The sequence below is a fragment of the Chrysemys picta genome, chromosome 1 (assembly GCF_011386835.1).
Source record: "Chrysemys picta bellii isolate R12L10 chromosome 1, ASM1138683v2, whole genome shotgun sequence".
Classification (NCBI taxonomy): Eukaryota; Metazoa; Chordata; order Testudines; family Emydidae; genus Chrysemys; species Chrysemys picta.
This window is the reverse complement of record NC_088791.1, coordinates 346,620,130-347,169,669: the sequence shown is the minus strand read 5'-3', so window position 1 is coordinate 347,169,669 and position 549,540 is coordinate 346,620,130. Positions and strand designations below refer to the sequence as shown.

General features: G+C 54.2%; 2 protein-coding genes across 5 annotated transcripts; both read left to right on the top strand.

Moving 5' to 3' along the window:
• The first annotated feature begins 110,387 nt into the window (after positions 1–110,387).
• Positions 110,388–484,170, top strand: PDE2A (phosphodiesterase 2A). 4 transcript variants are annotated; one of them, XM_065596463.1, is made up of 31 exons: positions 110,388–110,562; positions 216,974–217,034; positions 366,980–367,069; positions 387,087–387,175; positions 414,900–415,009; positions 415,773–415,828; positions 423,718–423,777; positions 434,565–434,724; positions 435,609–435,661; positions 438,206–438,280; positions 440,888–440,929; positions 444,517–444,585; positions 451,739–451,869; positions 455,609–455,720; positions 461,227–461,266; positions 462,910–462,973; positions 464,941–465,019; positions 465,428–465,605; positions 467,599–467,711; positions 468,446–468,523; positions 469,121–469,243; positions 470,031–470,101; positions 470,710–470,832; positions 471,492–471,579; positions 472,623–472,670; positions 473,134–473,208; positions 475,050–475,149; positions 475,895–476,007; positions 476,797–476,835; positions 477,338–477,444; positions 479,098–484,170. In XM_065596463.1, exons 1-31 carry the CDS (start codon positions 110,495–110,497, stop codon positions 479,324–479,326), a joined length of 2,844 nt encoding a protein of 947 aa, XP_065452535.1. In that variant the 5' UTR covers positions 110,388–110,494; the 3' UTR covers positions 479,327–484,170. The 4 variants fall into 4 exon arrangements, with proteins under 4 accessions (XP_065452535.1, XP_065452543.1, XP_005292256.2 ...); XM_065596471.1 differs by lacking the exons at positions 110,388–110,562; positions 216,974–217,034 and adding an exon at positions 222,426–222,516; XM_005292199.5 differs by lacking the exons at positions 110,388–110,562; positions 216,974–217,034 and adding an exon at positions 222,979–223,215.
• Positions 484,171–494,929: 10,759 nt separating this feature from the next.
• ATG16L2 (autophagy related 16 like 2) lies at positions 494,930–546,793 on the top strand. The gene is made up of 18 exons (XM_005292200.5): positions 494,930–495,161; positions 516,687–516,771; positions 518,111–518,231; positions 520,316–520,389; positions 520,975–521,217; positions 524,239–524,304; positions 526,781–526,876; positions 528,237–528,299; positions 528,567–528,675; positions 531,628–531,733; positions 532,819–532,889; positions 535,022–535,093; positions 535,973–536,093; positions 537,692–537,797; positions 539,073–539,222; positions 540,052–540,099; positions 542,858–542,959; positions 544,989–546,793. Exons 1-18 carry the CDS (start codon positions 495,047–495,049, stop codon positions 545,074–545,076), a joined length of 1,836 nt encoding a protein of 611 aa, XP_005292257.2. The 5' UTR covers positions 494,930–495,046; the 3' UTR covers positions 545,077–546,793.
• The last annotated feature ends 2,747 nt before the right edge of the window (positions 546,794–549,540 follow it).

Genomic DNA, 549,540 nt, shown 5'->3' with positions numbered 1-549,540 from the left:
TGGCGGCTGGACACACCTCGCTTGAGCTATCGGCCTGTTTTCACGGCCATAGCACATCCTGACATTTCTCCGGGGGAGCAGGGGCGATCACCAGAGGGGGCAGGGGCGGTCCCGCTTTCTCCTCGTGTGCTGCCCCCATCCACCACTGCCCTCTGCTGGAGGGACTCAGCATTGCTCATCTATGGCCCTCAAAGCCCCCTCCTGCCAATAGCTGATGGTGACGCGTAAGTGGTAGACACCTGCTGCTGGAGAAATCTGTTGCCGTCGGGTTGCCCAAGACGTCTCACATCATCCCAACTGGAAACCTCGCCCTGTCGCCCTCGCCGACGGCTGCTGTGCCCGTCACAATGTCTTTGCCAGACGCTACCACACGCTGTGGGGGATCGAGAACCAACCTTGCTGAAACTGGCCAGCAGGTGGCACTAGAAGAGCAGGCAAATGGGATTTATTTCATCACTGATCTTCCCAAGCGCACGTTGCATTGCCAAGGGTTCCCCTCAGCCCGGTGTGTGCGGCTGCCCAGTTCCCTTCCCCACTGGGGCTATAGAGGAGCCGACCGGTCCCTGCGGCCTGGACAGGGAGCACCCTGCTCAGTAGCTATTGATCAGTCGTAGAGGGAAGGGAAGGCTGGGCTGCAGGGCAGGGTCTAACAGTCTCGCTGGGGGAAAGGATGGAGCAGCAGGGCGGGCCTAAGCCTGGAGCGACTGAGACCCACATTCAGCGCCGTGTGTGACCTCGGGCAGGTCACTTGGCCTCTCCGTGCCTCAGTTTCCCAGTTGCACAATGGGGCGAACAGCCCAGTGCTGCCTGCCAAGGCGTGTGAGGATAAATACATTACAGACTGCGAGGTGCTCAGACATGGGGGGTCCAGGTGAGACTCAGCGCTAGAGACGGACACGCTGTAATGGTTTGCACATCTACAGCTGTCGTATTAGCCCCATTTTATGCATGGGGAAACTGAGGCACAGAGCGAGGCGAAGGGATTTGGCCAAGCCCACACAGCGAGAGTCGTGGCCTCTAGCCACGTGCTCTAACCACTGGACCATACTGCCTTCCAACCTAGCGTCAGTCACCACAGTGGCTGAGTGCATGAATACTTTTCTCCTCCCACTACATAAGTGAGGTAGGCGGGCCATTTTGCCATGGGGGAAACTGAGGCACAAAGAGAGTAACTTACCTAAGGGCAAACAGAGAGACTGTGGGCAAGCCAAGGTCTGAACCCAGGTTTCCTGCTACCTAACTCAATTCCTTAACCACAAACCCCGCTCAGCGCCCCTTGTGTTGTTTGTTTGGCTGATAGTTCCTGAGGCAAACTCCAGCTGTGGCCACGTCTCTGGTGGGTTCTGTCAAAGGCGCTGCAGCAGCATGATGTATAGCGGCTTCAGAAACAGGCCATTCAGCTCTGTGAGAGTCTGCGCAGGCCTGTCTGACCCTGCGTCACGGGCACGGGACGGCGACGAGTTCCCCCGGCACCCAGCGCGCAGGCAGTGGCCAGGAACGGTCAGGGATGTGCGGCGGCATTTTCCTCCGTCAATAAATACCAGTGACACGTGCCTCCGCTTGGGGGCAATGGGCGTTGGCGGGCGGGGTTGATGGGGCTGCCAGGGAAGCGTGAGGAGAGGCCCCAGGCATGTGGCTAATGTATCTCAGCCCTTCCTGCCAGCGCCTTCTGCTGGTCCGGTCCTGGAACCGCCTTCCTAGCCCAGGTATGGCCGCCTCCACAGCTCTGCCAAGCCATCCTGCCGCTGCACATGCCCTGCTGTGCGTGCCACTCTGCCAACGCTGCTCTGTGCCGACCTGCAACCCCCGACCCCTGCTGGCCCAGGCCTAGCCATGCCAATGCCCCTCAGCACATCTGTGCCAACCTGCTGCTGTCTCTGCTCTGCTCCTTCTTCTCTGCCAGCATAGCACAGTTGTGACCTGCCCTGCACCCCTGCAGCTGGCTGCTGCATGGCTAGACCAATGCACACTACAGCTGATGGGCTGTACCCCAGAGGTGGCTGCATCTCAGCGACTGATGAAGCGACTTCAGGCCGAACGCTCTGGGCTCATTGGAGTTGGACGGCAGCATATAAAGGTCCGGTCTCAGGCCAGATCCTCAGCTGGTGTAAACAGGTTGTGGAGTCAATTAACACCAGCTGGGGCTCTGGTCTGTTATTCTCAGCTTGACTGTGCTCTTTGCACCAGGCGCGAGGGGAAACCAGCCTTCCTCTTCCTCCTCCGTTGGCCACCCTTAGCTCAACTGGCCTTATCAACGTGCGCTGCAAGCAGCAACACTTCCCTGCTGACCTTTCGGCTGCTCTATTTATAGGGACGTTTCAAGGCGAGAGACCTTCAGCTCAGCAGCTTTGAAGGCAGCGCTCGCCGCGGGGGGCTCTGGGACAGGCACGGAGCTGCCATTTCTGGAGGCAGGGCGGGAGATCTCAGGAGCGCTCCCAGAGCGTGGCGGCTGTTCCTGGGCACAGCCAGCCGTAGGCCTCGGAGGCAAAGACAGGGAGTGGCACAAAGCCGGGCCGCTGGCTGGAGAGCTGGAGCCTTATATTTTACACTTGTGTGTGAGAACTCGAGTGCAGCCGCGTCCCTGCTGTCAGTCGTTGGGTGAGCTGGACCCCCTGAGGCCCCCTGCTCTGCGGAAGCAATTTCAGGTTCATCTGAACCACAGCTGCCCTTACACTAGTGAGGACAACTCCAACGGCAACTGATCCTCATGCTTCAGGGCCCAGATGCCAACTGCCAAGGTCAGGAAGAAACATTCCCCAGCTGTACAGGAGCGCACAAGCAGGGGACTTATGATGGACTGAAATCCTTCCTCTGAAGCAGCTGGCACTGACTGCTGCTGTAGACAAGGTGCCAGAGTAAATGGGCCATTGGCTTGTTCCGGCAGGGCCATGCTGGATAATTAAATCTGGAATGTAAATTACCTTCCCTCAAAGTCCAGGGAGCGCAGGATTTACCCCATTGTAACAGCGATCAACGAGATTCCCCCCACCCCCCCCTTCCAGCTCTGCCCCATGTGCCAGACGCTGCTGCACACTGACTTCCAGCTCCGATGTGTCCCATCCATTCTGGCACAGTGCCGTGGCTGGGCTCACAACTGGGCCCAGGTACACTTGGAAGCTTCGTGACAAACTTGAGCTGAGTTTCCCAGGAAATCGGCTGTGTCTTGGGTTCCGGGGCTAACGTTGGTGCAGAGCCGTGATTGACGGCCCTCAAGCATCACGATATTAGACCAAGGCACTGTCAGAGCTCCAGGGAGTGGCTGCTAGATTTCCTAGCAGCAGGCACTTTAACTAAGGAGACATGACTCTCACGCTCCGGATCATGGGTTTACTGAAGGGTCGAGAGAGGATGCCTGGTTTATGTTATATGCAAAAGCTGATGCCGTGAGAACATTGCCAGGTCATTAGTGCTGACTGCTGCTGCGGCTCTGTGATTGCGATTGAACTGGTGCCACAAAGATACAGACACCAGGGCCTGTCAGCGGGGATGGAACCTGGGACCTTCAGTAGTAAAAACTCCTCTGGGAAATCCTCTGTTAGATGAGAGAGAGCAGCAGGCTCGCACTGTAACTGTGGGGCCAGCCACCAGGGGGAGACACAAGCACACAGTTCCCAGGGAGAAATTCTGATGGGGTAAAAACCCACCTGTAATAGACACAGGTTTCAATGCCAAAGCCTTTCATCGGGGCACCGTGAGCAGTGGTCTCCTAGATACCGGGACAACCCCTGGGCTCCTTGATCTTCCTGATGGAGCCTGACCAAACCATCCCCCATAAATCAGTCCTGGCTGCAGGAGCCACGTCACTCCTGGGTGGCGCGCCAGGGGCTGTGCTTGGAGCAGAGGCTGCGCTGGGCCCCATCAGTCACCCCACATGTTGGGCCGTGGGGCCTTTCGCTGGGAGCGGCTTGGGGCCTGGTGATGTACGGTGAGCTCTGCATATGTTCCCAGCGCAGGAGGCAGCTCCCTTCCCATGGGGGGCCGCAGGGAGAGCCAGCACCCAGGCCGCTCAGACATGGCACCTTCCTTAGAACTGCAGCAGCCCCTGTCACTGCAGCCCCCTGTCCCTCACTATGCCAGTGCTGGGGCCCCTCACAGCTCTGCTGATGGCCTTTGCTCCCTGTTATAATCTCCTGGATCCTTGCACAGCCCTGCCCAGTGCTCCTCTAGCTGAACTCTCAGCCCTTCCCACAGCTACCCTAGCCCCATTCTTCCCCCCCAGCCTTGCCAATACAGCTAAATCCTGCACCTGGCCCTGGGCTTCCCCTTACAGCCCTGCTGGTGCCCCTCAATCCTGACCTGCAGCCCCCTGCTATACCAGCCTGGGCTCCCCTTGCACAGCTCTGCTGGTGCCCCTCAATCCTGACCTGCAGCCCCCTGCTAGCCCACCTCTGGGCTCCCCTCACAGCCCTGCTGGTGCCCCTCAATCCCGACCTGCAGGCCCCTGCTATCCCACCTCTGGGCTCCCCTCGCACAGCTCTGCTGGTGCCCCTCAATCCCGACCCGCAGCCCCCTGCTAGCCCACCTCTGGGCTCCCCTCGCACAGCTCTGCTGGTGCCCCTCAATCCCGACCCGCAGCCCCCTGCTATCCCACCTCTGGGCTCCCCTCGCACAGCTCTGCTGGTGCCCCTCAATCCCGACCCGCAGCCCCCTGCTAGCCCACCTCTGGGCTCCCCTCGCACAGCTCTGCTGGTGCCCCTCAATCCCGACCCGCAGCCCCCTGCTATCCCACCCCTGGGATCCCCTCGCACAGCTCTGCTGGTGCCCCTCAATCCCGACCCGCAGCCCCCTGCTAGCCCACCTCTGGGCTCCCCTCACAGCTCTGCCGGTGCCCCTCAATCCCGACCCGCAGCCCCCTGCTAGCCCACCCCTGGGATCCCCTCGCACAGCTCTGCTGGTGCCCCTCAATCCCGACCTGCAGCCCCCTGCTATCCCACCTCTGGGCTCCCCTTGCACAGCTCTGCCGGTGCCCCTCAATCCCGACCCGCAGCCCCCTGCTAGCCCACCTCTGGGCTCCCCTCGCACAGCTCTGCTGGTGCCCCTCAATCCCGACCCGCAGCCCCCTGCTAGCCCACCTCTGGGCTCCCCTCACAGCTCTGCTGGTGCCCCTCAATCCCGACCCGCAGCCCTCTGCTAGCCCACCTCTGGGCTCCCCTCACAGCTCTGCTGGTGCCCCTCAATCCCGACCCGCAGCCCTCTGCTAGCCCACCTCTGGGCTCCCCTCGCACAGCTCTGCTGGTGCCCCTCAATCCCGACCCTCAGCCCCCTGCTAGCCCACCTCTGGGCTCCCCTCGCACAGCTCTGCTGGTGCCCCTCAATCCTGACCTGCAGCCCCTTGCTATCCCACCTCTGGGCTCCCCTCACAGCTCTGCCGGTGCCCCTCAATCCCGACCCGCAGCCCCCTGCTAGCCCACTTCTGGGCTCCCCTCACAGCTCTGCTGGTGCCCCTCAATCCCGACCCACAGCCCCCTGCTAGCCCACCTCTGGGCTCCCCTCACAGCTCTGCTAGTGCCCCTCAATCCCGACCCACAGCCCCCTGCTATCCCACCCCTGGGATCCCCTCGCACAGCTCTGCCAACGCATCTCAGGGCTTCTTTTTTTAAAGGTCTATTAAACATTTATGAAGAAACACAAAAGAAGATGGGAAGGAAGCACACGGTGGAAGGTCTCAGAGGGGTTATCTTCTCAGAGACGGAGACAGCTGGGAGAATAGATATGTGAAATTTAAGGCTCATTATCCTTTTCCCCATGTTGTAGGGCAAAGCTGGCCTGATTCTGAGCTCGTGCTGGTTTTACACCGGCAAAACGCGACTGATTTCTAAGGAGCCGCTCCCAGTTCCCACTGCGGTGAGGGAGAGCAGAATCCGGACCGGGAGCGCAGCCGTCTGGCCTGGAAGGAGACATGCACAGAAGAGGGGAGCGACTCTCACTTTGGCCTCTCATCTATCCCGGGGACTTACGTGGCCCCTGGCACTGGTATCTCCGCCTCTCAGTCACAAAACTTAATGTATTTAACCCTCTAGCAGCTCCTTAGCCCCATTGTACAGATGAGGAACTGAGGCACTATGTGACTGACCCAGTGTCACCCAGAGAATCTGTAGAGCAGGGCCTTGAAGCCCCAGCTGCTAAGCCCCAGACCAGCCCCCTAACTCCTTTGCACAGAGCCCTGCCATCTGAGTCAGTGGGAGCCCTGGCCCTGGGGTGAATTATACACCGGTGCTGAGGACCAACCTAAGGGAGCTCGGTGTTGTTTAGACCTTGCGCTGGAGAGATCTTGCAGGCTCGGCTGCTTCGCTTGGGGAGTGGTCAAGGGGACGCGCCCCTGCAGCCCAGATGTTAGGAACACCCCGTGTTTGTAGCACACAGACACTGGCCCACTTGGCACGCTGCGGAATGGCACGGCCGCTCAGAACTCCAGCCTGGCAGTGGGGCGAGAGCCCAGCGCCTGCCGCAAAGCCAGGCCTCCGCCCCTTGGCAGCGGCACTAAATGATGCAATTGAGGGCCTAGGACACACAGCTAAGCCAGTCTGCAGCCAGTTCAGTTCAATGCTGCCGACGCTGGCACGTGAAAGACAGACATTAAGTGCTCAGAGAGTCATGGCTTTAGCTGGTGGCCGGCAGCGTAGCTCCGGTGAATGCCCTGGCTCGGCGCGGATTGACCCCAGCTGGGGCTACAAAAGGCCGGTGTGAATCAGGCTCACGTACTGCAATGGAAGCATGAGCTGACTGGACTATCTGCCTGCAAGATTGGAGCAGCAAGCCCTGAGCAAGCTGCTCTGGGAGGGACGACATCCTAATAAATAAGACTCAGGAGCACGGGGGGAGTTTTTCTTGACCGTCCACAGCAGCGTGGGCTGTGACCGCCCGGAGAACGTTCCCGCTGTCATTAAGGGGAAGGCACGTCACCTAAACCCCTTCCAGCCTCCGCAGAGTCACCAGGCCACTTTCTCCTCTTGCTTCGAGTGGGGCCCCACCCACGTCACTCATGGGGGTCACTCCAGCTTTAGAGCAAGGGGAGTGAGCAGGGAACCAAGCACGCTGCTGGCTGCAGCCCGGCTTTCTCAGCTGGAGGCTGGGGAACAATCTCTCCTCCAGGCTTTTTTCAGCCACGCCGGTGGCGTAGCTGGTCCTGCCAGCTGCTGGGTGGAACCTCTCCCAGCTGCGCGGAAGTTAACGCCATCAGCCTACAGTGCAGTTGCCATGAGTTTAATCTATGTAATAAGCTCCCAGGCTTGTCACCTGTCTGTGGCTCACGCTGAAGCCTGGAACATCTGTTGAGCCTGTGTGAAGGGATGGAAACAGGCTACAGGCGCGGCTGAGAGCGCTTTTTGTTCAGCAAAGCTCCAGGTTGAATCGTCGCTGGGTTTCCCAGGCTGTTACCGGCCACGTTTTACATTCACAGACAGTTTACCTTTACGAATTACACCCGTGCGCTAGTAAGACAAGATAAATGGTGGAAGAAAGGCAGGATCACTGCCCTTGTTTTACAGAGAGGAAACAGAGGCACGGATTGATTAATACGTTTCTGCCCCCTGTCTGGGCTGTTTAAACTCTTCAGGGCAGGGACTGTGTGTGTGTGTGTGTGTGTGTGTGTGTGTGCGCGCACCAGGGGTCGGCAACCTTTGAGAAGTGGTGTGCCAAGTCTTCATTCATTTAAGGTTTTGCGTGCCAGTAAAAGGTTTCGCGTGCCAGACCAGCAACGCGGGCGGCAGACGGAACCCCAGACCGGCAACGCGGGCGGCAGACGGAACCCCAGACCGGCAGCGCGGGCGGCAGACGGAACCCCAGACCAGCAGCACGGGCGGCAGATGGAACCCCAGACCGGCAACGCGGGCGGCAGACGGAACCCCAGACCGGCAGCGCGGGCGGCAGACGGAACCCCAGACCGGCAGCGCGGGCGGCAGACGGAACCCCAGACCGGCAGCGCGGGCGGCAGACGGAACCCCAGACCGGCAACGTGGGCGGCAGACGGAACCCCAGACCGGCAGCGCGGGCGGCAGACGGAACCCCAGACCGGCAGCGCGGGCGGCAGACGGAACCCCAGACCGGCAGTGGGCTGAGCGGCTCATCCCACTGCTGGTCTGGGGTTCCGTAATCCAGGCTGGCAGCAGTGTACCACTAAAAATCAGCCCGTGTGTTGCCTTTGGCACGCATGCCACAGGTTGCCGACCCCTGGTGTACACAGTGCCTAGCACAATGGGATCCTTGATCTCAGTTGGGGCTGCTGGCTGCTGCTGTAATATAACCAATGATCTTGTGCTTGCAGGGAGCGGGGCTGGGTGAACAGACAGGACTGGCCCATCACTAGCTGCGATAGGTCTGTCATCCCTGCATCACAGTGGCTTTGTCATCATTCGCACCCGTGCAAAGTGCTCATGGCACACTGCCATTCTGAGCCAGCGTGAGCTAGTGGGTAGTGCACGGAGCCAAAGAACCTGGGAGCTAGTCCCGGCTCTGCCACTGACCGCCTGTGTAACCGCTGGTAAGTCATGTCTCCTCCCCCGCCTCAGTTTCCCCTCCCACCCTTTGTCTTGTCCATTTACACTGTAATCTCTTTGGGGCTGGGACTGGCTCTATGTGTATGTGCAGCGCCTGGCACAATGGAATGCTGATCTCAGCTGGAGCCTCTGGCTGCTAGAGTGATATGAATAACGCTCTGATCACGTTTCGCAGCCATTTTGCACTTGTAACTGACGACACAAGGTCGGAGGCCTGGGGGTGTGAGGACTAATGACTAAACCCTTTTGGATTCAGTGGGAGCAGACGTGAAGCCTTCCTCTTGCAATCAAGATCAGTTCAAAAGGGCAGGGCTACTGGAAAATTGCCAGTCACAAAAAGAGGGTGTATTTTTTGCCCAAATATGGTCTTTTTTAAAAAATGAAACTTTTCACCCTCAATTGTCAACACTTACAATGGTTTCTGCTTTTCACATTATGTGCCGAGATATTTTTAACAGAAAATTTTATTGAAAAACTGGTCCAGACATTTTTCTTTTATCAAAACCGTGGTTGGCAGTTGCAGTTATCGGTACACAAAACTGATCTTGCCGAAAAATCCACTGAAATGTCATGAATGCCAGAAAATTAATCCACTTCAACCCCCGTGTAATGGAAACCATTTTGAAATTGTTCATAAAATCGTTTGTCACAGATTCATAGCTTTTTTAGACCAGCAATGACCCCTTGATCGCCTATCTGATCTCCTCTATAACACGTGCCATTACGTTTCCTCCTGTTACCCCTGTGTTGGACCCCAAAACTTGTGTTTGGCTTAAGCATGTTTTCCAGAAAGGCGGCCAGTCTTGCCTTGAAGATGGAGACGCTCTCGCTGCCCTTGGTCATTTGTTCCAACAGTCAATCACCTTCAGTGCTGGAAACTTGTGCCTTATTTCATGTTTGAATGTGTCCAAGTTCTGATTCCAGCCACTGGGGCCTATCGGGCCTTTCTCCACTAGAGTCATTTTTAGAAATTAATTTTCAGCCAGTCCTACTGGAGGAAAATTTGTCTGGATTTTATAATGCTTCCAAAATTGGCGTGGATGTCAAGATGTTTCAGGGCCGTGGGACGGGTCAGGTCTCTGTGCCGGGGAAAGAAGCAATTCAGCTCAGGCAGCCTTGCGTTCCATTTGAGTTTGCAGCGTGCCGCACCTGATTGAAAGTTAATTTGCACCAGCGTAACGTCTTTCAATGGTGTTACCCCGGGCGCTGGGTTCCTAACGCTTGTGGCTGAGCTCTGAAATCCACCTGGTACAAGCTGCAGCCTGTAAATCAACTGAGAGCAGCTTCTGACCTAGCAAATGTGGTCAGGAATGAAAAGCAGATGACAATGGCCCTGCTTAATTCGGTATTTCCAATTTTCTTCTCTTGATTGGGCTCTTCATTTTTAATTTGATTTCCGGGCTTTCTGTTTATTTCGCTGGATACCAGAGCAGCTGAGCTGGCGTCTGATTTATTGTGTCTTTCCCCTCCCTCTCACGATATGCCCCAACCAATTTATTACTGATGACAGAAAACAAGGACATTAATAACAATCCAGGGAGAAATGGCTTTCACTTGTCAATTTCAGCAGCCTCCTCTGTCCCCGGCTATGGTGTGGGGGTCCCTGCTTGGGATGGGGGCTTCTCACTCTCCTTCTCTGTAGAGGTTTGTCCTTGCAAAGATTTGATCCTGTCCAGCACAAACACAGAGCATGAGGTTAGAAAGTGCTGGGCAGGGGGTGGAGGAGACCTTGCTTCTGCGTTAAGTCTCTCTTGCCAAGCACGCGAGCCTGGCTAAGTGTGGGGAGGGGCCTTATAAAGCAGGAGGCGGCTCTGAACTGCCAGGCCCAGAGGTGCCGGGGCCCTGAACTGCCAGGCCCAGAGATGTCGGGGCCCTGAACTGCCAGGCCCAGAGGTGCCGGGGCCCTGAACTGCCAGGCCCAGAGGCGCCGGGGCCCTGAACCACCAGGCCCAGAGGTGCCGGGGCTAGGAACTGCCAGGCCCAGAGGCGCCGGGGCCCTGAACCACCAGGCCCAGAGGTGCCGGGGCTCTGAACTGCCAGGCCCAGAGGTGCCGGGGCTAGGAACTGCCAGGCCCAGAGGTGCCGGGGCTGGGAACTGCCAGGCCCGGAGGTGCCGGGACTCTGACCTGCCAGGCCCAGAGGTGCCGGGGCCCTGAACTGCCAGGCCCAGAGGTGCCAGGCCGTGTTTCCGTATTAAACATCTCTCAGGGAGGTCCCACCACACTTGATTAGTTCTGTGGCACGTGCTACCCGGGAAAGCAGATCAGATGATCCCAGCAGTCCCTGCTGGTCATGGAATCCATGAATCTATTTCACTGTTAGAAGAAAATTCCGGCTACCTTTTCCCACAGCCCACCGACCTCCTCCCTCTGCCTCCCCCTTCCCGCTGCAGAGACTGCAGGCGGAGCCCTGGCGAGTCGCTCCCTCCTTGAAAAGGGCTTGGGGATGAGTCATGAGTGGGAGCCGTGCTGCCAATCAGTCTAACAACCAGGGAAACCTGACAAGGGCCTTGGATTTGCCTAGGAAGCGCTGGCAATTTAATCAGCGAGAGCTTAGCAACGAGGGCAGGTTTCATCGCCAAGGAAGATGAATCAGAGCGGCTCGAGATGGGAGAGGTAATACACTGGGTCACCCCAGGCGGGCGTGGTCCCTACAGCCGGCTTTCGAGAGGGCTGCGTTTCACATCCGTTTGCTGGGCTGAAGCAAGGCTATAAAACGAGCCGGGGTTCCCATGAATGGAGACTTGGTAAACTGCTCCCTCTTGCTTTCCTAGCTCCCCCTGTGCCTGCCCGCCGGTCCCTACCTGCCTGGCACTCTCCCGGGAGATCCCGTGCTCCCCTGCTCCTCAGCTCAGACGTGTACATCTATATCAGCCATTCTCGGGCCATGGCCGGGTTCTGACTGCTGCCACGCGGCCCTGGTCCATGCCGCCTCACCGGCTGATTTCACTGCGCTGCAGGACGTAGGACTCGCTAATCCAGCCAACCAGTTCAGCTGTTCCCAGTCCTGGGCAGAGCCCTTCAGTGCCAACCCATGCCCAGCGAGGCCACGACCTCTCCTCTCTGCCCAACCAGCCATCCGGCCACATCATTGATTCCCTTGCCCCATTCCAGGAGCCAGGCACGTTCAGTGCCATCTCTTCTCCAGCCCCCAACTGGCTAAGCTTCCAGTGACATGCCGCTTCAGACACTCCGATTCTGGCCTGAAGAATGGGAAAGAACTGGGTGCCACCAGCGTGCCCCAGGGTACAGAATACAAGACACCAAGACCAGGCCAGACCCTGCAATAGGCTGAGCACCCTCCCGTCCCATTGCAGGAGCATGTCTTCCTGAAAGATCTCTCGATCCAGGAATCACTGGGTGAATTATCTGGCCTGGGCTATGCAGGACGCCAGACTGGATGATCAAGGGTCCTCTTCTGGTCTTCCTAACTAGGAACCTTTCTGTGCATTCCTTGCGGCACAGGGGTTAGGGGTGGGTATTTGGGGATGGGAGTTAGGGTCACAGGATTGGAAAGGACCTGCTGGGCCATTGAGCCCAATCAAAATGATACCAAGTGATGGGGCCTAAATGAGCTCTTACCACTCAAGAAAGAGACCTTGGAGTCATTGTGGACAGTTCTCTGAAAACATCCACTCAGTGTGCAGCGGCAGTCAGAAAAGCGAACAGAACGTTAGGAGCCATTAGGAAAGGGACAGATAATAAGACAGAAAATACCACAATGCCTCTATATAAATCCGTGGTACGCCCACAGCTTGAACACAGCGTGCAGTTCTGGGCACTCCATCTCAAAACAGATATATTAGAACTGGAAAAGGTGCAGAGAAGGGCAACAAAAATGATGGGGGGTATGGAACGGCTGCCGTATAAGGAGAGATTAATAAGACTGGGGCTTTTCAGCTGGGAAAAGAGATGACTAAAAGGGGATATGATAGAGGTCTATAAAATCACAACTGGTGTGGAGAACGTGAATAGGGAAGTGTTATTTACTCCTTCTCATAACACAAGAACTAGGGGTCACCCAATGAAATTAATGGGCAGCAGGTTTAAAACAAACAAAGGGAAGTATTTCGTCGCACAACACACAGTCAACCTGTGGAACTCGTAGCCAGGGGATGTTGTGAAGGCCAAAACTATAACGGGGATCAAAAGAGAATGAGATAAGTACATGGAGGACCGGTCCATCACTGGCTATTAGCCAAGATGGGCGGGGATGCAACATGTTCTGAGTGTCCCTAGCCTCTGCTTGCCAAAAGTTGGGAGTGGCTTGACAGGGAGCTGATCACTTGATGATTTCCTGTTCTGTTCATTCCCTCTGAAGCATCTGGCATTGGCCACTGTCGGAAGACAGGACACTGGGCGAGCTGGACCATTGATCTGACCCAGTATGGCCGTTCTGATGCGCTTATGTCACCTGCAAAAACTGACAGGTGCCACCCACTTCTGACCTCAGCGTGCGACCCATGACCCTATGGAAGCACCGCCTCCCAAGCCTGGAGCTCAGGCTGTCCCACAAGCCGGGCTGGCTGCCATGTGTGGCAAGGACCCCAGGGACAAACAAACGCTGTTCAAGCACTAACTGGCTGTTAATCAAAGCTAAAGCGATTCCAAGCAGGCAGCCAGGAAGGGAGGGGGCTGAGCCCAAAAAATAAAAGACTTTGATCGTCCGTGTCAGCCGGCCACTCCAGGAAAGGGAAAAAACCCGGCATTCAGCGCCAATCAATACACGCACAGCCCTATTATTTAATTATCGCAAGCAGGCGGAAAGGCACCTTCGTGAACCGCTGACACTCTCTTGACATGTCTAGGCAATTAGCGCAGCCCACCCAGCCAGCATGTAGGCGTGCGTGTGGCTAGAATAATGAAGTCCGAGTCCTCCGGATGCCTTCACTGGCCAACGTACAAGGGACGGGGATCATCATAAATGGCGCGCCCGACTCTAACTTCATTAAGAACCAAAATAAGTCAAAGCTGGGGGACACAGTGTGACGGTGCTGCCCGTGGGAGCGAGCTGAGGTCACTCAATCAGGGTGAACTGCAAACGAAACGGGGCAGACAAACCCCAAACGCTGGTGGTTATTCCAATACTTAGATTTACCAAGCCAGCAAAAAACAGCTTCTATAGTACCTCACTGGTTACTCAGAAGTCCAAACAACGCAGTTCCCTAAAGTACCCAGCCTCGGGCCTCCGCCCAGACACACCTGTCAGATATGATGATGATTACTGAAAATCTTATCTCATCATATAAAAGAAAAGGTTCTTCCAATCTTCCAATCCCAAAGGATCAGCCACATACCCACGTCCAATTATAACTTAGATCTTACCCAAAATACATGCTTATAGCCAATTCTTATTAACTAAGCTAACATTTATTAAAAAAGAAAAGAGAGAGAGTGTTGGTTAAAAGATCAATATACAGACAGACTTGAATTCAATTCTTGAGGTTCAGATACATAGCAGAGGTGAGCTTGTAGTTGCCAAAAGTCCTCTTAGAAATAGTCCATAGGTTATAGTCCAATGTCCATATTCAGGGTGACTCCAGTCAGTGACTGGGGATCTCAATCCTTGTGGCTTAAGGTTTCCCCCTCTTGAAACCCAAAGCAGATCTGAGATGAAGCAGGATCATGTCCCAGGGTTTTTATACATTTCCAGCAGCCTTTCGGCCTGAGAAATCAATAGGCCTAACTCTCCTTCTTCCAAACATCCTGGCAATTAGCACAGGGTAATTTATCCATTAAACAGTTCAGATACAGGTTACCACAACCTTCAAAGAGACTTAGAGACAATAATACTATTTCCCTCAAGTATCATCATAAATGTTAATATTCCTTTTTTGATCTTTGAATTTAAAACTGTAGCAATAGACAAGACTTATTTGCTGACATCACAAGCCCTGAGCAAACATCTCCCCGTCTACCTCTAACAATACAGACTTGCATTTCAAAGCTCTATTCGTTTACATATCTTCCTAACCGGTTTCTACAGTTCACCCATGGGTCAGGTCAGTCTGAATTAATTAACTCTTTCTGGCTCTGTCACCTTTCAATGAAATACTATTTTACACTCATAACATCACATGCAGCCAGTAGTGGATTTGCCCTGGCGCCATGGAGCCGGGCCCACACTCCAGGGGGCCCCGACCAGGCCCACTCTTCTCCGCCCCCCGCTCTCTCCTGCGGGGGGCAGAAGCTTGGTGCTCCTGGCACTGAGGCTCCTGCTGCAGTAAGACAGCCAAACTCCCCCTCCCCTGCCTCTTCTCACAGCTTGCTCCCTTCCCACCCTCCCCCTCCCTGCCGCCGATCAGCTGTTTGCTGGCAGGAGGGTGGGGGAGGAGCACCGCCACAGCATGCTCACCTGGGGAGAGGAGGCAGAGAAGAGGCGGGGGTGGGGTCCTGGGGAGGGGGGTGGAACGAGCAGTCCTACTCTAACTGCAGAGCTGCACAGCCAGGCTGAAAAAAGAAGGTGCGGCTCAGCTCCCGGGACTTTGCAGCTGGACACCCCCTTCTGGGTCCTAGGGCTGGTTGAGCTCCCGTCTGTGTGCTGGGAGCCACCCTTCATCTTGTACAACAGTGAGTGCCCGTGGCGGGGCAGGCAGGGCAGGGGGGAAGGAAGGGGGTAGGATGGGGAGGAGATGGAGTGGCGGGGAAGGGGCATGGGATGGGGAAGAGAAGGGGATAGGGCAGGGATCGGCAACCTTCGGCCCGCGGCCCGCCAGGGTAAGCCCCCTGGTGGGCCGGGCTGGTTTGTTTACCTGCCGCATCCGCAGGTTTGGCCGATCGCGGCTCCAGGCCAACGGGGGGCTGCAGGATGAGGGATGTGCTGGCTGTGGTTTCTCACAGCCCCGCATTGGCCTGGAGCGGCAAACCACGGCCAGTGGAAGCCGCAATCGGCCGAACCTGTGGACGTGGCAAGTAAACAAACCGGCCCGGCCTGCCAGGGGGCTTACCCTGGTGGGCCACATGCCGAAGTTTACCGATCCCTGGGATAGCGGAAATGGGGGCCCAACATGCGGATCCCCTTGGCAGCAGCTGGGGCTCCCCTGTTAAGCAGGCCCATCAAACCCTCACCCTGACAAGCCCCACCTCCCCCGCATCTGTACCCCCCGATGAGCCCCCCGACACCCTCCCCACTGAGCCCCAACCACCTACACCTAGACCCCCACCCAAATGAACCCTGTAGAGAAATCTCTGTATTAAGCATCTTCACATAACTTTCATATGACTTTGTATTATGCCTCTCTCTATAACCTTATATTAAGCCTATCCATATATAACCTCTAACTTTCATATGACTTTGTATTATGCCTCTTCATATAACCCTGTATTAAGCTATTTTCATACAACTTTATATCAAGTCCTTTGATATAGGAACTTTGTATCAGATCCCTATGTAGAAAAACGTATAGAAAACTTTTTCTTAAGCCTTGGTATAATGTTATAGCTCCTAAGGATAGTTAAGGTAGAAGAAAAATGTCTTTTGGCTAGGAGTAGACTAAGATCTCTCCCCCCCCCCCCCAATCAATTGCCCTGTTGAATGAATGAGGTGTGAATGAGCAAGGCGTGGAAAGCAAGCACCTCCAGACAGCTAGTTGGAGAGGGGATGGAAGCCAGACCCAAGGACAATAAAACTTGTCAAGTGGGCTCACTAAAGAAGAGCAGACATATTGACGGCCTCGGGGAAGGGGGGGGGGCGGGGTGGTTAGAAGCAAGCACCTTCTTTTGGAAACACCCTCTTTGAACAGCAGTGGGACAACAACCAGAAGGAAGCAGCACAAAGGACCAACTGACGCAGACACACATTTTGAATCTGGTACAGATTTGCATGAGAGGGAAGCTGCTATAAAAGTGAGGTGTCTTGCAGAGGACCCCGGGTCTCGTCTTGTCAACATGGGAGCATCGATCCGGATCGGCAGAAGTCCGGCTCCACCCCTCCCCCATCTAACTCACCTGGCCAGTGAAGTTAAGGGAAGCAACTAGTTGGTAACAACAAGAGGGAGTGTGTTTGTGTGTGTGTATGTGAGTGCATGAGTGTAATATAGATCATATGCATATGATACAGTGTTGATTGATGCGTGTATTACCAATGAATGTGGCGTTTGCCTTCTTCCCCCTGAAATGATCCTGTGCAGTACTTTAAGTACAACAACCCCACTTCCCCTGCACCCAGACTCCCCCCCCCCCCCACTGAGCTCCAACCACTTTCACTTGGTCCCCCCTGCAGACTCCCATTGCCCCTGCACCTGGCACCTCCCTGTGCATCCAGATCCCCCACTGGCCTGCACCCAAACTGCCCCCGACAGAACCCTCTTACCCCCACACAGAACCCTCTTACCCCCATCTGGATACCCACCCACTAAGTCCCTCTGCACTCGGATCCTGCCGCCGGGCTGAGCCTCCCTGCCCACATCTGCTGTGCCCGGCGCAAACGGGGCAGGGCCCCAGGGTGTTTCTGTGGCAGGCCTGGCCCTTGTGCTGTGTCAGGGTCAGGTTCAGTCTCACTGCCAAGTCCCTGTCCCAGGGGGGGTGGGGGAGGCTGCAGGGTGATCTCCCACCTCCATGCAGCCAGTGGCCTGTGCTCCCCACTGCCATGGTGGAGCTTCCACATTTATTTATTATTAAAAAAAAATCAGAATTTTAAAATATTATGCTCAGAATTTGATGCAGAATTCCCTTAGGAATATGGGGCGCTGTACAGCTGTGATGGTGAGACTGTGAAGGGGGACAGTGTGGGATCTGTGGGTGGGGGAGCTGGGCAGGGGGTATGGTGTGCAGGGTGCTGTGTAGTTGTGGTGGGATGTCAGCGGGAGGGGTCTCTAGGCAGTTGCTAAGTCCATTGGTCTGGATTTCTAAACCCGTTGCTGTAGTAGGAAGAGAGCCTAAGACATGAGCCCTTGTATCAGAGGCCTGATATGAGGCAGACCCTGCTCACAGAATCTGGCAAGAACAGGGTGGATATTGCAAAAATACACATTTCTAAGACGTGCTAGGCATAGCGTACTCAAGCAAACACTTCCCAAGATCAAGTGGTACCAGAACATCCCGATATCAAGGATGGTACAAAAACATTCCCCAAGGATAACAGGAACACACTGACCATCCTAAAAGATAAGGTCAGGATGACAGTATGTAATAGAAATGTTTTGATCAAACCAACATGTACAAGGTGATGGGTGACAACTAGCTGGCATCAGGGGGCAGTAACTAATTATGTCAGAGGGGCAGTGCTAACTTGTTTGTCTCGGGGTATAAAGATGTATCTCAAAGGGAGTATCTTTGTCTGGCCTAGGGAGGAATGGAATGTCCCACTGTTCACTGTGCTGGTTCATTGTTACGGGCATACATGTATTAGTGGTCCGGTAAAGTCTGCGGTATACTAGTACCATGCTTTGTCGACAATAAACCTGGCTGGGTGCCTTCGTCCCTTAACGGATCTTGTGGTCATTGGACGGTTCGCTTGAGGTGTGTTGTGCCAACTGTCTGCGCAGGGCTGAGGCAGCACACAAAAGGAACACACACACGCAGCCAAACATCTATCAACATCTAACCACACTGGTGACACACAACCGCTGATCTGGTAAGTAAGTGCATCACTCTGTATCAGAGGGGTAGCCGTGTTAGTCTGGATGTGTAAAAAGCGACAAAAAATCCTGTGGCACCTTATAGACTAACGGACGTATTGGAGCATAAGCTTTTGTGGGTGAATACCCACTTCGTCAGATGCATGCTTTGTCTTCGTGCATCTGATGAAGTGGGTATTCACCCACGAAAGCTTATGCTTCAATACGTCTATTAGTCTATAAGGTGCCACAGGACTCTTTGTTCTCTGTAGGAATTGCGATCTAACACGACAGAAAACCATGAGCTAGGGAACTCCCTAGGCACAGACACACAGCACACACCTCCACATACCACCCCTAGTGTGGGCTACACACAGACACACACCACACCCACACAACCCCTAGTGTGGGGTCCCCACATAGCACATGCCCATGCGCACACACAACCCCTGGCATGTGCTACGCACAGATACACAGCACATACCTTCTACACACAATCCCTAGTATGGGTAACCTCCCCACATACACACACAAAACCCCTAGTGTGGGTTACCCCAACCCCGCGTGGGTTCCCCACACACTCCCCCCCCAAGCCCTGCACATCTGCCCCCCTTGTGCGGGGCCCACACAGTCACTAATTAGAAATGGTCACCCTGCGCCATTCGACCCAGACAAAACTTTCAGAACGATTTGGCTCTGGGGCTTTGGGCCGGCCCATTCCAGTGAGCCATCTCCTGTGCGCTCACACTACCGCCCCGCGCTGTGGGGTCCGAGTGGGGGCACTGTTGTGAAAGTCCCTCCCTCGGGTTCGGGGTTGCTTGCTTCGGGCTTCGTCTCTACCCTGGACACCCCCAAAGCCAGGCTGATGGACTCAAGCTGTGGTTGAGCTACTCAGGGCGACAGCCCCCCAGCTCCCAGCGTAACCCTTCTGCTTCTGCTTTGATAAATGCATCAGCTGTTACCCTCTGATAAGGGCTTGTCAACGCTGAGACCGCATCCCTGTAGTGCTGCAGTTAAGACGTGCCCTACGCCGATGGGAGAGGTTCTCATAAGAACATAAGAATGGCCATACTGGGTCAGACCAAAGGTCCATCTAGCCCAGTATCCTGTCTACTGACAGTGGGCAATGCCAGGTGCCCCAGAGGGAGTGAACCTAACAGGCAATGATCAAGTGATCCCTCTCCTGCCATCCATCTCCACCCTCTGACAAACAGAGGCTAGGGACACCATTCCTTACCCATCCTGGCTAATAGCCATTAACGGACTTAACCTCCATGAATTTATCCAGTTCTCTTTTAAACCCTGTTATAGTCCTAGCCTTCACAACCTCCTCAGGCAAGGAGTTCCACAGGTTGACTGTGCCCTGTGTGAAGAAGAACTTCCTTTTATTTGTTTTAAACCTGCTGCCCATTAATTTCATTTGGTGGCCCCTAGTTCTTGTATTATGGGAATAAGTAAATAACTTTTCCTTATCCACTTTCTCCACATCACTCATGATTTTATATACCTCTATCATATCCCGCCTTAGTCTCCTCTTTTCCAGGCTGAAAAGTCCTAGCCTCTTTAATCTCTCCTCATATGGGACCCATTCCAAACCCCTAATCATTTTAGTTGCCCTTCTCTGAACCCTTTCTAGTGCCAGTATATCTTTTTTGGGATGAGGAGACCACGTCTGTACGCAGTATTCGAGATGTGGGTGTACCATGGATTTCTCCCCTTCAGCACCAGCACTGTCTGCCTGCCCCGGCCTTCCAGGAAATCAATACGCCTGCAGAGGCAGCCGTTGGGAGCTGCTGGTACCGATGGGCTTAGCCTCTCTATGGGCTGCTGTGCGTTTAATGTGCCAGCTGCTCTCTGCTTCCCAGCCAGGTCGATGGGGCGAGGGGGCAGGCGCTGATGTCTGTGGGGAATGCTTTGTCACTCATTATTGGAGATGGGCTGTAGAGGGCCTATGAGGCATAGGTGTGCAGTGCTGACCCCGTCCAGCAGAGGGCGGGGCACTGTCTATTCCTCTGAGTCCAGCCTACGTGTTTATACGTTTGAGGACACTATTGCAGGGCAACTGGCTGCATCAGCGCTTTGCCGGTACTTAGCTTACCCTCCATCCAGGTGCCAAGCCCACCCACCCCTGCGGAGCCCACGGCTGTATGCACATGGGGTGCCAGGGGGGAGCCCTGGCTCAGGGCATCCAGAGAGCTGCATGGTCAGATTTGAATGCTGGTACCATCTACACCGAGCGGCATGTCGAGTGGGCGGAGCTTATTATATGGGCGCAGCTTGGAAGAGCATCACCATCTCCCTGCCCCAATTTGACCTCTGCTTTGTACCATCAGGGCCCATTGAGGGGGTGTTCTCCTCGGAAGGGGGCTATCAAAATGGGTCCTGACTGGCCCTCTGCTTGGTTGTCTCTGCAGAGAGGCCAACTTGGCCCTGGAGCCTATCTCCCCTTTCACTGGCAGCCCTGTCGGAGAGGGTCGGGTCGGCCTTGCAGGACTCTTGAGCTACGCCCCCTCTGGCCAGCCAGCAGCATCCTAAGCCCTGTTCAGACAGATCCTCGGGGTCTATGTGTCCCACTCGTAGCCCGGGATGCTACGGCCCCTCCGCAGGCCTGTCTGACTGCAGCCGAGAATGACTTGCTCATATGTCCCTCTGTTTCCTGGCTCCTGGGTCCATGGAGGTGGAGGTCAACTGTGGAGCCTTAGAAAGAGGTATTGGCAGGGGGGAATCACTCTTAAGAGGGAGAGGGTGCAGAGGGGGTGTGCAGAGGTGTGGGGGGGCAGGGGGGTGCAGAGACCTGGGTACCCTCCCCCCAAGTTTGCCTACGCCCAGAGCACCAGAAACTGTAGAGCCAAGTTTGATGCATACGGGGGGGGGCGGGCGGGGGAATAACTGACAGTTCAGAGCTGCCTGTCGCTCAGCAGTTGCCGTTTCCAGGGTTTCATTAGCACTGTTCTTCATGTTCACATCCATTCGTCCCAATCCCTTCCATTTGGGTTCAACCCAACCTCAAGATGAAATGCCCCAAAGCCGCTGAGGTTGGCTTGGTTTCGCTCGGTTCGGCTCCCATGACCTTGCTGCAACTAGGCCCTGTGATGTCAGAGACCATGGGCAAAGCCCGGGTAGATGGATTTAGACCCTCCCCCCGCTCTTCTCTCTCGGTGTGTGTACATCTAGATGCAGAGGTGATCTCCGTGTGATACGTCGCACAGACGAGCGATCAGTCGCACAGGCATGTAATAAGCAAACGTATCACCTCCCTGTGCATTTTAGCACGTGCCTATGTGACTGCATCACCTTGCCACCAATCCATTTCCCCTGGGGCTCCTTTTGACCTTCCTAACCCCTCACCAGCTTTAGTTTAAAAACCAAACAACCCCAGCCTGGAATGGAAACGTCTCTAGCAAATTCCAGTGCTGGCTTTTCGGGGTAGCAAAATGCCATGGCTGGCTTCAAAGCCCAGTGACTCCCTGCTGGAGCTGGGAGATTGAGCTCATGCATGGGGGGACCGCAGGGAGTTAGTGGCTAGGCCGGGGGAATGCCAGGCACCAGAGAACTACTGTCTTGTTGGTATTAATACTTTTGTTCATTGATTAAATGGACTAAGTAAATGCAAAGAAATATCCATTAATTTTCAAGGTAATGTAAAGGAAACACAAGTAATTGTATTACTTAGTACCAGCCACTAAAAATGACAGAGGGATCCACTGAAATCTTGCCACAAGCTTCAGTGGGTTTTGGATCAAGGCCCAGGCATTTCTTTTCTCTGTGAACAGGCTGTTAGCTCAAAGGGAAGGCAGCGCTGTCTTGTGGTTAGAGCAGAGGAACAGAAAGTCAAGTCTCCCCAGTCCCATTGCCGGCTCTGCTGCCGGCTTGCTGTATTGGTAAGTTGTTGTACTGCTCTGTGCCTCCATTTCCCCACTGGTAAAATGGGGGTTAATCATACTGCCCTCCCCTCACTGCTTTGAGAGCCACGGATGGGCGGAGCTGTAACAGTAAGGAAACAAATAGGCTGTTAAGATACAAAACGTAATTGAACATAACTCCTTAACCGGGGACTTAGAGGCTGTTCCTAGCTCTGCCACCGCCCTGCTGGGTGACCTTGGGTGAGTCACTTTCCTCACCTCGTGCTTCAGTTGCCCCATCCTGACCATGGGAATAACAATCCTTACCCAGCTCCTAGGGCACCATGGGGTTCTAAATTCACTGATGTCTCCATGGTGCTCGGAGACCCGGCAGGTGGGGCTGTTTTATGATAGCCTGGACTGTGACCTGTAGGGAAGGAGCCTGGAATGGCCTAACATGACCCAGCATCTCCTTCCTCTCTCTGAGCACTATGAGCCTATAGCCGCAGCTGTTGTGTTAATGAGCCCTGCACGCACAGCATGCAGCAGACGTGCTGGCGGTACCTCCCCACTGAAGGTTAGCGCCGGGGTTCCCCACCCTGCAGCCTGATTATTCCAGTTTAATTTGCTCATCAGCACAGATGCTCCCCTGTTCTGCACTTCATCTTCTTCAAAGAGCGCGCGGGACAGCCGGTCCTTTGCTCGGCGCTGCGGTCCCTCGCCTTTAATCATGCCAGCAGCCAGCGATCCCCCTCCATGTCCTCGCAGCCCGCTTCCCCCCGCAATTAGACCAACCAAAAGGAACACTGGATCAGGGATCGAGCTCCTAATGCTGGATGCAGGCTCCAGGCACGAGCGCTTTAACGATAAGCTGCTGACTGAGGGGGTCACGGCGTCCTGAAATCATAACTCATCTGCGGTGATTGCCCTGCTAATAGCCTGCGCTGCAGTATCAGAGAGGCATAGGTTTTAGCCACCGGCTCCCTCCATGCCCATGTTTTGGATGGGTTGATTCAATATTTTAAAGCTGATCATCATTCTAGCAAAGGGCAGGGGATTCTGCCCCACAGCCTGAAAGCAGGTGTAACGCCAACAGACCCCGGCCGGTGGGATCGAACCGAGAACCTCTGGAGCTTAGTGCATGAGCCTCTACTGCATGAGCTAAAAGCCAACTGGCTCTCAGCGAAGGCTGTAGCAGACTCATTTTCTCTCTCTCTCTCTAAGTGGTCTCGGTGCCACCAGATGGGACAGACCACCACACCCAGGAGGTGTGTGGGTTACACAGGGAGAGATGCTGCTATTTGGGAATCGGAGCTCAACTGAGCCTTTTCCTCATGTCTAAGCAAGAGGGCTTTATTCAACCACCTTCGCCCACAAACACATCGCTGGGCTTCCCTGTCCGCTGTCACAGTGTTGGTGGATTCCTCGTGGGCTGAGTTCCAATGCCATTTTGCATTTCCCTGGAACGGCCCCTCCCCAAAGCGAATGAATCCTCAATCCTTCTCTCTGCCTGGTAGGGAATCGTCATTGTTGTCATTGTCCAGGTGGAGAGGCACACACGGACATCACTCACCCGGGCCTGGATAAGATAATCGGATACGGTGCCGTGGCTGCTGATGGTTTGTTTTGGTTTTTTTGACGGTGCTGAGGGCAATGTTGAGGTTGATTTTCAGTTTTATATGGCACCTGGCTGCCCAAAGCAACGCCTCTTACCTTGTAAATCTCTGGAGAAATAAAGAGATCTAACGATTTTCATGGGAAAACTGGCATCTCCAGCGTCTAGGAGATCCAGTCCATTTTTGTCAGATTATCAGTAGCCCCGTGAGGTGTGGGGGCTATTGAAATCCACAACGTGGATGACAGGGGTTGGTAAAGGTGGGGTGATCCGGGCTTCATCAGGAGGTTTGTAAACAGTTGCACCTTCAAACGGACCGACCCTTACAACGTCCCAGTGAAGCGAAGTAATTGACCAGGCCCCTGGATCAGTTTTCATCTAAAGGGCTCTGCCACATTGTCCATCGCGGTTGTAAATTACAAGGTTACTGTCAGCCAACCGGCGAGGGAAGCGCTGACATGCATTTCCTGGAGACGAATGACATTGACCCCCCCAACAGGGTATGAGTGCGTTTGCTGGTACTGAGTGCTTGGAAGCTGACGGCCCCTCGCCACTGAGTCGACGAATGGAAAGGGAAGAACCAGCAAGCGTTGCTCCAGGATCACTGGAGCCAGGATCTGGATTGTCCAGATTTGGTCTGTTATTTGCTGCTTAAGTTGCAGGATGAAAATGGAGCAGCTCTGTGTCCCCATCCGTTCTCTGGTGTAAATCAGTAACTGCAGTGAAGTCAATGGACTGGGCTACGTTAGGTTAGGACAGAATAGAATCAGCCCCCCTGGATTTGCTGTGAGAATCAAGTGGCATGAGATTGAGCAGCAAATATGAACACTTGGTAAGTGTCCCTCAGTGACCACGACAGCAGGGATTACAAACACCATAGTAACCAAGCCAGCCTGTGCAGTACCTGCTCCCCCTTATAATAATAATGATACATAATTAAATATAATGAACAGTCACCGATCTGGCTGTGATGCTCTCAGTTCAGAGGAGATGTTGAAATTCAGTCTCTGCTATCCTCCAATAGTGTAAGATCATCTCTCTCTCTCATCAGAGTAAGAACCCAAACCAAGTGTCTCCGTTACAGTTCCTACCCACTCTGAGCCCACTGACTATATATTTGGGTGCCTGTATACCCCGTCATGTGCCGAGTTACAGAAACCATTTAACACCCATGGCTATGCACAAAGCATAAAGAAACTCCCAATCACATGGCCTGAAACACCTCTCGGGGCTGCTTTGAAGCAAGCGATCATTATGCAGATTAAACCTGTCAGTGGGTAGCCACATTTTCAATTGCCCCCTTTTCCCCCATAGGAGGCGCCAGAGAGCTTTTGTTCCCCTCAAGCCTTTGAGTACTGGGGCTAACAGCATTATATGGTCCCCTCTACAGTGTCTTTCATCTGGGGATCTTCAAAGTGGTTAAACCTCGCCAGCCTGAAGGTAGGTGTTATGACCCCTATTTTACAGCTGGGGAAACTGAGGCTGGGAGCGGGAACGTGGATAAACAACCTGATCCAAGTAATGGCCTAGTGGCGAAAGCACTGGGCCAGGACTCAGAAGACCTGGGTGCTAGTCCTGGCTCTGCCACTGGCATGCTGGGTGACCATAGGCAAGTCGAGTCCCCCCTCCGTGCCTCAGTTTCCCCATCTGTAAAATGGCGATAATGATACTGGCCACCTTTGTAAAGCACTTTGAAATCTATGGGTGAAAAAAGCGAGGGATTGTAAGGATCACACACCTGAATGAAACACCATAGACTGGGCTGGCCTGAGTGTAAAAACGGCACCAGTGAACTAAGGACTTCTCTGTGCACAATAACATTGCAGTGCCCTCAGGGGGCTTGATCTGCAGCTAGTGATGGGGCCGAATGGTGAGGTCTCTTTATTCAGGCAATACCACATCATGTTCCCGGGGATAAATAATGCCACACCTAAAGCTTGCTTGCTTCCCTGGGTGTTCCATGTGTAGTTACCCATAAATATCCAGGGGAAACCAAATAGGGATATTTTTTAAAAAGTGATAGATTCCTAGATGCCAAGGCCAGAAGGGACCATTGTGATCAGCTAGTCTGACCTCCTGTATAGCACAGGCCAGAGAATGTCCCCAATATAATCCCTAGAGCAGAGGTTTTAGAAAAACAGCCGGCCTTGGTTTAACAATGGTCAGTGATGGAGAATCCACCACGACCCTTGGTAAATTGTTCCAGTGGTTAATTACTCTCACTGTTCAAAATGTCCACCGTATTTCCAGCCTGAATGTGTCTAGCTTCAACTTCCAACCATTGGATGCTGTTAGACCTGTGTCTGATAAATTGAAGAGTCCATAGTAAATATTTGTTCTCCATGTAGATACTGATAGACCATAACTGAGTCACCCCTTAATCTTCTCTTTGTTAAGCTAAATAGCTTGAGCTATTTGAGACTATCACTATCAGGCAGGTTTTCTAATCCTTTAATCATTCTCGTAGCTCTTCTCTGAACCCTCTCCAATGTATCAACGTCTTTCTTGAATGGTGGGCATCAGAACTGGACACGGGATTCCAGCAGCAGTCACACCAGTGCCAAACATAGAGGTGAAACAACCTGTCTACTCGTACTTGAGATTCCCTGTTTATGCGTCCCAGGATCGCATTTGCCCTTTTGGCCACAGCGTCGCACCGGGAGCCCCTGTTCAGCTGATTATCCAGAACAAACCCTGAAATCTTGTTCAGACTCACAGCTTCCCGGGATAGAGTCCCCCAGTCTGTAAGTATGGACGGCATGTTTTGTTGCTAGACGTAGACAGTGACATTTAGCCGTATTAAAACTCATATTGTTTGCTTGCACCCAGTGTACTAAGTGATACAGGTCACTGATTTGTCCTCTTCTGATTTTATGTTTTCTTCCAGGTCATTGATAAAAACGTTGAATAGCATAGGGCAAGACCCTGCTGGACCCCACTAGAAGCACACCTGCTTGACGATGATTCCCTATTTACAATTACGTTTTGAGACCTATCAGTTAGCCAGTTTTTAATCCATTTAAGGCAGACGTGTTCAAGAAAGATGTGTGCATCTTAATTTTATAGCAGTCTAGTTTTTTAATCAAAATGTTGTGTGGTATCCAGTCAAACGCCTTACAGAAGTCTAGGTATATTATGGCAACACTATTACCTTCATCAACTAAGCTTGTAAACTCATCAGAAAAAGATATCATGTTAGTTTGACAGGATCTGTTTTCCAAAACCCCATGTTGATTTGTATTAATTGCATTGTGCTCCTTTAATTCTTTATTAATTGAGTACCGTATCAGCTGCTCCATTATTTTGCCCAGGATCAACGGTAGGCTGACAGGCCCATAATTACCTGGATTATCCTGTTAACACTTTTTAAAACCTGGCACAACATTAGCTGTCTTCCAGTGTTCGGGAACTTCCCCAGTGTTCCAAGACTTACTGAAAAATCAACATTAATGGTCCAGCGAACGCCTCAGCCAACTCATTTCAAACTCTTGGATGCAAGTTATCCGAACTTGCTGATTTAAAAATATCTAACTTTTGTAGCTTCTGTTTAACATCCTCCAGGGATACTAGTGGAATGGAAAGAGTGTTATCATCATCATATGATGAGACTGCACCAAGGATTCCCCCCCAAATATAGAACAGAAATATTTAATAATATTTATTATTTATAATATGTATGTATTTATTTATAATACCCTGCCTTTTCTGTATTATAGAATCATAGAAATGTAGATCTGAAAGGGACCTTGATAGGTCATCTACTCCAATCCCCTGCTCTGAGACCGGACTATTTATTAACTAATCCATCCCTGACAGGTGTTTGTCCAACCTGCTCTTAAAAACCTCTAATGATGGAGATTCCCTCATACCAACCTCCCTTGGTAATTTGTTCCAGCGTTTAACCACCCGGACAGTTAGGAAGCTTTTTCTAAAGTCCAACCTAAACCACTTTGGTGCAGTTTAAGCCCATTGTTTCTTGTCAGGTCCTTTGTGGATAAGCAGAACAATTTATCGCTCTAATCTTTATAACAACCTTTTACATACTTGAAGACTGTTATCATGTCCTCTCTCCGTCTTCTCTGCTCCAGACTAAACAAACCCAATTATTTCAATCTTCCCTCCTAGATCATGTTTTCTAGATGTTTAGTCATTTTTGTTGCTCTTCTCTGGACTTTCTCCAATTTGCCCACATCTTTCCTGAAATGTGGGGCCCAGAACTGGACACAGGATTCCAGCTGAGGCCTAATCAGAGCGGAGTAGAGTGGAAGAATTACTTCTCGTGTCTTGCATACAACACTCCTGTTAATACATCCCAGAATGATGTTTGCTTTTTTTGCAACAGTGTTACACTGTCGACTCATATTTAGTGTGAGATCCACTATAACCCCCAGATCCCTTTCTGCGGCACTCCTTCCTAGGCAGTCATTTCCCATGTTGTATGTGTGCAACTGATTGTTCCTTCCTAAGTGGAGTACTTTGCATTTGTCCCTATTGAATTTCATCCTATTTAATTCAGACCATTTCTCCAAGTGATCAAGATCATTTTGAATTCTAATCTTGTTCTTCAGCATGCTTGCAACCCTTCCCAGTGTTCTCTCTATTTCATTATCCATAAGAACATAAGAATGGCCATACTGGGTCAAACCAAAGGTCCATCTAGCCCAGTAACCTGTCTGCCGACAGTGGCCAATGCCAGGTGCCCCAGAGGGAGTGAACCTAACAGGTAATGATCAAGTGATCTCTCTCCTGCCATCCGTCTCCACCCTCTGATAAACAGAGGCTAGGGACACTTACCAATCCTGGCGAATAGCCATTAATGGACTTAACCTCCACGAATTTATCTAGCTCTCTTTTAAACCCTGTTATAGTCCTAGCCTTCACAACCTCCTCAGGCAAGGAGTTCCACAGGTTGACTGTGCGCTGTGTGAAGAAGAACTTCCTTTATTTGTTTTAAACCTGTTGCCATGCCCATCCAAATCATTTATGAAGCTAACAAATAGCACCGAACCCAGGAGAGATCCCTGAGGGACCCCACTCCATATGCTCTTCCAGCTTGACTGTGAACCATTGCTAATCACTCTCAAAAGAGTACGGCTTTTCAACCAGTTGTGCACCCACCCTATATCCCTATATTAGGTTCATCTGGGCTATATCTCCCTAGTTTGCTTATGAGAAGGTCACATGAGACAGTATCAAAAGCCTTGCTAAAGTTGAGATATGCCACATCTACTGTTGCCCCCGTGATGCTGACAGACCAGATGCCACCTCATGCCAAGGTCCCTATGACTCAAAGGAACACGGACAAATACTGAGCTGGAATCAGTCTGGCTTGCCTGGGTGTTAGTGCTGTTAAAATAGGTATTCGAATGATAGGAATGTGTTTAGTGTTGACACATTATTGAATGCTAGTGAACTGCCTGCATTCATCTCCCTTAGAACGTCCGTATGCCATATTGTAAGGGAACATCTGCGCGGCTGTATTGTAAACTTCTGCGACTATGGCCATTACAAAATCGTCACCCTAACTTACATTGGCATACAGCTGTCGCCGCAATTCTGTCACCTGTGTGTGTCTACACTTTGCTTCTTGTGTTGGCAGTGTGTGTCTGACTCCTCACCAGGAACGCTTGTATCATTTGTACTGTCAGTGTGGGGCATTGTGGGATGACTCCTGCCAGCCACTAACAGTCGACATAAGCACCACAGTGCCTACACTGACACTGCGTCGACCTAACTATATCAACCTTGACTCTATGCTGCTCGTGGAGGTGGAGTTATTAAGTCGGCGGAGCGGGGCAGTTATGTCGGCAGGAGCGAAATTTAAGGGTGGACACTTCCATAGTTAGGTGGAGGTAAGCTGCCTTGCATCGACCTGACTCTGTATTACAGACCAGGCGTATGTAGATCACCGGCCAGGAGAGAAACATTAACTGGTGTGAAGTGCTGGTCTGCAACAGAAGGTGTTACGTCCTGCCCAACAGGAGAGGGTCATAGACACCAGACAGACTATTGTGGGACGCTAGAGAGGATAAAAGACTTTATTGCTCTGCTCTTCCGCACAAGAAGATGAGTCATGCGAGTGGATTCCTCCCATCAGCTGAGTTTGCAGCTCAGAGCACATGGTGGGGGTAGGGGTACAAACCCTAAACAGAAGGTACTGATGATCTCTATGCTGCTTGGACTGTGCGGGGCAAGGTTTGCTAGGCATAAGCAAGAAATCCCCAGTGCATAGCCTGCATTAGCCCTAAAGGTCATATAGTGCTTTCTTATTATAGGAGCTTCTAATACTTTTTTAAACTTAAGACTGTACCTCATTTGTGTTTATATGTTTACCTGCTTTAACTTACATAACTCTCCTATTTTCATTTCCTAGTTAATAAATCTTTTGATAGTTTATTGTAGGATTGGCTACAAGTGTTGTCTTTGGTGTGAGATCTAGGGTGCAACTGACCGGGGTAAGTGACTGGTTCTTGGGACTGGGAGTAACCCGAATATTGCTGTGATCGTTGGTGTAAGGGACCATCTATCACAAAGGCAGGATCATTGGTGTAAAGGACCATCTATCACAAAGGCAGGCTCATCTGGGTGGTGAGACAGATCGGAGTGCCCACGGGGACTCTGTGACTCCATGTTAAGGCTGTTCTAGCACCTGAGGAGTTTACACTTGATAATTGGTTGGTGAAATCAAAGTATAGAACTCACAGCCAGTTTGGGGTTTGTACCCTAGTTCTTAACAGTCTGTCCTGACACTGATACTCTTGCTCGCGAGTCACTGCAGGCAGCTCCTCCTGTCCACAAGGCTTGTTACCCCGTCAAAGAAGGATATTAGGTTCGTTTGACATGATCTGTTCTTGACAAATCCATGTTGACTGATTCTTATCACCTTCTTATTGTCTACGTGCTTACAAATTGATTGTTTGATTATTTGCTCCATTATCTTTCTGGGTACCAAAGTTAAGATGACTGGTCCATAATTCCCGGGTTGTCCTTACTCCCTTTTTTGTAGCTAGATACGATATTTGCTCTTTTCCAGTCCTTTGGGATCTCTCCTGAACTCCATGAGTTCTCAAAGATAATCACTAATGACTCAGAGATATCTTCAGCCAGTTCCTTAAGTCAGATGTATTTTGTCCGGACCTGTTGACCTGAAGACATCTAACTTGTCTATGTAATTCTTAACTCTGTCCCTGTTTCAGTCTCAGATCCTGCCCCATTTACACTCATGTTCACTATGTTAGTCGTCCGATCACTGCTATGAAAACCGAAGAAAAAAAAAAGGCATTTAACACTTTGGCCAGTGCAGTGTTTCCAGTTATTGTCTTTCCCGCCTCATTTTTCCTGTTATCCTTTGTGTCCCTCGCTGGTTTAATCTCGTTTTGTGCCTTGGCCTTTCTCATTTCGTCCCTACATGTTTGTGTTGTTTTTTTTAAAGTCATTCTTTGTAAATTAGTATTGATAATTCTACCACGTCCATCGAGTACCGTACTGATTCCATTGTCTGTCGCTTAGAAACCCCCAGCAGGGTGTCAGCCAGATGATCTTAGCAACACCTAGAAGTTGGAGGGTGTTGCTAAGATCGAATCACCGCTCTGTGCAGAGCCCCCCACGATGGAGGTTCACTCTCCTTCAGCCCGTGGCATGTTGCTCCCGTTGGCACATGACAATACGGGGTGCCAGGGAGTGGGAGAATCAGGCCCAAAGATTGTCATTCCCATCCTGAGTATCCCTGCAGCCCCTGTATGCCAGCCGGGCTGGCGTCAAGGAGCCGTAGGACAGGTCGGGGAACTCCCCCGAGGCAGGACATCTGTAGGGACACAGGAGTGTTCTGAGGCGGGGCGGGGCATAGGAGGGAGGGGGTGTGGCTGAGGCAGACTGGCGCTCGGGTGGGAGGAGGGATAGCTCAGTGGTTTGAGCATTGGCCTGCTAAACCCAGGGTTCTGAGTTCAATCCTTGAGGGGGCCATTTAGGAATCTGTGGCAAAAATCTGTTTGGGGATTGGTCCCCCTTTGAGCAGGGGGTTGGACTAGATGACCTCCTGAGGTCCCTTCCAAGCCTGATATTCTATGATTCTAAGTCTGCACCCCAGGGGCTGTGGAAAGAGGGGTGCTAGCCAGCTGCGCCAGTTCCCACAGCCTCCCCCGACCCCCTGAAAAAGGAGGCTCAAATCACCCCTCCTCCATCCGGATGTTGTGCCAGGATGAATCTGCCTTTAAACACCTGCCGGAGAAGGGCCATGTTAAAGTTACAAATTGCCGGCAGCCTGGGGGCTTGGCACTTAGCTGAGCTAATGGCTACCTTAGCCCCCTTCAATCACATTCATCCATGGGAAAAAATATACATGCCCCAGGTGAAGCTGCTCTCCCCCCTCTCCTCCCCCTGCAACATGGTAATAAACTCAGCAGATGACTAGCTACCTCGATTTAATAGACACACAGCCGCGCTCTGGCAGACTTTAAAACAGTCATTATTTCATCAGCCGCCCCATTAAACTGTCATGTGCTTTCCCCATCACAGCTCGTTCTCACAGGCGCCGATGCTGCAGAGTGAAGGCATGAAGCACCAGGCCACCTACGCCACTCCCCCAGAGCATGTCGCTCGGGGCCGGGGGCTCTGTTCTGGCTGGAGGCGCCGAGCTACTGTCTGATTGGATCGTTTGCAGTGGGAAGCTATTGGCAGAGCATGGCCTAGTGGTTAGCACAGACGTCGGGATTCCTCAGGCTGATGTCCTATGGGGATTTGGACGAGTCATGGCCCTCTAACACACAACTGCCGTGCCTCAGTTTCCCCATCTGTAAAATGGGGATAACGCTGACCTACCTGGAGTAATAAGCTTTGGACTATTACGGTAGCATTCCAGCCACTCCTAAAGCTGTGGAGAGAGGTAGCGAAGTAGCCCCTGACAGCAAAGAAAAAGAAGCGGCGGTTGCCCTGGATTATTAGCAGTCTAGGGTATATGACACACTGTCAGACAGTTCCGAATCTGTCCTGTAGAGAGCAGCAGTGCACTTGCACACTTGCCCCATTTATGATGCTATTTGGCAGCATGCCGGGGGGGCTTCCCAGGCACCATTCACTCCCTTGCCTCGCCCCCATCACGTTCTTGCAGAGACCATCTGGCGCTGCAGCTCAATGTGGAGTCAGGTGATTCTCTGTCCAGAGCTGAGCAGAACTTTACACTTGTATGCAAAGCCGTGTTTGTACAGCGCCTAGCACACGGGGGCCAGGCCCACGGCTGGGGCTCCCAGGTGCTACGGACAAGCAAATAATAAATAATCGTAATGAAGGCATGCTCCGTCCTGAGTCCAAACCTGGCAAAGTGTTGGAGGAGGGGACGCTGGGTGCTTGGGAGGCAGAACGCCATGGAGCCTCCTTGCCCCAGTACGGTCACTCCTGTGCCTCTCTGCTAACCAAACTGGAGGGGGGCAGGGGATCCATACAGTAGTATGCAGCACATGACTCTTTCCTGGGGCTAGGTGTGACACCAGGCCGGACGGGGTTAAGTAACTTGCAGGCTAATGACCCAAATTCAGCCTTTAAAAGACATAGTAGAGAAGTATATAAATGGAGTGGGGCTATTCCTTATAAATAGCAACCTAGCCACATTCAATCGACTAGAGCTTTGAAATGCAAACCTGTATTGTTAGCGACTTAGAGAGAATACTAATAGTATGTGTTTACTTAGATCTTGTTAGATGTTAGCCATGTAAACACACGGTTCCTGTCTGTTACTATACCTGGTGATTCAGAGATCAAAAGGGAATATTAACATTTAGATGAAACCTGAATGTAATAATGTCATTGTCTATATGCCTCTTGGAAGTTCGTAGTAAACTTTCTATGAACTGCTTAATGGATGCCAAGTATCGGGGGGAGCCGTGTTAGTATCCACAAAAACAACAAGGAGTCCGGTGGCCCTTTAAAGACTAACAGATTTATTTGGGCATAAGCTTTCGTGGGTAAGAAACCTCACTTCTGAAGAAGTGAGGTTTTCTGATGCATCTGAAGAAGTGGGTTTTTTACCCACAAAAGCTTATGCCCAAATAAATCTGTTAGTCTTTAAGGTGCCACCAGACTCCTTGTTGTTTTTACTTAATGGATGATTACTTTATGCTCATGTATACAACTAGTTACCTATTTCCTATGTATACTCAGGTAATTCTATTTCGAAGCTACCATTCTTCACCCAAGGAAAACCTGCTGGCAAGAGGCGAGCATCGCCTGCCAGTGACCTATATAAAGAAATCTTGGGCCCTGATGCTTTCACCTCAGATCTGCTTAAGCTTCGTCAGGGGACATTTGAGTCTCAACCCTGATGTCTCCAGTTCCGTTCTGGGTCACCCTGATGTTGGATATTTGGACGTTGGACGATAAACGGATTCTGGAAAGAACTTCTGCAACTCAACCGCTCACCATGTCCACTATGAAACTGAGCTAAGAACTCTGTTCACATCTGTGTGTATTCTGAGCTTTTAATCAGTACGTTTTCTTTTTTAATACCTTTTAGTTTAGTTAATAAGAATTGGCTGTAGCATGGATTTGGGTAAGAGCTGGGATATTCAGTGACCTGGGAGGTAAATGCGTCCGATCCTTTGGGACTGGTAGAACTTTTTATATGATGAACAAGATTTTCATTAATCCTCCTCATATTTGACTTGGCCGTCTGGGTGGGAGCCCAAGGCTGGGGTGCTTTAAGCGAGCTGTGGTTTTGGCTTCTGGGTAACCAGTGAGCTATTGTAGAAGCTGTTTTCTTGCTGCCGTGGTGAATCGAAGTACTGGAATAGCCACCAGTTTGGGGGGCTCGTCTGCCCCATTCTTTGCAGTTTGCACTAATTGAACAATCTCAGCGTGGCCCTCCCAGGACCCCGGTCACACTAGGCAACTGGTCTTGCTGTGTTTCCGGCCTGGCCAGAAGCACTCGGTATCTCCCCTGTTCTCCTGAGACCTCTAGTCCTGGTTCAGCAGGACCCAAGAGGTTTTTCCCATCTCTAACACATTCACCTCCAGGTCTCAGTCCGTTATCTTCTGCGTGACGCATGGATCAAGTGTTCTTTGGTCTCTGTACAAAGCTCATTGCCGTCTCTTCTCCCTGATAAGATCTCAAGCAGCATGTGAGAAACTTCCTGCAGAGAAACCAGAGAGCTCTTTCTGTGAGCCACGACTTGGCTGCAAACACCCATCTGGATGGAGATGCAGCTGCTGACATGAGTGTGTCTGATCTTATAAAGCAACTCTGATTCCTTTTGGCTAGAGATAGGCCTAGACCATTACCCATGGGAATATTTGAAATCTGAACCCAGTTCCAGCTCCACATTTTGCATATGGTCTCCATAGTCGTACTCTATGGAATCAAAGTCCATCTAAAACAGCCACACACTATAGATACAAACAGGTTTCCACATAGCTTGAATTCCAGCTTTGCTTCCTTTGTTTACCAGGGACCACACTCTGTCTAAACTTCCAGCTCAACACACAGAGAAATCAGGTGGCTGAATCATATACTGCAATTAAACATATAATATCACCCATCTTTTATCTTTTGTGAGTTGAACAAAAGCCACGGATCCAAGTGCCACCAAAACCTGGTCATTCCAAATCCAAATGTTTCCATCTTGAACCCAATCTTTGCTACCAACTACAGTTAAACTTGAAACCTTCCAGCCTGACAAGCTGCAGCTTTGTTCTCTTCCCCTCCCTCTGCTATTATGTTTCTCCATAAACAAATACACCTCTACCCCGATATAACACGACCTGATATAACATGAATTCGGCCATAACGTGGTAAAGCAGTGCTCCAGGAGGGCGGGGCTGCGCACTCCGGTGGATCAAAGCAAGTTCGATATAATGCGATTTCACCTATAACGCGGTACGATTTTTTGGCTCCCGAGGACAGCGTTATATCGGGGTAGAGGTGTAGTATATTTTGAATCTAGATGACTTTTAGATTGAAAGGACAACACACTCAGAAAGAGCATATGCAAAGTCTCCAGGAGAGAGTGCAGTGGGTGTATCTCCTCCAACAGTCTACATGGACCCGAACACAAAATGTCTGCTTGTCTCTGCAGGCAGCCGCGTCCTTAGCCATGGAAATATGCAGTCTACACAGGACGCAATATATAATTGATATCGAATAGATAAATACAACCTGCACAAAAACGGTGGCTTAGAGCCTCCTCGAAAAACTCCCATCATCCAAAATGGAAGCAGGGTTTGTCTGAGAATTAGGAGTGTTTGTAGATGTCATTAACCATGCACTATAATCCCATAATATAATGTCCATAGATTTAAGCCCTCACTGCCCCTTCCATCGAGCTAACTGGATTTTTGCATCCCTGTCCATAGCATTGCTGGTTTCCTTTCCCCTACAACTCTGTGGCCTCCTTCCATGAGTCTGTAGCCCAGTCATGGTCAGAGAAGCAGGGTTCAAAATGCCTCCTTCTGACACACCAGAGCTGCTCCCGGTGTGCCCTTGGGTGGCACCTGCTCCTGACGTTACCTACACACCCCTGTTTGCTCTGCCGAGCGGACGCAGCAATGGGCGAGCAAGCCAAATTCAGTTCTGCCGCATGCCTCTGCAGCCGGGACCAGCCGAGTGACTGACACGGAGGATTGACAGAAATGCGGCCGCACCAGATCTGTTGCACGGCAGTGGGTGCTGAGGAACGCTGCAGAGTGAGCACGGGCCTGGCATTTTTGATTCCTGGCGTCTGTGTCAGCTGCTGCATAGTAAGTGGCAGGCCAAGATCAGAAATGCGACTATTCATAGCTAGGGCCCTACCAAATTCATGGTCCAGTTTGGTCAACTTCATGGCCATAGGATTTTAGAAATCGTAAATGTCATGATGTCAGATATTTAAATCTGAACTTTCACGGTGTTGTAACTGTAGGGGTCCTGACCCAAAAAGAGGCTGTGAGAGGGTCACAAGGTTATTGTAGGGGGGATCATGGTATTACCACTATTACTTCTGCCTCCAGAGCTGGGCCACCAGAGAGCGGCGGCTGCTGGCCAGGAGCCCATCTCTGAAGGAAGCGCTGCTGTCAGCAGCAGCGCAGAAGTAAGGATGGATGGTATGGTATTGCCACCCTTACTTCTGTGCTTCTGCTGGCTGCGGCGCTGTCTTCAGAGCTGGACATCACGTCAGCAGCCGCCGCTCTCTGGCCACCCAGCTCTGACGGCAGCACAGAAGCAAGGGTGGCAATACCGCAACCTCCTACACTAACCTTGCCACCCCTCATGACCCGCTTTTGGTTTGGGACCCCCCAGTTTGTGAAACGCTGGTCTCCCCCGTGAAATCTGTATAGTACAGGGTAAAAATACACAAAAGACCAGATTTCACGGGGGGGAGACCAGATTGCACGGTCCACGATGCGTTCTTCATGGCTGTGAATTTGGTAGGGCCCTATTCATAGGCAAAGCCAGAAACTGCTGCCATCAGCACTGGTTTGGCTTCAGCCAGGGCCTTTTTTGGTAGGGATTTATTATCAGGGTGGAAGACCAATGAAGTCCAAAGAGTATTTACCAAGGACGCCGTGACACAGCAGGCGATCATGTGGGCACCAAAAGCATTGGTGGCACGACTAGGTCGCCAGTTGCGGACGTAGACTGAGCATCCAGCCAGCCCCCGTTAAGGACCTAGCTAGAGACGGTGGTGTTTGATCAGCAAGGAGACCACCGCCCTTCGGGGTGTGCCATGATGAAATTAAGCGACGAGAGGACCTCCTCCGCAGAGCTCACCTCCCGGAGGGGGCTTGTGCACATGTGCAGACGCAAACACAACAGCAATAAAGAACAAGGGCTTTGCACCGCAGCGATGGCTCTCTGAGGTCTTAGGTCAGTCTCCTAACACCCCTGGGAAGCAGGGGTAGAATTCACGGCATTCACTTCACATGCCGTTCTGGGGAAATCCTTCCAGCCCTGGGGGTGGGGGGAACCTATGGACTTGGTCACGGCACCCAGCAACGCCACAGCACAGTCTAGGACAGGACGTGGAGGGGAATATTGGATCCGACGGAAACCACACGTGGGATGTAGGGAGCCGGCTGGTTGGAAGTTGTTCAGGAAACTGGTGAACCGCTGCAGACAGGGCCATGGTAACATGTCATAGGAAAGCAGAGAAAGCATCGACTGCTGTTCTGCAAGCATCCGCTCCCTAGGGCAGCTCCATGGCCCTAGCAGGTCTCTCATCCACTTGCCGAATGCTGCTTCGTTTGTGAGAACCGCAGGGAAGCCCAGCACAGGAGCCTGTGGCTACAGGCTGGAAACCGAGGCTCCAGAATTGTTAATTTCAAGCATCATTAAAGCAAAGTGGGTGAGGATCACAATGGAATGTTTACAGGGGAATAAAAGCCACTTGGAAGCTTTTAAGAGCAAGCACCTTGCATCGGAGTCCGCTAGGAACCCACAGGCACGATTCCCTTCTCCTCCCCCCGCCCCGCGCCATTCTCTTTTCTCCTTCTCCATTAGCCGCCCACATGTCAGTTTTATTCTTTAAGAAATGCAAATTGAATTTAGTGCTGGTGAAAGGTGCCAGAGTGACAGCTCTATTTATCCCCGGAGCAGAAATAGCACATACGCGGCCCCCAGATGGCCTTGCCTGCTCCTGGTATGCCTCACCCTGACCTGGACTGACCCCCTCTGCGGGTGGAAATGTGCTCTCCACCCCACCATTCGGTCCCTGCTGAGATAGTGACTGACTGCTGCCAGGCGGGGTCGTTGGAGGGAGGCCCGTCTCCTCCTGGCACGGCGGACACGGAGCGGCTGGCGCTGACTCTCGGGGACACCTACACTGGATGTGCACTAGCATTTGGTGACTAGCTTGTCATAATTGCGGCTGATCCAGGGCCAACACACTCGGCTGAGTTGGGCCCACGCAGTTATTGTTCATTAACTGTATTACAGGAGCACGGGAAAGGCCCCGAACGTAGATGCTGCACAGACACCTAGGAAGGGATAGTCCCTTTTGTAATGCCCTTACAATCTAAAAGGACAAGGACAGGGAAACAGAGTCCAGGGACAAGGACAGGGAAACAGAGTCCAAGGACCTCACTCCAGCTCATACAGGGGTTGAGTCAGGACCCCGATCTCCTGAGTCACAATCCAAGAGACCACAGCAGAGGCACTGGAACAGGGGGGCCAGGGGCCATGGCCTCCTCACTTTTTACCAGCTGTACAGGTGAGAGATTGGGAGAGTGGATGGAGCGGAGTGAGTGGGAGGCAGGGTTTTGTGGCGAAAAGGCAGTACGGGGGCGGGGCCTCGGGGGAAGAGGTGGCGTGGGCAGGGGTGCCAGGTTTGTATAATTTTTGGTGGTGCCCAGAACAAGTCCAAGCAGAGCTGTCCTGTCCATACGATGGGCCGGGGCAACCGGCCCAGGCCCCATGCTTTGGGGGGCCCCGTGCTTCAGGATGATGCAGGGTCCAGGCAGAGCTGTCCTGTCCATAGGACTAACTGAGGCAACTGCCCCGGGCCCCGCACTTTGGGGGGCCCTGTGCTTCAGGGGGACGTGGGGTACAGGGCAGCCTGGGAGGCTAGTGGGGGGCCTAGTGCTGGCAGCAGTGAGCGATCCGGCCCCAGCCCGCCCTGCCGGCTCCTGGCATTGCTCAGGCAAGGGGGCGGAAGCCGGAAAGGGGCGGAGGTCTGGGGGGAAGGGGTGGAATGGGGTTGGGGAGGGGGCAGACCGGGGAGGCCTGGGGCCGGGTTGCTCACTGTTGCTGGTGCCAGGCCCCCCACTAACCTCCCAGACTGTCCTGGACCCGCATCCCCCTGAATCGAGGGCCCGCCCAAAGCCTCATAAGCCCAAACATTGGTGGAGCTGGGCCCACGTTCCTAAATATTGGTGGAGCACGGGCCCCACGGGCCCATATAACTCTCCACCTATGGGTGTGGGGGCAGGGCCTCAGGGGAAGAGGCAGCCTGGGGGCGGGGCCTTGGGAGGAATGGGTGGTCTGGGGGTCAGAGCCATGGTTCGGGCGCCAGTGGCCCTCCACTTTTAGGGAGCTTCCACCGCTCCGGGACCTTCCGCACCCTGCAGCCATGTGCCAGCGGCTTTGAGCATGCACCCGACACGCTGCCTAGCCATCGGTATCAGTGCCTGCCGGGCAAGTCCGGGCAGCTGTCTCCCAGTGCCGTGGCCTGAGGCTAGGGAGCCCAGAGGGCGTTCACACAGAGCAGCATGTGGGAGCTGGGAGGACCGTCTGACTCAGGTGCAGCTGGAGGGTCCGGACCAAGCGTGACGGCTGGAGGCTACAATGTGCCAGCCGAGCCGCACAGTCAGCTGCCACCGTTACGGAGCCACGGTGGACGCGAGCCCTGTTGAGAGTCACTACCTGGTCGCTAGCTGTGGTGCAGACACGCTGTCCCTCGCTGCTTCCCCGGGGCAAGCAGGAATCTAAGGCAGAAAGGCTCCCGGCTTGTCCCCACTCCCTGAGCCAAGCAGCTTTGCTTTTAAACCATCCTGCCCTGCCGGAGGATGGCTCTCAACACAGCATTGAATGAAGGTTGCCATGGACTCAGATGTGAGCATGTCACCGATCGCTTGTGATGCTCGTGCCGGGGGCTGCTGAGTCAAGCTCAGGCCATCCGGGCTTCCTGGGATGTCTATTAACCTCCCTCTCTGCACGGGATCCTTTCCCCTCCCCGCTCCCGCGGGAGCAGCGTCTTGCTGGTGTGTCGGTGAATGTGAGCGTCTGTCTAGTGCATGTGGAAGCTCAGTGCGGGATCGGGGAGCTGAGGTCCCCCAGTGGAGGAGAGAACAGAAGCTGGCCCTGCAGGCCCAGAAATGGAAGGGAGGTGATTTGCTCCAGCACTGGAGAGAGCGGATCCTTCTTCAAAGTCCTGATGTTTTTCTGGCTGCAAGCGCGGTGAGCTGACTGGAAACTACAGCGTCAGGTCGATGGTAGTTACACACTGTACATCTCATTGCTAGAGAAGAGACTGAGCTGGACGGGTGTCTGCCTGGAAAAGTATGGTAGTGGTGGTAGTGGGATTACACTATCCTGAGGTGAATTCATCTGTCCCTCATCCTCCTTTAGTCACTCCAAGATGCTTTCACATTAGGCCTGTGACATGCGGCCGAAGACAACGCTGCATGCCTCAGAGGCCAAGCTGCTGCATGTACCTCCAGGAACATGGATGCTCCCCTGCAGAGCCAGGGAGGAGGAAGCGGGAGCCCAGGCAGACGTTAATGCGGTCCCTGATGCCACCACAGGAGAACAACAGAGTCAGGCCAGGAAACAGCTTCATGCTTCTGACAGGGACAGCCAGGCTGAAAGAGCCGCGGCAGCGTCAACGCCCCTGGAGCCTTCCATCCTCTGTGCTGCAGCTTTCAGAAGAATAGGCTCTGACAGAGGCTGTCTCCTGTCTCTTTATTATGTACAGGGGGTCTGACCCCCGAGCGTCTCTGCTGCAAAGCGAGTGCCACCCCTGCCCCATCCCTCCGGCCCAATGTGCTGACTCTCCCCTAGGGAGCTGAGACCCATGCACTGATGGTGGCTGCATGGTGTGTGGGTCTCACAGGGTGATATGGGGGATATGGACCCAGAGAATTCCTCCTGAAAGAAATGGGTGCCATTCCCTGGAACATTCAGGCATATAGCTGTCAACCTCTCGCCCCGCTCCAGCATCAGCTGCTCGCCCCACCCTGCCATTGGCCACTCACTCCACCAGCTGATTGCTCCGCTACAACCTCTGGGATGACTTGAGGTCCCATCTTTTAACACAGCTCTCAGTGGGGGACCCTCACTGCTAGTGCCCGCTGACCAGTCACGCTCATTAGAGATATGGTCTCAAAGCAGGTCTAATGCTTAGGCCGGGCTATCAGAGATTTCAGCTCTATTGATCTGTAATAAAAGACTCCCAAAGGAATCTTAATTAGCTCTATCATGACACAGTGGAGAGGATCAAATGGCATCTAGGACTCTCAGGCAGAACCCACATCATCAGGAACAAACACCTGTTCTCTGCTAGGCTTTGGACCCCCTACCCCCTGCTTAGCAAGAACAGTTCAGCTGAGGGTGAGTCCCTCAGTCAGGGTGTGCCAAGCACAGTTCTGCTGCCCGTGATTAACACAACAAGGATAACGATCCTTTATTACCCCAGCACCCAATAACAAAGTGACTTGCAATCCAACACCCGCCAAAAGTGATCCTTTGGGCAAAGCAGCCCCATCGTGCTGCTCACCTAGGCAGGGTGGGTGTGTCCATTCAAACAAGGTCAGCTCCTGAAGTCCTCTTCCCCCGCTCACTACTAGATGTCAGGGGAGCACTCATTCAGCGCTGCTTATACGTAGGACTGGGCCTGAGCCAAGGGTGGACCTGGGATCGAGATCTGGGGACAGGCCGGGGTCAATGCCGAGAGCAGAGTCTGTAGACAAAGCAAGATCAGAACCATAGTCAGAGTCCAGGCACAAGCCAGAGGTCGAAGCCAGGTGATCAGAGTTCAAAGACAAGCCAAACTGACACTGAAGTCAGAGTCCAGATATGTGCCAAAGGTCAAAAACCAGCCAGTCAGAGTCTGAGGGTTTTGGGGGTGAGGGAATCAGGACAAGGGCAGGACTCAGGCAAGGCTGAGGAGCAGGTATAGATGCAGGAGCAGGCTAGGAGTTTCTGGAGCCTGGTGCACTGCGGGTAAGGTGACCAGACAGCAAGTGTGAAAAATCGGGACGGGGGGTGGGGGGTAATAGTAGTCTATATAAGAAAAAGACCCAAAAATCGGGACTGTCCCTATAAAATCGGGACATCTGGTCACCCTAACTGCGGGCAGGAGGAGGGTTCCTGGCCAGGTAGCGCTGGTCCTCAGACTGATCTGCAGCTCTGCTGGGACTGTGGGAATACCTGAGCCTGGGGTCACCTGATCCAGGCTCCGCTCAGTGATTGGCTGCTCCCGTGTGCCTGGGGGCCAGACTCACCGCAGCCCTAGCTGAGTGCTGACTCACAGTTTCCTGTCTGGAATAACTCCACTGACTTCAGTGAAGGAATCCCCGTTTTACAGCCGCGTACCTCGCCATCTTCAACTCACCCAACTGTGCTTGCGAAGCAACACAGGTGGGCAGCAACTCATCACCGTGATGGTCTGACCGGTACGCCGGGCTGCCTATCCAATACCAGCACCTGTGCAAGGTCCTCATGCTGCGTTCCAAGGTCCTGGAAAGACGGAAGGAAAGAAAGAAAGGAAGTGGTGCTTGTGGAGATAAGTTGTTGTTTGTCGTTTCTGTGCAGCGGTCAGGCGCTACAGTGGTGGGCGAGGTATAAAGAACTAGTACACCTGCAGAGAAGAGAAGAGACCTAACGTTATTTCTCACGCAACCGGGAGAATCAGACCTTTCTCTGCTCCCTTTTTCTGGACCGACTTGCTCCGCAGCTTCTGCACAAATCTGTCTAGGGTCACCTTTTTTAGACACGTTCCAGACTCACCGAGCCACGTTAAGGACATAGAAGCAATGTCATTATCTTTCTGACCTGGACAGCGGCCAGACTGGAGCACGCTGCAATCATCCATGCATTGGCCCTGAATAGCTCTTTGGCTTTAGCTGCTGCTATGAAGTTCTTTATGCTTGAGGTCCCATTGCTGAGACCAACACACCAATAGCATTAGCCAGTGCGCCAACCCCTTCCTTGTGTTCCTTCTGCTCTGCAACCCTGTCGTGCTGAGCACTGATCTTCTTTCCCTTTCATTGGGGTTATAACTTTCCTTTGCAAACTACTCCCTAGTGATTCACCTTGTGCTCTGCCGTACAATGAGGGGGCTCTTTGGAGACGAGGACTATAAGGAAAAAAACCCAGAGACCTTGAGGTTTCCATGGATCCGCCGTGCATCACTTTCCATTCTCTGAACACCCAGCGTCTTGTTAAGTATTAACCCTGGCTGTGTCAAAACTACGGAGCCATAATTACTATGTATTGAGCAATAAGCCCAACAACGTACGAAACCCAAAATGTAGACAGCCCTGGCTCCACAAACCTCACCCCATTCTCTGAGTGCATCACCAGGAGGGCTCCGTGTCTGTCATGGAGGTCGGGGAAGTCACGGATTCTGTGACTTCTGCATGGGCCAGTGTGGCTGACCCCAGAGCTGGCTCCAGGGCCAGCTGCTCAGGTGGCCCCCGGGACAGCCACACCAGCCACTGCTCCAGCGGGCCCCCGGCAGCGGGCCCAGGGTGGCCAGAGCAGCCGTGGTCCACGGCCTCAGGCAGTGGTCCCCGGGCAGCCAGCCGGAGCAGCTGCAGTCCCCAGCTGGCAGGTCGGAGCAGCCGGAGTCTCCAGTCTCCTGCTGACCGGCTGGAGCAGCCGAGGTCCATGGCCTCAGGCAGTGGCCCCCGAGCAGCCGGTCGGAGTAACCGCAGTCTGTGGCCCCCGACAGCGGGAGCTGCTGGCTCTGGGAACCTCCCCCACAGCAGCAGCCTCCAGTGCCCCCCCTCCCCCCGCCCCAAGATTTAATCACAGCCCAGGTATTTTTAGTGTAAGTCATGGACAGGTCACGGGCCATGAATTTTTGCTTATAGCCTGTGACCTGTCCATGACTTTTACTAAAAATACCCTTGACTAAATCGTAGCCTTAATCATCAGCAAGGTTTGAAGCAGGGGCCTTCAAATCCATAGGGCAGATATCATGAGCTAAAGCAAAACCTCCACTAAGTGGCAGGTGTAGTAGGCTATTATCCTGTAGTGGACCAGTGGCCAGAAAAGGATGTCACACAGAATCTGCTGGCACAGGTTACACTCACCGTTTAAAAGACAAAGAGAGAAAAGACAGGATGCACTGGGAGCCCAGAAGAGGAAATCAATTTTTTTTGTCAATGTGTGTATTGGTTCACTTCCTGTGGACAGCACGGAAGAGGATTCTGGGTAATGCTGTCCAAGAGGCATTTCCTGTACTAAGTAATACTTTACTCAGATCTACCACTAGAGGGCATTCAAAACTCTTGTGTGCAGCTATAGCTACGTCTTCTCAACCGTGCATCCCTTCAAAGAGATGGCCCGTCCCGCTGCATATCACACCTTATGCTGCTGGGGCACTGGTTTAGTCCCATACAGAGAGGGAAAAGGGACCACTAGGCAAAGCCTCCCTTCCCACAGCACACACCTGCTCTAGCAAAGGCTTCCGTCCAAAGACCGAACAACCCTGATCATGTTCAGTTTGCAGAAGCTGGGAGGACCATCATGCAAAGTGGTCACTCCGCTGAGCCTCCCGGTACATCCGCCGTGATTAACGTAATGAGCAACGCCATGAGAGCTGAGCCGTTCAAGGTGTGTTTTGTTGAAACCGGTCTGTTCGGAGTTGGCACTTCCCCTGGTTTTGGAGGATTATGCATTGACCCAGAAAAGCAGGTGCTCCATTAAACAACTTGACATAAAATCCAGGAGGGACAGGGGGAACTAGACAGCAAATGGGCTTGATCTGCAAAATAGCTCCACTGCAGAGGGAGGAGAGTAGCAATGATTAGGCCAAATGAAAATAGGTCACTCAGGAGGCCTTTTCTCATTGCCGTCCGCACTGACGCTGACAGCAGGTATGTGTGTGGGCCGGGGGCTGGGAGGAGTGAGGAACCTGCCGCTTCTTTATTCCCTTGTTTGGAGGTGAAGGAACAAGCAACGGACCCTTTTCACAGGCAGGAGTTTTTTAAAAGCTATTTTAAGTGACTGCAGGAGTCGTGCTGGATTCCAAGGCCAGAAGGGTCCATTGTGATCACCTACTCTGACCTCCTGTACAAAATAGGCCACAAAATCCAATAATTTCTAGAGCCTACATACCAGTCCTGAGTCTGCTACTCTTCAAGTTGTTCATTCATGACATGACTAATGGAGTGGAGAGTTGATAACATTTGCAGGTGACACCAAGCTGGGAGGGGTTGCCTGCCCTTTGGAGGACAGGGTTAGAATTCAAAATGACCTTGGCAGATTGGAGAATTGGTCTGAATTCAACAAGATGAAATTCAGTAAAGACAAGTGCAAAGGACTTCATGTGGGAAGGAAAAATCAAAGGCACAGCTGGAAAATGGGGAGTCAATGGGTAGGTGGGGATATTGCTGAAAGGATCCTGGGATTAGAATGGATCTCAAATTGAACATGAGCCAACGACGTGAAGCAGTGGTGAAATAGGCTAATATCATTCTGGGGTGTTTTAACTGGAGTGTTGTTTGTAAGACATGGGCGGTAACTGTCCTGCTCCACTCGGGACCGGTGAAGACTCAGCTGGACAAATTGCAGAAAGTCCAGAGAAGAGCAACAAAACTGATCAAAGGTTAGAAAACCTGCGCTGTGTGGAAAGGTTTAAAAACTGGGCGTGTTTAGTCCTGAGATAAGAAGACTGAGGGGGGACCTGGGAACAGTCTTCAGATATGTTAAGGGCTGTTCTAAAGAGGACAGTGATTGATTAAAATGGAGTGAGGTCCTACGTGAGGGTCCCCTGCAGTTTGAACTTGCTCGCTGACAAGCTGAAGAGGACAAGAGGCGCAGGAGGACGGCAAGACTGGTTTCCAGTCATGGTCAACGGCCTCCTGCTGAACCTGAAAACATCTGTAATAGATGTAATAGAACTTGTGGTTCAAGGACTGGCCTTATTAGCCACCTGAGGACCCATAACTCCCGTGGAAGATGATCATACTCGGGAACGAGTGAACGCCCATCATCATCATCATCATCATCATCATCAGTGATTGTTCTCCACGTCCACTGAAGGTAGGACAAGAAGCAATGGGCATAATCTACAGTCAGGGAGATTTAGGTCAGATATTAGGAAAAACGTTCCAACTCTCAGAGCAGCTAAGCTCTGCAATAGGCTTAGGGAGGTTGTGGAGTCCCCGTCACTGGAGGTTTTTAAGACCAGGCTGGACAAACCCCTGTCAGGGCTGGTCTAGGTTTACTTGGTCCTGCCCCAATGCAGGAGCCTAGAGTAGATGAATTCTCAAGGTTCCTTCCAGCCCGACATGTCTCTGATATTATCGATACGGTGGCATCTCGCGGCCCCAATGTGGTAGGTACTGTACAGACACAGAGTGGGCTGGTCCCTACCCTGGTCTCTTCGGAAGCCTATGGCACTGCTAAGAATTGAACTCCTATTATTCAAGGGCCAGTGTCGGGCCAGGCCCATCCAACCTTCACATTTGCCATGGAGGGTGATAACGACACGTCGGAGAACCCAGCTCAGATGCAGGAAACGCCCCGCTGTCCGGAGGGAGCAGGTGTTTTTTAAAGCAAATAGAAGTCAGCCCATCTTTTGATCTGCTCTGATGGGACTGCAACGGACAGGTACATTTCCAGTCCCTGGGCTTTGCGTCGCGTGCAGGTGCCGTCTCAGCCATTCACCAAACAGCCAGAGGGAGCGCTGCTGCTGTGGCAGCCACGGCCTCGCTTTCTCTTCCCCAGCCCCCGATATCTCTTAGCCCAGTGAGGAGGGCACTCAGCTGGGGTGTGGGAGCCCCATGTTTGAATCTCTGCTCTGGAACAGAGCTTACATGGATTGTTTTTCAATTCACTGAAAATTCCAAAAAAATTCAGCTCTTTGCCCCCCGGGTTTCCAGACCTGCCAATGAACAGAAATGTCGGTTCGTTATTCACCTCGCTCTAGTGTAAAAGGCACCGCGATGGTGTCAGTGACCCCAAATCCGAACCACTCCATTTACTGGTAAAGAGCCCCACAAACGCAGCCTGGGATCTGAGAATCAAGCGGAGCCCTTCCCTGGTCACTCACACAGGCTCTGCAGGGCTCAGTTCTGCTCCCAGAGGTCCCTGGGGAGCCCTTTGCCTTCAGTGGGTTTGCACAGCTCTACCTGATTGGGACACCGTTGCCAAGCCACCGGCAGGTGTAGACTTCGGCTCCCTCTCCCAGAGCTGCCCCGGCCCTGCAGGGCTAAAATCAGTTTTGACTCTGAATCACTGAAGTCAGCGGCTCTGTCTCTGCTACACAGGGTGAGCCGGACTGTGGGGGGAGAAACGGCCTTGTGCACAGTCCCTTTTCTGGGAAGATCCTGTCTCTTCATGCCCTGCCTGTCCTTCGGTTTCTGTTCCGCTCGCTGTCGAGACGCACCTCCAGGACACAGCCAGCTGCGATGGCTTGCAGGAATCTGCTGCAGCTCCGGCCTCACCTGCTTGACGAGAGGCTCGTCCGTTCCTCTAGCTAGCTCCGGGTTTGCTAGTCCGGGGGCCGCCGTCGCTGTACCAAAGGCAAGCGATGTGTCCGAACGCTACATGGAGATGTATGTAATGAGTCACTTCCAGCCCAGCGGGTTCATTTTCCACTGCCTTGCACTTCGTCTTGTCATTTCCACCGATGCGAAGAGGGGGCAATGCACTCTGGTGGCAGATTTCCCTCTCACCTTGCCCTGGTATAAATGACACCACCAGGCAATAAGCCACAAGGAATCTGGCCCCATGGTTCGGATGATCCTCCAGCTCATGGGCATTTGTCTAGACCACACTTTTTGAGGCTATGCGTATTGTCATGGCAGGAGCCACTAGGTGGCAGTGTGATACTCAGCTTCACAAGCTCTCTTTCTTAGCATGCGGGCAGTGCCCGGACTTTGAAGGAATGCTGTCTTGTTATTAATGTGCTGTGATGCTGCCTCTGTTCGGGGAGCTGTTGCAAGCAGTGACGGAGTTTGCTTTTGGCTCAATCTCTCTCACTAAAGTCAAGGATGCTGTGATGCAAAGCAGCCCTGTATTCACACGCTGTTGTAATCATCTTTGTACAAAATATGCCTTGTGGTGTCATTTGAAAACTAGTAACTCACGGATCATTAATATTATTGCGCTATATGTACGCAGTGTGGATTCAGAGTTATGGATCTATGCTGGAATTATTATGACTCAATTGTGTGTACACCAGGTATGTCTGGGGAGGCGATAAACAGGTCTGGAATAAACAAAGGAATGGATTTTCTCCACCTGGGAGTTACTTCCAAAGTCCTTTGAAAGGCAATGAGAATGTATTTACATATCACATAAACAGACCCATCAGCCTAACGAGGGGCGGAGGCAAACCTCACGCTAACAAGTGGGGAAGAAGACACAGCATGGTGTATATGCCGCCAGCAGAAGAGAAAAGCTTGGTCCAGGTTTTACTTTTCAGAAGAACCTATTGCAAAGGTTTGCTGGTCTATAACGACGGGGGGTGGCTGAACCTCAAGTGATGAGCAACTGAATTAGCTGATTGTATACAATGTTACTAGCCTGAGGTCTTTTCTGAAAGCTAATGACACACTGGTGATTAATATCGTTGTGAAAGGGCCCTTTAAATCACGGCTGGGGAAGCTGGTCCAGTCCGGCACGGCGTACCAGCTCTTGCCGGCTTACTTGCACCTCTGATATTAGTTGTATTAGGGTAGCACCCAGAAGCTGCAGCCGAGATCGGGTCCCCATTGTGCTAAAGGCTTAGTAAGGAACGGACTTTTGCACAGAACAGCTGGCAATTTAAAGCGACAACGGGAGAATTATCACCCTCTTTTTACAGCTAGAAAGGCGAGGTGGCGAGAGATTGAATGACTCACCCATGGAGCCCGTGGCAGAGTCAGAACTTGAACCTAAGCGCTACAGGGCCCAGCTGCTGCCCTGACATCAGCCAAGCCAGAGGAGCGCCACATGGAAGTGAGAGGAGAAACAGGGCTGTCCAACCAGCGTGTCGATAAAGCCGAGATGAGTTTTAATGCTTGGTGCATGCAGTAGGATTAACAGAGCCCCATCAGCAACTAGTGTGTGATTTTTTTCTCTCCACTCCTCTCTGTGGGGGACACTCGCAAAATCTGGGATATCTCACGGCTTGGGTTGTCGTTCTCCATTAGAGCAATGCTGAGTTACATTCATTGTATAATAACAGAGGCTGAAATTGACATGGAGTTTTTGTTTGCTCCCCCTCCATGTCCTGCCTTCCCCGGGAACGGCAGCTCCCGGTGACGACTGTGCATCTGCCGTGGTCACTGTCGGCCAATCGGAAGGAAAAGAGAGGTGGCTGTTTGAAATGTCTGGCGAAGGGCAGAATTGTTATTAAAAACGGTTACAGAGCAACCCCATTTACATGGCCATTCTGGGGGCCTATGAGACCCTTCAATAGGGGTTTAGGGTGAATGGGAAAGCCATTCTTAGTATTAATTGTTTGTATTACAGAAGCACATAGATGTCCAGTCAAAACGGGAACCCCATCATACCTAGTACTGTACAGACCCATAATAAGAGAACAATACCTGCCTTAAAGAACCTGGAGTCTAAATAGACCAGATAGCTGAGGAAAGAGCATTATCAACCCATTTTACAGACGCATAATTGAGGCATGGAGAGATTAAGGGACTTACCCAAAGTCATACGGACAGGGCTGACTCCGGGCACCAGCCAACCAAGCACGTGCTTGGGGCGGCACCTTGTAAGGGGTGGCCAATCTTGGGGTGGCGGGGGGCGCTCGGGGTTTTTTTTGTTTTTTGTTTTTGTTTCGGCCGGGCGGCGCTCGGGAGTGTGAGTTGTTTTTGTTTTGGCGGCGTGGCGTGGTGCTGGGGGGGGGGGGGGTGTTTCGGCGGTGCGGCGCTGCGGGGGGAGGGGTTTGGCGGCGCGGCACTGGGGGGGGCGGTGTTTCGGCGGGGCGGGGCTCTTTTTTTTTGCTTGGGGCGGCAGAAAAGTTAGAGCCGGCCCTGCATACAGAGGGTCTGTAGCAGAAGCAAGAACTGAATGCAGCTCTTCCAAGCCCATACCTATGCCTTCGCAATGAGACAAGACCAGCCTATCTCTCATTGGGAAAATTCAAATGTAGCTCCAACTTCCATGGCTCAAACTTTGTTGCTATTTTCTAAGGTCGCCAGCATTGCTAACTACAACCAGGAAAGCAGATGTAACTCAGTCCCATTTGGACAACACCGGTCTTTGTTCCCCTCTAGTGATTGGTCCACCTAAGGGGTTTAGGAGCAGAGCTGGTTGGAAAGGGGTTATTCCCCCTCCCCCATAGACATTTTTGACTTTTCCCCAAAAATTGAAAACTGAAAGTTTTCGGCCAAATTCTGGAAGTTTTGATACATAAATGTCACCCCAGGGCCATATGGGAGTTGTAGTTCGGGTGTCTCAGGCCCTCATTCTCCCTATTAGCCAGGCTCCCTGGCTGGACCGCATCACCCATGACACACCACAGTCTCTCCCATTGTTGTATCCTCCCTGGCTGTGGTGCATCATGGGACATGTAGGCTGGCTGAGGAAGAGAATGGGGCTTTGAAGCATCTGAACTACAATTCCCACCGCCGCGGCATTTCCACATTGAATTGTTTTGTATTTCGTGTGTTTGATTTTTGAGACGTTGACATTTTCAGCCAGAAAGCAGATACTGTTGGCAAAATCTTTGCTTAGTCATAAACCCCAGTTTCTTGCCAAAAAACCAGTTTGGATGGAAAAATTTTCCACCAGCCGTATTTAGGAGTCTCAGACAGCTCCCTGCCTAATAGTCTGAGCCCTTAGCAGCCACTCAGGAGAAGTGGTGGAAAAGTGAAACCACGGTTAGCCCGAGGTGGGTCAGCATCGCAGCCCCAGATGAAAAGGAAAAGATGACAGAAGCGTTTGCAAAGCTGGGTGAAATCTTTGCAATTCTTCTGGCGCTGCTCACTCCTCTATTATGGAAATAGGTTCCTCTATGGCAGATGAGGGAGGAGGCTACCCAGTGCACTTCCCCTTATTAATAGAAAGTGATGCCACAATGTCTCCGGAGGCCGGGGGGTGAGAGACTCAATAAAGCATAAAAAAAGATTAGGAAAGAGAGAATTGTTTGGAGGAAAAGAAGCAGCAAAATGAATCCCAGTGCATAAATCACTTCCCCCTTAAATGGAGGCTCTTGAGAAGAATGCAGTATCCAAGGTACTTTTCAAAAGCGTGTATATCCCTTCCCCCGACAGCAGTAGAGACGCCTCCGAGGGACACAGACGCCTCCGAGGGAGCTTTGAAATGGCTCGTATCTGTCTTTATTTTGATCCCTTCATTTGTGAACCGTTTGGAAGAAACCAAGGCTGAGAATGGGCATTTGCTGTAAACCTGGATGTTCCATCCGCCTTTCCACCGAGAACAAGACTATAAAATAAAGGGCAGGAGATATTAACCCTCATGCATCGGGGCCCCAGCAGATCTCAGATTACAACCCTCAGAGTCCTGCCCCCACTTGCTGTGTTAGTTTGAACCCAGTGCCGGATTCTTTTCAAAACGCAAGAACCGTTTTTTGGCCCAGCACATGTGACAGACGTGAGTCCTGTCGCTGAAAGCGCTGATGGAAGGCGCGTGGATGTGATGGTGCGGAGAGCGCTAGAAGATCCTCTCTAGGCTAGAACACAAACCGACGTAGTCGCTGTGTCCCAGGAGGCCGCCGCCTGGATTTTGTTCTCAGTTGTTTTTTTGGTGTTAATTTAACTTGGATCCAATTTTGTAGGTGACGCCAGAATGGGAGGGTTGCAAATACATGGCAGCAGTGAAGCAAGCCGCAAAGTGTCCTGGGATGAGCAGAGGGGCGGGGGATGCATGCGGGAAGCGGAGATTTGGTCACCAGCTAAGCAGTCAGTCCTAAGCAGGGGCGGCTCCAGGCACCAGAACAGCAAGCGCGTGCCTGGGGCGGCAAGCTGCGGGGGGAGGCTTGCCGGTCGCTGTGAGGGCAGCAGTCAGGCGGCCTTTGGCAGCGTGCCTGTGGGAGGTCCGCCGGTCCTGCGGTTTCGGCGGCAATTCAGCGGCGGGTACACCGAAGCCGTGGGACTGGCAGATCACCTGCAGAAACGCGGCCCACTGCAGGAATGCTGCCGAAGGCCGCCTGACTGCCGTGCTGGGGGCGGCAAAAAACATAGAGCCACCCCTGGTCCTAAGCTCTGGAGATGGTCAGGCTGGGAGGTCCTCAAGGAAATCTCTGTTTTCAGCAGCAGCCAGACAAGACCGAGAACTCTGGCTATAGGCAACGTGGTGGATAGCGCCATCAATGGCTACTAGCCAAGAAAGTCAGGGATGTAACCCCATACTCAGGCTGACCCTGAATCTCTGCCTGACAGAAGTCAGGAGGGGAAGATGGGGTGGATCTTTCTGAAATGACCCTGTTCTGGACACTCCCCTGAGGCTCTGGTACTGATCACGGGCGGAGACAGGAGACTGAGAGAAATGGACCCGTGGTCTGAACCAGCATGGCAACTGTTATGTTCTTACACAGACGTGTATAGACCGGGGCAACAGAGTCTTCTGAATAGTGGGGGGCCCACAAGGCACCTCCCACTCCGTGGCCCCACCCCCTGGCCAAGCCGGAAGCCGGGCTGGGAGCCTGGGCCCCTTCTCCTGCCCGGGGCGAGGGGGCCAGAGCGGGGTCGGGGTAAGAGCTGCCCAGGAAGCTGTGGGGAGCCACAGACCCTCCATCAGCTGTGGACAGGAAGTCTGGGGGGCGGGGACATGGGCCGGGGGCTGCTCTCGGGTGCCCCCACTGCAGGCAGGTGGAGGGTCCGCGGCTCCCCACAGCTGCCCGGGCTCCCTGGGTTACTCTTACCCAGGCCAGAGCTTTCAGCCTGGCCAGGGGGCAGGGCCTTGGGGAGAAGGTAGGGTTGCCAGGCGTCTGGTTTTCGACCTGAATGCCCACTAGAAAAGGGACCCTGGTGGCTCCAGTCAGCACCACCGATCGGGCCATTAAAAGTCTGGTCAGCACCGCAGCGGGTGCTCAGGACTAGGGCTGGCTCCCTGCCTGCCCTGGCTGTGTGCGGCTCCCAGAAGTGGCCACCGGGTCCCTGCGGCCCCAGGCACATGAGCGACCAGGGAGGCTCCACGCGCTGTCCCCACCCTAAGGGTCAGCTAAGCGGCTCCCGTTGGCTGCAATCAATGTGGGGGCAGTGCCTGCAGGCACGGGCAGTGTGAGGAGTCTCCCTAGCTGCCATGCTCCTAGGGGCCGCAGGGACCTGGCGACCACTTCCTGGGAGCCGCGGTAAGCACCGCCGGGACCCCTCACTTCCTCCTGCACCCCAACCGTTGCCCCAGCCCAGAGTCCCCTCCCTCATCCAAACTCCCTCCCGGATCCCACACCCCACAACCCTCCTCACACCCCCAACCCCCTGTCCCAGCCCTGAGCCCCCTCCTGCACCCCAAACCCCTCATCCCAGCCCCACCCAGAGCCCACACCCCCAGCCGGAGCCCTCTCCCACACCCCAACCCCCTGCCCCAGCCCAGAGCCCTCTCCCACACCCCAACCCCCTGCCCCAGCCCAGATCCCTCTCCCACACCTCAAACCCCTCATCCCCGGCCCCACCCAGAGCCCACACCCCCAGCCGGAGCCCTCTCCCACACCCCAACCCTCTGCCCCAGCCCAGAGCCCTCTCCCACACCTCAAACCCCTCATCCCCGGCCCCACCCAGAGCCCACACCCCCAGCCGGAGCCCTCTCCACACCCCAACCCCCTGCCCCAGCCCGGAGCCCTCTCCCACACCCCAACTCCCTGCCCCAGCCCGGAGCCCTCTCCCACACCTCAAACCCCTCATCCCCAGCCCCACCCAGAGCCCACACCCCCAGCCGGAGCCCTCTCCCACACCCCAACCCCCTGCCCCAGCCCGGAGCACTCTCCCACACCTCAAACCCCTCATCCCCATCCCCACCCAGAGCCCACACCCCCAGCTAGAGCCCTCTCCCGCACCCCAACCTCCTGCCCCAGCCCGGGAGCCCTCTCCCACACCTCAAACCCCTGCCCCAGCCCTGAGCCCTCTCCCACACCTCAAACCTCTCATCCCCATCCCCACCCAGAGCCCACACCCCCAGCCGGAGCCCTCTCCCAGACCCCAACCCCCTGCCCCAGCCCGGAGCCCTCTCCCGCATCCCAGAGCCCACACCCCCAGCCGGAGCCCTCTCCCACACCCCAACCCTCTGCCCCAGCCCTGAGCCCTCTCCCACACCTCAAACCTCTCATCCCCATCCCCACCCAGAGCCCACACCCCCAGCCGGAGCCCTCTCCCAGACCCCAACCCCCTGCCCCAGCCCAGAGCCCTCTCCCGCATCCAACCCCCTGCCCCAGCCTGGAGCCCTCTCCCACACCCCAACCCCCTGCCCCAGCCCGGAGCCCTCTTCCACACCTCAAACCCCTCATCCCCATCCCCACCCAGAGCCCACACCCCCAGTGGAGCCCTCTCCCGCACCCCAACCCTCTGCCCCAGCCGAGATCCCTCTCCCACACCCAACCCCCTGTCCCAGCCCTGAGCCCCCTCCTGCACCCCAAACCCCTGTCCCCAACCCCTCATCCCCAGCCCCACTCCAGAGCCCACACCTCTGGCCGGAGCCTTCACCCCCCTCCCACACCCCAAACCCTGCCCCAGCCCGGTGAAAGTGAGTAAGGGTGGGGGAGAGCGAGCGATGGAGGAAGGGGGTATGGAGTGAGTGGGGGGTGGGGCCTTGAAGGGGCGGGGCCTTGGGTCGGGGCAGGGATGTTCAGTTTTGTGTGGTTAAAAAGTTGGCAACCCCAGGGGAAGAGGAGGGGCAGGGGGCCAGGCCCATAGCAAAAAGTGGGAGGGACATGGCCCCCTGCTCCCCTCCCCCGTTCCGGCACCCCTGGCATAGACACACATCATACAGACACGGGCACGCTCATATGAACATGCACACGTGGAAACGCGTGCAGAGACACGCGCATGCACACAGAGATCTGCGTGCGTGCGTGCGTATGTCTCTTTCTCAGACAGAACAAACTCAGAACAGCTCCTCGTGTTTGTTCCCATCAAGATCAACTCTCTTTTGTTTCTCTTCCTTTTAGTACAAAGCAAGGCAACGACTCATTGTCATGCCACATTTTCCAAACCTTGAATTTTAAAAAAAGAGAGCTAGAAAGATGAGGGATTTAATCAGAAAAGCCCTTCCCAGAGAATCACTTTGGATTGGCTACTTAGCGGTGCAGCATCCCGTAGAGAGGTTTCCATGGCTACCTGTGAGACCTCAGCAACCAGAACCCAGTGTTGAGAGGGGAGCGGGGCTGCAGTGAGCCCCATGTGTTGTAAATGTTTCATAACAATAATAGTGTTAAATCTTTGTGGCAGGATAGCGCCTGCTGCCTGAGCGCTTGGCAAAGCTGGACAACTTCCATCCTCCTGAGGGATTGGGATGCATCATTATCTACATCATACACCAGGGAAACTGAGGCACAGAGTGGGGAAGTGACTTGCCCAAGGTCACGCAATCAGTGGCAGAGACTCACGCTCCCTCGGGTGGAGGCGGCCTCTAAAGACCTAAACCTGAACAGCTGGCTGTGGTGGGAGCCGGGTTCCAGCGCCCAGGCTGGGCTCACACAGGAGCAGTGCTTGGGTCTTCGTGCTCAGCTCGGACGGCAGGGGGAAGGGGAAGTGGGCTGCCCCCAGGGATGGGGCTGGTCATGTGAAGATCATAGACACCTCTGAGATTCCTGGGATCTGGGAATATCCTGGAAGGGTCCGTCCCCCTCTGCTTTCCACCTGTCCCACCCGCAGTGCTCCCGAGAAGCAGGGCCTGGCAGCCCACGATGGCCAGGCGTCCTGCCCAAGCCTATATGCAACGCAACGCCCAGCTCCTCCATCAGCAATGCAGTCTTTCGCCTCCAGGTCACTGGTTTGAGCCCAGCTGGAGACAGCAGCAGCACCCCGGCCGGCTGGTGCACTACCAGGAGATGGTAGCAGTGTCGCTAATACAAGAACCCCCAGCCACGTGATGTACATACAAGCCCCCCGCACTCCTGCCACCGGCACCGAAGACATACAAGCTGCGGCTACTACTTGAGCTCAGTCAATGGGGGCCAGGAGCAGGCAGTTACAGTTGCTAAAGCCATGATCTCTCGCTAAGCTCCGGCCAGTGTGGCTCAAGGCTTGGGTGGGAGACAGCCCCTCCTCTCTAGGTCTCTGCAGTCCTGACCCTTATTGCTGCCTTTGGAGGGGGGAGCCATGGGACCACGAGGAAATGGACGGAGACTCCCAAAGCGCCTGATCCTACGGGATCACGGCCTAACTCGTTCCACAGAGCCGGATGGAGGAGACTGTGAGTGCTCACAGCAGCAGCCTCGCTCCGTGTTCCCCAGCTGCCGCGACCTCTCTCCATTTTAACCCCCCTGCAGAGCCCCGAAGGCACTCGCGCAAGAGGGAGCCCCTGTTTGCTGCTAAACACGCGCAGACCGATCTGCTGCAGCGTGAGTCTCTCCACGCGGCCCTGGCGGCGGGAAGCCGTGCTGAGCGTCTCTCTGTGGGAAGTTGCGCTTTGCAGCTCTTCCATTAGGCTGTGAAATGAGGAGGATAAACAGGAGAGAATCTGGGGCCCGGAGCGGAGATTTTTAAAGCCAGTTAGGGGAAAGGCACCCGTGCAATAACCCACAAGATAGAGTGTGAGCTACAACCCAGGAGCACGAGAGTTTTAATCCCTGTGCTCCATCGCCCTGGGTCGGGTAGGAAGGACAACGGAAGGGTTCTCTGCGGGCTTTGTGACTTCGGCATCTTGCTTAATCTGCCCTAGCTCCATTTTCCCATCTGCTCAATGGATGTTGCTGTAGCTCACAGGGGTGCTAGTGAGGCGAAAATCCAGGCACGAGCCCCCGGGAAGTGGAGAGATATTAACAGACAGGTTGATTCTTCAGCTAGCAATGGGCGAGCTGCACTGGAAGGCAAAAGGGTCACGTTGCTGGTACCAGTTTAACTCCGGATCAGTGAGAACAGAGCATAACAATAATCCCTAGCTCTTAACACGATTGATCTCTAAGCACTTCCCCAGCTTTCATATATGGATCCTCACAATACTTGTGACGTAGGGAAGATGTGTGTGTGTATGTGTGTGTGTGTGTGTGTGGTCTACACTGGGGGAGGGATCTATCTAAGATATGCAACTTCAGCTACACGAATAGCGTAGCTGAAGTCGAAGTATCTTGGATCGAATTACCTGGGGTCCGCACAGCGCGGGATCGACGGCCGCGGGTCCCCCGTCGACTGCGCTACCGCCACTCGCCCTAGTGGAGTTCCGGAGTCGACGGGGAGCGCGTTCGGGGATCGATATATCGCGTCTTAACGAGATGCGATATATCGATCCCGGATAAATCGATTGCTACCTGCCGATACGGTGGGTAGTGAAGACGTACCCTGTGTGTGTGAGAGTGAATGCAGGCGATGTGGTGATCATCAGCAACAAATTTCAGCCATGTTCATTTTTGTCAACACCTTGTGTGGAATTTTTCAATGTTTTATTGAAAATCCGCGGGATTGATTTCCGACTCTGTGCAGAGGCAGAGGCCCCTTCCCGCTGGAGCGAAAGGAGAAAAGTCTCTTCTAAGGAGCCCGAATGATGGTTAGTATTTTTCATTCCGATATTTTTCTTGATGAAATGTGGCCACTTTTCACAAAGGAAATTTTGCCAAAAACGTGTTGCTTTTCCTGAAAATATCCACCTTTTCAAAATGCTCTGCAAACATGTAGGCAGTGGTGCTGTAGTCATGTGGGTCTACACACACACACACACACACACACAGAGCTTCTATTGGTCCAATAAAAACGTACCCACCTTGCCTCTACAAAAATGTTTTATTGGATGTACTTGTATATTTGTTCGTCAGTTTCCAGTGGGTGGGGGTGGAGGGACGGGATCGGTGATGTCAGTTTTAATTGGGTGGCATAACCACATGATGGGATGTTCCAGATTCAACGCATGGCATTGTTTGAACTTTGCCATTGTTAGGGTGAGCAGATGTCCTGATTTTATAGGGACAGTCCCGGTTTTGGGGTCTTTTTCTTATATACGCTCCTATTACCTCCCACCCCCATCCCGATTTTTCACACTTGCTGTCTGGTCACCCTAGCCATTGTCAATGCGCAAATGTTTTGTTTAGAAAATGAGGGTTTTTCAAAAAACCGGAAAAGCAGAGAAAAAAATGTCTGTGGAAAATATTGGAAAATTCAGAATTAAAAAAAAAAAAAACGACCAATGGAACAAAGCTGTCTTCCAAATTTTCACCAGTGTTTTGGCTTGGTCAAATTAGCAGTACAGGGCCTATGACACACAGAGGAGTAACTCAGCTTTCTTGCAGTACAGGGCAGTGTGGCACATACACGGCCACCACTTTACAGCAGTACAGAGACACAAGCTGTAACTAACGCTGTATAAACCTAGGTGGCAGGGACTGGTGGGATCCTTGTTAAAGGGAAGGGAGCGCGGAGCTTCAGCAGCAGGGTTCTGGTTCATACACTGATGAATGTTTACACCATTCTGGTGAAGGGCTCTACACATGCTGCTAAAGTGAAAGAAACAGACAGAACCTCTCCAGTCTTTGGCAGGGGGTACAGCCTGCCCAGGATAGGGTCACGGGCTGGGTTTGGGGTTGGATCTCTGGTGTCTGGCAGGGGGTACGGCCTGCCCAGGACAGGGTCACGGGCTGGGTTTGGGGTTGGATCTCTGGTGTCTGGCAGGGGGTACGGCCTCCCCAGGATGGGGTCAAGGGCTGGGTTTGGATCCCCAGTATCTAGCAGGGTGTCATTCCATCATAAACCTGAGTCCTCCCAACCCCCACTGATAAAGGCCAGAGACGTCAGTGGGCAGGTGTCATGCCGCTGCCCAGGGTCTGAGGACACCTGCACTGACACCAGGGCTGCTCCAAAGCCAGAGCTGCCCATCATGGGGGCTGGTCTCCAGCAGGGCCCTGGGGCTGCATTAGGATATTGGTTCCTCATGGGCGGCTGACATGCATCCCCTTCCTGGGCCACCGACAGCCCTCTGCAGTGCCCACTGACAGAGGGATTGGGGCTGCAGGGCTGGCTCAGCCCCTCCCCATCTTCTAGGTGGGACGGAGGAGATGCACATGTGGAGGGGACGGTCTCAATTCCCCCTCACTCCCCAGCACCAACGTGTAACACCAGGGTTATTGCCTCAGTTTCCCCTTTCCAGCTCCTAAAAGACTCCCCTACAAGTTCTCTTGGGTCTGATATTACCCTCACCACCCCCGTGGATTATCCCCCATAGGGGAAATAGCCCTTGAAAGCCCCAAACACTGTCCATTTATCCCCCCACACGGTGCGCTGAAATCCCCACACCAGGGCCAATGCCACGCCTCATACCCCGACGTCTGCCGCCGCATCTGGGCTCTGCGTTGGCCCCCACCTGCTCTCGGATCACAACAGCCTTCAGGGCTTCCTCCTGGCGCAGGAAGGTCAGCAGACTAGCCTGTCCGTGGATTTCCTCGCCCTCCGCCTTCCCGAGGGAATTTATGTAACACCCTCCAGGGAGGGACCCCCACTCCCCCATCTTCCGTTCATTTATTAACCGCCCCAGATGCCGCCCCAAGCCCCACCCTCTTAATCAGGTCAGCTGGGGATGCATCTGTGCTGGCACATGAGTGCCGGACCCACTTTTCTTAAAGGGGCCAACCACCCTCAGACCAGGACCCTCTGCCCTACATGCATCCGGCTGGCTCTGGTTGCATGGAGAGAGCATGGGACATGGAGCCAGAAGAGGTGGGTTCTAGTCCCAGTTCGGAGCTATGTGTGTACAGCACTCCAAACAAACCGAGTGTGGACGTGCCACTCTGGGAGAAGTCAGCGCTGCCTGGCTAAGGGTGCGTCCATGCTGCAAGGGCAGGGATAATGGCTGGTTTGAGGAGACGTACCCATACTAGCTCTGGTTTAGCTGGGATACTAAAAAGAGGTGTGTAGCCAGGATGGTGGAAGGGCCTGGGGTATGATCTTGTCTTCGACCCTAGGTATGTGTCCACTGGAAGCCCTCACTACAGTGCTGAGACAGCCTGTGTGTCATAGGCCCTATAGTGCTAATCGAGAGATAGCCTGTGTGTCATAGGCCCTATAGTGCTAATAGAGAGTCTCCTTTAGCTCAAGTGGTTGAGACCTGGGCTTTTATTGCTGGAGGATTTGAGTGCTGTCCCCACAGGGCCTGTGAATTCTGAGTGGCTGTGGGATGCCCTTTGGGGACACAGGTTGTTACAAGAAACATAACAAACTCACGGGACTTGAGCACCCCGAACCTAACTCGAGGCCACGTGGGACAGGCGGGGGGATGCTGGCTCCCTGACGTACTAGGATTTATCCGGGAGGCAAGGGTTTTCTCAGCTGATTGGTTTGATGCGGTTTCAGAACACAGGTTTCCCCTGAGCTCCTGCGGGCGCAGGGCCTGGGAGGACGAGAGCCGTCACGTTGACCAGGGGAGACAGCCAGCTGGTCGGTGCCGCTGCAGCCCTGCCTTCCCGCCGCAGGGGAACATGGATCCTAATGTGTTGCCATAGAAAATAACGAGGCCATTAGAAGGCAGGCGCTGCTGGCCTCCCCTCCCTCGCAGCACAACAGGCAGGGCCAAGAGATACACAAATGAAGCCCGGCGGACGAGACACGACCTGGGGGCCGTGGCTGGATGATTCCCAGCCCCAGGGTTCGGGACCGGGAGCTTTGGTGGCTTGGCGGCTTGACAGATGTGGCTGGGTACTGCTCGCTCTGAGGGCGAGATCTGTTTCACTGCCCATCCCTGCCTCGCCTTGCTCACCACCCTGTCTGTTCCCCCACCCCACCGCTCCTTAGACTGGGAGCTCCCTGGGGCGGGGTCTGCTCCTTCTTAAACACCTGGAAAGGGCCCACCACGCCTTGGGCGCCACCCTCACGGAGTAGGTGCCCATCACCTGCTTATCCCAGTTCAGGCCCTGCTGGCGCTCGTTTGCCGCTACCTGGGTGAAATGTGCCTTTCCCTCCCATCCGCTGCTCCCCCCGGGGTGGCGGGCAGGAGGAGCGGGCCTTCTACCGGCCGATTGCAGGACGGCATCACCCATCAGCCATGGGGGAAGATCCTCTGAAAGCCACTGCTAGGGATGGAGGAGTGGTTGGCGTAAGGACCAGAGGGACCCCATTCTGCCTTCTTTACTCATGCTGATCAGGGCCGTACCCTCCAGAGCTGCCCCCCAGGGAAGGCAAGACGGCCCCGATTCTGGGGTCTGATCTGCCCGCTGGAAAGCTGTCAGGGAGCTGGTTTATGCAGCTACCCGGGAATTCCTTCTGCGTAATGGGAAGCCCCCAGTGGCACAGAGCCGCCGTACCAGCTCTAAGCCATGCCTTCTTCCCCACCCATTGTGGGCGTGGGGGCGTGGCTGGGGAAAAGGGGGTGTGGCCAGATCACCTTTACAATCTGGCTCCTCTCACCTGCTGAAATGCCCCATTTGTGGCAGGGCAGCTGGGCATAAATTAAAGCCTGGAGGCTGCTGTGTCTGACATGGGTGGGGCGGGGTGTGGGATGACCAGATATCCTGATTTTATAGGGACAGTCCCAATATTCGGGACTTTTCTTATAGAGGCACCTATTACCCCTCACCCCCTGTCCCAATTTTTCACATTTGCTATCTGGTCACTCTAGCGGGAGGGGTGGAGATCAGTCCCTGGCCACTCCCAGAATCAATGGGGCTGAAGTGGTGGCACCTTCAATTCCGCGCCCCCCCCTCCCCGCCCCCAATCTGCCATTGCAAAGAAGCAAACCCCGGCCCAAGCTGTTTTTCTTTTTTCCTCCTTTAAAAGCATCAGCTAATGTCAAATTCCCCTCCGAGCTCATGGGGGACCCCAGACCCAGTGCTGCTGGCTTCCCTCCCCCTTGTTCCTGTACCACAACAGGCTTGGGAGAGAGCCAGGCAGCTGCCGGGGCTGGAGAAACGAGCGCGTCACCCCAGTGTCAGGCGTGACGAGACGGCAGACTCCCCTGCCGCGAGTGACTGACAGCCACCCTGGGCTCTCTCGGGCAGGCAGGTTGTGGCAGGCACTCCTGCAAAGTACAGGTCTCTGCAAGGGCAGAATCCACGGCTCGGGGTGTCACCGCTGTCACACTCCAGTACCAGGCCTTGCCTGGCTACGGCGCTGGCTAATACACGCGGTGTGTTCCTCATGATCCTTGAGTGCTCTGTCAGGTCTGGCAGAGGTTCGTTTACAAATAAGGTATTTGACACATAGTGACACCCAGCAGCTGAACGGTATCATTCCATTTCCTCTCCCTCTTTAACTTCTACCAGCCAGCCCACGACAAGAGTGACACTATCACACTGTCTTTAAAGCTCAGTACGGATCAGGCTGTTCGGCGTCTCTGAATTGGGCTAGTTTTCTAACGAGACGACCTGAACGTGTAACGACTTGGTGATTGGATCTGTCCATGCGTTGCAACGACTCGCTGGGGTCAGTTCGGAATCCTTGAGTCGTCGTCTTCTTGTTCTGCATCCGCCATTGGTGGAGTTTGCGCCGGTGATTGTTCTTTCTAGGAACAAACTGTTGATGTCGAAATCTCCGCTGTCAGTCCTGGTCACATATGACCTCGGGGCTAGATTCTTTTTCTTTATGACAACTGCTGTTGTTCATCTCTTTTCCCCATCTCATTTGCCATGAACGTGGTCACCAGGTTCCAGACCTGGCCATTCTCTAACTGACGGACATCCGTTGTAACAGGGCTCATAAGCTCTTTTAGCCTTTTTATCCGATCTGGCTACTCTCTTCGCATCTGGCCGCTTTGAAGACAGGTTCTTTTCCAAAGCTGGAACAGTAGCTCTGAGTTGTCTTCCCAGCAGGAGTTGTGCTGGACTCTATCCCGTAGCTGCTACCGATGTTGAGTTGTAACTCAGAAGAGCGAGGAATGGGTCTTCTTGCTGTAGAACTTTCTGGGCTCTCTGTACAACCCGCTCAGCCTCCCCATTCGCTTGTGGGTAACGTGGGCTGTCAAAATGACATTGCGTTTGGAAGGACTTAAAATCTGTGGCAGCGAACTGCGGTCTGTTGTCCATCACTCCGAAGGCAAGCCGCAGACCTGGAGGTGCGTTTTTTGCCGTGTGGTCCTGCTATTCCCCAGGTGTGTTCAAACACAAGATGATTATCTGCATTGCTCATGTTCTGCATCGTCTAATCACCTGCACACAAGAGCCTCCTTTGCAGGCTGGCATTGATTTCATAGAAATCCATTACTGCCTTCTGCACATCTAATTGATGGCTGCTCGTGGAGTCAGCGCTCCCTTCCTTTGTGCAAGATGACACAAAAGGAAACTACTTGATAATTCTGCTAATTTCGGAGTCTCTGTGTCTGGCTGGTTGGGGTTTTTTTCTAGTTCTTTTTGGCGGCCGTCTGATGAACTCATTAGCATTTGCTTCATTGCATGTGGCATATTAGCCATATAATGACTCTGTAATCACAGGGTAATATGAAACCATGGAGGTGCCCTGCAGTTACTGGTGGTTCTAGATTTTGGACAAACCGCTGTGACCCAAACTGTACCTCAAAATGGCACCCTGTAACCCTCATAGCCGTTATTCCTATGTGGCTGTGATATTTCATACAAAGTACGCCATCAAAGGTCATGATCTGCTGAAGCCCGCTGTTCTGGCCAAATATGTATATCGTGAGTGTGTATGGAGTTATGAGAGTTTGCTGTATGGTTGTTACTGAAATATGCTGTACATTTGCTAGGCTAGGTCTACCCTACGGGGAGTGGGGGGTCGACCTAAGATACGCAACTTTAGCTCCGTGAATAGCGTAGCTGAAGTTGCGTATTTTAGGTCGACTTACCTGGCTGTGAGGACGGCAGCGAGTTGACCGCTGCCGGGCCGCCATCGTCTCCGCTTCCGCCTCTTGCCGCGGTGGATTTCCGGAGTCGACGGCAGAGCCATCGGGGATCGATTTTATCGCGTCTTCACTAGACGCGATAAGTCGATCCCCAATAGATCGATTGCTACCCGCTGATCCGGCGGGTAGTGAAGACGTGTCCCTAGTGACGTACAAAGGAACCCTGCCCAGGGCGGTGCTCCACGACTATTAGTCACCAGGGGAGTTGTAATCAAGGGAGGGATAGCTCAGTGGTTTGAGCGTTGGCCTGCTAAACCCAGGGTTATGAGTTCAATCCTTGAGGGGGCAACTTAGGGATCTGGGGCAATCAGTACTTGGTCCTGCTAGTGAAGGCAGGGGGCTGGACTCGATGACCTTTCAAGGTCCCTTCCAGTTCTAGGAGATAGGATACCTCCGAAGTGTTGGATTTACAATTCAAGGAGGGCTGTCCAAGCACCACCCAATGGGGACTGCTGGACCCCATGACTCAGTTGCACCAGACCACGCCGGGGGATTGCTCAACCCAGTGACTCAGCAAAGCCCCCCAGGCCACGTCTGGGCAAGTGTCTTCTAGGCACATGGACTAAGGATATAAAATAGGGAACAGTGGCAGCAGGCCTTGGCCTTTCTCCTCCCCCACCTACGCTGGAAGCGACAAGAACGCTGAGAGGATGAACACTTCATCTGAGGAGGCCGGTGCAGGTTTAGGAGGGAAACCTGTGTATTTTGAACAGTCAAGATGCACCCAGCCCCAAACCTTCGTGTTACTCCAAAGCCAGATCTGAATTTTCCAGCTCGGGACCACCAGGGATTCAAAAGTAGCTGCAGGCCAACATTTAAGAAAATAGGTTCAACTGGAATCAGCAGTGTTCAGAGACTAAGGCAGGATTCCTGAGTTCTCATCCTAGTCCTGGCTCACGCTCTGGTCTCAGGCAAGTCACTTAGGCCAAAACTTTCAGCAGCATAATTGGGAGCTGAATGTGCACATCAGGCCTTGAGCATCTTGGAGGGGGCACCCAAAATCAGTGGACACTTTGAAAAGGTGGCATGCCTCAGTTTCCCCATGTCTACACTGAAGGGATACGGCTTTGGTTCCCAGGAGTCAGAGCCCAGCATCAGCACCTGGTTACCTGGAGTGAGGCAAGGCAGGGTCAGGGCTCGGTCCCAGCTCTTCACAGACTCCCAGCATGACCTTGGTCAAATCACTGCATCTCTGTGTGCCTTAGCTTTGGTCCAAGAGGCGAATCTAGCTGAACTGTGCAGTAATAGTGACCATAATGTAATTAAATTTAACATTTGCATAGCGGGAAAAGTGCCAAAGAAGCCTAGCACAGCAGCATTTAGCTTCACAAAGGGGAACCACACAAAAATGAGGAAGCTAGTTAAATGGAAATTAAAAGAAACAGACACAAGAGTGAAATGCCTGCAAACTGCATGGAAACTATTTAAAACACCATAATAGAAGCTCAAACTAAATGCATACCTCAAATTAAAAACAAACGAACAAACAAAAAACAAACAAACAAACAGTAAAAGAATCTAAAAATGCCATCCTGGCTAAACAGCAGAGTAAAAGAGACAGTTAGAGGCAAAAAGGCATCTGTTAAACATTGGCAGTCAAATCCTACCGAGGAAAATAGAAAGGAGATTAAACACAGGCAAGTGAAAACGTATAATTAGGCAGGCCCAGAAAGAATTTGAAGAGCAACTAGCCAAAGTTACAAAAACCAACAGCAATTTTTCAAAGTACATCAGAAACAAGAAGCCTGCCAAACAACCAGTGGGGTCACTGGACAATCGAGATGCCAAAGGAGCACTCAAGACAGACAAGGCTGTTATGGAGAAACTAAATGAATTCTTTGCATTGGTCTTTACTGAGGAACTGTCCCAGATTAAGGTGTCATTAGAGGTGGTTTTGGAACAAACTGATAAATTAAATAGTAATAAGTCACCAGGACCAGATGGTATTCACCTGAGAGTTCTGAAGGAACTCAAATGTGAAATTGCAGAACTTCTAACTGTGGCAGGTAACCTATCACTTAAAGCAGCCTCTGTACCAGATGACTGAAGGGTAGCTAATATAATGCTGATTTTTCAACAAGGCTCCAGAAGCAATCTGGGTAATTACAGGCCGGTAAGCCTAACTTCAGTACCAGGCAAATTGGTTGAAACTATAGAAAAGAACAGAATTATCAGACACATAGATGAACATAACATGTTGGGGAAGAGTCAACACAGCTTTTGTAAAGAGAAATCATGCTTCACCAATCTATTAGAATTCTTTGGGGGCGGGGGGGTCAACAAGCCTGTGGAAAAGGGGTATCCGGTGGATATAGTGTACTTAGATTTTCAGAAAGTCTTTGACCAGGTCCCTCACCAAAGGCTCTTAAGCAAAGTAAACTATCATGGTATTAGAGGGAAGGTCCTTCCGTGGATCAGTAGCTGGTTACAAGACAGGAAACCTAGAGCAGGAATAAATGGTCAGTTTTCACAGTAGAATGAGGTAAATAGTGGGGTCCCCCAAGGATCTGTACTGGGACCTGTGCTGTTCAACATTGTAATGCTCCCACTCACTGGCGGATTAGCCAGTGGGACAAGGGGGCCTGTGCCCAGGGGCCCCGACCAATTGGTGGACCCCTGGAAAAATGGGTGCCTCTGTACCCCAATCCGCTCTGCCTGCCCGGTGCTCCTGCGGGGAGTGGGGAAAGCCCCCATGCCCCAACCCTGCTCCCCGGCAGGCGTGCTGGGTGGGGGAGGAGGGGCAGGCAGGACTGCAGATGGAAGGGGTGGGAAGGGGCCCCCACTTGCTCTCGCCCAGGGCCCCACAAACCCTTAATCTTCCTCTGCTCCCACTGGTGACACAAGAGCACAAGTACCAGCCTGACGGCAGACAGTTAAAAACCAGGTCACAAACCCAAATTGGCTGAGCGTTCTAAACTTAGATTTCACCAGCCAACAGCCCCAAGTGCAAACTCCCCAGGCGTTCCACCAGCCTAAACATAGAGTCACAGACAGTCCCCCGGTGTACTCCGCTCTGCCTCACCGCCCGAGACAGCATAGCTCTGTGACAGAGGGCCCCTTACACCAAGGATCAGAGCAATAATCAGGCTACTCCTGATCCCAAAGGACCAGTCGCTTATCCCAGGTCAATTGCACTTTCGATCTCAACGCTTGTAGCCAATCCTATAATAAACTATCTAAAGATTTATTAACTAGGAAAGGAAACTAAGGTGATGTTTGCAAGATTAAAGCAAGCGACTATAGACATGTAAATGAATTCCCATCTTAGGTTTTAAAAAGTAATAGAGGCTTCTGTAGTCAGCAAGCTGAATTTGTCCTTTAGGGCTAACCCAGACTAAGCAGCGGGGGCTCTTTGCTTAGACCTGCCAACACTTTGCCTCATCAGACGCCATAAAGATCCTTAGTTCCTCTGGTTTGGGGTTTTTTATTCCCCACCCACCGCCCCCGCCATGTGCGCTGAGCTACAAACTCCGCTGCTGGGTGGAGTCCACGCGCATGACTCATCTTCCTGGTGCGGAGAGCAGAACAAACGCTGAGCGTCTTTCGTCCTTTGGTTGATGATTCCTCAGTCCAGACGTGGGGTTTCCAGTGGTGAGCTCCAGCCACAGCCCGTCTGGTACCGATGGGTCACCTCTTTTGGAAGGAGCGTAACAATTTCTGTAGAAGGGCAGCTCTTCCCACTAATTAATGTCCAACTCCTGCATGGTGAGTCACACGGTCCCAGAGGCTCCCAGTACAACAGCTCAGATATTATATTACACTCTGGAACACAGATAATACATGTAGGATCAGAGCAGGCAGCAGTTCGATAGTCTAAACACTAAATACTTTATCATTCTCGTGCCTATTTTATCAGTATCAACCCACAAGTGAGCCAGACGGGTTCCAGGTATGTCTCTGTTAGTGGCTTGTCGAGACATGGGGACTTTGGCATGAACTAGCTCCTGGCCTGTCAGCATCACAAACAAATCCATAAACGATCTGGAAAAGGGGGTGAGCGGTGAGGTGGCAAAATTTGCAGACGATACAAAATTACTCAAGCTAGTTAAGTCCTAAGTTGACTGAGCAGAGCTACAAAAGGGATCTCACTAAACAGGGTGACTGGGCAACAAAATGGCAGATGAAAGTCAATGTTGATCAATGCAAAGTAATGCACATTGGAAAACATAATCCCAACTATACATACAAAATGATGGGGTCTAAATTACCTGTTGCCACTCAACAAAGAGATCTTGGATTCGTCGTGGATAGTTTTCCAAAAACATCAGCTCAATGGGTAGCAGCTGTCAAAAAAGCGACCAGAATGTTAGGAACCATTAGGAAAGGGATAAATAATAAAACAGAAAATATCCAAATGCCACTATATAAATCCATGGTACTCCCACACCTTGAATACTGCGTGCAGTTCTCGTTGCTCCATGTCAAAAAAGATATATTAGAATTGGAAAATGTACATAGAAAGGCAACAAAAATGATTAGGGGTATGGAACACAGGGCTGCCCGGGGGGGGGGGGGGAAGTGGGGCAATTTGCCCCAGGCCCCGCAGGGGCCCCCACGAGAGTTTTTCGGGGCCCCTGGAGCGGGGTCCTTCACTCGCTCCGGGGGCCCCGGAAAACTCTCGCGGGGCCCGGGCCCCTGGAGCTTCTTCCGCTCCGGGTCTTCAGCAGCAGTTCGGCAGCGGGGGGTCCTTCCGTTCTGGGACCCACCGCCCAAGTGCTCTGAAGGCCCGCGGCGGGGGGTCCTTCCACCCTGGGACCCACCGCCGAAGTGCCCTGAAGACCCGCGGCGGGGGGTACTTACTCCCCGGGTGTGCAGGGTCTTCGGTGGCAATTCGGCGACGGGGGCCCCCTGCCGCCGAAGACCCCAGGCCCCCCGAATCCTCTGGGTGGCCCTGATGGAACACCCTTCTGTATGAGGAGAGATTAAACAAACTGGGACTTTTCAGCTTGGAAAAGAGACAAGGAAGGGGGGGATATGATAGAGGTCTATAAAATTATGACTAGTATGGAGAAAGTGAATAGGGAACTGCTACCTACCACTTAACACAAGAACTAGGGGTCCCCCAATGAAATTAATAGGCAGCAGGTTTAAAACAAACAAAAGGAAGTACTTCATCACACAACACACAGTCAACCTGTGGAACTCATTGCCAGGGGATGTTGTGAAGGCCAAAAGTACAACTGGGTTCAAAAAGGAATCAGATAAGCTCATGGAGGATAGATCCATCAATAGCCATTGACCAAGATGGTCAGGACACAACCCCATCCTCTGGGTGTCCCCAAACCTCCAACTGACAGAAGCTGGGACTGGACGACAGGGGATGGATCACTCAATATTTGCCTTGTTCTGTTCATTCCTTCTGAAGCATCTGGCACTGGCCACTGTTGGAAGACAGGACACTGGGCTAGATGGATCTTTGGTCTGACCAGCATGCCCGTTCTTATCCTATTGATACTCCATTTGGTCCTGCTGGAACTGTATCTGCCGATTCAATTTAGCGAGAATCTCTCCTATCTGCCCATCTTGGACTCTCTTTCTCTTAAGGAAGAGCATATTATTGGCTGATCATGATAAAAAGATCACATTTTCTGCTCTATCAAAGGGACTGCTTTCATTCAAAGTCAAAAGATTATACTTTTGAGTAACACACACAAGCTCAGTCAGGGGAAGAATGAGGATTAGAACCCACTTCTCCTGAAGCCTAGTTCTTTGTCTGAGCTGGAAATTGAATCCAAGTCTCCTGAGTGCTAGGTATGTGTCCCAACCATTCTTCCTCACTCATCACGGTATCACCTAGACTCCCCAACCAAAATCACAGCCCCATTGTCTGCTGCACCGTGCATATACTTAGCAAAGGATAGTCCTGCTGCAGTTTTGACTGGAGAAATCTTTGTGATGGGTTGGGCTCCAGAGACCCCCTTGGGACTGACACCTGATGTGCTGAGACTACCTCTGAGCCGGTTTGCCCTGGCAGCTTGGGACTTCAGTACCCTGTCTTGTTGAGCCAGACACACTAGCCTGCTGCAAACACAGACCCAGGTCTGAACCACGTCCCCCAAAAGCTGCAGGCTTAACTGAAAACAGCTTAAGAAGTGTTCCTGTCTCCAGCACCCAGATACTCAGTTCCCAATGGGGTCCAAACCCCAAATAAATCCGTTTTACTCTGTATAAAGCTTATACAGGGTAAAATCATAAATTGTTCGCCCTCTATAACACTGATAGAGAGATAGGCACAGCTGTTTGCTCCCCCAGGTATTAATTACTTGCTCTGGGTTAATTAATAAGTAAAAAGTGATTTTATTAAATATAAAAAGTAGGATTTAAGTCGTTCCAAGTAATAATAGACAGAACAAAGTAAATTACCAAGCAAAGTAAAACAAAAACACACAAGTCTAAACCTAATACAGTAGGAAACTAAATGCAGGTAAATCTCACCCTCAGAGATGTTCCAATAAGCTTCTTTCACAGACTAGACTCCTTTCTAGTCTGGGCCCAAACCTTTCCCCTGGTACAGTCCTTGTTCCAGCTCAGGCAGTAGCTAGGGGATTTCTCATGACTGCAGCCCCTTTGTTCTATTCCACCCCTTTCTATAGCTTTGGCACAAGGTGGGAATCGTTTGTCTCTCTGGGTCCCCACCCCTCTTCTAAATGGAAAAGCACCAGGTTTAAGATGGATTCCAGTACCAGGTGACATGGTCACATGTCCTGTGAGACCCCCAAGCCTTCATTCTTCCCGGCCTAACTCACAGGAAGGCTTGCAAGTAAACAGAGCCATCTATAGTCAATTGTCCTGGTTAATGGGAGCCATAAAGATTCCAAACCACCATTAATGGCCCACACTTTGCCTAATTACAATAGGACTTCAGAGTAATACTTCATATTTCAGTTTCAGATACAAGAATGATACATTCATACAAATAGGATGAACACACACATTAGATTATAAACTTTGTAATGATACCCTATAAGAGACCTTTTGCATGAAGCATATTCCAGTTACATTATATTTGCATTTATTAGCATATTTTCATAAAATCATATGGAGTGCAACATCACAATCATTCCACATTATTACTCTTAGAAAGTGCTTCTTAGCATGGCTGAAATGTTCCACCCCAGAGGTGGCTGCATTTCAGTAATGGGTGAGCGATCTCTACACTACATACAGAACCAAACTGCTGCAGACCTCTCCCCCTCATCACAGAGCTATCAAAAGCGAGCTCGGGGAATGAAGATATTAGAAAGAGACCAGCTACTGCCATAGCTAGCAAGCCAGCTGGGACATCTGTTAAAGATTGCATGTGGCACGCTCTCAGACATGCACTAAACTGATGACTTTTCCCTACATTTTTTTTCCTTTTAATTTTCAGATCTTTTGTATCTTTTCCCAGTGACTGAAATTCAGGGAGTCCGGGAGCTGGCAGGACAAATCCTTGACTTGCTGTGTCCGAGATAAGCTATAGAAATGCACCTCAAATAGCCCTGGGCCCACAGCTCCTTATTGCTCAGGGGTAAGGGATGTCAGGGGGCAAGGTTTGCTCTGCTGGGAATGGCAGGAAGTCAACCCCCCCAAAATCCACAATTCCCCTGCTTTGTGCCTAGATCCCCAAGGAACCCATGGAGATTAAGGACATCCCCACTGGAGCCCTGTGATTCTTGCCTTCCACCCCTGCGGGTTCCAAGGCAGGAGCCCCCACTGCCTCCAGCAGATTGGCATGGCCTGATCCCACTCCCATGGCAGTCAACGGGAGTCTTTCCCTTGACTTCAATGGAGCTGGATCAAATCCTTGGGCAGCATGAAACTTGCGATAGGGTGGGCCTATGCATCTGAGAGGGAGCCATGCCCCAGAGAACAGCCACTCCCCAGCCCCCCACCAGCTCTGCCTGGATGAGCACAGCCTCAGTCCCACGAAGGGGCCACCAATAGAATTGAAGCATGCAAATGAGCTGCAGAAGAAGCGTGGTGATTGGCGTGGTAAAGCATCATGTGCAGGAGGGCGGGTACAGGTGATGCTGCAGGGCTGGCATTGCCGAGGGGCACAGTTAAGGTTGTGGTGCATGGTCTGTTGTATACGGTAGTTGTGTTAAATAGGAAGCAAACACCTGGGATTGGCCATGGTTTAACTTTCATTAATCTCTATGCAGAGCTCCCCGGTATCATGCATGATGTCTCCACAATGTCTGGATCTACTCAGGCGAAAGGTCCCATCAGGCCAGGGACTGATCACCCGCCCAGAGGTGTAATGCCAAGATAACGTTGTTGACCTCAATTGAGTTAACCTCAGATTTAAACTAGAAGGAATGAAAGTAGGGATCTGGTCCAGTAAGAGTTTTGCCTGAGACTCCTAAGTCTGGTCATTATATCTGCATCATACTTCGGAGCGTAACATATCAGAGCTTGGAGCTTAGCATGAGCCCAGATACTACGGTTTTTCGTAGATTCATAGACTCCAAGGCCAGAAGGGACCACTGTGATCATCTAGTCTGACCTCCTGCATAACATAGCTCCAGAGACCTGACCCCAAAATAATTTCTAGGGCAGAAATAAGGTGTACATTTATAAGCGTGAGACAGATCTAACTCGATCCAATGGCTAGAAATTGAAGTTAGACCTGTCTCTGCTAGATTGAAGAGCTCATTATTAAATCCTTGTTCCCCGTGGCGAATCACCCCTTAACCTTCTCCTTGTTCAGTTAAATAGATTGAGCTTTTTGAGTCTGGCACTATATTTTCTAATCCTTTAACCATTTTCATGGTTCTTCTCTGAACCCTTTCCAATTGATCTACATCCTTCTTCCATTGTTGATACCAGAACTGGACACAATATCCCTGCGGTGGTTGTACCAATGCCAAATATAGAGGTAAAATAACCTCTCCTCTCTACTCCTACTTGAGATTCGCCTCTTCATTTATCCCAGCTTCACATTATCTCTTTTGGCTACAGAGTCACACTGGGAGCACATGTTCAGCTGATTATCCACCATGACCCCCAAATCTTTTTCAGAGTCACTGCTGCCCAGGAGAGAGTCCCCCATCCTGTAAGTACGGCCTGCATGTTTTGTTCCTAGATGTATATATTTATGTTTAGCTGTATTAAAAAACATGCGCCCAGTTTACCAAGCAATCCAGATCTCTCTGTATGAGTGACCTGTCCTCTTTATTATTTCCCATTTCTCCAACTTTTGTGTCATCTGCAAACTTTATCAGTGAGGATTTTATGTTCTCTTTCAGCTCATTGATAAAAAAAGTTAAATAGCGTAGGGCCAAGAACCAATCCCTAGGAACCCCTCACTGGAAACATAGACTATCAGGATTGGAAGGGACCTCAGGAGGTCATCTAGTCCCACCCCTTGTTCAAAGCAGGACCAATCCCCAGACAGATTTTTTCCACCAGATCCCTAAATGGCCCCCTCAAGGATTGAACTCACAACCCTGGGTTTAGCAGGCCAATGCTCAAACCAAACATGCTTACTTGATGATAATTCTCTGATTACAATTACATTTTGAGACCAATCGGTTAGCCAGTTTTTAATCCATTTAATGTGGTCCATGTTAATTTTATATCGTTCTAGCTTTTTAATCAGAATGTCTTGCGGTACCAAGTCAAACCCCGTGCAGAAATCTAAATATATGACATCCACACGATTACCTTCATCAACCAAATTTGTAATATCATCAAAAAAGATATCGAGTTGGTCTGATAAGATCTATTTTCTATAAACCAGGTTGATTTACATTCATGACGTTACCCTCCTTGAATTCTTTATTAATAGAGTCCTGTATCAGCCGCTCCATTATCTAGCCCAGGATTGACGGGAATGGGCAGCAGTATAAAACCCTAAGATGGAACAGTTTTCGGTACAAAGGAGGTCAGACTAGACGATCACAGTGGTCCCTTCTGGCCTTGGAGTCTATGACCATCGGTCTTGTCTTGCTCCCAGACCGTCACGGGGGCTTAGAGCATTGAGGAGACAGTGACGAACATCACACTCACATAATGCAATAAACTCTGGGGCCATCTCGGACTACACAATAGTCTTTCCGCTGCACACCTAGAACGCAGAACCTCCTGCTCCAAAACACAAACAACTACCACCTGAGCGATAGGAGAATCCCCATTGGGTCTTGGCAGTCTGGGGCATATGACATACCCGGTGTTGCCAACCCCAAGCGTTCAAAAATCCTGAGTGAGGCCCTCTGACATTATGAGATTGGGTTAAAAATCATGAGATTTAAAAAAAAAATGAAATACATGTGGTATCATTCTGGTCGTTAACCTGTAGGGTGCTCTCAGGTCACATTTTCAAGCTGTTCCTTGCGGCGATGAGGGCTGGAAATGTCCTTTTTTGAAAGGAAAGCCGAGAGTCTCACATTTTCATGGGAATGCGGGAGCTAGAGCTTTAAGAATCGCCAGGAGTTAGCAACACGGCGTTGTCAGATGTTCAGCTGCGCGTGTGTGTTCTCCCTGAGTGCTGTGCCGGCTCCAACCGAACGGCCCAGTAACCACACACTCATAGTAGCGAAGGCGCCTGGTCAGGTTTATTGTCAACGAAGCACAGTATTAGTGCCCTATACTTGCCACACATACACTGTTGATAATGCAACACTGTTGTACAATATTGATAAATGCGAAGTAATATAATCCCAACAATACATATAAAATGATGGGGTCTAAATGAGCTGTTACCACTCAGGAAAGAGATCTTGGAGTTATTGTGGAAAGTTCTCTGAAAACATCCACTCCATGTGCAGCGGCAGTCAAAAAAGTGAACAGAATGTTGGGAATCATTAGGAAAGGGATAGATAATAAGACAGAAAATATCATAATGCCTCTATATAAATCCATGGTACACCCACATCTTAAATACTGCGTGCAGATATGGTGGTCCCATCTCAGAAAAGATGAATAAGACTGGGAATTTTCAGCTTGGAAAAGAGAGGACTAAGGGGGGGGATATGATAGAGGTCTATAAAATCATGACTGGTGCGGAGAAAGTAAATCAGGAAGTGTTATTTACTCCTTCTCATAACACAAGAACTAGGGGTCACCAAGTGAAATTAATAAGCAGCAGTTTGAAAACAAATAAAAGGAAGTATTTCTTCACACAATGCACCGTCAACCTGTGGAACTGTTTGCCAGAGGATGTTGTGAAGGCCAAGATTATAACAGGGTTCAAAAAAGAACTAGATAAGTTCATGGAGGACAAGTCCATCAATGGCTATTAACCAAGATGGGCAGGGATGGTGTCCCTAGCCTCTGTTACCAGAAGCTCGGAATGGGAGACAGGTAGGGTGACCAGATGTCCTGATTTTATAGGGACAGTCCCGATATTTGGGGCTTTTTCTTATATAGGTGCCAATTACCCCCCACCCATGTCCTGATTTTTCACACTTACTATCTGGTCACCCTAGAGACAGGGGATGGATCACTTGATGATTATCTGTTCTGTTCATTCCCTCTGGGGCACCTGGCACTGGCCACTGTCAGAAGACAGGATACTGGGCTAGATGGACCTTTGGTCTGACCCAGTATGGCCGTTCTTATGTTCTTATGTTCTTCTTAATACATGTATGGCCATAACAGTTGACGCAGCTCAGTCATTGGTGGGACTTTCCATTGCCCCCTAGGCTGGACGAAGGTTTAAAGCGAGGTATCCCAACATTTATAGAGTGAGACAATCTGGGATCAACAATTTACAGATCACCTTACGCATTTCATGACATGTTTGTTACCTCCCCTTGTACTTTCCTCCTGATGTTTCAGACAAAACATTCCTGTTCACCACCTGTCTTTGTACTTTTACTCCTGATGTTTCAGACAAGATATCACTATTCATCACTTTTGTCAAACCATCTTATCGTGTGCTAGGTTGGGGTGTTCTTGTGGTGGATTGCTGAGGTGTATTTACATATTCAGTCCGTTTTACCAATGCTAGCAATACTGGTGCTGAGTCCATGTACTGGACACTGGCTTGCAGGCAAGCATCTGCTTTTGACAGGGCCTGACTCGTGCTCATAGCATAACTTTTGCTGACTTTGGTTCAGGCCTCAGGCCTTGCACCAGGCCCAGGCTTCAGGCTCTCTCTACTACCAGCAGTTGTGACCCAGCAGAGGATAGTTGTGATACACACACACACACACACGACTCAGCCCATCGCACTGCATTATGGGGTATATATAAAATACGCATACCCAGTAGATGTTTTTATTAAACCCTTTTCTAACAGAGCCTTAAAATATGCATGATGCTTTGGGCCAAAAGGCACCGAATGCAAATGCTTAATAACAACAATAATCTTGGAGGATGTGTCAGGGCATTTGCTGTGCAATTAAAAGTATGTTTTGACAAGGCAGCAGCCCTCGTTCAAGCGCCGGGGGACGTCTCCGGCGCGAGCGAGTGACTGATTTCATGGCCGCTCACGGAGCTGCGGATGGAGACGCTGGGGGGGAACGAACACGGGTGTCGTCGTCAGCTGCAGAAGGGTGTTGAAATCAGGTCAGCTCTCGGTTTCCCTTCCTTCTCGAAGCCGATTGCGGTAGAGCCCAGAGCTGGAATTCGGCTCCTTAATACCCCGTCTCCTTAACGATCCGAACCTACTTAATCTGCAGAACATCCATTACAGGGACAGGCGTCAACATGGCCCCGAATGATGCATGGGTTATAAAATTAACTCCAGCCACGTTGCGTCCTGTACAGTAGTGTCCCCTGCAGGACCGAAGAGACACATGCAGCTGCAATGAACACGCAGGGGATTCTTTAGGGAGGAGCCGTGGTTCTTCCTGGCTCCCACGCTGACTGAGGCAGCCCGGCCTCTGGCTCCTCTCTGCCTCAGTTCTCCAGCTGTACAAGGTACTTTCCTTACACGTGGTAGAGATGGCAAGCTGTTTGGGCCAGGGCTGTCTCTCATGATGTGTGCCCCCCGTGCCTACCCCAGCTGGGCCCCGATTTTGACTGGGGCCTCGGTGGCCATTGGAATGCTATAGGACAGTGCCTGGCCCCGGCTGAGATAGACATGAGTGGGAGGAGAAACAGACGCAGAGGGAGGATAAACGACTTGTCTAAAGTCACACAGTAAGAGCTGGGACTAGACTGCAGGTCTCCTGACTCCCAGGCCAGTACACCACCCACTAGACCACACTGTCTCCTGACACTAATCTACCGGGACATGTGTAGTCACAGGCACCGACTTTCTAAAGTACCGGGGGTGCTCGCCCCCGGCTCTGCCCCAGGCCCTGCCCCCACTCCACCCCTTCCTCCAAGGCCCTGCCCCCGGCCCTGCCTCTTCCCGCCCCTGCTCCATACCACCCCGCCTCTTCCCGCCCAGTTACACCCCCTCCCCTGAGCGCACCGTGTCTTCGCTCCTCCCCCTCCCTCCCAGATTCCCTGCACTCCGCGAAACAGCTGATTGCGGTGGGCGTGGGGAGGGGAGGGTTGCCAACTTTCTAATTCCAGAAAATCGAACACCCTTGCCCTGCCCTGTCCCGCCCCTTCCCTGAGGCCCCGCCCCTGCCCTGCCCCTTCCAGAGGCCCCGCCCCCATCCTCCCTCCCTCTGTCGCTTGGAGACTAGCTGCAGGAGACTTCCCGTGCCCCCGGACCCCTTGCCCAGGGGGCTGCTGTGCTGTCGTGCCCCAGAGCGAAGGGGTCGGAGGCTGGCCGCCTGGCACTGAGGGGGCTCTGCTCTGCCTGGACCCCGGGCTGCTGGCTGAGTTTTATTGCCTTTTTATTTTCTCTCTCTGATTATAATGGTGCCTGCGATGACTCCACTCTTCCCGGGTGTGACGTTATTGACATAAACTGGGACCGTATAGATCATTGTTGCAACCAAGGTCCTGTAGTGGCACCCAAGTCTGGTATAAAGGGGGTCAAATGGGGTGTCTAGGACAAGGTTATGGTTTACTGGTTATGATTATGCTGTCTATATGTGTGTATCAGTGTTGTAGTTGAAGTTATGAATATTGGCTCTATACTGTCTGTATGGCAAACTTATGCTATGCTTCTGGGTGACATCCCAGACAAGCTGAGATTAGCTCTGCCTAGCCTGCTTGATGGCCCATTAAGGACCATCAGCTATACAATGGACCCATTGAGAGAAGGCAGATACGCCTTGTAACTCAGCAAAGTATGCAGGGACTGGCCCATGTGACTCCAGACTCCATTTTGCTGTAATTTTCCACAGTAAGAACAAAGAGGTGTTCTTACACCTGGGAAAGACTATATAAGGCTGATGCCTCATCTCCATCTGGTCTTCAATCCTGCTTCTTACCTCTGGAGGAACTTTGCTACAAACTGAAGCTCTGAAAAAAGGACTGAGGACCCATCCCAGCGGGGGATGTATTCCAGAGACTTGATTTGAACCTGCTGTTTATTCCATCGCTGCTGCAAGCCTGAACCAAGAACTTTGCCATTACTGTATGTAATTGATTCCATTTAACCAATTCTAACTCTCATCTCTATCTTTTTCCTTTTATAAATAAACCTTTAGATTTTAGATTCTAAAGGATTGGCAACAGCGTGATTTATGGGTAAGATCTGAATTGTATATTGACCTGGGTCTGGGGCTTGGTCCTTTGGGATCAGGAGAACCTTTTTCTGTTACTTGGATACTGGTTTTCATAACCATTTGTCCCCGTACGAGTGGCACTGGTGGTTATACTGGGAAACTGGAGTGTCTAAGGAGATTGCTTGAGAGACTTGCGGTTAGCCAGTGGGGTGAGACCGAAGTTCCCTTAGTCGGGCTGGTTTGGTTTGCCTTAGAGGTGGAAAATACCCCAGCCTTGGGCTGCAACTGCCCTGTTTAAGCAATCTGTCCTGAGTTAAAAGAAGAACAGGAGGACTTGTGGCACCTTAGAGACTAACAAATTTATTAGAGCATAAGCTTTCGTGGACTACAGCCCACTTCTTCGGATGCATATAGAATGGAACATATATTGAGGAGATATATATACACACAGACAGAGAGCATAAACAGGTGGGAGTTGTCTTACCACCTCTGAGAGGCCAATTAATTAAGAGAAAACAAACTGTCCTGAGTTGGCACTCTCAGTTGGGTTCCGCCAGAACCGCATTGTCACACCGGGGCTGCCTAAACCACCCAGCCGGGAAGGGAGGAGAGTGGGCTGGAGGGGAAAAGATGCGGGGGGAGGAGAGAGGATGGGGAGGGAAAGAGGCCAAGGATGAGAGCAGGGTGGGGGTGAGAGGGGCAGTGAAGGAGAGAGGAGGGGGTTTGGGGGGTATGTGGGGTGGATGGGGAAGCAGTAGGCTACAGGTACATGAGGATGGGGGGGCACAAGGGTGCATAGGGGCATAATGGGAGTGCAGCAGTGTATGGAGGTGAATGGGGTGCAGGGTTGTGGGGGGGTGAGGGACACGAGGGTGGCGGCTCTGGGAGGTGGAGAGGATGGGTGGGAGAGCGCTGTAAGGGGTACAGGGCTGGGATAGGTAGGTGTGGGGGGCAGGACAGGATGGGACAGGGTAGGGATGCAGTGACGGGGGATAGGAGTGCAGGGGGTGGGACAGGGACGGATGCAGTGAGGGGGATGGGGTGCGGGGGTGGGATGGGGAGGAATGCAATGAGGGGTTGGGGGTGCGGGGGATGGGATGGGGAGGGATGCAGTGATGGGGTCAGGGGGTGGGATGGGGAGGGATGCAGTGAGGGGGATGGGAGTGCAGGGGGGTTGGGACAGGGAGGGATGCAGTGAGGGGGATGGGAGTGTGAGGGGTGGGTCAGGGAGGGATGCAGTGAGGGGAATGGGGGTGTGGGAGGGGTTGGGACAGCAAGGGATGCAGTTAGGGGGATGGGGATGTGGGGGGGTTGAGATAATGCTGCCTACATTAATCTCACCTATAACATCTGTATGCCCTACTGCAAGGTAATATTTGAGTGGTTGTATGTTAGGCCTCTGTGACTTTGTAAATCACTGGACAGGAGAGAGACATTAACTGGTGTGAAATGCTGATCTCCAGCCGGAGGTGTTACATTCTGCCCCACTGGAAAGGTCATCGACACCAGTCGGACTATTGTGGGATGATAAAGAGGACAAAAGATGCTTGTTGTTTTATAAAAGCTTCTATTACCTTTTGAAACTTAAGATTGTAACTCATTTGTGTATACATGTTTACCTGCTTTAACCTTGTAAATAACCCTTTTGTTGCCTTTTACTTATTTAATAAATCTGTACACAGTTTATCATAGGATTGGCTACAAGCGCTGTCTTTGGTGTGAGATCCAAGGGGCAATTGACCTGGGGTAAGTGACTGGTCCTTTGGGACTGGGAGTAACCTGAATATTGCTGTGATCCTTGGTGTAAGGGACCATCTATCCCAAGGGAGGCTCACCTGGGTGACGAGACAGACTGGAGAACCCGAGGGGACTGTCTGCGACTCCATGGTAAGGCTGTTATATCGCCTGAGGAATTTACACTTGATAACTGGTTGGTGCAAGCTAAATACAGAACTCACAGCCAGTTTGGGGTTTGTGCCCTGGTTCTTAGCAGTCTGCCCTGAGGTTGGTACCCACGCTCTTGAGTCTCTGCAGATAGCGTTACACTGGCCCATATTATCTGACTGGCAACAATATGTGTTACCCTCGTCACACTAGGGAACCTCTGAAAATCCGAGAGCTGCCCTGCTAACACTGAGCCAGCTGGTGTCGGTGGGCCTTGCAGTCAGCGGAGCTGGGCTGATCCCCAGTGGTTTTCGGTGTATAAACTCATTCAGCTGCAGGCAGGGAACGTGGCCAGAGACACCAAGCAGATGCTTTCCCACTGACATTTCAAGCCAAGACGCAGAGGAGGTGGCAGGCTGTGCTCATTTCATAATCACTGGAGTGAGAAGAATCGACAGTAGCTTAATTACATTCTCCTGCTCCAGGATGTCAGATTAATAGCGCCTGAGTTTGCTTTTGATTCTTACACTAGGTGTAAATCAGAAGTAACTCCACTGGAATCAAATGCCTAGATTAGCGCTGTGCCCAGTGGAGGCTGCATAGGAGTCAGTTGCGACTCCCTGACCCTTGGGGTCTGTTCTGGGATTGTTTTGGCATAGTTCAGAGCAGCCTCGAGGCTGCTCTAAACTACGTTGGCTGGCTATGGTCCCCAGGGCCAATACGCCAGCTGAGAATGGCCAGAGCGTATTAGTGAGTTATTCTCATAGTTCTGTTTCAGCTGGGGACTCTACTCGTCCTCCAGCGAAATGCCGGAGTGGCATAAAGAAGCTACATTGTGGTAGAATAATCTGGGCCAAAGGAGTTTTTCTAGGTAAATAAGATGGGAGCCGGGCCCGGTGTCTTAGGGAAACAGAGATGTTAGCTCTTGTGGCCTGATCCTTGCCTCTAACTGCGTTTTTCCATTTTCATCTCAAACACAGATACAGGTTGTGAAATGAAATGAAATGTCCAGTCTAGCCTTGAGAGAATGTGTCTTAATCACAAACCTCTGTGAAATTCATTTCTCTGCGCTGTGACATCCTGGGGCCAGTTGCTCTGGAGAGTTCCAATCCGAGCCAGAGGAATGCAGGGCTCAGCGCGTTATGTTTCGCGTTCCTTTCTATCCATATGTCTCTGACAGCTCGAGAGAAGTTGGGGGCGATGGCTGGGAGAGTGCAGATGGAAATTGGTTCTGATTAATTAGGCAGGCTATATACAGAGACTTTTACATTTGATGCCAGGGAAGGGGGTTTAATCTGGCCGTTCTCAGATGGGCTCTCCCATTGAAATGGCTAGGGCTTCCGGATCAGCGACGCCCGGGGAGATCATGAACCCTGTGTTCGTGAATGAGCATCTGGCTGGCAAAGTTCCCACCTGGAATCAGAGGCCCATAATATACCAGTGTGCATTGAAAGTAACAAAAGAGTGTGTGTGTGTGTGTGAGAGAGAGAGAGAGAGAAGTGAAAAATTTTAACAAAAATGAGAATATTTTCATTTTTGCTGACACTTTTCCTTGATATTTTGGGGGTTTTCATGGAAATTTTAATGTTATTTATTTACTTCTGACAACAGAAAGCCAAAGCATTTCAAGTTGGAGGAGAAAAAATGGGGGAGGGTATTTATTTGTTAACAAAGACCCCCAAAATATTGTCAAATGATCATTTGAGGTTTAAGAAAAAAGGAAAAATTCCAACCTGCTGTCACTAGAAAGGCCAGTTCACTTGTTGGGTTTTTTTCGCTGCATCTTGCCCCATTGCGTCTTGGGAGTTCAACTTCCCACTTGTCCCGGGGGGCATCAGTTGGCCCAGGAAGGCGGGAAGGTCCTTTCTGGAGCAGCCGATCGCCTCTGCCGCTGGTGAGTTCTAGAAAACAACAGAGGCTTGAACATGTGTCCGCATCACACGGGCTCATCTGGGCTGTAGGTAGTCGCTGGAGGGTGGCTACCTGTAGGTAAGCCGCTGGAATCGGGGCAAAGCTGGGAGAGGCTCCTTGCACGCACAGAGTTGCAGAGGTTTTTTATCAAGCCTGACTGCTCATGTACAGCTACGACGAACTGCCTGAAGCAGGCATAAGGCAGTGCCGGCGGCACAGAACAGATTTCACCAAAGCCTGGGCGGCAAGCCCACGTGCAGCTGACATCTCAAGGGGTGCGGCTTCCTTCTCTCATCCTGACTGTCTCATCCTCCAAATACCTGGGATGGATGGATTGCGATGCTGCAATGAGGAAGGCCCTATAAGTACCTTGACAGGTAGGTTCATAGACCCCAAGGCCAGAGACCTGCCCCCAAATAACTCCTAGAGCAGAGCTTTCAGAAAACCAGCCAGTCTTGATTTAAAAACTGTCCGTGATGGAGAATCCACCACGACTCTTGGTAACTTGTTCCAGTGATTAATTACTCTCACCGTTAAAAATGTATGCCTCATTTCCAGTCGGCATTTGTCTAGCTTCAACTTCCAGCCATTGGATCGTGTCAGACCTTTCTCTGCTCCGTTGAAGAGCCCATTATTAAATCATTGGCACCTACGCACCTTCCAAGACTATAGAGAGACTTGTAGATTTTCAAGACTAGAGCGGTTCATTACAATCTTCCAGCCTGTACTGCTGCGTAGCATAGGCCATGAACCTTGCCTGGTGATTCCTCTATCCCATCCCCACCTTCTGGCTAAACTAGAGCACATCTTATTAAAAAGACATCTACAGGCTTGTCAACCCCAAGTGTTCAAAAGTCACAAGAAAAAGCATTTGGTCATGGGCTGAAAGGTCATGAGATTTTAAAAAGTATCAAATGTTGGGTTCTTTTCTGTTCTGGTTTTTGAGTCTTTCAGGCTCATGTTTTCAAGCTTTTCCTCCCTGCAGCAATGAGGGCCAGACACTTATTTATGAAACAATCAAAGCTGAGGTTCTCATGTAATCACATGAATCCAGGAGCTGGCGCTTAAAGAAAAACACAGATTATTACGAGACTTGCGATAAAGTCATGAGAGTTGGCAATGCTGTATCCAGTCTTCTTTTCAGACCCCATGAAGAATCCATCCCTCCCCAAGTTGATCCAATGGTTAACTACCGTCATTATTAAATATATTGCACATTATTTCTAGTCTGAATTTGTCTTCCTGCAGCATTATGCCTTTGTCTGCTAGATTGAAGAGCCATCTGCCATCGGAAATCTCACCCCTATGTAAGTACTTATAAACCGTGATGCTTTTTAATGTCCTCTTGGACAAAGGAATAGAGTGCGCTGCTTTAGTCTCTCACTAGAAGGCAGGTTTTCCAGAACCTTGATTCATTCTCGTGGCTCTTTTCTGAACCCCTGCCAGGTCTTCAACATCCTCCGTGGACGCAGACGCCAGCACTGGACACAGTGTCCAGTAACGGTCTCTCACTCGTGCTGGATATGGAGGCAATACCACCTCCCTGCCCTTGGTAGTCCCCTCCTTACCCATCCAAGGGATTGCATTAGCTTTCACAGCCACAGCATCAGGGGGCTTCCACCAGGGCCCGAAGTCCTGCTCACCCACCCTGTGTAATCTATGTTCTTTGTTCAGTCACGGGGTAGTGGGGCTAATAGAACAGGGCTAACTAGCCCATGGCTTCCGGCCATTAAAGGGCAGCCACCTAGTTATGCACCCTCACTGTTAATCTAGAAGGTCTACACAAGACCAGTATCTCCTCACCTCCCACCGCCCCCACACACATACACACCTTCCCTTCCAGATACGGGTAGGACTGCCTGAATTCTTCCTTCCCCTGTGCAGACATCCAGGGATTCCACGGAGGCTCCTTTAAGAGGGCTCCTGACCCTGGGACGTGCTGAGGGCTCCCTGGAGGTACTAAGGGGATGTCTACACTGCTCTGTAAACCCCAGTCTGTGGGACCCGGGCTTGGGGACTTGCTGCTTTCAAGCCCGTGCGTGAGCGTCCACACTGCATTGCAAACCCGGGTTTACAGTGGCTGGAGCCGGGTCTCACGGCCGTGCTAGGGCATCCACATTGCACTGGGCAGGCCTTCTGACGCGTGTCTGCGGCTTGGGTGGCGGCCACCCTGCAGAATGCCAGGGCTTGGGCCTGACTGTGAGCTAGGGACTCCTCTTTTCTAGAACTGTATATCGCTCTCAAACCTTTTCAAAAGTTCCCTAGCACTCCCAGTTACAGTCTGATCCTTTGAGTGCAGGGCCCGGCTTGCCCCCGCGGAGGGGCTTTTCAGGGAGGGAGGCTGTTTTCCTTCCTTAGTTCCCAGATTTTGAGCTCATATTAGCATTGCTTCTCTCGTCTAGCTCCTGCGTGAGCGGAAGGGTTTCTAGCTGCGATTTCCCCCTCCCCAGCTGCATCCATATTTGGCTCAGCAGTGAGCGGGCAGCGCTGGCTCCTCCCACCGCTGCAGCCCCGGCGCCCTCTGTGAATTTCTGTGGACTCATCCGTTCTTCCTCTCGCGGGTCAGATTCTATGAGAAAAGTTCTCGTCTCAGCTGGCTGTTCCCCATGGGAAACAAAAGAGTTATGCGAACAATGTGGCCTCACCGCTTCCTATTAAATTTAGCATGTCTTTCCTTGCTTGGCTTGCCCCTGCTTCCTCTCTGTGTCCTACACCCAAAATAAACAAACTGCAAACAACCAACTGCCACCTTCCCTCGGCTGATCCCAACCTTCTGACTCGAGAATGGCTTAAAAGTGTGCGAGGGTGTAAGGTGTAAACCTCAGGGAGAACAGCAGGCTGGGTGTCAGTCCCGCTGTGATGTTCTGGGGTGCACTGAAGGGTTGTGTCACCAGCTGCCCTGCAACTCTGGGTGTTTTCAGTGTTTTGCACCTGTGGCTCACAGCCCAGACACCAGCAGCCGGCAGACAAGCATGCAGGGCTTCCCCGGTCCAGTTACTGTGTGCCGAGCGACCCCAGTCTGCAATTTCCCCCAAACGGTCTCCCTGCAGTGGCTTGAAACACTCCTCAAAGTTATTAACTCCGCGGCTCCATTAAAGAGGCAGAAATGACAGCTTGTTATCTTGACCGGAGCCGCCAATCCCTTCAGTTCAGTCACAGCACTGGGGCGGTTTAGATCCAAAGGAAAACAAGTGTGTTTAATGACAAAGAGAGAGGTTTTAAGTGAGTTCAAGTATAAGGGACTGTAGGGAGGTTAGCTGGGGCTCGACTCTCTCCAGGGCAGCAGGGAACCCTGCCGCCTCACTACCTTTGGGAATAGCTCTTGTGGGGAATTAGTCTGGCCGCGGGGGTCTTCCTCTATGGCCTTAGTGAAGGTAGAAATAAACGCGGTGAGCCCAGGCCCTGGGTCAGGGCGGGGCTCTGGTGAGTCAGGCCCTCAGGCAGGGGCTGAGCAGAACAGCACATAATAGCAAGCCCAGGCTCTAGGTTGCAAAGGGCCTGGGAGAGGGGGAGACGGCCACCCGCGAGCTGGGTGGCAGGGGGGACGCAGGCCCTCCCACTCCATGGCGTCCCAGCCCGGGGCCCTAGCAGCGGTAGATGACCCGCTGCTGTGTCAGTGGGGATCCTGGCCGCAACACACTGACATGGGCTCTGGCAGTGATGCAGCCAGACTAGGGTTGGCTGCCCCTGGGCTACTTCCGGACTCCCCATCTTGAGGTGCCCAGGTTGGGGTGGTGCCCTCATGGGGGTCCAGCACCGTGGGTTCCTCCGGAGAGCTGGCCAGGGGTAGACTCGGCAACTCCTCCGGGTAGCTGGCGTGGGGCAGGTCGGGCCAGTCCTCGGGTTTACCGCAGGCCGCCGGGCTTTCCCAAGCGCAAGCTAGGCCGGAGTTGTCTGGCCTCTTGGGTGGCTGCTTCCCCAGTGAGCCCTGAGGTCGGGCCTTTATCCTTTTGGGCCAATGCCTGACCCTCGGGGGGCGGGCTCAGAGATCCCTGGCTCCGCCCACTCTGGTGTCCGGAGGGGTTCGTCTCTCTCCAGGGCGGCCAAACAAAAAATGCACTTTCTAATGGCTAAGACCTAACGTAACAAGCTACAGTCTTCAAGGGAGTTTCTCACCGATTTTCCTTTTCCAGACTAGCTCTTAGTCTAGATCCCTGCAGAGTCCGAGGCGCTGGTTTTCCTTGTCTCCTCGGGTGAAGGATAACTTAGGGGTTCTCTGCACCTGTCTTTATAGCCCAGAAAACCTTTTAAAAGTCTCGCTCTCCAAGTTCCTTGACCCTGCTCCAAGAGGCAGGAAGCCTTCCTGGGGTGTCTCCATCCCTCACTGAGACGGTTAAATGATCACTTTTTCCCCATTTGCTCTCCTGACGGCTTTGCTTGCCTGCCGTGCAAATGGGCTTTTGTTTGGCTTTGGTCCTGCCTTGCTCAGTTTACCTGGGAGACATATTCAAGCAAGCGGGACCGCCGTTCTTTGTCTGGAAAACACTGGTTTAGCAGCTTCGCCGACATGCCTGGATTCGTCATCATTCCAGCATATCTGTCTAATCCTTTGCGCGTTAACTTTGCATACATCATGCAAGAATATTACTGATCAGTGAGTGATTCGTTTTCCGATGACATGTTGCATGACACCTTTTAGATACAGATTATAACCATAGTGAGTTGGGATGCACTGAATTGGTCAGGCCACCTGAAATTCACTGCTAGATACCGGAAAGGCCCTCACCTTCTGGCACAGGGATGTTCTTAGAGTCATTCCGAGTCTCTGCTGGATTTAGGCTCTGACCCAACCCCCTAGCAGGGTCCTATGACGTGGGCCCTGAGTACTTGCTGACCCAAGTCTAACTGAGTTGTGTGTGGATGGAAGCGGGGCTTGGGTTCAAACCGGAGTCAAGCCTGGGCTTAACATGCAGTGTAGACACACCCTACAGGTGCCTTTGTTCCAGCTGCTCAGCTCTCTGAGGGCTTGGCCTTCCGATTCCCGTTATATCCGGAATCCTAGCACAGCCAGGGCTGCAGGGAAGGGGACCCAAACGAGAACCAAACCCAGCCCCGGTTGTGTTGAGAACTACTCCCGGTACATAAAACACAAGGTGGAAGGCCAATGCTCCAGCTGTCACTGGCTGCACGCTTCCCTCTAATTTCCGCTCCTAAGGAAAGGAACGGGGCTGCACTGCAGAGAAGGAGTCATATTTATCAGAGTGGCTGCTTGAGGCAAAAGGGGAGAAATGAATCAAGAGGGCCGACGTGATTGTTCCCTCCCTGTGGCGCTCTGGTGCTCAGACTGGTGACTTTTCATTATTAAATGCAAGCTGGTTAGCAGCTCCTGGTGAGTTTTGTTTTAATTTCCTTTACTATCTGGTGAAAGGATCTTTTCATTAGCAGCTTCCTCCAAGGGATGCAAAGCCTCTTGTTCCTCCAGCTCCGGAACGTGTTAATTACCTGCCGAGGATAAAGAGCAATAAAACACCCAACATGTTATTTACTGTTGCTCCACTGTTCCCCTCGGATTGTCTGGGTTCTCCCTCCTCTCATAGGAGACGTCTCCACTGGAGCTGGCAGAGTGATTTCCAGCTCGGGTAGACGTGTGCACGAGCTGTGATTGATGCTAGCATACAGCAATCTGTTCTGTGTCCAGTTCTGTTCAATATCTTCATCAATGATTTAGATAATGGCATAGAGAGAACACTTATAAAGTCTGCAGATGATACTAAGCTGGGAGGGGTTGCAAGTGCTTTGGAGGATAGGATTAAAATTCAAAATGATCTGGACAAACTGGAGAAATGGTCTGAAGGAAATAGGATGAAATTCAATAAGGACAAATGCAAAGTGCTCCACTTAGGAAGGAACAATCAGTTGCACACATACAACATGGGAAATGACTGCCTAGGAAGGAGTACTGTGGAAAGGGATCTGGGGGTCACAGTGGATCACAAGCTAAATATGAGTCAACAGTGTAACACTGTTGCAAAAAAAAAGCGAACATCCTTCTGGGATGTATTAGCAGGAGTGTTGTCAGCAAAACACGAGAATTAATTCTTCTGCTCTATTCCACGCTGATTTGGCCTCAACTGGAGTATTGTATCCAGTTCTGGGAACCACATTTCAGGAAAGAGGTGGACGAATTTGAGAAAGCCCAGAGAAGAGCAACAAAAATGATTCAAGGTCTAGAAAACATGACCTAGGAGGAAAGATTGAAAGAATTGGGTTTGTTTAGGCTGGAGAAGAGAAGACTGAGGGGGGACATGATAACAGTTTTTAAGTACATAAAAAGTTATTACAAGGAGGAGGGAGTAAAATTGTCCTCCTTAACCTCTGAGGATAGGCCAAGAAGCAATGGGCTTAAATTGCAGCAAGGGAGGTTTAGGTTGGACATTAGGAAAAACTTCCCAACTGTCAGGGTGGTTTAGAACTAGAATAAATTGCCTAGGGAGTTTGTTTAATCTCTGTCATTGGAGATTTTTAAGAGCAGGTTAGACAAACACCTGTCAGGGATGGTCTAGATAATACTCAGTCCTGCCATGAGTGCAGGGGACAGATTAGATGACCTCTCGAGGTCCATTCCAGTCCTACTGTTCTATGATTCTATGCTAAAAATAGCCCCGTAGCCGTGGCAGTGGGATGGACTAGCTGCCTAACACCGTACCTAGGGTTTTAGACGGGGTTGTACTGGGGCAGATAGCCCGTCCTGCCACCTGTGCCGCCGCACTGCCATTTGTAGTATACTAGCTCGGGCAGGTCTTCCTCGCTAGAGATGACATCTACAGCTGCAGTACAGATGTGCCCTCGGTCACTTCCACCTCCCCAGTCATGGCCTCGGCGGCGGAGGGCTTTTTCTTTTGAATAATGGATGATCTTGTGGTTAAGACACCCACCTAATCCTTAGGAGACCTGAGTTCAGTTCCCACCTCTGCTACAGATTTCCTTTATGTCCTGAGGAAAGGTACTTAATGCACCCCGTGTTTCAGTTTCTCCTCTGTACGATGGGCCTAATAGCACTTCTCTACCTCACAGGGATACTGCAAGGGGAAATACACTATCCTCTCTCTTTTGTGTACTTATGGCCCCATCACTTCATCAATCATTGTAACCTATTAATCCTCACAGCATGCCCATAAGGTGCTCTTGTCCCCATTGAACAGAACGGAGCGCAGTGAGGCTAGGTGACTTGCCCAAGGTCACACGGGAACTCTGTGGCAGAGCAAGGAATTGTACGTGGGTTTCCCAAGTCTTAGGCTGGTACCCTAACCATTGGACTATCCTTCCTCTTAACGAGTGTGAGGCACTCAGGTACTATGGTGATGGGGCCACAGAGATAAAAATGGATGAAGTTCATTCGTATTGTATCCACACTATCATCAAAACAGTTGTAATCATAGATTGGAAACATAGTTTCCCTGATCCCCTAGGGATTGATTTCATTTTTGAGAACAGCGTTGGACTAATTGTGCTATAAACCCCACTCTCTGCCTTCCTCAGTGGGTGGTTTTAAAGTAGAAATGGGCAGGGAAGGATTTTTGTTCCCGTAACAAATTTGGATAAAAACTGAAGTTTTTGGTTTTTGTGAGGTTTTGGTTGAAAAAAAAAACAAAACAGTAATTCCCCTCCCATCCGCCCGCAGTTTTTGGCAACCAAAAAGCTTAACTGAAAGTGGATGTTTCCTACAGAAATTTCCTTTACCGCAAAAATAAAAATGTTTAAAAAAAAAAAAAATCCAACGAGGAATTTAGAGAATTTCAACCAGCTCTGGGTTTTTTTTAACCCCGCTCTCAGGAAAAGGCCTCTACTGAGTCCAGTGCTGGAATGCACCATGTTTAGAGATCACTGTTGCTACAGGCCAAAAAGTGTCTGTAGAGTAAGATTTTTGCTACCCCTTTTGTTCCAGCCTAGCACAGCTGTGTTAAGATCCAGGACCTGTGTATTCCGTACACCTACAGGAATATCTCTGTGTAGAAAGAGTAGCCACGTGTAACTGCCCCACCTGCTGGGGAAAGACATTCATTATCTGACTTTTGCAGCAAAGCATTGGATCGTCGGAGAAGCTAAAGAAGCCGTGGGCTAGGCCCCTGTGTGTGTTTGTCTGTGCACGTCCTGGGTCCTTGTGTGCATGGTTGTGTGTTGGCATACACATGTCACAGAGGGAGGAGGAGGGATAGCTCAGTGGTTTGAGCATTGGCCTACTAAACCCAGGATTATGAGCTCAATCCTTGAGGGGGGGTCTCTTAGAGGTCTAGGGCAAAATCAGTACTTGATCCTGCTAGTGAAGGTGGGGGGCTAGACTCAATGACCTTTCAGGGTCCCTTCCAGTTCTATGGGATAGGTGTATCTCTCTCTCTATATATATTTTCTATATGCAACTTTGGTGGCCTATTTGTCTCCTAACTAGTGGCAGTCAAGCCCCTGTGAGATCTACCTCTCCAGGCTGGGTGTTACTGGTAGCAGAGGCTGCCACTGGAAAGTGGAATCATAGAATATCAGATCAGGGTTGGAAGGGACCTCAGGAGGTATCTAGTCCAACCAACCCCCTGCTCAAAGCAGGACCAATCCCAACTAAATCATCCCAGCCAGGGCTTTGTCAAGCCTGACCTTAAAAACCTCTAAGGAAGGAAATTCCACCACCTCCCTAGGGAACCCATTCCAGTGCTTCACCACCCTCCTAGTGAAATAGTTTTTCCTAATATCCAACCTAAACCTCCCCCACTGCAACTTGAGACCATTGCTCCTTGTTCTGTCATCTGCTACCACTGAGAACAAGAGATCCATCCTCTTTGGAACCCCCCTTCAGGTAGTTGAAGCAGCTATTAAATCCCCCCTCAGTCTTCTCTTCTGCAGACTAAATAATCCCAGTTCCCTCAGCCTCTCCTCACAAGTCATGTGCTCCAGCCCCCGATCATCAGACTGTGTCTGTGGCCCTCAGCGTTAATTGTTGTCTGTCTGCTGGCTGTATGCTGTAAATGAACTGGCTACTGTATATGTGTTGCCACTGCCCTCTAGTGGATGGACTCAGAGTTGCTCAGCTGTGTGTCACAGGCCCCGTACTGCTAGCTTGTGCACCGTCTGGGAAAAGCAAGCAAAGCCAAAGGCTGAGTGCTCCCGCTGGCCCTTTGTAGCGGCTTGTTGTGGCATTTGCTGCACTAAGCGTTGCGTTCCTCTGCCTCACTAGAGCAGAAACTCTCCCCTGCGCAGGGATGAATTTCACCCAGTCTGAATTCCAGCGAGAGCCTGGAATTCATTTCCTGCTGACATCTGCACGATGACAAAACTCTGCCTGCCTGATTGCTCCCCAAAAGTGCATTCAAGGGGAGGCGGTGCAAAGGTGGTGAGTAGACATTGTATAGCCCAGCGAACGAGTCTTCTGCCTCCTAGTTCTGTGCCTTGGGCTCTGTTCCTGCCACTGACCTTCTCTGTGACCTTGGGCAAATTGCTTCACCCCTTTGTTTTCCTTCCTATCCTGTGTCGCTCCTGTCTACTTAAATTGTAAGCTCTTCGGGACAGGGTTACCTGTCACTATGTGTCTGAGAAACACGCAGCTCAATGGGGGGCCAGTTTTGAGTGGGACCTCGTAGGAACTATTCAAATACGCATAATAATTGCACCACTGAAAATCTTGGAATAATTTCCCCCACTGATTGGCCAGCTGATGGACGTGTGGCTGACTTAAAGTTTGACTCATAGAGATGTGAATTTGGGGGATTACTTGATTCTTCAGGAAAAGAAAGGTCAATATGTGGACAGGGCCGGCTCTGGCTTTTTGGCTGCCCCAAGCCAAAAACCCCCCCAAAAAACGGGGCGGCCAGAACGGCAAAGCAAAAAAAAAAAAAAACCTGCGGCGCGGGTGGCGCGCGGGTGCAGGGGGACCGGCTGGGGGTGGGGGGAAGGGGGAGGGAGCGGGCGGGAGAGAGAGAGAAGGGGGCGGCCAGGGCTACAGCAGGGACCGGAACGGAACAAGAACAAACAAACAACAAAAAGCGGCCGTGCCGCCCTAGGATTGGGCAGAATGCTGCCTCCAACAAACTGCCGCCCCAAGCACCAGCTTGTTCAGCTGGTGCCTGGAGCCGGCCCTGTATGTGGAGCGTGGAGTGGCCACGTGATGGGCCCAGCTTGCCACAGGGAGCTGTCTGCACCCGAACCCACACCCTAGACCAGGGTGGTCAACCTGAGCCTGAGAAGGAGCCAGAATTTACCAATGTACATTGCCAAAGAGCCACAGTAATACGTCAGCAGCCCCCCCATCAGCTTCCCCCCCCCCAGCTCCCAGCGCCTCCTGCCCACTGGCAGCCCCACCAATCAGTGCCTCCCCCTCCCTCCCGCACTTCCTGTTTCGTGGCGTGCAGGAGGCTCTGGGGGGAGGGGGGAGGAGCGAAGGCACGGCAGGCTCAGGGGAGGGGGCGGGGCCTGTGGCAGAGCCAGGGGTTGAGCAGTGAGCACCCCCCGGCACATTGGAGCCTGTAGCTCCAGCCCCGGAGTCGGTGCCTGTACAAGGAGCCGCATATTAACTTCTGAAGAGCCGCATGTGGCTCTGGAGCCACAGGTTGGCCACCCCTGTGCTAGACATTAGTAGAGCCAGTACAGATGGGGGCTGAGATTTCAGCAGGGACTGATCTGGCTGCCCAACATAGGGATAAAAGGGTTTCTGAAAGGCAAAGTTTCCCAGGCAGAAGGGCCTTGATTCAGCAGAGCACTTAGAATCATAGAATATCAGGGTTGGAAGGGTCCTCAGGAGATCATCTAGTCCAACCCCCTGCTCAAACCAGGACCAATCCCCAGACAGATTTTTGACCCAGATCCCAAAATGGCCCCCTCAAGGATTGAGCTCATAACTGAGTTTAACAGGCCAATGCTCAAACCACTGAGCTATCCCTCCCCCTCACTTAAGCATATGCTTCTCTTTAAGCGTGTGAGCTGTCCCAGGACTACTCATGTGCTTAATGTTAAGCACATACCTTAGTGCATCAGGGCCAATGGGCCATCGGGGGATATTGGATCGGTGGCGGCGGAGAACATGAAGCAAGCAATTGCCTGGTATGTGTGTGTGACACAGGAAAACAAGTTGTTTTCCCCAAAGCGTGTGGCAGCATCCAGGCGCTCTGAGAACGGCAAGGCAGGCACAGCCACTGCAGAGAAAATTGCTTCCTATCAGCCTCCACATCTCCACTAACAATGGAATTTGTATCCTTCACAATGGGCACTGGGGTACAGCGCGAGGCTGTTCAGAATTCAAACGTGCGATACCGTGGCTAAGGACACGCTGCAGAAACCTCGTTTTCCTATTCAGGATGCCGAACGCCGGTACGAGGGCAAGTAGCTGGCACAAGAGGTTTTAAAAACGAGCATCATTTAACCTTCCGAGCGGTAAATACAGCTGTAGAAGCCGGGGTAGCATTGAAAGCGCCGGTGTTGTAAGCGGACAAAGGAAGCATGATTACCCTCTGATATGGGCGGGGGACTGGAGGCAGAGAACAGAACTCAGAGCCCAGGGGGAGAGGGGTAGGAGGTAGGGTGCTTTTAAGCTCCCTTTGAAGCCCCTGAATCCCAAGCTGCCCTGTGTATAACTTATGTCAGGCTCTGCAGTGTTATGTGCCACAGCTCCACCCCTGACGTACGCCATGCCCCTGTGCCCGCCAGACGCTCCGTACAGCTGTCTTCCACGGTGCTGGACTGGCAGAATCCTCCCCGTTACCCTGGATTTGAGTGGTGCCTTACCCCAGAATGTGATTAAGCTCCTTGCAGCCCTAGTGTGTGCATTCAGCCACCATGAATTAATCAAACGGAACACCACACCGTTAAGGGTTAATCTGGACCAGCAGGGCTTCTGGAGGCAAGGTCAAATACAAGCAGTTCCTGCTAATCAGAATGGGAGAAGGGGAGAAAACTGTCCGGAAATTATGAGATGGAAAGAAACTAAGTGGCTGGAGACCTTGAGTTTGGGCGCCTTTGATATAGAAAGGAATTATCGCTAAAATTGTTAGGAATGTTTGGTTGGTAAGCAGTTGACTGAAGTTAGGAGAAGTGATGACCCAGTAGGGGTCACTATAAGCCATGTGTTTTGTACAAATTAGTTATAAAAAGACTAGATAATAGAGTGTACTTTGGAGCAGTTCTCGGAAGCTATCCTGAGAGACATTTTCCTGACACGCTACTTCCCGGTGAGGGAGCAACCGGCCATCGCTGATCTGCTGCTAATTACTCGATACCATCTCAGATTTTAGATAATTACTTGGGATGTTCTAAACCTATTGCTCATGTCTGTGTGTGCTTAACTCTAATAAATCGTAGCTTTAGCTAGGAGCACGCTGTCTTGTATCAATCTTTCATCAGCCAGAAGCGCTCTGTTCCCATTGATTTATTCCTGACCCCGCCTGGGGTGGAACAGTTAAGTTATCACGGCTTTGGGTTCTGAAAACCCTGGGTAACATCCCAGCCTCATCTGGGGCTATTCGTGCCCCTTTATGCCACTCTGTCCTTTTAACCCAGCGCAGAGGAGTCACAACCAGAGCCAGAGAGACTAACGGTACGTCTACACAGCAAAGACACCCCCGCGACAGCCAGCCTCAGAGTCGCAACTGGCTCACGCTGGTGCTACGAGTCTAAAAATAGCAGTGGAGATGTTCCGGCTCAGAGTCTGAGACCCTCCCCGCCCGTGATAAATGAAGGGGGGAGGTAGCTCCCTTTTATGGACAGCCAGTAGCTATAAAAATCCCTCTTAGTAGCTGTTCTCTAATTGCTCTACTTGCAAAGGGTTAAAAAGTCTCACTGCCAGGCATCGGTAAAAGGAAGTGAGTGGGCACCTGGCCAGAAGAGCCAATGGGAAGGCTAGAACTTTTTAAACTTGAAACAAGACTCCCCTTTTGTCGGTCTGTTGTTGTTCTCCCGGGAAGAGGTAGACAGGGCAGAGCTTTGCTGTAAGAAGCTTGGGGCCAGGTGTGAAAAATCCTTGGTAGCATACCTAGAAACTACTCATTTTAAACCCCAGATATGTAAGTAGATCAGGACATGTCTAGGAAGACGCGATTAAGTTTATCTCTTTTTATTTCTTTATGGCTTGTGGACTCCTCTGTCCTAACCCCAGGTGCTTTTGTTTTCCTCGTAACCTTTAAGCTGGACCTCCAGAAAGCTATTCTTGATGCTTAATCCTTGTATTTGCTCTTTTAAAATCTAGCAATAGCCTGAGTTCCCAGATGTATTCTCTCTCTCTTTTTTTTTTATTAATAAAATTTACCTGTTTTAAGAACAGGACTGGATTTTTGTGTCCTAAGAGGTTTGTGCACATGTTGTTTAATTAGCTGGTGGCAATAGCTGATTTCCTTTTTTTAAATTTCTCAGCTCTTCCCGGGAGGGGGGTGAAAGGGCTTGAGGGTACCACACAAGAAGGAATTCCCAAGTGCGCCTTCCTGGGCTCTCAAGGGTTTTTATTTGCACTTGGGTGGTGGCAGCGTCTACCAATCCAAGGTCAGAGAAAAGCTGTAAGCTTGGGAGTTTAATACAAGCCTGGAGTGGCCAGTATTAATTGTTAGAATCCTTGCGGGCCCCCACCTTCTGCACTCGAAGTGCCAGAGTGGGGAATTAGCCACCCCCCATGAGGTTTCACAGCCCAGACCCGAGCCTGAATGTCTACACTGCTGTCTTTAGCTGCAGTCAGGTGACCCTGGCTCTGAGACGCACCGCTGGGGGGCTTTCGTTGCAGTGTAGATTTTCTCGGCTGCAATGAAAGACCCACGTCACAGGTTAAAAATTGCAGCGGAGATGTTTGGGCTCTGAAATCTTGTAATCCAAATGCAGGCCATTTGTCTGGTTTGAAGCCAGGTGGTTCTCTTTTGCTGTGGTTTTGTCTCCTGTGGAGTACTGAGCCCAAACCAGACAGTGTTTTGTCTGGTATCACAGATGGAAAACACCATTCTGACAAGCGCGCTGGTCCGATCACACCACCCAGGGTGGGGCGGGTGCGCTCTTCAAAATGCAGTGTGACCTAGCTCACACAGTGCATGCGAGGTCACGCCAGCGGGGGCGGGGTCATTCCAGTAGGGGAAGGCCCACCCCATTGTCAAAAGTACCCTATGTCTGGTATTCTGGAGACACAGCCGTAGCTACCCTAGCTAATGCTGTCATTGCCGTGGGGGGGAGTTTTGTGACGGCGAATGGGAGGGGGCCTGTCCATGAGACACTCTCTGCACTAAGATGTGGCCCCCATCCATTAGAAAAAAATAATAACGCCTGCACTAGGGCAAGCAAGGGCAGCGTGGCCTTATGGTTAAGGTGCTGGCCAGGGGCTCGGGAAGTGCAGGTTTAATTCCCATCTCTATCATCACCTCTTTGTGTGACCAGGAGCAAACCACTAAGAGTAGGTCTACACTGCAACAAAAGCCCCCAGCACTGAGTCTCGGAGCCCAGTCCAGTGGACTTGGGCTGCAGGGCTAAAAATTGCAGAATAGACATTCAGGCCAGGGGTCGGAGACTTTCCTCCAAACAGTGAGGCAAACACCCTGAACAGAGGCCGATAAAATGGGATGTGACGAGCTCCTAACCAGGAGAAAATCCAATTGATCCAAGAGATCAACTTACAAGTGGACGTGATAATATGGAAAAGCTGGAAGTTACTAGAGGGGCAGCACCAGCTAGAGGCTGCATTAATACTACAGTTGTACCAAAAAGCCAAATAAAGTACAGATATGCAGTGATCATGGGAATTTAAATAGAGCCATTAAATGGAAACATCGTATTATGAAAACTGTTGAAGCAGCAGCTAAGATCTCCGAAGCAAAAAATGATTCTCCGGATTAGACGCAGGCCATGTATTTCAGCAAGTAAAGGTGGATGTGTTAACTCTACGCTAATGACTTAATACACCATTTGGATGTTACAAATCTAAGTGAATGCAGTTTGGTATTAGCTCTGCTCCCAAGGTATTTCAACGCATAATTGCACAGACCTTTGAGGGATTACAAGATGTTGAATTTATAATGGATGAGGTTTTAATCCAGGCTAGGGACCTTAAACAACATAATTAATACCTTGGGCAAGTGTAACAGAATAGGAGAGAAGCACTTAATACTGAACTTAAGAGTCCAAAATTGGCTTATCAGAAGTTATCTGTATTGGGCATAAACCCACAATTTAGCTGCTGATCCAGGTTGAATAAAGGCAAGACCAGGAATCCCCCCCTCCCAGTGCAAGGCAGAGTCAAAGAGAGAGCCAGATATTTGGAAAAATCCCTTCCAAATTTATCTACGGTCAATTGCTGGAAAGTGACATTGTCGGATGTTGGGAAAATGGACAGACACAGGCACTGGAGCAGTCACCTCTCACCACCAGTCTTAACATACGACAGTGTAAGTAAGTCAATTGGTTTGTCAGCGCACCTTCTAAAGGACTGCATGCACTGCACGGGAATGAATTCAGGGAAGTCCAATGGACTGGGTTACAGATTCCAAGGCCAGAAGGGACCAGTGTGATCCTCTAGTCATGCAGGAGGTCAGACTAGAGGATCACAGCGGTCCCTCATTGCCTAATCTATGAATCCACGAACTGATTGTATGGGAGGAAACAACCAATCACATTTACACAAAGACCCATGACCAAGGAATAAAAAAACTACTCTCAGATGTAGAAGGCCAGTAAGAAGCTCATGGATCACCTAACCCCAAGTGGAGCATTATTTTGATGCCTAGGTCTCTACTGACTTTCTGCAGTGAGTTTCACTTTGATTGAAAAGAAGTTGCTTGGTTATCTTAACACACACACACAGAGGCATGTAGGGATGGAATGGATGGTAAGAGATCCTCTAGTCCAGCCCTCTGCACTGAGGCAGGGCCAAGTAGACCTAGACCAGCCTTGACAGATGTTTGTGAAGCTGGGTCTTAAAAACCTCCAGTGAGGGGGATTCCTCAACCTCCCTTGGAAGCCTATTGCAAAGCTTCACTAGCCTTAGAGTTAGAAAGTTTTCCCTAATATCTAACCTAAATCTCCCTTGTTGCAGATCAAGCCAATTACTTCTTGTCTTACGTTCAGTGCACATGGAGAACAATTGATGACTGTCCTCTTTATAACAGCCCTCAACAGATTTGAAGATTGTTGTCTGGTCTCCCTCTCAGTCTTCTTTTCTCAAGACTAAACATGCCCAGTTTTTTTTGACCTTTCCTCATAGGTCAGATTTTCTAAACCTTTGATCATTTTTGTTGCTCTCCTCTGGACTCTCTCCAATTATTCCACATCTTTCCTAAAGTGCAGCACCCAGAATTGGACACAGACTCCTGCTGGGGCCTCAACAGTGCTGAGTAGAGAAGGAAAATTACCTCCTGTTTTTTACATAGACACTCCTATTAATACACCTACTCCTGGGGGAATTCTGTGGTACTGCGCAATGCAGAATTTATGCAGAATTAATGTTCTGTGCAGAATTTCCTTTTCTCCCCACAGAATTTGGCACTGCAGAGCTGCTGACCGCCAATAGGATTTGCTGGACCTAGCAGAGCCCAGCGCCCCAGCTCGCAAGTAGAAGACACTGCCGGGGGAAGGAGGATGGGTTGGAGGGTTCCCGGCAGCTGCAGTTCCCAGAATCCCAGCACGCTCCTTCAGGAGGCAGTGTGCATTGCAGGAAACTCCCTATAAGCCCAGGACCCAGCATCAGGCTGTTTTTCTCTCTAGTCCCTGGGTGAGGGGAGGGGAAGGGGTCCAAGTGTCTGGGCTGGGGGTTGCCCCACAGCTGGGTTCTGGCGGGGGCAGGGGGTGTGGGTTTTTGAGCTGGGGGTGCCCCGTGGCTGGGCTCTGAGGGGAGGGTGTGTGGTGTCTGGTTCCCCGGCTAGGCTCTGAGGGGCAGGGGGCAGAGAAACAGGAACTGGGTTGTCGTAGTGGTTTCTTTAACTCTCTACTCCTGGGGATTTTTGTGTGTCTGTATTGATACAGACAGCGTTTCTGACAGGTATTTTGAAAGAAATTGCCAAAATAATTGAAACTGGCTTGAATATATAGTGTTATTTTGACAAATAAAATATGCAGAATTTTAAAATATCATGTGCAGACTTGTTAATTTTTTGGCGCAGCATTCCCCCAGGAGTACACTCCCCACAATGAGATTTGCCTTTTTCACAAGTGCAGCCTATTGTTGGCTCGTATTCAATTTGTGATCCAAAGTAACCCCCAGAACCTTTTCAGCAGTACAGTAGAACCTCAGAGTCAACGAACTGACCCGTCAGCCACATACTTCGTTTGGAACTGAAAATACGCAATCAGGCACCAGCAGAGCCAAAAAAGTAAAATAAAAATAAAAGCAAATACAGTACAGTACTGCGTTAAACGTAAGCTACTAAAAATCAAGGGAAAGCAGCCTTTGTCTTCTGCATAGTCAAGTTTCGAAGCTGTATGAAGTCAACGTTCAGTTGTGAACTTTTGAAAGAACCACCAGAACATTTTGTTCAGAGTTACAAACATTACGAACAACCTCCATTCCTGAAGCGTTTGTAACTCTGAGGTTCTACTGTACCTCGCCAGCCAGTCCCCATTCTGTACCTGTGCTTTTGATTTTTCCTTCCGATGTGAAGTACTTTGCGCTCGTCTTTTTTTAATTTCATTTTGCTGTTTTCAGACCAATTCTCCACTTTGTCAAGGTCTTTGAATAGGACCGGACCCAGGACGGTCCACTGTGGGACCACTGCACATGCTCTCCTAGTTCGACAGCGACACATTGAGAACCACTCTTTGGTGTTTGTGTGATGAGAGCAGAAACCTAGAAACTGACCCCAAACAAAGTAAGGGTATGTCTACACTACCCACGTTACAGCACGACCACGGCAGCGCTGTGACGTGGGCAATATAGACACGCTTTATCACCGGGGGAGAGCTCTCCCGGCGATAAAAAAAACCCACCCCAACAAGCGGTGGGTGGTAGCTTTATCGCCAACAGTTTTAGAGCTAAAAGTGGCAGTGTAGACACAGCCTTAGAGTTTGTCTGAAAAAAAAAAATCTTTGCCTTTATCCACTTCTGATCGAATGTCTGATCCAAAGAGACAAGCTCCTTGTGAAGAATAAACTGGCAGCAAACAGCTCAAGGCCATCTGAAAACGACATCGAGGATTATGACGCTCCAGAAGTAGCGGAGCTTCAAACTGGAGCGTGCAGACCCAGTTTTGCATATAACAAAATCGAAAGCTTCATAGGAGTGGCCTAAAGAAAGGAGAGCGTTTGCTCCCAAATGCAGGCCATATTGCCCGGGGATGCCCGTTCCGGCTCCCACTGGAGCCAATAGAAAGATTCCCACTGATTTTGTTAGGTGCGGAACCAGCGGACCCTTTGTTAAGGACAATGTTTTGCCATAAGAAGAGACTAAATTGTCCCAACAATGCTGAGGAAAGAGGCGCTCCCTAAAATACACAGCGCTCATCTAAGGCCAGATCTACGCGACAGACCTATATCGGTATCACTACATTGCTCAGGGGTGTGAAAAATCCACAGCCCTGAGCGACGTGGTTCTACCGACCTAACTCCCCGTGTAGACAGCGCTGTCAGTGGGAGATCTTCTCCCGCCAACATAGCTACCACCTTTCGGGGTGACGGATTAACTACGCTGCTGGGAGAAATTCTCCTGTCGGCGTAGGAGCGTCTTCATCTGAGTGCTGCGTGCCGATGCAGCGTTTTAAGTGTAGACCTGCCCTGAGTGTAGAGAAAAATAAGCAAAGCACAAGAGGTATTGAATACTGACGGGAGCGAGTGTTCTGCTAAGGATGCCTCTATGCTGCAGCTGGAAGGTGACGAACCCGCCCTAGCACTGCTCCAGCTAGTGCCCTAAAAACAGGAGTGGAGCTGCAGCCACGTGATGGGCTAGCCCCCCTGAACGCAAGCCCAGCATTTCAGACGGGATTGTACTCAGAGCGACTGGCCTGCCCCGCCGGGGCTACCCTTCTATTTTTAGCATGCCAGCTTGATCAAATCTAGCGCAGGGATGTCTACTCGGGCGCAGCGCAGACGTGCCCTAAGGCATGATGGGTCGCCATGGCATAAGCAGTCACTTCTGAAAAGGACCCGTGGAGCGGGATGGAATCCCAGAGGAACCGTGGCAAAGCCTAGGATGGGGCTTGCCGGAGTATGGTGAAGAAATCTATTAATATCTCTGGCCCGAATGCTGTTTGGAAAGAGCCCAGAGCTGCACGGATGCAATGAGTCACCAGGGACGTAGCTTAAGCCGGAATAATCACATGGATGCCCTCTTTCGCTATGGTGATTCTGAATTAGTTTTTGTGGGAAAATACATTAAACAAAACCTCCCTTATAGACAAGACCACTGGATGATTCCCTGTTCTGTTCACTCCCTCTGGGGCACCTGGCATTGGCCACTGTCGGAAGACAGGATACTGGGCTAGATGGACCTTTGGTCTGACCCAGTCTGGCCGTTCTTATGTTCTTATGTGTTAACTGCTTCCACCTCTGCATGAATGGATGTTTCCAAGCGAACCAAATGCAAAGCAGGAACGTGGCTAGAGCTGGTTGAAAAGCACTGCACATTTTGGGTGAAAAGTTTTCCAAATATTTCATAACAAACAGCCCCCCCCCCATTTTTTTTTAATTAAATCAAATGTTTTTTTCCCTGGCTGCAAATAGGGTGATTGCCCATATCAAAGAGCTGCAAAAAATGCCTGCTAGGGAGTGACACAGTCAGAAGCTCAATGTGCCTGAGAGGTGACTTGACTGTGGCGGGTAAGTATCTTCACGAGGAGAAAACACCAGGTGCTAAAAGGCTCTTTAATCTAGCAGAGCAAAGCGTCACAAGAGCTGAAGCTAAAGCCAGACGTATTCAGATTAGAAATAAGGGAAGCGGTGGAGTGTCTGCCTCTTTGATATCTCCAAATCGAGACCGGCTGCCTTTCTGGAGATACAGGGTTCAATACAGGGGTGACGGGGTGAAATTCTCTGGTCAGACTAGAAGAGCTAATGGTCTGTTTTGGCTTTATAATCTATGAACTCAAAACATGACAGGGATGGGCTGTGGTGGGTTCTGGCTACTGACAGCAGACTACAGGCCTCAAGGGCAGGATTTCAAATCCTCAAATGCAGGATGGTGGTGGCCAGAATTCAAGGAAGATGTTGATATATTGGAGAAGGTTCAAAGAAGAGCCACGAGAATGATGAAAGGATAGAAAACCTGCCTGATAGTGAGAGACTCAAGGAGTTCAACCTATTTAGCTTGGCAAAGAGAAGGTTAAGGGGTGACTTGACCACAGTCTATAAGTACCTACGTGGGCAGCAAATATTTAACAATGGGCTCATCACTCTGGCAGAGAAAGGTCTAACACTATCTGCCCTGGGAATTATTGTGGGGCAGTTTTCTGGCCTGCGGTGTACAGGAGGTCAGACTAGATGATCCCAGTGGTGTGGATCGTGAGTGGTGTGGAGAAAGTGAATAAAGAAAAGTTATTTATTTGTTCCCATCATATGAGAACTAGGGGCCACCAAATGAAATCAATGGGCAGCAGGTTTAAAACAAATAAAAGGAAGTTCTTCACACAGCGCACAGTCAACCTGTGGAACTCCTTGCCTGAGGAGGTTGTGAAGGCTAGGACTATAACAGGGTTTAAAAGAGAACTGGATAAATTCATGGAGGTTAAGTCCATTAATGACTATTAGTCAGGACGGGTAAGGAATGGTGTCCCTAGCCTCTGTTTGTCAGAGGATGGAGATGGATGGCTGGAGAGAGATCACTTGATCATTGCCTGTTGGTCCACTCCGTCTGGGGCACCTGGCATTGGCCACTGTCGGTAGACAGGATACTGGGCTGGATTGACCTTTGGGACTGACTCAGTATGGCCGTTCTTATGTTCTTATGTTCTTCTGGCTTTGGGATTTCTGAATTTTAGGTATTGCAAGTCTCATCTCCTCACCACAATGTTGCTGGAACAGGAGGTCTGGAGAGTTGTCCAGTGAAAATCACAAGAAGATTTGTATTGAGTCTAATGCCACTCGATCTCAGTAATACACTAATAGAATGGCTGGCTGCCCCCATCACAACTAATCGGGGCAGCACCATTGCAGTCAGTGGGGGAATCCCAGGGCTCAGGATACGCCAGTAGGCTCTGGCGGCTTCGCGTCACTCCCCTTGACTTTCAGGGAGACTTAGCTTTCGAAGTGCATGAGTCTCTTTCCAAAATGGGTCTTAGATGTCAAACTCCTTTAGGCATTGCAATGCTGAGCTGAGAAACAAATAAATACCTGGCCCTAGACGCTCCGGCCTAGATGCTCCAAGATATTTAGCCCATTGAAATCAATGGGCGTTAAGCACCTCAGTACATCTGAGGATCTGTGACTCAGTTTCCCATCTGGACAATGGGAATAATAGCAATGCTATTGTGGGGATAAAGGCATTAAAGACTGGGAGGGGCTCAGACACTGCAAGGGTGGGGAGTGGGGGGCCAGATAAGAACCGTAGATGGGGAACAGTGCAGGACTGTGTCACCTGGCAAAGTCTGTTCCCGACTCAGCGAGGTGTTTAAGCCGATGAGCAGTCCCCATTAACGTCTTACCCCTGTGTAGCTGCAGTGGGCCAGATCTCAGCTGCTGCCCATCAGCCCTGATCCCTTGACATTAATGGAGCTACATTGATTGGCACCAGCTGGGCGTCTGACTCAGGGACAGCCGGGCCGGAAATCGGAGGCTCCTTTGCTTTGTCTGACACTTTCGTCTGGTGCTTTTCTAGCTGCTCCCTCCCGCCCCCTCCACATGTAAATTTCACCGGTTTTACACACCCGATCAGAAGTGAAACTCCTTTGCCCCTCACACCGGCTTCCTGACCCACTTAAACACAATGCAAGAGACAAGGCGGGTGAGTGGATATCTTTAATTGGACTGACTTCTGCTGGGGAAAGAGACAATCTCACAAGCGCCACAATGCGCTTCTTCAGGTCTTCTGTGGAGCTCAAAGTCTTGTCTCCTTCACCACCACAGTTGGTCCTATAAAAGAAATTACCTCACCCACCTTATATGTCTTATATCCTTGGACCAACACAGCTACAACATCACTGCATTGAAACAATGTTGCCGCTGGTGGGACATTTCTGAGGGCTTGTCTATACTTACGCGCTGGTTCAGCGGCAGGCAATCGAACTTCTGGGTTCGATTTATCGCGTCTAATCTGGACGCGATAAATCGAACTCAGAAGTGCTCCCCGTCGACTCCGGTAATCCTGCTCGCCGCGAGGAGTACGCGGAGTCGACGGGGGAGCCTGCCTGCCGGGTGTGGACCGCGGTAAGTTCGAACTAAGGTACGTCGACTTCAGCTACGTTATTCACGTAGCTGAAGTTGCGTACCTTAGTTCGATTTGGGGGTTTAGTGTAGACCAAGCCTGAGAGAACCAATTCAGGACAAATTGTTTAGAGCAGGACAGTTACAGCCGAAGGCTGGGGTTTCTCCACTTCTAAGGCAAACCCAACCAGCCAGACAGAGAGGACTTTGGTTTTACCCCACTGGCTAAGCATAAGTCATACAAGCAATTTCCTTAGATACTCCAGTTTCCCAGTATCACCACCAGTGCCACTGGTTATGGGGATGAATGGTTAAAAAAACCAATACCCCAGAGTAAAAGAAAAATGGTTCTCCCAATCCCAAAGGACCAAACCCCAGACCCAGGTCAATATACAAATCAGATCTTACCCAAAAATCACGCTGTTGCCAGTCCTTTAGAATCTAAAATCTAAAGGTTTATTCATAAAAAGAAAAAATATAGATGAGAGCTAGAATTGGTTAAATGGAATCAATTACATACAGTAATGGTAAAGTTCTTGGTTCAGGCCTGTAGCAGTGATGAAATATACTGCAGGTTCAAATCCAGTCTCTGGAATACATCCCCCGCTGGGATGGGTCCTCAGTCCTTTGTTCAGAGCTTCAGTTTGCAGCAAGGTTCCTCCAGAGGTCAGAAGTAGGACTGAAGACAAGATGGAGGAGATACAACAGCCTTTTAGTCTCTTACCATGTGGCCTCCGCTTTCTTTGTCCCAAAGACAAGCTGTCCAGCACATGGCACAGAAAAACCTTAGCGTTCTGCCCATAGGCATGTCCCTGCATGCCTTGCTGAGTCACAAGGTGTCTCTGCCTTCTCTCAACGGGTCAGTTGTATAACTGATGGTCCTTAATGGGCCATCCAGCAGGCTAGGCAGAGCTGATGCCACATTGTCTGGGGTCTCACCCAGAAGCATAGCACAAGTTTGAACTACAGGCAGTATGGAGCCAATACTTATAACTTTAAATACAAAAATGATACATGCATTCAGATAGCATAATCATAACCAGCCAACCATAACCTCCTCATAGACACCTCCTTTGACCCCCTTTATACAAGATTTGGTGCCACTACAGGACCTTGGTTGCAACCGTGATCTATACGGTCCCAGTTTGTGTCAATAACATCACAAACAGTCTGAACTGAGAGTAGCAACACAGAAGACGAAGAATCTCAATTCTCATTTACAGTGAGCTGCCTTGACACCACTGAGGACAGGACAAGAAGCAATGGGGTTAAATTATGGCGAGGGAGGTCTAGGCTGGACATTGGGAAAAACTTCCTAACTGTCAGGGTGGTTAAACACTGGAATAAATTGCCTAGGGAGGTTGTGGAATCTCCATCTCTGGAGGTTTTTAAGATCAGATTCGACCAGCGATACTCAGACCTCAGTAGTTCAGGAGCCAACTTAGCGATCAACATTGCCCAAAAGAGTCACGGCCGTGTGAATTCATTGTTTCATTAACTATTTATATATATATTATTCTCCCAGCAAAATGACTGATCAGGTATTATTATTTTATCAACTGCATTTGATTAATAACCTAGTAAAAGCATTCTGATTGGATAATAACTTAGATTGGTTAATAATTAAACCACAGTGTTTTAATATGATGTGTTGCGAAGAGCCGCAGGAGACACATTAAAGAGCCACTTGTGACTCACGAGGCTCAGTCTGAGTATCGCTGGGTTACACAAACACCTGTCCGGGATGGACTAGATCCGTGTTCCTCACTGCAAGGCCTGTGAGCCGGTGGTGGCTCCCCTGGACCCTAAGCGATTGTGCTCTCCATTGGCGCAGTGGGGCTGCAGCTAAGGCAGGCTCCCTGCCTGTCCCAGCCCCACGCCGCTCCCGGATGCGGCCAGCGCGGCCCTGTGGCCTTGGGGGTAAGCGGGGGAGCAGAGGTCTCCACACACTGCTCCTGCCTGTAATCACCGCCCCCACAGCTCCTATTGGCTGGGAACGGGGAACTGTGGCCAATGGGAGTTGCGGGGGCGGTGCCTGCATTGAAGGGGCTGCCCGAAGTAAGTGCCGCCCCCTTCAGTGGGCAGGTTCTGAATAGCTCTTCTACCACCCAACCTGCAGCCTCCCAGAGCCAGTCCCCCATAACCCCTCCTGCACCCCAAGCCCCTGCTCCAGCCCTGAGCACCCTCCCAGAGCCAGCCCTCAATACCCACTTCTGCACCGCAAGCTCCTGCCCCAGCCCTGAGCGCCCTCCCAGGGCCAGCCCTCAATACTCCCTCCTGCACCCCAAGCCCTTGCTCCGGCCCTGAGCCCCCACCCAGAGCCCATACCCCACACCCTCTCCTGCAACCGAACACTCTGACCCAGACTGAAGTCCCCTCCTGCACACAAACTCCCTCCCAGAACTTGCACCCCTCACCCGCTCCTGCACCCCAAGCCCCAACCCTGAGCCCCCTCCCAGAGCCAGTACCCCATACTCCCTCCTGCACCCCAAGCAATATTACCAATAACGGTAATATTACCATATCAACCAACAAAGAACTCGGAGTGTTCAACCGAATGTGTCGGGTTGATGTGGCTCTCACATGGAAGATGTGGCTCTCACATGGAAGATTGTTTGCCAAAGTTGCCCCACTTCAAAAATAATGAAGAGCATTGGTCTAGATGATACGTAGCCCTGCCTCCGTGCAGGGGACAGGACTAGGTGATCTCGCAAGGTCCCTTCCCGTCCTACATTTCTAAAATTCTGTGATCACTCTAGCAGGGTAAAGGGGCCTTCATGGGGCTGAGAATCAGGCCCAAGGAGCAAAATCCAGTTTAAAAATAGAGGAAAAGCAGGCTCACCAAGTGACTCTAACCATCGCTAGAATTGTTAACAGGTGCCGGTTTCACAGGTGTAAAAGTGGAGCGACTCCGCTGAAGTCAACGGGCCAAAAACCTCAGCCGATGCAAATCATTGTAACTCCACAGAGCTGCACCGGTTTATATCAGCTAAGGGTCAGGCCCCTGTGGATTTTATGTTGGAGTCTCACCAGTCTTACCTGGGAGCAGAATCTTGTCCACCATCCCCTAGATTACCAACGGCAAATTACTGACATCTGTGGTTGTGATTTAACCTTTAGATTATGGTAGAGCCTAGAGGCCAGCCAGCAGTGGCCATGGTGTGCTAGGCGCTGTACAAAACTACAGTAAATGACAGTGCCTACCCCAAAGAGCTTGCAGTCTAAGGGTATGTCTACACAGTGATCAGAGGTGCTATACCCAAACTAGCTTTGATCTAACTAGCATGAGTAACAATAGCCGTGAACCCGTGGCAGCTTTGAGGACATCGGAGCAGGTGGGGAGAAGCACGGATTCGGCAGAGGTGCTTGAATGCCTTTCCTTGTCCATGGAGCTGGGCAGGTTGGTGACTCCGGACCAGCACAGCTCAGTGACGGGCAGGAGGCCAGGAACTGATGGGAGAGGCTCATATCCTCCCAGAGCTGGGCCCCACGTGAAGCTGTCCATCTGGCCTTTTTGCTGCCGGGCTGCGGAGGGTTCGATCACTCTGGCCTTCTCTCCTCTCGGCAGGTGGACGAACAAGAGATGAGAAAACAGCAGGACGAGATCACAGCCATCATCAAGTTGCAGATAGCCGGCTCGTCCAGTGGAACCCAGGTAGCCGGCCTGTCCGCCCGCTGGGGGAGGAGGGGCAGGTCTCACCTGCACACGCTCTCTCGGAAGGCTGCTTCCAGTTCTGACACACATGGTTTCACGGCGCTGTGTGTAGGAGCACCCAGGTCCCGAGTAGCTTTGTATAGCCGCCGCGGCCTCACTTGCTATGGTTACTCCAGCTAGCTGGTGTATAGCATGTGCTGCAATCACACCTCTGACTGCAGCGTAGACGGATGCTATAAGACAAGGCACGGCAGATGGATGAGACGAACAGCAGGATGTGTGGGGGGAACGGGGGAACAGAACTAGTAGGACAGGCACTATTCTTAGCCGATCAGGACCAGTGATCACAAAGCCAGCAGTGGAAGCCAGTGGAGTTTTCTCCAGGGTTAATTTGGCCCAGTGACCGTCACCATGCGCCAGGGCACTAGGTATAAATCTCTGCGTGCCAGGCAGGCAGGGGAGATGGCTCGAGGCTGGCTCGGCTCCAGCGCGGAAATCCATAGAACTCCACCTGGGGTGGTGACTACAGACGCCGAAGCCGGCTCAGTTTGGGCCCCCTGGTCCTGCAGTGTCCCCAGCCCCCCCACTGCATGCTCAGGCTCAGGGATTACACACCCAGCTCCTTTCTGCCTGCCGTAACAATGCAGCCAGGCTCCCCAAACCACATGAATTAAATTACTAACATGCACCCGGCTAATAATAGCCCGAGCCATTTCAGCAGCAGAATAACGGCACCCGTATCGACTGGCTCGCTCCTGACGGCAATTAACGACAGAGCAGGGCCCAAAGCAGAGCAGGCAAGGGAGCGGGCAGGGGACAGCGGGGGTACAGAGTGGGGAGGCGATGCCCATGGTGAACTGAGATGAGAAGGTGAGCGAGAGCAGAGGGGAGATGAGGGAGGGGATGGAGAGGAGGGACCCCCTGAGAAATAACCAGGGCGAGTGGAGAAGAGATGGGGACTTGCCAAGGCTGGAGTGCAGTCACTGCACATTGGGAGCTGTCGGGCCAGATTCTCAGCGGGTGTCAGTCAGTGTCGTTCCGCTGGTGTCAAATAGAGCTTTGCTGGAGTCACTGGAGCGAGGCTGATCACAACAGCACACCCTCCCCTGACTGACACCCGCGGAGGATCTGGCCCAGCGTGTGCATGTAGATTTCACACACAGACACACCCTCCCCGGACTGACACCCACGGAGGATCTGGCCCAGCGTGCGCATGTAGATTTCACACACAGACACACCCTTCCCAGACTGACACCAGCAGAGGATCTGGCCAAGTGTGTGTGTAGATTTTACACACACACACACACACACACACACACACACACACACACACACACACACACACACCTTGACACCAGCTGAGGATCTGGCACAGTGTGTGCCTGTGGATTTTACTTACACACACACACACACACCTTGACATCAGCTGAGGATCTGGCCCAGCATGTGCCTGTGGATTTTTCACACACACACACACACACACACACACACACACACACACACACACACACACACACACCTTGACATCAGCTGAGGATCTGGCCCAGCGTGTGCCTGTGGATTTTTCACACACACACACACACACACACACACACACACACACACACACACACACACACACCTTGACACCAGCTGAGGATCTGGCACAGTGTGTGCCTGTGGATTTTACACACACACACACACACACACACACTGATTGACACCAGTGGAGGATCTGGCCAAGTGTGTGTGTAGATTTTTCACACACACACACACACACACACACACACACACACACACACACACACACACACACACACACACACACACCCCTTGCTGTTGCCCGGGGTGGCTGGAGTTAGTCCGAGTTGAACAAAGGCTTCTCCCCCAGCCGCCCGCCGGCCCGGAGACCCCCCGCCCAGCCCCGGGGCAATCAGCAAACTCCACCCCAGCCCTTTGCGGCCGAGAGCCCGGCCCCCTCCGCCCGCCGGGACTCGCACCTGGCTCCAGCCCCCTGCCCGGGCGCTGCAGGGCCCGCGGGCGTGGAGCGGCTCCGCCGCGGGTCAGCCCGAGCGGGTGTTTCTCGCTCGCTCGCTCGCTCACACATGCTCCCTCGCGGCACCCGCCCACCCTGCCTGCTCCAGCGAGCTGCATTAGGCTCGGTTACGGCTCCAGTCCTCAGACACCCTCCCCCGAGCCGGCTCCGGGAGCAGCCGCAGCCGCGGCGAGCCGGGAGAGAGAAGGGCGCCGGGACCTCTGGCCAGCAGCATCCTTAGCCCTCGCCTGCATCTGGCCGGGCTGGCGAGAGGATGAGGAGAGATGGGCCAAGCTTGCGGCCACTCCATCCTCTGCCGGAGCCAGCCCTACCAGCCGGCCGCGTCTGACATGTGAGTGCCCGGCGCGCCGGGGGTTCTAGCCCGGGGGGCGCTGGAGGGAAGGGGGAAAGCGAGGGAAGGGGAGAGGAGCCAGCGAACGGAGCAGAGGAGACAGAGAATGAAACCGAGCGGGAGGGAGGGAAGGAGGAAAAAGTTCTTCCTGTCTCCGAGCCGGGAGAGAGGGTAAGAAATAAAGGAGAGAGACCCAGCGACTGGGGCCGGCTCCCCTGGGGGACTGGCCAACCCCTGCCCACCCCTTGCGCCGCACACCTGGCCTAGCTGCGGCGGTGGCTGCTGCCTGCTGGGCATGGGGACGCCGGAGCCAGGGCTTGGTATTTCCACAGTGGGCACTGCCCCCTGACACGGCCGGACCGGGTGGGGACGTGGGATGGAGCAGATCCAGGGGGCTTGTTTTCTGGGCTGCTCGCTCAGGCCTTCAAACAACAGCTGGGAGCGCAGCAGGGCGAGATGCCCTCTGGTTGCCTGCTGCCTCAGTTTCCCTTCAGTTGCTTTAGTCTTGCCGTTTGCAAATCCCCCTGGTGTGGAAGGAGGGAAGGGGTTGCATGGGCACGGCGTGGAAGCCAGGGTAGTGCAGCCCTGTGCGCAGGGCCTCCGGGGGGGGGGGGCAAGTGGGGCAATTTGCCCCAGGCCCCGGGCCCCGCAGGAGCCCCCATGAGAATATAGTATTCTATAGTATTGCAACCTTTTTTTATGGAAGGGGCCCCCAAAATTGCTTTGCCCCAGGCCCCCTGAACCCTCTGGGCAGCCCTGCCTGTGCGGGCACATGGGTGAGCTGTTTCCCAGGGAGCAGTTAAAGAAATGTTGGGCTCGTTTTGTAAAGGGCTGTGTGTGTGTGTGTGTGTGTGTGTGTGTGGATAGACTTTGCACTGGCAATTACAACTCTCCTTGTACCACTGTAGTTTCCAAGCTATAGGAATGCTGACACCGGTCCAGTTGTACCAGGCAGCTCCCTTCCTAGGAGGGGCTGAGTTCTGCATCTGGATTCTAGTCACCCCTCCTGTGACTCCCCCGGAGGAACCTCGGGGGGCACTTGGCCGGGTGTGTGGAGCGTTTCCCACAGGGAAGGCTCAGAGGCAGGCACGGTCAGTCGTATCCGAACTGTTTGCAGTCTTCTTAGCATCTGTGCAACGTGCCTCAGGTGGCACGTGAGCCGGATTCATCACCGAATTTGGTCCGCGGGTTGGATCATTAGCTTCCTCGGCCTGGGCCCGGTACTGACCGGGAGTGGGACGCGAACGCTGATCTGTGTCCCCGCTGTTTGCAAGGCCGCTCCTGTGCAGCCAGGGAGGAGGCTCGTCGCCTGTTTCACCCTGCCATGGCCGGGTCAGGATCAGTGGAGGGCCTGCCGGATCCTCGGGCTGTCTCTCCGCGGCAGTCTGCCAGGAGAAGGCAGTGAGCGTCCCGCCTGGTGCCAAGGGGAGGGGACTGTGCGCTCAGCAGGGACACAGTGCCATGTTTGGGTTCCTTTGTTTGCCCGTGTAAGTCACCCGTGTTCAGACAATAGCTGAACAATCTCAGCCCATGCTGCGAGGCCCGCTCAAGATCTGCTTGTTGCCATTGTTTTAAACCCGCTGGCTCTGGTGCCAGGCAGAGTTATGATTTTCCCCCCGGGGGGGGGAGTTATTTGTCCAGCCATTCCCCTGATTCTCTGGTGGCTGACATCTTTCATGCCCACCCACCAGCGCGCCCCGGGGAAAGGGTCGTTGCTAGGTCTCACCGCTGTTGCAACTGAGAAGTGAAACTGCCGCGTGTTGCAAGAAGCCACAGCTCCCCTCTTACCCAAGAGCCGATTTGCATCTGAAAGCAAGCAGCAGGAGCGGGGTGCTGCTCCCAGCGAGCCCGGCTCTTGGAGCAGTGCCCGGGGAGCTGTGGGACCCGAGCGGCTTTAACCACCCCGCCGCGGTGTGCAGCCGGCAGCCCCTGTGCTGTCATTTACACGTGGGCACCAGCTCCAGTTGTAGCAAGTCCAGCCCAGCTGGAGGCGAGGAGGCGAGGGCTCTGCAGCGGCGGGGGGGAAGTTCCGAGTGCAGCTGCTTCCCAGCTCCCTGGCTCCTTCTGGGGCATGGCTTGTGAGCCGCCTGCTGCGGCCAGCAGCGAAGCGCTCCCGCTAGGAGAGAGCCGGGGGCTTGCTCCGTGCCCAGCTGGTCCACCCCATTCACCCCCAGGCCTTCAGGGCAGAGCCCGAGGCCGGGATCCTGATCACCCCCTTTGTGGCAGAACACAGGGTGATGGGCATGGGTAGCGGATGGAGCACCCCTCTTTGAGCAGCACAGAGCGCTGCCTGGATTTGTGCTGCCTCTGCTGTGAGCTCCCCGGGTGGGCCTGCCCGACCCACAGCCAGCCTGTGAGCTCCCCGGGCGGGCCTGCCCGACCCACAGCCAGCCTGTGAGCTCCCCGGGCGGGCCTGCCCGACCCACAGCCAGCCTGTGAGCTCCCCGGGCGGGCCTGCCCGACCCACAGCCAGCCTGTGAGCTCCCCGGGTGGGCCTGCCCGACCCACAGCCAGCCTGTGAGCTCCCCGGGCGGGCCTGCCCGACCCACAGCCAGCCCTCTTCCCAGGAGCTATTGGACACAGGCCTGTCAGTGCAGTAGCCACCACATGAATGGGAGTGAGTCTTCTTCCCCATGGACAGGCAACGGTGCCAGGCACACCCACTCCAACTCCATAGTTGCACAGGGCCATGGATGAGTATCTCAAGAGCTGGTGCATTCCTCCTGCTCCCTGCACTCCAGGAGCCCTCTTCTCCCTCTGCAGGGCAGGAACAACCTGTCCATAGATCTCAAAGAGTATCAGAAAGAGAGGCAAATGTCAGCACCCCCATGCTTCTGATGGGGAAACTGAGGCACGGGGAGATGACGTGCCCTGCCCAAGGTCGCCTGGCAAGTCAGTGGCAGAGCTAGGACTAGAACTCGCATCTCCTGTCTAGCAGCATCTCTCTACACTACAACCGCAGGCACAGCTTCTGGCCCGGTGCTGGATCGTGTGATGCCACCAGTCCTCGTGAGGGCATCTCAGTGGCATGATGTGCTGCCCGACGGAGGGCTTAGAGCACAGGCCCAGAAGTCAGGGCTCCTGACTCTGGCAAGTCATGCCAGCCAGAACGATCACAAAGCCTTGGATCTCTCACCTGGAGAGTGCTATGGACGGTTGTTAGTGCTGGCGGATGGGGTCCCACAGACAAAGCCTATATGATGGAGCCGATGCTGGGCAAAGAAATGGTGGGGGGGGGGAGAAAAATGGAGGCTTCCATGTATTAATGATCATTAGTAAAACAGGGCTGGATTGAGGCACAGCTGCCATACGCAGACAGGTACAGGGCTAGTACCTGAGGCGTTAGCTTGGTGTCCTCCTTGGCTGGGGAAGATTGTGGGGAAGGACTGGAGACGGTGAGCAGCTCTCTCAAAGCATTCACCTGTGGGCTCAGCTCAATACAGCCCTATAAATGGAGGCGAAGAAGTTAAGTGACTTGCTCAAGGCCGCACAGCAAGACAGTGGCAGGATCTGGGTTAGCACTCAGTTCTCCTGGCTGCCACACCCAGATTCATTTATTCATACTGAGTAGCACCAGACACCAGGAGGATCCCACCGAAGGAACAGATTCATGGATTTGAAGGCAAAAAAGGGACATTGTGCCGTCTACTCTGACCTCTTGCACCGCCACGGCCAGAGACCATCACCCCGGCGACAAGCCTAACGGCTTCTGACTCAGCTGGAGCAGAGCTATAAGAAAGATGCCCGGTCTTGCTTTAAAGACGTCCAGTGATGGAGAATCAGCCACTCATCTGAGGGTTAATTAGCCCAGTTAGTCTGCAGATCTGGCACAATGACCCTCTGAAGGACAAATGATTTGTCTGGGGGGTTCTTTGTAGTAAAGCAGCCTCCCTTCTCCAGCCTCGTGGGCAGTAACGGGGCAGGGAGCCTGACTCCCCCGTGGCCTGGCAGTGCCACTGTTCTGATGGGGTAGGGTTTTACCCTCCCTTAGCCCAGGTGAAGCGGTCACACAAGGTAACAGCCTCGGAGAACCGGCCCCACAGACTTTGCCGCTGTACACCTGTCTCTGGGGAGGACCACTCAGTCTAGCTGAACTGGAGTTCAGGTAGTGCCTCGGAGGGCGCTCGAGTTGGGGACACATCATTATTGAAGTGTGTGTGGGGGGGATTGCTATGAAGGCTGGGAGAGTGCTCAGATGAGGTTGTTGGTTGCAGCCCAACTATGGTAGTTCCGCGGGCCTGATCAGTGCCGTGGCTGAACACCTCAGTCATTAATGTCTTTCTCCTCCCCCTGGGAGGCAGGGCAGGGCTGTTATCCCCATTGCACAGATGGGAAACTGAGGCACAGCGAGACTAAGTGATTTGCCTAATATCATGCAAGAAGCACATGGCAGCAACTGAATCCAGATCTCTCAAGTCCTAAGTTAGTGCTCTAACCACTGTGCCACCCTGCCTCCCTGAGAGCAAGGCCCAGTGAGTGAATTTCATCCCCTAAGAGATTATACAGCCTCTGCCGTCATTTACCCTGGTGCCAGTCTGGAGTAGCTCCATTGCGTTCAGTGGAGTTACTCTATATGGACATCCAAGATACAGAGCCCAATTTGACCCTATGTATCTAGAATTAAAACCATGTTTTCCCCTTTTGGAGTTCTTTGGGTTACTCTAGAAAGCACTTGTGACGCCCTGCCCTGTACTCCAGAGCCCAGCGCCTTAATGAGGTTTCATGTTGCAAACACCTCCTACTTTCCCCAGAGCCTGGGGGGCGAGGGCCTGTCAATCAAGAGCTGTGTATACACTACCGCAGTGGTTCTCAACCATGGGCCCACTGGGGGGCTGCGAGCAGGTTTCAGGGGGGCCGCCAAGCAGGGCCAGCATTAGACTTGCTGGGGCCCAGGGCAGAAACCTGAACCCCCGCCGCTTGGGGCTGAAGCCCAGGTCTCCAAGCTCTGCCACCCGGGGCTGAAGCCGAAGCCTGAGCAATGTAGCTTTGTGGGGGCCCCTGTGGCATGGGGCCCCAGGCAATTGCCCACTTGCTACCCCCTAACGCCAGCCCTGGCTTTCATACGGCGTGAGCGAGCGGGACGCCGCACGGTGCATTATTATCCAGGCAGCCTTTGAACTCAGGGGAGCCTGTCAATTAATGTCGGGCTCAGCACGTGGCAGAGAGCTCCAGCCAGACTGGGTCACACGGTTCCACTCTTTAGCTGGGCTGTAAGACGATGCTCATTGAATGGCAGCTTGGCACTTCCCGAGGGGATCTGGAGCAGAACTGTCCTCTGTCCTGTGCTGGGAGAGACATCCTAAATCAACTTCCCTTCCGAGGCCCTCGCCCTTGGCAGAGAGCTCCTAGGCAGAGACCTCTCTAGCGCCACCTCCCTGCCGGGGCAGGATTGGCCCAGTGGGGCATTTTGCACAGCTTAGTGCTGTCTGTTTGTTTGTGCAGTCTGTGTTGTTTGCCTCAGCGGAAAGGTGGGAGTCAGCAAACTGAGGGACCGATGTAGCGCTCCAAAGCCTATTGTCACCCCCTTCTCAATCCCCAGGGGTGCCAAGGGATGATCCAGCCTCTGGTGTTACTTAGAGCAGCCTCAGGGGTGTTCTAAATGATGCTGGCTGGTAAAGGCCTCTTCTGATTTGTCACCACCCTGCAGGGCTAGGAGTGAGAGCTGATACCATTGGAAAAGGGAGCTGTCCATCTTTCCAGCGAGAGACACGGTGCTTGCTTCCAGCCCTGGATGCAGCCAACTGTAAAGTCTCTTATGCCTAGGAAAGCTACACTAGGTCCTTTCTCAGATCCTTCAGTATTAGATACAGGGATCCACCTAGATATGTGGTATCGCTTATGTCTCCGGTACAACCCTGAGCACATTGTTGGCGCCTTGCAACTAACAAATAATCAGAAGAATAATCAAATGTAGGCTGTTAAAGGAATTAATCCCATTGTGTCTGCTGGCTGCTGGCCAGACACTGCAGCAGATGCTGTCAGTTAGTATGGGCTCTGCTCCATTGGTCTACACCCTGACTGCATGACTATACCCTGCGGCCAACACCCAAACAGGGAGGGGAGCTTTACCACCTGAGCCAAAATTGACCCTTCCCCTGGATGAACTGGTAGGAAATTATGTGGCTGCCTCCTTCCCAGCACAGGGCAGCATCCGTGGTGTAAACATAAGGTGAACGCAAAGTGCATGTCACGTTCCCCAGCTAGTTGCTGTTCCATAAGAGAGCAACAGCCTACTACTGCTGGTTGCTGACGGAGCTGCTCCTTTAGCTCAAGTGGTGGAGGGCAGTGCTTTGGTGCTGAGTGCCCAGGTTTCAAACCTTGCTGTTGACTTTTGCTGGGAACCGTTTTGTGAGCATGTGGCTTGGGACGTCAAACCACCCCGGGGGATTTTTTTTCCTGGGAAGCAATGAATGATCTAAATGCATTTCCAGGAATGCCCAAGGTTTCTCGAGCCAGTCTCTCCCCTCTACTCTCGCTCTTTCACTATTGCTAGATTTCTGCCTGTCTCTTTCCCAGCTCCCACGTGGCTTCCTGATAGCTGAGCTGGTCGTTAGCCAGAAACATGGGCACGCCGGAGCGTGGAGGAAGCCGTCCTGGGACTCTCTAGCAGTCTAGCCCTGCCCTGCAAAGCGCTGAGCTGTGCTACTTAATGGATGGGGCTGCTCATCTGAAAGGGGGAGGGAGTTCAGTGAATCACTTTCCCCACCAGGGCCGTGACGGCTGATGCTGCTACATCAGCAAAGGAAAGAGAAGTGTGTCTGTTAGCCCAAGCGAAGCAGGGACGGGGCTACTTAAAGAGAGACCGGACAAAACACTGGACACTGTGCATCGGATCACAGGATACTAGTTTTGTGGGAATTAGGGATGGAAAATCAGAATGGGTCTGGACAGCCCCTTAGCCTCTTAAATTTGGGGGTGTTCTTTGTTCTCATTCCAGGCAACAGCCCCCTAATTTCAAACAGGTTGAACCAAAACCCTGGATCTAGGTGCTTTGGGGTGTTGGAAATCCAGATCCAAAATTTCGCCTCTTGAGCTCAGGTTTAAACAGTGTGGAGCCCATGTCCCTGCAAGTGCTGGAGCAATTCCCCAGATAAAGGACACAGGCGCACACCCCGGTTATGGGAGGCAGGGTAGGGCACCAGCCGAGGAAGCGGGAGACCTGCCGGCAACGAAATGAAACAGAGCAACACGTCTCCTCCGATACACCCATCTAGTTCTGACTGTGAACACATGGCTGAGAAATCGGAGATAAGGGAAAAGATCCGAGCTACAGCTGAAATGCTGCCGCTTATGCGTGTTCTCAGACTGGTGGGGCTCTGTGCTAAAATGTTGCAGTAATTTCATACCTCACCTCTCACCGAAAAGCCAGCTTCTTTAGGAACTGTTTCAAACAGATCCCGTACGGCGATGGACAAAGCACAGAATGAATATCTAGGGAGAAATAGTTCATGCCACTGCGGATCTCAGCATTCCACTGCCGTCCATTTCTACCTGGCTAGATTCTTATATTGACATTGTGGTATCTCATCCTAAATACACGATAACAAACACCAGGCTAGGGGGCTGTCTATTGCTCTGACCTGGTGGGTGACCTTGGGCAAGTCACTGCCCGTCCACGTGCCTCAGTTTCCCCTTTAACTTGTCTAATTAGACCAGAAGCTCCTTGGGGCAGGGATTATCTTTTCTTCTAGTCTCGTCTCCACTCGAAACACTGCAGCGGCATACCTGCAGCACAAGCGCTCACTACAGCGACGGAAGGGGTTCTTCTGTTGTTCTAGCAGTGTCTACACCAGGGCTTAGGCCGGCTTCACTATGTCACTATGACTCAACCCGAAGCCTTAGCAAGGAAGTACTCTGCGGCCTATCGTCAGCGACCCTTAAAGAGTTAGTTATTAGCTTGTACTTTTCAGCTGGGTGACTCAGAAGACACCGAGGAGTTATTTATATTGAGCAGTTGAAATGCTAAGACTGCTTAAGAGTTTTATTTTTCTTGCGCTGTTCTAAGCCAGGGGCCGAATCCAGTGGCACGTACTTCTCCCAAACCCAGGCTGCATGTGGCTCTGGCCACTCGACGACTTTCCAGTGCCGATCTGGGAGGTAGCAGCAGCTATAATAATATCTAGGATTTATATAACACTTTTCATCCAGAGATCTCAAAGCATTTACAAAGGAGGGTCGCCTCATTATCCCCATTTTGCAGATGGGGAAACTGAGGCACAGAGAGGCGCCTTAGCTCACCGAGCAGCTAGTGGCCAAGCCAGGAATAGACCCCAGGTCTCCTGAGTCCCAGTCTAGTGCACCTTCCACTAGGCCTACATGCAGAGAGAGTGCTAAGGGGTTGGCCTACACACCTGATATGGATCCCGGTATTCCTCTTAAAATCAGCGGTGGTCCAGCTCCTCTACGCCACAGTGCACAACTCCCAGCCACAAGAGATCACTGAGGCCCAGAGCTTAGTGGGAGTCTTAAAAAAACACACCAAAAAGAGGATTGGACGTTTGTACGGATAATCCGAACATCCACAGCTATGTTAGCAAGGTTTACAAAATAGCTAGAAGGGATAGAAACCTTGATGCTTCAGCGTTTAAGCCATCCTCTTTGGAGCCACAGGTCTGGTGCTCTTGAACGGCTCTGGAACAGTGCCTGGGAGGAACCCTTCAGTGCGTCAGCCCCCGTAGGGTCACACTCTCTCGCTGGGGTGAGCTCCTTGGCTTCCCCACCTCCCGGGACCGATCCTCGGAGCCTTCAGCACCCCTAGGGTGACCAGACAGCAAGGGTGAAAAATCGGGCCAGGAGCTGGGGGGGTAATAGGAGCCTATATAAGAAAAAGCCCCAAATATCAGGACTGTCCCTATAAAATCAAGACATCTGATCACCCTAAGCTCCCCTGCTTCACCCCCTGAGCTCCCTGCAGGGAGTGCACCTGGATTGGACGCTTGAGGGAGACACCAAAGGGAGCAATGCACCCCCACCTTCCTTAATCTGGAGTGATTCTGAGCTCGCGGTAGAAAAGCAGGAGGAGGGTTTATTAGACATCTGCAACACAGCATAGAAAGTCCTTAGTTGACAGATCTCACCATTAGGCAATGCTTCCTTTACAGAAATAGACCTGAACTGTGAAGTCTGAATCAAGAACGAGATTGTCTAAATCCAAAGTTTTCCCCACCTTCTGGGCTGGTTGCATTCAGACCTGTGGGTCAGGGTCAGCTCCCTAGCCAAGTTCTCTGTGGCCTCATTTCATTCGGGCAGCAGGCTTAGCTACCCTCCTTTACCAACCCAGAGCAATTCCCCTTCTTCCTTGCTTCTGCCCCCCTCCTTGTGCCCCGCGTAGATGGTTATCAGAACCACAGACCCCATGGAGTCTGACACGTTTAATTTAAACAACAACACAGCAGCGCTTTTGCCGGCACCGGCCCAAGGCAAGAGAAACGCAAGGATTAGATCAAGGAAATGAGGCCAGTTGCAAACAAACTGCTCACATGGGATTAGTCATGGGGCTTGTCACAGAATTACATTTTCTAGTCGCCGGATGGACGCAGGCGGGAGGCACAGGTGGGGAGATGGTTTCGGGGGATCCACAAGACTGACAACTAAAGGGGAGCTGGTGGTATGGTCTCCAGGCTCTGGACTGGGTCGTAGGAGATCGGGATTTAAATCTTGGCTCTGTCACAGACCCCCTCTGGAGATCCAGAGCAGTTGGATAAATAGGGGTAAAATTCTCCATAAATAGGGGTAAAATTCACCCCCTGCAGAGCACCCACCCTACTCAAGCCCCCCAAACAGAAGCAGGACTAGACAGGAGTGAAGCTGCCATGGGCAGGGTGGTAGTTGAGGACTTGGGTGGCCAGGATTCGATTGCCCAGATTCTGGGCAAAGCATTCAAGGGACGTCTAAACACACCTGCCGGGGCTGTAATTTCCACTTTACTAAACAGACCTGTGCTCGCGCCGATTGAGCTAAAAAGAGCAGCGGCATGGGCTAGCGGTGCTGGGTGCAATCCTGCCTGGGGGTGTACTGGGATGGACGGCCCATGCAGACATGGCTACCCTGCTATGATCTGAGCTAGCACTGGGTACCTGTACCCGAGCTGTAAATTAGACCCCTAGCTGCAGTGTAGACATGGCCTTAGTAGTCCGTGCCTCAGTTTCCCAACTGTCCAATGCAGGACAATAGCCCTTCTTTAACTCCCGGGGGAGTTGCGAGTCTACCTGCATGAAGGATTCCGCAACGCCGTGCGCCAGTGAAGGCCATATACGTACCCCGCTGATACATGAAACAGACCGATTCTGGTGTCAGGTCTTGCTGCGTGGCTGCGATGAATGTGTTCTAAACACTATTGAAAACTTCACGGCGGCAACGTCCTTTTAAGTGGAAGAAGCGGGAGGGAGTGGGGGGGAATGTAAGTAGCTGTTAAATAAAAAATCGCGGCATGCAGGACACATCCAGCAGTTAAGGGGGATGCCGACTTCAGAAAAGGCTTTAATCTCCTTATTCAAGCCGAGCGACGACTCGTTGCCTAATTATTTTATTATCAGTGACGCTCGGCAAGACACTGTCTTGGCACTGTCGCCGCCCGTGCGCTGCCCTCGTTCGCTGGCCCCGGTTGAGAACGGCTGGCGCAGATGTGCTTTGCTGGATAGGGACGGAGGCAGCACGTACTCCAACGCTGTGCGGAATGGAGGATGTGGGACAGACGATCTCTGAAATAAGAGACAGTGAGCACAGGGCCTGACAGGCGATGGGAACCTCCTCCGTGGGGCTGAGCGCCCTTTGATTTACGTCATCTTCATTGGGAGCTGAGGGACCTTTCAAGATCAGACCCATACTCCACCTCTCCTTTGCGTAGAGAGCGGGAGGGCATAGTCCAAATGTCCCAGGGCGGACACTGGCTGCAGCAGGGGCAGGGAACGCTGCTGGCTGACCTGCACTGCCCGTGAATTGTTAGCCCATGTACTCTGTCCCTCTCCGGTGGCTGCGTGGTGTCTATGGAGGTGCCAGCAGGGCGGGTAAAACCCAGAGCCTGCAGCTTCAGTACCACTGGATGGAAGGTCCGCTGACAGTAGTAGTAGGCTGTTATCTTCTTTGCAGATCAGCCACCAGAGGGAGATAGCCTGAGAAACGTAGGAAGTCCTGGACAGGCTGGGGATGGGGTGATGGCACCGGCCTGCAGAGCTGGCCTCCCACCTTCACCACAGGTTCTCTGCACGGCCTTCGGCAAATCACTTCATCTCGCTGGGCCTCGTCAGGGAAAGGGGGATCACAATTCTGTCGTGTGTGTTCAGCCTGCCAGCTCTTTGGGGCAGGGACTGGCCCTCACAAGCGGTTTGTGCAGCGCCTAGCACAATGGGCCGTCAGCTTAGTAGGGACTGGAGTACAAGCATCCAGTATTTACATACAACAGCATCTCTCTGTGGTACCTCTCTGGCCCCCATCGCTGCAGTGTCCCTATCGTTAATGTAGTTAGCCTGACAACAGCCCTGCGAAGTGGTCACACAGGAAGTCTAGGGGACAGCAAGGAACGGAAGGCAGGTCTCCCAAGTCCTAGTCTAGAGCAAGAATCGCTGGGCCATCTTTCCTCACACACCCTGTGCCGGCGGCTTGCTAACGACGCAAGAAGGGATGGTCAGGTCCTTAAGTCAAGGCACTCACACAATCTAGGCACAGACGGAGGTTGGGGGATGGGGAATGTAGGCGCAAGTCACCTTGACCCATGGCAGGCAGCGGGGCTTTAAGGGTCTTTAAGAGGACTGAAGTGTGGACAGGGTAGGGGCTGTGTGGACAAGCTCAGGTCAGTAGCACTGTGCATTGTGGAGGGCCCGCGGAAGAAGCGGGGGTGACTGTGTGAGAAAGCTGCTGCGCGAGCAGACAAAGCTGGGGGTATCGGAGGAGAAGAGGCAACAGAGGGAGGAGAGGAGAAGTAGGAGGGGGCAGAGTTCTGTACAGCTTTGAGGCCAGCCACAAGGAGTTTCAATCTGATGCAAGAGCAGACAGGGGGCCGAAAACCCCAAGCTGTGTTCTGACCTCTCTGCTCTGGGTTTGTTTCTCCCCACGGCGATGAAAATCTCCCACACCGAGTCCCGTGAGCATCACCCAACAGCATCGCACGGGAGGAGTTTTTAACATCATCCAGGCCGACAGGGTTAGTTTGATGGGCCCCCTATGGACAACAGGTGCATTTAACAAGCTCCTTGGGGTAGCCCCAAGGTGATTAGGGTTTGTAGATGGATGGCTGCTTAGTGCACATCCCTAGCTCATTTTTATTTTCAAATGAGGAGTCTAGACAATGAGCTCTGAAATCCTGCAGAACTCCTTAGAGACCCGTTCTCTATAAAATCATCTATTGGCTCCTCACCGCTCAGCACCTCGCCTGCAATTCACAGTCTACTGTAGCAAGAGACGCACACGTTTCCCTTTAAAGAACAAGGCCTTAGTGTTGCTAACTTGAAGATCGGGGGGACAAATCATCGGATCTCACCCATGTGCCCAACTTTGGATTGGGAGCCAGGGGACTTGGGCTCCCTCCTGACCTGAAGGAAGCATGTTCATTGGCTCGTTCAGGGGAAATTGATGGTTGTCACCTGTGCCACGGAGCTGGCCTGATTTCTCTTTACTGTCAGGTGGCCCCCATTGCTCTGAGTATCCTACGTATATTCATGGGTTTATCCTCCCAACACCCCTGCGAGGTAGGGGAGGGCAATTGCACCCGTTTTGGAGATGGGGAAACCGAGGCAAAGAATAATTAGAGGCCAGGATTTTCAGAATTGCTCAGCCCCCCTTTTAGGCACCAAAATAAGCCGCCAGATTTCCACAGGAGCTCAGCACAAGGGGACACGAGCTCTGTTGAAAATCTGGCTCCAATTGTGGCCTCTGAGGACTTGAAAACTCGGCTCTTTGTGTTTTGCCCAGCGTTCCACAAAGCGTCTGTGGTAGCAGAACCCAGCTCTTGGGAGGTCCAGTCTAGCGCTTTAACCACCAGCCCACGGCAAGAGGAGCTGTCGCGTCTAATAACCGAGGCTCATATCAGGAGCGCTGGGAGCCAGGATAGGGGCCACTAGGAAAATCTTGATCCCGATCCAGGTTCGAATTCCAGGTGCTCCCCAGAGTTTGGTGCTGTTAAGTTCCAGAGCCCACCTGGACAAGGACCCTTGTGTAGCGGGGTGGTTACCCCGCTCCTGCCCTGAAAGGCTTAGAACAGCCCTGGGAGAGGGCTGTGGTAGGGGAAAACCTGGGCTGATTGGGGAAGTAGCCACAGCTGGCCCTTATAAAAGGGCAGTTGACCAGGGAGCAGACAGTCTCTCTCTGTTTTCAGAGAGAGGGGGGGCTGGCTGCTGGGAAGCTCAGGGTACCTAGAGTGAGGCAGGGCTGGGGAAAGGCCATAGGGGCTGGGGAACTCCAGACTGGCAACTCCCCAGGCTGCAGGGCCTTGTCCAAGGCCCCATAGAGGCACTGGGTTGCAGAGGAAGGCAGCAGGTCCAACCCCCCCTTGCCTGTGATGAGGGGCTTATACTGCAGTCTGCCCCAGGGAGCGGGGGCTAGTTGGTGACTGGCAGTAGCCTACGACTGAGGCGAGGTGGGGATAGAGGGTTGGGGGTTCCCCTGGGTGGGGAGACCCTGAGACTGCAGGGGTATTTCTAGGGGGCAGCACCCCATATAACGGGGCATGGGAGTCCTGGGAGGGACACGGGGGCCAAGCGGCAGTGGGACACCAGCCTGCAGAGGGCGCTCTGGAGGTTGGAAATGCTAATTTCCAGAGATGACCAGCAGGAGGCGCCACAGGGGGGAGTCCCACCTTAGAAGGAAAAGGAGACAGGTTCAAGTCCTCCAAGGTATTTAGGCTCCTAACTTCCACTGAAATGGGCCACGGTCAACGGCTGGGTCATGGCGCATCGACCACACGGCTTTAACTCAAAACCTATTTGTTCTTTCTATCGTGCTACAGCTGACTCCTATGGTGGAACCGTACACTGCGTTAACTACAGGGTAATTAGGGACTCAGTCTCATTAGCTTCCATGGTATTGTTTGATCAAACTAGCTGCATTTCCACCCCACAACCTCTCTTCCGCCCCCCTCCCCCCCCGCCCTCCACTGCCAGTAGCTGCTGTGTACCTGGCCCCTGATCGTAAAACTTAGGTAATGCTTCGGGTTAAGTGGCACTAATTATACCTGGATGTGTGGGCAGCCCCAGGAAAATGGATTTGGCTCTGTTGCGTGTGTGGAAAGGTAATTCTCAGAGCAGCGGGAATGCTTGTTTTCACCCAGGGTCACTTGAATCGGGAGTCACAGAGCTCTAGCTAGCAGGGTGTACCATCTGCAAGGGTGGCGGGCACCAGCCGGGCCCGGGGAAGATGTGGATAGTTTATGTTTTAGCAAGGCTTTGGACACAGGCCACCGAAGCAGCCCAGGGAAATGTGGTCTAGATGAAATTACTATAAGGCGGGTGCACAACTGGTTGAAAGACCGTAGTCAAAGAGTGGTTATCAATGGTTCGCTGTCAAACGGGAGGGCGTATCTAGTGGGGACCTGCAGGGGTCAGTCCTGGGGCTGGTGCGATTCAATATTTTCATTAATGACTTGGATAATGGAGTGGAGAGAGTTTATAAAATTTGCAGGTGACACCAAGTTGGGAGGGGTTGCCAGCCCTTTGGAGGACAGGGTTAGAGTCCAAAACAACCTTGGCAAATTGGTCTGAAATCAGCAAGATGAAATTCAATAAAGACAAGTGCAAAGCACTAAGTTAGGATGGAAAAATCAAAAGCAGAACTACACAATAGGGAATAACTGGCTAGGTGGTAGTGCTGTGGGAAAGGATCTGGGGGTTAGCGTGGGTCACAAATTGAACATGAATCAACAAGGTGATGCACTTGTTAAAAAGGCTAATATCATTCTGGCATGTACTACCAGGAGTTTCGTGTATAAGACATTGGGTAATTGTCCTGCTCTGCTAGGGTGAGGTTTCAGCTGGAGAACTGCATCCAGTTCTGGGTGCGATGCTTCAGATCGTTAGTTTAGGACTATTATAAGGAGGATGGTGATCAATTGTTCTCCATGTCCACTGAAGGGATGGTGTAATGGTCTCCACTCAGGGTCTGGTTGGGAAGCACGGCCTAGTGGTCACGGCCACAATCCCAGAATGCCAAGGGGATTGTGGGGAGGGGAGTCCAGGCCCTCCCACTCTACCAGGCTCCGATCCAGGGCCCTTTTAGCTACCAGTAACCTGGCAACCAAGACTACTTAAGGCTGTCCTCCCTGGGCCTCTTCCTCTTGTCTCCCCCTGAGGTCACCTCAGTCCAAGGCCTTCGCCTGGTGGGAAAATCCAAATCCCAAGAAAGCAAGAGGGAGTCGCCACTGTCCAGGACCTCAGGATACTTCCCTCTCTGCTTGTCTCTGCGGAGGGTCCTCCTTTTCCTCACGGAGGGCCCCTTTGGGCAGCTGCATCAGAGCCTTTAGGTTTCGCTCTGCTGGAGCTGTGCACTTTTTTTTTTTCCTTGCGATTCTGGTGTGAGTGGGATCTGCCAATACCCCTTTAAGTCTAAGGTGGTGATGTACCGAGCTTCGCCCAGCCCGTCTAGTAATTCATCCACCTGGAGCACGGGGTAGGCATCAAATTTGGAGATCGCATTGACCTTCCTGAAGTCGATGCAAAACCGGACAGTGCCATCCAGCTTTGGAACTAATACAACAGGGCTTCGCCATTCGCTGTGGGATTCCCCAATGACCCCAAGCTCCAGCATGGTCTGGACTTCCTGTTTTACTGCCTCACGCACTTTCCGGGGGTTCTACCGGACGATCCGTCCGGGTTCAGTCTGGATGTGGGGGTGCGTGAGGTGGGTCCTTCCTGGTTAGGAGGAAAACACGGCTGGGAAGGCTTTCACTAGGCTCTGCACCTGGGCTCTTTGTTTAGGGCGAAGTTGTTCCCCCACCTGTATAGCCCCTGGGGCGGGGGCGTAAGGTACGTGGCCCCAGTTCTGGTTCCGGAGGGTACGGGGCGATAAATAGGCTTTCTCGTTCTTTACACACCTTCAGCAGGTTGATGTGATAGACCTGACTGGGCTTCCGTTTGTCAGGTTGTCTAACCTCATAATTGACTGGCCCAACTTGGCGCACAATTTCATGGGGTCCCTGCTCCTTGGCCAGTAGTTTAGATTCAGTGCTGGGGAGTAGAAGGAGGACCCGGTTGCCTGGCCTGAAAGTGCGTGCCTGCGCTCCCTTGTTATAGGAGCGTTCCTGGGTTTGGTGAGCTTTTCTTTAGCCATAGCTCCCACCATCTCAAATCTCGCCCCGAGTCTCAACACATACTGTAGGACATTCTGAGTTCTCAGAGTTTGTCCTTCCCACATCTCCCGGACCAGATCGAGGATTTCCCGGGGCCGTCTCCCATAAGGAGCTCGAATGGGGAGAAGCCTGTAGAGGATTGCGGGACTTCCCGAATGGCAAACAGGAGGGGGGCAGGGGATCAGCTGATCCCAATGGCGGAGGTCTTCTGGCATAAAACTTTTCAGCATCTGCTTCAGGGTTCAGTTGAAACGTTCAACCAGGCCATCCGTTTGCGGGTGATAAACAGAGGTCCGGAGGCTCTTTATTCTCAAAAACTCACAGACCTGTTTCATCAAACGGGATGTGAAATTGGTGCCTTGGTCAGTGAGAATCTCCTTGGGAACTCCTGCTCGAGCAAAGACTGTCAAAAGTTCCGTGAGAATAGTCTTTGCATTGGTGTTACGGAGTGGGATTGCCTCCAGATAGCAAGTCGCATAATCAGTTATCACCAATAGGTGTTTGTATCCAGCGGCACTTTTTTTCCGGAGGGCCAACAAGATCTATCCCAATTCGTTCGAAGGGGACATTGATGACTGGGAGAAGGATGAGGGGGGCTTTTATCCCCCCCTTTTGGCCGACTTGCTGGCATTCTGGGCAGGAGTCGCAGAAGTTTGTAACTTCTTGATGTACGCCAGGCCAGAAGGAGCAGTCTAAGATCCGGGCCAGGTTTTCTCCTGTCTAAGGTGGCTTGCGGAGGGGCATGGGCCAATTGCGTGACTTCTCGCCGATGCGGTCGAGGGACAAGGAGTTGTGAACGGATTTCCCCTGTCCAATGGTCCTTTTCCAGCCAATATAATCGTTCCTCTTGGAGCTCAAAGTGGGGGTACTGCACTGCCTGGTGGGGATCTACAGCCTCGCCGTTAACCACTCGGAGTTGTTCATATGCATGGGTCAAGGTCTCATCCTCCCTCTGGTCCTTCACAAAATCCATCTCTCAGGTCAGTTTGGTCACCTAGGTCAGTCAATCTCCCCTTCTCTCAGGGGTGGGATCGAATGCCCACATTCTCTACCAGTTGTAATGATCTCCACTCAGGGTCTGGTTGGGAAGCGTGGCCTACTGGTCACAGCCACAACCCCGGACTGCCAAGGGGATTGTGGGGAGCGGAGCCCGGGCCTTCCCACTCCACTGGGCTCCGACCCAGGGCCCTTTTAGCTACCAGTAACCTAGTAACCAAGACGACTTAAGGCTGTCCTCCCTGGGCCTCTTCCTCTCGTCTCCCCCCCGAGGTCACCCCAGTCCAAGGTCTTCACCTGATGGGAAAATCCAAATTCCAAGGAAGCAAGAGGGAGTTGCCATTGGGAGGGATAGTTGTCGGGGGGAGGGATAGCTCAGTGGTTTGAGCATTAGCCTGCTAAACCCAGGGTTGTGAGTTCAATCCTTGAGGGGGCCATTTAGGGATCTGGGGCAAAAATCTCTCTGGGGATTAGTCCTGCTTTGAGCAGGGGGTTGGACTAGATGATCTCCTGAGGTACCTTCCAACCCTGATATTCTATGATACTTCCGTCTCTGCGGAGGGTCCTCCCTTTCCTCACAGAGGGCCCCTTTGGGCAGCTGCGTCAGAGCCTTTAGGTTTCACTCTGCTCTGCTGGAGCTGTGGGCTCATGTGACGAAACCTCCAGGAATACGTCCAACCAAAATTGGCAACCCTACTTCTGAGGGAGGTTGTGGAATCCCCGTCACTGGAGGTTTTAAGACCAGGCTGGACAACACCCATCAGGGCTGGTCTAGGTTTACTTGGCCCTGCCTCAGCGCAGAGGGCTGGATTTGGCGACCTCTCGAGGTCCCTCCAGCCCGACCTTTCTATGATTCTATAATGCAAGACCCCTGTGGCAGGCAGTGATGGACTACCTGGTCCTTGGGGTCATCTCTTTCCTAACCTCCTGAATTTGGCTCATTCCCTAAAGCATGAGGCCCTGCCAGACTGCAATGAGCATTTACCCCAAGGGACACAGGCTGTGCCAGATGGGAGATTGGAAAGGCAAGATCTCCCCTGGGGCGCATGCAGAGCGTCACTGGGTTGAATGTGCATGTCCCAGGAAAGTCACAGATGTGTTCTGCCCTATCCCAAAACTAACTCACCAGCTGAGCTCTTCTGCGTGCCCATAAGAACATCATAAGAACGACCATACTGGGACAGACCAATGGTCCATTTAGCCCAATCTCCTGTCTTCCAACAGCAACTTGTGCCAGAGGGAATGAACAAAACAGCCAATCATCGAGTGACCCATCCCCCGTCATCCACTTCCAGCATCTGGCAGTCAGAGGTTTTGGGGCACCCAGAGCATGGGGCTGCATCCCTGACCATCGTGGCTAATAGCCATTGATGGACCTACCCTCCACGACCTTCTCTGATTATTTTTTAAACCCCTTTGTAGTTTTGGCCATCACAGTATCCCCTGGCAATGAGTTCCACAGGTTGACACTGCATTGTGTGAAGAAATTCTTCCTTTTATTGGTTTTAAGCTTACTGCCTATTAATTTCATTGGGTGACCCTTGGTTCTTGTGTTATGGGAATGAGTAAATAACACTTCTTATTCACTTTCTCCACACCAGTCATGATTTTATAAATCTCTATCACATCCCCTTTCAGTCATCTCTTTTCCAAGCTGAAAAGGCCCAGTCTTATTCATCTCTCCTCACATGGAAGCTGTTTCATACCCCTAATAATGTTTGTTGCCTTCTCTGCACCTTTTCCAATATATCTTTTCTGAGATGGGGTGACCAGAATTGCACGCAGTATTCAAGGTGTGGCAGACCCTGGATTTATACAGTGCCATTATATTTTATGTCTTATTATCTATCCCTCTTGCCTTAGGACTGAGACATGCTGCTCTTCACTCAGAATCTTGAATGGGGGATCAGTAACATATTTGAGGCCCCAAATGAGATCAGGGCCCCATCATGCCAGGTGCTGGACCCACACATAGTGAGAGACAGTCTAACTACACAAAGGGTGGGAGGGGAAACTGAGGCACTGAGCATGGAAGGGACTTTCCAAGCCATGTCCAACAGGTCAGTGGCAGGACCAAGCATTTAGTAAGACTCAGGGTGGGATCGGACATTTAGATGGAGTATATCTAGGGTTAGAACAGCTGATGCTAACAAAAATTTTGGAGCGGATATACCACCTCATGTTCCAACCCAATCTCTATTAGGGGTTAGGATGAAACCTTACTGGGTGACTGAGTATTTCACCTCTGCCTAAAACGGGGTTTCTTGCACCTTCCTCGGAAGCAGCTAGGGCCATTACTGTTGGAAATGGGATACAGCTCTGATACAGGCCAGCACTTCCTAGGTAGCTAGAAACAGAACACAGATCTCCTGATTTTTAAGCAGGGGCCGATTGACTGGCCCACACTGTCTCTTTAATCTCCTGTAATAAAACACAGCATCTGAGCTGTGCAGCAGGGGGTTGTCAAGGGGAGGACATGCTCCTTGGATACCATGGTGCTGAAATCAGTCTCCTGGCTTAGCAACACTGCACCTGCCCCGTGCACCCAGGGGTGGAGTGGGTTGGGGTCTTGCCTTTCATGGCCGCGTGAGGTAGGCCTGGTCTACACTGAGAATTTAGGTTGACATAGCTACAGAGCCCGGGGTGTGAAAATCCTCCCCCCTCCCTCCCTGAGAGCCATCGTTATGCCAACCGAAGGCCCGGTGTAGGCGCAGATTGGTGGATGGAACAACGCTTCCATCGACCTTGCTGTCATTGCTCGTGGTGGCGGTGTGCCTGCAGCGACGGAAAACCCCCTTCCGTGGCCGTAGGCTGCATCTACACTATGCGGTTACGCCAGTGTAGCCAGAGTGCCGCAGCTGGGTCCCCGTAGTGCAGACTAGCCTCCGCCTGTCTCTGAAAGGGATGGACGGCAGCGTGAGGCCCCCGGGTTAGGCAGAGGCACCCTCTAGGAGCCCAGTGCATGGAGGAAGCCCATGTGCCGAGCCTGAACTCTGTGGTTACCTCCGGAGGTCACCAGCCATTTCCCACAGCTCCACCAGTGACTCCGTTGCTATCAGGACCCCAGGGGGAAACATTAGGGCAGATAAATAAATGAACGGGCAGGGCCTAGCCCCACGAATGCAGAGCACCGTCAGCAACCCCCGGGGACTTTGCAGGACATGGTCAGCGCCCCGTCGTCTATCTTCTCCCCACCCTGCACTTTGGGGACTTTTTTCCGTGCACCCAGCAGCCGGGACAAGCCTCCTTTTCCATTCCCCAAGCTCGCTCCCCATTCTTCTCCCCCGGCCTAGCTAACGACCCCTGACACAGGCCCAGCCCGCGATGCGAGTCCCCCGCCTGCCCGCCATTAGCCCCTCTTCATGGCCAGATAAATTGCCCCAGCTGATCCGCAGTCAGTTCAGCGCCTACTTTTTGCTGTTTGTTACGCTGACGGTCTGGTATGTAGGTTAACTCCTGGGGGTAGGAACAGAGAAAACGTGTTAGAAGCCCCACAAGGCTGTGTCGGATCCTCTCACGCTGGTGTGAATGACACACACCCAGGCGTCGGTAACTAGAATTCAGCCCTCTCCTTCTTCTCCTCCCCCAGGGATCAAAATAACTCCAGGGCCTGATCCTGCTGGGAGCTGAGTAGCTCTTGTGAGGCGCTAGGACAGCCTGGATCCCCTTCTGTCCTCTCCTCAGGAGCTCAAGCCTTTACTGTAACAACCAGGAGGAGGGACAGGGCCAACACCTTCCATCTCTCCACCAGCAGCCTGTCCCCAGCCCAGGTCAATGGAGGTCATCTAGCCCAGTTCCAGGTCTCCCTAGCACAAGCGTCACCAACCCCGGGGGCCAAATTCTGCACTGGCACAAGAACAGAGAGGGCGTTGCTCTATTCGGGGTCTGTGGGGGCCAGCGCAGAGCTCGGGGAAGCCCTGACTTGCACCCCTGCTTTAATGAGCACTTCAGTCACTCTGATCAACCCACCCCAAAATGCACCTGGGGCTGCTGGGAGGTGACGGCGCTCAGCACAGAGGCCTGCCCTGCCCCTGGTGTAGTGCCTAGGGGAAGATGAATGTTTGGAGAAGGGAGGGGGATGTTTCTCTCTCTCTCTCCTTTGATTGCTTATTTAGGTTATGAGGATGAGGCGGCGTGCAGTGAAACAAAAAGATGATACATTTAAACCAGAGGAAAGGAAGCACTTCCCCACATCCCTGCCATCTGGTGTTAAGCTGTGGAACTCACTGCCACAGGATTTTACCCAGGCAAAGAGCTGAGCAACATTCAAAGTAACTTGGGAACAGGTGTACGAATGAAATTAACCCCAGAGAAGAAATGAAGCCTTGTGCGTCAGGGCATAAGCTGCTCACCAGCTGGGGGCAGAAGAAACGCTCCCCCGCTCCATGGTTCAGTGCTGCCTAATTCAGTGCATGATGGGAAGATTAATGCCTTGTTCGGAAGCACCTGCATTGGCTGCAGTCACCGACTACCCCCTGGCCCTGGCGCCAGCCTAGCTGGCCCAAAGGAACTGCAGGTCACCGCTGAATTGGGCCTCTTGTCGGCAATCCCAGCAGACAAGCCAAGGGCCGAGCGGCCCATGGGGACTAAACTGACCTGTCGCCCCTAACGGAGGTCCCGGCAGGGCTGCGCTGAGGCTGTGTAGCATAAGCTGAGCCTATCCAGCCCCAGCTGTGGCAGCCTGAGGACTGCAGAGCTTGTCTGTCCCGCGATGCCAAATTCACCCCACATAAAAGGGGATACGTCATACCTCACTGCTCGGAGCCCTGGTCCAGCCATACAGAACAAGGAGACAACTCGACCCAGGGCCCACTACGGCTCCACCATCCTTTTTCTGGCACAGGGGGAAACTCCCAGCAGCTCAGACAGTGCGAGAGGCTGAGGAAACAGATAGCTCGTCAGCAGCCGGCTTTTCACAGCTGGTCAGAGGCATGAAGTAGGGTTTGGGGGAAGGGGGGCGAAACCCGTCTCTGAAGAGGCAGGATACAGGGCAACGTGGATCAATTCTCTGGCAACATCCATGTTCCTACTGTCAGGGACAACAGTGGCAAGGCCTCCCCGAGGGCAACTTGAGACCATTGCTCCTTGGTCTGTCATCTGCCACCACTGAGAACAGCCAAGCGCCATCCTCTTTGGAACCCCCCTTCAGGGAGTTGAAGGTGCTATCAAATCCCCCCTCATTCTTCTCTTCTGCAGACTAAACAATCCCAGTTCCCTCAGCCTCTCCTCATAAGTCATGTCCCCCAGCCTGCTAATCATTTTCGTTGCCCTCTGCTGGAATCTGTCCAATTTGTCCACATCCTGTCTGTAGTGGGGGGCCCAAAACTGGACGCAATACTCCAGATGTGGCCTCACTAGTGCCGAAGAGAGGGGAATAATCACTTCCCTCGATCTGTTGGCAATACTCCTACTAATACAGACCAATATGCTGTTGGCCTTCTTGGCAACAAGGGCACACTGCTGACTCATATCCAGCTTCTCGTCCACTGTAATCCCCAGGTCCTTTTCTGCAGAACTGCTGCTTAGCCAGTCGGTCCCAAGCCTCTTGCTCCCTCGCTTGTTTGTTTATTGCCTGTTTAGTTTATGAGGATGAGGCAGCACATGATGAAACAAAAAGATGATGCATTGAAACCTGAGGAAAGGAAGCACTTCCGCCCATCCCTGCCATCTGCTGTTTAACCTGTAGAACTTGTTGCTGCAGGATTTTGCCCAGGCAAAGACCTGAGCAACATTCAAAGCAACTTGGGAACAGGTGTACGAATGAAATTAACCCCAGAGAAGAAATGAAGCCTTGTGCGTCAGGGCATAAGCTGCTCACCAGCTGGGGGCACAGAAGAAATGCTCCCCCGCTCCATGGTTCAGTGCTGCGTAATTCGGTGCATGATGGGAAGTTTAATGCCTTGTTCGGAAGCACCAGTATTGGCTGAAGGCACCGAATCCTGGACTAGGTGGTCTTTGTGTGTGGCAGTTCCTGGGTTTTGTCCATATAGAATCGATCTGTAAGGACGAATAGTTACAACAGTGCTGGCTCTAAGGAGTCAGAGATGGGGGGCACGGGGGGTTGCCTAGTCATTAAGGTGCTTCCTCGGTGATCAGGGTTCAATTGCCAGGTCTGCCACATACTTCTGTGTGACGCTGGTCAAGTCACATAGTTTCTCTGGGCCACAATTCCCGTATCCGTGCAACTGGGCTCACAGCCCTGCCCTGCGTCCCAGAGACGTGTGAGGGTAAATACACCAAAAGGTTTTGAGGGGCTCGGGTACTGCAGTGACGGGGGCCACAGAAGTACCATCGATAGAAGCAGCCACTCCGCCAAGAGGGACAAAAAGGGAGGAAAAAGAGAGCAAATGAGGCATCTCCCCCTGCATCAGTGATTCTGTACAACATCCCCCCCATCCAGGGAAGGAGAGCGCGGCTCTGCTGGTGACAGCTAGCCTAGCCCCAGTGGGACGAGGCTGAATTTCACCAGCTGGGGAACTGGCCTGGAGTGGTCAGTGAAACCTACAGGAGGAGGGAACGTCGCTGATCCAGCAAAGGGCCGAACGCTCCTTGCAGGCAGTGGGAGATCAGGCCCTACGCCAGCAGCCTGTGATGAGAACATGTCCAGGATGCTGAGGTTAATGCCCTGGTCTCCCACTAAGTGCCAGGGGATCTTTCCTTTCTGCAGTGCACAATGCTCTGACTTGATGATAACCCAGCACTGCTACAGCAAACGTAATGAAGCCGCTCCGTCCCCTTGCAGGGTTCGTGTGCATTACTATTCATGCGCTCATTACAGCCGGTCAGACTTTTAATTATGAATAATATTTCTTGTGAACTCAGCCACTGTGCTGGTTAGTAAATTGCTCCCTCACTGAGCTCCATCTTCCTCAAAGCCCAGACTGTCCTGGTTAACGCACCGCCTTGTGAAAACAGTTACTGGGGTGGCACCTCAGGCTCACAGACCACCAGGGGTGCAGTATCATGGCCTGGGAACTCCTGCATCTCTTTGGGACCCTGCACCAAAGCGTTTGCAGGGATCATTTCCCGGGGGGGGGAGGGGTCCCTGAGGACTTATCTCTTAACCAGCTATATATGATTGGTCTGTTCCCCCAGCTGCAAAATTAGTACCTGACCCATCAGGTTCGGGCCGTCCAGGGTGATCAGATGCAATGTTGGGTGCATCACTCCCTGGTGGGCCGCTGGCTGTGAAATGGACGTGCCTGAACTGCATCCGCCCGATGAGCATTGGCTCAGGGGAAGCATAAAAGGGGAAGGAGAGGTGGCAAGGCATCGCGCAGAGTGGCTCACGCTTGCATTGCTGTCAGCCTGTTCACGTGCTCCCTAGAAATGTACTTTGCATGGCACATGGGGCCCACGTCTCTAGAGACATCACAACAGGCATTTCCCACCCCACCGCCAGGCTGAAAGGCTTGGCTAGAATTCCATGCAATGATCAGGCAGCACGGACTGCCTCTGTGCACTTGTAATAGGGACACAGATCCTATCCCCGCACTGCTAAGCCTCCATAAACAACCACGTGCTTTCAGTTTAGATTAAGGAAGAACAAAAGCAGGAGAGCACAGTGTGTGCGTCTCATCTCTATGCCACGCTGCATCCGCTCTGAGAACAAAATGGACCTTTAAAGGTGCAGTACATAGAAAACGTATGTAGCTTGTGGGAAAGCATTGGTGGGCTGGGCTCGGGTCTCACCATGGAAAAAGCACTATTGAATTGAACAGAGAATACAATTATTTTAGAGAGTTTTTGGCCTGTAGAATTGAATAGAGGATTTTACCCCTCCAATGTAATTCCGTAAGATGAGTCAATAAATACAGAGAAAGAACTTCATTCTCTATGAAGTACCCCAGGTCTTTAAGAGTAATTTCTATAAAGCCCATTAAGTTTCTATTGGTTCCATCCCTCTTGGATTCCAGAGGGCCCTTCCTCGGGGGAAACCACCATTGTAACCGGTCCCTCGTGGGCCACCTCACCTGAGAGGTCAAGGACCAAATGGGTCGTGGAGAGGCAGTGTGACCGAATCAGAGGGCAGCCTCACTGGTAGGACAGCATGGGGGAAGCGCTGGCCCTGTTCTACCTGCTCCCTGGACAGACGGCGCCCGTAGGGCTCCAGAGCGAACAATCCGGCTCCTTTCACGTTGTGCGTGTCCGATTTCAGGGGTGGGCTGTCGTTCAAGGGCACAGTCCTCGTGCGCGAGGCAGCGGCTGCTCCCTTCCGCTCTCAAGCCCCGCGGCCTCAGTCCGCGGGCAGGCGTCGGGCGTCGGTGACACTTTTGATGCGTCGGTTTCACATCTTTAAAACGAACGCTGCGGCTGAATGCCGGCATCAGGACAGGGGCTTGCGTCTCGTGTCGGGAGTTATTGGCCTCAAAGCACAGAGCCCTGCTGTGGCTCCAGCACACTCCCCAGGGACTCGGAAGTATGATCATTTGCATTAAGGTAGCACCTAGAGGACACCGCTGAGGTCAGGGCCCTGTGGTGTTGGGTGTTGTACAGACAGAGTAAGAGACAGCCCCCTACCCCTTACGATCTAGAGGCAAGATGGACAAAGGGAGCATTATCACCCCACTGTACATAGGGACAACCTAGGCAGAGATTTATCCAAGCTCACATAGGGAGTCAGTGGCCAGTTAAACCCAGAACCCCAATTCACTGCCTTAACCCCAAGATAATCTCTCCACTTGATGTTGAAGCGTATGGCTCCCGGCGATGGCCTGCACCAGAGCTGACTTCCTAGCATGGCCGTGTCATTAGAGTCACCATTGGCAAGGCCCTCCTTGCACAGGCTTAGCCAGGCAGCCCTCACCTCCTCTCCACTGTGGCCGGACTCCCCCACGTGTGGAACATCTGGGCTACTGCACATTCCTGTCCTTTCGCCAACCGCTGTCTTTGCGTGACGCCATCACGCCGGAGGGACTGCAATGGGGAGCGGATTGGAGATCTGGCACGAGAGCCGCGAATGGAAATTCTCCCCTCGCTCGAGCGGCGGGGATGTGGGTTTCCGGAGAAGAAGCATCGTCCTCCCCGGTGGCTGCCAAGTCCACAGAGCAGAAGCTGCACCCTGCCAGGCTGAGTGCAGAAGGGGACGCTTGCTTTGCACCATGGGTGAAAACGTGCCTTAGGAGACTTCCCGAATTCTTGGGACACCAGGGCTGCTCCAAAGGAGCTGGGCAGAGAGGGCGGGGTGAATACCCTATGTCCCCTAGCTGTACTGTCTTGGGGCACATAGGTCCAAGCTTGTGCACAAAGGAACCGACCCAATGCCGTTCTATTGGGTCAGGCCCAGCCGGCGGCGTCATGCTCTCCTTAGTAGGAATTGCACTGGATACATTGACAGCGGGTTCCCATTTCACCTGAGCAAAGGTCTATTGGTCCTGCAGCCGACAGAGAGCAGCTGAAGAAACCATTGCCGAGCAGCTGGACGTTACTACTGGACTTCCACTGGGGTGGAGCGTGCGGTAGCGAGCGATCTTAGCCGTGCTTCCCGGGCTCTTGGGTTACAGCCGTATGGTAAAGAGAGACACCGTTATACCCTTGTCCCTCACTGGCTTGATGGCTCCGCTCATCATGTGCCCCATTCCAAGGCATACATGACACCTGTTCTTTGCGCTCCCACGGGCAGAGAAACAATCGCTCAGAATGAACAAGGCCTGTTCAGACATAAAAGCCACTTTATCGCTTAGCTTAAGGAACAAGCAGGAGCGCTGCCAGCTTTTCTGCTGCCCTAGGCGGCGGAAGGTCCCGCCCCGAAATGCCGCCCCCCACAGAGGCAGCAGAAGGTCCCGCCTCGAAATGCCGCCCCCCACAGAGGCGGCGGAAGGTCCCGCCTCGAAATGCCGCCCCCCACAGAGGCGGCGGAAGGTCCCGCCTCGAAATGCCGCCCCCCACAGAGGCGGCGGAAGGTCCCGCCTCGAAATGCCGTCCCCCACAGAGGCGGCGGAAGGTCCCGCCTCGAAATGCCGCCCCCCACAGAGGCGGCGGAAGGTCCCGCCTCGAAATGCCGCCCCCCACAGAGGCGGCGGAAGGTCCCGCCCCGAAATGCCGCCCCCCACAGAGGCGGCGGAAGGTCCCGCCCCGAAATGCCGCCCCCCACAGAGGCGGCGGAAGGTCCCGCCTCGAAATGCCGCCCCCCACAGAGGCGGCGGAAGGTCCCGCCTCGAAATGCCGTCCCCCACAGAGGCGGCGGAAGGTCCCGCCTCGAAATGCCGCCCCCCACAGAGGCGGCGGAAGGTCCCGCCTCGAAATGCCGCCCCCCACAGAGGCGGCGGAAGGTCCCGCCTCGAAATGCCGCCCCCCACAGAGGCGGCGGAAGGTCCCGCTTCGAAATGCCGCCCCCCACAGAGGCGGCGGAAGGTCCCGCTTCGAAATGCCGCCCCCCACAGAGGCGGCGGAAGATCCCGCCTCGAAATGCCGCCCCCCACAGAGGCGGCGGAAGATCCCGCCTCGAAATGCCGCCCCCCACAGAGGCGGCGGAAGATCCCGCCTCGAAATGCCGCCCCCCACAGAGGCAGCGGAAGGTCCCGCCACCAAAATACCGCTGCGGTCACCCACCCCCCAAATTGTAGTGCTCTAGGCGACCACGGCGGTAGCTTCTGTTCTGCAGGAAAGTCCACCTAGGTCGCCTAATGGGTTGCGCTGGCCCCGGGAACAAGATACATTGCCGTCCTCTGGGGCTTTGCAGCAGCCGCCCCCACGTGGAGCAGACGTGCCAGGCAATTTTTTGGTGTTACTCCCTGCTGTTTGTTTAGCCGCGTAGCGCTCTGCATCCGCCAATGGGGAGCCAAGCTGCGGTGCCCTGGTTGCGTCATGCTCCCGCCACAGCAGCGGCAGGACGCGTCAGAGGTTGAGCTGGGTGCAGAAAATGATGATTCGACAAAATCAAAATGGTGGGCGGCGCACGGTGTTTGGACTTGGGCATTTCACCGTGTACCTATTATTAATTAGAATTATATTGTCATCACGGGAGGTTTTTAAGAACAGGTTGGACAACCACTTCTCCGGGCTGGTCTAGGTTTACTTGGCCCTGCCTCAGCGCAGGGGGCTGGACTAGATGACTTCTCGAGGTTCCTTCCAGCCCCACATCTCTAGCATGCTGTTCCAGGGGTCCTCAAACTTCATTGCACCGCGATCCCCTTCTGGCAACAGGAATTACTACGCCACCCCCGGTGGGGGGACCGAAGCCGGAGCTCTGGGGTCACAACCCATTTGGGGGTCCCAACCCGCAGTTTGAGAACCGCTGTTCTATTGTGTGCTAATCTATTAAGCAAACCCTTTCCCTGCTGGAAATGGAGCACTTCAGTAAGGTCATTTTGATCTTTCTGAAATGAAAAATTTCAGAAACGTCATTGGGGGGGAAACTGAAACCTTTTGATTCTTTTCTGCGCCGAGTCAGGACAAGGGGAAATGTTGGACTTTCCTGCAGAACAGAAGCTCCAAGTTTTGCCCAGCTCTGCTTAGGGATCCAGCCAGCCACCTGCTCTTCAGCTCACAGAGCTTCCGGGCTTTGATCTGGATTAGGGACACTGTCACCCCGGCCTTTTCATGATGATCCTGAGCAGGCCAATCCTATGGAGACTAGTTCGTATTCCAGGATGTATTGCCTAGTGATTACAGCATGGAACTAGGGATCTGGCTTCCTGGCTCTGCTACTGACGTACTGTGTCCCCTTGTGCAAGTCGGTTAACTTTACAGTGCCTCAGTTTCCCATGCCTGCCAACAGCTGCAAACAAAACCCCAGTAGATTGTATTTTACATACATTTGAAAAATACATATAAATTCCCCAACGAGTCACTCGTTTATCCAACTCACCCCCCACTCATCAATTCACTTCACCCCTGCCTTGACTGCATCACCAGCTCTTCACCCCCACGCTCGTTATGCACAGCTTCCTCCCCCACCTAGCGCCACTCGTTCCCTGCTCACTCTGTGTGTACACACACGGTCTGCACATCCGTCCCGTAGCTCCCAGGCACGGCTAGCCAAGCCAGCCCCCGGGCGCCACGACACAAGGGAAAGAACCACCACAGCTCCTCTCCTTTATGGGCATAGCCCAGGGGAAGGCTGGCAGGGCGTGTGCCTTCCTGCTCTTGTCCACCTCCCCTTTCCCTGAGGGAAGACACTACCCGAGCCCTAGTCCCATGTCACTGCCTCTTCCAGAATAGCTGGTCTTTGATTCTGCTGCCTGGACCCTCTTTCTCTGGTCAGGAATATCACACCCCAATTCCCCATTATATTCCCCCACTGAGGGCTCAGCTCAACCTGGTTCCCCCCAACTCCCCGGCAACCACATCCCCACTCCACCCCATATCTCAGCTCCCCCAGGCAGCGGGTCCCTGCTCCACCCCTATGGAATGGGCCTGGACTCTTCCAGTGAGCTCCATGGCAGGGGGTGAGTTCCCAAAGTCTTCATCTGAGGTGACTGCTGCCAGGGGACCCCCCCACGTCCTGACCCCCTCCATATGCCTCTGATCCCCCATTGTCCCATGTGCCTCTACCACCCTTCCTGGGTCTCTACCCCCCAAACTCCACCCAGGAGCCTCTGCCCCCCAGTGCCTCCATGTACCCGTGATCTAACCCTCCATGCCCCGTGTGCTGACGCCCCATGTGCCCAGCTGGCCCTGCACTCAAGGGGCTCACTGCATCACTAACTCAGCCGTTTGCTTGCCTAGTTGGGAGGCAGGGGTTGGTACTCCGCCTGCTACGTTTGGTGATGGACTGTAGTGCCCATCAGCCTGTGTGGCAACTCAGACTGGCTCTCCTTCCCCAAGAAGTGGGTACATGGGAAAGGACACCCTATCAGATTAGGGCGTTTCCTCCATAGACACTTAGCAGCGAGCAATGGGAAAATCTCTAGCATTGGAAGGTCTGTTTTCCCCATCCATAAAAGGGAGTTAGTTAATGATCCTTACTGACCTGCCCAGAGGGTGGGGAAGGTTAAACCATGTTTATTTAGGGTTTGGCAATCACTAGAGGAAAAATATGAAAGGAAAAGCACTTACACCCCCCCCCCCCCGCAGTGCACGTCTGCCTTTGGCCCAGCTGGCCCATAGCTGCCGCTGGTGGGCCACAGTCACGGCCGGCGTAAGTGGTTGGATCTCCATGGAAACCAGCCTTCCATGCTACGGAAGAGGCTCTGGAGAACGCCGTGCTGGGATTCTGCCGCCAAACTGATGGCAGGGGTGGGGTGTTGCCCCTTTGCATCAGATACATCCTGCTCGACCGTCCCAGCCAGGAAGGGGTTACCCCGGAGTTCATAAGGAGACTTCAGAAGAGAAGCAATTTTAATTTTGCCTTGGGAGTGCAGCAGGCCAACATCAGGACCCCAGTCCTTTCCACTGAAATCAGGGCCACTTACTGGGGGCAGACGGGGCTGGGGATGCAGCGAGGAGCAGCGATCGGCTCGCCCTCCTCCTCGGAGAACGTGACTTTGCAAACGAAAGCTTGATGAGATGTGTTTTTAACCTAAGAGGTGGTGCTCTAAACGACACTCACTTTAGCAAGCTGCCGAAGCCCAAGAGTCTTTTAGCTCAGGCTCTCTCTCACCCAAATAAATAATAATAATAATCATAATATTTTGCATTCATATGACACACTTTCCTCCCAACAGCTGCTAAAGAGCTTTCCAGGTAACAGAGAACATATCACAGTGCCACTGAAATGCAGCCACCTCTGGAGTGGATCAGTCAAGGTTCTCTTTATTGTCCATAGTGGGGGGCACTTAGCAGCCTCCGTCACAATGCTGGGTGCTACACATGCGCAGAATATGAGACAATCCTTGCCTTAATGAGGTAGTCAAATCACTGGGACATTGACCTCTATGGGCACAGGAGCAAGCTCTAAGTGATCTCTTTAAGGTCACATGGAAAGTCTGTGGCAGATCCAAGAACTGCACCCGTATCACTAGATCCTAGCCTAGTGCTTTAACCACAAGCTCTCCCCACTCTCTTCAACAGAGGGCATTTTGAACCAGGACTCTAGGGCTAACGTCCACACTTCCAAATCACACCCCGGGATCACTGCTGCAGCCAGGGGTGACAGTTGCTCTCTTGACTGTAATTTGGCCAATGTCCATGGCAGAGGGGCATTGCTGGCACATGATGGCATGTATCACATTGGTAGATGTGCAGGTGAACGAGCCCCTGATGGTATGGCTGATGTGATTAGGTCCTATGATGGTGTCACTTGAATAGATATGTGTCCATGTGGGACACCATCAGAGGCTCGTTCGCCTGCACATCTACCAATGTGATGTACACTGGCCAAACCGGACAGTCTCTCCACAAAAGAATAAATGGACACAAATCAGACGTCAAGAATTACAACATTGAAAAACCCGTCGGAGAACACTTCAACCTCCCTGGTCACTCAATTACAGACCTAAAAGTTGCAATTCTCCAACAAAAAAAACAAACTTCAAAAACAGACTCCAACGAGAAACTGCAGAACTAGAATTAATTTGTAGACTGGACACCATTTAATTAGGCTTGAATAAAGACTGGGAGTGGATGGGTCATTACACAAAGTAAAAACTATTTCCCCCTGCTAATTTTTCCCCTACTGTTACTCACACCTACTTTTCAACTGTTGGAATTTTTTTTCTCCTGCTGATAATAGCCCACCTTAATTGATTAGTCTCGTTACAGTTGGTATGGCAACATCCATTTTTTCATGTTCTCTGTGTGTAATATATATATATATATATACACACACACACACACACACACACACACTTCCTACTGTATTTTCCACTGCATGCATCCGATGAAGTGGGTTTTAGCCCATGAAAGCTTATACCCAAATAAATTTTGTTAGTCTCTAAGGTGCCACAAATACTCCTCGTTCTTAGAGCTGTAACACACATTGAACAGCGGGTTACACATGCAGGACCGGACCTCATTTTTTAAGATCGCATTTAGGATTATGACTCCATGCACCGAAACATACAATAGAACTACAGAGTCCGAAGCAGGGGCTTAGTGCATCTCCCATGGCGTCAAACAAACCCTCCTTTCCCCCCTCCTAGCCCATAAATCCTACTGGCTACAGCAGGCTAACACAAACCTTAACACACCACCGGGGCTGTAGATCCGCGAGGAACCGGGCTGAAAGAAAGGGATGGGGACGGACGTGCGCAGAGCAAGAGAGACTTTATATACGGCAGCCAAAGAACAAAGAAGCAGAAAGATAAAGAAAGAACGCAGAGGCAAATGCCTCTTCCTTATTAGAGAACAAATCCATTAATTGAAAGATGAGCTGGCAATTTTTTAATGTTGTATTTATTAAACCACAACACCCAGCAGGGAGGGGAAGATTAAAGTTAATCATGTGTCTCCATTATCATTTCATGAGTCCTTCATTACTCCCTCCTGCTGCATATTTCTCTCATCCCAGCGGAAAGTCAGCTCTCTCTCTTTTTCCCGCAATTGTATTTATTTATTTATTTCAGCACCTTCATTAAAATGAATCAAAGGTGGCGAGGTTCCTTCCCCCCTTTAATTCCTTTCACCCCGCAGCTCCCCTTTGAATTGTCCTTCTGGGGGAAAAATAGTATTACAGCTACAGTAGGCAGAGATCTCAGGCCATGGGAGCCAGAACTGCAGTCCTTAGTTAAAGTCTAGCAGCCAATTAATCAAGCATAAGTCAATTTAGCTTTCGGTGTCTAGAGCACCTGGGGCTACTCTGCCTTTCAGGAGCTGAAGGGAAATGTGTCATTTTGAGATGCCTTTTACTTGTGTTATACATTGGAAACGCGTGTGCTAATCCTTCTCTACTGGCTATGCTTTTAGAGGATAAGAGTCTACTACTGGTACCAGCTAATAGAATTCCTCTTTTAGCTCAGCTGGCAGAGATCAGCTCTCTGGAGCCGAAGGGCTCGATTTTGCTGCGGGCCATTACGTTATCACTAGCAGAGGAGAGATGCGGAATTAGAGAGAGGACCAGGGAGCTGCAGACCAGTTCTCTCACTTTTGCTGTGGGTGTTTTATTATCCGTTTTCGGCAAGTGAAGGGTTAACTCCATGCTCAGGCCTTCCCCAGAAGCAGGGCAGTGGCACGGACCCAGCAAAGGTGACCTAGATTCACCACCACAAACTCTAGCACAGAGAGCAGGTTTAGTGCCTTGGGGGCTGTGCATGGCTAATATCATTTTAGCCTGACACCTTGGGCGGTGAGCTCAGGTTTCCCAAGCTAAGCAGGCTCTGGAGAGACTGGTACTAGGATGGGAGACGAGACACCTTTCTCCTCAGTGGTCCCAACTGCAGCCGCGCCTGCCATATGCTCCGCTGGATAGCAAGAGATGCTCAGGGCTTGATTCTCTCCCCTAAGGCTGATTCACCCTGGTATAGGGGAGAGAAAAACAAAGGGGGTTTGTACAAGACACAAATCCTGCCTTGAAGAGTGTACGATCTAATAATACCCAAGGTGCATGCACCGGTTCACTGAATCGGAGCAGACAATGGGGGTGGGAGCAGAGCTGGTGGGAAACCGATGGAAAATTACAGACATCAGAAAATGCCGATTTGTTGGAATCTAAATGTTCTGTGGGGTCGGGGCTCAGAGTTGGGGCCCCAGGTTTGCAGAAGCCCACCAGATGGACTGTCCCCAAGTTAGGGCTTCCACGCTCCCTGGGTCCTCAGGCAGGAACGTTTTGAAAAGGTCCAAATCAAACGTCATTTTGATTCCCCCGTATGAATTTTGGAATTCCCATCCCAAGGGAAACTGAAATGTCATTGTTTATTCTGTCTTGGAACGAATATTATTACAGTCAAGTTCAGGCTGAATGTAAATTCCAGTTTCCAGCTACCTCCAGGTGGGAGGACAGAGGTTGCAAGGTCCAATTCTCAGCTGATGTAGAGCCATTGATCGCAGTGATTTTACACTAGCTGAGAAGCTGGTCCACAGAGTTTGAGAAAAGAAGAGGACGGCCTAGGGGTTACGGTGCTTTCCTAGGACTTGGAAAAATGGGGGTTCAGGTCCCAGTGATGCTATGTACATTCTGTGTGTCCTTGGGCAAGTCACCTAATCTCTCCGTACCCCAGTTTTACATCTGTAAAATGGGAACAGTAGCTCCGGCCTGTCTCACAGGGGTGTGTGAAGACAAATACAGCAGCCCAAAGGGTTCAGGTACTTTGGTGCTGGGGGACAGATAAATAAGTACCTTAATATGCAAGTAAAATACAGTCCTTCAGTGCACTCACCAATGAAGCTGTGCACCCAAAGTGTCTTCCCTCCATGGTTCATTCCTTCCAGCATCTGTAGCACCTGCTGATGAAATGTCACACTAATAATTGTCATGATCAGAAAACATTTCCAAATTAAATTCCAGGCCTTAGTTCCCTTATCTCTCTTGGCAGGTTCTCCCTTCCCCTCCCAACAAGTCCCCAGCCCTAGTAAGGACTTCTTCAAAGCAAAGGCTTGCTTTCAGCAGAAGCCCTGCACGCAGCCCTTCCCTGAGCTGCAGTAACAGTCCCCCGCCCCCACGCAGTCAGAATTAAACAGTGAGAAAGTGTCGGCAATTAACACAAACCTTTCAGTTTGTCCCTCAGATTTACACAGCATAAATCAGTTGGTTTCTGGCTCGGTAATTAAAGTAAACAGGCACTTTTCTTTCACTGCCAGGGGCGGAACCAAATCAAATACAGCTCGCCAGAAATCAGCCCCTCGGGTTCTTTTCCATACCACTTTTGTACACCCTCCTTGGTCTTCTACGGCTGCAGGGCTCTTTGCCACTGATTTCAGGAGCCTGTTGCCATGTCAGGGTTAATGCCCCTCTATCTTTTCTAGCACTTTATGGAGTCATCCATCTAGCTACCTCTGCTTCTGTGTTATGCCCCTTCCCTCTGCCTATCCTGCTTATTTAGATGGGAAGTGTTTTGGGGGAAGGATTGTCTGCTACTTTGGGTCTATGCCATAGCTAGCACAATGGGGCTCTCTCTGTAACAGGGTGGCTTACCCCATGGGCCGGTGAGCCCTGATTACAGGATGAGCCCCACCTGGGTTGAATCAGGCGCTCCCAGGATAAAAAGAGTAGGAAGGTGCAACAAGGGGAGTGTGGAGTGTGTATGTGTTAGGTTGTAGCATTTGCAGGGTATAAGGAGACCTCATTAGTGCTGGAAGTCGGTAGAAGGAGTTGAAGAAGCAGAAGAAAGCTCTTCAGGCAGGGTGAGACTGTCAAGACCAGCTGGACTGAAGACTGTGATTTTGGATTAATTGAAAGAGAGCCACTGAATTGCTAGGTCCTAGGGGTGCAGTACATATCAAAGGATTAAATAAATGGGAGCCTTTGTGGGTATTGTTTGACTCCCCTTTGAACTGTGAGTTCCTAAAGGGCCCTGAAGAGGGGGCAAACTGAGGCAGGGCACTGCAGTGTGACCTCTGGCCAGGAGGGTGTGCTTGGGAGGTGGGCTGCAGAATACTACAGGCCTGAATCTTGGTTGGTCCTTAGGCACTACAATACAAAGCATGGCTAATAGTATCTACCTTAGAGTTTTAGGCTGTGCCCTTCACCATAGCATCTGGGTTTCATGTGTCCGCTTGATTAGCCAGGGCAAAGTCCCTAGCAGACTTGATGACATCTCTGGCTCTCTTCTCTGCTTCCTGCCTGTGCAAATCTGTGTAAAATGTTACACCTGCTGTGAGTGGAGAATCTGGCTTTGGTCCCCTTGGAAAGATGGCTGGTGGTTAAGGCCCTGGAGGGGGGGGCTCAGTTTCTGCCTATGGCCAGGCTTGCTGAATAACCGGGGGCAAGAGATGTGCTTTCTGTTCCCTATTTGGTTAAAAGCGGGGAACAGTCTTTCCCTCCCTGACTCTAGAGGGGCTGTCTCTAGTCTGTTTCTGGGCAGTGACAAGCACAATGGAACACTGATCTCAGCTGGGGCCAACAGCCCGTGTTCCTGGAGTTAGAAGATTTAAGGAAAGTTGAGATTCTCCTGTTTAAAAAAAAAAAATCAAATATTGTGAGACTCCTCATGAAATCGTAGGAGGCGGCAATGCTGGATTGCCCTGCCCTGTCAGACACCAAACCTGAGTTCTTCTTCAGGGTTTTCTAGGATTCATTTATAAGTTTTCTTAATGTTAAAAACATCACATTCCTCTGACATCAATTTCCTTCTTTTCCAAAGGGGAGGATCAGCCAATGGGAAAAATCTCTGGCTTTTCTATTTCCTGTGACCCTTTAGGTGCCGGAACAAGATCTTCAAAAACAAGGAAAAGAAATAGCTACCCCTATGCTTGCATAGCCAGCCCCATTTGGGCTGACAGCAGGCTTTGAACCTGCTGCCTTCGGCACTAAAAGCATGATCTCAACTGCTGGAGTGAGAGAAGTAGCTCCCTTAAACAGCAGCTGTAGTAGGCTCTTGTCCACCTCTGTGGAGCAGCTACTAGAGAGGAGCAAAAACCACACTTTACTCATATTGGTTACACTTGGCCCTCTAAGCTGTTCCTTTCCGTATCATTCAGATAGCCCCATTGGTCCTAATCCTGCAGCCCTTTCTTGTGTCACCAAAGCAGTTCCATCCAAGTCAATGTTACTCTAGTAAGACAGCATTACTCAGAGGAGTAAGGGTTACAGGATGGGTTCCCTTGTTTTGCTCAGGATAACTGGTAGGAAAGGGGTGTGTATAGCACTGACTTCATGATTCCCATAAGTCACTAGAGCCTGTACACGTATGGGCCACTAAGTGCTGTAATTACAGCTAAGCTTTAATTAACATAATTACATTTCTACACAAATAAAACCTTCAGCATAGTAATTCCTCGCCTGCAAATTCAAACTGGCAGGTTTTCCTCCACCGAGCGCCAGAGAACGAAATTGACATGCTGGTGAGTGGCTCTGTGCCCCCACTGCCCTCTAGTGAATTGAATTGGAGCTGCAGGTCATAAGCCCTATACTGCTAAAAGCCACCCCACCTTAACACAAGTGTGTATGGGGGGGACTTGGGCTTCCTGTCTGTGGTCCTTATCTGGCCCCAATCGCCATAGTATCTGTGTAACTCACGAGCTTTAATTTGTTCCTGCTCACAACACCTCAGCAGGAAGAGAAATACTACTAACCCTTAAATTATAGATGAGGGGAAAATGAGGCACAAACATACTTGCCCAAGACCACTTAGGAAATGTATAATAGAGATGAGAATTGAATGTGGCTACCTTTTAATCCCAAACTAGAGCCTTAACCACTGGACCACCATTCTAGTGGGGCTAGGATACCTGGGTTCCAGACCCACTGCTTCCAGGGAGTTCCACATTACCGTGGCATGCTGGGTAGCAAGAACAAGGGAGTTGTTGGTGAGCACAGGCATACCTTCATTATTCCCCAGGAACTGAGACTCAAGTAATCGGTTTCCTGCAATTCCCTTGGATTCTGGCTCTTCTGAAAGGGGTAAAGCCTCTCGTCCCAGGGCAATGACATCCCTGGATCCCTTAGGCAACGAAAATAACTCACTGCCTGCTTTACTGGTCAGGACTCCTGCTCCCATCCTGGAGCATCCTGGAGCTGCTGGGCCGCCTTCTGGCACTTCAAGGCCAGGACACCTGGTTTAACATGACTGCTTTGGGGAAAAGCTCTGAAATTTGCCCACAAAAGCACCCTTGAGTTATCTGCAGCACAGGGGTAAAATCAAGGAAACCGTGACCATTATCGTTGTGTTGCCAGTACTGCATAAGGGTGCATTGACAAGGTCAGATTCATCCTGGGCATAACTCCTGTGACCCCCCCAAGGGTGAATTAAACTCAGGGCGTTTTGGCAAAGAAGCCACAGGTCAGGAGTGACTGTGGATCGAATTCTCACTCTCGGCCGGGGCTACTCAGCAGGGAGCAGCTGCAAACCTGGTCTCATCTAGTCTGGAGACAGGTCTCTGTGCTGGGCCCTGCATTTATTGCTTCTCTTGTACATCGATGAAGTATCGCACTACTGAGGGGGTGGAGGGGGGCGCGCCTGTTGTCTTTCACAGGCTCTCGCCGTACTAATGACATGGCACGGGAGCTGGCGAGGGCGGCTGGACTAACCCTGCTGCGGTACAGCACTCCTGTGAGTGACACGCTGCTGCGAAAGGTGTCGGTGAGAACAAAGCCGGCTCCTGAGAACGGTGCCTCGGATGATGGGGCCAGCGCAGGGTGAAACACGAAATTGCTACGCTGGGAAGACAGGTTCAGCTTCAGCGGTCTCGGGCCTGTCACCTGAACACGGCGTTGGTATTAAACGCGGCGCCGGCTGCAGCCGGGGAGAGGAAATCGTCACGGGGCTGGTTTATTTCAGCTGGGAAATGTCAGACTGTGCCCCTGCCCTTGTTCGGGGGCTGCCAGGGCACGCTCCGAGCACACTGCCCCCGCCATGTGCCTCAGCGCTGACCAGCTGGGGTTGGAGGGGAGTTAAAATCGACTCTAATAAGAAGACTCCCCGGTCCCCAGAGCTGTCCTGGCAGTTGGGGGAGGCACACTGGGGCAGTGGAGCAGATTGCTGTCCAAAAGCTGTCCCAGCTGTCGGGGGGTGGTGTTGGGGGACTGTGCCTTTAAGGGCCGAGCTTCCCAGCCAGGGGATCTGGGTGCTGTGAAGACACAGCGAGCTGGAACCAAACACCGACTAGAACAGCTTTTGCAGTGCTGAAGCACTGAGGGCACATCCACCCTGCAAGAAAAGACCCACGGCGCAGCTGCAGCTGGGCTGGGTAGGGCTAACAATCGCAGCGGGCTCGGGCTGGAATCCGGGCTCTGAAACCCCCGAGGGACGTGCCCGAGCTGCAGCATCTACACTGAGGTCTTACAGCCCGAGCCCTGCGAGCCCGAGTCGATTGACCCAAGCTCTGAGCTGGGCGGTTTTGTACAGTCGTTCCCGGAGCGATCCTGACCACCACAGGGGCAGGCTGGAGCAGCCTCGGTGCAGCAGCTGTTTACTCCAGCCGGTCCCTCCTGGTGGGTGGGAGAGGGGGCGGGGGCGCAGCCCCCTCATGTTGGCATGGCAACTCCGGGCCTAGCTGCTGCTGCTCCTAGCCTGGCCTAGTGGAGCGGCCCCTGAAAATTCAGCACCTTGAACAGCTGCCTTGGGCCCTGCACTTAACAGCCGCCCCCACTCTGGGCCGAGAGTGCCAACCAGTTAGCTGTGGGCACTTTGTGAGCTGGGGGCCCCTTTGCCCACCGGTGCTCCTAAAATCACCCAGGAAGAGGTAGGCAACTGCCTAGGGACCCTACCACCACAAGTGGGCACAGCTCAAGTACTCGAGTCGGATGCTAAAGACCAGGCAGACCAAAGAGCCTTTAAAATTCAGCATTAAGTCTCCACTTATTGTGTGCTCAAGGATAAAAAAACCCAGTCACCTTCCAAGCTAACAGAGGCCCTGCTGCTCTGATGGCTGGGCTGTCTACTATTCCCTGTTATCAAATAGTCTCCTAAAAGGGTTTCCCGGGATGTGTGCATAGGATAGGGGAGGAAATCAATGTGCTTTGTGCTGCCTCTTGCGCTCTTCTTTTGGGCTGTGTCGGACATAAGGGGAGGGTGTCTGTTATCAGAGCGATCGGTCTGTAGGGATGCTCACAAAGGCCAGACACACCTTTTCCAGGCCCTGAGGAGCACGTCGGATTGTCATAGCTGATTGCTACCGCCCTCCCCTTCCATACGTCACCACGACGAGTCCCAGCGTGCACTGCTTCATGTTGCCCTGGAAAGGTGCATCATAGAACTCCAGCTGGCCACATCTGGGAAGCCCCAGGGCTACTTATAGGGGAGTTGGGCTCTGCCTTGCCTGGGAGTAGCAGTTACCCCCTAGCTGATCCCAATCTGGTGGCTTCATTCCCATGTGTGACCCCAGCTGGGAAAGGGTCAGGGAGGACTACACAGTGAGGAGATCCCCGTCAGGAAGAGGAGACCCCAGAGTGCAGACCAGGGGGTCCCTCTCACTGGGGAAGGCAGGCTGGGGAGGGCCACAGGGATGGACTTAGTCCCTGGCGTGAGCCCTGAGAAGCAGCCCTGTGGATTGGGGTTCCAGGGGAGGACCTGGGGAGAGGCTACATGAACCATAGGCTACTGGGAAGTGGCCCAAGGGGCTGGGAGGTGGGAAGCAGCCCATTTGAAGGAGCAGACACAGCTGCTGAACCCAGGGTCCCTGGGCCGGAACCCAGAACAGAGCGGCGGGTCTGCTACCAGCTCCAAGGGGGGGTGTAAAAGTCCCAGCACAAGTACAACTGTGTTCCAGGTGGGGCTGAGGACTCAGCCCCGAGGATGGGTTGAGGAGGAGTCCAAGAGGGGGTGGAAAGATCTTGATTTCGAGGTGGTCTTTGGTCACAGCGGAAAGGGGTCCGGACTAGATGGGGTTTAGCTGGCAGGCTAAGCTGTAGACTAGGGATTCTCAGCTAGGTTTGAATCATGCCCTATCTTAGCGCTAGGAGCCCCCCTCCGCCCTGTACAAGAGCAGCAATTGCAACACCCACACCCTGTATGCATCAGGTAACAACACCATTCGCTCATGGCGTTGCAACACCACTCACTCAAATTTGGCCCGGACTCCCCTCCATCACGGTGTAGCAGCCGGGCCAAATTTGTGTGGTGTTGAGAGCCTGTGCAAAAGGTCGCCATACCACCCACTCAAATATGGCCCAGTTTACCGCAGCGTATTCGCCTTCGGCCATAGACAGGGTGGTCGACAGGGGGCGTCAGAGGCAAAGTTCCCTGCAGCGCTATGCTCTGACACCAGGGGGTGCTATGGTGCTGAGTGCAGGCGCTTACATTCATACAGCTCTCGGAAAAGCAAGGGGTGAATGAAACCTGAAAAACCTTCCCCAAGGTGTCCTGGAGAGTTTGCTAATTCCGGTCAGCTTAATTAAGGCCTCTGAGAAGGTTTCGCCCATCCTTGTTGCTACCAGGTAGTACTCACAGGGTAGGCACCTTACAGAAGATGCTTGTGAGAGGAAGGATGGGGAGCCACCATTCAGTTCCTGTTCTGCCATGTGACCTGGGATAAGTCCCTTTGTCTGTTTGTGCTTCCATTTGTCGGCCATCCTATAGGGGCGACAGCACTACCCTGCCTCGCAGGGGCGTTGTGAAGATCAAACAGAGGCTGACTGCCAATCTCAGTTTACTCCTGGCGAGTTCATCCCTCTTTGTTCTTGTGCCAACACTGGTCCTTCTCCCTCCCTGGTCTTCACCCCTTGATGTATTTCTAGAACAGTGAGATGATTTCTAACTGTTAGAGGAGGAAGGTTTTGGAACAGCCTTCCAGTAACCTAGTAAGGGCTTCCAGGGGCTGGACTCATGGCCCACGGGGTGCCTTTGTTCTTAAATGAACATTTGCATGAAAAGTTTGTTTCCTTTCAAACTTGCAGAAGGAACAAATTCTTTTATTTCAAATCCTATTTATTATTATTATTATTATTTTATTATATGGAGATATACCTATCTCCTAGAACTGGAAGGGACCTTGAAAGGTCATTGAGTCCAGTCCCCTGCCTTCACAGCAGGACCAAGTACCGTTCCTATTTTTCCTTGTTTTGCTTTTCCTCTCTTCCCCCCTTTTATGTGAAGAAAGTGTGGGACCCCCTCCCCCTCAAGAAAGCTGAACATTTTGTTTTAGGTTTGAATGGAAGCAAAATGAACATTTTAGATTCAAAATGAAACATGAGTTTCATTCCATCAAACAACTGCCTGGGGGAAAAAAAATCTGACTTTGGTTAGAAACGTTTCCTAGGAACTGCTGACCAGTTTTCAACCAGCCTTTGATTTAACACTCCCAAGGAAGAGGTGGACATAGGCTATGATGCTGCAATTACTCAGTTTAGGACAATGTATGTCTTAGTGGTTCAAATATCACTTTTAATATTTTTTGTAATTTGAGGTGGGAACGTGGTTGGGTTTTTTTGCGGGAAGCACTGCAGGAGTGGGACTTAGGGATCTGAATGAGGTGAACGGATGCACAAACCCTTGAACAGGGCTAGTTTGTATGGTACTGATATCTCATGTCACCTGTTACCCCAAAGGAGAGGGTTCTATTCACTGCCACTGCCGCTGAAATGCAGCCACCTCAAGGGTGGAGCACAGCCAGCTGCTTAACAGCGCATGGGAACACAACACAGCAATTTAAGATAGGAAGTGAAGAATGTCGCCTTCTGAAATCACCAGGGTATTTGTGCCCAGGTGGGCATCTAGCCAGGAAGCTGGGAGGGCGTCACAGGCAATGAGACCCGGTGATGGTGTTGAATATTGGTCTTTGGAAGGCATCGCAGAGTATTCGTCATGGGCCTATTGAGTGAAATTATTATTGCAGGATTGCATAAAAGCTCCGGTCAGGATCAGGGCACCATTGTGCTAGGTGCTGTCCATATAAAGAAGGTCCCTGCCCAATCTCACTAGAAGACAAGACACAACAAGCCGCTGTAACAGACAAGGAGGGCACCAGGGAAGAGTGAGGTGATGGCGATTACCATAATAAGCAGTGGTCACAGCATCCCAGCCGCCTAACTACTGTTGACTGTTTTTTGTAGACCTCAGGAGAGAATTGGAGTTGAAAGAGGAGAATGAGGTGGCTTTGTGGATGTTTACAGGAGAACTTGACTCCAGGGTAACGAACAGTGGCATGGCTGAAAAGGCAGAGGTGGAGTCAACATTTCAATAACATCTGAGAGATGATTGGCAGGCTGGGGATAAAATGAAGGCAGGTGTTGGAGGCAGTAGAAAGGAAACCCAGATCCTAATTTAATTTTTGTAGCTTGACATACCAGCTCTGACCAATGGCCCATCACAGATGTGGTATCCTGCCTCCAGCATGGCTAATACCAGATACTTCAGAGGAAGTAGGTCCTGTCCCATGGCTCCAATGCACCCAGGTAATTTACACAATGCTGTTGGTATGAGAAGCATCACCAGAGGGCGCTGTCATGCATAGCCTTGCGAGTTCTTAGTGTGCGAGCAAATTTTTAGTATTGGAAGAAAATGTTATGTTGGTTGGCTTCTGAGGCCAGTTCTTTGGGGGAACTGTGGCATGCAGCAAGGGGATTTGGATTCCGATTCAATCTCTCTAATTTCTCTGCTAATTAGTTCTTGGGACAGAGTTGATCTCTGGGACCCGAGCATTGCTGAAAGGGGGGGGTTGCCTGTGTGCTGTTAGACACCTTGTTTCAGGATAGGTGTGGAGAGTACACAGTAAACTTATTGCACTAAGAATATACTCACAATCTGTGCTGGATTCCTCCCACAATGGGAAACCAATCCACAGGGCTGTGACATCTGCTGTTACTTGGCAGAGGGACAACGCGATATACACAAGAAAACAAATTCCTTCCTGACCTCAGCAGCGATCAGCAAAGCCACTCCTGAAGCATGAGATCTGGCCAGCCCTTACCTTAGCATGAGTAACTTCAAGCCAAATTATCCTGTCTTGAGTCATCAGCAGAGCCAGGAATAAAAACCCAGCATCCCTTGCTGTAGCCATGAGATCAGACAGAGCTGTTAGCACAGAACCCTAGTTCTAAAAAATATTAACTTAGTCAAATAAAAGTTGGGGAAATGTGTAATTATGATTTTAATTTAGAATTTCCTAAATGTCCTTTTTATTTTCGTAATTCCTTTTTTGCTAGTGCTGAATATTGAAGCAATTATGTAACTAGCAATAAATTGCTTAAAAGGAATGACTCATTAGAGCAAGTACAGAGAAGTCACGGCGTATTTTTGGATCTCTCGCACACACACTATACCCAGCTCGTGTTAACCCTTCAGTGGGAACGGGAGGCATAGATTAATCACAGCCTAGGCCAGCTCCCTTTCCCATGCCAACATGCAGATTTTCACCCCATACCCCAATAGTCACCTGTGCCCCCCTTTCTCCCATCCCCCCAATAGTGCTGGGCAGAGATGGGAAGATGGGGGGGGGCACTGGGTCTGTAAAGGACATGGTTTGCACTGCAAGAAGCATGTCACCAAAGTTTGGTACCTGGGGTCTTGCTTCTCAGGGCTTGTCTACACTACCGCACAGGGTCGATCTAAGATACGATGTACTTAGATCTGCTTACTGTGGTGTCTTCACTGCGGTAAGTCGACAGCTGGCGCTCTCCCATCGACTCCGCCTGTGCTCATTCTGGTGGAATACCAGAGTCCACGGAAGAGCGCTCAGAGGTCGATTTATCTATACTAGACGCGATAAATCAACCCCCGCTGGATCGATCGCTGCCCGCCGATCTGGTGGGTAGTGTAGACAAGCCCTCAGTTTAGGTGCGTGGCAGGGAGCCACATCCATGTGACTGTTAGTGACTGTTTACAATAGCACCTGGGATATGTTGGACGCTTTCTAGACGTACAGGATGGATGCTCCATGCTCCTGGAAGCACCCAGCCTAAGGATGGATGGCCAGATGAGGAGACAGAGTTCAAGGAAAGGAAACAACAGAAAGGATCTTCTATACAAATCAACCAGATTCAGTGTGGGACTTAAAGAGTGGCCAGGACATGGTCCATGGGGTGAGCCAGGAAGAGAGAGCTGGGTAGGAGACTCCGTGGGAGACAGACAAATGGATGGCTCAGGGTGGGAAGTCTGGCAGAGCAGAGGGGGATGATGTGTCCCTCACCCAGGCAGGATAAGTCGGTAGGGCTGGAGTTCTGCAGAGCCTCACGGGGACGGGGGGCAGTCACTTCACTCGGCTGGGAAAGCAGGCAGGGAGCTAGTGGAGGGATTCAGACTGAGGAGTGATGTGATCAAATTGCACCAGACAACTCTCCAACATCTCCTTCTGTGAAGAATTCAAAGACAGCCCCACACCACAGCTTCCCCAGGAATTGAAGGATATCATCCAATCCTTCCCGAAACAACTCCCAGAGAAACTCTACAAACTCACCCCCACAAACCCACCCCAGGGACCTTCTTCATGCTTCCCAAGAGATCCAAACAAGGGAACCTCGGCAGACCCATCCCATCTGGCCACAGCACTCTGACTCAAGGACTATCGGGACTTCTAGAAACCTTTCTCCAACCACTCACCACACAAAGGATCAGCTTCCTGCAGGACACAACCAGCTTCCTCCACAAATTCCAACATTAACAACCTCCCTCAGAACACCATCCTCGCTACTACCAATGTCACCTCCCTAGACACTGACATCCCTCGCAATACCGGCATCACTGCCTGCCTCCAATATTTACAAGACAATGGACAACCCTCAGATCTCCACCCCAACACAATCACCAAACTCATCCATTTTATCCTCACCCCTAACAATTTTACACTGAACAACAAACATTTTCCCCAAACCATGGGAACAGCTGTGGGTATTAGGATGGCTCCCCAATATGCCATCCTCTTCCTGGTCCACCTTGAAGAAGAATTTCTGGACAAATGCACCATGAAACCAATGATATGCCTGAGATAAATCGATGATATTTTCATCCTCTGGACAGACGACCTAAACTCTGTCGTAGAGTTCCACCACAACTTCAACAACCACCATCTGTTCATTAAATTCTCTCTGGGACACTCCCACACCAGCATAAACTTCCTGGATACCACAATCACCTTTAACAATGGAACCCTACAGAGAGCTATATATGAAAAACCCACGGATCACCACACCTACCATCACAGACCCAGTAACCATCCCAAACACACCAAGAAATCTGCTATCTACAGCCAGGCACTCAGCTACCACATGATATGTTCTGAGGAGAAAGTCTGGGATACAGACCGTAACCCGCTCAAAACCATCTTCACCAAACAAGGACACTCTACCAGAGAAGCAGACTGCATTATGGAACAGGCCACCCAAATACCCTGAGAGAGAACCTGTATTGTAATACAACCCATACTCGATGCAAGATTTCATTCAGAACCCCCTCTTCTGGCCTTCAAACAACCCCCCAACCTCTCCACCTTCATCAGAAGCAAGCTCCCCACAGACCAGGACACACCAATTCAAAGCAGCACCAGACCCAGCCAAAACAACAGATGCAAAACCTGCAGACATATTTCCAATACTACAATGATCAACACCCTCCCCAACACACCTTTCAAGATCCATGACTCCGACACATGCCTATCACAGCTTGTGTTGCACCACATCCAGGGCTCTGAATGCCCCAAGCACGACGTGGGTGAAACCAGACAATCACAACGCTCTCAAATTCTCACAGGAGAATGGTAAAAGACAAAACCACCCATCACCTGTAGGGGATCACTCTGTATCTGACCTCTCAGTCCTCACCCGCTAAGGAAACCTGCACAACACTTTCAAAAGATGAGCCTGGGAGCTTAAATGCATAACTCTGCTAGACACTAAAAATCACAATCTTAATAATGACACTGGATTTATGGCTGATTACAAGAATTTGCCATCCACTCCCCCTCCCCCCCACTTTTTGTCCTTATGACGGCAGGGGTATTAATGGGCCACTTCACTCCGAATGGTCCCTTAGTATATATGCTTAACTACTTATGCTAAACTATCGCTTTGATCTTATATTTAGCTGTGACTCTCTGAGTACCTTTTTCCAGATGTGAAGAAGAGCTCTGTGTAGCTCGAAAGCTTGTCTCTCTCACCAACAGAGGTTGGTCCAATAAACGACATGACCACACTCACCTTGTCTCACTCATACCTGGGGATCGACCTGGCTACACCAACACTGCATCTGTGATCAAATCACACATTCTAAATCAGTGCCCTTTTCCAGCTCAAGGGCCTATTGGTCCCCCTCTAGTCCAACCTCTGGCCAACGCAGGGCCATTCTCTTCTGCCTGACATGCTTTGTGCCACCTAGGATGAAATGGCTCAAGCTGTGACCTGGGGAAGGGTGCAGGGGACCTGCCTGAATGCCAGCAGGTGGAGAGTTAATTCCCTCTGTAGGTATTGTACGGGGTAGGAGCTGAAGGCCCTGTAGAGCACTCAGATGACCTGGCAGTAAGGGTCAGGATGAGGTGGAGCTCCCCCACCATCAGTGTTAGAGGCCAGTAGAGATTGCTGTGGTCATTGAGTCAGACCTCCTATATAGAACAGACCAGAAAACTGCCCCACAAGAGTTCCTAGAGCAGGTCTGGTAGAGAAACAGGCAGTCTGGATTTAAAATTTGCCAGTGATGGAGAATCCACTATGGTCATTTGTTCCACTGGTTAGTTCCCCTCACTCTTAAAAAGGCACGCCTTATTTCCAGCCTGAATGTGTCTAGCTTCATCTTCCAGCCATTGGATTGTTAGATCTTCCTCTGCTAGACTGAAGAAGCCATTATCAAATATTAGTTCCCCTTGTAGGGTCTTATTCTGTGCATTTAAAAGCATACTGGGACAGATTCCCTGGGCTTCAGTGGAGCTATGGAGTACTTGTGGCACCTTAGGGTACGTCTATACTACCCACCGGATCGGCGGGTAGTGTTCGATGTCTCGGGAATCGATTTATCGCGTCTCATCTAGACGCGATAAATTGATCCCCGAATCGACGCCCGTACTCCACCTCGGCAGGAGGAGTAAGCGTAGTTGACGGGGGAGCCGCCGCAGTCGACTCACCGCTGTGAGGACGGCCAGGTAAGTTGAACTAAGATACTTCGACTTCAGCTTCGCGAATAGCGTAGCTGAAGTTGCGTATCTTAATTCGAACCCCCCCTCCCTCCCGCTAGTGTAGCCCAGGCCCTAGAGACTAACAAATTTATTTGGGCATAAGCTTTCATGGGCTAAAACCCACTTCATCGGATGCATGCAGTATATCTTTCTACTGTATTTTCCACTGCGTGCATCTGATGAAGTGGGTTTTAGCCCACAAAAGCTAATGCCCAAATAAATTTGTTAGTCTCTAAGGTGCACAAGTACTCCTTGTTCTTTTTGCTGATACAGACTAACACGGCTACCACTCTGAAACCAGTGGAGCTATGCTGATTCACACCAGTGGAGGGCCAGTTTTTGTTGGTTCAGAGCACACTACCCCTAGAATTGATCCTCGGGAGGGAAATCTTTGCTTAGTGAGTGACTTTCCTTCGGTGCTGGGCTCGACTCACTCTACCAGCTTAGACTTCCCTAGGAAAACATTCTGCGGCCTAATAGACTGAGCGCTTCTGAAACTGCCTCGATACTTGGCTTCAATTATTCTTTGCTCACTGTCACTCTAAGCCATTTGGACTAATTAAACATGATCCTAGAACTCCTCTGAACATGAGCTCATGTGGGGTTTTTTTGCTTGGCCAAGAGTGCCTGGTGAATTCATTTAGAAATATAAATGATGAACAAATTAAGTGAAGGTGTGTGTGGGGGGGAGAACCGGATCCAGTTTTAATCCAGGTTAAATTAGCCAGCGAATGCCTGGGGGGAGGATGGGGAAGAATTATGGGAAGGAATTAAAGCCAGCTACTGGAGTGGCCTGGAACCAGCATGCAGATACCTCGCTAGGTCACTTGCTGCTGCAGAAGATGGAAGGACAAGAAGCAAATGGCCAGAAGCTAAGAAAGAAAATGTTTGAACTAGACGTTTGTCCTAAGGGGGAAATGTGGTGGGGACGACAATGGTGCAGGTGTTAAAGAACCATAGAGATGGGGGGGGGGGAGTTGTCTTGTGACTTGTCCAAGATGAGAGTCGTTTGCAGAACCCGCGTCCAGGCATTCAAACCGCAAGATGAGATTAGTTAGCAGGAGGATCCAAGGAGCACGTGGAGGTCCCAGATCTGATCGGGGCCCCATTGCGGTGCTGCACAGACACAGAGTGAGAGAGAGGAAGGAAATCACGATCAGGATTTATTATCTGTAAAGCTGTGAATGGGCTCGGGCCTGGGGACTTTCCCAGATCCCGTCGCTCAGGTAGGCGGCTGTGTTTGTCAGGGACCCGGCGGCGAAGAGAGCCCAGATTCAAGGAGGGGGAGACGGGGCGCAAGGTGTGGGCTTCCTTGAGATGGAAGTGGCTACCATTGGCACTTCACTAAGCACGTTCTATCCCTGAGGGCGTGTTCCCCTGGGGCAATGGATGCGCACACCAGCATGCTGGGTGTGGGACAAGAGTGCCCACGCAGGGAGCAGGGGTGGAAGCACTGGTGTGCCCGAACACATTGAGCCTCATTATTCCCACGCTGTAGGCAGGGATCCTAATTCGGATGCAGGCACAGCAAGCTAGTGGCAGGGCCAGCGGACGTAGAAACCTCCTTGTGCCAATGAACCAGAGCACCCTGCTTCCCCTGGGCTGATTTAAGTCTCATTTCCTTTGCTCGTTCTCCTATTACCGGAGTTGCCAAACAACCCTTGATTTGATTCCTTCTAAGTGGGTGGCTTTAATCTAGGGGCAGCAGGGGTGAATTGGCAGCGGGCACTCCAGTCCTCGGCGAGGGATGCAATAGAACGGGGTCGGCAACCTATGGCACGCATGCCAAAGGCGGCACGTGAGCTGATTTTCAGTGGCACTCACACTGCCCGGGTCCTGGCCACCGGTCCGGGAGGCTCTGCATTTTAATTTAATTTTAAATGAAGCTTCTTAAACATTTTAAAAACCTTATTTACTTTACATACAATAGTTTAGTTATATATTTTAGACTTCTAGTAAGAGACCTTCTAAAAACATTAAAATGTATGACTGGCACGCGAAACCTCAAATCAGAGTGAATAAATGAAGACTCGGCACAGCGCTTCTGAAAGGTTGCCGCCCCCTGCAATAGAAAGACCTAGGTCGTAAGCGAGATGCCCCTTTTATCCCGGCTCTCCTTGCTGCGTTCTTTGATTGTATGCAGATGGCTAAAGGTTACAGACTCGCCTTTGGTTAATGATCTAGATGTGATTCATGCTGCCATGGACGGTGACTCATGTGCATGGAGATGAGACCCGCTGCCGCTCACGGCTCGTTAGCAAGTTCAGAAATGAACCGACGGCTGGATGCCTCCTGGGTCACCGTTTGGAGTCCTGTCCAGTGACTGCACAGCGTTTCTGTGTCAGGGCTGTGAAAGAGGGCGCCCTCGGTCATGTCCTGCGTAAGAACATGTGTCCTTATCTTTTAGACCTTGTCTTGCCAAGGAAAAGTGGCTGTGTCTAATAATCACAGGTAGCACTTGTACATCAGTAGACCGCAAAGCACTTTAAAAAGGAGGCAAGTGTCTTTAGCTCCATTTTACTGAGGAGGAACGTGAGGCACAGAACGGGGCAGTGACTTGCCCAGGGTCGCCCAGCGGCAGAGGTGGGACTGGAAGCCAGGTTTCTGGAGTGCCAGGCCAATGCTTGATCCACCACGTCACATCACCTCCCTTACGATGACTTGCCTGACTGCATTACCCTCCATCAGTGCTGGGAAGCAGGGTGGATGTCACTAGTCTGTGGTAGGTCAGCTCAGCCTGTATTTGGCTCCTTTTCCTGATCAAGCCGAACGCTCCAATTAGAAGCTTTCTGTGGCTGTACAGCGCCGTGCACGATGCAGCTCTGATCTGGAGGGTGGCAGAAGTAGCCATGCTGGAGCACATTGCATCTGAAGCTCTCAACGTGCTTGCCAATGGTGGGTGAGCGTCGTGGTGCTCCTTTTACAGAGCGAGGCAGTGACCTGCCAGCATCACACAGACCTGGGACTAGAAGTGGGGGAGCCTGGTATCCTATCCCCAGGCCGCCCAGCCTCCTGGAAACCATTCACAGTAGCTGTAAGAACAGAAGAAGGGCCAGACTGGGTCAGATCAAAGGTCCATCTAGCCCAGTGTCCTGTCTTCCGACAGTGGCCAATGCCGGGTGCCCCAGGCCAATGCCAGGTCACCCTCAGCAGAGAGGCCCAGAATGACCTGGCCTGGGTGGGTTGAGCGCTCTCCTTCCCTTAGGGGCAGGACAGCACGGGGGAAGTTTGCACTGCCCCAGGCCAGTTCTGGGGGCCAGTGGAGAGCTAGGAGACCAGCTGATCTAAATCAGCATAGATCCGTGGCTGTCAATGGAGCTTGGGCAGCTGGCCCTTGGACTCCAGGGCTGTCAATCTTGAGTGAAAAGGAGAGTGAAGTTCTAAGGAGTGGAATCCCGCTTTCTCGGTTCCCCGGGATGCTTCACTTTCATGGCCTGAACTGAGTGGTAATGTGGACTAGTGGCTAGAGCTGGGAATTCCCTGCCCTGCCCCCGGGCTGCTGGGTCCCCTTGAACAAGTCTTTTAGCACTAGGTCCTCAAAAGCACTTAAGTGCTTAAATATCTTTGAGGATCTGGGCCTTTAACTGCTCCGTGCCTCAGTTTCCCCATCTGTAATATGTGCATAATGTGCCTTTTGTAAAATGCTTTGAGATCTCCAGAGAGATGGGATTATGTCTGCCCACCTACTGTACTAACCCCCCCAGCAGAGTAAGCGCTGATGTCAGAGACAACAAACCCCAGCTCTGTGGAAGATTTCCCTTCGGTCACTGGGGGAGCAGCAATCAATCTAGTGATGGCGAGGAGCCCGCCTGTGTCCCCACGCCCTCGCCACACACACAACGCGTTTCACTGAGTCTATCGATCAGCGAGGAGAACTGCTGCCGGGTGCAGTCTATGGAGCTTTTGCGACAAAAGGCAATGAATGCGCTGCCAGCCAAACAGCCATTGACGAAGTCCCGGAGAGTCTATCTTGTCAGAGGCCGTCGCATCGGGACGGGAGAGATACCGCAGCGAAGGGAACAATGTTTCACTCTCAGACGAGTCGCATGACAAGAGTGTGGGATTAGCTGCATGCTTCAATTGAAGCCCACACTCAGGTGATTTGCTAGATCGGGGCCAGGTCTGAGCCGTGTGTGCACGGATACAGGGAGGAATTGGCTCAGCAAGTATGTCTGTATCTGAGGGGTGCTGTCCGGTAGTGCCAGGCTTCAGAAGGGAAGGGGCCGGGTGGTCTCCTAAAAGCTCTGCTCTGGGAATTGTTCTGGGGCAGGTCTCTGTCCTGTCCAGACGAGATGATCACAATGGTCCCTACTAGTCTTGGAGTCTGATAGGCTCGTATCTTTTTAAGTGCAAAATTGAATGCAAGGGGTGGGCAGGAATTTCACTGAATCACAGTATGTATCTGACCTGATAAACTGCATGACAAAGAAACTGTAGCCCTAATCAACCAGTGCCCTAATCTTAGCCTCCCCTAGCCCTAAGCATCACAGTGCCTGAGCCGCTCAGTCATTGATGGGCTTATTCCCATGACACCCCCAGGAGGCAGGGATGTCTTCTCCCCTTTTTCCAGATGGGGAATTGAAACCCAGGGTAGATTGCAGGCAGTCATATAAGAAGCCTATGGTGGACTTATTTCATGCATCCGAAGAAGTGGGTTGTAGCCCACGAAAGCTTATGCTCTAATAAATTTGTTAGTCTCTAAGGTTTCAGAGTAGCAGCCGTGTTAGTCTGTATCCGCAAAAAGAAGAACAGGAGGACTTGTGGCACCTTAGAGACTAACAAATTTATTAGAGCATAAGCTTTCGTGGACTACAGCCCACTTCTTCGGATGCATATAGAATGGAACATATATTGAGGAGATATATATACACACATACAGAGAGCATAAACAGGTGGGAGTTGTCTTACCACCTCTGAGAGGCCAATTAATTAAGAGAAAAAAAACTTTTGAAGTGATAATCAAGCTAGCCGAGTACAGACAGACAGTTAGATAACAAGTGTGAGAATACTTACAAGGGGAGATAGATTCAATGTTTGTAATGGCTCAACCATTCCCAGTCCTTATTCAAACCGGAGTTGATTGTGTCTAGTTTGCATATCAATTCTAGCTCAGCAGTTTCTCGTTGGAGTCTGTTTTTGAAGTTTTTCTGTTGTAATATAGCCACCCGCAGGTCTGTCACTGAATGACCAGACAGGTTAAAGTGTTCTCCCACTAGACACAATCAACTCCGGTTTGAATAAGGACTGGGAATGGTTGAGCCATTACAAACATTGAATCTATCTCCCCTTGTAAGTATTCTCACACTTGTTATCTAACTGTCTGTCTGTACTCGGCTAGCTTGATTATCACTTCAAAAGTTTTTTTTCTCTTAATTAATTGGCCTCTCAGAGGTGGTAAGACAACTCCCACCTGTTTATGCTCTCTGTATGTGTGTATATATATCTCCTCAATATATGTTCCATTCTATATGCATCCGAAGAAGTGGGCTGTAGTCCACGAAAGCTTATGCTCTAATAAATTTGTTAGTCTCTAAGGTGCCACAAGTCCTCCTGTTCTTCTTTTAGTCTCTAAGGTGCCACAAGTACTCCTGTTCTTTTTATAGTGGACTTAGTTATCCCTAAATCCAAGCCCCATAGCCTTGCCCCCATGACATTCTCCCCCACACTGTACTGCTAGGGTAGAGCTGGGTGAAACTTTGCACCTGACCTTCTTTTGGCACCAAATGCAGCTTCGGTGACCCCAAAGCATTTTGCAAATCAGCGTCGGTTTTGCCAGATTGTTTCAACAGGGGGAGGAGGAAAAAACGCTGAAAAAATCCAAAACAATTGCCACTTCCTAAAGAAAATATCTTGATTTTTTTTTTAACCTTGGAGGGCATAACTTTTGGTGTTGAAACTGAAGGAAACCTCATGAAAAAATCAATTTGGAACCGTTACAAAATGCTACAAATCAAAGCCAAGTTTTATTTCGGGCCGAGCCAACTGTTTCGTTGCGCCTGAAATGAACTTTTCCGACTTTTGGAGGTTGCAAAACATTTCCAAATCGTTTGTTTTCAAGATGACCCCAAACATTTCCCCCCCCCCCACAACTTCTTGGAATGATCATAATTTATTATTTGCTGCTAGTGAACCAAAAAATCCATTCTTTGCAGAGCCCTATTCTACCGGGGGCAGCAGTAGTCACTTAGCCTTGCATCTGAAAGCCCATGTACACCTCTACCTCGATATCACATGACCCGATATAACACGAATTCGGATATAACGCGGTAATGCAGTGCTCCGGGGGGGTGGGGCTGCGCACTCCGGTGGATCAAAGCCAGTTCGATAGAACACGGTTTCACCTATAACGCGGTAAGATTTTTTGGCTCCCGAGGACAGCGTGATATCCGGGTAGAGGTGTATCTACTTCTGGGAGTTCCACTGGGTTTATCCAGAGCCGTCTCCCAGACCTGTGGCACTAGAGGTGTCTCTTATCCTAAAGTGCTTTCCCCCCATTATTCCTCTCACCCTCGAAGATGGTTTGTGGCTCTTCCTTGGGGATATTCCTTATCTATATAATTTCATTCATGGCTTGTTTCTCCCCTTGGTTTGATGCATTTGTTCCTGAGTTGTCTCTGGACGCAGGCACCCGATGTAATTAGAGTTTAAATGATTTGTGCTATCACTAATGCTATAATGACTTGCATAAGTATCTCTGGAAGAACATAGCCCAGCTGACTGACTTGCATATCTAATTTATAGTTCATGGATAACTCGCAAGAGGGGAATTTACATTAAAAAACCCAGCAAAATTCAGGTCTGGGGTTATTCCACTGGGGCCAGTGGGCATGGCACTAGAGATGGATTTGGTCCATTTTGTTTTAACACAGCTGTTTATAAATGGTGGGGTCTACATTAGCTGTTACCTCTCAAGAAAGCTCTTGGAGTCATTGTGGATAGTTCTCGGAAAACATCTGCTCAATGTGCCCCAGCAGTCAAAAAAGCAAACAGGATATTTGGAAGCACTAGGAAAGGGATAGATAAGAAGACAGAAACTATCATATTGCCACTATATAAATCCATGGTACGCCCACACCTTGAATACTGCGTGCAGATGTGGTCGCCCCATCTCAAAAAAGATATATTGGAATTGGAAAAGGTACAGAGAAGGATAACAAAAAGGATTAGGAGTATGGAACAGCTTCCATATGAGGAGAGATTAAAAAGACTGGGACTGTTCAGTTTGGAAAAGAGACGACTAAGGGGGGATATGATTGAGGTCTATAAAACCACGAATGGGTTGGAAACAGTGTATAAGGAAGTGTTGTTTACCTCTTCACATCACACAAGGACCAGGGGTCACTCAATGAAATGAATAGGCAGCCGGTTTAAAACAAACATAAGGATGTATTTCTTCACACAGTGCAGTCAGTCTGTGGAACTCACTGCCAGGGGATGTTGTGAAGGCCAAAAGTATAATTAGACTAAAAAAAGAACTAGATAAGTTCGTGGAGGATAGGTCCATCAATGGCTATTAGTGGGGATGGGCAGGGACGCAGTCCCATGCTCTGGGTGTCCTTAAGCCTGCATCACTTGATGATTACCAGGTCTGTTCATTCCCTCTGAAGCATCTGGCACCGGTCACTGTTGGATGACAGGATACTGGGCTAGATGGACCATTGGTCTGACTCAGTATGGTCATTCCTATGTTCTTAAGTGATGACTGACATAGAAAAGATCAGTTGGGCTTGGGTATTTTTACTTACTCTTTCATAACACAAGAACCTGCACAGAGACCTCCAGTGGAGTTTAAAAGCTGCAAATTTAATACTGATAAAAGGAACTTCTGTTTTATGTAACCTGCTTTACCTGTGGAACTCACTGCTACTGTATATCACTGAAGTGAGGAGCTTAGTGGGATTCAGCAAAGGATTACAATGGAATGCCGGTTCAATATGAGTGTCAGTTCAGCCCAGAAAATGGGATTCTGGGAATTGTAGTTCCAAGGGGGGTGGGAGTCATAGGCTGGCACAGCAAGGAATGCTGGGAAGGAGCATTGAGATATAAGCAACTCCCTTCCCTCACAATGGGAAGACACTGGGCGTAGGTGTTCTGGAAGAAGCAGAGAGAAAGAGAGAGAGAGATCCCAGGCAGAGGTCTGAAAAGACAGGCAGATGGCTGGAGAAGGTGCCCCGAGGAGGGGGCGTTGTTTTGACTAGAGAGCCAGACAAGTCAAAGCCAACAGGGGACTTGTCCATGGAGCGGGTCGAGCGGAGGAGGTGGGCTTGGGGGAAGAGAAACAGGGAGCATGCATGGTGGCGCCTGATGCCCGTTTCATTGTGTAGGGCTCAAAAGCTGGCGCTCTGGGGATAGGGAGGGTGTGAGCACCCACTGAACTCTGAGGGACCAGCAGGGGGCGCTGCTGCCATCCCCCTGTGAAGGGTAAAGACTGACCCGGAGACTCGGTTCAGTTCCCTGCTCTGCCACAGACTCCCTGTGTGACCTTGGCCCAGTCACTTGGCCTCTCTGTGCCATAGTTCCCCACCTGTACAATGCAGATAACAGCCCTGCCCTGCCTCGGGGGCATGTGAGGATAAATACGCACTACAGCGATGGGGCTAAGTACCGCACCTGGACACCCCCCCGAGGCAGGGCCCTGGCCTAGGGGAGAGACTGGGAGAAGTTTGGGGGGGCTTCAGTTGGACTCCAGTTTTTGGTTAAACTCCCCAGCCAGCAAGAGGCAAGCCGAGACAGTCAAGCCATTGCTACCGCGATCTGTGGAAGCATCTCCCAACAGAGACGGGAGAACCCATCGCCTGGGACTCTGAACTACCATGCCTAAAATAACCAGCCGGGTGCACTGGCGGCTGGGGCTGGACCCACAGGAGCCCAGCAGAGCTGTTCTAGCTCTCACCTCCAGGGGGCTCCCCAAGCTTTCTGTTTCATGCCTTGTTCTAAGGTGCAAATGAATTAGGGGCTTGATTCTCCTTTCCCTGACGCCAAGGCGATCCTTCCTTGTTCCTGACTTGCACCAGCCTATCACAGATGGGTGCGCGAGGGCTTCAGGCAGTGGGGAAGCGCCGTGTATCGTAAGGGCAGGAGAGAATGATTGAATCAGGCAGAGAAAAACCTTCTCTGCCCTAAACCCGTGTGGATCAGTGCTGTTTAATCTACTCCGGCTGTCTCTTCCCCCCGCCCCTCATCCCGTCTGGAGCCATACGAATGTCACAGATGGCCATGTGGATGCCTGTGCTCCTGCTCTGGAATCTTTCCTGCATCTCTCCCTAGAGGAGGGAGTCTCCAGCCGGGCAGATGGACCAATTGATTATTTTTATCTTTTCATTAAGCAGCCGGAGATACTGCCGTGATGTTAATCTTACAGTATCCCCTGCTGCCAAAAGCAACCGTCTGCCTGGCCTGGGCATGTTCAGTGCAGATCTGCATGGCTGCTGGCATGACATGTGCCCGGGTCATAGTGGCACAAAGGCCACATGGGTTGCAACTTGGTCTCTGGCCATTGGCAGCTTGTACTGACACACCGAGCGTGTGACCAGCTCCCCCAGGCTAGGAACGTCTCTTCCATCTGCTTCCTTGAATTCTGCTTAGCTGACGACTTGGTTTCATGCCAAGCACGGGGAAGCGCTCTAGAGACTGATTCTTCATAGACAAGTGTCATTTCTCAGCAGGAAAATCAACACTCTTGATTTTACTGTAGCACCTGATGGCCCCAGCCGAGGTGAGCACTGCCTTGTGCTGGGTGCGGGACGTACACACAGTGAGAGCCGCAGGGAGCTTACAATCTAGATAGACAAAGCAGAGGAAGGAAGGATTATTGCTGATGTTTTACAGGGGGAAACTGAGGCACAGAGAGTTGAAGTGACTTGCCCATGGTCACCCAAGGAATCTGTGGCAGGGCTAAGGAGCTAAAGTCGGGGGGCTCCCTCTGTGTACTTAACCTACAGCATGTCTCCTCCAGGCCACTGCACAGCTGTTACATGGGAACCGCAACCTGGCTGTTAGGATCCCAAGGGAGAAGCCAGCTGCTGGAGCTCAGGAGATAAATCAGTGTGGGCGTTGGCTCTAGATGTTCCCGGGAATTCACTCCCTACAGAACAGCACGTATTACTCTCAAAACACTTCCCTCACCCGCTCGCTGACAGCTGCCCTGCCTGGTCTCCCTTTCCTTTGCAGAGGGCATCTTCACTGCACTCTAAACCCATGTCTATGACACTTGGACTTGTTGACTTGGTATTTGCAAGTCCGCGGCTTGAGCCTCCAAACTGCGTTGTAAACCTGGGTTTACAGTGCTGGGCCTGGGTCTCTTGGCCATGCTAACATGTCCACACTGCGCTACGCAGAGCTTCTGACCCAGGTCTGTGGCTTGAGCTGTGTCCACACTGCAAAATGACAAGGCTTGGATCCACAGCAAGACTGGGGCTACATCTACACTACGGGGGGGGGGGGGGGGGTCGATTTAAGATACGCAAATTCAGCTACGCGAATAGCGTAGCTGAATTCGACGTATCGCAGCTGACTTACCCCGCTGTAGGGACGGCGGCAAAATCGACCTCTGTGGCTTCCCGTCGACGGCGCTTACTCCCACCTCCACTGGTGGAGTAAAAGCGTCGATTCGGGGATCGATTGTCGATCCCCGAGAGGTTGATTTCTACCCGCCGATTCAGGCGGGTAGTGTAGACCCAGCCTTAGCCTCTGCCCCACCCTCTAAGCAGGGTTTTAAGGCCCGAGTCAGACAGATTTGTGTGCGGACGGAAGAGGGAGCTCAAACCTGAGTTAGCACCTAGGTTGCTGTGTGGTGCAGACATACACTGTGAGGGCAAGGCACCGCTTACATCCACTTCCTTTCTGTTTGGTAAAACAAGGCATGATTTTCCTGTATGGCATTCAGCACCGTGGAGAGTTCCCCTCCAACCCCACCCCTTGCTGGGTTTTTTGCCTCAAGCTAGCTTGGAATTGACAGGCAACATCAGTGGTTCTCAGCCAGGGGTACATGTATCCCTGGGGTTCACAGAGGTCTTCCAGGGGGTACATCAACTCATCTCGCTATTTGCCTAGTGTTACATAAAAAGCACCAGCGACGTCAGTACAAACTAAAATGTCAGACAATGACTTGTGTCTGCTGCTCTGGGTACAATACACGGCAATGTAAGTGCAACGTTAATACGCCAATGGATTTATTTTATAATTATATGTGTTTTGATGTCGGGTTTTGTAAGCAAGTCGCTTTGAAGTGAGGCGAAACTTGGGGTACGCAAGGCAAATCAGGCTCCTGAAAGGGGTACAGTCGTCTGGAAAGGTTGAGAGCCGCTGATCTAGATCAGACCCAAGGTCCACTTAGTCCTGTCCTAGAAGCGCCAGCCGAAGGTGTCGGAACCCCGCAGTGGCAGATGTGGGGTTATCTACCCCCACGCTGGTCTTGGCCTTGTCTCCAATAGCTAGAGATCAGCTTATGCCCCGAAGCACGAGGTTTAATATCCCTGCCCAAATTGTTGTGGTCATTAATTATGGTCCCTCTGGATATTTTCATCCATGTCAATGGCCCGTCCCTTTCTGAATCTCGCCTGTGGCTGGCCTCTCAGTGGCCTCCTGGGGGCAGTGACAGTCGTGTGCCTGTATTTTATTCCGTTGGGTCTGGATTGATATTTGGGGGAACCCTGTCCCCTCGCTGTGGTGCTAAAACAAGAGGGGAAAGTGGGGCACCCAGATCTGAGCTGCAGTCAGGGGCCCACTTGCTGAGCCCTGCCTCTGCCTGCCAGGGGAGATTAATGGAGTGGGGGAGCGGGCGATGTTGATATTGCTTCCAAAGCACTTGCTGTTGTGTTTAATACCGTTATACCCCTGTGTGACGAAGTGGGAATGTTCTTGATGTGTTATTTGAATACTGAGGGGGGAGTATTAACCTAGGAAGGTTGCAGGGGAGTTTTGCTGGAACTGGCTGCATTGGGGAAGGGAGGATACCTGAGCATGTAACATGAGAACCCAGGAGGGGGGTTGGAGGCCAGGTGACACCTCTGCCCAGGAAACTGGACAAAGGACACAAAGGCTGGGGGAGGAGCTGGGGGAAGAGGAGAAAGGAGACGGCTGGAGGGAGTTTCAGTTTGGAGCTGGCTGGGAAATGGAGAGGGGTGCTCCGATGGGGCTTGGGCTTCCCAACCAGGCTGTGGCCTTCCTGGGGCCCCCAGATGGACGTAACTAAAGGGGGCCTGTTGTCTGCGCCTGCAAGACCTGTCTTGGACTGTGTTCCTGTCGTCTAAATAAACCTTCTGTTTTACTGGCTGGCTGAGAGTCATGGTGAATCGCAGGAAGCCGGGGGTGCAGGGCCTGGTTTCCCCCACACTCCGTGACATCTGGTGGTAGCGGTGGGATACTGCACCCCGTGGACGGCGCTTCCTGCAGTAAGTGACTGGGGAGCAGTAAAATGAAGGGGAATTGACGGGGACCAGGTGTGCTGAAGAGTCCGAGAGAGACAGTTTCAGGGGGTGATTAACCCTTGGGAGGGTGTGACCAGAGAGAAGGACTTTTACAGTACAGGGAGCTTTGGGAGCTTCACATCGGACGCATGATCTATGTACAAAGTGTTGCTTAGCCATGGGACAAGCATGGCACGTGCCATGGGGTGTGACTTCCCCCGGCTTGGGCCTGAGGGCCATTTTAGTTCCATCATCAGCACGGGAGCCAATCAGTGCCCACTGAGCTCGCCTCTTGGCAACGGAAAGTCAGATGAGCGATGAACGGAGCTCTTCAGTTTATGCCCTTGCCACATTCCTTCACTTCTGTGTCATAGCTTCCCCCTTACGGCTCCTCTGCTTTATGCCTGGCTGACGAGAGCCCTGTCTCCCCCGGGCCATGTCTCCCTGTGCCTTGGGCTGAGAGGAAAAGTGGTACGTGAGGGGATATGGCAGCTTTATACCAGCTGAGGAGGGGCAATTCTCAGGTGCCCAGATCCAGCAACTTTGTAAATCAGCCAATGCCGGGGCAGACCCTGGCCAAGTGCATGTGAAAGTCTACCATGGACTGGGGGTGGAGTGACTGACTGCCCCGAGGGTAACGTGATGGCAGGTGAGGCGCTCTGTGCTCGGAAAGCCCCTACCGCCTGGCCTGCACCGCCGTGAGCTCTACAAGGGAGAAAAGCCCACCGCTTTGTGCCCGGCGCTCGGATCCCAGCGCCGGAAGGAAGGCGCGCACAGATGGCGCTGTGCGGCAAGATGCAGCGTGTGGTTTGTTTTTTGTGAGGACCTACAAACTGAGCCGCTTGGGCAAAGCTCCCAGGACACAGCGGGAGGCAAGCGCATGAGAGCAGGGAAGCAAGGGGGCTGGGTTCTAATCCTGCCTCTGCCACTTGTCCCAGCCACGGCTCCTTCCACCCTGTAGCTGTTTAGGCCACAAGCAAAGGACAGCCCCTGTTGCCAAAGAGCTATCCGCACGTATAGCATCTAGAACACCGCTCCTGGCTGGGGCCTCTAGGCCCTACAATAATACAAAGAGTAGTAATGAGAACCAGGGAGCCTGCGCTCTCTTCCTGGCTTGGCCTCTGTGCCTCAGTTTCCCCACTTGTGAAAGGGGCACATTCGTACCCACCTCTCTGAGGAGGCCCAGGGTGTCGCTCATTTGCAGTGCGCTTGGTGATCCTCTGGTGCTGCCCACGGGACAGGCCTATTTGCTGCTATTTCCTTTCACCCCTCTCGCCCCATTCCTGCCAGATCTCAGCAGGAAGTTGAGCATCTCAAGCCCACGCTGGTGGGCGTTGTACATCCAGGCAGCTGGCCCGGGGCATGCGGCTCCGAGAGCGGAGGAGCAATTCACGGCTGCTTTGTTCCTCTGAAGCAGCGTGGAGCCGGAGAGAGCGCGGCGGGCGCCGGAGAAGATGCTTCCCACTTATGTTGACTCCGAGCCAGGCCCGTCAGCCAGCTGCACCACGTCGCGGCCAACTTATGGCTGGCACCGCTTCCCCCTTCTTCAATCAAGAAATCCCTCTCCCCTCTCCCAGCAGGTGAAGTAGGAACAGGAGAATGATCCTTAGCCATGCTGGGCTCATGATCCCGCCCAGCAGAGCCATGAATAGTTACATCTCCCCGAGGGCTAGGGCCAGAGGTGCAGGGAGTGAGGCCTTTGGCCTGATTCTGGTCTCACATACGCCAGCGTAACTACCTCGACTTCAGTGACTTTCCCCAGCATGAGTGATGTGAGAGTCAGGGCATGGCTACATTTGCAGCTGTAGAGCGCTGTGAGTGAAACCCGCCTTCGGAGAGCGCGGTAGGGAAAGCGCTGCCGTCTGTTGTCCACACTGACAGCTGCCAGCGCACTGGCATAGCCACATTTGCGGCACTTGCATGCTGGGATAACTGCCCATAATGCACCACTCCCAATGCCGCTGCAAGTGACTGCAACATGCTTTTCAAATAGGGGTGGGGGTGGGGTGGAGTGTGACGGGGAGTGTGTTATGTTTATGTGGGGGGAGAGAGTGGGTTTGGGAGGGGGCTGAGAGCATGTCAGCATGCTGTCTTGTAAGTTCAGACAGCAGCAGACCCCCCCCCTCCGCCACCTCTCTCTCTCTCTCACACACAGCATTCCGCAGTAATGTTTGCTTTGTCTCGGAGCAGATAAGCAGCCGGCTGTCAGAAATGGAGCTTTCAAAGGGCATATCCAAAGCAATGACAAGAGTGGCCACTTGACTTAAGGGGATTATGGGACGTTTCCGGAGGCCGATCAGAGCGCAGTAATGCAACACCTCGTCCACACTGACGCCCGGGCGTTGTAGCCAAGGCACAGTAAACGTTATTCCACTTGCCGAGGTGGAGTACCAGGAGCACTCTAGCCCTGGAGTCAGAGCGCTCTATGTGCCATGCCAGTGTGGACGGGGAGTGAGTTAGGGCGCCTGGGTCTCCTTTATTGCGCTGTAACTCATCTTTCCTCGGGGCCCATTGAAGTCAAGGGGAGTCTTTCCATTGATCTCGATAGGTGTTGGATCAGCCCTGGAAGAGTTAACAGTGCATGAATCTCCACTGTGGGGGAGGGGAGGCATGCACATAACCTCATTGCAAGTATCAAGGTGGAGACACTATCCTGTTAGAAGGGACGGCAAGGGTCATCTAGTCTAACCCCCTGCCAAGATGCCCACAGTGCAAATTGGAGCAGCCCAAAGACTGCCCTAACTTGCCACTGTAAAGATACAGACCATTTGCAAAATGTGATTTCAAACACCACCAAAGTTCCGGACTCCTTGGATCCGGGGGGGTTCGTTCAGGCCCTTTTATACAGCATTTATCACTAAATAACTGAGTGCATAAACTGCTGTGCCCTGACTACTTCTCACTGGTAAATTACCTGTATTCCAAGCCCACTTCGGTAAGGGGACCAGCAGCCAGATGAAAGGGAACCCCCCTCTGTAACAGTCACCTCTTTCCAGCAGTGGGCCAGGTGGTAGTGAAATCAAGGCAGGCAGGCAGATGCTACAGCCATGAGTATGGTATAAATATCTAAATTACTCCCCGCAGCGAGATGCTCACCTGAGGTAGAAAGCTGCAGGTTCATTCAACCTCGGAAATGAATGAGAATGAAGTGGAAGAGTTTTCACATGACTCATCTCCTTGTATATTTCATAAAGTATCAATCCCCGGAGCAAGGATGGAAGGTTCAGGCGTGCGGGCAGTATTTGCACTGGAGCCACGAATACAGATGCATTGTTAATGAAATGAGAGTTACTGGGGCTGAAATGCTGAGATCCTTATTCTTGGGTTATTCAAACAAACAAATCCGAATGGAAGAACTTACTGCATTGGGAAACCTTTGGGCTGGCTCCTCAGTTTGCGCTTTTATACCAGCGGAGACTCTGACCTGTTCATAGGAACAGCCAGACTGGGTCAGACCAAAGGTCCATCTAGCCCAGTATCCTGTCTTCCGACAGTGGCCGATGTCAGGTGCTCCAGAGGGAGTGAACAGAACAGGTAAATCATCAAGTGATCCATCCCCTGTTACCCATTCCCAGCTTCGGTTCACTTTCACAGCTGTAATAAAGACGAGACTGTAATTTCAGATGGTTTCTGTGTATGATCAAAGAGTGAACCCGGGAGCCCAGTTAATGAGCTTTTGCAAAAAGTGGATAATTTCGGCATCCAGTAATTGTTATTAAAGATTTACGGGGCTTTTCTTTCCAATCACTCGGAGCACATGTCTGCTCCACTTTTACTAGCTGGCCACTTCTGTTAAGCAAACGCTCGTTGATGGGCCCTTGAGTTTAATTTGATTCCACCCCTTCTCTGCGATTGCAATTCCATTGAGTTCAAGAGTGGGATCGGGCCTATTATTATGATTTATGTGTATTTCTGTAGGGCCTGGGAGCCCCAGGCACAGACCAGGCGCTGTGCAGACACACAACAAAAAGATGGATCCCTCCCCAGGGCGCTTACTGCTGTCTAAAAGAGCAATGACATTGCGCTCTCTGGAGCAAAAGCTGATGGCTATCCGCGGCTGGAAGCATGCTCTGCGGGTTGGGACTCCAGTGATGTGGGTTCTTAGCTCTGACACCGACTCTCTGCTTGACCTTGGACAAGTCACCTAGGCCCAGGTTGTCAAAGGTATTTAGGCTCCCAATGGGAGTTAGGAGCTTAAATATCTTTGACAATCTGGGACTTTCGGTTCAAGGGGGAATGCTAATCCATGCCTATCCTGGTCAGTTTAGACCAGTGGTTCTCAACCTATTTATCATTGTGGGCTGGAGATGCAGCTCTCTGTGTGTTATGTTATGTGGGCCGCATCCACACAATATATATACTACTTGCATGAGCCTGAAGATGTCACATGGCCCGCACATGTGTGCTGATTGGGCCGCAAGCAGCCCATGGGCTGCAGGTTGAGAACCACGCTTACCATGCGTTTGTACAGCACCTGACACATAGGGGCCATGATCTCAGATGCATTGCCTAAGGATTACCGTAATACTCCTCCTCCTCAATCATTTCACACCCAGGTTTGCATCCACCAGGTACAAATCTGACCCACAGGGATACAAAGTATTGAAGTTAGCAAAAGAAATTTCCCATTTCCCAACTTCCTCCTTCCAACACATCCTTTGGAAAGAGCGAATTTCCATTGCCGGGCAGAGGCTCGAACATCTTCCGTCCTGTTCAATCATCTGTCCAGGGCCTCAGCAAATGTTTTCCTGATTTCCCAGGCTGTGGAATTTTAATGGCTCTGAGCATCACTGTCTCCCCAGTGATTCTGTTTTATCAGCTCCCAGGAAGCAGCTGAGCAAAGCCCCTTAGCAGGGGTCAATTTAGATTTCAACAAGTGATTAGTGTCTTATTTCCCTCTGGAATTAGCCCTCTTGGATAACTTTCTGCAACCCATTATTTTTCCAGTGCGGACGCCAAGGGCAGGAGGTTGAATTTTGATTTAAATATATAGTGTCGGGCTCGGGAGCTGGGGTTTGTGTGTTTTCTTCCCGCGACTAAACCTCCATCTCTAGGTGGCTTGTGGCTGTGTCCGAGAAAAGCAGCGTCTGTCTCGAAATGCTCAATAGGGAGTCAGCAGATCTGGGTTCAGATCCCTGGTTCTGTCACAAACTCCGTCATGTGACCGGCGCACGTCATTTACTCTTGGTTCACCATTTGTAAAACGGCAACACTACTACTTCTTGTCTCTTTAGATAGCCAGCGCTTTGAGGCAGGGACTGCCTCCTGGTGTGTGTACGTATGATGCCTAGCACAATGGAGTCCTGATCTCAAGTGGGCTCTTCAGATGCCAGCAGGGTACAAAAAATAACCCAGGACTGGCTTATTCCGCTCAGGATTTTGCACGAATGTGAGAGAGGAATAGTGCTGGCTGGAGCCACAGAGAATGTGGTAAGGACCTGCGGAAACTCCGGCTACCTATCCCTGCCAATTAACGGCAGTCCTCATCTGCAGCATCCCCTGCTATTCCAGGCCTGGATTCCCTACACAGATCGACAAACCCCTGCTCTTCATTGCCTGAGCCCCTCCATCCAAACGCGTTGCCATGGCCACTCCCCATCCCGCCCTCTCCCTGGAGGGTAGTCAGGGGCTGATTGAGGCAGGGTCCTTGGAATCCAGACCTGGCTGTTCCAGGCTCACACAGGCAGCCTTTATTATTCATCACCCGGTAAAGGAGTCATGCACGTACCGTGGCTACCTGCTCTCACCTGGCTAGGCCCAGCTGCCCCACCTGGGACCTTATGGGAGAGCAAAGGGCGTGGCTGTGCTTCCACATGGGTGGGAGTGTTCTCAGTACCTGACTCCTCCCCCAGAGGGGTGTGGCATTACCTGACTCCTCCCAAAGGGGGTGGGGTTACAGGGCTCAGCTTCCTTATTACTAGAGGAGGGCCTCAGCTGGAACCAACCTCCCCTTCCCTCAGCAGGTTGGCGCCTCGGAACTCCATGCCGCAGGTCCCTATCTGCTTTTTAAAGGGCCAGGCCTACATATACATTTCACTTCCTTGATCGTATATGTCACGACTGGTCCAGGTCTCATATACTGTGGCTTTCAGCTTTCTCCTGATTAGCCTGGCCAACTCCTGCAATTTTATTATAAATCTGATGATATTTGGTGTTTTACCGAATGCCCCAGCTCCTGGAGTCATTTGATTTATGGGGATTTTTTTTTTAAAGTAAGTTTCTGGCCCCCTACGGGCTCAACACCAGAAGGCAAATAAACAGAACCCCAAATGTATTACTTTAAAAAACCTATTGCTTTTTAAGTCAATGTCACGATTCTGGGGAGGCCGAGCTCATGATGTTTCAGCCCTTGGTGTTGGCAAGGTCACAAGTCCCCATGAACGTGTCACGCCACATTGACACTGGCTTTTCAGCTCTGTCTGGTCCTGCCTTCCCTTTCTGCTCCTGCAATTTTCCAGCTGCAAACCCCTCAATTGGCACAACAAATGGGGGCTGCTCTTTATAAAAGAAATCGGGCTGGCGACGTCACGTGGCTTGGAAATAGCTTCCATGTTTCACGGTGTTTTAATTTCCTTGTGATCGCCTGATGGTCGGATTTAGTCCAGTATTCTGCTGCCCTTGCTGTTGGGTCTATGGTCAATTCCTCCAGCTGGTTTGTCTTTTTAACGGCTGAGGAATACAGCATTGCCGGGCTGAGCTGATCTGACCGCTAGGGGAAAGCCAGGTGTTAGTGACTCCATATGCGGTGCTGTTTCTATCCGCATCAGTCCTGATTTAACGCTCCAGCACAGCGGTAGGGATGCTGTGGTCCTGGTGTTACCATCTCAAATGGGACCAAAACATGAAGTCTTTAGATGTGTATCTGTCTGTCTCGTTGCGATGATCATCCCTCAGAATTCTTGAGAAGCCAGCTAACCCCAAATTCCAGCTCTCCTTCCCTATTCCCCCCCTACAGATCCAATGAGATCAGATAGTTACTAACTTCCTATTCTGTATGATTATTTTTATTAGCGTAGTGCCCAAGGGCTTCAATCAGGGCCTCCCTGAGCCATGCACTGTACAAACTCTTTATTAAACAGTGTATAACACTGCTGTGTCACAGCTGTTGTGTTCTGCCCAGAGGTGGCTGCCTTTCAGTGTTGGGCGGATCACAGCCTGTAAGCAGGGCCGGTGCTACCATTAAGGCAAACTAGGGGGTTGCCTAGGGCGCCAAGATTTGGGGGCGCCAAAAAGCGGTGCCCCCAATTTTTTTTTACAGCGTTCCTGGGCTGGGCTGCCGGTGGCGCGCTGACACGTGCAGCTCAGACTCCCTCTCCCAGCGCAGCGGCCACTCCACTTCTCCCGCCTCCCAGGCTTGCGGCGCCAATCAGCTGTTTGGCGCCGCAAGTCTGGGAGGGGAGGAGAATTAGAGTGGGGGCGACGTGCTCAGGAACAAGGTGGAGCAGAGGTGAGCTGGGGTGGGGAGCTGCCGCATGGCTCCCCGGGGAGGGGGAGCTGCCATGGTGGGGGCGCCTCGAGGTGGGGGCAGGGAGCTGCAGCAGGGCTGGGGGGAGGGGGGCACAAGGTGGAAGTTTTGCCTAGGGCGCGAAACTTCCTTGTACCGGCCCTGCCTGTAAGTACAGTCTGGAGGATACTTTGCAAAGCCGTTTGGGAGCCCGGCGCTGTATAAACATGAAGCCGTGTTCATTTTCTTTGCTGCTCTCAGAACATCAAATCTCGCCCCTGGTAAGAAAAAACAAACAGCCCCCCCCCCTTGAGAATGAGCCTGTGGGCTCTGTGTCTCTGGTGGCCCCCCGGCTAGTTGAAAGTTTCATAGGCAAGTAGACGGGTGCAGATGCTGGGATAGGAGGGAAGCTGTTCTTTTGGGGAAGATTCCCTGGCGTCCCTCGACAATGGAACAGATCAGAGCAAAGGATACAATGCAAAGGTTTGGAACAGATTAGAGGAAAGGTACAATGCAAAGGCTTATAGAGGCTCTTTGATGTCCTGTTAACCATGGAGCTAACATTCGAGAGACCGCTGGCAGCAGGCAGCAGAAATATATAAGCCTGGCGATAAAGTCCAGGCAGCTTCCAAGTGGCCGCGGTAGCGTCGTATAAGCTACGGGCTTATCACAAGTGTGGCATCCCGCAGCTCCAGGTGAATCAGCACCGTGAGAGGCTCATTTCTGGGGATGGCACCGGCTCAGGCGGGATTAGCGAGTAGCATCTCGCTTGCAGGCGAAGGTTTGTGGCCGGCCAGGGATACAGAGAGCCTGAGTCTCCCTCTTCTCAAAGCAGGACGAGCAGGGAGTCCCTCTGTTGAAATCAGTGGAGATCATCTGGCTACATTCAATATGAGAGCAGAAACTGCCACGGCTTGAGTGGGAGACCTCCAGGATCGACGGAGGTGCTGCAGCTGGTCCGTTCTCCTCTGTGGCATTGCTGAGTCAGTACCGCAGTGCTAGAGGGTGTCTTCAGTTAAGGCAGAAAACCGAGGTCCCGACCACTTGGGATCAGTAATCAGGGCCGGCTCCAGTGTTTTGGCCGCCCCAAGCAGCCAAAAAAAAAAAGCCGTGATCGTGATCTGCGGCGGCAATTCGGTGGAAGGTCCTTTGCTCCGAGCGGGAGTGAGGGACCGACCACCGAATTGTCGCCGAACAGCTGGACGTGCCGCCCCCCTCTGAAGTGGCCGCCCCAAGCACCTGCTTGGTAAGCTGGTGCCTGGAGCCGGCCGTGTCAGTAAAGAACCCAGAGTGCTTGTAGGAAGCTCTGGCGTATTAACCTGGAATCTGCCCACCGGCTCTGTATTTGGTATTATATTCAGCCGGCTGAATCGCCCCTACAGTTCCAGCTGGCTCATCGCCTCCTGTCCTAAACTGGCATGTAGCATTGCTGTCAGCTGTTAGAGAACTTCCCCATTCCACCTCAGCGCTGGCTGCATTTCAGTGGTGGGTGGAGTGGTTTGCCGTAGATATATTTTGTGCAGTCCATTTGTTAGTCACACCACTTGCTGCTAACCATGTGCTCCCTCCGGGAGCTGCATGCTCCTACTGCAAGTGCTTCACTCCCATTAAAGTGGTGATTTTTGAAGTTAAGTAAAGGATTTTTTAGCCATACAACTCCAACTCCCACTGAAATCAGTATCTCCTTGGTAATTCTGAAATGAATGGGGCTGGATGGAATATGGAGAGACACCTATCTCATAGAGCTGGAAGGGACCTTGGAAGATTATTGAGTTGAGTCTAGTCCCATGTTTTCACAGCAGGACCAAGTACTGTCCCTGACAGATTTTTGCCTTAGATCTATAAATGGCCCCCTCAAGGATTGAACTCACAACTCTGGGTTTAGCAGGCCAATGCTCAAACCACTAAGCTATCTCTCCCCCCTGTTGTGCCACTGCTTTGAGCTGCATTAATACCAACCTCTCTATAGTGCTTTGCATCAGTAGATCACAAAGCACTCACTATCATGAGCCCCATTTTACAGATAGGAAAACAGAGGCACAGAACAGGGAAGTGACTTACCCAAGCTCACCCAGTAGCAGAACTAGGACCAGAACCCAGCTCACCTGAGGTTTACCCCAGTGCTTTGGCCTCAAGGCCACGCTACAGGATGGACAATGGAGCTCATTGGGCCAGGTCCTCAGTGCTGCACATTGGCTCAACCCCACTGGAAGCACTAGAAGGAGATGGGCCTACACCAGCTGAGAATCTGGCCCGTTATCTGCCGACTCCTGCTCACAGCCAGGTAACAAGAATGGTGGCAAAAGAGAGATTAGGTGCAGCCTGTCGTCGCTTCACACTGTAGACCTGAGCTGTCCCGGCCCCTTCACCAGCAGCTACACCAAAAATCTTCCCTCTGCTGGTTATTTAAGTTCACACCAGGTGGTAGCAAATGAACAGCTGGGGACAGCTCCAATTTTTCCAGTGGCCTGACCCAAAATCTCCCCCGATGTTGGGAAAGGTCTGAATAGGATGCAAACTTCACAGCTGCTGTCTCCTATCTCAGGCTGAGCCAAATCCCTGGATCTACATGCAAGACAGTCGGCCACACCGACTGGAGGCCTGTAGCTTTACTGCTGACGGACACAGGCAGACACCAGAAATCCCCCCGGGCTGCAATTTAGCCTCACCTCGACTTTGGTCCACCTGCCCGGAGAGCTGAGTTTGTAACGAAACGCCGTCACGCTCGTTATTCATGGCTTCTAGTTTTGCTGCTCGGTTTCAGTCAACAGGCACTGCCGGTCTTTTGGTATGGCCTCCAAAAGGCGGGACTTCCCGGCAGTGTTGTTACAGATGCCCAGATACTGAGGTGATGGGCACCAATATGAGAACCTAGACCGCAAGATGGACAGTATCAGGGGGTAGCCGTGTTAGTCTGTAGCCACAAAAACAACGAGGAATCCGGTGGCACCTTAAAGACTAACAGATTTATTTGGGCATAAGCTTTCGTGGGTAAAATAACTACTTCTTCAGCGGCAAGATGGACAGTGACAGCCGTGTGGCCAGCGCTTGTGATTTTTGATGTTTTTCTTGATTTTTGAGGCCTCATGCCTGATGTTTGAATCTTTGCAGTTGTCCGGGATGTGCCGATATAGCTGCGTGTCCTGCAGGGCCGCTGCTGCCGTCGTCGGGCCTGGTGCCTTATGCCAAATATGGCCAGAAACAAGGGCTGCTTGTTGTAGGATTTTTTTTTCTGTGATGGCTCTGGAATGAGTGACTCTTAAAGGGAGGCTGACCATATTTCCCATAAGGAAAACGGGATACCAGGCAGGGCTGGCCTGAGCACCCCACCCCCGCACGCGGCGTTGGCCTGCGCTGCTCACCTGAGCCACACCCCTCCCACGTGCAGGGCCGGCCCACACGCTGCTCGCCTGAGCCCCGTCCCATGCACAAGAGTAAACGGGACAAATCCCCTGTTTTGAAAAAACAAAAACAAACAACTCCCCCCACCCGAGGACCCCCACGACAGGGCTTAAAAAGGAGACTGTCCTGGCCAAAATGGGACACATGGTCACCCTACTTAAAAGTGACCCACTACAAGAAAAATAATTGGCTCTTTTTGCTTCTTTTTGATGACTAACTGTCACGGAGTGTGGGGGGACACAAGGCCCTGCACCCCCGGCTTCCTGCGATTCACCATGACTCTCAGCCAGCCAGTAAAGCAGAAGGTTATTCAGACGACAGGAACCCAGTCCAAGACAGGTCTTGCAGGCACAGACAACAGGACCCCCCTCAGTTAGGTCCATCTTGGGGTTCCAGGGCACCCCAGCCCCCTTGGGAGGTCAGAGCCCCGTCTGCCTCCCAGCCATATCACCAGCCAGCTCCTGAAACTCTCCCTTCAGCCACCCCTCCCACAGCCTTTGTTCAGTTTCCCAGGCAAAGGTGTCACCTGGCCTCTAACCCCTTCCTGGGTTCTCATGTTACATACTCAGGTAGCGTCTCTCAAGGCCAGTCTCCCATCCCCCAATGCAGACCGTCCTAGCCAACCTCCCCTGCCTTCCCAGCCAACACTCCCCACTCAGCATTCAAAGACCACATTAAGAACAGTCCCAGTTCGTCACACTAACAAAGGCCTGTAATATTTTGTTTGTTTGTTTTCAAGAGGGGGTTTTCTTCTAATTATTTTACAGTGGAAATTCAAGACGAGGCTATTGTGGTTTTCCTGGAAGATTCGATGGGGAATCTGGGTTCTGATACTGCAGGGAAGTAGGAAAGTGAGATCTTAGTCTTTGAACTATGGCAGGGATTATGAAATACTAGATTGTTTTAGAGACGGCTTTGTTCTATGGTGATTCCTATTTCACTCAAATGCCCAAGAACCATTAGGGAGAAAGCTCTCTTTGTTAAAGATTCATTCTCCCCCTGCGTTTCCAACTGAGGGCTGATGAAGTCTCCAGTTCCCCATTCCTCCAAGGAGACCTCCCGAGGAACAGCAAAGACAAGGCTTGGTATTTCTAAAGTAAAAATCAAAAAAGGCGTGTGCAATGTTTTAAACACTTGCAAGAAACACAACTCCATTTTATTCACTTGGCTGCTCTCTTTAGCTGGACAGGAACCCTCTTTCCAAGGGGAAGGAATATTGGTTTCTCTGCGCCTGAAGCATTAGCCGAGTAACATAGAATGAGCCTCTTAGACTAAGATGTATTGATCATGCACCTCCTGCCTGTAGCTAAGCAACAGGGGCACCTAATGCTTCTGATGCCAGGTCGACAGGTTATTGCTATAGACCTAGCTGGGCAGAGCATGAGTGAAGGCACAGATCCTTGCCCAGCTGCTGGGCCTGTGGTAGCGCCACCGAGTATGTGGCAAGTGGCAAATTGCTACACTTTTCGTAGACATCCTGGGGGCCGTATCTATCCCTGGTGTGATTTCACTGCCCCTATGGAGTCATGCTGTTACATGTTCACCACATTCTACCCCAGAGTCGGCTGCATTTCGCTGCCCGGTGAAATGATCCGTCTTGTTTCCAGTGATTTGCACCCTTCCGAGAGAAAGGTCTCCTCCCCGTGTGATCTATGAGGAAGATGGTCAATCATTCTGCAATCCGACCGCGCCCCCGCAGCAAGTGGGCTGGAACGAATGCCCTGCTTTGTTTCTTCCTGAGCGGCGAAATGGATATTGATTTGCAGCCGTCTCCACCTCGCCTGGAAAGAGCCAAGATCCCAATCTCGGTAATTCCCTGGGGGGCAGCTTCTCAATCGGCGGGAAGGACCTGCAGCCCTTGTACAGCCGCTGCTCTGAGCTCTGAAGAGAACGGCCACCCTCTACTGCACCCCTCTGGCCAGGGGAAGGGATTATTAGCACGCGTGCCAGAGAGCAGATGGATTTATTTCCGGCTGAATTTAGAATGTGCCAGGTTCACATCGCTGGAGAAATAACACCTTTATTTATCCACCCAGCAGATGCAGCCACTCATGGCTGCTGGCCCTGTCTCTGCAGTGCCCCAGAGGTGGGAATTACATGTCTGTGGGCCATTCGGCTGAGACTTTCAACGCAAGCCCCAGTGTGTGTGTTAGAGACCTGGGGTGAAATCCCCGCCACGCTGAAGTCAAGGGGGCCAGCATTCTGGCCTGCCGAGTAGGACTGGGTCTGGGTCCATCAACTCCTTTCGCAGACACATTGTCAGAGAGTATTAACTTCCCGTGACTACCGCCGTAAGTGGGCGCAAACCCATCTCCTAGAAGGGAAGCCTTCCAGCGCCTGTTACCAGTTCCCGGCTTGTGTTGCTTGTCTCTTTAGGTTGTCAGCTCTCCTACCTCTTCTGGGGTAGTCTCCTGGCCTAATGCACAACCGTCCTGAATCTGGTGCTGCCACATGCGCCAGCACAAGGAGCAACCAGGTCAGAACAGTAGCAGGGTGAGTATAAATTAGCCGGAGATCTCAAAGACTTTAGAAAGGAGGGTAACTTCCCATGTTACAGATGGGGAAACTGAGGCACGGAGTGCCGGCCAGCCCCCTAAGGTTATACAGTGAGTCAGTAGCAAAGCCAAGAATAGACCCCAGGCCTTCTAATGCCTAGTGCAACCTCCTAGCTCCTGGATGCACTATCTCCCCGTATAAATAATGCCCCTCGCTCCATTTCCTTGAAGCGGCTGAAATCTGAGTCTGGCCTGTGAAGGAGCCTGGGTTATGTTAGCGGGAGCTAAACCCCCCCTCCCCTCCCCTCCCTGAAAGGATTCGTGTCGGGCGCGCACGGCCCACAGAGCTACCAAATGCTCCAGAGGAGCGGAGTGCATTGATGGGGATTCGATTTTTGCACGAGACAGGCCGTAGATTTATGAGGCTTTCTCTAGCCGCCCCTTCACGGTTCCTGTTTAACTAGTCAGCTCCTCCCCCTGCTTCCCCGCTGAGCCTATCCTTTCTGAGGCGAGCTTTAACGCCCTAGGGCTGAAAAGAAAAGAACCCCGAAATTCCAACCAGCCTGACCCTGGCAGCTGTAAGCTGGTGTCTCACCACAGATCACAGGCTGTGCGTGTGTACGGAGGGAGGAAACGTGGGGTCTGAGCCGGCGTGCTGTGCCGTGCGTGTTACTCCTATGGCGTGCAATGGAGCAAGGGACAGAGGAAGATAGGATGGGGAGGACAGGGCCAGAGACGGGGCAATGGGAAGGGGAGAGGATGACAAGGAAGGATGGAGAGAGACACAGAGCCAGATCCTCACCTGGGTGGAAATCAGTGTGGTTCCACTGACTTTACTGCTGATTTATACCAGCTCGGGTCCGGCCAAGCGTCGCTTTCCCTTCTTCCTGGGAGTAAATCTACAGAGACACTAACGTTGCACTGTCAAAGGCTCTGAGCCCAACTCACCCCACTGCGTCAGAGGGATCCTCCCAGCCAAGGCGCGGTGGGGTGGATATTTGCCGCTTACGCCCGCCCACTTCCCCTGGAATTTTCAACAGGACCATCGCCATCCTTCCCGTGGCTGGGTGAACCTCCAGGGCCCTGCAGACGCACCAGACAAACGTGACGAATCATTTCTCCCTGCTGGCGAGCAGGGATCGGCCAGCCAGCGTGCAGGGGTCACAGATCGAGAGGAGCGGTGCTACACCCCAGCGTTTCAACAGCCCCCTGGAGGAACCCTGCCGTGGGCCAGACCCCCCGAGGAATCCCGCTCTTCCGTCGGAGTTGGCCACGTGGCCTCACTGCCTCCAAAGCAGCCTCTGGGCTCCAGCCCTCCTGCTTCACACCATGAGCTCTGCCCAGTAAGTCCAACTGAGAGTCCAGGCCAGAGACTTTTTGCCCTCTTCAGGGATCAAAGTATATGAGCCCAGGCAGCCTTTTCAAAGCAGAACAGGGTTTATTAATCAACTGGAACGCAGCATCGGGGGATCCTGGGGTTAGTCTAGGGAAGCAAAACCCTGCAAACAGCTGCTGCTGTAGCCAGTTTCTGCTTGAGCGGCAGGTGTTTCGTAGCATCAGAGACGCTGTAGATGGGAAAGACCAGCTGGCTCTCCCAGTGTTCCTCAGCCTGCTCTACGGGGCATTGCCAATTTCAGTTTAGACAACCCCAGTCCCAAGCTACCCCCGCTCCGCTCGGGGAGACAGGAGAGCCGCCTTTGATCAATTCCATCCCGTCCCCTCTAGTCACAACCAGAAACCCAGGGTGGCTTCGCTCCCCCTTCCATTCCAGATGCCGATCCCTAGCCGACTGATGGCAGCAGGAGAGCTCTGGGTGTTGGATCGGGCCCGTGGTTTGGGTGGAAGGAGAGTTCAGGGTGGTTGGCCTGTTGTTTTCCCGCCGTGGCACTCATACCTCTGCCCTCGCTCCGGGGTATGGCGTGAGCACAGCCGCAGGCAGGGCAACCCAGCACAACAGCCGGCAATCACATTGCTGGCTGCATCCCCCGTGCTGCCGACTGGCTGCACCTGACTTAATGAGGCTTCACTGATCCGACATGATTTACAATAATGCTGCCAGAGCTGGTAATTGCCGTGCTGTGTTTCATTTACATCCCCCCCACCTTTGCCAGGCGTGCTGTGCCCTGCTCCGTGCGGGGCTGCGTGTTCCCATGTGCCGAGCATAATGGGGACATGCTCTGGCTCTGCCAGGGGGCGGCTGGCAAAGCTAGGCCGTGACAGCCGCCTCTGGGATGCATTCACTGTAATGGAAATGATAGTTGCTATATCTTAGGACAGGTTTCATGGTGTAGGGGCCATCTCTAATAGGGCAACCTGCTGTCTTAAAGGCAAACTTCTACAGGGAGTGGGAAGGTTGTGTTTCTGTTTTGGTTTTGGGCTACTTTATGGGGCATAAAGAGAAGGCGTGAAAGTATATTTCTTTCTGCTTGTTTTTTAACTTTAGACTGTCAAGTCTGGCTTTGCTGGATAACTCACTGGAGGTCTCAGTGATGTCTATTGTGAGCTTTCGCTGCTTTCCACTGAAGGAGCTGGCTGGGATCTTTAACACAGACAACTTCTCTCCCAAGTGTGTCTGAGGCCTTGGAGTTAAATAAGTGTCAGTGGAAAAGCGCGCTCATTGGTCTGAATGAACATCACTCCCTCGGCCAATTAAAAAGCTTGCTTTGTGCCTTTGATGTCATGATCCTACAAGTTCTCCCGTCAGCCACAGAGTCCTCAAGGGAACGCAGGCGAGGCAAGACCGGAATATCTAATGCAAGACGCTAGCAGAAAGAAACCCGCCTCTCTTTGAAAGAAATTAGAAAAATAACCACCATAAAAAAACACCGAGTCTGCCCCAGGCCGAGTGCCTTGGGGGGCACGCCGCTGCACCCCAGCTCCTCAGGGAGCAGTGAAAGGCTCGGCTGCAGACAGCCTGGCACTGCTCCGTGTACATGCGCGCAGCCCAAGGAAGCTTTGCTGCTCGGCACCAGGGGGGATCACAGGGCAGAGCCCGGTGCGTGGAACCGGAGTGAATCTCACGCCCCCTGCCTACCTCGGGACAAAAGGGGGCAGGGTGGGGGATGGGCACCTCCGAGGACGCTCCTTGTCCTCCCTATTGAGGTGTTTAGTTCTGTCGTCTCCTCTTCAGTCCTCGGTGGCCCTGCAGCCGGGCTCCCAGTTGTGCAGGAGTGGGCTTCCCTGACCTCCCCTCCCCCTTGTGCTCATACACTGGGCAGCATCACATCCCCAAGACAGCTGCCTTTCCTTACCTTGATTCCCCCTTGCTGGCTCGTCCCCTTAGCTGGAAATCACTCTCCGGGGCCATCACCTGTCAGAGCACTTGCATTGGGCTGCAATTTCCCCGCGGGGCTGCAGTGGAAGGTGGTCATTTTGGTGGCCGCGACGCTGCAGTTACCTGCCGGGGGTGGGGGGGGCTGTCATTACCAGCGGCGGGGTGGGGGATTCGCAGCAGCCCTGTCATTACCAAAGGCTGCTGACTCGATACTTCCCTGGGGCCTCCCTCATCGCGCTGGGTTCCCCGGCCCTGCGTATATGGTGGGGTTGGTCCATCGCCCAGAGCCCCACACGAACACCCCTCTGTGGCAAGACATGCCAGAGATTCGTTAATGACCACAAGGGAGCAGGCCGGAACCAGCTAGTAACAAGCCAACAATGACCCTGCAAGCGTCCATGAGGGATGGCCTCGGTGCCGGGGAGGTGTAGCTACCCTCATTGCCCACATTCCTAGCGGATAACAGTCTACTACTGCTACCAGCTGGCAGAGCTGCTTTTCCAGATCACGGGGTAGGTGTCCGAGCCGCAGTGCTGAAAATCCCAAGGTTACCCCTATTCAGTCCTCACTCAGGCAAAACTCCCATTGACTTCCCAGTTAAACGGGAGGGTCTCGGCACTGCGTTGCCTCTCCATTTCCATCAGGTGTGTGATGTTGTTTTCCTTTGGCGGCTCAGTGCCCTGTCGGTCATAAGGACTGAATAATGAAATCTGTTGTTCATTCTAGCTGACGCTCACTAATGAACCCACATTGGGATACTCCAAGCGGGGAGTCATTTCCATACCTGGGAGTGACCCTCAGCCCAGGCCCCAGGTGTTCCACAGCACACAAACGAACCAGCAGCCTGAGTACCTGTCACAGGGTGACTGGCCCTTTAAGGGGAGATGGGTCCAACCCCACCTGGGACACCCTTCACTCACCTCCCCACTCCCCAGATGGGACAAATGATCCGTCACATGACAGGCAGGTGCTCGGGGGTGGGGAGAGATTAGACCAAAGCCTGTGGAGAGAAGAACAGAAGTACTTGTGGCACCTTAGAGACTAACAAATTTATTTGGTCATAAGCTTTCGTGGGCTAAAACCCACTTCATCAGATGCATGGAGTGGAACACACAGAAAGAAGATATTTATACATACAGAGAATATGAAGTGGGTTTTAGCCCACGAAAGCTTATGCTCAAATACATTTCTTAGTCTCTAAGGTGCCACAAGTCCTCCTGTTCTTTTTGCGGATACAGACTAACACAGCTACCGCTCTGAAACCTGTGGAGAGAAGGGAGAGTTCAGGTATGAAGCCACTGCGTTGTAGAGAGCCAGGAGAGACTCAAAGAAGAATTCGATCAGTTCCTGGAGGATAGACCCATCGTTGGCTAGTCGCCAAGATGGTCAGGGATGCAGCCCCACACTCTGGGTGACTGTCAGGTGCTGGGACCGCGTGACAGAGGATGGATCACTCAGTGATTGCCCTGCTCTGTTCATTCCCTCTGGGGCACCTGGCACTGGCCACTGTCGGAAGACTTTGGAGAAGGGGTGGAGTGAGGGTGGGGGGGCGCGAGCAAATCCCCCCCGTGGAGTGTCCTCTTTTTTGAATGTTCAAATATAGTAACCCTAGCAGCCCAGACCCGAGGTGCCACTTAGAACCGAACGGCACCGGGGTGCGCCCGGCTCAGCCCTCATCCAACCTGCTCTCAGTTGTCTCATGTTGTGGATTAGCACAGGGGGAGGCTTTAGCCACGTCACTCAGCCCCGAGTCAGCGGCTGTAACCCCCCCTTCCACTCGCCTGCGCTGAGGAACCTGGACAGCCTCTCAGTAAGCGCCGGTGGATGAGCAGGTCAAGGGGGGACTTGATCACAGTCGATAAGTACCAACATGGGGAACAAATATTTACCAATGGGCTTTTCCGCCAAGCAGGGGCAGAGCTAACACGATGCCATGGCTGGTAGCTGAGGCGAGACAAATTCAGACTGGAAATATGGTGTAAATTTTTAATGGTGAGGTTAATTAACCAGTGAAACCATTTCCCAGGGTCGTGGTGGATTCTTCATCACCGACACTTTTTAAATCAAGACGGGCTGTTCTCCTGCCTGTGTTATACAGGAGGTTTCTGGCCAGTTAATCTATGAACTTACCTTGGTTAGATCCACACTGGTGGTTCTCAGACATGGACTAGTACAGTGGTGGCCGACCTGTGGCTCCGGAGCCACATGCGGCTCTTCAGAGGTTAATATGCGGCTCCTTGTACAGGCACCGACTCCGGGGCTGGAGCTACAGGTGCCAACTTTCCAATGTGCCGGGGGGGCTCACTGCTCAACCCCTGGCTCTGCCACAGGCCCTGCCCCCACTCCACCCCTTCCCGCCCCCTCCCCTGAGCCTGCTGTGCCCTCGCTCCTCCCCCTCTGAACCTCCTGCCAGGGCCGGCTCCAGGCACCAGCCCTCCAAGCATGTGCTTGGGGCGGCACCTAGAGGGGTGCGGCACTCACCCGGGAAGACTGGGGCTGCGGCTGGCCTCGCCGCCCTCCCCCGGCGCTCCGGCCGGCTGGGGAGAGCGGGGCCCCGGCCAGGCTCACCGCCCTCTCCCCGGCGGCCGGGAAGAGCGGGACCGCCCTCCCCCCGCACTCCAGCCGGCTGGGAAGAGCGGGGCCGCCCTGCCCCCGCGCTCCGGCCGGCCGGGAAGAGCGGGGCCGCCCTCCACACACGCTCCGGCCAGCCGGGGAGAGCGGAGCCACGGTGGGCTCGCCACCCTCACCCGGCGCTCCAGCTGGCAGGGGAGAGTGGGGCTGCGGCTGGGCTCTCCGCCCTCCTCCCAGCGCTCCGGCCGCCGGGGAGAGCGGAGCTGTGGCGGGCTCGTCGCCCTCCCCTGCTACGCTCCCCGCCAGGGGGTGGGGGGACGGGAGGCTTTTTTACCTGGGGCGGCAAAAAAGCCAGAGCCGGCCCTGCCTCCTGCACGCCACGGACAGTGGCATAGCCAGGTGGAGGGAACGGGGGAGTGATCAGAAAAAAAGGCGCCACCTGCTGCGGCGCTTGTACTCACCTGGGTCTTTGGCGGCACCTCGGCGGCGGGACCTTCAGTGCCACCGAAGACACCTGGAGCTAGTGACGGGCCCACTGCCGAAGACCCGGAGCGCCGCCCCCTCAGTAAAAGGACCACTTTTGGGGAATGTGCTCAGAGGGAGCGGCCGCTTCCCCTGCTCCCGCCCCTCGCTCCGCCACTGGCCACGGAACAGCTGATCGGGGCTATGGTGGGTGGGAGGCGCTGGGAGTGGGGCGGGGGAGCTGATGGGGGTGCTGCTGACGTATTACTGTGGCTCTTTGGCAATGTAGATTGGTAAATTCTGGCTCCTTCTCAGGCTCAGGTTGGCCATCCCTGGGCTAGCAGGTCTCCCCAGGGAGTTTTTGCTCTGGGTAACTCCCTGGGTTGAGGGTGTCACATCCCCCCCCAACGGCTGTTCCCACACAGTTGATTTCTATTACCGCTCTTGCCCTGTGGCCATCGAAGTGACACTCCAGTGACTGGGCCTGCGTGGTGATGCTGAAGGCCCTGGGTGATGTCCCTCCTTAGGACTGTAGCAGGGGATCATTACATTGACAACAGCAGTTTTAATCTTTACGGTCACCCTTTGTGTGGGGACGAGGTGGGAGCGGACGTGACACTTCTTGCTGCAAAGCACGGCCGGCCCTTCTTTGTCTCTTCAGCTCAGTATTCCAACTCCCAGGAGATCTCGCAGGCTCAGCAGGGCACGGCCTGGCTGCTTGCTGGATGGGAGACTTGAAAGGGAAAAGTTAAGCGGCGATGGTGACCCCAGTGCTTTGCACAGCACTAGGGGGCGACGTGCTGCACGGAACACTGTGGGTGAGGGGGCGCCATCCCTGCTGACTTTGTACTGTGCCAATGCTCCAATGTGGCACTAGGGGGAGCCAGGCTGCACAGAACGCTGTGGGTGACATAGCAGGGGGTGCCTTCCCCGCTGACTTTGTACTGCGCCAATGCCCCAGTGAGGCACTAGGAGGCGACGTGCGGCACGGAACACTGTGGGTGAGGAGGCACCATCCTTGCTGACTTTGTACTGTGCCAATGTCCCAGTGAGGCACTAGGGTACGACGTGCTGCACGGAACACTGTGGGTGAGGGGGCACCATCCTTGCTGACTTTGTACTGCGGCAATGCCCTAGTGGGGCACTAGGGGGCGACATGCTGCACAGAATGCTGTGGGTAACACAGCAGGGGGCGCCGTCCCTGCTGAGTTTGTACTGTGCCAATGCCCCAGTGGGGCACTAGGGGGCGCTATGCTGCACAGAACGCTGTGGGTGACACAGCAGGGGGCGCTGTCCCTGCTGAGTTTGTACTGTGCCAATGCCCCAGTGAGGCACTAGGGGGCGCTATGCTGCACAGAACGCTGTGGGTGACACAGCAGGGGGCGCTGTCCCTGCTGAGTTTGTACTGTGCCAATGCCCCAGTGGGGCACTAGGGGGCGCTGTGCTGCACAGAACGCTGTGGGTGACACAGCAGGGGACGCTGTCCCTGCTGAGTTTGTACTGTGCCAATGCCCCAGTGGGGCACTAGGGGGCGCTATGCTGCACAGAACGCTGTGGGTGACACAGCAGGGGGCGCTGTCCCCGCTGAGTTTGTACTGTACCAATGCCCCAGTGTGGCACAAGGGGGCGCCATTCTATGGGAGGTGCCAGCATTCAAATCAGATGTGAAAGTTGGATCCTGGCCACGTGGGGTCATTAAGGAGCCCATGGCCGCCGGGGCATCTAACAGAGATAGGCCCCAAACCAAACTCTGGGATCCCCACACCCCGGAATGGTTTCTTGGATTTCTGTTCTGAACCCCAGTTCTGCAGCCCGGGCCCGTCTTTAACACGTGCCCTGCTGTCCTGGCCTAATTCCACCTCCAGCCTCCCACTCCCTGCGATTTCCAATGGCAACCCCGTGGTTCCGCTCCTGGGCCGGGCTGCCGTGCGGTGTCGCCCCAGAAGCGGCTGCCAGTCAGCGCCGGGCGGAGCGAAAGCGCTCCCCGGGTCTGCAAAGCGCCTCGCTGCCTGGGAAAGGTGCTGTATAAATGGCTCACTAATGATAATTAATACTAATTTCCGTGTACCCTTTCCCGCACGCCCACAGTGCATTACGCCTGTAACCATCACAACGGGGCCTTTATCCCTAGTGTGGGAGCTGGCTGTGAAGGCGGCTGTGCTGCGGGGGACTAAAAATATCTAACAATTATATTGTTAAACAAAGAGCCTACTCCGGCTGGATTTCTAGCCACCCCCCAGCCCTCTCCAGTTTATTCCTATGCAGCCCTGATTTCCCTGCAAATCCCTGTGGCTGCTCCGGGAGACTCTACCCCGCCTAGCACTTGCCTCCAGGAGCTTCTGCCTTGGGAGAAGAAACAGGACTTGCTTGTAGCCGATATACGGGGACTGGGAATTGAGGCTGCTGGCTGTAAGCAGAGGGACCCTGTGGTTCCCCCGGGGCTGTCTGAGTCCCATCTTGCAAGGTGTCCCTAAACCCTGACCTGGACTCTGGAGTCATGGAAGGGCCAGGCAGTCATGGAAAGGCCCAGGGGGCAAGTGGGGCAATTTTCCCCGGGCCCCACAGGGGCCCCCATGAGAATATAGTATTGCAACTTTTTTTATGGACGGGGCCCCCAAAATTGCTTTGCCCCAGGCCCCCTGAACCCTCTGGGCAGCTCTGGGGCCAGGTGGCTGCACAGAACAGCAGAAAAGCAGCTCTCGGAGTCAGTTACGGTGGGAATTCCAGCTGAGTCCATAGGAGAAGTCTCTTCTCCTTCCCAGCCGGGGGGCCCCTGGCGTTGGGGACCCAATGGGTGAGTGGATTCAGCTGGGAGGCATAAGAAAAGAGTCTGAATCTCAGCCTTTGTCTCCCACCGACTCCCAACCCCAAGATGCCCCCGTCCCGTAGGCGCATGTGCCCATCGGATTTCCTCTCATTGCCCAGAACCACCTCCTGGTCCCAGCAGATCTGCCAACCTCTCAGCTGCTCTCTTCAGAGCCCCAGGGGGAAGGGGTCGGGTGAGGAGGTCGCTGAGATGGGATGCACTGGGGACAGTGATTTTCTTTCCTAGCCCAGGGTTGATACCCCTGGTGCACGACGGGAGTCAGTGCCCATTGGCTGCAGTTGCTGCCGTCTCACTGGACTGTATTTGCCATGAATTAATATCCATGGGGACTCTCCGGGGGTTTGCCCTGCTGTCCTGGCTAAACCCCAGCTGGGACCGTTACATTCTGGGGTGACCAATGGGTACCAAACGGCAGCCACAGTGCCTGGGCAGCCACACGCCTGGGGGGCCTGTTTGGAGGCAGGGGAATAGGAAGAAGGGGTGACTGGTTTCTAGGCCCACTCCTCTCTGGCCCTCTCCTCTCGCCGGAATCCGCATTCGGAGCCGTCCGCAGCCCGCGGTGAAGAATCGGTTCACGCCCCGCCCCGCGTATCATGCGTCAGGCTGCCCCCGGGCTGCTCCCCTGTGGGGTCCCACGCAGCAGCTGCGAGAGATCGGGACGCAGGGTGGAGTTGGGAGTGAAAGGGTGCAGCCCTGGGGGTGTGAATCCCCCTCTGGCCAGCAGGGGTCGCTCTCCCCCCCCATGCAGCACTTGGGGCAGTAGCTCTAAAATGTCATTGACACAATAACTCCGCCTCCTCCTCCCACTTGGAAGCACTAGAGAAGGGTCCAAAGCAGGACCCCAGGACCGAGCCTCGCCCAAGCTCAGGAGCTGTTTGCAGCATGGATTGCCAGCCAGCTTTTGCAGCATCTGTCTCGCACCATGCAAGCAGCTCTGCCGAGGTACTTATCCCAGATCACCATAGTAACTAACCCTGGGCTCCGTGCATCGCAGGAGCTGGAATTGAACCCGCAACCTCCGGCGCCAATCCCAAGCCAATCCAATGGAAACCGCCGGGGGGATTTAGAGAGACGGGCTCCAGCTAAAGGCGGCATCACAGACCTCAGTGAATCTGGCCTCAGAACACCCTGGGAGCTAGGGAAGGAGGCAGTGTTGCCCATTGGCTAGCCCACAGGATGCGGACTCAGGAGATTTGAGTTCTATTCCCGGTGCTGCCACTGGCCCGCTGGATAACCTGGGTGAGTCACTTCACCTTCCCGTGCCTCCGTTTCTCCACCTGTAAAATGGGGGTGGTGGTCCTGACCCCCTGTGTAAAGTGCCTTGCGATCTGCGGATGAAAAGCTCTAGATACAAGCCGGGGATTGTTACTGCTCCCATTTTACAGAGGGAGAAACTGAGGCACAGAGGCATTAAGTAACTTGCCAAAGGTCACCTGGGGAATCTGAGCGGAGCCAGGACTTAAACCCAGCTCTGATGAGACCCGATCCAGTGTCTTAACCGTTAGATCATCCTTCCGCTTGTCTCCCTGGCCTAGCCTTCCAGCTTTCTCTCGCCAACCCTGCCGTCTGCAAAGCGCTTTGAGATCCTCAGACGGAAGGTGCCAGTGAAACACCCCATGTGGCTAATAAGTGGGCGGTGATGAAAGCTCCTAGCAGCATACGGCACTTTGCCCTCTCCCTTTTGTGCCAACCAGCTGTAGCAGAGGAACGCAATAACCTGCGACTAAATTACCGTCGCCAAAGATTAAAGCAAATGTCAGAGCAGATAATGAGATGTGACTTGGTAAATGGTAACTGTATGGGGGGGGGAGCCTCTTGCGTACAACAGAATAAATTAATGGGAATGTGAAATCCGCTGGAGAGATAAAAGCCCATCTGACAAGCATTAAAACCATGGAGTTTAGCAGGAACAAAGGAAGCTGAGCTCCGATTCGGGGTGGGAGTGATTTTCACGTTGGCTTTTTCAGTCCGATCCTGTTTTGCCCACTGAGTCCAGGGCGTGTTGTGAGCGGGACGTAAGATGTTATGAACTTGCCAGTAGCTCTGGCCAATGCTTCCAAGGGCTGGCAATGCAGCAGCTTAGCACCAGACGTGAAAGAGACTCTGTCCAACTGCAGGGGGGATTGAGGAGAAACATGCGGCTAGCAGTAGTATGCCTTGTAACGTCTCTGTGGCTGAGCCACTAGAGGGCAGCATCACGCTCCCATACAACACAAAGCCAGGGCATTGCACTATAGTTGAGCTCTGTGGTGCTGGAGTCAATGGGTCCCTTGGTTTATCATCTGTATGTGCAGGGCTGGAAGCAAGATCTCCTCCATTTGCCTTTACGTGTGATGCCCTGCTGACCCTGCCAGCCTTCTAGTAGTGGCCAGACCCCTCCCACTCGGAGCAGGAGAAATAACCTGACTAGCTTTAAGATGGATCTGGATAAATTTATGAATGGGATGATCTGACGGGGCTGCCTGTGATAGCAGGGGCCCGGCCTCAGGACTGGAAGGGATCTCCTGGGTCATTATATCCTATGGTCACATAGCAGGGGGTCTGGGGATATAAATGAATGTTGGATAGCTGAACTTCTGCAGTGTATAGAGATCACATCAGCCAATGCAGCCACCTCTGGGGTGGAACATGGCAGCTGTTGAACAGTGCAGTGCAACATGGGTTAAGCCAAAACCAGTGAGACAGCCAGTATCCAATAGCAGGATGGGATGGAGGTCAGCAGAATGGCCCAGGCTGTGGGAGAACACCCCCTCCTCTTCCGAAAAGAACCCTGGGACCTGCAGTGAGCCCCTCGGAAAGTTGGCATCTCTGACAGGTGCTGGCACCTCACCGCCATGCAGAGCAGTTGCCTAACAAGCTACCGAAACTGCATTTCTCTCGGGCCACCAGCTCAGCAGTGGTTTTAATTTCTGCCTCCTGGGTAGCTTAACCAGTCCTTTCCCTTGGAAGTCTTGGCAATTGGAGGGCGCCTGGGCGTGACCCCTCTGTCTCCTCCCACTCAGGCGGTAGCTTGGCTGGCCTAGGGCTGAAATGATTGAGCCTTTTGCTGCTGTTGGTTTTTTACCCCGGCTGTGTCGGCCTGTGGCTCAGGACTGGCTGGGTTACCAGTTATCCAGTTCTACCTGCAGGGGGAGCCCTCTGACTGCTCAGTGCAGAGGGCAGGGTGCCCAGACCGGCGTTCGATGCGGCTCTCTCCAGATTTCGATGCAAGGACTTAGAAGTTGGACCATGCCCTGGTTGGTGGGTGTTAGAGACTGGGTTTCTCTTAGGCTTCTGGAGGGAAGCCAGGCTCTGCTTTTCCACATACAAAGAGACAGCCTCCCACCCCCCCGCCCCAGTTTGTCTGTTTCTCACACACACTCACTTTGTTTGCCAATCCCTGGAGCATCTGGGCACTGGGCTTTAAGCTCCAGCCTGCCAGTTCTTGCACCCCAGAACCCTTATTCTGAGCAGTTTCTCTTCTCCGAGGGCCCCAAACAGCCTCCAGCCATGCCTGGTTTGATGTCTCAGCTCATCACAGCTCCAAATACTCCGCAAGCAGCAGGCTCTTGGGTTTATGGCGTTTATTGTGGGTGACACGAGGCAGGGCTCCATTCTAATCAATATACGGGGGGGGGGGGGGCGGCTTTAGCGAGGCTGCTGGGCACAGGCAGCCCCTGTGGGTTTTTTTTCTCTACTCCCCTATGACCTAAACCCAGCGTGTGCTGCCCTGTGACGCTAAACAGGCTCTTCCGAAATCCAGGCCTGGGGTCTGCACGCAGGGGCTGGGTGCCTGTGGCGTGACTGAGGAACATCGGGTGACAGCAGCATCCCAGGGGAGGGCTGAGATGGGAAGCTTCCACACGGCCGTTTCTCGCCAACCGTTGCCATCCACCCCAGCATGCCTGTCACAAACGCGGGGTGCAAATGCAGGAGTCCCAGTCACGGCGGAGGGAAGCCTGGGCAGGATTCAGACCCCAAAACCTGGATGGCAGGGCCTGACCCAGGTGGGGGGCAGGGGGCTGAGTGCTGGAGCAGCAATGGCAGCGGGACGAGACTGGCTCAGTGGCTGCTCAATGCCGGGCTGGGCACAGTTACACTTTCGCTTTCTAGTCGGTTTCGCTCTCCGGTACCGTGCACTAATAAAACCTGGGTGTGTTTGAGTGGCTAATAGGAACTTCAGTGCAAGGCCAGGGAGAGGGTAATGCTGGTGAAAAGAACTCGGATCCTCCTGCTCGAAAAGCACAGCCCTTATCATGAGCGAAAGGAGAATCTCCATTAGCTGTATAGGGCTTATGACACACAGCTTGAGCAGCTGTGATTCCGTCCAGAGGTCCACATTCAGACAGTGCATTACAATGATGCCCATTTTGTAGCCTGATCTATAGATTATGAATAAAAATTCCCAGTCATCACTTTGAGGGTTGGCAGGTTCTCGTCCCAAAATCAGGCCCAGTATTATTAAAATTATGATAGAGTTGGAACCCCTGCCTTCTATATTTACAAATACATCATTTATGAATACATTTAGCAAAGCCACAGACACTCTAACTCGATAAGGTAGGTAGAGATCATCCAGAAAGTACATCGGCATATCCATACTCCGGAACATCCAGAAAGTATATCGGAACATCCACCATCCCTTGCAGCACCACCTGAAATGTTAGCCATTATCTTCCTCATCACCGACACCTTCCTCATCTTCACCAGTGGCCATCACTGTGCCCCCCTCCCCGCAAGGGCTACATCTGTCCCCCCTACTGCCCTGGGATGCCACTTTTATAATATCATGTTCTGATCGTTAGTCTTCCCCGAGTTCGGTATACTGCCACTCGGGGACGCGATCATACGGCTTCGAAGGTGACACCAGTGCCCCAAACAGTGTCCTTAGGCCTGGTCCACACTAACCCCCCACTTCGAACTAAGGTACGCAAATTCAGCTACGTTAATAACGTAGCTGAATTCAAAGTACCTTAATTCGAACTTACCGCAGGTCCAGACGCGGCAGGCAGGCTCCCCCGTCGATGCCGCGTACTCCTCTCGCCGAGCTGGAGTACCGACGTCGACGGCGAGCACTTCCGGGATCGATCCCAGAAGATCGATTGCTTACCGCCGGACCCGGAGGTAAGTGTAGACCTACCCTTAGAGTGGGCTGCTGCCCTGGACTCCAGACCACAGTTACTCCTTAGAGTTCATCATTGAGGGTTTACAACAAAGTCTGTTTTCTTTGCTCCCTTCCCATGGTACAAACTCTGGCGCTTGTGAGTCTGTTCCCTGAACAAACTGTCAGGACATCAAGACTGCTGCAGAAGAGGAACAGTGCTGTCAGCATGGTGCTGTGAGCTGGGTTTGGCGTGGGTCTCCTCTGAGGGCCTTGTCTTTGCATACCTGCAAAGACATGTCTCTTTCCTGGTACAGCACTGTGGGACTTGATGTTACGGCATTTACCAGCTTTGAACTTGGCAACTTCATTCCTTTCACTGCTCCTAAACAAGGCCCCAAATTCTACGAGGGCAAATTCACAAATAGTTAACAAGATTTTCATCCACTGTAGACATTGGCAACCCCTTTGTTGGGGTGATGATGTGGATGATTATGTTAATACCATGTTACTGTAACTGGAACTTGATTTTATATTTACGTGGAGTCTGATTATGAGAACCAAACAAAATATATTACATTATAAAACATTATCGTGATAATATAGCTATTCATCTTTAATCTTATTAATCATTAATATGATGGTGGTTTGCTCTATGAACTTCTGAATTTTAATCTGGGTTTATTTATAGATTCATAGATTCTCGGACTGGAAGGGACCTCGAGAGATCATCGAGTCCAGTCCCCTGCCCTCATGGCAGGACCAAATACTGTCTAGATCATCCCTGATAGACATTTATCTAACCTACTCTTAAATATCTCCAGAGATGGAGATTCCACAACCTCCCTAGGCAATTTATTCCAGTGTTTAACCACCCTGACAGTTAGGAACTTTTTCCTAATGTCCAACCTAGACCTCCCTTGCTGCAGTTTAAGCCCATTGCTTCTTGTCCTATCCTTAGAGGCTAAGATGAACAAGTTTTCTCCCTCCTCCTTATGACACCCTTTTGGTCCTGCCAAATAGGGTGACCAGATGTCCCGATTTTATAGGGACAGTCCTGATATTTGGGGCTTTTTCTTATATAGTGGCCAATTACCCCCCACTGCCTGTCCCGATTTTTCACACTTGCTATCTGGTCACCCTACTGCCAAATAACTGGCCACATTGCCTGACAAACTCCAAATCAAAATTAGATTCATAGATTCATAGATTATAGGACTGGAAGGGACCTCGAGAGGTCATCGAGTCCAGTCCCCTGCCCGCATGGCAGGACCAAATACTGTCTAGACCATCCCTGATAGACATTTATCTAACCTACTCTTAAATATCTCCAGAGACGGAGATTCCACAACCTCCCTAGGCAATTTATTCCAGTGTTTAACCACCCTGACAGTTAGGAACTTTTTCCTAATGTCCAACCTAGACCTCCCTTGCTGCAGTTTAAACCCATTGTTTCTGGTTCTATCCTTAGAGGCTAAGGTGAACAAGTTCTCTCCCTCCTCCTTATGACACCCTTTTAGATACCTGTAAACTGCTATCATGTCCCCTCTCAGTCTTCTCTTTTCCAAACTAAACAAACCCAATTCTTTCAGCCTTCCTTCATAGGTCATGTTCTCAAGACCTTTAATCATTCTTGTTGCTCTTCTTTGGACCCTTTCCAGTTTCTCCACATCTTTTTTAAAATGCGGCGCCCAGAACTGGACACAATACTCCAGCTGAGGCCTAACCAGAGTAGAGTAGAGCGGAAGAATGACTTCTCGTGTCTTGCTCACAACACACCTGTTAATACATCCCAGAATCATGTTTGCTTTTTTTGCAACAGCATCACACTGTTGACTCATATTTAGCTTGTGGTCCACTATAACCCCTAGATCCCTTTCTGCCGTACTCCTTCCTAGACAGTCTTTTCCCATTCTGTATGTGTGAAATTGATTTTTCCTTCCTAAGTGGAGCACTTTGCATTTGTCTTTGTTAAACTTCATCCTGTTTAACTCAGACCATTTCTCCAATTTGTCCAGATCATTTTGAATTATGACCCTGTCCTCCAAAGTAGTTGCAATCCCTCCCAGTTTGGTATCATCCGCAAACTTAATAAGCGTACTTTCTATGCCAATATCTAAGTCGTTGATGAAGATATTGAACAGAGCCGGTCCCAAAACAGACCCCTGCGGAACCCCACTCGTTACGCCTTTCCAGCAGGATTGGGAACCATTAATAACAACTCTCTGAGTACGGTTATCCAGCCAGTTATGCACCCACCTTATAGTAGCCCCATCTAAATTGTATTTGCCTAGTTTATCGATAAGAATATCATGCGAGACCGTATCAAATGCCTTACTAAAGTCTAGGCATACCACATCCACCGCTTCACCCTTACCCACAAGGCTCGTTATCCTATCAAAGAAAGCTATCAGATTGGTTTGACATGATTTGTTCTTCACAAATCCATGCTGGCTGTTCCCTATCACCTTACCACCTTCCAAGTGTTTTCAGATGATTTCCTTAATTACTTGCTCCATTATCTTCCCTGGCACAGAAGTTAAACTAACTGGTCTGTAGTTTCCTGGGTTGTTTTTATTTCCCTTTTTATAGATGGGCACTATATTTGCCCTTTTCCAGTCTTCTGGAATCTCTCCCGTCTCCCATGATTTTCCAAAGATAATAGCTAGAGGCTCAGATACCTCCTCTATTAGCTCCTTGAGTATTCTAGGATGCATTTCATCAGGCCCTGGTGACTTGCAGGCATCTAACTTTTCTAAGTGATTTTTAACTTATTCTTTCTTTATTTTATCTGCTAAATCTACCCCCTTCCCATTAGCATTCACTATGTTAGGCATTCCTTCAGACTTCTCGGTGAAGACTGAAACAAAGAAGTCATTAAGCATCTCTGCCATTTCCAAGTTTCCTGTTACTGTTTCTCCCTCTTCACTAAGCAGTGGGCCTACCCTGTCTTTGGTCTTCCTCTTGCTTCTAATGTATTGATAAAAAGTCTTCTTGTTTCCCTTTATTCCCGTAGCTAGTTTGAGCTCATTTTGTGCCTTTGCCTTTCTAATCTCGCCCCTGCATTCCTGTGTTGTTTGCCTATATTCATCCTTTGTAATCTGTCCTAGTTTCCATTTTTTATATGACTCCTTTTTATTTTTTAGATCATGCAAGATCTCGTGGTTAAGCCAAGGTGGTCTTTTGCCACATTTTCTATCTTTCCTAAGCAGCGGAATAGCTTGCTTTTGGGCCCTTAATAGTGTCCCTTTGAAAAACTGCCAACTCTCCTCAGTTGTTTTTCCCCTCAGTCTTGATGTATGTATGTATGTATATATATAAATTAGTTCCAATTAAATTGGTCATTGAGACAAACATACCAATCTTTCTGACTGATTTCTGCAAAGATTGAACCACCCCAGGTGTCTTATCGGGTAGTTAGATTCTAATTCAAATACCAAAATAGTGTGGTACCACAAAGAAAAATGTTTTACTTATTAATAATTGTATTATTTACACCTCTGCACGCCAAAAGATTGTTGTAGTAACAAAAACTCCCCAAAATATGAAAAATTATAACCTAGTCACGTGACACAAAACATAAAAATAAATCCAAACACGTAATCCCAACATACCACAAACCATACCACCCAGGAGTTAAACATCGCTGTTCAGAGCAGGTCCAGGAAGCCTAAGGACTGAAATTATGAATTGTCCTGGGTTTATTACCTTGGTTTGCCTATAAAATAAGTGTGATTATTTAGTCAGGAGCCGGCTTTTCTTGAGTCTTTAGATCCTAGATTAAAACAGAAATGGGTGAAAAAGAAAAATATTAACACATGCTGTCAAGGCTGGATCCCCACTTTGAACTTTAGGGTACAAATGTGGGGGCCTGCATGAAAACTTCTAAGCTTAACTACCAGCTTAGCTCTGGTTCTGCTGCCACCATTTCAATGGATTCCATTCCTGTGAAACCTTGAAAAACCTTCACCAATTCCCTGGTGAATACAGATTCAATCCCCTTGGATCTAAAACAAGGAGAAATTAACCATTCCCCTCCTTCCTCCCACCAACTCCTGGTGAATCAAGATCCAAACCCCTTGGATCTAAAACAAGGAGAAATTAACCATTCCCCTCCTTCCTCCCACCAACTCCTGGTGAATCAAGATCCAAACCCCTTGGATCTAAAACAAGGAGAAATTAACCATTCCCCTCCTTCCTCCCACCAACTCCTGGTGAATCAAGATCCAAACCCCTTGGATCTTGAACAAGGAAAAATCAATCAGGTTCTTAAAAAGAAGGTTTTTAATTAAAGAAAAAGGTAAAAATCATCTCTGTAAAATCAGTATGGAAATAACCTTACAGGGTAATCAAACTTAAAGAGCTCAGAGGACTCCCCTCTAGTCTCAGGTTCAAAGTACAGCAAACAAAGAAAAACACTCTGGTAAAAGGTACATTTACAAGTTGAGAAAACAAAGGAAAACTAACACGCCTTGCCTGGCTATTTACTTACAAGTTTGAAATAGGAGAGACTTGTTTAGAAAGATATGGAGAACCTGGATTGATATCTGGTCCCTCTCAGTCCCGAGAGCGAACACACACACAAACAAAGAACACAAACAAAAGCCTTCCCCCCCCCAAGATTTGAAAGTATCTTGTCCCCTTATTGGTCCTTTAGGTCAGATGCCAGCCAGGTTACCTGAGCTTCTTAACCCTTTACAGGGAAAAGGATTTTGGAGTCTCTGGCCAGGAGGGATTTTATAGTACTGTACACAGGACAGCTGTTACCCTTCCCTTTATAGTTATGACACATGCTTTATTTATTTAGGAAATAAAAAAGGCAAAACTGCAATTAGATAAGTTTAACATTTTATGTTGATGAATTAGGACCTATAATAATAAGCGTGATTTATATTGTGGGTAGCAAAGTCTGCTACAGGTCACTTGAGAGAGGCTTCGATACTTTCTTAAAAGAATAATCCCTGTGTAATGCAGAAAGATTTTATGTTGCTGGCTTCCTTTACCGTGTTGGGTAAGTCCGAAGTTGCAACTCACTTGATAGGTATTTTTGGAATAATAATGCACAACTGATTAGTTAAATTAGGACGATATCTAATACAAACATGCAAGTAACAAAACCATGTAAGTACTTAATGCTTGAATTTTCCCTAAGGGTGTTACCTCGCTCCTTTTCCTACGGTTTCCCCCACCCAGGGGCGGCTCTATGTATTTTGCTGCCCCAAGCACGGCAGTCAGGTGGCTTTCAGCGGCATGCCTGCGGGAGGTCTGCTGGTCCCGCGGCTTTGGCATACCCGCCGCCGAATTGCCGCTGAAGCCGCGGGACCGGGGGACCTCCTGCAGGCATGCCGCTGAAGGCTCCCTGACTGCCGCCCCGACAGCGACCGGCAGGCCGCCCCCTGCAGCTTGCCGCCCCAGGCACGTGGTTGGTGCGCTGGTGCCTGGAGCACCCTGCCCCCACCACTTACAAACTAGAGGAGTAGTAAAGGTTTGCTTTACCTTGTACATGCACATTAGACATAACCTTGGCTAAAAGGATGCTGAACCTTAGCTCTTAAATTGTGGGATATATATTTTTAAAATATACACATATGATTCGATGTTTTATGGGTTCCTAATTTTAATATTACTCTGCCAAATTCAAGTTGGAAGCAATTTTCTTTGCCTACTTCCCTTCCCTACCTCCCCGCCCCCCCAGCACAGAGTGCAAAAGCGCTTCCTCTTTCCAGCAATGTGTTAGCTGCTGATCAAAGCTTCAGTGACTTTTGCTGCTGGATTATTTTGAAATTACAAGTTGAAGGCACAGAGACTGTTGGCTAGGTGTATTGCGTGATATGGGCTAAATCGGTGGCTCTCAAACTTTTTTACTGGTGACCCCTTTCACATAGCAAGCCTTTGAGTGCGACCGCCCTTATACATTAAAAACACTTTTAATATATTTAACACTATTATAAATGCTGGAGCAAAATGGGGTTTGGGGTGGAGGTTAACAGCTCGTGACACCCCCCCCCCGTAATAACCTCGTGACCTTCTGAGGGGTCCTGACCCCCAGTTTGAGAACCCCTGGGCTAAATGAATATTTACAAGGTCTTTAAGACCTGTGTGGGTGTATTGGGGGGAGGGGGGAACGAAGCTTTTGGTACTTTCTGGTAAGTAAGGATTTTCCCCTTGTTCCTTCGATACCTCTTATTGAACCATTTCTTTATATTATTATTGAATTTAGTCTCCTGGGATTTGAGCACCCTGCTTTGGTGGAAGTTACAGCTGTGCTTACACAGTCTTGTTGCCCCTCAATTTTTTTTTTCCATTTGAGTCATTACCCACTGACAAGCATTAGTTGTTACATTACATTAGACATGTGATCATGTGATTAAACCCCACCAGTTAGGGTGATTGAAAATAGCCTGGCTATGTTCCTACGAAACCTCCTCCGTGATCTTTCATATAGTTTTGTATGTTGTGGTTTGGTCGACCACAACCAGAATTCTCAGCCGACTACTCCACTTACCTCCAACTCCTGCTCCAAATGAGTTCAGTTAAATCTTACTAGCTAGCGTCATTCTAAATCTACACAATAAGCACTTCACACTAGATATATGTAGAGGCGTCGTCCCTCCTTAAATAATTAACCCCTTGACCTGTTTCAACAATTACTTGTACCAGTCCCAAGAAAAGCAGAGGGGAAGGGGGGTTCTACTCCCTCTCTCTTCCCTTGATGGCTAATGTGCTCGTAGACGATTCAGAGGTTATTCCCCAGCCGGGACCTGCGGAGCTGCAAGGGGGAGGCTGGTGGTAGAGGGATCTGGGCGCAGAGACGAGGGGACTGAAATTAGGTCGCCCGAACCGTACAAGTTCTGAACTACTGCGGCCTCTTGGCGGCAATGAAAACATAAATCAGTCAGCTCCCCTGCCACCTCATTGGGTCATTGGGCCCCATGTGACTGCCATTTTAACTCTTATAGGTACCTCAAAATTACAACCAGTTTGCAAAGCCCCCTTAACACATGTATAAAGGAATCCCCTTCTTGCGACATTCGAAACCCCAAGGGCTAGTCAGTAATACCCAATGAGGAGTGCAACGAGGCCGATGTCCTGCATCACCCACTTGCATCCTTACACGGTTACAATTTCCATGGAGAGCTAATGGTGGGAGACGGGGTTACCCACGAGGGTCCTGCCCTGCCACTGGCATGCCTAGTGAATCTGATGGTCAAGAACTCGAGCGCTCCTGTCTCTGTTGCATGTCTGTGTTACTAGAGGCAAAGAACCAGAAAGGGGGAACAACAGCTGAGGGCAAAAGAGGACGTCCCTGGTGAGTTACAGTGAGTGTTTCTGAAAGGCACCAAATTCTGACTGAGAGGTTACCTGGATTTTAACTTAGATTTTACCCAAGGTGAGTTTACCTATTCCGGGTAGGGAGGTTACCCCTGTGCACTGCTGGGGGTCCCTGTTCGGGCCCCAATCTGTAGCCTGATCTATAGATTATGAATAAAAATTCCCAGTTATCACTTTGAGGGCTGACAGATTCTCAACCCAAGATCAGGCCTGGTATTATTAAAATTATTATATAGTTGAGACTCCCGATGTGCACAGGTGCAACACATCTTCACCAGTGGCCATCACTCTGGCCCTTCCCAAGGGCTACATCTCTCTCCCCTACTGCTCTGGGATGCCACTTTTATAAGATGTTACGCTGATGTTACCATGTCTAATGCATATTCACTAGGGGTTTCTCCCCTCTTCTTTATTTGTATTTACTCCCCTTACCAATTGTAAGGGGTCCTTCTATAGGTTAGTGTATTTATGATTTCACCCCGTTATCATATAGGTTGATTCGTTGCCATGGCACTCTGGCGGTCGGATGTTCAGTCCAAAACCTTCCAGAAGCTGGAGTCAGTTCGTGTTCTGTGGTTGGCTGATGTCGTTATGGACAAATTCCCCCTACACTCTGCTTCCAGTTCCCCCAAACTTATGAGTGACCTAAATTTATCTGTGCCAAAGTTCTAGGCCTCAAGCCTGTGGTTTACTGCTGGAGCCAATGTTTAACAGGATACAAGCCTGCAGGTCCCTTGCATTACGGCTGAATATAATAAAGCGGAATATAATGCAAAGCAGTGACTATAATAGAGATAAAGTGGCCCACTGGGCTACCATTTCCCACTCTGTGCATCACAAGGAAGTGAAAAGCTGGGGGCTGTCCCCTGCTCCGATATTATTAGCTCATAGAGATGGATCCAAACCCCAGTGTCACACACCGTAGGGGTCAGGCTGTCCTCTCACTTACACTACAGCAGTTCCACTGGCTTGAGGCTACTTGCTGCTGATTTACCCTCATATGAGAGGGGATCTCTGGGGTGCTGGAAATCTGGCTCCAGAGCCGGGGACCCTCCCTGCTCCTCAGAGGTCTGTAGCTGATGTTGTCCATTTGAGCAGGCCGGCGGATCAGGGAGTTCTCCGCTCTCTGTGCTGATGGGCAGGGGCAAAGCTCTGGAGACATCCAAGAACTGCTTTGGAGACATCAGCGGCAAGGAGCCCCTGCTTTTGTTCTGACCCACCTGCAGAGATTTCCTGGGGACGGGAACTATGAGCTCCCTCTTCTTCACCGAGGCAGCTTTTAGCCGCCTACAGCTCCGGTTCGAGTCGTGCCAGCTGCATTTGCGCAGAGTGAGGCTGCCCGCTGGGTCATGGGGCCCTGCTAGCCAGACAAGGCCTGTCACTGGGTAGCAGGCAGTATTGCCCCTCCTTATATGTGCCAGGGGGCAGGAGGACACTGTCCTTACCTGTACCGCCCCGCCCCTCGGTCCCCAGGCCGCAGTTCTGTGATCAACACCTAGTTGTGGTCATTGGATGTCACGCGTCAGGAACATTGGGCGGATCCACTGAGGGATCAGGAAGGAATCTCCCTACAATGTCTAGCACTGCACCATGGTCCATGTGTCTCATAGGAGATTTTCACCTTCTTCTTCTTCTTCTTCAGATGGCAGAGGTAGATGTAGAGCAACAATTATAATTTTACATGGAGGTGGCTAAGCCAGAAAATTGAGTCTGGAGTAGCAGAGTGTATTGTTGTGATGAACAGAACATCAGAACATAAGAACGGCGAGACTGGGTCAGACCAAAGGTCCATCCAGCCCAGTCTCCTGTCTTTGACAGTGGCCAATGCCAGGTGCCCCAGAGGGAATGAACAGAACAGGGAATCATCCAGTGATCCATCTCCTGTCACTCAATCCCAGCTTCTGGTCCTTTGTATTTGTGAATCAGGCATTGAGTCATTATCTGTTCCCTGGTCTGTTCTGGGTGACCACAGGGAGAGTTTTTAAGTTTCCATTTGTGCAGAAAGTATCCACCTCTGCCATGGTTTGTGCGGATGTGATTTAGGGTTGCCCATGAGCTTTGTGGAAGACTGTCGCCAGAGATCTTCCACGTCGGGTCTTTCACAAGGGGTTTGTTTGTGACTTCTTGTGAGTTCCATTCGGCTTTCCAAGCTTCACCACGGTTGAAGTCGCATTGTCTTAAGCATGTCTTCCTCTTAAGCATGGGGTATTGGTCACCGCTGGAGGCAGGATACGGGACCAGCTGGACCAATGACCTGATCTGGTTCAAAGAATAATACCGCAAGCGGCTGCTTAGTGTGTACGCATGCCACTGCCCTCTATGTCTGGAACTGGAATCGCTCAGCTGTGTGTCATAGGCCCCGTACTGCTAACAGCGATTCTCCTTTAACTCCAGTGGCAGAGGCCTGTGGTTCTGAGCAGGAAGAACTGGGTTCCATCTCTTCCGGTGCCATGAGCTCTTAGACTCAGTGATTCCAAGGCCAGAAGGGATCACTGTGATCACCCAGTCTGACCTCCTGTATGACACAGGCTATAAAAAACAAAACAAAAAAACCCTCCAGAGGGCTACAGATTTTTTACAGCCCTTTGCTCTCCTCCTCTTTAGCCAGGCTAGGCTCCAGGATGTTCATCAATTAAGCATCAAAGCCTCCTTGAGAGGGAGGTGAGTAGAATTCCCACCCCCCTCTGGCTTTAGGAGCAGCAAGAACCTGCAAACTCTGAGAAGGAGCTTGTCTTCTGCTTGACTCCGGTCTCCGCTTGCTCTGCTGCTCCCGCAGCCCCCAGGATGTCACTTCCCAGCTGAGACGCCGCGGCTGGTTTCTCTGGTATTGTATAACGAGATCGCCTCTTAATTGGGAGCAGGGGCAAATACGGTCCCAGCACGATCCGAGTCCCAAGCCGAGGCATCAAATACGGATCCAGGCAGGCATTAGATCCGCTCTGCGGGCACAGCTGCAGCGTCAGACCCTCGAACTGCCCTTCTGCCGGCAGACGACTGGGGCCAGGGCGAGTGGACAGTCTCCTTGGCTGCATTCCCCAGAGTCCAGACCAGGTTAATTGGCTCTGGAACCTCCTTCCTGCCCGGAGGTTTCGCGGCTACATGCACCAGGGTTGCTGCCCCCGCCCCCCTGGCACTGTTTGGGAGGGCGTGGGAGTGGGGAGATGCTACTAATGCTTGAGGACAGTGAGGGGCTGATAAAACACCCTGCATAAGCCAGCCAGGTTCCCCGCGCAGCCCACTCATGGTTAGCCCCTGGAAAGCTGGTTCAGTCTTATCCCGGGGCTGGAGCAGAAACTGAGGCACAGCGGGATTAAGGACCTGATCCTGACAGGGGCTGAGCACTGAACGCGGAGAGGGGCAGCACCGCTCCAGGCTGGCCCACATGGCCGAGCAGGGACTAGAGCCCGACTCTAACCACTAGCTGGTACTGCCGCAGCCCAGCCAGGCTCTGGGTATGGCTCCACCGCGTTACACTTGCAGGCAGGATTTTCACGCCCCTTTCCCAAGTCCCTGAGCGTGTGTGTGTGTGTGTGTGTGTGTGTGTGTGTGTGTGTGAAATCCCAGGTTTGGCTCAGGTTGCATTATAACCAACATGTGTGAGTTGCAACCTCACGTTGCCAGGGAGGTTAATGGCGCCCTCTTGAGGAGTGGGACATTAGGACCAAAGGAGCATGAGCGATGTCTTGTCCTTGATGGTGCATGACTGCCGGGAGCTGATGACCCCAGAGTCTACCCAGCCCCACAGCCGGCTCGGCTCCAGTGCCCGGCAGTGATGCTGCCGGCACAGGCGAATCCCTGCCTGGCATTTGTGCCGAGGGTTAAGTGACTGGCTGGCCGTGGCACAGCAATAAAGGCACCGCAGGGAGGGGTGGTGGATCAAAGGGGGCAGGCGCCCATCAGTTGGGAGCGCAGAGGGTTGGGGTAGGGGAGGGATCCGTGTGTTACCTGTGCTGGCACCTGGGTCCCCGTGTCGCTAGCAGGGCACGGTGGACAGTTGTGGGGGACCCCTAGGCAGCAGCTGCTGCTGTCTGACAGGCAGCGGGGAAGGCCAGTTTGACGGGGACATGTAAGTGGAGCTGATGACAGTAAGAACTAGAGCTGAAGCGGGAAGCTCTTTCCCTGAGGGCCAGATAGCCGCCTGCCCTCTCCCCTGGGACCGTCCAGGGAGTCCGGCCTTGCAATGTTTCCACCCCGATCCTCACAGCAAGAGGACCTGGTTAATGTCAGAGGTAGTGAAGCCCCTCGGTGCTCAGCGGGAATAGAGCACTGCTCCTCCGGGGGCACTTCTCTTCCGGGCCGGCTCCAGGGTTTTTGCCGCCCCAAGTGGCGGGGGGAAAAAAAAAGCCGCGATTGCGATCGGCGGCAGCTCCACCGCGCCGCTTTCTTTTTCGGCGGCAATTCGGCGGCACGTCCTTCCCTCCGAGAGGGACTGAAGGACCCGCCGCCGAAGAGCCCGACGTGCCACCCCTTCCTCTTGGCCTCCCCAAGCACCTGCTTGCTGGGCCGGTGCCTGGAGCCAGTCCAGCTTCTCTTGTGTCAGCCCCTCGGCGCCGGGCTGCTTGGAGCCGAGGGATGCTCAGAAGGGGAAACTCGGTGGAGGCAAAACTCCACGTTCTGGGCTACTAACCTACACATAGTCCCTTGGCCTGTGTGCAGGGAGGGGAGGGAAGGCTAGTGGTGTGGTGCTGCCTTCCCGGCCTCATTCCTTCTGATCCCACCCAGACCCCAAAGCGGGGGGCCTGCGGGGTGTTAAATGCATGCCTCTGGAGGGGCCCTGCTGGGGCATGGCGCTAAAGGAGTGGCTGTCTCCCCAACACATCAAGCCCGGGGAAGAGACGTGAGTGCTGTCAATTCCCTTGGCATCTGCTGTCTCTGCTCCGTGAGGCAGAAGTCCCCAGCGGATGAGGGTCTGTTCTGTCCTGTCCCCATGACGGTGGTGTCCGAGCACGTGACATGGCTAACCTCTGTCGTGTGTAGTTCATTCTCTCTCCCATCCACTCCCGGGGCGGGGACCTGTGTGTGCAGGGGAGAGTTTTCTCACCAGGTACACCTGGGTCTGTGTTTGGTGGCGGAGAGGGGAAGAAATGTGCCTTGTCCTTGGAGCGGAAGGTGGTGAGGTTCGGGGCGGATCTTAGGTCCTGCGGGAGTTCGTTTGGGACCAGCCCCCGTGTCTGGCACAAACGAACTTTATCCTGAGGGCAGAAAGTCCCACTGAGTCTGACGAGCCAAGTTGTCAGCCGCAGTTCTCCTCCGGGAGCTTCCAGCTCTTTCAGGGATCCTGGACCCCGGCCACTGAGCACGTGGACGGGAAGGACGGAGACCTTGGATTTGACAGCCAGGCTCCTGCAGGGCCTCCCGTGGGCCAAGTGCTCATTGTGTGGCAAAGAGTTTCCTCTGCGTGGTGTTCAATTTCCTGAGTTTCAGTTTCTTGGGCCGGGTCTTTGTGCAAGTCACCACATCAGCAGGCTTGATAACAATCAAATGACCTATGCGAAGAGCATAGGATGGACCCCCCCGCCCCCGCATCGGCGCCTGGATGAGTACTGCTACGAGCTCTTTCGACAGACTTTGTGCCTTCAGCTAGTTAACCGCTAGCCGTGACGTAGCGCTTCCGAGTCAAATGAGCAAAACCCCAAAGCAGATGGGGATCTAACCAATCAATACAACAAACCCATTGAATCCTAGAAGCCGCAGCTCCCGGCGCCGAGTTGTTAGATAACCATGCAAATGGAGATGGCTTGGCTGGAGCGTTCGGCATCCGGAACAGCTGGCTGCTCGTACCGAGCGTTGTCATTATGGAGATGGAATGCAGGTGAAAAGTTCATAAAGCTGTTTATTCCAGGGCTTGGGGCCACCTTCTGTTCTCCTTCCTCCTGCGGAACAGCACAAATAGTGCCGCTGAATCTGATGGGCCGGCTCGGGGAGCGGGGTGTATCAGGGCCTGGGCCCTGGGGGAGCAGGGAGGATTATGGGATGGTGATAGCAGGAAGCAGCATGGTCCAGTGCAACGCGCACAGGTAGGAACCCCTTCCTCTCACTGCATGAACTTGGGTCAGTCCTCGCCCTAGTCCGTGCCTCAGTTTCCCCATCTTGCCCAGAGACCCTCTACTAAGATCAGAGTCCCATTGTGCTAGCTGCTGCTCATACACAAAGCGGGAGACACTCTCTTTCCTGACAGGTTTCAGAGTAGCAGCCGTGTTAGTCTGTATCCGCAAAAAGAACAGGAGTACTTGTGGCACCTTAGAGACTAACAAATTTATTAGAGCGAAGAAGTGGGCTGTAGTCCACGAAAGCTTATGCTCTAATAAATTTGTTAGTCTCTAAGGTGCCACAAGTACTCCTGTTCTCTTTCCTGAGGCTCTTACCGTCTGAATAGATAGGACAAAGGATGTAGCACTAGAGCATCACACATTTCATTGCTTGTGCAAGCCAAGGGCTTACTCAGTGGGGGGGAGGGATAGCTCAGTGGTTTGAGCATTGGCCTGGTAAACCCAGGGTTGGGAGTTCAATCCTTGACAGGGCCACTTGGGTAACTGGGGCAAAATCAGTACTTGGTCCTGCTAGTGAAGGCAGGGGGGCTGGACTTGATGATCTTTCAAGGTCCCTTCCAGTTCTAGGAGATAGGATATCTTTATTTATTTAAAAAAAAGGTATATCCCCATATATTTATTTTTATATTTACCCCAATGAGAGACAGCAACTCATTAAGCTGCTGCCTGTGATGCACGCAGTCAGCAGGAGGTGGCGCCAGAGAGTTCCCACCACAGGCCTCATTTTTCTCTCACTAATTTTGGTTTTTCCCTTTTTCCGCTTTTCACCCCGGTCAATGGGGTCTGCCCAGTGGTGCCTAGAGCAGCCCTGGGAAGTTTGGAATTGATTGGCTGCAGCATTATTGTATTACAGAGCGCGAGAGAGCAGGCACAGAGGTCAGGGTGAAACCTCATTTGCTCAGCCAGTTATCCCTGCTGTCCTGAGGTGGAACTGAGGCACAGGGAGATCAGTGACTTGGCCGAGGTCATTGTAACCCCTGGGACCAGGGTGACCAGATGTCCCGATTTTATTGGGACAATCCCGATATTCGGGGCGTTTTCTTATATAGGCGCCTATTACCCCCCATTCCCTATCCCGATTTTTCACACTTGCTATCTGGTCGCCCTAGCCAGGAGTCAGGCGGGCTAAGGGGCAGTCCCCATCAGGGGTCAAAGTTCACCCAAAAGGACTGATCACTGGCAGATTCGGTCCAAGGAGAAGGTACGGCACGGCGGCTAGTGGGGTCAGGAGGGTCTGAGCAGCAGCTAGCCGGCAATGTCATAAGGAGGTGGGAGAAAACTTGTTCACCTTAGCCTCTAAGGATAGAACAAGAGGCAATGGGCTTAAACTGCAGCAAGGGAGGTCTAGGTTGGACATTAGGAAAAAGTTCCTAACTGTCAAGGTGGTTAAACACTGGAATAAATTGCCTAGGGAGGTTGTGGAATCTCCATATCTGGAGATATTTAAGAGTAGGTTAGATAATTGTCTATCTGGGATGGTCTAGACAGTTTTTGATAGGACTGGACTTGATGACCTCTCGAGGTCCCTTCCAGTCCTAGAGTCTATGACTCTATGAATGGCTAGCCAAGGCCAGAATGGAAGCAGGAGGTTTATATATATAGGGGCCAGTGATCAGGGCCACACAACCATGTGGCCTATCAGGAAGCGGGTGGTGGCGCCCCGGAAACTGGCCAACCCATGTCTGTGAGTTCCCTGGTAACCTAATGCAGAAGTGGGGCACAATGGCGAAGGTTACTTCCCGAAATCCCAAACACATTTTGAAATCAAACAAATCTGTGCCCAGATTTTGCTTTGTGCCAATATCCATAGCAACGAGCCATCATAGGCCTAAAGTGAGGCCACAGGGGGTAGGAGGATAGCTACCTTCAAAGGCCAGTCAGTAGATGATGGGGAGTAATTTTACCCCGTTATTTACCTATAGTAATAAGACTCCCAGATCTCATGGGGGTGTTGTGTGGATACTCATTGTGTTTGGTCATATCTCTCCCTAGTGGCTGTTTATAGCGTTACAATAGCCTACTAGTGGCTTACAGCTAGAGGAATTATTCCTTTAGCTCAAGTGGTAGATGCTTTGACTTGAGCGCTGGAGGTTTGAGGTTCGCTGGCCCTGTATACGAATAGCCCTAGGGTTGTTGCTCTGAGTACTGGGGATCAACACTATATAGTGCAGCCATATAGTGAGCGGGATGGGGAGACAGACATTAAAGCAATGGCTTGGACGTGGTAATCGGGAGTCAGCACGCATACGGAGAGCCTGGTAACTGGATCCATATTTCAAAGCAAAGCCAAACAACCGCTGGAGGCGAAGAGCAGCACACCTGAAATCAAACCCTCCTGACGCTGATTTATTTATTGATCGGCTCCTTCGCGGTCTGCCCGGGGCTTTTCCCAGGGACACGGATCACTTTATTAAAACCTACGCGCGGTGGCTCTTTGAACATTTCTCTGCGGCTGTGCCCTGGTGGTCCCCGCGTCGGGAGCGATCTTGTCAAAGCAAAGGAAGGACAGATGCTAGTCAACTTTTCAAACATGCACAAAGGGCCCCGGCAGCAGGAAAGCCGAATTAAGGATTCTCTTTTGGCATGGAGATTTTCTGCTAACGCGCCGTGATTTGGAAGGCAAAGTTATTGGTGCGGGAGAACTTCTGCAAAAGGCTGGTGATTTTTTCACACTGCTTCAGTATAGTACAGCGGTCACGGAGTGCATGTGTGTAGGGGGCGGGGTATTTCTGATCTTGGGAGTCCATCTAGTTCAAATGCTTCAATCAATGAACTATGATATGTGTTCCACCAGTGCCGTCCGGGTCCGACTGAGATCAGGGCTTGATTGTGCGAGGCACTGTTGTACAAGCCCCAGCCCCTAGGAGCTTACAGCAGAAGCAGACAGAGGGCTGGAGAAGGGGAGGATCACGATCCCCATGTCACAGACGGGAGGCAGCTGATGCCCAGAGTGACGACGTGTCTTGCTCAGGGCCATACGGGGAGTCTGTGCAGAGTTGCAGGGGCGGCTCTATGTTTTTTGCTGCCCCAAGCACGGCAGTCAGGCAGCCTTCGGTGGCACGCCTGCGGGTGATCTGCCGGTCCCGCGGCTTCAGCGTACCTGCCGCTGAATTGCCGCGGAAACTGCGGGACCGGTGGACCTCCTGCAGGCGTGCCGCCTGACTGCCACCCTCACAGCAACTGGCAGGCCGCCCCCCGCGGCTTGCCACCCCAGGCACGCACTTGCTGCACTGGTGCCTGGAGCTGCCCCTGCAGAGTTGGGACCTGAGCTGTGTGGGCTGCTCTGTTGGGCAGGTGAGGGGCAGGTTGCTTTGTGTGCGGTGTGCTCAGGAGGGGGGTGTGGCGAGTTGACCAATGGCGGGGGCGTGTAACTGAGAGCTCCCCGTCCCACTCTGTCTCCCCAGGCAAGGTGATGTGTGGATGACTCAATCCCTGGGCAGGGTGGAAGCCTGTAGCCCAGGCCCGGCCCTCTCCCCACTGATTGTCGGCAGTGCTGGGAGAGGGGAGGCTGCTCTGAGCGTCTCCAAACCCCAGGATTGGTCAGCCCCCCGCTGGGCGTGAATAAACAGGTAGATACTAGTGATGGCTGGTGCCTGAGCTGCTGCATGGCTGGCGGCTTGGCCCAGCTCTGCCCTTGTTTGGCTTGTTCACAGGCGAGCAGGAAAGTGAGAGAATTCACCTTCCCTCCAGTTCTCATGTGTTACTTGTGGCAGGGAGTTCCACAGGCTAATTGTATAGACCACCCAGGGCCGCCCGGGGGGGGGCAAATGGGGCAATTTGCCCCAGGCCCCACAGGGGCCCCCACGAGAATATAGTATTCTATAATATTGCAACTTTTTTTTATGGAAGGAGCCCCCAAAATGGCTTTGCCCCAGGCCCCCTGAATCCTCTGGGTGGCCCCGAGACCACATCCCAAGGGATGCTGCTGGGATCCATGGGGCTGCTTGCCTGAGTAAGGCGAGCCCTTAGCAGGCTTTCCTCATGGGCACATCCTTGGGCCCTGCACACTGGGTGGGGTTAAAGTTAACCACCCATGGCCCAGCAAGATCCACTCTACGGCTTCCCCCACTAACCAGAGCAGAGCCTCAGGCAATGCCCCAGAGCCCCCAGGCAGGGGAAAGTCACACTTTATGGCTTGGGGCCCTCTCTCAGTTTAAGCTGGTTCCAGGAGGCACTAAGGGTACATCTACATTACCCGCCGGATCAGTGGGTAGCAATCCATCTATCGGGGATCGATTTATCGTGTGTCGTGTAGACGCGACAAATCGATCCCCCATCGCTCTCCCGTCGAGTGCTGAACTCCAGTTCGGTGAGAGGCGGAAGCAAAGTTGACGGGGCAGCCGCGGGCATTGACCCCGCGCCGCGAGGACGCGAAGTAAGTAATTTTAATTCGATCTAAGATACGTCGACTTCAGCGACGCTATTCTCGTAGCTGAAGTTGTGTCTCCTAGATCGATCCACCCCGTAGTGTAGACCAGGCCTAAGGGAGGGCAGCCTGCCCTAGTGCCACCCACGCCTAGCGGGACAAGAGGAAGGCTGGCGGTGGCACCGGACTAGGCCTGAGACTTGGGTTCTATTCCTAGCTCTGCTACAGACTCCGTCGATGAACTGGGGCAAGTCATTTAACGTCTCTGGGCCTCGGTTCCCCAGCTGCGTCCTTCTCCCGGCACTACTGCTGTCATAACACATTGCAATGTAGTGGCTGTGAGTGTGTGTGCATGGGGCCCACTAGCAGCTAAGGATAAAGGACCTACTACTGCTAACAGCTGAGGGATCCTTCTTTAGCTGGAGATGGGGGGGGGTTAGAGGTGAGGGACCAGGGATCTAAGCCTGGCTCCCCCATCTCTCTGGGGCCTGGGTGTGCAGCATGGCTGGAGCCCGCTGGGTGATTGCATTCCCTGCTCCACCACGTCTGCTAAGCCCATGCCCTGACTGACTGGGAAAGGGAAGGCTCTGGGCGCTGGCCTGGCTCCCTCCTGCAGGTGCTTAGGACCCAGAGGACCCCTCTCCTTGCATTCCCCTTGCCAGTGCCTGCTGCCTGCAGCCGCTCCAGCGCCGGGCTCTGCCTGCCCCCGGGACAGCCCTGCTGCGCCCGGCCCCGGCGCTTTGGGGAGCAGGTGTGGATGCGAAGCCAAGCCCCTGGCAGCGGCGGGGAGGGAGGCGAGGGGAGGGGCGGCGGCGGAGCTAGGACTGGCCTTGGCCGAGGAGGGAGACAAGCGGAGCCGGCCCGGGAGCAGCATGGTCCTGATCCTGCCCCACATACTCATTGCGGTTGTTCAATTTTTTAGACGGGGCCAGCAGGTTTTCCTGAAGGCGGAGGAGACGCTGCCCAGCTCCGAGGCGCTACAGGTAGGAGCCGCTTCCCCCACCTCCCGCGCCCCCCGGGGGCTCTCGGGCCGGCGGGGCTGGGTGGGGTGGGGGGTCCTCGAGGGGACAGGCTGGGGGTGGGCTCGCATCCAGCGGGCACCGGGCTCTGCCTCCTCCTTCGGGCTGGCTGCTTTCTCTCTCCTCCTTCGGGCTTTTCCCTTCTCTCTCTCCTTTTCCTTCTCTCTTTCCTCCCTCTTTCTTTCAGCCTCTTCCCCTCCCCTCTCGCTAGTTCTTGTTCTTTCTCTCTCTCCCTCCTTCTTCTGTCTCTTTTCTCCCTCCTCTTTCTCCTCTTTCCTCCCTCTTTCTTTCAACCTCGTCCCCTTCTCTTTCTCCATTCCTTTTCCTCTCCTCCCCTCTCTTTTTCCTTCCCTCTCCTCCTTCATTCTCCTTTTCCTTCTCTCTTTTCTCCCTCCTCTTTCCCTTCTCTTTCTGCTTTCTCCTTTCAGTCTCTCTTCCTTCTCTCTCTCCTTCTTTCATTTTCTCGCTCCACTTTCCTTATCTTTTTCTTTCTCAGTCTTTCCCCTTCTCTCTTTCTTCCCCCCCCCCCATCCTTTCCGCTCTCTCTTTCTCGTTCCCTTCCTCACAAGCTCTTTCGCTCTTCTCCCTCATTCATTCTTCCCCCTTGGCTGGCGGCGATCGGGGCCGGGGGGGAGCGGACCGCGGGTGTCTCTCGCTAGCCGGATCAGCCCGCGCCCTGCTCGCTGGAGCGGGGTGAACTTTCCGTCGCTCCCCGGTTGTCCCGGTTCTAGGGATCGGCGGGGCCGGGCCGGGGGTGCGGGGCGGAGCCCCCCGGGGGCAGGGGCCAGGGGGGACACGCCAGGGGAAGCTGGGGCGCGCTGGGGGAGGGGGGGTCCGGTGGGACGGGTCTGCGGCTGCTTTGCACCGGGGCTGACCCCGCGCCGCCCGCTGGGTTTGCTCCGAGCAGAGACCCGCGGAAAACCGGCGCAAACTTCCGCCCAGTCACCCCGGGCGGGTTCCCACGGCCTTGCCCCTCCGGGCCCCTCTGCAGTGCTTTGGGGTGGGCTCATCCCCCCCAGCTCATCCCCCTTGGTGCCAGCTGGGGGGGGGTCCTGGTTCTCACAGCCTGCCCCTGCCCCCGTCACGCCGCGAAGTAACTGACCCGCCCGCCGGCTCCGGATCCGAACAATGGCAGGTTGCGCCTGTTTATTTTTACCCAGCCGTTTTATTGCCCTGCCGAGCGCTGCCAGACACGGTAACGTGCCAGGCACTTCCTGGGAAACCGCAGGGAGCCAACTTCTGGGGCTGGGGCTGCGAGAACAGCCAGGGATGGCCCCATTCCCCCCCCCCCCCCCCCGCCCCAGCGCCTCCACATCCTCCTGGCCACAACCCCGGGGGGTTATTACATTCCTGTTTCATAGCTGGAGAGTTTGGGCACAGAGCAACCAGACCTGGAGCTGGGGGGAGATTCCCAGGAGACATGCTCCAGCTCATTCCCCAGAAACCAAGTAGCAGCCCGGTCCCAGTACATCCCTCTTGGGGGCCAGGGGCATATCGAGGCTGCCAAGCCAGTGGCCACCCTCTCTATGTAACGTGCTCGCTGATCAGAGCTAGCCCTCCACCTGGAAATCACACACCCAGCTCCAGGTGTCAACGGAGCCAATGTGGCTTGGCCCAGGTCACAGAGGAAGTCTGTGGCAGGCCATAAACGTGAACCAAGATCTATTGCCTAACGCTCTAACCCCTGGACTCTCTATCCTCCCATGGCTGATACCTCTTGCTCTCTGGTAGTTTCTGGTTAACACTAAATTTGAGACCCCCCTGGCAGAGGTCAAGGAAGGGCAGCCTTGTGGTGAAGGCATAGGGTGGGAGTATTGTTCAGGTCCTGTCTCTGACACAGACTCCCCGTAGGACCTTGGAACAGTCACTTAATGCCCCCCCATGTCTCAGTTGCACCTAGGGTGACCAGATGTCCCGATTTTATAGGGACAGTCCCGATTTTTGGGTCTTTTTCTTATATAGGTTTCTATTACCCCCCCCACACACACACACCACCTGTCCCGATTTTTCACACTTGCTGTCTGGTCACCCTAGTTGCACCATCTGTAAAATGGGGATAAGATTGCTTACCAGCCTGGCTGGAAGGCTTGGTCTGTTAATCCTCCGGTGGAAGCTGACAGTGAAGTGTAAAGGGTTATTATTACGACTGTAGCAGTATGTCCCCCAAATCCCCGATGTCGCAATTTTTTCTGTGTTGCAGATTGTGGAGGGGGCCTCAGAGGGGATTGCTCTGGCCAAATCATGAAATCCATATTTGTATTACAGTAGCACTTAGTTGACCCAGCGGAGACCGGGGCCCCAGCACTGAGCGAACACACAATAAGTGACAGCCCCTGCCCTAGAGTGGTTGCAATCTAAATAGACCAGATGGGCAAAGGAAAGTTCATTATCCCCATTTTGCAGATGAGGAACTGAGGCACAGAGAGGCCACAGTCCAGATCCTCAAAGGTATTTAGGCACCTAACTCCCCTTTGAGGATTTGGGCCAAAGGGAGTCTGTGGCAAGGCTGGAAATTTTAACCCAAATCTCCTGAGGTCCAGTCAGGCCCCTGAGCCTAGTAAGATACTGGGAAAGCCAAACACCACAGACTTGTGCTACTACCCGACAACCTGGAAATGAAACTGACTATACACAAACTGAAACTGACCGTTCTACTTCCACCATCCTTGCTGAGGGTGATGCAAACGGCAGGCGAAGAGCATCCCTACGTGGGATTGAAAACAAATCCAGTCAGTTTTTAAAAGCTCAGGTGTCATGAATATCATACAGGCTGGGAATTCTCTCAATACTCTCCTATGGGGGAGGCGATACAAGGTGTTTCTTATACCCTCAGAACATGACTCAGGTGGGGCATAGGTCTCACGTAGGATCTCTCTATGGAGGATCTCCACCCTCCACATTTGATCTGGAAAGTGTCCCCTCGCTGCCCGGCTTTCTTAGCAGTGACGGGGTTTGTTAGCCAGAGATTTGTTCAGGGCCCATGTGCTCTGGGCGACTTTTCCGCACACAGGATGGGACCTGGCAGCGTTAATCAAGAGCCCACGAATGCAGGAAGGGGAATGAGCCGAACAAGGCTGAAAGGCAATAACCAGAGACAAAAAAGGTGGTCTGCAAATAGCCGAGGGCAACGGCAGATTGATTTGTGATTGGAAAAGAGGGAAACACATTTATTTCCCTCTTAATGAAAAATGGCTGGTGATAGGATGTGTAACACAAACCACTGTGCAAAGAGCACTTGGGGCTTGTCTAATACACACCCAGCTGCATGGGGGTGGGTCGCAGTCACGATGCCAGCCTAGGTGTGCTGCTCTGGCAGAGGGCGCTAGAGTGCAGGAAGGGCTGTGTGTCGCTCCCTGCTGGCCCGTTGAAGGAACAGCCTTTGCGGGCAGCAGGGGGAGAGGTAGCCAGCCCTCAGTGCTGGATGGGAGACAGAACCTCTGAGAGGGAATAAAGGCAGGATAGGTGAGAGGGAGGATGATCCAGTGGTTTGGGTGTGAGCTCGCCGCGTAGGAGACCCGGGTTTAAGTCCTGCTCTGTTGCAGGCTCCCTGTGTGACCGTGGGTAAGTAATTCAGTCTCTCTGTGCCTCAGTTTCCTACCTGTGCTATGGGGATGATAGCACTGCCCTGCCTGGCAGGGGCTTGGGGAGGTTATTACGTTAAAGAGTGGGAGGTGCTCAGATACTGCAGTAAAGGGGGGGTGTCATATAAGTACCATCGATAGTAATAAAGAGAAAAAAAACGGGGGATCCCAGATCATTCTCCTCATAGACACTCTGGTCCCACTCGAGTCAATGGCAAAACTCCTTCCGAGCTCAGTGGGCATGGGGGTTGGCCCTGACTGCCCAGGTCTGCAAAAACTCTTCCTTGTGCATGGGCTTGACTCTTGCTATCCTAGGCCTAGTAACACGGAGTTACTGGGATGGTCACACAATGACTCCTGGGGGCTAAGAATCCCTTGAAGTTAAGCACATGGTGGGGGAAGGGATAGCTCAGTGGTTTGAGCATTGGCCTGCTAAACCCAGGGTTGTGAGCTCAATCTTTGAGGGATCTGGGGCAAAAATCTGTCTGGGGATTGGTCCTGCTTTGAGCAGGGGGTTGGACCTTCTGAGGTCCCTTCCAACCCTGCTGTTCTATGATTCTATGAGCCTGACCCATGCTGAGGAGCCAATCATTCCTCTGGCTGGCCCACGGGGTCGGTGTGAGCCAGGGTGGCAGGATCTAGCCCTCTGCAAATTGTAGCAAAATCAACAGCTGGGATGGCTCCGTGGGCACTGGGAGGCAGTGTGGAGCTGCGGACAGGGTCCAAGACTAGCAGGCAGGTCTGTTCCCATCTCTGCTGAGTGGCCTTGGGCTAGTCACTTTCTCTCCCCGGGTCTTGTCAGTCAGTGGGACATAGACATAGAAAGCGCTTTGAGAGCTGGGGGGTGAAAGAGCGAAATATTAATCCTGCCTGGGCCCCAGAGGGCACCCAATGAGGTGTCGTCCATTGCAGGCTCAGGCCAGTAGAGATTAGCAAACGCTGGCAGGCACAATATCTCCTGTGAGGCTGGGGACAGTCTGAACTTTAAAGCAATCAGTTACCCCGCAAGGCTCAATCCCTGTGCCGTTCATTGGGACCCGGCTCCACTGAAGGCAGTGAATAAGGACTATAGGATCGGACTCTGCAGGCCTGACCCAAAGCCCGTTAAAGGCAATGGAAAAGCTTCCGTTGATTTCAGTGGCTTTTGGCTCCGACCCTGCTATGCCCCTGACTACTCCTACAAGCACAGAGGAGGTGTGGGAGCCAGGCTCGCATGCCTGGGCCCTGAGGTGGAATGGGCAGTAGAGAACGGGGTGGATTCCGTTCTGTTTGTTGTAGGTGTTGGGTCTTCAGGGCCAGCGCTTCCACTAGGCGACCCTAGGCAGTCGCCTAGGGTGGCAGGATTTGGGGGGCGGCATTTTGCCGCCCTCGGCAGAAATTCGGCGGCGGGAGGTCCTTCCGCTCCGGGTCTTCGGCGGAAATTCGGTGGCGGGTCCTTCACTCACTCCACGACTTGCCGCCGAGGTCCGAGGAGCGAAGACGCGGAGCTCCGTGAAGACGCGGAGCGGAAGGACCCCCGCCGCCGAATGCTCAGAGGAGGAGCGCTGCCGCCTAGGGCGGCAAAAACCCTGGCGCCACTCCTGTGTGTCTGTAGTGCTGGAGGTTGGCATTGCCGCGGTCTGATCCTTTTAAGCACTAACTGGCGTGTACAGTAATTGCAGGTCACTCCTTGGCCCTGTACTTACCCCTCCTCCCCCCGGCCTGAGGAAGGGGAGGCCCCGCCCTGCAAGCCCTCACTCACACAAACATTTCAGTAGCAGCTCTCGTGAGGAAGGACTGCAGGCTCAGTGACCTGCCTGCCTCGTAACTCCGTTGGTGTAGGTGCGAGCGGGGTGCCCTGGATGGCACGGTTCAGGCTGGGAAAGGTCAGTGCCAGCACAGAAGGATCATTCCAGCAAGCAATGGGACGTTTCCTCTGGGTTTAAGTGGCCTCCACGTGCTTCTGGGAGAAGCCCTGGCACTGCGAGGCTCCTGAAGCCTGTGACTTTTGGGGGAGGCACAGGGATTTGCTGGCAGTATTGGGCAAGGCGGCTGGGGTAGATGGAGCATCCCAAGTTAGGCCAGACAATAACACGGTGGCACGGCTGTGGTCACCACTGCGGGGAGGGTAACAGGAGTACAATCGACACAGCGAGGCCAGGCTAAGCAGCTGCTCTCGCCGCAGCTGGAAAGGGAGATATGACTGGGGGGGGGCGGAGACGTGGCTGAAAACAGTGAGCTTCCGAGTTCCCTCGCATGTGGTTTGCTTGCTAGACAGCACGGGGTGTCCCTCTGGTGGGTCCCTCCCCCGCCCCTTCACCGGGTGGACCCCATGCGCTCCAGGCTCCGAACAGCTCGCCGGTGACAGCACAGCCGCCTGGAACAGCCTCTGCCTCTGAGGTCGCCCGCGGCTGCGGAGAAGTGGGATTCCTGCAGGGGACTGGAGGAAGCGGGTAGGACGGCCCCGGCTCCTGCAGCCAGAGCACATCCACTCACAGCCTCGGCGAGCTGCCCTGTCCGGAGATCCCTGCAACCATCTCGGGGGCTGGTGATGGGCTTGGAAGATGGAGACCATCCAGGACAGTGTAAGGCCAAAAAACCCCTTCACTTTTTATTATTAATGCCGAGGGCAGTTCCTGAAATTCCTAGCCCCTGCCCAGCCCCTGATCATTTGTCTTTCCCTGTGGTCTCACCCTGGATTGTTAGTTCCCGGCTTTCTTCTGCACTTTTCTGCCTCTCTTCTCGTCTACTCCCTCTTTCTTTCTTTCCCCTCCTTTCTCGCGCTTTCCCTTCTCTCTCTTCCTCGTCTATGTCCTCCTCCTCTCCTTCCTCTGTTCTTTCTCTCGTCCTTGTGCGGATGACTCGCAGTTGTGTCCAGGAGGCTGCTTTTTCCGCATTCTTTCCCCCCACCCCACCCCCCCGTGCTCTGCGTGTGTGTTGGTGTGAGCCTGTGTGTGTCACACGCACCCCTTCCGAGTTGCGTAGCCATCAGGTGTTTGTGTGAGTATCGGTCAGAGAACGGAGACTTTGGAGGTAGCCCCACACCTGGTGTAAATTAGCATTGAACGCAAGGGAGCGGTGGGGGGAGGCAGAAAGGGCACTGCTGGTACGTGAATCTACAGCGAGTGACCCTGGGGGCGATGGGGGGTAATCAGATCTCAGGCTTCAGGGCGTGAGCTGATCGTGTCGGGGTCAGGAAGGGATCGTCCGCAACGCCGTTGGGCTCTTGACTAGGGGTGTTTGGGGTGGGAAGACCACATTCCTCGGCAGCGCTGGGGTTAGCCACTGCTGGGGGGCCGGTCTGATCTGCTGCGCTCTTCACTGTATGTTGTCCCGGAGCCTCTACCAGCCCAGGACGGGCGCACTCCCCTGCAGAGCAGGAAGCATTGTCTGTATTCAGAAGGCAGCAGTGAAACCAGCGAGAGGCTAGGGCCCGATCCTACTTCCGTGCGAGTCAGTGGCCAAACCCCAGTGTGAGCAGGACCTTAAACTTCTAGTGTCTCTGTTCCCTAAGACTTGCTGAAGGCCCTTCCTGGCCTGCCTGCTGTCGGCTCGCTGAACCCTTTCTACCAGCCCTCCCTGCAGGGAATGAAGCCTCCCACCCCCATCCCACCAGGCAGCAAACTGGACCCCCTCCCATGAAAGGAGGGACTGAAATTTCACCTGGGCAGCCAAGTTTGCATGGAGCCTTTGTCAGTAAATACAGACAGTCTGAGGAGACAGAGGGCCTATTCCCAGCTCCCGCTTTTGCAGGGAGATCAGCTCCGCCACCGCAAAGCGCAGCATCTGCCTGAGGTTTGCAGTTTGGGTGTGTGTGGGAAATGCTGCCCTCTGCCCCCAAATTACACCGATGTTAAAAAGTGGGGAGGCATGGCCCCCCTGGCTCCGCCGGTTTGGGTGCCGGTGGACCCCCCACTTCTACAAAGGCTCCGTCGTTCTTTCTGCACACACTATCTTAGCCTTAGTTGGGGTCGACATTTGGACGGGGAGAGCCAGCACCTCCATGAAATCCACTAGGGACCTGGCTGTCGCCAGTTGATCGTACGTGGACGACGTCCGGATATTAGGAGCATGGGAGTTGACAGCCTGGATCAGTCCCAAGGTCCATCCAGCCCAGTCTCCGGTCTCTGAGTGGCCAGTGCCAGGTGCTTCAGAGGAAGTGGCAAGAAATTCCAGAGCAGGCCGATGTGGGATCATTTGCCTCCCTTGAAAAACTCATCCTAATCCCTGACAGTTAGAGATCCCTCTTTGAATCCTGCTAAATTCTTGGCCTCCATGGCCTCCTGTGGCGGTGAGTTCCACAGGCCAATTACAAGGCAGCATTGCATTTGTAGCCATTTTGAATTTGCCACCTTTCCGTTTCATTGTGCTTGTGTTTGAGACAGAAGAGAAGCACTGGATTGTTCTGTGTTCGTACAGGGCCTAGCACAGTTGGTCCTGGGCCATGACTCTTAGGCATTATTGCAAAGTTTGTAGGTAGATCAGAAAGGAACGAGTGTGTGGAAAACAGGGAAAGAGGGAGGGAGAGAAAGAGCTTTTTTATAGCCCTCTCCTTTGAAGCATTACTGGTGCATACTCAGTATCTATCGATCTGCTTTTATTTCTTTGTGTGTGTGTTGCAAAGCGAGGGGAAGGAAGATAGCGCACGAGAAATAACTGAGAGCTGCTGAAGGGGAAAGAGGAAATGAACCCAAAGGCGGCTACTGTACAGAAGCAAACAATGCCAGCCGCGCTGATCTCCTTCAGATAACAAAACCTGGCCAGCGCTCTACATAGTGCAGATGTTCATTTGTTTGTAGGCATCACGTGTCTGCAGGCTGCTGCGTGCCAGGCACTTTCCTGGGACAGAGGAAATAAAAGTGGCCCAAGGGGTTAAGGGCCGTGGATCAAGACAGCAGTGCTGATTTCTTAATGATCTGGGCACACACAGTGTTCTCCTTTGGAGCGGGGTGACCTGGGGAGGAGGCGAAGGGGCGTGTATGTACGTGTGTGTGTCTGTGTGTGTGTGTGAGAAACAGAGGGTCCATTTGGTTGACTGACGGTGATGTTATCTATAATCACCCACCGTATGGGTTTCGAACCATCCATCGTGAAACTGACCAGGCTCTATCCCAGCAACGATATGGAAATCGACTAGCAGCTAGTCAGCAGGTGGCTCGCGCCCGAGAGAGCGCGGCAGGATGGAGCGAACAAATGTCGTGGCCCTGAAGGCCGGTGACGTGGTGCCAGCGCTGTAACAGGTGACTAAGGGCTACGTAGCACGCGTTGCCGATAAGAGGGGTGGGAGATCCAGGCCTTTGATTTCTCTCTCGACGCTCCCTCTTAGGACCAAAGGGGGAAGGCAGTGCAGCGTGGCAGACTCCTAGTAAATGCCCTTTGCTGCTTTGGTCTTGAAGAACATGCCACGGTTCGGCTCGAGGCCGGGTCCAGTGTGTGTGGTTAGACATAGAGATGGGGAGGTGGGGGGCAGCGAAAACACCTTGAGCACCACCCTTCCCCCAAACACGGGTGATCCTTAGAGATATCCTGATGAGCCCTGCGGAGAAGCGATCTCTTGGTGGGGGGAAGGGACGTGGCGGTGTCTAGGGGTGCCCCCCAAAACATGGGCTGGGAAATCACCCCACCCTTGCCTTTGATGCGGTGCTGGAACGTGAACAAGGGGTTCCCTGCTGGCTCAAAATCATCCTAGCGGCTTGCCAGGCCCCTGCTGGCTGTGCCTAACTGTTTACAGTGGGTTAAATCCTGATCGAGTTACTCCACCGCACCCCCTTTGACTTCAATGTGAGTAAGCGTAACACACCCCCAGCTAGGTCAGCAGCAAGATGGGAACCTGGGATTCCCAACCCTAAGAGTCTGGGCGTCTGCCACTTGACCTGCAAGAGTAACTCTGCTGGCTAGTGCCAGTAGTAGGCTCTTAGCATGGGACACATCACAACGTAGCCAGTGTGAGTTACATCGGGACTGAATGAACCCTGGGGAGCACGGAGTTCCAGCCCCAGATCCAGCAATTGATTCTCGGTAATAAATGCCCATGACTCCACTTGCATCTGCCTTGGTGGTGGCCTGGAGGGGGCCTTTGGCTGTGGCTGGCCCCGCTGTTATAGGTGAGGCTGCAGGAGCACACCTAGGTTGCAAGGGGCTGCGTTTTGGATGCCTCTGAGCTCGGGCAACATCACGGTGCATCTCGCACCGCTCCAGCACCTCCACTTAGTTCTACACCAGCAATACCACCTGCTGGTTTAATAAAAGTCCCGGGCCAAGCGTTGGCTGGGCCGCACAGTGGGAAGCTTTGTGCCGTGAGCCGAGTGACCAGACCACCAGGAAGTAGGGCCAGCTGGCGGGGCGAGACGGGGGCTCGAGGGCAGAGTGTGCAGCCTGGGGTATTGCCCGGTTCGTTGGGCACCATCAGGCTGGGACCCGACAAGTGGCCTGCTCCATGGGGGTGAGCGGGAGCCAGAGCTGCCGCCATCCCTGGCTAAGCTAAGCGTTTCCTGCTTTGTGCTCTTGTTAGCCTTGCACTGCCAAATCTATGTCGACAAGACAAACCAAGGGCAGGAGGGGAAACCGAGGCACGGAGCGGGGAAATGACTCGCCCAAGGTCTCACACGAGTGCAGCGGCGGAGCTGGGAATAGAAGCCAGCCTTCTATGCAGCGCCCTGCCCGTAGCACCTGCTGCCTCTGAAATGGTAGCGTAAGCGTCTTTGGCATGAAAGGCACGCTAGCCCGATATTAATACTCCAGCTGCATTGGAGCTAGGCTGCAGATCGACATGGGATATGTCCTGGACGGGGGGGGTGGGGAGGGCAAATTCTTCCTGGGCGTCATCTCAGGCCTTGAAGCACGCAGCCGGAACGCCCTTGTAAATTCCACTCTAGCAGAAGCTGCTTTTGTCCATAGGAATGTCCAAGCCCATCTAGAAATATATGAAGGTCCTTGACTCCGTCTTTGATGGTGCAGAGCAGGGCAGGGTTGGCTTGTGCTGCCAGGTTATTAGAACTCCTTTACTCCGGTGCATCTTGGCAGAGGAGCCCAGCCTCTGCCAGGGGATGGGCTGTTCCGAAGCAGATGCCTTCGATGATTGATTCCCCACGTTAGGGAGCTAACGTATTTACCCACGGATCCACCTCCTGATCTGCCCACCCTCGTTCAGAGCCCCTTATGGCCAAGCGTAAAGCAATCGCTGCGATCCTAAGGAAGCCGTCGCTCGGTCTACCAGGCAGAACCACCCGTCTGCTCCCCAGCTATTAATCTGAGGATGCTACGGCACGAAACGTGTCTGCAGCTGGGCCTCATCACATCCGTTCTTCCTCTGTCCCCCAAATAACAGCTCGGCCCAGTCCCGCTCTGTCATCGTCCTGCGCCCCCTGCTAGCAGCCCCTCTGCAATTACTGCTTCCACTGCTATCAATCAAAGCCTGGGGAAGCAGGAACTACGCTAATAGGGGATAGCGCTGCTCCTCCGGCAAGAGCGGCTGGGTCCTAGTGGAGGGCGAGGTGTGCGTCTGTCTGGAGTCAATGCACCATCCTCTCCTTGTGTTATTCCCAGCTGGAGACACCCCCCGGCCCGGCTCCAGTACAGCTGTTAGGGATGCAGTGTGTCACCTTCCCATCGCATGGGGGTATCCAGTTCTGGTACTCATGGCTTTGCTTTCCTGGGCCTGGGTCTTCACGTTTCGAAAGGTCTGGCCTGCCTCCGGCGGCGGGGGCAGCGTGCCGAAGAGGGGCACCCTCTGTGCTCTCTCGCCCTTTCTCCGCCACGGCGACTTTGCTTTTCATAGGGTCGTGGAAGTGTGGGGCTGGAAGGGCCCCTGAGCGGCCGTTTAACCCAGCCCCGTGTGCTGAGGCAGGGCCAAGTCCACCTCAACCAGCCCTGACAGGGGTTTGTCCAGCCTGGTTTTCAAACCTCCAGCGGCGGATTCCATGACCTCCCTCGCACGTCTATAGCAGAGTTTAACTTAGAGTTAGAAAGTTTTTCCTACTATCTAACCTAAATCTCCCTTGCTGCAGATTAAACCCATTGCTTTTTGTCCGACCTTCAGTGGACACGGAGAACAATTGATCATTGTTCTCTTAATTACAGCCTTTAATGAATTTGAAGGCTGTTATTATGTCCCCCCTCGGTCTTCTTTTCTCAAGACGAGACCTGCCTGGGTTTTTTAACCTCCTCACAGCTCAGGGTTTCTCAACCTTTGCTCATGTTTGTTGCTCTCCTCTGGACTTTCTCCAATTTGTCCCCACCTTCCCTAACGCCTGGCCCCCAGACCTGGACCCAGTTCTCCAGCTGGGGCCTCACCGGTGCCGAGCAGAGCGGGACAATGACCTCTCGTGTTTTTACATAAGACATTCCTGTTAATCCACCTCAGCGTGATACCAGCCTTTTTTGTAACTGCATCACGTTGGTGGCTCGCATTCGATTTGTGCTCCACTGTAAACCCACCCTCCCACCCCCGCTCCTTTGCAGCCTAGCTGAGGTCGTCTCCCTTACCTCTAGACGACGTCATTAGACTGTAAGGTCTGTGGGGCAGGGACTGAATAATTCTGTATCTGTACAGCGCCTTGCACAGCGGGAGCCTGGGCCGTGACTGGGGTTCCTAGGCCCTCCTGCAATGCAAACGTGAAGAGCTGACGGAAAGCAAAACCCTGCCGTGTGTAGGAGAACTCGTTACAGAAGCTGGGCAGTGCCTTCTCTTTCCTCTCCTGAGTCCAGCATTCTCCACCAGTGACCGCTGCCTCCCAGAGCGAGGATACAGAACCCAGGTGTCCGCCTGCCAGATCTTAGCAGTAAGCCCTACACGCGCTGAGCGTCCTCTTGATACAGTCCCCTTCAGCACACACCCAGCCAGCCACAAGCGCTCGGCGACGTGGGGCTCGGTGAAAGCGATTTCAAAGGTCGCCCAAATGTTACTCCACGGTGACTAATACAATGAAATATTAACACCCGTCTCCCCCCGTGCGTTTTACAACCGTGTGTTCTTAAGGGAGCTAATTCTCCTCAGGACTCACGGGCTGCCTTGGTGATTAGCAGGTCTGCCCTGGGATGCATCGGGGGACAGAATTTTGTAAAGGGAAGGAGGATTGAGTGGTTGGGGAAAAGAGACCGCGAGACAGGACTCCTGGGTTCTATTCCCAGCTCTGGGAGGGAGTGTTGCTGTTACTACAGTTCGAGCAAGGGAGTGGGAGACAGGACTCCTGGGTTGCTATTACTACAGTTCGAGGAAGGGAGTGGGAGACAGGACTCCTGGGTTGCTATTACTACAGTTCGAGGAAGGGAGTGGGAGACAGGACTCCTGGGTTCTATTCCCAGCTCTGGGAGGGAGTGTTGCTATTACTACAGTTCGAGCAAGGGAGTGGGAGACAGGACTCCTGGGTTCTTGTCCCAGCTCCGGGAGGGAGTGTTGCTCTTAGAAAAGACAAACAAAGGGTGGGAGGGGAAACTGAGGCACAAAGCGGGGAAATGGCCTGCCCTAGGTCACACAGGAGGTCAGTGGTGGAGCTGGGAATAGAAGCCAGCCTTCCTGACACTCCATGCAGCTCTCTGCCCATAGCCCCTGCCAGGGACTGGGAGTTTGGGCTCCTGGGCTCCAGCCCTGGCATTGGGAGGGAGTGTCGTTTAGTGGTCGGAGCAGGGGAACTGGATGTGGGGGCTCCTGGGTTCTCCTCCCAGCTCTGGGAAGGGTGCTGTTCCTGTAGTTGGAGCAGGACGCCTGGGTTCTTTCCCTTCTCCGGTTCAGAAGCAGTTGGCCTTTCGGGCCATGGCCTTGCAGCGGGCGAGACTTCTGCTTTATCGCTGGCACATGTGGCAGCTGCCCCCTCCCGCCTGCTGTGTTTGCATAACGGATTAGCCATCAGGCCTTATCTCCCCGCTCCTTATCTCTCCGGAGGTATGAGCTGCAGAGCCACGGTGGAGGTGAGTCACTCACCACCTGGGCGCGAGGACACCGAAAGTGAGCTAGCTCCTGCGCTCGGCCTGGCATTGCTGCAGCCTGGCACCTTCTGCTCACCCGAGCCTTAGTGCCGGGGGGGAGGGGTGTTGCTGAAAAGGGGGCTGCCGGTTCTTTGGGAGGGGGGAGGCTGCTTTCTCGCTTCTTTCCCTCAGCGTGGGCCAAATTCTCCTCTCTGTTCCACCCCTCTAATCCCAGTGAGAGGAGCGCTTGGCCCCCTGACGCTCTCTGCGGAGCGCTTGCTCATCCATCTGGGTAGCAGCCACCAAGAAGAGGGCCTGGTTGTGCTAGGCGCTGCACGCACAGGTCGCGAGCGCGAGAGAGGCCCTGCGTACAACTTCGAAAGACAGAGGGGGGAAACTGAGGCACAGTGCAGTGATTCACCCCAGGGCACACGCTGGTCAAGGTGGGCCCAGAACCCAGGTCTCCTGAGTCACTGCTGCCTTGAGGGTGGTGGTTTCTCTGTGGCTCTGTTGATCGGTGCATTTGTAGCCTCCCCACGTGGTCTAGGAGGGGAAAGCCGGGAAGGAAGATATCCCAGCCCTGGCTAGAGCTAGGCCATTCTCCTCACTGAGGCTGATCATCTCCCTGGGAGCAGGGCCATCCTTACCCATACCAAATTTCCTGGTGCCCTGCGCAGCTGCGTGCTGCTTCAGCCCCGTCCCGCCTCTTCCCCAGGCTTCCCACCCCTGCTCCGCCCCAGCCCTGCCCCCACTCTACCCCTTCCCCAAAGTCCCTGCCCTACTCCGCCTGTGCCCCACCTCTTCCCGCCCCTAAGGATGGCAGCAGGGCCGGGCCTGCACGCACCGGCGGCAGGAAGTGCAGGGATCCGGCCCCAGCCGCGCCGCCGATGAGTGCTGGGGGGTGGTTCCCCCCTGCCCCCCAAGCCAGCCCCCCTCATGGAGGCCTGGGGCTAGCCCCCCAACCCCTGTGGAGGCCTGGCCCCCTCCCACTGAGGGGGCTGCGTAGGGCCCCAGAAGAGCTAGGGATGGCTCTGCCGGGGGGCAGGGGGAGTCACCTGACAGCTGACAGGTGCCGGGAAGCTTTCCTGCCTGGCACTACAAGGCCTCTGAGGCAGGATCTTGGGGGAAGGGAATCACAGCAGCCCAGACAGGGAGCCTGGCCTCGGGGATGGGGCGAGCAGAGCTGGGAGGCTGAGGGTCACATGGCTGGAACGGCTGACCCTGACCCAGGTCTGCCCTGCGGCGCCGAATGGCCCTGATTCAGCCAAACTCTTAAGCACACACTTATCGCTGGGGTCTGAGTCGGGTGGGATGGATTGGCTGGAGCTCTGAAAAGCACACGCTGGACCACGGTGCGGATGGCAGCAGTGGGGGGCGGGGAGAGGCAGAACCTCGCTACCCCCTGCATCTGTGCAGCAGCAGATCATGCATGTGCCCCCTTGCCCCCGAACGCAGGATGCTGCCTCCTGCACCCCCTGGGGCGATGGCCACGCCCCACGACTCAGCAGCTGGTGGGGGGCACAAGGGGCAGCATGCTGCCCATAGGGGAGCCCGGAGAGGAATCATAGGCCTGTGCTTTGGAGGTTGAACCGAGCCCCCTGTGACTTTGAGCATCCCCCAACTCCTCCGTGCCTCAGTTTCCCTACGGAGCTAGCCCGGTTCCTCCCCCCTCCCAGGGGTGGTGTGTGGGCTGTCTCCAGTCATCTCTGCATCGTAGTGTCCCAGAGGGGCTGAACGTTACTGAGCATTTGGAGAGGCCAGGTGGCTGTAGGTTTCCCAGAGAAGCATTTGTCTCCGCGGCTGCATCATTTCCTCCCTGCGACACAAACCCATTAGCAGGGCAATAAAGGAGAGGAAAAGGCCTGGGAGTGCCACTGCACACAATGCAACGTTCAGCAGCTGGACAGGGTCGCGTCTTCCCATTGCGGCTTCCTCCCCCGCCCCACCCGGACTGAAGGGAAACGGGCCACTGGTCACCCCAGGGTGATCTCCCGGGGGCGGGGTGGGGTTAGGTGCCTGGCCACCCAGGATCCTCGCTTCAATGCAGGGGGTTAAATTGATCCCCATGGTTAGGGCTGGGAAGGGGTTTTTCCTAAGGCATGGAAGGCTGGTCTAGAGGTTAAGGCACTGGCATGGGATTCAGGAGACCTGCCATCAATTCTCAGTTCTGCCACAGTTCCCCCTATGCGACCTTGGCCATGTTACTTCATCTCATCGGGCTTTGGGTCCCCATGTGTAATACGCCCTGTGGCAGAGATTGTCTTGTCTGAAAAGCCCCACGGGGCCCTGATCTCTAGGTGCTCCTCTAATCCCAGGAACGCTGCCCTCAACCCAGCTGTTCACAGAGAGGTATAAGGAGATGCCAGGCGGGGGTGCGCAAGGGGGCGGCTGGACCTGTTTGTATTGAACATGGAGCCAAACATGGGCCAGAAATTCCAGTCTGCCAAAGCGAACAGGGCGGAGGCCTGGAGCCAGGACCCCCCGGGAAAGGCTGTGTGCTTCTGGTCTTGCCGGGACTGGAAGGCTACCCAGGAAGCTGTTCTCAGGAGAGCACCAGCTGCGCTGGGGAACCGGCGTGACCCTCTGGAGCAGAGACTCATAATCACTCCCATAACCACATTGGTCACTGGGGCACCATCACTGATGAGCAAGCAGCCAATTGTCTGCACCCCTCACGATTGTGTGTCAGTGCTTGAGTCTCTGTGAGGTGCATTCCTGTCCACTCGTGTATGTTGTCAATCCAGCTCTTCCCCGTCTATCTCTTCTGCTCTTCCCCTGTGCTGTCCCTCAGAGGATGAGCTTGGATAGGCCAGATGATCATGTTACATGGCCGTATCACTTCAGCTTGTGCTTCTTCATGGTCGTCGGGAGGCTTGTCCCAGCGCCCTGGGTGATGCTGTTGCGGATCTCTTTGTTAGTGACGTGGTCGAAGTAGGAGATGCCCAGGATTTTACCGAAGTATCTCATCTCTACTCCTGTATTTTCATTCAGTTACACTTGGGAGGCTCACCTGAGACTAATCCAGCGGCAATCAGAGAATCGTCCGTGGCATTGCTGGGGAACTGTTCAGCGGAGGATCTCAGAGCCAATGAGTTATCCTCACATCCTCCCGTGAGGGGGGGCAGATAACGTCCCTGTCTCCTAGAGGCACAGAGAAGGCTAATCAGCTTGCCCAAGATCACACAGCAGTTTGAGGCAGAGAACCCAGGAGTCTGGGAGCTCCCCGCCCCCCCAGCACAGCACTGCCCTCCGTGATCTCTGAGCTCAGCCTCTCCCGGGGACATGAGTGGCGTGTTGTGACCCTGTGTCAGGAATTGGCAGTCCCAAGAGGCCAGCGAGAGAACGCCCAGCCCACAATGGGATTCTCAAGCACTGTGCCACGCTACGGGTGCCTACAAATTAGACTGGCCACGTTCATCCCCTGCTGTCACTCTGGGTTTACACCAGCTCAGGGGGATCAGAATCTGCCCCCAAAAAACAATCACTCTGAATCAGACCGAGACCACACAGCTTGGACACCTTAGACATGACGCCATCTTGGGTTGGTTCAGTCGGTTTGATCCTCCCTTGGCCCATCGCTGAAGAGGATGGAGGCAGAAGAGAGCTCTCAGGAGGGACGTGAATGGGGAGAGGAGGGAGGTTGAGTGCCCAAGGGGAAGGATGGAGTCCCAGGCACAGGAATAGAAAGTGGTATCCAGATGGGACGAGGTGGAGGACATCAGCAGGGCCCTGAGGAGGACCTGGGGCAGAGGAGGTTGGGAATGGCAGCTCAAAGGCAAGAGGGAGCCAGTGAAGGGATTCGTGGTGGGCTCAGAGCGGGAACAGAGGCACCGCAGGCCCTGTCAGTTGCTGTCGTGTCTCCGCCGGCTGCAGTGAAGGTGCAGCAGGGGGGAAGTGGCCATTGGAATGAGCCATGGTCCAGCTTTGGAGAATGTTCATTCAGGCTGGAGATACTGGAGTCTTGGGCTGTAGTGGTGGCTTTGGGGTGATCTGCAGGACGTGCCATGGAAGGAAGAAAGCCAAGCCCTGGGATCTCTGGACCACCTTCGTCCCTGGGGGGAACCAGCGGCGTTCCACCAAGAGAGGAACGTGGCTGTCTGTGCCTAAGCAGTGCACCGATCCAGTCTCTCCCCGGTGGCAGCCTTCATCTGCCAGAGACTCTTCTTCTTCCTCCTTTGGCCAAGCAACTTGCAGCAGAGCTAGCGGTGGTCGACCCTGGTGGGCTGCCTGGAGAACGAGACTGGATATCTCATGGGAACAGGCTCTTCCCGAGGCATGGTTGACCCATCTTGGGGAATGGGCGTCATGAATTGGTGTACGTCTCCTCTCCTGGGCGAGTTCTCTGTCTTGCCAGTCCTGCAAACTCCCCCAGGATCTGAAAACCAAGATGGGCTTTTAAACCAGCCGGCTCCACCAAGGAAGCGCCTACAGTGCCCGTTGGCTGGTGGCCTTGCTGATGACGGCTGAGCCAGGTTCAGAGCCAGCAGGGCAAACAGGGGTAAGATTTAGGTGTGTTGGTTAAATCCAACGGAAGCGATACACTGGAGGGCTGGAGTCTGATCTCAGTGACACTGGTGGAAATCTGGAGGGAGCCTGGGGGGTTACTGTGGATTCACACCCGGGAATATGGCCCGGACGCAGCTGCCGATGGGGAGCTCTGGCCTCTGTGTGTCCACCGGAGTGGAGAGATTTACGCACCTCTGGGATCTGCCTTTTCTCGCAGCAGCGTTCCTCCAGTGGCGCCAAAGCGCAGCCCCTGTGAGAACCGGGCCGGGCCTGGGAACGTCCCTGTGTGACTCAGCAGGGACCCCATCTCAGCCAGAGGGGTCACGCCGCAGGGGGCAGTGTCAGCTCCGGGGACCTGGGGAGCCTGGGAAATTCCTCCGGGATGGATTTTTTTGTTGAACCGAGACATTTTCCACCTCGCTGCTGGCACACATCTGCCAAACCCACATGGGCCCTGCACAATGGGCCCATTCAGCCCTGGGCTGCCTGAGCACCGCCCCGGGGGACCCGCTGAGCCAAATCAATCCGTCACCGAAATGGGGGAGCGGGTTAGCCGCCAGATCCTCCAGCTGCGGCCAGCAGGGAGACCGAGGCAGGCAGCGTGGCTGCCCCGGCGGCATCCATCATCCCCAAGAAGGGAGCACCAGGGCTGGGGTCTCCTGTCCCTTACCCGGATGTCAATCCGGAGTGACTCCATTGACACGGTCGCTGATGGGAGACTCGGCGCCGTGGGGTCTGCAGGGGTAACGCTCAGCTGGAATCTCTCTGTGCTTCAGGGGGGCCTGATCCAGATCAGTGGGGAGTCTTTCCATTGACTGCCAGGGGCCTGGCCCCAGGAGTGAGATGCCAGGGGAAGGGAAGTCAAGGAGGGCCAGCACCAAGGGTCTCTCCTACGCGCTGTCTCCACATTCGAAGGAATGGAGTGACCAGAAAGACCAACAATGGTGAATCAAGAGGGAAAAGACCCCCCTCCCCCCACCTTGGATCTGCACCCCCCACCCCACCCCCCAGCTCCTAAATACAGCCAGGGCCAGTGTTGGAGCTGCACAGCACCCCCAACGTGCCAGCTGCCCTGTACCTATCCGCTGACAGATCCGCGCGGGGCAGCCAGCCGGACAATTTCTCTATCAAGCGCTGACACCCTAATGAAGCGGCAGCCGCTTGGGCTGGCAGTGGCTTGAACGCTCCCGACCTCCATCTGACAGGGGATTTACGCTCTCCCGCCCCACCCCGCTGCCTCCCCTCCCTGCCCTTCCCTCTCCCCAGCCGCATCAGCGACAGAGAGGCATGGGAGATTTCCAAGCTGCAAGGCTCGGTCTGTCTGGAGCACTCGGAGCTAGAAGGAGGGTCTCATGGCTGAGGCACTGGGCTGGGGCAGAGGAGATCTGGATCTAGTGCCTGCTGTGAGTGACCTTGGCAAGGTCACATCCCCTTTCTGTGCCTCAGTTTCCCCATCTGTAGAAAGGGAGGTGATGATGCCGCCCTTCCTCACAGGCTGTTTGGGAGGTGCCCAGACACTGCAGTGATGGGTGGGGGGTGTAATAAGCAGGTGGAGAGAAGGTCTGGTGCATGGTATTTTCCACTCAAAGGACTCTTCAGAGAATGCTGCTCCTGTCTCACCTAACTGCCGGGTGAGATCGCACTGCCCTGTTCTGGGTCGAGCTGGCTAAACACTGTCAAAGAAACACAGAGAAAAGAGTGTGACAAAGTGGGGATTTTATGTAGTATTTTTATGACACCCATGTGTGCCTCAGTTTCCCCTGAAAAGGAAAGGTGGAAGGGACTGTTTGATGTCAGGGCAGGCTAGAAGACAAGGGTATGGATGTTGGCTAGCTGTCGGGGCTGTCGTCCCCATATCTGTGGAGCATCTGAGAAGACCGTGGCAAATCCAGTCACCAGGGCATTCATTGAGTCCTAGCGCCCAGCGCCCCAGAGGGAGATGGATTCCCCCATCTCTCAGTCTGAGGTGGGGAGATAAGAGCTGGCTGCTGGAAGGAGTTGGGGCTCTCACCTGGGAAGTGACCAAAGGGATCAGACGCAGACAGACAGACTGACCATGGGGGTCACTGCAGCTTGGCTGGGCTCTGGGCTGGCCAGGCTGGACTGGGCTTTCACTTTCAGTTCTCTGTGCTAACGTAAGGGCTTCCTAGGCTGCGTTCCAGCTGACGGATAGACCCGGCTGTTCGGACACGCTGCGTGTGGTCCCTGTGAAGGCTCGGCGAGGGGCAGTAACCCCCGAAGACCGTGCAGGTCTCCATCAGGGGTCTCTCTTGCTTGGACTCGCTGAGCGGAGCTCACGGCGGGAAGCAGGGGGGCTGCAGGCCCAGAGGTCCAGTCTAAGGAGGCGGTGAAGCCGGGTGACGTACCCTGGAGGAAGAGCGAGACCCCTGGTGTGTCTGGCACATGGAAGGGTTCCTCCCAGAGACTGTTCCAAAGCTGGGGAGGGGGGACCGATCCTGTGGGACCGTGACAAATGGGGCTTTGTTGTTTGGGTAAAGTCCCTTTGGCTGCATTCTTTCCCCTTTTGTGTCTAGTGCTTGCATCCTGATCAAAGATATGAGCTCTGCTCCGAAATCCGGCTGGCATGCTTCTGGCACAAAGTTAAACACGGGGGCGGGGGAGCCACAGGGGCACGGGACTGGGCCTGATTCTCATCTCTTTCCAGATCGACAGTGGTGCAACTTCCCCGACGTCAGTGGGATTGCTCCTGATTTACACCGGGCTAAGTGAGGTCAGACTCACACCTTGTAGCTGTCAGGTCAGTGACTGATGTGTCTTGAAGCACAGAGAATCCACTTGGAGGCCCAATTCTCCTTTCACGTCTACTGGCACGAAGCAGGAGTCAGTCCACAGTCGCCAGGGGCTGGCATCATTCAGGAGTCGCTCCCTGGCAGTTAGGGTGACCAGACAGCAAATGTGAAAAATCAGGACAGAGGTTGGGGGTAATAGGAGTCTATATAAGAAAGAGACCCCAAAATCGGGACTGTCCCTATAAAATCGGGACATCTGGTCACCCTACTGGCAGTTGGCTGTATCGCGCCGCAGGCCGGGGCTCAGACCAGCGGCTGGCGTCAGCCGGGAGTCACGCCCTGGCAGTCGGCTGTATCGCGCCACAGGCCAGGGCCCAGACCAGCGGCTGGCGTCAGCCGGGAGTCACGCCCTGGCAGTCGGCTGTATTGCACCGCAGGCCAGGGCCCAGACCAGCGGCTGGCGTCAGCCGGGAGTCACGCCCTGGCAGTCGGCTGTATTGCACCACAGGCCAGGGCCCAGACCAGCGGCTGGCGTCAGCCGGGAGTCACGCCCTGGCAGTCGGCTGTATTGCACCACAGGCCAGAGCCCAGACCAGCGGCTGGCGTCAGCCGGGAGTCACGCCCTGGCAGTCGGCTGTATTGCGCCGAAGGCCAGGGCCCAGACCAGCGGCTGGCGTCAGCCGGGAGTCACGCCCTGGCAGTCGGCTGTATCGCGCCACAGGCCAGGGCCCAGACCAGCGGCCGGCGTCAGCCGGGAGTCACGCCCTGGCAGTCGGCTGTATTGCACCGCAGGCCGGGGCTCAGACCAGCGGCTGGCGTCAGCCGGGAGTCACGCCCTGGCAGTCGGCTGTATTGCACCGCAGGCCGGGGCCCAGACCAGCGGCTGGCGTCAGCCGGGAGTCACGCCCTGGCAGTCGGCTGTATTGCACCACAGGCCAGGGCGCAGACCAGCGGCTGGCGTCAGCCGGGAGTCACGCCCTGGCAGTCGGCTGTATTGCACCGCAGGCCAGGGCCCAGACCAGCGGCTGGCGTCAGCCGGGAGTCACGTCCTGGCAGTCGGCTGTATGGCACCGCAGGCCAGGGCCCAGACCAGCAGCTGGCGTCAGCCGGGAGTCACGCCCTGGCAGTCGGCTGTATTGCACCGCAGGCCGGGGCTCAGACCAGCGGCTGGCGTCAGCCGGGAGTCACGCCCTGGCAGTCGGCTGTATTGCACCGCAGGCCGGGGCCCAGACCAGGGGCTGGCGTCAGCCGGGAGTCACTCCCTGGCAGTCGGCTGTATTGCACCGCAGGCCAGGGCCCAGACCAGCGGCTGGCGTCAGCCGGGAGTCACGCCCTGGCAGTCGGCTGTATTGCACCGCAGCACAGGGCGCAGACCAGCGGCTGGCGTCAGCCGGGAGTCACGCCCTGGCAGTTGGCTGTATTGCACCGCAGGCCAGGGCCCAGACCAGCGGCCGGCGTCAGCCGGGAGTCACGTCCTGGCAGTCGGCTGTATTGCACCGCAGGCCAGGGCTCAGACCAGCGGCCGGTGTCAATCAGCGTAGCACCTTCGCTGTCAGGCAGTCGTGTGCCCGTGCCGTGCTGCCGCAGCTCTACACAGCGACCGGACGCTGCGAATAGCCTGGCACAGCTCCGCCGGCCGCCGGGACTGACACACACAGGCGGGGGTGCTGTCCCCGGCATTCCTCAGCTAAGGAAATGGCCCATTCATAATGCGCTGCTGTCATCCTGTAGCTCATTGTGTCCCGGGCAGGCTTCGCTGACCTTGGGTCAAGGCCTGAATGGTAAACATTTACCAAGGGCTACTCCCCGCTGGGTCCCTCTGCGTCTAGCCTAGCGTCTGTCTAGGCAGTTTGTGCCCTTGGGTGGTCGCGCTCCAGCCCTGATGCTTGGCTCGTGTAAAGCAGCGTCATCCCCTTGAGGCCCATGGATGTTGGCCAAGTTAGATTCTGGATCATGTGCATAAACTGAGCTCCCACTTTTTCCTTCCAGAGCTGATTCCGCTTCCCCGTCTCCATGTCCCCGTCTCCTCCCCAGCTCCTCCTCCTCCCGCATCCCGGCCGTTCTGTCTTTGGGACCTACGGCAAATCTGACCCCGCAACTCCCGTCCTCTGGGCCAAAATTCTCCGGTGCCAGTTCCTGCTGCTTCGCCCACGACCCCCAGACCGCCCCCTCCTGTCCATCTGAAACACCGCTGCTAAAACCATCTTCTGAGCATGCCGCCTCCCTTTCTGTATCCCCCCACCCCCCTTTTTGTATCCCCCCACCTCCATTTCTGTATCCCCCCACCTCCATTTCTGTATCCTCCACCCACCCCCTTTCTGTAACCCCCCACCCACCTCCATTTCTGTAACCCCCCCACCTCCATTTCTGTATCCTCCACCCACCTCCATTTCTGTAACCCCCCACCCACCTCCATTTCTGTATCCACCCACCCCCCTTTCTGTATCCCCCACCCACCTCCTTTTCTGTATCTCCCCCACCCCCCTTTCTCCATCCTCCACCCACCCCCTTTCTGTAACCCCCCACCCACCTCCTTTTCTGTATCCTTCCACCCCCCTTTCTCCATCCTCCACCCACCCCCTTTCTGTAACCCCTCACCCACCTCATTTTCTGTATCCTCCCACCCCCCTTTCTCTATCCCCCACCCACCCCCTTTCTGTAACCCCCCACCCACCTCCTTTTCTGTATCCTCCCACCCCCCTTTCTCCATCCTCCACCCACCCCCTTTCTGTAACCCCTCACCCACCTCCTTTTCTGTATCCTCCCACCCCCCTTTCTCCATCCTCCACCCACCCCCTTTCTGTAACCCTCCACCCACCTCCTTTTCTGTATCCTCCCACCCCCTTTCTCCATCCTCCACCCACCCCCTTTCTGTAACCCCCCACCCACCTCCTTTTCTGTATCCTCCCACCCCCTTTCTCCATCCTCCACCCACCCCCTTTCTGTAACCCCCCCACCCACCTCCTTTTCTGTACTGACCCCCAGCTTCCCGCCACGTTAGCCTTAAACGCAAAACAGGCATCTGGCGTCCAGCGGAATTTGTCTGTCTTCAACTTCCAGCCATTGGCTCTTGTGCTGCCTTTACCGGATGCATTAAGGAGCCTCTGCTATCAAAAATCTTCTCCCCACATAGGTCCTTACAGACCCTGATCAAGTCACTCCTTAACCATCTCTGCCTCAGATTTCCAGCCTGTCAGAAGCTGGGCCTGGATGACAGGGGATGGATCACTCGGTAATTGCCCTGTTCTGGTCATTCCCGCTGGGGCACCTGGCACTGGCCACTGCCAGCGACCAGATCTTGGGCTGGATGGACCGTTGCTCTGGCCCCGTATGGCCGTTCCTATATTCTATGTGTGGAGCGAATGTAGTGAGTGCTTGCCAGCCCTGGAGCCGGTAGAGCAGACAACTTCCATCCCCCACCCACCTCTGCCAATGCTCCTCGAGCGCTGGCAGCTCTGGTGGGGAGAGGGGGCCTGCCTCCATGGCCCCCATTCCTTCCAGGTTCCCTCTGCTGAGAACCTCCTTGAGTTATCAGCGATAACGTTAGCCTCAGGCTCGGCATTGTCACCTCGCCAGCGTCCCATCCACGTCATGGCTGAGGCTGGGAGACAGTGGACTGAAGATGAGTTTGGGAAGGACGTTACCTGCACGGGGTGACCGGTTCCCTCAGGATCTTGGCCCGATTCTCATCGCCGATGGAGCGGGGGGCTGGCCAAGGGCACAGGGCAGGTGGATAACCCCGGAGCAAACTGACTCCATTCCCAACGCCCAGCCAAGCGAGCCAGGAAGAGGACGAACCTGCGGTCGCCATCGGAGAGCATTCAATGGGCGTGCGATAGGTAATGGATCTGGGCCTGGGGTCTTGGTGATATCCATTCGAATCCAGATCAGTAGGGGCAGACAGGCTGTTTAATGATGCAGTGGAAGGAGTATTTGTCCTGTGTCCATCTCCTTACAAAACCCCAGGCCATATATCTCTGTCCCTTCGTCCCCAGATTCAAGCCAAGTCTAAATCCTGCCACAGCCTTCCCGTTACTGCTGCCGTGAAAGAATTTCTTACCTGTTTTTTATCTTTGGCTGTTTGCTCACTGGAACCTCTCTGAGCCCTCCTGATTTCCAGCTCCCCTGCCCTGACTTATGCTCCTTTCTCTTGGTGTCACTTGGGTTGGGTTTCTGGTCTCGGAAGGAGACCCGTTTGGCTTGGCTCAGTGCTTCGCTCTCTTGCCTGCAACACACGAGAGCTGGGTTCAGTGCCTTGCTCTGTTACAGGCGCCCCGTGTGACCTTGGCTACATCGCTCTGTGCCTCAGTTTCCCATCTGTACAGTGGGGATAACAGCCCTGTCCTGACTCCGATGGGTGTATGGGGATAAAGACAGTGAGGTGCTCAGATAATTCCACAATGCAGCCATCTAAATCCTGGAGACGGATGGATAACCACTCAAGGATGGCATCGCTTGCGTTTGAGCAGCAGGGCGTGGTGAAAACACAGCCCTCCATAGAGAGGCCGGTGCCCATGGTCAGCGCTTTTTGCACGGCCCCACCTGTGACCTCACAGTCCGGCCTTTGTGACATCACAGTTTCTCGGCATGGAAGTGATCGGGATGCGACGAGCCCAGGACGGAGTGAACTGAGCTGGTTAGAAAGGTGATGGCCTCTCTTAGTCAATTGCTCTTTGGAAGAGCGAGACCAGGGCCCGAGTAGAATCCGAACGAATTTGACCAGGATGAATCTGATGGACTGGGGAGTTGGAGGACGCTCAAAGTGTCGGTAGGGGCTGGGTGGAGGAATCTGTTTTGGGGGCAGGGGTGGGAACACCTGGCGGTTTGGTGGATCTATTTCACCTCGATCCAGCCCCGTATCTCCCGTGGATGCAGAGATGATTTGATAATCAGCAGAGACATTCATAGAATCATAGAATATCAGGGTTGGAAGGGACCTCAGGAGGTATCTAGTCCAACCCCCTGCTCAAAGCAGCACCAATTCCCAACGAAATTTGGATAAAACACAGAAGGTTTCGAAGTTTGCCTGACTGTCAATGGGTCCGAAGTGCCAGATAGGCTGGAAGAGGGAAAAGCAGCAGGAAATCTTGGGAAACGGAGGAGAAATGCAAAAGACCAATAGCCAGGGATTCTACTCCAGCGGGGTTCTTATACCGCGGCCCATTACCCAGTGTCTGAGGACCAAGAGACTCACGGCAGGAGAACCTGAAGCAGCTGTAGAAGAAGCAGCCCCCGTATGTCCAGATGGTTTCCCCAATTGACCAAACCCTGATCCTCTGCGCTGGAAACCTGGTCACATTATGCATTTCTGGTGAGCTTTTCCAGAGCCACCTCGTTGGGGCCTGGGGAGTATCCGAGTCACAGCTGCTGGTATTTGAGCGTTCTGGGGCAGGACTGGCTGCTCGTGTCTGTACGATAGTGTCCCAATCCCAAACCCCAGCCTCTTGGCCCCGCTTTCCTCCGGCTTCTGCTGCTAATCACTCCAGTTCTGCTGTCTCATCTGCGTCAGAGCCACCCAAGAAGCAGGCGGCTGTGCCCTCAGCGACTAAGATCTCCTCGCGTAAGGACAACGAGATTCGACGTTGCCCTAACTCTGAGCTCTGTCGGTCACGTCTGCGTGGCGTGGGTATCCAGAGCCACAGACCAGCTCCCCAAAGCCCTGTCCCAGCATGCGACCTTTCCAGCCAAGACCCCAGAAAGGACACATCCTCAGGGGGTTGCTGGAGCTAGGGATGGGATGGGACCTGGAACTTGAATTCCTCCAAACTCCCAGCGCGGGTGGATCTGGGTGTGGGCTCAGGCGCAAACCTTACGAAAGGCCGAGCTTTTCTGGATGGCTGAGGTGTGAGGCTCATTTTGCATCTTGGGTTGGGGCGAGGGTCTGGATTGGTTCTGGGGGGAATTCAGAGCCCATTTGCCTCCATCTGGGATGGATAGGGGACCCCTGTAACCGTTCCCGTGAGCTGGCAGCCACAGCCGTGCTGTTGCCAGAGCAGACGGCTTCCTGTCCCAGGATCTTGCTTCCAGACTCATTCCAAGAGCCGCCTGCCCCTCCCAGGCCGGAGCGGCGAGGCTGGGTCTGGTGCTGACTCCACCAGCGCGGGCTTTGGAGCCCCCTGGGAGCTGTAGTGCCAGCACACGGTGGGGCAGCCGCTCCGCGTGTGCCTCTGGAAGACAGTAGGCCCGTGGAGGTGAACTCCCAGGGGAGTTCGCCCTCAGTAGAGAGGAGACTTCCCACCTCGCGCACAGCTCTCTCCCACCCCTGCCAGCACGGGGTATCCAGCACGGCAGAGGGTGGAGAGACGCCCATTAACTCCGGGATGGATTACCTAGCCTACTAATGCTCCCGTGCATCCTGCATTCCTCCCCCTTATACTGCCCCTAAGGGGGGCAGCAGGGCCTAGAGGCTAGAGAAGGAGGGACTGGTTGGCAGGAGACCTGGGTTCTGTTCCCTATTCTGCCACAGACTCACTAGAGGATCTTGTGTGAGTCACTGAGCCAACAAAGTACTTAACAGCATGCTTACGTCTTTGCTGGATCAGGGTGGCCCCGTGCCTCAGTTTCCCCATGGGTAACATGGGGGTAATACCTGCGTTACAAAGGAGGGGTGAAAACATACAGCATGAGGCAGAGGCTGAGCTGGCAGAGAGCCGACAGCACTCCCCCGGGACTAGGCGGTAGCTGAGAGGGAACCCTCCCTTGACTTCAATGGTGTAACTCCACTGACATCAACTGCTTACCCCAGAGGGGAGTTTGGTCCACTGTGCAGATGGGCCAGATCCTCGGCCCCTGCTCTGGCGGCTTTGTGCTGCTGGAAACCCAGCGGGCACGGTGGGGAATAACTAGATCCACCAAACCGTTCCTGCCACGTGTGGTGACGCCGCTGGATTCAGCTGTTACCTGCCCCATTCCTGCCCCCCAGCGCAGGGGGCATGGCTGAGAGAAGAGGGGCGAGATGGCCACTGCGCACCAGTGAGCCCCAGCAGGCAGACCAAGCCCTGAGACCGGAGCCAGCCAGCACAGATGAGAACAGCCTCCGCGTCCAGTCCCGGCTCTGGATGACTTAGCACCCCACACAGCTCAGAAGCTGGCCCACTGGGCCCTGCGGGGCTGGCATTGCCGTTTCCAGGGTGCCCCTAAGGATTGGGGAGGGGGCCAGCTGGCTCATGGATTGCCTCTCTCCCCCCAAGTCCTGTGCCCAGAAGTGGGGCGCTGGGAGCTCTGCGGAAGCTGGAGCGTTTGATCTCGGTGCTTTTAGACCAGGTCGTCCCAATGGACGGTGCTGGGGCAGCCTTGCTGGCAGGAAATGTACTGAGCGCAGGTCTGTCTCCGGCAAGGCCTCTGCCCAGCGTGAGGGCCGCCTCAATGCTTCCTGGTGAAAGTGCCCATCAGTGTGTATTGATCGCCCGTGTGCTGGCAACGCTTGGGCCCCTGGGTCAGACTGGGCATTGGGTTTTTGACACAGCTGTGTGTGTGAGAGAGAGCTCATTGCTCTCTGTGTGTGTGAGTCTCTGGGAGTTGGGGGGGGACCCTATGACGTTGCACTCTATAGGATTTTATGAAACTATGCTAATGAGTGTGACTATAATATAACTGGAATATGCTTCATGCAAAACGTCTCTTGTAAAGTATCATTACAAAGCTTATAATCTACTGAGTGTGGTCATCCAATTTGTATAAATGTATCACTCTTGTATCTGGGACTAGAAATATGAAATATAACTCTGAGGGCCTATTGTCATTATGCAAAGTGTGGGCCATTAATGGTGGTTTGGAATCTTGATGGCTCCCATTAACCAGGACAATTGGTTGTAAATGTCTCTGTTTACTTGTAAGTCGTCCTGTATACGTGTGTGCTGGCAAGTGGGCAATGAAGTCTTACAGTGACATGTGATCATGTCACCTGAACTGGAATCCATCTTTAACCTGGTGTCTTTCCACTGAGAAGGAGGGGTGGGAACCCAGAGAGGGACAAAGGATTCCTGCCTTGTGCAAAAGATATATAAGGGGAGAACAGAACAAAGGAGGCTGCAGTCATGAGAAATCCCCTAGCTACCACCTGAGCTGGAACAAGGGCTGTACCAGGGGAAAGGATTGGGCCCAGACTAGGAAGGCATCCAGTCTGTGAAAGAAACTTATTGAAACATCTCTGAGGGTGAGATTTTATCTGTATTCAGTTTTCTATTGTATTAGGCTTAGACTTGCGTATTTTATTTTATTTTGCTTGGTGATTTACTTTGTTCTGTCTGTTATTACTTGGAGCTACTTAAATCCTACTTTTTATATTTAATAAAATCACTTTTTACTTATTAATTAACCCAGAGCAAATATTAATACCTGGGGGAGCAAACAGCTGTGCCTATCTCTCTATCAGTGTTATAGAGGGCAAACAATTGATGAGTTTTCCCTGTATAAGCTTTATACAGGGTAAAATGGATTTATTTGGGGTTTGGACCCCATTGGGAGCTGGGTATCTGGGTGCTGGAGACAGGAGCACTTCTTAAGCTGTTTTCAGTGAAGTCTGCAGCTTGTGGGGGACGTGGTTCAGACCTGGATCTGTGTTTGCAGCAGGCAAGCGTGTCTGGCTCAGACAAGGCAAGGCACCGAAGTCCCAAGCTGGCAGGAAAACGGACTCAGAGGTTGTCTAGGCATATCAGGTGGCAGTTCCCAAAGGGGTTTCTGTGATTCAACCCGTCACAGACCCCTTCCACAAAGGTCGGAGGGGGGAGGACCCAGTGGCATTTCCAGCAGGGTTTTCCAATGGAGTTTGTGTTTGAAGGGAAGATTTTGATCTGAAACGCAAAGCAGCGAACCTGGGGAAAGTGCAGGGAAGAACTGTGGGCACAGAGCAGGCAGAGAAAGATTAGACAATAGGTCATTCACTGAAGTGTGTTTCTATGTCTGTTGCATGTATTGTCTGGCCGGAGATGTGTTTATTCATGCCTCGTGTACCATGTGCAGGTATCATATGTTTGCATGTACATTTGACCTATCCGTGTGTGTGTGTCTGCATGCATGATCTGTGTAACTGCCAACCCTGAAGTGCATGTTCTGTATGTGCCATGTTAATTTCAGCCGGTATGCCAGGGAACTGTGCATGTGCCACAACTCTGTGTGTGTGTGTGTGTGTGTGTGTGTGTGTGTGAGAGAGAGAGAGAGAGAGAGAGAGAAACATAGAATCATAGAATATCAGGGTTGGAAGGGACCTCAGGAGGTCATCTAGTCCAACCCCCTGCTCAAAGCAGGACCAATTCCCAACTAAATCATCCCAGCCAGGGCTTTGTCAAGCCTGACCATAAAAATCTTTAAGGAAGGAGATTCCACCACCTCCCTAGGTAACCCGTTCCAGTGCTTCACCACCCTCCTAGTGAAAAAGTTGTTCCTAATATCCAACTTAAACCTCCCCCACGGCAACTTGAGACCATTATCCTTGTTCTGTCATCTGCCACCACTGAGAACAGTCTAGATCCATCCTCTTTGGTACCCCCCTTCAGGTAATTGAAGGCTGTTATCAAATCCCCCCTCAGTCTTCTCTTCTGCAGACTAAACAAGCCCAGTTCCCTCAGCCTCTCCTCGTAAGTCATGTGCCCCAGCCCCCTAATCATTTTCGTTGCCCTCCGCTGGACTCTCTCCAATTTGTCCACATCCTGTCTGTAGTGGGGGGCCCCAAACTGGATGGAATACTGCAGGTGTGGCCTCACCAGTGCCGAATAGAGGGGAATGATCACGTCCCTCGATCTGCTGGCAATGCTCTTACTAATGCAGCCCAATATGCCGTTAGCCTTCTTGGCAACAAGGGCACACTGTCTGTATGCATGTCCATTTGTGTGCAAGCATAATGTGTTTGCGTGCCGCGTGTGCCATGTGTGCTTTGTATGTATCACATGCCCCTGCAGACGTACATGGTGTGCCGGTGTGCCATCTTCACTTCCTGTCCCAAGCCACTGGGCAGCGTTGCTGTGTGCTGCTAAACGGCCACCAGAGGTGGCTGCATTTCAGTAGAGGGTGAAATGATTGTGGCTGTCGTTTGCACATTGCTTTGGAATTAATAGAGCTGGGGACCGTTTGTGACCTCCACACGCCATCACCAGCACAGTTAGAGCAAGGGATTAATGTGCACCCTTAAATATTTGCTTCCCCTGGCCCTAACCGAACAGGCCCCGCCCTGCAAACCAGAAATGAGATTCCGCCAGGGCTCGGGATCAAATAAGAGCTGCTTCCACATCCCTCTCTCTGTCCCCTGTCTCCTCTGCCTGACAAAAGGAAGTGCAGTGTGCACCGGCCCCTCCCAGCCAGCTCTGCTGTCTGACCTCCGCCCTGCTCAGTGCTGACCGAGGAGCTCATTTCCTGATGAGAAGGGGTGTCAGCCAGTCCCACACTGACTCTGACCCCACCCAAGCCGGGATTCGCACCAGCTTTTCCCAGTGCCCTTCTTTGCCTAACGTGCATAAGCAGATTTTCACACACGTAGTCAGCGAGGGGAAAGTCTGGAATAGCTGGGGTCGCGTGGCCTAGTGAACTGAATGCAGACTACTGTATAGGAGTGTCTGGTTCTCTTAGTGACCCACGCAATGACTTTGGGGGGGGATGCCTCAGTTTCCCCATTTACAAAATAGAGATATTACTGTGGCCCAGACAGGGCTGCTTCAAGGATTAACTAGTTTGCATTTGGCGGATATTAACTGCGCTGCGCTGTATGATTAATGAACATTTTTTCCTTCTATGGACACTTTTTCCCCTGAAGATCTCAGAGGGCTTTGCAAAGCTGGGGAATTGAGGCACACGAAAGCTGCATGACTGCCCCAAGGCCACAGAGTCAGTCACTGGCAAAGCAGGGGACAGAAGCCAGGTCACTGGCTGAACCGCTAACCACTAGGCCACACTCTCATGGGCGGTCATGTCATCAGACGAGACCCCAAACCCCTGGAGGTTTTCTGCCCCATCTAATACTAACAACCTCTTGCACTGAAATAGCACCTCTGATCCCATAATGCTTTGCTAACTGTCTATCGGGATCCCTGCCCCACCGTTGAAATGCAGCTGCCTCTGGTGTGGCGCACAGCATCAACTCCATCCTAGCAAAACTGCACAACTGCGGGAAGGGACACGAGGGATTGCTTCTCCGAGTAAAACTCCAGGGGATTCTTAGGCAGGCAGGAAGTAACTACCCACCCCAGCACCAGGGGTCTTCAGTGAGCCCATGTGGCCAGGAGCTGGGGTCTGCATCAGAGCTGAGTGGTGATACCTCCAGCCGTACAGTGCCCTCTAGCTCCATTCCCAGGTGTTTGGTTCAGCACTGACTCAAAAGGGAGAACCTCAGGGTAATGTCTACACTGCACTCTAAGCCTGGGCTCTGACTCAGGCTTGAGCCCAAGCCCCCCTTCTGTCCACACACAAATCAGCCTGATTCGGGTCAGGTTCTGGGCCCTAGGATTCTGCTAGCAGGATTGGTCAGAGCCCTGTCATTCTGCAGTGTGGACGCTGCTCAAGGTGCAAACCCAAATCAGAAGGGCTGCATAGCACAGTATGGACGTGTTCGCATGACCGTGAGACCCAGGTCCAGCAAGTGTAGGCCCAGGTGTACACTGCAGTCTGGATGCTCACGCATGCTTGGAAACACCGGAGTCCACAAGCCCGGGTGCCGCAGGCTGGGATCTCCAATGCAGTGTAGACAGACCCTGTGATTTCCAATTGCCAGCACTGCCCCTACACCTCAACGAGCTTGCCTTGGGAATCTCTGCACTAGCCTGAATCCTGGGCTACAGAAGAAGCAGCTGCTGTTGCCCATAGGGGTCACAGCTTACTAGCCCCGAGCCATGCTGCCAAAGCCCGGAGGTACCTCATGGACACAGTGTCTCCCCTCCCCCGCCCCCTCTTGCCCCAGTCCGGCCTCACCACGCTGCTTTGGCTAAGGAGAGCCGATCCCAGGGCCAGGTGCAGTGACAGACAGTGAGCTGGGAAGATCTGGCCAGGGTCCTGCTCGGTTTGGAACCTGAGGGTGGTTTGTAACATCCTGGAAGAAACCCCGAGGGCTTTTACACTCTGGCACAAACCAGTTCCCTTTGCTCCTGTATGTAGGATTTTACGGTAGCTGAACAGGGTCATAAAGCCGGGCCTGATCCTGCGCCTGTGGAATTCAATAACAAAACTCCCGCTGATTTCACTGGGGACAAGCCAGGGTCCGCTGGACCGTCGGGGACTGAACCACAGCTCACTCAAGTCAACGGGAGTCTTTCCATTGATTTCACTGGCTTTTGGACCTGGCCCCAGCTGCAGATCCGGCGGGTTTCCTGCTCTCTCCTCTGCATGTGGAGTGTTCTGTTGGCACCGGTGCGCCCTCTACTTGTATTTAGGAACATGAGAACGGCCAGACTGGTCCAGCTAGCCCAGTGTCCTGTCTTCCGACAGTGCCCGGTGCCGGGTGCTTCAGAGGGAATGAACAGAACCGGGCAATTGATCGAGCGAGCCATTCCCCGTCGGCCAGACGCAGCTTCTGACGGTCAGAAGCTCAGGATATGTCTGCACTGCAATTAGACAGCCATGGCCGGCCTGTGCCGGCTGACTTGGGCTCTGGGACTTGGGCTGTTTAATTGTGGTGTAAACTCATGCCAAGCTCTGGGACCCTCCCACCGCGCCAGGTCCTAGAGCCCGGGCTCCAGCCTGAGCCCAAATATCTACTCTGCAATTAAACAGCCCCACAGCCCGAGTCAGTGGAGCCATACCCTTAGGGACACCCAGAGCATGGGGTTGCATCCCTGACCACCTTGACTAATAGCCACTGATGGACCGATCCTCCATGGACTTAGCTAATTCTTTTTTGAACCCATTTATACTTTTGACCTTCACAACATCCCCTGGCAATGAGTTCCACAGGTTGACTGCATTGCGTGAAGTAGTACTTCCTTTTGTTTGTTTTAAACCTGCTGCCTATTAATTTCATTGGGTGACCCCTGGTTCTTGTGTTATGAGAAGGGGTAAATAACACTTCATTATTCACTTTCTCCACACCCGTCATGGTTTTATAGACCTCTATCATATCCCACCTTAGTCGTCTCTTTTCCAAGCTGAACAGTCCCAGTCTTTTTACTCTCTCTTCAGATGGAAGCTGTGCTGTACCGCTAATCATTTTTGTTGCCCTTCTCTGTACCTTTTCCAATTCTACTATATTTTTTTTTGAGATGGGGTGACCAGAACTGCACACAGTGTTCGAAGTGGCATTATGATATTTTCTCTCTTATTATCTATCCTTTTCCTCATAGTTCCTTACATTCGGTTCGCTTTTTTGACTGTCGCTGCACATTGAGCGGATGTATTCACACTGACTATCCACAATGACTCCAAGATCTCTTCCCTGCGCGGTAGCAGCTAATTAAGATCCCATCATTTTGTATGTATATTTGGGATTATGTTTTACAATGTGCATAATTTTGCACTTAGCAACATTGAATTGCATCTGCCATTTTGTTGCCCAGTCACCTAGTTTTGTGAGATCCTTTTGTAGCTCTTCACAGTCAGCTTTGGACTTAACCATCTTGAGAAATTTAGACTTATTTGCAAATTTTGCCTCCTCTCTGTTTACCCCTTTTTCCAGATCATTTATGAGTAGGTTGCACAGCACAGGTTCCAATACAGATCCTTGGGAGACTCTGCTGTTTCTCTCTCTCTGCTGTGAAAACTGACCATTTATTCCTATCCGTTATTTCCTATCTTTTAACCAGTGACTGATCCATGAAACTCCTTCCCTCTTATCCCTGTCTGCTAACTTGGTTCAACGGCCTTTGATGTGGGACCAAGTCAAAGACTTTCTGAAAATCCAAGTATATTGTATCCTCTGAATCACCCTTGTCCACATGCTTGTTGACACCCTCAAAAAAATCTAATAGATTGGTGAGGCATGATTTCCCTTTACAAAAGTCATGTTGACTCTTCCCCAACAAATTGTGTTCATCTATGTGTCTGATAATTCTGTTTTTTACTATAGTTTCTGGTACTGAAGTTAGGCTTACTGGCCTGTAATTGCCAGGATCACCTCTGGAGCCTTTTTTAAAAATCGATGTTACATTAGCTATCCTCCAGTCATCTAGTGCAGAGGCTGATTTAAGCAATAGGTTACATACTGGTTAATAGTTCTGCAATTTCAGAACTCTTGGGTGAATACCGTCAGGTCCTGGTGACTTATTACTGTTTAATTTAGCAATTTGTTCCAAAATCTCCTCTATTGACACCTCAATGGGGGACAGTTCCTCAGAACTGTCACCTAAAAAGAATGGCTCAGGTGTGGGAATCCCCCTCACGTCCTCTGCAGTGAAGGCCGATGGAAAGAATTCATTTAGCTTCTCCGCAATGCCCTTGTCTTCCTCGAGTGCTCCCTTAACACCTTGATTGTCCAGTGGCCCCACTGACGGTTTGGCAGGCTTCCTGCTGCACTTAAACCAAATTTTGCTGTTAGTTTTTGTGTCCTTTGCTCATTGCTCTTCAAATTCATTTTCGATCACTTCATTCTGGGGTGCATGGCCCTCCAGGAAAAGAGGAACCTGAAGCGGCTGTGTTAGGGACCCTTGCTCCTTCTCACAGCCAGTGTGGGGAGATCTCTGTATGAACTCCCTTGTCCTTGTGTCCCCCTGACACGGCGGGGAGGGGTGGGAGTGTAGATCAGACAGGGAGCTGTCTGCTCCTCAGAGCAGTCATGATCTGGCATCTGGGAGGTGGGACCCCGAGCAGGCATTCAGAAACTCAGAGACTTTAAGGCCAGAAGGGACCATCATGATCATCTAGTCTGACCTCCTGCACAACGCAGGCCACAGAACCTCGCCCACCCACTCCTGTGATAGACCCCAAACCTCTGTCTGAGTCACTGACATCCTAAATCACAGTTTAAAGACTTCAAGTTACCGAGAATCCACCATTTACACTAGTTTAAACCTATAGTGACCCGTGCCCCACGCTGCAGAGGAAGGCGAAAAACCATCAGTGTCTCTGCCAATCTGACCTGGGGGAAAATTCCTTCCTGACCACAAATATGGGGCTCAGTTAGACCCTGAGCATCTGGGCAAGACCCACCAGCCAGACCCCTGGGAAAGAATTCTCTGTAGTAACTCAGAGCCCTCCCCAGCTAGTGTCCCATCACCGGCCATTGGAGATATTTGCTGCTAGCAGTGGCAGATCGGCTACATGCCATTATAGGCGACCTCATCAAACCATCCCCTCCATACACTTATCCAGCCAGTTCCGTTTTTTGCCCTCACTGCTCCCCTCGGGAGGCTGCTCCAGAACTTGACCGGCATTGCTTGCGCCTCTCAAACGCAGGCCCGGGGAGGAAGAGGTTAATTCATTCTTCCTCTCACAATGCCCCTGAAAACACGACTGTTGCAGCTGAACAATTTCTCATATTCCTCTAATTTCCACCAGGCAATTCGTATAATCACTGTGATTAAACCCCCTACCAGGAGTTAGCGCCAAAAAAAAAAAAATTAACTGCGGAACATTGTTAAATTTCCTGGGCCTTTTGTTGCTGTGTCAGGAGCAGAGTAATAACTTTAAGCCCTCTTTATAATTCTGCATCACCATTTGTTCCCATAGGGCTTTGCGGGTGTACAAAGATCCTTTCACCCACCACTGAGATGCAGACACTTCTGGGGTGGAACGCGCCAGGGTATCAGTACCAGCAGCACAACGGTTTTTAGGCAGGGAAGGAAAGAAATCTGTATCCTGTAATGGTTGGAAGCCATGTGAACTGGGATTGTCAAAGAAGTAAGGTACCCAACTGGCACTGCAATTGAGTGGGAGTTGAACATGTAGCTCAGAGAGGAGCTTTTGAAAACTCCAGCCATTTGTTTATGTGGGTATAACTTGTAAATAGCAACTGAACCCAAGGAAAGTGATCCTTAGAATCATAGAATCATAGAATATCAGAGTTGGAAGGGACCTCAAGAGGTCATCTAGTCCAACCCCCTGCTCAAAGCAGGACCAATTCCCAGCTAAATCATCCCAGCCAGGGCTTTGTCAAGCCGGGCCTTAAAAACCTCCAAGGAAGGAGACTCCACCACCTCCCTAGGTAACGCATTCCAGTGAGACAATCCTTAGTCAGAGGCAGAACAGACTTGGCTGGAGATATGCTCACCAACTTCAAAAAACTGCACCACAGCTCTCTTTGAGCATTTCTCCAAACTCTATCTCTTCTAACAGAATTTAGAATGCTATCTGTAATAGTACTACCTAGTGGCTGCCATGAATTTTACCAATCCAGTTGAAACTGCAAAGGGGAGGAATTTTAGGTAGGCAAAATATATGGAACTCAACTGGGATGGTCAAACAAGTAGCCAGGACCTTGGTTTATGTCTCATCTGAAAGAAATACCTTCCAGCAGCATGGCGCCCCCTACCATCATGTGAGCCTGGTTCACATTTATTTGAAGCTTGGCAGAATTTGATTTTTATTATTTTATAATGTTGATGGATAATCTCAATGTTTATTTTTAAGCATTTTTTTTTCTATTTTTATTTCTTTAAATTTTCACCATTGCAGGAAATTCTGGGAGGGTCAGACAATGTGTGTGTGGGGGAGGCCGGGAGGTGCCGAGAATAATTATTTAATGACAGTAGCTGTTGGGATTCAGAAAGGGAAAGTTTTATAACCACAAAGTGTCAAGATCAAATGTCAAAAATGCACAAAGTAAATAACCTTAAATCAACCTCTAGTAAGTTCTCAGGCAGCATTTTTCTGACTTTGCTTCTCGGTATATTTCGATTATTATCTGTGGAAAAATTGCGTTGTCAGTTTGTGTGCGTATGTGCGGTGAAACTGGCGTTTACCGATAAAAATCTAGTCCCTCTAAGCCTGTTTATACAGCACACTGAGCTCTGTTCATCTTCAGACATTAACCTTGGCATATTTAGTGTAAGATGCATGGCTGGGTTCAGGTTCACTCCTAAAGAGAGGGGTTGGACTGCCCTTGTCAAGGGGCTTCTGGCCAGCATGTCACCTGCTATTATTAGTTATTTGTGTCACCACAGCACTTAGGAGCTCTAGTCATGGATTGGGACCCAGCTGTGCAAGGTGCTGTACAAAACAGACAGTCCGTGCCCCCAGGAGCTTACAATCTAAGACATGAGAAAAGAGATGGAGACAGACTGATGGGATAGTGCAACGAAACCATGAGACAGTATTGGTCAGCGTGACAGGCAATGGTCTTAGCACACCAGGAAGTCACCTGCGCCTTTAAGAAAGCAGCATTGGCTGAGCTGAGGGGGTTTGCTGGGAAGGTAGATGGTGCGCCGGATGCTACGGGTGACAGCACCTTGGAAATGATTTTAATACTGTAATACAGACCCTTGGCCAGTGGGGAAGTCCTAGTATCCGCAGGAGATTACAGATGGGGAAGCAAAGCAAATCATTACTTCTGGACCTCGGTGTCAAATTAGAATTTGTGAGTTTCCTGGTCTTATGCTACAACCACTAGCCCTTACTGCTCCTTGGAACAGGAATTGCCATGCGGGATCAGACCAGGGCTCTGTCTCCCGTCGGAAGGTGCAAGAACCCCTGAAATGGAATAACCTGCCGCAACCACAGGCAGCCAGTGTTTGGCTTGCACCTTGGGAGGGTTTATTTTTCTGTCTTTATCTGATCTAACGACACTGTAGACTTTCTCATCATCCATATGAGTGTCTAAACTCTCACAGAGATCTTGGTGTCCATCATATCCTGTGGCAGCGAGTTCCACAAGTTAACTATGGACTATGCAAAAAGAAAAGGCATTTCCTTTGATCAATTTTAAACACGCTGCCTTTCAGTGAAGGTGGATGTGCCCTCCTGTCACTGCCCCATTCCATGTTTTTGAGGCCCTTGGATTGGTGAGGCGACGGTGGCTAGCAGGGCTTGGGAGTTGGCCACCTGACCCATCAGCATTGTTTTTCTGCCGCAGGAGGCCTCTTGTCCAATTTCCAGGGCCTCCCTGCCCTATTGAAGCACCTCCTGGGACTCCATTGCATGGGTGGGGGCCTGATCCTGCGCAGAGGACTTGTAGATGGGCCAGGAGAGTTTGGTCTGGAGGCTTGTTCATTAGCTTGGCATGGCGGGGGTTAATGCCAGTACCCCGAACAAGGATACAGCGCCCCCTGCAGCCTGTTAATGGCCAACTTGGCTTCAAAACCCCTTGAGGGCTCGTCCTCACTGCAGCGATTATGCGAGTTGTAACTCGAGTCCCGTCCACACACACAGTCCTTGAATTCAAGTGGCCCGTTGCGGGGGTAGAGGCGCCAACTTGAGGGGGCTCAGCTCAGCAGCTCACCCTCCCCCTGTTCCATAGAGCTTGGGTGTTATATCCCAGCGTGGCTGTGCTAGGCTAGCTGGAGAGGAGGCATGAGGGTTAAGTCAGCCGTAGCCACAAAGCCGGTGCGGGGCCTCCCCCAGGCGCACGCCCTGCCAGCGTGCTCAGCCCGGCGGCGGAAGAGCCAGCTGTAGACACGTGATAACTGCTCCCAATGGGACAATCCGTGCTCAGCATCTGTCCCCAGCCTCTTCTTTGGCCCCCTAGCCTCAAAGCCCCTTCTATGGCTTGTGGTGGGTGGTGGCTTCTGCGCTCCAGACACCCCACCCCGCCACGATGCAAGCTGAGGATCCCCCCGCAACTCGCTTCCCCAAATGGCTGCTGGACCCCTGTGATCAGTGAGTGACCCATTCGCAACCCCCGGAGCCAGACTCCTCCCGGCTCCCTCCAAGGCCTCGCCGGTTTTTGGAAAATAAAAGCCTCAGCGCCAGGTAGTCCCGTTGCCACCGGAAGGAAAAGCAACCCCCTGTCTTCACCAGTGTTCCTACGCTGCCTGCCCACCACGCGCTGATAAACCCCAGCCCCTTTGGAGAGGCATCGGATGGAGTTTTACAGCTAACAGGATTCAGGGGGCTGACAACCCCGCTCCCCGTACAAGGCAGGTTTTGCTATTTCTGGCTGAAAATTGCTTTTCCCAGGAGGGAGGTCTATTAGTTCTCTGGCTGCCATCACACGAGCGGCCTGTATTTGTCAGCTGTCTGTAGAGATTCCAGCCCACCGGGGCCAGATAGCTCTGATGCAATTTAGCAGCTCCCTTTAAACAAGGTGTATATTGTCCGGGAGCCTCAGAGAGAGGCGCGCAGCTCAGCTTCCATCCCGGCTGAAGTTCAGGGGCTTGCAGGACTGGAAACTGGGCTAGCAGGAGGCCCAGCGGACGTCATTGGTACCAGGCGTCCTCTCTTGTTACCCTTGGCTCACTTTTCTTTCTTTCTCTCTCTTGCTCCTTCACTTCTTCTCTCTCTTCCCCCACCCGTTTTCTCTCTTGCTTCCCTCTTTCACTCTATTTCTTCTTTCTCTCACTCCCTCTTTCCTTTTCTCGCCACGGAGAACTGGGATTACCTCGGAGTAAGCCCAGCCGTGGCTAGATTCCCCCAGGCTGTCCTCGGTAGAATGCTGGATATTATGGGACCTTCTGGCTCAGGGCCCCGTTGTGCTAGGTGCTGCATATAGACCCTGCCCTGAAGTGCTTCCAGGCTAACCAGACAAGGGGAGGATTCCTGTCCCCGTGTTAGCTGCGACACAGCATAACCCAGGGTACATCTCCACGGCAATCACCGCAGCGCAAGCCGTCACACCCGAGCTAGCTTTGATCCAGATAACTCGGTCACAAACGTTTTGCTGCGGCTTCACTGCTCCGGTGCCTGAACTAGTTGGATCAAAGCTAGCTCAGGTATGTCCCCACCTGCTGCAATCACACCTCCAACTGCAGTGTAGACAGACCCTCAGGGACATGCCCACGGGCACAGAGCAAGCCCTGCACCAGAGATAGGAACTGAACCCATGCTAGTGTCATAGCCACAAGGCCACCCTTCCTTTAGCTGTTGCCAGCCCAGCTCAGCCCAGGGATCCATCTTGGCTAGTAGCCCCATCCGCGCCAGCACTGGTCCGAGCCACTGAAAGAAACATGAGCAGCGATTTGCAGTCCCTGCGGAGTTTTCTCTGAAAGCAGCGAGTGCCTTTCTGCCTGGAGAGATAAAGGCGCCAGACACAAGATGAGATCGAAGTTGATGGGGGGACGGGACCTTAAAAAGAACAAAGGATTAGAAGAGCGATCAGGCTGATATAAGCACCCTGCAGTGCGGGGAGAGAGAAGGGAAATGGAATTGTGTTCTGCTGGAACGTGACCTCGTCCCAGGCCTTTAAAGAGCCGAGGACCCAAATGCGCCAGCCTTTATCGCTCCCTAACAGCCAAGAGGCGCAAGGAGGAGAAAGGCAGGGGAGCCGCTCCCAGCTGCCAAGCGATCTGGCCGGCTTTAGCCTTTGCCAGGTGGCGATCTATTAAAAGATAGCCCTGGAAATCTTCTCCGCGCCTGTCTCGGAGCAGATGGAGACCCTAGCAACCAGAATCGGCAGCCGCCGCGGCAACAGGCTGCTAATTATTATTTTTGATAAAAGCAAATGAATCTAGATTTTTGTTTGCTTCGTCCATTTCCCTCCTTTCGAGCCTTCCCATCTCCCCAATGTTCTCTCCATCCTGTCCGGGGAAGGAGCACAGGCAGGTGTGTAAGGCATCGGAGTGGGAGGTTCTAGTCCCAAGATTTAGTGGGAGAACTTGGCCAAGTCCTTTCCCTTCTTGGTGCCTCAGTTTCCCCACTTGTATGATGGCATTGATTCGCCTTTTGGAGGCTCTCACCTGTGAGATCTGTGGACGGAAAGCACCCTGGAACAGCTATTATGCATCATTAGCACAAGGTTCGCTAAGAGTAACACCAGAACGAGTTACACGGCCGTAGACATGGGCCACTCCCAGGGCCCATCTGTCCTTGCTGGGGCACTTCCTGTATTCTGACCTCAAAGCCAGAGGTGTAACGTACCGGAGGTGTAACTCCCTCGGCCATGCGCTGTTGGCTCCGTAAATCACTGCATCTCCAGCCGCCCCAGTGATGGGGGACTAGAACCCAGCTCCTTCTGGTCTCAAAGACCAGGCCCCTCCCACGTGAGCTAAAGGAGATTCACCAATCGCTCTTGGCAGTATAAAGCCCATGATGCACAGTTGGGCAGTTCTGATGTCATCCTGCAGAGGGCGATGATCATAGAATCATAGAAGATCAGGTTGGAAGGGACCTCAGGAGGTATCTAGTCCAAACTCCTGCTCAGAGCAGGACCAATTCCCAACTAAATCATCCCAGCCAGGGCTTTGTCAAGCCAGGCCTTAAAAGCTTCTAAGGATGGAGATTCCACCACCTCCCTAGGTAACGCATTCCAGTGCTTCACCACCCTCCTAGTGAAATAGTGTTTCCTAGTATCCAACCTAAACCTCCCCCACTGCAACTTGAGACCATTGCTCCTTGTTCTGTCATCTGGTACCACTGAGAACAGCCGAGCTCCACAGCGAGGGGCCGGGGCGGTGAGTCAGACAGGAGCATGCGTTGGATGTGGTGCAAGGCGGAGTTTAGCTGGAGGGTTTGACCCTTATCGGGGGGTATCTGACAGGTTGGCAGTTGGTGAAGGGCGAGATCATTGCTGGGGGATGGGCCATTAGCTGGCAGAAGCGGGTGGCGGCTTGTGTAGGATGGCGGCTGGATCTGCAGGCTCCCTAACGCTGACCCTGGGGCAGAGGCAGGAGTAGCTAGAGGAGGTATAGGGCTGCATGGAAGAGGCGGTGGCCAAGTCTCTAGCCTCAGCCAATGAAAGACCGATAAAGACAAAGGCAAGGCAACAGACCAATCAGCAGGGGAGATTCAGTTAAAACCCAACCCCACACCAATGGTGGCACAACCTCAGAAGAAGGTGAAACTTGGCTCCCGGCCCCAGCCCGGCCAATCAGCTAAAAAAAAATGCTGTAATGGTGACTGGCTCCCAGTTGCACCTGCTTTTCCTTTCGCTTTTGGGCTCTCCCTGCCTGGATGGACTGTGTTCCCCAGTTCCCTAGGCCCAGGTCCTGGAAGAGAAAAGGTGATCAATATGTTTTGCCAGCTGATGGGTCATTCAAGACAATTTATTCGGGTGGCTCTAACGTGGTCAGGAGGAAAAGGGCCAGGCCGATTCTGGAGAGGTTTCGCCTTGCCTCACCACTGTCTATGGCGATTGTCAGGGTGGCATTCCCGAGCTAAGCGTGGCTGGGCTCGGGCGGCTGCTCGACCTTCACGCCTGGCTCCTGGGGCGTCATCATGTTCTGCTCCCCCTTGCCAGTCAGAAGGGAAGTGGGGTGTGTTGCAGGGAGCTGTGGTGTCGTCTGGGTGAAGCGGAAAGCTGAGGATCTCTCTTGGCTGGTGAAGATCCCAGGACCCTCTCTGTGATAGGGATAATCCTGGGCCTCTGGCCAAGTTACATTGTCTCTCTGAATCCAGCCAGACCCTCATTTTTGCAGCTGGATTTACAAGGGTCTCTGGATACTTTCCTCTCCTAGAATAGCATTTCTATCTGCTAACTAGGCAGCTCTCCGCTTTCTAGGTGTTAGGTGATCACTGCAGGGGCCCCGGAGGAATTACTCCCTCCCCCCCTTATGCGATTGTCGAGAAAGATTATGTGGAAGGGCCTCACTGTAACAGCTGGGGTGTGGTCCTCAATCGGTTACCATATTCTTCGCCTCCTTTTCCTAAACTGTGGCTGTGCACTGTTAAACAGCTGCTGCACTCAGCCCCAGAGGTGGCTGCATTTCAGTGGCATGCCTCGACAGTCCTGTCTGTTTAGTCCATGGAGGGTTTCCAGAGCTTACGCTAAGCAGATAGGAATTACACCGCTGGCCGCCGCGTGCCCACTCAGCCTGCAGAGCCTAGGAGTCGGCCGACCTTTGGAAAGCCCCACTAAGCCAAGAGCAAATGTCTAGGAAAAGCTCCCAGACACCCCGAGGAGCTTCAGCTTCGTCTCCGGCAAAGGACGACAGGAAGGAGAGCTCTGTTCCAGGGGAAGCATTCCAGGAACACGCTGTCCTGGACAAAAGGTCTGCACCGCGGCTTTCAGTCTCATTACTAATGGATGGGGAGAGACGCCTCCTCTCTCCAGGGTTATGAAAGTGGAAGCTGCCTTCCCATTATAAGCATGATTTAGGGCCTCCACCCCACAATGAAACTCAGCCACCTGCCGCATCCCACCCCAGAGGTGGCTGCATGCCATTGCTGAGAGAATGATCCATGTGCTGCTACACAGCTTCCCCGGGAGGCAAAAATCTTCTCCCAGGGGCAATCGTTGCCTTCGGTCTACATAGGGATCGCTTCACCCGTATGAATGATGCAGCCACCTCTGGGGTGGAACGCGGCGGCTACGCTAGGCCAAAAGTTATTCTTTGTATTAAGGTAGAGCCTAGAGGCCCCGATATGTCGGAAAGAAACTGTAGGGAGAAGGCAGAGCTGGAGCTGGTGTCACTGCTGTTGCTCTTTCATCGTCAATATCTGGCGTCCCAGCATTTACCTGGACTAGTCCAGCCGGGGGTGCTTTAACGCTCAGTAACGGCACTCCAGCTTCCAATGGATGGCGCTTGAACAGAGCAGTTATGGCACGTTAAAGAGAGAGCAGGGGATTTCCCTGCCTGCTGGCGAGAATCATAGAATCATAGAATAGCAGGTTGGAAGGGACCTCAGGAGGTATCTAGTCCAACCCCCTGCTCAAAGCAGGACCAATTCCACTAAATCATCCCAGCCAGGGCTTTGTCAAGCCGGGCCTTAAAAACCTCTAAGGAAGGAGATTCCACCACCTCCCTAGGTAACCCATTCCAGTGCTTCACCACACTCCTAGTGAAACAGTGTTTCTGAATATCCAACCTACACCTCCCCCACTGCAACTTGAGACCATTGCTCCTTGTTCTGTCATCTGCCACCACTGAGAACAGTCTAGATCCATCCTCTTTGGAACCCCCTTTCAGGTAGTTGAAGGCCATTATCAAATCCCCCCTCACTCTTCTCTTCTGCAGACTAAACAATCCCAGTTCCCTCAGCCTCTCCTCGTAAGTCATGTGCTCCAGCCCCCTAGGGAGGGAAACATTCTGCTTCTGGACGTGGATGAGAAAGGGAAGGGCAAGGTGCTGTCATTCCAGTGCAGCCCCAGGGGCATTTCCAGCTGGACATTTGCGATCCACCTGGCTTCAATCGGCGAGACCTTGCGCGGCAGCAAACGCGGGGCTCACCAGACTTTTCTCGAGATGAGCAGGTTCTAGGGAGGCAGGTGAATCCTGGGCTAGAGCAAGTGGGGGCCCCACCCCACCCCTTCCACATGCAGTCTCCCCGCCCCCTCTCCTGCCCGGCACTCCTTCCAGGGGTCGGGGCATGGGGAAGCCCATTTTTCCGGGCCCCCAAATTGGCTGGAGTCCCTGGGCCCCCTGGCTAGTCCCCCTTGTGCAGAAGGGGGCTGAACACCTGCGTTCAGTTCCTGCCTCTGGGCCCGTGGGCGAATCCCACTCCAGAGAGGCTCCCCTGGCCGGAGCAAAGGCAGGTTGACTGAGATCGTCTAAAGTGACTCCGGCCAGGCGCTGCGCGGAGCCCCGTTGGGCCGGTCGCTGCTGCGTAGAGACGAGATCTGGCTGCAGATCTTATTTAAGCCGAGAAGTGACGCACGGGAGCTGGGGGGGAGGAGAAGGAACCACTGGCACAAATCCTGCTTTGACAGACGTAGGGTCCCTCGGCAGTTGGGTTTGCTAATTATAAGCGAAGTCAGCGCCATACATGGAGCTGTTCCCTGGCGAGAGGATTTGAGTCTCCAGGGCTGCTGTTAATAATAGAGTATTTAGCAAATCGCTGTCTTTGGAGGAGCGGGAAGCCCCGTTAGCTCATCCAGCCTCGTGCCCTGTTCCACTGGGGCTTTAGCCAGATGGATTGCAAGCACCCCTCGCCAGGAAGCTGTCCCTCCGGCTGCGGGAGCTCCCGTTTAACCGCGACACACAGTAACTCGCCACATCTCGGCGGGGCCCTTCGCTGCATGTGGTGATTTCAGTGTCCCTGGTTCATAGCATCCAGCCCCTTCCTCTAGCCAGGCCCACAGTCCATACTCTCACTAGGGCTTGGTACCTGCTGGAAGCAGCTAGGAAGGGGCTGGCGGGACCCGGCGGGCAGAGAAAAGGCTCCGGCGCACAGGAGACCTGCATTTATTTGATGCTGGTGAAAGGGGCCAGGTTGTCAGAGTGAAATCATATAATCGCAGTTATGGGATGGGCAGCACAGGGCAAGCGTGGCCCCGCCCCCCCCATGCTTCACCCCCATCCTAGGGATACCACCTCCTGTGGTTGGAGGGTGGGTTAGCATACAAGGCCATTCAGTGCTTGACTTCTGCTAAGGTTCCCTGGCCTCAGATGGGACCCAGGAGACCTCGAGTCTAGTCCTAGCTCTGCACCGACTCCCGGGGTGACTTCGGGCCACACATTTGGCCTCAGCTCTCCACCAGTACAACGGGGATCATAATCCTTTCTCTCTGTCTTGTCTGTTTATTTCATCAGCTCCTTGGGGCAGGGCCCGTTCGTACTGATTATCGAGCCTGGGTCTGGGAGGAGCTCTGCTGAGAACCACCAAACTCATGTCACTTACGCCCCCAACCTGCCAGGAGCTGATCACGACCTGAGCTTATGGCTGACCTGCGCTGGATTCGAACCAGCTACCTTAGCTCCCTAGCTGATTCTCTCTCTCCTGAGCTGGCCGATGCCCACGCATTGCCATGGCGATGGATCACAGACCGCAGACCCGAGAGAGGTGTCAGGGAAAGGCCTGGTCCATAACTCAACATTAAAGAGGAGATGATTTAGGGAACAGTGTGTCCTGGAGAAACTGCATCTTGCTCCTTCCCTCTCCCTGAGCTAATCAGCGCTCTGTCCTCAGTGATCGCTAGTGACCTTTCAGCCAGGGTTTTCTCACTCTGCTGTCACTTATTACGCTACAGCGGCTGCCTCCTCCTGTCTTCACCTCCCTCTGGGGCTGCTGGAACCTCTGGGCGCATTCTCCCGTGATTGCTCTGGTTTTGCTAAAGCTTAGAAGCAAACCAGGGAAATGTGGTCTGGATGAAATTATGGGTGCGCAACCGGTTGAAAGACCCTAGTCAAAGAGTCGTTGTCAAACGGGAGGATGTATCTAGTGGGGTCCTGCAGGGGTCAGTCCTGGGCTGGGGCTAGTCAGTATTTCCATTAATGACTTGGCTAATGGCGGAGTTAGTTAGTGCCCATGATGCCTCTGGTGTTTAGGGCAGCAACGAAGCTCCTGCACTTCTGTCTGTTTCTGGCAAGTCTTTCGGTGGTTCCCCAGCTGCGCCCAGGTTTTTCAGCTCGGCTTCCACAGCTCTTCGCCAGGTTGTTTTCGGGCGGCCTCGTTTCCGCTTGCCTTCCCGCGGCCATCTTAGTGCTGCTCTGGTGATGGAATCGGTATCCATCCGAAGCACTTGGCCCATCCATCTCCAACGCCTCCTGGCAATGGCAGTGCTCAGATCCTCTTGGCTACACTGTGTCAAGAGATCTTGGTTTGAGATTGTTCTGGGCCAAAAGATACAGAGGATTTTCCTGAGGCAGGTTGTGTGGAAGGAAGACAGTTTGGACATGTCCTACTTTCTCATTCCCCGGCATTCTGCACTAGAAAGTAGCGTTGAAAGTACACAGCTCTGATCCAGGGCCGGCTCCTTGTCAAGCGGGTGCTTGGGGCGGCCGCTCCGGAGAGGGGTGGCACGTCCAGGTATTCGGTGGCAATTCGGCGGATGGTCCCTCACTCCGCCTCGGAGCGAAGGACCTCCTGACAAATTGTCGCCGCAGATCGCGATCGCGGCTTTTTTTTTTTTTTTTTGGTTGCTTGATGCGGCCAAAACCCTGGAGCCGGCCCTGCTCTGATCAATCCTGAGTTTGGTTTTGGTGTTGTATTTTGATGATTTCCAGACTGTATTTAAGCTCCTGACGGTGTCCCTGGCTTTATTGATTCTGTTCTGGATGCATAGGCACCAACTCTGTGGGTGCTCCGGGGCTGGAGCACCCACAGGGAAAAATTAGTGGGTGCTCTGCACCCACCGGCAGCCAAGCTCCCCCACCCCCCGCCCCACCTCCGCCTCCCAGCCTGAGTGCACCGTGTCCCTGCTCCTTTGCCTACCTCCCAGCGCTTCCCTCCGCCTGTCGCCAAACAGCTGTTTGGCAGAGTAGCAAGCTCCAGGAGGGAGGGGGGAGGAGCGGGAACATGGCGCCCAGGGGAGGAGGCGGGGAAGAGGTGGGTCCAGGGCGGGGATTTGGGGAAGGAGTCAATAGGGGCAGGGAGGGGGCAGAGTCGGGGCAGGGACTTTGGGGAAGGGGTTGGAATGGAGGTGGGAGGGGCGGGGAAGGGGTGGAGTTGGAGCGAGGCCGGGGGCAGGGTCGAGCACCCACTGGCGGGAGCAGAAGTCGGCGCCTATGTCCAGATGTCCTGGCTTGTTCCATCATCCTGGCTGATGGTGCTGCCGAAGAATGTGAATGTTTCTACATTGGTGAGAACGTGATCCTCTATCCCTACTGGTGATGGTGAGGCAATATTAAGGGTCATGTTATCTGTCTTATTGTGGCTGATTTTCTGTCCGATTTGCTGGCTGAATGTGTTGAGTTGGGTTGTTTTCTTGTATATGGTGCTGGGTATGTGATAGGAAAGTGAGGTCATCTGCGAAGTCCAGGTTTTCACGGGAATGGAGTGGAGAAGCAGCTTAGAAAATGTGCGGATGACACCAAGCTGGGGGGCATTGCCAGCACTTTGGAGGACAGGGTTAGAACTCGAAAGGACCTTGACGAATTGGAGGATTGGTCTGAAATCAACCAGATGAAATTCAATAAAGACAAGTGCAAAGTACTTCACTTGGGAAGGAAAAAAATCAGATGCACAACTATAAAATGGGGACTAACTGGCTAGGTAGTCATACTACTGAAAAGGATCTGGGGAGTATAGTTGATCACAAATTGAATATGAGCCAACCATGTGATGCAGTCATGAGATAGACTAGTATCACTCTGGGTGGTATTAACAGGAGCGTTGGGTGTGAGATATCAACTCTTCTCGGCACTGGTGAGGCCTCAGCTGGAGAACTTTGTCCAGTTCTGGGATCAAACAGTGGGCAAACTGGAAAGAGTCCAGAGGAGAGCAACAAAAATGATCAAAGGTTGAGAAAACCTGGCCTGTGAGGAAAGGTTAAAAAACCTGGGCGTGTTTAGTCTTGGTCAAAGAAGACTGAGGGGCGACCTGAGAACAGTCTTCAAATACGTTAAGGGCTGTTATATAGAGGACGGTGATCAATTGTTCTCCATGTCCACTGAAGGTAGGACATGAAGCAATGGGCTTAATCGGCAGCCAGGGAGATTTAATGTAGATATTAGGAAAATATTTCTAATCTCAGGGGAGTGACGCTCTGCAATAGGTTTCCAAGGGAGGTTGTGGAATCTCCGTCACTAGAGGTTTTAAGACCAGCTGGACAATCCCCTGTCAGAGCTGGTCTAGGTTTACTTGGTCTCCAACGCCGTCATTCTGCAACATTTGTGAGTTGGTGTTGTCATGGACAGTCCTTCCCCATTGACTCAATGTCCTTCTGAGCTAGGGCTGGCCCTGTATGGGGTGGCTTTCCAGTATCCAGAGGATAGATCCCTTTGGAGCAGTAGTGTGGTCTAGTGGTTGGAGCAGAGGACCTGGGGTGCAGGACTCCGAGGTTCTATTCCTATCTGTGCCACTGAATGTGTTGCATGGCCTTGGGTGAGTTACAAAGGCAAACAGAGCATCCTCTGGTCTTGGGTGCCGTGATGTCTGAGCGCCTGACTTCAGACACATGGGCAGGATTTTTCGTGCTCACTGGTTCAATGTCGACTCCGTGGGGAAGAGCGCCCCCTACTGAACCACCCTCACCATTGCTACTGGCTTTTGCTGCAAGCTCTCCCGCTGATGGGACCCCGCGCAGCAGGCGCGGTGGGACTCCGAGAGCAGTCCGGGGTCACCCGGCTGAGCAGCGTAACAATCGCTCTGGCTGCCTTGAGATTAAATTGACGTGGTTCAGCACCGCAGCCCTTTCTTCTCATGCTAATGTTGATAGAAATTAGCACTGATTAAAAACCCTGCTTGTTCCGGACACCGTCCAGCTTGTGAACGGGGCTCGGAGCCTTTGTGGTTTGGATTAAAAGGACAGGCCTTGCATACTTCAGGTTAGAAGAGAGAGCTGGGCCAACCCCTCAGGGAACTGATGGCTCTGAGAAAGGAAAATGTGCGGCAAGGAATCACCGCTGACTAGGAATCCACTGTGGCTATGAGACAAGATGCATCTGAGCCCTGAGCCCCAAACCCTCGGGAGGTGCAGAAAGCCGGCTGACATTTCTTCTCCCGCTCCACAAGCCTGTGCTTTGAGTCAGTTTCACAGCGCTGTGGTAAAATGGCCCCTTTGTTCCCCTGTAACTGTTCCTGACGCCAAGGAGGACTGCTCCGGGGAAGGTTAGATAGTGGGCTCTAGAGAGGAAGGATGCATGAGCCTCTGAAAAGTGGCATTTGTGTTCCCAGCATGGACGCCCTGTGGGACCGTGCGCAAGTCATGTCGCCCCAAATCATCAAAGGGATTTAGGCACCATTGATTCAGTGGCAGTTAAATGCCTAAAATCTGGGCCTTAATCCCTCTTGGCTTCTGTTCATGTCTGTGAAATGGGGATAGTAATTCTGGAAATGTGTCTGTGCATGTACAGCACCTAGCACTGATCTCAATATATGGGGCCTGTTGTATGGGACCTGATCTCAGCTGGGGCCCATTGTATGAAGTTGGATGGAATATATCGGCTAACGGTATTAGCATAACCCAATCGCTGTTTAACATTCAAATAGTGTGACGCAAGGTGTGGGGTTTGGTGTGCAGAGACTTCAGCCTGCTTAGTACCCTGGTAAGTGCACGACTCATCATCTCTTTAACCTTTTGAGTAAAGAGCTAGGAAAGGAGGGAGAACAGTAAAAGAGCTGGAAATGCGAAGTGTTAAGGGGGGCTTTCACTCGGACACGATTTCTTGTTTCCGTTCCCTTCAGCGGGAGGAAGATGTAGGAGGGAAACTCCTCCTCGTTTGACATCTCCTCCATGGGATTCAAGATGGTAATAATGGCCCTTTGGGGAGGGGAGAGGTCAGTTGAGATGAGCTGGAGATGTTACTCTTGAGGCCGTTGTTAGTCCTTCATCTCAGCTGGTGTTTGGGATTCACTTGGAGCCGGTGGGGCTGGTGATATCACCCGGGTCCCGCTCTGAGACGCGGCTGGGTCGGGATTAGGACGAAGAAGGTCTAGGGGCTCAGGGGACGGTGCGGGTGGTGATGTCACCCGGGTCCCGCTCTGTGACGCAGTCGGGTCGGGATTAGGACGAAGAAGGTCTAGGGGCTCAGGGGACGGTGCGGGTGGTGATGTCACCCGGGTCCCGCTCTGTGACGCAGTCGGGTCGGGATTAGGACGAAGAAGGTCTAGGGGCTCAGGGGACGGTGCGGGTGGTGATATCACCCGGGTCCCGCTCTCTGATGCAGTCGGGTCAGGACGTGGGTCGGGATTAGGACGAAGAAGGTCTAGGGGCTCAGGGGACAGTGTGGGTGGTGATATCACCCGGGTCCTGCTCTGTGACGTGGTCGGGTCAGGACGTGGGTCGGGATTAGGACGAAGAAGGTCTAGGGGCTCAGGGGACGGTGCAGGTGGTGATATCACCCGGGTCCCGCTCTGAGACGCGGTCGGGTCGGGATTAGGACGAAGAAGGTCTAGGGGCTCAGGGAACGGTGCGGGTGGTGATATCACCCGGGTCCCGCTCTGAGACGCGGTCGGGTCGGGATTAGGACGAAGAAGGTCTAGGGGCTCGGGACAGTGCAGGTGGTGATATCACCCGGGTCCCGCTCTGAGACGCGGTCGGGTCGGGATTAGGACGAAGAAGGTCTAGGGGCTCAGGGAACGGTGCGGGTGGTGATATCACCCGGGTCCCGCTCTGAGATGCGGTCGGGTCGGGATTAGGACGAAGAAGGTCTAGGGGCTCAGGGAACGGTGCGGGTGGTGATATCACCCGGGTCCCGCTCTGAGATGCGGTCGGGTCGGGATTAGGACGAAGAAGGTCTAGGGGCTCAGGGAACGGTGCGGGTGGTGATATCACCCGGGTCCCGCTCTCTGATGCAGTCGGGTCTGGACGTGGGTCGGGATTAGGATGAAGAAGGTCTAGGGGCTCAGGGAACGGTGCGGGTGGTGATATCACCCGGGTCCCGCTCTGAGACGCGGTCGGGTTGGGATTAGGACGAAGAAGGTCTAGGGGCTCAGGGGACGGTACGGGTGGTGATATCACCCGGGTCTCGCTCTCTGATGCAGTCGGGTCAGGACGTGGGTCGGGATTAGGACGAAGAAGGTCTAGGGGCTCAGGGAACGGTGCGGGTGGTGATATCACCCGGGTCCCGCTCTGAGACGCGGTCGGGTTGGGATTAGGACGAAGAAGGTCTAGGGGCTCAGGGGACGGTACGGGTGGTGATATCACCCGGGTCTCGCTCTCTGATGCAGTCGGGTCAGGACGTGGGTCGGGATTAGGACGAAGAAGGTCTAGGGGCTCAGGGGACGGTGCGGGTGGTGATATCACCCGGGTCCTGCTCTCTGAGACGCGGTCGGGTCAGGACGTGGGTCGGGATTAGGACGAAGAAGGTCTGGGGGCTCAGAGGATGGTGATGTCATCTGGGTCTCTGTGATGCTGTCGGGTCAGGATGTGGGTTGGGATTAGGACGAAGAAGGTCTGGGGGCTCAGAGGATGGTGATGTCATCTGGGTCTCTGTGACGCGGTTGGGTCAGAACGTGAATCGAGATTACGACGAAGGTGGTCCTGGGGCTCCGGGGACGCCGGGCGTGACAGTCAAGATGGCAAAGCTCGCTCCAGCAGCCTGTTTGTTGTTCATGCTGGTTTTTCCTTTTTTGTTGTTCTTCCCCCACAAAATCTCTTTCTTTTCAGGACCCAGGAAGGGTGCAATGGGTGGACTAGATCCCTCCCCTCATTATTTCATTTACTAATTAGGCCCAATCGCCGACACACCACTTTTAGTTTATTACCTCCCAGCTCCCCATCGCCTGTTTTTAACAAGCAGAATGGGAACAATTTTGGAACTCTATCACCAGGGCCTTTTCGGTTTAGATTAATCCAGTGTCTCTGCCTCGCTGTTTTGCTCCTATTTTTATCACCATGTGTTATTATGGGTTAGTGTGACAGCTTATCAATTTTTACTCACTTCTTACAATTAAACTCATCATTAGGGTAAATGTGGAGGCCCTATTATTACACCCGGCCTCTAGGCTCGCCTGTAACATAAATAACAATAAAGAACCCGCTGGATGGCTGGGTGACAAGCCGAACATGCGGCGCCCTGGGGCGCTGTGCTTGTCTGAGGGCTGTCACGCTGATAACATCTCTTGGACGCACCCTGGCTGACTGAAAGTCAGAGCGGGGGGATACTGACTCCATGAGACAATCTAATCCTGCTTGAGTCAGATGTCTGTTACGATCGCGGTTCCCCCTGACATTTTGCTGGTGCCATAGAATGGGGCACTACAGCCCTGCACTATGTATATCAGCGAGAACGTCTTTCCCAAGTGGACAGATGGTGGAACGGATCTGGGAAGCAATATTAGAGCCGATAAACTGCAGCACATAGATCTCCGAATCATAGCTTCATGTGCTTCTGCGGATCCTTTTGGTTAGCTTCTGTTATTCAGAGATTCCAAGGCCAGCAGGGACCCTTGTGATCATCTGCTCTGACCTCCTGCATGACCCAGGCCAGAGACCTGCCCCCCAATAATTCCCCGAGCAGATCTTCTAGAAACACAGCCAATCTTGATTTATAAATGGTCACTGATGGATCCACCATGACCCGTGGTAAATTCCTGTAGGCTATCCCCTCTGCTGAAATAGATGGGGGGCAGGCCCTGGCTGCAGTACACACACACACACACACACACACACACACACACACACACACACGGCTCAGAGGAGCTGAGTCTGACAGCTGCGCCGAATGCCGTGCATTTCACCCGCCGTCTAGGGGGCTTCTTCTGCACCACGTTAATCTGCCCTGCCCGGAATAAGCATCCGGTGACGGCTGCAGTAGCTGCTGGGTGTGGCATGGCACCGCCTTAGCAATCAGTTTGTTTAGGAGGCAGCTACTCTATCCCTCTCTGGCCTGCCACCATCAATCATCTCCCCCAGGGGCCTCTCTTCCCCACCTTCCTGCCACCCTGTTAACTCTGTTGGCACCTGGTGCGGTGTTGGCAATGCCACGGGGCATTCAAGACCAACTCAGCTCGCCCCTCTTCCCCTGGGCGTTAATGTTGTCAGGGTCTCCAGCGTCTAGGGGCCATGCAATTAATAACGCCGGAGCAGGTCTGATTCCATCCAGCAGGGGGCAGTGCTCGCTCTTTCTCACACCCCAACTCTCACCCCCATGCTCGAGCAGGTCTGTTTCCCTCCAGCAGGGGGCAGTGGTGCTACTGGAGGCAACAAATTGTGGTAACTGGCGCCGACGCGACGTTACAACTGGCCGATCTGTCTAGCGAGGGCTGAACCAAACTTTCAGATGGGCGCTGCCCGAGTTCAGGGAAAAGCTGTCCTGACGCCACGCTTCCCGGCTCGGATGGGTCTCTTCCCTGTGTCTTTCTCAGCTGGGCCTCCCCTTCTGGCCGAGCCGGAATAAGTGGCCCCCACACCCTGTCCTTGCTGAAGCCTCTCTAGTTGCAGGCCCTGATCCTGTTTGTTCTCAGTCCCCTCCTCCCTGGGTCTCTTCACTCGGGCCATGGCAGCTGGTATCCTCCGAGCTGCCTCCTGTCTGAGCGTTCGGAGGCGAACGGCCAGAGAGGGAGGAGCTGCTGGGGAGATCGGACCCATGGACGGGGAAGCTGCTACGGCATGGACTTTACTCAACGCCCCCCTGCCATCCTAGCTGCAGCACTAGACCGGCCCCTGGCTTGTCGACAGGGCCGGCGTGACAATATTTCCCCTCCGGATCCAGGCTTTTGCCCCCAGCATCACATGGCTCTTTTTATTGGAATAAAAGCATGTTGAGCGAGGTGCCTTTCAGCGCGCCCTGGCTTGACTGACAGCTCCTCATTTAGCTCAGGAACAGAAGGGCAGCAGGTTCAAGTCTCTGCCCAGGAACGCCAATGCCGTAATTACAGCCGCCGCTTTGTGCTCGCGTCTCTTTTAATTCTTCCCTAGCTCCGGCGCTTTCATTTCCAATTACAGCTCCCGTTCTCGCTCTTGAACTGCCGAGCGTGCTCCTGACGCCGCCCAGGTAGCTCCCCTCCCCCTTTCTCCTGGGCAGGAGCAAAGAGTCCAGTGGCGAGGGCATGAGCCTAGAACATGGGACTCTGCTCTGCCACAGACTTCCCGTGTGACCTTGGGAAAGTCACTTAACCCCCTGTGTCTCAGTTCCCCTGCAGCGGCCCTATCCCAGAGCAGGGTGTGAGGATAAATATGTTAAAGGCTGTGAAGACCCAGACCTCTGGACCTCACCACCCTGGAACTCAGGAGAACTTCAGTTCCTGATTCGGCCGTGGCAGCTTGCAACGGTGCCCTCTTCTCAGCCACTCCTCCCTGAAAGGAAAGCAGCCATTCTCTTCCGCTGCCTGACTGCCAACAGGGCATGGTCCAGAGGGCCCAGCGGGCCCGATCCGAGGGGGTGGAAATCAGTGCGGTGAAGTCAGTGGAGCTACAGCGAGGATCTGACCCACTATACCAGGGGCGGGCAAACTTTTTGGCCTGAGGGCCGCATCCGGTTTCCAAAATTGTACGGCGGGCCGGTTAGGGAGGCTGTGCCTCCCCAAACAGCCAGGCGTGGCCTGGCCCCCACCCCCTATTTGACCCCTCCTGCTTCTCGCCCCCTGACGGCCCCCCCAGCGCCGGGACTCCTGCCCTATCCAACACCCCCGTTCCCTGTCCCCTGCCAGCCCCTGGATCCCCCGCCACCCCATCCAACCCCCCCTCTCCTTCCTGACTGCCCCCCCAGGATCCCTGCCCCATCCAATCACGCCTTCTCCCTGTCCCTGACTGCCCCTGGAACCCCTGCCCCTAACTGCCCCCCACTAACCCCCACCATCCCATCCAACCCCTCCTCTCCTTCCTGACTGCCTCCCCCCGGGACCACTGCCCCCATTCAACCCCCCTGTTCCGTGCCCTCTGACTGCCCCGACCCCTATCCACACCCCCGCCCCCAACCACCACCCTGAACTCCCCTGCCCTCTATCCAACCCCCCCTGCTCCCTGCCCCCTTACCGCGCTGCCTGGAGCACTGGTGGCTGGCGGCACTACAGCTGCACCGCCCAGAGCACCAGGGCAGGCAGACGCACCGCCCGGCTGGAGCCAGCCACGCCACGGCGCAGCACAGAGACCGGGTCAGGCAGCCGCACCACCCGGCTGGAGCCAGCCACGCCACGGCGCAGCACAGAGACCGGGTCAGGCAGCCGCACCGCCCGGCTGGAGCCAGCCACGCCACGGTGCAGCACAGAGACCGGGTCAGCCCAGGCTCTGCAGTTGCGCTGCCCCAGGAGCTCGCAGCCCCGTCGCCCAGAGCATTGCACTGGCGGTGAGCTGAGGCTGCGGAGGAGGGGAGACAACGGGGGAGGGGCCGGGGTCTAGCCTCCCAGGCCAGAGGCTCAGGGGCCAGGCAGGGAGGGTCCCGCAGGCCGTAGTTTGTCCACCTCTGCACTATACCCAGCAGGATGCAAGCGGCCAGGGGGTGATGCCCCCACACGCTTTCCGTGCCCTGCTCTTGATGCTCTGCGGAGTCTTCTCTGCCTTCCTGCTCAGAGCCCGCTCCCCAGCACTGCGCGCTCCCTCCCTTACTGCCAAGAAGCCCGGCTCTCTTGTGGCACACGAATCCTAGCGCGAAACAAAGCAGCAGGGGTAGCGTTTTCCCCTCTTCCTCACACAATGGACAGAGGGGAGCGGGAGGTTCCTATGACGGAAATGTGCCTCGGTCCCTCGCTTTGGCAAAAGCCTTTGGGAAATCATTTAATCGGCCCCAGTGTAACGAGTGGGATTTATTTGCCAAAAGGAGGCCAGGTGCAGTAGTGCTAAAACCGTGAGAGTCAAACAATGATCATAATGAATTTGGGCTGTTTTCTATTTACCTTTGGGTTTTGGAGCCCTTGGGGGGGGTTTTCTCCCCAGCCAGGCGGGTTAGAAACATACTGTCCACAATGTACTCTCCGCCGTACCTACCATCTCTCATTGACTGTCGAGATGTCGGCTCCGGCCTCTGATCAGCCTCCGTCATCCACTTCCAAACAAGCCCCTTTGTGCTGTCTCCCCTGCTGCCCCTCCACCCGCAGGTCTGTCACTGAATGACCAGACAGGTTAAAGTGTTCTCCCACTGGTTTTTGAGTATTATGATTCCTGATGTCAGATTTGTGTCCATTAATTCTTTTGCGTAGAGACTGTCCGGTTTGGCCAATGTACATGGCAGAGGGGCATTGCTGGCACATGATGGCATATATCACATTGTTAGATGTGCAGGTGAATGAGTCCCTGATGTGATTAGGTCCTATGATGATGTCACTTGAATAGATATGTGGACAGAGTTGGCATCAGGCTTTGTTACAAGGATAGGTTCCTGGGTCAGTGTTTTTGTTTAGTGATGTGTGGTTGCTGGTGAGTATTTGCTTTAGGTTGGGGAGTTGTCTGTAAGCGAGGACAGGTCTGTCTCCCAAGATCTGTGAGAGTGAGGGATCATCTTTCAGGATAGGTTGTAGATCTTTGATGATGCCAAACCGGACAGTCTCTACGCAAAAGAATGGTGGCTATCTTACAACAGAAAAACTTCAAAAACAGACTCCAACGAGAGACTGCTGAGCTGGAATTGATATGCAAACTAGATACAATCAACTTAGGATTGAATAAGGACTGGGAATGGCTGAGCCATTACAAACATTGAATCTATCTCCCCTTGTAAGTATTCTCACACTTCTTATCAAACTGTCTGTACTGGGCTAGCTTGATTATTACTTCAAAAGTTTTTTTTCACTTACTTAATTGACCTCTCAGAGTTGGTAAGACAACTCCCCCCTGTTCATGCTCTCTGTGTGTGTGTATATATATCTCCTCAATATATGTTCCATTCTATGCATCTGAAGAAGTGGGCTGTAGCCCACGAAAGCTTATGCTCTAATAAATTTGTTAGTCTCTAAGGTGCCACAAGTACTCCTGTTCTTTAGACAGCTTAGATGACTTCAAGTCCACAGGGCCTGATGCAATACATCCTACGTAAGGAACTGGCTGAAGAGATCTCTGAGCCATTAGCGATGATCTTTGAAAAGTCATGGAAGATGGGAGACATCCCAGAGGAAGGGAAAAGGGCAAATATAGCACCTCTCTATACAAACAGGGAATAAGGGCAACCCAGGGAATTACAGACCAGTCAGCTTAATTTTGGTATCCAGAAAGATAATGGAGCAAATAATCAAACAATCAATTTGTAAGCATCTAGATGATAATAATGTGATAATTAACAGTCAATATGGGTTTGTCAAGAATAGATGATGTCAAACTAACCTGCTATCCTTTGACAGGGTAACAAGCCTTGTGGATAGGGAGGAAGCGGTAGACGTGGTATATCTTGACCTTAGTAAGGCTTTTGATACTGTCTCACATGATTTTCTCATAAGCACACTAGGGAAATACCGCCTAGACAAATCAGATCTAAGGTGGGTACACAACTGGGTGGAAAAGCGTACTCAGAGAGTGGTTAGCAATGGTTCACCACCAAGCGGGAAGGGCATATCGAACAGGGTCCCATCGAAATCTGTCCTGGCTCCAGTTCTGTTCAGTATCTCCGTGAATGATTTGGATAATGGCATAGAGAGAATGCTTATAAAATTTGCGGACGAGACTATGTTGGGAGGGGTTGCAAGGGCTTTAGAGGACAGGATTAGAATTCAAGATGATATTGACAAACTGGAGAAATGGTCTGAAATAAATAGGATGACATTTAATAAGGACAAATGCCAAGTACTATACTTAGGGAGGAATAATCAATGGCACACATACAAAATGGGAAATGACTGCCTAGGAAGGAGTACTGAGGAAAAGGATCTGGGGATTATAGTGAATTACAAAGTAAATATTAGTCAACAATGTAATACTGTTGCAAAAAAAGCAAACATCATTCTGGGCTGTATTAGCAGGAGTGTTGAAAGCAAGACACGAGCAGTAATTCTTCCGCTCTACTCCGCGCTGATAAGGCCTCAGCTGGAGTATTGTGTCCAGTTCTGGGCCCCACGCTTCGGGAACGATGTGGAGAAATTGGAGAAAGTCCAGAGGAGAACAACAAAACTGATGAAAGGTCTCGAAAACATGATTTATATGGAAAGACTGAAAAAACTGGGTTTGTTTAGTCTGGGGCAAGAGAAGACTGAGGGGGGACATGATAACAGTTTTCAAGTACGCAAAAGTTTGTTATAAAGAAGCGGGTGATAAATTGTTCTCCTTATCCACTGAGGACAGGGCAAGAAGTAATGGGCTGAACTTGCAGCCAGAGAGATTTAGGTTAGACATTGGGAAATTAGGTTAGACATTCCTAACTGTCAGGACGGTTAAGCACTGGAACAAATTGCCTTGGGGAGCTTGTGGAATCTCCGTCATTGGAGGTTTTTTAAGAACAAGTTGGACAAACACCTGTCAGGGGTGGTCTAGATAATACTTAGTCCTTCCTCAGCGCGGGGCAAAGCCCAGTGTTATTATAATAAACAGAAGCTGAGATGGCCACATAGTTACTTCACTCCAGCAGGTTGTGCCTTAAGAAAAGCAGCCAAAACCACAAGACTCGACCATGTTGCAGGTCGAGGGGGGTGATTTCCAGTCAGGGCCTGTTTGTGCTTTATCGTTTCGTGACAACGCTGTGGTGGAGGATTCTTCAGGAGCGCCTGGCCGTGTGGGAACAACGCCAGATGAAACTGACATCGGCTGCGGGTGGAGTCTGGCATATCCCAGCACCTGGCTGCTATGGGGCAGCGTTCCCAGTCACCGGGACCGTGTCTGGGAGATGGGATGCGGTGGAGACAACCATAGGGATCAGCATTGATGAGACACAGTGGAGACCTACTGCCCACGCCGATTCCTACGGGGTGATGAAATGATGTGAACTAATTGTCCAAATGTTTTTTCATTCCTAGTGCACCAAGACCCTCTTTGTTATTGTAGGGTTGCTCGTGAGTGTTAGGTAGCACACGAGTTTTTATATTGTAGGGCTGTTCCTCAGTTTTGGGTAGGAAACTCTGGTTTGTTATTGTAGGGTTGTTCATCGGGACTGGGTAGAACACACTGGTTTTTTATTGTAGGGTTGTTCATAGTACTGGGGATAACACACTGGTTTGTTATTGTAGGGTTGTTCATCGGGACTGGGTAGAACACACTGGTTTGTTATTGTAGGGTTGTTCATCGGGACTGGGTAGAACACACTGGTTTGTTATTGTAGGGTTGTTCGTAGTACTGGGAATAACACACTGGTTTGTTATTGTAGGGTTGTTCATCAGGACCGGGTAGAACACACTGGTTTGTTATTGTAGGGTTGTTCGTAGTACTGGGGATAACACACTGGTTTGTTATTGTAGGGTTGTTCATCGGGACTGGGTAGAACACACTGGTTTGTTATTTTAGGGTTGTTCGTAGTACTGGGGATAACACACTGGTTTGTTATTGTAGGGTTGTTCATTGGGACTGGGTAGAACACACTGGTTTGTTATTGTAGGGTTGTTCGTAGTACTGGGTAGAACACACTGGTTTGTTATTGTAGGGTTGTTCATCGGGACTGGGTAGAACACACTGGTTTGTTATTGTAGGGTTGTTCGTAGTACTGGGTAGAACACACTGGTTTGTTATTGTAGCATTGTTCATTGGGACTGGGTAGAACACACTGGTTTGTTATTGTAGGATTGTTCATCGGGACTGGGTAGAACACACTGGTTTGTTATTTTAGGGTTGTTCGTAGTACTGGGGATAACACACTGGTTTGTTATTGTAGGGTTGTTCATCGGGACTGGGTAGAGCACACTGGTTTGTTATTGTAGGGTTGTTCGTAGTACTGGGTAGAACACACTGGTTTGTTATTGTAGGGTTGTTCATCGGGACTGGGTAGAACACACTGGTTTGTTATTATAGGGTTGTTCATCGGGACTGGGTAGAACACACTGGTTTGTTATTTTAGGGTTGTTCGTAGTACTGGGGATAACACACTGGTTTGTTATTGTAGGGTTGTTCATCGGGACTGGGTAGAACACACTGGTTTGTTATTGTAGGGTTGCTAACGAGGGCGGGGCTGTGTGTTGGATTTGTACTGTAGGGTCGCTAATGAGCACTGAGCTGGGACGACTGCTTTGCTCTTGCTGGGTTCTTTCTGAGCGCTGCGTGAGACACGTGGATTCCCTGCAGAGTGCAGGGCCGGGCCCATCCATTTCTTATTGTAGAGCGACTTGGGTGTTGCTTTGTTGCCGTTTATGCGGCCGTTTTGCAAACAGATGAGTAAGGAAAAAGCCGGAGCTCAAACACGGGGCCTAACCCAGTGGGAGTGGGCACTTTTAAATCATCACTTTTGTTCCCCAGTAAGAAACGCTTTGTCTCCTCCACAATGGAGCCGTGCAGGCATTTCCCCCTCCCAGTCAATTATTTCTAATTCATGAGTAATCAGCTGCTGACAGATGTGCAGAGAGGCAAACGGTGCTGGAGATGCGGGGACCCGTTGCTCTGGGGTTGCCAGGTTTTTCAGGCCTGGCGGCTGTGAAACACTCTCTCCGGAAGCCGGCTGTCAGCAAGTCATCAGTGGCATTTGAAACAGACCATAACCCGGGTGTTGAGTGTTCTGGAAAGTTATGAGGCTAAATCCTGTAGTAACTAGCTGGAGAGAACCCTCTGGCGACTCAGCCGGGAGTGGCAAAAACAGCTGCCCGTCTCCATCCATGAAAACCAGGGACAGACAAGGAATATAGGGAGTTCTGGCTGCCCCAGACTCGGTGGCTGTGGCGTAAGCCACTGGCTAAGAGCTGTGGAATTAGCTTAAACCCTTGAGCGTGGAACGCAGCATGTTCCCAAGAGCTGTGATGTAGGCATTGTGGAGAAACGGATGCCAGGCTGCATGGGTGCGCAGAGGTGGGGATGGGCACAGCTCATCCCCATTCCTAGCAATGCCGTCGTTTGGCTGCGAGGGTCTAACTCAATGCAGGGGTGGGAGGGGGGATCTGGAAGTAAATAAAAATAGAGCCTAGGAATTGTCACCCTGGATGAGAACACTGGTCCCTCTGTGCTTCTCTTCCATCCAGCTTTTCCATTCCAAGATCCCCACCCTCATCTAGCTGAAACCCCCCTTCCACTTACAATATAGGAAGGGCAGGGTGGTTGCAACCCCCGATACCTGTTTATGACCTCGCTGGGAGTGTGTGTGTCACAGCCCTTAAGTTGAGCTCTAGTCCTGTGCCCTGGCGCTAATAGTGGGTCATACCAGATGTTTCAGAGGAAGGCGCAAGAAACACTGTAGTGAGCAATGGCTAAACAGCAGGTTCCTTCCTGACCTCCAGATAGCAGTCGGCTTATGCCCTGAAGCATGAGAGTTTATAACCCTTCTAACTATATATCCCTCCAAGCCAATGTGATTGTGAATGATCCCATTATCCAAATCTTTTTTTAATCCTAAACTAACCTGCTACCTAATCCTGCCAAGTTCCTGACCTCATTGACATCTTGTCCCAGGGAGTTCCCCAGGCTAATTATGCACCATATAAAAACGATTGCCTTTGATCAGTGTTGCCTTTGTAGCATGTCAGCTTCATTGAACGGTCCCTTGCTCTTGTCTCAGGAGAGAGGGTAAATAGGAGTACGCACCTTACCTCCTCTCTACCAGCTGTTTTTTTGTACCTGTCTCACGTCCCTTCAGCTTCATGTCCAGATCTTCTGGGCCGCGAGCCCACAGGAGATTCTGCCCTGCCAGTGCAGTTTCCTCCCCTGTATATGGTTAAGCCATTTTGTGCATATTCTCTGTGGATTGTTCATTTACCTCTTCTGCTGCTGCTGTTCCACATATGGGAAGTCCAGCAACTCCTCCTCCAGCCTCTGGGCACGAGCTTTTCTTACTGTGCCTGCTTCAGAGTCCAATCCTCACCGGCCAGGGAGATGGGGGACCTGGACTTACGTGGACTCAGTGATTCACAGCCAGCTGGATGGCTTGGTAAACAATATGCATTTTAATCTGGCTAAATGTAAATGTCCACATCTGAGAACAAAGCACTTACAGGATGGGGGACTCTATCCCGGAAAACAGTGACTCTGACAAAGGTTTGGGGGGGGAGGGTATGCTGGATAATCACACTGGGAACATGAGCTCCCGGTGTGACACAGTGGCCAAAAGAGCGAATGCAGAAATGGGAATCTTGAATAGGAGCAGAGAGGTGATTTTACCTCTGCGTTTGGCACTGGTCCGACCCGACGGCTGCTGGAATCCCGGGTCCAGTCCTGGTGCCCCCAATTCCAGAAGGAAGTTGGTAAATTGCAAAGGGAGAACATAGCAGAGAGAACCATTACAGGGTTAGAATTCCTGCCTCATAGCGAGAGACTCGGAGAACTCAGTTTATTTAGCTTAACAAATAGAAGGCTAAAGGGATACGTGGTAACAGCCTATAAGTACCTACCCGGGGAACAAATATTTAACAATGGACTCTTCAGTCTGGCAGAGAAAGGTCTGACACAATCCAATGACTGGAAGTGGAAGCTAGACAAATTCAGACAGGAAATAAGATGTACATTTTTAAGTGAGAGTAATTAACCACTGGAACAATTTACTGGGGTCGTGGTGGATTGTCAATCACTGGCAATTTTTAAATCAAGACTGGCTGTCTCAGAGATCTGCTCTGGGAATGATTGTGGGGCTGGTCTCTGGCTTGTGTTACACAGCAGATCAGACCAGATGATCACAATGGTCCTGTCTGGCCTTGGAATCTGTGAGTCTACGGAAGCCGACTCCATCGGCGTGTGTCAGGCTTAATTCCACAGCCATGGGGCTGGCCCTCTGGGTAAGGCACTGGCTGGGTAGTCAGGACGTTTGGGTTCAGTTCCTGGTTCTGTCACGGCCTCCTTGGGTGAGTCACTCGGTCTCTCTTATGCCTCCATTGCCCCAGAGCCGCTGAATGCGGCAGGCCCAGGCTGTGTCGTGCCGGATCCCACGCGGCACTGGGAGACAGCACAACAGATGGGCTCGCTGCACCTGGGTTTATGACGAGCCCAGCAGAGCATCGCTGGAGATGCCCTCTCAGGAGACACTCCCTCTGCCCAGGCGGCCTCGCTCCTCGCAGCCTGGCTCTGGGTCTGGTCTCACCTTTCCACAGGCCGTGGGTAGGAACAAAGGGACAGGCCCCTGGAGCAGCCAAACTTGGCCTTTCTCTAGCACCCTTGGGAGGATCCGTAGGGAATGGCGACCCAAACTGCCACCTCCCTCCTCAGGCCAGGCAGCCCCCAGGGGGATGTGGCCTGGACGGCTGCCTGCTGATTTGACTTTAGCTGGGTCAGGACAGAGCCTGTGTGTTCTGCAGCCTGTTTTGGAGGACAGGGGGGCGCCGCAGCCGTGGTAGTAGCCCCCGAGGGATTCTGTCCGGCCCTATCGAGATTCCTCCGCACACGGGCCCTCCCTCCACTGAGGAAACCCTGGGGACTGGCTGGGTTTCCACAGACTTCATGAGACAGCCTGGAGGGAGGTGTGTAGCGGGGCGGGAGAGGCTGTGACAAGCTCCCTTCCCCTGCTGGGGAGCTGCAGGAGGCCAGCACAGTGATCTACTCAGGCCGAGCACATCACCGGGGGGACGCGTTCATTTAACGCAGTGCCTTTGTTCTGACTAGGGCTCCTGAGTTATGGCTGTACCCACAGGGCCATCTTTCCTCCACTACCGCTGGGCTTCCACCCACAGGCAGGAGCTGTCCTGGCCTCGCCTAACTGCTGAGAGCGGGCAGGCAAGAGGTACCGATGTCCTGCCCTTCCTCTGAGCAGCTCTCCTCTGGTGTGTCTGGGGACCGAGCCACTCCAGGGAGGTGACGCTAGACGCTGGAGGAATCAGGATCTAGGACTGGGTTGAAAGCTGCTGGCCGGCCAGCCTTTGGGGCCAGAAGAAGGAGGTGCTCTTGGGAGGAAGCTGGTCTTGTCGTGGCAGTGAACTGGGGGGGCTGGGTTCGATTGCTGCTGCTACAGTTTTCAGGTTACGCCATCTCTCTGTGCCTCAGTTTCCCCTCTGTAGAATGGCTATAATCCCATCCACATTTCTTTATCTGTCTAGATTGCAGATTCCTCTGGCTGGGGAGGTCTCACTATGCATGTGTACAGCTCCCAGCACAATGCTGCTGTTATACAAATAATAACAAATATGTCATGCCGTTTCCCAGGGCCCGGGTGGAAGTACAACAGGAACAAAGTTTCCTGGGGTGTACGGGGCATGGCTGATTCCAGGCAGAACCAACTCAGCTGCTCTCCCCCAGAAATGGTAGACCCCCAAGGCAGGTCTGATGTCAGTTCTAGCAATGAGACGAGAGGGGGAGTGAAGGGGAGAGCAGGCAATCAAACCCATTTGTCTGCTCCTGCAATTTGTTTACCACTTTAATAACAACTTCCTCTCCCTCCCCTTGTGAGACGGCTTCAAAAAACCTCCCAAACACCCCAGTCCCGTTCAGCGTCTTCCTTATCAGCAGCTCATTAGGAGCAAACGCTTTTCTCAGCCCCGTTCCAAGAGGACCATGATGTTCCGGGCGACGGGAAATCCTTGAAGGAGATGGCCAGCTTCCATGACACCGCTCGTCCTCCCCAGCAATAGTACATCAACAGGAAGGGGCCTTGACTTCGGCTCCTTTTTATCAGCGCGCCCGGCGGTCCGCAGAATGAAGGCTCTTTGTGGCTGGAGAGGAGGGTGTCCAAGGGCGTGGGAGGAGGGTAACTGATAGCAGGAGCTGGGCGTCGGTTTCCACGTGGACCAGCACCAGCAGGGGACGAGATGCACGCTTTGCCTGTGCGTTATGCGGGTATTTGCTGGCAGACTCAGGGTTCCTAGGTTCCGTTCCAGGCTCTGGAGGGGAGTGTGGTCTAGTGGGCACAGACTCTTCTGCCTGTTTCCCACCCCCAGGCTTGACCCCTTCCCTCTAACCTAGGAGTGGGCAAACTTTTTGGCCCGAGGCCACATTGGGGTTGCTAAACTGTATGGAGGCCGGGTAAGGGAGGCTGTGCCTCCCCAAACAGCCTGGCCCCCGCCCCCATCCGACCCTTCCCACTTCCTGCCCCCTGACTTCCCCCTCAGAACTCCCGACCCATCCCACCCCCCCCTGCTCCTTGTCCCCTGACTGCCCCCTCCCAGCCTCACTTGTAATAATGATTATGTGGGATACAGCTGTGACAGGTTGGATCACAGAAACCCCCTTGGGACGGCCACCTGATGGGCTGAGACTACCTCTGAGACCGTTTTCCCTGCCAGCTTGGGACTTCAGTGCCCTGTCTGGTTGTGCCAGACACACTAGCCTGCTATAACACATTCGCCTTTTATAACACTGATAGAGAGATATGCACAACTGTTCCCCCACCCCCAGGTATTAATACATTCTCTGGGTTAATTAATAAGTAACAAGTGATTTTATTAAATACAAAAAGTAGGATTTAAGTGGTTCCAAGTAATAACAGAACAAAGTGAATTACCAAGCAAAATAAAATAAAACACGCAAGTTTAAGCCTAATACAGTAAGAAAACTGAATACAGATAAAATCTCACCCTCAGAGATGTTTCAATAAGTTTCTTTCACAGACTGGATGCCTTCCTAGTCTGGGCCCAATCCTTTCCCTGGTACAGCCCTTGTTCCAGCTCAGGTGGTAGCTAGGGCATTTCTCATGACTGCAGCCTCCTTTGTTCTGTTCCCCCCTTATATATCTCTCCTTCTAAATGGAAAAGCACCAGGTTAAAGACGGATTCCAGTTCAGGTGACATGATCACATGTCACTGCAAGACTTCATTGCCCACTTGCCAGCACACACATATAGAGGAAGACTTACAGGTAAAACACAGCCATCTGCAGACAATTGTCCTGGTTAATGGGAGTCATCAAGATTCCAAACCACCATTAATGGCCCACACTTTGCATAATTACAATGGGATCTTAGAGTTATATATACTGGTACAAGAGTGATACATGTATACAAATAGGATGATCACACTCAGTAGATTATAAGCTTTGTAATGATACCTTACAAGAGACCTTTTGCATGAAGCATATTCCAGTTACATTAGAGTCACACTCATTAGGGAGGAGTGGTAGATACACTGGAGGGTAGGGATAGGGTACAGAGGGACCTAGACAAATTAGAGGATTGGGCCAAAAGAAACCTGATGAGGTTCAACAAGGACAAGTGCAGAGTCCTGCACTAAGGATGGAAGAATCCCATGCACTGCTACAGACTAGGGACCGAATGGCTAGGCAGCAGTTCTGCAGAAAAGGACCTAGGGGTTACAGTGGACGGGAAGCTGGATATGAGTCGACAGTGTGCCCTTGTTGCCAAGAAGGCTAACGGCATTTTGGGCTGTATATGTAGGGGTATTGCCAGCAGATCGAGGGATGTGATCATTCCCCTCTATTCGACATTGTTGAGGCCTCAACTGGAGTACTGTGTCCAGTTTTGGGCCCCACACTACAAGAAGGATGTGGAAAAATTGGAAAGAGTCCAGCGGAGGGCAACAAAAATGATTAGGGGGCTGGAGCACATGACTTATGAGGAGAGGCTGAGGGAACTGCGATTGTTTAGTCTGCAGAAGAGAAGAATGAGGGGGGATTTGATAGCTGCTTTCAACTACCTGAAAGGGGGTTCTAAAGAGGATGGATCTAGACTGTTCTCAGTGGTACCAGATGACAGAACAAGGAGTAATGGTCTCAAGTTGCAGTGGGGGAGGTTTAGGTTGGATATTAGGAAAAACTTTTTCACTAGGAGGGTGAAGAAGCACTGGAATGGGTTACCTAGGGAGGTGGTGGAATCTCCTTCCTTAAAGGTTTTTAAGGTCAGGCTTGATAAAGCCCTGGCTGGGATGATTTAGTTGGGAATTGGTCCTGCTTTGAGCAGGGGGTTGGACTAGATACCTCCTGAGGTCCCTGCCAACCCTGATATTCTATGATTCTGTGATTAGCATATTTTCATAAAATCATATAGAGTGCAACATCACAGCAGCGACAGTACATTTCCCTGTCCATGACTGTGCCTCTCACACGGAGCCAATGCAGCCTGGTTGTCTGTGCCAGGCTAAGCAGTGATTATATTACATCCTCATCAGCTGGGCCTCCTAATGCATCGACAGCACCTGAAATTACTTTTAAAGTGCTCTTTAGGGAGAAGCAAAGAGCCGTGCTGCCGTCTGTATCCATTAGGTGGTGTTGAACTGAAGCATTCCAGCTTCCCCGTGGGATGAGATGTGTTAGTATTTGTATGTGTAGGAGTAGTTACAACGATCACCAGTCTCATGCTTCAGGCCTCAAGCAGATCAACTGCTGTTGTCAGGAAGAATTTCTCCCATGTTGTATGACAGCACAAAATCTGGCTTTCTGCACCTGGGAACGCGGCAGCTTTTATCTCACCAAGGTCATTATGTGGCCCCTATCACTGTAGCATCACCTGACATAGTTATCGTCACAACATCCCTGTGAGGCAGGGCAGGGCTGTTATCCCCAGTGGGAAACTGAGGCACAGGGAGACTTGCCCAAGCTCATACAAAAAGTTTGTGGCAGTGCAGGGAGTTGAACTGTCAACTTCCACAGCTTAGGCAAGCAGCCGGGTCACCATCATCTTTATTGATGCATCCAGCCTTGCTGCCCAGTGATGCAAACCTGGACGAGCAGACCCGCTGGTTTGTCCTGCTGCGACATGCCCAGGTTGCCAGTGACCAGCCAAAGCCCCTGGGCTTAGTTCTGAGTCCTCAGTTTGTGTATTGAAACAGAACGTGAGGCACAGTGACCCCAGGAGACAAAGGATTCCGCAGGAGAGTTGGCTTCCCCTTGCCGGTCTATAAAAGGTGATGTAATTAAGAGTGGTACCTCGGGCTCCAGACTGTTTGCAGCCTGATTCGATTGAACCAATGTCATTTGCAAACAAGAGTACTGCTGTCAATATATGATTGCCGGAGCTGGGACGGGTGAGCCTCTTGCTTGTTTTGGTAACATGGAGAGCTCGGTGAAAGGGAATTAGGAAGCGGTTGCCCTGGATTTTTGCTTACCTGTGCGAAGAAGACCCCATGAAGCAGGTGGATTGCCCGGGCTCTTTTTAAAGGCCCTTGGAACCTAAGCTGGGAATGGGAACTTGCCAGGTGTGAGGGGGGGATGGCCTGGACTCCCCAGCTGGGATCTGAAAGCCAGAAGGGGCGCGAGAGAACGGGGATTCGTGTTAGGAGCAGGAGGATTATTTTGCAAACTGGCGAGCAGGGGGCAGGAGGTGGGGAAGCCGCAGCGGATGACGGTGAGCGAGGGGAGGGGCGACCCGTTCCAGGGAAAGGAGGGCAGGGTGGGCTGGGGGGAGAGTCAGGAGGAAGAGGTGACGGGGGTGAGGGACGGGCTGGAGAAGAGCCAGCGAAGGGAGCCTGGGGAATGGAAAGGAGAGAGACTTGGGAATCTTTCCTAGGCCCCGTGAATCCTTTTGGCTTGGGTAGGGGGTGGGGGTGGGCGGGACGTCCTATCAGCTGGGCTATGGAGATATGACTCCAATGGAGCGGCACCTGCTTACACCAGGGCTGAGCTTGGCCCAGTCGGGCCGGCTCCCAGAAGGAGAAGGAAGCCCTGTTCTGCAGATTTTACCCAGGGAAAATTCCCAGTGCAATCAGCGAGCGCTCAGACTGCAGGGTCAGGCCATAAAAACCGGGACGTCCAGCTCCGGGGCCTGGATGGCGGCCGACAGACACAGAGCTCCAGTCTCCAGTGCCGGTTTCAACCTGTCCGAGCCACGTTCAGCATCTCTGAACTCAGCCACCTGACTCCGTCCTGGGCGTCGCTTCCCCCAGGCAGCTGGGTCATCAGGAGTGAGAACTGGAGGGGGGGCCTTGTCCTGTCCTGCAGCTTCTAGTGAGTCTGTAGCCAGCTCGGCTCCCGCTATAGCTCACGTCCGCATGCAGCAGGGTTAGTAACCAGGGTCAGCTAGTGGCAGGGACCAGCGCCCGGGTGCCTGCCTGTAACCGGATCATGCTGCTGGCTCTTTGCCATGTGGATAAGAGACCCTAACCAGTTTGGCTGGTCCTCCTTCCTCCCCTCCGTCCTTGCACTCATCCCTCCCCAGCGAGCATTGCTCCGGGTGCTGCTGAAGCCCCTGGGGCACTCTGGGATAGCTCTCTGGATTTTCCCAGCATGCACCAGTACAGTCATGCTGTGTGCAAACACCCAGGCTCAGCCGGGGGTGTAGAAAAGCTGCAGGGAGGATGCAGAGCGGACCCTTGTGTTTGTCGCCGGGGGTGGTGACTGTGCCTCTGACTGGCTGCAAAATCATGGCTCGAGGCTGTGATGTAGACGGGGCGTGCTGGGGCCGGCACTAGCCAGTCCGACCGACCCCTGAGCTCTTGCACCCAAGCCCTTAGGCCAAGGAGAGAGGGGCTGTTGTGGTTTCTGCCTGCCAGCACCTCGGAGCTGCAGACGGAGATCGTTGGGAGGAAGAGAGCAGCATGGGAATATGTGGCTCGGAAGGAGCGCCAGGCTGACTGCCCTGTACAGCCCATCAGCTCCTCCCCAGCGCCAGCCAGAGGAGGGAGCGGGCAGGGGGAAAGGTGGCCACCGTGGATCTGTTCCCTTGTAAAGCTCCATTGAGCAAGGCCGCCGCACAGTTCCGCTCGGAAGGTTTCCCTAGCCGATGCCTGGGGGATGCACCAGCCCCGGGATAGAGGCGGTACAAGCGGCTTCTCCCCGTCTCTGAGCCAGGGCTGGACGACTCTGCCCCCTGGGGGCTAAAGAACTCGTTGAACGCGTTGGACTGGGAGAGCCCTTTGGCGAGACTGGGCAGGAATAAGGACAAGATTGAAGCTGTACAGTTGGACCCCCACGAGGGCTGGCCAATGGGCTGATGGGAAGGATGTGCACCTGGGCTGCTGACTCTCTGTGTGACCTTGGGCAAGTCAGGTCCCGGCTCTGTGCCTCGGTTTCCCCAGCTGTAATATGTGGATTAAATACCTCACATGGGGCGCTGGGGGGGCTCATTTCACTAATATCTTCCGTGTGCTTGGAGATCCTCTGAAGGCAGGTGCCGTATAGTATAAGTGTATGGCCCTGTCCAGGCGTCAGGGCCAGGACTAGGGACCGGGTAAGCGTCTCTTCGGCCACTGTCACGCGTCTCCTCCCAGTGACTCCCCTTTGCCGGGGGGGGAGGGTGTGGCAGCACCCAGGTCTGGTGGCCGCTGAGCCGTGGCGCTGCCAGCTTTGCTGGCTAGGGCTCTCTGGGACTGGGCGACAGATGTATGCCCGGGGCGGATTTCAGAGCCCACACAGAATGGAGTCTGGTCTGGAGGGCTGAGATTAGCAGCGGCACCTGCAGCTGGGTGGGGAGGGAACCCCAGCCGGGGGTCTACGGGAACCACCGGGGCACTCCCTAAAACAGGAGGCTTCACAGAGGGTCCTGGGTACCCCCCTGCCCAGCCTTGAGCCCTCTGATATCAGCTTCTGAGTTCCTGACACTCCGGTGCTGCCAAGCCAGCCCATAAATAGGTCAGAAATGCAGCCCTGTCCGGCTAGGCCTGAGAGGGGGACACACACACAGCAGCTGGGGCTGGGCTCCCGCTCGCTCTCCATCTGCCTTTCCCCGGCAGGGTCTGTGCCTAGTGCAGGGCATCCTCCGGGTATTGTGCAAATAATCGTCCCCTTCCTGGTGTTTATAAATAAACCCTTCAGAGCCTAGAACTAAAGGCTGCTTCCTTACCCCTATTTTGCCGAGCCTGTTCACATATACACCTCTACCCCGATACAACGCTGTCCTCGGGAGCCAAAAAATCTTACCGCGTTATAGGTGAAACCGCGTTATATTGAACTTGCTTTGATCTGCCGGAGTGCGCAGCCCCCACCCACCCCCCCCCGGAGCAGTGCTTTACCGCGTTATATCCGAATTCATGTTATATCGGGTCGCATTATATCGAGGTAGCGGTGTACTATATCCCCTATACCTTGTACGGGTGGTAACTGCGTGCCAGGCTATGTGCATGGGTTTGTTATTGCAGGGTTACTCCTCGGCACTGGGCTGTGGGCGCTTGTTTGTTATTGTAGGGTTGCTTGCAAGCAGGGGCGGCTCTAGCTTTTTTGCTGCCCCAAGCACGGTCGGCAGGCTGCCTTTGGCGGCATGGCTGCGGGAGGTCCCCGGTCCGGCGGATTCGACGGCATGCCTGCGGGAGGTCTGCCGGTCCTGCGGCTTCGGCGTCCCCGCCGCCGAATTGCTGCCGAATCCGCGGGACCGGTGGACCTCCCGCAGGCATGCCAACGAAGGCTGCCTGACTGCCGCCCTCGCAGGGACTGGCAGGCCGCCCCCCGCGGCTTGCCGCCCCAGGCACGCACTTGGAGCAGTGGTGCCTGGAGCCGCCGCTGCTTGCAAGTGCTAGGCTGTTTACCAGGTTTGTTATTGTAGGGTCAAGGGTGAGAGCAAGACTGCATGCATTAGTTTGTTCTTATAGGGATGCTCGTGAGCCGTAGGCAGCTCACAGAGGTTTGTTATTGTAGGGTTGCTCAGAAGCTTTGGGCTGCCCACACTGGTTTGTTATTGTAGGGTTACTTGTCAGAACTGGATTGCTAGCCCAGATCCTTTCCCTACATTTCCAAACACCTGAAACCAGAGCCCTGGGCTCTTGTGACCGGCTATGTGGCGGTGGGGTGAGGGGAGCAGATGAACAGAATGAACTAATGGATCCTCTCACCTTCTGAGCATGTCATGGCACCCAACCTCCCCTGACCCAGAGCTGCAGATCCGAGTCGCCTTTTGTGCCCTGTGGGAAACGCGGGCGGAGAAGGCGGGTCCAGCTGTGCCTTGGCGTTGGGGTGGGCTGGGAATGAGTCACAGTCCAGATATATATTTTAGCACCGCTCCAGATTGTTCCCCAAATGGTATCAAAGGAGAGAGCCAACGTTTTCGCTCGGCAGCCTGTCGCTGGAGACTGGCCTACTTCAGACCTCCCCTGGGACTGAGAGATCAGGAGGCAGATCCGCTGAGGGGAGCTAAACTTCTCCTTCACTTCCAGAGCGAGGTGGAGTCTCTCGCTCCCAGCCACAGCCTCCCGGGGTAGGGAAGGGGGAGGGCCATGCTTCTTAGCATGACAGGTGCCGGAGTCCCACCCAGAGATCGGCACCCATCTGTACAAGCACACAGTAAGAGTTGATCCGTGCTCTAAAGTACTTACCGTCCTGATAGACAAGACAGACACCGTGTGGGAGGGGAAACTGAGGCATGGAATGAGGCCGGGACTCGCCCGAGGTCATCCAGCACAAGCCAGGTCCCAAACGACCACGTCGCCTCACTTAATGCTGGTCAGCACCATAGGCCTAGACCTGCCACAATCACATCCCGCCGGGAGCTTTCCACAGACCTGTCCCAGACAAGCCCATTCCTCACCCTGTAAAATAGCCACACACATCCCGGCCGCTCTGTCTTTGTTTCTCCCAAGCCAGGATCTGCAGCTGGGATGGGCTGGAGCTGCCCGCCAGGGGCTCCCCAGTGCTAACGGGTTCCAAGTGGCTCATCCGAGGGGACGTGACTCTTGATTTCACTTTGTGCGACCCAGGATGCCCCCTGCTCATCCCAGTCTCTCGTGCTTTTGAAGTAACTCTTCCCTGCCATGCGGGCCCCAGGCCGGACACACCTCTGGGATCCTACCTCAGCTCCACTAACATTAGCCAAGTCCAAGGGTGGCGAGCGAAAGGAGACTTGGGCCCACCGTAGCGTGGCCTTGTCCGCGGGGCCGACGGCTGGCACGGGAAGCTATCCTACAGGTTGTGAGCTTTTCCCCAGAGGATGGGACGGGGACGCGGATCCAAGCGAAGGAGGCAAGGCTGCAAGAGCTATTCCGCACCAGGATGGTTTCTTAAAGGGACCCACTCCCCCGAGAGGCCCAATATCAAGCCCTTCTGTCTCACAGTGGGTAAAAGACCCGTGGCATGGCTGACCCGACTTGGGCTTGCGGGGCTCAGGCCACAGGGCTAAAAATGGCAGTGGAGACATTCGGGCTGGGGCTGGAGCCTGGGACCTGAAATCCAACAAGGGAGCTGGGTCTCAGAGCCGGGGCTTCTAATGTAAACCAGGCCCGGCAATTTTTAGCTCCTTCCCCCTGCAGCCGTAGCCCCACAAGCCTGAATCAATTGTCCCGGGCTCTGAGACTCGGTACCACGGGTGTTTTATAGCCTCTACGGGCAAGAAGGCATGTGACCAGGTCTGCAGGGACAGAACGTGGGAGGGGTGCAGGTTGCAGGGCCATGAAGAACGTTGTGGGGACCAATCCTTCATCTTTGATGCGTGGCTCTGGGCCTCCTAGACTGATCCAGGCACTTCTTCACCTTCTCTTGGGTACACCAAACAGACTGAGCTTCTTTAGTGTCTCTGCGTACGGCAGCTTTTCCGGACCGTGATTGGTCCTCATAGGCCTTGGCTGAGCCTTTTCCAGTTTGTCAACATCCTTTTGGACGTGTGGACCCCAGACCCGGACACAGTAGCCGGTACTGGGCTCACCAGCGCTGGGGACCGGGGCAATACCACCTCCCTAATTCCATTTATTGCTCCCTTACGGACCCCCCCCCCCAAGGATCACGTTCCCCCTCTCAGCCACAGCATGGCACTGGGAGCCCGTGGTCAGCTGGTTACCTGCCGGGACCCCGAAATACTGGGAAGAGTCAGTGCTTTCCAGGATACAGTCCGAGTGCGACCAAAGGGTCATTACACATGCACACCTAGATACACCCGAAAGAAGAAGAGAACGCCCTAGATAAGCAGTTACACTGGGCCGCAGCTTCGTTTCACGGAAGGCAACAGGGAATCCTCGGACACGCTTGTTCCTCCGACTGGAAACAACAAATCCCACTTGACAAATGAAAGCAAACAGATTCCGTTCAGGGGAGCGTAAAGCGGCATGTCCTAAATGGAAGCGTAAACACGAGCCCAGCACACAAGGGGCCCCGGTGATTTCAGTTCCAACCTCATCACTTTCCTCCTGTCGTTTTCCAGGAAGCGGCCTAACGGCGCCGGGAGCGGCTGTGACTGTTGGGAGTTCTCCGCACCAGGCTTCAGTTCAGCTCCTCGCTAACTCACCCTCTTTACTCTGCTTCCTTTAAACGTGACTCGAACGCTGGCTTAGGTCGCATTAGTGCTTCTCCGCTAGCGTGCCTCCGTACTGACCCAGAGGGGCTGCCGCTGCGAGAGAGAGGGGAGTGGGCCCAGTTCTTCTCCCACGTGGAAAGTGGGATTCACTGCCCTCTGCAATGCTACGTTTGGATGGCAGCAGGCGCCCCTTCGAGTGGATCGGATGGAACAGCTTTGTTAAGCCTTGTTGCTCTGAGTTGGAGGAAGACGGATGTTCCCCGATGCCTCGGACAAGCTGGGGTACAAAGCCAGTCTCTGGAGGGCAGAGAACTCCAGTACCATGGTTATAAGAGGGGACTGAACCATTTCTGCACCAAAAGCACAGGCCTCTCCTTGAGTCAAAGGAGCGCTCCCTGGCGGTAGGGGCTTGTGCGACTCGGTGCCGAAGGTCTCAGGCCTGCTCCATCCCAACCCACGGTGGCTGGATTTGTCCACGGCCAAGGGGTGTTCAGTTCACCACTGAGGCACCCAGGGAGACGGGGCGGGTGAGGGGCTGTGAATCATGCACTCATTTCACCATGAACCCCCAGAGCGTGCAAAGCGCTGAGGATTGTACCAAATCCGCGCCCCTCTGAGCACAGCCCATTGTCTCTACTGTCCTCCTACTCCCCAGCCTAGGCCACTGCTGCTTGAGCCAAAGAAGCTGGGAGCAGTATAGGGCCTATGGCACACAGTTGAGCAGTTCTGATTCCAGCCAGCAGGGGGCAGCGGTTTACTCACTCGCCACTCTATTTATATCGCTATTATTAGGACAGGAGAAATCTCAAGGCCACGTTGCCTTGCAGCTCTGGCAACTCAGGTTGTTTGGCATGATCATGCGTCTCTTGTACCTGAGAAGATACTGCCCCTTGTTGGGTGACAGTGACCTCTGGGCCATTGCCTTCTTTTGGCTCCGGGGTAGCATGGGTGGGGGGATGGATTTGCCGATGCCGTGGAGCTGTGATAGGTTTATCTTGCCCTGGTGGGAGACCCAGGCATTTGTTGTATGTTTGCTGGTTCCCTAGAGCCAAGTCCTACTAGCATCTGAGTGATGAGAACGGTTGTGGCACCTGCTGGAAGCACCCGTGCCGAGACACGCAGACCCCAGGCTCCCGGAGGAAAACAAGGTCAAGGTTAGGAGCTCTGGGACCTCGTCCAGAGAAGGCATCTTGAGCGAGCAGGGCAGACTTCTGCGAAGTCCCTTGTGCTGCGAATTGGCTCCCAGATTTGCGCTCAGTATTGCGAATCAGAGCTGGAAGACTAGCAGAAAAAGGCTGCCCGATTTGCAAATATTTCCCCCCCCCAGATGCGCCTGGTCCGCCTACGAGTGGGAGGCTGAGAGTTAGCTACGCTGGCTTTATACACCCTACATCAACTCCCATCCTCAATGCGTGGCCACATCAGCCCAAAGGGGACGGAGCAGGGGGCTCATTCTCTCTCTTAGCATGTTGGAGAAGGGAGCTGGACTCATTTTTAGGGCCCTACCAAATTCGCGGCCATGAAAAATGCGTCACGGACTGTGAAATCTGGTGTCCCCCCAGGAAATCTGGTCTTTTGTGTACTTTTACCCTGTACTATACAGATTTCATGGGGGAGACCAGCGTTTCTCAAACTGGGGGTCCTGACCCAAAAGAGAGTGACAATGGGGCTGCTGGCCGAGGGCCCAGCTCTGAAGGCAGCAGCGCAGAAGTAAGGGTGGTAATACCCTACCGTGCCCTCCGTGCTTCTGCGCTGCTGCTGGTGGTGGTGCTGCCTTCAGAGCTGGGCTCCCGGCCAGCAGCCACCGCTCTCCAGCTGCCACCCAACTTGACCAAAATGGACGGTGAATTTGGTAGGGTCCTAACTCATTTTACTGTCTATATATGATCCTGAGCCTCTGGGAGCCCCGTTACTTTGTGATGTTCTGACTGCTTGTTTCCTCTTTCCTCTTCACTTGTCTGTGGGGTGGTTTGTTTCTCCCCGGGAAGATCAGCTGACTGCCAGTGTTGGGATATTAGAGAGATCCTGCTTAGTGAGCACTGGCGGGACGGCGACTGCACACAGAGTCCGGTTCTGGAATGCACGCTTCCGAAAGGATGTTGACAAATCAGAAAGGGTGCAGAGAGCTACCCAAATAATTCCAGTTCTGAGAAACCTGCATTCCAGTGAGAGGAATTCATCATTGGAACAACTCACCTAGAGCCGTGGTGGATTCTTGATCGCTTGGAGTCTTCAACTCAAGACTGGTATCTGTTTCTAAACTATATGCTCTAGCTCAACCATAAGATATGGGCCTGATGCAGGAATTGCCGGGGAGGGGGAAATTGTAGCGCCTGTGCTACGCAGGGGTTCAGGTTCGATCATATCCTGTGAACCCCGTAACACATAGTGCCTGAGATCCCATTGCCCTCTTAAGCCTGGAATTGGGGAGGAGATGGGACCAAGTAGACAGAGCACTGGGCTGGGACTCAGGGGACATGCATTGTATTCCTGGTTCTGCTGCTGGCCTGCTGGGTGGCTTTGGGCAAGTCACGGCCCCTCTCTGTGCCTCAGTTTCCCCATCTATAAAAATGGGGAAAATGATCCCGACCTTCCTGTGTAAAGTGCTTTGAGATCCATGGATGGAAAGCAATAGGTACTATTCTTACTGTCCGTGCAGGCAGGTCTCCTTGAACTCAAGTGCTAAAGGCCTGTGATTTTTAGAATACGGGCACCAGGCCTCTAGGGTTTGCTTCCCATGGGTGCGTGATGTAGCCAGTAACCGCGTCCTTTCCCGGAAGCACACGGCTCATTGCACATCCTCTCTGGCCTCATTTAAGGAGACGTCACCTTCCTTTTCAGCTCCCGCCCCCTCTCCAAACCGTGCCGGTGCTGACAGTTTCCAGCTCTCCTCCAACTTTTAATCTAGTTTGTAACCCAATTTGGGGCCTGCCGCTCTATTGTGTCACCGGATTAAGCCGTGTGTGTTTCTTATCTCCCCAGCAAAGTGACAGCATCTTAATAATGGCTTGCTCCCAGCCGAATACAAGGCCGGATTACCTGCTGGCTACAATGAGCCCGTCCCGGGCTCTGACGTGAGCATACGTGGCGGCGTTAGATCTCAGCGCCTCTTTGAGTGACTCCTTCTCTAAGCTGGTAAATCCATCCAGCCTGGCACATTATCCCCTACTTAGCTACATAGGAGCCCTTCTCTTAGAATAATGACTCGGGAGGGGAGATCTGGTACACGTGCCTTGCTGAGAATATCACCCGCCGTGGAATGGCAACTCAGTTGGCTGCTGCTTCCTGTGTGCTTGCCAAAGTGACGTTGAGCCCCTGCCGTGGAGAATGGATAAAGGCCCACGATCTTGGTGTCCTTTGTCCCTCCGTTCTCCACTGAGCCTCGCTGGATGGAGCCATCCTTTGCTGTAGCTACCGCGCACTCTGGGGTCCAGATCCTTAGCTGTCCCCGATCAGCGTAGCTCGAGGGAGTGGCCCTGGTTTACAGCACCGGAGGATTTGATCCTCTGCCCCTCAAACCCGTGGCTTTGCAGAGATGGTCTCTGGGAATTGCCGGTGAGCACTTGGGATTTGGGATCCAGGACAGGATCTCTGTCTCCCGCAGGATAAAAAGTTGGGGAACCCCTGACTAAGGTGGGGGGGGGGACAGCTCCCATCTGGGGCTCTTTGAGGAAGCTCACGCTGGTGATTCTGCAGGAAGGAAGCTCGCCCCAGCGAGCAAGGATGGTGCAGAGGTCAGCGGGCTACACTAGACACCTGAATTCAACCCCCTGCTCTGCTATTCTCCTTGGATTGGTCACTCAGGCCAAGTCCCCCCTGCTGCCATAACATAGACCCTTCCTACGTCGCTGATGGAAGGTGGTTTTCTGTCAATGCAGCTAACCCGTCTCTCTGAAAGGCAGCAGCTACCCGAGGGGTCTGGTTGACGTCACTACAGCACTCAGGAGGTGACATTTATCAAGGTAACTGAGTGACACAGTTACATCAATCTTCATTTTTCAGTATAAGCCACGCAGATGAATTTCAATGTTGATCAATGCAAAGTAATGCACATTGGAAAACATAATCCCAACTATACATAGAAAATGATGGGGTCTAAATGAGCTGTTACCATTCAAGAGAGAGATCTTGGAGTCATTGTGAACAGTTCTCTGAAAACATTCACTCAGTGTGCAGCGGCAGTCAAAAAAGCGAACAGAATGCTGGGAATCACTAAGAAAGGGACAGATAATAGGTCAGAAAATATCATGTTGCCTCTATATAAATCCATGGTACACTCACATCTTGAATACTGTGTGCAGATGTGGTCGCCCCATCTCAAAAAAGATATATTGGAATTGGAAAAGGTTCAGAAAAGGGCAACAAAAATTATTAGGGGTCTGAAACGGCTTCCGTTGAGAGATGAATAAGACTGGGACTTTTCAGATTGGAAAGGAGACGACTGAGGGGGGATATGATAGAGGTCTACAAAATCATGACTGATGTGGAGAAAGTAAATCAGGAAATGTGATTTACTCCTTCTCATAACACACGAACTAGGGGTCACCCAATGAAGTTAATAGGCAGCACGTTTAAAACAAACAAAAGGAAGTATTTCTTCACACAGTCAACCTGTGGAACTCCTTGCCAGAGGATGTTGTGAAGGCTAAGACCAGGCCTGCACAACTCGTAAAGCGGTGAGGGCCATATTACTCCAAAGAAAACAGCTGAAGGCCGAACCCCCCCGAGCGCCTCCAACCCCCCCGTCCAGCGTTGCCCGCCCACCCCATGGAAACAACCCCCCCAGCGCCGCCGAAACACACCTCCCCCCCCCCCCCGCCGCGGAAACAAACCCTCCTTCCCCAGCGCCGCCCCACCGAAACAGCAGTATTGAACCTCGGTAATTTGTTATAGCAGGCCCTTAAGGTAGTATAATTAAGGTAAAAGAAAAATGTCTTTTTGCTAGAAGTAGAATAAGATCTTCCCCCCACTGTGTAATCAATTGCCTTGTTGAATGAATGAGATGTGAATGAGGAAGGCGTGGAAGGCAGGCACCTCCAGACAGCTGCAACCCTTGGAGAGGGCAGGGCTGGCTCTAGGATTTTTGCCGACCCAAGCAAAAAAAATTTTGGCCGCCTCCCCTTTTTTTCCTGCCCCTCTGCCCCCGGCCCCGCCCCAATTCCACCCCTTCCGAGCCCCTTCCCCAAATCCCCAGCCCTGCCTCCTCTCCCGGCGTGCCGCATTCCCCCCCCATTGCTTCCTGCGGGCCCCCCGCGACCTCCCACCCTAGCTCACCTCCACTCTGCCTGCTCCCCCGGGTGTGCCTCCGCTCCGCTTCTCCCCCTTCCCTCTTAGGCGAGGGAGGGCAGAGAAGTGGAGCAGCGGCGCGTTCAGGGGAGCAGGCGGAGCGGAGGTGAGCTAGGGTCGGGGGGCGCAGGAAGTAACGGGGGGTAGAGGAACCGCTCCCCGCTCCAGCTCACCTCCGCCTCCCCTGAGTGCCCCCCGCTCAGCTTCTCCTCCCTCCCAGCCTTGCTGCAGCAGCGGTTTCACACGTGGCAAGCCTGGGAGGGAGGGGGGAGAAGCGGAGCGGCGGTGGCGCGCTCAGGGAAGCAGGTGGAGGCAGAGCGGAGGCAAGCTGGGGTGGCGAGCTGGCGTGGCGGGGGCACTTTTCCCCCATGCCCCGGAGTCGGCGCCTATGATGGCCGGCACCAGAATGCCGCCCCTAGAAATGTGCCACCCCAAGCACCTGCTTGTTTTGCTGGTGCCTGGAGCCGGCCCTGGGAGAGGGGATGGGAGCCAGACCAGATCAGTAGAACAGGTCAGCCACCGACTTGCCGCTCACCTCCTCAGCCCCCCTCCCCCAGCTCGCCTACTCAGCCCCCCTCCCCCAGCTTGCCTACTCACCCCCTGCCACTGCCTGCCTGCTCGCCTACTCAGCCCCCTCCCTCACCCGCCGCTTGCCTACTCAGCCCCCCCTTCCCTCCCCCCCCGTGGGCCGCACAGTGAGCCCACCTACTCAACCCCTGTGAGCTACACAGTGAGCCCACGTGGGCCCCATACGGCCCCTGGGCCGCATGTTATGCAGGCCTGGCTAAGACTATAACAGGGTTCAAAAAAGAACTAGATAAGTTCATGGAGGGTAGGTCCATCAATAGCTATTAGCCAGGCTGGACGGGGATGGTGTCCCTACCCTCTGTTTGCCAGAAGCTGGGAATGGGTGACACGGGATGGATCACTTGATGATGACCTGTTCTGTTCATTCCCTTTGGGGTACCTGGCACTAGACATTGTCAGAAGACAGGATACTGGGCTAGATGGACCTTTGGTCTGACCCAGTACGGCCGTTCTTATGTTCTTCGTCTCTCGGCTTTGGCTTCCCAGCTGTGGAATCGGGATGCTGATCCTTCCGTTGCCCAGTTCATTGGGAGTGCCTTGGGTAGGAGATCTCTTGCTCTATGGATGGCTGCCCTCTGCGCAGTGGTGGCAGATGTGGAATGGGGGGGGCCTGCATGTCGGTTTCCCATTGGAGAAGGAATCAGTGAAGCAAGGTATGGTGGTATCCAAAGAGTGGGGGTGGGGGGGAGGGGGAGAGAAAGTACCGTGTTTGATTTACCTGTAGGTACTCAATAGCAATGGGGCATATTTGTACCTAAATAAAAAAAATATGGAGATATATCTAGCCTAAATAAAAAAAAAATGGAGATATATTTATCTCATAGAGCTGGAAAGGACCCTGAAAGGTTGTTGAGTCCAGCCCCATGCCTTCACTAGCAGGACCAAGTATTGTTTTTACTTCAGCTCCCTAGGTGGTCCTCTTGAGGATTGAACTCACAACCCTGGGTTTAACAGACCAATGCTTAAACCACTGAGCTATCCCTCCCCCCCATTTGCAGCTGGGGTTGGTATTGACTGACCCCTGTTTAAAATAAGCCGCCCCCATGGGAGACAGTCAAGCCATTTGCTCCCTGCTATTTCTTTCCAGCCTTTGACCCCCCCCCCCCCCCCATGCACCTTGTCAGCATCCATCACCAGAGTGCCGAGGAGGAGAGCTTCCCAAGGGGAAACAGCCCAGGCGGAGATTAAACATTCAAATAAGCCAAGAGAGGGCAGAGCAGCCCGAGCGAGGATTGACTGCGCTCTGTCCGTACTCGGCCGCGGGCTTTGTGGCTCTGACCGAGACACCTGACGCAGGGAGACGGGGTGGCTTGGGTTGGTTTTTTTTACAACTACGAACATAAGCTGAAGTGGGCGAGGAAGGCGAGCCGGGCAAACAATGGAGCGTGTGTTTTATTTGTGTTTACCGCGGCGGCCGAGCACGCAGGAGCCCTGAGCGCCCGCTGTGCAGCCCACGGAGGAGCCAGGTCTTGACTTTGGAATCATCGCGGATTTCTACAAACATTGAGAAATGCTTGGCGGCCACACCGCTCAGAATCGAGACATGGAAACGTGCCAATGAACGGGGCTGGGCTGGCAGCCTGGGGCCTGGATATTGCTGTGACAAGGCAAGGACATCTAAGGACCTAGAGAGGCTACTTAAAGGGCAGCAGTGCGGGCCAGTGGATAAGGCATCGGGCTGGGAGTCAGGAGACTTGGGTGTAAATCTTGACTCTGCTATTTGGCCAAGTTACTTTCTCACTCTGTGCCTCAGTTTCCCCGTATCTATTTAAAATCTGTGCTCTCTCTCTTGCTAGGGGTTTATACAGTGCCACAGGGCGGCTAGGTACAACCGAAATAACATTGCTAGAAATTGAGATGTTCTTAGTCACAGGCTCAGCCCAGACTAACAGGACTAGCTTCCCTCCCCCACGCATGCCACGTGCCCTGCTCCCCTAGGAATGAGAAAGTAGTTCAGGCCCATTTGATCCCTGGTGGTTGTCATCAAGGGGAAGCAAAGACAGGGAGCCCCTAAGTCCCATTACATCCAAGTGAGGTGCCTAGACCACTTTGACGTCCTGGTCCTTCGTGCTGACCGTGTTGGGTTGGGAGATACAGACTACGAACTCCAGAACTCACTCCACCGAGGGGCTTGCTTTACACCGGCGGCGTGTCGTCGTGCACCGTGGGCAGATGCAAGCAGCAACCAGACAAGGCCGCGACGGCCACCTAGGCGCAACCCGGCATTTCGGTCTGTTTGCAGCGCGCCAGCCACGAGCCTCCGGCTAATAATAAATCAGCCTCCATTTATAGCCGCTGTCGTCTGGGAAGATGGAATCGGGAACCGTCGCGCCCTGGTGGGGAGATGGGCTGGGCGACCTCTGAGATCTCGGTTCTCTGCTCTCACACCACTTAGCAGACAAGAATCGAAACCGCAGGGGGATGGAGGCTTTTAAAAGGCAAGTCCTTCGAGCAAGCCGGTTAGAACCCCGGCAGGGAGGGGAATGCACGTAACCCTTCCCCAGCTATTTTTAACAGACCCCTTTCTAGCCCCCTATTTCTGTTCCTCCCCCACCTCCTATCCCGCATAGCTGACCCCTTTCCAGCAAGGTTGCGTCACAGCGCAGTCCGTCGGCGTCAGTTCTCCTGGGAGCGCAGCAGCCTCTGGCTTTCGCTGCAAGGCAGCAGAGTTAGGAGGGAATCTAAGGCCCCGGCGTGACCCCTTCCTCACATGGCACAAGTCAGCAAGGATCCCCCTCGGCCCCAAGAGTCCTGACCCCCGGCGATAAACCTCCAGTAAAGGGAGAGCTCATCTCTAGGAGGGCTGGAGATATTTATTGCTGCACTACGAAGACACCACAGAACAAAAGCGTAGGCCATTAATCCAGGCACCTGAAGATCCCCCCTCCCCGCCCCCAAGCAAGGAATTCAAGCTCAGACCCTCAGAGGTATTTAAGCCCCCAACTTCCATTGAAACCAGTGGAGCCTAGATACCTCTAAGGGTCTGGGCCGTGCAGAAGAGCTCTCCGTTTTCTGCCTGCCAACGCATTGCTGAGCTCACCTGGTTTGGAGCTGTCGCTTTAACAGCAGCCTTGCCCAGCATGCTCGCCTGGTAGCTGGCCCTTTAAATCTAGGAGAGCCAGCCGGCTGCAGCCCTACAGAGGCCATTTTGCTTCAGGTGGCTGCTTGTTGCATGTCCCTCCTCAGTGCCCGTGAGTCTGGATGACGTTTCGTGCAGTTTTCTCGCACCCCTGCTGTCACGGTAAGGTCCTGTGCTGCATTCTGCCCCAGCCATGAGGCTGGGTTTGGCTGCCGGTGGCGCAGTACGCCAGAGGGGAAGAGTGGGAAATATCTATGGTGTCTTAGATGCCCTGGGAGGGTGACTGTAGGCAAAGGGAGTGGCAGCCACTGTAGCCAGTTCCTCCTACCTATTCACTGTTGAGAGACTCATGGGGCATGGGCTACCTCTTCTGTTGCTTTGAAAGCACTTGTCACTTTGTAATCAGCCAGGGGTGTAATAATATCCCAGCAGCAGTGAAGGGGTTCATACTATAATGAGCTGCTCCCTGTGTTACCACTGCCGTTTAATGGACAGAGTAAGAACTCCTTTAGAGTGTGGGTGGGTGCGTCATAACCCCTATACTGCTAAGAGTGAGGGGAGATTCTCCTTGAGCTCAAGTGATGGGGTCTGGAGGTTCTGGGGTCTATCCCTGCTGTGGCTGTGAAGATCTTTGCAACCCCAGAGTGTGGCATAGGGAGAGCCATGCACTCCCAGGTGCCTATGGATTTTGTCAGAGCATAAATCATGAGAAACTGATCGTCTCGTAAGAGTTGCGTCCCCATGAGACTATTTAAAAAGCTACGGCCTGTGGGTGAAGTGTATGTAGTGGTGCTCTGTTCTTCTTAGGCAGTCCTTGCACCCCACCCCAGAGGTAGCTGCATCTCAGTGCTAGGCAAGGTGCCTCTATATAATCTATCAGCTGTCATGCCCTTCCCCAGAGGCAGCTGCATCTCTGCCCTGGGCGGTGGGGAGATCTCTGTATAAACAGCTGTTGGGGCTGCATCTTAGTGCTTGCCTTGGCTTGGAGTGACAGAATTTATTTGTTGTTTAGTTCGGTGAGGGGAGAATGATGGCTTCTCAGCTATAGAGTCGTTACCCTTGAAATCGTACTGAAGCAAAGACCGATCATCCGCATTAGTGAGACGTATGAGTTTGTAAATCAGGTTATGGTTCCCTCTTGAAATACTGAGGGAAAAACAGCTCTGGCATTTCGCCGTGCTGGTAAGAAGTCGACATATTGCCCATGCGTCCCCTCTGCTTGCTGGCTGGAGCGTGTAGCCCCCCGCCCCTCACCCCGTCACCGTATGTGTTACTGTTAATGTCACCTTCCTAATGCGGTGTAGATTCTATGGGGACGAACGGAATCCGTGATCTAACAGGCATCTCTCATCCATGCAATTAGGAGTCTCCATAGCTCCCCTGTTAATAAGTGAGCTCAGTGCTGCTGAGAGGGGTTATGTTCACAGCATACACACAGAGAGAAGTTAACTAAAAAACATAAAAACTTACAGGGAGGTTGCAGCCTAGCGCCACTTGATAGCTTAGATTCCAGAACGATAGCACACAGGAACCAAAAACAGAGGGTGAGAAAAACAGGCTGCTCCCTGATGCAGACAGGCACAACCCACCCCACCTTACTCTAGGCTGGCTCTGCGCAGACTGACCACGTCCCGTGCATCGCTACAGTGCCCCCTTGCCTGCACGCAGAGCCAGGAAACCTTCAGAGCATTTAAGCATTGAGCGCTTACAATTGTAATACGGGTCCCGATATGCCACAGGAGGGGCTGGATTGAGACTTCAGTTGTCTCTGTCTCCGCAGATTGGGTGCATCAGGGCAGGACAAGCTGCTCCACGCCGTGCTGGGGTTGTGTCTGGAAGGGATTGGATTTGGGACGCAGGGGGCGATCCTTCTGGCCCGTTCCACCTCTCTGAGACCGCTGGCAAGCAGGGCGCTTGCAACGCACCCCCGGTCCTGCTCAGAGCTGGGCGGCCGCTGAGCAGTGACTTCGCGTCGCTTTCTCGGCGTTCCCACCTCCCACTTTCCTACCAAGGCCCGATTCCCAGTTCTGGCTGGCATAAGCCTAGGGCGACTCTGTTGAAATCGTTGTAAGGGTTGGGTCTAGGCTGCGATCCGAGGTGTGGCTGCTACACACACAGACACGCCAGTAGAACAGTGGCAGTGAATCCGCTGCAGCATGGGCTAGCCGCTCGAGTACCTAGCCGGGGTGGTACAGCGGCTGACTACAGTGTAGACGTACCCTGGGTGAGATCAGAGTCGGGTGGGTGGGTACTTGGCTATAGATAGCTCCTGGGGGCAGGCCAGCTGGGCTAGGGGATGTGACGGCTTATCATAACCATAGAAACCAGGTGGCAGCTGCACCAGGGCGTATTTCTCCGGTGCAGCCATTTGTAATTATTGTCAGTGTAAACAGTAATTAGCAAATAAACGAACGAGTGTGGAATAGTCCTCGGGGGAGGGGGGATGGTATGAGCAGAGTCCAGAGCAGCTGGGCCTGGAGCTCCATGTGGGCAGAGGGGGCAGCGTAAAGGGGGCCGCAGCATCACTCGGGGAGCGGAGAGTGTCTGTCTAAGGAGCAGCCCGGCTGTGGGGCAGAGGGGACGTTGTTGTTGGTGGAAGTGGGGGAGAGGTGTGGTCGGAAGGCGGGGGTTCATGGGGGGCAGCGGGCGTGTGGATGCTGCCTGCCCTTCCCGCCTGGCGCACGTTTCTCAGAGCTCTTTCCAGGCTGTGGGGGCAGGGTGATCCCCACCACCAAGCCACAGCCAGAGACAACACGGTCAATGCTTGTGTCACCAGGCAGCCCCCCAAAGGTGCTGAGATGTCCCTCGAATATTCTGCTCCTACCACGCTGTGATGGATTGGGTCACAGAAACCCCCTTGGGATTGCCACCTGATGAGCTGAGACTATCTCTGAGCCTGTTTTCCCTGCCAGCGTGGGACTTCAGTACCCTGCCTTGTTGAGCCAGACACGCTAGCCTGCTGCAAACACAGACCCAGGTCTGAACCACTGTCCCCCAAAAGCTGCAGACTTAACAGAAAATGGCTTAGAAAGTGCTCCGGTCTCCAGCACCCAGATACCCAGCTCCCAATGGGGTCCAAACCCCAAATAAATCCATTTTACTCTGTATAAAGCTTATTCAGGGTAAACTCATAAATTGTCCGCCCTCTATAACCCTGACAGAGAGAGGGGCACAGCTGTTTACTCCCCCAGGAATTTATTACTTGCTCTGGGTTAATTAATAAGCAAAAAGTGATTTTATTAAATAGAAAAAGTAGGATTTAAGTGGTTCCAAGTAATAACAGACAGAACAAAGTAAATTACCAAGCAAAATAAAACAAAAACACGCAAGTCTAAGCCTAATAGTTAAGAAAGTGATTACAGGTAATATCTCACCCTCAGAGATGTTCCAATAAGCTTCTTTCACAGACTAGACTCCTTCTAGTCTGGGCCCAATCCTTTCCCCTGGTACAGTCCTTGTTCCAGCTCAGGTTAGGGGATTTCTCATGACTGCAGCCCGCTTTGTTCTGTTCCACCCCTTTATATAGCTTTTGCACAAGGCAGGAATCCTTTGTCCCTCTCTGGGTTCCCACCCCTCCTTCTCAATGGAAAAGCACCAGGTTAAAGATGGATTCCAGTTCAGGTGACATGATCACATGTCACTGTAAGATTTCATTACCCACTTGCCAGCACACACGTATACAGGAAGACTTACAAGTAAACAGAGACATTTACAACCAATTGTCCTGGTTAATGGGAGCCATCAAGATTCCAAGCCACCATTAATGGCCCACACTTTGCTTAATTACAATAGGACCTCAGAGTTATATTTCATATTTCTAGTTTCAGATACAAGAGTGGTACATTTATACAAATTGGATGACCACACTCAGTAGATTATAAGTTTTGTAATGATACTTTACAAGAGACGTTTTGCATGAAGCGTATTCCAGTTACATTATAGTCACACTCATTAGCATAGTTTCATAAAATCATATAGAGTGCAACGTCACACACACATCCCCCTTGCCATCCCATCTGGGCACCAGCTTGCAAGTTGCTCCCCTGGAATAAGCTCCTGGGGTCATTAGCGGCGTGACACCTTGAGGTTGTATTGTTGCTCGGTGGCACAAAAGGGCTTTGTGGTGTTGCCGTGCCGTCGCCAGAGCAAACAGCATCATGCAAAACGTGGCCGGGTGCGAGCGATTTGCGTGGGGCCCCATAATCTGTTTTTTGCATGTTTCCTGGAAAGCGCAGGGGGGGGGGGGAGTGAATCCTGGTGAAAGCTGCAGTTTAACTGCTCTGGAAATTGAAGTCGTCCTATCCCAGAACAGGGCCCAGCGAGGTGAAATGATTTGCCCAAGGTCACCGGGTGACCTGGGCTCTCCTGAGTCCCCGATTAGTCTTGTACCCACTAGGTTGTGCTGCCTCCATCTAAGGGCAGGAAGACCGTGGTGTCTGTTGCCCTTGCAGCGTGGTGACTTTAGCCAGGACCTGGACTAAGGCGAGTGACCCGTTTCACGCAGGAGGCAGCCAACAACTGTCAGAGTCAGTAACTTGTTATCTCTCCTGCCCATGCCTTTGTCGCTGGGCTCCTCTTCCTCTGTCAGTCTCTTTCAGCCAAACTCGGTGAAAAGGGGCCATGAGGCAAGATCCGTGTCTGTGCATCCCTCTCCCGGGTGTGAGAGCTCTTTGCCTTCCGAGCTGCTGCTGCAGCTGGCCAGCAGGAGGCGCTCAAATGGCAGACGGGCACTAGCCTGGTCCCTCCTGCTCCCCTTCCCAACCCAGACATTCAGACATGTCCCCAGGCCGGCCCTGGCTCAGGGCGCGGGGGACTCACAGCAGAGCCGTCTTCCTCGGAGTGTGGGGAGCCAGATGGCGTCGGCTGCTAAGGAACAGGGCACCGAAGCCAATAACGCCAATGAGTTTAAACGGCAGCAGGACAGTGCGTGAGGGAGCTGGGGGATGCTGAGGCTTGGGGGGGGGGGCGCAGTGCAGGGAGCTCAGAGAGCAGGTGGTCGAGGCTTCAGGCATTTCAGTTCCTGCTTGACGCATCCTGATGCCGCTTGAAAGTAAATCCATGGCCGGTGGGAGCGGCTGGGTTCTCCGCCTAGAAACCATCCTATCTGAGCAGTTCACGAGCCTCACCACCCCCACTCTGCTTCGGAAGGTGGGGCAGTGCTAATGCCACCATTCAGCAGAGGGAAACTGAGGCACACCTACTGGACAATCATTCCTGCTCTGGAGTTCCCTTTCCCCAGGGAACAGGCAAAGCCACGCCGTGGTTTCCTCATACGACCTGCCCCAGCCCTGAGTGACCCCGTCTAGGGGCAAACGGAGGCTCTGTGTCCTAGTTCTTTTAGAGCTTGGCATCTCGGCAGAAGCCTGGGGCCTGGTTCTGACCTATCTACCCACCTGTTACAGTCAGAGGCCAACGCTTCTCTCATACGCCGTCTGGGTAGCCGGGGAGAGGAGCAGCTTTGCAGTCAGGGGCGTCTGGCCTGGATTCGAACCCACCAGCTGGCAGCGGAAGGCTCGTGCACCTCAGGCAGGCACCCCCCGCCCGGGCTCCTCGTGCCGTTTGATAGCGTTTTCAGCACCGACTCTGGCTGCTTTGGTTGGGATTGCGCCTAGGAGCCCCGGCCGGGGCCCGGAGCGCCGTCGTGCGAGGCGCTGTCGACGTGACCCTGCTCCAGGGAGCTTGCTCTCCGCACGTTGAGCAGCAGTCTCAGCTCGCCGCTTGCCTAACTCATGCCAGCTGAGGGTGGCTTGCAGGCACCCTGGCAAAGGTGGGTTGTTAGGATGGTTAAAGGAGACGCCCCACCCCTTGGGAACTGGAGGCGGACCCCCGGCCAGTGTTGCTGCCTCTCCTCGCCTTCTCCCCCATCCAACCCCACAGCTGCCACCATGACTACAGCAGCCAGCTCTGCTGTCAATGCCCCCATGGGGCAGTGGGCACAGGCAGGGACTACACCACGTCTCCCACCTCCGCCACCCTCGAGGGAGTCGCCTTGGCCGGCACCAAGGGCCAGGGGTGGAAAAAAGGCAAGAGCCCGGCCAGCCAGGCCTCCCACGGCCCCCCGTCCACCAGCTCTGGGAGAGCTCTCTCTTCAGCGTGTGCCCAGGTGGTCGCGTCCCCTCCAGCGGCACATGATAGTTTAGTCTCCTGAGGGCTGTGATCCTTCGGTCTAATCCAGGGAATTGGGAGACGCACAAGATCTGGTGGGTCCCTTGTGCCCTCCGCCTCTTGGCTCTGTCAGGTTCGTGGAGTGAACTCAACCATCTCTGCGCCACCGTCCCACCTGGTCAGCGACAGGCGGGATTATTTGAGCAACGCCTCTGAGAGGTTGGAGCCCAGCCATGGCCCGCTCGGAGGGACGCCGTGTCTCTCCTTTAGCCCCGTCAAACTCCTCGCCTCTCATTCGGCTCTTCTCCAGCAGGAAGTTCAGTGAGCCCCTTGCTGGGTCACACGGCGTGGGAATTACTCAGCCTGGCTTTGGCACGTAGAACCTGATTGGCCCCTCGGTGTGTTTTCATGGCTAGGGGTGGGGTCTGCACATGTACCTCATGCAGGCGTAGCAATACCCTGCGGGCATCCTCCATGGGATGGGAGCCTGGTACCTCTGTATCTAGCTAAAGCAGTGGAAACGCGTGTGTTTAAACAGCCGGGTCTGCCAGATCTCTACAGGGTCTCGCTGCTAGAGGAGGGACAGAGCCACCCTGCAATATCCTGGTTTACATGGGGCAGACATGAGGGGCATAACTTCTGGGTGTGCCCGAGATCCCATTGACTCCAAATCAGGCTGCAGGTGGCTCAGGGAGACGGTAATGGGCTGCTGGGGTTCTCAGTTGCCTTTCTGACTCCCCCTTGGCTGGGCAGTGACCCATTGTCACCTGATGGCTCTTTGAGGGGCCGTGGGAGATCAGTTGCCTCGTTCAAGTTCCTAGCAGGCAAGCGCCTCCGTCACGAGCCCCCTTCTCACTGGTGCTCGTCGGCCCCTTGCGGCCGGCTTAGGAGAGTGACCCAGGCCAGAGTGGGCATGAGGAATTCCAGCCTCGTGGTGATTCTCCCCGGCAATGGTTTGGAGGCACATCGCTGAAGCGGCCACGCTGACAGAGTCCACTGGGGAGAGTGCTGCTGGCCCCCCCCCCCCCCGTGCAGATCCCCAGAGGATCTGACTGTTCCTGTCCGGCGAGGGGGCTTTCGCTCAAGGTGAAGCAGCCCACGTGTCCAGCTCTGGAGATCCCTGGTTCAATCTGGCCAAGAAGGCGACTGCCATGCTGGGGGTCGGACTCCGATAAAGTGTCCCTCTCTGGGGTCTCTCCAACTGCCGGGCTTTGCTATGGCTGGTTTCCGAGTGCTGACGGCTGTCCGGGAACTTTTGTCACCGTCACCTTGACTGTGTTGCACAGTCTGATAACGAGCAGCCTCTGAAGGCCCTTCGCTGCTGAGCCCCTGTTCCCCCGCCCGCCCCCAACCTGGGCACCGAGATTTCCAGAGCCCATTTCAGGCCCCAGGCTCACAGAAACACTTTGCCAGCCAGGACACATGGCCGTGCTTCTCCTGTGCCAAAGGACCCCCCTGAAGATGGGTGGGCTGGTCTTCCCAGGGTACCCGTGGAGAGAGAGCAGTGGGAGCTAGCTAACCAGGAGCAAAGGTGGCCTAGTGGTTAGGACACTGCCTTGCAATGCGGGAGACTGGGATTTAAGTCCCTGTTCGACCACAGCCTGCCTATGTGACATGGGCGAGGCACTTCGCCTCCCCGTGCCTCAGTTTCCCCCTCTGTATGCTGCAGATAATAGTCGTGCCTCACCGGTGCGAGGATAAACATGTCGAAGGTTGCAAGATGCTCGGATACAGCAGTGGTGTGGGGCGGGGGGGACAGATAAATAGTTTAGATGCAGATGCTGGGTCCATTGGCCAGAAGAAATCCTGAGTGCCAGCACCGTTCGTTGGTGCCGAAAGGGTGTCTGTAAAGGCCTTGGTCCCTGAATGTGGTCAGACCTCTTCCCAGCAGCCCCTTCACCATGTGCCAACTCTGTGCTTTGTGTGTCTGATCCCAAGCTCACAGCTGTGAAGGGAAAGCCCTCCCCTCCCCCCCGGCTTTGGGTCAGGCCCCAAGCTCCACAGAGCTGAGGGGAATGAACACAGCTAATGCATCCGAGATACATGGGCGGAGCTGTTCCATGGGGACTGGTTGATACCATAAAAATGGCCATATTGGGTCAGACCAATGGTCCATCTAGCCCAGGATCCTGTCTTCCGACAGTGGCCAGTGCCAGGTGCCCCAGAATGAACAGAACAGGGCAATTTATCGAGTGATCCATCCCCTGTCGTCCAATCCCAGCTTCTGGCAGTCAGAGGTTTAGGGACACCCAGAGCATGGGGTTGCGTTCCTGCCCATTTTGGCTAATACCCACTGATGGACCCATCCTCCAGGGACTTATCTCATTCTGGTTTGAACCCAGTTATACTTTCAACCTTCACAACATCCCCTGGCAACGAGTTCCAGTGGTTTTTGAGGTGGGGCGACCAGAACTGCACATAGTATTCAAGGTGTGGGCGTACCATGGATTTATATAGTGGTATATATATCATGGATATATGGATATATATCATGATATATTTACTTTCTTATTATGTGGCCCTTTCCTAATGGTCCCTAACATTCTGTTCGCTTTTTTGCTGCACATGGAGTGGATGTTTTCAGAGAACTATCCACAATGACTCCAAGATCTCTCTCTTGAGTCTAGTTTAGACCCCATCATTTTGTATGTGTAACTGTGATGATTTTTTCCTATGTGCATCACTTTGCACTTATCAACATTGAATTTCTGCTGGTCTGTTGCCCAGTTACCCAGTTTACTGAGATCCCTTTGTAACTCTTTGCAGGCAGCTTAAATATCTTGAGTAATTTGTATTATCTGTACATTTTGCCACCTCACCTTCACTCCCTTTTCCAGATAATTTATGAATAAGTTGAACAGCACTGGTCCCAGTACAGATCCTTGGGGGACCCTGCTATTTCCCTCTCTCCAGAAAACTGGCCATTTTCCCAACCCTTCATTTACTCTCTTAACAAATTACTGATCCATGAGAGGACCTTCCCTCTTATCCTATGACTGCTGAGTTTGCTTAAGAGCCTTTGGTGAGGCTCTGAAAGTCAAAGTACGCTGTATTGACCAGATCACCCTTGGTCATGTGCTTGTTACCCTCAAAGAATGCTAATAGATTGGTGAGGCATGATTTCTCTTCACAAAAGGTGGGTTGACTCTTCCCCAACATATTGTGTTCATCAATGTGTCTGGTCATTCTGTTCTTTCCTAGAGTTCCAACCAATTTGCCTGGTACTGAAGTTAGGCTTACCGGCCTGTAATTACCAGGGTCGCCTCTGGAGCCTTTTTAAAAAAAAATTAGCATTACATTGGCTACCCTCCCAGTCGTCTGGTACAGAGGCTGATTGAAGTGATAGGTTACATATCACAGCTAGTTCTGCAATTTCATATTTGAGTTCCTTCTTAACTCTAGGGTGAATCCCATCTGGTCCTGGTGACTCACTTCCTCTATTGACACCTCAGTCCGGGACAGTTCCTCAGAACTGACACCTAAAAGGAATGGCTCAAGTGTGGGAATCCCCCTCACATCCTCTGCAATGGATGCAAAGAATTCATTTAGCTTTCCAAACGTGGAAGGATTTCTCTTGGAAGGGTTTTAGCACCTTCTTCTGAAGCAGTTGGTGCTGGACCACTGTGAGACAGGGTACTGAGCTAGATGGACCCAGTTCAAGCTGCCTGCTTCTAATGCTTATCTAGGTCAGGAGTGTCTTACGTGGGTATGTTAGTGGGTTGTGAGGGCAACCAAACCGGGTGTAGAGCTGGCAAGAAAACAAGAATTCGGCTTTGAGGAAAATGTCAAGGGTTCGACATTGGTTTTCATTCCGCAGCAGGACAAAAACCAGAGCTTTAGAAACGTCTCATGAGAGAACGTGGTGGCTGGACTCACGCGGCGACGGCCTGCTGTCCAAGGTCCTCACCAGGATGTGGGAGAGCCAGGGCACAGGAAGGACTCAAACTTGGGTCTTCAGCACACGCGGGGTGGGCCCTCACCACCAGACTATAGAGCCTGCTTCCATGAGCAATTCCATCCTGGAGCCACAAATCCTTGGCGCTGAAAGTCTCATTGCCACAAAAAGCAGCCGCGTTTCCCCATGAAAAAAATGTTTTGTGGAAAAACTCCTGCGTGCTCCCCGCTGATCCTTGGCCCCGATCCGAGCTAGCTCGGATGCAGCAACTCCTCCATCGTATTTGTCTGGCTAGAAACAGTTAAACCACGCCGCCGAGTTCCCAGCCTGCAGGTTCCCTTTGGTGATGTGTTGCTTTGGCGTCTGTCCACCGGCAGGACTGGAGCGGGCTGGTGTGAAGCGGCGCTACAGAGATGCCATAGGCACGGATTTATTCCAGAGCTGTTTATTTCTCCCATTGTTATGTTTTGCCTTCGGGGGCTCTGGAGGGCTCCAGCTGGGAAGCGGGAGATTATTTTGCAAGCCGGGGAAGTGAAGGAAGCAAAGCTTCCATTTTTGCTGTTGTTGAGGAATTTCAATAGCTGCCTAATAGAGGTCCGGCCCATGTGAAATCAGGTCAAGCAGCATCCTTTTCTCTTCCCGCCCGGGCTCGGCAGATAAACACGGCACAATGGCCAGGGGGCTGGCCTCTATAAAGCCCCTAGTCTTTGGTTATTTTTTCATTTTAAAAACTGCAATGACACCTCATTTCACATGCTCTCCAGCTCCCTTGTGGAATCCTGCTGGCACCCGGCGACTTCCGAACCGCTGCCCTCAAACCTTGGGAAGTGTGGGGGGTGTCAGTGTTTATTTTGAGAGCCGAAACTGTAGCTTTATGCTGTGTTAGCACTGTTAATTAATTAACCCCCGCGCCCTCCCCTGTGAAGTAGCTCAGGATTATTGGCATCCCCATAGGGAAACTGAGCCACAGTTTAAGCCCCACTGACTTCATACACGGGGGTCTAAGATTTCCTCATGCTTCAGGGCATAAGCCAACCTCTAACAAGTGGGGTCAGGAAGGAATTGCCCCTGGGGGTAGATTATTCCCTCTCTGCCTACTGCAGGGTTTCCTGCACCTTTCGCTGAAACATCTGGCGCAGGGGCACTATCAGAGATGGGATACAGGATTGGATGGCCCACTGGACTGATCTCACATAACAATTCCTCTGCTCCCTAGTCCATATTTAGACTCCTAAATAAGTGTCTGACGCTGAGAGATGCTGGCCATTCACAGCTTCCATTGACTTCAGCGGCATGGGAGAGCTTTGATCTAGGTGGCGTATTCAAGGCCAGGCAATGAATTGGAGTCAGCCTGGGGACTGGAACGTGGCTCCCAATCTCATGGTTGAGCCATGAGAGCATTATAGAGCATTGCGAATGGACCTCACGCTAGTAGCAATTCCTCGCTCTTGAACAGCGCTTTCCACCAGTGGATCTCCACGTGCTTTGCAAGGGAGGTCAGAATCATCATCCTCGTTTGGGGATGGGGAAACTGAGGCACAGAGCAGTGCAGTGACACGCCCGAGCTCACCCAGCAGGCCAGTCGTAGAGCCCGGATTAGAGTCCAGCTCACCTGAGGGCAGTCCAGTGCTCTCGTCACTAGGCAACACTGCCCCTCTCGCAGCGACTAGACAGCCCTGGGGACCGATCCTGTGAGCACCTAATCACCCGGCGTGGAGCTGGGATCTGTGGCTCGGCCGGGCGGGGGGGGGCGCATAGCGTGCACTGACCAGTGCCTCTGTCGGCAGCACTCGCTGTTCAGCAGTAGCCTCCCCGTCGTTCGGCTCGTGAGCCAGTTTGTTACGGCAGCCGCAGGGAGAGGAGAGACCCCGGCGGTGCCTGGGCTCGGGTCTATAGCCACTTTGCCTCTGCCAGCCAGAGTGCCAGGGGGTGGGGGTGTGCACAGCAGCCCGTGCCAAGGCGCACGTGGGTGGGATCTGAAAGGCAGCCAGAGCCTATGCTGCGTGAAGCGTGGCACCGGGGAAGGGCGTTAGGCAGGCGAGGGCTGGCGCTAGTTATTTGAGGGCCGCCTCCCAGTACGGATTAGACGACACGATCCCGGCTAGCAAAGGGATCCCAGGCAGGGGGGCGCTAGGGGAAGGGGCGGCTGGGGGCCAGGTTAACGGGATTGCTTCTCAGACTGATGCGGAGAGGCAGGCCAGGGGCGTGGTAGCAAAGGCGAGACGGGACTCGGGGGTGATTGACGTGCTGGGGGCTGCTGGACATAGACAGATGCTGTGGTTCCCTCTGGCCCCCAGGCTGACCTAGTGTCACCACAGGGGATCCCCGGTCTGCATGGACGACTATTCCCCATGCCCAGGGAGCGTCTGAATCTGCTGCTGCAGGGAGGGCGCTGGCCGTCAGCGAGTGCAGGGAGATGTGAGAGGGCACCGACACCTTCAGCTGGCACAGTGGGGTGGGCAGTGCCCACGCTCTGGAACGCCAGAGAGAAGCAGAGCGGTCGGCGATTAGTTGGTGAGCAAGGGAGTTAATGCAAAGAAATCCCCTTCCTGGGAAGGGAGAGGGCATCGTCTGGGCGGTTTAGCCGAAAGTGCTGAGTCTAGGGCATCCCTTTGCTGCTCCATCTCCCCGCTTGGCTTGGGCCAGGAGGGATCAGTGGAGGGCGGGAAAAACTGGTTGAAGCGTGAAAACGTTGCACTAGGAACAGGCCAGTCAATGGCTGACCCTCTCCACCGGTCGCCATGGAGCAGCTCCTGTCAGCCCCAGCAGGGCTTGGGCACTGGGGGGAAGCAGCAGAGACTTGTGAAGATTTTTCTTTCCCGAAGAGAGACCCACGCTTAGCTCCTGGCCTGGCTGAAGGGCGTTTGCTTTAGAGGAGTGATTGCAACCGCTGCTCAGCGACAGGAGAGAGGTCAGCACCACAGGGAGGTTTAGGGTTTCCAGGATCCGCAGCTCTGGGACAGGCCTCCCGGGGGAATGAAACCAAATTTTGAAATACTGAAATCCTCCGCAAAACAGAATGACCATGCTGCGCCCAGCTCCTGTACATGTGTTAATCTTAAGCAGGCTGGAAAATCAATTGCACACACACACATTTCCCTGTGACGGATGGAATCAAAACAGCTCAACTATGTGTCATAGGCCCTCTACGGGTAGCTTAACAGAGATTCTCCTTTAGCTCAGGTGGTCTGGGCCCGAACTTTTGGAGCAGGAGGAGATGTGGGTGTTCTCGCCACTGTTGCTGTGAAGTTGCGTGTCACTGCGGCATCCAGGAGGTGTGACCACAGTGGAGTTCTAAGTGGCCATAGACTTGTTCAGAATAACCATAAGGGCTCGCCTGCTTCCTTCTACCGGAGTCCTGTGCCGAGCTCTCTGAGCCATGCAAGTTCTGCCAGCCCTGAGGTCAGCATCCCAGGGAACCGGCAAGCAGGGAAGTCCTTATGACTATAGCTAAATACTGAGCCACAGAGTGGGATATGCTGTGTTTTGTGACCAGGAAGGACAGATCTACCACCCTGCATTGGAGCAGCGATCCATCCAGCCCAGAGTCCTGTCTCTCCCAGGGGAAGGTGCTCCATAGGAACGTGCAAAAGAAACCTTAGTGGGCAGTTGTGGAATTGCCTTGTGTTGGAAATGTCTTCCTCATTCCCCATCAGTTAGTGGCGGGCTTAGCTGGGTTGTGATTGGCAGGGTGCAGTCGTGTCCTCTGCTGTGATTGGCGGGATGCCATCAGGTCCTTTGCTGTGAATGGCGGGGTGCCGGCATCTCTTCCGCTGTGATTGGCGGCATGGGTTGCGCTGTAATGGCCTTTGCTCGGATAGGTGGGAAGCCGTCATGTCCTTGACTCTGATTGGTGGGTTTCATGCATGCTTGACAATACAAGTCCCAGAGAGGTAGGTGGGGAATGTTGGAGCGCCGCTCAGAAACAAGACAGCGCAAGTTCTTTGGTAACATCTTAATGGGGCTCGGTTGCTCTGTAACGGGCTCGTTATTTAAATGCATTTAATTCTGCTACTCATAACCGTGTATAACGAAAAATATTTCCTAAAAAGTCCATAACCGGAACTGGACAAAGGGGGAATCTAATAAAATCCTTTTGAAAGGTTCTTCCTGTCATTTCCAAAGGCCGTAACGGATGGCTTCATTTAATAGCAGCTCGTGGCAGGAATATTACCCCAGATCACATCAGCGCCTGTCGTTTAGATAGAGATATTTCAATTTAATGTCCCATAGGTTGGAAAAATAGCATTGAGCCGAAGAGTGACAGGGGCTACTCATCAGTGTCATAGCACCCAAAGGGGAGGAGGAGGGGAAATGGCTTAAAATAGCACTGAAAAATACAACCCTCATTGGAGACTTGTTCAACAAGGACAAGTGCAGAGTTCTGCACTTAGGAAGGAAGAATCCCATGCACTGCTACAGGTTGGGGACCGACTGGCTAAGCAGCAGTTCTGCAGAAAAGGACCTGCGGATTTCAGTGGACGAGAAGCTGGATATCAGTCAGCCCTTGTTGTCAAGAAGGCCAACGGCTGTATTAGTAGGAGCATTGCCAGCAGATCGAGGGACGTGATTATTCCCCTCTCTTCGGCACTGGTGAGGCCACACCTGGAGTATTGCATCCAGTTTTGGTCTCCCCACTACAGAAGGGATGTGGACAAATTGGAGAGAGTCCAGCGGAGGGCAACGAAAATTATCAGGGGGCTGGAGCATATGACTTACGAGGAGAGGCTGAGGGAACTGGGGTTATTTAGTCTGCAGAAGAGAAGAATGAGGGGGGATTTGATAGCAGCCTTCAACTACCTGAAGGGGGGTTCCAAAGAGGATGGAGCTCGGCTGTTCTCAGTGGGGGCAGATGACAGAACAAGGAGCAATGGTCTCAAGTTGCAGTGGGGGAGGTTTAGGTTGGATATTAGGAAACACTATTTCACTAGGAGGGTGGTGAAGCACTGGAATGGGTTCCCTAGGGAGGTGGTGGAATCTCCATCCTTAGAGGTTTTTAAGGCCTGGCTTGACAAAGCCCTGGCTGGGATGATGTAGTTGGGGTTGGTCCTGCTTTGAGCAGGGGGTTGGACTAGATGACCTCCTGAGGTCTCTTCCAACCCTGAGATTCTATGACAATTACTTGTACAGTGACTAGAACCAAGCGCTGAGATTAGCCTCCCCTTGTGGTAGGCGCTGTGAGGACACATGGTAAGATACAGTCCTGGCCCAAAGAGCTGACAATCTTAATAGGCAACACAGACAAAGGAAGGATCATTATTCCCCATTTCAAGAAGCAAAACGAAGACCCAGAGATGAAGTGACTGCCCAAAGGTCACACGAAGGGTCAGTGGCAGGACGGGAAATTGACCCTGAAACTCCTGAACCCATTGTCTTAGGCACGAAACGGCCCTCCCTTTCCTGCAGGACAGCAGAATTTTCCAGCTGCTCAGTCCAGTCACTTTTGAGGGTGTGAAAGTGCCTAACCTTGGTAGAAAGGAAAGAGAGCTCCGGCCTGCGGAAGTTCAGACTGGTCCCCGCGTATCTAGGGGCTCTCTTCAGAACTCTCGCATTGTTTCCGGTGCTCTGCCCTGGCCAAGTGGAGAGTTCCTCTGTCAAATGGACACTGTGGGGTTCCTCGCCGGTCTCTCTCGCAGACGCCCGTTCAAACTCTTCAACGCAACCAATCCTGAGCTCAGATCCGTGGCAGGATTCCTTTCCCTCCCGGCAGAAGTAGTAAGCTATTATCTATGCAGCGGACTAGCTATTAGAGGGGGAAATGATACACACAGACATTTGCCGTTGTATTTGGGGGCTCGGCTCATGATGGTTGAATTCTTGGCCCTACTGCAGGCTCTTGAACGTTGCAAAGGCTGCTTAAGGAAAGGGCTCAATCTAGATAGCAGAAGGGGTCTGTTTCAATGGAGCAACAGCCACAAAAGCGTGTCTCCTTTGGGGCCTGAAAGGAGGCCTTCCTGTTTGTCCTCAGGTGGCTCTGGATCAAGCCCTTAGTCCATGTTTGCTCTTAGATGCTGAAGACACTTTAGCCGGGTTTGAGATGTTAGCCGACTCTTGCTGTCCGGCTGTGCTGCCTAGCGGTTGGGGCCGGGGACTGGGCATCAGACCGCTTGGGTTCTGATTTGCTGAGTTATGTTTTGGAGAGTGGGATCAGGGAGCCGGGCTGAATCCCAAGCCCTGGGATCGTTTTTTGGTGAGGTCTTCTCTGCCAAAATCGGTGAGTTTTAAACAGGGAGTAACCCACACACGATTGCCCTCTCACCCTCAAGGAGGCAGGCACAGGTGTTCTTACCGCACCGTAGTTCAGAACGATCCCCCACCTGGTTTGACCTCCCCTAGATACAGTACGGTGGGAACCACAGAGCCTTGTCTCCACTAGGGTTTTATAGCCAAAGAGCTAACACATGTTAAAACACTGTAAAAACCCTCCTTAAGTGAAGACATGACCTGTCACTATCAGTGTTAACCCTGGAGGAAAAAGCAATGGAGTGTTGTTTGCTGCTGATGTCCCACCAGTTCCCACGGGAAGCCCCGAGACTGCAGTGATGCAAAGTGAGGAGGGAGACCGGGTTGGGTTCAGGTTGGCGGTGATTGGCTCTGCACCTGCCTATCCAGCACGCACTGTGCAACAACCATGGAAACGAGAGACCCGCCCCTTCCAAGGGCTGCGCTCCCACTGGGGGCCGGCGACACCGTTGTTCGTGGCGAGGCAGCCGATTGGTGGCTTTGTGCGTTGTTTGTTTGAACTTAGATGGTGATGTGGAGGAATGCAGCACCCGGATTCACCCACACGGCCAGGCAACTGGGATGGGTATTTCGGGCAATGGGGTTCAGCCCGTAACTGCAGCCCAGCTCGCACACCCTTCCCTGTGTGAAATAAAGTGCGGGGAGGGGAGGTCATCGTGGTTCATTTCCAATCCCAGCTGCCAATGGTAGCTCTCATCTTCCTCCCATCCCCCTGGCTCACCCCTCCCAAAGCGAGGAGGGGAAATACCTTTTGTCCCACAAATAGTTCCCGTTCCAGAGGAGTAACTAATTCAATCGGCGTTGCTAAGGAACCACAATCCCACCGTGGCAACAGAAACTCTATCGACCCATCCCCTCTTTCCAAGGGCTTAGCTCATGCACTTGGCATGGGGGGAACCACAGCTGAATGTCGAGACACCTGTTTCTCCCAGAGGGGAGAGGCCGCTTGAGCGGGGGGATGGGATTTTCAAAGTGAGGAGCTGGGGCATCTGGCCCTGCTGTATGACACTGGTCAAGTCCCTTCCTCACTCCGTGCCTCTGTTTCCCTTCCCACCCTGTGTCTGTCTTGCCTGTTTGGCTTGTGAGCTCTTCAAGGGCAGTTTTTTTGTGCAGCACCTTGCACCTGGGGGTAGGGGCCGAGGGATTGAATGGGACTTCCCATCTCCAGTGTCTCTGATCAGGTCAGTGAGCTCTGTCAGGCTGTGGGACAGAGGAGAGATGATACCACGCCTCACTCACCTGCACAGTCTGGTTGACATTGTGGGTACAGTCGTAAGAGGTGTGTCGTAAGCTCTATTCTGCAAGTGGAGATTTTCCTGTAGGTTAGGGGCTAGGGACCCGCACTCTGCGAGCGTGGCAATCTGCGATTGAAGTGCTGCCCTGGGAGGAACCAAAGGAAAAGAGGTGTTTGTTCTCCTGCCGGTCTTGTTTTGCCAAATCTGGCCTGTTCCAGGCCATCACTTGGGAGACATCCCGTCCTTCCACAACAATGAACTGGGGTCCGGATTGTCCTTCCACCTCTAGATGGCTGGGGCAGGAGTGCAACACTCATAGTGGGTATGTACCACCATTGCCCTCTGCTGGGTAGAACCAGGTCCCCTCACCCTGTACTGCTCATGGAGAGTCGTCTTTGTGTCTTCTACCGCCTGGGCACTCGGCGCGGTGGACAAGGAATGCAAGACCCAGGCGTGCCTGGTTTCAAAGCTTGCCTTAAAGGGCCAGGGACCCTTTAAGAGTCATGAGCGATCTCCGCTAATACTGCAGCCTTCCAGCTGTGAAACAACCTTCCCTGCTAACCTACCATCTCTGAGATGCTAAAGGCACCAAGAGCAAGGGACCTGTCAGGTAAAGAACAGGGCTTCATTTGTGGCATTTAAGGCTGCTCTGGTCTCCAGATGACCCTGCGGTGGTCCAGGATGTGTCTATACCCCCGGCCTTAAAGTCAGGGGCAGGGCAGCTGATCCTGTGTCAGAACAGCATTCGGGACTGTTCGCCTGAAAGGAGCCGGGGGAGAGCGACGGGGGCGGGGGGTGTGTGTATCTGTGACACCCCCCGTGAGACAACATATGCAGCAGGGCCTGAACGTCTGATGGGTGCAGATTGGCGTGTAGATGTGATTGTATGAGTCAGACGGGAGTGGGCAGATGTGTTTATGCAGGCCTGCGTGTGTGAGAGACACCCCCATGTGCACCGAGCCGGTCCGCTTTGAGCCGTCTAAATGCCGCGTCAGTGTGCAACTGGAGAGGGATCACCGTTATTCATTAACACTTCTCGACAGTCCTGCAGGAGGGCGGGGCACCATGGGCCGCGACGATTCTCCATCCCCCTGCGCTTTGCGTTGTCTTTCACGCCTCTGCCAAGCGAGCCTCAGACGCTGCCACATCTGAACTATCCACTCGTGTAGGCCAGTGTGGCATTTCATCCCCATTTGGCACAGCGATTACTAGTATGTAGGCCACAGGGTCCAGCCGAGACTGGGAAGCCTCCACGCTGGGCGCTGTATGTGCAGAAACCCGGTCCCTGCCCTTATCGATAAACAAGGCAGACAAAGGGTGGGAGGCCGGCCGAGAGAGGGGAAGTGACTTTCCCAAGGTCACCCAGCAGTTCTGGGAATGGAGCCCAGCTCCACGCCTAGCTAACAGAGGCTAACAAAATTAGCAAAGGGATAGAAAATGAGACCGTAAATATCATAATGCCGCTATAATAATCCGTGGTACGCCCACACTTTGGAATCTGTGTGCAGTTCCGGGCGTCCCATCTCAAAAAGGATATAGCGTGATCAGAGGTTTGAAACAGCTTCCGTACAAGGAGAGACGAAAAAGATTAAGGCCATTCAGCTTAGAGAAGAGACAGCTAAGGGGGGATCTGATAGAAGTCTATTGACTGGTGTGGAGAAAGTGAATGGAGAAGTGTTATTTATCCTTCCACACAATACAAAAACCAGAGGTCACAGAATGAAATTAATAGGCAGCAGGTTTAATACAAACAAGAGGAAATACTTTTTCACATAACGCACAACCAATCTGTGGAACTCATTGCCAGGGAATGTTGTGATGGCCAAAAGTTTAACTGGATGAGTTCATGGAGGTTAAGTCTATCAATGGCTATTAGCCAAGAGGGTCAGGGACGCAAACATGTGGGTGACTCTAGACCTCTGACTATCAGAAGCTGGTGGTGGAAGACTGAGGCGGATCGTTCCAGAATTGCCCTCTTCACTCTCCCTGATGCTCTGGTACGGGCCAGGAGACAAGATACTGGACAAGATGGAGCATGGTCTGAGTGTGAAAGCTCTTATGTTCTTATGTCTCCAGACTCATGGGCCATAGAGTCATAGATTTGAGACCAGAAGGGACCATTATGATCATCTAGTCTGACCTCCTGCAGAACATAGTCCATGGACTGTCACCCGTAATTCCTGTTTCAAATCCCTAACTTCTGCATGAGCTACAGCATCTCCATAAGAAAGATGTCCAGTCTTGATTCAAAGCCTTCAAGTGATGGAGAATCCACCACCTCTCTAGGTAAGTTGCTCCGATGGTTAAATATCCTCACTGTCGGAAATTGCACCTTCTTTGTGGCTTGAATGTGTCTAGCTTCAGCTTCTGAACATTGGATTTTGTTCTGCCTTTGCTAGACTAAGGAGCTTTCTCAGGGATCAGCTCCCCATGTCAGTACTGATAGCCCACGATCAAGTCACCTCCTAAATTTCTCTATTCATCCAGAATACCATGTACAGCTCTGGTCACTCTTGTTCAAGAAAAGTGACTTCAAAGTGGAAGAGGTCCAGAGAAGGGCATTTAGGGTGGCCAAGGGGAATGGAGAAACCTGTCTTATGAGAGACGGCAAGAGCTTGCCTTGTTTAGCTTGGTGAAATGCATGCTGAGAAGTGATACAGTTGATCCATATAAATATATCACCAGGGGACACTCCAGGGAGGGAGAAGAGCTACTGAAGCTAAAGGACAATGTTGGCACAAGAACAAATGGGAATAAATTGATAAGGAATAAATGGAGGTTGGAAACTGTAAGGCAGGTTTTCCAGACCTGGCCTCACTCTAGTACCTCTTTTCTGAACCCTTTCCAGACTTCTGGCCCGGCCAGTTCTCTAACCACTGGATGACGCTGCCTCAGCAGGGAAGAGTCCAGGCCTCCTGCTCTCCTACGCTGCAGCGGCTGCTCTGGCCTCCGGGGCCACTGCTCAGGATTTTTGAGGAGAGCCGGTCGACTCCTGCGTGGCTCCTCAGTTTTGTTTTCAGCTTCCCTGGAGGCTGCGGTGAGAGAGAAGCTGGCAGCCGCTGTGTTCAGCCTTGGTATGCTAAACCTGCCCGTTCTGCAGCTCACCTGAAAACCTGCTGTGAAAAGGCACCTTCCGAAAGCAGGAGCACTGCTTAGCCATCCAGGGGCATCTCATACATCCTGGGGTTTGGGGAGAGGGTTTGCCCTAAAATGACAAGAGTTTCATAGTGGCAACCTTAAAGCAACAGCAGTTCTACCAGCCACCAGGAGGAGGTGCTGCAATGGTGCAACGAAGTTGTTGCATCAGCTTTTCACCTCTTCAGAACCTGGTTTTAGGCTGCAAGGGCAAACGGGGTCAGTGCGTCTGTCGTCCTAGCCCAGCCTGTCCAGCTTTGCTAAAGAACGGCTCAGAGCTGGAGCAGCCGGGGAGGGCGTGATTGAGTAGACAGACCGCTCACGGGAGCGACAACGGGCCGAGAGGGGGCGGCGATACACAGGAGCTAAGGGTTGGAGACTCAGGTACAGCCATATGATCTGTAATTAGTGCTGGGTGATTAGCGCTCTCTAAGGTGCCCAGGTGGACAAGGGGCACAATGGGGTCCTGGTCCAGGACTGGGCATGGGTAAATGCTAATAATAATCCCTAATATACTAGGCCCTGTGAGCACTAGCACCAGGGGGTGCGGATAACGACTCACCCCAGGCGAGAGGAAGGTGTGGGGACCGTGGCTGTGTCTAGTTCTGAATTTCGTTGGCCTGTGTGAGCACTAGCGGTGCTGCTCGCCGTTCCTGTGAATTAGATCAGCCGTGTGGCAGTGGGGACCGGGCAGGTGGCGAGGAGCTGTGTCTGGGCAGGTGTGACCAAGTAATCAAAGCCATCAGCATTCAGTGGCGCTCGTCTGTTTGCACCACGGCGTTTCCGCTGGCGGGGCTGTTTCTTTGGGCTGGTCAGAAACCTGTCTGGGGAGGTGTGGCTGGAGGAGCTGCAGCTTTCTCCAGCTGACCCGATGGGGACAGACCCTTCAGAACAGGGGGCCCGTCAAAGCCAAAGAGAGCAAGTCCATGGCGAGGAGAAGATGCAGCCAAGGAGTCAGAGCAGGGAGGGCTCTGCCTTCCCCCGAGGACACAGACCAACCCCAAGGCCACTGAGGAGTGATGGGGATTTGTTGTGGGTGGGGGGTTGTTTGGCAGGAATTTGTAGCTCCCCTGTGCTGTTAGAGGAGAGGGGAGTGAAGGGGTGTTGAAATTCCCAGGCACAGCCTGGGTTCCTCACTCTACCTGCCCCACGTCTCCACAGAGATAAACGACAACCCAGAGCGCCCAGGGCAGGGGGGTTGGGCTCAAGGGAGCGTGACAGACCAGAGCACCCAGGGCAGGGGGATTGGGCTCTGGGGCAGCGTGACAGACCAGAGCGCCCAGGGCAGCGGGGTTGGGTTCTTGGGGAGCGTGACAGACCAGAGCGCGCAGGGCAGGGGGATTGGGCTCTGGGGCAGCGTGACAGACCAGAGCGCGCAGGGCAGTGGGGTTGGGCTCAGAGGGAGCGTGACAGACCAGAGCGTCCAGGGCAGCGGGGTTGGGCTCAAGGGGAGCGTGACAGACCAGAGCACCCAGGGCAGGGGGATTGGGCTCTGGGGCAGCGTGACAGACCAGAGCGCCCAGGGCAGCGGGGTTGGGTTCTTGGGGAGCGTGACAGACCAGAGCGCCCAGGGCAGCGGGGTTGGGCTCTGGGGGAGCGTGACAGACCAGAGCGCCCAGGGCAGCGGGGTTGGGCTCAGGGGGAGCGTGACAGACCAGAGCGCCCAGGGCAGCGGGGTTGGGCTCAGGGGAAGCGTGACAGACCAGAGCGCCCAGGGCAGCGGGGTTGGGTTCTTGGGGAGCGTGACAGACCAGAGCGCCCAGGGCAGCGGGGTTGGGTTCTTGGGGAGCGTGACAGACCAGAGCGCCCAGGGCAGCGGGGTTGGGTTCTTGGGGAGCGTGACAGACCAGAGCGCCCAGGGCAGCGGGGGGCATGGGCTCTGCGGGAGCGTGACAGACCAGAGCGCAGGACTCTCTGATAAAAGCAAATGGGAGGGTGCAGGTTTCCAGGCCATGGCGTGTGTCTCCTGGGGGTCTCTCAGCACTGGCTCCCTGCTCAGTCTCTGCTGCTTCCCCCCACATGCAGCACAGACTTGAACCCAGCTGCAGCGTCTGGCAGTCGCGCCCGCTATTCCCCAGCTCCTGCGGCAGCTTGCTGCCCACGCAGTACCCTGGTGCTTTCCCCCTGCATCCAGCCTCTCTCTGCCCCCTCTCCTCCTGGCCGGTCCGAGATCAGCGGGGAGGGGGCTGCTGTGAAGGGCAGCGTCCTGCTTAGCAGATTCGTGGTAGATCAGTGGGTTACTCGGCTCTGGCGTGTGTCCAGCTCGTGGGTGACCTGGATTAAGATAAATGCTGCTGACTTCGTCCTTACGGGCATTGCAGCGAGGAGCCTGAACGGAGGACTCAAGTGGTGGGTAGTGGCCTGGCAGGCCAGCCCAGAAAGGGCATCCCGTGCACCGGGGAAGGCGTGCGGGGGAAGGCGGCGTTAGGAGAGAAGGGGGCACGGAGGCTGGCATTGCTGGCAGAGCAGAGTGTGTTGGGGGGCCGCGATGAGACACTGCATGCACCGTCAGGGCTAAGGGATGGGGTGCCTGGAGGATGAGGACACATTATCTGTAGGTCAGAACTGAGCAGTTAGCCAAAGTTGGGGGTCCTGCAGGTCGCTCCTGCTAGGGGGAGAAATTGAGGCTGGAGTCTGGTTCCTTTGATGCAATCCTGTTTCTTTACAAAGAAGAGACAAAGTCCTTTTCCCTTGAACACAGGAAGAATCAAACTGCAGGAGAGAGTCTCTTTGCTCACTACTCCAAGCCCCCTTCCTGCCAGCACTCTGCTCAAAAAGCTCTCTCTGTACAGGCTTTTCTCAGGGAAAGCTCCCACGCTTGTCCAGGCTGTGTCTGGTGCTTCCTGTTTGCCGTCTCTCTCCACTTCCCTGGTCTTTCTCCTCTTTCTTTCCCGGACATGCCGTCTTACATGTGCCTGTGTTTGGGGCGGAGGCCACTACTATTTCAGCTGCCTGGATCTATAAAGGACCTTAATGGTTTCTTACAACTATCGTAAATGAAGGAGCGGGCAGTTATGCCCCCCACATTTCAAAGTTGTTTAACCCAACCCATAACAGAAGCCCAGGACCAGGGCGCTGCAGACCAGTGCTGAGAGGGGCCATGAGCAGAACTCTGCCAGGCCCCTGGACTGGAGCAGCAGGGGGGCTGCAGGCCAGGAGTGAGATGCCCTGGCAGGGCTGTGTGAGGGCCTGAGGCTGGCCAGGATTGGAGTGCATTACAACTCCATCTGGAACAGGTGAGGGGCATCAGCAGAGCTGGGTGCGGAGCCAGGAATAGCAGGGGCGGGGGGTGTTTGCAGGTCAGGAGTAAGGGCCGTCGGCAGCAGAGTGAAATACATGATGCCGTATCTGCCTGCCAAAGCAGGTGCAATCTGCCCATAGGTCACAGCTGGGTTTTTTTTTATGGTTTGCAGCCTCTCTGCTTCAATCAGCTACATGATCCGCTGCTTTGCAATCCTGGGCATGATTCATTCATTTGTCCTTTCAGGCCCCACGTTGCTGTTACTCTAGATTGAGAAGCCGGGAAGCCGGCCTGATGGCTGCTGATTAGAGTGTTTGATGTCAAGGGCTGATCAAGTTAACTGCCAGCAGGCTCCTCCGTGATCTGAGTGGGGGCGGGGAGGGGCGAGTGGGACCGGGAGTGGAGTTGAATCGCAATAGGCTGCGAGGTGCTGGTGTGGCTGCCGCAGGATAAGCACTTCAGCGCGTTTTGCTCTGGTGGGACCAATCCGGGGACAAAAAACTGATGGATGACAAGTGGTCTGATTAGCAGCCCCGTGGTGCCAGCTGATCACTTCCAGAGGTGGGCTTTGCGGCAGAGAGAGACACGGCCAGACGGTCTGGTTAAGGGAGAGGGGGAGGGCTCCTAGACAGGAGCCGGGTCCTGAGACCAGCAAATCCCATTCCCTCCCCTCCACTGCAAATAGAAACGGGGCCTTATGGGTACGGCACTGGAGTGGGGATTCAGGAGACCTGGATTTAATTCCTGTCTCTGCCACAGACTTCCTGTGTAACGGCGGGCAAGTCACTTCATGTCGTAGTGCCTCAGTTCCCCACCTGTAAAATGGGGATATTGAAACCTGCTCCCCTCCTTTATCTGCTTTGTCTAGTTATGGTGTAAGCTCCATGGGGAAGAGGCTCTCTCACTGTGTGTCTGTACAGCCTAGCACAGCAGGGCAATGGTCATGCCTGGCACCTCCAGGTGCTACTGGAATGCAAGCCGTGCAGGGAGACGGTTGCGTGTCTGGATTGCTGCCCTTCTGCAACACTAGATTTCTGATGAATTCCTTTCCCTGTCCATAGTGCCCCCACTTCTGCAGCTTCCCAATGAAATCCCCAGGATGCTTGTCGCTTCCCCTGGGGAAAGCAGGGGCCCAGCCCCACCTCTCCGCTTCTAGCTTCATTCCTACCATACAGCTGGGAGAAGGAGACTTACCCAAGGTCACCCTGGGAGTCAGCGGAGCGCTGGGAATGGTCCCCACTCCCCAGGACTCCTGAGTCCCCAGCCCAGTGCCCTGCCTTGGCTAGGAAAGGCGAGGCGTAGCTCATGCAAAGATGGGCCTGAGCCAGAACCCCAAATCCTGACCGACCCAAAGTTTGGATCTGGGTCCAGTGACGCGGGTGCTGGGCTGGCAGTCGGGAGCGCTGGAGTCTGTTCCCAGCTCTGCCACCGACTTCCTGTGGGACCCTGGGCAACTCACTGAATCTGTGCTCGGTTATCCCCCATTTACAGAGGGGGAAGTGACATGGCTGGCTGCTCACGCGGTGGCTGTTAGATGGTAACGATTCCCCTGATCCTCAGCTGGGCCCACCCCACTATCTCTGAATATTGGAAGCGCTCCAGGGCCAACTTCCGGGCTCTAGCCTTGGGTGACTTCAGGTGTATCAGCTGACCAAAGAATCCTAACTGGCCTGTTGCCTGACCTATCGATTGGTTATATATTCATTGGAACTGCCAATGTAGCAGTTTGTGGCTAGGCAGGTCCTGCCTCAGGGTCAGCCCCAGAGTTATTAGGGTTGTGATTAGCGTGAGATCCTCGAGTTGCCCAGGAGAGACCCCCAGGCTTGGGAGAGGCTTTTAGGGCTTTGGAAGTCTTGATTAGCACAATGAGCAAAGCCACAATGGCTCCCACCCAGCGAAGAAGGTGGGAACGACACAAAATGAGCAACTGAGCATCCATATACGCACACCATCCCTTGCAGAAAAAGTGTCAATCATCACCCTCACCGTCGTCATCCTGGCATCGGCCAAGGCCCTCGGGTCAGGGGACAGCGTTTGTCAGGCTTGACAAAGCCCTGGCGGGGATGATTTAGTTGGGGTTGGTCCTGCTTTGAGCAGGGGGTTGGACTAGATACCTCCTAAGGTCCCTTCCAACCTGATATTCTATGATTCTATGATGCCTACTGTGCCTGATGCCTCTACAGTACGAGGTTCAGCCCCTATTCCTTCTCTGTATTTCCTCACCCTTCTCACGTGGGGGTGCCCTTCCCCATAGACTACTAGGTCTTTTGCCTCAAGTTTATTAGCACGTCTGTCAATTAGTCATCATGGCGTTCTTGGGGTTGGCCATCGGCTGATGCTCCCTAACTTCAAATACCAAAAGCTGGCATCAGCTGGCATCGCGTGGTTACCGGTCAGCAGGTTAGCAACACGTCCCAGCAGCATCACTCCATCTTGTGACATCGCGTCATTAGCTCAGCTCTTTGGGCTGTGGGCCGTCGTTCGTTCGGCTAAGCCTTCGTCCTCGCCGTTATCTCGCCTACCGGTACCTACAGGGCACAGGGTCAAAGCCAGTGGCCGAGCCGCTGTGACCGCATCAGGCCCATTTGTCCAGAGGTGTCTGCATCCTGGCTGGGCAGAAGGGTGCTCGGTGTCACCGGGAGAACGCTGCACGGCCCGGCCCAGGCAACGACAAGCCTGGGGCAGGGGTTGTGGGCACTAGTGGGTGCAGAGCTACGGCTGGGAGGAAGGCAAAGGAGGGAGGCGGCACATGGAGCTGGAAAGGGCGCTCGGGGAAGAGCGGATGCCAGGGCAAGGATTCAAGTGCTGTAAATCTCCATGAGCGTCTGGGCCGTCTGCCTGGGAGTCGGGGCTCTTGGTTTCTGCTCCCAGCTGTGACCAGGGACGAGGGACTCAGCTGAGATGGGTGGAGCTGCGTCAGCCCAAGCAGGCTCACGACGCACGGGCCAGCACGGGTAGGGTGCTAGCCTGGGACTCTGGACACCTGGCTTCAATTCCTTGCTCCTCGGGCAAGTCACTTGGCTGCCTCGTGACTCAGTTTCCCCACCTGTGCCAGGGGGATGATAGCTGCCCTCCTAGCGTAGCAAGGAGAAATACGTTACTGCATGGGCAATGCTCAGGGGGCCATCTCCAGGCATGGAGATCAGAGCTTGAGCCCTGTGTTCTCTCTCTCTCACTGATGGGGAAACCGAGGTACAGGCAAGCCAAGTGACTTGTCCTGGGTGTCAGCAGTGCAGCTGGGAACTGAACCCAGAGCGCTCCTGCTCCTGGTCCCCTATGGGGAGGTGCTGTCTAACTGAGGCATGCGTGCAGCCCTCAGCCTGCCGGTGCCGAGGTTGATTATTCTTATTAAAGCACAGGGCTGCAGATTGATGACTTCCTAGAAGCAGCTGTCAGCGCGGAGGCACCCGGCGCAGCAGTTTGTTATGCACCAATAGCCGTGACCTTTTCCCTCCATGATGGGCTCAATGAAGGGGAAAACACCAGGCAGGAATCTGACATCCTTTGTATTTATCAGCGGCCCCTGAGAGATGAGTGATTAAAGCAATTTGGGGGAGGCAGCACGGGGCATTGGCCTTTCGAAAAGGCGCAGCCTTGGGTACTCAGCAAAGCAAACAACTCCCCCCCATGGTCGATCAAGGCTGGAAAATCCCTAGGTCTGAGCGCCGAAGTGGGAGGAATTGCGCTGTGTCCCTGGAGAGTTGTATCTCTGGTTCACCCCCTTCCCACTCCCTTTCTCTCCTTGCTTTGAAAGGATCGGCCTTGGGGTTTAAAATGCTTTTGAAACTTCCTGTGACTTTTTCCCCCAACCCGCCCTGTAGACTTGGCCCGAGTTGCCAGGGCTTTTAAAGATTGTTCTTTTACACAGCTGCCATCCCAGGTCAGAACACCAGCCCATCCACCCCCCGGCAACAAACTGCTACCAGGGAAGACGCAAGGTGACAAGCCCAGCCCCCGCTGCACATGGGCCGTTGTGCAGTGTTGTGCAGGGTGTGTTCGGAGGGGTGAGGATTCCTTTTGGATCCCTGCACCAAAGCGTGAGAGCTGATTACCGCTGTCTTAGCACGTCTAACGAGCCAGCGGCTTGGGTCGTGACATTAGCCATCCATCCCCTGTTCGAATCCCACTAGAGTGTTTGTGCTTCTGGTCCTGGAGCGGATTCCACAGGCTGGTTGAACAATCAAAGCCTTGTCCTGCTCCATTCCGCTTAGGGCTGAGACGTACAAAGGGGTGTTCTCTCGCGAATGGGGAAACCGAGGCACAGGCAAGCTAAGTGACTTGTCCAGGGTATCAGTAGTGCAGCTGGGAATCAAACCCATGCCCTCCTGGTCCTATGGGGAGGTGCTGTCTAACAGCCACATGGCTTCCCCACTCGCCTCTCCTGAGCAATGCTGCAGCCCAAACTGCCGGTAATGCCCAGCACACCAGTCTGCAGTTCCTAGAGCTGAGAGCCCCAGTGCTGGCTTTTCTCTGAGACCAGGAAGACAGTCTCACCGTGCCCAGAACTGCCCCCTCTGCCAGGAGGAACAGAGCAGAAACAGCGCCCAACAGAGGCTAGCCTCCTTGATGCTGGATGGTGTGCGGATACCACAGTGATGGGCATGGGAAAGAGTGCCAGGCACGTGGAGTGAGGCTGCAATCTTACTGAACTCTGCCTCTTTCCCTGTCATTCCCCCGGGTTCATTAGTGATGGAGCAGGCAGGCACAGCTGTAAGAGAGAAATCTCTCTCCAGCATGCTCAGAGACCTGTGTCTGGCCGCAGCCTCGTAGCACACCGGATGGGGTCCCTCCTGAAACCTGACCATGGTACACCCACATCTTGAATATTGTGTGCAGATGTGGTCGCCCTATGTCAAAAAAGATGTATTGGAATGGGAAAAGGTTCAGAAAAGGGCAACAAAAATTATGAGGGGTACGGAACGGAACTGCCATATGAGGAGAGGTTAATAAGACTGGGACTTTTCAGCTTGGAAAAGAGACAACTAAGGGGGGATATGATAGAGGTCTATAAAATCATGACTGGTGTTGAGAAAGTAAATAAGGAAGTGTTATTTACACCTTCCCACAACACAAGAACTAGGGGTCACCCAATTAAATTAATAGGCAGCAGGTTTAAAACAAACAAAAGAAAGTATTTCTTCACACAATGCACAATCAACCTGTGGAACTCTTTGCCAGAGGATGTTGTGAAGGCCAAGATTATAACAGAGTTCAAAAAAGAACTAGATAAGTTCACGGTGGATAGGTCCATCAATGGTTATTAGCCAGGATGGGCAGGGATGGTGTCCCTGGCCTCCGTTTGCCAGAACCTAGGAATGGGCAACAGAGGATGGATCACTTGGTGATTTCCTGTTCTGTTCATTCCCTCTGGGGCACCTGCCATTGGCCACTGTGGGAAGACAGGACACTGGGCAAGATGGACCTTTGGTCTGACCGAGCGTGGCTGTTCTTATGTTCACTCTCTCTACCCTTCCACTGGTTACTTTCTCCTTTCTGCCCACGGGCGGTTGTAAAGCTGCGGCCTTTTCACCCTGGAACCGTGAGCGCTAAATCTCAGCTCTGCGCGCCAGCTCTATCACACCCCTGCGTGAGCTGAGCAGAGACTCGAGGAGAGTCCTTGGCCTGCCTAGAGCCGTGACTCTTCCCCCAAATCCAGGCTCTGTCCAAGTCTGTGTGTGCAGGCAAAGGGCCTGGCGAGGGCTCCGAGTTCTGGGCCGGGGAGGGGTCCTGGCTGATGTGGTGGCTATCGGAAGGGGAAGGGACTATGGGGAGAAGGCCTGGCCCGTTGGGAGCGGTGTGATGGCCTCATGGGAGAGCTGGCTGTGGCGGCCATGTGTGAAGAGGTGGCGGATGGCCGCCGGCCACCTGTCTCCGTTCCCTTTGAGCATCGCATGTTAGTCCAGCGGTACTTTGAATGGGCCGGGCAACACACATCTTTTCCATCCCTCCCTGCAGGTCTTGGCCCCGGCAAGGTGCGTCGGGGCTGCGTAGGGTCCCCCATTTCAAGGGCCCTCAGGAGTTTGTTCCAAGCAGGGACAGGGCCCTGCAGCTGTAATTCACCGGGAGTCACAGAGAGCATCACTGCTGTGTAGGCAGCGGCGGGTTGGCCTCACGCCCGCTCTAAGGGATCGGCTCTTCGCGGAGAGGCCTGGCTGTATTCTACAGTGCATGTGTCTCCAGTGTTACTAAGCAACTGGAGATGCAGCCCTGTTGGAATAACAGCCAGAGCCAATATCTTCAGCAGATGCCCCTTGGGTCGGATCCCCACCACTCCCCCGCCTGCAGAGACGGGACAGGCGTTCGGTCCGGAGTGCATATGCGGTGCTGCGAGATGCTCTGTGCCCCTAGCTGTGTGCACCGTGTAGTGCCGTGGGGAACCTCCCAACAACCTCCTGCCCAGGGCTTCAGACCAGCCGTGATCACCCCTTCCTCAGCATGTCCGCCCGCCGGGGCTCCGCTGAGTGCAATGCATGCTGGGACAGGCATTGGGAGGCTAGCCAGAGCCCAATGGTCACCCGCGTGAGCAGCACCCTGAACTGTGCGTTTCCCATCGTGGGCCCAGTGCTGTGGCTGGAGTCACTCGTTGTCTGCTGGGACACTGCAGGCAGGTTGGCCAGTGCTAAGCCCATAAATTTGCTACCACATCCAGCTCCTTTAACCCCCCTGGCTCCCTGAGCTGTTTCTGCCACTCCAAACCCGTCCAATCCCTCGCCATTGCAGTCAGTTCAATCGAGAGGGGTGACGCTGAGCTCCCGGAGATCGCTGGCGTCTTCCCCTGTGGCAAGGATCCCACCCTCCCGCTGGGATGCAAACACGCTACAAAGACCAAGCCTTCTGGGAGGGAAGCTATTCTCCGAGCAGGGGGAGATGGTCACTGTAACGCAGCAGGCCTGGGAATTAAGGTGTTTGCCCACCCCCACGCTGGGCTATAAATACTGCCTGAACCCAAGTCCAAGTGATATGAAGGGGGGCAGAGGGGCTGGAGTGAGCAGGGGGATTGGTAACTGGCCAGCCTTGGGGTAAGGAACTGATTGCTAGAGCACAGTCGTGCTGTTTATGGCAGTGCCCCACCGTCCGACACGAATCACGCCATCAGTCTCCCAGCCCCCAGTGAGCCAGGCCAGGAATACTGCCCCCCTGTCGCAGGGGGTTAAGCGGAGGCACAGGAGTGGTTGAGTGACGTACCCAAGGCCACGCAGCGAAGCAGTGGCAGGAATGGGCCCCAGAAGCCCCAAGTCCCAGTCTGTCTCCCATGTACATACCAATGGACAGACATCCCCATGATGGGAGCTGATCCCGCCTCAGCCCAGATGCTGGGCGAGCCGCTGGCCTCAGACAGCCCGTCTGCTGGGCTGCGAGTGGTCGTCTTGGCCGGCCGGCACTGAGACAGCGTTCAAAGGCTGAGACAGCTCCAGGTGGACGTTTTGGTCGTGGAAATCAGACACAGGCAGGGTTTGGAGCCAGGCCCGGGGGTGGGGCCACCAGTGCAGAACAATCTCCTGCATCATGGCATGTCTTTGGCTCTTTGCCCACGGTGCATTGGCTCCAGTGGACAACCCCTTGCTTCTGGCTCCAGCCTGTGAGCTCATTAGGGCAGGAGCTGAGCCGGAATGCGAGAGGGAGGCTGGGCTTGTGGGTGAGGCGCTGGCCTGAGCCTCAGGAGAGCGGCGGTCAGATCCCTGCTCTGCCACAGATTCCTTGTGTGAACTTGGGCAAGTCACTTCATCTCGCTGCTGGCCAGTGGGGCTAACAGCCCTGCCCGTATGTTAACGTGCGATGCTATGGTGGAGTGGAGCCTAGCTCACATGGGTGGGTCTGTTTATGTAGTGCATTGTGGGAGACTGCCGAGGGGCTCAGGGCGATTTTCACTGAAGTTGCATAAGAAAATGGAATAAATCCTCTGTGAGAGTCCAGCACCCTACACAGGGGGCACTAAGGTCAGTCAGGGTCTGGGCAGTGCCCAGCATAATGGGGCCTGTCAAGCTGCCCTGCAGCGGCTCGAGTCTAGGTGCCAACCTTGGGGCAGAGAGTTAGGAAGCTGGGCACAAACCCCAGATTGGCTGTGAGCTCAGTACTTAGAGTTCACCAATCCAGGGTGACCCCTCGGGCACTATACCAGCCTCACCACAGAGTCACAGACGGTCCCGTGGGTACGCCGATCTATCATGCCACCCAGGCAAGCCTGCCTTTGTGATGGGTGGCCCCTAACACCAAAAATCACAATAGTGAGGCTGCTCCCAGTCCCAAAGGACCAGTCACTTACCCTGATCAGTTGCACCTTGGATCTCACGCCAAAGACAGCACTTGTAGCCAATCCTATAGCAAGCCATCTAAAGTTTTATTAGCGCATCAGTTGGAAGTAACAGAGGAGGAGAAGGACCTTGGAATATTGGTTGATCACAGGATGACTATGAGCCGCCAATGTGATATGGCCATGAAAAAAGCTAATGCGGTCTTGGGATGCATTAGGCGTGGTATTTCCAGTAGAGATAAGGAGGTGTTAGTACCATTATACAAGGCACTGGTGAGACCTCATCTGGAATACTGTGTGCAGTTCTGGTCTCCCATGTTTAAGAAGGATGAATTCAAACTGGAACAGGTTCAGAGAAGGGCTATAGGATGATCCGAGGAATGGAAAACCTGTCTTATGAAAGGAGACTCAAAGAGCTTGGTTTGTTTAGCCTAACCAAAAGAAGGTTGAGGGGAGATATGATTGCTCTTTATAAATATATCAGAGGGATAAATACCAGGGAGGGAGAGGAATTATTTAAGTTTAGTACCAATGTGGACACAAGAACAAATGGATATAAACTGGCTATCAGGAAGTTTAGACTTGAAATTAGATGAAGGTTTCTAATCATCAGAGGAGTGAAGTTCTGGAACAGTCTTCCAAGGGGAGTAGTGGGAGCAAAAGACATATCTAGCTTCAAGACTAAGCTTGATAAGTGTATGGAGGGGATGGTACGATGGGATAGCCTAATTTTGACAATTAATTGATCTTTGATTATTAGCGGTAAATATGCCCAATGGCCTGTGATGGGATGTTAGATGGGGTGGGATCTGAGTTACTACAGAGAATTCTTTCCTGGGTGTCTGGCTGGTGAGTCTTGCCCACATGCTCAGGGTTTAGCTGATCGCCATATTTGGGGTCGAGAAGGAATTTTCCTCCAGGGCAGGTTGGCAGAGGCCCTGGAGGTTTTTCGCCTTCCTCTGCAGCGTGGGGCACGGGTCACTTGCTGGAGGATTCTCTGCACCTTGAAGTCTTTAAACCATGATTTGAGGACTTCAATAGCTCAGACATGGTTAGGGGTTTATTACAGGAGCGGTGGGTGAGATTCTGTGGCCTGCGTTGTCCAGGAGGTCAGACTAGACGATCATAATGGTCCCTTCTGACCTTACAGTCTATGATTCTATGATTCTAACTAAGAAAGGGAAACGAGAGCATTATTTACAAGGCTAAAGCCGGTAAACATAGCTACACAAATGAGTTACAGTCTTTCCAAAGGGAAGAGCTGTTTCTCTACTAAGCAAACACTATATGTCCCTTAGGGCTAACCCAGGTGAAATGCTGGGGATCTCTTGCTTATGCCTAGAAACCCTCCTCATAAGAACATAAGAACGGCCGTACCGGGTCAGACCAAAGGTCCATCTAGCCCAGTATCCTGTCTACCGACAGTGGCCAATGCCAGGTGCCCCAGAGGGAGTGAACCTAACAGGCAATGATCAAGTGATCCCTCTCCTGCCATCCATCTCCATCCTCTGACAGACAGAGGCTAGGGACACCATTCCTTACCCGTCCTGGCTAATAGCCATTAATGGACTTAACCACCATGAATGTATCCAGTTCTCTTTTAAACTCCTCGAGCCTAAGCAGCACAGAAATACAGTTTCTTCTTGTTAGGGGTTTTCCCCCCCTTGTGCTTCTCACCTGATGGGAGGAGTTCACTTGCAGGACTCATGTCCCAGAGGGAGGGAATAGCAATCGGTTAAGGTTCGGCACTAGTTCATCTGGCATTGGTGGGCAGCTGTGGGTCTTGCCCAAGGACCCAACTCCTTCTGCTGGAAGGCAGCATGTCTCACTAGCGAAGGTCTTTCTCCAGGTTGGTGATGTGCATAGGTACAGAGGATTACAATGCAAACACGTAAGTATTACCGTACAGCGTGGGAAGCAGCGGTTATACGTGAGATCAATGCGGGCAGCAACTCACCAGCATTTTATAAAGTCTAACCGCTAACCACATTCTTATCACTCGACTGCCTGTTTTAACAATACCAGCCCCCAGGGGAACCAGCCTAATCCCAGCTCCGTATTTGCCAGTGTTCAGTTGAGACGTAAGGGCCTTGGCATGAACTGACACTGGGTCTGTCAGTGTGACAGGGCCCCGATCTCGGGGCGGGGGGGGTGCTGTGTGGCCCCTGGCCTAATGAGGTACCTGATCTCAGTGGGGGTCTGTGCAGCACCCGGCACTGGGGCGGAGGCAGGGAAGCTGATCTCGCTGGGGGTCTATGCAATGCCTGGCACTGGAGGGGGGGAGGGGAAGCTGATCTTCCTGGGGGTCTGTGCATTGCCTGGCATGGGGGTGGGGGAAGCTGACCTTGGTGGGGGTCTGTGCATTGGCTGACACTGAGAGAGAAGCTGATCTCGCTGGGGGTCTTTACAGTGCCTGGCATGTGGGGGGGGAAGCTGATCTCGGTGGAGGTCTGTGCATTGCCTGGCACCAGATGGGGGGAAGCTGATCTCGGTGGGGGTCTGTGCATTGCCTGGCACCGGGAGGGGGGACGGAGAAGCTGATCTCGGTGGGGGTCTGTGCATTGCCTGGCACCGGAGGGGAGAAGTTGATCTCGGTGGGGGTCTGTACATTGCCTGGCACCGGAGGGGGGGAAGCTGGTCTCAATGGGGGTCTGTGCATTGCCTGGCACCGGAGGGGGGGAAGCTGATCTCGGTGGGGGTCTGTGCATTGCCTGGCACCGGAGGGGGGGAAGCTGATCTCGGTGGGGGTCTGTGCATTGCCTGGCACCGGAGGGGGGAAAGCTGATCTCAATCGGGGTCTGTGCATTGCCTGGCACCGGAGGGGGGGAAGCTGGTCTCAATGGGGGTCTGTGCATTGCCTGGCACCGGAGGGGGGGAAGCTGATCTCGGTGGGGGTCTGTGCATTGCCTGGCACCGGAGGGGAGGAAGCTGATCTCGGTGGGGGTCTGTGCATTGCCTGGCACCGGAGGGGGGGAAGCTGGTCTCAATGGGGGTCTGTGCATTGCCTGGCACCGGAGGGGGGGAAGCTGATCTCGGTGGGGGTCTGTGCATTGCCTGGCACCGGAGGGGAGGAAGCTGATCTCGGTGGGGGTCTGTGCATTGCCTGGCACCAGGGGTGCGGGGGGAGCTGATCTCGCTGGGGGTCTGGGCAGCACCTGGCACCAAGGTGACCCCTATCTCAGTTGAGACCTCCAGCTGCTACCATCATATTTTTATTGTCACATTTCTGTTCCATTTGTTTTCCTACCGAGCTCTGGAGCGGAGCTAATAACCCAGCCCGAGATCGTTTTGACTTCGCTCTAAAGTACACGGGGCCCCAGTGGCTCAGTTGCTACAGTAATAAAGCAGCGGAGAGCCAAGGAGCCATTCTCACTCTGCTTTGCAAGCAGCCTCGGTGCTCCAGTACGCCCTGCGGCCTTGCACCGCTGATGCTCTGCGGCAGGGCAAAGCCCCCGCGTAGCAGAACTGGGCTGGTTTGAGCTGCCGGATTTGCAGTCAGGTCTGAGTCCGAGGGGCCGTGTTTTCATTAGAATTCATAGGCTCTGATCTTGGACCAAAATATCCCCAGAGAAGGGTTTTCTCTCTCCATACGTCCAGCTTTGTCCAGACCAGGGAGCCTGCCCTGGTTTGATTCAGACCCTGATAACCGGACGCTTCTCATAGAGACAGGTCCGAGCCTGGATCCAGCTCATATCGGGAAGGGCTTGTTTGGGGCTCACTTGTCCTTTCCGTAGCAGCTTTCATCCCAAACGACATGCACAGGAATCATGTTACCCATCAGCAAAATGCGGCTTTCTCTGGGGTGGACCGCAGCAGCTAACGGCGCGCAGCAACGCTTCCCGGCAGTTCAGGAGGCAGAAAGTGAAGGAGAAAGCCACAGCTCATTTTGACTGCGGGCGGCTCAGAGAGGTGGAATAAAATGGCTGGCGTTGGAGCCTGGCGAGGCCACCAGGGCAAATGCCCTTATGCACGTCACAAGGCCGGTGTAAGCTCCTTGGGGCAGGAAGGACGGCTCTTCCTTAGTGTTTGAGCAGGGTGTGGCATTTAGCTTGCTGTGACAGTTGCAATAGAATAACGGATTCTTTAACGCTCCCAAGCCCTCTGGGCCGCCTCGTTTTTGTATGTCATTCAAATTTCTGAGAAACCTTCAAATAAGCATCCCTCGCTCTTACACAGCGCTTCTCGGCTGCAGATCTCCAAGCACTTTAATATAGCAGAAGGTAGCAATATTTCCATTTTATAGATGGGGAAACTGAGGCACAAGGCAGGGCTGTGACTTGGACAAGGTCCCCCAGCAGGCCAGGGATGGAGCCAGGAATAGACCCACTTGGGGACTGGTGAATGGTGGACACGCTCAGGTTAAGGATGATGTTAGCAGGCCATTATAAGCATAAGAACTTGTTTCAACTACCATGAATCCCCCTGAAAGACCCCTGCCAACATCCATTTCCCACCTCCCATCTCCTCCCTGGCTCTGGGAAGTTTGGTCAAAGCCAGAACCAGGTTTTTAAAGGGTTGATGTTCTGCAATGTTCCCATTTTTTCTTCCCGTGGGGGAGATTCCGCACTGGGTGGAGGCATGCCTGGGGTTTGAGCGCTCCAGTAGGTTTCACTGCCTGGGTTTTGAGACCAGCAGTGGGTTTTAAGTGGGTCCTTAGGCCTTGTGCAGAGAGGCAGCCTGGGGGGAGAATTTCACCAGCCGGAAACAGTTTCCCAGCCAGGCTTCCTCACTCTTGGAAAGAGCCCTTTGGTGTTTGGTTGGTGGGTGTGGCAGTGAGCGAACTGAGGATGGGCCATGGCCATCCTCTGCTCTGCCACAGATTGCCCGCATGACCTTGGGCCAGTTGTTTCTTGCAACAGAGAGCAGCAAGCGGATGCAGAGCCGCTCCCGGAGCACTTGATTCGCAATGAAAACCAAAATGCTGTGCCACTCTCCATGGAGAGTGGGAAATTGGCCTCATTTTCCTGCTACTTTCCCATTGAAATGGCTCTGTATTTTAAGCTGAAATGTGACTGTCAAGCTCGACTGTTTTCACTCTGAAAAGATAGGAGGTTTTTTTCATGTTTCCCCCGGCACATTACCACCCTGGCAAAATGTCCTTAAACCACAGAAATGGGCCAACACCGCTCTGGAAAATGTCTGTCTGCTTTCAGCATGTAGCTTTAATAGAGAGAGATCTGTATTGTTAGAGGGCTCTTCAATCTAGCAAACAAATTCAGAACAAAAAGAACGAGGAGTACTTGTGGCACCTTAGAGATTAACAAATTTATTTGGGCATAAGCTTTCGTGGGCTACAGCCCACTTCATCGGATGCATGCAGTGGAAAATACAGTAGGAAGATATATATACACAGAGAACATGGGAAAATGGGTGTTGCCGTACCAACTGTAACAAGATTAATCAATTAAGGTGGGCTATTATCAGCAGGAGAAAAAAAAACTTTTGTAGTGATAATCAGGATGGCCCATTTCCAACAGTTGACAAGAAGGTGTGAGTAACAGTAGGGGAAAAATTAGCATGGGGAAATAGTTTTTACTTTGTGTAATGACCCATCCACTCCCAGGCTTTATTCAAGCCTAATTTAATGGTGTCCAGTTTGCAAATTAATTCCAATTCTGCAGTTTCTCATTGGAGTCTGTTTTTGAAGTTTTTTTGTTGGAGAATTGCGACTTTGAGGTCTGTAATTGAGTGACCAGGGAGGTTGAAGTGTTCTCTGACTGGTTTTTGAATGTTATAATTCTTGACGTCTGATTTGTGTCCATTTATTCCAATGGCTGGCAATTGAACTCAGCAAGGTTCAAAGTGGAGCTAAGGCATTAGAATTCTGTTTAGAATGCTATTAGAATTCTTTGAGGGAGTCAACGAACATGTGGACGAGGGTGATCCAGTGGCTATAGTGTACTTGGACTTTCAGAAAGCGTTTGACAAGGTCCTTCACCATAAGCTCTTAAGCAAAGTAAGCTATCATGGGATAAGAGGGAAGGTCCTCTCATGGGTCAGTAACTGCTTGAAAGATAGGAAACAAAGGGAAAATGGTTAGTTTCCACAGTTGAGATTTTTCTACATTTTCAAATATATTTATTTCAATTACAACACAGAATACAAAGTATACAGTGCTCACTTTGTTATTTTTTATTACAAATATTTGCACTGTAAAAATGATCAACAAAAGAAATAGTATTTTTCAATTCACCTCATACACGTACTGTCGTGCAATCTCTTTATCATGAAACTGCAACTTAAAAATGTAGAATTATGTACCAAAAAACCCCTGCATTCAAAAACAAAACAATGTAAAACTTTAGAGCCTACAAGTCCACTCAGTCCTACTTCTTGTTCAGCCAATCGCTCAGACGAACAAGCTTGTTTACGTTTGCAGAAGACAATGCTGCCTGCTTCTTGTTTACAATGTCACCTGAAAGTGAGAACAGGCATTTGCACGGCACTGTTGTAGCCAGTGTTGCAAGATATTTAAATGCCAGATGCGCTAAAGATTCATATGTCCCTTGATGCTTCAACCACCATTCCAGAGGACATGCATCCATGCTGATGACGGGTTCTGCTCAATAATGATCTAAAGCAGCGTGGATCGACGCTTATTCATTTTCATCATCTGAGTCATGCCACCAGTAGAAGGTTGATTTTCCTTTTTGGTGGTTTGGAGCACATCTGGCATGTAAATATCTTGCAACGCCAGCTACAACAATGCCATGCGAACACCTGTTCTCACTTTCAGGTGACATTGTAATTAAGAAGTGGGCAGCATTATCTCCCGTAAATATAAACAAACTTGTTTGTCTTAGTGATTGGTTGAACAAGAAGTAGGACTGTATGGACCTGTAGGCGCTAAAGTTTTACATGTTTTTGTTTTTGAGTGCAGTTATGTAACAAAAAACCTACATTGTAAGTTGCACTTTCACGATAAAGAGATTGCACAACAGTCCTTGTATGAGGTGAATTGAAAAATACTATTTCTTTGGTTTATCATGTTTACAGTGCAAATATTTGTAATAAAAAATAAATATAAAATGAGCACTGTACACTTTGTATTCTGTGTTGTAATTGAAATCAATATATTTGAAAATGTAGAAAACATCCAAAATATTTAAATAAATGGCATTCTATTATTGTTTAGCAGCACGATTAATCGCGTGATTAATCGCAATTAATTTTTTTAATTGCGCGATTAATTTTTTCATCGCTTGACAGCCCTAAAAGTTACTCAAGATAGTTAAATCCAAAGCAGACTGCAAAGAGTTATGAGGGGATCTCACTGAACTGGGTGAGTGAGCAACAAAATGGCCGATAAAATTCAATCATGATATATGCAAAGTAATGCACATTGGACAACAAAATCCCAACTCTACATATAAAATTATGGGGTCTAAATGAGCTGTTACCACTCAAGAAAGAGACCTTGGAGTCATTGTGGATAGTTCTCTGAAAACATCCACTCAATGTGCAGTGGCAGTCAAAAAAGTGAACAGAATGTTAGGAGCGATTAGGAAAGGGATAGATAATAATACAGAAAATAGCATAATGCCACTATATAAACCCATGATATGGCTGTACTTTGAATGCTGTGTGCCATTCTGGTCATCCCATCTCAAAAAAGATATATTAGAGCAGAAAAGGTACAGAGAAGGACAGATGAATGATTAGGGGGACGGACGAGCTTCCAGTTGAGGAGAGATTAAAAGGATTGGGACTGTTAAGCTTAGAACAGAGACAACTAGGGGGAATATGATAGAGGTCTATAAAATCAGAAATGGTGCGGAGAAAGTGAATAGGGAAGTGTTATTTTCCCCTTCACATAACACAAGAACTAGGGGTCACCCAATGAAATTAATACGCAGCAGGTTTAAAACAAACAAAAGGAAGTACTTCTTCACACAATGCACAGTCAACCTGTGGAACTCATTGCCAGGGGATGTTGTCAAGGCCAAAAGTATAACTGGGTTCAAAAAAGAATTAGATAAGTTGATGGAGGACAGGTCCATTGACGGCTATTAGCCAAAATGGCCAGGGACGCAACCCCACGCTCTAGGTGTCCCTAAGCCTCTGACTGCCAGAAGCCGGGACTGGATGACAGGGGATGGATCAGTCAATAATTGCCCTGTTCTGTTCCTTCCCTCCGATGCACCTGGCATTGGCCACCATTGGCAGACAGGACACTGTGCTAGCTGGACTATTGGTCTGACTCAGTCTGGCCGTTCTTCTGAGGAGCACAGTTTGAACAGGGAGGGTAATGAGCCATTGGAACAGCTCGCTATGGGACGCGGTGGATTCTCCAGCCCTTGAAGTCTTTAGCTCAGGACTGGGCACCTTTCCACAAGAGACGCTCTCATCCAGTTACAGGGCTCTGGAGTCATTGGGTGAAATTCTCTGGCCTGTGTCGTGCCGGAGATCGGACTATGTGATCATAACAGCCCCTTCTGGCCTTAGCATCTCTGGCGGCTATGGATCTATAGATGTCTGGCTATAGCCGGGAGAGTATATGCCACGTACGTGGACTGCAGGCCATGGGGTGGCAATAGGTATGGTTGCATGTAGGCTATTTCGCAGATAACTGAGTCGGCTGGCGGTACGCCCACCTCAGGCGACTCTGGTGCTATCTGTACATCTATGGAAGGCGAGCACATGCTGTTCCCGATGCCATCTGAAGCCTGTGTGCTCATCCGCTCTTTCCTCTGTGCGGTGCTGTTTATGTTTGATGGCTCCGACAAGATTTCAGCAAGCAAAAGCTGTTTTATTAAACTCCTCCTTTCGCTCTCCCTCGCCTGCCCAGCGTGTTTGTTTCTCTTCCCAGACACGGTGATTTATTTCAGCGTTAACAATACGGGAGCGGATTTCTGGTTTTCCATCTGAGTTCCGTTGTTTTGCTTTAATCAAAGATAGAGGAATGGCCACCAGGTGAATCTCTCTGCTTGTGTGTCCTTTGTCAAAGGGATCCGACATTAAAACGCAAGGGATCAGATGCATCCCAGGTGGCTAACCCTTCCGGGAGAAGGGACATTAGCTAATTAATCACCACCACGATAAGTATCTTAGCCATTCGCATGTTTCAGGACCCGGACTGGCCCCCAGGAGGAAGTGGAATCTGGACATTGTTCTCTGCTAGGTACACCTGTCGGAACAGCTTATTTTTAGTATGTTGCCAGCTCGTAGGAGTGTCACGGCATGGGTAATGCAGCCAGCGATCAGGTGTTAGAGGCCCCAGTCGCGGTGAGGACTCCATTGCGCTAGGCGCTGTACATACAGTGAGAGACGAGCGTACAGCTTAAACAGCTAAGACAAAGGGTGTGAGGGGAAACAGAGGCACAGAGAGAGGAAGTGACTTGCCTAAGGGCACGCAGGGAGCCTGGGCGCTGAGTCCATAGTCCAGACCTTTAGCCCCAAGACCAGCCATAAAAGAAGCCATGCGGGTCACTGGATGAAAACTCCTTGTTCCCCTACTCACACCATAAGGGGGCGTTAGCCTGCCACGCTTGTAGGATTTGCTGTGAGTCCAGTCCGAAGCCAGCAAAAGGCAAATAGAAAGCAGGTTATTCTGTAGTTTCTAACGGTGCCCAGGGAATATGGGCAAATTAGCTGTGAGACGGCGGGCTCCCAAGACAACACGGGCAAGGCAGGAGGTCAATTTGGCACAAGCATATAATTAGCTAGGAGCTCCCGGGCCTGATTCCAATTTCTTTATGCCACCGTCACTCCACCGGCTGCCATGGAATGGCTGCTGACCTATAGCAGGATAGCTTTGGTTTGCTCCCACAGTTATATTTTGAGGGGACGCATTTTGCAGGCACTGATGTTGTTTGGCTCCACCAAGACCTGGCATGCTGTGGTGCTCCTTCGCTCAAGCATCCTCCTTCACCCAGTCGCGCTTGCCTGCAACCAAACCGCCTTGCACCCTGGCTGACTTCTCCCTTTCCTGCCTCGGAAGCTCCCGTGTTATAGAAAGAGCCCACGGCTGCTGTGTCTTTAATCGTTACACCATGGGTCAGTTTGGGGATGTGTCAGCAACCTCACAGAGCATAAGACAGGGGTACATGCATGCACAGGTCCCCTCTTCACTGCCTGAGCTTGCAGATTGACTTTCATGCAGTATGTTAGAGCAGCCTCGAGGCTGCTCTAATTTACACCTGGGTGGAACAGCCAGAGGAGGGCAAGGATTGACGCTGTATCAAGATATCCTGGCCATGTCCCCTTTAGCCTGTACCATGGCAGCAGTGAGGGGTTATCGTCACAAGCCCTGTGCCACTGAAGGATCCTACTGTACTACATGAGCTGGTTAAACTGGTTTGCAGCCAGGTTAATGAAGCTACCATCCGTGAGATAGGGGAGCATTATTACTCCATTTTATGGATGGGGAAACTGAGGCTCGGACGGACTGAGTAACTTGCACAGAAAGTCTGTAGCAGACCTGGGAACCAAACGCAGGTTGCCGTAAGCCCAGTCAAATGCCTTAACCACTAGGCCATCCTTCCATTCCTGATTAAATTGTCAGGGGCAGGAAGGAAGCTGGCATGATAAATGGAAACAAGGTAAAAGACAAGTTACCGTTTTTATTAGTTTTACCTTCGCAAGGAGCGGGCACCGCTGAAGTGGCTGGGCCTGTCTGGCTTGGCCTGGGAGTGTCTCTGAAGATTTCCGGGGGTGACAACTTTACTCAAACTTTTTCCTATGCCTCCCGATGGCTAAAATTTTAGCTCGATGCCAGAGTGGTGGCGTTAGAGGCCTGTTTCCTAAATCTAGGCCACTGGTTAAGCTGACGGGGAAGGTGGGCTGTGCCTCCCTCAATGGAAAAATCGGAGCGACCTTCACAGAAAAAGCTTTCCGCTCCAGGATAGGTTCCTGTCCTAAAAAAAATAAAAATAATGAGCTTAAAATAGACGGAGGCGTTGCTCTCAGGAGGCAGACAATTCCCTTCCCCGTTGTATCATGAAAGCTCCTTTCCTTCGGGGAGATTTTGTGTTAGCCAAGGGAAAGGCAAACCCTCTTGCCAACTCACCTTTGGACAGGCTTCGTGGGGTGGATAGACAGGACGTGCCAGGACTCCTGGGTTCTCCTGCTGCCGCGTTGGTTCAGTCTGAGCTTGGGCAAGTCCCTCAGGGTAGACGGTTCCAAAGCACCTATGTGATTTCAGAGCCTAGAACAGGGCACCTAGAGCAGCTGTGCCCTCCCCGTTTTTACCGGTGGTAACAGTGAGCGAGGGGGGAGGGGATGGAGAAGAGTGAGCGGGGGGTGGGGTCTTGGGGGGGAAGAGGCAGCATGGGGCAGGGCCTCAGAGGAAGGGGCGGTGCAAGGGCGGGACTTTGGGGGGAATGGGTGGTGTGGGGGTGAGGATTCGGGAAGGGGCAGTGCGGGGGCGGGGACTTGGGAATGGGCGGTGTGGAGGGTGGGGCCTTGGGGAGAAGGGTGGTGCGGGGGGGGGGACTCAGGGGAAGGAGCAGCACGGGGGGTGGGGCCTCGGGGAGAAGGGCAGTGCGGGGGCAGGGACTCGGGAAGGGGCAGCGCGGGGGGTGGGGACTTGGGAATGGGCGGTGTGGAGGGTGGGGCCTTGGGGAGAAGGGTGGTGCGGGGGGGACTCGGGGGAAGGGGCAGCGCGGGGGGTGGGGCCTCGGGGAGAAGGGTGGGGATTCAGGGGAAGGGGTGGCGTGGGGGACGGGACCATGGTTCAGGTGCTGGTGGGCCCCCCCTCACTTTCAGGAAGCTTCCGCTCCTGGCCTAGAGAAAGTCGATGGTACTTGAGTGATTTTGAGATGTCCACCTGAGTCGCTTTCTGGGAGAAGGGGACTGACCAACCTCACCAGGGGGCGGGGAGGTGTTGTAGCTAAATCACAATGTAAAGACACCTTCCATCTGAGAATCTGCACGTGCTCGACAGAGGGGCAGCCTCCTAGGAGGCAGGATGATATCGTCATTAACGCACTGGAGTGGGACTCGGGGGATCTGTCATCAATTCTCTGCTCTGTGGTAGGCTCCCTGTGTGGATCACTTCACCGCTCCGTGTCTCAGTGCCCCATCTGTAAAATGGGGAGAGTGACACTTCCGTTCCCCCCACCCTGTCTCCGTCTTGTCTGGCTGTAGATACAGATTGTACGTGCTAGAGGGCGGGGACTGTCTCTCACCTTGTGTCCGTACAGCGCCTAGCACAATGGGGCCCTGGTAACAGTTGGGGCCTCTAAGTGCTGCTGTAATACATATAGTAGGAACATGAAAAGGACCATCCTGGGTCAGACCAATGGTCCAGCTAGCCCAGTACCCTGTCTTCTGACCATGGCTGTTGCCAGATGCTTCAGAGTGCAGGGCAATTTATCGAGTGTGTCGCCTGTTGAGATGAGTTCCTGTCTGCATCCTGTAAAACTTGCCCATACCAGTATTGCCCTGGCCTCTTCTTTTCTCATTCAGTGTTGCACTCATTCTAAAGCAATATGCATTTCCTCACCTTTTGGGGGCGAAGCCAGACTTTGAGGCACCTGCTCCCCTACTTGGTGTAAACTTTGCTTGTGCCAATCAGAAACAAACACAAACAGGTTTTGGGCCCCGTCCCCTATGACATTCTATGATGTCATAGTTGGTACTTTATGGGCTGCCTGCCAGGTGCAGGCAGGGAGAGGAGAAAGAAAAATGAATCCTGTGTACACCCGTAACCGAGCCTGATTACCTCGAAGCCTCTCTCTCAGCTCCCGTGTTTCAAACAGAGTGTCTACGTTTGCCGGTCGTTATGCGTTGGTTGGTATTTGTAAGTATCAGTTATTACTAAATGCTGCATCTTTGTTTATAAATATTGTTAGTAGATATTTTAATCATTGTGTGTTTTAAGTTTCATTAACTCTATTAGCTAATCAAACGCTGCTCCCTTACCCCTTGTAATTATCCCCAATAAAACTTTAAATTGATTAATTTTAGGGGTGTGTGTGTGTGTCTGCAGTTTGCATCATGACCCATACTCTCCTTGCATCCCTTACCAATATAGTCTATTGCCACGTGCAGCCTGGTAAATAACAGGCCTGCATTTTCTTTCGCCCCTGCGTGCCCGTGGCAATCCACATGGCGTCACGAACAGGATGCAAGGGAGTTGGGCCATGCCCGCGGCACGCTGCAGACCGCGCAGATGATGAAACTGAACAGTTCCAACATTTGCAGTTTCACCTTTTTACTAGCGGAAATTCGACTGATCCAGAAATAGAATGGCTCTGTTCCCTTGGCTCGGGTAAAACTCTAAAAGGCTATACTGTACCATTAACCCTGGCAGATACGGGATGCCTCCTTCGATGCCACCCGAGCTTTAGGTGTCAGCCAGCCGATTGTTCCCTACAGCCTCAGTGCACGGAGACTGTGGAGAACCTCGGTGCTGAAGATCCCTCTCAGCTTTGGAGAGAGTATAGCCGCATTGTTAGAAAATCCGGAGGTACCGTTTCCAAATTGATTCCCCCACCTCGAGTAATACCTGCTGATCCGGCACACAAATTATTATGCCAAATGATAAAAGAATTAGATTTAATTAAGAAAACCAAAAAATTGTGACCCAATGAATATAAATCTGAGGATGTTTCCACCGTCCTGTTTAGCATGATATGCAAGGCCTTCGATCTGTGCTCTGTCCTCCACGGGGGCACAATGTTTGCAGCTAAACAGGCAGCCCCAGGGTCTCCTAAAGATGATAATGAGGAGAAGACAGAAAAGGTAGAGCCCATCACTACCTCCCCCTCCCCAAGTCCCTCTCAGAAAATTTTGCCACCCCCATATGAAGCTCCTAAAACTCCTGTGTATCCAGCTCTGCCAACAGCCCCAGAATTTACTGAATCTGAAACTGTAGCAGAAGCTTTGCCTATTGTGATAACCAAAACTAAAATAGATGCTCAAACAGGCAACACCACGCAGGTTACTGAACTGCGAACATGTACTAAGGCCGAACGTAAAGAATTTTTAAAGGAAACGCAACGAAAAGCCGATGAGGCACCAATGGTTTGGGTTGGGCGGCTAGCCTTAGAACACGGAGCAGAATTGGTGGACCGTGAGGAGGCTGGCATCTTAGCCAAAACGGCCAATTGGGCATGAGGCTTCCCGGGTCATGCTTTATTAAATAATCGCATTTGGCCACTTACCACCCCGGCAGCTGCCGTTTTAGCAATGCAAGGCAGTTTTAAAGGATTGTATATCCCCCCGGGAGCCTTAGTTACTCCACACGATTTAATATGGGCAATCGCAGGAGCTTCCATAGCCCTGTGGGATCCACTACAAAACCCACTTAATTTAACTGTTCAACAGCAATTGGTGGCCACACCCTTTATACATGTTACTGATCCCACCCAAATTCCTGTCTCAGCAGAGGCAGTAGATTTAGCATTAGAAGCTGCCCCTGGGGCTGACACCGGTGCCATGCTGCACTTGCCTGCGGCTGTTCGCAGATCCATCTTAACGTTATTTGAAGTAGTTAGTAAGATTAAGTTGTCACTGCCGCCCCCGCCTGTTGTCCTCCCAGTTGATTCGCCACCAAAAGACCCTCCAAAGAGTCAGTTTAATCCCCCAAAATATCCTGAGCGAACTAAACTGAACGGGCACGATTTGGCTTCCTTCTTAACAAAGGAATCCCCAAAGAAGCCCTGCGTAAAATGTCAGACCAAGAGCAGCAAAATGTAGCCGAACAGCTAGGCTGGAAAAATTGGGAGGACTATGTTAGGTCAAAAAACGAATAGGGGCCGGATGCTGCCCGGCCCAAATTAAAGATCCCACCGATGAACACCCATACGCCATCTTGTTAGTTAACGGTGACACCCCCACCTCCTTTTTATTAGACACTGGAGCTCAAGTTAGCATTATTGAGCCCAACGTTCCCCACTGTCCTACTGGCTCTTTTATGTTTGTTCAAGGCCTCAATGCAGTACAAGAAAAACCCGTGGTTTGGGTTAAAATTGCCCACGAAAAATACGTAAGAAAAATAAAAGCCTTGTTAGGATCAAAAAATCTGCTAGGTGTCTCAGATATTAAAAAATTTAAACTGCATAATCAAATTCTGCAAGCCCTCCCTATAACCGTAGGCGACCATTCCATCTATACCCCCGAAGTAGTTAACTCCCAGCCATGGAAATTTCCCCCTATCCCCACAAAATCCGAAGGGCTTCCCCTTATTGAAGCTTTGCTCACTCAGTTTCTAGAAGAGAAAAAGATAGAAAGGGTGCATCCACCTTTCTGTCCGCGGGTTGGGGTATTCCCAAGCCCAGCGATCCCTCTAAATATCGCCTTGTCAATGATTATAGACAAGCTAACAGCCGTGTAAAGCCTATCGCATTTTCCAGCTCTGTCACCATTCCAGAAATACAGCGGCAACTAAGCGATGCAAGTAATCGGTGGGCATGTACTCTTGATTTAAAAGATATGTTTTCCCAGCTTCTAGAAGTCAGAGGTTTAAGGACACCAGAGCATGGGGCTGCGTCCCTGACCATATTGGCTAATAGCCTTTGATGGGCCTCATCTCCATTATCTTATCTAATTCTTTTTTGAACCCCTTATACTTCACAACATCCCCTGGCAAGGAGTTCCACAGGGTGACTGTGCGTTGCGTGAAGAAGTACTCCCTTGTGTTCGTTTTAAACCTGCTGCCTATTAATTTCATTGCATGACCCCTGGTTTTTGTGGCATGTGAAGGGGTTAATAACACTTCCTTATTCGCTTTCTCTGCACCAGTCATGCTTTTACAGGCTTCTCCCTCAGTTGCCGCTTTTCTAAGCTGAACGGTCCCAGTCTTTTTAATCTCTCTTCAGATGGAAGCTGTTCCATGCCCCTCATCATTTTTGTTGCCCTTCTCTGTACTTATTCCAATTCTAATATATATTTTATGAAATGGACAACCAGATCTGGATGCAGTATTCAAGATGTGAGCGCACCAGGGATTTATACAGAGGCATTATGATAGTTTCTGTCTTATTATCTGTCCCTTTCGTATTGTTCCTATCATTCTGTTCACTTTTTTGACTGCTGCCGCACACTGAGTGGATGTTTTCAGAGAACTATCCACGATGACCCCAAGATCTTTCTTGAGTGGTAACAGCTCATTTAGACCCCATCGTTTTGTATGTAGCGTTGGGGTTGTTTCCAACGTGCATTACTTTGCATTTATCAACACTGACTTTTCATCTGCCGTTTTGTTGCCCAGTCACCCAGATTAGCGAGGTCTCTTTGTAACTCTTTGCAGTCTGCTTTGGGCTTGCCTGCCTTGAGTAATGAATAATACTAGCTGGACCAGGTTTGGCTCCTGTTGAGTGTCGATTTCGGGACTGGCTGTTCCACTGAATATCCCTTTCCTCTTGGCAGCATGGCCGGTTGTGTCTCCCAAAGCAGGGGCGGGGCGGGGCTTCCATATAAGGGTCCTGGCCTGGCCTGGGCCATGCTTTGCGGTGGTGAATTGCGGGACAGAGCTGGGGGATGGGAATGTATCACCTACTCCCACTGTGCTGCCCCTGGTGACGTCTCACCAAGGCCCGCGCGGTGGCTGAACTATGGATAAGGCTTTTAAAAGCCAGCAGCTGATTGGATTGGGGGACAGGCTCGTTAGCCAGCCGAGCCCTTCAAACCCCAGTTCCCACCAGCCCCAGCTTCCTGTGATATTTGCGAGGTGGCAGCATGCAGAGATTTGGTTTGCAGCGTGGAGCCGGATCAGATAGGAGCTTTGTGAGTCGGAGCCTGGGTGGCTGGTAGGGTTTGTCAGCCGGCTGTGTTTTAGGTTCCAGCTGCTGCCATGGCCCTGGGGTGCCAGGTGTCTGAGACGGGGAGGGGCATGGGGAAAGAAGAGGGGCAAAGTGGGATTTAGGGCTCGGTCCGACAAGGTGTCACGTGCTCACTTCTGGGGAGGGCAGGGGGAGTTGGGAGAGGGCTGCCCCTTCCGCGAGGCACTTGGCACCACAAAGGATCAGGCCCTTCCAGACAGCGGCGCTCTCCGTGGTGCTGAAAGATGGACACCGAGGGCCAGACCCAAAGCCCAGTGGGCAGAAGGAATCCCATTGAGCCCAGCAGGCTGTGAGTGGAGCTCTGAGGTAGCGGATCCAACTCTGTACTTAGCAAAACGAATGAGGGGTGGGAGGAGAAACGCCCCAAGAGTTCCTCGTTCGCCCTTGCAACGCTGCCAGGCCAGGTGCCAGCGTATGCCAAGGCCCCTAGGCCTTACTGAACGCTGACAGATGCACAGCTGGCAACCCATCTAGCTCACCTGTGCGTGAGCGTTGTTAAAACAGCTGTTCCGTTGATAAGAATGGGCTGAGTGTTTAAACCTTACGGACAGATCTCACCTATCTGTGCCCCAAGTTACCGAGCATAGCATTGTAAACCCCTGTGACTGTGTAACTCACCACCGGGGAAAGAGCATTCATTACTGTCAACATTCAAAGGGTCCATTGAAATCAAATGAGCCATTGTGTAACATCGAAGGAGAAAGACCTTGTCAATTGCCCTCCTCACTCATGTGAAGAGGAGTTTGGGCTCTGGGGGAAGCGAATAAAAATGCCCGACCAGAAGAAACTTCATTGCTTTGCTGTTTGATCTCCGAGGGGTGAGGATTTCTAAGCATAAGGAAGGAGTCCCCAGCTGTTTAGCTTGGAACTTGGGTTAGGCCTGAAGGACGTACCATACATATTAGAGCAGCTACTCTCAGCTTTTGGAACCCGAGACTGTGTCTCATTCGCAGGGGGATCTGTCCCGGCTTTAACCTTGTAAATAAAGCTCTTGTTGCTTTTTCCTGGTTAATGAACCTTTAGTCAGTTTGTTACAGGATTAGCTCCAAGCCTTGTCTTTGGGGAGAGATCTGGGGTACAACTGACCTGGGGTAAGTGACTGGTGCTTTGGGACTGGGAGTAACCGGTGTGATTTGTGGTGTGAGGGACCAGCTGGCACAGATCAGTGGCGAGATTGGCCAGAGTGCCCCGGGGGACTGTCTGTGATGCCATGGTGAGGCTGTTACAGTGCCAGAGGAGTTCACCCTTGCTATTCGTACATTCAATAATTAGATTTCGCCAACCGACCAGTTTGGGGGGGTTGCTCTGCTTCTTGCCAGCCTGCCCTGACGTTGGCATTCACGGTCACAAGCCGCACCAGACAGCCGGACCATTGCTGGACTCCGGCGAGTCACGGCCGTCGTGCTGGCAGGCGGACGGGCTCGGGGCTGTGGATTGTAACCCTTTGCTGCAGGACGGGCGCGTTGCAAAGCCGGAGCAATAGAGCATGTAGGACAGAGTCTGCGGTTCTCGGGGCGGCTGTGCCTCTCTGCAGCTAGCACACCCGCATGCCCCTCCTTGCCAAGAAGCTGTTAGCAGCAGGGAAGAGCTGCCAGGCAGAACTATCGAAGGAGGGCGTTGATGGGATTCTAGGCTTCTATTCCACCCCTATAAGCCTCTATTTTACCTGACAGCAAACAGCAGGGAGTGAATAATGAGCGAGAGGAAGCAGGAGTTTGTCGGAAGCAAAATCTCAGTCCCCAGGGCCAGCGTGAGAAAGGGCTCGGGCCAGCGCCGTACATCTCAGGCCAGTGGGGATGTGGGAAAGGGACCGTCTGCCAAACACAGCCACTGCTGGAGCCAGAGGCCCCCGCTGCTTTGTTTCCCACATACTCCCGGTGACGGGTTGGATCACAGAAACTGCCTTGGGAACTGCCAACTGATGTGCTGAGACTACCTCTGAGCCCATTTTCCCTGCCAGCTTGGGACTTCGGAACCCTGCCTGGTTGTGCCAGACACACCTGTCTGCTCCAATGCAGACCCAGGTCTGAACCACGTCCCCCACAAGCTGCAGGCTTAACTGAAAACAGCTTAAGAAGTGCTCCTGTCTCCAGCACTCAGGTACCCAGCTCCCAATGGGGTCCAAACCCCAAATAAATCCGTTTTACCCTGTATAAAGGCTTTATACAGGGTAAACTCATAAATTGTTTGCCCTCTATAACACTGATAGAGAGATATGCACAGCTGTTTCCCTCCCCCCCAGGTATTAATACATACTCTGGGTTAATTAATAAGTAAAAAGTGATTTTATTAAATACACAAAGTAGGATTTAAGTGGTTCCAAGTAATAACAGACAGAACAAAGTGAATTACCAAGCAAAATAAAATCAAACACGCAAGTTTAAGCCTAATACAATAAGAAAGTGATTACAGATGAAATCTCACCCTCAGAAATGTTCCAATAAGTTTCTTTTACAGACTAGCCTCCTTCTAGTCTGGGTCCAGCGATCACTCACACCCCTGTGGTTACTGTCCTTTGTTTCAGTTTCTTTCAGGTATCCTTTGGGGGTGGAGAGGCTATCTCTTGAGCCAGCTGAAGACAAAATGGAGGGGTCTCCCAGGACTTTATATCGTTCCTCTCTTGTGGGTGGACACCCCCCCTCCCCCTGTGTAGAATCCCCTCTACAAGATGGATGACTCAGAACTTACAGGTAGCAGTAGGGTTACCATTTGTCCGGATTCCCCCGGACATGTCTGGCTTTTTGAGCTAAAAATAGCGTCCGGGGGGAATTTGTAAATGTCCGGACTCCCCCCACCCCATTGCAGAGCGCGCGGCTAACAGGGCAGCCGGCCGGATGGTGCCACTTACATGGGACTCCGACAGCCAGAGAGAGCCCCTCCTCCGCTTCCCCCGCAGCAGAGATCTCTCCCTCCCTCCCTGCATTCGCAGATCGCCTCCGACAGTCTGGAGCTCCTCCCCCGCTCCTCCTCCCCTGCCGCCCAGCGTGCCGGGATGAGCGGCTCAGGCCGTTCCCGAGCAAGTTCACAGAGACATTAGGCGAAGGCCAACAACAAGGGAGCCAGGGGGTCGGAGAAGGGGCAGGGAGGTTTTGGATGGGGCAGTCAAGAGACGGGGTGGTCGGGAGTTAGGGGGGCATGGATAAGGTTTTGGGCAGTCGAGGGGGGTCTTAGGAGGGGGCAGTTAGGGGACAAGGAACAGGGAGGCTTAGGTAGGAGGTGGGGTGCTGGAGGGCAGTTAGGAGCAGGGGTCCCAGGAGGGGGCAGTCAGGGGACAAGGAGCAGGGGGGGGTGTTTGGGAGTTCTGGGGGGGCTGTCAGGGGCAGGAGTGGGGAGAGGGATCGGAGCAGTCGGGACAGGGAGCAGAGGGGTTTAGATGGGTCGGGAGTACTGGGGGGGGCTGTCAGGGGGTGGAGAGTGGTTGGATGGGGCATGGGAGTCCCAGGGGTCTGTCTGGGGGTGGGGGTGTGGATAAGGGTTGGGGCAGTCAGGGTACAGGTAGGGGGTAGGATCCTAGGGGGCCAGTTAGGATGGGGGGAAGGTCTCAGGAGGAGGCAGTCAGGGGACAAGAGGCAGGGAGGCTTAGGTAGGGGGTGGAGTCCTGGGGGGCAGTTAGGGGCAGGGGTCCCAGGAGGGGGCAGTCAGGGGACAAGGAGCAGGGGGAGGGTTGGGGATTCTAAGGGGGGGAAGTGAGAGGGGCAGGGGCGGGGCTAGGGCAGGATGGGGCGGGGCTAGGGCAGGGCTCCTCCCGTCCTCTTTTTTGCTTGCTGAAATATGGTAACCCTAGGTAGCAGCCATTGCTCACATGCTACCTTGAACGCCCCCAGGTAGACTTCTTATGTGGATTGGAGTCTTCCAAGATCCATTGTCCGTTAAGTGTTTCTTGATTGGGCACTTAACTTGCAAATTCCTTTCTTAAGAAGCTGCCCAACTGCCTAACTTAAGGCTACTTAAAATCAAACAAGTACACAGCCAATATTCATAACTTCAAATACAAAAATGACACATGCATACAAATCGGATGAATACATGCAGAAGAACATAACCTTTGCAAAGATATGTTCCATGGCAGATCTAGCATCAAACATATTTCAGTTATGTCATATTTACACTCATAAGCATATTTCCATAAAGCATTATGGGGTGCAACGTCACATTCCCCATGGCTTCTCCTGCCTCATTTGCGGGGGAGACATTCTGTGTATCCCTGCGGTACCTAAAGGCTTCAACCAGGACAAGGGCCCCATTGTGGTAGGCACTGTGCAGGCACACCCAGAGAGTCAGTCCCTGCCTCAAATTGCTAAATAGACAAGACAGACAAAGGGAAGGGGAAACTGAGGCACAGAGCAAGGACATGACTTGCCCAAGGTCACCCAGTAGGTCATTGGTGTCAGCAGGTCTCCTGACTCCCAGGCCAGCGCTCTATCCGCTGGACCACATTGCCTGTGTGTTTCTTGCAGGGCCTCTGATCTGCCTCTTACCTTTCTGAAGTTCCAGCCGCCTGCTCCCCCTCGCGTCACCGGTGTCATTCACTTTGAACTGGTGAGCAGCCAGGACCCGAGGCTCACTGGTATGAAGCTCTTGAAATATACTCTTGGCATGACGGAGCCACGGGCCGCTGCCCTGAGACAACCAGGGAACGTGTGAGCGAACTGAGTGCTGGGGACAGATGCTGGGCCACCCGGCCTGGAGAGCGGGTCTGCTGGGGGGTTGTGCTGATGGGCTTCAGCGCTGCTCTGGAAGGACCCCGCCGCTAGGGGCTGTTCAGTGCCCCTAGCCCTGGCCTGCTAAGCTCGCCAAGAAGGGAGCCAGTTCATAAGCAGCTCAGACTTTCTCGTGGTCTCCGCTGTCCAGGGCTTTTCGTGTGGATCTCGCTGCAGAGGGAGGGGGTGTTTGTGCTTCAGGAATGACTGGACGTGTGTGCGAGGGTGGAGGGAACCCTGTCTCTGAGTAACGGACCCGGTCGCCGCACATCCCGGGGAACTCTTCAGTGTCACAACCCCCTGCAAAGAGTCCGGTTTCAAACTCGCCGAGTGACACGGGCCGGTGGCTCCCCAGAGCCGCTCATTTATTTCCAAAGTTGGGGCCAAATTCAGCTCTCAGAGACACCAGGGTAAATCCATCAATGTCAGTGGGGACCCGCCGGACTTACACCAGTGTAATTAAGAGCAAGATGTGCCCCACGGGTCGCTTTAAGGTATACATTTCGGATTTAGGGTATTTCCCAAAGAAAGACTGATACATGGCTAGCAATCCACCCCTCGCTGACGTGCCACACCCAACTCCTCAAGAAGCGGCTTGGGTAGGGCCCTGTAGGCCAGGGGTGGCCAACCTGCGTCTGAGAAGGAGCCAGAATTTACCAATGTACATTGCCAAAGAGCCACAGTAATATGTCAGCAGCTCCCCCCCCCCAGTGACTCCCACCCACCGGCAGCACCGCCGATCAGCACATAACCCTCCATCCCTGCACCTCCCGCCTGCCTGCAGCTGTTTTGTGGCGTGCAGGAGGCTCTGGGGGGAGGGGGGAGGAAGGAGCAAGGGCGCAGCAGACTCAGGGGAAAGGGTGGGGCCCTTGGGGGAATGAGTGGAGTGGGGTCAGGGCCTGGGGCAGAGCCAGGGGTTGAGCAGTGAGCCCCCCCGGCACATTGGAACGTTGGCGCCTGTAGCTCCAGCCCCGGAGTCGGTGCCTGTACAAGGAGCCGCATATGAACTTCTGAAGAGCCGCATGTGGCTCCGAAGCCACAGGTTGGCCACCCCTGCTATAGGCGTTTCCTGTACCAAGCGGAACTGTAACCAGAACTACCACTAGAGGGCACTCTAACCTGATGAGCCTAGCCCTGCCCTCTGATACATGGTGTGTCTGTGTAGACTGGGCTACATCTTCCCGGGTCCCAGTGAGAGCCGTTCCAGCGAAGTCAGTGGGCCTATTCCAACCTAGAGCAGTTGAGGATCCGGCCTGATCTAATTACTGTACGTTTAAAACCTGAGCATGATTTAGGGACCTGCTGGGCCTATTTCAAAAAGTGGGCCTAGACCAGGCGAATTCTCCAGACCAGCCTTAATCCGCCGCTGCTTCCGGGCGGCCCCTGCAAGATCAAGGTTTTCATGAGGTGGCACAGCTCCTGGTTGTGTGGCTAACCCCGCTGCTCCCTTATGTGGTGCTTGGTGAATTTCCCCCGAGTCGTCCCCAGCCCGCTGCTCCGAGACGCAGAAGCCTACGCGCGCGTGAGTCAGTGCTCGGGTCAGTTTGACTAACCTTTAACGTGGCGGCTGGGAGGCCGCGGCTTTGGAAACGGTCCCGATTGACTCTTTAAACTGTAAATATCGAAGCGATAAAATCTCTCTCTCTCTCCTCGGCTCAGCCTGAGTCAGTGAAGCCCGGTCAGGGGGTGCGTTGCTTTCATTCTAGGGCATCTTGGCTTGATATTTTCTCAGGCTTGAAGTTGATTAAAATCCAGCCCGGGCGTTGGTAGCCAGGGGAACGCCTGCCTGGTGACTCAGTGGTCTGAGACTCCCTGGTCTGAGATTCCCATCTGTGTTTCTCCTTTAACCTGCCTGCTGCTTCTGGCTTTGATAGACCCAGCTATCTTTAGATAGTGCCATCCCGCAAAGGGACCGGACTCCCTGCCAGCAGAGGAAAGGACGGTATAAAGCCATTAGGTTCCTCCCATGCAGTGAGAAGGGGAAGCGGGGGCGAGAGGGCTGCAGCTGAAAGAATTTTGCAGATTAGACTCAGACCAGGCCCGCACCCAGCCACGAGGGAAAGTTTGCAAGGGGGAGAGGAGGTTGCACTTCCGGTGGCCGACCCACATGGGAGGCTTAGAGAGGGAATAGGTGAGGGGAAAAACAAGGTTAGGAAGGGGTGAGGGGACGGGTTGCTTTAGTGAATCCCCCTCCACAGCTGCTGCCCCTGGGGGAAAAGCCCCAAGACAGGAATGCGGCAGAGGCAGTGCGTGAGGGGACAGCGCAGGCTAATCCGGCCAGCGGGCAGCACCACAGCGTTCCAAGGGAGGTTATGAAGCACCTGTCACTGGGGACGCCCACAGCGGTGGCTTCTGTAACGTCCCTTGTTGGGGAGTGAGTTGGAACTCAGCCGTCATGACTCCCTGTGGTTCTCTCTAGCTCCCTGGCTGGCACCGGCCGTGCTGCCCGGTGTCACCATTATGTGCTGGACTGGATGCGGCCGTCCTAAATGGGGCTGCTGCCTCCACTTCCCCATCTGTTAGGGACGTCAGAGCAGCTCACCAGCTTCCCATGGGCATCGGCCAACGCCGGCTCAAGGCGGGAGCTGACGGCATGTGGCAGGGGCAGGAGCCACGGGGGGATCTTGCACTGTGCCTGGTCAGGATTTCTGTCCCCCCCAGTCTGTCAAGCCAGGATGACAGTCGCTAAAAGCAAACATTCTGGCTGGGCCAGAGGTCAGTTTTGAAAAGCCGCGATTTACGCGGAAGCTGGTTCCGGCTCAGCAAGCTGCGTGCTCTGTTTAAAATTCCACATTTGCTTGTGATCTCGAGGCTCCAGAAGGCAGCAGCAGGTGAAGGGCATCGTTAGTAATGCAAAGGAATTGACAGCGAGGCAAAGGAGTAAATAAATCAAGCCCAGGTCGATGCATGAAACTCAGCTCGGTAAGTTTGATGGCAAAATGGCCAGAGACGCTGCTTCCTGTATGCTCTGCCGTCAGCACAGGCAGTAAATTAGCAGTGCACATAAGATCAGAATACATTACGTAAGCACCCAGATGGAGATGTACTTGTAGGCTAATCGGGTGCAGGGAGATATGGGTGTAACGAGGTAAAATATTGTTCCTGCATTATTTGAGCAGGCCACTGCTGTCTACTGGATGAAATCAGAATGGTTCCGCTATGTGTCATTGGCCCTCTACTGCCTATTCCTAATGGTGATTCTCCCATAGTTCTTTCCCTGCAGCGGCTATTGAGTTCTAAGTGGATGTCATGTGCAGCATAATGGCACCTGTGAATTCCTAGCTAGCCGTGGGTTTGTTACTAGAAATACAGCAGAGCATGTGATTGTACAGCACACTGACTTTAAATGGGCTCTCAAGGTAAAATTCATGGGGCTAACTGATCCCTGGGGTAGCTCTATTGATTTTCAGCCCGTGAAAGGCTATGATTGTTCTGTGGTTACATTTGCTTAAGCTCTCTCTCATGCTTCAGGGCACAAATAAGTTAGTGCAGGGGTCAGGAAGGAATTTCTGTCCCTCACATGCAGCACTGTAGACCTTCTGCGACACATTTTAGAATCTTCTCTCCTTCCTTTGTAGCACAAGCTGTTGTGAGCCACCCGTCTGAACTGCTCTGGCACAGAAGAGTCTGTGTGTATCCGTGCATGTGGTTTTCAGAGTGAGTCGGTATCCCATCAGGCTGTATTGGTGTGGAGAGGAGGTTGGCAGGGCAGCACTCAGGATTTGGATGACTACAGGCGGTGCAAGGGCAGGCGTTCGCGCCGATCAGGGCAGGCTTTGCAAGGCTCAGCTGTTACAGTCCAATGGGACAGTTGTAGCCCAGGGCAAGGCTATCAGAGAGAGAGAGAGAAAGAGACGCAGTTTCAGAGTTGGGCAGTCAACTAATTGACTGGAACAAGCTGACGCAAGAGCCCTCACAGGAAAGGGACGTTTGTTCCAGAGCTTTGGACTCCATCCCAACCACTCACAGCAAAGGACGTACCTACACACCATCAATCAGAGCAGAGGACACCCAACTTCCCACCAATCAGAGCAGAGGACACCCAACTTCCCACCAATCAGAGCAGAGGACGCCCACCACTCCACCAATCAGAGCAGAGGACGCCCACCACTCCACCAATCAGGGCAAAGGACCTTAAAGAATTTCACCAATCATGGAACAGGTCACACCCACATTCTAACTATTTACTCCCCGCCTCCTCCCATTGTCAAGCACTGAAAGTCATCCCTCCAATCACAGCACAGGAAAATCCATCAGTCCTCCAATCACAACACAGGGCACCCGGATGTTCTAAAACACCTTTTCTCCCCACCAATGTATTGACATTCATCTCTTCAGTCAGAGCCCAGGACATATACCAACTTTGCACTAATCACAGCAAAAGACATGCCCACACCCCGCCAATCAAAGGCCCCATTACAGCAGTTCTGAAGCCACGCAATGCAGGATTGTGACACACACACACCCCTACCTGCCTTTGGGTTTGGTGTTGCAAAACCAAATCTGAGTGGACGTGTGTGTGCCCTCAGCTTGATGATCTCAGAACTGTGTGTCATGAGCCTTATACTGTCAGGAGAAATTAGTTAGTAGAGAGTGTCCTTTTAACTTGCAAGGCATGTGCTTCTGGAGCAGGGCAATGCGATCTCTCTCCCGGCTGATCACCACCCTGCTCTGGTTGGGCACGGTGTGGAGCGGAGCGACAGCAGTTATGTTTCCGTCAATCCTTGGGGTCCCTGCCAAAGCAATGAGTGAGGATGCCATGTGATGGCCACTTCCGATGGCTGGTTTGGTGATGTGTCCGGTTGCTACTGATCTAGACCCGTGCTCTCTCCCTCCTGGGTTTTGTTCCTGTTGGGGAAGCCTGAGGGATGAGGAAGAGGAAGCAAGGAAGTCACACTCATGTAAAGTCTTACTGAGGGGCCAAACTTGCCGGAGTTGAATCTCGCCTCGTTTTGGTTCTGCACCACTGTGGTTAGAGTCGGGAGAGTTTTGCCTGAGTAGAGACTGAGTAATGATTTCTGGAGGTGGCCCAATATAAACAGTGCAAGACATTGCTTCCCGAAATGTGTGGCACGTCCCTGAAGGAATTTTGAGTGGGAGACAGTCCTCAGTTCTTCTCTGGACTTTCAGCTTTCATTAAAATAAACGAGGACATTTCTCACTGTTACGGTTTCCGAGAAAGCCTTCTAATGGTGACCCATGGGTAACCGATGCAGCACTGCCTGCCTGAGTTTGCAGAGAGCCTGAAACGATAGCTCTTCGGCCTGTGCTCCCCTGCGCATTTCAGCGGATGCTAACGCAGATCACAATGGGGATATTTGAAATGTCAATTATCTATTGCACTTCAGAGCCTAAGGGTGGGCCCTCACTGGCGCACAATGGGGTGGTAGGAGACTCAGCTTGTAAAAGTTGAGGACGGGCAGGTGTGAGTGCTAACTGTTGGTATGTAGCAGGGAAGAACTGGGCCCTAGGAGCAAAGGCATGGACCGCTGTATCTTGTCCCTCAAAGATCATAGAATATGAGGGCTGGAAGGGACCTCAGGAGATCATCTAGTCCAACCCCCTGCTCAAAGCAGGACCAATCCCCAGACAGATTTTTACCCCAGTTCCCTAAATGGTCCCCTCAAGAATTGAACTCATAACCCTGGGTTTAGCAGGCCAATGCTCAAACCACTCAGCTCTCCCTCCCCCCAAAGAGCTAGCCCTGAATCCTACTTTAGCAAAAATCAACCGAGGAGCGATTGGCCCCAGGCGAGGAAACTAGCTGCCAAAAAACTCCGGGTCAAAGTATCCCTCGAATAAACACAGTCTAGCGAGCAGATGGCCCAGGGAGCGCTCGGCAGGCTGTGCTGACCTTCACTAGCCAGAGCGCAGCTGGCATGCTTAATCACTGGGAGCGAGCCCCAGCTCCAGTCGGCAGTGCAAGGGGACTGGGCTTGCTGCTAGTTTGTACGATCCTTGAACTGGGCACAATCTAGTGCTTTAAAGAGAAGCTCTGCCCTGCACTGCTCTGTGAAGGACCCCTCTGACTCCTCCGAGATGCTTTTCCTGCCTGTCAGAGCCACAGCTGCTGAGTTCAGTGAGTCAGTACAGCTGAGGGAGAGGGAGCTGGATTCTGTTCCTTCTTGCGCCTCGGCTGAGCTGTTCACTGAATTTCAATTACAGGGCAATATTCTGCCCTGGGTGCTCCATTGTGCCAAGCACGAGACGTACGCACAGCGAGGGACGCTCACCGTGCCAGGCGCTGGACGTACGCACAGCGAGGGACGCTCACCGTGCCAGGTGCTGGACGTACGCACAGCGAGGGACGCTCACCGTGCCAGGCGCTGGACGTACGCACAACGAGGGACACTCACCGTGCTAGGTGCTGGACATACAGTAAGGGACGCCCACCATGCCAGGCGCTGGATGTACGCACAGCGAGGGACGCTCACCGTGTCAGGTGCTGGACATACACACAGTAAGGGACGCCCACCATGTCAGGTGCTGGATGTACGCACAACGAGGGACGCTCACCATGCCAGGCGCTGGACGTACACACAGTAAGGGACGGTCACCGTGCCAGCCACTGGATGTATGCACAACGAGGGACGCTCACCATGCCAGGTGCTGGACGTACGCACAGCGAGGGATGCTCACCATGCCAGGTGCTGGACGTACGCACAGCAAGGGACGCTCACCATGCCAGGTGCTGGACGTACGCACAGCAAGGGACGCTCACCGTACCAGGTGCTGGACGTACGCACAGCGAGGGACGCTCACCGTGCCAGGCGCTGGACGTACGCACAGCGAGGGACGCTCACCGTGCCAGGCGCTGGACGTACGCACAGCGAGGGACGCTCACTGTGCCAGGCGCTGGATGTATGCATTGCAAGGGACATTCACTGTGCCAGGCGCCGGACGTGCGCACAGCAAGGGACACTCACCCTGCATAGCGTATAGTGAGATGCAGTGAGATCCATTGTCCGACAAGACTGTGGCACAGCTGAGAGTTGAACCCAGGTTTTTGAGGCCTCATCCACTGCCTCGCCCACCAGATCAGACTTTCGGCTGTCGAATGTTTGCTAGCAGCGTCCCTGCTCGTTCCATTCCCCCCTCCCCATCTCACCGTGGTCTGAGCTGCTCTCCCTGGCTGTGATTTGAGCCTGCTGGTGCCGCCGATCTGGCCCGGCTCATCCGGTGACATTTGGCGAGGGCAGCAGGCTCCGCATCAGTCACAGCTGGGGAAGAGCAACGGCAGCAGCTTGACGCCCGGGGAGCAGGATGGATGGAGCCGGAGGGACGAGTTGCCGCAGCATCCTGCTCTCCAGCTGTCCCCGCAGCCTCGGCTTTGCACGGGGAATGTGGCCTCATCCATCTCCCCCCGCCCGCCTCCTTCCCCTTGCGACGGCACACGCTGGTGGCTGCTTTCAGAGCTGGAAGCCCCTTCTCCCACCTGGCTGGCTTCTGAAGGTCGTTAGCTAGGCACTGACCCGGACGGGGAAATAGCGCAGCTCCCTGGTTCTACAGCGATGGGATCCAGCAGAGAGCCCCGCAGCCAGGCGGGTAAGGCCCAGCGGGCTGGTTCTCTGGCTGCTGCCCCTGTGCCCCTGGCACCCACACACACCCACAGCAAGCTCTGCTCCCGGCCCGGATCCTGTAGACAGGAGAATGCAGCCAGATCCTGGGATCGCTTCACAGCTCCCTCCACAGCTGGGCCGGGGAGCAGGCACTGGCTACGACAGCTGGGCAGACTCGGGGTCGTTACATCCCGCTTCGCCTTCCAAGCCCCCTGCAGTTCGGTTCAGAAGTAACGTAGCAAGTGCCGGAGCGGCGCAGATCTCTGAGCCACCGTGCCCGGTGTCCTCTCTCCAGGTGCCCCGGGGCAGGACGGACGGGCTAATGAATAAGGCACCAAACTGGGACTCCGGTGACCTCCGCTCCACCCCATTTCGGGGAGTCTGAGCCAGGATCAGTGGAAGTTGGTGCCTGATTGTCACGTGATGTACGCTCCTAGAGCTTTAAAGTCCCACTGTCCTGCTGAGGCAGCATTCTCGGGGGGCTGTTCCCATACCCTTTGAGGGTCCTTCATGCTCAGGGCTCCCAGATCTGCCTGCTGTGAGCCGTGGCTGACACAAAACCAGGCTCTGCACCCTCCCCTCTGTGCCCCCCCCTCTTCGGTGAGGGGAGGAAGCGTGCCAGGGTGGGAGGGAGCTGATCAAGACACATGTTGCTCCTCAGCCACTGGCATAACTTAGAGCAGCTGCAGGGCTGCTCTAAGTTCCACCTGGGCTGTTTCAGGCCCTCAGCCAGCCCAGGATCTGGGGAGCCGGCCCAGCTCCTGGTGCCATGGCGTGACCATGCTGGCTGGGGCCCTGGCTCTGTGGAGTGCAGTCATGGTGTAGCTGGGGACTGGACCCCCACAGCAGTGCCGAGGGGTCTTAGCCTCCCTGGGAATGGTGCCCACGGAGCCTGCAACGTGCATTCTGCTCTGGAAAAGAGGAGACTAAGGGGGGAAATGATAGAGGGATATAAAATTATGAGTGATGTGGAGAAAGTGGATAAGGAAAGGTAATTTACTTATTCCCATAATACAAGAACTAGGGGCCACCAAATGAAATTAATAGGCAGCAGGTTTAAAACAAATAAAAGGAAGTTCTTCTTCACACAGCGCACAGTCAACTTGTGGAACTCCTTGCCTGAGGAGGTTGTGAAGGCTAGGACTATAACAGTGTTTAAAAGAGAACTGGATAAATTCATGGAGGTTAAGTCCATTAATGGCTATTAGCCAGGATGGGTAAGGAATGGTGTCCCTAGACTCTGTTTGTCAGAGGGTGGAGATGGATGGCAGGAGAGAGATCACTTGATCATTGCCTGTTAGGTTCACTCCCTCTGGGGCACCTGGCATTGGCCACTGTCGGTAGACAGGATACTGGGCTGGATGGACCTTTGGTCTGACCCAGTATGGCCGTGCTCATGTTCTTATGGCCCACCTGACAAGGACGCGTGGTGTTCTCTTAGGAGCACACTGAAGAGGCCTGTAGTGGTGTTTTCATTTCTCTTTGCCAGGCTCAATGACTATGTTAAGTACAATTCAACACACGCCACGCAGAGGGGCCGTGTAGCACAGCCGTCTCTCAGCGGCTTCCACGGCTGACAGCTTTTCTAAAGAAAACATGTTCCCCTTGGATACAGTGCTCCAGGAGGGGAGCGGCCTCCGACAGTGTCTCCCCAGCCCTTCTCTGCGTGGATCTGGGTTATTATCTGGCCTGCCGCCGCCCCGTTGCGCCGATCCCGCCATAGAGAGCGTTACAGATCGCTACAGTTTTGTGTTCGGGCCACCTGAGCCTTTGGGCCCAGGTCTGAGCTCTAGCGCTCCAGCAATGGCCCCAAGAAGCAGCCGCCCCACTATGACCCACTACCTCCCTGGGGGCAGGGGGTTAGCTGGCTGGCTAAGCTGTCCTGGCTAATGCATCGGGGGAGGAGGTGTGGAACCGACGCCCTGCTGGCCGGCCTCCTGGAGGGTGTGGGGAGCAGGGGGTGCAGAGTGCATGGTGCCTGCATCGGGGGTCCATGGTGGGAGGGAGCTGGGGGACATGCACGGCGTGTTTGTAACAATCCTTGCATGTGTGTGCAGCCGACGGGAGAATTCCCAGCCATAGCGCCCCGAGCACTTTCCAAAGGCGGGCCAGCATCATTCTCCCCATGTTATGAATGGGGAAACCGAGGCACGGCGCCGGAGCGAGCTGCCCAAGGTCGCACGGAGAGCCCATGGCTGGGACTTACACAGAGGGTCTGTTAGCCTCTGTGCTGTGTAGGACCTGCCCCAGCTCTTTCCTATAACAGGAGTAACTCCATTGGGTCACGCAGGTCTCCAGTCAGTACAGGTGGATCACAAGCAAGCTCGCCAGCTCACCGCGGGAGGGGTGGGAGATCCATCGCTTTAAAATTGAACTGGACGTGGCAGAGGCCTGGGGGACTTTGGTACCGTTCGCTTTCAGCTCTGGTTGGTTCCCACCCGGCGGTCCCAGACTGTGAATCGGAACCTGCTCTCACTGACGCTGGGGTAAATCAGGAGTAGCCCCATTGGCGGGGTGCAGCCACACTGGTGGGAGAGGAGGTTCTGGCCCCAGGGGGAGCACAGCAGGTGCTGGGGAACGGCAGGAGACAGCCCCTTAGAGTCGTAGAAACGTAGGGCTGGAAGGGGCCTCGAGAGACCGCGTAGCTCTCCCGTTAGAGGTGGGCCTGGATCCACGCTTAGAGCAGGCGTTTGGATCCAGGTCCGAAGCTGGTGGCTCAGGCTTGCTGCTGAGACAAGCCACATGGACGTGTCGTGTGAAGACGAGACGCTGGCTGCTCGGACAGCCTGGTCCCCAGTGCAGCTGAGGGAAGGGACTTTCCCCAGCTCCTGGGCGCACCCAAGCAATTCGACCCCGCTGTGAGGCTGTTCTTTCTGTGCCCCAGAATCCCAAGAAGCGGGATTAGCTCAGGAGACCTGCGTTCAGCTCCCAGCTCTGACACCGATTCACTGTGCAGCCTCGGGTGCGTCGCCGCCCCGCTCTGTGCCTCAGTTTCCCCATTGATGCAGTGCTGCGAGATCCTGGGATGAAAGGTACCGTGCGTATAACATTGCCTCAGCTTGCTCCGCTGTACAGGTTAGGATCGGCCGTTATCTAGGCTGTTTCCTAACCGCCTGGTAGACTGGCTCTTTGCATTCTGGGCTAGGCAGGCACCGTGCTTGGTAATACGTTCTGAGTGGGCCACGTTCGTCCCTGGGACAACTTCACTGGTGTCACAGGAGTTACCCTGGGTGAGGGGGTATTTCCAGATAAATGAGAATCCACTTGCTCCAGCGTCTCCGGAATCACATGGTAGATTCCAGGCTGTGGCACGCCCCCGTCCGACCCCAGGAGGGCTTCGGGGCAGCTCTCAGGGTGTCTCATCTCCGCATCGCCGCCAGATGCTAACCAGAAAGGCAGGTGGCGCGGGCGGCCTGGCCTGGGAGACCTTTGGAAGGTCAGGAGGGACGGCACGAAGCTGGCAGGGGCTGCCCTGCAAGTGTGGAGGACGGACGCCGCGGGGATGAATCAGGCAGTAAATTGTGACTGACAAATGCCCATCTTGCTGCCTGGCCCCGGGGGCGGAGCTGCCTTGGCCCGTGCATGCCCAGCCTTGATAGGTGTGAGGAAGAGGAGACCCCGGGGGCAGGGAGAGAGCCGGAGCACAGTGAAATTGATGGGAATCTTTTCGGTGGTTTAGCTGGATCCCAATGAAGGGCAGGTGGGAGCCTTGTGGTTAAGGCGACCCTGGCCACAGACCCGCCTGTGGAACTGGACCCAGTTCTGGGCTTCGGTTCTAACAGGACAATGACACGGCTCCTGTCACCTCGGCGCTGAGCCTCTCGCAAGTATTTAAACATAATATCACTAATAATCACTCGCTGCTTTCTCAGCGTGTAGAAGAAATGGCTGGATTAGTTGACAGAGTTTTACGTGTGTGTGTGAGAGAGAGAAGAACTCACTGAAGGTCTAAGAAATCATAATAATACCCAGCTCTTATCTAGCACTTTTGATCTGTAGATCTCAAAGCACTTTACAGAGGACGTCAGTGCCATTCTCCTCACTTTACAGATGGGGAAACTGAGGCACGGAGAGGCAAAATGACTTGCCCAAGCGTCATCTGGCAGGTCAGTGGTAAAGTCGGGAACAGAACCCAGGTCTTCTGAGTCCCTAGTCAGTGCGCTACCTACTAGACCACACTGCCTCCCTTCGGGAGTTTTGTCTTTAGCTCTGAGCACAAGGAGTCCTCGAACTGATTTTGTCTCTTGTGGCAATGCGTTCCACAGCCTAGGTTTGGCTCCGCTGAAAATTCTGTCTTCCCCCTGTTGGTCGAGAGCAGTGGTTCTTAACCGTTACTGCAGCCTGCACCCCTTTGGTTCTCAAAATATGTTCTCGCACCCCTTAAACCTAGATCTATTTTTTGTTTGTATATTACAGTAATCGTTAAGAAATGCATAATGGTAATAAATACAGAGGTTTGATGACACAAAGTAGTTGTACTTACGTGCCTGTGCTTCATCTGTGTTTTCGATGATTTACCTTCTAAAAAGATCTGGCGTGTCTCACACCCCCAGAAAGGGCATCTCGCCCCCGCCCCCCCCAGGGTTAAGAGCCTCAATCTGAATTGAGGTCTGAGATCAGTCGGGGAGAAGGACGAGCGTTAGCCTCATATTGTGCTTTATAATCCCCACCAGTAGAACTAGAAAGCATGTAATCATGGCCCAGTGTGCTACCTGGGTTCTAGATTCATAGATTTTAAGGTCAGAAGGGGCCATTGTGATAATCGAGTCTGTCCTGCCTAGCACCGGCCAGAGACCCTCCCCTAGCAATTCCTGCTCACGGGCTGTCTGTCTCGGGGGGCTCTGCCGTGCCCATCCCCATGGGATCGAAGCCATGCCGGCCGCAGGCAGTTACACGGTAGAAGCCTGACCTTTCCATTGACACATGGGTTTTCTCTTCTTTCCCAGGATGCCTTACTGAGTCTGGGCTCCGTGATCGACGTCGCCTGCCTCCGGGAAGTCATCAAAGATGCCATTACGTCCGTGCTCCCCAAAGTGGTACGTAGAGGCGGGTTCCGGCTGCGGGGGACGGGGGCCTGTGGCTCTGTTTGTGTTGGGCTTTCAAAGTGCAGCGAAGACCACCCGGCTCCTGCTTCGGGAACAAGGGCAGCGACTTGGGAAGTGAAAGCATCTGAGTGCGACGTCCTTAGCTGCGTGGTTTATGTACGATACAGGCAGTTTCCTTCTCACGCTGGGCTCTGGTGCCGTGGCGTGAACATGCTGGCTGGGACCCTGGCGTGGCTGGGCTCTAATCTCCACTGTGCTACTGACTCCCCCTGAGGCCTTGGGCAAGTCACTTGATTGCTCTTTGCCTCAGTTTTCCTCTCTGTATAACCACATTACAAAACCTGACTAGACAAAGCCCCACCAAATATACCACAGGCAGCAATCCTCTGCGCTCGGGGGGGGGGGGGGGAGGGAGATCAAATCACCTGTCAGGCCTCTCTCTTGTTTAACCTATGCCTGAGCCGGCGGATCAGGAATCACAGAGGAGAGGGGGGCTGGCTTGACAGGAAATCGTGTGTCAACTATTCTCTGCCCACGCCCCATTGCAGGACACTAACAATGTCTGAGGTTTTGCTAGTGATCTGAGTGAGGGGCCTGGGGCCCCAGGATTTCACGTTCTGTACATGGAAAGCAAACGTGATCTCTGGGGTGGGGTGGGGGGACAGGCCCACGCGCAGAGAGCCATCCCCAAGCCTTGGCGTTGCTTACGCTGGAACTCGAGGACTTCAATGGGTGCTTGGGCTGGCTTGCGTCTGATGAAGTGGGCATTCACCCACGAAAGCTTATGCTCCAATACTTCTGTTAGTCTTAAAGGTGCCACAGGACCCTCTGTTGCTTATGGGCTGGCCCTGGTGTCCTGTCCCCCAAGGCGAGGATCGGCCCACCTCTCTATTCCTGACAAGCAATGGAGCCAGGCTCCGACCCCGGTGCCTTTCTGCCGGGGCCCGGAGGAGCTCGCTGAATCTGACGCTGTCTCCTTCGCTGCTCGGGAGGTCCCTGCGCCTGGTGGGTAGCGAATCCCCGTGCCCCGGCTGTAGCTGTGTGTTGGGACTGCAGGGGTAGCGTGTTCTAGAACAAGAAAACTCCAGGGACAACCCAACGGGCGGAAATAGGGGCACTGGAGAGAGCCCCACTGCGTCTCGGGGTGGCGGCTGTCAGCTTCCGGGGGCCTGGTTCCCCACTGCGTTGCTCCTCCTGCAAAAGGGGATGCTGCTCTGTGAGAGGACCTCACAGTCCCCTCAGCACTACAGAGTCAACACCCCAGTCCATCGGTGGCTGACATAAGGGCCCTGTTACAGCACCGCAGTGAGATCCCCTCCCCCAGCAAGCTACTGAGGGGGATGCAGCGCCGGCGTCAACCCCCCAATGGCTGTCCCACCATGTCTGTAAACTGTGCTGCCTGGGGTCACAGAGACCAGAAGCTCCCCAATCCCCCAACTCCATGGATATTTGAAATGCCTTTTCCAGCTTGCCCACCTTGGCAATCACAGTCCTCCTGCATTGCATGCAACTGGCCAGCCCACTGCACCAGCTCCATGTGTGCCTGGTGTGGGCAGAAGGTATTGGATCTCCTGGGCCTGTGGGGGGTAGTGCGGTAGTGCCCAGAGTCTCCCACCATGATCCAGGCTGCATTGTGCAGGGTGCTGTACGTACACAACAGGAGACAGCCCCTAGCTTGAAGATTGTACGATATAGACAGACAAGGCTGCCCAAAAGCAGCCGGGGAGATGATTTGTTCACAGCCATGCAGCAGAGACGGGGTTAGAACCCAGCTTTCCTGACTCCCAGAGTAATGTCCTCGCCCTCAGACCACAGGGCCTCTGCTGCTCCCTGGCCTGGGAGAAACGACCCTTTTCCCCTGCTGCCGTGTGGCCAGTGCTCAGAGGACCTGCCTGCCTCCTAGACCTTGGCAGGGACGGGAAAGGTCAGTTTGGAACCCGCTGGCTGGTTTCTGCCGCAACTCTTGTGTTAGCCGAGCGGGCCATCCCCTTTAATGTCCTGTCTCTTTGCCAGCCGGTGGGTACAAAGCGCGCGGGCCCGCTGCTGTCCTCTTTCTCATTTTGAGTCTGAAGTCGTTCTTGGGCTGCCATTTGCTAATCGCATTCTTCCGCGCGCTCGCCCGAGTGCGTAGTGGGCAACAATGCAAAATCCCCTCCAGTCCCGGGGGCTATTGTGTTCCTAATCTCCCGGCATTATAGCATTAGCGCGGGGGATAATAGCTGCGTGTTCTCCCTCTCCGCCAGTGGTCTATTAGTGCTTGTAACCACGGCGGATTCTCCTCTAGCAGGAGTGGGTGGCATATCCCGGTAGGGGAGGGGGCTGCTCTCCAAGGACCGCGGTTAATGCGCAGCGTGCCGGGGCCGCTGCGATTCTTCAGCCTGGGCGGCTCCCCACAGAGTGAAGAGCCTGGAGAATCCTGTGCAAGGGGATGCCCAGCTATAGTGTGAGTCACGCTGAAGGTCCAGGTAATGGAGCAAAAGAAAGTCATCTGTGCCCGGAGGGGGTTAACCCAGAATGCTGCATGTGGCAGCGCCCCGGGGCATCGCAAGGCTGTTTTCCTGCATACGCGGGTGTTTGTACCTAGCACTTCACAGGGCTGGGGAAGCATTATAATCCCATTCTTCAACAGGGGAAACTGAGGCACGGGGTGTCTCTTGCTCATGGTGGCACTGCAGGGAATAGAGTACAGTTCTTCTGAGCCCCAGGCCAGCTTCAGCCACAAGACTGGCCACCCCCTCTAAGCATTTAAGCCCGCCGCTCTTTTGACACAGACCATCAAACGTCTTTTGATGACGACTGGGCGGGGCTGGATTTGAGCCAGTGACATCGTGGTCTCACGCCTCTTCCCTTCCGGCCCAGCAGCTGCCCAGGTTGCAAACCCACCTGCCCAGCACAGGTAATGCACCTCCCAGCAAGGGGGGAGGGAAGCGATTCCCCGACTAGCAGGCCAGCCCCACCCTAGGCAGTTGGTCTAATTAGAATGCCCTAGTGGAGTCCAGGTGCTTCTGCATTCTGGGCCAGATCCTCAGTGGGTGTCGATCGGCATCGCTCCACCAGAGTCAGCGCAGAGCTACCCTGCTTGACGCTCGCTGGGGATCTGGTCCGCCGAATGGGGAGCCGTACAATCCCACGCCTTGAGGAGCCGCAGAGCTGGTTCAAGATCAGAGTCAGGTCCTGTCTTTGGAGGTGGAACCCCTGTGTCCTTTGCACGGGGATGCCTGATTTACTCATGCACAGTGTACATACTCAGGCATTTCAGTGATAGCAAGGCACAGAACACCCCCTAAGAGCCTGCTTGTGTTTGCCCCAGTGCCACAGAAAACCCCCTAAGAGCCTGCTTGTGTTTGCACCAGTGTCACAGAACACCCCCTAAGAGCCTGCTCGTGTTTGCACCAGTGTCACAGAACACCCCCTAAGATCCTGCTTGTGTTTGCACCAGTGTCACAGAACACCCCTTAAAATCCTGCTCATATTTGCATCGGTGTCACAGAACACCCCTTAAAATCCTGCTTGTGTTTGTACCAGTGTCACAAAACACCCCTTAAAATCCTGCTCGTATTTGCACCAGTGTCACAGAACACCCCCTAAGAGCCTACTCGTGTTTCACCAGTGTCACAGAACACCCCTTAAAATCCTGCTTGTGTTGGCATCAGTGTCACAGAACACCCTTAAAATCCTGCTCGTGTTTGCACCAGTGTCACAGAACACCCCCTAAGATCCTGCTCGTGTTTGCACCAGTGTCAATGCGGGGTGACCGCTGACAGCAGCAGTGGGACGCCTGGTTTAAACTAGCGTCTCTAAGGACTGGATCGGGCCCTGCATGCCTCGCCTGACTAAAGCGAGCGCCGCTCCGGCCCGCTCTGCTTTATCTGTCAGAGCTGAGGGTTGCAGGAAGGCTGGATTCGGCAGCACAAAGGCGGTGGAATCAGGCTGGCGTGATGGAATGTATTATTTTCACGGCTCTGCTGCGATGTAAGCAATAGAATCTGTTTTCACACAATACAATTATTCCAGTGAACTGTTAGCAAGGGGCTTGTGTAGGGTGTTTTTCTTTTTTTAATTAGTTCTTTTCAGTTGCCTGGTATTTGAGTGCACATTACTCCTTTGTTAACCAGCGCTCCCTTTATCGCTGCGATAAATGCAGCTCATGTTCAGGCGCCTTGCTGCATAGAAAATTGGGGATAATTGCCAGTGGTTTTTTTAATCAAATAAATGGGGGGGTGTATTTATTCCAGACCCTCTTAACACTGGGTCCGTGGCTTGTTTGCATAGCCCAGGTGCTGTAATATGCTTGTAAAGCGTATGTCTCATCTTGGCACACGTTGAGGATAATAACCTACTGCCGCTGTTGGAATACCTAGGCACTCCTTTAGCTCAAGTGGTAGAGGTCTGTGCTTTGGTGCTGGTGGTCCCAGATTCAAGCCCTCAGAACCTATGGTTGAGATTGGCACAAGTCCACTTTGCTTGTAAAGAAGTAAGATGAGAGCCGGGTGACCTGTTCCTGGCACGCAGCCTATCAGATGGACGGAGCCCCTTTCCTTCCGGGAGCTAGCCTTAAACAGCCTCCGAGATGGCTGCTGAGGACTTCCGACAAAGGAAAACTTCCCATGCCATCTCGCTGCCTCAGTTTCCCGTCTAAACTAGCACTGCTCTACCTTCCTGCACTGCTGTGAGGCTGAAGAACTGTTTGTAAAGGCAGTGCTTTGTGATCTGGATTCCCAGCCCCCATACCCTATCCACTAGGCCATGCTGCCTCTCAGTGCCCACAGGGAATTAGCCAGAGGAGACATTACTGTATGTCTTCACTTGTCCACACAGTGTGCTAGCCCTCACTGAGTAACCACGTTATCATATTGCTTAGCCCCTGACCTTCCTCCCTCCCTCCCGCCGACTTACCCCCTTTTCCCACCATGCCTGCCTGTGTCATGCATTGGGAGGCACCTACCATGCTTTGGGGCTCTGAAAGACGTGCTTGTATTTGTGTGATAGTCCCTGATCTAGCCTGGAGCCAGGCTGGTTTCAGTTGTCCATGTCACTGATTGGCCTCTGGCTGTGGGTGTGGCCGGTCATTGGAATTTGGAGACCAGCTGCTGCTGCAGATGATGATGCGGGGGAGGCCGGGAGGATGATGCCCATCCATCTCCCAACTGTACAGGAGACTCCTGACTCCTGTCTGCCCACCGGGGCTGTCTAGTAAAACTCCCTCCCATCTGCGGTGGAGTGGCCGGGGCTCGTGTGCGATACGAGAGGCAATGAAGGAGTTAACTTCCTAGCGTGCAGTCTGACAACTTCACCCCCGGAGCATGTGTGGAGCTGAAATCAGCTGGAGCTGCAGCCAGGGGCGGGCACCTCTTCGGATCCAGCCCCAAGTTCAGTACCTGCTTACCCTCATTCGGGTTAATGCTCCGTGTGCCATCTCTGCCCACTGCTTTCTTGCTAGCGAACGGTGCTGTGGTGACAGCCCGGGAGGCTGATGCCCTCCGCGTATCCCTGGGGCAGCTGGGCCCACCTTTGGGGGCGAGTGGGTAGCTCAGCTGAGACCCACCAACTTGTGTCACGGAGCCAGCAGCTGGTGACAACTTCCTGTCACTCTTATTTGTATTGTAATAGCACCTGGAGGCATGGACTGAGATCAGGGCCCTATCGCGCCAGGTGCTGCACATGCACAGAGTCAGAGACAGGCCCTTGCCCAGAGAACTCGCGGTCTGACTAGACAAGACAGAGGATGGGAGAAGGGATGAATTCCTGGTAGAACTGCCCTTCCGAGCCAGATTGGAAGGGGGGAGCTAGCAGAGACAGGACCTGTAACCAAGCGCAATCTATTGCGTTTATCCAAGAGAAGAAGGCTAAGAGGTGACTTGGTTACAGTATCTAAGGGCAGGTCTTCACTACGGGGGGGGGGGAGGGTCGATTTAAGATACGCAAATTCAGCTACGTGAATAGCGTAGCTGAATTCGACCTATCGGAGCCGACTTACCCCGCTGTGAGGACGGCGGCAAAATCGACCTCCGCGGCTCCCCGTCAACGGCGCTTACTCCCACCTCCACTGGTGGAGTAAGAGCGTCGATTCGGGGATCGATTGTCGCGTCCTGACAAGACGCGATAATTCGATCCCCGAGAAATCGATTTCTACCCGCCGATTCAGGCGGGTAGTGTAGACCTAGCCTAAGTCCTTTATGATGAGATTTCTGATAGTCGCTGGCTCTTTCCTCTCGCAGACAAAGACGCAGCAAGAGACAATGGCTGGAAGCGGCAGCTAGACAAATTTGGACTGGAAATAAGGTGACATTTTTATAAGTGAGGGGAATTCGCCCTTGGTGCAACTAGAGATGCAGTGGCGTCTCCATCGTGAGAAGTCGTTAAATCAAGACCGTTAAATCTTTCTAAAACAGGGGTTCTCAAACTGGGGGTTGGGACCCCTCAGGGGGTCACGAGGTTATTACGTGAGGGGTCATGAGCTGTCAGCCTCCACCCCAAACCCCGCTTTGTCTCCAGCATTTATAATGATGTTGCATATATTATGATGTTTTTAATTTATAAGGGGGGGGTCACACTCAGAGGTTTGCTGTGTGAAAGGGGTCACCAGTGTAAAAGTTTGAGAACCACTGTAAAAAGATCTTCTCCAACTCCACCAGAAGTCACAGGCTTGGTGCAGAGTTTATTGGGTGAGGTTCTGTGACCTGTGTCGGACTCGCTTATCATACCGGTCCCGTCGGGGTGTAGCATCGCTGAATCTTTCAGTCTTCGCAGCTCTCCACTCCCCCGCACCCTCCATCCCTCTTTTATTAAAAGCCAATTAGGGAACTTTGAACTTAGTCAATTACCGACGGCCTTACAAGAAGCCACATCTATTGAAGAACCGAACTGACGCGCCGGGAAACCATTCTTTGTGTTTGCAAACGGAGTGAAGAGAATACCATTCTGATCTCACTGTGTAATATAATTATCCAGACGTTCAGGTCTGTTTTGTGCGTGGTGGGAGGGCAGGGGCACATGCTTTGTGGAGAGAAGAAACCAAACCAACGCTGTGCTCAACCTGTTTCATTTTAACCACTTCGGTCCTGCCTCCCGGAGACGGTGCGTCCGGCAGAGGGCACCTCCGTGTGGAAGGGCCGTCTTTCAGCTGGAGAGGGGCATTGTGGTCTAGCATAGAGGGTAATGAGCGGAGACTTAGGAGAGCTAGCGTTCCACCTTAGGACTTTATCCTTCACCATAATGGCTGAGTGCCTTCTCCAGGTAATACTAAGCCAATAGCAAAGGTCCCTGTGTGCATCATAGCTTCCAAGGCCAGAAGGGACTGTTGGGATCAGTCTGACCACCTGTATAACAGGGCCAGAGAACTGCCCCAAAAGCATTCCTAGGGCAGAACTTTTAGAGAAACGGCCAGGCTTGATTTCACAACTGTCCGCGATGGAGAATCCACCACGGGCCTTGGGAAACTGGGTCCAACGGCTAATTACTTTCACCGTTAAAAATGTCCACCTCATTTCCAGTCAGAATTTGTCTCGCTTCTGCTTCCAGCCACTGGCTCCTGTTGGGCTTTTCTCTGCTAGATTGAACAGCCCGTTATTAAATATTTGTTCCCCATGTCGGTACTTAGAGACTAATCGCATCACCCCGTAACCTTCTCTTTGTGAAGCTAAAGCGACGCCGCTCCTTGAGTCTATCGCCATAAAGCAAGTTTTCTAATCTAATCTCGTGGCTCTTCTCTGAACCTCTCCAATTTATCAACATCTTCCTTGAATTGTGGGCACCAGAACTGGACACGGGATTCCAGCAGCGGTCGCACCAGTGCCAAATGCAGAGGGCAAATCATCTCTACTAGTTGAGATTCCCCGATTTATGCATCTCAGGTTCGCGTTCGCTCTTTTGGCCAGAGCGTCCCGCTGGGAGCTTGTGTTCAGCTGATTATCCACCACGACCCCGCCCAGTCTTTGTCAGAGTCACTGCTCCTTAGGAGAGTCCCCCATCCCGTAAGTATGGCCTGCGTGCTTTGTTCCCAGATGTCAACATTTACATTTAGCTGCATTAAAACGCAGATTGTTTTCTTGCCCCCGGTTTACTAAGTGCTCCAAATCGCTCCCCCATTTTTGTGTCATCTGCAGACTTTGTCAGTGATGATTTTATGTTTTCATCCCGGTCACTGATAAAAATGTGAAATAGTGTAGGGCCAAGACGCAATGCCTGCGGGACCCCCCTGGAAACAGACCCGTTAGATGGTGATTCCCCGATTACAGTTACATTTTGAGACCTATCAGTTAGCCAGTTTTTATTCCCTGCAGTACAAGATATGTACGTAGGAACCTACCCAAGATAGATACAGGGCCCAGCCAAAACGGCAGTTCTGAGAAGTTTGGCTCTGGATCCAGACACGGACATTTGGACGCACCACCATTGCGTCTCCGCCTTCCCATTGAGAAGATAACCCAAGCCATGAATTGTAATACAGTCGGAAGTTCTCAGGCCACCTGTGCTTCACCTTTGGGCCTTTCTCCAAAGCCTTTCAGGGTCGCTTGGCGATGGCCGGCTGTGGCTATGTCATCCCTCAACAGAGCCGGGCACCTCAGCCCTTCTGTTCTAACGAGATGGGGAACCAATGAGAGAGGGGGCTCAGTCACTTGAGGAGTCAATCCTGCCATTTTTCACATCCCACCTGGAGTCCAGGCCAGGTCATCAGTGACTGAGATGTACCAGATCTTTGGTAGCCCCTGCGTGGCCTTAGTCTGGTTTTGGGTGCCCACATCCATGTAGGCCAGGGGTAGGCAACCAATGGCACGCGTGCCGAAGGCGGCACGCGAGCTGATTTTCAGTGGCACTCACACTGCCGGGTCCTGGCCACCGATCCGGGGGGCTCTGCATTTTAATTTAATTTTAAATGAAGCTTCTTAAACATTTAAAAACCTTATTTACTTTACAGACACCAATAGTTTAGTTATATATTGTAGACTTCTAGAAAGAGACCTTCTAAAAATGTTAAAATGTATTACTGGCACGCAAAACCTTAAATCAGAGTGAATAAATGAAGACTCCGCACACCACTTCCGAAAGGTTGCCGACCCCTGATGTAGGTAGTAACTGGCCCTCTTGTGCCTGTCCTCAGCAGAAAGGCCAAAGAAGGACTTTATGGGCCGGACACTGAATGCTCTTCTAACAAGGGTGTTCTTGTTAAAGCACAGATACGGATGTAGTACGAAAGTGTGTGTGTGTGTGTTTGTGTGTGTGTGTGTGTGTGTGTATGTGTGTGTAAAAAAACACAATTGCCCCCTGCTGGATGGAATCAGAACTGCCCATCTGTGTGTCATAGGCCCTACACTGCTGTAGTGGGGATTCTCTTTTCACTCTAGAGGCAGGAGGCTGAGTTCCAGCCCTGGAGCTGGTGTTCAGAGTTGCCGTGGGGCACAGAACAGTTACGTCCTAGGTGGGGATACTTTCTTAAAGGGGTCAAAGTGAGTGGAATTCTACGGCTATCCCCAGTCTACAGGTGGGGAAACTGAGGCACGGAGCGGCTGAGGGGATGATGAAGCCTACTGAGGTTAATGGAAAGACTCCTGTTGATTTCAGTGGATTTTAGGGAGTAGGCCCTAAAAGTCGCCCAGCAGGTCTTTGGCAGGGGCAGGAATTGAGCTCCTGTCTCCAGAGCCCAGTGCCGTAACCCCAAGACCCACCCCTTGCCCTTCCTCCATCCCATCCTCCCCACCACCGCTGCTGCTCCCTAGCCCCATGGCTGGTGGCCCATCGCTTTCTTCTGGGGCAGGGTGGTTCAAGGCGCTTGCTTTGCCGCTGTCTCTTCCCCCGGGGGCAGGCGATCGCCTCCCCATAATGAGCTTGACTGAGCATGAAATTGGGAGGCAGCCCGTGTCTGACCCGAAATAAATCAATCGGTTGGACAAACCGCGACAAGGCAACAGCCGGCTCCGCTGTCAGCTCGGTCTGCCGCGATCAGGGGAATTCAGAGAGACCGGCCCCACCCGGGCTCAGCCACTGCTCGGCAAAGAGCACCTCTTCCCTAGGAGAGAGCCTCGGGCTGCCCTTGCTGAAATGCGCATTTCCCAGGTACCCAGGGCTGACGAGGGTGGTGGGAGGGGGGGGGGGGAAAGCCGGTACAAATTACCAGGGCCCAGCGGTCCAGAAAGGGGCCCGGAGCCCACCTTCTCCACCCCCCTCGTCACCTTACTTGGGCCCGGCAGTCCGGAAGCGGGCCCGGGGCTTGGCTTCCCTGGCTTCCCCCTCCTCCCGTCGGCCCTGTTTAGCCTGTCCGCCCTTGCTGGGGGGGCCCGAAAAAAATTTTCACCGGGGCCCGAACCTGCTCTCGGCGGCCCTGCAGGTACCCCCAGGCGTCGGCAAGAGCCCCAGCCCCCCACTGCGGCGTGGCCCCTCCGCACCCCCCGGCAGCATCGGATGTGGCCTGGGAGAGCCAGACGTGGGTTGTGCTGAATTGCTCTGGGGGTAGGAGCTGCCCCCTGTGATCCGGCCGGGAGAGGAGCTGGGGCAGGCGGAGGTGCCATCTCGCCTTAAATTCAGGCTCGGCGTTCTGCCCACCTGGGATTTCAGAGGCCTCCCCGGACCCTGTTGCAGGGCACGGCCCAAACCCCAGGGGTTTTCTGGGCGTTTCTAGCCGGAGCGTTCGCTCGGCCGGCTTAGCCCGCACCGAAGGCAGTGAGTGTACCTTTGTCTGCGCGCGGCTCCTCGCACGTGCTAACATCACCTGCCTAGACCGAGGAAACTTCTCTTTGCTGACGTTCAGCATCAGCCCTCCGCCCCTGTGACGAACTGGGACTGTTCTTACTGTGGTCTGTGAATGCTGACAGGGGAGTGTGGCTAGGATAGTCTGCATTGGGGGATGGGAGACTGCCCGAAGGAGAATACCTGAGCATGTAACATGAGAACCCAGGAAGGGGTTAGAGGACAGGTGACACCTTGGCCCGGGAAACTGAACAAAGGCTGTGGGAGGGGTCGCTGAAGGCAGAGTGTTGGAAGCTGGCTGGTGAGATGGCTGGGAGGCAGAGATGGCTCTGACCTCCCAAGGGGGGGGCTGGGATGCCCTGGGACCCCAAGATGGACCTAACTGAGGGGGGCCCTGTTGTCTGTGCCTGCAAGACCTGTCTTGGACTGTATTCCTGTCATCCAAATAAACCTTCTGCTTTACTGGCTGGCTGAGAGTCATGGTGAATCGCAGGAAGCCGGGGGTGCAGGGCCCTGAGTTCCCCAATACTCCGTGACAGCCCCCCACCCCGCCGCTCAATTATATCTCCTTGCTCCTGGCCATCCCCTCCGACCCAGCCTCTCTTCTCGGAGGTTTGCTGACACTCGCAGGCAAATCTGCTCTTCCCCCTCCCGCCGGCCAAATGAACGATGGCTTCTTATTGACATTACTCATGGGCAGCAAGCGAGCAGTTGCTGAGTGACCTGAATCCTCTCCCTGGGCCGTCGGCTGAACCCATCACTTGCCTGGCAGTAATGAGTTAGACAAATCAAGCCCATCAGATAGGCAGCGGCTGATGCAGAACAAAACTGTATTGTTGCCTCTAATGTTTCCGCGGCATCGTAACATTAAATCACTCAGCGGCGAGCCCAGGCATTATCTCTTACATGAGCCGGAGCTAATGGGATTTCATTGCACCCGGCTGCCCGGAATTAGCCTTTCCTCCTTGTCGCTGGCTTCCTGTGGAGGCCCTGGACTCGGGTGACTGCTGATCCTCCCACCCGTGCTGCTGGGAAGGACGATGGAACATGTGCAATGAGCCAGGGAGAGACACGTGCCTGGCCACCCAAGTCGTCGTGGCACTAGCTGAACGGGGCAGGTGGTTGCCCCAGGTCATTTCCTGGCAGGCTGAGGGTCCGCCCTCAGAATGAGCCCCTATTCCAGTCTCGCACCCCTGCCCGGCACCCAAGCCGTCGGCTGGTCCCGTGCCAGCTGTAGAGCGTCATCAGGGTGGGCACTCTGTGTCTCTGCGCTGGCCCCGCCCGCTTCCAGACACCACGGTCTCGGTGCTAATGCCATCACAGGGCTGGCCCGGGAAGTCCCCATCCAAAGGGTGCCCATGCAGCACCCTTGGGGGGGCTACGGACGAGGCAAGGTCGGACTGGATTCTCAGTCACTGCAGCGTGCGGGAGGGGGATTGCCAGAGCCACCAGGGCACCTCCAGCGGGTGGGTAGCCCCGTCCCTAATTCAGCACCGCCCAGTCGCGCTGTACTGGATGAATTGGAAGATTTCTGCCCGTCGCTGTACTCAGTGGCTTTGGGTACGAGCACCGCACCAGGCTGCTGGGCCAGGAGCGGAACCGCCCAGGCTGCTTGCCGCAAGCGAGAGGTTAGCAGTCGGGGTGTCTCTGAGCATGGCCCCTGAGCGGCTTAATTCACTTAGCCTTAATAAGGAGCTTTCATACAGGTGGGCGCAGGCATACAGGGTGTGTTTGCACTGAGGAGGGGGACCTGAAACATTTCTCCACCCCCACTGCACAGCAGAGAGGCTGGGCCCGAAACAGATTGGACAGCTGGGAAACTGAGGCACACAGGGAATTGAGCCTATGTCCCCAGGTAGCATCCTAACCCCTGGGTCATGCTTCTCATTCACACAGGCTGCTTATATCTGTCCAGTAAGGGTGACTCACGGTCACCATAAGCTGGGCTGGGTCTGAAGCCAAGGCCTCAGCGGAGAGGGTCTGACCCTGCTCCGTTATGCCCGTGGGAATTGGGAGGAACTCTGCCCATGCAGGTGAACTTCAGGGGCGTGACTCCTGATTTACGCCACTACAAGTGAGAGCAGATTCCGGCCCAGTGGTGTAAAACCGGGGGGGAGGGAGGCTGGCCTTCTTTGATTTCTTTGATGTCTAATGTCCCACCAGCGTTCTCCAAAGAAGGAGCCGTTAACAATCATTTAATCGAACACCCCTACCCTCCCCTTAGCAAGCAAGGACCTGCCGGAGGCTCGTCCCCCGCACTACGCCTGCGTGCTTCAGCACCATGAATGAAACGTTCCTGGACGGTGTCTCTCAGCCATAAGTGCTGCCCTGGGTCTGTCAAACGCTTGTGCTTCATTTCCCTGAAATACAGCTTGTCATCTTCCCCCGGGCTGGAGGATCCATTGCCCTGAGCGAAGGCTCTGCCAGGAAATCACGTCCCTGGGGAGAACTCTCTGGCCTCAGCATGAAGATTCCCTCTTTACTTTGAAGCCCAGAGGGGAGGAAAGCGGAGATTTGATCTGCCAGATTTGCTGTTCCCCAGGAAATCAGCACGACTCCCGTTTGCTGAGCCGTCACCGGTTCGGGTGTGGCGGGGATGACTGTCAGCGGCTGTGCGCTTCGGTGTTTCCATCAGTGCCGCTTTGTAGCGATCACTCCTTCGTGTTCTCGGCTCAGAGGGGCCTGGCGGTGAGCTCTCGCCCTGCCACAGGGGCCTGGCTGCTAGAACGGGCCTCATTTCCTCCCCGTCCCAGTTCCCAGTTCTTCTTCCCTGGCCAGCCAGCGTGCCGTGAAAACTCCTTCTCCAGGCGGGGGAATGGCCAGGTGAAGGTCTGAAACCCACTGAGGGGTATTTGTCACAGCAAGATAACTGCTGCTCCTGCAGCTTTAAGCAGAGTTAGCCTCCAACTGCCAGGCGCATGATCGATATTACGGGGAGGTGCTTGGGCAACAGGCATTAGTTAGCTGGGGTCTCCTCCCTGCAGATCGCAGCCCTGGTGCAGCCAGCCGGCGGAAAGCGCCTGACGTCTGCAGGAGGGTCAGTGGAGAAGGGGAGCTGAGGGAGCAGCAAATGTTGTACTTAAAGTACTGCACAGGATCTTTTTAGGGGGAATAAGGCAGAACGCCACATTTATTAGTAATACATGTATTCATTAACACTGTATTATATGCATATAATATATTACACTTACACTCACACACACACACAAACACACTCCGTCTTGTTGTTACCAATTAGTTGCTCCCCTTAACTTCACTGGCCAGGTGAGTTAGATGGGGGAGGGGGTGGAGCCGGGCTTCTGCCGATCCGGATCGATGCTCCCATGTTGACAAGAGGAGACCCGGGGTCCTCTGCAAGACACCTCACTTTTATAGCAGCTTTTCTTTTATGCAAATCTAGACCAGATTCAAACTCTGTGTCTGTGTCCATTGGTCCTTTGTGCTGCTTTCTTTTGAGTGTTGTCCCAATGCTGCAAAGAGGGTGCTTCCAAAAGAAGGTGCTTGCTTCTAACCCCCCCGAGGCCGTCAGTATGTCTGCTTGTCTTTAATGAGCCCACTTGACACGTTTTATTGTCCTTGGGTCTGGCTCCCAGCCCCTCTCCAACAGTTGAGGCTGTCTGGAGGTGCTGCCTTCCCTGCTTTGCTCATCCACACCTCATTCATTCAACAGGGCAATTGATTAAGGGGGGGGAAGAGCTCTTGTTCTACTGCTAGCAAAAAGAAATTTTTCTTCTATCTTATTCTATCCTTAGGGGCTATAATATTATACCAAGGGCAATGCAAAGTTTCTAAATGAGGCTTTGATACAAAGTCCCATGAAAACAGAGGTCACACGTGGGTAGACCCACCACAAGGTTATATGAAGAGGCACAATGTCATATGAAAATTATCAGAGATTTATCTACACAGAAAGCAGAGACCTTGTAGGCAGGGTAGATCTCCAATAGCCCTACCCTAGACTCCAGTGGTTTTGGGGCAGGTCGCTCAGGGCCAGGTTTTTACTGGCATTTAGGTACCTGAAAATCCAGGTTGGCACCCAGCAAGCTTTTCCAAAGTACTTAAAGCACCTACGTTTCCCCTCTGTGCAGCAGCCCGTCCACACAGGGCTGTGTGAGGGTAAATCCATTGCAGACCGAGCTAAATGGGCCATCAATAGTGTCAAGCCGTCTGGAAATGACCCATGAACATGAGCACCAAGCTCAGGGCAGGCTGTTAAGAACCAGGCACAACCTCCAGATGGGCTGTGAGTTCTGTGTTTAGCTTTCACCAGCGCGTTACCAAGTGTAAACTCCTCTGGCACTTACCCTGGAGTCACAGGCAGTCCCCGTGGGCACCCCGGTCTGTCTCGCCACCCAGGGGAGCCTCCCTTGGGATAGATGGTCCCTTACACCAAGGATCACAGCAATATTCAGGTTACTCCCTGTCCCAATGGGCCAGTCACTTACTCCAGGTCGGGGTGACCAATCTGAGCCTGAGAAGGAGCTAGAAATTTACCAATGTACATTGCCAAAGAGCCACAGTAATGTGTCAGCAGCCCCCCTTCCCCACTCCCACCCACCAGCAGCCCCGCTGATCAGCGCCTCCCCCTCCCTCCCAATCAGCTGTTTCGTGGCGTGCAGGAGGCTCTGGGGGAGGGGGAGGAGTGAGGGCATGGCAGACTCAGGGGAGGGGGCAGGAAGGGGTGCAGTGGGGGCAGGGCCTGTGGCAGACCAGGGGTTGAGCAGTGAGCCCCCCCGGCACATTGGAAAGTTGGCACCTGTAGCTCCAGCCCCGGAGTCGGTGCCTGTACAAGGAGCCGCATCTTAACTTCTGAAGAGCCGCATGCGGCTCCGAAGCCACAGATTGGCCACCCCTGCTCCAGGTCAATCGCACTTTCTATCTCACACCAAAGCCAGCGCTTGTAGCCAATCCTATGAGATTTATTATCTCATAAATCCTAAAGCTTTATTAACTAGGAAAAGGAAAGGAGAGTTATTTACAAGGTTAAAACAGGAAAAGACACACCACATACGTGAGCTGCAGTCTTAAGTTTCAAAAGGTAATAGTAGCTTCTATAATAAGCAAGCTCTCTATGTCTTTTAGGGCTACCCCAGGCTAAGCCCTGGGGAGCTTTTGCTTATGCCTAGTAATCCTGGCCCCCCAGAGTCCAAGCAGCATAAAGATCCAGTTCTTCCTTGTTAGGGGCTTTGATATCCTTCCCCCGTTCGGCTTGGAGCTGCAATGTTTGCCTATGGGAGGAGTTCCCTTGCAAGACTCATCTTCCTGGGCGTGGGGAGAGAGTAAACAACGGTCCTTTGTCCTCTTTAACGGCCCACTTTAGTCCGTCTGGCATCGGTGGGCCTTCCTTGTCAGGCAGGACGTGACGCCGTCTGTTGAGACCACACGTCCCACTCATTAACGTCTCTCTCCTGTCTGGTGACTGACCCAGTCCCAGAGCCGTACACTGCAGACACTCAAATGCAGAACTGCAGCATGGGATGCAGATGTTATATGTGAGATTAATGCTGGCGGTCACTCGCAAGCATTCAGTAACGTTCTTATCACTCTCGTACCGCGTTAGCAATGCCAGCACGCAGCTGAGCCAGCCGGAGTCCAGCTCCGTATATATCAGCGCCCCACTGGGGCATGGGGACCTTGGCCTGGGCTGCCAGCGCATAGAGAGCTATCGGGGCTGCTTGTTTGTAGGATCCAGGGGTGTATTTGGGGAAGCCCCGCAGAACCTCTGGGGAGAAGGGAGTGTCGACACCGAGGGGTTTAATGAGGCCTCACGGGGTGAAAGGACTTGCTCAAGGCGATAGATTGTTTCAAGCCGGTCGCGGAGCTGAGATTAGAAATTGGGCCTGTGCTTGGAGCCATTACTTCTGCTGCGGGGCCTGACTACCCCTTTGTCTCCCTGCTCCGAGGTCCTGAGTTTACCATCCTACTGGCTGAGATCCAGCCCTCGCGACCAAGGGGCTGGATGTTTCCAGGCACGAAGCGTCACTGCCACGTCTCCTTCATCGGCCCAGCCGGTAGCTCTCAAGGGGATTAATATGGAAATAGACCTTTCAGACTAATTAACAGCTGTGGAAATGAAGGCAGCCATCCAGCCTAGGGAACCTGGGAGCTGCTTGAAATGGTGGCTGGAGCTTTGCGTTACTTGGGAGGACGGGAGGCGGGCGGGTTGGCTGCCGTCCCAATCCAGACCTGGGCTCCAGGGGTTGGCAGCCGTATTTCAAACCTGCACCCCCTGAATCCCAACTTCTGGGAGGTCCCCAGCTCAGGAAAGCGCTGACAGTCAGCGAGACCTACGCAGGGCCTGACGTACTGGCCTGAAGCATGGCCCTCGAGCCTGAGGTCAGATGACGGGGAATTGTTCTAAAAGTCTAAATCAGATGCTGGCGTGGGGGGTTATTTTTGCTGTGAACGAATTGGTCTCAACTGGCCAGGGTAAACTGAGGCAGGAAATTAGAAGGTTTCTAACCATCAGAGGAGGGAGGTTCTGGAGCGCCCCCCCCCCATAGGTGTGGCAGATTGCGACAGGTGTACTGTTAATTCCATAGGGTTTAAAACTTCCCTGCCTGTCCAGATGCTGTGAAATGCTCCGTGTGGGCACAGCGCCCCTGCCCTGCTGCCGGATGCACCCGGCACCCACCAGGCACAGCGCCCCTGCCCTGCTGCCGGACGCACCGAGCACCCCCCGGGCACAGGACCCCACAGCAGATTTCCATGGGTTGAATCCTGGCTGAATCCAGCTGCCCCCTGCGCCCCGCGATGTGTTTCTGAGTGCACCCGTGTGCTGTGGGAGGAAGCCAGTTCCCCCAGTGAGACAAACCCCCAGCGAGCTGCATGTACAGCCGGCCCAACCACAGCAGGGGAGACTTAATTGCAAAGCTCGTTAATGTCTGAGAAGATCATTAGAGGCGAAATCACACAGCAATGCAGGGAGCTTAGGGTGCCAGGTTACTGCTCCAGTCATGGTGAGCTGAGGATTCGTTCGGTTTGGGGCTGGGGGGGGCTCAGTTGCTGACGGGTTCCCTGGCAGGAGCCTTGCCCTCCTTCCTCCCCGAGATCAGAACAGGCATCTGTCCCCTCATCACAGCATGGGAGCGCCTGGCCCCGCTGGTAGAAACTGCCCTCGCCGCACCCTGGGAGGGGTGATCTCCATTGTACAGACGAGGCATGGGGCGGGGAGGGGCGGGATGAACTGATGTGTCCAAAGGCCACATAGATAGCCAGTGTCTGGGCCAGGAGTTGAACCCCAACCTCCTGGGTCCCTGTCCGGTGCTCTGTCCTTCCTCCCAGAGTCAGGGGTGTGACAATGCGGTTCTGGTGGGACCCAACTGAGAGTGCCAATTCAGGACAAATTGCTCAAACAGGGCAGTCACAGCCCAAGGCTGGGGTTTTTCCACCTCTAAACCAAACCAGCCAGACAAAGAGGACTTCGGTCTCACCCCACTGGCTAACCACAAGTCACACAAGCAATTCCCTTAGACTCTCCAGTTTCCCAGTATGACCACCAGTGCCACTCGTCATGGGGACAAATGGTTAGGAAAACCAATATCCCAATAAAAGAAAAAAAGGTTCTCTCGATCCCAAAGGACCAAGCCCCAGACCCAGGTCAATACACAAATCAGATCTTACCCACAAATCACGCTGTTGCCAATCCTTTAGAATCTAAAATCTAAAGGTTTATTGATAAAAGAAAAAAGATAGAGATGAGAGCTAGAATTGGTTAAATGGAATCAATTACATACAGTAATGGCAAAGTTCTTGGTTCAGGCTTGTAGTAGTGATAGAATAAACTGCAGGTTCAAATTAAGTCTCTGGAATACATCCCCCGCTAGGATGGGTCATTCAGTCTTTTGTTCAAAGCTTCAGCTTGTAGCAAAGTCCTTCCAGAGGTAAGAAGCAGGATTGAAGACAAGATGGAGATGAGGCATCAGCCTTTTATAATCTTTTCCAGGTGTAAGAACACCTCTTTGTCCTTACTGTGGAAAATTACAGCAAAATGGAGTCTGGAGTCACGTGGGCCAGTCCCTGCATACTTTGCTGAGTTACAAGGCGTATCTGCCTTCTCTCCATGGGTCAATTGTATAGCTGATGGTCCTTAATGGGCCATCAAGCAGGCTAGGCAGAGCTAACACCAACTTGTCTGGGATGTTTCCCAGAAGCACAGCATAATTTTGAAATACAGACAGTATAGAGCCAATACTTATACCTTTAAATACAAAAATGATATATGCATAGAGATAGCATAATCATAACCAGCCAACCATAACCTTGTCTTAGAGACCTTCTGTCAAGGCTGTATCCCCACTTTGAACTTTAGGGTACAAATGTAGGGGCCTGCATGAAAACTTCTAAGCTTAACTACCAGCTTAGCTCTGGTCCGCTGCCACCATCCCAAGAATTCCCATCCCTGGGAAGCCTTGAGAAACCTTCACCAATTCCCTGGTGAATACAGATCCAAACCCCTTGGATCTTAAAACAAGGAGAAATTAACCATCCCCCCTCCTTCCTCCCACCAACTCCTGGTGAATACAGATCCAAACCCCTTGGATCTAAAACAAGGAAAAATCAATCAGGTTCTTAAAAAGAAGGCTTTTAATTAAAGAAAAAGGGAAAAATCATCTCTGTAAAATCAGTATGGAAATTAACCTTACAGGGTAATCAAAGTTAAAGAGCTCAGAGGACTCCCCTCTAGTCTTAGGCTCAAAGTACAGCAAACAAAGATAAACACTCTAGTAAAAGGTACATTTACAAGTTGAGAAAACAAAGGAAAAATAAGACGCCTTGCCTGGCTATTTACTTACAAGTTTGAAATAGGAGAGACTTGTTTAGAAAGATGTGGAGAACCTGGATTGATGTCTGGTCCCTCTCAGTCCCGAGAGCGAACACACGACCAAACAAAAAGCACAAACAAAAGCCTTCCCCCGCCCAAGATTTGAAAGTATCTTGTCCCCTTATTGGTCCTTTAGGTCAGATGCCAGCCAGGTTACCTGAGCTTCTTAACCCTTTACAGGGAAAAGGATTTTGGAGTCTCTGGCCAGGAGGGATTTTATAGTACTGTACACAGGACAGCTGTTACCCTTCCCTTTATAGTTATGACACCTTCTTTGACATCCTTTATACCAGATTTGGTGCCACTACAGGACTTTGGTAGCAACAATGATCTATACGGTCCCAGTTCATGTCAATAACGTCACAAGGGGATATTCTCGCTCAGAGAGAAGACAGGCGATGCCCATGTGTAGGCAGGGCTGATGGCACCATCCCCTAGTCGCCTGTTCAAGCCCTGAGACGTGTGCCCTGGTGACTGACCGCAGTGCTTTCTTCCCCCTAGGAGCATGTGTACATCTACCTGCTGGACGGAGAAGCCAGGCTGACCTGCGACGACCCTCCCCACGAGCTGCCTCCCGAGGGAAAGATCAGGTAAGCCCCAGCTGTGGTTATGCGCAGCAGCCCTGTCTATGTCCGACAGCCTTGCAAAATAATCCCCTTTCTCGGGCTCCGCTGCATTGCGCCCCTCAGGAATTAGCTACCAATGAGACCAGGTCGAAACCTTTTCACCCATTTTGGGGGACCTGAATGTGGGTCTCCTGTATGTCAGGCTGGCTGCCTCCCCACCCGGTGATAAGAGTCACAGTAACCCCTCCCCCAGCTAGAGCAGGTCAAAATATGCTGTGTCAGCAAAGCGAACCATTTGGTGATGCGATATCGATGTCCATGAAAGATTCATGAGAATGTTTTCGCAGTGGGGGAGGGCGGAGAGCCTCATGCCCTAAGCACCCAGCTCCAGAGTTTGGTTTTGCAAACACGTTCCAAAGGTTTTGGTTTTGTTTCAACGTGGAATGGGGGGGAACCCCCCCCCAAACCTCCCTTATGGCCGTGAAATGGGATGGTCGCCCTCCAGCCGGCTCCGCTGCCACCATCAGTGGCCCGTTTCGAAGCCTTAATGTAAAAGGCCTAACGCCAGTGATCACTAGAGTTAAGCTTGAGATGTGGTCTCCATTCCAACCCCCTGTATTAAAACGACTCAGCATTTTCCTGAAGGCTAAAACGTCCCAGGCTCGGTCCAAGCCCTGAAGGTGAATTTGGGGGACATGTTTGAGCCAAGTCATTTCAGCTGCTTTTTGTTGGGGGCAAAGGGAGGATCAAAGCACTTGTTTCTGTCTTTTTCAGTTGAACGTTCTGGGCTTCTTTTGAGGCACCAGAATTTGGACACTCTTAAAAACTTCAGCAATTCTTATTAGGCCAATATCATTGGATATCAGGATTGGAAGGGATCTCAGGAGGTATCTAGTCCAACCCTCTGCTCAAAGCAGGACCAGTCCCCAGACAGATTTTTTGCCCCAGATCGCTAAATGGCCCCCTCAGGGATTGAACTCACAACCATGAGTTTGGCAGGCCTATGCTCAAACCACTCAGCTATCTCACCCCTGGATAACGTAGTCCAGTCTGATTATTTTAGGAGGACTTTAAAAAAATGAGTTTGTGGTGTTGGGATTTTCTGGTTAAAGTAAAAGGCTCGTGTCATTTTAACAACGATTGAAGGTAGGAACTCCGAACTTGATGGCTTTTGTAGCCCTCACTGCAGCAGGAAGAAAAACCTCTAGTGTGAAGAAAATGAGCTCAGGACTGGGAAAGTTCTGACCCTGGGAAGGCAGCATTGTTATGCACAGCTGTGTGCTTTTCAGTGGTTTCTAGCGGGGAGGGGAATTAACCGATGGAGCAACTTATCTAGGGACATGATGGATTTGTCGTCACTTGACATCTTTAAGTCAAGCCTGGACACCTTTCTGAAAGCGATGCTCTACCTCAAACAGAAGTTATGGGCTTGATCCAAAGTTTACTGGGGAGGTTCTCTGCTCTGTGCTATGCAAGAGATCAGACAACTGGCCGTCGTGGTCCTGGCTGTATCTGTGAATCTAATGGGACAGGGATTTGTCTCTGTCTTTATGTGCCCTTGGGAAGTCGGTTGCCGTGGTGGCACCAGAGTAGAGATACGGGAGTGTGACAGGGATTTCTAAAGCTCGTTTGAAAATGCACTTTTTAAAAATGTGCTTGCTCCGTGTGCACTGATCACCCTCTACTGGGTGGAATCGGCACTGCTCAGCAGTGTGTCATAGGCCCGATACTGTTACCAGCTACTGAAGGTTCTCCTATGGCTGAGGGCTGGGTTTCTTTCTGAGTCGGAGGATCTGGATTCTAGCCTTGCTGCCGCTTTGCAGCTCCAATAAGAAATGATGCGAAGTGTAGCAATAACCATGGAATCCCTGGTGGCCCTGGGTTTGTTACAATATATTCTCACTTCCTCTAGTTATTCGGTTCTCTGGGGGTATTAGAATAAATCAGTGTCATTTCTTCTTGACTCTCATCTGCTGCAGAACTACTGCAGCCTGGGCTGGAGTTCGTTAGGAAGCAGCCGGCTTGCTGAGTAGACCATTAGCCAGAGATCAATGGAGTTGGTACAAAGCTTCGTTCAGTCATTTGAATTCCTCTCTCTCAGCCCGCTGCCGAACGTCTGCAGCATGAAATCACCTGCCAGCCGGTCAAATGGAGCAGCGGCGGGGAAGCGGGGGGGGGGGGGCAGATTTACAAACACAACACTTTGCTTTCCCCTTTGCCCGTCGCCAGGAATTGTTTGTTTGATTGATTTTTCCATCTGTAAGGGAATTTACAGCTAATGGCAGTGAAGGTTGAGGCAGCTCTAGAGGGACAGTGAGGGGGTACTGTACAAACTTCCCGCACGGCTCTGCCAGTGCATCTCAGTCCTGATCTTCAGTTCCACCCGCTGCTATTCCAGTCCTGGCCATCTCATGGGCCCGATTAACAGCTGTTTGCTAATCCACTGCCTCACGCAGGATTCCTGTTCTGTGGGTCCTTTTAAATGTTTTCAACTGCTGGCAGCCCTCGGTGATTCTGTGGCTCCCAGCACCGGGGTATCTGAACAGCACTCAAACTCTGTGAAGTCGGCCAGTGGCCCTGTTCTCCGCATTTTAAAAGATGGAGAAATTGAGGCATGGAGAGGGGAAGTGACTTGCCCAAAGGTCACATGGGGAGTCAGTGACAGAGCTGGGAATAGAACCCAGTAAGGGGGGAAGAGTTGGCCTTATGTATGCAAATATCACTGCACCCATCACTGAAATGCAACCGCCTCTGGGGTGCAGTGTGGCAGCTGACTCATCTGCAAGGGAAAGACCACCCTCTGTAGGGCAGAAGTGGTTTTTCCATTCATTCATTAGCCCTGCTAAAGATCTCTGCATCGCAGACATTTTGGAAAAACATTCTAGTGCCTGAGTGCACCAGTGACGGGCATCCTAAAACCACCATGGACAGATGGATGGATAGGAGTCTCGTTCTGCACAGGACGGAAAGGAGGTGGCGTCCTTCATTTTTTATTTATTTATGTGTAAGGACAATAGCATGACAACAGGATTATTGTTGCTTAGGAATCTTAATCCTCTGCTTTAGTGACATCGTTGTCTCCGTGGCAACGAATTGTGATGTCAAAACAGAGGATTGTGACCTCACTGGGGGGAGAGGGAACTGAAAAGCCCAGGGAATCCTGCAGTGGAAAAGCAGGCTGGGGAGAGAAGCAGTTAGCCCTGCTGCTCTCAGAACAGATCTCTGAACAGACAGCCCGCTTTTCTCATGTGCAGCATGTCGGGGAAGCCTGCCGCTCCTCTGCTCTGTGAGGCCTTCAGACCCCAGGGCTGACAACCCCGCACCTTTCGCTGGCACTAAAACGTACATCCTACTGCCCCAAAAGCACAACTTCCTTCCTTGTGCACTAGAGGAGAATCTCCATCCGCTGTCTGCAGTAGAAGATCTATGACACACATCGGGGCAGTTCCCATTCTATCCAGCAGAGGGCAGTGGTGACATAGCTACACTAGCCCATTCATTACAATACTTGTATAAACCCAACTTTGGCGATGTGAGTTCTTTCCCTCCCCCCCCTTGCTTCTCGGCTCCCTGACCCCACTGCTAACTACGTTTGCTCTTTACTGCTCTGGGGAAGGAGAGGCTCTGTTAGGCAATAAGCCGAGAGAGAAGGAGGCAGAAATTAAATTGTTCCATTCAGTGACTCAGCGCTCCTCCCCTATTTAATTTCTTAGCTGCCGTATACCTCAGGCTGGCACCGGCTCCATGAAACGCTGTCACCATATGAATAAAGCCAGAGGGTTTTATAGCTCTCAGAGTCGCTGGGTTTTAAGCTTGGTTTTCTGGGGCGTTCCGGGACGGCTCTAGGGGGGCAGTGATAAATACATTACGATTGTACGGCGCTCAGCTGCTAAAGGAATGCGGGCTGAATACATTCAGCATAAGAGAATGGTAACTGGAGATAAGTACCTCAGGGATGGCAGTTTAAAGATAAGAGAGAAACTATTGCAAGCTCTAACTGCTGCTGCAGAATGTCGGCGTTTCCAAAGTAGGCAGCCTTGTTGCTATTCGACGCACCGGTAGCTGTGGAACTCCCTGCGGCAGGAAATTACTGAGGCAAATCATTAGAATAGCAGCGGATCAGAGAAGAGTTGGAAAGGCTTTCAGTTCTTAGGCCTGAGCTACATGCAGATTTTGTACCGGTCTAACTACATCAGTCAGGGAGGTGGTTTTTTTACCGATATCCAGAGGGCAGCCCAGGGGTAGGCCAAGGCAGCAGGTCCAAACCCAATCTTGCCTGTGATGCGTGGCTTATACTGTAGTCTGCCCCAGGGAGCGGGGGCTAGTTGGTGACTGGCAGTGGCCTTATTCTGAGGTGAGGTGGGGATAGTGGGTGGGGGTTCCCTGGGGAGGGGGGACCCTAAGACTGAGGGGTTACTGCTAGGGGGCAGCACCCCAGGTACAAGGGCACCCGGGTCCAGGGAGGGACATGGGGCCAGAGGACAGGCAGATCACCAGCCTACAGAGGGTGCTCTGGAGCTGAAATGAGCTAATTCCCGGAAGAGACCAGCAGGAGGCGCCGCAGGGATGAGTCCGCTCCTCTACAGTGCCACAGGTCTCTTTGTTGCTTTTTACAGATCCAGACTAACATGGCTACCCCTCTGATACTTTACAAAGGAGGTGAGTGGCATCACCTGCATTTCACATGTGGGGAAACTGAGGCACGGAGCATTCAAACAGCAAGGTAATGATAGAACCAGGTCTTGGTCTTTCGGAAATAGACTCTCCCAGCTGGCCTGGCTTGTCCCATGTTCCTGGGCAGGGCAGGGAACTCTGCCTCAGTTGATCTAAAGTCCAGGTCTGGACTATGGAAGGGATCATTCCAGGATGTTCACTTCCACCCCCAGGTCTCGATGGTGCCAACTATTGTGGGACAGCAAATAAAGCATGAGGCAGGGAGTCAAGAGACTCTGTCGCTATCACTGCCTCACTCTGTGACCTTGGGCAAGTTCCTCCACTGATCCATGCCACAGTTTCCCCATCTGTAAAATGGGGGTGGTGACAGCGACCTGCCTTCATAACGTGCTGCGGGATCTAGGCATGGGAAGCGCTGGATGTAATTACTAGTCTCCTACGTGGGCTGATTTTCCTCTGTATTTAAAAAAAAAAACCGACGGATTGCTGAACTGATTTAAATTGAAGTTCCGAAGCAGCGACCCGGCTGCTGATCCTTGTGGCTAATGGCCCGTCTGCTGCGTCATCGGGAGCCGGTGACCTGGATGTTCCTGCTCTGGGAGTGCCACGAGCAGCCAGCCCTTGTTTAATTAAACTTTTTAAAGACACCCTTGTAAAAATACCGCTGTGGCCTGGAGAAACAGATCCTGGGTGTGTTTGGAAGTGAAATAGTCTGACGGGTTTCAGGATAAATTATTCAGGTCCGGGTGGGGGTGGGAAGCTCCACACACACAGAGTCTTCTTCAGTCAGTGGTGGCAGAGAAATAGATCCATTCCTGGTAAGGATAGATTCACACGGGCGGAAGCTGTTCACTCCCAATGCCTTGCGCCTCACAATCAATGGTGACAGCAATGTAGGATTCACAGAGCTGTGTGATCAGCATTATGGAGCTCCACCACTCCTGTCATCACCAGGAATTGAACCCAGGATTTCAGGAGTTTGAGCCTTTGCAGGCAGCTAGAAGACTAATCCCCTGTGGGGAGCAGTCGCAGACTCGTATCCTCTGCAGATCAGGTGCGGACGGGGACTCCGGGAGGCACACACTGACTGCTGTGTTACGGTGGCCTGGGCGGGTGCCATCCCCACAAAACTAGAATGAGATTGACAGGTTGGAAGGAGCTGAGAAAAGAGCCACAAACTGCTCGGGGGGCTGGTTTATGGGATATTATGAGCTATCCCGTAAATGGAGGGCGGATTCCTTGGCTGGAGAGAGATCCTGGCCTCATTTGCGCTGAACTCCTGGCGTGGAATAGGAAGGGGTCGCTCTAGGTCAGCGGTTTTCAACTTTTTTTCATTTGCGGACCCCTGAAAAATGTCCCGTTGGAAATCTTTGCCCTAGTCTGCGGCCCCCCAGGGGTTGTAAACCACTGCTGTAGGTTGTTAGCTGCCATCATTGGTTTTGTGTGTCATCAGGCAGGGCAGTAGAGCAGATAAGGCACGAGACGGGGGTCAGTTGACTCCGGTTCTGCCACTGCCCTGCTGTTTGGCCTTGGGTGAGTCCTTCACCTCCCAGTGTGCATATCTCAGGGGATGAGTCTGCAGATATTTGACCCCGAGCAGGGAAAGGAATGATTTAGCATGGCAGCCAGCATATGGGATGAAATGGGGAGATAACATCAGGGCTGATTACCAAGAACAGCTTCCTGGCTGTGAGCTGGCATTGGCCATGGAAGGTTCTCCCCATAGGAAGCATGGGAGCCCATCTCTTGGACAATTTACCAGCACCCTGGGCAAACCCAAACTATATGAGTGAGATCGCACCCTGGTGACGGACTCAGTGTTCTGAGATAGGCCCCAGAGATGGATGTATTAACCCAGGCAGTGCTTCTGTCTTTTCCATCGCTCCCGTTTTATAATGCCCCCGTGCTGAGTGACACTAGTGCTGGTGGAAGGCACTGGTCTCCACAGAGCTGGTGCAGCAACGGCTCCAACTGATCTTTGTAGCAACCTGCCTGGAACTCGGAGGGAGGAGCACAGGTTGCAGGGGGGAAGAGTTCCAAGGCGGCACCAGGAAGTCAGTCTGTGTGCACATGGCTGGAATGCTGGCTGCAGCTGCAGTCGCTCTGTAAATAGTTCTCTTAATAAAGAGACACTTTGTCTTCTCTTGTGATTGCCCAGCACCTGGTACATGAATCAATCATCACAACCCCCAAAACCGAGGGTGGGGGTGTTACCCCCGCTTTTACAGATGTGGGAAACTGAGGCACGAAGCAATAAAGTGACTTGCCTAAGGTCACACAAGGAGGCTGTGGCAGCACTGGGCATGAAACCCAGGGCCCCCAACTGCCAATCCAGTATCTTAGCCACAAACTAACCCTGTCCTTCCCTCAACCTGCCTTGACTTGGAGGGAGCAGCTGGAGTTCAGCACCCACGTCCACTTCAGGCCTTGTGCTCGCTAAAGTCACCGGAGGGGAAAATACTGTTAGGCTGGGAATCTGAGGCTTGGTCTACACTAAACCCCCAAATCGAACTAAGGTACACAACTTCAGCTACGTGAATAACGTAGCTGAAGTCGACGTACCTTAGTTCGAACTTACCGCGGTCCACACCCGGCAGGCAGGCTCCCCCGTCGACTCCGCGTACTCCTCGCGGCGAGCAGGATTACCGGAGTCGACGGGGAGCACTTCTGAGTTCGATTTATCGCGTCCAGACTAGACGCGATAAATCGAACCCAGAAGTTCGATTGCCTGCCGCCGAACCAGCGCGTAAGTATAGACAAGCCCTGAGCTCAGGTGGGTCAGCAGCTGCTGTGCCCGGATTTTCCACATCCGGTGTTTTCCCCATGGGGTAAGCGGCTCTGTGACTTGCCCAGGGGACCCAGGGTGAGTGGGCTAGTCAGTCGGGGTCAGCCTGGTTCTCAGCCTTTCTCTGTGACCACTAGACCAGCTGGCCTCCTGATAGCTTCCCCCTTATAAACAGCGTACGCTCCCTGCGCCGTCTGCTCTCTGCCACAGACGGCTGCGTCTCCTGCCACAGTCTCCATCCTTTCCTTCCAGGTTAGGGGTGAAATTGACCCCCATGGCCTATGCACCGTTATCGGCCCCAGTTTGACGCCGTGGCATTGGGCTGGCCCTCACCCGGCCTGACTCCTACTCCACATTCATCACCCACACAAAGCACAAAACAAATCAACGCCGGCTTGATAAAATATCCAGACAAATGAATTACAATGAGTGTTCCCCGGTATATCAGAGGAAGTGAAGGAATCGTGGGCTAGTGCTTAAAGCAAAGGACTGAGTATTGTATTCCCGGCTCTGTCGCTGAATCACTTTGTGGCCAAGGCAAGTCACTTTGCCACTCCGTGCCTCAGTTTACCCCTCTGTAACATGGGGAGCACACCTCTGTACTTCAGAAGGGCGATGGCAAAATTAATCTTTGTAACCTGCTTTGCTGTCCCTGCTCGCACGGTGCCGCAGAAATCGCGGATTTCAGCAGAGCCCCTCCGGATTTACACCAGTGTCACTGAGATCAGAATCTGGCCCAGTGTGGCCTAGAAAGGAGTATCCGTGCCACTGCACGTTAGCCCAGATCCTGCATTTCTGTGGCCCAGCAGCGCCACGGGCTTCAGTGGGGCTACTCCGGATTTACACCAGCGTCGCTGAGATAAGGGCCCACCCCTTTCAATGGATGTAACCGTTCGCTGTCCGGTCAGATGACGGACTGAGCTCCAGCATGTTCACTCCCTCTGCGTCCCATCGGGGGCCCGCGTGGCTCTGCAAAGCGCTGGCACCTCAGGGATTTCCCACAAATTAGGTCTCTCTCTCTCTCTGCCTTGGGGAAGTTTACTGCCTTTAGCAGCAGCTTGTGGCTGCAGGCGCAGAGGGTAACACCCACCCAACTCCTCTGGACAAACTGAGCAGGCCTGGGGCTGAACCCTGGTGAAGGGAGGCTGGATTAACCCTTTCCTAGCAGATGCTCCCAGGGCCAGATCTTGCTTTCTGCTGCCCTGGTGCAAATCAGGAGGCAACTACGTGGAAGTGAACAGCTACATGTGGGTACAGCCACTGTAAATCCATCCATCTCCGGTACCTGTTTGGCCATAGCATTGGATCAGCTCAGTCTTTTAGCGTATGTACCCTCATGTACCCCTCCCCCATGAGGCAGGGCTGTTGGCCCAATTGCAGAGGTGGGAAACTGAGGCACGGAGCAGCTAAGTGACTTGCCTGCAGTCACGCAAGAAGTCTGTGGCAGAGCAAGGGAACGGAAACAGGGCCTCCTGCTTCCTAAGCTTTTGCTGTAACCGCTGGGCCCCGCTCCCGAGCTCCTGGGCTGTTTTTGTCATGAGAGAGGATGACGGCAGGCCAAAGGCAGGCCTGGTCTAAACTAGTGCAACTCCACTGACTTGTTGCGTCCTCTTGCCATGGGGTTAATCTGGCCCTGAGTTGCTCCCGTCTGGCTGCTCAGTGCTTATTCGGGAGGCGCCAGGGCTCTCTGAAAGGGGAATCAGCCGAGTACCAGTTTTATTCCACGTGTTGCCAGGTCAGCCGGGGCCGGGTCCCTTTACAGCCCTGTTGAAAGTGGGGGGCTGTGAGCCAAAGGAGGCACCGGCACTGCTGATCAGATCAGGGCACTCAACGGGGCTGCGCTCTGCTTGGCTTGTTCCCGGCCTGCTGTTGATAATTCAATTAGGGCGGGGATTAACCAGGCATGCTGCTTTAGCTGGAGAGCAGCTGATGGCGACTGGCTCATTGCACTGCCCTGAAACCTCTGCTCCACTGGGCATGTGGGCAGGGCTCTGATCCAGAGTTTGGCCTCACCTGCGCAGGAGTGTGATGGCCAGGAACGGCCAGGAGCCTGCGAACCGTGTGCTTTGTATGGCAGGACACCTGGCGGCCCTGAACGAGATCAGAGCCCCGTTGTGCTAGGTGCTGCACGTGCACAGTGAGAGAGTTCACAGCCTCACTGGACAAGACGGACAAAAGAGGCCTTCTCAGCCCTGTACTGCAGGTGGGGGAGATGAGTCCCGGCGAGCGGCTGGTCATTCACACCCCACGCTATCCGCTGTGCAGCCAAACTCAGCACGCGTTCCTCTTCCCTTGTCATAGGACATTGTGTTTGTTCTGCTCAGAATTACCTCCAATCTGTTGACATCCCACTGGTCGTAGGGTGCGTGCAGAACTGGCCACGCTATTCCAGGTGTAGCCTTACTGGGACCATCATGCGCACAGTTCCTGCTCTCTGACGTGGGATCCGGCACCGCTCCTTGTTTGACTTGCTCGGGGCTGCAGGAGATTGCCGGGGGCGGGGCCCTGGCTTCATCGCCACGGCTGCGGTAAAAGCGCGTAGGCAAACAGTTGTAAAAAGGAGGGCGCTGTAAACGGTACATAGACACACACCCCAGGTGTATCTCTTGTGTACACGGAGCCATAAAACGCTCTTCAGCACAAGCACGATCCTGCAGCGCAAACAGCCATAAAGGGGATAAGTGGCCACACACCAGATGGCAGGTCTCCAGTAAACCTCTCGCTCTTGTGCCCTATCGTCGGGAACACGTGTGCATGTCTCACGGCTGACCCCTTCTGGACCTTGGATGAGACAGGAAGCAGAGGCCTCCATCGGGAAGACGGGCTCAAGGCCCATGCCCCTGCCTCACCCACCGTACAGAATACCCCCCGGCACACCGACCCCGAGTGGTGGCCCCTCCCCTACACCCAGCACAGGACTGAACAAAGCTGCAGTGAAGACCTCTGGGTCGGCCCATGCGGGCCGGGCCAGGGACCTGCAGCCCGTATGCAGCAGCGAAGGAACCTTTTCTCTGGCCGAGAGGGCACAAAATCAGTGTGAGCAAACAGCAAATCTCGCCTGCTGGCAGATGAGAGCCGGGGGGCAGAGACAGGCTGGGTGGGCGTGAAACCGCTGCCTTGGCTACACTACATAGGGGTTGCCGGTACAGCTATGCTCCTAGCGGAGCTGTGGCTCGTACTGGAAGACGGGTGCTTTTGCAGTTTAGATTATACCAATTTCCCAAATGACGTAAGTTACACTGGTGAAACCTACACGGGCTCTCTTCTGTCTTTTTTTTTCTTTTGCTGGTGTACCTGCGTCTACGCCAGGGCACAGCTCTGCTGCTAGGGGAGAAGTGTTTCACACTCCCATGCCAGCAAAACGTGTAAGTGTGGACCAGGGTTGAGTCTGTGAGGTGGCGATGGGCCCAGCGAGGCAGGCAGGCTGTTTACCCAGGGATGGATTGAAAGGGACCCACCGGTGTTCTTACCCAGAGGCGTCCGCACCCTCCCGCCTGGTGGGTCATCTCTTCCATCTTCTCGGCTTAGCTTCCTAGGGAAAAAGCCGCCCTGCCCCATGGCGTCCTCCCCGCGGTATGGCAGATCTCACAGTGGTTGGCCCTCAGCCTGCCTCCACTGGGAGAGAGGACGGTCCAAGCCCGCTTGGATCCGGCAGAATGATGCCGTTGGAACACCTGGCCACTGGGGGCTGTCTTGAGACCATCCCAACCTATTCCTCCCGGCCGCCCCTCTGAACCAGGTCCCTCTGGGGCAGCCTGGTGCCGATCTCCAGCCTGGAGCCCATCGCTGGCGGCCGTGCTAGCAGGAGGCCGGGCTGGCTTGGAAAAGGGCTTTGCTGACAGTTTAACTGTGCAAAGCGAAACAGCTTAGAAAACCAGGTCAGTGATTCCAGATCGCCCCGGCGTCACTCTGGGTCTGTCTCCCCTGCCGAGTTAATCGAGTTATCTCCGCTCGAGGGACGCCCCTCCACTTCGCCCAGCTGGAGTGAGAGCAGAGGGCGCTGATGTGGCTCTATCCGCGCTGACGCTGCACTCGCTGGTCTGTGGCACTGGGAGTGCCAGGGGTACATCCCCTGCTTCTTAGTACTGCCTGGCCCGAGCCGCTCTCGGAATGCTTTTCCCAGGGGATTGTGGGAGAACCAGCCCTGAGAAATCCGGGGACCGGTGCCCACCCCTGCAGCGCAGACCAGAGAGGAGAGCTTTGCCCTGACTCGGGACAGCGTCGCATTTAAAAGTCTGCGAGGGCTTAAACTGGGAGCCGGAGCCTGACTTCGGAGGGGCGAGGGTGTGCAAAGGCCGTTCAAAGCGGGAAGTGGGTTATTAAGTCTGAGCACTAATTGGAGAGGAAGGCAGGGATCATGGGCGAGGCACTGGGCTAGACTTGGGAGAGCCGTACCCGGGACCAGAAGTCTATGATGACCAGACTTCCCAAGGGCTTTAGGCACTGAAGCTGCAGATCGGCGCCAGGTAGGATTTTCACAAGCCAAAGCTGCTAAATGCCATTGAAACCAGTGAGCTCGACACCCAGCTCTGTCCTATCTGTAGCTTCAGGGGCCTAAAGATCTTTGGAATCCAGCCTGCCATGGCCTCCCTGTGTGATCTCGGGCCAGTCCCTTGGTCGAGCTGTGCCTCAGTTTCCCATCTGGAGATGGGCACAACGACCTTTCCTTTGCCACTCACGTCTGTCCACATGGTAAGGCCCAGGTCCTCAGAGGTGCTTGGGCATCGCTCTGCTTAGCTTTGCACTGCCTAACCCTGGGTGGGCTGCTGCCCGGTGGAACCGCGCCAGGCGTCCAGATAATCCAGACCCTAAGCCAGATCAGCCATCCAGGTCGGTCATGCCTCAGCAGCCAAACCTCTCTTGCCCTGTCTCCCACTCCATCCCTCTACCACGCTCCCCCTGGGTTTCCCTGCTCCCCCCTCCCCTGCTGTCTTTTGTGTGCTGCCATCTCTAGGGTTGAGTGTGACCTGAGCGGCAGCTTTGGAGACATCAGTGGTGCCTAAATCGCGGCCTTATGTGCCAAAGGCAGGGAGCCGCCTGTCACGGACCGATAGGATTGGCGCTCCCCCCTGCAGCTTTGGAACAGTCTGGGAGGAACCTTTCCATGTGCCAGACACACCAGGGGTCTCGCTCTTCCTCCAGGGTACGTCACCCGGCTTCACCGCCTCCTTAGACTGGACCTCTGGGCCTGCAGCCCCCCTGCTTCCCGCCGTGAGCTCCGCTCAGCGAGTCCAAGCAAGAGAGACCCCTGACGGAGACCTGCACGGTCTTCGGGGGTTACTGCCCCTCGCCGAGCCTTCACAGGGACCACATGCAGCGTGTCCGTCAGCTGGAACGCAACCTAGGAAGCCCTTACGTTAGCACAGAGAACTGAAGGTGAAAGCCCAGTCCAGCCTGGCCAGCCCAGAGCCCAGCCAAGCTGCAGTGACCCCCATGGTCAGTCTGTCTGTCTGCGTCTGATCCCCTTGGTCAGTTCCCAGGTGAGAGCCGCAACTCCTTCCAGCAGCCAGCTCTTATCCCTCCACCTGAGACCTCTCCAGTCCTTTGTTCTCCAGCTGGGGGATTGTGCTCAACTTCCCTGCCGAGAGATGGGGGAATCCATCTCCATCCCTCTGGAGTTGGTTGCTACCTGTTGATGTCTGGGCAATTAGATTTTCTAGGGTCTTCTCAATTACTCCTTTGACATGGGCACCAGGCCCAGACAGCTAGGTGACACCCATACCCTGTCTCTTAGCCTGCCCTGAGAGCAGTGCAGCACACGGGGAAACTGAGGCACACACAGGACTCATCAAAATAGTGCAAAAAGTTCCCACTTTGTCACACCACCTAAGTTCCTGCAAGGGGCTGGGTCTAAGCTCTCCAAGGCAGGACTGTCTCTCACTATGTGGGATCCTGCAGGGGATCAGTCCAGGGGCTGGTACTATTTCATATTTTCATTAATGACTTGGATAAAGGAGTGGAGAGTCTGCTTATAAAATGTGCGGATGATGCCAAGCTGGGAGGGGTTACAAGCACTTTGGAAGACCGGGTTAGAATTCCAAAACAACCTTGATGCATTGGAGAACTGGTCCGAAATCAACCAGATGAAATTCAATAAAGACAAGTGCAAAGTGCTACACTTAGGAAGGAAAAATCAAATGCCCAGCTACAAACCGGGGAGTAAGTGGGCAGCTGCAGTACTGCTGCGTGGCCCACAAACTGAATCTGAGTCAACAGTGCGATTTCACCAACAACTGCACCGAGTGCAAACTCCTCTGGCCCACTTACAGCCTTAATACGGAGTCGCTGACACTTCCCTTGGGCACCTCGTCTGTCTTGCCACCCAGGCAAGTGTAACTCTGCCATAGAGGGCCCCTTACACCAAGGATCACAGCAATATTCAGGTTACTCCTGATCCCAAAGGACCAGTCACTTACTCCACGTCCATCGCGCTGTAGAACTCACACCAAAGCCAGTGCTTGTAGCCAATCCTATAGTAACGATATGAAAATGTTGGCTAAGCAGCTGGGGATCTTTTGCTTATGCCTAGAAACCCTTTGTCCCTCCAGAGTCCAAGCAGCAGAATGATCCTTAGTTCCTTTCCTTTGGAGTTTTTATCCCCCGCCTGGCATGTGCACTGAGCTGAAAATTCAGCTGTGGGGAGGAGTCCACTCTCATGACTTGTCTTCACAGGGAGGAGAGTAGAACAACAATAAGAGTCTTTAGTTCTTTGGTTGATGATTCCTCAATCCAGATGTGGGGAGTTTCCAGCTGTGAGCTCCAGCCACAGCCCGTCTGGCATGGATGGGTCTCCTCCTTCAGAAGGAGCATAACAATTTCTGTAGAAGAACAGCTCTTCCCTCTAATTAATGTCCACCTCCTGCATGGTGATTCACACAGTCCCCGAGGCTCCCAGTACAACAGCTCAGATTTTACATCGCACTCCGGCTTTGTCTACACGGGCGATTGAAAGACAAAACTTTTGTTGTTCAGAGGTTTAAAAAAACACTCATGTCCCCGAAAGATAAAAGTTTTGTCAATGATAAGCACTGGTGTGAACAGCACTTTATCTGCAGGAGAGCTCTCCTGCTGACAATACTAACGCCGCTCCTTGGGGGTGGAAGTATTTCGTCAGCAGGAGAGCTCTCTCCTGCGGACAAACAGTGGCTATGCTGCGTGCCTTTTACAGCCGTGTCACTAAAAGCTGCGTTGGGTAGCCAAAGTCTCCGGAACACAGATATTACCCATAGGATCAATGCAGGCAGCAACTCACAAGCATTCAATAGTCTAAACACTAGACACTTTCTTATAATTCTTATACCTACTTCATCACTATCACCCCACAAATGAGCCAGACAGATTCCAGCTCTGTTTGTGTCCAGTGGAGACATGGGGATCTTGGCAAGAGCTGGCACCCAACCTGCCAGCATCACAGGTGTATTAACAGGAGTGTCGTATGCAAGACACAGGAGGTCATTGTCCCGCCTTACTCGGCTCTGGTGAGGCCTCAGCTGGAGAACTGTCCCCAGTTTGGGAAAGACGCGGACAAATTGCAGAGATTCCGGAGAAGAGCAACAAAAATGATCAAAGGTTAGAAAACCTGAGCTGGGAGGGAAGCTTAAAAAACTGGGCATGTTTAGTCTTGAGAAAAGAAGACCGAGGGGGGACCTGATATCAGTCTTCAGATATGTTAAGGGCTGTGCTAAGCGGACAGTGATTGATTGTTCTCCATGTCCACTGAAGGGAGGACAAGAAGCAATGGGCTTAATCTGCAGCATGAGAGGTTTAGGATACATGTTAGGAAAAACTTTCTAACGCTCCAGGGAGTTAAGCTCTGGAACAGGCGTCCAAGGGCGGTTGTGGAATCCCGTCACTGGAGGTTTGTAAGACCAGGCTGGACAAACCCCTGTCAGGGCTGGTCTAGGTTTACTTGGCCCCGCCTCAGCGCAAGGGGCCACTTGACGACTTCTCGAGGTCCCTTCCTGCCCGACACTTCTCTGATCCTCTGTGTCTGCGCCCCACCTAGTACAATGGGGCCCCGAGCTCAGTATCCCCATGGGAACTATCCCCATGGAAACTGGCGTCCCCTCTCTTCATTTCCTTTCCCCACGCAGGGATCAGAAGCGGATTCGAACAAAGAAAAACCCAAAGCCCAGATAATGACAAAGTCCAAATTAAAAAAACAGATTTAATTTGTTCTCTTGACTGGAGGGGAGTGGGGACAAAGCGACTCCACGTCGGAAGGCCGATGGAGGTGTCTGCGGGAGCGACTGTGCCTTGTTAATATTCACATGAGCCGCACGTGTGGGCCGGGAGAATGTGCCCGTAGACTGGAGCGTGCGGCTATGCGGGTATAAAAAGAAAGACAAAGGAAATAGTGATGGTTTGGGTAAATATCAGAGACCGTTTCTATTGATCCGCGTGATTCATTTGCCAGTTGGCTCCGTCCGGGCCTCTTTCATCTCGTTTATATCCTCAATGAGCCGCCGTTAATTGCATAAACAAACCAGATCAGACGGAACCAGAGACAAATTGAAACTTGACATGAAAAGGAACGAATCCCACCCGCGTGTGTCTCTCCCATCCTGCCCCCCCCTCACGCGCCCTCGGGGCTCTTCCAAATGAAAAACAAAGCCGCAGCACGCAGCGTCTGGAGAGGCAGCCTGGCTTTAATCTCCCTTTGCAAATCCCGGTGTCTGGCGCTGCTGGCTGGACGGAGCAGGGGCGGGGGAGTTCACTGGGACGGTTGTGGCTACAAACTTGAGGCAGGGCGTCCCGTGCACCTCGCAACCCATGGGTCTCAGCGCTGCAGATGAGCCCTAACCCCTGGCTCTTTACAGGTGGGTTTAGTGCCAGATTGAGAGCTCCGGATGCTGAAGGCAGGGCCGGCTCCAGCTTTTTTGCTGCCCCAAGAAAACAAAATAAAGATAAAGCCGCGATCGGTGGCATGGCGGCAGCTCTACCGCGTCGCTTCATTCTTCGGCGGCGGGTCCTTCACTCTGAGATGGACCAAGGGACCTGCCACCGAATTGCCAAAGATCCGGATGTGCCGCCCCTTCCCATTGGCCGCCCCAAGCACCTGCTTCCTTTGCTGGTGCCTGGAGCCGGCCCTAGCTGAAGGACCTGGGATGGGACGTGCAGCCGCAGTGCAGGCTAACCCTGCTGGCCCACTGCCTGGGCCCAGGAGCGCTGTGCTTCTTGATAGCCAGTTCAGAGCAGGGCCACGCCGCTGAGATTTCCGTGAATGGGACCAGTTGCAATGTGGATGTGACACTCTGGCACCGTGGGCGTGATTGGGGATGACAGGGGGCGCTGTGCTGCTAGCGGTGCTGTCTATCGGAAGAGCTGGAAAACCAAGATCCCGAGCAGGGCTGCGTGGGAAGGGGGCGGGTCTTTTCCGACCGCAGAACGTTTGGATGAGAGAGGGGCGGAAAGTTTGTTTTTGTCGGACTTTTCAGGGGTCAAATTTCAAAGTTTTTTATCGGAAAATCTAAACTTTTTGTCTCAGCGACCGACCGCAAAGAAAGTTTCAGTGGAAAGGTCTCAAGCAGGCCTGGCCCTGGCGCTCCCCAGTCATTAAGCGGCCACTGGCTCCCCTCTGGAGAGGCCAGGGCCAGAGGCTGGAGCGCTGGCCGAAACCCCAGCCACTCAACTGCCCCAAACTTCCCTCGGGGCTGCATGGCGGGTGCATTGTACAGCAGCCCAGCTGCGTCTCTGCTGGGCTATGGGGCAGCAGCTATGGGGGGCACTGAACGAGAGAGCTTTGGATGGCACTGGGAAATGGACCGATGGATCCTATCAAAGATTCTGAGATTGGAAGGCTGGCCCAGGGGAATCGAGGGGAAAGGCACCCTGTGGATGCAACGTTCTGCAGGTTGGGACAGCTGTCTTGCTTCATTGAGTGTATCCAGGTCTTTCCCGTTCCCAAACACTGTTTGATGGGGCCAGTCGCCCACCGGGGAGGTTCGGCACATGGAGAAGCAGGCTTGCCGGGGGTGGGAGGAGGGGTTTGGCAAAGAAGCTGGCGTCTGGGAGGCAGTGGCACATTCAGAGATTAATACCTTATGTGGAGAGAGCAACTTTTAGCCCAGAAGATCGCAAACTTCAGAATTGCATCACCCAGCACCACAAGGCAACTGCCTCTGGGGTGAAATGTGGCAGCTGTTTCCACAGCAGGTTCGCATGGGAAGGGAAGGAAAACACCTGACCAAAGGAATGTAATTAATGACAGGCGGGCCGACCCTGCTGCAGAGCCCTAGACAAGACAGAGGGTGTGGGGGGAAACTGAGGCACTGAGAGGCAAGAGACTTGGCCAAGGTCACCTGGTGGGTCAGTGGCAGATTTAGGAATAGCACCCAGGTGTCCTGAGGCCCAGTTGAGGGCTCTGATCCCCATGACACACAGCTCCTTTGAGTCCTTTAAGGTGGGGCACGTCTCTCCCTGTGTCTGTGCAGCGCCGAGCACAACGGGCCCCGATTTCGTCAGCGCTGTCGTACTTCACATAATGATAGGAGCGCCGGCTTGAGAGCCTGGACGCTGGAGCCCTCAGCCCACGGAGCTGGCAGACTCACCTCTAACATGGGGGCAGTTCAGTCTGCATGGCCCACTCAATCCTTGGCCGCAGGGCCCATTGGGAGGCTGTATTTTGTGCTGTCCATCAGGGACCCCTTCAATCAATTTCACCCCAGCTACCGACTAGCCACCTGATGGTAGCGACCCTTGGATGCCAGGCCGGCCTGGCCCCTGGTCGCTAGATGGGACGGGCTCTTGAATCCTGTCACCAGTCCCCTGGGCAGCCAGTCCCTCTAGGAAGGGGCCGGATCATCCCTCCGGGCTACTCACCAGGAGAGGGGTAACAGCCGCAGGTGATCAGTGCAGACCTGCGTTAAAGCCCCAGTCCTGCATGCATTCCAGCGATGGCCACGGCCGGTCTGGGCGCGACCTGGAGCTGCATACGGCCTTGAGTCCCCACAGCCAACCCGCTGCCCGAATGCTCCATCCCGGCTTTTCCACGCAGGAGTTTTTTGCTAGCTCCAGGCAGACACCCCACCCGGCCAGCTGCAGCCAATGAACCTGCTGCCCTTGGCTTGCCTAGCAGCCAGTCTCCATGCAGTGACCATCTCCTGCTGACCTGGGAGATAACAGGCTCTAGGAGTGGCTGGGGACAGACCCAGGCTGGAGAGAGGAGAGGGAGGGCAGAAACGCCCTTCCCTGCTAAAAACCATTGTGAAGCAGCGAGACGCGGCTCCCCTCGATCTCAGGACAGCTGTGTGTGCCATGAACGACACTCAGCTCTGCCAAGCCCAGGGGAGCCCCCTGCAGGCGGGACTGCTCTTGGCACCCCTGACTGCCTGTTAGAGTCAGGGCTTGCAGACGTCTGCTGCTCGCTGGGCACAAATTGCGCCTCCCGTCTCGTTCAGTTTCTGACCCAAACACGGGGGAAGCGGGGATCAGAGAGTGGAGGTTGTGTGGGGATCTGAACCAGGGACCCCAGTAGCCACAGGTGGTATCAGCCAAAGGAGAGTCTGCATAGGGAACGAAGCGCGGTGATAGCCATGTCCGCATGTCTCCAGTCGCTGGAGGGGGGCCCGTCCTGTCCCTGGACGCAAGCAGACGGCCTCGCAGGGCGGCCTCTCCCCTGCCAAGCAGACAGGGAGGTGCCCCCGGAACGCTCCTCCAGGCCTCCCCTCCCTGCTCACAGCCCAGGGCTGGAAAGGCGGCCATGCGCGAAGCCGCTGGGGGGCCGGAAGGGGTTGGCGACGGCGGATCGCTACAGGGAGACATCCGGCGAGGAGCGATACCGAGATGCCATCTGGCTCGGCGTGACTGGCAGGTGCCGGTCATCAGCCCACGCGCGAGCGTCTGGGCCGTGGGAAGGGGAGGGCAGGCAGAATGACGGGGCGTGATCGGGGAGCCGTCCCAAAACACACCCCGACGCCTCTGCCAATCCACAGCCCGCCTGTCCACACCTCCTCACAGTCCCATGCACGCACCCGCCCGTGCACAGGTGCACTCTCCTGGCCAGACACACCCAAGCGTCCAGGCGTGCTCACGATCTCCTAGCCACACGTGCTGCAGGACACGCGTGTGAGAGAGACGGGGCCAGCTCCTGGTTTTAAAATGCGAAGGAATGAAATCAAAGCGTGGCTGGGTCGAGACAGAATAAAAATCGCCCTTTGGCTGCACCACCTGGGAGGTCTCTTAGCTCAGTGGGGAGGTGCCTGGGCTTTCAGAGCAGACAGGCCCAGGTTCTCCACCCAGCTTTCTGTGTAGGGTTACGGGTACACGTGTCTCCAGCGCAGGGATCTGGTGCAGAGCTCGCTCAGCCAGCAGACACTGCGTGCACCAGCAGCTGGCAGAATTTGGCTCAGTCATTTAAAAAACAACCCTCATTTAAATTATTATTTTGATTTTGAACACTCAGATTTGGAACTTACAAAGCTCTGGCCCCGCCTTTAATTTTCCAGCCATCTGCCCCCCGCCCCAGACTCCGCCTGCTTGCTCCACTCATTTCAATGCACTTGCACAACAACAGTTGGGGCCAATCTGGGGGATCAGTCTGGCCCGTTGGATGGCTGCACACGTCTCACACACGAGGATTCGGGACACGCTGCCTGGTGCTACAACTGCTCGTCGAAAGCTGGAGCTGGCAGTCGGGGTGTGATAAACAGCAGCTTGCCAAGCTGACGGGAGGCGGATTATTGGGACAATTGCGTTTGTATTGCAGCAGTCCCTAGAGACTGCAGCAGAGAGCGGGGTGCTGGCTGTGGTACCGGCACAGAGGGTCGGTGCATTGTGAACCCAGGTTTGGGGTTTCCAAGCCATCCTTGAGCGTCCACATTGCCTTGTAAACCTGGGCTCACGAAGGCTGGAGCCGGGTCTCCCGGCCGTGCTAACGCGGCCGCACTGCACTGCGCAGACCTTCTGACTCGGATCTGCAGCTTGAGCTGGTCCACACTGCAAAATGCCAGGGCTTGGACCCCAGTGCCAGCGGCTCAGAGCCACAGAAAAGGCAGCCAGCGTGTTGGTTTTTGTTTTAACCAGGGCAAAACCAATGGCTTTTTCTCAGGGACGGTGGAGCTGTTTTGGCTGAAAGTTCCCAGCCAGGTTCCGCCGGAGGCAGCCCCCCGGGCGTGGAACGTTTCAGCCCGAGCGGTTTAAGTGTGGCAAAGTCAGAAGCAACCGAAACCAGAGTCTTGAACGGCAAGCGGCAAGTGACCTTACCACCCACCAGGTGGGTGGAGCAACTCGGCTGATTTCAATGGGGTTACTCCGGAGTCACCCCCGTGTCATGGAGATCACACATGCTATCGCATCCACACCCCAACGGCGCCACCTCCTGGCAGCCCCATACTCCCGTCCCCCCCCAATCCCCCAGCGGTGCACACATTCCTCCTATTCTCAGCAGCTTGGGCAGGAGGCTGAGTCGCTCCGTGTCCCAGGGACGTACGCAGAGGCCGTGATGCAAAAGCCTGACCAAGGCCCAGACTTGGGTGTCATGATGGCCGGGGTGGGGGAGGGGGGAGTTAGCCCTGCAGCCATGTGGTGCCAGTCTCTTATTCCTGGCCAGGAAGAGATGGAGTTGGGGGGCTGGACTGCAGGGAAGGAGAAGGGGCTCAAAGCCGGGTTTCTGCTAGCTCCAGACTGCACTGAGCATGGCCTGGCTGGGGATTTCAGTCACTGCTCCAGCCAGAGCTGGTACAAAGCCAGGTGGGGGGAGAGGGGCATATTAACCCCTTCCCTGCTGCGCCTCGCCTCCCCTCCCCCAGGTGCTGCGCAGCCATGGGCCCTGCCAGTGGCACTTCCCACCGGGCGTGGATCTCGGACTGGGTTCTGCGGGGGCTAGCCCCTCCCAACGGAGCCGGGGCTGCCTGCTCCTTGGATCCCGGGGGCCCCGCCCAGCTGCCGGGGAGCGACACAGCCACCAAACGCTGGAGCTCAGAGGAGCTTAATTCGCTGGCGCTGGTGACATTTGCAAATGCCTGCGTCTGCTGCGGTGTGTGCAAACGACTCGGAGACGGCCCGGAGGGAGTGGAACTGTCAGGGCTGGGATGGATTTTGCCCGTACAGCGACCCCAGCCCAGGGAGTGGGAGCCTGGCCCACATGGGGCATGAGGAAGGGGGCTGCTACGGACTAGGGACCGAGCGGCGATGCAGCAGTTCTGCAGAAAAGGACCTAGGGGTTACAGTGGACGAGAAGCTGGATACGAGTCAACAGTGTGCTCTTGTTGCCAAGAAGGCTAACGGCATTTTGGGCTGTATAAGTAGGGGCATTGCCAGCAGATCGAGGAACGTGATCGTTCCCCTTTATTCGACATTGGTGAGGCCTCATCTGGAGTACTGTATCCAGTTTTGGGCCCCACACAACAAGAAGGGATGTGGAAAATTAGAAAGAATCCAGTGGAGGGCAACAAAAATGATTAGGGGTCTAGAGCACATGACTTATGAGGAGAGGCTGTGGGAACTGGGATTGTTTAGTCTGCAGAAGAGAAGAATGAGGGGGGATTTGATAGCTGCTTTCAACTACCTGAAGGGGGGTTCCAAAGAGGATGGAGCTCGGCTGTTTTCAGTGGTGGCAGATGACAGAACAAGGAGTAATGGTCTCAAGTTGCAGTGGGAGAGGTCTAGGTTGGATATTAGGAAAAACTTTTTCACTAGGAGGGTGGTGACGCACTGGAATGGGTTACCTAGGGAGGTGGTGGAATCTCCATCCTTAGAGGTTTTTAAGGCCTGGCTTGACAAAGCCCTGGCTGGGATGATTTAGTTGGGATTGGTCCTGCTTTGAGAAAGGGATTGGACTAGATACCTCCTGAGGTCTCTTCCAACCCTGAACTTCTATGATTCTATGATTCTGTCTGCCAGCTGGGGCCAGGGCACTAGAGGCAAATCGGAAACCTGGACTTGGGGGAACGTTCCAGTCCCTATGTGAACTTCCTGGACTGTCCCCTAGGTCTGACCTGTTCCCTGTTTAGGGGCCAGACTTACGCAGTGTGTGGGGTCCTGCATATTACACACCATCACACTCCTATACAAAGACACAGACACACCTACACCCTCACACAACCCCACAGCCAAGCACAAGGAGTCCGACCCAGAGGTCTGCATCCATACGCAGTCACCTGTGGGGTGTGCCCAGGCACCAGTGTGCCCAGCAGCAGACACACATACAATAGCTACAACCTCTGCTTCCCCTACCCCACTGGCTCTCATCAAGCGCAGCGGAACCAATTTCCTTTCCCGCTTTGCAACAATGATTCCCAGAGCCACCTTCAGAAGGGTTTTAAAACAAGCCGCTAAAGAGACCAGCACAGTCCCCACATTCTCCCCAACTGGCGCTTCAAACTATTGTTCAGTGTGATTCCCCCAGCCCCCGGGCCTTTCCCGAGAATGACTCAAGAGCATAGTTTGAAAAACCCCAATTCTTTTTTTGCGGAAAATCCTGAAAAAATTCCTTTAAAAAAACAATAACCCCCCTACCTGCGCCCTCCCCCAAAACCCCCACTTTTAAAAGCACATTTTCAGTTTGGGAAAATCAAACATTTAACCTTTTTTTTTTCCGTTTTCTGTTTCCGGTTCTTCATAGGGGGTAAAAATAGACCATTTAGAGCAAACTGACAAAGTGCTGGGAAAATGTTCGTTCTGATCTGGCAGTGGGTGGGCTTAGCACCGCCTGCGACTAATTAGCTGCATCCCAGGGGGTGGGTCTGAGGCTGGAGACCAGTGGAGAGCCTGCAGATCACCCGGGCCTTAGCTAAAAGGCCAACCCGCAGCATAGTTGAGCGAGACAGAGACGAGACCTGTGTATACCACCCTCCGGGAGGCCCTGCTTGAGACCCAGATCTGCTGGGAGCAGCTGGGCAATTCCCGAAACCCCTAAATAAAGGGAAAGGCTCTCGTTAATCTGTCTGATTTACGCTGGACCGGTTTGGTTCTTGAGGAATAAACCCATCGCTCAAGAAAGGCACCAAAATTCCTCAGCTGTTGGGAGCTTTCTTCCCTGCCCAGGTTGGTGAGATGGCCCCAGTGGCCGAGGAGCCATTTTCCCTGGGCGAACGTTTTGATGACAAAGTTTCCACCAGGGAAAGGCAGCGTGATCTGTGGCCCCCTGCTGGGATCGCGGTACAGAGCGTTTGACCAATTCCAAGCCAGCGGGGGCGAGCCAGAGCCGTTCCTGCCCGACGGCTGGCTGGACACCTACGTGACACAAGTTGGTGCTACCCCCCTTGGGAACAGGGTGTTCCCACCATCCAGCAGCACAATTGGAGTTAACTGGAGCTCCTGGTGGATAGTCCCAGCAGAGGCCCGACCGGTGACTGGGCTCCAGGGACTGAAATACCGAGCGGGTCCCTCCCAGTCAGCGCTGGACAGGCTGGCAGAGGGTGGGTATCAGCCATGCTTGTCCTGGTGCGTCTCCTGCCCGGGAGGGAACCAGAGCACATCCTTGTCCCGGGCTGCCAATCCAGCATCCTTTACCAGTGCGACAGCTCCCTGTATAGACATTAGCTGGAGACAGTCATCAATCAACGTGGAAAGCCGCGATCTCCGGGCCGGTAAGCAGCAACCAAGCACTGGGCGTGATGGATCTCAGGGGTTGCTAACACAGACAGGTCTGTTCAGACATGGATCGTGTCATCAGCACTCCTGCAGGTGGACGGTACTGCCTGCGGCAGGTGGCCCTTTAAATAGCACAGCCGTAAGAGCCACACCTGGGCCGCTCAGCTGCTAACTTTCTAGCCCTCCTCGCCTGCAGAGGGCACCCTCCCTCCCCACAGTCCTCTGCAGAGACTGCCTGCCAAAGGTGACCCAAGCATGTGCTGCCCCTAGTGGGAAGGATGAATTACTACCGAAGAAGTGGGCAGTAGCCCACGAAAGCTTATGCTCTAATAAATTTGTTAGTCTCTAAGGTGCCACAAGTACTCCTGTTCTTCTTTTTACATGCTAAAAGAATTTCCTTGCCCTGCCCGCTCTTACATATTGTACTAATACCGTGGTTGCCTTTGACCCGGTTCACACAAGGATGAGAGATGCAGTCTCCTTGCAGGAAAAAATGTCCTACCGCCCAGGGAGATTTCGGGGGGCAGGTCACCCCTTAGACGAGCATATGGGTTTTTCTTTTCTATGTTAAAAGAAATAAGTCGTATTTCATTTCATCCCAAAGTCTCTATCTTCACAACCAGGGGAGAGAGGCTGTCAGATTCCCGAACAAAGGAGATGCCCATTGCTAGAGGATTGCTGACTACGTTTCTCTCTGTGTGATTAATGAGGAAATTGCTCCTGGAAATCCACTGGGGACCGGGATGGAAATCTGGAACAGGATTTTGTCCTAGCACAGACATTCACTGTTGCTCCGTGGACGAGGGTTTGACCACATGAACACAGTCACATGCACTCCTCCAAACCAGTTTAGATGAGCTGGCTTTAAAGCGGACCAGACTGTGACAGGCAGGGCACAGATCCTGTGTGGATGGAGTGGTTCATCCGGGAAGAGCCCGGAGCGCTGCTGTGGAATTCTGTACACTGCTCTCTGAGCCTGGGCTGTCACTCCGGTTTGAGTCCAAGCCCCTTTTCTGTCCACACACAAATCAGTCTGACTCGGGCCAGCAAGCGCTCTGGATGCTGGTCCTAGGATCCTGCTGAGGGTGTGGGTCAGAGTCTACGGTTCTGTGACCCGCTGAGAGCTGAGGCCAGATGACAGGACTCAGATCTGGCTCTCTGACAGCCCGGCGTGTGGGGATTGTAACATGCTGCTAGGAGACAGCCGGAGCTGCAGGCCCCGGTGTTACATCTCTGCCTCAGTGCGAGAGAGCTTCGCTAAGATATGACTGTGGGTCAGCTCCCTGCCACGCCAGCCTGTCTTCCTCCCCAGCAAACTGGTCCAGACTGCGGCACCAGCAGACCAGGCCATGCTAGAGTGTATTCGGGTCGATTCGCTTGTGTGTTAGTATAGATCAAAGTACCGGTGAGCTGTATAAGTGTGTATGGGGTGAGTGAACTTCATGAAAACGAATTGGACGTTACTTGTGCTGTTTTCACGTCTCTGTTCCTGTTAGAATGCAATACCGAACATTTACGTTGTGTGTACCCTGTGACTAAGCAACCTTTCCAAGACATCTTGGGAAATGCTAATGAAGGACTTAAGGACTTTAACAGCAAATGCCGATTTCAAAGCAAGTGGCCATTATGTGTGATAGTCGGAGGTCAAAAGATTAAGTGCCCTCCTCACTCCCCGTCATCAAAGGAAAAGCCCAGTGGGTAAAGAGACTGTCAGCTCGCCTTCTCTCAGAAGAAGATACAAGAATGGATTCAAAGAAAGATCTTTCCTCTCTGGACTGTCTGGACTCTTACAAGGAGAGGTACCAGATGCAAAGCAGAGATCCCCAGAGACCATCCGGGTACCCTGAAAAAACTTTGGGGAACTGGCAATTTATTACGTCACTGCCACCATTTGGAATTACAAACTACGACTCACCCGTGTGTACGTTTTCCCTGCTTTAACCTCTCAATAATCCTCAATCTTTTTTCTTAGCTAATACATCTGTAGTTAGTTTACTGTAGGTTTATTTGCCTGCTAGTGTTGTCTTTGGTGTCAGATCTGGAGTACCAGTTGATCTGGGGTAAGTGATGGTCTTTTGGGGGCTGGGAGAAACTTGAGGTGGTGCGATTTTTGGTGTAAATGACTTGCTATAACGAAATCCAGTTTGTCTGGGTGTCTAAGAGGACTGTCTGCGACTCCGTGGTAAGCCTGGTAGAGTGACCCGAGTTCACATTTGTGTCTGGTTTGGTACAATCTAATTACAGAGCACACCGCCAGTTAGGGGCGCCTGCCCTGTGTTCTGACAGTCTGCCCTGAGGTCGGCACTCCGGGTCGCGAGCCACTCCAGGCAGAGACATTCAGGGACCTAAGCTGCTTAGAGATGTCTCTCTGCAATGCACAGCCTCTGTCATTCTGCATTCGCAGACAATCTTATGTTTGTTGCTCCTTTAGGAGTCACGGCACTGCCACTGATTAATTTAACTGCTGTTTGACAAACACTCTTATTTCCCAGCAGGAGTGGGGTTATACCAAAAGCGAAACACGTTTATTAAACAAAAAGCCTCTGGGTTAGGTGATGCCAAGTATAAGAAGTGACAACAGGAAGGGTTACAAGCAAAGACTAAAACCCCGATGTAATCAGCTTGAGTTTTTGGTCAAGACGGTTTCCCAGCTTCCAGTGCCTTCTCCAGCGTGACTGGCTTTTCCAGCCAGGATCCATCCTTCCCGCCGCAAAATCCTGCTTTCTTCGTGTTCCCGCAAGACAGGGATCACACAAATGTCCTTATATCACCCCGGAGTCTCTGTATCAAGAGCCAGGAAGGCTTTCTGCTGTTGTTTGCTTCCTGGAAACTTCCCCTGCTGATTCGTATGTAAATGGGGCTTCCAGGGTTTTGATTCCACCCTGCTTAATTTGCACCGGAGACCGATCTGCCTGCCCTCCTGTCTCCCTTTGGTTGGTCACAGACTTTAAAGCATAATATCAGTGTAGGGTTCATACAGACATTTCGCAGTGAGACAGATCACCAGCGTATCACCTGCCTCCAGAAAAGCCCTCACGCTATCCACTGTGATAGTACAGGAGTATTGGATACAATCAGTTGATGCAAGTGGGAATGGGTTACCTAGGGAGGTGGTGGAATCTCCTTCCTTAGAGGTTTTTAAGGTCAGGCTTGACAAAGCCCTGGCTGGGATGATTTAGTTGGGGATTGGTCCTGCTTTGAGCAGGGGGTTGGACTAGATACCTCCTGAGATCCCTTCCAAACCTGATATTCTATGATTCTATGAAGTGCTCGTTGGCTGGGGTTCAGGCCCCCTGCTTTTCCCCTGGTGTGTTTGGCTCTGATTGTCCCGGGGATGCTCAGCTCCGGTGCCTGGGCCACGCCCACGGTCGAAATTCAAATCTGGGTTGTGGATGAATTCCAGCCCCAAGCAGGGCAAGATTCAGCCTTGGTGATGCGTTTGGCCCCGTCTCTAGTGCTTGGGTCTGAGACTAAACTTGTTAATCCAATTCCGGCCAGAGAAGCACATACCATTGGCTTAAGTGGAGTGCCACCCACTCGCCCCGCTCGGCCCTGGGCTCCTGGTGGCTCAGGTGCCAGCTCTGAGCACTCTGGCACTGCCAGGGGTGCCAGTCAGAGTGCCTGTCTCCCAGGCTGTCTCCATCTCGTCCCTGGTGGCTAGGGAAGCCTGTGCCTGATTCTCCAGCAGCTCTCCTTGGAGCACCATCTGTGCCCTGGGTTGGCTCAGAGCTGTGCCTTCTGCTCTTGTGCTTCCAGGGATGCCGTCCTCAAGCAGAAGCAGGTGGGATGCAATGGGCTGCCCCAGTCAGAGCTCCAGGGCAAACCGATGGACAGCCTGGCAGCACCTTTGCCTCCTGATAAACAAGGTAGGAAGAGGCCGGGGCGTGCGGGGAGGGGGGGGTGGAGCAGGAGTCCTTGTGTTTCATCCTCTGCATTTCTGATGGACTAGTGCTCAGTTACTGCAGTGACACGTGCAGGGCACAGATAGATCAATCAACAGCTCTGTTGTGGGGTACATGGGAGAGACAGACCACGAAGCACATAGGATAGATCGATGGATGGAGAGGAGGGGACATGGGATGGATGGGGGGATGGATGGATGGAGAGAGGTGTACATGGGGTGGATGGATGGATGGAAAGCAGGGTACATGGGATGGATGGAGAGCGGGATACATGGAATGGAGGAATGGATGGATAGATAATGGGGTACATGGGATGGCTGGATGAGACTGGGATTCATGGGGTGAATGGATGGGTGGGTGGAGATGGGGGTACATGGGGTGGATAGATGGATTTATGGAGAGGGGATACGTGGGATGGATGGATAGGCGTGGATGGATGGATGGACAGGGTGGTACATGGGGTGGAAGGATGGCTAGAAAGGAGTGTACATGGGGTGGATGGATTGATGGAGAGGGGGTACATGAGGTGGGTGAATGGATGGATGGATGGATTGATGGAAAGGAGCATACATGGGGTGGATGGATGGATAGCTACCCATCTGTGGTATCTCACCAGACATCACCAAGTCTGCAAATGCCAGCACGTGTCCCCATCCTGCTTCCCCTATTATTGCCCTAGTTTTGCGTCTCCTCTGCCCCGGGCTGACTTTGCTGTCTTGCTTTGCAGTGTTGATAAACCCGCTGGTGGACAAGGACTCGGCGGAGGTGGTCGCGGTCATCCTGGTAAGTGAATGGGAGCTAGTGGGAGGGGGAGAAAGGGGCAGGTCAGAGGAACTGGCAGCAAGACATGCTCTGGGGCCAGCCTTTGTATACGGAGGTGTCTGTGCTGCAGGATTGCACAGCCCATTGCAGACGGGCCCCCAACTCCCCACCTGCCCCCCATGTGACATAGGAACCTACGCAGTGGAACGCAGCGGCTGCTTAGCCCCACACAGCACCAATACGCTGGCTTCTCTCAGCCCGGAGACCGTGGGCCTGCCACGTGCTCCCTAGCCGAGCGGGTTGGGCTTTAGCTCGGGTGGAAAGGGGGGTGATTTGCTGCCCCAGGCCCTGGGCCCATCCCTGCAAGGGACTGACGGGCCACTTCTCCCTGTGGCCGTCAGCTGCAGGCAGAGCTTGGAGCTGATCGGTGCATGGGATGTGCCCACCGCAGGACCCTGGGGGTGGCAGGGAGAGGGCGGCCTCCATACATGGGTGCCCAGGATTGCCCCCTGCCACGGCTGTGTCCTCACATGGGTGCCACTGGCTGAGCAGGGGTGGGGGCAGATCTCACAAAGCCTGGCCGTACAAGCGTTAGTTCCTGGGGGGCACATGGGGTGGATGGCTGCCACCGGCTTCCCACCCATCTCTGGGCTGCCCGGCTGCCGCTGCTCACTGTTAACTTTCGCAATGACCAGCCCGGGGCAGCCTGGTGGAAGCCCAGGCCTAGCGGACGTGGGAACGGAAGCTCGCTGGCTCCCTCTAGAGGTGAAGCCGGAGAACTGAGGGTGCCTTGCTCCCTGGTGCTCAGCTGCATGTGCTGCTCCCTGGCTCCCCCTGCGGGCGAAGGGGTAGAACTGCGGAGGGGGCCAGTCATTTTTCCCCTATTAAATGGAACCCCGGGGCCACACCGGAGCCTGGCCGTGACCGGACAGATCAGCCCCCGGCTGGGTTAGGACCAGTCAGCGTGAACGCGCTGCCCCTTGCTGAGATGAGTCAAGGGAAAGCGAAGCTCATCAGCTATCGCTGGACCCCCGTCCTCAGCAGGGAGCACTCAGCATGGGCCCCTACCCGCTCCGCTCCCCACGGCGCCACAGCACCACGTACTGGCCAATGGGCGTGTCTCCGCTGCCCCCTCGGGGGGGCCCTGGGAGCTGCACCCGGCCCTAGACTGCAGCAGGAGATGGTAGGTGAGTGCCTTTGGAGCAGAGGCCCGTGGGTTTGATTCCTGCTTATGTCTGTGGAGTCCTGCCCGGCCGCAGGGCTGTTCTGGGTTGTAAGCTGATCCGTTTGGTGTCAACTGCTCCCGTGCAGTCAGGGGTTTGCACGCCCCAGGGAGCTGCGGGCTGGCTGGTACAGGGGTGACTCAGCAATCAGCCGTGTGCCAAGCAGGCTGTTGCAATGGGTCCGGCGGGGGCCGGGAGACGGGCAGGAGGGAGCTCTTCTGAATGCTGGCGTTGAAGTGGAGGCGTGTGCGAAGGGGGCGGCGAGATGAAACGCAAGGTTAACTAAGAGCCCCTGTCTGCCTCTCGGCACATGCCGCCTGGGCCCGGCCCTGAAAAGGCCCCGACACCATCGGGGTACACGGCTCCCGCTAATCAGCTCAGGGAGCAGGGAGAGAGGAGGGTTTAAGTGGATTAAGGAGCGAGACGAGCAGCAAGAGATTTTTCTCCAGCGCTTATTAAAAAGGAATTAAGATGATTAACAAGCACTGACCTTTCTCAAACTCACGCGTTGGGCCCGTCACTGGGGAGCACTCCTAGCCTAGGGTTACCATATTTCAGCAAGCAAAAAAGAGGACGGGAGGAGCCCCGCCCCTGCCCCTCCCACTTCCCGCCCCCCCCAGAACTCCCAACCCATCTAAACCCCTCTGCTCCCTGTCCCCTGATTGCTCCGATCCCTCTCCCCATTCCTGCCCCCTGACAGCTCCCCCCCAGAACTCCCAGCCCCCCACCGCCCCGCTCCTTGTCCCCTGACTGCCCCCTCCTGGGACCCCTGCTCCTAACTGCCCTCCAGAACCCCACCCCCTACCTAAGACTCCTTGTTCCTTGTCCCCTAACTGCCCCCTCCTAAGACCCCCCCAACTACCCCCCAGGACCCTACCCCCTACCTGTACCCTGACTGCCCAAAACTTTCTCCACTCCCCCCAAAAAGCCCCCCCCCCTGAACTCCCGACCCCCCCCCCCGTTTCTTGACTGCCCCCTCCAGAACCTCCCTGCCCCTTCTCCTGCCCCCTGGCCCCCTAACCCTGCTGCTCAGAACAGGGTGTTGGGCTCTGTGCGAGCCGGACACATGGCTGCGCTCCCCAGCACAACAAAACCCGGTCCCTGGCCCTGCACAGTGCTGCCGGAGCCGGGCTGCAGGGGAGAGCTGCCAGCTCAGAATGCAGGGCGGATCCGGCTCCTCTACAGCTGCTCCGGAGTCCAGCCCGTGACTTCCCTGCAGCCCTCCCAGCTGCTCGCTCTGCTCTGCCGGGGGAGGGGGGAAATCCCGGACATTTTGAGTTATTTACAAATTCCCCCCGGACGCTATTTTTAGCACAAAAAGGAGGACATGTCCGGGTAAATCCGGACGAATGGTAACCCTATCCTAGCCCCGCCGCTGTTCACGCGCACGGGTGTTGACGTACGTGCCATGGGCTCGCACAGATGTGACATGTTCACCCTCTCTGCCGCGCGGCACCTCTGTGCATGCGGCCCAGGCACGAGGCAGACCGCTGCCAGCAGTGGGAAGCTCCCGTGGGTTTTTCACAGGCACGAGGTCCTACATAGGTGATGTACACGTATGCCCTTTCACACACGCGACCCAGGCTGTTCAGTTCAGGGGGACTTTGTTGGGCTGACACGCTAGCCAAGCGTCACCAGAGTGTCGAAAAGAGACAAATGGCTGTAACAGGCTGGAGAGGGCTGATCCCAGTTAGCAGTGTCCATTGCTGGGAGGATGGTCGGTTACAGGGTAGTTTTAAGACAGCTCCGTAGATTTCGGACCAGCATTGTACGACAGGGCTGCCTGTAGTAGCAGGGGACCTAGGCAGTCCTATGCCCATCGCACCAAGCCATCTCTGCTGTCAAAGCCACCTCTGCATGGCACACTTGCGCCCTTCCCCTCTCTGTCCATCCTCAGCCCCTTTTTCCCTCCATCCCGTCCCCACCTCCCAAATGGCAGAGTTCAGATCTAGCCCCAAAGAGGCCGCACATGCAGCTCCGTGGGGCTCCGTCCAATTTCGGCTCCCAGGGACAGGTGCTGGGTCATGTCCCTGGTCTGTCCAGCTCCTTCCACGCCACAGGCACTATGGGAATACAGTCAGTGCATTCGGCGGCCTGCCCTGTGCTAAAAGAGCTGCACCAGTTTCACTAAGCTGATCTGGCATAAAACCCTAACGGAGACGCACTTAAAAGGCTGTCTAAGGGCTTGGCATTGGTGCCCAGCCCCGTAAAACACCAATAGCAACAGGGACACAGACACCAATGAGTCTTCAGCTCTTCCTCCTCCTCGGAATCAGAGCTCGGCCTGGGATATTTGTTCAGTTGCTTTCCCCGCTGTATCCAGCACCCGTCCGGAGACCCCAGGGGAGGGAAGCTCCGTGGGAAGATCTGCCAATCCGAGCCACCCTAGCCCGTTCAGCGACTCTCACGCCGCACCTCTCCTCTCAAACAGCTCACGCTCTAATTCACTAATGCCACTTCCAAGTGGCAGCCGGCCCCCCTGAGAGCAGGTGATTCCGTTACTTAATGACTGATTTAGGAGAGCAAACAGCCCATTAGCTCGCTGGCGATGCCTGATTTCTCGGAGCCCTCGCTGCTTCCCATGGAAAGCGCCTGGCACCAGTTCAGCTCCTTGGAACAATGAAGAGCGAGGAGTTTTTACTGTGCCGTTCTTGGATGCCGTTCTGGCCCAGCTTGTCAATGTTGTCAGCCTCCAAGCAGTTGCTAAGAGCAAAGCGCTAATTAATTAGAGACAGTAACGAGCTAGGAGCTACGCACACTCCAGTCTGAAAGAGGGGGAAAGGGGATTGGAATTGAGAAACAAAGAAAATACCCACAGCCTCTCTCTGTGTGTAACCCCATCTGTCTGCCACGCACATGCCTATGTGCTGTCACACACACGTGCATGGCAGACAGATGGTGTTACACAGACAGACACACACAGGGGTACATGTTCTAATGCATGTTCTGTAACACACTGGCACGTTTTAATACATGTGCAAGAACACACAGGGGTACATGTTCTAACACACAAGTACTGTAACACACAGGGGCACATGTTCTAACACACATGTACTGTAACACACAGGGGTACATGTTCTAACACACACATACTGTAACACACAAGGGCACATGTTCTAACACACATGTATTGTAACGCACAGGGGCACATGTTCTAACACACACATACTGTAACACACAGGGGCACATGTTCTAGCACACATGCTGTAACACACAGGGGTCCATGTTCTAACACACACATATTGTAACGCACAGGGGCACATGTTCTAGCACACATGCTGTAACACACAGGGGTCCATGTTCTAACACACAAGTACTGTAACACACAGGGATCCATATTCTAACACACACATATTGTAACGCACAGGGGCACATGTTCTAGCACACATGCTGTAACACACAGGGGTACATGTTCTAACATGCACGTACTGTAACACACAGCAGTACATGTTCTAACACACGTGCTGTAACACATAGGGGTACATGTTCCAACACACGTGCTGTAACACACAGGGGTACATGCTTTAACATGTGCAGTAACACAGGGGTACATGTTCTAACATATATGTACTGTAACTCACAGGGGCACATGTTCTAGCACACATGCTGTAACACACAGGAGTACATGTTGTAACACACACATGCTGTAACACACAGGGGTACATGTTTTAACCCATGTGCAGTAACACAGAGGGTACATGTTCCAACAAACACGTGCTCCAACACACAAGTGCGAGTTCTACACCCCCAACTTGGCCCACAAGTGTAAGATGAGTTCCAGCTGCAAAGGTAGCACCGAACCCCAAATCCCTGTGAGTCTGGGGGTTGAGAGCTGAGGACTGCGGCTGGCTGCCCCGGGCACGCTGCAGCGCAGGCGGGAGTGGAAGCTGTCTCCTCTCTGTCAGTGCCCCCGGCCTCTCTTTTCAGGTGTGCGGGTGATTGTCATTTCCCGGGTACCTAGTGTGAGCGATGGGCAGCTGGTGGGTGGCCGAGAGCCGCTACTGTGAATTGGAGGAAGAGAGCTAATGAACCCGAGCGTGTCTTACCGGGTGCCAGGGAAAACGTGATCACAAGAGACACATGGTGCAAAACTGTTGATGCATTCACCGCAGTCTTGTGATCTCTCCACACACCCACATTCTGCCACCCGTCATGTATTGGGGTGAATTTACTTCTTCGCCCGGCCAGCCGGATGTGCCGCAGCGGCCGGCACGGGGGGCTCTGAGCCGGTTGGCAAATCACCTGTGTAGGTCAGAGCAGGATCTTGGCCCCGACGTGCCGGAGCCAAGCGGCGCCTCTCTGACTGATGCCCAGCTGGGCTCTCCCTTTGTCTCTCTGGCCTCGGGGGCAGGCGAAGCCTGGGGACTGCTAGAGCTGGCGAAAGCCAGGTGGCCGGGCAACCTCCCGCCCCATCAATCCGGGTTGCTTTGGAAAGGTTTTTGCCGATCAATTAGTCCCCAAGTGCTGTCTTGCTCCAGCGCCAGTTCCCCGCAGATCCCAAGTGCTCTCCAAACACTGGTGAGTCGGCAGCAGGGAGGCGTTATGAGACCAGCGTCTAGGCCCATCCTGGTGCCTTCGCGTAGTGCAGGTGCCTCCGCCAGCCCACCTGCGCCCGAGGGTGGAGTCCATTGAATAACGCGGGGGTCCTACCACACCATCGCACGCAGCCTTTCCCGCAGGGCACGGGGAGATCCTGAGCAGGTCGAATCGGCCTCACTACAAGATCTCTGTGGATTTACAGCGGCCGAGGGGCTTGGCTCCAGGCTGGTCACAGAGCTACGCCCCAGCTTCGAAACAGTCCCTTGGAGGACTGGTCAGTGGGCCAGACGCCCAAGGGGACCTGCTCTCCCGTAAGGGGCAGCCACATGGCGACTGGCTTCAGCTCTCCTGCATGGCAAGGGGGCTGCTCTCACGAGCCAGTCACTGCTACAGCAAGGCCAGGCACACGCCTCCTCTCCCCTGCCCTGCCCCAGGGGCAGACTTAACCCTCTTGCCTCCACTGGGCAGTAACGCAAAGTACAGGAGGGAAACTGAGGCACGCATCGGCATCATAAAAATAGGACAGACGTTCTCACTTCATCTGCAGGCTGCAGGTGCTGCTCCAGAGCCCAGTGGGGTCAAAGGAAAGCGCCTCCTTTGGCTCAAGCCCCAGGGCTGCTTTTGCCCAACGAAGCGTTGCTCTCCCGTCGTCCAGCTGCTCTGCTGGCTGTCGCCCCCTAGGGGTTGAAGATCGGTGCTGGAAATGGCAGGCTGAGCGGTTCACGCTCGCCCCCTGGCTGCGCCATCAGCTGTCCTAATCCAGCGCAGTCCGGACAAGCCAGCACGGACGGAGAGCTGGTCTCAGCCCAGCTGCCTGGCTGGGCGAAGCGCCACTTTCGGCCGTGGCTGGTGAAGCCTGAGCCCGTCTGCACTGCCGCCGGCGTCGCTGGACGTCTGAAGTCAGCGCAGCGAGACCAGCTATTACACAGCTACGGGCCTGGTCCTGCGGCTAGTGGTGCCGGCTTTGCAGCCACAAACTCCATGGATTTCCTTGGTGTTCCTCCCGATTCCCACCTGTGTGAGCGAGAGTCAAACAAGGCCCTGGGGCGGATTGAACCGGCCTGGGAAAACCCTTCTTCAGAGCGACTGCAATGTGCCACCGGGCTGGGAGTCAGGCTTGCTAGATTCAGGACTCCTGGATCCTGTTCCCAGCTCTGTCACTGACGCCTGGAGACACCGAGGGCAGCCGCTTCCCTGCTCTCTGCCTCAGTTTCCCCAACGGTTGGGTGGGGATAGGAACACTGACCTACCTCCTGGGCCGGTTGGGAGGCTTAACGCATTGGTGTTCGTAAAGGCCTTTGAGACGTGTGTACAGAAGGAGCCGGGAAGGTGCAATCTAGCCTTGTCAGTGCTGTTATCAATGCTCATTAACCTCCCAGCTTAAAGGCCCGGCCTGGAGGTGGCTTTTTAATTTGCTCGCTGTTGTCTGGCTGGACCGTTCCCGGTCTGCTGGCCGCTAGCTGTGGGCAAACACCGTCAGTACAGTTGGTTTGAGCAGCCCGCGCCTATCCACGTTGCTGGAGGCTACTAGCTGGAGGCTAGAGATGGCCCCGCGGTTCAGGGGTGTGGGCTCACGGCTCTCCAGACAACAGGGTGACGTCTCCGGTGCTCCCTGCTCTCCCATGGCCCTCAGGCAGCAGGGCCGAGCTAGAGGCACAGGTGGGTTATCTAGATCCCATGGCGTCCCCGCTGGACCTGCAGGACGGGGGTGCTAAGGGCGTGAGAGAGGCCGAGGGCAGCTGGCAGAGCAGGGCTCTGGCGAGAGCGTTGGCTGCGCTCTGGGCGGGATAGCGCAGCGCTCTGGAGAGCTCTGGGAAAGGGCCGGCTCGTCGGGTGGTGCGCACAGTGCCTGCCAGCAGGGGGCGCAGCTCTGCTCATCCATTTCTGTTCCTTTCTTGTTGCCTATTGATGGTCTGTTTGCCCTGTGCAATTCTCACCCATCCAGCCCCGGTATTCCCTGACTGCTGCGTGGCGCGGGGCTGGCAGAGCTAGGCTGCTGCAGGCCTCGGCAGATCGCGGGGCGGGAGCAGGACTGGGAAGACGGGGAGGCTGCTGGTCAGCGCAGAGACCCATCCCCAGAGCTGGGGGTGGGGAGACCGGGGCTGGCGGGGGTGCCCGTGTACTCACTGTCTCTCCTTGCCCCACCAGGTGCACTGTGGGCGGCTGAGCGAGTCGGACGAGCAGAACCTGCGGGCGCTAGAGAAGCATGTGAGTAACATCTGGGCTCCCTGCCCTGCGCCTCCCCCAGCACCTCGTGGTGCCCCCGCTGGATGGGGCTACAGGCCGTCTCTGCCAGCCAGGGTGCCCAGGAGATCAGTCACACTCCTGCCTAGTGCCCCTGCTGCCCAACTCCCTGGGGCAGCCTGCCGCAGCGTCAGCCAAAAGGGACTCCGGCGTTGGCACCCAGTCCTTACCCTGGGTGCCCGCGGGGGAATGGCTTGGCAGCGCGCCCTGGGGAAGGCTGGAGGGGATGATGGCAGGTTGGGGGTAAAGAGACTCAGTGACCCTTCCCCCATAGTGTGTGTGTGCACACACCTGTGTACAGGGGATCTGTGTGTGTGTGCATGGGTCTGCAGGGGATCTCTGTGTGTGTGCACATACATGTGTGCAGGGGATCTGTGTGTGTGTGCATGCATGTGTGCAGGGGATCTGTGTGTGTGTGTGTGTGCACGCATGTGTGCGTGTGCACGCATGTGTGCGTCTGCAGGGATCTGTGTGTGTGCATGTGCAGAGAATTTGTGTGTGTGTGTGCAGGTGATCTGTGTGTGTGTGCAGAGGATCTGTGTGCGTGTGTGTGTGTGTGCAGGTGATCTGTGTGTGTGTGTGTGTGTATGCAGAGGATCTGTGTGTGCGTGTGTGTGTGTGTCTGTGTGTGCAGGTGATCTGTGTGTGTGTGGGCGCAGGAGATCTCCACATGTGTAGGGGAGGTGTGCTCTGTGTGTGCCAGGGGTTTCTCTGAACAGGTATGCAAAGGGGATCTGCATTGGTGGGAGCGGGGATGTGCTGGGGTGGGATCTGTGTCTGTCTGCAGGAGGGGGCCTCCCTTCCCGTCTGCTGCCCCTGGGTTAGAAGCCTCCCTTTGCTGTGCCTGGAATGAGAATCATTCCAAGCCATGGCAGGGAGAGCGGGGGAGGGAGGTGTGGGAGAGCGGGGGAGGGAGGTGTGGGAGGACGGGGGAGGTGTGGGAGGGCAGGGGGGGAGGTGTGGGAGGGCGGGGAGGTGTGGGTGGGCAGGAGAGGGAGGTGTGGGAGAGCCGGGGAGGTGTGGAAGAGCAGTAGCCGAGGGAATGGCACCAGACAAACCTCAAATCTCCAGGCTCCCCTTGGCTCAGCGGGGCTGGCCTGGAAATTTCAGCCGCCAGCCCGGCTTTGCGGAGAGCTCCCGGCTCCTTCATCTGCCCCCTGCCGGTCACAGCAGCAAAGCCAGGTCCAGAGGGAGCAGGAGCCGCTAGGGTTACCATATCTAATAAATAAAAAAAGAGGACCCTCCACGGGCCCTGACCCCGCCCATTTCCCCCACCCCTAGCCCCGCCCCAACTCCGCCCCTTACCCGCCCTAACTCCGCCCCCTCCTCCCTCCCACTCCCAGTCACGGGGAAAGGGCTGCCCCAGCGCTACCGGCTTCACGGTTTCCCGGGCAGCCCCCAGACCCTGCGCCCCCAGCCGGCGCTTCCCCAGCGCAGCTGGAGCCCAGGAGGGGAAGCGCCCAGCCGGGGGCGCAGGGTCTGGAGGCTGCCCGGCAAACCGTGAAGCCGGTAGCGCTCGGGCTTCGGGCAGCCCCTATGCCTCCGGACCCTGCGCCCCCAGCCGGGCTCTTCCCCTCCCGGGCTCCGGCGGCGCAGGGTCCGGAGGCATGGGGAGCTGCCCGAATCCGGTAGCACTCGGGCAGCCCGGCTCTTAAACAGAGCCGAAGAGGAGCAGAGCCTCCAGCCGCGGCGGCTCTGCTCCTCCCCGACTCTTCGGCTCTGTTTAAGAGCCGGGCTGCCCGAGCGCTACCGGCTTCGGGCAGCCCCCGTGCCTCCGGACCCTGCGCCGCCGGAGCCCGGGAGGGGAAGTGCCCGGCCGGCGGCTGGGGTCCGGAGGCAAGGGGGCTGCCTGAAGTCCATAGCGCTCGGGCAGCTCGGCTCTTAAACAGAGCCGAAGAGTCAGGGGAGGAGCAGAGCCGCCATTTTCCCGGACATGTTCGGCTTTTTGGCAATTCCCCCCGGACGGGGGTTTGACTGCCGAAAAGCTGGACATGTCCGGGAAAAAGAGGACGTATGGTAACCCTAGGAGCCGCCCCCTATCCCCCGCCCCCGTTCTGAACCATTTGTCAGGGATGGAGAACCCACCATGACGACTTACCAAGGGGCGCGGGGGACTCTCCGTCCCTGGCCATGTTTAAATCCCGCTGGGACGGTTCTCTAGATCTGCTCTAGGAATTATGGGGGCAGGATCACACAGGTCCCTTCTGGCTCTGGAATCGAGGAACCCTGGGGGCGTCCAGCTCCAGAGCTCGGCGCCCGTCTCCGCGGTGAAGCCTTGATTCGGAGTTTGCTCCTGTGGCTCTCCCAGGCGCTAGCGCGGCAGACGGACGAGGCCTGGCTGCGTCGCACGGAGACCTGTTCCCACCCCAACCTGGCGGGGTTCACCTCACGCCAGGGAAGGGACCCAGCTGCCTGGGACATCTGAATTGATATGCAAAGGGGGCGCTGAGATGGCAGGGTTTTCTGAGCCGCTGAGTGGATCAGACCGACGGCAGCTGGGGAAGGGCCAGGAGCCCACCCGCCAATGTCATAGTGATGAGATGGGCCTGATCCAAGCTGCGCTGACGTCAGTGGGACCGTTGCCACTGATTTCACGGGGCTAATACTGTCCAGCTGCGCTGGCCCAGACGGGCTCTGCCGAGTGAGTCTCCAACCCCACCTGGCGTCGGCTGAAACCTCCCTGGGGCGTGGCTCACGGCTGGGAAGCGCGAGGACACCTCCTCAGGAAGAGAAAAGTGGAGCTGCTACGTGGTTTCACCACTTCAGCACACAGCGAGGAGAAACGCCTGCTCTGGGATGGATGAGCTGCTAGTTGGTCAAGTGCTTCAGGACCCTCGGGACAGAAGATCCCACCTATATGGAAGATATATTTGTTATAACAGTCCCTTGCCATTCTCTGCTCCCGCCGTCTGGGGATCTCCGAGCACTTTAACGGCATGAAATCAGTAAGTTAGTAGAGGCCGCAGCTGAGATCGGGTCCACTTGCGCTGGGTTCTGCCCAGACACGGCGTGAGAGGTGGGCCCTGCCCCATACAGCTTAAAATAGACACGGGCAACAAAGAGTGGGAGGAAGGAGACATTAGTGTCCCCGAACGCACAGAGGGATGAAGAGACGGAGTTCATAAAGCCTCCCTCCTGCTGACCAGGCCAGTTTTTAATCTTTTCCCCAATTATTTCTGACGAAACCTGAAAAACAAAACCATTTTTGTTCCCCTCTACAGTCAGTGTCAAAAGGGACAAAGGGGAAGGAAGTGGGGGGAGGGACAGCAAAAGGGGCTGAGAACAAACAACGGTGAAATTAACGTGGTCACACACGTTTTGGAATAAAGGACGAATGGTTCTTTTTGGAGCCTGTGGCGCTAAGCGGATTGTGAGGTTTTATGAAGAACGCTTGAGCCCTTTGCAGCCGACTGGCAGTGACCACCCTCCAGCCCTGGTGGCACCGGCATGGGCACTGGGAGTGGCATGGGCTGAGCCGGATCCCTGCGTCGTTCCTAGTGGTCGCGGTGGGTGGCGTCTAGGGAGACACCGGTTTTTTTCAGCCTTCATTCCCACAATCGAGGAGCCGGGGCCGAGCACCAGAGAAAAGCCAGCTCTCGGCAAGACTTCCCCAGAGTGGGACGCTGATCGCCGCACGTCATCAGCTGTTTGCCAGCGGTGCCGCGGCTAGCTCTCGGGCTAGTGGGAGAAAAGCAGCGCCGTTCGTTCAGGAACCAGAGCCCCAGCCACTCTCGGGGGAACCAGGATAATATGAAAATCAATACGGTCTTGTCGGGGCAATTAAGGCGGCTGAGTGAATGCTGGAGAGACCCGGCAAGATTCAATACACACCGTGTGCAGCACGCGGCCGCAGCTGGGAGTTTGGCTAGATCTGGCCTGTCTGTGCACCACTGCCCTCTGCTGCATCGACGGGGAACTGCTCCGTTACATGTCATCCGAGCCCCCCTGCAATCTTTAATGCGCTTATCCTCACACGCCCCTCGAGGGCAGGGCTGTGATCCGCTTTGTACAGAGGGGGAACTGAGGCACAGGGAGGCTAAGTGACTTGCCCAAGGTCCCACAGCGTGTCCGTATCAGAGCCCTCCTCTCTTGGGCAAATCGCTAGGCCTCTGCTCCCCATCGGCTAGAATGGGAATAAAGAGCCTGCCTTTGTCTGTTTAGCTTGTGAGCTCTCCCGGGCAGGGCCCATGTTGGATCTAGCTAGGTGCAGACAGCGCCCCAGTGTGTGTCTGTCTGCTGTGATCTGCAACTTCGCCTGGCTGAGAAGAGAAACTCAAAGGGCCGGTGCCTGTTTTTTCACTGGGCTCCTTTCTCCCAGCCCGCAAATTCCTCAGCAGCCCAGCTGCACCGCGAGTGTAGTTGTACAGAGCCAATCAGCCGGGGCTGCGACGCTTATTACCACCTCCACCATTCCCCGTGCCTAACCCAGGAGATCCCCTGCTCCCCTGGGCACAACGGAAGTCTAACTTCTGCAACTAGGTGCTTCCTAGTGTAACTTCTTCCTACGCTCCAGGCAAGTGGAGAGCCGCACTGCCGCATTGCCACAGTGAATCTTCAAGCATCTCCCTCCTGGTCCTGACTCACCGCAGGATGCGACTCCGGACAGTCCTGCTCTCCGAGCCCTGGAGGATCATTTTAATCCTCAACTCAGTGTTGGTGCCGAGCTCCTATTCCCATGTACGGATGCCTCATGAGGCCACCGACCTCGGCGTAGCTGCCTTGCCTGAGTCACGAGCAACCTGTGCATTCGCCACTTGCACAGATGAAATGATCAGGGGTCAGACTGTCCGGGAGGCGACCGGTTCCACGGCTCCTGAATGACTCCTCGTGATAAAAAGCCTTTGCCTTGGAGAAAACCCGCAAAACCGCCCGACGGGTGGAAAGCGCCATCCGTGGTGCTATGTCACCGTCCGTGGCGCCGGATGTCTCCCGGCCTGCGCAGGCGAATGCAGTCCCATACGAGACTGCCACCTGCAAAGCTCCTAAGTCCATAGGCGCCAGCTCCGCAGGTGCGCTGGTGCTGGAGCACCCACCGAAAAAAAATAGTGGGTGCTCAGCACCCACCGGCGGCCCCGCTGATTAACTCCTCCCCCTCCCCCCAGCGCCTCCTGCCCGCCGCAGATCAGCTGTTCAGTGGCATGCAAGAGGTGCTGGGGCGGGAGGGGAAGGAGTGAGGGTGTGGCACATTCCAGGAAGGGGGCAGAACGGGGCAGGAAGAGGCAGGGTGGGGGCGGGAAAAGGTGGGGTGGGGTTGGGGCCTTACGGGAAGGGGAGTGTGGGCGGAGCCTGGGGTGGAGCACCCCCGGGGAAATGAGAAATCCGGCACTGGTGCCTAAGTCTACCTCTACGGTGCCTTTACCCTCCCCCACACCACATTGCTCCCCGAGCTGCAGACGCGGTGACCCTGGAGACAAGGCAGACGTTTAAGTGTGCCCTGCCGAGAAATCAGCGTGCAACCCAAAAGGACACTTGGCTGAAGTCTGCCGTCCATCTTGTTTCTGGAGCTCTCACTGGTGAAGAGGGTGGCAAACTGAATCCCCACAGGGACAGGAGATCACCCCCATCATGGCCACAGGTGAGTCGAGGGCCAGGAGGCAGGAACGTTACCGGATTCTGGTTCACCCGCCTTGCACTATAATTGCCAACCGGTTCTACACCGTACCACAGTCGAACCTCAGCAGTACGGACACTGTGGGAATGGAGGTTGCCAGCAAGACTTTGCAAGCTTATCCCCCTCCCGGTGTGTGTGTGTGTTTGAAAACAGCGTGTCCCCCTCCAGGCCGGGGCATGGGGGAGGTGTGAAAGCAGTGCAGACCCCAGCGCTGCTCCTGCTCTCCTGGTTCCAGAGCTGACAGGCCCAGCCTCATGCTGTAAGGGGCTGCCCCACGCGTGGGGGTGGGGACAGGCAGCCCAGATGTGCCTACCTTTAAGATGCAATACAGGCATAGTACAGTATTTGCTATTTGTTTTTGTCTCTGCCGCTGCCTGATTGGTTACTTCCAGTTTCACTTGGTGTCCAGTTGACCAGTCCGTCCGTAACTCTGGTGTTCATAGCTTTGAGGTTCTGCTGTATTTGCCAGCTACCAACCTCAGTTGCAGCCTCCCGACCGCTATCCCGGAGGGTATGGTGGATCTCCCATCCCCATCAATGGCTAGTTCACAGCTGCCCTCGTGTGCAAAGGCTGTAATGTCCAAGGGAAAAGCTATGAAGCCCAAAAGGGAGTTTCTATTTTAGGAGGGAATCATCAAAAGGATCCCCAGAGGATATTAGCTCCCAGCTGCACAGAATCTGTCCTGCAAACCGAGGATAGGCCACAACCAGGAATCGTCTCTGATTTTCCAGTAGTTTTCACCGCAGATGTTGGTACAAGCACAAGATCCAGCCAAAAAACAGTATGGTGCCTGTGCAAGATAAAGTGCTAAACATGCCAATTGCATGGAGACAACCGCTCAAGGAGGAGATTCTGAAACCATGCAAAGCAGGTTATCTTTGAACCGGCTGATTCGTCAGAACGGGTTTCTTTCTCCTGTCATTCTTGCCAGGAAGCCTCATGGTGCCGTCTGTATGTGTGTGGACTTGAGAGATCTAAACTCCAACATTGTCATGGATTGTCCTGCTCTATCCAACATCAGTGAAACGCCGCACACCTTGAAGGAGGCATGAGTCTTTATGACCCTTGATTTGTCACTCCATGAGGTTCGTTCCAATTCCAGTGGATGTCATTTGGGTTGGCCTCGGCAGCGACTGTATTCCAGAGAATGTGTGGCATTTTTGGAGAGAGAAGGGATGGTACTTACTTCCTAGATGACATTGAAAGATGAATCCGAACATGATGTCCTCCTAAAAGGGGTTCTAGAAAAACTTCAAAGACACGGACTTACCGTCAGCAAGAAGAAATGTCAGTTCCGTACTGACTCAGTGACATATACAGGACATACAATCTCTCGGAACAGCATACCACCAAAACCAAACTTGGTGAAAGCCATTTGTGATGCACCAGAGCCTAAAATCAAGAACAAACTTTGGTCCTTCTTCGGATTGTGCAAATACTATTCAAAGTTTGCACTGTACAGCAATTTGCTGTGAAAATAGTTCCTTTGCGCCATCTCCTGGAAAAAGATGTGAAGTGTGAATGGGATGGAGAGTGCAAGAACAACTTTAACAAGATAAATCATACAATTTCCAGCAGTCTGGCTCTTAGAATTATTATTATTATTATTATTATTAGAAGCAAACGATTGTCACAACAGGTGCTTGTGAGTTCTTGGTACTGTCTTGATTCAGCTAAAAAACGGATGAGAAGTCACGACTGCATTCACCTCCAGAGCCCTGATGGATCCAGAAAAATCATATTCCATCATTGAGCAAGAAGCTCTGGCATGTTTCTGGGCAGTAAGACATTTCAGAACCTACCCGTGGGGTCGGAAATTTATCGGAATATCTGATCACAAACCTCTTTCAGCTTTACTCACCATGCAAGGTTCTGGTTGAACAACTCTAAGAATTGCCAAATGGACTCTGATTTCCAGACAGTGTGTCTTCCAGGAGCCAAGAACTCCACTGCAGATCGTTTCTCTCACTTGGCCTTATCATGAGGGTGCAATAGAAAAAGCAGATGAAGAGATTGCCATTGGACTAATCTCTTCTACAACTCCAGGAGTGATCAGTCTCAGAGTGGGCAACAGCCATGAGAGAAGACAAGGTACTTTAGGACCTAAAGAGTTACATAGTCAATGGATGGACTTACAAGACGATAACACCAGAACACTTGCACCATAAAGACACGTATCACGTGAGCTGTCCCTTGTAAATGACTGGAAGTTGAGACTTGACCCATCTTCTTGTGCCTACACTTCTGAGAGAATGATTGCTTCATTTGGCACATGAAGAGCACCTGGGGAGGAGTCAAACCGACAATGGTGACAAGACTTCTGGTGACCAGCGATGGACAAGCCGGTTGAGGAAATAATCCAGGATTGCCTGGCGTGTGCTACTAGTGAGGAGTCACGGAAAATCTTCAACATCCCTCTCACACCAGTTGACTATCCCAACTGTCCATGGGAGAAACTGGCTCTCGACGTAATGGGACCATATGAAGATCAGCCTGGTACACAAAGGTTTCTCCTAGTCCTGGTAAACTATCATTCAGTGTGGCTGGAAGTTCCATTCACCGGAAAGGTGACCTCTGAAGCAGCGATTAAGTTCATGTCATCAGTTTTCACCCGAGAAGGGTTTCCCAAGGAGTTGGTAACTGACAATGGAATGCAGTTGACTTCTGCTGAAATGCAACACTACCTCTGTAGCAATGGTATTGAGCACAAAATGGTTTCTTTATACCAGTGGTCCCAAACTTTTCAGCATCACCCCCCACACACACACCTGTCCCCACACACACAGCTGAGAGTGGGGCCGTGGCTCCGGGAGGGGGGGAGGAGGGGCAAACGCAGACGGGGTAAGGGGACCGAGGTTCAGGCTGCAGATGTGGGGCGGGTCAGGGGTTGGGGCCAGGAATGGAGCTTCAGCCAGGGACGAAGACTGGGAGCTGGGAGCGGGGCTGGGGCTGGGTGCGGAGCCGCGACTGGGCTGCGGTCGGGAGAGAGGGTGCGGGTGGGGCTGGGCACGGGGCTGGGCACCCGGGCTGCATCTGGGGGCAGGACCGGAGCAAAGCTCGGAGCGGGGCTGGGTGGCGCTCCCTCCTCGCCCCCCAACAGGGCTGGCCTGGGCCCCACCACACACTCCTAGCGTTTGTCCATGCCCCACTAGGAGTATCACCCTTTGAACTGTTAAGAGGATGCAAGACCAATGCACGACTTCCTACCTGTCCAGGGCTTGTGTGTTCTCTTTTGTCAACCACATCCTCCCATGCAGCTCGTCGCGAAGGTGTTAAGAGCGCACAGGAGAAGTACAGGGAGTACGGAGCGCGGGAGAACTTTGCTAAACCTCACGAGTTTCAAATTGGAGATTTTGTTCGTGTGAAGCTGCCATTCAGAGGCAGAAGAAAGGCATTCGAGATGTCCGTGTCCTTTGCAGATAACAGAACCCCGAGCAGATTCGGATGGATTAATGGATGGAAAGAAATGGAACATTTCAAGGTTGTCGGCAGCTCATCCGCCAGCATGTGGAGAAGAGAATGCTGATTTCCACCCTGGAGCAGAGAACACCGATGATCCCGATAGTGATGATGGACAATCTATAGCATTTGGGAATTGCTCCATTACCCAGTCTCGGTCCTGCCTCTCCGTGTACTAGGAGAAGTGTGAGACAAAGTAGACAGCCTGAAAGGTTGGAAAACTTTGTTGCTGGACTCAAGTGACCGTTTGGAAGTAACAGTTTGAAGTCTGACAATGGTTGTTCTGAAGGGGAAGGGTGTGTCGTATCTAGCTCGGAGCAGATTGCTACCCCGGTTTGTAAGTCGGTTTCTAGGTGGTTCCTGGAGCTTTGAGTCCAGGAGCAACAATTCCCAGGATGCACCAGTGGAGAGCAAAGGGAGGGCGGAGAAAGAGGAGAAGGAAGAACGTGAGCTCTGTGAAAGAGAGGGGAATGAACCTTATCTTTTGTCGTTCTCTAGCTTCCTGAGTCTTCCTCAAAGGGGTTCAGGGACAAAAGACCATATCTCACTGTGTGTGTGTGTGTGTGTGTGTGTGTGTGTGTGTGTGTGTGTGTGTGTGTAAAACACCATATCTCGCTCTGTGTGTGTGTGTGTGTAAAAGACCGTATCTTGCTCTGTGTGTGTGTAAGACCGTATCTTGCTCTGTGTGTGTAAGACCGTATCTTGCTGTGTGTGTGTGTGTGTGTGTGTGTGTGTGTGTAAGACCATATCTCGCTCTGTGTGTGTGTGTGTCTAAGACCTTATCTCGCTCTGTGTGTGTGTGTAAGACCATATCTCGTTGTGTGTGTAAGACCACATCTCGCTCTGTGTGTGTGTGTGTGTATGTGTGTAAAAGACCATATCTCGCTGTGTGTGTGTGTTACAATTAGGGTCTGGTTTTGGTTGGGGATTCTAGGTGCTTCTTTAATACAAAAAATAATAACCATGGGTTTATTACAACAGCGATTTAAGGAAGGAGACGACTGTCTTGTCTTATGATTTAAAAGGGACAACAGTAAAAAGCTTTAAGGAAACTTTCTTCATTTCCTTGGGCTAGTTTCTCATACTGGGTTTAATTCTCAGCCCTAGTGGTGCAGATTTACCTGGCAAGGTGAATTCACTTCTCAGTATCTAATCTGGTCTAAGCCACCGTAGTTCTAAAGTGCCTCTCACCTCAGTATCCATACACACCGCATCTGTCAGCTCCCAGCTCCCCAAAAGCTGGTTAACTTTCTGTGCCAGCCGCCTGGCTCTCCTCGGGATGGTGGAGTCCATCCCTTCCCTGCGCCAGAATGTCCCCCAGGCTCTAGCCCCCTCCTCTTCCCATCACCCCCGAACTGAGACCCTGAAGTTCCCCCAGGAGCTGGTCGTAGGCTGGTGGCCTGGAATGAGGGCGTGGCCGTATGCAGGCCACCTGGGTGTGCGAGTGGGAACTGGGCCATGTGGAGGGAGGGGAAGGTTTACATGGGGTTTGAGGCTTGAAGTTGTTCTTGCTCCCCGTCCTCGTGGCTGACCCAGGCTCTGTCTGTAACCAGCCGTGCCCAGTGGGTGGTGCACGGAATAAGCCCCTAACGGATGGGAAGGGGGCCGGGTTCCAGGAGGAAAGGGAACAGCCCCCCACCCCCTGACCCCTTTCACTCCCCACCTTCTTGTGCCCTACAGATCCTGGTGGCGTACCAGCGTGTCCAAACCCTCCAGAAGCTGCAGCCCTGGCCCCAGGTCAGCCTGTCCACCAGCTCGTCCCAGAATTCCCTGGCCAAGACTGAGAGGGCAACGCACGGCGGCTACAGCGACCTGGACCGCAAGATACTGCAGCTGTGCGGTAAGAGGGGGACGGCTCTTCCCAGCCCGAGAGGGGCGTGAGCACTGAGGGGGGCCGGCAGGCAGCACAGAGTGGGGGACCCCCTTCTCTAGAGCCGCCGGCGCCCACGTGTGGGGTCGTGGCCATTGGCACACGGCCCATGCTGCATCCAGCGACCGTGGAGCGATAGACAGGCATGGAGGAGTTGCTATGGTGGACGGGACCTGGGGCCAGCCAGGCCCAGCTGCCCCGGAGCAGCAAAGCCCAGCCCCTGTGTGGTACTGAGCGCCCTGGAGCTGTGTGGGGTGGGGGGCCCGCCCGCCCTGCAGAGACATTTGCCCCATAGCACTTTCCCACCTGGCGCTCTCCGGTGATTGGAGCCCGGGCTGCTGGATTCCAAGGCCCCATCCAGCTGCATTTGGACTTTGACGTGAAAGGGGGCAGGTACTGGGCCCTGATTCCCTGCGGCTGGGAGACAGTGGGCTAGTCCTTGCCTCGCTCGGTGCCTCGGTTTCCCCATATGTAAATGGGGCTCCTGACACTGAGCTGCCTCCCGGGGCAGAGGAGAGACTGAGCGAATCCGTGCCCAGCTCTCTGAGATCATCAGCCAATGGCCTGACTCAGCCTGGCAGCTCCCACCACGCCACAGGGAGCAGGAGCGCCAAGAACTGACCATCCTCTGGCTGGTGGGAGACGAATGGCGGAGGGGATGGGCGGGGGAGGGGAGTCACCAGCAAGACCGTTACGGTGCAGGCATTTCCGGAAGCACTGAGCTCCCAGTGCCCAGCGCGGTGGGCTGGTTCCGGCTGGGTTACCTAGTGGTGCTACCTGGCTTCCCCGGGCGGCTTAACTCCCTCCCGCCAGCCCATCGCACCGGCTAACGCTCTCGCTCGTTGCTCTTGCAGGGGAGCTGTACGACCTCGACGCGGCCTCGCTCCAGCTCAAGGTCATTAACTATGTAAGTACCTGGGTGCTTTGCTGTGACCGCCACTGACCTCCCGGGGAGGGAACGTTCTCGCAGGGAAACCCGGGGCAGCCTTGCTAGTGACCTCAGCTGCGCAGCGGAGCGTTGCCGGAGTGTTCCTAGCGCCGTGCAGATGTCAGCTGCTCCCCGCAGAGCGTCTTGCACACAGCCGCCCTCTGCAGGGGCTGGACAGAGCGGGGAGGTTCGCAGAACGGCAGAATAAACAGGAAGAGACGGGGTGTCTGCTTTATTTATCAGCGTTTCTAGTGCGCCCGTTGCCCTAGCAAAGGGGTTGGGTCGAGTGCCCCGCCCAGACCCAGCAGCTTTGTTTAATTTAACACCCCTCGGTCCCTGTTCTCACCCTTTTGGTTGCAAAGCAACCTCCTGACCAATGTCCAAAGTGTCGTCACTAGGCTTCAGAGTGAACAACAACTTGCTGCGCTAACTCGGAGGGGGCAGCTCACACCTCCCCCTTCTCCTGGAAGGATTTAGGTCACATTTGGGCAGGTTCAGAAGCTGTTCTTTGCTGCTGATGCCTCTTGTCCATACAGTTGAAGGTGTTGCTAGAACACTGCCAGTAGCCTGCAGCTGTTCTACCTCAGGGCGAGGACTGTGTCTCCCACTATGTGTCTGTCCAGCGCCTGGCACAATGGGACTCAGTTTTGAGTTGGAGCCCTCGGTGCTACTGTAGTACCCCTAATAATAATGGCTGTCCGTACAGGCGAGCTCCACCCACAGGATCTCCTGCCCAGGGCCCTCCATGACCTGATGACTCCAGTGCTGTGACTGGATCCCCCCCCATTCCAGCCCAGGCCGGCCACTTGGAGAGCCCCAGCCCTTGGTGCACGCTCAGCACCGAGATGGGGGCCGGTTCTCATCACAGATAAAGCTCCCCTTGGGAGCAGGGCTGGCCCCGGGTCAGAAAGGGAGGAGTGAGAAGGGAGCACTGGGAGGCTCCGGCCATAGGAAAGGGGATACAGGACCACTCACCTCTGTCCCCTCAGCCTGGCGTCAGCAGCTGTTAGCAGCATCTGATAGCTCTTCTGCGGCGAATGGGACAGGGTGGGTGATGTCGACAGGCAGCCCCTTTGCTGGCTGCCTCAGCAGAGACCCCAAAGACAGGCGGTGCAGGGAGGCTAAGCTCTCCTCGGTGCCCTGGGTCGGGGACGCATCGGCGGAGCCCATGTTGTGCCCTGCTTCTGTGGGTGATCCCCAGGGCTCTCAGTCGGGCACCTCTCACCAGCACTAGATTAAGAAGGGGAGGGAAGGAGGCTCAAGTCCTGCCATCGCCTTCCATAGGGTGGCGCCTGCTTACCCTGGGCTTGGATTGGCCCTGGGGAGAGTTTGGGTTGGCACGGGCGTCAGGGGAGGAGCTTGTCGGTGGGAAGGTGGGCACTGGGGTGCGGGCGGTGCCACCCTAGAGAGGAGCAACAGGAATACAAGCATTGAAAAAATTGTCTCTGTCCCAGCGGCCAACAGATCAACCCCCATTCTAGTGAGCACAGTCCCTGGGTCTGGACAAAGCCCAGAGACTCAAATCTGGGCTCCAACCCTCTCCTCTTGTGAGTGGGTCAGACCCTGAGCTCTGCACACAGCCCTGGCTCTGGCAAACCGTCCCTCGGTGTCCAGGGGTCTTGGCTGATGGTTCAGGAGGGGAAGTGCCCCGGTGGGTGCTGGGACTTGTCCCCAGTGTCAGGTTGGTTCTGTTGGTTTAGCTCGTGCCTCTGTGCTCCCCAAATCAAGCTAACCTGAGACGAGCCAGGGCGAAACGGACCGAGTATATGGGGATAAACCACCCCCTGCCGTTAAGTGGAGAATTGGGTCTCCCGGCTGTGCCCTCTGGAGTCTGCTTTGCCAAGCGCATCTTGCAGCTGGCTTGTGTTGGCACAGGGGTCTGGGGAGGAGCTTGTGTTGGTGGGAAGGGGGGCTTTGGGGTGCAGGTGAGCATGGTGGTGCTGGACGTGCTCCCCCAGCCACCCTAGAGAGGTGCCGCTGGACTCTGACCGTTGGAAGTGATGGTTTCCCTCTATCTGGGGGAGCCCAGTGGCGCTTCAGTCCAAGCTCTAAATCTCTAGTCTTGTGCAAAAAAAGGTTTAAACCCTCCTCTGCTTTCCTAGGCCCCTTTATCTCCTACTACCCGTCACTCTCTGCCTGGAGCCCGCTCAGCAGCCAGGTGTAGCACTTTTTGGGAGCCAGGATTCCTGGGTTCTCGTCCTCCCTCTGCCACTGACTCCCTGTGTGACAGTGGGCAAGTCACTTAGAGTGCTGTGCCTCGGTTTCCCCACCTGTAGCCAGGGGAGGATGATGCTTCACCTTTGTAAGTACAAGGGCCAGGTGGTGATGAGAGTGATGGGCCCCCAGCAAACAGCCTGGCTGAGCTAAGCTACCCAACATTTGTGCTGCAGATCTCAGCGGAACAGGCTGGCGGGTGTGTCCCAGGGCCTCCTGCCTGTGCTGGAGAGCGCTGCCCCTTCCTGCTCTAAATAGGGTCTCTCTGCGTCTCTAACCACTGCCTCCCTCTCTCTCTCTCTTCCCCAGCTGAAGCAGGAGACCCAGTCCCCCTGCTGCTGCCTCCTGCTGGTCTCGGAAGATAACCACCAGCTCTTCTGCCAGGTGGGTGGTACCGCAGCCCCAGGCGGGCCGGGCCTGTTCTGGGAGGAGTCCAGAACTCGCCCTAGGGAACAGCCGTGAAACAAGTAAACCCAGTTGTCCTGCTTGGAGCACAGACGGGGCCTTCTGCACAGTGGGAGGGAGGCAGGGTTCCGGGGCTTGGGGTGTCATCGGCTACTCCAGGAAGAGCACCCCCCCATGAAATAAATCTGTGCGCCCATCTGCCTGTCGCTGTCCATGCTGCTCTGCTGAGAGGAGCTTTCCTTTCCCCGGGCTTTCTCCTGCAGCCCCATCCTCCCCTGTCCCGTCGGGACCGGTTCCAGACGGGTGCTCCTGGGACATCGCTGGGTGTCCACAGTGCTCAGCACCTCGCAGGATCAGGTCCGAAGGGTCTCTGGGGCAGGGGCTTGACTCCCCCTCATCCCTGTGTGGTATGGAGGCCATGCCGGTGACCCCAGCAGAGACGCTGCGGAGCTCCGCTGTTTGAGTGGCAGGGAAATTGGGCCCGGGTCCCTCTGCTGGCGAGCCTGCACTGTTCGTAGGGCACCAGGAACGCGCCTGGCGCTGTGAGCAGAGCCAGCCAAAAACCGGCTCTTCCCGCCCGCCACACATTTTAGAATTAAAGCAAAAAAATTCATCCTAAATTGGGACACAAAGGGCAAAAGTGTGTAAATTTCACAGGAAGGAAAGAAAGAAAAGAAATGTGTTTGGGGAGAAACAGCAATGTTTGGCTGGCTCCTCGGGCAGCCCGGGGGGCTGGAGAGCTGGCTGCCCGGTTTGTCAGCTGCCCAGGGAGGTGGGCAACCCACCCTGCTGGGGAGCGGCAGAGCCTGGAGGCCCTGGCTCGATGGCGGCCTGCCAGGTGAGCCGTGGAGAAGCTGGGGAGCCCAAAGGGGCGACCGGTGGCAGAAGATTAAGGAGGTTCCCACCTGGAACTTGCCTGGAGCCTATTGACAGTTGTGTTGAAATCGACACATTCCCGCAGGGGGGCAGGGATCTTATCAGGACAGTTTTAGAGTCAGAGAGTTCAAGGCCAGCAGAGATCAGATCATACAGTGTGTCCTGTCTGTCACAGGCCACCAGCCCCACCCAGCACCCGCGCACTATACCGAAATGAGCCCAAAGCGAATGAGACCCACAGGAAACTAGACCGTGATGTGCCACAGGCAGTGAATAGGAGAGTGACCCTATCACAGGGTCCACTCACCCCTTGGGCGCCTCCTCCTGGCCACTCTGGGAATTAGCTCTTTCCAGGTGCTGCGCCCTCCTCTGGCCATGTCTCCCCCCGTCCTGCCTCGCCCTGCAGCCCCTCTCGCTCTAGGAGCTGCTGCTTCCTGTTGGTAACTCGGCTGCCCCCGGCCAGGTCACTATTGTCCTCCTCTTCCAGGGTATCCAAGTCCTTCAGGGCAAACTGTCCCCGGCAGTCCGCTCTCCGCTGTCTGGTCTGCACCACGTCCCCAGGGGCTGGTAGGGGAGCCCGGGCCCACCCTCTGCTCCGGGTTCCAGCTCAGGGCCCTCTCCTCAGCAGCCAAGCTCTGCCCTCCCCCGACACTTTGCTGCCTTCCCTACCTCTCTGGTTCTCCCCCTGCGCTGGGTTTGCCGGCCCAAACTCTCTCCTCCCAGGGAGTGACTGTAGGCTACCTAGCCCTGCAGCCCCAGGAAACACCTCCCTTCTCCTTCCCCGCCAGCCCTTCTGCTCTCAGCTCCTGGGCTTTATCCGGGCCCCTCTGTTCCTGGCCAGCTAAGCCTCATTTAATCAACCCCTGCTCCCTGGCTCCTCCGCCAGGTGGAGCCCAGGGAGTAAATTGGCCCACCTGGCCGCCTTAACCCCCTCAAACTTTGTGGGGGGTGCACACACACTCCCAGACCCACACCCACACGCTGCGGAGAAAGGTGAAAAAACCCCAAGTTCCTGCCAGTTTGACCAGCACCCCCGCGCTAATTCCTTCCCGACCCCACACATGGCAATCAGTTAAACCCTGAGCATGCAAGTCAGAACCAGCCAGCCCAGCACCTGAGAGTGGGAGAGAGTGCTTGGTGCCACCTCAGCACCTGGCCCTCCCCGTCCTATGTCCCACCTCCGGCCGTGGCCATCCCTCATGCTTCAGAGGAAGGAGATTAAATAAACCCTCCCAGAATACACCAGGGGGCAAAAAGTCCCTTCCTGACCCCTGAAACCCTGAAGCATGAGCTTTAGGAACATACATAAAAAACAGCCCAGCAAAGATGCAGAGATGGTCAAAATGATCCCGTCATGTCACCCCCTACACTGGGTCTGATTCGAGTAAATTCTCCCCTCCCACCCCACCCATCCTACAGGAGCGTTCCCTGTATTGGAATAGTGGCTAGGGACTTTTCTCCTTTCGCTCCAGGGGCAGAGACCGGAGCACCTGGAGCAGGAAAACCTGGATTCTGTTCCCACTGCTGCTACGAAGTTCCAAGCTCACCCACCCTGAGCAGCTTTCACAGAGACAATCAGTTCTCGGCTAATTCGACCCTACTGCATAAAGGGTTTAAATTCTCTCAGCTCCTGTTCCGTGGCCAGGGTTTTCCAGAGCACCGATTCCTCAGCTCCTCGGCCCTCACCTCTGTGTTTCTTGTTTCCTCCAGGTCGTGGGAGATAAAGTGCTGGAAGAGGAGATCAGCTTCCCTGTAAGTCGTTAGATGTTCTCTGGGGCTCAGCAGCAAAGCTCGGCTCTGTATTCCAGACCTGCTGGGGTTTAAATCAGCCTCGCTCCAGAGATGAAGCTAGCCATGGGATGTACATACCGTGACAGTCCTCATGCTTCCAGGCATAGACAGCTCCCCAGCTGGGGTCAGGAAGGAATTCCTGGAGTAGGGTGGCACATTTACGGGGGGGGGGGCAATGAGGAGAGAGGGGACCCAGACCACCAAGGGTGGCTGCAGATCCCAAGTTCGGGAGTGCTCAGATCTGGGTATTTGCCTCAGCCCCATCCTGAGCTGTGAGTCCATGAGCACTTTTAGCCCTGGCCACGCTCGGTCTGACCCAAGTGGAGCCATCGACTTCTCCAGCTGTGGCAGCTCCTATGGCCTCTCATTACAGACCTGAGACACGACCACTGACAGGCCGTGTTCTTGCTTGTTGATTGACGGCCTCCAGTGACGCCAGCCGACAAGTGAGAACATCCGCTTTGGAACGACGTTGAACTCTCCCGGGAGAGCAGCTGCAGCCTGGAGGAGTCTGGGCTCCAGCTCCCTTCCCAGGCCACGCGTCGGGAAGCCGGTAAACACAGGCTTCGTTTTGTTAGCGCCGGGGCTGCTTCTGTCCTCACCCCTTCGCTCTAGGACGCCCCTTCCTCTTTCCCCAAGGCTTTGTCCAGATAGATCCACTTGAAAGCCAACCGGAAAACATCTGGAGAGCAGCCAGCAACTCTGGCAGTGCACACTGCAGCCCAGCTGCTGGGGAACGCTTCCATCGACAGATGTTACAATCCAGATGTTCAGCGCCTATGTCAATGGAGCTGCCCCGATTGACACCGGCTGAGATTCCGGCCCTTAGCTCTGTTAACTGTTCCTCATAAGGCAATCCTTCCGGCCTTGCCGCCACCCTAAACATCTAGCCAGCGGGCAGAACGAGCCTGTCCTGGTAATATCCCCTCCTCCTTCTCCAAGAGGAATGGGGTGGTCCACCTTAGGATAGCTAGAAAGGAGACCATCCACAAAGAACCCATCCCACGTCATCCGTGGAGCCCAGTGCATGCTGGGCCAGGCCTTTGGGGGTGCATGGATGGGCAGACTTGGGCGAACATTTTCAAAAGCACCAAAGAAACGTAGGCTCCGCGTTGCCGTTTTCAAAAGTGACGGGCATTTAGGAGCATAAAGCCCGTTGGCTTTAAATGAGCACGAAGCTAGTGAAGCACGTCGACCAGCGGCTTTCAACTGGCGGGGAGCACATCCAACTTTCCAGACCAGGGGTGGCCGACCTGTGGCTCCAGAGCCACATGCGGCTCTTCAGAAGTTAATATGCGGCTCCTTGTACAAGCACCGACTCCGGGGCTGGAGCAACAGGTGCCAACTTTCCAATGTGCCGGGGGGGCTCACTGCTCAACCCCTGGCTCTGCCACAGGCCCTGCCCCCACTCCACCCCTTCCCACCCCCTCCCCTGAGCCTGCCGTACCCTCGCTCCTCCCCCCCTCCCCCCAGAGCCTCCTGCACGCCACAAAACAGCTGATCGGGAGGTGTGGGGAGGGAGGGGGAGGCGCTGATCTGTGGAGCTGCTGGTGGGTGGGAGGCGCTGGGAGCGGGGGAGGTGCGGGGCTGCTGACGTGTTACTGTGGCTCTTTGGCAATGTACATTGGTAAATTCTGGCTCCTTCTCAGGGTCAGATTGGCCACCCCTGTTCTAGACAGGTGCCTTGAGCCTTCCCTCTCACTCATGGGGTCGCAATGCCGCTCGCGCCAATTCGGCCGCCCCAGAGGGGCAGCTGGGCCAAAGTGGAGTGAGCGGCATTGCAACCTGGTGCTCGGTGTCACAACACTGCTCCGGTATGGCCCAGCCCCCCCTCCATCTGATGAAGCAGCAACCAGGTCAAATTTGAGTGAGCGCACGCAGGGTCCCACTGCCACTCAAACTGGGGCCAGCCACCCCTCTGATTTGCATCGGGCAGCGTTGCAACCTGGGGCCCGGGGTCACCTCCCTGACTCGCGCTCTTCCATGCTGAAACGGAGAAATCCTGCCCAGCCCGGAAAACGTGCCCTGAAAAGGTTTCCCAGCCTAGGTGCAGATTCGCAGCAGGATGGAAGGGCTGACTTATCTCGATTGGAATCAATGTACAAACAGCCCCAGGTCTAGCTCCATTACATTGGAGAGATCCATTTTGTAGGAGGGGGGGAAAGGGCCTCATTCCAGAAAGGTTGAGAAGCCCTGCCCGAGCCCACTGGACCTGATCTCCGCTCAGCCGATGCTTTCCGGCAGAGCCAGCCCTCTGCGAGTATTTAAGCAGCTCACCCATCGCCTGGGCCAGGATCACTAGAGCGCCAGCCTGCCAGGCACTCCAGCGAGAGCCCAGTCGATGCCAGCACGCAGATCCATTAGCTAGATAATAACGCGATCAGCCGAGCGCCGGTGGCTGTGGAAGGTTAAGTGCCATCTGTGACACTCATAGATCTCCGCACCCGCTCTCTTGATCTCTGTCTCGTCTTCTTTCCTGCCACTTCCCTGCTCGGGGTCGGCCACTTTTCTAGCCTCCTTCCGAAACGCACGATCGTGCCGCCTGGCCTCTCTGAGATCCGGTCTTTGATCTCCTCCTGGGCTGTCTTCTCTCCAGTCCGCGCCAGAGCCATCCCGATGCTCTACCTCTCCCGCCCCCGTTAGAGACGCTCGTACCTCCGACTAAGAGATTCAGAAGCACTTTGAGGCTTCGATCGGTGTTTCCGAGTAGCACGTTTCGGGGAGCAGTCCGAAGGAGGGAGAGGCTGTGGCACCGCTGGTGCATGCCGCTCTGCCGGCTGGGAGCTCCCCACCCCGGTTACAGGGCAGGCAGTGACACGGCCTCTCACTGACCCGGATTGCTGCCCAGAACGTGACGCCGGGATGCGTCTATTACCGAAGGTGAGACTGCTCCCAGCGCAGCCACCTTCGAGTGGAGCAGGATTGGCCGTCAGCAGCTCCCCCCGATCCTTAATCCAAAGCAAAGGGGGCCAGATTCATCCCCGGTGAAACTTTGCCGGCTGCCACGGAGCTAAAGCCAGGGATGCGACTGGCCCGGTGCGCGGGGAGGCCGCTCAGTGGTGGATGAAAAAGGCCGTTGCAGCCATATTGCAAGGGTAGGAATTGATGGGCATGGCAGACTGGTGCTGAAGGGCACTGCCTGGGCTGGAGGACTGTGGACAGCCTCAAGTCACTGGTTTGGCCGTGTCCCACGTGCTGATCCCATCGAGCAGCTGCCTATGTGGCAGGAGTTTGGTGGGTCTCAGCCCGCTGCCCCATGGGGCAGGGTCCACGCTGCCATATTTCTGTAGTGGTCTGTGTGTGCTGTGGAGCTCAGTGGAGGGGCCAAGCTCTGGAAGGGCTTGGAGACTGAGCTGGCCTCTCCTCATAAGTAGTGGCCCTGCAAGCCCTGCTTCTCCTTTTGCACCGTGTCCGGGGGCTGGGTGGGGGAGCTGGGTGTGCCGCTGCACCCGGGCTCCTGCGTGATGCGACTTCACCCACGAGCCAACCTTCCTCTTCCTCAGCCTCCCGAGTGCACCAGCTCCTGACTCTCTTCTCTTTGCCTGCAGCTGACGTTTGGGCGTCTGGGGAAGGTGGTGGAGGAGAAGAAATCCATCACCCTACAGGACATCAGTGTGGTAAGTAGCTGGGCTTCCCCCAGGCTCGGGGCCTCGGGGGGAGAGGCCCGCCACGTGGCCATGATGGGAGCATGGGCATGCAGGCCGTGGGCGGACAAGGGGGAGGATGTCCTCACCACTCTTGGATGTCCCTCGGATGCTACTGAGGTGGGCACGGTATTAATGCAAAAGGCCAATGCTGTGATGTCTGAGCACCATGGGTGGAGAGGAGACGGCCGAGCGTGTAGGAACTCCTGTCTCCGCTGCAGGCCAGTCCCCATAGCCCACCTTGTCCTCGCTCAATAGCTGATCGTGCATGGTTGCTCCGACACCAGGGGGATGGGCACAGTATAAGGAGCTGGATAGGCATGCAGGGACAGTGGCAGAACTTTCCCGTGCTGGCCTTAGCCACACAATAGTCATTTTGCAGAGCGCCGCTCACTGCCTGGCCGTGGTTGCTGGGCTGTTCACAAACATGCTGCTGCCAGGAGAGGCCAGTCCAAGGCCCTGGACCAGCTCCGTCACCATCGGATTAGCTGACAGATGACTGGATGGAGGGGCACACGCCTGTTTCTCTCTTCTGTCTACGGGCTCGGCAGAGCCACAGCTGCGGCGAGATCGTCACCGAGCCTCCTGTGTTGTTCTAGTGACACCATCAGAGCAGTTCTCCCAACGCCCCCCAGAGGGCGGGTGTGTCAGGCGATCACCCGGAAAGTGTGATAGTCCCGGGGCCAGCTCTGGCGGTACATTTCCAGTGGGACACACACATTTCTGAGTATCCCTGCCCTGCTCTAAGGGATTAAATGAATCAGCTGACGGGTGTGTGCACCACTGCCCTCTATTGGGTGGAATCGGAACTGCTCAGGTTTGTGTCATAGACCCCATTCAGCTAAGAGCTAAAGGAGAGTCTCTCTTAGCTCAAGTGTCAGGAGCAGGGGGTTGGGGGTCTAGGCTGCATCCCTGATGAGAAGTTCTGAGCAGCTGTGGTGTGCCTCAAAGCAACAACAGAGCAGTGCTAGGGGAACGTGGACTTGTTACAGAATTAACACCAGTATCCCACAGGGCGGGGACACGATTTGCCCGAGGTGACACATAGACTCAGTGGCAGACCTGGGCACAGAAACCAGGGAGTCCTGACTCTCAGTTCGGTGCCCACGGCTACCATTCTGAAACCTGGAGCAGGTGTGTTTCTAGTGGGGTCCCACAGGGATCGGTGCTTGGCTCTATGTTATTAAATATTTTTATCAATGACCTAGAGGAAAATATAAAATAATCATTGATAAAATTTGCAGATGACACGGAGGTTGGGGGGCGGGGTAAATATTGAACAGGACAGGTCCTGATGCAGAGTGATCTGGGTCGCCTGGTAAGCAAGGCGCAAGCAAACCAGGGACGTTTCAATATGACCACATATAAAGTTATACCCCTAGGAACAAAGCATGCAGGCCGCGCGTACAGGGTGGGGGACTCTATTCTGGAAATCAGGGACTCAAAACAACCCATTAGAGGGTCGTGGTGAATAATCAGCTTCCAGTGCGACACTGAGGCCAGAGCGGTTATTTGACCTCTGTGTTTGACGCTGGTGTGACCGCTGTGGGACTGCTGTGTCCGGTTCTGATGTCCGTCGTTCAAGACGGAAGTTGATGAATTGCAGAGGGTTCGGATCAGACCCCCAGGAATAATGAAAAGATTGGAAAACCTGCCGGATCGCGAAAGACTCAAGGCGCACAACCTACGTAGCTTATCAAAGAGAAGGTTAAGGGGTGACTTGATCACAGTTCAGAAGTAACTACACGGGGAACTGAAATAGGATGATGGGCTTTTCGGTCTAGCAGAGGAAGGTCTGACACGATCCACTGGCTGGAAGCCGAAGCCAGACAGTTCAGCCTGGAAATAAGGCACCTTTTTAACAGTGAGGGCAATTAACCGTTGGAACAGTTCGTGCCAGACGTGGCCTCACTGGCCATTTTTTACTCCAGACAGGATGTTTTTCTGAAAGCTCTACTCCAGTTCAGTCACAGCTCTTGGGCTTCGAAGCAGGAATTAATTCAGGGAAGTTGGCCTGTGTCGTGCAGAAGGTCAGACTAGATGATCTCTAGATGGCTTTATAATCTCGGAATGCCGGGCGGCTGTCCTAGAGATGACCTGAAGGCTGAGCCGACAGCTCCACCAGAGGGAGGGGACAGGTCAGTGCTGGGGTGTGATCTGTCAGTCACGCGGGGCAGCGCTGAGATCCATCACTCATGCAGACATAGGCCCAGCCAGAAACCGAGTAGTGCCCCCAGTAGGAGCTGCTTCCAAACCCCACCTTGCAGGGGTGGGGGGATCTCCCTGCTGAAGAACCCTGGTTTGGTGTCCTGGCTCTGGGGACAAGTGGACCGAGTTTGATAGGTCTCAGCCTATTCATCCCATTCTCGGGCTGAACGGTGCAGTGTGACCAGAAGGCTCATCTCAGGGAGCCCAGGCCTGGAACGGCGGGGGGGTGGGGGCTGCAGGCTGGGACTGAGGTGCATCGGCAGAGCGGGGCGTGGGGATGGGTAGCCCAGGGCTGGAACAGCGGGGGGGCTGCAGGCTGGGACTGAGGTGCATCGGCAGAGCGGGGCGTGGGGATGGGTAGCCCAGGGCTGGAACAGCAGGGGTGATCAGGATGCCCCTGGTGCAATCCAGGAGTCCCGAGTGAGCAGCTGCTCCTCCTGCAGCGTCTCTGTGCCGGGGACAGAGGTTTGTTAGCGAACGCTCTGCTCCCAGCCAAGGCCTGGGCTCGTGTGGTGGGAGCAGCAGCCGCTGGACAGTGCCGTGGAGGAAATGCCCCGCTAGCTCCACGGAGAGTGCTCAGAGCTGGGGAACTGCCCCGCAGGGAATGGGCGTCGCGGTTCAGTGTGTGTGAGGGTTCAGATCCAATGCAGGGCTGGGCTGGGAGCGGATCCCTGAGTTCCTCCTGGAACGAACAATCCCGGAGTAGCTCAGCTCGAAGAGCGCTGGATCTGAGCACCCAGGTGTCCGGACACTGAATGGATGTTTAGTGGACCCTTTGTGCACGATCTCTGCGTCTCGTTTCCCCCTGTGAGAAATGGGGATGATGCTTATCTGCCTGGTGCTCAGATACTCCTGTGAGGGGGCCGTGCAAGTCCCTGTGCAGGCTCTGTCTGGATCATGCTAGGATGATAGCTCTCTTGCACACAAGGGGCTGGTTTGGTGTCACCCCTGCTGAGAAATAATAACAACTCCCCCAGAAGCCCTGCACTCACCTCCGAGCCGGCTGAGCGTCTGCCCCAGGGTCAGCTGCCGACGCTGCCCTGGCGCGTGCTGCGGTCATGAGCCAGCACGCGGGGTCAGGGAAGTTATTTATCTGTGCCGCCCGAGCAATCCGTCACCTCCCCTTGGGTAGACAGGCAGTTCGAAAGTCTGAAGAGAGCGAAAGAAGTGCGAATACGGTTCGGGATGGTGGAAGGACTGAGGTTGCCGCTTGGGAACCCGGCTGACAGGCTGCCCGCGGCTGCGTGAGAGGCGTTGGTGGCTGTCAGCCCAGTCACTAGTGGAAGAGCGCCGCCATCGCAAAAACCGGGGCTCTATTTGGAGCTTCTCGGCGGCAGTACAGGGCCTCTGACACACAGCCTAGCAGTTCCGATGCCATCCAGCAGAGGGCCCCTCCGGACTTAACCAGCTCATTGCATTATTGTGTTACCCCGCCTGTTCCTACTGTTGTGTTCTCTGTTGAATACACAAGGGCTTGGCGTGTTTGGTGTTTTAAAGAATATAAAGGAAAATGCCCGTCCCCTCTTGGGCAGTGCCGGGGCACACTGGCTGGCAAGGCAGAGATAAGCATTTTGTTTCTGCCCTGGCGAAGTGCCGGAGCTAAGGAATCACTCCCGAAAGGCTAAACAGAAGGGCTGTGGAGCCCAGCAGCCGCAGCGGCGAAGTGGTAAACAGCTGTTCAGTCTGACTCCGAGCAGTAAATCCTAGAGGCTTAGCGTGGGCCCAGGAGCTCAGTGGTATGAACATCCCAGGCCAAGCTGGCAGTCAGTAACCGGCTGTGGAGAGCCTCTCCAGTTGCCTCTCTCTCTGCTTCTCTTTCTCCTTGAGAAGCCGTTTGTGACACCGCCACATCGCAAGCTTCCCCCGTGGCAGCAGCGTAGGGAACAGAGAGTGCCGCTCGTCCCCGTGCCCCTGCCGCTCCGAGCGAGGGTAGAGATGGGGATCAGAGAAAGCAGCTGTCTAGCTGTTATCAGCGGGTGGCTGCTCAGCCATCGATGTGGAATGAATTAATAATGTTAATACCCAGCTCTGGTACAGAGCACTGTCTTCCACAGAACGCAACGGGCTTTAGTAGTATCATCACTGTGTTATACATGGGGAAACTGAGGCACAGAGCGGCGGGGTGACTTGCTGAAGGTGACCCAGCCAGCCAGTGTCCCCACTGCAGTGCTGTATCCACTAGGCCATGCTGCCTCCCAGATGGGGCATCGGTTCTCAGGTTGAGGTTGCAAACAGGTGTCAAGGACTCGTGACCCCCTGGCCCTTTCCCTGATGCTAATTGGGTGGGTGGCTGCAGCCGGATGGGAGAGACACGGTCACACATGTAGCTAGGGTGTTACCTTTGCTGTGTCTCACAGTACCTAGATCAGGGATGGGCAAACTTTTTGGCCTGAGGGTCACATCGGGGTTGCCAAACTGTATGGAGGGCCGGGTAGGGAAGGCTGTGCCTCCCCAAACAGCCTGGCCCCCGCCCCCTATCCGCCCCCTCCCACTTCCCCCCTCAGAACCCCCGACCTATCCAACCCCCCCGCTCCTTGTCCTCGGACCGCCCCCTCCCAGGATCCATGCCCCTAACTGCCCCCCAGGACCCCACTCCCTATCCAACCCCCCCGCTCCCTGTCCCCTTACTGCCCCAACCCTATCCACACCCCCACCCCCTGACTGGCCCCCCAGCACTCCCAGGCCTATCCAACCCCCGCCGTTCCCTGTCCCCTGACCACCCTCCCCCCCGAACCTCTGCCCCATCCAACCCCCCCTACTCCTTGTCACCTGACTGCCCCAACCCCTATCCATACTCCCACCCCCTGACTGCCCTCCCTGGGACTCCCTGCCCCTTATCCAACCCGCCCCCCGCCCCCTTACCATGCCGCTCAGAGCAACAGGAGCTCTGCCAGAGCTAGCCACACCGCAGGAGCGGCAGGCCAGAGCGCTGGTGGTGGAGCGAGCTGAGACTGCAGGGGAGGGGGAACAGCAGGGGAGGGACCGGGGGCTAGCCTCCCCGGCCAGGAGCTCAAGGGCCGGGCAGGAGGGTCCTGCGGGCCAGATGTGGCCCGCGGGCCGTACTTTGCCCACCTCTGACCTAGATCCTGCGCCCTTTCTCTGTGTCTACACCTAGGACCAAAGCATACAGGCCACGCTGACGGGATGGGGGACTCTATCCTGGGCAGCAGTGCCTCTGACAAAGATTTGGGGATCATGGTGGCTAATCAGCTGAATGTGAGCGAACGAGATCCTGGGACGCATAAACCGGGGAATCTCAAGTAGGAGCAGAGAGGTGATTTCACCTCTGCGCTTGGCCCTGGTGCGACCCGACCGCTGCTGGAATCCCGGGGCCAGCTCTGGTGCCCACAGTTCAAGGAGGATGTTGACAAATTAGAAAGGTTCAGAGAAGAGCCACGAGAATGATGAAACTTCTAGGGCTGGACTTAAAGAGCTCAACTGATTCAGCTTAACAGAGAGCAGGTGAAAGGGTGACTTGAGAAGTCCATAAGTACTCACAGGGGGAACGAATATTTACCAACGGGCTCTTCCGTCTGGCAGAGGAAGGTCTGACCCGTTCCCACGGCTGGAAGCTGAAGCTAGACACATTCAGGCTGGAAATAAGGTGACATTTTGAACGCTGAGAGTAATTAACCACTGGAACAATTTACCCAGGGTCGTGGTGGATTCTCCGCCACCGGACATATTTTAATCAAGATTGGATGTTTGTCTGTAAGATCTGCCCTAGGAGTTATTGTGGGGCAGTTCTCCGGCGTGTGTTATATAGGAGGGCAGACAGCGTGATCACAGTGCTCCCATCTGGCCACGAGATCGATCTATAAATGTATTGCTCCATGCTCGGTGACCTCCCCTGCCCCACGTCCTGACCCTCCCTGCGGTCTGACCCTCCCCTCCCCCACGTCCTGACCCTCCCCGAGGTCTGACCCTCCCCTGCCCCACGTCCTGACCCTCCCCTGCCCCACGTCCTGACCCTCCCCACGGTCTGACCCTCCCCTGCCCCACGTCCTGATCCCCACCCCGGTCTGCTCCTCTCCAAGTCCTGACCCTCACTGCGGTCTGACCCTCCCCAAGTCCTGACCCTCCCCGCGGTCTGACCCTCCCCTGCCCCACGTCCTGACCCTCCCCACGGTCTGACCCTCCCCTGCCCCACGTCCTGATCCCCACCCCGGTCTGCCCCTCCCCAAGTCCTGACCCTCACCGCGGTCTGACCCTCCCCTGCCCCATGTCCTGACCCTCACCCCGGTCTGCCCCTCCCCAAGTCCTGACCCCCACGCCTATCTGACCCTCCTGTGCCCCATGTCCTGACCCTCACCCCAGTCTGACCCTCCCCTGCCCTATGTCCTGACCCTCACCCCGGTCTGCCCCTCCCCAAGTCCTGACCCCCACGCCTATCTGACCCTCCCATGCTCCATGTCCTGACCCTCACCGCGGTCTGACCCTTCCCCGCCCTGTGTCCTGATCCCCACCCCGGTCTGCCCCTCCCCAAGTCCTGACTCCCACGCCTATCTGACCCTCCCATGCCCCATGTCCTGACCCTCACCGGGGTCTGACCCTCCCCTGCCCTGTGTCCTGACCCTCACCCCGGTATGCCCCTCCCCAAGTCCTGACCCCCACGCCTATCTGACCCTCCCATGCCCCATGTCCTGACCCTCACCGCGGTCTGACCCTTCTCCGCCCCACGTCCTGACCCTCACCCCGGTCTGACCCTCCCATGCCCCACATCCTGACCCTCCCCCCGGCCTGATCCTCCCCTGCCCCACATCCTGACCCTCACCCCGGCCTGATCCTCCCCTTCCCCACGTCCTGACCCTCACCTCCATCTGACCCTCTCCTGCCCCACGTCCTGACCCTCACCTCCATCTGATCCTCCCCTGCCCCACATCCTGACCCTCACCCCGGTCTGATCTTCTCTTCCCAGGAGGAACACAAGCAGCTTCACAACATGCTGGGATTCGAGGTGACCTCCATGCTGTGTGTGCCGGTCATTAGCCGGGCCACCTCCCAGGTGGTGGCCTTAGCCTGCGCTTTCAACAAGCAGGGCGGAGAGAGGTGAGTCTGAGGCTCTTGGGGAGGATGCTCCGTGGGCGCTAGCCCCGCGCTGACACCGGCTCTGCTCCTTACGGCTGGGCCGGGGCCCCTTGGCTGCGCCTTTGCGCAGAGCTGTGCTGACGGGGCACGGATTACGGGCGGGGTCCGGAGCCCAAAGCAGAGCCGTGGCCCCAAGCACCTGGCCGGTTCCAGCCCTGGTCCCCATGCACCGACCGCTCGGCATCGCTCCGTCACTTCGCTGCCGCACCGTCTCTCCCACTCTCCCGGCCTGTGCTGGTGGCCGTTGGGCTAGATCGCGGTGAGCCCAGCTGCCTGCAGACTACAAGTCCCAGCATGCAGTGTGCTCCGCCTGGATCCAAACAGAAGGCCACACTGGGACTTTGCATGCTGGGCCTTGGAGTTTTTTTCTGGCTGCACCTTTGCGTGTAAGACCATGTCGGCTGCGTTCTTCTCTGTTGTGAACTCCTGGGGCTGCTGGAAGGGAGCCGGGGGGCTCCTGTAGCTGGGGGGATGACCCCTGCCCCGTTCTAATGCAGGATCGCTATGGGGGGAAGTCATCCATTACAGGGAGTGCTGTACGGAGGGGGATGGGGTAAAATGCAGCCCAGCCTTGGCCACCTCTCCGCCCAGCACTCCTCTGGACCCCGAACTGTCCCCCGTGCACTCTGGGGCACTAGGACCGGGTGCTGCCTCCACTCCCCACGTCCTGCCATGTGGCCTTGCGGAAAGCTGCCGAGATCAGCCAGAGACTCCAAGCTGTGGGGGCAAAGCAGGGTCCTCAGGCCATTCAGAGAACTTGCTGGCTCCAGCCCTCCCCTTCCCCTGCAGATCCTTCCCCTTAACATCTCCCCACACCGTGTCTCCTCCCCTGCCCCATGCCTCTCACCCCCCTTCCCTTCCCATTTAACTGATACCTCCCTAACACTAACAGCCCCCCCCAAAAAAACCACCCCATGGCACTGACATGCCGTTTGCTGCTAACCCATCGGTCACTCAGCTGGTGTCTCCTACCCCTTCCCCCATCCTGGGTCTACTGAGATTGTCGGCTTTTCGGGACAGGGACCGTCTGCTGCTCACGCTGTGTACAGCTCCTAGTGCAGAGGGGCTGAGCTCTTGATTGGCCCTGCAGCAATAAGCGTGGCTAGGAACTTCCCCCAGCCAAACCCCTCCATCTTAGCCTTGTTCAGTACCAACGCTGGCCCAGAGCTCTCTGGCGATCTTCGTGATTTGCTCTTGGCCATGAGTTACGGTGCAGGAACCCCCGTCAATGCACTTAGCCGTGTGCAGCCTGCAGACCCTCCCTTCACGCCTCCCAGGGCAGACAGACCTTCCCTGCAGGGAGAACGCTTGCTTGGGAGCCAGGTGGGTAGGAGACAGGCGAGCCAGTCTAAAGCAGCACCACCAATTCAGAAGTTCTTGGGGGAGGATTGCAGGGGGATACCCCCAAGCCCAACCCCATTCCGGCCCCCATGCACCCACCTCCTCCTCCCACAGGGACCCCAAGTCTGTCTTGCTGGGGAGCCTCCCTGTCTTACCCGCCCAGTGCATGAGCCGGTGCTGCTAGGAGCTGAGTTCTTGGCAGACCTCCTGCGACATGCCATACAGGGACAGAGTCCCCGTGCGCCGGCAGGCCAAACTGGGACGTGCCGGGGTGCAATTCTGCTTGCCACCATTCGGCCTGGCTGCTCCTCCATCAGTGTGGCTGGGATGTCAGCGGCCGGCATGCAGCCATAGCGGGACCACTGGCCTGAGGTCGGGCAGAGCCATTGCTTCAGAGCAGCCAGGCTTTGCGGCCTGTGAAACGCTGAGCAAGTGCGAAAACCCCGGGGGAGCATCAGCCCCCCACTGATTGGTGCCACGGGTCCAAAGGGAATCGAGCTGTCTTGAGATTGTGTAGATGCTTCGAGCGACGTTAATTAGAGCATTTGGCTGGTGTGGGGAGGGGCTCGGGACTTCCTTGCCTCAGCCTGTAGCATCAGATACTGGAGGCAGAAAATTAATACGGGGGAAGAGTGGAGGGGATTGGACCGGGGTCTTTAAACCAGGAAGGATGGAGTGAAAACCCAGCAGTCTCTCCTCCACTCCGTGAGAGGAGACCAAGGGCTCACTCGATGGAGTGACCTGGAATATACGTGTAACCCTAGCACCATGTGTCACGGCGTCCCCGGGCGATGCTCTGGAACTGCTCCCTACGAAGCCAGGCAGGACTCTGGTGAAGTCTCCTCTCTGTGAGCAGACTGTCTTCGGGGCAAGAAGCTCACACGGCTTCACCTTCCTGGGTCTGACCTTGGAGCATTCAGCATCCTCTGCCCCTCCGTGCGCTTCCCACAGCGAGTCTGCCCAGGCGGGGTCCTGGGGAAGCCAGAGGGTCCTGCACCCCCCACTTCGCAGTCAGACGTGACTCTCAGCCAGCCAGTAAAACAGGTTTATTAGATGACAGGAACATGGTCTAAAACAGAGCTTGTAGGTACAGAGAACAAGACCCCTCAGCCGGGTCCATTTTGGGGGGCAGTGAGCCAACCACGTCTGCACTTCACTCCACAGTCCCCAGCCAGCTCCAAACTGACTCACCCTCCAGCCCCTCCTCTCTGGCCTTTGTCTCTTTCCGGGGCCAGGAGGTCACCTGATTCCTTTGTTCCCCAACACCTTTAGCTATCACCTTGCAGGGGGGAAGGGCCCCAGCCATTAGTTGCCAGGAGACAGAGTGTCGTCCATTTATGCACAATGGCCCTTTGCTCTGCAACAATTACACCCCCTTATCCCACCACCTAGAGACTTAAGAAATGCATAGGGGAAACTGAGGCACCCCTACAGTATTCAGAGGAAACATTAAGAACAGTCCCACTTCGTCACACCATGCAAAGAACCTCTCCATTGAGCACCATGTTGTTAACCGGTGGAACTCTCTGCAGCAGGGGGGCTGTGTTGCCAGATGCCACATGGATGTAAAAAAGCTCCCACTCAGAATGGTGTCGTGTTCAGCTGCATGTTCCAGTTGACGACACACGAGGAAGGACAGGGTAGAATTGTGCCCTGGGCCTTTACTGCCTGGTGCTTGGGACCCAAGCGGGTGTAGGACGGAGGAAGGGCTGTGCTGCTGATCAGAGCCTTCAGTGTCCATGCCAGGTTTGGGCGCTGTCTGAGCCAGGCACCAGCTCCAGTTAAAGGCGCAGTGAAGCGTTCCCCTGATCCACAGGCAGAGAAGCCCCCTCGCTGGGTAATTCATTTCTTGAAACTTGGATTCAGAGCTGAATAATAACAACAGAGCAAAGCCCCATCCCCTCCTTTCCTGATCCCGCCAGTAGCCTGCCACCGTTTCATGGGCGAGGTCGGCACCGCCCGTTCGAGAGGGCCGGTCCAGGCCAGGGTTTTGGGAAGGGGACAGGAGCAGATGAGGGCAAATCCCGGCTGACCTGACCTGAGGCCTGATAGACTGTGTAGGAATCCTCACCCCCACCCTGCTGCAAGGTGGGTCAGTTGCCGCATTCCTGTCCTACAGCTGGGGAAACTGAGGCAGGGCAGTGATGGGCCCGGGGAGCTGGGCCTTGGGGAGAGAGGAGGGGAATGCACGGTGCACTGGGGAACAGCTGCCATGTCCTGCCCCAGAGGTGGCTGCATGTCAGTGAGGTGGATCTCCTCTGGACAGGCAGCACCGGCAGGCTCCCCAGCTGAGCGGCGTTGGCCGCAGGAGCCACCGCGCGCCGTCCCTGTTCTGACCGTGCCGCTCTTCTTGCCTCAGCTACACGGAGGCCGACGAGCACAGAATCCAACACTGCTTCTGCTACACCTCCACCGTCCTGACCAGCACGCTGGCCTTCCAGAAGGAGCAGAAACTGAAGTGCGAGTGCCAGGTAAGAGGGCAGCTCGCTCGGTCATTACGCACGTTTGCACGTGCTGGGCCATGCGGCCGCTGCAGCAGTGCGTATGGGAGTGGGGGCAGCTGGCTACATCCGCCTTTCAGTGGGGGTCAGGGGCTGGACTGAGTGTCCATGCTCCGTCGGAGAGCCATGGGGCATCGAGTGGCGGTGCCGGGTCATCGCTGCACTGGGAGAGGGAATGGGGCAAGACGGGTATTTGAGGGGGTTGAACCAGGCACTCACAGCAGGCCGCGCCCCAACTCTCAACCCCCTGCCAACATGGGGCTAGACCCCTGGGCTTTGAGCTCCACAGCGCAGGCCTCGACAACTTCAGCTAAGGGAGGAAACTCCACTGACTGGTAGCAGTAGCTGGCCCTTATCCGCCTTGTAGGCCAGCTCCTAGAGAGACCTGCTATCCTGAGGAGGGGTCTCTGAAGCCAAGATCCCCTCTGGAAAAGCTTGTGAGGAGGGAAGGGCTGTCAGACTGGCTCCAGCATTGTCATGTGGCGGGGCCCATAACGCCCCCTCTTCCGGAGGCCAGAGCGGAGAGCAGGTCACAGTGTTGTTGAGAGGATGTTTCATAGGTCTCCAGGTAAACTCAGAGCTGATTATCCTGTAGGCCAGGAAAGGCAGGTCCAGTCCCACACATTTTGGGGGAATCCCCATCCCCAGATCGGGAGCTTCCCATGTCTGGACATGTGGGGTTAGCTACGTTTGTACCCCAGTGATCTGTACACTTTCCTTGGCTGTATCTAAGCACCCGGCAGGCACGGATGGATGAAAGTTCTACCTGTGAGGTAGAGAAACCTCGCCCCCAGTTTCCAGGATGAAGTGACTTGCCCCAGGACTGACAATGCCCCAGAGCTCAAGTCTGAATCCAGCCTCTCAGCACCTGTCTGACCTACCCCCTCTGCCCTGCCCCCTGGCCGGGTCTCCGGGCTGTGCCAGGCCACTTTGCTCTTTCCTCTGCTGGTGTGACCCTTCCCATCCGGATCCGCCCAGGCTAGGGCTGCCAACTTTCTAATCGCAGAAAATCGAACACCCTTGCCCCACCCCCTGCCCCGCCCCTTCTCCGAGACCCCGCCCCTGCTCACTCCATCCCCCTTCCCTTCGTGACTCGCTCTCCCCCACCCTCACTCACTCGCTCATTTTCACTGGGCTGGGGCAGGTGGTTGGGGTGTGGGAGGGGGTGAGGGCTCCAGCTGGAGGTGTGGGTTCTGGGGTGTGGCCTGGGATGAGGGGTTTGGGATGCATGACGGGGCTCTGGGCTGGGGCAGGGGGCTGGGGCACAGGAGGGGATGAGGAGCACGGGCTCTGGGTGAAGCTTACCTCAGGTGGCTCCTGGAAGTGGCATCCCATCCCTCCAGCTCCTAAGCGAAGGGGCGGCCAGGGGGCTCTGCACGCTGCCCCTGTCCACAGGCGCCACCCCCGCAGCTCCCATTGGCCGCAGTTCCCAGCCAATGGGAGCTGTTTAGCCGGCACTCAGGGCGGGGGCAGTGCATGGAGCCCCCGTGGCTGCCCCTATGCCTAGGAGCTGGAGGGACATGCTGGACGCTTCCGGGAGCTGTACAGAGCCAGGCAGGGAGCCTGCGAGCCCCACACCAACCAGATTTTTAACGGCCCGATCAGCAGTGCTAACTGGCACTGCGATGGTCCCTTTTCAACTGGACACCTGGCACCCCTAGCCCGGACAGGCCCATCAGCTCCGTCCCAGCTCGGTGCCAGATAGAAATGAGTCAGTTCCATTCTCCGCAGCCCTCCCACCCCTCCCCCGTCATGGTGCCGCTAATTACACCGCCTGTCATTCAGCCCCCAAGCCCGCCGCGGCCCGCTGCTCTGACAGCGCTCATCAGGCCGGGAGGGGCGAGTTCAGGAGCCCACGCTGCCATGCTTGGCTAAACGGGACACGTGGATCTGAATCGCAAATGCCCTGGCCAGCGCTGATAGGGGCAGGTCGGCCGGGAGGAACCTCGCTCCACCCACAGGGATGCAGAGAACGGGGGATGCCCTGCCAACACCCTTGTCTGCCTCCTGTCCCCTGGCCGCCCGTGGCGCTGGGGTATGTTCACAATGGCTCGCTGGCCCCTGTGGCGTCCTGCACGGGCAGTAAAACGCAGACCTCGGACAACATGAGCTAGAGGAGAATCACCTTTTCTTACTGGGGGTGGTGGGGCTTAGCCCTCTGCTCAGGACCCCAGCCATTAGAGTGTGACCCGTCCTAGCCACAGCAACAGGGGGCAGTGGTGAATACACACTTTGGCACCACCCAGCACGGGGTATGCGCACATCAGCATCATGGCGGGGTCCATACGCACATCGGCACCATCCAGCAGGGGGCAGTGGTCCATACGCACATCGGCACCATCCAGCGGGGGCAGCGGTCCATACGCACATCGGCACCATCCAGCAGGGGGCAGTGGTCCATACGCACATCGGCACCATCCAGCAGGGGGCAGCAGTCCATACGCATATTGGCACCATCCAGTGGCGGGCAGTGGTCTCTACACACATCAGCACCATTCAGCGGGGGGCAGCGGTCTCTACGCACATCGGCACCATCCAGTAGGGGGCAGCGGTTTATACGCACATCGGCACCGTCCAGCAGGGGGCAGCGGTCCATACGCACATCAGCGGGGCTGATTCCGTATCAGCGTCCCACAAGACTAAAGCTGCCTAGTTGCGCCGAAGCATCTGGCCATGTGACGTTCGTGCCAAGCTTTGCCAGCGTCGCCCCGTTTCCACAGGGAAGCAGAGCTGCACACGCTGACCATCGGAAGGGCTCGGAGCTAGTGCTTAGACAGGCCCAAGTCCTTTCAGGCATCACCCTCTTTGGGCGTTAGGGGGCGTGAAGGGAGGAGAAGGAGGTATCAGCTTGGAGCAGATCCAAGGAACAGCGCTGCTTGGACACATTGTAAGAGACGGTCCCTGCCCTTGGGAACCGACTGTGTAGACAAGACACAATCGTCAGCCCCGGTTTACAGATGGGAAACTGAGGCACAGCAATAAAGTGACTTGTCTCTGGTCAGTAGCAGAGCCAGGGATTAAAGCCAGATCTTTGGAGACCTAGTCCAGTGCCTTAAGTGGGAAGCAGGCCCTTATGGAGGCAGATTATTATTATTATTACACAAAGCGCCCGGTGCATGGGCATGCTTGCCAGGATGCAGTTGCTCTCTCCCATCTCAGCAGGCAGCTAAAGGGAGGATTTCACTATTGTTCATATTTCCGCCTCCCCAAGAGGTGGTTTCTTTGTTCAGAGGTGTTTAATAATAACACTGGCCCCAGGTGATCCCTGGGCAGAGAGATGGCGCTTCCCCAGAATGGGACAGGAGGGAGTTGGGTTGGGTTAGGATCTCAGTTTGGCTGGTGCTGGGGAGTGGCCACTCGTCCCCATGTGCAACAGACTTCCAAAGCTGGCGTTCTAGGAGGGTAACGGACTGTGTGTGTAACGCTGCCCCCTAGTGGCTGGTCAGGAACTTTTTGACAAACGTTTTTTTCATCAAACGATGCTGATTTGTCGAAACCGTTCAGGAAACCAGGTCCGTGTTGGCAAATCTCCCGGCTGGCAACAAGTTTGATTAAAAAAAAAAGTTCTGAAATTGTCAAAACATTTTGTTTCCACATTTTCAAAGCCGAACAGTCCAGTTTCCCGGCTTTCTGCTTTGACATTGAAGCTCATTCAACTGAGAAAAGGTTAAAGAAGAAACCATTGCAATCCGAAGGAAATGGTTCCTTTCAACTGAGCAAAAGGAACCACTGGGACTGACCGAAGCCGAAACATTTTTGTTTTTTTGATTTGCAAAAACGTTCGAATCCGACTTTTTGTCCACAGTCACGTGAAAACTTGCAAACTCTGGAAAATATTTCCAGGCTGGGAAAACTGTTTCCCGCCCAGTTCTACACCCAACCTGCTTCCCGGGGGCTTAGATCTGCTGCAGTTCAGGGTTAGTGAACACACCCAGGCACCCTCATGTATGTACACACGAGCGCTGGGTCACATGCACTTACGTGCCTCGCACTATTGCAGGCAACGGCATCTGGCTGCATGCGCATCTGCTGGCACACCCAAGTGTACACCGGCACGCCAGTGGTGACACACTCCCTCGCACAGGTGGATACCCTCATGTGTTTGCTCACTGACACACCCGGGATCTCACACAGTCACACGGGCTGGCGTTGGTTACGCACCTGATGCGCTCTCCTTTGCACGCTCAGCCAGGCCGACCCGTGCCGACTCCTTGATGTGGCTTGCTCCAAACCCCCCACCACACAGACTCACACCCGAACACGGTAGTGAACATCTGCTTCAGCCTCGTGCTCGGGGCACCCTCCGGTGGCACTATGGGGCATAGCATCAGCATTGCACTGGGGACCAGGAAATAACTTCACCGATTGGGCCTAATGCCTGACAGAGGCAAAGTCTCTCCCAGAGAGGAACTGATTCCTGCCCTGAGGATGGCCGCTGCTCCCAGGGTGATGGGTGGGGGCGGTGTGTGTGTGTGTGTGTGTGTGATGGGGGAATTAATGGGAATCCACAGATGTTTAGAAACCATTTGATGGTACACCTCTACCCCGATATAAGGCTGTCCTCGGGAGCCAAAAAATCTTACCGCGTTATAGGTGAAACCGCGTTATATCAAACTTGCTTTGATCCGCTGGAGCGCGCAGCCCCCCCGCCCCCCGGAGCGCTGCTTTACCGCGTTAGATCCGAATTCGTGTTACATCGGGTCGTGTTATATCGAGGTAGAGGTGTATTAACGGGGGCTTGGGGGGAACCCACCAATAGCGCAGGGCTGCGGTTAAAGCAGTGACTTCCCTCACCGGTAGGACACAAAGCTTATCCCCCTTGGACAGCATCTCTGTCCCGTCACCTCCGCGTTGTCCTGCCCTCCTCTCTCCTAGTCCCTCTGAGCATTTCTCTTGTACTCCCTGGAATGCCCTGTGGGGGATGCGGTGTGGCCTAGTGGCTAGATCACTGGATGGGGGGGGGCGGGGTCAGGAGATCTGGGTTCCATTTCTAGCTTTGCCACTGTTCCTGCTCTGTGCCTCAGTTTCCCCTCCCACCATTTGTGTAGACTGTAAGCTCCTTGGGGCAGGGACTGGCTCTCGCTCTGTGTACGTGCAGCGCCTAGCATGGTAGGGCCCTGATCTCCGCTACTACCCTAACACCGCTGAGCCGAAGGCAGCACCCTGGGGGAGATCCCGCTCGCCAGGGCTCTCTGTACACCCAGTGCTCAGGCCCGCTCCCTGTCTGTGTCCCTGCTGCCGATCGCTGTCCGTCCCTCCCTGAGCCAGCGGGTGTCAGGTGCTTGTGGGAGATAATGAGGGCTAATTAGGCAGAAACGTGGGGATTTATAGCAGACTGCGGAGGTCACAAGCAGGAAGACGGAAGTGAGCTTTGGCTGGTGACTGGTCTTGAGCCCGGGGTGGGGGAGGGGAGCAGACTTGTCTAATTAACTCCTTTAATGAACTCAGATAACCAGATTTCCTTTCCCCCCCACAGGCGCTCCTGCAAGTGGCTAAGAACCTGTTTACGCACTTGGGTAGGTGGCTTTTTCTGTTCCTACAGGCCACGTACTGCTAGCGTCCGACTCACTGATGGGCCGGCTGGGCCTTCGTCTCTAGGTCTGCACATTCAACTGGCCCAGGTTTGGTGGGGCCAGGCTGGGGGCCCGCTGGGAAGCCACATTCCTAGTGGACACAGGCCCCTATGACAAATCCACGGCAACCTCCCTGCATGCATCACTCAGAGAGGGCTCACGGCCCTGTCTTCTCAGCTCCGAAATACGGCTCCCAGGGCCTGAGCTAACGGAGCCGCTGTAGCTGGTAGCAACGATCGGTCCTTCACATCCTGGAGACTCAGCCCTGCTCCCCAAAGACGTCCCCGGCCAGCTCTCCTTCCATCTGCCCTTCATCTCTGTTTCACCAGCCCCCTCTCCCCCCAGCTCTAAACATCCGGGGAGGCGAGGGTCGGCTCTGCCCTGCTCCTGACTGCACGGCCAGCCCCAAGCTCTGCAACGGGCTGGAGACGCTGGCCACAGTCTCTGTGCTTCACGATGGGCCCTATTCCCATCGTAACGAAGGGGAAGGGGAAGTTAGAAGTGCCCGGTCACAGGCTAGTGTCTAACCATTAGGCCTGCCTGCCTCCGTCTAGTTAGCTGCTTAGCAGGCTGGCGTCCCCTCCCCAGCTCTCGCACGGCTGCCCCCAGTTGGCTGTGTGCTCCCAGACATCCTCACTCGGCTCCTCTCCGAGGCCGGTGGGGCCCGCGAGGTGCGGCGCGGCGCGACGCGGCTGTACACGCAGGCGGTGTAGATAAGGCCGAGCCGGATTGCTGCGCGCACACGGTCCCACAAAGAGCAGGGCTCGTCGGAGCCAGCCCCCAGAGCCAACTCTGGCAGAGACGCCGGCCGTGTGAGGCTGTGATAAATGATTGCCCGGCAGCAGGGGCTGGGCGAAGCCTGCCGGGGCGCTTGACCGGGGAGGGCTGGCGGCACCTAGTGCTCTTCCGTCTGGGCGCTCAAGCAGCCACAAGGCAAATAGCCACGTCCGTGTGTCCAGAGGCCTAGGGATGGAGTCAGGGCCCCAGGGCCATGTTAAAGGGCTGTACAGCGGTGCTAAGGGCTAGGTCCTGTGACCCCAGGGGGCCCCACTGACATCCCTCCGGCTTTACCCCGGTGTCATGGCGAGTAGAATCTGGCCCTCGCACCACCTATGTAGCACCTCCTTCATCCCCCGAGCATCTCGCCAAGCCTCCCAGACGGCCTGCAGAGTAAGTAAGAGGCACTGTCCCCGGTACCGATGGGGAAACTGAGGCACGGGGCAGGGAAGTGACTGGCTGTGGAGGGAGCTGGCATTGGGGCAGGGATTAGAACCCTGGCGTGTTCAGCCTACAGAGCCGCAGCTTGGTATCCTCGCAATGGGCTCAGGTATGGGGCTGACGGCCAGGACCTTGGCCTAACCCCATAGCTCCTGCTTTGGGGTGTCACACCCATGCGCCACGACCCAAGGCCACCAGCTCTGGTCACGGAGCCGTCCCTTGGAGAGGCCTCTTGCTCAGCGTCAGGGGGCTCAGGCCTAGAGGTGAGGGGCTCTGTGTCCCCTCACCAGTCCCCACAGCCGCCCTGCCCCTGCCCCTCCTGCCTGGGCCTGGTCTGAGCTGCCAAACCATCTGCTTCTCCCCCGCAGACGATGTGTCGGTGCTGCTCCAGGAGATCATCACGGAAGCCCGGAATCTCAGCAACGCCGAAATGTGAGTGAGCGGCTGCTCTGCGCGAGGCGTTACCCTGGGGGTGGGGAGTCAGGCTGGGTGCCCCTTGGGTTCCCCCTGCTCCCAAGGAGGCCAGGTGTGCATGCACACTGGCATCACGTTCCTGGATCTCTGCTGCGGCTGGGACATGCGCTGGGAACAGCTGATCCTGTGGGAAAGCTGCTCCTCGCTGGTTATTTTTACAGCTCTGATCTCCGGCTCCCTGGTGCAAATCCCCCCCCCCCTCACGCTCGCTCCCCGTGCAACACCCCAATAGGGCAGCAAACCTGCAGACTTCCTGAGCATGGAGATGGGGCCTGGCTCTCCTCTCGCGTCCCCCGGCGTGAATCGGAGCAGGTCCGGCAGAGCTGCTGCTCCAGGCATCCCCCCGGGCTCAGGAGAGGCCAGGCCCTGTCCTCTCTGATCGACGTGGCTCTCTCTTGGGACGGTCTTGGGCTGGATCCTGGCCAGGCCAGGGGCTCAGGCTTGCACTTAGAACGCAGCTGCCCGGCTGCCTGCTCCCTCCAGCGCATCACGTGGAACAAGGTGACGATCACGCCCCAGTCCCGTCTTACCCTGTGCCCTGGAGAGGCAGCAGAGCCACCCCTAAGGGGCTTGAGGGTTGCTGTCGCCAGCCCGGGAGTGTGCCAGGCTCACTCACCTGCTGCACAGCCACATGGAAGCCCCTACCCGAGGTTCCCAGCCCCACAAAGGTACAAACACGGGGCCTGACCCTGCACTCCCAAGGCTGGCCCTGGGGGGCAGCGCTGGGCCTGATTCACACGGGCTCGGCCCACAGGCTAATAGCCCAAGCACCTGCAAAGATTAGGGCTGGGCAAAACTCAGGCACACGCACCCTTCGCAGGGCTCAGGGAAGAAGTGTTTTCTTTGGCTTCTGCTGCATGCAGCTTTGTGTCCCAGAGAGAGACTCCTACGGTGCAATATAACAGCTGAGAAATAGAACATGATTGTGTGACTAACGACTGCAGCACAGTGATGCAGATGCACAAGGGGAAGGGGCAACATTAAAGGTTCATGTTCCAGGGGCAGAGTTAGGGGTATGTGTCCTGGGGGCTGGAGTTAAGGTTACATGGCCTGTGGGGCAGAGTTAAGGTTACATGGCCCAGGGGGGCACAGTTAAGGTTACACACTTCCAATCTTAATTTTCTCCTTCTCAGGTGTCTGCATTTGTAAATATAACAGGAAGTGGTGTTTAAATGTTTTAATTTTCCTGTTTGTTTTGAGTGCAGAGGGCTAGATCAGCCCCTATCCACGAGAATAGCCACAGGAAGGGACCAGGGTAGAGGAATATGCCACCCAAATAGGGTTGCCAATTTTGTTTGGGTGTATTCCTGGAGGTTTCATTGCATGACATAACCTTTAATTAAAGATTAATCTTTAATTCCTGGAGACTCCAGGTCAGTCCTGGAGGGTTGGAAAGCCTACATAATGCAGCTGTTGGCAAACCAGCTAATTTTATCCAACACGGACCCAAAGTGTTTCACATCTATCCAAAAGGATCTCTGTCCACCACAGAAATGCAGCCACCTCTGGGGTGGAATATGGCAGCTGCTTCTCTGTGCCCAACAGCACTGCGTAGTTTAGGACAGGAGATGAAGAACACCTTGCCCGGAAGGGAGAGTAGGGGAAACTGAGGAAAGCCGAATGTTGTTCCCCAGCTGGAATGTAGCCAGAACTGTGGGGCTAACCCCTCATGCCACGGGATCACCAGGGACCACAGAAGCCGGGATCAAGGGAATCCCTAGTCTCACGGTGGGGCACTGGATCAATGAATCCAAAGGGGAGATGTGCTAACCAGAGGCTGTGGGCCTGGTCCGAAGCCGAGGGAAGTCAATGGGAGTTGTTCCGCTGCCTTCCATGGGCTTTGCCCCGGGACTGGATGGTACTCTGCGGCCAAGGCTGCCTGGTTGCTGTGGAAATCTGACTGAGCGGCTGGTTGTCTCTTGCAGATGCTCCGTTTTCCTGCTGGACACGTTCAGCCATGAGCTGGTGGCCAAGGTGTTTGACGGGGGCGTGGTGGATGACGAGGTAAGCCCTCCCGGGAGGGCCTGGGGCTCGCCAGCAGAGGGAGCTGCGGGTGGTAGCGTAGGCAGACCCGGGAGGATGGAGTGGGCCCAAGGACGAGGTGAGGCCAAGGGGATCAGCTGGAGCCACCCGCTCCAGACCAGGGATGGCTGGTCATGAGGAGGAGAGCGGTCTCCAGGCCAGGCCGAGGGCGCTGCTGCATGAGGGCCGGGAGATGGCGACTCAGCCGGGACAGGGAGGCTGGGTGGAGACTGGATATGGAGGTGGCGAGGGGCAGGGTGCAAGGTAGGGAGATGGGACTGAATCCCAGGAGATGGGGATGGGAGGTGGTTCCCTGAGCCCCGGGAGGACGGAGGATTGGACGGAGATGGGCAGCATGGGGCCAACGTCTCGGTCAATCCCGTCCCTCAGAGCTATGAAATCCGCATCCCGGCGGATCAGGGCATCGCGGGTCACGTGGCAACGACGGGGAAGATCCTCAACATCAAAGACGCCTATTCCCACCCGCTCTTCTACCGGGGGGTGGACGACAGCACCGGCTTCCGGACCCGAAACATCCTGTGCTTCCCCATCAAGAACGAGAGCCATGGTGAGAACCTGGGCAGCACCGGGCATCGGGGTGCAGCTCCCCGGGCGCTGCCAGGGCACGCGGGCATTGGGCAAAGCGCTCCCTCGATGCCGCCTCCCTAGACGCCACACAAGGGCAAAGACCCATCAGATCCCAGCTTGGTCGCCAGGGTGTGGTTCCTGGCCATGTGTTCTCCTAGAGCAGCGTTCCCCAAGCTGGGATCCAGCGGAGGCCCCTGCGCGGCCGACTCCGCCGTGTCTCCAGCTGCCTCCGCCAGTCTCCTGGCTCCTCATTCCCAAGAGGAGCCTGGCGATGGGTCAGAGCAGCTGGAGACGAAGGGAAGGAGAGACGGTCAAGAAGCAGCCTCTGTATTAATTCGCCGCCGGTGCTGAGGATGAGGGACCCCCGCTCTAGTGGTGGTAGCAGGACCCCTATGGCCTGCTCTGTGATCTTGGACAAGGCACGTGACAGCTCCGTGCCTCAGTTTCCCCACTCCTCAGATAACGAGTATGGAACTGACCCTTGTCACGGGGCGGGCTGTGAGAAGGGAGGAGTGAAGTTAAATTGCCCTAAGTCTTGTTTGAGTGCCGCACGCGTTGGAGACCCCAGCCCTTCCCTTGGGGGGAGAGTCCCACACCCCGAAGGTTGGATGGAGCCTGATGTCAGCCCATTGTACTCGGGCAGCAGGGTGAGCTCATGGCTAATGCACAGGACTGGGATTCAGGAGGGTTTGTTACCAACCCACTGCGAGTCCCTTGGCAAGCCACTGAGCCGGTGCCTCAGTTTCCCCACCTGTCGGAACATCTGGGCCCGATCCCCAGCGGGTGTTAACTGGCAAATCTCCATGGAAGTCAGCAGAGCTACGCCGCATCACACCAGCTGAGGTTCTGGCCCATGTCTATGTAGCCACCTTACCGGGAACTTAATTGTTAAGCTTAACTAAGTGTTCCTAAGTGCTTTGAGATCCCCAGCTGGGAGGAGCCCCAGAACGTGGGGTTGGTGCTTGGGAGTCCCCTGGCCCCACTCAGACACTTGTAGACACAGGTGTCCCCAGGAGAAGCCCAGCTGCTGCTCCTTCGTGGGGTGTCACGTTGATAAGTGACCCCCAGCGCCATGCGCTGAACTCCTGCCCTTCGCCGAACGAAACCACTCGGCCTTCCGCTTCCGGCCACAGGGCTCCCTGCCTGGCACCGTACGCTGGCCCGGCCCGGCAGTGACAATCTCCGGGGGGCGAGTGGCAGCTCCCGCATTAACATCCTGCATCCCCCGCTGCACTGCAGCGGGATCACACTCTGGCCCTCCTGTGAGCGGCCAGGCGGCCTCGGCCCTTCCCCTGTGGGACTGGAGGGTGGCACGGGATGCCCTCGGGGCTCTGTGATATTGGTGAGTCAAACCACCCAGGGCGAGCGGCCCGGCGATGCTGTCGGTAAACACCCCCCACCAGTACTGCCAGCAGCCGGTCAGTCCCTGCTGCCTCCCCTGCAGCCCCACGCCTGGGGCATGTCACCCTCTAGTGCCAGCCCCACTATGGCAGCCTGGAGCTGACTGGGCGGTGTGGGAGAGGCAGGCTCTGAATGTCCCCGGTTCGATCCCTGCTGACGGCCGTAGAGTGTCTGCAAGCAGCCATGGGGAGCAAATCCTCAGGGCAGGCAGTGGTGCTCCCCACTCTTCCCCCCCCCCCCCCGATTTGCTTAACCCCTCGCTGGCCTCCCCACCAACCCCTGTATGACGCACGGTGCCCCATCCAGGGACACACCCTCTGGCCAGGCACCCCATTGCTGGCTTCACGCAGGGCTTTGACCTTTCCTCCCAACTCAACTTGCTCGCCCAATGCTGGGGATTGTAGGTCGCTAGAGCACGAGGTGGGAGGGATGGGCTCCCCCTGTCCTAGCCCCAACCCCTGTGGACCAGCGCCCTGGGCAGACCCATGCCAGAACATGGCTGGGAGCCCAGGGCAGCCGGGTTTCCCTGTGCGTCGTCACGTCGGTACGCTGGGCTCTCGCTGTTCTTCCAGAGGTCATCGGAGTGGCAGAGCTGGTCAACAAGATCAACGGGCCTTGGTTCAGCAAGTTCGACGAGGACCTGGCCACGGCTTTCTCCATCTACTGCGGGATCAGCATCGCCCACGTAAGCGGGGGGGCTGCCCCACGTGGGTGGGTCCAGCACCCGGGGGAGGAGGGGTGGATTCCCATGCCGGATTCTCGGTGGCTTGGGCACGGGCCCAGCCTTCGAAGCTGCCAAGCTCCCCAAGTCTTTTGCTGGAGAAAGCTGGATGCAGTGGGTTGGGGAAGGCTGGGGACCCAGCGACCTCCCAACAGCGTCTGCCCCCCACCCAGCCAAGCCTGACGTTTGCAGACCGCCTGCCCTCTATGATGCTTTCCAGGCTGCTGTCTCAGCACAGAGCGGGGTTCGCCTGTGTTCTGCCTCCCTGCGACTGGACACCAGACTCTTCTTCCCTTCCTGTCCCAAGCTGTTGTGTGGCTGCACACTGTCTGTCGGGTTCCACCCCAGAGGCAGCTGCATTTCAGCTGTACATGGAGAGGGGAGCGTAGTTACAAGTGACAAGCCGAGCCTTAAATAACGCTGGGTCATCGGTGAATCTTGTCACCTCTCGGCACCCTAGGAGAGGTGGAAGGCGATGCCTGGCCATGTGCGCGTGAGCTCAGGTCGGGGGAGCGGGGGGCTGGAGCTCAGGCGCACCCCAGCGCTGCGTGCCTTAGGCCTAGGGAGATTGAAAGGCCTGAGTTCCTGGAAAGACTCGTGCTGAGCACACGGGGCGGGAGCTGAGGCCCCGGGAGAGCCAAGGGCAGCAGAAGCCCGTCCGCCCGGGCTCTGACCGCCTTCTCCTTCCCTCCCTCCAGTCGCTGCTCTACAAGAAGGTTCACGAAGCCCAGTACCGAAGCCACGTGGCCAATGAAATGATGATGTACCACATGAAGGTCAGAGGGTGGGGGGGCTCCCCAGGGATCCGGTTGGGGACATGGGGCTGGTTGTTGCGTCTCCGCAGCCCTGGAGCCGCACTGAGCTGTGGGTGAGGATGGGTGACGCCGTGGGTGTCTGGCTCATCTTCCTTCTAGTTCCCCCCGGAGGGGCCAGTCTGCGCTCCCCTGCCTACAGGCTGCTTCACACTCAGCGTTACTGCCGTGCTCCACCCCAGAGCTGGCTGCATTTTAGGGGCAAACTCTGGATTTGCCCCAGTGTAACCAGGTCACAGCCTCTGACTACCCCGATAGAGCAGCAGCGCACTGACTACCCCGATGGCACTAACTGGCCCCCACGTTGGCAGGCTCCACAGAGAGGCCAGGGGGCAGCATGGGCTGTGGCGCAGGAACCTCTCTTGCCTCCGGGTCAGATCATTGCGCCAGCCCCGCTGCTGCCCAGGCTGTACCTGGTGAACAGAGGAGCCCAGCACAGGGCTGTCAGGGCAGCACTGGGCGCCCGTGCCCGGCTGAATGCGGCCTGCATCTGCAGCTCCTCCGCCAGGCCTAGGCTTCGGCCCCCGGCGCTAACAGCCCATCCTGGGGCTCCCCTTGCAGGTCTCGGACGAGGAATACAAAAAGCTACTCAGCGACGGGATCTGCCCCGTGGAAAGCATCGACTATCGCTTCGCCGATTTCACCTACACGCCGCGCTCGCTGCCCGAGGACGACACGCCCATGGTGAGTGCCCCCGGGGCTGGCGTCTAGGGTCCTGCCCATGGCATCTGGCAGCCAAGCTCCCCGAGGGGGGGATGAGCCGGGGTTAGGCGCTAGCCTAGGGCGCCCGAGGTGTGGGTCTGCCGTGGCTGCATGGGCGGATCACTCTGTACCTCCAGTGTCTGTAGCCCTGTCCTGCCTCCGAGGGGCGCTAGGAGAAATCCAGGAGGTGTCCAATGCTACGGTGATGGGCTCTAGGTAGGTACCGGAGACAGCCTGGGCTAGGATCTGGCCCTGGCTTGGGACATCTGCCCGCCAAGGAGCTGCATTCGCCTTGGTTTAACACGAGTGCCCCGCGCTCCAATCCCACCTCGGGTCCAAGGCGTCGATACGATTTCCTGGCATCGCTGCCTGCCCCCCGTGCCCACCCGGGGACGGGAGCCTGACAGCCACCGCTGCGTCAGCGCCAGCTTGGGGGAGAGTTTGTGCCGTATGTGGCTCCTGCCCCCCAAGGGGGGGAAGGATAGCTCAGTGGTTTGAGCATTGGCCCTGTTAAACCCAGGGTTGTGAGTTCAATCCTTGAGGGGGCCATTTAGGGAGCTGGGGCAAAAAAAAAAAAAAAAGTGGGGGTTGGTCCTGCTTTGAGCAGGGGGTCGGACTAGAACCTCCTGAGGTCCCTTCCAACCCTGATTCTATGAATGCCGAGAGGGGTGCAGGGGGTTATCTGCATGCCCAGCCTGGCCTCCTCAGCGCCAGCCCGGTGCCCGGGCGCAGCCTCTCAGCCAGCTCTCTGCTCCCTTTCCCTCCGCAGGCCATCCTGAGCATGCTGCAGGACATGAACTTCATTAACAACTACAAAATGGATCGCCAGACGCTAGCCAGGTGAGCTCGCTCGCTGCTCGGCGCGGGGGCTTGGCTGCTCTGGGAGGGAGGTTGTGGCCAGCAGGGGGTGCTCTTGCCCGGCACTGCGGTACCAGGGGTTTGTCTAGACTGTTGAAGAGAAGACTGGGGGGAGGGACCTGACGACAGTTTTCAAGTTACAAGGAGGAGGGAGGAAAAACTATTCTCTTTAGCCGCTGAGGATAGCACAAGAAGCAATGGGTTTAAACTGCAGCAAGGGAGGTCTAGGTTGGACATTAGGAAAAACTTCCTAACTGTCAGGGTGGTTAAACCCTGCAATAAATTGCCCAGGGAGGTGGTGGAATCTCCATCTCTGGAGGTTTTGAAGAGCAGGTTGGACAAACACCTGTCAGGGATGGTCTAGACAATACTTAGTCCTGCCCTGAGTGCAGGGGACTGGACTAGACGACCTCTCGAGGTCCCTTCCAGTCCTATGAGTCTATGACATGACCTGGCAGTTCAAGGGTGGAAGTGCCCTGCCCTGCAGCCTGCCAGGGGTTCTCTGCCTGGAGCACGGGGGCAGTGCAGAGCCGAGCGCCGGCTCCCCGGGGGCGGCTGCGTTCTCATCCCCTTCTCCCTGCTCTGGCCAGGTTCTGTCTGATGGTGAGGAAGGGCTACCGGGACCCGCCCTATCACAACTGGATGCACGCCTTCTCCGTCTCCCACTTCTGCTACCTGCTCTACAAGAACCTGGAGCTGGTCAAATACCTGGAGTAGGTGGATGGTTACAGCTCCTGCAGAGACCCAGCTTCCCCCCGCCCCGGCTCTGCACCCCTGGCCCCGTGGCCTGTGGCTCTCCCAGCTCCGCGGGGCGGGCGATCTGTACCACTCCCTCTCCCCCGCTGATTCAGTAGGTGGTGCTCTCCCCTCGAGTCTCCCATCAGCCCAGTTCCCTGACGTGGTGCTAGGGGGCGCTGCGCCGCTCTCCAGGGTGCACCAGCGGACACGGGTTCTCACCGCTTGCCCACGGCATGTTGCACAAGTCAGGGGGTTGGCCCTGGGCCGTGCCACACTGAATTCCCACAATGCACTGCTCCTCTTCATTTCCTGTCCCAAACCGTCATGTCCCTGCGTGCAACTGCAGTGTTCCAGCCCAGAAGTGGGTGCACGGAATGATCCCTGCACCTGGCATGAGTAGGTCCATTGAGCTCAATGGGGACCCCCCCACACTTTCAGTGGCGCCAGAATGTGGCTGCCTGCCTGGGGCTGCAGAAGTGAGGCTAGTTTGGACGGTCCCAGCGCCGAAGTCCCGTCAGCCGGGAGAGGTCACTGCAGAGAATGGGCTGAGCTGGCCCCCGAGAGAAGGAGGTGTTGCCCCGAGAGCCCCTCCTATCCCTCGTCACCGCGATTCAGCGAGTCCTTTTCTCCACAGAGACATTGAGATCTTCGCCTTGTTCGTCTCCTGCATGTGTCACGACCTGGACCACAGAGGCACCAATAACTCTTTCCAGGTGGCTTCGGTAAGGCCAGGGGTTACAGGAGATCTGTTAGTAATCCTGGGATATTACAGGAGATCTGCCAGTGAGACCAGGGGATTACAGGAGATCTGCCGGTGAGGCCGGGGGATTACAGGAGATCCATTGGGCACCAGGGCTTTGGGTCCCCAGTGGGGCTGGAGATGAAGCTGTTGGGGGGTCGGGCTCCCAGGACACCTCGTTGTGGGGTACCAAAGCCCCGGGGACCTTTATCTGAACATTCGGCCGATGTTGCTAAGCAAAGGAAAACGTAAAGTGACAAGAGGTGACATCATATCCCCACAGCCCCTCCAGGGCAGGGGGAGACATGGTGCGGGGAACACTGCAGCTGCCATGAGCCAAGTATCTAGGACCTGCCCAGCCCTCGGGGGGATCGTGTGGCTTCGTCCGTCACTGGCTTCTGCCAACTGCCCCAGACCTTGGTCCAAAACCCGACTCTCCCCCAGCCCGGGAATGAGCTTCAGGGGCGTTTTCATGATTCTCCCTCCCCTGTGATTCCGGCTCCCAGCCCCACCGCGAGGCAGGGGGGCTAGAAACGCTCCAGTCACTTGGTGCGGGTTCGAGGAGATCACTCCTACATCGCAGGGGAACCGGCCTCCCATTCGGAGGGTGGAAACCCTTCCAGCCCCCGAGACTCAAGGGCCAGCGCCTCTGGCTGGCGCCGGCTCTCAGTCCCACCCCATACAATGTTCTCTGGGAAGGGGATCTGCTACTGAGTCCCCGGTGAGCAGAGGGGCGGGGAATATACAGCCCGTGGGCCATAGCAACGGAGTGTGCCCGCCCCCCTTGTGACCCCATGTGACACAGGCAGCCGATCTCGGCCCCCTGCACCTGTAGGGGCTCCTGGTCCCAAACCCCACCAGCCCCAGGGTTGGGTCCCTCCTGGGGCCGGGCTGGGAGGCTGTCAGAGCCGTGGCAGGGGGGCACCTGCCCAGCTGCAGCCCCCACTAACCCTAAAGCTCCAGTGAGACGGACGCCTTCGCTCGCCCCTGGCTGGCGACCGCACTCGGTGCCCCTCTGTCTTCCAGAAATCCGTCCTGGCGGCGCTCTACAGCTCTGAGGGCTCCGTCATGGAGGTAAGACGCCTTCTGCCCCGCGCCTCGCCTTGTTCCCGCGCCCTGCCGCACTCCGGCGGCGGCTTGCCTAGCTCACCAGTGAAACAACTGCGGCAGTTCTCAGCCTCGGGGGGGGGGTCTCTGCAGCTCCATGCTGGCAGTGGGGCAGGGTGGCTGCCCCAGGTGTGGGGGCCATGGATAGATGGGCATGGAGTCCCCCATCACCTCCTCCCTCACCCGGGGACAAGGAGAGAGGGCAGCTTAGGGAAAGCCCAAGGCCTGGGGGGTGGAATAACAGGGAAAGCCCCTGCCTGCCCCCTCCGTACGTTCCCCACAGCCCAGCCGTAAGGCGCGGGGAGTCCTGCCCCACTCGTCCCTACGAGCGGGGCGGGGGGTGCATGTGCCAATGGGGAGGTGCTGCCCCCTGGTGGAGCCCTCTCACTAATACAGCCCTCCCTGCCGTGCCTCGGTTTCCCCCCCTCAGAGACACCACTTCGCACAGGCCATCGCCATCCTGAACACCCACGGCTGCAACATCTTCGACCACTTCTCCCGCAAGGTGAGTGGGGCGGAGCTCGCTGCCGGTGCCCCTCTCTCCTGACATGCAGCCCCCTGCTAGTCCAGCCTTAGACCCCCCCACAGCCTGTTCTGTGACACACCTTGCTCCTGCCCCACAGCAAGCCTGGCTAGTCCCATCTGTGCTGTGTCCAAGGCCCCTCACTCCTGACCCACCGGATCCCCTGTGTGACAATGCGGTTCTGGCGGAACCCAACTGAGAGTGCCAACTCAGGACAAATTGCTCAAACAGGGCAGTTGCAGCCCAAGGCTGGGGTGTTTTCCACCTCTAAGGCAAACCAAACCAGCCAGACTAAGGGAACTTCGGTCTCACCCCACTGGCTAACCGCAAGTCTCTCAAGCAATCTCCTTAGACACTCCAGTTTCCCAGTATAACCACCAGTGCCACTCGTACGGGGACAAATGGTTATGAAAACCAGTACCCAAGTAACAGAAAAAGGTTCTCCTGATCCCAAAGGACCAAGCCCCAGACCCAGGTCAATATACAAATCAGATCTTACCCACAAATCACGCTGTTGCCAATCCTTTAGATCTAAAATCTAAAGGTTTATTTATAAAAGGAAAAAGATAGAGATGAGAGTTAGAATTGGTTAAATGGAATCAATTACATACTGTAATGGCAAAGTTCTTGGTTCAGGCTTGCAGCAGTGATGGAATAAACTGCAGGTTCAAATCAAGTCTCTGGAATACATCCCCAGCTGGGATGGGTCCTCAGTCCTCTGTTCAAAGCTTCATCTTGTAGCAAAGTTCCTCCAGAGGTATGAAGCAGGATTGAAGACAAGATGGAGATGAGGCATCAGCCTTATATAGTCTTTTCCAGGTGTAAGAACACCTCTTTGTTCTTACTGTGGAAAATTACAGCAAAATGGAGTCTGGAGTCACATGGGCAAGTCCCTGAATACTTTGCTGAGTTACAAGGCGTATCTGCCTTCTCTCAATGGGTCCATTGTATAGCTGATGGTCCTTAATGGGCCATCAAGCAGGCTAGGCAGAGCTAATCTCAGCTTGTCTGGGATGTCACCCAGAAGCATAGCATAAGTTTGCCATACAGACAGTATAAAGCCAATATTCATAACTTCAACTACAAAACTGGTACACACATATAGACAGCATAATCATAACCAGTAAACCATAACCTTGTCCTAGACACCCCATTTAACCCCCTTTATACAAGATTTGGGTGCCACTACAGGACCTTGGTTGCAACAATGATCTATACGGTCCCAGTTTATGTCAATAACGTCACACCCTGGCACTCCAGCCGGGCCGGACTGTACCCGATTACGTGGTGCTATTGGCTTTTAGGCACATGCTGAGACCTCCTGAGGGGCCCCCTCAGGAGTAGAGCCCTGCTGTCCGGGTGAGAAGGGCCAGCCACGCACTGCACCTCACATCCCAGACAGAGTCCTTCTCCCAGAGGTGTGGGCCGGCCTGGGCTTCGCTCCTTGGTTCCTTCGGCAAATCGCCTGTCCAGACGCAGTGACACACGTTGTGCCAGGTTCGGACAAGCCATGCCTCCCTCCTCCTGGATCCGCGGAGTCTTCCATCCGAAAAGGGTTTCTGCTTCCAGGGGAAACGCTCACTGATTAAACAAAGCCCCTGACCCAGCCGTGGACTCCACTGGATAAAAGCCACAGGGCTGCGAGGTGGAAGGAAGTGTGGTCTAGTGGTTAGAACAGGTCATGGGGACTTGAGTCTCCTTGGTCCCATTCCCCGTCCTGGTGACCTTGGCTGACTCCCCTGACCTTTCTGTGCCGATCAGGCCACGTGGTGCGAGGTCACCGAGCCACGTGGCACTCAGGGGCAGTGTGATTGGCCTTGCAGGATTACCAAAGGATGCTGGATCTGATGAGGGACATTATTCTGGCCACGGATCTCGCTCACCATTTGCGGATCTTCAAGGACCTGCAGAAGATGGCGGAAGGTAAAGGCCCGCGGGGCGCTGGCAGCACTGGCGAGAGTGGAGGGCATTTGCTCCATGAAACCGGCCACTAGCAAACGCTCCTGGATCCCGGCACCGGGAGTCTGGAGTCCGTCCCTGGGAGGGCGGCCAGCAGCCATCTGAGGGCTCCCGTGTGATTTACAGCTAGAACAGGAAAACGTCTCGGGCTCTGGGCTTAGAACCAGCAGCGGATCCCAGTGGTCCTCCGCTTCGCTTTGAGGGTGGAAGTTGAAATCGGCAGGTTGTAATGCTCCTGTGCGACCACTGGGGGGCAGTACCACTCCTCAGCTCCACTGTGCCAGGGCACCGCTGGCCTGACTGAGCCCCCGGGCGGGGTGCAAAGGCCCCCGAATGCCGGGGGATGCTGACTCCAGCTGCACCTTGTCCCTGTCGGGCAGGCACCTGGGAGCGGCTCCTGGAGTCCTCCGGCCCGGCAGTGGGCCCAACCCAGGGGAATCCAGAGTAATCCAGGGAAATCCAACCCATCAGCCTCAAAGGCTCCTAACTCCCCCTGACGCCGAGAAGAGTTAGGCACCTAGCCCCCTTGGAGGATCTGGGCGTGAGCGGTTTGGCAGAGCTTTTCCATCTCTGCGCGCGCCGGGCTCCAGCCGGCTGGCGCTGGAAAGGGGTCGCCGGCCCCGGGGCTGGGACCACGGGAGCGCGGCGCAAGATCTAACCCGCTGGCGTCCGGCGACTCAGCGCTCGGCCCTCTTCTCCCCCTGCCTAGTGGGCTACGACCCGGAGAACAGGCAACACCACAGCCTGCTGCTCTGCCTGCTCATGACCTCCTGCGACCTCTCGGACCAGACCAAGGGCTGGAAAACCACCCGGAAGATCGCGGTGAGTACCAGCGGGGCCAGCCTGGCCCCTCCCCCTCCGCCTAGGGGGGGCTCAAGCCCCTTCCACTGGGGCAGTGCCCCCAGTCACACTCGAATGTGGTACCCAGGGGTCCAGCGCCCCCTGGAGGAGTAAAGGGGGGAGGCTGCTGTGCTCATTGGTACGAGCTGCCACCTACAACTGGGGTGCAGCCGAATCTCTGTGCTAATATCACACATTAGGTCCATCTGCTCCAGTACATCTCCCCCTCGGTGGCCAGCACTTAGCGCCAGAGAGATGGGCAAAGCAAGTCCCACCGTTACCCTAGCCAGCTGCGCAGTGCTCCCCATGGAGAGCGCTCCTTCCCACTCCCAGCAGGCACTCATCCTCTGCTCTGAGCATGGGAGTGCTCAGCCAGATCGCTGTCCTGCCTTATCAGTGGGCAGAGCATTAGCAGGCCTTTGACGGATGCAGGAAGCTTCCTGCAGCAGTGAGTTCCACAGGTCAAACCTGCCTTGCGTAAGGAAAGGTCTCCTTTAGCTTGCTCAGCCCCTTGCTCTGAGTGCGCTGGCCCGGTGAGGCGAGCTACACAGCAGAGCCTCGTCCCTTCCGAGCCCTGCAGACCCTCCTCACGTCCCTTCGAATCGTTAGAGCCGTATCTGTTAAAACGCCAGCAATGCCAGTGAGATTGAGAGCCCCGCGTCTCACAGGAGGTGCCCAGCACTGTGTGGGCAGACGAGTCTCTCTCTAAGCAGAGCCGGGGATACGGGAGCTAGCATGGAGCGATTCTGATCCGTGGCCTTTCCTTCACAGGAGCTGATCTACAAGGAGTTCTTCTCCCAGGGAGATCTGGTACGTGACTAAATCCCCCTGTGTCGGGCTTGTTCCCAGGCCACCCTGTGCTGCGGGCCAGGGGCTGCATTTCCAGCGAGAGGGCGCGGAGGTTGGCTCTCACGCCAGGGTGTCTGATGCCCGTGTTTCAGGCGGACGGTGGCGTGGCCAAAGATTCTCCCCCTCACCCCCCCAGATTGGGTTCAGCTCCGCTGTGGCTCTTCAGGCCACTTTAAAAAGCCCAGCGCTGCTCTCCACCGTGAATCACCTGCCAGCCTCTCACTCTGACGCCCCCAGGAGGCACCAGACACGGGCCAGGTGGAGGCAGAGCCAGACCTTCGGCTGGCCCTCTGCACCCTCCATCCATGGGGCTGTGTGCTCCCAGAGGAGACTAAACCAGCCCCAGGCTGGCTCAGGGTGATGCGGGCCGGGGATTGCTGGCTAGGAGGCAGGAGGGAGCCGGGCCGGGAGGCTTGAAGCCAGGGACTGCGGGGATCACCGCCCCTTTGCCTGTTCTCTGCAGGAGAAAGCCATGGGCAACCGCCCCATGGAGATGATGGACCGGGAGAAGGCCTACATCCCCGAGCTGCAGATCAGCTTCATGGAGCACATCGCCATGCCCATCTACAAGTGAGTTCCCCGCCGTATGCACCCACACAGACACACACACACATACACACACACATATACACACACACACACACACATGCCCATCTACAAGTGAGTTCCCCGCCATATGCACCCACACAGACACACACACAAACATACACACACACATATACACACACACACACATGCCCATCTACAAGTGAGTTCCCCGCCATATGCACCCACACAGACACACACACAAACATACACATACACACATGCCCATCTACAAGTGAGTTCCCCGCCGTATGCACCCACCCACCCACCCACACACACATACACACACACATATACACACACACATGCCCATCTACAAGTGAGTTCCCCGCCATATGCACCCACACAGACACACACACAAACATACACATACACACATGCCCATCTACAAGTGAGTTCCCCGCCATATGCACCCACACACACATGCCCATTTACAAGTGAGTTCCCCGCCATATGCACCCACACACACACAAACACACCCATCTACAAGTGAGTTCCCCGCCGTATGCACCCACACCCACACATACACCCACACACACATGCCCATCTACAAGTGAGTCCCAGGGGCGGCTGCCTGGGGTGGGGGGCAGGGCTCAGCGCAGGAACAGCGCCCACACAGGCAGCCGCTGCATGGAGCTCAGCAACGCCGCACGCACACACACCACACACACACACAGAGCCTTCTTTCACACACACACACAGAGCCTTCTTTCACGCACACAGCCCTGACACACACACACACACACACACACAGAGCCCTGGGCACCAGATCCACTTTAACACCCCCCCCTCCATACACACACTCTCTCACACACACTCTCACACCGTGCCTGGGCACCAGATCCTCTTTAACCACACACACACACACACACACCCCTACACACACACCACCCTGTGCATCAGATCCTGTTTAACCAACACCTCCCCCCCTCCCGCCCCACACACAGCCCTGGGCATTGGATTCTCTTTAATCACACGCACGCCCGGGCCATCAGCTCCTGTTTAACCCTAAGGGAGGACACGCTGCGATCCCTGGTACCCTCCATTGGCAGGGGCTGCTCAGCTCCAGGGCAGACGGAGCCTGGCGCAAGCCTCGCTGGGCACTGTCTGGCGGGTGGTGTGTGTCCCCCCCGGAACTGGGACCTCATCAGTGCGCCCCGCCCTAAGATAATCTCCAGCTGGAAGAGAAGAGCAGCGAGTTCAGGCCTCCAGCGGTTGCCTAGAAGGGCCTCCCATGGTCAGCTGCAGGCAGAACCAGCGAGAGTTGGTCTCCTGGTGCCTAAAAGGGCCAGGAGCAGGCAGAGGCCAATCAGGACTCAGCAGGCTAGATAAAAAGGGCTGGCTGGTGCTATTAGTGACCAGATCTGGGTGAAGCCGGAGTAGGAAGGCTGGCTGGCTCTCCCTGCCCAGGTATCTGCCCTGGCCAGGGCCCTAACCCTGCCGGCGTTTGCCTCCTGTGTCTGTTATGGACTGTAACACCCAGGTGGCTGTTTCGAGTTCATTGCCCATTTGTTTTCTCCGCTCCGGCCAGCCCTTGGCAGGGTGCGTGGAGCGTGGCAGGCCCCCGATTCCCGCTCGCGGCCCCTGGGCGATGGCTCTCCACCCCTCCTGCTGACAGGCGTTCTCCTTGTCCCCCAGGCTGCTCCAGGACCTGTTCCCGAGAGCCGCCGAGCTGTACGAGAGGGTGGCCAGCAACCGGGAGCAGTGGACCAAAGTGTCTCACAAATTCACCATCCGGGGCCTCCCCAGCAACAACTCGCTGGACTTCCTGGACGAGGAGTACGACCTGCAGGGGATGGACAGGGAGAGCGCCAAGATGAACGGCTGCCTGGACACGGAGGGGCACATGGAGACGGTGGCGCAATGAGGTTCTCCTCACTGCGACAGGGGGGCGGGGAGGGGAGTGACGGAGCGACAAACCCAGCGACTCTTTGTCCCTTTTCTCCTGGAGCCAAAGGAAAGAGGGAGCCGGTTTGGAGAAATCCTTATTTGTCCAGTGCGTTCTCTACAGCCCCGGTCCCCCCCCCCCCCCAGGCCGTGCCTAGCTCCGCGGGTGGGACAGTGGCTCTGATTCACACCTGTTCGGGACACTCACCCACCTGCTTTTGTGGATGCCGGGGTGGGGGGCATTATTCCTTGGACTCCTTTTGCTGTACACTGAAATGAACCCTGCTTCCCCGCTCCCCTTCTGTACGGGTACCGGCGCTGTTCGGTGCTGCAGGGCTTGGTGTCTAGGCTAGGAACGGAAGGGGGTTCGCCAGGGCCGGGGAGAGCACAGCTGCCCTTGCGTCCCAGACCAGGATCTCGTGCCTCACGCCCTCCTGAGAGCCGAACTTCACAGCCTATCGACATGGAGGACTTTCGCCGCTGGCTGCTTCGGGGTGGGGGGAGAGGTCTGCAAACCCTGGCTATTGAACGGGGGAGTTCCCTGGCCCGTGAGGCTGGGATAGGGGAGAGCTGTGCCGGCGGGCGGGGACGGAGAGGAGAGGGGGCCAGTTGCAGAGGAGAGCGGAAATGTTCCCGAGGTGGCAGAGACGAATGGCCGGGGAGAAACCACGTGTGGCTCGTCCTCGTGAACGTACCCGCGGGCGCAGAGCAGTAGGGCCGGCGGAAGCGGGTCTTTGCTCCGGGGATGTCTGGCTGAGAGCACAATGCGTTTTTCTGACCTCCAGGCAGTCGGGCGTGACGGGTCCCGTACTCCCAAGCACAGGTTCACGGCGGCTCTCCTCCCAACGACAGCCTCCCTGCTCTCGGATCCAGAGCCAGCCGCCTGCTGTCACGCCCAGGAGGCCTGCCCCTGAGTGCTGCGGGAGGGCAGGGGAAGGGTGGTTAGATCCAGAGAGGAGCCCAAAGCCATCCCACGGGGAGACCTGTCCTGAGAGGACACTGCAGGGGAGGAGAGAGACTGGAGTCGGCAGGCCCTGATCCATGCATGTGCTGAGCAGGAACACCAGTGCATGAGCACTGCCAGCTTGTGAACTCAGACGGGGCCAGAGCCACACCCGGTGTAAGCAGACGCACGTCCATTGACGTCAACCCAGAGCGTTTTCCCCCTCGCCCACATCTTGGCCCATCGCTGCCTTTGTAATTGAAACCTGCCCTTTTGAGATGAGCCCTTCGGATGCTTTAGCAGAGACGGTCCCGGTACCCAAGTGTGCCCTGCAAATACCCAGCCGAGCCAGCAGCCGCCCACGCAGACGCACCCCGGCTGCCCTCGACAGGGTGCGGCCGGTTCCAGAAGGGCTCTGCCCAGCGATGTCTCCCTGAGCAGTTGTGTTCCCTGAGCAATGGTGCAGAGCCAGAGAGCGATGAGCCAGCTAGCACACTGCACTCTTCACCAGATGCACGGGCCACCTGCACCTTGTCTAGCCGGGCCAGCGCGGAGAATATTTAGAGGCCTAGATTGGACATAGAACCCAGAGGGCATGTGTCACACATGCCATCTGAAATGTGCTGGGGGCAGCGTTTTCTACGGACGCTGGTGGGGTTTTAAGCCTCCTTCAGGCCTTTTTATTAACACGCTCGCCAGTCTCTTTTCGGCTGCACCCGCTGGGCTAGTGGTTTAGGTCTAAGTGACTTGGGGGATGGTGGGAATGCAGCAGAGAGAGAAACGCGTCAGCTAGCGAGCGTACAGCTCCCAGGTATCGCAATCACAGACCCTAACCTGGCACTTTCCCCGTTATATGCCTTGAATTCAGATTGAATCCTCGAGCTCCATAAGGTCTAGGGCCCATGAGCGGCAGAGCTGCAGCAAAGCATTCAGCTCATCGTCAGGAAAGCAGGAAATACAGACATTCTCCCCTAGGCCAGTACTGCGGTGGTGTGGCCAGCGCGTCCCAGCTGCCCGTGGACTCTGAGGGACAAATCGTCATCTGGCAGACGGCCTCACTGCTGAGCAAATGATTGTCACCGGGGGGAGGCTGTCCCAGCCTTCAGGGAAACAGATGGGACAGAGCCCTGTCTCCTGCACGGCCTGGTTCCACTGGTCCCATGTTCTCACTCAAGAGGACATTTGGTGCTGAAGCACTTGCAGGTTTCGTTTGCTACTGATCAGAGGACAGGCCTGCTTGTGGAGTCCGTGTGGGCCTTTAAATCCTTTCCCACGTCATCTTCCCCTGCCAATCGCAGCAGTCACTAGTGTAGAGAGCCCCGGGGCTGTTCCTCCTTCTTAGGAAAAGACCTAACGGCCTGGGCTGGAGTCCTGGCCCCACTGAAATCGGTGGGATTGTGCCCTTGACTTCAGTAGGGCCAGGATTTCGCCCCGGCTGTTCCCCCCGGGATACGCTCTGCGGAGAGGCCAGTCTGCTGCTTTCTCACTTGTCTTCTGCACGCTCAGCTTGAGTCTTTCTCACAAGGGGCGTCTGCATGGGAACAGGGTCTTGGATCTCTGAGGCCAGGTGCCTCTTGGTCTCCCAGCTGAAGGCATAAACGGCTCCGTGCGGTGATGACATAATTGCCACCACTAGCGGTGCTCGAGGGCCATCAGCAGAGGGTGAGGAACTCAGGGTACGTCTATACTTACCTCCGGGTTCGGTGGTAAGCAATCAATCTTCTGGCATCGATTTATCGCGTGTTGTCTAGACGCGATAAATCGATCCCGGAAGTGCTCGCCATCGACACCGGTACTCCTGCTCTGCGAGAGGAGTATGCGGAGTCGACGGGGGAGCCTGCCTGCCGCGTGTGGACCCGCGGTAAGTACCTTGTAGTTCGAACTAAGGTACTTCGACTTCAGCTACGTTATTCACGTAACTGAAGTTGCGTATCTTAGTTCGAACTGGGGGGTTAGTGTGGACCAGCCCTTAGATGGGAACCAAGAAGCAGGAGCAGAAGGACGGTGGTTGAGGTGAGGTGGATTTGATGGACGGATGGGACTGTCTCTAATCCCTGTATGAGAGATGGCCCTAAGATAAACACCCTACGCTGAAGAGCTCCAAACTTTAGGGAAGTTTAGAGCCAGATCTGGGCTTATGGGTTGGCCCCATTGAGTTGAAACAGACCAGAACCCCGATCCAAGGTCTCCCTCAGCTCTGCCCTTTCCAGCCTAGGCCCCTGTGTGCTAACTGCTGCCCTTCTCCACGCAGTCCCTCCAGACAAAGAGAGCTACAGGAGAGCACCATCGAGAGGGAGAAGAGTCTCCAAAGAGAATGTGGCCAGGTGGCATCAGCTGCTCGTGTCTTTTCTTGTAGCAAGTCCAGAGAACCCAGGCTCTTCCCCCAATAATGATACTGCAAAACATGGAGGGAGGCTAGTGTGGCCCAGGGGTCCCCAGCATTGCAAACGGCATTGATCCAAATGAATCAACGGTGGCTGTTCCTAGGGGTTGAAATTCACCCGGTGCAGAGTGCTGGTGTAATACCAACAGGATCGAACCTGGGGCCTCTGGAGTTTAGTGCATGAGACTCTCCCGCACGAGCTAGAAGCAACCTGGCTCTTGGTGAAGGTTGTAGAGCAGACGCATTAATCGCCAAGGGGTCTCGGTGCCACTAGAGGGGCCAGAACACCACACCCAGGAGGTGTGTGGGTTACACTGGCTCAAGCCCACTGCACGAAGTCCCAGCAAAACCCTTTTTCGGAGGTACAAGCAGGCCAGAGGGGTGTATTACAAAGCGGGTCCCTTCGCTTTGCTGAAATCGCGAGCCTGGCAAACCTCAACCAAAGCCATCCGACACCGACGGGGCTGCCGGAGTCTTTGCTGTGGGGGGCCGGCTGGGGGGTGGAGTTACGTAAATGTTTTGTGGCAAGGGACGATGCCCCTGCCCAGAAAAGAGGCATGCTCACTGCTGAGCGGCTCAAGAGTGTTGAGTGCCTGCGTTACGTGGGAGGTCACAGTGGTCCCATCTGGCTTTAAAACCTATGGCCGAGGAGCGGTAGGCGCTGCCGTGTGTGTTTAATCTAAGACTGTTGGAATTTGCAGTGCTGTAAAATGGGGGCAAGCCCAAGCAGAAGCACATCGGGCCTGGAAACAGCCCTGCCGGTAAACACAGCGGCTGGGGCTTACGGTCCTGGAGATCAGGTTTCCATCCCAGAGCAGCGCTCAGCATGGGGAGAAAAAAGGAGCTGGTGTTTAGAGCAGCAGATTGCATCCTAAAGGAGGATGCTATTCCTGGCTTCGCCACTGACTCACCGCGCGGCCTCAGGCAAATCACTTAATCTCGCCCCGTGCCTCGGTTTCCCCATCCGTGACTCCCTTATCTCACAGGAGCTGCTCTGAGGCTGGAACCATTATTCAGGCTTTGAGAGCCTCAAACGGAAAGGGCTACCAAAGTGCATCAGTGTGATCAGCAGCTGGACTGTTTAACTGGGGAGGAAGGGCAGGGTTGTCCGGATCCTGTGCGTGGCTGAGCACTGGAGTGTGTAAATGTAGGAACATCTGGTCTTCAGTGACATGCAGTACACACGGGTGTCATCCCTACCCGCTCTGCACAGCAACCAGCGACCAGACATTGGCCCGTGCTGTGGGTATGAATTCCTTGTGGATTTGGGCTACATACAGGTTTTCCTCGGGGTCTTTTTTTAATTGTATGTTTCTTTGAATATCTGTCGTGTGTGCTGATGTATGTGGGGAACAGCGGGAGACTCTGAAGACAAGGATGCTAACCGAAAACATGTATTCATTTGCCTTACCTATTCAGAGTTGCCTTTAGAAAGATGCTTTGTATAAAATACTCTGTAGGACCTTGTGTCGTTACTAAACGTGAATGTTGGCTGATAGCTTTGTATAGGAGTACGTCTAGTTCTTTCTACCACAATCCCTCTTAGAACAACTGTAAGTATTTGCAGAGGGGAAGATAGCAGAGAAATTGGAAAAAAATAAATTAAAAAACCCCTAAAGGCAAAAAAAAAAAACCCCAACCCTGAAAACAAAGCTTGCTCTGATTGTTACGCTCCATTCGATTGTATCTGGCAGTGCTTGTGATTAATTTCTATCCACCCCATTGTATTATAGCCATTGTTCGGGAATGGGATATTATTTATCGACGCTCCATCTTCCGCTGCGTGAAGAACAAAGTTGATGGTGTATGTAAACTCGCGGCAACGTGGCTTTATTGATGGTTTCTAAGGGTCTGACTTGTCCATTGGTGGCACGCTGGAAAAGCGGGCGGGGGGGAATCAATGGGTGAAATCTATCCCTTGTTTCTCCACTGGAGATGTGTAAGAAAAAACAGAGGGTGAAATTCACCCCTGTGTAAGGCCTGTGCATATCTAGGCACTGGGACTCAGAGGGTACATAGAACATGTGCTAGTCTGATTTCACCCTTAGAGAACGCCACCACTGCTAGCCTACATGCGTACATAAGCGTGTTTTCCCCCCAGCCCGGCCCTTTTCTAGTTGAACTCTTTCCTGCAAATGAAGCAAGAGCTGTCAGCAAACCCACGCAAGGTGCCCCCATCCTTCTGCTCATTTGCAAGCACAAAAGAGCGAAGGGTGTGGGGGCGTCACAGACGCCAACATCCTCAGCCCGCTGCCTAGATGCCACCGGATTCCCCTGGCGCTGTATAAAAGCGGAGACAACAATCCAAACCAAAATGTGAAGTGGCTGTTTCAAAGTTGTGGCCCGTGTTTTGCGCCCTGGCTGGTGTTAATGTTGCTGTGTATGTGTGTGTGATTCATTTTCTCTCTTGCCCTTGTACATAGCCACCTGTAGATAGTGTAAAGCCCGGCCGGTTTGTAGGGGTTCTCTTACCTAGTGTGTGTGTGTGCGGGTGTGAAATATTTTCCAGCTTTTCTGTCTTCTTCTTACATTGGTTGTTCTGGGGTTTCATTTTTTTCTCCCTTAAATAGTTGTGAAGGGGAAAAAATGGGGAATTTTTTTTCCTAATAAATTTCATACGCCGATCTCCAGCATCTGCTTTTTATTCTACGTCGGGACCAGGCGGCCTTTGCTGGGTGTGCCGATCGCAAGGCACATGGCTTGCTGTTTTATTGTATCAGGTCTCAGCTAAACAGGAGCTGGCCTGTTTCAGTTCTGGGGGGAGGCTTCCAAGGAACAGCCGGAAGTGGTGTTGGTGATACAATAGGTGGGGCTCTTCCCTCTCAGTCAGTAGACCTGAGTGATAGTGGTGTTAGGGGCTAGCTGCCCAGAGGTTTCGAAAAGTCCACCCCATGGCTTCCCTGATGTCGCCAAGGCAGTTTAAGGAATAGTGTTTGGAGTCTCTCATGTTACTTGGTAATGGAAATGCTGACAGAGTCTGTGTCTCCTAGACTCATAACCTTTAAGGCCAGAAGGGACCATCATGATCATCTAGTCTGACCTCGAACCTCACCCACCCACTCCTGTAATAGACCCTTAGCCTCTGGCTGAGTTACTGACGACCTCAAATCATGATTTAAAGACTCCAAGTTACAGAGAATCCACCATTTCCTCTAGTTTAAACCTGCAAGTGACCCGTGCCCCACACCGCAGATGAAGGCAAAACCCAGCCAGGGTCTCTGCCAATCTGACCAGGGAGAAAATTCCCTCCTGTCCCCAGATATGGGGATCAGTTAGACCCTGAGCATGTGGGGGAGACCCACCAGCCAGACCCCTGGGAGAGAATTCTCTGTCGTAACTCAGAGCCCTCCTCAGCTAGTATTACAGCCCATTAGAAGTTTAGCGACCAGTGTGATTGGACAAGGTTCGTCTAGGGCCTGGCATGGCTGAAAACCAGGTCAATGCTACAGACAGTTCTGGGCTGGGGTACGTGTGCGTCACTGTCCTCGACAGATGAAACCAGCGCTGCTCAACTAGGTGTCATAGATCCTATGCTATCTTTAGCAAAAGGAGATTTTTCCTTTCTGCCACGTGGTAGGCCCCTGGCCTTTCAGAGTAGGACGCTCTGAGTTCTAGCCCTGCTCTCGCTGTGGGGCGAAATCGCCCGCTGGAGCAGTAGCTCACGGCCTCTGAAGGTACTGGCCCCTCGGAGAGTAACCCTGACAGGAATGGCGTGGAGGCAAACTCACGGCGGCAGAGAGCCGCTTCATGGCCAAGTGACTAGCGGAGCGTCCAGCTGTTCAGAATCACCCCACGCGTAGTACAGACGGTGGGATCCGACCGAGTCTTTCGTGGAATGATGCAGAGGTCAAATCTGCTCCTGGCTTGTGGCGTCCCCAGGTGATCTCCCGAGTCTACCAGTAACGGTGTCTTGTCTCCTCAACGCTTAAGCCCTCGTTAAGCCTCTGCTCTTTCGCCGTATCGGAGTGTCTCGTTCGCTCAGCTTCGTGCTGGAGGAAAGTGAGTGTTTCTAAAGTTACTTTTAACACATTATGTAAAGTAAAACAAAAGACGGCGGCATGCTCTCGGGCCCAGGTTAGGAGTAAGGTGCACAGCTGACCGTTCTGATTACCAGGGCCGGCTTTAGGCACCGCGGGGCCCGATTCGAAGGAGCTGCCGCCGAAGTCCCGCCGCTGTCTTCAGCGGCAGCACAATCGCTGCCACGGAGGGAGGTCCCTCCGCCGAAATGCCGCTGAAGTCCGCGGCAACGATTGAGCTGCCGACGACGACAGTGCTGGGACTTCGGCTGCTGGGACGGAGATCCGACCGCACTAGCGTGACGTTCGTGGGATTTCTTAGCCCAGTCTCCCCTCCAGGACATAAGGAAACCGAATCACCTGAGAGGGGAGGTGTGGGAATGAGAGGGTAGTACAAGACTGGCCCCCTGACACCGCTGTGATGTACCCCCACACTAGCCTGCCCCGCACTAACTGGGGTATGATGTACCCCCGCACTAGCCTGCCCCGCACTAGCTGGGGTGTGATGTACCCCCACACTAGCCTGCCCCGCACTAGCTGGGGTGTGATGTACCCCCACACTAGCCTGCCCTGCACTAGATGGGGTGTGATGTACCCCCGGACCAGCTGGGGTGTGATGTACCCCCGCACCAGCCTGCCCCGCGCTCCTGGGGTGTGACGTAGCCCCTCAGTAGCCGGTCGCAGCGCAGACTAACTGTCCTTGCTGTTCCTTAATGCGCGTTGCTCTAGTCCTCCGAGAGCAAAGCACATGAAGACCCCTGGTGATGTGGGTTAGCAGGGCGCCCGCACGCTGAGCGCCCTAACACAGCCCGAGGCCTCGGCTCAGCCCGTGATGCTGGAGGGCCCAGCCCAGCGGGTGCTACTTGGGGGAGCGCTGAGCATGGCCTACCACCCAACAGCCTCTCCCCGGACATGGGCCACCCAGGACAGGCAGTGAACAGGTAAGTGGCATCCTCCGCCCCCTATCTGCCCCTCTGTGCCCCCATGTCCTACCCCCACCCCAGCTGCCCAGGGGCCTGCCAACCATCTGCCCCTCCCCCGTGTGTCAGCCCATCTGCCACTCAGAGTCCTGCCCCCTAGCTATCTCCCACCTCATCTGCCCCCTTCCCCAGTCCTTCTACCCTCCAGATCCTCCTCATTGTGTCCTCTCCCCCCACACCATCCGCCCTAGACTCTGCTTCCTGCCCCCTCTTTTCCTAGCTCCCCACCTAAGCGGTATCCTGAACTCCCCCAGGTCCTGGCTCCAGTCCCCACTGCAGCCCCCCACTATTCCCCCCACATTGTTGCATGGCCCAGCCTCATGCCAGGGACCTCCCAGCCTGGTGCTGCTCCCCCTGCACCCTAAGGTGCCATTCAGATTGACACCCAGAGGGGTTCACTTAGGATGGAGGGGCAGAGCCCAATGGGGGGGGGGACAGTGGCCCCCCCAAACTGTGAGTGCCAGCGCATGGTGCTATTAGGGGCAGGGTGGTTTGATTTAAATCAAGGCAATTTAAATCACCAAGTGGAAAGCCTCGATTTAAATCGTTGATCGCAATCCCCTTTTTCCATTTGTACTTCAGTTATTTTCTAAAGAAAGGTGCGTTCTCCGTGGCTGATAGAACCGTTAAAGCATGTCGCGTTACAACGAAAAAGAGCCTTTACGCTGCTTTGGACGTTCGACTTTGCAAAACGACCCATGGTTATGGGGTCAGAGCAAATGGGGGGGTTATGGAACAGAAATCTAAACAGACAGGCAGGTCATATCTGCTCAACACCATCACCCAACCTGACCCTTACCCCACACCACAGATAGAGGACTGGCTAGATCGACTGGGGGTGCAAAATTCATTAGCCCTCTGGATTGGACTCGAGGATATTGGCAAATTCCCTTAGATGTTGATGCCCAGGAAAAGTCAGCGTGTGTAGTGGAATCTGGCCTAGCTGAGTTTGGATTAATTAGTGCAGGGGCTGCCTTTCAGAGGCTTGTCAGGGAGGTGCTGCAGGGCTTCGCCAGGGCCTATGTACGTGACTTGGCTATTTTTAGTGATCCCTGGCAAGACCACCTGAGCCCGGTGGGAATTGTATTGCAGAGGCGTAGAGAAGCCAGCCTCACTGTCACGGTGTCCAAAGGCAAGATGGGGGCCGGGGAGGTACCTGGGTGGGCGGTGGGGCTGTTCGCACTGACTCTTTAAGAAGCCGTTCGAAATTGGTCTGTCGCACAAACCAAGCTGCGGATCCAATCCTTTATTGGTCTGGTCAGCTATTACGGGAGGTTTGTAAAGGGGGTCAGTGAAATTGTGCCCCCTTTACCGGACCTTACAAAAAAGGGGAAGCCAGACTGGGTGATACGGACTGAGGCCTGGGAGGAAGGCTTCAAGGACATACAAAAGGCTACAGAGCCAGTTTTCATAAGCCCCGAATTCAGCAAACCCTTTGTGGTGTGCCGCGATGCTTCTAACACTGGGCCAGGCACAGGGCTAATGCAGGCTGGGGTGGAGGACAAGAGGCCCCCCATTTCCTTAAGTAAAAAACTGAGCGCAACCAAACAGAACTATGCTGTCATCGAGAGGGAACGTTATGCCATAGGTTGGGCTATTAAACAATTTACCTTATCTGTATAATGGAAATGTTACCTGCCCAAAATTCTCTGTTTCTCCTGCACTTTAGGGGCACTCACCTTTACCCAGTTCCTAGGGCTCAAGGTGTAACCCTGGTAATTTAAGTACCCACCCTTACTCAATTCCTAGGGCTCAGGGCGTATTCTTTGTGGGGTTGCAGGACCTTTTATCAGTGAAAGAGCCTTACACCGTAATATCCTTATCCTCTATTTATTAACAATTATCAAGCAGAATACACATGCTACGCGTACAATGCTGTGCTCACCAATCCTGATCATGCAGACGGACATTCCCTTTGGCCAGACACGGTCAGTCTCATCTGGACTGTGGTTGTTGCACATCATGGTCGTGCAGAGGATTCTTAGCAGTTCTGATCTTAGGCTGTGTCTTAGAGGCAAGTTCTTCTTCTTCTTCTTCTTTTTCTTCTGCTGGTCTCCTTCTTGGACCCCAGTTTATATAGTGTAACTTGAGTCCTGCTTAGCTATTCCTTAACCAATCATTTTACTAAAATTTTACTAAACAGTTCTCTAACCAATCCTAGCATATTGTAAAACAATCCTTTAACCAACCATACCCCACCACTTAATTGATTTACACCTAGCAAAATTAATGATAGAAGAACATAAGAATGGCCAGAATGGATCAGACCAAAGGTCCATCCAGCCCAGTATCCTGTCTACCAACAGTGGCCAATGCCAGGTGCCCCAGAGGAAGTGAACCTAACAGGCAATGATCAAGTGATCTCTCTCCTGCCGTCCATCTCCACCCTCTGACAAACAGAGTCTAGGGACACCATTCCTTACCCACCCTGGCTAATAGCCATTAATGGACTTAACCGCCATGAAGTTATCCAGTTCTCTTTTAAACCCTGTTATAGTCCTAGCCTTCACACCTCCTCAGGCAAGGAGTTCCACAGGTTAACAGTGCGCTGTGTGAAGAAAAACTTCCTTTTATTTGTTTTAAACCTGCTGCCCATTAATTTCATTTGGTGGCCCCTAGTTCTTATATTATGGGAACAAGTAAATAACTTTTCCTTATTCACTTTCTCCACACCACTCATGATTTTATATACCTCTATCATATCCCGCCTTAGTCTCCTCTTTTCCTGGCTGAAAAGTCCTAGCCTCTTTAATCTCTCCTCATATGGGACCCATTCCAAACCCCTAATCATTTTAGTTGTCCTTCTCTGAACCTTTTCTAATGCCAGTATATCTTTTGTGTGTGTATATCTATATATACACAGACAGAAACAATCATTTACCTGCCGTGTCCGCAGGTTCGGCTGATCGCAGCTCCCACTGGCCGTGGTTCGCCGCTCCAGGCCAATGGGGGCTGCGGGAAGGGCGGCCAGCACATCCCTTGGCCCGCGCTGCTTCCTGCAGCCCGCGTTGGCCTGGAGCGGAGAACCGCGGCCAGTGGGAGCCGCGATCGGCCGAACCTGCGGAAACAGCAGTTAAACAAACCGGCCCGGCCCACCGGGGGCTTTCCCTGAACAAGCGGCGGACCGGCTTTGAGAACCACTGGTGTAAATCACCGAACGGGACAGAGACACTGACTGGTGCGAAGTGCTGATCTGCAGCTGAAAGTGTTACGTCCAGCCCCACAGGTCCAGCGACACCAGACAGACTGTTGTGGGATGATAAACAGGACAAAAGACATTTGTTGTTTTGCCCTCCACACCACATGAAGCTGAGTCATGCAAAGGGATTCCTCCCATCAGCTGAGTTTGCAGCTCAGAGCACAATGCTAACAAGAAGGAACTGTATCTCTGTGCTGCTTGGAATCGGGGGGCAGGTTTACCAGGCATAGGCAAGAGGTCCTCAGTGCTTAGCCTGGGGTAGCCCGAAAGGACATATAGGAGCTTCTCTTACCTTTTGAAACTTAAGACTGCAGTTCATTTGTATCTCTGCTTACCTGCTTTAACCTTGCAAATAACTCCAGTTCCTTTTCCTATTTAATAAATCTGTATATAGTTTATTACAGGACTGGCTACAAGCATTGTCTTCGGTGGAAAGATCTTCGGTAGAACAGACTGGGGTAAGTGACTGATCCTTTGGGACTGAGAGTAACCTGAATATTGCTTTGTGGCACCTTAGAGACTAACCTCTCCTGTGCACACAACACAACAAAAACACTAACCCAGGAACCAAACCTTGCAACAAACCCCGGTGCCAACTCTGTCCACATATCTATTCAAGGGACGCCATCATAGGACCTAATCACATCAGCCATACCATCAGGGGCTCGTTCACCTGCACATCTACCAACGTGATATATGCCATCATGTGCCAGCAATGCCCCTCTGCCATGTACATGGGCCAAACCGGACAGTCTCTACGCAAAAGAATAAATGGCCACAAATCAGACATCAAGAATTATAACATTCAAAAACCAGTCGGAGAACACTTCAATCTCCCTGGTCACTCAATTACAGTCGCAATTCTCCAACAAAAAAACTTCAAAAACAGACTCCAACGAGAAACTGCAGAACTGGAATTAATTTGCAAATTGGACACCATTAAATTAGGCTTGAATAAAGACTGGGAGTGGATGGGTCATTACACAAAGTAAAAACTATTTCCCCCTGCTAATTTTCCCCCTAATGTTACTCACACCTTTTTGTCAACTGTTTGAAATGGGCCACCCTGATTATCACTACAAGTGTTTTTTTTCTCCTGCTGATAATAGCCCACCTTAATTGATTACTCTTGTTACAGTTGGTATGGCAACCCCCATTTTTTTATATTTCATATATATATATATATATTCCTACTGTATTTTCCACTGCATGCATTCGATGAAGTGGGTTTTAGCTTAGCCCATGAAAGTTTATGCTCAAATAAATTTGTTAGTCTCTAAGGCAGGGGCAGGCAAACTTTTTGGCCTGAAGGCCGCATCGGGTTTCGTAAATTGTATGGAGGGCCGGTTAGGGGAGGGGGTCGTGCCCCCCCCCCAGGACTCCTGCCCCATCCAACCCCCCCGTCCCCTGACTGCCCTCGGACCTCCGCTGCCCCATGCAACCCCTCCTCTCATTCCTGATGGCCCCGCTGGGACCCCTGCCCCATCCAACTACCTCTTCTCCCTGTCCCCTGACTGCCCCTGGAACCCCTGCCCCTGACTGCCCCCTGCCGCCCCATCCGATCCCCTCTCCTTCCTGACTGCCCCCCAGGGACCCCTGCCCCCATTCAACCCCATTTCCCCCCCAACCACCATCCACACCCACGCCCCCTGACCAGCACCCGAACTCCCCAGCCTTCTATCCAACCCCCCCATTCCCTGCCCTCTTACCGTGCTGCCTGGAGCACCAGTGGCTGGCGGCGCTAGAGCCGCGCCGCCCGGCTGCAGCCGGGCCACACTGCTGCCACCGCTGCCACCAAGCAGCTCAGAGCACCAGGGCAGGCCGGGCTCTGCAGCTGCGCTGCCCCAGGAGCTCACAGCCCCCTGCCCAGAGCACTGCGCCAGCGGCGGAGCGAGCGAGCTGAGGCTGCGGGAGAGGGAGAACAGCAGGGGAGGGGCCGGGGGCTAGCCTCCCCGGCCAGGAACTCAGGGGCTGGGCAGGACGGTCCCGTGGGCCGGATGTGGCCTGCAGGCCGTAGTTTGTCCACCCCTGCTCTAAGGTGCCACAAGTACTCCTCGTTCTTTTTGCTGATACAGACTAACACGGCTACCACTCTGAAACCTGAATATTGCTGTGATCGTTGGTGTAAGGGACCATCTATGGCAAAGGCAGGCTCGCCTGTGTGGCAAGACAGATCAGAGTACCCACGGGGACTGTCTGTGATTCCACGGTTAGGCCGCTTTATAGATTCATAGATTCTAGGACTGGAAGGGACCTCGAGAGGTCATCGAGTCCAGTCCCCTGCCTGCATGGCAGGACCAAATACTGTCTAGACCATCCCTGATAGACATTTATCTAACCTACTCTTAAATATCTCCAGAGATGGAGATTCCACAACCTCCCTAGGCAATTTATTCCAGTGTTTAACCACCCTGACAGTTAGGAACTTTTTCCTAATGTCCAACCTAGACTTCCCTTGCTGCAGTTTAAGCCCATTGCTTCTTGTTCTATCCTTAGAGGCTAAGGTGAACAAGTTTTCTCCCTCCTCCTTATGACACCCTTTTAGATACCTGAAAACTGCTATCATGTCCCCTCTCAGTCTTCTCTTTTCCAAACTAAACAAACCCAGTTCTTTCAGCCTTCCTTCATAGGTCATGTTCTCAAGACCTTTAATCATTCTTGTTGCTCTTCTCTGGACCCTTTCCAATTTCTCCACATCTTTCTTGAAATGCGGTGCCCAGAACTGGACACAATACTCCAGCTGAGGCCTAACCAGCGCAGAGTAGAGCGGAAGAATGACTTCTCGTGTCTTGCTCACAACACACCTGTTAATACATCCCAGAATCATGTTTGCTTTTTTTGCAACCGCATCACACTGTTGATTCATATTTAGCTTGTGGTCCACTATAACCCCTAGATCCCTTTCTGCCGTACTCCTTCCTAGACAGACTCTTCCCATTCTGTATGTGTGACACTGATTTTTTTCCCTAAGTGGAGCACTTTGCATTTGTCTTTGTTAAACTTCATCCTGTTTAACTCAGACCATTTCTCCAATTTGTCCAGATCATTTTGAATTATGACCCTGTCCTCCAAAGCAGTTGCAATCCCTCCCAGTTTGGTATCATCCACAAACTTAATAAGTGTACTTTCTATGCCAATATCTAAGTCGTTAATGAAGATATTGAACAGAGCCGATCCCAAAACAGACCCCTGCGGAACCCCACTCGTTACGCCTTTCCAGCAGGATTGGGAACCATTTAGTGCCTGAGGAGTTTATACTTGATACTTGGCTGGAGAAATCTAAGTACAGAACTCACAGCCAGTTTGGGGTTTGTGCCCTGGTTCTTAACAGCTGCCCTGAGGTTGGGACCCACGCTCGAGTCGCTGCGGGCGCACCATCTGAGAGCCACTGGGGAGAACTGGCTCGCTAGAAGGACATTCACTGAAGATGGGCCCCAACTGCAGAACTGGGAGCTGCGGGGTCTAGCTCTGAACCCTTCCAGGCTGGCTGTTCAGATCGGTGGCTTTGGTTCATGTCCACCGTTCTCAGACCGCTCCTGTCTACATGGAGCTTTCAAACTAGCGCGATCCAGATCGACGGAGAGAAACTAATTCTCTGGTGGTTCGCGCTCACAGCCCAGGCTGGGACCGGCCTGTGAAGGGCCCTATAGAAAGCCATGGTGCTGTGGTTGCTGGAGCTGCGCCATGGCCCGGAGGCGTGCAGTGCAGAGAAGAACGGGGCTTCTGTTCCAGGCGACCTGGCCACAAAGTCTGCCCTTGTCAGCCCCGGTCCGGAGGCGTGATCTGGGGTGTGCAGAGCCCGGGCCAGGCTGGGATCCCCGAGGGAACGAGGGCAGCGCGGGTGGTCCCTGCACCAGAGCTGGGCCTGGGGCTGAGAGAGCCGCCCTGTCCCCGCGGCAATCCCCTGCCCTTTAGGGTCAAGCTGGGTCAGTGTGGGGTCTACCCTGCCCAGCCCCGTGCACTCAGCTCCCCTCCCCCAGCCGGGGCCAGGCCGGGCTGCAGCCCCTCCGCTGCGGGGGCGGGGCGGGCTCCGTGCATGCTGCGGGGGCGGGGCCGAGCAGGGCCCCCTCCCTTCCTCTCTCCCCCTGGGGCTGGGTCCGCCGGGGGCTTCCCCCGCTGGTGACGTCAGGAGGGTTCCCTCCCCGCGCGGGCGCAGCCCGGCCGCCCAGTGCCGCAGCCATGGCCGAGGCGGCGGGGAGCGGCGGCGGCAGGTCCTGGAAGCGTCACATCGTCCGGCAGCTGCAGCTCCGGGACCGGGCGCAGAGCGGCCGCTTCCTGGACGTGGTGCAGGCCTGTGAGCGAGCGGGGCCGGGAGCTGCCGCCTGCGCCGGGCTGGGCGAGGGGCAGGGGGAGCTGGAGCCCGGGGGGGGGGTTTGATTTGGGAAGGGAGGAGGCAGGGGTAGCTGGAGCCCGGGGGGGGGGGGGTTGATTTGGGAAGGGAGGGGACAGGGGTAGCTGGAGCCGGGGGGGGTGATTGATTTGGGAAGGGAGGGGACAGGGGTAGCTGGAGCCCGGGGGGGGCGGGTTGATTTGGGAAGGGAGGGGACAGGGGTAGCTGGAGCCCGGGGAGGGGGGGGTTGATTTGGGAAGGGAGGGGACAGGGGTAGCTGGAGCCGGGGGGGGTGATTGATTTGGGAAGGGAGGGGACAGGGGTAGCTGGAGCCCGGGGAGGGGGGGGGGGTTGATTTGGGAAGGGAGGGGACAGGGGTAGCTGGAGCCCGGGGAGGGGGGGGGGTTGATTTGGGAAGGGAGGGGACAGGGGTAGCTGGAGCCCGGGGAGGGGGGGGTTGATTTGGGAAGGGAGGGGGACAGGGGTAGCTGGAGCCCGGGGAGGGGGGGGTTGATTTGGGAAGGGAGGGGGACAGGGGTAGCTGGAGCCCGGGGAGGGGGGGGTTGATTTGGGAGGGGGACAGGGGTAGCTGGAGCCGGTGGGGGGGGGGTGATTTGGGAAGGGAGGGGACAGGGGTAGCTGGGGTGCGGGGGTTGATTTGGGAAGGGAGGGGTAGTTGGACCCTTGGGGGGCTATTTGGGGGGACAGGGGTCATTGGAGCCCTGGGGGGCAGGTGGTGCAGCTCTGGGGGCTGCCTGCTTCGGGATAGGAGCAGACTTGGGGTGGGGGTGATTGGGAGGGATCAGATAGGAAGGTGTGACCCTGGGGTGGGTGTATTTTAGGCAGTGAGGGAAGGGAAAGGGGTAGGTGCAGGCCTGGGGGTTGTACTTGTTTTGGGGGAGGGGGAGGACTCGCAGCACTCTGGTTTGTGGGTGCATTTGAAGGAGGAGCAGCAGCCCCGGGTGTAGATGATGGCTGGAGCACCAGGGGAGCAGCTCCAGGCGTGATCACGCAGGGAAAGGAATAAGGCCACACTTCAGTTTTTGTTACCCAGCAAACTGTCCTGTAGCCCGGTCCTGGCCCTTCCCCCTTCTCTCAGCCTCTCATTGGATGAGTCATTTGTTTTGTAGCTGCCTTTAAAATATAAATAACCCTTTTCTGTCCAGGAAGTGTGGTTTGCTCAGAGTTTTGTGCCTAACTCTGCTCTTCTGTTTTGACTTGTAAATGTGAGCTCCGATGCCGTCCTTGTCCTCCCCCTCCTGTTGTTTGTGCATTCGGTGCATTGGCGCGTGTGTCAAATGCCCATTCTGGAGGGCAGCGGGAATCACTGAATCCCCCCCATGAAATAAATGAGATGTCACGTAGCCAAAAGAAAAGTTTCCGTGGTGTGTGTGTGGAAGAAGGAAACTTAGGGGTGGTTAGATCAGTGTTCTGCTGACCTTGCTCTGAACTGCGACCCTGGCGTCAAAAAGGAGACTTGTTCCTTGCTTTAGTGTGTTAAAGGGAGGTGAAAGTAAAAGCAAAGGGATGAAATTAGCCGAGGGGCGATCTCAAGGTTGCGTATCAGAGAAAACTTCCTGGTTGTTATCAACTACTCGTCTTGTGCCAGCAACAAACATCTTGGAAGGGAGATTAAATCTCATGCTTCAAGGCTCAATCCAATGTCCAAGTATTAGAGGCGGGAATGAGACCTAATGGGGCAACAGGTGCTACACCTTCCTCTGAAGCAGCCAGCGCTAGCCACAATCTGTGACAGGGTATGGGACCAGATGGACCTTAGGACTGATTTGACCTAGCAGCCCTTACGCTCCCCGGTCAGGATTGGTGTCCTATTGTGCCAGGTGCTGTACAAATGCACAGATGCAATCCCTGCCCTCAAGAGCTAATATCGCAGGGCTTGATCTGGTAAGAAGCTCTGTTCAGATGTGCCCCTGAATCGCCATGGATACATTTTCAGGATCAGGGTCTAATTGAAGTCAGGATGCAAGAAGTGGGTCTAATAAACAGTATGGGGGTGGCTCAAGGTGACTGATAAAATCCCACTATCACATAGCTAGGGAACAGCTGTATGAATCGGATTCTTGCATTTGCCCAGTTCCAAATGTTTAAACCGCAGGTTATTTTCTATATATGTATATATATTTTTATTCAAAATAACACTGTCATTTCCCAGATCCCTCCAGGTCTCCTGGCCAAGCCCTCCCCAAAGTTCAGGGACTGCCAGGTTCCCCAGAAACCATCTCCTATTGATAGTCTCCTTGGGGAAGTGGTGGAAGCTCCACCCTTGTGACCTTTGGTGGGTTGGATGGACTAGTTTTAAAAGTCCTGGGGGAATAACCCTGCCCTGGTCTCAGGGAGATAGATTGGAGGAGCGCCGTGCCTCGGTTTCCCCATCTGTACAATGGTACTGACCTCCTTTGTAAAGAGCTTTGAGATCGGCTGATGAAAAGTGCTGTATAGGAGGAAGGTAATATTATTATTATTAGGGCTTTTCCTTTGCTCATGTCCATGGCTGTACAGTAACTCCTCACTGAACGTCGTCCCAGTTAACGTTGTTACGTTGCTGATCAATTAGGGAACATGCTTGTTTCAAGTTGCGCAATGCTTCCTTATAATGTCGTTTGGCAGCCGCCTGCTTTGTCCACTGCTTGCAGGAAGAGCAGCCCGTTGGAGCGAGCTGCTGGGGGCTTGGAACCAGGGTGGACCAGCAGCCCCCCATCAGCTCCCCGTTTCCCTAAGTTCCCTGTGTGGCAGCCGCCCCGCAGGCTATCAGTTGCCGGCAGTTCAGCTGTCCCTCCCCCACTGCCGTGTGCTGCTCCTGCCCTCTGCCTTGGAGCTGCTCCCGGGAGCCTCCTGCTTGCTGTGCAGGGGGGCGGGGACAGAGGGGGGCTAATGTCAGGGTGTCCCCCTCCCCCCTGGTCCTGCACCCTGCTTACACCATCTCCACAGAGCAGTGGGGGGACATGACAGGGCTCAGGACGGAGGGAGCTTGCTGGCAGCAGCTGCTGTCTCAACTTGCTGATCTACTCAAAAAGGCAATGAACTTAGAGTAGGGTCAGCATACTTAAAGGAGCAATGCACATCTCTCTCTCTCACACACACACACACACACACACACACAAAGTGTGTCTCTGTCTCTCTCTGCCGTGCTGTCTCCCCTCCCTCCATTTGTGCTGCCTTGTGAGGCTACATTAACAACAATGTGTTAACCCTTGAGGGCTGAGCCGAGTGCTAGTTCATCATTTAGCAGTAAGGCATTCCCTGGGAAATATCCCACCCTCTGACTCCACCACCTCAACCAAGCTTCACAATCATCATTGCTGTGGACAGTATTAAATTGTTTGTATAAAACTTATAGTGTGTGTGTGTGTGTGTGTGTGTGTGTGTGTGTGTGTGTGTGTGTGTGTAAAATATAGTCTTTTGTCTGGCAAAAAAAATTTCTCTGGAACCTAACCTCCCCTGTTTACATTAATTCTTATGGGGAAATTGGATTCGCTTAACATGGTTTCGCTTAAAGTTGCATTTTTCAGGAACAGAACTACGTTAAGCGAGGAATTACTGTATCTGCTTTATGCTTTTCCGACGGGCATCCAATGTTTCTCTCATCCTCACCTCTGCTAAATGGCTGCTTTGGGTCAAAGGTGACTATAACCTTTCCCATTGCTAATAAGTCTTTACATTTGTACCTTTCCCCTCCAAGTGCTTTGCAGGCCCTTCAGCTGCATTTCTGATCCTGGTTTCACCCTAACTTTCTGCATCACGCTTCAGAACCAAATCAAGAGTGTGTACAGTATGTGTCAAGAAAACCATGCGCTCTAGTATCCTCTGCAAGGATGGCGAGATTGTGAGTCTTGGAAGAAGGGTCTTGGGAGAACACAGCTCTTTCCTTGACACGTGGGTTTTGAGATTGGCAGGGAATGTCTGGGTGCGCTTTCGCTTTCTGCCCCTTCTCCGAAGGGGAGGCTGTGTCAGTCTGATGCAGACTGGTCTGCTCTATACGAACACTGTGTTGCTGACAACAGATGTAGGCACTGGTGAAGCACTGAAGCCTGCTGTGGTCTGCACTTGTATCTAAATCCGGTTTAACGCTGCTTCGGCTTGCCCTCCCCCCCCCATGCCTGTTTTCAGCAACAGGTCGTTCTTGTTGCGTAGACAAGGTTTCGTTATTATTCCTGTTTTTTGCTTTGCCCTCTGACACTGTGCCCTGGGGGTTAGTAAGAGAGAGGGGTCGGGGGTACAGTAAATCAGGTATCCTTCACTTTGGGGATGGCACGGGGCTAAAACACAGAAAAGAGCAGGGAAAACCCACTCCTAACAACAAACGCAGCCAGAATTATAATGGGGGAAAAGCCCTCATTTATTCCCCTCTGAAACTCTTCTCCTCCAGTCTGGCTACCCTATGGGAGTTCGTTCTCTCTCTCTGTTTCTGGCTCTAGCTGGAGGAGAGAAGGAAGAAGATCAGCTGCCAATCTGCTAGCCAGGGAATCGGAGGACAAAGCCTCTAGGCCTGGAGGTGCAGTTCCAGGAGGCCGATTTCCAGAGAGGAAGGATGGTGCAATGGTTAGGGAGCTAGCCTGGGACCCGGGAGCCTTGGGTTAAGTTCCCTGCTCTGCCAGAGACTCGGGCAGGTCAGTTAGGCCCAGGTCCACGAAGGTGTTCAGGCTCCTAACGACCATTGATTTCAAGTACTGTTGGGGAAATGGGCCTTAGTCCCTTTGTGCCTCACTTTCCCATGTGTAAAGCAGGACTAACAGCACTTACCCTCGCTACCGCCCCGTGGGCTAAGTACATCACAGGTTGTGAGCTGCTCAAATATAACAGTAACGGGACAGATACGATGGATATATCCCATTGTAGTAGGATAGGGTTACAGTATAGGCCAGGACTCCTGGGTTCTCTTTCCAGCTCTTCCATTGACTTTGCCGATGTGACTCTGGACAGTCTCGTAAGCTTTTTGAGTGTCAGTTTCCACCTCTGTGAAATGACCGTACTTTTACAAGCATGTGCTGCTTTTGAGTCTGACAGTCACAGGGGTGTTGTAAAACTGAACTAGTTCATGTTTGGACAGGCGGGGGAAAATGAGACACAGACTTGAAGTGACTTCCCCGAGGCCGGATTACGATTAGAACTCAGGAGTTTCTAACTTCCAATTCTCTTCGTTCATCTAGACTGGGTCACTGGTGCTGGCAGGTCTTTTGAGCTTCCCCAATAAATTCTCTATAGAATTGCAAAGGATGAAGTAATACAATCCCCTTGCCGTCTCTCCCACCTTAACCTACAGTCTGATGGAGTCAAATGCTGTCCCACATTCAGGAAGAGGGTTGCCACCTGTCTCCAGCTCTTGCTGGTCTTTCTCAGACCCTGCAGGCCAGTCTCCTGCTTCAGGTCCCAAAGTGATCCCTGCCTCATTGGCTGAGAAGACACTTGTTATAGTGCCTCACAGTTGGGTGCGTTATAGGGGGATTGTGCTTTTCTCAGGGGCGTCCGGCATTAGTTGCTGACGGAGATGACACAAACCATTACTCTGTATATGATACAGCAACTCCTATCTTTCAAAGGGGAAAAAAAGGTCTCTCTAGGTCACGTAAATGTTTCATGCACTGAGGTTTATTCTGCTTTAACTTAATAGTTATTCTCTTCCTTCTGTGGGGATGAATTTTTTTCTTTCATTTTCAGTAACACTTCTCTATCTGAGACCCAAGTCAGGGAGCATGAATTTTGACATCCCCCATCAGCTTATGCAATATTGCTTTGCTGTGTAGCCTCTGGAAAGTGACTCAGAACCCAATGGGAAGTGCCCTTTTTTAACAGGCTGGTTTTCATTGTCACAGCTGAGCCCAGGTGATGGCTGTAATACGCAGCTTGTCTTTCCATTGGAGGTGTCTTTCCATTCCTCTCCTATGTAGATCCACAACGTCCAGGCTGCATTGTAGAATCATAGAATATCAGAGTTGGAAGAGACCTCAGGAGGTCATCTAGTCCAACTCCCTGCTCAAAGCAGGACCAACCCCAACTAAATCATCCCAGCCAGGGCTTTGTCAAGCCGGGCCTTAAAAACCTCTAAGGATGGAGATTCCACCACCTCCCTAGGTAACGCATTCCAGTGCTTCACCATCCTCCTAGTGAAATAGTGTTTCCTAACATCCAACCTAGACCTCCCCCACTGCAACTTGAGACCAGTGCGTTACTGAGGGCACCGTGCCAGGGAGTGGCTTGGAAAGGAGTCAAACATCAGCTACTTCCCACTGGCTCACCTCTTGGAAGGCCCAAGTTGCCGTAAACGCAATGAACTCTGCTGCTCTATGCTCTGCCCTTGCTCCCTCTTTGCTCCTGGCTCCAGCTCAAGCTGTTGACTGTGCTCTATTACAGAGGTCCCCAAACTGTGGGGTGTGCCCCCTGGGGGGGGGCAAAGAGGAACATCGGAAGACTGGAAAAGGGCAAGTATAGTGCCCGTCTATAAGAAGGGAAATAAGGACAACCTGGGGAATTACAGACCAGTCAGCTTAACTTCTGTACCCAGAAAGATACTGGAGCAAATAGTTAAGCAATAAATTTGCAAATACCTAGAAGATAAGGTGATAAATAACAGTCAACATGGATTTGTCAAGAACAAATCGTGTCAAACCAACCTGATAGCTTTTTTTGACAGGGTAACAAGCCTTGTGGATGGGGGGGAAGCAGTAGACGTGGTATATTTTGACTTTAATAAGGCTTTTGATACTGTCTCACATGACCTTCTCATAAACAAATTAGGGAAATACAACCTAGATGGAGCTACTATAAGGTGGGTGAATAACTGGTTAGAAAACCGTTTCCAGAGAGTAGTTATCAGTGGTTCACAGTCATGCTGGAAGTACATAACGAGTGGGGTCCTGCAGGGATCGGTTCTGTTCAATATCTTGATCAATGATTTAGATAATGGCATAGAGAGAACACTTATAAAGTTTGCGGACAATACCAAGCTGGGAGGGGTTGCAAATGCTTTGGAGGATAGGATTAAAATTCAAAATGATCTGGACAAACTGGAGAAATGGTCTGAAGTAAATAGGATGAAATTCAATAAGGACAAATGCAAAGTACTCTACTTAGGAAGGAACAATCAGTTGCACACATACAACATGGGAAATGACTGCCTAGGAAGGAGTACTGTGGAAAGGGATCTGGGGTCATAGTGGACCACAAGCTAAATATGAGTCAACAGTGTAACGCTGTTGCAAAAAAAGCAAACATCATTCTGGGATGTATTAACAGGTGTGTTGTCAGCAATACACGAGAAGTAATTCTTCTGCTCTACTCTGCGCTGATTAGGCCTCAACTGGAGTATTGTGTCCAGTTCTGGGCACCATGTTTCAGGAAAGATGTGGACAAAGTGCAGAAAGTCCAGAGAAGAGCAACAAAAATGATATAAGGTCTAGAAAACATGACCTATGAGGGAAGATTGAAAAAATTGGATTTGTTCTGTCTGGAGAAGAGAAGACTGAGAGGGGACATGATCACAGTTTTCAAGTACATAAAAGGTTGTTACAAGGAGGACGGAGAAAAATTGTTCTTGTTAACAGCTCAGGGTAGGACAAGAAGCAATGGGTTTAAATTGCAGCAAGGGCGGTTTAGGTTGGACATTAGAAAAAACATCCTAACTGTCAGGGTGGTTTAGCACTGGAATAAATTGCCTAGGGAGGTTGTGGAATCTCCGTTATTGGGGATTTTTAAGAGCAGGTTGGACAAACACCTGTCAGGGGTGGTCTAGATTATACTTAGTCCTTCCACAAGTGCCGGGGCCTGGGCTAGACGACCCCTTGAGGTCCCTTCAAATCCTATGATTCTATGATTCCAGGGTGCGTGGTGGGACCCAGGCCAGCCCCCCACAGGAGGCAGGGAGAAAGCGCCACCCAGCCCTGCCCCCAGCCACGGCCCTGCACCTGGTCCCGTCCCCTGCCCAGCTCCGCACCCAGCTGCAGGCCCAGCTGCTGGCCCCCACCACGGCCCGGCTGCAGCTCCGCTCCCAGCCCTGTTCCTACCCCTATCCTCAGCCGCTGCCGGTGGCTCCGTTCCCGGCCCCAGACCTGCCCCCAGCCTCGGCCCCCTGCCCTTGGCCTCCCTGCTCCCGACTCTGGGGCGACCCTGAAAAGTTTGGGGACCGCTGCTCTATTAGGTCTAGGACCCAGTTGCCTGAGATATGAAGCCTTTCTGATTGGCCATGGGAGTTAGAATCCGCTGACTCTTCCTGCCCTGGTGGGAAATTTTCAGCTGGTTCTGGTTGGCAGCTAGAACTTGGGACAGAGCAACAAGGATCTGGAGCTGCTGGTGGCTTCTGGCCTCCAGCAAAAATCCACAGAGGCCAGTGGAGACCAGCTGGAGGAGCCTAACTGGGTTTACTCGAACTGGCTCTGTGGGGGGAAAATCAGGGGGGTGTTGAAACTCTTGGCTCTCATTGGAGGGCCCTTGTCCATCCTGGTTAAGATTGATGAGGCTGCGGCCACTAAATAAGATGTATTTGTGCCATCGACCTTCTACCTGCCCTTTAGGAGTGGGGAGGCTGGTTAGTGAACAGGGCTGGTTTCTGCTGGTTTGTGGTTGACTGATGGCTGGTGGTGGTGGAAGGTGTCCAGTGGTGGAACCTCAGTAAAAGCTTCTAAAATTAAGCTCTGCCCCTGCTGCAGAGAGGATGGTCTCAGGGCCAAAGCATGTCCTAGAGAAGTGCGGGGTGAATGTGGCATAGGTGTTGCGGAGACGTACTGCGGAGGGAATGCTGGGGGGCATAGATGTATATTGCACTTGGGTCTGTAAGCTCTGAGCTTTGTGGTCACCTCGGGAAGGGAAGGGAGTGCTACACCATGGACTGGCTTCCAAGAGATCTTCATAACCAGCTCTCCTGAGCCTCAGTCTTATGGCTGATCATTCATTCGCTCCCCGGAAGGCAGATGCAATGGAAAATCATGGCTGGGAAGGGAGAGGCATCTCTCATGTAGAGCTTGACTATTAGGATCAGGACTTTGGTTACGCTGTATTTGGCAGCGGGTTGACCACTGCGGGAATCGCGTGTCCAGGTCTGGTGCCCACGTGTCAAGGAGGATGTTGATAAATTGGAGAAGGTTCAGAGAAGAGCCACGAGAATGATCGAAGGATTGGAAAACCTGCCTGATAGTGAGAGACTCAAGAAGCTCGATCTATATATCGCAACAGAAAGCAGGTTAAGGGGTGACTTGATCACAGTCTATAAGTAGCTACATGGGGGACAGGGATTTGATAACAGAGGGCTCTTCAGTCTAGCAGATGAAGGTCTAACAAGATCCAGTGGCTGGAAGTGGAAGCCAGGCAAAATTCAGACTGGAAATAAGGTTGAAATTTTTAACAGTGAGATAATCAACCATTGGAACCATTTACCAGGGGTTGTGGTGAATTCACTGGCCATTTTAAAATCAAGATTGGAGTATTTCTAAGAGATCTGCTCTGGTTCAAAACCAGAGTAAGGCCTGTGTTATGCAGGAGGTCCGAGCAGATGCCCCCTGCAATCCCATCTGGCTTTATGATCTCTGATGGTGTTCAGTGGGGAGCTGATGCAGTGACTGGGGTGATGCATTCCCTTCTACTGGTGTGGGTCAGAAAAGCAAAGCAGTCACATTAAAGCCATACACCAGGTTTAACCCACAGATGTCGCTCACAGGGTTCTAGTCACATCTCCCTGATCAGTGTAGACAGGAAAGCCTTCTCCCCTTTGTAACCATGTTAAGCACAGCACATAGCATGGTTTTATACCACTTGTTCCTAGCACAGTGTCAGTGCTTGGAGACAGGGCCTTAAACTAACACCTTTACTTACACACTTACACACACACACACACATTCTCTCTCTCTCTAGAAGACCTAAAAACACAGTCTGTTCTTCATGTCAGCCCCTGGCTTCACTAATGTGTGATTTCAATCAATGGGGAGCACTTTTATCAGGCCCATGCAATTGGTGGGTTTTGGTAAAGTGAGTGGTAGTTAGTGCTGTTGGAAAACACCCTGGACACCTAGAAGATCTGTTTAGCTAGAGAACTAGTACAGCCCAAACCACTTGGGCTACTCCCACTCCTCCGTCACTGTCCTTATTGTCTGTATTTACCGTAGGTCTAGGTTCGGCGTCGTGGATCAGGACCCCGTTGTGCCAGGCGCTGTACAAACACGGAACAAAAAGACCATCTGTGACGGAGCAGGGAGCGGGGCAGATTGGACCTGGGAATGTTGCAGGGGGGTTGCATTGGGGATGCGGGACTTCCCTTGAAGGAAGCTACCTGAGCTGTAACCTGAGCCAGGAAGGTGGTTGGGAGAAATAACACCTTCTGCCGGGGAGACTGAACAAAGGAGAGGAGGAGCTGGTGGGAGGGGGAAGAGAGGAGCTGCGGGAGGAGTTTTGGTTTGGTTTTCAGTTTGGGCTGGATGGTGCAACGCAGGGAACCCCAAGCTGGGGGCTAAGCTCCCTAAACCCCCCAGAAGGACTTGATTGAGGGGTTCTGGTTGTACCTACACGCTCTGCTTGGGACTGTGTTCCTGTCATCTAATAAACCTTCTGTTTTACTGGCTGGCTGAGAGTCACGGTGAATCTCAGGAAGAGAGGGGTGCAGGGCCCTGACTCCACCACACTCCGTGACACCATCCCTACCTCAAAGATTTTGCAGTTGTGGTATCAGATAAGAGACAACAGATGGGTGCCAGAAAATGAGCCAGTGCTGGTCAGCGTGACGGGCGGTGGTGTGATCAGGCCAGCAGCATGGCAAAGGGGAGTTTTGAGAAGAGATCGCAAGGCAAACCATGAGGCGGCTTTGTGGACCTTTCCGGGGAGCTCCTCCCCAGCGGGTGGGGCAGTAGGGGAGAAAGCACGAAGGTGCTTGTTTCGAAATGCAACAAGTGTCTGAGGCCGGCTGACATCATGGGCTGATGGGAGGCAGGAGTCGATGACTCAGTAGCATCTGAGAGATGCTGGGTGGGGATAGGCTGGGAAGGGCCTTGAAAATGAAGACAAGTAGCTTGGTTCATGGGACTGAGACGGCAGAGTCAGTGGATGGGCATAGTGTACCTCACCCTCACCTGGTGGCATCACCTCTCTGGCTCAGAGGTTAGTACAAGTCCCATGGTCCATTCGGCCATTGGCACCTTTGCTGAGACTGCCAACAGATGGGCCAGAGGTGGCATGTCGTGTCACTTGGCTGGAATTAACAATGTGCCAATGGGAAAAGATGTGCACGGGGAAGATTTGTATTTGATCCACCATCCCATAAAGAATTCGATACGTTTACCAAAGCACTGGAGCAGTGATGGACACTTCAAAGGAACCAACCAGCTTTGGGAGGAGACACCACACTGCACACACGCCCCTCCCCCGCCCACGACACAGCTGATAAATGAAGCACGCCTCCAATTTAGTCTCTAGGAATTTGGTAATAGCAGCCAACATGAGTGTAGCATGATGATACCAAACCAGGATCTGCTGGGTGTAAACCCCAAGGGGAGAGAGGAATGACCTTGGGCGATGTAACATACAGCTGCTGTGTTCCTCCGCAGAGGTGGTTGCATTTCAGCATGATTGACACAGTCCCAGAACGGATGTGTGATGGGTTCCCCCCCGGGTGCCACCTGGAACTGGGGTACCACTGAGCCCCCTGACCCAGAACAAAGAGTAATGGTCTCAAGTTGTAATGGGGGAGGTTTACGTTGGATATTAGGAAAAACTATTTCACTAGGAAGGTGATGAAGCACTGGAATGGGTTACCTAGGGAGGTGGTGGAATCTCCTTCCTTAGAGATTTTTAAGGCCTGGCTTGACAAAGCCCTGGCTGGGATGATTTAGTTGGGGTTGGTCCTGCTTTGACCAGGGGGTTGGACTAGATGACCTCCTGAGGTTCCTTCCAACCCTGATATTCTATGATTCTATGACCCACCAGCCTGGGCTCCCTCTCCCACTGCACTGCTGTGACAAGCTACAAAGCCCTTCACCAGCATACATACAGGTAGGGGCACACCCAGATGCAGTTACAAGCAGAATCTCTGACCAGCCCCTGCATTGGTAAGGATACTCCCAGCTCCTCAGGCACGTGCCCCCTCTGGAGTATAAACCCCAAATTATACCATCTTGGGCTGCACAGGGAACCATGCAGCATAAGCTCATAAAATTTGCCCCCTCCCTCAATGAGGAGAGGAATATGCAACAGCCTTTTGCCCCCGAGTCATGATTCCCACACACTTCACTCCAACTCACTGGTTTAGATAGACCAAAAACAAGTTTATTAACTACAAAAGATAGATTTTAAGTGATTATAAGGGCTAGCAAACAGATCAAAGCAGATTACGTAGCAAATAAACGAAAACTAAGCTTAAGATACTAAATAGATTGGATGTGAAGAGCAGATTCTCACCCTAGGAGATGATACAAGCAGGCTGCAGATTCTTAAGGGGCAAACTGCACTTGCTTTTCAGCTTGGGATCCCCAGGTGTTCCATAAAATCTCTTTAGCCTGGGTCCAGCACTTCCCCCAGTTCAGTCTTTGTTTCTCAGGTGCTTCCAGGAGTCGTCTTGTGTGGGGAGTGAAGAACCCCAGATGATGTCGCTTCCTGCCTTATATGCTTGTGCATCTGGCAGGAGCCCTTTGTTCCCAAAGCTTGGTTCCCAGACCAGCTTCTGGAAAAATACTGACATCCCAAGATGGAGTCTAGAGACATGGTCTCATCACATGTCCTTGTAGAATCATAGCAGCCATTCCAGGTGGGAGAGATGCCTCTCCTAAGGCCTATTGTCTTTTCCTAATGACTCATTGCCCTGAATAGGCCCTTCCCAACCAACTATTAGACTGAGGGCATCTTGTCCAGTGGGCGTTACGCAAGTGTAACTACATTTGAAATACAGATACGTAGTTAATATTCAGAACTTCAGATACAAAAATGATACATGCCTACAGATAGAATAATCACATTCTGCAAAGCATACGTTTTCCAATGACACCTCACATGACTTATCTTGCATACAATACATCATCGTTATGTCATAATCACATCATAATATCACTGCGAAGAATGTGGGGTGCAGTGTCAGAGGATGCATGGTGTGTAATCTCCTTTGGGATGAAAGGCACCAAAGAAACGGGGAGGTTGAACTTGTTCTCATTCCGGCTTCCTTGGGGTTTAGCTGAAATTTCTGTTTGTGTGCACCCAGTAGGGTAAAATAATTGGATTCCGCCTGATGATGCTGTCATGTTTGCTTCTTAACAGGATGATGCCCATAATATAAACCAAGGGCTCTTAATCACTGTCTCCATCTGACAGACCTTTGATGGTCAGGAAGATCCGACCTATTTTGGGATAGTTGGTGACTCTGGGTCTCGATGTTTGTAGAAAACTCTGGGGGCAACTTCCCTTCATCCCAGCGATGCCCATGATCTCCGAGCACCTCACCCCTTGTGTATTTAGACTCTCTTGCTGCAGAGAGAACAGGGCTCTTAGCTCAGCGGTAACTCGGGGCAGAGGAGAAGCCAATGTCTGCTCTGCAGTCCTCCCATGTGACGGGGGTGGATCTCGATGTAGCCATTGGTGGGTGGATGGTCACCATCTTAGTTCTCTCCTTGCGTGGTCCTCTCCATCTGCTCAGGCCTGAGGGTACCTGTGCTGGTCAGTGCCTCTCTCCAGCCTTAGTGACAAGTTATGTCATTCCTCAGACCAGTGTTGGGCTAGGCCCGGTTCCCCGGGGTGCCACTCATTTTTCTCTGCAATACTGATCATGTGGTGCCACTGATCTCATGATGGGCCAATGCTAAGCCAGGGCAAAGGGTCGGGGTTAGGTAGCTCAGGCTCAGTGCCTGTGCGTGCCTTAGCGGCCTAGGTCTCTGGTTTGAAACACAGTTCAAATCTCAGCCCTTGTTCTTCCTGGGCCAGCTCTCCTGAATTTACTGTGCAGCTCTAAACAGCCACGGTCTTTTCATTGCTGTGTGGGCGCGAGATCCCACCAGACTTCTGATCTGAATGGGGGGGTTATTCCTTCACAGTTGCTCTTAGGGGTCAGCGGGTGAGAATGGTGACGTCCGGGCCGTGTGGAGCGACTGCCGCCGGACGTCAGCCCCCGAAGAAATCATTCCAAAGCTTTGAGCGCGAGGGCCTTTTTGGGGTGAACCGGGCGTGGCTGCATTGGGAGATTCCATGTCTTGGGAACTGGCTGGCTTAGCCGCAGTCTTTTGTTTGGATTTTGCTGCCTTGTTATATTTTGCGAACGAGAAACAAAGCCCAACATTCCAGGTCTTTTGTGCAACCCGGAAACGCAATGATTCAGCCCTTTCAATCCCTCTGCTCATTTCAAGTTCTGGCACCAAGCCCCCACCCCCCAGGGAAAGCTTCCAACCCACCTCCCACAGGCCCGGCTGCCCTCCCAATGCCGTTAGGCCCCTGCCTTGTCACCCAGGTCTTTTCTGCGGAGCATTGAAAACTGTCTCTAGAAGCAGCATTCAGCCAGGGACTGGCTAGTGGCTGTGGGTCCGGGATCCGATGTGTCCCCAGTGCCTTAAGAACGGGGAAGGCTTTTGGCAAGGGGCCCGGGGCTGGAGGGTGTCCCATCAGGCCCAAAGGAGTCCAGGCTTTGGCGGTAGCTTGTTCCTTAAAGATCTTGCCAGTTTGAGCACCGGCGTGAGTCCAGGGGTGTGTGTGTCTTTCCGCTGAACGACTCCTTGATCTTTGTTAGAACCCAGGCCCAGCCCTTAGGCCTGGTCTACGCCGAGTCTGCCGAGGTTTACCTCAAATCAGCCTTTAAATGGATTGAGTTAAACCCTCCTCGTGGACACCCGAAGTTGCATTACACCCGCCTTATATCAAGTGAGCTTAATTCAGTCAGCCGGAGCCTTAGCCTTTCCCATGAAGAGAGTCTCTTAATGCCACTCGACAGCACCTCCGGGCAGGTGCAGCCTGTGGGAGAACTGGAACCTTGAGCTCCAGGAGGGCGACCTGCCAGAGATGCTCGTCGTCTCCTGGCCTGTCGTTTTTGAGAGGGGCGGTGCTCCCCCAGCAGTGCTCAGCACCTCTGCAAATCAGGCCGTCGGCCTCACCTTCCTCTCGTTCCCCAGCCGCTTGGCACTGCTTGGAACTCAGCTAGCCTGGAGGAGCAGCGCCGTGTGATTTCTCTCGCTGTGAAGCAGCTCGTGCCACGGACGTGTTAGAGAGGGCAGGGCGGGGCTCTCCAGATGTGCCCGACAGAACCGAAAGCTCAGGGATGTTATGGGTCCGCTGCTTAGTGGAGAAGGTGAGCTGGTAACGGAAGATGATAGGAAGGCAGAGCTGCTCCGTGCCTGCCTTGCTTCACCAAAAAATAACGCGACCGGCCGACTAGCGAGGTTACCATAGACAATAAAGGGGAAGGGATGCAGATGTGAAGAACACGTCAGATCTTCTGACTAATTTGAATGACTTCAAGTCAGCAGGGCCGGATGCGATTCACCCCAGGGTGCTGACGGAATTAGCTGAAGAAATCTTGGAGCCACTGGCAGTAATGTTTGCAAACTCATGGATGACGGGAGAGGTCCCGGAAGACCGGAGAAGGGCTAACGTAGTGCCCATCTTTTAAAAGGAGGAACCAGGAAACTATAGACCAGTCAGCCTGACTTTGATACCTAGGAAGCTACTAGTGCAATGTATAAAACATTCAATGTGCGAATACCTGGAGGATGAAGGGGTGATCGCTAGCAGCCAGCATGGATTTACCAAACCAGCTCGATTTCCTTCTTTGGTTTGGTGGATGGGGGAATGCGGTGGACATAATATACCTGGCCTTTAGCAAGGTTTTGGACATGACATGCTGATAGATAAGCTAGAGAAATGCAGGCTCAGTAGAACTACCATTAAGTGGATACAAACCGTGAGTAACTCTTAATGAAGGATGTCGGAGTGGAGGGAGGTCTCAAGTGGGGTTCCATTGGGCTCTATTCTGGGCTCGGTGGAAAATGCTCAGATACTATGGGGGTGGGCCTGGGGTAAGATCATAGACGGCTCGAACCACACTGGGTGAAGAGGGAAGCCGCGCTTTGGGCCAGCCGTGTTATCAGCTGGTCGCAAACTCAGTTAAAAGCCATAGCCCGGGCAGGGCCATATACAGCACAGGATAGCATCACTGTAACGCCGTGAGTCTTGCTCGCAAGCACGGGGGAGATCTGAGCAGGACTGGATTGTCAGGTCATATTTTATGCTCTATGAACATCCCCCGCAAACCCATCCTGATGGAGCCCAAAGTACCGCGTGAGCTTTATGTGTACGGCAACGCTGAAATGCAGCCGCTTCTGGGGTGGAGCGTGGTAGCCAGCATGCTGGACAGCAGTGACAGGAGGGGGAAACTTGCTTAAGAAGTCCAGAGTAAACTTTCTGTGAACCGTGCCCTAGGGTCTGTGGCATCCACAGCAGGCGGACTGGCTGTGGGCTTTTAAGATCTCTGCAATATCCCCCCCCCCCCCCCGGAAGCGGCAGGGGACTCGGATTAGAACTTGCCTCAGCAGGAAGAAGTGTTGGCTGGATTTGAGGTTATGGTTGAAACCCGAGGGTCAGAGCTATAAACCGTCGCTGTGTCTGGGCATGTGTGGCAGCCACGGAGTGTGAGTGAGTGCATTTGCACCAGTGACCTGCTTGGAGCGGGTCTGGATGAAACACCTGTGCGCTTTGCACGGCGGATGGAGCTGCACCACCAGCAGAGTGAGGAGGGGCGCTCACCCCCAGCATGCTGGGGCAGGCAGGGCTATCGGCGAGAGGACACAGAGTGGCACTGCCATGAGACCTAGAGGGCAGGGGAGCATGAGAGCCAGGGGCCAGCGGTGTAGGAGGGGAAAGCCCTGCCCTGCCCTGCAGGAAATCTGGATTCGGGCCAGGCTGAGACTGCAGCACTAGGGCCGAAGAGTAAACGCTGTGGAACAAAGAGCTGCCCGGAGCAGAGCCAGCCGCATTTGAAAGCAGCCAGCTCGCTCCCGGCTGATCCGGTTCCCGGTGGAGTCGAGAGGAGCCGGGGCAGGCTGTGGGGCAGGGCACCCAGGGTTTTCTGCCTAAGGCTCCAGCCCCACGCCAGGCCCAGACTGAGAGACGCGCGTCGGCGGTCAGCAGAAACTGCTCCGTTGGAGTCAGTCCTGGGCCGGGTGCTAGAGGGTGCTGTGCTGCTGGGGGTGCTACCCACCTCTGCGCATCGACCCCCCCCCCCGGGCGCATGCCACAAGAGCAGGGGAGCCTGGCTAGTTACCTTCTGCTACCTCCGATTCCCCTGTCAGCGGCATTTGGCATTGGGATTTTTCTTCCCTTCTTATCCTAAACTCTAGCTGTGCTTTTATCAAACAGCTGCCACATTCCACACCAGAGGTGGCTGCCTTCTAGTAATGGGGGAAATGATTCCCATGCTAATGCATGCAGGGCTTGCTTATTTCACAGGGGAGCTGAAGATTAATTAGCTCATGCTTGTGAAAGGGCTTGGAAGGTGGGTAAAGCTAAGTGTCATTTCTCGGGTGGGGTATTTTCAAGCAGAGTGGTCCCTCCTTTCACTGGAGGATGCAGGGGCTGATGTGTGACTATCCCTGCACCCACGGGAGATCCTCCTGCCAGACTTCCTCTCCCGGCACCCACAACTGGCTCGCGCGCCTTCGACTGATCGCAAGGGAGGTTCGTCGTCTAATGCGTTCTGGCGCTTTGCTATCAAAGGCCACGTTCTCGGCTCCACCCAGCCTCCACTGATGACAGCTGAGATGGGAGCTCGCTGATCCTGGGGCCCGTTCTGTGCCCAGGGCCTGCTCGAAAGTGCACTGACCCCTATGGCCATCTACCAGCATGCTGCAGCCCCGCCTGCCTGCCTGCCACGGCTTGGCCTCTCTGCTTGCAGCTTCTGTGGAGGCTGGTGAGTAGGGTCCAGCTGTGTCACCTCTGGTCTCCCCTAGAGCTGCTGTCCGGCCTCTTTGCAGCACTAGACCAGAGCAGAGAAGGCTGGGCTGCAGCCCACAATTGGGTCCCGAAAGCTTAAGAACCATGCCAACTCTTCAGAGAGGCTAAGGAATGAATCCTCCACCCCCCTTTGAGGCAGGCAACCTTGGCTCTGTTTTAGAGAAGGGGGCCAGAGAGCTGAAGGCCCAGCTCCATAAAATGATGTAAGAGCTCCGTGGTTTGTGAACTCACCCAGGAGGTGGGAGACCCCCCGGTTCAAGTCCTACCTCTGGCTGATCGTGAGAAGGGATGTGAGCTGGGATAATAGGCAGCAGGTTTAAAACAAACAAAAGGCAGTATTTCTTCACACGACGCACAGTCAACCTGTGGAACTCCTTGCCAGAGGATGTTGTGAAGGCCAAGACCATAACAGGGTTCAAAAAAGAACTAGATAAACTCATGGCGGCTAGGTCCATCAATGGCTATTAGCCAGGATGGGCAGGGATGGTGTCCCTAGCCTCTGTTTGCCAGAAGCTGGGAACGAGCAACAGAGGATGAGTCGCTTGATGATTCCCTGTTCTGTTCATTCCCTCTGGGGCACCTGGCACTGGCCACTGTCAGAAGACAGGATGCTGGGCTAGATGGACCTTTGGTCTGACCCAGTAGGGTCATTCTTACGTTCTTATGGACCTACCACCCCTCAGGTGACTGCCCTCACCACTAGGCTGTAGAGTCATTTTCATTCCTTTCTGCCTGAATTAATATTTAATCATTATAATGGAACAACTGTGTACGTCCCATAGCCCACTGGTCGGGGCACTCACTGGAGAGGAGGTAGATCCCTGTTCGAATCCTTTCTCCCATGGGATCAGGTTTGCCATCTTTGCCAGTCCAGGGAACTGCTAATCTGGTATTTCTGACAACGAGGTCTACTGGATAGAACCCTGGACTGGGACTCAGGACACCTGGGTCTTTTCATGGCTCTTCTGCCGAGTGACCTTGGGCAAATCACTTCCCCTCTCTTGCCTCAGTTTCCCCATCTGTAAACTAAGGGTAATAATACTCGTGTCCTTTGAGACCTACGGCTAAATGGAGCTAAGTCCTGTCATTTGTGTGTATGCATGTGTAAAAATAGCTTGTAACATCAGACCCACCACGTCTTACTCACCTGGCTTTAATCTTAAGGCAGCATTTAAAGTACTGGACTCCTTGGTGTGTTTTTCTGTTTTGGTGACATGTTTAAAATCTCGCCCACCGTTTCCTGCAATCTCCCTTGGTCAGATTGTCAGGGCTTCAGCCCCCCAGAGCTTGTTGGACAAACTGTTTTCTCAAAGCCCGGTAGATTTCATTCTTTTCCCTCTGATCAGATTCCCCAGCAAGAAACTTACGAAGGAGGACAGGAGTACTTGTAGCACCTTAGAGACTAACACATTTATTTGAGCATAAGCTTTCGTGGGCTACAGCCCACTTCGTCGGATGCATAGAATGGAACATATAGTGAGGAGATATCTGTACATACAGAGAACATGAAAAGGTGGAAGTTGCCATACCAATTCTAAGAGGCTAATTAATTAAGATGAGCTATTAGCAGCAGGAGAAAAAAAACTTTTGTAGTGATAATCAAGATGGCCCGAGGCGTGGGACTTCTGTCGGTGTCGTTAGGGCCACGCAGTGTCCTAGAGACACTTACTTACACTGGCGGTTGGCTAAAATTCTTGTCAATTTCACGGCTGTGACTTGACAAGAAAGGCTGGTAGGTTCCCTGCTGTGAACCCTGTGCCTGGCTGGCCGCTCCGGCCACCTGCTGGGAACCAGGCTACTTCCCGGCTCCCAGTTCCCAGCCGGGCCGCTGCCCGGGCTCCCCACTCTGAGCCCGGGGAACGGAGCTCCCAGAGCTGTCGGAGTGCCGCTGCTCTGCAGAGACAATAGCAGTGTGAAAGTTACAAGTGTGTCAATTTCACTGCTGGCAGGCTCTGTGCTGTGAAATTAGAGTGACCAGACAGCACATGTGAAAAATCGGGACGGGGGTGGGGGGTAGTAGGAGCCTATATAAGAAAAAGACCCCAAAATCAGGACCGTCTCTATAAAATTGGGACATCTGGTCACCTTATGTGAAATTCAGCTTTAGCGGGGGCGAACGGAGTCACAGCATGGGGCTGTCACTTGGGCGTGGATGGGGGCTGCAGCAGTGAGCCTCGTATGACTGTCAGTGCCCCAGGCTTGGCTGTCAGTGCCCCACAATGCCCTACTTGAGTAGGTACAAACACTCCTGGTGAGGACACACTCCAGTGGCAGGAGGAGGGTTGTGTGGACACCAACAAACGACTGAATTACCGGGATGGCTGTAGGTCGACCTAAATTAAGTCCACCTCCTTGTTTTTACAGCTGGTGACAAGGTGGACTTTGAAACTGCGTGGCAGGGTTAACGCTTGGTTAGTCACCAGGAGAGCAAAACACCTGCTGTCCCGGAGCTTAGGCTGCAACATGTGGTTTTGTTTGTCCCCCCCCCCCCCCGCTCTCCCTCACCCCCCCCCCCGATGTATCCAACTTGAACCAGTTATTTGTCTGACACCTGAACTACACCTGTGTAACCAGTTGGCTGCTGCACCTTCCTCCCAACTGCGTGCAGTGCGGGGTGCTGTGTGTGTCCTCCAGGCATGCTGTGTCCTGCTAAGCTACCGGGGGTTTCCCAGCACACATCGATAAACAGCATGGCCCGCTGGGACACACCTCTGTTGAGTCACGGTTGTGTTGTGAAAAGAGCTGCTGTGTGATCACAACTAACACACTGGTTACAAAACGTGGCTGTACTTAGAGGTGATGGGCTGTTCCCCAAGGATCTCTGACTGCTCCACGAACATTTAAACCTCACCCCGACCCTGTGAGGTGCATTGCCATTAACCCCGTCTGCAAATGGGGGAACCAAGGTCTAGATAGACTCGGGTTGAAATTCTCAGAAGTGGCCCCTGATTTTGGGTCCCTCCATTTTTGGGGCACGCACCATGGAACAGCTGGTCCCTGACTTCCAAATGTGCTGGGACGCCCTGTCACCCACTGATTTCCCCTACAGCCTCTGAAAACCCGAGTGTCCCAAGCTCTATGGGGCAGGAACTGTCTCTTTGTTTGTGCAGCCCAGTGGATCCTGGTCTTGTAGGCGCGACACTAATACAAATAACAATAAGTCAGGCACCCAACTTTTAGTATCCTGCAGAGATTCCTGAACAGAGCTGGGAACAGAACCCAGGAATCTTGACTCCAGTCCCCTGCTTTGCCCATGCATGGTGCGGATGCTTTCCTTTGGGAGGCATGACCCATAAGCAGGCCTAGTCGCACTGCATTACAGCCATGCGCCGGCCCCTTGAGGTTCACAATAATAGAATGTAGAGCTGGAAGAAGACCCGTAGGCCTGGTCACCCCATTTTGCAGGTGGATAAATTGTATGTTAAGCTGGTGGTGACAGGATCCTTCTAGAACTGGGGGTTCTATCGTGTCTGACCACTCCCCCAGATTTCAGAGAAGGGGTTCTGATGAATGGGTCCCCCCTCGCCCGCACACGACGCTCGTGGTCCCCATGCCCTGGTTCTCTTTGCTTCCTTGCAGATACCAAACTGTTGGAAAAGTCCAGCTTGCTGGTGCATTTCACAGAGAAGCTACAGGCCGAGTCCTTTGCTCTCCAGGCCCCTAGGTAAGTAGAATGGCTCTGACTTCTTCCTCCTCAGGCATGGAGAAGGCGTGACCGCTTCCCAGAGCCAGCAGCACTGGGATGTATCCCCGCTGCCCCTACAACAGCTGCACTGTTATCTTTGGAAGTTCGTAGGCAAGAGTAGCTGACCCTTTCCCTGGTCCCTCGCAGCACCGAATGCCTCTGACTAGCGGAGGCTGTCCGTGCCCTGGGGAGGAGGGGCTTTCACAATCAGACCTTTCTTCCTTTCCAACAAAAATCCACTGAGTCAGCCAGACACCGGTTCCTGGCTCCCCGGCTGAGTAAGAGCGGGAAGTGGCTCAGGATAGACAGAGCCACGCTTTCTCCTCTGTCAGCGTGCTGAGCAGCCGCTGTTGTCTTTCAGAGGAGACGTTAATAACTTAATGATCTGGACCATAGAGCCCAAGTGACTTTTTTGCAAGAGTAAGGGGAGGTTAAGTCTGGGAGCCAGGCCAGATTGCCTGGTGGGGAATTACGTTCTGCCTTCCTACATCCCCTCTGCAGCTTCAGTTTGATGTGTTTTGCTTCTTCACGTCCTGCCCCAAACTGCGGTGTGTTTAACAGCGGCCAATGTTCCACCCCAGAATCAGCTGCACCGCAAGAGGTGAACAAAGCCATCCTCCTGCGTGCAGGTGTCTCTTGCTCTCTCACCCCACCAAAATCTGCGAGCCAGATTCTGCCACGCTTATCCCAGCTGACAGTGGGTCGGGGCGCAGCATCTGGTCTGATCTGGCAATGGTAACGTTGCACAGCTAACCTTTAACAGCAGTTCCGTTATGCAAAGATAAAGATAACTGGACTTGCCTTGGTTACACGCACCACAAACTCTGCGGCGTGTGCGACATAGCGTGATTGACATGGCAGCAGGAGCTCTTGGCTTTTGCACGCCTTGACTTTCAGACGGCAAAACGGGTATTTTTAACGTTGCATTAAGAGCGAGGTCTGCATTGAATATCCAGGCTAAAGCCCCGGAGAAGCCAATTATCCTGTTTGTTTCATTAAGCCCTCGGCGTCACACCTCGTTGAGGGCAGCGGGGGCAGGAGACAGCGTCTTCGCTGCAGGCAGTTTGGCTGTTCCCCAAATGAAAGCTGCGGGTGTGTTGAAGTTCAGGCTTTGCTTCACTTCTTTTTTTTAAATGAACAAAGCAAAACAATTCATTGCAACTTTGCCCTCTCTATCTTGCACCCTGCCCCAGTGGAATCGCCCCTCTGCCTCAAGAATCCGCCGCGTGCTCCTGGGGAAGGCAGATCTTCATTGAACTCTGCTGCAAACTCAGCAGAAGTGACTTTGGTTTTGTTTTTGAACCGGCTCTGTCTATAGGTCAGGGCGGGAAACCAATGGCTCCGCGCTGGAACCGGGCTCGGGCTCCCCAGAAGCGCTGCAGACCCTGAAGATCAAGTGCCAGGGGCAAATTGCGGAGATGAAAGGCGTCAGTGGGGAGGTACGTAGGGGGAGGGAAGGTACCGAGTGTCAGCTCTTGCGCCCTGGGTTGTCATTTGCCCTGGGTTTGTACAGCGCCTAGCAGGGGCTGGTGTCTATATAGAGTTGCCAACGTTGTCTTTCAAAAATCTGGAACTGTTTTCTTAGCCCCTGCATTGGGGGGTGAGGGGGGAGTAGCCTGGGCCCACCAGTGTCAGGGTGGGGTGCTCAGTTCCATATAGGGTTTGGGGAGCGGGGCTGGAACGGACCATGTTGGCAGTTGAGAAAACTTCCTCTCCCTGCAGTGGTCAGACTGTCTTGGCGGCCTGGGCCCAGCTCCGGGAGTGACCAGGGCGGCGGGGTCGGGAGGGGAGTGGAAAGAGGCACCCGTGAGTACAGCCCCCTGCTGATTTCAGCCCTTTCAGCGGCCCCGTCTGCTTTCCCTGTGCAGGGCCTGTCGGGGTGTGTGTGTGTGTGTGTGTGGGGGGGGGGGGGGGTCAGTACTCCCAGGGTATAGCCTCCCTGCTCTCAGGGTCTCTGCCAACGGCCCCAGCCGAGGAGCATGACTGCTGGTTGGTGGCTGCAGCAGCAGTGGGAGAGGGAGGTGGGCGGGGAGCCTGTTCCCAGGGCCGACGAGAGGGCGGGGGGAAGCCGGTACAAATTACCGGGGCCCGGCGGTCCGGAAGGGGGCCTGGGCCCCGGCTTCCCCCCCCCTCGTTGGCCCTGTTTAGCCGGTCCGCCCTTGCTGGGGGGCCCGAAAAATTTTTTTCAGCGGAGCCTGAACCCGCTCTCGGCGGCCCTGCCTGTTCCTGGCAGCCGAGGTCACCTGCACAGAGCCCTGTCCGCATCCCCTGCCAGACAGAGCCCCCTCCTGACTCCAGCCTTTCAGTGTGGCCCCATCATCGCTTCGTGCCCCCCGATACCCTTATTGCACCCCCCTAGTTTGGGAGCCTCTGTGCAATAGGTACAGGGGGTCCGTGAATCACAGGCCTGATTCTGCATTGCAGCCTGGTGTGATTTTTACAAACTTTCGAGCATGGGAAGGTAAGGAAATCACCGCGCTGGCTTTACAGAATGAGAACGTTTAAAAAATGCTGAAATCTGGGAGAAAAGGCGTCTCTTTAAATAAGAGACGTCCCTTGTAATACGGGACTGTTGCCAGCCCTATGGCTAGGCACTGCCCGTAGTAAGCGCGGACTCTGCACTTGCAAAGAAGGCAGGGCGTGGTATTGCAGAGCGCTCAGCTTTGCTGGATTTATTTATAGGCAGCAGGTTTAAAACAAACCAAAGGAAGTATTTCTTTACAGTCAACCTGTGGAACTCCTTGCCAGAGGATGTTGTGAAGGCCAAGACTATAACAGGGTTCAAAAAAGAACTAGATAAACTCATGGAGGATAGGTCCATCAATGGCTATTAGCCAGGATGGGCCAGGAAGGTGTCCCTAGCTGGGACTGGGCAACAGGGGATGGATCACTTGATGATCACCTGTTCTGTTCATTCCACCACAGGCACCTGGCATTGGCCTCTGTTGGAAGGCAGGATACTGGGCTAGGTGGATCTTTGGTCTGACCCAGACTGGCCATTCTTATGTTCTGTAGCACTATGGACAGTACCATTATGGAGGTTGTAGATTAGAGAGCAACTGGGGAACCCGTCTGCAATTCTGGCATCTGGAAAATCACTCTCCACAAGGAGCTCCCAGACTTTTTAGTTTGTTCCTATAGCTTGGAAATGGCTTGTTAATAGGAAGAGCAGGCTGAGTACTATAGGCAGTGGTTTGGTAGCTGTGTCAGTCACGGGATGTTCGAGAGACATCGTGGGGGAGGCAATATCTTCTGTTGGACCAACTCCTGTAGGTGAGAGAGACAAGAAGTTGGTCCACTAAACGATAGTCTGAGTGTTGTCATGCAAGTGAGCAACAAAAAAAACCCAATCTGTCATCATTCTTGTATCCCACCGCACACACCACAATCTCAGGTGGAGTCCGGTTTATTACTCAGACCAGCTCTGCCTCGTGTGCTCCACAGCCCTTGAGAAAGCGATGTTCACAAACGTGCATTTCTCTTCGGAAGATCATCTGGCCTTTGAAATCTCTCTCCTTTGCAGTTGGCGTATCGAATTATTGAACTGAGCAAATTACTCAAGGCCAAAGACTGTAAACTACAGGAGCAGAGAACAAGGTAAGGATGCTCCCCAAACTCCTGGATGCACCTGATTTAACATGGCTTCCTTCCAGTGCGTTTCTCCTTGGGGCTTATTTTATAGGGACACTTGTTTATTTCACCAGCATGAGGGGGCAGGTCTGCTCTACAAAACTGGCCCCTCCTTCCCCTACAGACCTCCTCCTGTGTTGGAATCACAATCTGAGCAGCCAGCTTCAATGGCAGTAAATGTTTACTACTCTTCAGTCCTCCTAGCCCTGCAGAGATCACCCAGCGAGCTGGGCGTGTGGTAGAGAAACCTGTACAGTGCATGCCTCGCTCTAGCCAGTTACCTGACTTTTAGCCTACGTTGTGTTTCCCCTTCTGCCTGATCCACAGAGGATATGAGTCTGCTACAGTTCCCAGCTAAGGGACTTAAGCCTTTAGCTCAAGCTGGAGAGGTGCATGCTCTCAACTCTGGAGGCCCCGGGTTCAATCCCTGGTGGTGATCAAGATGGCAGTTGCTCCAGTCTAGGAGCTCACTTTCAGGGGTGCTGATGAAAGTTTGGGATGCAAGTCGGGGGGAGCCCATTCCCTAGAGTGCTGTCTCTTGGTTTGGCTCAGGCTGGCGTCCCTGAGCGGGCGGATCTCTGAGCTGGAGGCAGAGCATCTGCAGCTGAAGGGCCGGGCGGAGGATCTGGGCAGCGGGAACTGTGCCAGGAAGGCGGAATACGACGCGCTTCGCGAGCGTTACCGGCTCCGGGACGGGGAGCTGCGGCGAGCGGCCGAGAAGGAGCAGGAGCTGATTGAGAGCCTGGTGCGGAAGAAAGTGAAGGCGGCCGAGCACCAGAACAAGAAGAACGAGAGGTTGGTTAAGGGTCTGTCGCTGCCCCGCGTACGAGAGACTCGCCTGGGCTGGTGGGGGGCACAGGGCATGCAGACCCGGAGGGGGGTACTGCTGCAGAGGCCCAGGGCAGGAGGGAATTTTGCCCAACCCTCCTCCGCTGGAAGGATGGACCCTGCAGTGCAGGGGATTGGAGCAGAGGATGGGGCCAAGGCAGACCATGTGCAAGGCTCTGCTCACAGTCCCTGCGGCTCTGCCTGCCCCCTGGAGCGATGGGTTGTGTCAGTGTCCTGGAGCGGGGAACTCACTGGCTGAGGCCAGTGGGAGCCCTTGGGTGGGATTTTGCAGCCGATCCAAAGGCCGGGGGATGAGGTTATCAGTGGGCCATGGACGTGCCATGTGCTGGCTGTCTAGCGAGGGTCATGGGGCCAGACAAGCACCTTTAGTATCTGAGTGACTCTCAGCCTTTAATGACCTTATTCTCCCAGCCCCCCTGTGAGGTAGGGCTGGGCTGTTATTCCTGCTGTACGGATGAGGGAACTGAGGCACAGAGCGGTTAAAGGACTGACCCAAGGTCACACGGGCAGTCTGTGGCAGAGGAAGGCCTTGAACCGAAGGTTCGCATGTCCCAGACCAGGGACCTAACCACTGAGCCATCCTACTTCTTGAGTCTAGTTCCTTCTGCTGATGGAAATGGACCTGTTCCATTGCCCTCTGCTTGTGCTTACTTCCAGCCGGCCGCCAGCTGTGTTGCTTCCCTGTGAGGAAGACATAAGCCCTAATAATATCGCCAGCCAAGGGAGGTCTCTAGCTTGCACAGCAGAGCGCTGCGAGGCACAGTCAACCTGCGCAACTCGGTGCCAGGGGATGGGGTCAGGGCCAAACCTAGAACTGGGTTTGAAAAGGAACAAGATGAGTTCATGGAGGGTAGCCCCCCAATGGCTCTTAGTGGGGTTGTTGATTAATCGCAGTTAACTCATGTGATTCACTCAAAAAAATTAATCACAATTAAAGAAATTAATTGTGATTACTCAGTTTTAATCCCACTAGATAATAGAATACTAATTGAAATGTAATTAAATATTTTGGATGTTTTTCTGCATTTTCATATATATTGTGTTCTGTGTTGTAATTGAAATCAAAGTGTATATTATTTTTATTATAAATATTTGCACTGTAAAACGATAAACAAAAGAAATAGTTTTTTCAATTCACCTCATACAAGTACTGTCCTGCAATCTCTTTGTCAGAAAGTGCAACTTACAAATGTCGGGTTTTTGTTACATAAATGTACTTAAAAACAAAACAATGTAAAACTTCAGAGCCTGCAAGTCCACTCAGTCCTACTTCTCGTTCAGCCAATCGCTCAGACAAACACGTTGTTTACATTTACGGGAGATAATGCTGCCCGCTTCTTGTTTACAATGTCACCTGTAAGTGAGAACAGGCATTTGCATGGCACTTTTGTAGCCGGCATTGCAAGGTATTTACGTGCCAGATGTGCTAAAGATTCATATGTCCCTTCATGCTTCGGCCGCCATTCCAGACAACATGCTTGTTAAAAAAATGAGTTAATTAAATTTGTGACTGAATTCCTTGGGGGAAAATTGCATGTCTCCTGCTTTGTTTTATTCGCATTCTGCCATATATTTCGTGTTATAGCAGTTTCGGATGATGACCCAGCACATGTTGTTCATTTTAAGAACACTTTCGCTGCAGATTTGACAAAACGCAAAGAAGGTACCAATGTGAGATTTCTAAAGATAGCTACAGCACTCGACCCAAGGTTTAAGAATCTGAAGTGCCTTCCAAAATCTGAGAGGGATGAGGCGTGGAGCTTTTAGGAGTCTTAAAAGACTCTGATGCAGAAACTACCGAACCCGAACCACTAAAAAAGAAAATCAACCTTCTGCTGGTGGCATCTGACTCAGATGATGAAAATGAACATGCGCTGGTCCGCGCTGCTTTGGATCGTTAGAACCCATCATCAGCATGGACGTATGTCCTCTGGAACGGTGATTGAAGCATGAAGGGACATATGAATCTTTAGCGCATCTGGCACGTAAATATCTTGCGACGTTGGCTACAACAGTGCCACGAGAACACCTGTTCTCACTTTCAGGTGGCATTGTAAACAAGAAGCGGGCAGCATTATCTCCTGCAAATGTAAACAAACGTGTTTGTCTGAGCAATTGGCTGAGCAAGAAGTAGGACTGAGTGGACTTGCAGACTCTAACATTTTACATTGTTTTATTTTTTAATGCAGTTATTTTTTTTTGTACATAATTTTACATTTGTAAATTCAACTTTCAGGATAAAGAGATTGCACTACAGTATTTGTATGAGGTGAACTGAAAAATACTATTTCTTTTGGGTTTTTTTACAGTGCAAATATTTGTAATAAAAAGCAAATATAAAGTGAGCACTGTACACTTTGTATTCTGTGTTGTAATTGAAATCAATATATTTGAGAATATAGAAAACATCCGAAACTATTTAAATCAATGGTATTCTATTATTGTTTAACAGTGCGATTAATCGTACAATTAATTTTTTTAATTGCACGACAGCCCTAGCTATTAGCCAAGATGGTCAGGATGCAACCCCACAGCCTGCGTATCCCTAGCCCCTGTTTGCCAGAAGCTGGGAATGAGTAACGGGATGGATCACTTGATGATTCCCTGTTTTGTTCATTCCCTCTGGGGCACCTGGCACTGGCCACTGTCGGAAGACAGGACACTGGGCTAGATGGACCATTGGTCTGACCCAGTCTGGCCATTCTTAGTTTTGGAGCTGCCCGCTGTAGACTGGATGCAGATGTCCTTACCCCTGTGTCCTCCAGCTCTGCTCCCGGTAAGGGGTAAGATTGCCTGGCTCTGTTCACACCTTTGCTAGGCCTGATGCAATTGCCTGAGGGCTAGGCCCAGGAGGGGGAGTTTCTGAACTCTCTCTCTGGATGCAGCCTGGCAAAGGGGACATGCAGCTGGGGAGGGGCCGCGCTGGTATATCCCAATCCCCTCAGCTTGTCCCGTCTGTCCTTGTAGGGTGAAGCAAGATCGGCTGTCCAAGGAGCTGAAAGAGGCGATAAAGAGAACTGTCAGTATTGATGTGTAAGTAGCTGGGAGCCCGGGCGCTGACGAGGCGGTGAGACAGACCTGGGGTTCTCAGGAGGGCTGGTGATGCATGGTCATGCAGCCCTGCCGAGAGGTGGGGCATTCTGGGAAAAGGGAAGATGGTATGTCCCAAGAGAAGTCATTTAAGCCCCATTGCGGCAGTGACTGCGTGGGTCAGGCCTGGCAAGAGGCCAGTGAGGCTAGAAAATGGCTGGCTTAGTGCTGAAGAGTGGGTGTAGACCTCCGAAATGTTCCCCAGCAGCCGTCTTTTCCCTGGGCGTGGTTAGCAGCCAGCGCCCGTCCCTGCCTCCAGCCGCAGTGCATCTGCTCCTTAGCTGCTTGCAGCTGGTTCTCCTGACCCACGTCCCAGGACGCTGCGTAGGAATTGAGGAGGCTTCTGGGTTCTGTCCGAGCACGCAGAGAAAACCTCCTTAGCACGGAGCAGGCAAGGCCCTGCTGACGGCATGTGCTCCGTGACGCCATGGTCAGTCCTAGTGCCGATCGGCCTGGCTTGACTCTCCGGGCCTCGCCGCTTGAAGCCACGGCATGACGGCAGTGTAGATACTCCCTGTAGCGACCGGAGGAGTTCTCATCGACGTAGGTAACCCGCCTCCCCGAGGGGCGGCAGCGAGGCTGACGGAAGAAATTTTCCCTTGACCTCGCGCTGCCCACGCCGGAGGCTGGGTCGGCACAGCTCCGTGGATTTTTCACACCCTGAGTGGTGTTGCTGGGTCGGTGTAGTGGTAGACCAGCCCTTGGCAATGTCAGCAGCCTTCCGGAGCTTAGAGACAAGCCGGCCAGCTGCTCTTCCATGTGGGTATCCACGGCTCAACCGAAACACTTTAAAAATGACCGTGTGTCCAGCTGAGAAGCTCTTGTTCTCTGGCCGTGGACGTGATCTGACTTTGGGAACTCTACCAATGAAGCCTGAAGCTCATGACCCCCCAGCCCAGCAAGGCTGTGATTGGCCCATTACTGGGCATTCCTTCGTTCGTCCGCACCTCTCATCTCAGTGGCATGCGTGATAATTGGTCTCCGGACGGTTGTGTTGTTGAATTCCAGGTCTCCTGACAGCATAATAGAAATCAGAAGTGGAAAAACACTTCTAGTCCCTATGCCCTGGCCAGCATTTTTACCAGTAGAGAGTTGTGATGGTTCTTGGGGTGCCCAGGATGGAGAAGTAGAGAAAAGGGGTAACAAGGTGACTCTCAAGCGCTCTCCTCTGGGCTAGGCCAGCCCTGCTCCGGAGTGCAGGTTAAGAATAGATGAGTCCCATTGAAGCATTCCCCTGCGACGGCCAGCCCCTGGTACTGGCTCTGCCCGAAATCCCAGATCCTCTGCCCCTAAAGGTGCAGCGTCCCCCCATTGACTAGTTTACCTTAAATCACCGCTCCTGTATAATACACAGTCCTTGTAATAAAACCCAGGAAGGGTCGTTTAAGAAAGGATCGTAATTCAGCTAGAAACAAGAGAGGGGGGGATTGAAACAAATGGTTACAATACAAAACAAAATCACAGAGCACGAACTGGTCCCTACGCTCATTAATCATTCCCGTTCTTATCCGATCAAGTCGCTTTCCCCCGACGTTCAGTCTGTTGCGGAGCTGGCTGGTTTCACAGGCACCAGGGTCCAAGCTTTCAGCGAACACCCCGCTCCACAAGACAGCTCCTTGGGAAACGGGTGCAGAGGGCCTCTCCCCGCGCTGTGTTACACAGAATCAGTCCGTTGTCTTTATTCACGGGCAGGGGGATCGCGTTCTGTTTTACCGCCAGTTGTGTTTGATTGTTTGCGGTTGTCGCTGATGGTTTTCCGGTGACTGTTCTGGGATGGGGCACGGGTAGACAACTGAGCCTCGCGTGACGTCACCCGCTGGCTAGGGGATGGGAGCCATCGCCAAGTAATATTACTGCCTGGTGACTCCTTTTAACCTTGAGACCAGAAGGGCATTAAACGTCAATACAGTTCTAATATCCCTTAAATATCACCCGTACACGCATCACGCCACGATCATGCCTATGGGTAAGTCACGAGTTTTTGATAGAGACCTTACACATTACCCTTTATGGGTAAATACCCTGCAAGCAATGTATTTGGTGTAGTGAGTTTGCCAGGTCTGAAATGGGAGTTTTTTGCCAAGGGGCCTTTGTGTCACAATGGTAAACAGCCCTTTAACCAATACAGCCGTGCTTTTCCCGGTAGCCTGTATGCTAGGAGTACTTTGCCGGTATAGCACCATGCATTCCTATGCCAGTGGTGCCAGCCATGGCCCGGGTGTGGGCACAGTTCTGTCGGTTGCCCTGGGCTAACTGCCTTTGTGCTGGGCTAGTGCAACTTAAACGTCAGCAGGCTCTAAACGGAGCTAGTTGAAGGGGTACAAAACCGCCTGCAGCCGAGCTGTCAGGGAGGCTTTGGTTACCCAGCCCCCCGTTGGCTGGGCCCCCAGGCTAACTTGCTGCTTCGTTCTCTCCGCAGGGAATCGGACGAGCTGAAGCCGGCAGAGGTGAAAATGCCCGTCCGAGAGCTGGAGGAACTGGAGAACTGCGAGAAGCTGTGGAAAAGGCCCTTCAGGTAGGAGGCTGCCGCGTGGTCGTGGCAGAGAGCGAGAACGCGCACGCACAGAGAGACGCGCACAAGGAGTTAGCGCTGACTGGCTCGAAGTGGGAGGAAGGCGGAGAAAAGTCCGTGCTCGCTTCCAAAGGAAATGATCCCGTGGCTCGCGTAGTCTTGCCCTGCGCGTGTCTGTGGTTCTGAGGTGCAGATTCATCCACTGTGGTGTATTTTGTACCTAGACATTTAAACCCCGGATCTGCCCCAGTGCAGGGGAAAGACCAGCCTTGATTCCTCCCATGGGATGAGGGACAGTGGCCAAGCAGGCCAGTCCCATCTCTGGTTCCTATGGGTCGCCCTGGGGTGCCTGCGGTCCCTGTAGGCCGGATGGCCAAGACAGGGTGAGTAAGGAGAGATGGAGCAGAGCGGATGGAAGCGCTCTGTGTTATTCCAAAGGAGAAACGCAGGGCACAGGCACCGTAGGGCTGGCCCGACCGGCTCAGCCCCGGGGTCCATCCAGCCCGGTCTCTCTCTGCCCGTGGCCAGCGCCAGCTGCTCAGGGGAAGCTGTGAGACTCCCACCAGCGGCAGATGGGGGATAAACGGCCCCTACCCTGATCCCTAACAGCGGTTGGCTTAAGCCCTGACTCAAATGATAGTGGTTCTCTAGCCCCCGAGCCCTGCAGATTCGTGGCACCATCTGGGCTGGTCTTCACTGCGGGAGTAAAACTCAGGTACCCAGCTCCCTCCCTCACTTAGCGATCGCTGGACTGTGCTCCCCAGCTGTAGACCCCCAGGGCGCGTGGCCAATGCCACGCTGCAGCCCCAGGTGCCACTAGGCACCCCATTTCTCCCCCCTGCCCCGGTTCCTAGCCCACGGGAGGGATATTGAACGGAATACAGGACAGGACCCCCAACAGGCAGTGGTGGGGAGGGGGTCGAGCGTGACTGGGTCCAGACTCCCAGAGAAACTTGCTCCTGCGTGGCACAGCTCCCCCTAGTGGCCTCCCCCAAAGGGCAGAGAACGAGACACTAGAGGTGAACTCCTGGTCCCATCGAGATCAATGGCAAAGCTCCCATTGGTTTCAGTGGGTCCCAGCTGTCGCCCCAGATGGGGAGGTGAAGGTTTGCCATCCTGTTGCTGCCATTGGCCCGAGCGCAGCTTGAGCCAAGCTCTCCGTCGGCGTCGGGCTTTGAGGGCAGCGTTCTCCTCTGTGATCGGCTGCAGCCCCCTGACCCGGCCTGTGGCCTGCCGCCCAGGTGGGAGAAGGGGACATTGCCCGGAGGGCTGGGAGAGCCGTGACGCAAAGAACAGCCCCGTCCCATTCTCAGCCTTGCTTTGCTCATCCGTTGCCTCCCTTTCTGTTTGGCTTTCACCGTAGATCGGCCTCCGCCACGTCCATGACTCTGGCCCAGTGCGTGGATGTCTTCAAGGGGCTGCTGGAGTAAGTTTGCTGTCGTGTGTCCTGCGTCGCCGGGGGCCCGGGATTTAATGCACTTCCCAAAGGTCTGGGTAGCATCGACTGAATGGTGGGTCTAAAGGGTCCTCCTTTCCCACCCCCATTTCCTCTCCCACCCAGCCCTCTGCTCACCGGGCTGCTGCAGTGATCTCTCGTCGTTCAGACGGGACAAGGCTCAGCTGGGCTGGCGTCAGGCCCCGTGTTCCCCAGAGGCCGTCTGCTTCTGTTGTGACCTGGACCCGCTCTCGTTAGTTTCAGGCTGAAACGAGGGAACTCCATCAGCAGTGGATCCGAGGTGCACTACCACTCCTTGCCCATCTGCCTCGTCGCCTGCCTGCCGTCCCGAGTCAGCGACGTCCAGGTAAAAGCTCGGAGGCACCGGGGACGTGCTGGATGGGCAAACCGATCAGCGTCTCCCCTGACCCACCACGCTCCCGGGCTCGCGCTCGCTTAGCTCCCCCTGGCAAACGTCTCGTCTCCAGGTCGCTGGTGCACCCCCTCCAGCGCTGTTCTCTGCCCCAGCTGTGGCCAAGGGTGCTCTGGAAGGAGGTCAGCCACTGCCCTGGCCCGGGAGGCTGTCCACCCCACTCCAGAGGGAGGCTCTCAGCTTCTAGACAGCCCCCAGCTGCTCTGTTTTATTCTGTTCTCCGTAGCTTCCTATACCGCCCTCATCACCATAGATCTGAGCATCGGCCACTCGTGCATCGGTAACCAGACCAGCGTGTGTCACGTGTTTCTCCGGGGGAGGAGGACGTGCAGGGCAGTGAGGGGCTGGGTTTGGTAGGGCTTTAGGGGGTAGGTTTTTTAATACGCACCTCGCTCTGGTTTTTTTGTCTGTGGAGTCCAGAAAATGGGCGTTGGAACGGAAAGTGGAGGGTTTGGGATGGTCCTTAGTTCAGGGGTGGGCAAACTACAGCCCGCAGGCCAGATCCGGTCCATCAGGGCTTTGGATCCGGCCCACGGGATTGCCACTCACGTGGCGCCGCGGGCCCCGTGCCGCTCCCAAAAGCGGCCGGCACAATGTCCCTGCAGCCCTGGGGGTGGGGGAGAGAGGGAGGGCGGACGGGGGGAGGGGCAGAGGGCTCTGTGCGCTGCCCTCGCCTGCAGGCACCGCCCCTCGCAGCTCCCATTGGCTGGGAATGGGGAACCATGGCCAATGGGAGCTTCGAGGGAGGTACCCACAGGGGAGGGCAGCACACAAAGCCCTGCTTCCCCTCCCCCAGGGGCTGCAGGGACGTGGTGCCAGTTGCTTCCAGGAGCAGCGCAGGGCCAGGGCAGGCAGGCAGGGAGCTGCTGCCACCCCAGAGCCACTCCAGGTAAGCGGAACCAGGCCAGAGGCCGCACCTCTCCTGCATCCCGCACCCCATCTCACTGCCCTGAGCCCCCTGCCGCACCCCTGCCCTGAGTCTCCGCCCGCACTCTACATCCCCTCCTTCACCCCAACCCCCTTCCCTGATCCCCTTTGTACACCCCGCACCCCCTCCCACACCCCAACCCCCTGCCCCAGCCCTACATTCATGGCCCTGCACGCAATTTCCCCACCCAGATGTGGCCCTCAGGCCAAAAAGTTTGCCCACCCCTGCCTCAGTTCCTGGGGGAGTTCATTCCAGCCCCCTCGAAGGTTCTGACTGTTAAGAGTGCCGCTGGGCCAGCGAGGCAGAGCGGTCGACAGTGGTGCCGGCCGCTTCCAGGACCTTGACTTTCATTCGCTGCCCTGTGGGAAGCCAGGGCAGAGGGGTGCGTGGTACGTGCCCGCCCAGGCCAGATGTGGTATCCCGCGTTGCTGAGGAGACGTGGTACAGCGCGCGCTACCCGGGGCCTCCTTCATGGCCCTGTGCATTGGCTGATGAGAGCGGCTGATGCCTTCCTGCTGCACATGGTGGACGCTGACGCTCGTTAATTCCCTTCTTCTCTGTCACGGGCCTAGCAACTTAAAACCCATGTATGCTGCACAGATCGAGCTTCCCCACCACACCCCAAGTGTGTTTTCATTCAGATTCTCCTCTAGCCAACCAGCGTCTTATAGGAAGCTACGGAGAACAGAATAAAACAGAGCAGCTGGGTGCTGTCTAAAAGCTGAAGGCCTCCCTCTGGAGCGGGGTGGACAGCCTCCCGGGCCAGGGCAGTGGCTGACCTCCTTCCAGAGCACCCTTGGCCACAGCTGGGGCAGAGAACAGCTCTGGAGGGGGTCTAACTCAGACTGCAGTGTGAACGTACTGGAAGCATGTGGAACATAAGAACGGCCATCCTGGGTCAGAGCAATGGTCCATCTAGCCCAGTATCCTGGCTCTGACAGTGGCTGGTGCCAGATACTTCAGAGGGAATGAACCAAACAGGGCAATTAGCATAGAATCTCAGGGATGGAAGGGACCTCAGGAGGTATCTAGTCCAACCACGTGCTCAAAGCAGGACCAATCCCCAGACAGATTTTTACCACAGTTCCCTAAATGGCCCCCTCAAGAGTTGAACTCGCAACGCTGGGTTTAGCAGGCCAATGCTCAAACCACTGAGCACATATCCCTCCCCGCTATGGAGTGTATGGAGTGATCCATCCCCTGTCGTCCAGTCCCAACTTCAGGCAGTCAGAGGTTTAGGGACCTGAGCATGGGGTTCCCTCCCTGCCCATCTTGGCCAATAGCCGTTGATGGACGTATCCTCTGTGAACTTATCTAGTTCTTTTTTGAACCTTTTGGCTGCACGACATCCCCAGGCAATGAGTTCCGCAGGTTGATTGTGCGTTGTGTGAAGAAATACTTCCCTATGTCTGTTTTAAACCTGCTGCCTGTTCATTTTATTGGGTGTCCCCTGGATCTTATGGGTCACTAACGATGGGGCCCGGATGTCAGTTGGGCCCGTTAGTTGCCACTGGGAGACTTCTGGCAATAGCCGCCCCCTGGGGCTCAGGCCCTGGGGTTTGTTGTGGGTGGCGGATGGAACCTGCTGGGCCAGCTGATTGAGAAGACACTGGAGACCTGGCTAACAAACCTTGGCCGCATGCATCCAAGCCTGTAGTCATCAGCTGGGACTGACCCGGGGGCGGGGCTTCCATTGCCCTGACCACCTGAGTCCTTCCCACTCGATGGTAGCGGGGTCTTATCCTGGCTTGGACCAGCCATTCTGCCACGCTCCGCTGGTGCCAGAGATGGGACGGGGGCTGTGATCTGCTCAGCAGGGCCACGCAGAGGGCTGAGTTAATGTGCTGAGCCGATGCCCTCTGCCCTGGCCACGCTAAGCATTAAGGGTGGCACCTGGTCACTGATCCTAGGAGACGTTCGCCCTCACGGTTTCACCAGTTCTCCTTTCTCTCCTCCAGGAGGCGCACTTCTCCGAGGTGAACGCAGTCAAGTTCAATCCCAGCTCCGGCGCGCTGGCCACGGGCGGGGCCGACAGTCTCATCAGGCTCTGGAGTGTGGCCGGAGGTACAGCAATGGGCAGTTCACTGCTCCTGGCCAGGGGCATCGAATACCCGCGCCAAGCCGTAGGGAGTGGCATTGCCAAGTGGGAGGGCGGCTGAGAGCTCACCAGCTAGCCGGGTGGTAATACCCTGTCCTGGTGGGGATCGGGCTTGCGGTCCGCTGAGCTGCAGACAGCCGGGGGGTGAATCCTGTCATGCTAGTGACCGTCCCCAGTCCTGCAAGGGTGTGGAGTCCTTGATACATCCTCCTGTGACCGCCTAGCCCTTTCCTGCCTCTCCGTGACCTTTGCAACAGTGAGCTTGCAGTCCTGTAGTGCGCTGCCTCCAGACGCATCTCAAACCGCTTCCCTGCCCTCTCTAACATGTTGGGAGCCTCACTTTGCTGCAGCCATGTCTGGGGTGGAACCCATCAGCTCCCAAACAGAATGCAGCAATACAGTTTAGGCCAGCAAAGAGGAGCTCTGGTTTGGTCCCCCTTGTCACACTGCAGGCTACGGAGCGCGCAGGTTGTGTCCCGGGTCTCAGGTGCAGTAGGATGCACACGCACAGGCTTATTCCAGCCGGCAGATGGCAGGGGTCTCTGGGTCAGGTCACTGCAGAGTCTGGCCTTGACTTAGCTGTCACTCCGTCACTTGTTCTAAGTGCCTTCCCGTCAGCACACCCAGAGCCTTTCCTTTCCCCTTCCCGAAATCTCCAGGGGCGCCGCAGCCCTGAAAACAGACCCCGCCCTGACGGCCGGACACCTGCTGCCCGCCCAGGGCTTCCTTTCCTGCTCCACTTTCTCTGGCAGAGCTGTGAAATTCAGACCCAAGCATCCCCCGGGCCCTGGGCGTTCTCTGCTTAGAGACAGTGCTATGTAAATATCCCCCATTGCACAGAGAGGGAAACTGAGGCACGGATAGGTCAAGGGCTGTTTTTTAAAGTGGCCTCTGACTTGGGGTGCCTCCAGCTTCTGTGCGATGGGATTCTCAGAGCTGCCGAGCACTCCCAGGGCCTCGGAGGTTCAGGAATTGGCGTTGTCTCCGCAGTTGTTACGCCTCTCCCTGCTGCCCTGGGGCTAATCACCGTGCTGTTTCGTTCTGCTCTCAGGGAAGCTGGAGAACCTGCAGACCTTGGAAGGGGCTAACGGCAGCATCACCAGCATCGAGTTTGACCCGTCGGTGAGTGGGGCGTTGCTAGGCCAGCCCTGTTCGGAGTTGCTGGCAGGCCCGGCTTGGCTGGGACCGTCCTGAGCCAGGATCCCGGGACAGAGGCAGCCGGGGGCAGCCGCAGCCCCTGTGCTCAGAGCACGGCGCATCTCCCAGCTCTTCCTTTCTCTTCTCCCTGCGGGCCGCCTCTCTCCGCTGCGGGTAACCAGCTCTTCCCGCTGCTGCGACCGCGAGGAGGGGGCTGACGAGGAGCAGGAGTCGTTCCTAGGGCAGAGGAGAGATGGGGGAGCCGGGCCAGGGCAGAAACAGGCCAGAGGCCTGCAGAGTTTTTTGCCCAGTCCGGTGAAGGGTTGGTTGGTCTCCGTGGCTTCCTCACAACGTATCGGTGGCAGAGCCCGGCCTAGCGTCTGGGTCCCCTGACTCCTCGCCGCTCCTGGAGCAGCCTCTGAGAAACGGCTCTTGCAGAGCTCGGAAGTTCTCCAGGGGTCCCAGGAGAGCCCCATGCTCTCTGAGCAGCTGGGAAGCCCCGGGGGGCGCCGGAAGGAGACCGTGATGCGTCGGGAACCCCAGGGCAGGAGAAGGGAGGCTGCTGGGAAGCTGGAGGGGGAATGGAGGCTCCAGGCCGAGGTGGGGTGGGGTGCAGAGCGGGACTGGGACCTTTCAGGAGGGCGCTTTGAATAGCGGAGTCCACCCCGGCAGGGCCGGCTCCAGCTTTTTTGCTGCCCCAAGCGGCGAAGGGGGGGAAAAAAAAAGCTGTGATTGGCGGCACTTCGGTAGCAGCTCTACCACCCTTCATTCTTCGGTGGCAATGCGGCGGCTGGTCCTTCCCCCCCCCCCCCCCCCCCCGGCGGAGGGACTGAGGGACCCACCACCGAATTGCTGCCGAAGACCCGGACGTGCCGCCCCTTCCCATTGGTCGCCTCAAGCACCTGCTTCCTGCGCTGGTGCCTGGAGCCGGCGCTGCGCCCCGGGGTCTGTCTCTGGTTGGGATCAGCGTGCCCTGGAGGTGCCGTGCAGCCAGCAGGAGCCTTTGCACGGCGTGGGCACTAGATGGCAGCAGAGAGAAGCCATCACTTGGATTGCCGGCGCCTGGTGGTCCAGCGTAGCGGAAGATCTTCAAACGCAGGCTTTCTTCCAGCCCCCAGCCGGTGCTCGGGTGTTCGCTGGCAGGGGCGGGGGTCTTTCGAGAGCCTCATTGACTCCATGAGCGGGAAGGGGCCGGCTCCGCCCTGCTTTGTGAGCGTTGCTAGCTCGCCGGGCGCTGTCTGGGAGGGTCAGGCCGTGCCTCTGGGGCGGGGCTCTCCGCTGGGAGGTGTGTGAATGGCCGGGAGGAGAGCGGGGTTGGCTGTTTTCACCCAGCCCCGGTGGCGACAGGGGATAGTGTCAGGAGCTTCGTAGATCCCAAGGCCAGAGGGGACCATTGTGATCACCTGGTCTGACCTCCTGTCTAGCCCAGACCAACCCCTCTGACTGGCTCCTGTTTGAACTAGAGCTAGATCCCTCCCGCTGCGCCTGCCCCCCATAGCAGTTAGTGACCTGTGCTGGCCTCCGTCCTCCCAGGAACTGCGCCGGCAGGAGGCAGAGATGGTGGGGAGAGAGGGAGGGGCTGGCCAGGGGGCACCCCCAGCGTGGGAAAGGGGCTGAGCCACGGGACTAGCCGAGGGGAGAAGGCTGCAAGGTAGATGGGGCAGGATGCGGGGAAGCCCGGGGGAGGCAGCTCAGGTGGAAGATCCAGGCTACCTAGATGATCGCACTGGTGTCCGCGGGATCAGCGGCCTGCAGCCCTGAAGGGGCCTCGTCACGCTAGAGAGGCAGCGGCTGAATCCAGCCTGCCCCGGGCAAAGCGAATATCCCCCCGGCGAGGAAAAGCAGCGGGCGGGTTCTGTGCGGGAGTCATTTGTCCTGGTCTCAACCGTGGAACGCCGCGGAGCAGCAGAGGGGAGCCAGAGCGACGTGCTGGCCGCTCCGGAGCGCCCCACGGCGAGGCACGGACCACGCTGACCGCACACACATGGCGTCGCCAGATCTCTGTGATCCCAGGTGCCGAGGACCGGTGGCTCTGTATGCAGCCGAGGGAAGGAACTCCGGCTCGCGCCGCCACTGCCCGGCCTATACCCGTCAACTCCCTCTTCCTCCTCTTCCAGGGCTGCCAGATCTTGGCGGCGGCGTACCACAACGCAGCGCAGCTGTGGCATATCGGGGACTGCAAATCCAAAGTAAGTGCCCCGGGGTCTTGTCTGGGTCCCTGCCTTTCCGGGGGGGGCGGGGGGGAGGGGAATGTCCCCTGCCAACCGGGGAATGATCCAGACACCTAGGGGACTGAGGGCCACCAGGGATCGCCCCCCGTTGTCGCACATCCGCTGCATGAAACGTGCTCAGATCAAGCAGATGCGTGACGTCCGCTGGGTTATCTGGGGTGGGTGTCATGCCCCCAGTCTCTCGCAGCGCCTTGCCAATACCCTGAGGATGTTCTTCTGACCCCAGATCTGCCAGGCAGGGTAACCTACCAGCAGGGTGGCCGCAGCTACGCGCCCGGTCACATGCTGTCGGCAGGCAGACACGTTCCTGGTCGCCCATGAATACTTCGAAGATGGATCCCGTGAGCTCTCCTGAATTTAGCACGTGTGAGAGGGGCCCTGAAGGAGGCAGTAAACTGGCCCCACTCCAGTCAGTCAGTGCTGGCATCCCCATGTGAGAGGGGGAAACTGAGGCACAGAATGGCGGAGTGACTTGCCCAAGGCCGCCAAGCATGCAGGAGGTCAGACTGGATGATCACGATGGTCCCTTCTGACCTTGAAGTCTGGGAGTCTATGTATTGGATTCATTATTTGGAACTGCAGAGAGATTGTCATGTTTTAAGTAATTAAAAAACAAACAAACCCACAATCCGTTTCACTTCTGCAACAATTCCAGCAGGGGGCAGTGTTGGGCTTTGTTCTCCAAGCCCGTAACTGGCTGACTTTTCTGTAACAGGGCCGTTGTGTGTCATTTTCCTTGTTTTGATTTATTTTTTTAAAAATTAGATTATTGGGAAGAAAATAAAATAAAAAAAAAACCCTAAACCCCGTAACATCCCCAGCTGTTCTGTTGTCTAGGAGACGCTCACGGGCCATGCTGACAAAGTGACGGCTGCCAAATTCCGTTCCACCCGCCACCAAGCGGTGACGGGCAGTCGGGACAGGACAGTCAAAGAATGGGACCTGTGCAAAGGGGCCTGTAAGTAACCGACTCTGTCAGGCGTAGTGTCCTGTGTCTCACCAGCGACCTCCACTAGGGGGCGTGTCAAGTGTGTGTTTGTCCACTGCTGGCACGGGATGATTATGGTATTGCAGTAGGGTCTAGATTAGGTTCATGCACAACCACAGAGCGAGCGGCAGTCCCTGCAGCGACGAGCTTACAATCTGAATGGGGAAACTGAGGCACCGACCGGGGAAGTGACTTGTCTAGGGTCACACAGCAGGTCTGTGGCAGAACTGGGACTAGAAGCCAGGTCTCTTGACTCCCATCCGGTGCCTTAGTCCAGCGGCTGTTATACAGTCTCTACTACGGCAGCTACCAGAGATGCCCCTTTAGTTCAAGGCTTGTGCTTTGGAGCAGAAGGTTCTGGGTTCTAGCTGGATGCACCGTGTGGTTCCACCAGGACCTCTGAGGTCTGGCTGTGAATCTGTTACAGCAGGTTCTTATGGACCCTCTCTATGGTCTTTGTGTGGAGTCCTGGGCTAATAGTCTCTGATTGTTCTGGGCCCGCAGCAGGGACAGCCCGCCCTGTGCGTCTTGGCAAAGCCGGCTAAGTGACTGTTTCTGTTACAGTAATTCCCCAGGGCTGCGATCCTGGGCAGTGAAACAAGGAGAGTCTCTGCCCCAGGGAGTTCACACGCGGGCGTTAGGACTAGCTGGAGCAGGTGAATCAACAGACGGGGTGCGGGGGGACCAGAGCTGGCTGTTTTTGGGCTGCTGTATTTGCAGAGCACCGCAGGCCTCGGAGGAGGGCGCTAGGAGCGGGCAGCACCGTGGTCGCTGATGGGCTGTGGCCGTGGTGGGAGCCAAGTAGCCACCTAGCTAGACTAGACAGTTGGGGGCGGGCCGGTGCTGGGAGTTTGGTGTCCCTTGTCTTTTCGCACCTTGCCTGCGGGCAGAGAACTGCTCCGTGAAGGAACGCTGGGCCTCCTGACTGTGGGGACCCTCCCGGGAAATCCGGGGAGCTGACGGAGAGGGAGCTGTGCCATTGCAGGACCTGCCGTTATGCCAGCCCTGGACTTCCCCGTCCCTGGCTGCGGGTCTCCACCCCGTTCTTGGAATTCAGCTCCGGCCTTTCCAGCCCTGGGGCTACTAGTTACAGTGCGATCGCCCTCAAAGAGCCATTAGATCAGGGCCCCGTTGCGCTGGGCGCTGGACAAACCCACAGCGGGAGCCAGAGCCAAGATGGACCAAGGGGGCAGGATGAGGGTAGCCATGGTGGGACCAGACCCGCCCTGAGCGGGGATTGCCCCAGGCACCGAGCCGCCGAGTGGTTCATGCTGAGAACAAGCCGAGCCCGTCCCAGGTGAGCTCGTTGTCCGGGATTTGAACTCGGGTCTGGTGCGTGGGACCCAATGCCGGGCCCAGCTCCCCTGCGCGGTGTGGGCTATGCCGGGGGGTAGACAGGTGGTGCTGTCTGGCACAGTGCTCCCTTATGAACGGTCAGCGTTCTCCCTGTGGGTAAAGGGTATCCCTTGGGAGGTAGCACGGCCCATAGTGGAGCCCCCGGTGCCCTGGCACTGCTCCGCCAGCCTCGCCCCCTCCCCCCATCACTCACAGCCGTGCTGTCCCCACAGGCTGCAGGACCATCAACGTCGTCTCCTACTGCAACGACGTGGTGTGCGGTGACAACGTCATCGTGAGCGGCCACCACGACAAGAAGATCCGCTTCTGGGACAGCAGGTGACGCCCCTCCCTGGGCGAGGTAGCTGCGGGGCGGGGAGCCTCAGCTGGTTAGGCCAGCAGCTGGGCCCCTGGGGTCTCTGGCCCCCTTTGCTGGGGAAACAAGCAGGATAAAGCGCCGTCCTGCAGTTCTAGAAACACCTCCCTGCCCGACTTCAGACCTGTCCACCCTGGGATCAGCTTACCCAGAGAGGGCGCTGTTCATTCTCCCTGTTTCACATATAGGGAAACTGAGGCACGGGTTGGCTAAGTGACTCACCCAGGGGCTACAGCGGGAGTCGGTGTCGAAGCTGGGGTTAGAACTCAGGAGTTGCTCGGGGGCCTGTGCTCCGTCCGGTAGGCCTTGCTGCCCCTCACTGGGCTGCTAAGCAGTGAGCCCCGCTCCTGGATATTCTCAGACCAGCCTCTCTGGGATGACTTGGTTACAGCTCTGGACTGGAACTTGGGAGATTCCTGGCTCCCTGCGCAAGTCGCTCAGTGTCTCCGTGCCTCAGTTTCCCCTCTTAGAGATGCGTTTTCCCTGCGGGGCCGCAGGATCAGTCTGTTAATGCTCAGATGCTGCTGTGTCGGTTGCCATACAAGCACCATGCCAAAGTCCCATCCGGGGCTGGGAAGTGCTTCCTTTAGGACGGCTCGTCTGGGCCTGGCCTGGGTGTGGGCATGGGTTCAGTGGAACTCACCACATGGGACGATGCCAGTTGGGGCAGCGAGGTGCGAAGGGGGGCCTGGCGCACTCCGTGCCTTGTCCCCCGGGCAGCCCCAAGGGGGTGGGACGGGCAAGACGGCCAGCGTGCACCGCGATGGGGGGGTCACAATCCAGAGTGGCCGGGCATTTGGCTGCTCACCCGGCATCTGAACGCGTCGTCCCCCTGCTTTGGCTAATCGGCGCTAAAACTGCCACGCGTCTTGCTGCCATTTCTGTCTCTCCCCTGGGCTATTCATACCCGGCGGGCTGCCCACTGGCGCTCCTGATGGCTCCCTGCAAGCGATCCGTGGGCAGTGCTGAGTGGGGAGGGCTCTCGTCCGTTCCCTAGCAACGGATCTGTCCGGGTAATTAACTCCCGTAATGGAGCCGGGCGGTTCCTAGGCTAGCAGGGACAGGATGTAACTGACGGCCTCTGGCGTGTAGGAGTCCTGGAAGGGGGGATCCGACTGGAACACGGGGGTGGTTCTAATCCACGCGGGCCTTCGGGAGCGGGCAGCCCCCGGGTGGGTTCTCCACGGGCCAGTGACGTCGCTGGCGCGCTAACGAGCCCTTTGTCTGCCGCACTCCAGGGGGCCCCGATGCACGGAGGTGATCCCGGTCGAGGGGAAGGTCACCTCCCTCCACATCAGCCAGGACCAGATGCACCTGCTGAGCTGCTCCAGGGACAACACGCTGAAGGTCATCGACCTGAAGATGAACAACGTCCGGCAGGTGTTCCGGTGAGCGGCGGGCAGGACCCTAACCCCGAGAGCCTGAGCCAGGCCTGGCCGACCCCCCCGGGTGTAATACTGTCCCCTCCTGAAAGGTTCTCTGCCACCTTCCAGGACTGGACCTATTCTGTCCCCCGTCCTGCTCAGGCACCCCTCTTTCCTGCCCTGATCTGTCTTAGCAGCTGCGCTCGCACCAGTCCTCAGGCTGCTGATAGGATTGCGTTCTCCGGGGGAAACTGAGGCACGGGGGGAGTGACTTCCCGGGGTCACCCAGCAGGGCCAGTGGCAGAGTTGGGAATTGAGCCCAGCTCTGCGTCCTGCCCGCCCACAGCCCATAGCACCCTCCCTTCGGCGAAGCCGCCCCTCCAGAGCCAGTCGCGCTGCTCCTCCAGGAGCTGACCAGGCCAATGCTGGGCGAGGCCTGGCGCGCCCCCCTTCCGCATCACGGCTGGGCGAGCGGCTGTCTGAGCCCGCAGGGGGCTAGGCCCAAATGGGTGATGCCACCCAGTGTCCTCGTGGGCTGGCAGAGACGCTGGCGTTACCCCGTCAGAAGACGCTTGCGCCATCCCACGGGCCTGCGTCTGGCGCTGGCTGCCCGGGGCGTGGAAGCCGGAGTGCTGGGTCCCTGAAGTTGCAGGGATCTCGTGTCTGAACCCAGAGCCTGGCCCTTTGCCCCACAAGCCAGCAGCTCTCCCCAGGGCGGCTTGTATTGAGCAACGGAGCCTGTCCCAGCCCCTCTGTGGGGCTCCGAGCCCCGGCCCCGGGCATGTCCCATGGGGAGCTGTCACCCTTCGCGAGGGAGCGATGCACGTTCACCAGGGACGGTTTGTGTCTGCAGGGCCGACGGCTTCAAGTGCGGCTCGGACTGGACGAAGGCGATCTTCAGGTGAGCGGGGGTGGGGGTGCTGACTGTGCTCGGAGCTGTACACACCATCGCGCAGGCTTGGCCCTCCCGCAGGGTGATAAAGGAGACACACCCCACAGGGGTCACTGGGAGGGGCACTCCTCGCACGAGGGCACATGGTTGTGAACGGAGCTGGAGATCTGCAGTGCCAAGCCCAGCCCGTCCGTTGACACAGCTCTGGGTTATTGTTGTGAGAGAAGGACCCACAGTGCCAGCGAGCTGGGCGTAGAGCATGTAAATAATGGGCAAGCGTCCTACCCAGAGCCCAGCCAGTGCCCCTCGCTCCTGCCCCATGGACCCTGCTATCCCAGTCCTGGGCATCGCCACCCCCCGCACTGCCAGTGCCCCTCGCTCCTGCCCCACAGACCCTGCTATCCCAGTCCTGGGCACTGCCACCCCCAGCCCCGCCAGTGCCCCTTGCTCCTGCCCCACAGACCCTGCTATCCCAGTCCTGGGCACTGCCACCCCCAGCCCCGCCAGTGCCCCTTGCTCCTGCCCCACAGACCCTGCTATCCCAGTCCTGGGCATCGGCAGCCCCGGCCCTGCCAGTGCCCCTCGCTCCTGCCCCACGGACCCTGCTATCCCAGTCCTGGGCACTGCCACCCCCGGCCCCGCCAGTGCCCCTTGCTCCTGCCCCACAGACCCTGCTATCCCAGTCCTGGGCATCGGCAGCCCCGGCCCTGCCAGTGCCCCTCGCTCCTGCCCCACGGACCCTGCTATCCCAGTCCTGGGCACTGCCACCCCCGGCCCCGCCAGTGCCCCTTGCTCCTGCCCCACAGACCCTGCTATCCCAGTCCTGGGCACTGCCACCCCCAGCCCCGCCAGTGCCCCTTGCTCCTGCCCCACAGACCCTGCTATCCCAGTCCTGGGCATCGGCAGCCCCGGCCCTGCCAGTGCCCCTCGCTCCTGCCCCACGGACCCTGCTATCCCAGTCCTGGGCACTGCCACCCCCGGCCCCGCCAGTGCCCCTTGCTCCTGCCCCACAGACCCTGCTATCCCAGTCCTGGGCACTGCCACCCCCAGCCCCGCCAGTGCCCCTTGCTCCTGCCCCACAGACCCTGCTATCCCAGTCCTGGGCATCGGCAGCCCCGGCCCTGCCAGTGCCCCTCGCTCCTGCCCCACGGACCCTGCTATCCCAGTCCTGGGCACTGCCACCCCCGGCCCCGCCAGTGCCCCTTGCTCCTGCCCCACAGACCCTGCTATCCCAGTCCTGGGCACTGCCACCCCCAGTCCCGCCAGTGCCCCTTGCTCCTGCTCCACAGATCCTGCTATCCGAGTCCTGGGCATCGCCACCCCCGGCCCTGCCAGTGCCCCTCGCTCCTGCCCCACGGACCCTGCTATCCCAGTCCTGGGCACTGCCACCCCTGGTCCTGCCAGTGCCCCTCGCTCCTGCCCCACGGACCCTGCTATCCCAGTCCTGGGCACTGCCACCCCTGGTCCTGCCAGTGCCCCTCGCTCCTGCCCCACAGACCCTGCTATCCCAGTACTGGGCACTGCCGGCCCCGCCAGTGCCCCTCGCTCCTGCCCCACGGACCCTGCTATCCAAGTCCTGGGCACTGTCACCCCCGGCCCTGCCAGTGCCCCTCGCTCCTGCCCCATGGACCCTGCTATCCCAGTCCTGGGCATCGCCACCCCCGGCCCTGCCAGTGCCCCTCGCTCCTGCCCCACGGACCCTGCTATCCCAGTCCTGGGCATCGCCACCCCCGGCCCTGCCAGTGCCCCTCGCTCCTTCCTGACCCGAACTCTGCTCACACCCCAGTCTGTGGCTGCGGCTGGATCTGATGTGGGAAGTTGTCTCCGCTCCCGCCCCCCTGTCACCGCCCAGCCCAAGCTTTGGACGGGGTGGGAGGTGGAGGCGAAAACGGGTCTCGTTGCCCCCCTTTCTGGGCTGTATGGACCCTACCCAGTGATGCTCCCTTCCCCAAATGCCTCATGCTGCTCTTGACCCTGACCGGGGTGCCAGCAGGGCCCCAGGTGACCCTGGAGGAGGAATCCCAGGAGCCAGAGGGAGCCCCTGGGAGCCTGCTGGCAGCTTTCCCCGTGAGCAGCTCCTCCCGCATCCCGCCAAGAGCAGGGCCCTGCGTTCTCCTGAAAAGCCAAAGGGCTGTTTCCCAGCGCGTGGGCTCTTCAGCTGGGGATCTGCCCTGCCGCTCCAGCCCTGCTCCCTTGCCAGGATCAGCGGCAAGCTCACCGGCCGCCCAGGCCTCCCAGAGGTGAGCTTGCAATGGCTTTTCCCCGTGTCTAGGCCAGGCAGCTGGCTCCCAGCTCCATCGCACGCTCTAGGTGGACGGCTTCTGCTTGTTGTCGTGGCTATTCTGCTGTCCTTGAGACAGCGGTTGTCTCCCACCTGCCCCTCAATTTTCTTCCCGGCTGTTTTGTGAGGGAGAGGGAGGTTCCTGAGATTCTTTGCTGGCGCCTGCGGGTGATGAATGAACAGCCTGGAACCTGGGCTGCAGCTACCCTTAGTCTGCCCCGGGCTTGCAGAGCTGTGGCCATTAGAAACTCTAAAACTCTCCAGGCCTTTTGGTTAAGCAGCATCCTCCTGCAGCAGGGAGTTCCACAGGTTTGCTGCAGTCTCTTGTCTCAATGTACTTCTCTGGATGGAGCTCCTAAACCCTGGAGTGGATTCTGTGCCTCTCTGGCCCGGAGTCCCAATGTCATGTGCCAGTATCAAAGAACCAGCAGAGGAGTCTCTGCATGCTGATCTTATACTCGTCTCTGTTCCTTGTCCCCCCTCTAGCCCCGATAAGAGTTACGCGCTGGTGGGCTCCTCGGACGGCTCCCTCTACCTCTGGAACATGGAGAGCGGGAAGCTGGAAACGATCCTGTCTGGGGAGCACAGGTGATGCTCCGCTGGCCCTAGGGCAGGTTGCTGTCCTAAAGGGTCTAGGCTGAGTGCATTAAACCAGGATCCTGGGGACGGGGCAGCCCCAGAGGCAGCAGGGGGTCAGATCAGGAGGGAGGGGAGCCTGCTCTGGCTGCCCCCGCGGGGAAGGAATACAGCGCAACAGCCCAGTCGGGAACAGACCAGGCTCCTGGGATACAGTTGATCAAGGTTTTGTTCAACATCTTTATTAATGATCTGGATGATGGGATTAATTGTACCCTCCGCGAGTTTGCGGATGCCACTAAACTGGGGGGAGAGGTAGATACACTGGAGGGTAGGGATAGGGTCCAGAGTGACCTAGAGAAATTGGAGGATTGGGCCAAAAGGAATCTGATGAGATTCAACAAGGACAATGCAGAGTCCTGCACTTAGGACGGAAGAATCCCATGCACTGCTACAGGCTGGGGACCGACTGGCTAAGCAGCAGTTCTGCAGAAAAGGACCTGGGGGTTACAGTGGACAAGAAGCTGGATATGAGTCAGCAGTGTGCCCTTGTTGCCAAGAAGGCCAACGGCATATTGGTCTGTATTAGTAGGAGCATTGCCAGCAGATCGAGGGACGTGATCATTCCCCTCCATTCGACACTGGTGAGGCCACACCTGGAGTATTGCGTCCTGTTTTGGTCCCCCCACTACAGAAGGGATGTGGACAAATTGGAGAGAGTCCAGCAGAGGGCAGTGAAAATGATTAGGGGGCTGGGGCACATGACTTTTGAGGAGAGGCTGAGGGAACTGGGGTTATTTAGTCTGCAGAAGAGAAGAGTGAGGGGGGATTTGATAGCAGCCTTCAACTACCTGAAGGGGGGTTCCAAAGAGGATGGCGCTTGGCTGTTCTCAGTGGGGGCAGATGACAGAACAAGGAGCAATGGTCTCAAGTTGCAGTGGGGGAGGTCTAGGTTGGATATTAGGAAACACTATTTCACTAGGAGGGTGGTGAAGCACTGGAATGGGTTCCCTAGGGAGGTGGTGGAATCTTCTTCCTTAGAGGTTTTTAAGGCCTGGCTCGACAAAGCCCTGGCTGGGATGATTTAGTTGGGGTTGGTCCTGCTTTGAGCAGAGGGTTGGACTAGATACCTCCTGAGGTCTCTTCCAGCCCTGGTATTCTGATTCTAAGGTGCATTGGGGGGGGGAGTGGGCTGGCCGGGGCAGGGAGCCTGGGAAAGAGGCTTTGTAGAAAGGCCTGTCTAGGGCACCCCAGAAGTTCCTGGAGGGGCCCACGTTTTGGGGGAGGGGCAGATGGAGCCTGTTGCAACCCCCGCTCAGCCAGAGCCCGAGAAAACGGGGCGCAGGGTTAGTGCACAGGACACTGGGGAGCTTTAGAGAATGGGGGTGAAGCTGTTCCCACCATAGTGAGTGTGTAATGGGGTTCCCCCTCCCTGCAGTCTTCATTTCCTTTCCAGGGGTCCTTTGGGGGGGGTGGGGGAAGCGGGCAGGACCAGAGCCAGTTGTGCTGCAGGCTGTTCTGTGGGATCCTCCCCCTGCCCACGTCCTTTTCCCCGGCCCCAAGACTTGCGCGGGGGCTGTGCTTTAACCCCCAGGGGAGGCCTTACAGAGCTGGGTGCTGGGTGATTGAGCTTGTGTTATTGCCCCCTAGGAAGGAGGACAGGGCGACCCAGTGGTTAAGGGAGGGGACTGGCAGCCAGGACGCCTGGCTTCTCTGCCCTGCTCTTCCACCAACTCAATATGTGATCACTTAACTGCTCGGTTTCCCCATTTGTAGAATACTGTTTCTTACAAGGGTATCCTCTTTCACTGACGGGTGAGTGGTGTGAGCACAGGACGGGAGCCAGGAACTCCTGCGGTCTACTCTGGCCCAAGCCCTCCATGGCTTTGGCTGAGCCACTTAACTTACCTGTGCCTCAGTTTCCCCACTGGGATAACAGCATCCCTACCCCCCTGGCACTACTAGAGCCCTATATGGGAAGGGCAGACCCTTGTTAGAGTCCTGTTAATTCTCCTTGCCTGTGTCCTTGTCCCCCATCCAGGGCCTCGGTGAATGCCGTGGCGTGGTGCTTCTCGGGCCAGTGTGTTGTGAGCGTGGACCAGGCGAAGAAGGTGGTGCTCTGGAAATAGGGTTCAGCGTGATGCCGGGCTGCGGAGGAGGAATCCAGAGAGGACACCAGCCCCTCCTTTATCTGCAGCCCTGCCCGGCCCCTGCTGCTATTGTTCAGCTCCCAAGGACCGAAGCAGCCCAGGGCTGGAGAGTGGAAAAGGACCCGGATGGGCAGAGGTGGGGTTAGAAGCCGCGTCTGCTGCTCTCCAAAGACCTCTGCCCGCTCAGCCGCAGCCGGGGCACTTTGCGGGACGCTGACATTTTGGAAAAGGAAGATTAGAAAACCAAGGGAAGCAGGAGCGGGAGGCTGCTGGGCCAGCATCTGCAGGAACGGGCCCGTCGTGCCCGAAGGGCAGACATACCCACCGGACTCCGGCTATGGGACATTCCGGAGGGGGAGGAGCAGTTTGTGCCTGGCATTTAACCCTGAGGCAGGGGGTGACAAGCTCACTCTTGCGTCTGAGGGCCTGGACTCCATGGAGCCGTCCACCCTCCCTTGCAAACCGCCGTCTGCGGGACCCGGGCGTGAGGATCCAGCATTTCCAATGCGCTTGAGCGGCCACGCTGCATTGTAAACCTGGAGCCGGGCCGCTCGGCCACGGCCCGACGCAGCGCTTCTGGCTCGGGTCTGAGGCCTGAGCCGCGTCCACGCTGCAGAACGACGGGGCCTGGGCCCGAGTCCCAGCAGGACTCGGACTCTGACCCGCCCCCCAGCAGGGCCGGAGGACGCTTGCTGACCCGAGTCAGGCTCGCGTGTGTGGACGGAAGCGGAGCTCGGCTCCAGCCTGAGTCAGAGCCAGGGCTGTGTGTAGAGGGGTTAGTGAGCCGGGTCTCTAGGCTCTGCCCCACCCTGACCAGTCGGTGCCTCCCACAGGCGACCGAAGCTAACTCTGCCGGAGGGGGAGAGGAGTGAGATCCCGGACCCAGTGCAGCCCATGGCCAAGCTCCCGTTAACTGCAGTGGGACTTGGAGAGGGGGCTGCTTTGGGAATAGTGGATCGCCCCTTGGACACCATCTCCGTGGCCTGGGCCGTCATGCCAAGCCAAGAGCCATAGATGCCAGCCTGCTGGGCTCCAGACATGGCGCCTGGGCACTTTTCCCCAGGGGTGAGCCACTGAGCGACTCTCTCCTCTCCATCCCTTCCTGCCTCTGCTAGGGGGTTCTAAACCGTGCCTGGCGGGGGGTCCACGGTGCAGTCCAATCCCCTGATCTGATTCCACACGGGCAATGGCAAAGCAGGGCTGAGGGGGGCAATCTGATCCCCTCATTTCAGCCTGCTCCACCATGCGAGCCATGGAGTTCGTTTGTCACCCCGAATAATCTTTGTGCCTCTTTGCCTGCCGGGGGAGAGGCCCCCGCTGGGATCGCAGGGCACGGCCCATGGTGGGTGGGCTCATTCGGGTCGAGATGCCCCTGCCAGGTGGCGGGGTGCCATGGCTGCACAGCTGAATGGGCAGGGCATGGCCAGGTGGTACACACGTGCAGCGGGCTGCACCAGGCAGGACACCACCAGTCCTGCTGCTGAATGTGCACTTCCCATGCATGGGGGGTGAGACCCACCAGGGCACTTAGATACATCTGGCTAATGCCCCCCCAGCTATGCCAGGCCTTGGCCGTGTGAGGTTCCTAGGTCAAGGCAGGGGAAGGCCCAGTAGCGGATGTGTGTCTAGTCCATATCCTTCTCTGGGACTGTAATGTCATGGCAGCGGTGTCCTGTGAATACAGCTTTAAAACACGGTTTGGAGTTCTAGGCTGTTTCTTTTCCCCAGGCTCTAACTCTCCTTTGGAGCCCAGCCTCTTGGAGGAGAGACCCGGCAGCTCCAGAGCCAGGCCGCCCACTGAGGAGTTACTCACAGCTGTTTTATGGGGCTCGAGTGCTCCTCAAAGGCTCCGGTTTCAGTGATCCCAGAAACGGACGTCCTCTGGCAGCAGAACGGGCATAGTAGGAACGCATCCTTCCCCCACCGATGCCCTTTAGCCCTGACTTAGAGAGATCACGTCTCCCTGCACTACTGTGTGTGGGTTGGGTGCTCCACTCCAGAGGCAGCTGCATTTTGATGGTGCAGCTCATCCAATGCTCTGGGCGCTTTTGCTATGGAAGGAGCTGTAGCATTTCAAGGGGTGCTAGTCCCTGAAGGGCAGCCGCCAGCTTTGTGAAAGTGGTTTCGGGGGTTCGGACAGGAACCCTGTGCCCCCCCAGTTCAGATGCCGGGATACACTAAAAAGGCCCACACGGGCAGAGATAAAGAGCTGAGCACTGACCATCCCCTGGGCCAGGCCGGTGAAATCCACGCAGGGGCTGGCAGTTTGCCCAGCACAAGTGCCAAGGGCTCCCTATTTCGTGCCTGCAATTTACACGAGCCGCCGTGGCACTGCTGGTGATCTATACCGCGTCGACGACGTGATTCCTAGCGTCACGCATGCTGCTGATCGTGCAGGCTGGCCCGCCTGGCTTGCTTTGTGGGGGTGCTGCTGCAGTGACCTGTGCACAGCTGCCTTCTACTGGAGGGAATCAGCCGTCCTCAGCTGTGTGTCATAACCCCTACAGTGCTAATGGAGATTCTCCTTTAGCTCATGAGGCAGGACCCTTTGTCGTTAGAGCAGGAGGCTGAGAGCTATGTGCCGGCTGGCTCCGCCATTGTTCTGTGTCGTCGTGTGTGGCATAGTGACAACCAGTGAGTCTGACGTGCCCTGTGGGTTTCTTACAACACTTACCTGTCTTCTCTGTAGGTCTGCTCCAGTGCTGTGGGTGTGGGACTGGGAGCCAGCAATTCCTGAGCCCTAACCCCAGCTCTGACACTGGCTGTTGGCAAGTCATGTGGTCTGTGTGTGCCTCAGTTTCCCTCTCAGTGTACTGGGATAGTAACCAGGCTGCACTAGCTCAGAGGGCTGCTGTGAGGATTACTGGGGAGACCACGTTATGAGAAACACTAAGGGTCTTTATGAGGGTGGCAAAAGTCAGGGAAAAAGTGTTGTGGGCCTGGCCTTGGTGAGGCCCATACCCAGCATGCAATGCTGCAGCACACTTGCTCTCCAGCTGGAAGGCTGCTCATTGGCTAGTCGATCCCGGGGCGGAGCTCCTCCCCCGCTGGATCTGTCAAGAGAAGCCAGAAGTTGGAGCAGGGTTAACGCCTTAGTGGACTCTCCCATCTGGTGGCCGGCCCGTGAGCTGTGCTGTGCAAAGGCCAGTGGTACAATCCCAGCTGTGCCCGGGACAAGTCACCGCCATTCTTGGTGCCTCAGTTTTCCTGGCTGTAAAATGGGGGTACTTCCCACCTGGCAAGGCTGTGGGAGACTTAATTCATTAACTTCTCGATCGGTCCTTTGTGGCCATGTGATCAGCAGAACCTGGGCAGCCAGCTCCATGCTAAGCGCGGGTGGGCGGCAGCCGGCACCCCCTGGACCTGCTTATTCCCAGCGCTCCCCGGCCAGGAGGCTTGCTGTTGGAAAGGGACACCGTCGCTATTGGAATGGGGCCAACACCACAAGGTCAGGGCAGGCCGCGTGCAGGCCCCGTTGGGCTGACCGGCACCCTCTGCCGTTAGTTCTCTTCCTCCGGACAGCGCCAGCTGGGGGAAGCATCTGCGGGGGAGAGATTAGCCAGCCGGCCGGCTCGTTTCTGGGCATCCCAGGTTAGCAGGAGCTCTGCCCTGCCGGGAGCAGGGTGCGGGGAGCTCGCCGTGCTCTTGCTCGCATAGAGAAGTGGATGGGCATTGGCTTTCTGATGAGCCAGTGGAACCGGGATCTGCTCATTCAGCACCTCCCGTCCCTGTGGGGAGAGCCAACCAAGGAGAGGGAGAATTGCTCTCAGGTTTGCCATCGTCCCGGGATCAGACCCATGCCCCAAATAATAAACACTTTCCACTGAGCCGCCCCCCTTCCCTGCGTTCAATGAACCTCGCAGCCCCCCGGGAGATGGGTCCAGTTGCATAAATGAGGAAACTGAGGCACAAAAGGCAAGAGCCTTGCCCCAGGTCCCGCTGCCAGCCAGTAGCAGTAGAACCCAGGCGTCCTGATGATGGGTTCCAGGCTCTAAGCATTCTATAGCTCACAGGCTGAGGATGTCTTACGTCTCTGTCCATGAATGGTGAGTGACACCTATAAGACAGGGCAGTGCTTAACGGGGTCTGCTCCCAGAGCCTGTCACCCTGCCATGCTGCCCTGGGGGCAGAGCTTATTCAGTGCCAGCGATCTCACATGCAAAAGCTCCTCCCCAACCCAACCTACGGCTGGTGGAGGATCAAAGCGCACGCCCGGAGTGCTGTGCTGGCTAAGAGGGTTAATGCAAGGACGAGCAGGGCGGTGGTAGCGTCTCTGTGTACAGCGTTGGCCCGACCATTACTGGAGCCCATGTCCAGGTCTGGGGTCTGCACGTTGCCACAACAGGACAGCTGAGAAGAGAACAAAGTGAAGGGTCAGGGACGGCTTGAGTCTAAAAGACGCTCGGGCGCACGCAGGTGTTGTGGGTGGGAGGCAGCAGGAGT

What these genes read in the sequence shown, in the direction of transcription:
- PDE2A (XM_065596463.1), top strand. Translation starts at nt 110,495, where the DNA reads ATGGGCCAAGCTTGCGGCCACTCCATCCTCTGCCGGAGCCAGCCCTAC. An exon ending in CTGAGGGCTCCGTCATGGAG is followed by an intron (nt 472,671 to 473,133) that starts GTAAGACGCCTT and finishes TCCCCCCCTCAG; the next exon opens with AGACACCACTTCGCACAGGC. An exon ending in TCTTCTCCCAGGGAGATCTG is followed by an intron (nt 476,836 to 477,337) that starts GTACGTGACTAA and finishes TGTTCTCTGCAG; the next exon opens with GAGAAAGCCATGGGCAACCG.
- ATG16L2 (XM_005292200.5), top strand. Translation starts at nt 495,047, where the DNA reads ATGGCCGAGGCGGCGGGGAGCGGCGGCGGCAGGTCCTGGAAGCGTCAC. An exon ending in CTACAGGAGCAGAGAACAAG is followed by an intron (nt 520,390 to 520,974) that starts GTAAGGATGCTC and finishes GGTTTGGCTCAG; the next exon opens with GCTGGCGTCCCTGAGCGGGC. An exon ending in CAGAACAAGAAGAACGAGAG is followed by an intron (nt 521,218 to 524,238) that starts GTTGGTTAAGGG and finishes CTGTCCTTGTAG; the next exon opens with GGTGAAGCAAGATCGGCTGT.